General features: G+C 39.2%; 6 protein-coding genes, 3 long non-coding RNA genes and 2 pseudogenes across 12 annotated transcripts; 5 read left to right on the top strand and 6 right to left on the bottom strand.

Annotated features, from left to right (window-relative positions):
• Positions 1-113,959: 113,959 nt before the first annotated feature.
• Positions 113,960-120,669, bottom strand: LOC131981000 (ureidoglycolate dehydrogenase (NAD(+))-like; annotated as a pseudogene).
• A 2,287-nt stretch (positions 120,670-122,956) lies between these two features.
• LOC131980999 (amine sulfotransferase-like) lies at positions 122,957-124,759 on the top strand. The gene is made up of 6 exons (XM_059345295.1): positions 122,957-123,119; positions 123,281-123,489; positions 123,732-123,858; positions 123,943-124,037; positions 124,336-124,510; positions 124,647-124,759. The coding sequence occupies exons 1-6, from the start codon at positions 122,966-122,968 to the stop codon at positions 124,757-124,759; spliced, it is 873 nt and encodes a 290-aa protein (XP_059201278.1). The 5' UTR covers positions 122,957-122,965.
• Positions 124,760-148,162: 23,403 nt separating this feature from the next.
• LOC131979811 (partitioning defective 3 homolog) lies at positions 148,163-441,167 on the bottom strand. 3 transcript variants are annotated; one of them, XM_059343852.1, is made up of 26 exons: positions 440,828-441,167; positions 393,745-393,846; positions 327,079-327,262; positions 321,400-321,587; positions 320,571-320,714; positions 295,854-295,945; positions 293,347-293,430; positions 289,804-289,929; positions 287,321-287,730; positions 284,366-284,505; positions 283,002-283,130; positions 280,279-280,314; positions 275,088-275,135; positions 265,531-265,719; positions 264,182-264,352; positions 259,220-259,373; positions 247,688-247,874; positions 245,610-245,761; positions 244,415-244,459; positions 236,234-236,464; positions 234,714-234,966; positions 223,228-223,356; positions 213,486-213,767; positions 164,365-164,488; positions 157,311-157,453; positions 148,163-151,488 (listed from the first exon to the last, which is right to left on the bottom strand). In XM_059343852.1, the coding sequence occupies exons 1-26, from the start codon at positions 440,945-440,947 to the stop codon at positions 151,092-151,094; spliced, it is 4,260 nt and encodes a 1,419-aa protein (XP_059199835.1). In that variant the 5' UTR covers positions 440,948-441,167; the 3' UTR covers positions 148,163-151,091. The 3 variants fall into 3 exon arrangements, 2 of the variants coding, with proteins under 2 accessions (XP_059199835.1, XP_059199836.1); XM_059343853.1 differs by lacking the exon at positions 275,088-275,135; XR_009395141.1 differs by lacking the exons at positions 148,163-151,488; positions 157,311-157,453; positions 164,365-164,488 and adding an exon at positions 216,347-216,420 and having other exon boundaries at positions 213,689-213,767.
• Positions 441,168-449,377: 8,210 nt separating this feature from the next.
• crema (cAMP responsive element modulator a) lies at positions 449,378-466,938 on the top strand. 2 transcript variants are annotated; one of them, XM_059344989.1, is made up of 8 exons: positions 449,378-449,741; positions 451,442-451,559; positions 451,696-451,827; positions 454,061-454,143; positions 454,248-454,387; positions 456,036-456,224; positions 464,504-464,663; positions 465,252-466,938. In XM_059344989.1, exons 2-8 carry the CDS (start codon positions 451,452-451,454, stop codon positions 465,394-465,396), a joined length of 957 nt encoding a protein of 318 aa, XP_059200972.1. In that variant the 5' UTR covers positions 449,378-449,741; positions 451,442-451,451; the 3' UTR covers positions 465,397-466,938. The 2 variants fall into 2 exon arrangements, with proteins under 2 accessions (XP_059200972.1, XP_059200973.1); XM_059344990.1 differs by lacking the exons at positions 449,378-449,741; positions 451,442-451,559; positions 451,696-451,827; ... (1 more) ...; positions 454,248-454,387; positions 456,036-456,224 and adding an exon at positions 462,126-462,415.
• A 6,433-nt stretch (positions 466,939-473,371) lies between these two features.
• On the top strand, positions 473,372-506,267 carry LOC131980533 (cyclin-Y-like). The gene is made up of 11 exons (XM_059344787.1): positions 473,372-474,080; positions 493,547-493,621; positions 496,200-496,217; positions 496,510-496,544; positions 497,158-497,252; positions 497,346-497,381; positions 498,479-498,536; positions 498,746-498,865; positions 500,019-500,185; positions 501,652-501,814; positions 502,591-506,267. The coding sequence occupies exons 1-11, from the start codon at positions 473,927-473,929 to the stop codon at positions 502,705-502,707; spliced, it is 1,038 nt and encodes a 345-aa protein (XP_059200770.1). The 5' UTR covers positions 473,372-473,926; the 3' UTR covers positions 502,708-506,267.
• A 14,844-nt stretch (positions 506,268-521,111) lies between these two features.
• LOC131980935 (uncharacterized) lies at positions 521,112-522,202 on the bottom strand. The gene is made up of 4 exons (XR_009395262.1): positions 522,157-522,202; positions 521,989-522,050; positions 521,631-521,866; positions 521,112-521,420 (listed from the first exon to the last, which is right to left on the bottom strand). It is a non-coding gene; the product is annotated as an uncharacterized LOC131980935 (long non-coding RNA).
• Positions 522,203-522,468: 266 nt separating this feature from the next.
• On the bottom strand, positions 522,469-524,044 carry LOC131980789 (uncharacterized). The gene is made up of 4 exons (XR_009395250.1): positions 523,941-524,044; positions 523,770-523,856; positions 523,611-523,676; positions 522,469-522,527 (listed from the first exon to the last, which is right to left on the bottom strand). It is a non-coding gene; the product is annotated as an uncharacterized LOC131980789 (long non-coding RNA).
• A 1,092-nt stretch (positions 524,045-525,136) lies between these two features.
• On the bottom strand, positions 525,137-533,012 carry LOC131980998 (uncharacterized; annotated as a pseudogene).
• A 1,737-nt stretch (positions 533,013-534,749) lies between these two features.
• On the top strand, positions 534,750-536,902 carry LOC131979837 (uncharacterized). The gene is made up of 4 exons (XR_009395153.1): positions 534,750-534,778; positions 535,499-535,582; positions 535,923-536,489; positions 536,641-536,902. It is a non-coding gene; the product is annotated as an uncharacterized LOC131979837 (long non-coding RNA).
• Positions 536,903-537,091: 189 nt separating this feature from the next.
• Positions 537,092-540,641, top strand: LOC131979834 (gap junction delta-4 protein-like). The gene is made up of 2 exons (XM_059343885.1): positions 537,092-537,977; positions 538,610-540,641. The coding sequence occupies exons 1-2, from the start codon at positions 537,920-537,922 to the stop codon at positions 539,737-539,739; spliced, it is 1,188 nt and encodes a 395-aa protein (XP_059199868.1). The 5' UTR covers positions 537,092-537,919; the 3' UTR covers positions 539,740-540,641.
• An 11,661-nt stretch (positions 540,642-552,302) lies between these two features.
• On the bottom strand, positions 552,303-555,063 carry LOC131979832 (frizzled-8-like). Its single transcript, XM_059343883.1, has one exon. It carries the CDS (start codon positions 554,850-554,852, stop codon positions 553,107-553,109), a length of 1,746 nt encoding a protein of 581 aa, XP_059199866.1. The 5' UTR covers positions 554,853-555,063; the 3' UTR covers positions 552,303-553,106.
• Between the last annotated feature and the right edge of the window lie 11,239 nt (positions 555,064-566,302).

The raw sequence follows: 566,302 nt of genomic DNA, 5'->3' as shown, positions 1-566,302 counted from the left end.
TTTTTTAACAGTATTATTCATTTGCATATGTTAAATCACAGTAAATTATCCGTAAAAAAAAAAGCCAAAACAAATAATACACATCATATTGTTTAATGTAGAATTAAGCCAACTTTCTGTTGTTAAACTTTAAATTTAGTGTAAAAAAAAAAAAAAAAGGTAAAACAATTTGGTAAAAAAACCCCATAAAAAACCTACTGTCAAATTACAGTAGTAACAGAAGTAATTTTACAGATGCTTGCTTTAAAAATACAGATAACAATCTTATGTATTTAAAAATAAAATATGTATATGAAGAATAACTAAAAAAATGTACTTAAATATGAAGGCAAGTGTTTGGCAACTTTTACTGCCAGGCCTTTGATAATCAAAAATAAACATTAAATTTAAAATTTTACTGTAAAAAAACAAAACAGAAAGTTGCTTTAATTTTACATTCAGCAATATGATGTGTGTTCTTAAAATGTTTTATAGTGTACACACTGATTGTACAAAGTCTAAATGAACCAAGAAGTCTAGTTTCCATGACATTTATACCCAAGAAATTAATGGCAAAAACAAGCTAAAGTATTCTAATTATAATGACCATCAGTGTGAAGTCATTTGGGTGTTTGTGGGGGAAGTGTGTGTGTGTGTGTGTGTGTGTGTGTGTGTGTGTGTGTGTGTGTGTGTGTGTGTCCGGGTGCAGTTGGAGCAGTGAGTTTGAGCTCCACAGTGACAAGTCTTTCCAGCGCTCTCTCTGTCAGTCCAAAAACACGCTGGAAAGTGTGTTTGTGTTACTATGACAACCAGTAATTAAGAGCTGTCATGTCGCCCATCTCGGCTCCGGTATAACCACATATTTACCACCACTCTAATGTGATTATTCCAATGTTTATCCCTGCTTGAACATGCAATATAAAAATGTAGTAAGCAAGTGTTGCCTCACATTTATGTGCACTGCATGTGCACAAGTCCAAAAATATGGCATTTTGGAAATTGTTGTACCCTTGGACCATCCTTAAGGGACCCCAGGGTGCCATGGCAAACAAGCTGGAAAAAGTGGTATAAAAAAGGAAAGAAAATAACTTCTATTGGAATATAAACCAGCTTAAAGGGAGAGTTTGTATTTTTTTAAAGTGCGGTGTATGAGGTATTATATGATGATATATGATGGTCGACTGAGAGGTTATTTTACTTATGTGAAGTATTTTACATATGTGTTTATTATCTCTGCACTTGAATGACTTGAATTATACGCAACACATTGGGTTTAACCAATGGAAGAACCCATGGTGACACCCGTGTAACAAACACTTCTGTAATCTCCCATATTCAGCTTTATGCTACATACTCAACACCCTGCTGTTGTGGTCATGTGACTTTGACAAGAAGTGACTTCTCCAAAATGTGGCTGTGACTGGAAACAAAAATGTGAAAATGTAGCTAATTTAAAAAAGCTTATTTTTTTGTTACAGGGCTAAGTTTAAACCCATTTAACAATTCTAACTCATTAATAGGGTGTCCTTTATTGTATTTTACTTGTTCTGACCATATTTCCTGAACAAATTTAAGTCACAATTTTGATATTATGGAGATGCAAACAAAAAGACAAATGCTTATTTGTTTTTATTAATGATCTTATTCTTATTTTGTTACTTAAAAACAAATCTGAAAAATAATTTATTGTTAAACACCACTATTAATGTCAGAATTTTGATATATGTAGTGGAGATGCAAAGAAAAAGGCAAATTTGTGTTTCTGTAAGCAGAAAATGTATCTAGTTTTTTTTATTTTAAAATAAGAAATATCATAAACATAAATACTATAAACGCCCAATGTATCGTAGCCTATATGTGACGTCACAGGTCTTTGACATTTAGAGGTAGTATTTAAAATTAAAAAAAACATCATAAATGTGTTCTATGTGGTTCACTTGGTCTGTGGTATATCCCCCATAAGTTTCCTTCAAGGATAAATAGGTCTGGGTTCTTATGGGTTAAATATGTTATACAAATGCCTTGACTTGACTTTCTTTCATCTAAAAAAGGCCAACCTAAAATATAAACTCAACATCACTTAAAGTTTATATCTAGAATATTTTCACAGCTTTACCTTGCTGTCTGACAGTTCTTTCCAGCACTTATATCCAGCCATGCTCTCTTGTGTGACTTTGCTCAATCCAAACTAACAATAACAATAATGCACAAAAATGTTGGACAGCATTTTCCGAAAGGCAATTGATGCCTTTATGCGCTCTTCAAATCTACCAGACTCCTTTGATAAAAACAGTAATTTTACCTTGGAGAACATGACATTTCATGAGATTCATCAATCTGTTAGTTTGTGTGTGTTATTTTGTGACTTTGGTGAATCAGAACTAACCCTTTAACCCTGTTTGATTCAAAATGTGATGATGCTTGTGGGATTGTTTGCTAATTTTTCAGCACCGTCAGTCAAAACACACCCACACAGTGCTGATGAAGCACATTGACTGAGTTTTTGACAGTTAAACTCTAATGACTTATATATCAAATAATGTGTCGTTCTTTTTACTTTGATGGTTGAACATTACAGAGAAATACCTTTCAAAAATCTATGCTCTCTTCAAAACCATCAGACTCCTTTGACAAAAGCAGTAATTTTACCTTGCAGAACATGGGAGTTGTTGGTCTCCTGCTGCCTCGATCTGTTCAGTCATTCAGAACCAAGGTTATAATAGTTTGTTTTTTTTTAATTAGTTTTAGTTTTAGTTTCATTGTGATATTTTGTTTTCATATTCAGTTAGTTTTAATTCGTTTTTAGAGTGACTTTGTTAGTTTTTGTTTTTTTGTATTGTAATTTGTTGGGTGCCAGATTAAAAAAAGTCATAATAAATGTTCTTTCATTTCCTTTGTCTTATCCATCTCAGCCCCAATAAGTTTATTAAGTTATAAAACCAGATAGATGAGATAGATTTCATATCAACCAAAAGGTTAACGTATGAAAAAAGTTGACAAAGACGAAAACGAAGGACATTTTCACTATAATTTTAGTTAGTTTTGTAACCACAACATACAGTTTGAGTTAGTTATCTTTTTTTTTTAAGAAACTCTCGTTTTTGTTTCTTATTTCAGTTAACAAATATGTTTTTTCAATTCCAGTTTTCGTTATTTCGTTAGCTTTCGTTAACAATAATAACCTTGTTCAGAACTAACTCTTAAAAACACCAAAGTCACAAAATAACACAAACAAACAAATTAACCAGTTGGTGGCAAGGCAGTCGTAGAACAGCAACTTTCATGTTCTGCAAGGTAAAATTACAGGATTTGTCAATGGAATCTGGTGCCTTTAAAGAGTTCAGTTCTCTGTTGGAAAAGGCAGTGAAAAATATTCTAAATATAGTGTATGGTATATGCTTCTGTCTCAGTGCTCCTGTCTGTTACTCCAAACTGAGGGCATGATGACATCATCTAGATAAAACACTGATTATGGATAAGTTCCTCATATGACTCCATTTAAAAAAATCCCAACTATCGGTTTACAGGAAGTCTTAGCAATAGAAAAGTCCAGGGAACAGTTGTGAAACCTAAATCAATGACACATCTTTCCTTTTCAGGAATACTGTTGCAAGAAAAATGACAACTAGCTGGCAAAATCTTTGCAAAAGGCATTATGAATCATAAAGAAATGCAAAACGAAAGAAGAATGAATGAAAACAGCAGCAACAGGAGCAGTTGCTAACTGACAGCTGGTCCATAAAAGTTAATACCGCTGGAATTTCACACAAAACCTACTGAGACTGCAACAATACGCAGTCCCTAATCCGTTGTAAGATTTTCCAGCACCTACTGCTTATGGCTTTGCTAAATCATAGGCTGAAAATGGCGGTAACTGTGGGGCTTTGCAACATATTGGAAATATTGTTCACTACATTCATCTGCTTGAACATGATCACCAGAAGAAAAGGGCTTTAAAAAGCCTGTGGTGGCTGAGAGAAAGGCAAATAGGATGTGTGTGAGAGTATGAATATAAACAGAGAGGCTGATGGAGTGAGTGAGTGAGAGTGAGAGTGAGTCGAGGGCGTGATTGAGTGACATAAAAACAGAGTAAGAGATCAGCAAATGAGCAAGTGAGTGGGTCTGGCAGAGAGTGAGGACACACACAGACACACACACACAGACACACACACACACACACACATACACACACGGGGCTCACTTCTCCGAAACAGTTTGTGATACAATCCAAAGATCACAACAGACTTTAATGTTTCCAGTCAGTGTTCAAACATGCTTCTCATTGAGATTCCAGATTTGGTCTTACTGTGCTCGTATATGTGTCGGAGCGGAGACAATAAAAGATCTTTGCACAACACACTCATAACACTGCCAAGCCTGACTGAAATAGCATCGGTGGCAAAGTACATGTTAGTGACGCAAACTCTGAAGCGAGAACAGAACTTGTTTGTGTTGTGGAGCTTTTTTAGAAGACTGATGACAACACTTTGTTGTAGTATTGATGCTGCTGATTGCTGTTATTTTGGTCAAATATTCAACTTGACTTTTTTCCCATTTTCATGCAAAGTGCTTCCAAGTATTCGGGGGCCATTAATCAGGATTTAATAAAAGGCCAATAACAGCCCAATAAATCACTTTAATGCTTGTTCATGTTCATTAATTACAGGGAGTGTGTTTGTGTTGAGGCGAATTTAAGCGTGTGAGTGAGTGAGTGTGAGAGGACGGGGAGTGAGATATGGAGAGTGTGGTATGTGTTGAGTGGGCTTTTATAACCGCAGCCATATGCTTGTGTGGCAGCAGGAATGTATGTTTTTGTCAAAGGATATTTTTAAATATCAGGATTTTCTTTTTCTTTTTTTTTTTTTACTGTATCTGTTTTTCTTTATTCCTTTATTGTTTTTCTGTTAATCTTTTTCATCTGTTAGGCATGTCAGAGGTTCCACAAGTAAAAGTCCTGTTCATTTTCTTAAAGACATCATTGGGTGACAGGGAGCTGGAGTTCTTCCAAAGCTTGGACGGATATAAAGCTCCCCTGGCTGAATCATCAGTGCTAAAGGTGAGAAACTGTGTTAGAAAATATCCTGTTCTTTGAAAAACACTCCAAAGCAAAAAGCCTGTGAGTACACAAATGCAAGAAGAGAAGCCAACTATGATGCCAAATGAGCATTTCAATAGCTTAAAATCCTCAAATCTTATTAGCGTTTGCTGTTAATGTTAAATAAAATATAAATTCTAGTTTAGATTGCACCTGTGACAAGGTTTCTCTGCTGACTGAGGGTCATGGTATCACAGTATAAGGAACACTGAGGACTTCATTAAACTATAATTGGAATTGGAGTGTTTTTAATCAGCCGAAATTGTATATAGAAAGGTTTGAAGTGTTCTGTGCTTATTGTACTAGCATCAACTAAGAATCTAAGCCCGAGAGTGTGCTAGCATTATTGAACAACTGGTTCCTTCATCTCAAAGTCAATAGGTTTTTTGAATGTTTTTTTGCTAAATGCCTGAATTAAGGTGAGATTGGACATAAGAACTCAGTAAACTTTTACTAGTCTTAGTTGCAAACAAGTGAGTAGAAAAGAATACAGAGGTTGTTAAGGACAGTAAAAGTCTTCATCAGATTAGTTGCGGTGACGTTCACAAGTCATGCAACCAGTTTGTTAACAGCCTGATGTTTACTTTTTATTTCTGTCGAGTCCATTTATGCCTCAAAACTCCCTAAAAAAATTAGTATATTCCTGAACATTTCTTGCAGAACAAAACGTTAAAGTATTCCAAAGTTAAAAAAAAAAATCCCATTGACTTTTTGCCGAGAGAACCAGGGAGATGCTAAATATTTCCTCCCTGCAATGTTGTACTGGCACGCTGTCAAAGCATCGTGGAAAATAGTTCTGGAATGAAATAATAATAGTTCCTTCTTTTAACAAAATGAAGAGGTGTTCAGGGCACGCAGTCCAGTTTACAGTGTTGAAGAGTAGAGTTTGCATTCACTACATTCTCCTATAACTCTCGGGTATCAGAGCAATTTTCAGAATCATGCAATAATCACAGTCATTTGCAAATTTTAAGATCAGGTAATGTAGTAGTGCGACCAAATGCTCCACTGCGACATGTCATTTTCTCCTGAATTAAAAAAAACATTATTGCATCCTACAAACTGTAGCTTCTCTGTATTTATCTACTTTTTTCTGACTATTTTGTAGTATAGCTTAAGTTCTCCCAATGAAAAAAAAAGAGAGTTGGTTTTACGGTAAAAAAAACCAGCAGCTGTTGCCAGAACTTTACCGTAATAAATACGGTGCAACTTTTTCTAATATTACGGTAAAAGGATATTAGCACTGTTGATTTCACGTTTAAGATTGTCATTTGATTCCATATTTTACCATAAAAAAAAGTTTTTCCATCAAAGGAAACGCTGTTCTACCATATAACTGACAGGAAAATACTTTATAAATGCTGCATATATTAGATATTTTAACCATTAAATATTACAGTATATTTTTGTTAGATATGGTGTTTAGTACATTTCACAATGACAAAAAGTATTTTTACAAAAAATAAATGCAAAAAATACAGTGATGGCTTTTTACAGTATTTACACTATATTGCCAGTGTATTTTACAGTGGAGTATTGTATTTTTTTTTAACTGTAAAAAAAATACTGTTTTGGCTGATATATACATTTACCATGTTTCATTTTTACTGAAACTGAATTAACCCATTTATCATTTTACGGTCTTTTACTGTCATGGTTTAGCAGTTTTTCACTGTAAAATCTACAGACATTTTTTACAGTGTAGCTTGTAGATCTACAGTTTCAACAACAAGTTAAACAACCAAACCTGTTGAGTTACAGAAGCAAGTGGATCAGATGCTACAATGGGTAGGCACTATAGCTCCCTATACAAACCCAACATATATGCATGGCATTGTGTGCAGCTCCATAAAGGTTGAATGCATTAACAATAATAACTGCCTTTGCATTGTACCGCCTTGGACAAACCATGCAGTTACACATTTACACTTTAACGTATATATATGCAGACGCTCGAGCAGGAGCACCCGAACACGTGCACACACATGCATGTAATGGCTGTGGAATGATGGAGGAGGGGCGGTATTTCTATAATGACACAGTCATATCTCAGTAATTACAGGAGGCAGTGACAGTGATCCATTAGCCTGCTGTGGTGGGCTGAGAGCAGTAGCAGCTACATGCTGCCATGCTGCGCCTCAAAGCTACAGTCCTGTTTTTACATGGATCCTGTTATTATGCACTTAGACATGCACATACTGAAACATATATTCTTTACATGTATTCACAAATGTTTGCACATGTTTAAGGGTAAACATACATAAAACAGTACATCAAACTGAATCTACTGCTGTAATTTTAGTTTTTATCATATCTGCTTCTGGCCATGTGATGCAGCCGTTAATGTAGTTCATTCATTTTTACCTATTCATACTCCATCTTTGTCATCTTCAGCATGCAAAATAGTGCTGCTAATGCACCTCTTTACAGTTATAGAACTTCTCCTGCATAGGGTCATGTATGAATGGGAGCAGTGATTGATATTCAGCAAAATCTATACCACTATTTTCTCACCTTGAGACACTGTTTGATTTTGAGAAAATGCTGGTATAACTGTGTTGTGAATTAAAGCTATAACATTGTGGAGACAAGCATGTAAAGGGTTACGTCTGTTGGATGCAAAGAGCAAACCAATCACAAGACTCTGTTGATGCTGTATTTGAATCCGCAACTTTGCATTTGCGGGTTCTTTTGTTTGCAAGCAAGTTTTCAAGAATGGCTGAAATCTGAAATCTGAAAAGGGGAGGGGCCTCTGCTCAGTTTGCACTGAGGGTGAATTGATTGGCAGCTGTCTGGATCAGTTAGAGGTGATTGTTTCGTAATAAACAGTAAATTAACAGGTATTACTGAGGTAGAAGGTGTTAATCTTAAGCTGAAAAGTTTCTGTGTTTTCTGCCTTTACCATGGCATGTGTGAAAAGATGCAAAACGGAAATGTTTTGAATCTAGTGCATGTGTGAACGTGAAAATCACTTAAGGTGCTTCAAAGGTGCTTATTCCACTACTTTTCTTGAAACAATGTGTGAAAGAGGCTTTAAATACATATAAGTACATACATATTATGTGACATAATGATATTTTCTTGTGTTTAAAGGGGCAGTACACAATCTGTTGTCTGTGTTTGACGACCTGGGATTGAGAATTACATACTGCACCTTAAAGAGTTGCTTTTGATTGATCATACCCGTTAGGCAAGTTCATTGTAATTTCTACCTCTTTTTCTTCTATATGCATACTTTTGGTAACACTTTACAATATCCATCATTTATAAACGGTAAACAGAATAGTTTATTAATGTTTAATCATCATTTATAAACTGTTTATAGACCATTTAGAATGGTAAATACATAATTTATTAATGTTTAACTAACTTAATCATGTATAAATGGCAAATAGATGTATATTAATTTTTAAACATGTCTATTAATGTAAGTTTATATTTACTTTACCATTAACAAACAATTAAATTGTAATTAATTGTTTATAAATGGTTTAAGTTGCACCCATTTTAATATTTTTAACTCCATATTAAGTATGTTAATGATTTCGAAATGATTCATATACCTTTAAGAAATTGGTTGAAAACATTTAACGATTAAATACGTAAAGCACTTTGTAAATGGTTAATAATTGGTTTATAAACCATCTATAAACATTATTTAGTTGGTTATTGTAAAGTGTTACCATACTTTTAAAACATTACTATGATATTAGACATATACAATGTATATATTTATTTTACTTTGTATACTGAGTACAACATTTCTTTCCAGATGAATGCATTCCTTTCTTTTTCTATATCTTAAAAGTGCTGTACAAGAAATTCAGAATATGTATATGTAATAAGAAAACATGTAAAGATACAGTGGAGTAATGGCCCCCTGATCTGATTAATAAATCACTCACGCTCCCTCTTTGTGTTTTAATTCAAGCTTCTCTGTTCTTTGTTGTTGCAGATGGTCCGGCTGGGCGTGCATGTTGCTGCATGCTCGTACCCAGAGCGTTAAAACGTGACACTAAGGGTCGTCCGTATGAGACGAGTTGGGAATGAAAATGAGAGCTGTGTGGAGGAATTCCCTGCTCAGACTCTTAGCCTTAGATTTGCTCTGAAAGCTGTTCACAGCACATTTATATATCTCCAACACACTTGCAATGACACATGAAGGTGTCTACATGCATGTGTGAATGCAAACAAGATCACATGAAATACATAAAAGGTATAAGTACATAAATCACAGTCACACACATCCACCTTTTTCCCCTTTAAAAAAAATAATCCACCCAAAGTGAAACAAGCTCACAGCTCTAAAACACATTCATCAACACCCCGTTATTCCACATACACACACACACACACACACACACACACACACAAATACACACATTGTGAAAAGATATTTCAACACAACATGAGGTCATGGCACCGCCGATAAGATCTCACCGCCTGGCGTTGTTCCAGACTGCCTTCTCTGGTTCACACTCTGGAGCCTTGACCAAGCTTTTGTGCTCTCCCTCTTACACACTCGACACACACACACTCTTAGTGCCTGGCTCTGCAGTGGCCTTGCCAGTTACACCTCCCCGAGGACCTAATGATGAGGCTCTGGATTGAGGAGTGAAATGGACGACGCCGGCCAAGAACGCCTTGTTTGAGGACTCGGATTATGATAATTATCGTCATTACCAAGGAGGCAATTTGAAAAAAGGACAACATAACCATCGTCCAGCTGTAGTGCTAAATAAAAGAGCTAGTAAACCGTAGCTCATACTGCATCATGGGCTTGGCCAATAGTTTTTTTTTATTCCTGGACATAACAGTGAGCTAGATCACAGTATTCTTGTAAAAACACACGTTGCCCAACACACAGGAAGCTGTTCCTCTACAAATATATACTGGACAGATTGTTGCTTCATGAAGATCATCGATCACTCATCCATTGGCACACATACAGTGGTTAAAACATGTTTTTGAAGTTGTACATGAAGAACTATGAGAACTTTCTGTTTTTGTCTTTTCTGGGACTGGGGATCAAACCCTGTGGATTTCCACAGAAAAGCATTTCACTGACAGAGGAAACATTTCATACTGCTCACTGTTTACTTTACTTAACCCTCTGAACCCCAACAAGCTCTTTCATTTTACTCACTGTGGCCTTGGATTTCACCACATTATATAAGTACTGCATATCTGTGGAATCAGCACTCATCATAGTGTAAACAGCTAAAATGTCTTCTCTGTGTAGTATATATATATATATATATATATATATATATATATATAAACATAAAATAGAAAATTCAAGTTGAATTTCTCTGATATATTATTTTTTTAAAAACTGGAATAAAATGGAATTTATATTTAGAACACTCTTGCAAGTGCCCACAAGTGTCAAATATTTGCAAAGACTTGGGTCCCCATATGCTATACATATTGAACTATTTGAATTTATCAGCCTTTCCTGTCCTCTCCTCTCTGCTCTGTGTAAGCAGATTTTCAGTGAATGTGTGTCACTTGACCGTTCATCTCAGCAGAATCAATCATAGCTTCACAGTGTCGCTGAGGAACAGAAATTAATGTTTTTAATGGGATCTAGTTATTCCAAACTGTTTAAATAAAACATGTAGAAACAAGTGATTCTGTCAGAAATATCATAATTTTAAGTTTTGTTTTGGTTACTTTTTCTCACATAAACTTTAGTAAGCTATGATCTGTTCAAGCACTGTCTGAAAGGTAAAACTTTTATCATATTGCCTGTTTTTACAGATCATTTCTACGATAAACGGTGTATTTTAAATTCAAATTTTAGTTGTGATGTCACAACTATACCATATACAGGTAGAAAGTAGGGTTGTCAAAAGTATCGATACTCAAAAAAGTATCGATACTAAAACGTTGTATCCGGATACGATACTCATTTTCAAAAGTATCGAGCCAACAACTTATTAAGCGGCTAAACCATACAACCTCAAAATATTGTTATAATTGTTATTGTTTATTGTATTTATTTATTTTTTGCACTACCTCAGACCTGAAGCTTGTTATCATAGTTGCAGTTTCTTTTTGCACAACTGTTATTATACTGTTTATTATAAATATTTAACCTGTGGTTCTGTTAATTTTTACATGTTGCATTTTTCTTGTTAATAAAAATATTTCTGTTAAATTTTGGGGTCTTTGTTTTTATCCTGGTGGTATCGAAAATGATATCGAGTATCGAACATTTTCCTGAGTATCGGTATCGAGTTGAAAATTTTAATATCGTGACAACCCTAGTAGAAAGTGCTGCGACAGTTACAGCCATTCAGCGCACACATAATAGAACAGATGATAGAAATAAGACAAGAGAGAATAAAGAACACTATAAGCTAGTTTACATGGTAGCACAGCACAACACACTACAGTAATTATGAGCATGATTTATACACATCTTTGACCTCTTAACTTGGCACAAACCTCAACTCTCCTCAGCGTTACAAAACTCAGACAAGTTCAGGATGAGTTCAAGACTTCATCATCAACATTTCCCATCGCAGAACAAATCAGAAATTTTCAAGGCTGGCGCAAAAAACCTGATTTCCATCAACTTGTCCCTTATCTAAAGAGGCGTGACATTAGATGCTGAGTCATATCTGATTCACAGACAGCTGAAAGTCATACCTTCTCTGCCTGTCAGTAGGATTCAGGCTGCATTACTCAGTAGGCCCACTGTGCCACATGTAAAAGGTTTCCATCCAACAACAGCAGTAATACAGTGAGTCAGTATTTATCAGCTCATATCAGGCCAAAAATGGAGCAACAGTTTCAGTAAACCAGGTGCACTGCAAAGTTCTCTACCACAAAACCAAAGGAAATGTCTATATTTATCAAAAATAATCGAAAACATCTGATTTGACCCATTTTAATAGCCTACACATCTAATTTGATCTTACACCCGAAATAAATTTATATTTTTGAAGAATTTGTCCCACCTGACATTTGTAAAAACAGGCATTATCTTTGAAATTTGGACTTTCCGACAGTCCATGAATGGATCATAGGTTAGGAAAGTTGCTGTTAGAAAAAGTAACAGAAACAAAGCTTAAAATTGGGATCTTTCTGTCAAAATCACTTGATTCTACATGTCTTATTTAAAATGTTGACAAACATAAACCGTTTTAAATAACCAGATCCTGTTAAAAACATTAAATTCTGCTCCTCAGCGACACTGTGAAGCAATGATTGACTCTGCTGAGACGAACGGTCATGTGACAAATATTCACTGAAAATCTGCTTACACAGAGCAGAGAGGAGAGGACAGGAGAGGACAGGAGAGGCAGGAAAATAGTTCAATTCATAGCATGTAGAGAAAGCATTTCCATTATCATTATTATTCATGGCACTTGTGGGCACTTAGAAAATTGTTATATATATATATTAATTCCATTTTATTCCAACTAATTTATCAGAGAAATTCAACTTGTGTTTTTTCTTTTTTGGGGATTTATGTCGTATGTATATATTGCCACATTGAGTAAAATGTAAAAAAAAAAAAAAAAGAGCAAAAAACACTCTTGTTGGGTTTTAGAGGTTTAACATGTTTGGTTAATATCAAGATATACCTTCCAGAAGTTTTAATTTTGAGATTTGTTTTAAATTTGAAATTGTTTTTGTAAGTGATATTTTGGGAGAGGAATCAAAAATATATCAGGATTTTCTTTATGGGATGTTAAATCGTCCCTTAAATACTTGGCTGAGATTTTGATCCTCTTACAGTATCCACATCAGGTTTTTAGAGGGAAAATAACTCGACTTTCCTCACACATTTCTCCACAGAAAGATGTTTGCCTCTCTCTTTTTTTTCAGGGCAGCTGTTTGAAATTACCCTCCTCATTCTGTCTGTTGGCACGGTCATCATCGATTTAGCCTGAGCCTCTGCTTGGCACTGAGCGGCTACGAGGGAAGGCTTAAGTGCAAGTCCCAAAATCTGACACTTCTAGAAACCCTGATACTTTGTCAAGTGATACGAAGAGCTGCTTGTCAAGACAGAAACACTGCCCCACATCTCATTCAGTGAGTGTGTGAAAAGATAAAGAGAGAGAGTCAGTTTGTGGTGTTGACACTTTACAACACATATTACAGTATATTCTTTAACTTTTCTGGCAGATTCTGTCAGTGAAAACATAGAAATTAAACACTTTTCCACACTGTGATTCAGCAGTGAAGCTACAAAAAACAGCACAAATAAAAAGCAAACCGATAAAAAAGGACATCAAGTCTAATATTACAACTGTTCTACTGTGTGAACTATCTCCAGGAGTTTCTCTTACACTGGAAGAACAACCGCTCTTGGCAATGCTTTTTTTAAACTTCTCTTTTCTAATTAGTTCTTCTCAGAATTCTCTGAACTTCTTCACAGAGTTTAGCTTTTAGTTTACTTTTATTTGAAGACCCTGGAATCCAACATGGACATGATTTTCTGCCAAACAGTTTGGGTTACTAATACAAGATTTCTTTGTATTTCTGTTTTTATTGGTTTGCAGTATTCAGGGGTGAGCTGTGAGGATGATGCACTGCTGTCCACTGATCACAGTTTGGCAATGTTTGACTCAAAATGTGATGACGCTTGTGGGATTGTTTGCAAAGTTTTCAGCACTGTTAGTCAAAACACACCCACACAGTGATGATGAAGCACATTTTTTGAGAGTTAAACTCTAATGACTTATATATAAAATGATGTTTTCGTTCTTTTTATTTTGATGGTAGAACATTACAGAGAAATACCACCCAAGAAAACACGAGATCAATATCGGTTAGGGTTAAACAGGGTCCAACTGAAGCCTTTATCCATGCTGTCTTCAAAGCCACCAGACTCCATTGACAAAAACAATAATTTTACCTCACAGAATACGGAAGTTGCTGATCTATAGCTCATTGATAAGTTAGTTAGTTAGTGATATTTTGTGACTTTGGTAAATCAGAACTACCCCTTCAAAAATCACACAATCACTGACCAGTGTTTAATCAGAGGGGCACATTAGCACATAAAAAATGGCAAAGATGATATTTAAGCATTCAAAACCTTTATTTTAGCTTATTTAAACATCTCATTTAAGTATATTTGGAAGATACAAATACACTGATTTAAACAATGAGACTCCCCAACAATAACAGTTTTTTTAGACAATGACATTTCTCATTGTTGTGCATGATCACTTTATTTTTTTTTCAGGTTTCAAAAATACTTTAAAAGTTATATTAATTGACTATTTTGGCCCTAATTTCACACCAATAACTGTAAATAAAAATAAACACTCAGACTACATTTTAGCACTTATATTTAGTTTTTTAAAATACACTACCGCTCAAAAGTTTGGGGTCACTTAGAAATGTAATTTTTGAAAGAAAAGCACAATTTTTTTAAATTAAAATAACATTAAATTGATCAGTCTAGACATTGTAAAGCTGGAAACGGCCGTTTTTCTTATGAAATATCTTTGTCTATATTGTCAGCAACCATCACTCCTGTGTTCCAGTGGCACATTGTGTTAATCCACGTTTATAGAGTTGAAAGGCTCATTGATCATTAAAACCCCTGAGCATTATGTTAGTACAGCTTAAAACTGTTTTGTGCTGATTTGAGAAGCAATATATTGATCCTTTCTCAGGATGGTCTAGTATTTAGAGGTAAAGTTGGAGGTTTGTACAGGATACAGTTATTATTTCTACCCTTGTCAATGTCTTCACTATATTTTTTATTCGTTTTGTAACTCATTTCATGAAGAAAAACGATTTTTTCATGGAAAACAACATAGATATTTTCTGTGTGACCCCAAACTTTTGAGCGCTAGAAACTTTTTAAAGTCACTAAACAGGATTAAAAAACAGAGGAAATGGGAATTAAAAGGACAATTAAATGGATCAAAATTGATCTAATGCAGCAAATGAATAGAAAGAGCAAGGGAAAGTATCATGGCTTTAAGGTCAGTGAGAGTGTGATCAGTGACCTGGAGCGGCAGTCAGGAGGCCTTTACTTATCTGGGGAGGGGAGGGGAGGGTGTATGTGTGTGTGTGTGTGTGTGTGTGTGTGAGAGAGAGAGAGAGAGAGATAGAGGGAGTGTCTGTGAGTGTTTGTGGCATTACATTGTAACTATTTAACTGTGTGTGTGTGTGTGTGTGTGTGTGTGTGTTTTGTGTAAAGCAAAAGTGTGAGAGAAAAGTCTGTTTGTGTGTTTGTTAGAATGATAAGACATTATCACAGTCCTTTTCAAACGTGCTTCAACCAGCCTGACAATTACAGCATAGCAGCTATCAGGGGTCAAAGGTCAGCCAGAGCAGTGAGGTTTCCTGGGTTCACTTCTAACGGCCTGAACAGATAATTAGTGAGGGGGAGTGACACCGGCTGTTGTTTCACGAAACATTCCTGCAGAACGTTTACTCCTGGGATGCAAAGTTATTTACTTTCCTTTAATGTTTGACTTTTAAGTGTGAGGAAACTCCTACAAAATACACATTATGATGCAGTTTTCTGTCCTATCAGAGTTAAATTAGTTAGAAGTTTTCTGTACTTGAGATCGCCACACGCTGCAGAAAATTACATCAACAGCAAGGATATATATATATTTTTTTATATATATTTTTAATTAGTTTAATCAGTAGTTTTTTGTACTGTATGTTAATTATCCAGCCTCATAAATTATTTTATTACAATTTTTTATTCAATACTTTTGTAATTTTCTTTCGTTGGTTGCACTTTCGTGGAGTGACCGAATGAGATCAATAGCAACATTTAATTGAATTAAACCAGCCAACAAATACCTGTATTAAAGTCCAATTTTTCTATTTAAACTTGTGCAAAACATTGAATTAAACCAAACCAGATAAACAATATTTACTTAAGACAGTGAGATCATTTGACAAAAATATAATTATATTAAAAAAAAAATGTTTTTCCAGTTGCAGCACACTCAGTCACTTATTATTAATTAATTGATAAGATATCTTTATTAAAGAGTGGGGGAGATTTAGACCAGTGAGGTCTGTGCTTTGGGGATTTATGAATTAGGTTTGCAGTATAAGGTCAAGAGGGTTAAATGAGAAAACAGACTGGAAAACAGGATAACATTTGTTTCCGGAAAACAGGATTTTTACAGGAACAATAAGAATCTTAATTAAAGGTGAGACCTGTTGTATTAAAGCAAACATCAGGAGAGATTTGAGCGTATTTACATCTGTACAGAACACACAGGCTGGATGTGAATATGCAGCCTTTTTGTTTGTGATTTCTTGTATCTGGGAACAGGCCATTTGTTTTCTCCTGTTAAACCAAGACGACAACACAAAACAGAGATAAAAGATAAGCCGCTCGCATTCCAGCCATCGCATTAAGATAATCTTCAGATATTTGTTTTCATTTGGCGGAAAAAAACAACACTACAGATGAAAAGGATGATATTTCTATTGCATTTGCAGCCCCTGGACTTTTTTTTTGTAAAGCCTGTGGCAATCAAGAATAATTTGGCTTGATTAAGGTGCAAACCAATACATTAAACTATATATCTGCCTTGAACATTTCAGAGGTAACAGCTATGATTGCTTGTGTAATTTACTTTACAGCTTAGCTGTGCAGGGCACCAACACGGCTGGCGTTACAGGTTTAATTCCCACTCCACACCATCTATGACAGAAATGTATGCACCACCGCACAAGTTGGCTGAAGTCATAAAGCAAATGTGGCAGACGTGAACTGCTTTTCCTGCTTGTATATGGTTATATTTCAAAATGCTACCCTGTAATAATCCTGCCAGTCTATATACGGAAAACCCATTGACCACCGTTTTAAAAAAATACCACACTGTAACACTCCCATTACCAATAACCTCTGCAAACATTCCCCTTCTTCACATGACCAACCCCACTATCACCGTATTTACATTACCCAGTATGAATGACCCTAATCGAGTTCGGCCCGCAGTTCCTAAATCACCAAAAACAGCGAGTGCGGCCTGACAACATGTTCAATTTTCCAGCCGCCTCACCTCATTTTTATTCTACGTGTGATGCCCCTGTGTCATGGAGCAGCGGCTTCAAGCCCGAGCACGAGGAATGGAGAGGAAAGAGGGGAGCGACGGAGAGCAGAGGCTTGCAATGGTTTAAAGCACCATGCATCTTTTCTATCTGAAGGACTCTGCTGGTTACCGAGTCGATGGTTCACTGGGCCATGAAGGAGCCGATTTGTTCTCCTCCCTGAGACAGGCTTTGGATTCAGCTAGCCACCACACTGCAGGGAAAAAAAATCCATCTTAACAAGTCGTTTAGTCTGCTCTCATTTATATGTTTGTCTTTTTAAAAGAAATCTCCCAATGTGTGGAAATGCAGATATCTCCAGTCGATTTACTTTAAACACAACAGATTGCTCCACAAGATTCCACATTTGAATCTTTTCCACTTGATTAAAGCAAATTTTGCAAACACACTGATATGAAATAGAAACAAATAAACTGAGACAACGAGGATCACTCTGACAGTACAGCTTGTTTCAAGTGTTTTCAATAAGTATTGGCCTCTGGACAGGAATGACATTGAAATCTTGCACAATTTCCCCATTTTTTATTCCCTAATTAAAACAGGATTGGAGTACTCAAACGGCCTGTTGACATGTTTCACAGAGCAGAGAGGTGCCATCTATGAGAAACTGAGGTGAGGGTGACTGGGGGTGGACACACAACTATATATCACTGGACACCTAGGTCTGAAAAGAATTTGAGAGCAGCGGGGGGTTTCCTAGAAAGCACAAACAACTCTAAGAAACCATCACCAACATTAAATCCAGACACCCTTGGAAAAGATTTCAACTTTAGCCAGAAAATAAATCAAAATGACATAAAGTACTGCTGCATCACTCTATTGGCAGCATGCAAAAAGTGAGGTGATGTTATTTATTAAAATTGTTAAACCATTACTACACCAGAATAATTTCCATAAGGTTTTAGTCTTAATTTTGTTCAAATGAATGAAAACAAATCGTGAGGCTGTATTTGGGCACAACCGTACTTTGAGCCCAATGCTATCATGCTAACAGGCTAATATTTAGCATGTAACAGGTTTTCCATGTTCACCATCATTAGTGTGTCAGCATAAAAACAATGTTCAGCTGAGGATGATGGGAAAACTATGTACGCCTGGTTTTCAAAGCTTGAGAGACCATAGAGAAACGACAGCTTTGGCCAGTTTTCATATTTTTCTCTTAAGAGCTAGATGATTCAGTCAGAGTACACACTTAATGTTGATATAAATTATCTTCAGAGCAGAAATTCCAGGGACTTCACAGTTTGAAAGAAACTCATGTAATCAAATGTGACTACAGACATAACTAAACATGGCGGCAGTCTGTCATAGTTGTGCACGGTTTTGCAAAGAAAAACAAAAAAAAAGCAGAAGAAAACAGTTTCGTCATGGTTGACAAAACAGAATCAGCCTGGCTTATGTAATTTACAGCGTGAACTAGACATAAATGTAGTCTCAAACAGGGCGACTGCAAGCTAATGCTGCAAGCTAATGCTAGTGACGTTTCCATGTCAGCTTGCTCTCAGGATGAAACATCAAACTTGCATTATTTTAAATTGGAAAGGCTTCAATCCAGTCCGTAACACTAACATTATGTCTGTAAACCTCTCAAATAACAGGATAATAATCCTGTTATTTGAGGATATAAATAATCAACCCAAAGACCAATCCCATCTTTAAGAGGGGCTAATTGGTCCCAAAATCAGCCCAATAATTGTGTATATGGGGCCAGCATTTCTTCTTTAGGTATTGGGTGTGAAAGCAAAATATTGGACACATTTACATTTTTATGCTGCTGCTAGGTAAAGAATTATTGGAAATTCCTTCAATTGAGATTGAGGGGGACATGAATGTCACAAAATTTAAGAGATTTAAGATTTAAAAGATATTTCAGTAAAAAACAAAATAAATCAGTCTCAAAGTGGCACTAGAAGAAAGGTCAGCTGATCACCAAAGTTATTATGATCCATCCTCTGGGCACCATGAATATCTGCACCACATTTAAAGGCAATCAATCCAATTACAGTTGAGATATTTTACTCTGAATCAAAGTTGTACCATCCCTAAAACCACGCAGATATTGAGCTGAAAAAGGAAAGTAGAAAAAAAAGTATGTTTGATCAACGTGCACCTCTTCCAAGAATTGATTAGAAGCCGTACAAACAGGAAATAACTCATTAACACAGATCACTCCTCCTGAATTAGGACATTACCTACTTTGCAGCCTAGCTTTAGAATTTAACGTCTTTAACACAACCTATACTGACCTCAACAGTCCAGACTTGTCCCTCCACCTGGATAAAGCAGCCGCACCACAGTGTTGTCATTGGATGCTGAGGCGGAGAAAGACTCATTGAGAAAGTAGCTGGTCTGTCAACAGAGACACTGTCACTCCATCACATTGATTATTTGGTCAGACCAGACGATTGTTTACAGGCCAATCAATAGTCGGGGCAAATTATAATCACGGCTAACACACACACATGAAGGAAAGCGGCCATTCATTCTGCTCAGTCGGGGAGTTTAGGAAGTGTGGTCGCTTGCAAACACATATAAATCTATACATCAATGCATCATACATCCTAAACAGGTCAGCTTGTGTGTGGGCGTTAAAAATAAGCAAAAGCACATGCACACATTACCCCCGGCGTGTTAATATTAACAGCCCAAGCATGTGTTACTTTGTCAGCTTATATGATGATAAATCTGCAGTTCACAATTTATGCCAATTTTCAATACCAGTGCTGGAAGTAATCAGCCTTTTACTGTATGTGGTTGGCACTGTGGATGGACATGTTACACGTCCAACTTCAGTGATTAAAGTTGGCTTGTTAACCATGAAAACAGTTTCCCTAAACTTATGAAGAGATCTAATTTATCCGTCAGTGTTTTGAGGGATTTTTACCCCGAAATCCTCATGTATCCATGATAATCTCACGATATTTATCTTGTGCCAAAGTTTACAAACTACCTCTCTCTTATTTAAATCTTGCAATTATGGCACGATCCAGTAATTACTGAACCACGACTCCTTATTTATGTACTAATCTTGGCAGGACTGCATTAATGCATCTTTTAAATGGAGAGAACTGCAAACTGCTCTCCAGCCAGATTCTATTACTCCCTTTGGAGTTATTAAAATTTTATTATCTGATATCTTTTATGACTATTGCAGTAGTTGTTATTAATTCTTCTGGCTGCTTAAATGTTGGTTGTGTGTTTAACGGCTGTCCTTGTTCATTGCTGGCTTGTTGCTTGGCAGTATTGATTAAATAGAGACTCTTTTGTAGGTGAGGTGCGTGTGTGTGTGTTTTCTGCTGCATGCAGTGGTATGAAAAACAATGTCTTCAAGCAAAGTATGTAAGCTTTAACACACTCACAAGAGCAGAATATTGATAGTGGATATTTCTGCAAGATACTTGAATTAAAATGAAACATTTATGAACATTTTATTAAAATCTCATGTTGCATCTCCATCATGGTTAAAGTACAGTTATGTTTAGGCAACTTAAATTACTTGGTTGACAATTCAAACAATGCCAGCATGACTTATTTCAAGACACTGTGGTAGATTTTCCAACTGAAATCTGCAGTATGTTTTTTGAAACAAGGCTTTTCATTTCGAGCTAACAGCTTTTGATGTTGTTGGAAGGATGACTGTAGCTAGCAGATTTTAATCAGCCATGAAAACCAGGCTAAGGCTAATAATAAAGGTATTTAAGTTGGTTTAAAACAGCTGATGATGCATAAAGGACATGTATATAAAAAGAAGCATTGTCTGTGTATTGCAGGGTGGAAAGTCAGCTCTGGTTTCATAGTATAGTATTTAAAATAGACTGTATGTTAATTGTTGTTCTAGTAGCACTTTCTATGACACAGATTTCTATAATGCAATTAAAACAATCATAACACATTACAAAGCATCTATCATAATACTTCATAATCGCTGGTGACTTACTGATACTTTTATTTCAAGGATCATAATATAATTGTTGTAATATATTATAATCCTTTTTATGCATTACACTTAATTGATAATTGTACACATTTTTAAAAGATGTATTAAATATTTTTATATTATCTTCAAACTGATAACATAAAACATACCAGCATCAAAGCTATTGTACTAACCTGTATTTATTTATTTTTTGCTCTCCAATTTATGTTTATTTTTGATGCAGGTAGATGTATACATAATGTCAAATGTACTGATTCATATGTAGTTGATAAGAAATATAAATATTACAGGTGAATCTATGTTGATAGGTTCTAAATAAGCATAATGTACGAAGCAAATATGACATGAGATGTACAAATATGTAGCAGGTAGGAGTCAATAAAATAATTTGTTCTACTCATTTTCAGACATTTTATTTCAATGTTTTTTTTTTATTCTAAAAGATGTTTTTGAAATTTCAGTATGTCATGTTTGATATAAAATAATATAACATGAAAATAAATTAAAACATTTAAAAAGTTTAAAAACCACCCCACAGACAGACAGACCTGCCGAAAGTTGAGTATGCTCAACTATGATTGAATAATAACTTATTCATAATTTCTATGAATTCCCTTAATGCCGTGCAACAGATGATGGTTTTGTAGAGAAAAGTTTCTCTGCCAACACCAAACTGCAGATATAACACAGGAGTGGTGAGTTTGGATACAAAATAAATTACATTGAAAGAACCTTAATGAGGACAAACACACACACACACACACACACACACACACACGCACACATATTTTCTGTAAAACATTTTTTATTGCTGCAGACCGTCACCCTCGGCCACTGTCTCTCTTTGAAGAACATTTGTAAGTGAATTTCATAAGTGTGGCTGAATTGGAAACAGAAGCCTGCGGATCAATATTTGAATACAAGTGCTTTGGTTTACTCCCATGTGAGAGTGTACACATGCATGTGTGTGTGTGTGTGTGTGTGTGTGTGTGTCAGGCTGCCTTGGGCGGTGCTAGTGGGACCGATGCCAGACAGTTTACTGTCTGGAATTTGATGGGGTCTGGTAATGCTTTATATGCACTCTCCTCCATGATACATTATGAATGAAGTACACCTTCCATCAAAGAGACAAAATACCAGACCGAGACATTAGATGGACGGACACAGAGCCACGTGTGCATGCATGCTTGTATGAAAGTATCGTTTTTATTTAATAAAACCATTTTTATTTTTTCTCTCGCTGTCAAACACACACACACACACACACACATGTTTACTTAGGTTACTTTTGGGGACACTAACCCGAACCTTAAAGGCCGAAATACACTGAAAGCATCAATTGACGTGCCTCATTTGATGCACATCAATTGATGCTCCCATGGTGCTCTGCAGGCATCAGATTTTAAATGCCAGCATCACAAAACCAGCAGTATTTTAGGAAAAGGTTACCATTTATATTTCTTTACAGACACAAGCCATTCATTTTCAATACATTTTTTTTTGAGGAGCCTTTAATTCTACACAAGGCAGAAGGACGGTTTGGGTGGAGCTGTTTTTTTATCAGTTGATTGGCAGCAGACCTAGAATACCAGTTATAATCACTGAGACAGCCATCTCATTTTATTTTCATTTTTCTTACAGTGTGAAAGTCAAGTTAAGCCCAGCTAATCATTGCTTATAATTTAATGTTACTTTGTTAACTAATTGCTGAACTACAAACATGTAAATAAGTTTTATGAATATGTCAGTAAACTCAGCCCATAGGGGTGGATCTCTCATGCTAAGGTTATTACCATGAGTCTAAGCCTTTATTTGTCTAATTTTTAGTGTGTCATACGTAACAACACAGCGGTTAAGATGTATAGCCGTGTAGCTGTGGGCAGTGGTAGTTGTTATCTTTTAGCACTGCAGCATTTTCAACTGCGGACCCTCGCTGTTTTAACAAGTGTTTTTGGAGTAATAACTCCACGAGGTAAGCTGCCCATTCACAAAATGCTACAAAGATTAAAATGGGTTTATAATGTATGAGATTAGAACACTGACATAAATCACACACTGGCAATGAGAACCGCACGCACGTAAAGCAAACATTTCTCCAAAATTGAAACAAGATCAGACTATGAGTAAAAATACTTTAATGCACTTCATAACTCTTAAAAAACAAAAGCTGGACTTCAAAATGCATGTCTGAGGGGTGTTCCATCAATGCGGATTAAGGAAAAGCCTGGCTAATTTTGATAAATCTCGCTAATTTAAGTGAGAGATGCGTTCCATCAAAGTGGTTTGTGTGACTCCCCGCTCAGTAACCATGGTAACTTACACCACTGAACTAACCTGCTCAGGAATGGACTGGGCAGCTTACTGTCGAACTTACTTTAGCTGGACGGACCAAAACAGAATCCCAAAATACAGTTCCGTCACATTTCTTTTCGTGCGTGTGTCACTTTTTTGCGGAAAGTTTAGACTTTTTTATGTTAAGTTTTATGTTTTTTTCTCACGATGTGACGAGGCATGAATTTACACACCTACTTCAGTTAATCCGTTTTTTTATTCATGCAACTTTTGTTTTGGAGTGAACCCTTTATTTGAAAGCTAAACATATAATTTTTAAGAAAAGTGTGCAAAAGTTTTGTAGTAGTCCCTTATTCATTAATTTTGTTCTAGTTGTTAAAACAAAACAAAAAAACACATTAAATACAGTCTAAAACATGACCCTCTGCTGCTGCTATGCTAAAATGTATACTTACATCATTCTCTAGGTTCTTTATCTCCAATTTAAAGCTTTTTGTCTCTATATCGAGTTTTTGGTTTTCAGTAAGCATATGACACTTGTATATCGAGCCGACATCCTGTAAAAGAAAATGTGACGAGTGAAGAGTAGCTGATTATTAGTTGCCAATTATTATTTAATTTCTCAGTTTCATCATTGCTTGCTGCTGTAGTTGTTCAAGCTGTGTCCTGCAGCAAGGTGCATGGTTTTACACAATCTGTAGAATGAAGATACAGCCCAAACATTATTACGTTTTCTTGACAGAGGCAGGCTTACTTCGCCAAATTAGGCCAATTAACAGTAAATTCATTGTGGTTGTGAGTTTTCCCAAGTTAGTCTACAGATTAACTGTGAACATACACTGTAAAAATAAAAATAAAAACTGTTGTTTCTACGCTAAAACATCGGCAGCTGTGGTTGCCAGAACTTTACCATAATAAATACGGGAGAACTTTTTTTTAATATTACGGTAAAAAGCACTGTTGATTTCATGTTTAAGATTGTCATTTTATTCAATTTTTTACCGTATAAATAAAAGGTTTTCCCATCAAAAGAAACACTGTTTTACCATATAATTGACAAGAAAATACTTTATGAATGCCGCATAAATTAAAGATTTTAACATTAAATGTGACTGTATATTTTTGTTAGAGATAGGGTGTTTAGTACATTTAACGGTGAGAAAAAGTTTTTTTTTTTTACAAAAGATAAATGCAAAAATGACAGTGGTGGCTTGTATATATATTACATTAATTACATATTACAGTGGAGTAAAGTATTTTTCAAAAAACGAAACTGTAAAAAATATTGTTTTGGCTGATATATACTTTTAAAGTGTTTCATTGTTACTAAAACTGAATCAACCATTTAATCATTTTACGGTCTTTTACTGTCATGGTTTAGCAGTTTTTCACCATAAAATATACAGACATTTTTTTACAGTGTACAGTTTACTGTTATTATCCAGCCAACTGAAAATATAACCACTCTTATTGTATCTAGTGATCTAATTGTTAATTTATTAACAACTACAAATAACAAAATAAGTAGGATTGAATTACTCATGCATTTTATCAGTCTGCAAGTTTTTTTTGCCATGCCATCTCCCTGGCTCTGTTAATGGGAGCAGTATTGTCTGTTTTTGTGACCGTCACTTGATATTCTTCATAAAGCTCCCTCAGCGACGTTTTTCATCACTGTTTGCAACATCTTATTGGCTGTTCCCAGCTGTTCCACGATCGATTAATACGGTCTGCTTATATATTCCGCGCTGCACTGCATAAAAGCCAACTTGTATTTTTTGGCCTAAAACAGTGATTTAAATTGGTAAAACTTGGAAATATAAATTATTGATATTTAGAGCAATAATGTAAGTTAGCACAACATAGCAAGCTCAAAAACAAGTTGGGGAGTTGTTGTTACTTATATCTTTAAGTTGGGGTTCAAAATAAGGAGCAATAGTTCTGCTAACTCTTATTTCATTGTTGTGAAATGCGGGAAAGCCAACTTTCCGAGTTGCCACTGCACTTGAAGTCTCATTGTAGCTGTGATGTGCTGCCTCGAGCTGGAGTCCACACATGTAAACAACCCTTACCATGTTTCAACTTACTGTTGAGTTGACAAAAATCTGAATTCAGAGTTTAGCAAACTCAAAAGCAAAACTTAAAATATTTAGTTTAATTGTCTAACTTAAAAAATGTTTACCTTGAAATTTTGAGTTCACCCAACTTTTCTTTTTTTGCAGTGTGGTGCACATTGAGCGAGCACAGTACTTACTTGTACTTGTATAGTCTGGGTTGAGTTAGCGTTGACTAGACACGCTGAGCTGCGTTAGTGGAACGGCTTTAGCCTCAAGTGAAAATTTGTGTTAATTCTAATCAGGCTTTTTCAATGAAGCCACGGTTTGTTTAGCCACATTGATGGAACACCCCCCAGGTTCTGTTTGGGCCATAACCCTAACCCTAAACACTGACCGAAAAATCCACTTATTCCAAATGAGGACACGGCTTTTGTCTCCAATTAGACAAGCCGTCCCCAATTAACTGGTATTTAGTCGGACAAGTGTCCCCAAAGGTAACCTAAGTTGGACAGACTGACAGACACACCCAAACACACACACAGTGTAGTGAAATTTTTAAGTCATATCTCAGTTTGACAGTTTTGGCTCACATCATAACACAGTCACACACACAGTGACAAACACACACACAGCAGTAAAATTTTTATCTCATGTCTTATTGAGACAGTTTATGGCTCAGCATCACACACACACACACACACACACTCTGTAACCTAGTGGGAGTAGGACAGAGGAACAGACTTCATTTGATGATCCAACAGCCAGGCCTCTCTACCCTCACGACCCTGAGGTCTCACATTTCCTCACTTTCCCACAGATGTCTCCTTCAATGATACACTATTGATTTATTGTCCACCACATGACAGAGAGAGGTCGAGAGAAAGATGCTCAAAGAGGGACAGAAAGATATTGAGCCAGTGAGAAGGAGGGGAAAAGAGAGAGACAGAAAGTGAAAGATATTATTAATGTTGCTGAACAGTTTGTTTTTGTTGTTGTCACACTGTCATCAGCAGACTTGGCTCTGTGTTGATTGACTACAGATAGATATATATAGACGGAGAGAGAGTCTACCAGCAAAATTCGATACAATAGTTTCCGTATGTGCTGAAAGTAAACCAGTTCAACATTTTGGAAAGTTGAATAATGAGCTATTTCCACCACACAGAGTTTCCAAGGTCGTGTGTTAATGAGTATAAAGCAAATGAATTATTGAGTGTGGGAGACGAGACACTGGCCCTGCGTTACTGTCTCTGAGGCAACATATTGACTTTATTAAAATTAAATTAGGTTGGTATCTTTAACTTAGTCTTATTTACTTGTTTGGACAAAAATGCGATGAAGGTTATTTTGTTTTGTTTTTTAAACAGGATAATCTAAAACGGGTTTGAGTCACTCAGTAGATTTTCACATCAATGCAAACGATTTTTATAATGCTTGCAATGCAGTGGTGGTGTGTTGTTCGTGACTTCCCGTGATTGGGAGTAATGAGTCTTTATTTGCGTGTCATTTTCACACAGTACGTTCCCTCGTCACATGGCAGCTGCAACAGCTCAGTCAGGACAGGAAACAGAAATTATTTTTAATAATCTGTAATAATCTGTTTTTAATAATCTATTCATAACCAATGATCATCTTCACAATTATACTAAAAGAAAAGCTTTACAACTTCGGCCTCCCATATCACTAACCACCTCATCACAGTTTAGCATTACATATAGAGGATCCAGGATATGGAACTCACTTATTCCTTACTTAGTCAACCTTTCTTGTTTATCATTTAAAAATCTTTTTAAAAACTATTACTATTTCAATACCCTATAACTCTTGTTTCATTGCTATGTTGTGCCTTTTTTTTTGTTTTTCTAGTTCATTGCTCTGTATAATTATATGTTCCTTGTTCTTTTTTATTTTATGTTATATTAGGGGAATCCCACTATTCAAGCCCCATGAGGGTTTTTTAGGTTTTCCTGGCATGTCTTTATTTTATTTCAATATGTATATGGAATATATAAATTGTATTATTGCTGTAGTTATTATTTTATTTTCTTTCTTTTAAAACTGTGCCAAATAAATAAATAAAATTAGTTAGCGACTCAACTGTGCGTCCTCAAGTTTGAGTCTCTTGTTCTTTTGTCACGTGACAGCTGTCTCGTCACTGTAGAGGAGCTTAATGATTCGTTCATGGTGCATAACAATGCTGCACAAAACAATATCCCAGTTGTCCCAGTACTGTGGTGTGTCTTTGCATGGTTTGAATTGGTTGTGACATTTGTGTATTATGCTTTATCAACTGAAGCAAACCATGTTGCCTTCAGTGTTTGAGAACCACACTTTTTTTATTTTACATTGCACTAATTAAAATAAACGAAATTACTTTTAAAAAAGTTTTGTTCAATTTACCATCCGGTAGTCAGTGATCAGAGTTAGTAAAAAGACTCCCAACACTAAGATGCAGTGGTGGAATGTAACTAACTACATTTACTCAAGTACTTTACTGTAAAATTTTAAGGCTGCCCGTACAATATAGATAGCAAGGATCGCAGAAGAGGAGGGGAAACATGGTCTGAAATAAGCACACAATAGGCAGCCTTTTACCAGCAGTCTACATCCTGCAAGTCGGACTGGGATGCACCTGTGCATGTGGCAGAGTTTACATGGCTCAGTGTTGGCTTCTCCTGCTAGAATATTGTTGTGATTTTGTTGTGCATGTAAACATTAATTCAATTCTAAACCCTGTTTAGCTCATTAATAAGACAAATTAATCAAATTTCAGAGACAAATGTTAGCTGTTGGATCTTTTAACAGCTAAACGGAGGTGACGTGTCAGATGCATGGAAACACCTGTGCATGTTGTTTTCTATGTAAAACCACATTTTGGCTGCATGTTGGCTTACAGTATGACATTGTGGGTTGACAGCTGCAAGCTCCAGAAAATAAGTAATTTCATCACATTTGCTCCAAATTTGGAACCGCCCAGCTGCCATACCTTGCCTCTCTCTGTCTGGCATGTGACATGATGCTCTGTGACATGGCAAGTGTGTTGAACCACTCTTGGCATTTAGCTGATACCAGGAGTTTAAGTGCCTTGCTCGAAAAAAAGCTTTGCTTGGACACAAGAATCCAGAATACATTTATCAAGAAGATATCACTTTGTATACAACTGTCCACTCCTTCTAAATTTGCATTACTGCAGTTTTATGAATTTGTACACTGGGGAATTGGGGTTAATTAATTTCTAATTCATTCAAATGTAAACAGGATTTTGTTCTAAATCCCAAAGCATTTGTTATCAAAGCTACAGATGATTCAAACTGAAAATGAAGCTTCAGTCAATAAGAAAGCAGCAGCAGCAGCAGCTTGCAGGGAGCTGAGACTATCTGGCAAACTTCCATCCTGCTGGAGCCAGCCTACTGACCTCTGACCTCCTCGTGGAAGATTGCACACAAAAAGAGAGTTACTTTTTCGCTATAATAACATGCAAATTTCATAAATGCATATGCATATAGCAGCAGTGTGAGATATTCCCACCACAGACTCTCTACCTCTCACTCTGTCTCTCCTTTTCCTAATACAAACATACATGAACAGCCCTTCTCAGCACACTGAACAGCTCATCTGTCTCAGGGAGTCCAACACAAAATTAGGGCCACTCTCTGCTCCTAGTTGCCTAGGCAACCACTCAGAAATATAGAGGCTTCTCTGCACAGGGACGAGCAGCATGGCCGCATTATTTACCACTGGCTGAGGCTGTAATCCCTGTCACCTACCCGCTGTGTCGCCAACTATACCTCTGCAAAAGAACATCCAACCCCCACGAGCAACCGCACCCCCCACCCCTTGTCTCTCTCTCTCACACACACACACACACACACACACACATATTCTCTGCATTGTGGGTCGCCGGGAACAGCAGGGCGACAGTTACCATGGCAATATCGATAGTTATCTCCCCCCCTGCACGTCAACAGGTGAGCTCTGTAATGTAAATTTGTCACGCCGTCACACACAGATGAAGAAGTCCACAGGGGAGTGCACATCTGTACACACATACACACACAAAGTCCTCTCATGCACATTTTTGTTTTGAACAGTGGTGCAAGGTTCTATTTCAATAATAATATAATATTTACAAAAGTGTTGAATGTTAAGTGAGAATTCGGCTATGGGATTTTTTCATTTGATTTTGGATCATTGCAGAAAATAAACCCTGTGGCAAACACACGTTTCTGATGCTTGTGCGTTTTGTTCAGCAGGATAATCTTCACAAATGAACACCACTTTAATGATGTTTCAAGCGCTAATGCAGCTGACAGAAGTAAAAAGCAAACGTTATAGCGACTACTAGTGGTGTCAACAATAATCGATTCGGCGATGCATCGCCGAATCGATGCATCGCATCGCATGCACGATTCAGCATCGATGCGGCAAAGTGCCATAATCGATTATGTTTATTTCCTGTCCTCCAGTGGAAAGGGGGGGGACAGGGTGGGAATTTCACACTCTGGCCTTGATGCCCTGTGAAAAAATTTTCAATTTACGGCCAAGGTGGCCTTTGCGCCCCTTTCAAAGTTCCAGTAAACACAACGCTAACCCGACCCACTCCCCGTCCTTCCAGAGGTGTGCGCATCAACACATGGCTCATTTGAATATTCAAATGAGCCATGTGTTGATGCGCAGCACAGGTAAGCTAGGGACAAGCTGTTTTGATATGTTGTGACTGAAGTATGTGGTAGTATTTGACAGAACCTAACATTTACCTTTTTATAGAAAGTACTATTGATAGGTAATTACCATTGTATTTGCCTATTTAAAGTCGACTCCTTAATGTTACATTTTTGCGTCATGAAAACTAGCGATAGCTAGCTAGGTGGGATAGCGCTAATGTCTTCCCTACCTCAGGAACAAGGGCTCTACATTTAGCTAATGTAAATTTCACCTCAGCAGGTTCCTTTTTTATGGCAGGAGGAGGCATTTCTCTTTCCTTACTTTTAGATGAAGGCAGGAGATTCATTTTGCCATCTTTTCAAAATATAGCCAATAAAATCTATTGTTATTAGGCCTATCTGACTGCTTGTATTGCCTCATGACTGACGAAAAATGTCCCTTGTTGTGTGCAGTATAATTGTGATGCATCACAATGCATCTTAGAATCGAATTGAATCAATTCGTTACCTGGTGAATCGTAATTGAATCGAATCGTGAGGGCAGTGCCAATGCACACCCCTAGCGGTTTCATGACTTCAACATCACTACCGTTGGTCTGTGACAAGCTAACCGGTGGTTTGACACGCAAGTGAAACCGTAGCCGAATAAGTTATTTATTTACCGAATCTACAATCTATAAGTGTTTGCAAGAGCACTGAAAAACATGACTTGTTAGCAACCGCCCTTTTAAGGACACGTAAAAAGTGGGGGTATTTACTAACCAATTTTATGTCGTACAAAAAAACGCGAACATCTCTTCAGCTTGTGTTAACCACGGAACTTCATTTCTGCCTTGCATGCTCGTTTTCGTTTAGAACTGCAAGGCAGCATGGTGTCCATGGCCGATTCTTAGCCCTGCTTTTGGTATCCAATCACAGAACGGGGAGGGACAGCAAGACGATGACGCGTAGCTGTAGACAGTGTTCTAGATAGTTTTGAGTGAAAGTTTATTTTAAAGGAAGAACAACATTTTGCTTTACACTCCTTTATCACCACCAGAAAGGATGTTTTAGCCTTTGCTTTCAACAGGATTTAGCAAAAGCCTAATCTACCAACTAGCCCTGTTAGTGGCTAAGCTAATGGGGTCTAGCGAGACCCTGGTCGTTGTCGTCTCTACATACGTCATCTGGTATAATTGATACGATTGGCTAAGAGCTATGTACAGATGCTTGTGATAGACATTCGTGGACGATCTTAAACCACGCCTCCTCTATGGAAATATGAATAGGTGGTCTCCAGACTATATCTCATTTGTGAGGCAACTAACCACGAACCCATTCAAAACCCTCATTGAGTTTGAGAGGACAGACCCCGTTCCTGTGGCGCCCTATAAGGGAAGGGAAGTATTCCTCCAAGGTTTTTCCAACCAAACTCGTCTGAGGGAGACAGCTGATGAATACTCCACACAGTTTACACATGTGAGTGGGTATAACGAAATGTATGCATTAATGTAAATACCAAGTGTGCACCCTTGCTACTGAGTGCTACTGAAACGAGGAAGGAAAAAGGACAATGGCAAGTTTTATCAATAATGAGTTGGTGAAAAAGTAAGGGAGCTTTGAATGGATGGTGTGTGCATCTTTGTGAGTATCTGTGTCAGTCAGTGATGGAGCCGCTTCATCACAAACAGAATGTGTATGAAGATGCTTTATCTACATATGCATGTGCCTTTGCATGGACACAAACATGCATGACTGAGGGCAGCATAAATACACACAAATTAAACCTTCAACGCCCAAAAAAATGCAGCAAGAATACATACATGAATATAAATGTGACATGCAAAATGCAAAATGAAGACACAAACACATACTATGTCTACACACAAAGCAGTGCAGTAACATGAGCACACACAGACACACATCTACAAACACAACACACAAGTATTACACACAGTTTGTTGTTTTTATATAAAAAAGCAGGCACACACATCTTCCACAAATGCCCCACACTCCCCATCAGTCAAAATCATAATTGGCCGTCCATTATGCCAGAGTTCATTTGCATGGTTCCAGCTGAAGTGTTTACCAGATGTCTGTGGGTATCGCTAACATGATTAGGCTGCCGTTCCGCTAATTTATTGGGTTGATCCTCTGGGTACTCGTCCATCATGGGTTGGATAATGTAAAACTGGTGATTTTCACTGGAAACCTGATGTTTGTGTTTTAAAGCCTGTGCTGTATGTAAACTGTGTGCCTGTTGATGTCCTTGCCGAATATGAAACTCCTCCTGCAACTACATGACTTTGACAAATTCCCGGATATTTATCATGGTTAGAGATCCAAGCAAGACGGATCACAATTCTGCAGCCGGTCTGATTCACTGTGACACTTTAGACAGAACAGGAATGTGAAGGTTGAGAGGAGAGAAGGTGACTTGAACACAGTCTTAAATGTCCAGAGCTCACCCATCTCTTGTGTTAACACTGAGGATTACCACTTCTAAGAGCAGCTCTGACATCCCTTTGAGACAAAACTGGGTGCAGCTACCAAGGTTGCTATAGAGACCAAGTTGGTGAAGTGTAGAGTATCGCTTCAACATTTAAACTTTTCTTTTGGCTATTTAAACCCTGCGTCCTAAAAATTACATTGATTTTCCACAAATTTGCAAACACAAATTATTTTTGTAAGCCATGATTAAATGTTTATCACTGTCATGAGGAAACCCTGTTAATGCATCTGCCAAGTTGCAAACTATTGATACTGATATGAACTACTGGGTTTATATGGAAAAAAACATGAGATTTCCATGTCTGTTTAGCAGTGAAAGTATGAAAAAGCTTAATGCATGAAGAAATGCACACATCCCATAAAAATAAACTTTAACCAGCTGTCAGGACTTCCATAAGGGTGTGATGTCACAGCTATAACATATGTAGGTACAAAGTGTGTTTACGGTCATTACCCGGCTGTTATATCTGTGCAGAGAAGACTGGGCTTTTGCAGAGAGAGGAGGAATTCAATCAGACAGCATTAGAAAAAATATGTTTTTTGAACATTAAAGCATGCAAACATGTTCTACTAGAAACCCAAACTAAAAGTAATGAACTGAACTGAAGCTGTTCTGTAGACCCCTTATCAGAACACATCACTCTAGCATCACACAGGAAGAGTTGTAGTTGTTCTGTTTTTTTTTTACATTTTTATACATATAGATTACAATATTATTTCATGCACTTACATATACATTTTTATACGTGCCTATCCCTGGGTGAGAAGTTGTTATAATATAGAGACAGCATTTCAACATTAAAAGAGCCAGTTACACTACAACCCTGATTCCAAAAACCTTTGGACGCTGAGTAAAGTTTAAAAAAAGCGTAGACTAAAGCTGAAATTTTTTTTTTCTTTTAGTGGGCATTGCCTTAGTTGGCTAAAGGATGCTCTGCTGCTGCCCAGTACTGTGCCTATCTGGGGTATGTCTTAATACACAGTCTATTGATAAGTTCTTCGTACCATCCATTCAAAACCAATCCACACTGTCCTTTTAATTTGCTTACCACAACATCCTCTATATGCAGCAAGGCATAAACATATTTATTACACTTATTTTTGGGCACTCAAAGCAAGGTTAGTTACAGCCGGAGGTCTGGGATAGTATAGAAAAAATCATCAGCGACCTTAACTTAAAACAGGGTATGTTTTTTTAAAAACATTTAACCAAAACCATGATTTCTTACCTTGAACAAAGGGCTTTTGTTGCCCAAACCTAACCACAGACTCAGGATGCTTTGTTGCTTTGTGTGTCCACCACATTGGCAAAAAAGACTAATATAAACATACAGTAACATCTCTGCGACAGGCCATTCCAGTAATAAATGACTGACTGTGCACAATTACCATTTAGTAAACAAGAAAGGCGGTTTGCTTTCTGTCATTCACAGAAGAGACGCTTCCATTTGTGCGACAGTGATGGAAGTGTGAACACAGAATAAGCTCAAACATGTTTCCAATGATTTGTTATGACACATACATAAAAACACCGATAAAGACATGTAAGAACACAAAACACGTGCACACATGCACACACACACTAACAGTGATCTAATCTTAATCACACAAAAAGAACACACACACACACACACACACATACACAAGTCAGTCCCACACATGTGGGCTCTCATTTGCAACCGACTCCCCACTGTCACAACATTAATGTAATGGACGCGTCAGTCTGCCAGGCAGCTTCACTTCACTGAGGCTCACATTTTCTCCACTCCATCAAGAAAAAGGCGATGGGGGAAATTTCAATAGTAATCTTTGTGGAAGTTGAAACGCCATCCGCTATCCGAATGACATCTAAATAACATGCGAGGTGTCACACCTATCTGAAATAGCAATCACAGGACGTAAATGTCAACGGGAATTCAACTCGAGGGTGTTTTAAGAGGGAAATTCTGATCCTGAGATTTAAATCCAATATAAATGGCTAATCTGATTCCTGTACGTCCTGCATGACAACGACGTGGAGGTGGATTCAAATGCCAAGCAAATGTCACAGGTATTACAAAAATACACACATTTCTTATGAGAAATGACTGTTAGGTATAATATGCTGAGGTATTTTTGCTCCATACTGTGAGCAGCTTAGAAAAATATATGTACATACAAACACATAGGAGGATTCTGCACTGAAAGCATCCAACACAGTGATGAATTTCTTCAGAAAACATGCTTTGACAAAGTATATGCTGCAATTTTGTATGGGAGAAGCGGAAGGCTTTTACTTTATGCTTAAATATAGATTATATTCTGCGCAAGCATGCTTCATAAATGCATGCATAGTATGCTGGAAACTTAAACCTTAAATGCTGTTTCACACTGGTGGGATGTGGAAATATGCAAATCATATCTGATTACAAGCTTTTCATGTGGCAAAAAATTGTTTCCACATTTTTGTGTTTCACCTCTTTGTTTAGAGAGTGGAGTGCTGCAGGTGTCCGTTCACATGTAATATTTTAATTATCAGAAGACTGTATGACAGTTTAGTCGGACAAAATAATTTAGACCTACTTTCTGTCTATTTATAGAGCATTTTATCACTACTGACAAAGCACTCTGCAGTAAAAACAATGGTGTCTGACAGCAGAGTGACAGCTGAGCCATGATGAGGTATGAGATAAGAGAGACAGCTGAAGATGGACCTGACAATAACTTTCAGCAGTCATATTGTTGTTTTTTGTTAGCTTAGATGATTATCTAGAGGTAACAAATTACTTACTCAAATACTTAGTGAGGCATTTCTGCGTTACATGAGTATTTTTCATCTTCTACTCTTCTATATTTGAGATGGAACAATGGGCCTTTTTATTCACCACATTTATCTGGCATTTATATGAGCAATACTTTAGTTAAAATTTGGCTAATAAAATGTGACGCACAGGTGGTTAAACTGCTACACAGTAATAATAATAATTTCCAGGATTGTGCATGAGGATTTTTACTTGTGATGTAATATTTTTACCATGTGGTTAACTATGTTTAAGTAAGGAATCATTTTACAACAGTATGTGAAGATGCTCAAACACTCTGCTCTGTACCGCGAGCCGATTTTGACAAACGCTCATATGAGTCTATGGGAGGTGCTGACAAGCGGTCTATTCTGTTGTTTAGGTTGGAGATCTTGTTGGAAAATAATGGTTTTTAACTTTCAAAACCAAATCATGCTCAATGAAGAATTTTAATGCTAACAAATATAACATGAGGAGAACATCTAGTTCTATATTTTTATACAAAATATATTTGACCTTATCTCTGGTTTTACTTGGCCTATCATCATAAGACAAAAACTGGCAGGTTGATGGCAGGGCTTGATGAAGCTTCAATTTTACACCGTGATGTCTTTAACCCATAAGAACCCACAGTGACACGGGTGTAACAAACACTTTAAATCTTCTATAATCTCCGAAATTCAGCTTTATGCCTGACATTAACTCATTAAATCCCTAAGCGACGTATACTCAACACCCTGGTGTGGTGGTCATGTGACTTTGACAAGAAGTGACTTCTCCATAATGTCACAATTTTAATAAATGTTGAGGACATGCAGAGAAAAAGGCAAATTTGTGTTTATGTAAGCAGAAAAGGTGTCAAGTTTATTTAAAATAAGAAATATCATAAACATAAATACCGTAAATCCCCAATGTAACATATATGTCACATCACAGATCTTTGACATTTAGGGGTAGTATATAAAAACATCATAAATGTGTTCTATGTGGTCCAATGTAAATAACTCAAACATTGACACACAGGACACTATCAGTGGTCTCCTGGATGAAAGTCATGTTTGTTTGACCGAACCAACCACCCAGTCATCCTCCCTACACAGACTCTCCCGCTCATTATACTACATCCCCTATGTATATTCTGTAGCACTTACTGTGAGTGCCAGATGGTAAGAGCGTTCGTCCAGTAACCGGAAGGTTGGTGGTTCGATCCCCAACCATGGCAGCTACATGTCCTTGTCCTTGAGCAGGATACTGAACCCAAATTGCTCCCGATGCTGTGAATGAATTCCCAATGGTGGCAGGTGGTAGCCTCGGCCACCAGCATGAATGTGTGTGTGAATGGGTGAATGAGCGTAGTGTAAAGCGATTCGGATAAAAGCGCTATATAAGTGCACCCCATTTACCATTTTACCTTATGGTTTTACATGCCTGGTGTGTCTTATGAAGATGCTAAAAGGATATGATCTGATGCTGATGGCCAACATAGGAATCGAACAGTCTGAAGTCTCAGTATGTGTCATTAATCCGAATGAATATTCCTGGCGAGACTGAAAAACGTTCAGAATCCACAGTGTACAGTACATGCTGAACATTTGAATGGATGAACTATGTAGTTCCACAAGTAGCAGTAATAGAAGCAGTAGGAGAAGTTGCAGCAGTGAGACTTACACACACACAAAGGCTAGTTGTCATTATTATTCTCAGGGAGTACACTCGGAGACTTTGCAACCTCAAGGTCGGAACCTCTGAGTCTGGTTTCAGACTTTGGCCTTGATCCTGGTCTTATTCAGTGCTCAGGGTAGCAGGCAGGGATGTCCACGCTCTCCATCCTGCACTCCGAGTGGTTTATTAGTAAGCTGGTCAACACTACGGTCAGATTAGAATTCTCTTCCACCTGCAACCGGTGAGGGGAGTCCATTCAACATTTCATTCAGCCTGCCCCAATCATTGGCAATGACCCGCATCGAGTCTCAGAATTAATATACCGTGACTTGGCTACACTGACCCATAAATTACACTTTCTGTTGGAGATCATCGGCCGCTTTGAAATACACTCCTTTGAAGGTTGATTTTTGTGGTTAGAGGGCAACCCTGTGAACTGAAAGTTCAAACTCTGCATCCATAAACAAGTCCGTCAAGATCCGAATCTACCTCCTCACATATTCACAGCAAGTTTCTCTGTTTATGAGCTTGAACTAGAGCCCTGAAATGAAAACGACGGTGCAAATGGTATGTGTTGACAAGCTGGATAGTGGTATTTGATAAGAAATCCCTGATGTATAAACAGACACACATGCTCCAAATTAAGCCGGCTAATGTATTAAAATGCCTCGCATCAGTGCTATTGATATGCTGATCTATGACTGAAATCTGAATGGAAGTTTTCATTAGTTTTCATTTGCCAGTGGAATTAAAATTCCATCTCATAAATTAAACAAAAAGCCTTTGAGATTTAATTGATTTCCCTGGTGGGGTGAAGATCCATTCAACACATAATTATAGGTTTCATGAGGATTATCAACATAATAATAAAAAAGCGTGAATGTCAAAACGAGGAAAAGAAAAGCTTCCTCACGAGCGATAACAATGACATAACATTTAGTTTTTACATCTTGGCTATTATCTGGAGACTTTTGTTCTAGACTGAAATGATTCATAACGCAGGAGATTGTGCGCTATATAAATGCAAATGTGGCTTTGAGTTTATATCTCACAGTCGTTTTTAGAATAAACCATTTATGTAGAGAATATTCCAGCTGTCACATGTTTTTTTTTTTTTTTTTTTTTTACATTTCACAGAAGTTAAACGTGCATTTCCGTTTCCCCAAAGAAGATCTACACAAAAAAAGACACAAGAACAATTTCTTCCCCGATTCTTTTGGGATGGCTTCAAATATTCTTTTGTCATTTTGTCTCACACATGTTTGCAGCATCTACACTTCCTCCCCAGTGAAAACAACAGCTATTACCTCTGCTAAGTGACATGCTAATCTTTTCAGAGGTTGGGTCACTCTCCATTAATTTCCCCTTTGAGAGACAGAAAGTAGAAGCCATTGAAGAGTGCGACTAATTTTCTCTCAACAAAAATCTTTTGTTTGCGTACCAAATTACACACAAGTGTTAAAATGTTTTTCTCAAACCCAGAAGCATAAAAATCCCACTAAAAAGGTTCATAATGACACATCATTCTGTTGATGTTGTTCTCAAATTGATTAAAAATCCAAATGACTCAACTATAATTTTACAATTTAAAAAGGTTCTAAATTGGATAAACACATTATGTTTTCTCTTTTGTTTTTAATCAAATTACTATAGTGCCACTTTACTTTGGAGAGATGGTGGTGAAATAATGGAGAGGAAGGAAAGTAATCACTGTTCCACATGCATTAACGTGATCAAAGTCAATACCAACATTATGGTGCAGCTTCACCACAGAATTCACTTGTTGTTGTGATTTCAACAAGTTTAAATATTGAGTTTGGGAGCTGGATTGACAGTATATCTCCTCAGGATGGACAGTGATGTTGTGTTTTAACCTGTACACATACTGACCAGTGGTGGAGGAAGGATTCAGGTCTCATATTTAATCCTTCTGCGATGTTCATTTCTCAGGAACAGCAATATTGTTCCTGGGTCAGAAACCAAAAGATTCCAATAAACATTGTTCATATTTCATTATTTCCTCCATTACTACAATTTCAATCAATATTTAGTGCAATGGTGTTCTTTACCTCTCATAGCTCATGATTCAATAAGGATAATTCACTAATTTTTCATTAAAAATGCATATTAAAACTTTTTTACATACATTGGAAATGTTTCATGGAGTTATGTTGATACATTAAGTAAAAATACTAATACACACTAAGTTCTAATTACTCCACTGCAAGTAAAAGCAACTTGCTTCAGTGAAAGTACAAAAGAATCAGCGTCAAAATGTACTTTAAGTATCAAAAGTAAAAGTACTCGTTATGCAAAATGTACCCACTCAGATTGTTTTATATTGTTTTCAAATATATTATTAGATTATTATGATCATTAATGCATTTATATAAGCAGCATTTTACTGTTATTTTTGACTACTTAATGTAATGTTGGGGTTTAATTAAAAAAACGTCTAACCACTTAAAATTGATCATGTTATGTTTATGTTAAATATGTTAAAGCTGTCAGCTGAATGTAGTGGAGTAAAAAAATGTAGTTTAATAGAAGTTATATAAGTTATATAAAATGGAAATACTCAAGTAAAGTACCTCAAAATTGTACTTAAGTACATTACTTGAGTAAAAATACTTGCTACTGACACCACATTTGTAATTTCCTCTAATTTTCCAGGTATTTTCAAGTTCCAGCACAACCAACGAGCCAGAACTGTTTTTAGATCAGCACAATTATGAGAATGCTGATGGATTTACATTAAAGGGGAGACACTAGGTGAACAAAATTTGAACTAATTAATCTCTTAATCAAACTTCCCCAGTTGATTACTTACCTTAAGACAATATTTTTTGGGGAAAATATATGTTTAAACATGCAAATGACATATTATGGTAAATCTGTCCTAATTTGCATATATTTCCAAAACATAAATCTGAGCATTGGATAAATCCAGGTTCAGCAAGGTTTTTACTGAGGGGATTTTAGAAAGCTCTTTTTATGACTCCATAAATCAGAAAACACTGCCAACAGCCATAAACAAATCCATTTTCGACTTGTTTTTAAGAAACAGCCTTTGAATGATAAATTAACTAACCCCTCTGTGAAACCTTCAGAATATAGATGAAGCCATGACACTGAAAGTTTCTTTCACTACTGAAATCTAAGCACTACTGAAATGGAGATTTCTGGCTCAGAGTATGAGAAAAAGACATATATTGCAGAATTTCAAACATTTTGTATGACTCTATAAGTGAACTTAAGTGAAGAAAAGTTCAAGATCTCATGAAACTTTCCTATTGTTGACATCTAAGGTTTTTGTTTTTTTTAGGTTTTATGATTAAATGGAAAAAATGAGTTGTAGGGGTATCTGGTTGCAGATACAAATTGCCTCCAGCAGGGGTACCAAAATATTTAGAGGTAAAGCTAATTTAGGTCAATTTTGCTATCAGAAATTGACTAAATTAATATTTAACACTTTAAATGAATTAAAGTTATTTTCGGGGCACCACCTCTTTACTTAGAAAGAGGAAAGATAGCAAATCATAGTAAATCAGTCTCATAAAGTTAACAAATTATCAATTTGGAACATTGATTATTAATTATGAATATTTAATGCTGATTTATTGGGAATTTGAGAGAAATCTACAGATGTAATATGCAGTAGCTTTCACCAGTCTGTAAGAAGATGTGTTAAGTTATGGAAGTAAAATAGCACAAAATCTCAACATTGACCCATGCAAAAAGCATGTTTTCGCCTGTATTTTCTTGCCCTAACTGCTATATTTATATTTTTCTCTTGGCATGTTACTACGAAAATAGTTCTTAAGCAACTTGAACAGTGATAATATTAAACTTAATTTAAGTAAGAATATTGATGTTCTCTGCACTGATGTAGGCACAGACATATTTAACTTTGCAAGTTTGTAAAAATGTATGTTTAAATATTCAAATAACATATTCTCATAAAAGTTCTTGTTAAATTTTGTTTTGTTGCCTGTTAGACTCAAAGGTTTTTTCTCAGGGGATGTTGGTAAGCTCTTTTTATCGCTCCATAAATCAGAAAACACTGAAAACAGCCATAAACAAATCCATTTTCGCCTTGTTTTTAAGAAACAGCTTCTGAATGATAAATGAACTAACCCCTCTGTAAAAACCTTCAGAATACGGATGAAGGAATGCAACTGGAAAGTGTGTTTACTGAAGTAGAGATTTCTGTCTGAAACTCATTTTGAAAAAACACTTTTAACATTTTCTTAAAGTTTTATGAAGTTTTATGTTCGAACAGGCAACTAAGGCATTATCTTATCCTAACTTTTGGTGACTTAAGGAGGAATCTACACACGTAAATAGGCAAAGTATAGTAAATCAAACTAAATGTGTTTCCTGGATTCTTTCTTTCCATCAGTCTGAAAGAAGATAGTCCAAATTCCTCATATTGACAAGTACTCTAGAGGAAAACTGGAAAAATGTGGAATAATAAGGTTCAAATACTTTTTGAGGTAGAAACAGACGTTTAAAACGCTGCATGTTTCTGCTTGAGTGATAATTCTAATATTAAATTTTTAGGTTCAGACATTCTTGTATGAGGGAGAAAATCTATCCCAACTGTACGGTTTGTGATTCCCTTTAAAATACATTTAGCTGAATGGTCATTCCTGAAAGGCTGTCAGAGTAGATTTGACTTTACAGCAGCGACATGCTCCCCACACTGCCGGTAATCCGAGTAGGCTACTGTGTTTTGCACACCAACGGCTGCACACAACAGCTAGCATTTCACTTGTAATCCTGTTACACGCTGCATAATCCCACCCACCCTCACCGCGATGGCATGTCACTCAACGACTCTGACTTGGACATCTGTTAGTTATCTGCACAGAAAGACAGAGAGCGATAGTGACAGACACTTGATAGAGGAGTCCTTGAGTTGACAGGAGGGGAGTTTGAGACAGACAGCCTAGTGTGCAGGGTGAAGAGCGAAGGGCCTGCCAGAAAACCTGCCCTCCCACCCACAACCCTCCAACCCCCCGGAGGGCACGAGCTGGTGTGTGCTCATGCCAGCAGATGATAGCAGCCGGTGAGCAGACGGTGTGTGTGTGTGTGTGAGAGAGAGAGAGAGACAGAGAGAGAGTGTATTTGTGTGTTCTTGTGTAGGAGTGTGTGGTTAAGATTAGGCAGACTACATACAGGCCGGAGCTAGATGTAGCCAAGACAGGAGTGGGAACAAGAACAATGAGCACAAACACCCGCCTGGTTTATTATAGACCACCTTCACTGACTGAAATAATTTTATCACACAGGTAGGCTGTCTTTAGTATGGAGGTAGAGAGACACTTCCAGTAACTTTATAGAGCCATGATGAACAACTTTTCCAACTAAACTTAACCAACATTAACCTAACGTCAAACGAGCATATGTTAGTTTCAGGTTGCTAGCCAGCTAACTTTTCCAGGCTTAAAAAAAGTAAAAGTATTTTAAGGGAAGTAACAAGTTGGAGCCGAATCCCCAAAAGTTTGCAGCTTCCTCCTTCCAAATATTTTTGCCATATGCCAAATGTAGGCTACAGTAAATTTGGCGAAAGAAAGTCGCCAAGTTGGCAACGCAGAATGGCAGGCTTATCCCAACAGTCTGAATCCTGTGACTCAACAAGCGGCAACCTTCGGGGCAGAAAATTAAAGCCAATGTGGAAGTGCCAGTAACTGCAGTTCCTCTCCTAAATGAACCTTTAGTTAGACTGGCTCCAAAATGTTAAAATGCCCAACTTTATAGCAGAAACAAACATGGTACAAAAAACAGTTTTGGTCTCTATAGCTAATTTCCATCTTCATGACAGCTGCACAGGGTTGAATCTTTATATAATTTATCCATTTTAAGCATGATTAAGGGTGTGGCAGCTTTAAGTGACAGGCTGCTGCTTTTTCCTGCCTCAGATCAAACTTGCTGCACCTCTTTGCCCCTTTTTTGGATTAACCACTAGTTAGAAGTCAGGCTGAAGCTACTGGAGCCACTCACTTTGTGTGTCACAGAGATTTTTTCCAAATGTTATACAGGCTATAAGTAAGACTAGCCACATTAGTTCAGCTCATAAGTATAGGTGAGTAAGGCCCAGGGACGCATGCAGATTTTTGAACTGTGGGGAACAAAGCTTTTTTTTCCACTCCATGCCTGAACCAAAATATGTTTTATTTAAGCATTTGAATGAACTGTAGTGAAAACAACAACTAACAAATTTACATAAATCAAAAGAAATTTGGACATGAAATTCCCAGTGCTGCCAAACAAATTTACTGACTTGAAGCTGACTCAATGAAGGACCCAGAAACATCTCTCCTCCTTTCATCACCCTGAACATACTGCTGGGCAATTTCTTGTCTGTCCAGTCTGTTAAGCCTTTAGAACCAGTGTTTCCCACAGGATTTTCTGAGACCACGATGTGGGGACCCAAACAAAGTTGGGGGGTCAGGGAGCATAATCCCCCATAGAACATTTTTGCCCTAAAAGCCTGTATTTGGTGGCCTCTCGCACATTCTAATGCCACTATTCAATCTTAATCATTGCATATTTTTTATGAATTATTTTGAAGGAGAATAAGTGTTCTGCTAACACATCCATGTCCTTATTTTGAAAGCCAAGTGTGTTTTCTTTTATTTTGAAAGCAGGTCTATCACGTTCTTACCTAACGCCTTAAGATGTGTTCAATTTACACAAGTCGGAACTTGAAAGTCGAAACTTGGAGCTCGGAACAACGTCGGAAATTCTGACATTTGTGTAGACTTCGAACGCACCATTACCAGTACCACACAAATGCCAGACTCTCTATGTGCACTGCAATGTAAATTAGTCTAACTATCGGAACATTAATCCTCTGTTTTTACCGGCGATGTTTGTCGCCTTTTGTAGGGAAAGTAGGGGGGGATCACTATGAATCTGGGGGGGACATATTTCCACCCTCGTCCGAAGTGCCATCTGTGTGCATGTAGGGACCTGATCCGCCTGCTGGCAGGTTGAGAAGGTCGTTAGCCCATTGAATAGGCAGCTATATTAACGTGTTGTTTAGTGGCCGTAATGGATGAGGCCAGGGCAGAAGTGACGTTATGGTGAAAGTGAAGAAAAAAAGAAAAAGAGTATAAAGCAGTTAAGCAAAAGTGAAAACGTAAGTATGTAACTTCTGGTGCTCACACCCTCATGACAACTTTATGTCTGGCATTTTTGTGCATTTATCTTACTTTTTAGGCTATTTTTTATAAGGCCTAACTAGGAAATTTTTTTGCCCTAACCTCATAGTAGTTTTGTAGAGTAATCATAAGGAAGCTGTAGCATTTTAACTTAATGTAACCGCTTTGATTTAAGCCATTGGATGCTCTCATAACGACTTTTTCAACCTGCCAGCAGACGGAGCCGAATTCTACTCGCCCACTTATGGACCGAAAACTGCTGATAATGGTCATTAAAACGTGTGACAACGTTCAAAACAGGTGCACTCAATATACAATACAGCTTGACTGAGAATAATATTTTTATCTTGTTCTGTCTACATTACATGTGTCCTTATCTCTCACTAAAACCTCAGCATAGATTTAACATTAATTTCATCCTCAAGTTCTAATCCTCTCCCAGTACTCACTCACTCACTTCCTAAATCAGCGAGGGTAAACACGTTCTCAGCACATATGCACACCCTCAGGTGTGTTGATAATGTGTAAGAACGCACACACCCACACATAAATCACACACTCAAGGGAAAAAAAATCAAAGATTGACAGGCACTACAGAGGCTGGAGGAGAAAACAAGATGAAGGAAATATCAAGTATCATAATTGCATGTGGGTGAAGCATTTGATATCATCACGAACCGCTGATTACAGCTGACAAGTGGAAATGTTCTCTCTTTTGTGGGTGTTTTTCCTGAGTGATATTTTAAGCATTTGTACTTGATGCCATATGATTTTTTTTCAAACAGTTTTTAATTATTCTGAAGTACCTTATATTGTGTGAAATGTGCTCAGCAGATAATATATTTTATTGATTAATATTCTTGTAGAATGGTCAAAGAGTAAAGTTTTCAACCTTTATATAAATTCAGTTTATTGAAATGAGTTTATGGGTCAAAGCTTTACATATGTATTTCTATTTAGAATGGATATTCAAACCAAATTAATTAAATATTTGTTTTTAAAAAACCTATAATATGCTGAGTTTAGGTGAATATTTGATCCATTGAGAGCATATTTAACATAAGTGTGAACCCAGCTTGCTATTTTCATCCACTGAGCTACATGGAAATATGAGCAGGAGGCATGTAAGGGCATGCACTGTACTTCTGAGATACCCTGTGCTGTGTTATTATCCATCAAACAGCTTTCAACTGATTTAATGGAATACTATATTTGGATCATTACATATTCTGTTGATCTGAGAACAAATGGCAGACTTTTACCCAGGAGAACAGGGTTCCACGTGAAAACAAAAGTAAACTACTTTTTACGGCTATTTATTTACTGTTTAAACTTTTATAACGCCTAACCAGGAAGTTTTTTGCCCTAAACCAGATCAGTGGTTTTATAGCATAAATTCACAGAAACTGCATCCTTTTTTACAACAGTGAACTGTTCAAACTGTACTATGTGCTATTCTATATTAACCCTCTGAAATCTTGGGCTATTATGTCCTTTAAAAAATCTGCTAAAAAATCTTCACCATGCCATGTTGGTATCAGTTTTTTCAGTGTTACCTCACCTATATGTCCTGATAATTAATGTTTAACTTTGACTTACTTGATGAAAATGTTTAACCCAAAAGAAACAAAGGAAAACATAACATCTGATCTTGAAAATTATATTTCAATACACAGAATTTGAAAGGTTGCAATATGAACATATGTTGCAAATAATACACATAAGAGGTAAAATTAGGGTAATCTCTAGTTCTATATTTTTATACTAAATATATTTGACATTATCTCTGGTTTTATTTGGCCGAATATAATCCCAAAAAAATCTGGTATGGAGTTTCAGGCCAGAACTTTAGAGGGAAGCTGATGGCAAGACTCAATGTTGCTTCATTTTTATGTCTTCACGTCATGAAAAAGTAATGTGCCGGTGATTTCATGGACTCCAGAGAGTTAAGAAAGCTCTGCTGTACAGTGAGCCATGAAACGCTCATATGGGTCATTTGATTAACGATCATATGTGTCGTTTATTGGCGTTAATGACAAACGTCTATTCAGTCGTTTAGGTCGGAGTTCTTGTTGGTTGATTGTGTTCTTTCACATCAGTCGGTCAATTCAAAGTAGAGTAAGTGTAAAATTCTCTGAGAAACAAGTATAAATAGCAAAAATGTGAAAAACAAGCGCTTCTTGTGTTATTGACCTCCTCAGGGAGAGAGGTCCATCATGTTAACCCACTATGCAGATCCATTTTGTACTATTCATAAAGGGCAAGAAATGCTTTAAATTTACACAAATGGGCAGCAAATTTAAATTTTATATCACTTAAATAGCTTACAGCTAGAAAATTCTTCTTCCTTCACCCTGTGAATGTCCACACTCTGACCACTTGACCCTAAACAGAGCGACATCTATGTTGTTTACATTTTCATGCGTTTATTGCCTTTAATGAGTGTGAAAATATGAACGCAAACACACTTGCAACTGAGCCAAAATGACTTGGGCGACTGACAGGAGAGGGTAGTTATCATTTATCATAAGGTTAGGCTATTTATTTTTTCATTTCTAAAGAAAAACATTGAACATAAAGGAGGATTCCATTCCCTGCATGTTTAGCAGATGGATTTATATGATCATGCAGCTCTTCTGCACATTCTGATGCATCCTGTCTGTCACGATTCATAAAAAAAATACAGGTTAGCTAAATTATCTCCTTCCCACATCGACCTTTCTTTCTTTAAAAAAAGGTACAAATATGCAGCTGCTTTTAGCACTTTTTTTTTCATAAGATTGACAACCACATCATCAGTAAACCCAACATTTTCATATCTCCTCTCATAATTTGCTTTGCCTTAAATGAATATGCATGCAGGAGAGAGGAGCACTTCACTGATTAGAGGCTAGGTGTGCTTCAGACGACAACTGTGCCTCCAGTCTGCTGTACCTGTTTGATGAATAGTGTGCGTGTCTGTAGCCGCAGAATGTACTAGAATAAAGGCACCAACAGCTTGGGGGTTGATACGTGGGAGTGTACACATGTCCTCTAGGTGAAGGACGTTCTCTCAAATCATACTCAAATTATACATTGGTGATAACAAAAACTTCAGTATACAACCGTTGTATATTGTAATTTCATTACTCGTGGTTTGGACATAAAAGCTACGAATAAATATTCTAAAATAAGTGAACTGAATAGTGAAAGAATAGTCAATAAACTGTCATCTTCTGTATGTCATTTTTTCTTGCACAAATGGGGAAAATGAAACATGCAAATTGTGCAGGTGTGCTTAAAACCCTCTATAGAAGACATGGGGTTAAATTCTAGGTGAGAGAGAAATGAAGCAGGGGAATCCATTTATTCCCAGAGACACATTTTTCAAGGTAGAAAAGCAAAGTGGCAGAGAACATCACAGTATGGAGGCTTTCTTCCTCTCATTTCTCCGGGCTATATATAGCTGGACTGTAGGTTTCCCCGTATCGCTGGTTGATGCCAAATGTCCCCGCTCTGCAGGTGTCCTTATCTGTGGCTAATATTAGAGCAGCACAGTGCTGGATCCACCAATAGCCTCTTTGGGGGAGAGGAGGGAGGCCGGTGGTGATGCCTCGCCGGTCCCCCAGGACCATCTGTCTTAGCTCGGCACGCAGCATGGGATAATGGCATCATGTACTGCTGCTCCTCACATCAGGGGGATCCTTAGATGCAGCCACAGATTTCATCTATCAGCTCCGGTGACCTGGCCGGGGAAATGTCTTTGTATTTAATAGCTGCTTTTGTGTAGCTTGCATACAGATGAGGAGAAGCGTTGACCCTCATTTAAATGAGAGGGGTATTAGTGCGAACAGGATGTCAGTAATTAGTGTCTTTTCTTCTCTTGGCTGGCACTTGTTGAATGGAAGGTGAAACCGGTCAGCTACAGTCATCGCACTGTCAAGAGGAACAAAACTGTGACCTTTACAAATCCCAAAAGACCTTTCACTGATTCCTATTCATCCAAACACCAACCGCACAAAACCACACCGCCATTATAGCAGCCTGGTAGCCAATGAGAGCCAGCAAACTCAACTAACTCTCCCCCCCCCACCTTTGTCGTCATTCACAGTCATGCTAATCCAGAGAGCAAATCTCCATATGCCTGGACAAACCTAATTAACACCCATCACTTATTAACGCACCCAGCACCGAGCTTTTCTTCTCTAATTAGATGGCTTTTATACGAGCGACGGCTCGACAATGTTCCGTGGCCTTGAACGCGTCACAGAACATTGCGGGGTCTTTGTTGTCGACCCGCTCCCCCTTTCTCATCTTTTCGATCAGCCACATTTATGCGAGTCGGGTGCCAGGCTATTAATCACCGAGTCATTAGCTATGCATCAATTACTCAAGATGCCCACCACGCTTTTTGATTAGAGGCTGGGCAAACTCTGGAAGACTGATTTGGTGAATATTTACCAATTATCTGTTAAACACTTGCCGGTCCTGTTCCTCTGACAACCCCCACCCCAGCACATCAAAAACCAAGAACGCATCTGGCGATATCAAAAGCTCCAAAAGCAAATGACTGTTAATCAAAATTTCTCAGTGATAACCTTCAATCAGTCTCAGACGTGTAGCTGCACCGCAAAGACAGATTTTCTTAGAACGGTTTGCTGCTAAAACACAGTCGCCAGAATAAATGCTGGCATTGTACATTCCTGCAAACCACAGATACGGAAAAAAAATGTTTTTGAAACACAAATACATTTAATCTTATTGTACCAACGCATTGGAATGCAGTTTTAAACACACAATTACACTTCAAATTCAGACAAAAACATGGTTCTGTTTAGGCATCAAAACGACTTGTTAAGATTAGGAAAAAAATCTGGGTTGGAGCCACCACAAAAAATATATATATATTGCAACTGCATTCGGTAAATATATTTACTAATATATTTTTTTATTTTGAAACATTTACTTACTGAAACACTTACCGTAAGTGTTTGGTTTGTTATTTTCCCTCCCTAAAATTACATTATGATGTATGTTTCTATGTACTGAAGTCAACTTACAGGTTAACTTAAAATCTAACAAAATTGACTGAAACCGGATTACCTTTTAATATGAATTATCTTCAAACTGAAAGTTAACACGGTGTTTGTTTGACCACTCCATCATTTCAAGGAAAGAGGTAAAAAATATTTTATTCCAACTTGTGCAACATCACCAGCCCGATGCTAAAGCTAAAGGGTGTAGAAAATGTTTCAAATCAATCTGTAGTTTGCAGAAAAGTGCAAACCCAACTATTTTTCTTGGCACTTGGGCTGGGTTACAAGTTCAGAAGGGATTTATCAACAGTTGCATTTATACAGCTTTTAACCAAAGCATGACAAAATTGACCTTTAACTCACCCCCTGCTGAGCCATATCCAACTGGTACATGTTATATGTCTGATCATTATAACATCTGAATGAATAGTGACAAAGGGCATTTTCAGTGTAGCTAAGAGGAATATGGTTGCAAAAATGACAATAAATTATTACAAGCTTCCTATTAACTGGATCCTTAAAAAGCCAGTGCCAGATATTATACATCTTCACCACAGCACGGTATTTAGTATGTCTTTTTTCTTTAAATATTTTGTCTGTGCAGCTTATAAACACTATGGCTTTAGTGAGTGAAGTGTTAATAGCCTTTAGGTAACAAAAAAGGATTTGCAGCCACAGTGCTGCAGGTACCTGGCAACAGAAATCTGGGCTGGAAAAGCGAAGCAGCAACACTCTGTCGTTAATTGACAGGTGCCTTCGAGCTGCTTTTGAGCACAACCTTAATTAACACTTTCACCTCTAATTGCTCAGAACTGAATGGTGACCAGCAGTGTAGTTATCCTGGGTAATGTCCCTGAAGTAAGTGGATGTAACACTGCAGAGCTGAGTGAAAAAACACAAAATAGATTCCAATAAAAGGTCCAAATCAGGTCCAGAGACTGTAAAGACTGACATCAAAAGGAAAGAGAATTTTTGATGAACTTTTCTTATAAATAAAACCTTGAAACTCCACCAGCATGTCATTTAGCACAATCTGCTGCCACGCTGTGTTTCCAGCACCTCGCTTCCCTCTGGAGACACTGAATTAGAGAGCTGTACGCTGCAGTGCTCATGGGGGCGAGGAGACATCATTTCTTGCTCCCCTGGGTATTGTGGGAATAATTGTTTAGCCAGATGCTTTGATGTCAGTGTTCATCACCGGAAACATAAATAAAAACAGACACAATACAAAGACTTGACAGCAAGTTTGCAGACATGAAATGTCTCGACTGAAGCTTCACTACAGCTGATGTTATTCTGAGGTTAATGAGTGGACCTGTCTGTATGCTGTGTCTTATTTCTTTCTTTATCCTCAACCAAACTTCACAGGTAACAGGATCTCATTCATAGTCTACATAGAAGAATTGGACACAGCCAACATGACGTCATCCATTGTTTTGTAGATGACGATTTTAAAGATTAGAGATTAGCATTTTTAATTGTCGCTATTTTGGCTTTTTGGAACCAGAAGTGACCATATTTGGATGAATGGGTGGAGCTAGGGAGGAAGACGGTAATGCCAAACCCTGAACAAGACATTTTAAAACATTTAAAATGCTACCCTTTAACAGCCATGAACTGAAAACAGACTGGAAAAGGATAAAAAAAATCTCAGATGAAAACATGCTGTGGTGACTTGTCAATCACAAGGTCACCATGGCCAAAAGCGTACCCTGCTTTATCATCTATTTCAAGTCTAAAAGGGACTGTCATTTCTAAACTGAACATCATCTATCTATAAAAGCAAGAAGCATCTGTGTGTGTGTGTGTGTGTGTGTGTGTCTAGGGCAGATCTTGCTGACCGTTAGTCAGACTGACCTAAGAATTCTTATGTGGCTTGCGCATGGCACAAAAGATTGTTGAATTCATTTTTCAAAATATCATTACGTGTTGCAGCATTGCACTGTTTCCGATCGGACACCTTTTAGGAGAGCTCCGCCCCATTGTGTGGTAGGCCTACACCTGGTCAGTAACACAATTCACTCTGGATTTCCACCCTGACTCATCTCATCTGTAAGTCTATTCAGCCTACCTATCTTTCAGAGTTTTAAAGTGCGCTACAAGGTTGGATTTTCCAATAATATTCAAATAGTTTCCATATTGATATCAATGTTCAGTGTGTATGTGCTGGATGGTGTGCATACCTTATGAAAAGTAAGTGTTTAATGCAGGGGTGGTCAACCTGTGGCTCCAGAGCCTCATGTGGCTCTTTAGGCCGCCTGCAGGGGCTCCCCATGGCTGAGACAAAAAAATTATATATATATTTTTACATTAAAATTTTCATTTGTCAGTGTTGTAGACCAAAAACCATTTGTATTCTTCAATTGTAAAATTGTATAGCCTTTTTACAGCATATAAAAAAAGTTTTGAAATTTAAGTCAACTAAAATGTGCTTCATAGCTTATGAAAGTCTCCGGCCCGGCGCCTCAACCTTTAAATTTTGCCAACTTTGAGTTTAGTTTTGAGTTCCCTAGATAGACTAGTTTTCAAAATCATATTAATAAATGCTCAATATGACTATTAATAATGTTAGTGGTAATTTAGACTTATTAGGCTGTTTAATTTTCATTTTAGGCTCAATATAAGGTTTGCGGCTCCATTTCGCAATTTTCTCTTTTTTTTGGCCAACAGTGGCTCTTTAGTTAGTAAAGGTTGCCCACCCCTGGTTTAATGGAATTGCACACGTTGTAGTGGTCTGCATGTAATGTGCAAATTCTGTTATTCACATCCATCTGTTTGTGCTGCATGTAAACTTATTCCCTCCTATATCTGTGTCTGTATATCTAACCATATTGAATGATTAAGTTTCTTCTTCTTAAAATAACTATTTCTGTGTCTCTTTATATCTCAATGTACATCCATGTATTATCCAATATACACTTTGTATATTAACACTACACAAGAGTATTACACCTCATTGTACATCCCACTTTAACACACAAATCATTTGGCCATAATTGAAAAATCTACTTAATCTCCCACTATACGAATACATACTTCCTACGGGCACTGCACTAGTGCTCTACTGAAGAAGACTATTGAAGACCATAAACTCGTTTGGAAAATGTTTATTGAGGTAGTAAATTAAGCAAGTAGCAAGACTTTCCAGACGCAGAGGTTGCCACTTGGTCTCAATACAAGACTGTCCAGAAAAACAACAACATTGGCTGTTTTGCCCAACAGATTACAATGCCCAAAGTTAACACGCAGTACCTAAGCAGGAAGTCAGGGGCATTCTTGTAGCCCAGCAAAAAGTAACAGGCAGGAAATTGAGGTGACTGAATGGGTGAAGAAAGCGATGTGACTTCCCTTTCCTTGCCAACAGTAAACACTGACTTCCTCTAAAGTAGTGACAAGAACTGGTTTTGTTGTGTGAAAAACTTAAATCAAAATGTCCGTGAAGCAGCCATTTACGAGCTTTCAACTGCATGTCATCAGAAATAAGTAACGTTAATAAGACATTTGAGATCCTAACATACCGTTAACAAAGGTCATGAATAAACTTTCATTAAAAAATCCCAAAACCTACCTTATTGTTTAGGTAAGAGGTTGTGTGAGGCTCTGGCTCAGTTAGTAGAGTGGTCAATGCTGTGTTCATCGGTGTATGAATGAATTCCCAATGGTGGCAGGAGGCACAGTTTAAGATAGCCTCGGCCACCAGTATGAATGTGTGTGTGAACTGGTGAATGAGCGCAGTCTGTAGTGTGAAGCAAATTGGATAAAAGCGCTAAATAAGTGCAGTCCATTTACCATTTACCAAATTTCCAGTATTTCAACTTAATTCTAAGATGTAATTACTTTACTTTTAAACTTACACATCTGGAATGCCCTGCTTGTCCTGCTGCCTCCGCGACCCGGCCCCAGATAAGCGGAGGAAAATGGATGGATGGATGGATGGATGGATGGATGGATGGATCGAAATATACAATGAATAGTGGTATTAGAATGTGCGAGAGGCCACCAAATTTAGGCTTTTAGGGCAAACATTTTCTCCAGGGTAGCATGCAACCGGACCTCCTTACTTTGTTCAGGTCCCACCCTCAAAGTCTCCGAAAATCCTGCGGGAAACACTGGTTCGAATGCTGGTTTTGCAGTTGAGTGTCATTTTTTATACTTTCTAAATTGCTAATTGATATTTACACGCAGGATATTACATCCAGGCGACAAATAACTTTTTACCCTTTCTATATTGTTTTTGTGTTTTGAATGTATGTTGTGTTTAAAATAAATGGAAAAATTAGGAGTTGTTACTATTTTTTACGATATTCTTAACAGTAGCAACCAAAAAACAGATAAATGAGTGCATTTTATCAAGAGATGAAATTTTTATTGAGCAGAATTAACTTCAGACTATTGGTCCGGCCCTTCGCAACCTTTACAGTATCTCATGTGGCCCCTTGGAAAAATGGCTGCACAACTCAGGTCAAAGAGAGATAGGAAAATAGCAGGCCTAGGCTTTTTGGTTGCTAAAAAAATGATTTTGATGAATTGAAAGACACATATGTAACATGTAACACAATTTTTTGATCTCCTTGGAATGGAGCGAATGACCGATTTGATGAATGATGATAATTTTGGAATAAATTGGGAACAAGCTATGGGAATTATCGCAGAGTTCCAAATATGAGATGAGGAAGGACCCTTGCTCTGCAGCCCTGTAAGAGCCCACTGTCACATTGTCACCTTGTTTCCATGTAAATTAACTTGAAAAAGATTATGAAATGAACATGATTTTGAAAAGAACATTTGTGTTTGTAATTTGCTTTTGTATATGCGTGTGTGTATGTATGCGTGTCTTGTGGTGTTTGTTGTGGTTTGTTATGTCTGATCTATTTTACTGTGGTTGTTTGTGGTTGTATTGTGTCTATCTTATGTTGTATAATAATAAAAATGTTAATAAAAATAAATAAATAAATTTAATTTTTTTTTAAAAGAATAGATGCTGAATTTAGGATATGTACACAGGACACAAGTAGGATCCTTTTTCATAGTTAAAGTATTTTACCACTATTCATCACCACTTTGAACAGCATGAGTGCATTCAACACAGTTGCGGAGGACTTTTTGGTTCACGGTCAGCGTCTTTACCATGGAGCCAAATCTATTACCTCTAAAAGCATCTAGTTTGACAAAAAAGTGCTTACAGCGAAATGATAGAGATCAAAATAAACTCTAATTGTGCAAACTTATCTGACAGATGGAGTATAAAGTCAGATGTCAATGTTAAAGTATGATGTTTCTAAAACACTTAGAACCACTTTAGCACTTAAAGATGTTTTGGGAAAAAAGTTTTTCTTCACCTTCATCTTTTGTTCAAGGCCAGAATATCAGAGGTGGTCAAACTTATTAGAAGTATACGACTTTTTCTCATCCACTAAATCCTGGCCTGAAGCAATGGATTCAAACCAGAGGCAGAGTTGGGTCTAAAGTCACAGTGCTGGAGGTCTAGCACCCTCAGGCTAATCACAACAGGACATGGCTCATTGTAATAAACCTTAGAAAGCTGTTCATTTCAAAAAGCAGAGGCTCGGGATAAGTGCTTTTTAATAAAACCTGGGCTAGTGGACATGAAAAGAAAGCGCAATGAAAAGCTTCTCTACATTAATTGACACTCGTGGGTCCATTAAATACTCGCAATAGCCTGGTGTAATTTCTCTCGATCAGAGCACTCAATGCGGTGAGGTTCAAAAGCGATCATGGGAGTTAATTACGTTCAAAAGAGTGCCGCAATTTCATCACACGAGACTGTGGTGAGGATTAATGGCAGGCGTCACAGAAAAATCCAATAGAAGAGTGATTAGCATTCCTTGGAGATAGTCGAAGATTCGGCGCATTGCTTGATAATCAGAGCGTATTACTCTGCCACAGCTTGACACACAACATGTAATTTCATCCCAAAGGGGGAGTAGATTCATCAAACTACAAGGGGGTGAATCATTTTTAGGAGCATTATTATGAAAAAGGTCCTGTTGTCCTTGAACCACATGTGTCAGTGCTGCGGAACAATGAGGTGCTGATGTATCTCCGTACCAAATGTCAGACTAGACTTGTGAATTTATTGTGCTTGTTTTACGTGACCTTAAACACAGTGAGCTGACAATCAAGGCCAGATAATGATGTTAATATCTTCACCCACGATGTGGCTGCCTTGTTAAAATGATTGATAGCACGCAGCAGCCTGAGGTCAGTGACACTCGGGGCAGGAGGGAGTTTTTCTGATGTGGAGCAGAACCCGACAAAGTTTTTCTTTTATCATATAGATGTCGTTGCCAGGTAACTTAAATGCATTATTCGTGTATTTCTTTTTGTTTGGAGTGATTTTATAATATTATCTCAAATCTGTATATTTTGTCAGTCTAGTTAGTTGACAGCAGTACCAATTATAGTTATGAATATATGCAGTTTATTTATTAGGAATGAGATTATGCTTTAATTTAAAGCAGCATTAATAGATTTTTTTCTTTTCAGCAATTTAGCAGCATTGGACACTTATTTATTTTCAAATCCAGATACAGTTTAAATTTATAATTTGTTTTTTTCTCGCCACATAATGCAGGGAGGTTCAGCATCCTCCTTTTCGTAAAATTTTAATCTCCAACCTTCTGAGAAAAACTCTTTAAGGTTTCCTGTGGAGTTTATAAACTCTTGTAGGGATATAGATCGTTTTTTAATTATCTTTTTCAAAGGCGCAAATGCATGTCTGCACATATTGGTGATACCTTCGACATTTCTGCCAGTGTAGCCAGATAATTGTTGTCTTTGTCTGATTATTTAACTCTCTGTACAATATACAATCAATGCAAAAAAGTGACACAATGTACGATAATTTGAACTCATGTTACATCTGGCACACCAGTGGAGATCTGCAGACACAGACAGCGACATGGAGGTGGAGCTTGTTCCTCTACTAATCTAACTTATTATTCTTTATTATTATTATTAGCTTATGCCTTAACTGGATTTATGCAGAACACATACCGGGATCCAGTCGCGCTGTCTTATAATGTAGTTCTGTATTATTAGGCATTTGGAAAAATTGTAGGACTGATTTCATCCTTCGAAGCATCATAGCTACGTCAGCCTGCTTTAAAAAAACAAACAAACACATTGCAGATAGATTTGTAGGCATGTCAATAAGCTGTTTAAAAACCTGTTTTGTAGAATTTCTTAGATAGTTGTATTTGTTCTTGGTTTGTTGTTCTTTATCTGGACCCTGAGTCTGAATAAAGCTGATTTGAACACCTATTTTGTTCTTGTGGTTATGACTTGCGTACAATCATTTAACGCTAGATCTGATCATTTTAAGTCTCATATATGATAGTTTAACATTGACCATCTGGTAACACTGCCAATGGTTGCACACTATTCCCCTGATCTACAGGTTGTGTGAACATGCAAAGATATGCAGCAAAGCACCGGCAAAGACAGAGAAGAAGAGCCAGTACCCATAGATTTACACAATGTATCTATGTATATATATATATCTATGTGTGTGTGTGTGTGTCTAGGGCATATCTCGCTGACCGTTAGTCACACTGACCTCAGATTTTGTATGTGGCTTGGGCATGGCACGAAGGTGTGCATCCTCGATTTTGAAGATTTTTTAATTCATTTTTCAAAATATTATTTACATAGGAGGCATTGTACTGTTTCCCATTGGACGCCTTTTAGGGGAGCTCCGCCCCATTGTGTGATAGGCCTACACGTGGTCAAATCTCATAATTCACTCTGGATTTCCATGCCTGACTCATCTCATCTGTAAGTCTATTTAGCCTACCTATCTTTCAGAGTTTAAAGTGCGCTACAAGGTTCAATTTTCCAATAATATTCGAATAGTTTCCAGCGAATATCAATGTTCAATGTGTATGTGCTGGATGGTGTGGTACCTTATGAAAAGTAAGTGTTTTATTGAGTTGCAGACGTTGTAGTGGTCTGCATGTAATGTGCAAATTCTGTTATTTGCGATTAGCATGCTAAGCGGAGATTTAGCTTAGTTGCAGACGTTGTAGTGTGGCATGTAATGTACGAATACATACTTCCTATGGGCACTGCACTAGTTAGTTAAAATACTTCTAAACTATTTCTTGAAATGCATTCAGTATAATTGTTAGACTTCACAATGAATTTTGGTGAGCAACACTGAATGTAAACATAATGAGAAAGAGCAACATTAAGCAGCTAAATGCTCCACTTTGTTCACCTGTTCGTCTGTAAATGTGTCTGTGTGCTGTGCAGGGAGCCTTGCAGCTGAAACACCTGGCTGCTGTGTGTGGCATGGAGGCTGACTTACACTGCTGGGCTCACACAGCTACTGTATGCTGCTGTTATCACTGATGAGGAGTTTATGTTGTTTTTCTAACTCCTTACTTCATAAGCCAACCAGTATCAGACTGTGTTTGCCTTGAGTGCAATTCTAGACTTAAAATTCTTTGCATTAGCGCATCTGCATACAAAGTAGAAATTTATCAGCTGCTTTGCTGATATGAGGATGAGGCAACAACAACACTTGAGGACGAAGTTGCATGTCTGTTTCAGCAGACCTTTGGCTTGGAGCAAAGTCATGACATCTAACGTGTCTTGTCGTCTCCTCCGAGCATCATCTCAACACACACATACTTTGCATAACATGTCGTGACAGCAGATTGTACAGGCAGTAAGATACTGATGCTATACATCCAATCCTCCATGTTTATGTCAAGATAATATCAGTGAAATTATCTTGCTGCACTGGTGGACAATTGTTCCCAAGATGAAACTGAAGGGAAGGATTATGGATCAGCCTCAGTCTATCTGTTTATCAGCTGAACGCTGCTGACTGGATTTTAATGACAATTTGTGGAATGATGCATAAATGCTCAGCTTGTAAATTATGGTGATTACATTGGCCCAAGGGGGCAACAGTTTGTTTAGCTCTCTGTATGTCACATATAATATCTCAGATGCCACTTTTTCCATTGCGAATATTCATTAGAATTAGCTAAATATTCAGCTGGAAGATAAAATGAGTAAAAATTCTAAACGAGTGAGGATACAAGTCATCACTCCCACCATGGAAACAGCTCCACACACAAACAAACACACACTATCACACGCAAGTACAGAAATGAGCACACACATACACGCATACACATACACAGTGATATATTGAGCTAATACATTTCTGTGATCCCTCCATTGTATTGTGGTAGAGGCAGAAATTGCAGACACACCTCTCCTGACTTGTTTGCATCTAACATCGTACAGCAAACACAAGTTTACCAGCAGTAGCTGTCAATCATCCTTGTTGCACCCCAACAGTTTAAAAGTATAGTTAAGCCATTGAAAAGACTAAAACATGATTGTTAAGAACTAAAATTATAATGTTTCAGATCAAGTTAAAATTATTTAAATTCAACACTGAAACCATTTAGGTGTATTTTTTGGTAAACTGGCAAAAAAGCAAAGAACTAAAAGAAAAACTTGCTATCTTGTTTGTTGATGTCCAATCATTGATAGTAAATGTAGCCAACTGAAGCAATACATTCCTCAGTGCATGGTGTATTGACTGAGAATGCTGCAGTTTGCAGCTGCAAAATCTGTTATTGTTACTGCAGCCAGTGGAACCATTTGATGGCACAGTTACCCAATACAATTCCTTGTTGTCTTTACTTGTATTGTGAACTGATTATAACAGCAAAAATTGCCTCCCAAAGAAAAAGAGCAGAAGAGGTTATGGGCAAAGATCATTTTTAAAGTGTTTTAATTCAGTTTTTAATTCACTTCAGTGTCTAATTTTGATATTCAGCCATGTTTATTCAAAGCAGAGCATACAGCCCAAGAAATGCAGAAAAAAGAGAGGGGAGGTGGGGAGGATATGGCAGGCAAGGGCCCTCCAGAATCAGAACTGCTGAGAGCAAATACCAATGGGTGGTGTCTAGGCTTAAATTATTCTCAGACGCCAAGAGAACAGGAATCATTCTGCTGCAATAAATGTTCAGAGTAGGCAGTTTTAGTTGGATGTTGAAGCTAGCCCGGTGCATGAAAGTTTTACTCCTCACTCTGACAGAAGTGTGCTGGAGACCTTCTTCAAGATCCTGAAGATAAATTGCAAAAGACAACTAAGATCAGCAGGACCAAAGAGGGCAGTTAATGTGTGAGTATTTTCCAACAAGATCTCCAGCCCAAACAACAGAATAGACCGTTTGTCAGCACCACCGGTAATGACTCATTTGAGCGTTTTGCGGGTCATGGTACAGAGCAGAACTTCTTAAAATAGCAAACACGTCATTGTACATATGGTTGTAAAAAAAGCTGCATTTTCTGTGAATTTAGGCTACAAAACCACTGAGATAGGTTTAGGGCAAAATATCTCATGGATAGGTGTTATAAAAGACATTTTAAACAGTAAATAAATGTTTGTAAATGCCGGCAATGAAGTAGTTACGAGGGTGACGTGAGACACGGAAGTTACGTAAAAAACATAAGTTATCTAAAAAGTTTACTTTTGTTTTCACATGGGACAAACCTAGTTCTCCTGGGTGAAAGTCTGTCATTTAAATCCTTCAATCATTACTGCTACATCAGCAAGATTGTGGCAGAGGACAGTCTAAAACATAACATGAGTTGTGTTTCGCTCCTTGTACAAACACCCTATATTGTCGGGTTTTTAAAAAAACTTTACTGCAGGAGTTCATAGAAATTTGCATTTGTTTACATATCATGTTGTATCATCATACTTGTAGCATTCCTGCAAGTTTATATTTTTTATAGTGAGTATCTTACAATTGTAAAGTTAAACCCTTTGGAGTTTTGGTCTATTTTATCCCTGTCTGACTCCTTTTTATTTTGCCTGTATAAACCACTAAAGAAAGGTTTAGCATGCTATGCTGGTATATTTTTTTTTCAGCATAACTTCACCTACAGTATATGACCTGATCATTATTGGTTCACTTTGACTTACTGGATCAACATTATGAACCCAAAGAAACACACACAAAAAAAAAATATTGTAAAATTGTGAATATCAAGTTTTTGTTACTTTCAGAACACAACCATGAAGAATGAACAAATGAGTATGAAGACTAAAATGTTGGTTCCAAATCTTACATCTAAGTGGTAAAATGAGGAGAACATCTAGTTCTATATTTTTATAATAAATATATGTGACCTTATCTCCGGTTTTACTTGTTCTATCATCATTAAACACAAACTGGCCTCATGGAGTTTGAAGCAGAACTTTAGAGGGAGGCTGATGAACGCTGCTGAAAGTTTTTACAGCAGGACGTCATGAAGAAGCAATGTGCCGGTCATTCTGTTGACTTCAGAGGGTTAAATAAACAATAAGGTACACAAGTAGTAAATAAATAAGTAAATAAAGAAAGAAAAAAATAGTAAGGTTGAAAAAATTTTATATATATTTTGTTGTATTGTATAATAATGTATTTTCTGAGGGGAGACCAGTCTCATATTTTTGTCATCTGATGTTAGCTATGTGGAGTTGCCAATGACAAAGTGATGAGCAAATGAGCAAAGTTGGGCTTTTATTGTGAAAGGTAAAAACAATAGGGGCGAAGCTATACTGCACGGCCGTTGACAATATGAAAAATAATAAGGAGTTGTTGTTTTAGCCCATATACTTTGTGGTACACAATAGAACAAACAAACATCCTCAACACAGCAACACATCCCACACACTCCATCCAGCACTTCTCTCAGGTCTCAGGAGTGATGGTGTTTTTGGATGCACCGGGCGTCGCTGACAGCACTCGAGCATCCAGCCTGCCCCTCCCATTGGGTGTTGAAGCATTCCATTGCTCCACCCCATCTTAAGCTCCAGGCTCATTTTATTTCAATTAATTAGCATAAATGTATGCGTGTGAGTCCTCAGCACCCTGCCACCCCTCCTCTCAGGCACCCCCCGATGATATAGTATGCAAATGTTAATTAGAAATTGATGTATTGCAGGAGGGTTTAAAGTAATGACATCCCAGGGGGGAACCTTCATCACAGAGTGTGGTGATCCTCACTGACAGTGCAGCTTCTGTGGCACAATGTGCCGACAATTCACCTCCGAGCCAAAACTGTCTGCCACAAAACACGCACAACAACTGTTGAGATAAACAGAAGAGGATATTATGAATGAATCAAAGTAAAATTTTAGAGGAACATAATTAGTGATTTATTTTCTCAGATTTTAAAAGAGCTGTTCAAAGGAGCCACTGAGGCAAGAGAATTAATGTTTTCTTTATGGACTTTATTGAGGATGTGTGAATGTTAATATTGTTTCCCCACTGACAAGTTTGACCTTTCTGGAACGGGTGGTGGACAAGATTTGAGTTTTACTGTACCCACAGGTTGCACACTGGATTACTTGATATCGTCATGTGAGAATACTTAATGTACTACACTTATACTGCGTTTATCATTTTGGCCCACAGGTTGCATGGTGGATTACTTGATAGCATCATGTGAGACTAAACCCAGAGTTTGCAGACAAATAAGTGAAGGAAATGAAAGTTAACTTCCAGCATGTTTAGCCCTTAAAGCCAAAAGGACAACATTTGACTGAAAAGGCTGCACAAAAGCTTTATGTGATGTTGTAGAACAGATCATATAATGAATGAAATAAAATCTACAACCATGATTCCAAAAGCATGTCATAAAAAATGAAATTAAAACAGAATGCAATGATTTATAAATCCTTTGAAACTTATGTTCAGTTGAAAACAATACAAAGACAACATATCTAATGCTCCAGTTGGGAAACTTTTGTTTTAAAAAAAAAAAAATATATATATATATATATATATAATTCTGAATTTGATACATTCTGTTTTAATTACAGACACCTCATTTGAATCTGATTTGTAGATCTTCAGCCCACTTTAATAAAATATAAAGTAATTGCCTGGCAAAATTGTGGCTGCTAAAAATGCTGAGTGGCTACTAACTTTGGAAAACAACTAACCACAACGACTGCTGAGCAAAACGTTATCACCACTCTTGGTGGGTGGGAAGCCAGTTAGGGGTCATTCATTCATACACTTCTAACTTCAAATATTTGAGGGAAAGGGTCTAACGGAAACAGTGAGAACTTTAGTGTGGTTTAAGTTTCAAATATGTTTGTGAAGATGTAGAGAAACTGTCAGAGAAGAATCAACATGGATGCCCCCAAAATCTTTTTTATCTAATGAAATACTGACTGGTTGAGCAGGAAACTAATTCATTCTTTCATTCATTCGTAACCGCTTATCCGAAATTGGGTCATGAGGCGGTGGAGCCGATCCAAGTGGACATTTTACATTTTACATCCTGGACAGGTTGTCAGACTAGCGCAGAGGAAAGTTGATGCTTTTATAATTTTTAATGATTTTATTCACCGTTGTTATATTAGCCAATAACCTAGTTTGAATAGATACGTCCAAGAGGACCCACATGTTATTGTCTGTTATCAATTCAGAGTAAAAAAAATGAGTCAAAATGAGTCAAAAAAGTAAAATTTTTCCTGCTTTGTATAAAATACAGTGCTTAACACATTTTTTAGACCACCAGTTTATACCACAGCTGTCCTAAATTAACAGTAATTAGTAATCATATTTTATTTTTTTGTAATGCTTATTACAGCAGTATGTAGAAGCTCTTTAACCGAAGTGATATTTTTCATGCTAAAATATAATTATTATTGATATCCATGAACTGACAAAAAAACCTGTAAAAATAGTAAAACATGAGTTTTAATGGTTGAATGTTCTGCTTGATTCATTTCAGACTTCTCAGAGAAGCCCAGTGTGCCGGCTACAATCTGGATATAAAAAGGGGAATTCAGTTTGTTATTTGCCAAATAAATAACAATAACATTTTTAGTTTTAAACAAGCTATATAGACCATTTCATATAAATAGGGTCTTATTTTCTGACGCAAATAAGGATCAAACAGGATATAGTGAATAACAACATCATCATCATGTGACTGAGCAGCACATGATAGTGACGGAGGAAGAGGCTCCATGGACAGAGAGAAATGTTATGACTTATAATGTAAGAAAAGAGCTCATTTGTGTAAAGTTTATCATGTGGCGCTGTGAAATTACACTAAAATGTATGGTTCAAAGAGAAAACACATAATAATGCACTGATGGTTTATTGTTTTCACTGTTAATGTCAAAGAAAAAAACAACCTCTGGCACGGGAAAGACCCGAGTCTAATGAGGAACAATATGATATAGAACTGGGTCAGAGAATGACATGACAAAGACATTTCCATGAAATATCAACATGAAAACATCACGATGATGATGAATACTAAACTTATGTATGGTGTAAACTAATAACTCTGTTCTTTATCTCTCATCTATGAAGCCACTCTTTTCTGGCTGCCCTCCTCAGATCGAGTCTCGCTGTTTTTATGATCCCTAACACAAAAAAATTTATATTTCATGGCACGGAATGCATTATGTGCACAAAATGCACCTTGGGGCACCAAGAATCACTTCCTGGGCCATGTAATGAATTTCTTGCTACAAAATGAAGAAAATGAACTGGTTACGATTATAATATAATTACCATATAATTATCATATTAATTTGCAACACGATGCACTTTGATGATCGTTTTTGGGGCACAAAATTTAATTTACAAAAACTTACTTTATTGAGGCCACAGTGATATTTCCTTGCTTACCTGGACTGTGATGTTAGAAAATCTGGTGAAAACTGTTAGGAAAAATGTCAGTATGAAATAAGAAATGTCATACTGAAGAAGCTTGATAATCACACTGAACAGCCATTTTGTTCACTTCATTCATTCAGTCTGACACTGTGTTCATTGAAAAATGTCATTGAGTCTCTCGTCAGAATAAAAAGTTTGCAGTGTACATTTGTGCAAACTGCAGATACGTTGAATTTTGACGTTTCTGAACTGATACAACCTGTTCCTTGTCACAAATGGACACTTTTTCAGGATCCCTTGGCAACACTTTATGACACACTGGGTCACAGCTTAAAACATGCGATTAATGTTGTGATTTCAAACAAAAACTTGGTTGTAGGTAACAAAAGTAAGTCATTACTTATGGCAGGGATGGGCAACTTAAATGCTGGGGGCCACAATTTTTCATCGACACTACCACAGGGCCACATATAGGACCGTGCACTTAATCAGATATGATGAAACTGCAATTTTAAATATGTTTACAGTGCAGTAACTTAACATATTTCACGCTCAAATGCATGTTTAACAGTATAAATAGGAATACAAAAGGTTTGAAGAAAATAAAAAATAACCACTTACTGCAATTTATTTATTTGTTTAGTGCAAGAACAGCAGACCAACATTAATTGCAAGAAGTAATTTTTTGCATTTTTACGCTGCACTTTTAAGATTTCATGTTCAAATGCATGTAGTTGTACTGAGGGCCACTTCAAGTCAGGGTGCAGGCCGTATGTGGCCCCCGGGCCTCCAGTTTAGAACCATTTAGAAAATGCTCTTCTCTCATATATATATATATATATATATTTATATATATATTATATTTTTATATATATATATATATATATATATATATATATATATATATATATATAATATTTATATATATATATATATTATATTTATTTTTTTACAATAATCTCAATTTCTATTTCGAGAGAAAATGCTATTTTTTAAACACTGTAATGGCATGATACAGATATTACTGCAGATATCTGCTGTTAACTCAGCGTTAGCCTTTTGCTCTTTCTTATAATTATTATAACTATGCTAATATCTGAATCATGTGAGCACAATGATGGATTGTCAGCCTTAATTACTTCATAAACCACAAACCATGCTGTGCAGTTCTATCAGTATCCATGTCTGTGTCTCTGCTTCTATCTGTAAGTCAACAGCTCACATGTCCATGTGTACAGTAAATACACTTATCTAACTGTGTGTGCACACATGAATGCATGTGTTTGTGACTGTATGCCTTTGTCTTTTGGTCTGCAGTGAATAAGATTGACTTTTCTCGATCTCGGTGCATCTCACATGACAGCTACTGGTGTTATAAGAGCACAGGACCTTGAAATGGTTTTACTGTCAACAGAGAGCTAAAGAAGAAGGACGGCGAGTCAGGGGCAGTGAAAGAAAGACAGACACAGACAAAGGGTGCAGGAGGGTGAACAAAGAGACAGAAGTGAGAGAAAAAATTGCATCAAATAACAAGACAGAGAGAGGTGAAGTGGAAGAGTGTAGTGTGTCCATGACAGCAGTTTGAACACGTGGGTAGGTTTACATGTCAGCTTTCATGTTTGCACGTGTCAGGCGGTGACAGGTAGACAGGCATATCGATCCATGGAGGAAAGAAAGTATACTGAAGGTCTTTATATAGATAGATCAAAGCCCTAACTATTTATTAATGTTGTTAAAAGCTGGCACAAATAAAGCAGAGCTCACAGCGGCAAGAATGACAAGAGTCCTTCAAGAAATTGATGACTTATGAGACATTAAGATGAAGAGATGCTGCAAACGGCAGCATGTGTCTCATCCATCAAAACAGTACAGGCAGACATAAAGCATTAGGTGTCATCGTTCAAGTAAATGTCATGTTGTCAGTTGTCGTGAAATATTCACGCTGCACAAACTGTGGCATCTTTAAATGTGGAATATATTATGTTAAAATCCACCTGTTTCCTCCGACTGAATAACAAAGAGGAGCTGCAACAGAGGAAAGCCTCCTTTTACCTCTAAATGAGACCCCGTACATGCACCTAACTGGAAGTACACACACACACACACACACACACACACTTTGTCCAGAGTAACCAAAGCGTGACATTTAAAATATTTTGCCTTACTATCGTCGTCCTAACGGTTAGGGAAACATAAAATGTTATTAAAATCCTGTTACACTGAGCTGCTTTATCTATGTTTGTGGACCAGATAGCTATTAGATATCAAAAACATATAAATGCAGAGATGGATTTAAATGTGATTGCTCAAACAATAATTGCTCACAGAGGACTCATTGAACAATTCAAGCCAGATGTTGAGAAAATGCTAAAACATCCATTTCCATTTCTTACTGGTTCTTCAGGGCAGCTAATGTATTCTCATGAATGGGTTTGTGTGTTTCTTCTGAAAACTTGCAGAAAGATTCAATGATATACGAAACATGGGAAATCATGCCTTTTTCAGATGACTGCAACCACAGACTGTGAAACCCATAGAGTAGACATTTTTTCTATCTTGTAGAAGTGCAAGCCATCAATGTGTTTATGCATCGTATGGATAGTTGGCAAGCTAAACTATTATTGTTCTAAACTCTACCAATACTTCTTCTGGGGTTGGCAGTTACCAAACAGTTTCAGATGCATTAACCCGACCCTCTGGACTGGATAAGGGTCTTTGCTGATGTGCACATAGCTCAGGAGATCCAAGTAGGACAAAGTCAGATTTGTTACCTGACAACAGGGCAGTATACACGTTTAAACATAAATGTATTTCAAGTGTTTGTTAATGTGCAGTATTTGTCAGTTACAAAAACTTTTCCTATGAAGACAAATTTAATGTCAGTGCAACTACCATATTGTGATTCATAATCTGTTTATAAACCATGCAGCCTCCACTTATGGGTGTCCAACAAGAGTTAAAGCTGTTAACAAACACGTACATCTGCTCACTACTGCACTGTAAAAAATACAAATTAAAAAAAAGGTAAATAGTCTGTCCATCAATTAACAGTAAACAATTGTAAGTTCTTTTTCTGGCAAATACAAAGTAAACGTCTGTATATATAGCTGTAGAAAAACAACTTTCATTTAACTTTTTTATTTTCATCATGATGGTATGTGTTTGGTAACCTTTGCTGTTTGTTTTTTTTTACAATTTCTTTATATATATATATATATATATATGTGTGTGTGTGTGTGTGTGTGTGTATACATACATGTGTGTGTGTGTGTATGTGTTTAGGTTTTTACATCAAATTAAAAGTTCTACTGTAAGAAACAGAAAGTTTTACATTTAGCAATATGAGTATTTTTAGTTGTTGTTGTTTTTTTTTTACATAGAATTCACTGTAATTTAACATTCAAGACCATTTAACAATTGAATAACTTTTTTTTTAAATGTCCCATTATATTAATTCACAGATTTCAACTTTTATTTTATGGTTTATATTTGTAATGAAAGTACCTTTTTCATGTGAAATACTACAGTACATTTCTGGATTATAGTGTGTTATAAACCATTTATTAAATGTTTATATTAAGTTCTACTTATAAGTTCTAACTCGAGGGACTTGCAGTGCAGTGCAACAGACATTTAATGTAGTTTTCATGAATTTCAGAAGCCTGCCACACCACTGCAATTTCAATCGTTCTCCACAAGATAAATATAACACTCCACATCATAAGAAATTCTGCTTTTACCAGGCAATCCTCATGCTCTTGGCTGGCACTCCCGATCATCCAACGAAAGCAAATAAAGAATTAACAAAACATCTGTCGCATATCCTGCTCAGGCCAGTGTCATTACATGCTTATTAGTTCATTTATCACCAAAGAAAATACACGGCTCATCCACTGGCAGGGACATCAAAGATTCAAACCTCGCCATCCCCGTTCTCTGGAGATGGATCACAGTCTCAAAAAGCTGTCCTGATTAAGTCCCCCATGTGGCAGGGAAATGTTCCCTTCCTTGATCCGTGTCTCTCAAATGACCTGATTCCCTTCCCCGTGGACACGTCCTCTGTGAGAAAATGGCCCTGTGCTCCTCTGCGAAGATTTCATGGAATTTAGTCACATTTGATGATGAGGAAAGTGTCATGCCAGATCAGAAATGTCGGAATTTTAAAGCCTCTGTTTCCTAAAGTTTTTTACAGTATGTGTGCACTTGGTTTGACCTTATAAGTTGGTTATTACTTTAAAAAACAGTTAGATTACCACGAATTTATTCAGTTTTGATGTAGAAGAAATGTCAAACTTCTGACAGGAAACTTCAGGATAAAGGTTTCAGAGTAAAGGACGCTCACAAGGGAGCATTGAAAGTGTATGACCTTTATGTGTGAAAGGTGCAGTTGTATGTGTGTTTCAATAGCCTTCACTTAGAAGGTCATAGTTACAGTCTATATTGAAAAAGTGTAAGATTCTGTAGTAACCTCTGCACGTATAAATATACACATGAATATATGTACACTACAACATATGAATATCCCATTAAAATACAATACGATTTCAAGAATATAAAAAGTTAATCAGCGCATTTTCCAACTATTCTACTCGATGGGACTAGATCACATTTGGGTTTTCCGCTGTACTGCTTTCATTGAGAGGCAGCATGACATTAATGTTTTGTCCACAGAAGAAGAAGGTGGAACAGTGGAACACACGAGGTTAGGCGCTTAAGAAAATATGCGATACCTTTGGATGCCCACAAATAGAGCAAAGCATTATCTTCTGCTTGCATTAGCTGATTAGCAGATTAGCATCAGCTGTTTCATTCATCTTCATATTCATGTGAGTGTACAATGCAGCAGAATATAAAAGCCAAGACGCACCAAACCAAACTGACATCAGCAGTGACGAAGTGTTGCATCGCCTCACTTCGCTTGAGTCTGAGCCACAAAGTCGTAGTTGAAAACACAGCAAAGACGACAGCAAACAGCCAGCTAGCATATATTTCAACAGAGGTCTGTATTCCTGATTCTGAAAAAGAAAGCCAGAAGATCTAGTTCTGCAAAATAACAAGCTGTAGTTATGATACATACAAGAAGCAAAGCAGCTTTTGCTCATCATTTTTACACCAGTTTCGCTCACAGCTACTTACAATGGAGAATTTGTCTGATAAAAAGGTGCAAATAGCACTAGCGTTGTTGACCCAGAATGGCCTTTTTGTGTGTGCCCTCTTGACTTGAATTGTTTGCTTTCCTCACTTCCATTTCTCTTCTAATACACCAATTCGCTTGAGCTAGACGACAATATCTGACTCATGTAAATGATGCAGGACCAGGACACTGCAAAAAATAGGTCCACACCCAACTGCCAACCTTATGTCCAAGGGTCTTACAGCAACACTTCTTACTGTTACTGTCCTCAGCTCCAACTTCCTCTTTATGTGATAAACTTCTGGTATTGCTGACTTTACTATTTAATGATCATATGTTCATTTTAAGGTATTCGTTCACTCAGCAGAATCCCATTACTGCTTGGATTACTTGAAAGCTCGCTCAAAAAGCAGAGCCTTTTCCACCAAATATAACCATACAATGTAGAGATCAAACAAAGCCAAACCTGTCCAGATGACATTGTTGGTCTAATCACTTTACCTGGAAGATCATGTGTTGCAATTCTTTAGGTGAGGAGCATGATAACCATTCAGTGCTTGAAATCTGTCTAAAACAAAGAAATATATAAATAAAAGTCCAAATTCTATTCCATATTGATGTAGTTCCTTTAAGATTAAATGGACAATCATTTGAGCCTTGCAGCCTTGAGAAAATAACTATGTACTCATTGGTGATGTGTTGATACTGTGCAATAAATGGTGTTTTTTTTCTTAAATTCAATGTATGAGATTTTAAAAAGAATCTTGAACAGCAAACATAAAAAACGTGCTCCATCTGTGCAACACGACCCAGCCAAATGATTCTACCTACACCTGGAGACAGAGTGACAGCTCTGCCAGCGAGCCTGAGTCATGTTGAAATCAGCTCCACGTCCACTTCGTCCTGTGCTGCTCCTATATAATATACAGAGGCCCTTTTCTCAAAGACTGTCTTTGGGGCTTCTTCTCTGTAAATGTCATCCCACTTCAGACGTCACTCTGAAAATGTCACCTCGCTACCCTTTTCATTAGCTCGCCAGCTCTCTTCTCGATTATACACCATTTTCCATTAGAGGGATCACACATACCCAGGGAGAGGCTCTTTTCGGGCTGCACGTACTGAAGTGTGATTGTGAGACTGAAGGGACGGCTGTTCTGGATGTTCTGGCGCTCGGGTGTTATGGTTTGATGTTGTTTGCTCAGCCGTGATCACCTGTTATTGAAGATTCTCCGCCGTTTCCAACACTGCACCGCTGCAGAGGAGTGGAGGGCCGTGCAGAGCAGTCAATCACGTCTGGAGAGGAAGAAGAAAGGTGCAATTTTGGTGTTTTTGCTTCTTTTAAGTGAAACTTTTGAAGGTTACTGTTTGTGTGTGTTGACATCAATGGCCCCTTGATATTTGAAATGGGTTTAAAGCATTAAGAAAATTGGTATTTTTATTTCTCTTCCTTCCTGGAAAATGTTTTAGGGGCACAGACAGTGTAAGGCTGCTGTCAATCTTTGCCAGCACACAAAACACAAAGATACAATGCAGATTTCACACAATCATAACAGGTATTCTTTACCCTGGAATAAATTGTACAACCACAATTCCCCAAAATATAAATAAATATGAAAACGATTATTTGCTAATCGTTTTGACATATATTAAATGAAAAACTGTTCAAATATATATTTAATGTCCAAACTTTTTCTAAATATACACTTTAAATTTGATGCATTGTATTTTTATTGACATTTTGCACAGCGTCCCAACTGTTTTGGAATCAGGGTTGTATTACAAGTCCAATGCAATTCATTGTGCGGACAAAAAAAAATGATATGTATATATATATATCCAATCTGTTTACCTGCTGGTTAGTAAAACAAGATTTAAAAGCAAATTTTGTATTTTAATGCCTGCTACATCTTATGCCACTGAGCTATGTGAAACAATCTGAAAATTTTTACTACTTTTATTTTTATGCCATTCAATTCTATCTTTCACTCTTTGCATATTCCATTAATGTTAATATTGATTTATTTATGTTTTTATTTATCTTATAATGAATTAATGGATTTTTGTTATTATTTATTTTATTATATATTATACTTTATTTTATTTTGTGTTTTTTTAATGCCTGAAAAGTGCTATACAAATAAAGTTATTATTTTTATTATTGTTATTATTATTGTTACTATTATTATGTAATTTCATGCAGCAACCGGCCATGTGTTTGCAGATAAGACAACAGGTGGGGTTTGAACTTCTCTCTAATTTGACTGCACATCCTACAAACTATAGTCTGTTTTAAACAACTTCAGCCTAGTTTGTTTGGGACATTTCATGGGACTTGTTGACAATAAGAAAAATGTAGAGTGTCAGCATTATCCTTTAAATTGTTTGCTAAAGAAATAAAACAGACAAAAGACTTCCAGTTTCAAGGCATCTTCCCCCCACGGTGAATATCTGGGTATATTATAAATTCTCACATGACAGCTAGTAGCACACGAAGTCTTATAAATGTAAAGTGGATGGAGCTCAACAAGCAGCATCTTCCTAAATAAATTCAGATCACTTCATATGCATACATCCCATGCCGTCTCCCCATTCCTGCAGTTTTTCATATGTCGGTGCCCCCTCCTCACCCTGTCAACCTATTATTTGATGTCTGCTGTCCGTCCAAGTCAGTGCCCTGCTTTCTCTTGACGGGCCGAGGGTAATATTTGCTAATGAGCATGCTTCGCTGCTGCCATGGCAACAGGCCCATCGCCACGGCGTGTGAAGCAGGAGTGGCACCCCTGACACCAACCCATAAAACAAGCCGCCCGGGCTGATGATCTTCGATGCATAATGCAGTGCCATAACCCTCATCTGCCCCCCTCATCCAGCCGTCTCTCTCTCTTCCTGTCTGTCTGTTTATCCCTTCTTCCACCTCTCATTCTCTTCAGGCCCCCCGCCCCATCCTTCCCAGTCATCCATTCCATCTGGTTTAATCAAATCTACTGGGGGGCCCCTCGGTGCCCTCCTTAACCCTCCCTATCAGAACTGAGACAAAGAGACAGGAGGAGGGCAGAGGTAGAAGAGAGGATGAAACGATTTCAAAAGCTTATGTAAAAGCAAAAGTTCATGTTTGGTCACAGTGTAATTGAAGATGAAAAATGTAGGTTGTCAAGTCTGAAATTAAAATGGATACAATCCAGAGTCCAAAATGAAACCCAGCCAAGCAACAACTACTGATAGAATTTGTTCCTGGTGGATAATCCCACTCTTCAGAGAGGTATGTAAATCTTTACAGCAATAGTGTTAGAAAACCTTGGTTATTCACTGTATCCAGAGAGATAACTTGGTTGAATATTATTGGAATTTTATATTTTTTTTTAAAATGAATAGACCGCAACATATCCGACTCTCCTGAAAAACAGTAATCATAAGCGGTGGAATAATATATTCCCCCAAAATGTAGAAAAGGACTTTAACTCTCCGGTGTCTTACAGCACTCAGCAGCAGCTGCAGTCAATTAAAGTCAAAGATACAATCAGCACTTAATCTTCCTGCATCTCACCAGTGTTTGCAGCACAGGTAGACATGTGATTGGTTAAACTAGCAGCATATTAACAAAGTAAATCCCATTAAAACACAAATGTGATGTCAGTACGAGTAGCTCAAATATACCAGTGTGCAGAAAACAAGATGCATATACAATTATAGTAAATGGACTGCATTTATATTGTGCTTTCTCGTCTTTCAACAACTCAAATTGCTTAGCAACATGCCAGTATTCATCCATTCATGCATACATACATACACTGATGGCAGCGGCTGAATGCAAGGTGCAATCAAGTGGTTAGTTTTCAGTGTCTTGCTCACTTGGAGACTCCCAGGGACAGCCTACTGTCCTGAGCCATGGCACCCCTTTATATAATAATAATAATAATAATAATAATAATAATAATAAATCCATTCTCGTCCGCTTATCCGGAGCCGGTTCACAGGGGCAGCAGGTTAAGCAGGGCATTCCAGGCGTCCCTCTCCCCAGCCACAACGTCCAGCTCCTCCTGGGGGACCCCGAGGTGTTCCCAGGCCAGGAGAGAGATATAATCCCTCCACCATGTTCTGGGTCTTCCCCGGGGCCTCCTACCAGTTGGACGTGCCCGGAACACCTCTAACAGGAGGCGCCTGGGAGGATACTTACCAGATGCCCAAACCACCTCACCTGGCTCCTTTCGACGCAAAGGAGCAGCAGCTCTACTCCGAGCTCCCTCCGGATGTCTGAGCTCCTCACCCTATCTCTAAGGCTGAGCCCAGCCACCCTACGGAGGAAACTCATTTCAGCCGCTTGTATCCGCGACCTCGTTCTTACGGTCACTACCCAAAGCTCATGGCCATAGGTGAGGGCTGGAACATAGATGGACCGGTAAATCGAGAGCTTTGCCTTCCGGCTCAGCTCCTTCTTCACCACAACGGTCCACCCTGACGCTGCACTAAACCACCTTTCCATCTCACGCTCCATACTACCCTCAGTCGTGAAGACCCCGAGATACTTGAACTCCTTCGCTTGAGGCAGTACCTCTCTCCCCACCCAGGGGGGGCATTCCACCGTTTTCCGGCAGAGAACCATGATAATAATAATAATAATAATAACAATAATAATAATGGGAGCAGTTCATCACAAGGAGAATGATGCCTGTGACAGTTTCCCCTGCTCTGGTGACACACCACACCAGCTCCCCACACCACCATCCATTTCACATGCCACATGTTAGCCAGGTAGCACGCTACTGCTAGTTTGGTGGGTGCACACACTAGACTACATTTAACATCTTAGCAGGTTTCCTGTGCTATTTCCTTCCATGAGGTTACAGAAACACGGACAAACACATGTTCTGAGTAACACACAAACACAGTTTTGGGTTACCTTTTTATTGTTTAAATATTGAAGATCATTGTCTGTTTCTTTTCTCACCACAGCACTTCCTGGTTCTGGTCAGTGGCAAAGGACCTGAGCATGGTGTTTGGCTGGCTTTTGTAGTGCCTGAGTGGAGCGGGAGCCTGCTTGGTCCCTCCCACTGCACCAAACCAACTGATGGGGGTGTTCAAATGTAGTTATAGATTTATTCCTTGTTCTGGATATTATGTGAAAAGTAAACGTACGATGACTTTGTATGGGTTCCTGATGAGGAAACAGCCCGTGGGGTTGAATTGAGCATTTTATTGAATCCATTAAAGATGGTGGTCCAGTGGGAGGGGCCTAGTCTTAAAATGGTGGGAGAGCTGCACTGCCGGGGCAGTTAGAGAAGGGCTGTGGTGTTGTGCAGACCTAACAAAGTTTCTGATCAGATAATTATAAATATCTTTTTCCTGCTGCATTTCTGCTTATTTTGATTTGTCTCAAAAAGACAATAAAACTATTTCATTTTTGCACAAGACATTCTAAGATAACAAGGAAAAGTATACATAGTGTTAAGCTTTCATGCACACTTCTTGTGACATTTTCGAGGTTTAAATGTTTGGCTATGACTTCAGTTTTTTAAGATATTTTAGGGCTTGGTTGACATTAAACAGGGGAGTTTAAGTTCATATTTGGCTGTAGAGCTAGTAGGGTGACCAGATCCCATCAAACTAAACATATTCTGTGATTCACCTCCCAGGCTTCACTCAGCTGTAAACAGTTCTCCCTGTCTTTGTTATTGCTGCACTTAATTTTCTTTGTGGTAGTTTCCATCATATTGCTTATAAATCTTTAAGGCTTGTGACATTTTGGTGACTCACTGTTCCCCCCGATGGCCTTCCTGTAGCAAAGACGGGGACAGATTAACCTGCACAGCTTGTCCACAGCCCTGTGATGACAGCATTCCCTGCTCCTTTCACAAGTATCAGATAAAAGCTATTTCACCAAAAAACATCTATCCTGCAGTGGTTTGACTTTGGTAAACTAGAGCCAATTAAAATGCAGGACACTGTCTGCCAATATGTGGGATGTGGAACAAGAAAATATGCTGTGAAGTGCCTCATAAAGTGGGACACCTGGTCACCCCTAAGTGCAAGTGATGAAACCAGCCAAGCAACAGCTATTAAATCTTTGAGACAAAAACATTTATCATATAATCAAAACACCTTTTAGCTCAGCAGAAATACATTGAATAGATTATCTGGGTCTACATGACTGATTTCTGTAAAAAATATATATATATATTGATAAAACCACCAAGAATCAATAATGTTGAGTGTTTTGCATTAAAACTGACACACAAATGTATCTAGTAGAAGCAGTTGTGTGTATATGTACAGGTGCATCTCAATACATTAGAATATGATGGAAAAGTCAATTTCCAGTAATTCAAGTCAAATATCCCCAACCAAGTATTGAGTGCATATAGATGGACATACTTTTCAGAGGCTTACATTTCCATATCAAACTTACTTTTTAAAAGTAAAAGTAAAAACTTTTTTTTTTTGAGACTCTGAATTTTAGGTCTTGATAAAATGTAAGCCATACTCATTATAATTAGAAGAAATTAAATAAATTAAGAGATGAAATGTTTCATTCTGTGTGTAATGGATCTATATAATGTGGTATTTCCACTTTTTGAATTGAAATACTGGCATAAATAAATGTTTCTATGATATTCTAATTTATTTAGATGCACCTGTAGGTATTAGTTCATGGAGCATGTTAAAGATTAGGATAACACACCAACTCTCTGTCTGTTGCTTTAATGCAGAGCTCAGCTCTGACCCACAGCTACAGGTTTCAGTGTCGGCTCACTAGCTCAACCCGCAGAGACCATCTATCCAATTACACAAAGGTTGCCCTGACGCCCTTCCCGCCACGGCGTGACCAGATGACACCACTCTCCCTCCCATCTGTCCAGCCCTGCCGACGCCTTGCCGAGCAGAAGCAGCACAGATTGTGACTCTTATGTGACTTCACAGTCACAGCGGGTCGTGATGCTCTCGAGCCTCGGCGGCCCTACGTCCCATATGACCCGTCCTGGATGTGAGAACGCGGTGATTGCGCGAATGCTCAGTTGGGTATCTCACAATCTGTGATAAATGTGTCACCATTTTACCCACTTTGCTGTCAGGACATGACTTCACACTTTGATGTGAAGTTGTAACATGCCTTGTGCAAAGCGTGGCCAACAAATCTTTACATTACTTTTATGTACACATGAACCTGAAAGAGCCAAGACTACACAGAATGCTTACTCGTGTTAGTATCAAGTGATAATTATTTGTGCAACCCTCGCATGTTTTACGTGACACCTCTAATGCTAAGGGCTCACTGCTTCTGTGGAGTTGCTGCACTACACTTCCCAGACGTAGCCTATCAATTAGATAGTGTTATTAATTTTTACTAACAGCCAATAGAAACAGAGGAACTCTTAAACAAGACAATATTACTTTCAGTAGTATAACATTAGCTGATTTTTGTCCATCTGATGAATGTCAGTTTAATATTTAAATTCCTTTTTTGCTCTGGTTTGGTCTCCGACAGATGTTGTCTTTTATTGCTGTGCAGGTTGCTGAGAGGGATGAGCTAGAACCGAAAAGTACATTTGCTGAAAAACAACAACAACAACCATAACAACAACAACAAATCCCAAAGAGCTACAAGAGGTAGTAGTACCTACAGTTGCAGGGTTAAGCGATTTTGGAATCCATCAGCTAAATGAATGATCAGTATTTCTAGTGTTCTGGTGTAGCCAGCAGATATATGGATAACAGGTATCTGGGACAAAACTCTCTTTTCTGTGTTCAGGTCATTGTTTACCTATGTAACCCCATCTATATCTTTTTAGAGGTATTTTAGTTCCACACAATATTTCTGCTGTTGTCTACAAGCAGATATCTGAATTAAGAAAGCAAATTATGAGCTTAATCAATGTCAAATAATAGCCGATGCAACCCAGATTGCATTATTCCCATGCAGTTCCAAATATTTTCGTTCCACATGGACTGTTTACCTACATGCAACCTAAGCCAGCTCAAACGAGATTGGTCCATACCTTTCAGACTACAAACGGAAAACTAGAATACTTCCAGGACCAGAATCTTGTTCTGTTCCAACAAATTCTACATCCATCCACAGAATTTTCCTTATTTTTGAGACACTGACTGACACATTTTCACATTATGCATACTAGTGCATACTAGGAAGTATGTTTTTGTACAATACATGCCACACTACAACGTCTGCAACTCCATAAAACACTTACTTTTCATAAGGTACCACACCATCCAGCACATACACATTAAACATTGATATTCGCTGGAAACTATTTGAATATTATTGGAAAATCGAACCTTGTAGCGCACTTTAAAACTGAAAGATAGGTAGGCTGAATAGACTTACAGATGAGATGAGTCAGGGTGGAAATCCAGAGTGAATTGTGTTACTGACCAGGTGTAGGCCTATCACACAATGGGGCGGAGCTCCTCTAAAAGGCGTCCGATCAGAAACAGTGCAATGATGCAACACGTCCTATGTAAATAATGATATTTTGAAAAATGAATTCAAAAATCTTCAAAATCGAGGATGCACACCTTCGTGCCATGCGCAAGCCACATACGGAATCTTAAGTCAGCCTGGTCGACAGTCAGAGAGATATGCCCTAGACACACATCCACACACGCTTCTTGCTTTATAGATAGATTTGCATTAGATTCAATGTCAATATAAACAATGTGGTTTTGTTTCTAGGTGTCATGTCTTTGCTAATGCTACATGCTAGTTTGTGATGTATCCCAAAAAAAAGGTGTGGAACAACAAATGTTAACCTTCATTTCAGGGTGTACTGTAAGTAGCTTTAATCTCTACTGTGCTATAGTAACCAGCAACAGGGGCATTTATATGTATGGTATTTGTGGTCCTGATTATTATTTTAAAAGCACTGGGGAAATAACTGCATTGATTTTAAATTATATTGTGCTTTGTGTGGCAAAAAAACGCGACCCAGTTTGCCATTTTGTTTTCATGAGCATCATTTTTCATTATAGGACATAGTAATTACACTTCATGTTGTGCTCTGTGGAGCCCTTTACATTAGATTCTGTTCATTAAGGGCCTTTGGTAACATTGTAATGTGCAGTCATTATTGCAGGCATCATAAAACACAAGCGGGTAATGAATTAGTGAGTATTTTTCCATTAGCATGGCATATTGTTTTAGTAATTGAGTTTAAAGATGTGGAAGACCTCTCATATTTGTAAAGCAAGTGATGAAGTTAATCTATTCATGAATACAAAAAAAATGCCAAAAAAGCGAATATCATACTACATTTATAAGATGGATTGCATAAAATTAAAGTAAATTGCAAGACTTGTAAAGATTTGTAGCCAGAAAGGAAACACTGGTTCATTATACATGGTGATGGATGATTTCAATTTTAAAGTGATGAAGTTCAGGTATGCTATGCTGCAAAAATCTGCATTTTATTCCAACCCTATTTTATACAGTCTATGATTCCAACCCATATGCAGTTTATATTTGGTTACTTTTTTATGCTTCCTCAAAACCTTGCAAAAAACTTTGCAATTATGTCCAATTATGTCATAGGCAATACATCTCAAACCTCAACATTTAACCTTGACTCCATCGTATAAACCATGTTGCTATGGAACTGATTGAAATGACTGTGTTTTGTGTCAAACTTGTTGCACATGCAGGCAGTTTTTAAAGGTTATAGCATGTTGTTGTTGAGGCCACTGTTTCTGTCATTAAAAAAATGTTTAGTTGCTCACAGAGGCTTTTGGTTTAGTATAGAATGTCCTTCAGTCAGACACCTGCCTTCCACAAACTAAAGCCAGATAACTTCAATAGCATGCAGCAACCTCTCTGAATATTCAAGTTTAGTTTTGCAAATTCAGATTCAAAATATCAAAAAAGTTGGCCAGATATTTTGCACAGATGAACTGACATTTCAGTTTCCTGCAGTACCACTGAGGCCTAAACCTGCTAAAAACAAAAGCAGCTACGTGGTAAATGCAGGATGTCAGGATGAAAATGTAAAATCGGGTGCAGAGCTGGACGAAGGGGGTTCAATTAAAGTGTGAAAGCACTGCTAAAATACATATAAAAATGACTATATCTTTCCATTAATGGCCCACATTTTTTTTAGATTTCGTAAAAATGTAGTTAATTACACATAAAGTAATTTAGATACATAAATCACGACACAAAAATGAACGTCGCTGAGGTCCCAGCAAGATACTGCAAACTATTACTTTAATTACATGTAGTTCACTACTCCCCAGCACTCTATATTTACATGGTAACTCAACCTGCCGGTAAACAACATATTGCCTCCATCAATCACAAATGTGCAGCTCTTGACTCCAAGACTGCTTCACTTTACTCTGCTATCTCTCAACTTACATAACCCCCGTGGTCCCGGGGATGCTGCCGAGGCTGGCTGAGATTGTATCAATGCACAGGTCAAGGCAAGGTGATGACTAATTCATGAGGCTGTTTGCAAGGAGCTCCAGTCGAGAGTCATTAGTCGCCTGTCAGCCTCGGCTCACGCAGCCAGGGGAGTTGGACAGCGTTGTGTGTGTCATGACGGGGCCTTCACAAACAAGACCTCTCTTTACTCTTTAGACATTTGAGTCACAAGGAAGGCAGAGCAGTGGCTGACTTGTGGCTGGTAAGGCTTTTTTCAATGCACCCCAGTGTACTAAAATGCTTTGATTGTAATCTAAGATTTAAAATGGTTTATGTACAAACGTAAGTCCTCACATTCTCAATTTGTGTGGTTACTTTAATGCTCAGGAAACAAATCAAGATTCACAGAGAAATGGTTGGTTTGAACACAACTCTGCATTTCATCTTTCATTACTTAACTACACATTTGTGGGAATTTACTTGAGCCTTTTCTTTTCATGCCACTTTATACTTTATACTCCTCCTCTACATTTCAGACAAAAATATTGTACTTTTTAGTACTCCACTACATATGTCTGACAGCTTTAGTTACTAGTTACTTTTCAAAACTAAGATTTCTGCACGAAAATCACAACTTTTGACACAAGTTGAATGAAATTGAAAATAATTGGGGACTATTTTAATTGGGTAAGTCATTTTTCATGCAAAAAAGAATGCTTCTAGCATCAGAAATATTAAGATTTACGTTAAAAATGTTGATATAATTGTAATGTATAAGTTATAATATTGAGGCTTGGACAAAAAAAAAACATTCATTCCAATGTGCATAATTTTCTCACAATTTTTCTTTTTACAGTTTTTCCAAACCAAACATCCATGTTTGGAGAAAATCCCTGTGTAAATTAATCCATAATACAAATAATCATTAGTTAGTTAATAGTTCAAAATAAGCTCCACCTCAACCAACTACAAAAGTAAAACCCTGCTTTTACATTAAGTCACAGGAGAAATACGCATGATTTTTCAATCTTTTTGGTGATAACATGCTCAGATTAGTGGATAAATACATTCTAGTAGATCTTGGATTCAGCATTTTTATTCATTTTGATTTAAAACATAAAAAAATGAATTATTCATTGCACCAGGCTATAAAAGGAGAAACGAGGAATCTACTGTTTTTGCAGTATAAAAATAGGCACTTCAGATAATAAAGCATCTTCGGTGAGTACTCTCACTGTCAATTTGAATTCAGAACCAATGACAAGAGGGAAACAGATGTTAAATCAATATACTGTACACTTTACATACAGCAGATGTGCTTCCAGATTACACAGTGACATCAGTTGAGCTGTTAATGAGCAGGTATGGAGCGACAGATGTTAGAATACTTCTTTTATTAAACAGGGATTTAAAACTTCCTGAAGTATTCAAAGCTGATTAAATCATACGGTATAATAATAATAATAATAATAATCATCATCATCATCATTAAGGCTCACTGTCACCTTCTGCAGGGGGAGAGGTTGCCTGGGAAAGATGGTAGAATATTCCATAACAGAAAACTATATAAACTATTTACATTATTTTGGAGTGGTTTGATTTAGTACATTTGCAGTTTTAGATTAATTTCATTGGCCCCATCAACCAATAAAATTGTGTTCCAACTAGCCACAAGTCAATCCACATTGCATGAGTATTTAAGACATTTACACCACACAGATTAGCAATTTATTATAATTTTCAGCCAGATTTATGTCTATCAGATCAGCTTTCCTGTAGAGAACTGCTTCCTCAAGTGGCAAAATATGTCATTTGCACAGTTCAAGATTAACTTTATTGGTACTATCAACCTATAAATCACAAGTCAGATTTCTCTACAGCGGAGTGTTTAACGTTTAAGACATTTACACCATACAGATGCGTGTATATCAGCAATTTATTATAGTTTTCTTTTTTTTTCTCTAAATCAAGCCAGATTTAATGTCATTCAGATTAGTTCTTTAGAGAACTCATCACAGGTGCTTGTTAAATGTTACATTTGATTAATTATTTTGTTGTTTCTGCATTTTTGATTGGGCTACACGGTTTTGTAGTACTTAGCACTCTTGCCTCACAGTGGATGAGCTGTTAAGGATAATGAATGAATGAATGCATCTTAGATTTCAGCAAAAATATTTACATGCATGTTTCCTTTTTGTAAATCTGCAAGTTTCCCATGGGCCTTTTAGGAGCTGCTGTCACTAAGCACTGATTTACTCTGCCCTTATTGTTACCGCAGTGTAAAAGCCCCAAATCCAACGCTTCCTGTGTTTTCCTTCTTGGGACAGGAAACAGTCTGGACTTGGAGATCAAAGACCTGCAGTCATCCCTTATCAAGGCCTGTGCAGAGGCAGGGCTGCTGGACCAGCTACTTAGCTTTTCATGGTGAGGGGAAATTGTTTATTTAAACGCATAGCTAAAAAAGAAAGGCAGAGAATTTATGCGTGGCTCCGACAGTTGTAGTCGGAGCTGTGGTGTCTGGGGACATCAGATGGAGAAGTGTTTCCTGAATTAAGTTAAGTCTGTCTGACTGCAGATACAGAAGTGAGGTTTACTTGTTGATAGGAAGGAAAACTAAACCAGACGAGGTTTGTTGGGACTAGTTTGACAGTTCAAACTAACAGTTTGACAGTTTCCTCAAATTAATGGGAGTATAATGTCATAATTCCTGTTGAAGTGGCACTGAGTAAGATTTCTGGGGCAAAAGTCCACCTGTCAGCCTTATCAGCCCCACAGAGAAGAGCAAACAACTATCCTTAATTGAAGTGCAGAATGTGCTGGAAGTGAAGTAAAAATCTAATGTATCTCATTGGTCAGAACTAAATGCAAAGTAAGACTAAAATCATTAATGCACTGTGGTATCTTTTTCTGTTCCTCATCTGTTTCTTTTTAATTTTTTCTGTATTCAAATCCGAACCAGAACTAAAGACATTTGACTTAACCCCCTATACATTCGTTGCAGAAGCACATCTTGGTTGGTCCTTCATTTTCATCTAAGTGTTGTGCCATGTCTGTGATGTTTGGTAATTTTCTTCATAAGTGATGAAGGAATTTTTTGATTTTCAAAATTTTTGCTAATTCATTTTCTGCCAACACAGTAGAGCTTCCCCATCTTGGATAATTAGTCAACTTATCTGTCATTTTGATCCAAATCGACTAAGATTTCTTGAGCCACACTTTTTTCAAGCAAAATTACTTATTTCCAAGAAACGGCTTGCTACGTCAGCTAAACATTTTGTAAGTAGAGGAAAGCCTGACACAAATAGTGTCAATATTTAGGGTTGGGGTTATTGGTAGCAGTGCTTAAGGAATATCAGCCAGGATTGTCAACTTATCTCTCTCCGTTTCCATCTTGAGTCTGACATTTCCTCAACTCAGTTTCCATGAGGGAGGGAGATTTGATTGTCGCTAACCACTCAAAAGAGACCAACATATCTGCCTGAATCTTACATCATTTTAATAACTCACTAATTTGTTGTCATGCCAAGCTTTTAAGAGTGGAGGGGAGCAAAGTTAAAACAAACAATGAGGTCAAGCGACATTGAGAAGACATGCTTAAAGACATGCTAGCCTCAATAGCAGCCTCGATCTTGATTATAGTGGTCAACATTGTTATTATTCAACTGGAAACAGCGCTGGTCCTGCCTGTGGATATTGATCGGCTAATTGTTAGCTCCCTGTAGAGCTCAGTGGATTACTTATGGCTGTTTTAATGTCATGATGCCAAAGAAAACAGTCAACTCAATGGAATGGGCAGGTTGAAAGGTCTGGACATAGGGTTATGATTATTAATTATGTTTGGGAGTGGTACTTTTAAGCTATATTAAATCAATAGTTGACATTAGGTTGTTTTTTTTTCCAACTTATGCATAATAAAAAATATGTCTTCCTCGACGATAAACCTGCTTCTGTTGACCTGGCCGCCCTGGTGTGAAAGAGCTCCGGAAGCCTCTTTTCGGAGTCTTGAGGTAGTAATTAAAGTTGTCAGTAGGTGGTTCAGCACAACCGAAGGATTAGGATTCCCGGTGCTGGATCTCAAACCGAGCTGACAATATGGCCCAACCACAAAGCCAGGGGCTTCTGGGACCTCAGCCAGTGGCTGATAGATCCATCACTATGACGGCTTTAGTCAGCTCTGATTGCTCTCCAGAGCCGCTCCTGTTGGTTTGTCGGGGCAGCGATGCGTGGAGTTTCCCTCAATCTGAAACAGGTTCGGCTTTATTTACATGCAGAAACATGATTAGTCGATGAGGACCAAGTGCTGGCTAAGGAGGTCTTCACTGACTTTGCTGAAAGCCGTTAACTGAAGTTCAATAAACACATTACTGTATGGCTTCTGGCTGCTTTATTAAGATGTATATTCTAGGAAAAGAGACTTTTTTACATTTTTACATGACAGTACATAACATTGGGTAATCTCTATAAGACTTTAAATGATGCATTGTGTTATTTATGAAACTGTTGGACTGATTCAGTTAAGACACACTTGTTTTAGTCCGATAAAATAGCAGATGGTTGAATTTGGTATGATACACTACAATGAGCAACAGATTACAACTGACCCCAAGGGTCAGAATAAGAGAAAAAATCGAACTGTAGTCATAATTTTATGAGAAGTTGCAGTATTTCTAAAGATAAATACACACATGTGATCTAGTCTATCATATTTAACAACAATAAAAACATTTTATTCTTGAAATGTAACCTTATTTCCTGCTATGATATCACTTTGTCACAAAAATACTTTTTCTTGTAAAATTGCAGCTTTATTCTCAGATTACAACTTTAATAGAACCTTATCCTCGATATTTCAATACAGTGACCACAATAAAGCATCATACCAGAGATTTCAGGCAGTCTTGTTTTTCTTTCCAGGTTTAAAAAAAAGGTATGACCTGAATATCTGTGGCGAACCACCCCCATGTGGCACCTCTCCTGATTAAAGCAAACTCTGAGATTTATCTTCAACAAATACATGAACAAAGTCTGGCGTAGACGTGGTGGTATGGGAACAGAGAGATAGCACAGTCGCAGAACTGTTTACTGCCCGAACTGGAGGGTGACATTTCCTGGATTGCCATGTGATAACATTGTCACCGAGCACCATGAACGCTTCCTCCTCCTTAGTCTGCCTTGAAGCTCTGAGGTAATTTTAGTAAAGAAAACACGCAGAGATGCATGTTGGGTGTATAGCTTTTCAAGGCTGAGTGTCAAACCACGTCAGACACAATAGTCTATATAAAAATGAAGGTAAAAGCACAGAAAACAAGCACAAAGTCCCATCGGGCCGATGAATACTACACTTCCTTCCTTCAAGTGCTTTCAGAGGAGACATGTGAGTCACTGAAATCACACAGACAGGAAGCAGAAGGGAACTCAGCTGGCATGCACACTGGACTGCAGGTGATACGACACATTTTATACTGTTGACTCACTAAAAACTAATTCCTACAGTGGAGGAGTCTTTGAATCCTTTACGTTAAAGTAGTAATATCCAGTCCAATCTCTTCAAACTGGGTACAAATAACGAAAGTTTAGACATTAAAATTGTGTCCAATGCATTTGCCAAAATCTAATTTTATATGCATATGATACGTGTATCCTTCCCCCACGTTTATGTTTGAAGTTAGTGGAGCCCTCTAACCACCATAGGAATTATGAATGACACAGAGACAGAAAAGTTGCAGTCAGGGTGGGCAGGTCAAACAAACTCTGGACTTTCACTCAGGAGAATGGAGAATGTATGATTCAAACATCACCTAACTTCCTGCATCATGTTTTTACATAATTATGTCACTTCCAGTAGTCACATCGTCTTCGTAACTTCCAGCATTTACATCATTTATTTACTGTTTAAACTGTCTTTTAGACCACTTAACCAGGAACCAGGGTTTTGCCCTAACCTTGTGCTTTTGTAGCCTAAATACAGTGAATCATGTGTTTATTTATAATGACATGTCAATCTCCTGCAACTGGTAGGAGATTGGAAATACACTTGTGCAAAATTTTTATTTTGGCATATTGCATTACATGTAATTTGAAAGTCATGCTATTTTTACACAGATTGAAAATACCAGGTTGTAACACCACAATCAAAATAAATAACTAAAAAGGAAGCAACCTGCGTTCAAAATATAACTTTGTAGAACTAAAGACAAATTAGCAGATCAAAAGTGCTAAAAGTTTTATTTTGTTAATCTCTGCCTGGTAGCTGTGAATCCATCAACTGAAATATTTAAAAGGGAAGATGCATTTTTCACCAAACAAAAAAACATACATTTTCTACAGTTTTGTACATTTTCAGATCAGCTGAAGGACAAAAAATGTTTACAATGAGAAAAGTCAATACTGCTCGGACTATGAACGAAAATACTATGCTTACAATACAAAAATCTTCTCGTCTCGTTGCGTACAGATTGCATTGTATTCATATGCAGAATCTGTATATAGTTTACAAAGTATGGGCTGGCTGTCATATTACACACTTAATATGCCTCAAAACAACAATTAATTTAGCAAATGTAGATATAGAATCCCCAAGAATAAAAAGTAAAATACTTAGAAATAAGTAAAGTAAGAATAAATCATAGGAAAAAAAAATGTTTGCCTTGCATTATTGATGTTAATTTTACCCCTGGACTGTTCAGTTTGGGTTTATTTGTCCTGTAAAAGTGCACGCCAACCATGCTTTCCAGTTCTGATTTTTCACAGTCATTCTCATTTAACCTTAGCCGTGTTTCCTTTAGGGGGAGGAGTAGCCACTGTGAAAGTCTCAGGCCACGCCCTCTCAAATGACCGCTCACTCTGAGTGTCTCCATTACAAAAAGGCCCCCAGAGGGATTTACAAGACTCCGGAGGTGACGTATGGTTTTCGATCGTCGCAATGGATTAAACATGGAGACGCAACTGTGGCCGCCGTCACTAACAACGTCAGCAGCTGATCATAAACAAAGCAGCATGGCTTATTATGCACAGCATCTCCGCTGATCATAAACATAGTGATTGTGATTTAAACAGCATCGCTAACTGTGAACCGGTTCTTGTTGTAAACAATCGCTAAGTGAACACCTCCTGCAGCAGCAGCACATACACACTGTACTGCTACAGAGCTAACTGTTAGCCTATTAGCAATTTGCAGACTGAAAGCTAAGGGTTTAACATCCCCTCCGGCTCCAGCTGAGGCTGGGAGAGACTGCTGCAGGAGGACTGTGCCACTTCTACTCGTTCTTATGAGTCTCCAAAAGTCTCCAATAACACCAGAAAAAGTTGCTGGATTTGTCGAGAGTCTCTTTTTTGAAAAATAAGGGGTCTAAGGGGGTCTGAAAAGTCGCTAAATATAGCAACAAAGTTGCTAAGTTGGCAACACTGCTTCGGCGGCTTTTACAAATGGCGCGTGTTGTTGTCGTGTAGAGTACTACGTCACATCCTGCTTAGCGATCTATCCAATCAGTAACAAGGCTTTTTTCAGGGGAGAAAAACGGCTCGTATTCAAATTAGGGGCATTTTGCCGAGCGAGACCTGCCTCATTCCGGGTATTGGACTGTAGCGGAAACACCCTTCTTCTCTCTTTGTACATTGTATGGTACAAATTGTTCAAAATGTAAACATTTTAAATTCATGCCACTGTGTCTTTGCCTCAGTTTGTGTCACCCTGGACAAATTTTGGTACATTCATGCTCCCCTGGCATCTTGTCAGTTACTTCACCAGCAGACAGTATAATGGTCAGCTTGGTGAGCATTAAATGAAGCTGTTACCTCCTATCTCTTCATTCACACCTCGCATACACATGAAGGAGGTAAAGATTTTTAAGTCACGTAACAAAGACCATCATTATAACAACACATATCCAGAATAATTACTACAGCTCTAACTGTAATTATACTGCAGCTTTTAACTGACACACAGATCAAGTCATACCGGCCTCACTCCTTCTCTTTCATCTTTCCCTCTTTGTCCTTCTATCTCTGTCTCTCACCACGGAGGGAAAAAAAACAAAAAAAACAGCCAATATATTTTCACCAGTGAGGCGCCGCTCCATCTGCAGAGCCACAGCAGCCTCATTTTGCCGGGTACATCACACAGCCGGCTGATTGTGAAAGATGATGCACTCGCACCCCGCTAACAGGTTCACACAAGCCCACATGCTTAAGCCACCCTGGGCTAATTCAATTCCACCGCCATTCCAGAGGTAATAGTGTGTGTGCCTGTACCCACTCCCAGTTAGTGTATGGAAAAAGGGGGTCGACAGGGTGGGGCGGCTGCTCCTGGCCGGTCCACCAAAGGTCAAAATCAGGATGTTTTGTTATTTTCTGCTTTCATTTATTAAAGGCAATCATGCATCTTCAACTATAAATCTACTGAAGAAGAAAATATCTGTTTTAAAAGTCTTATAGCATCTTCTGGTCTTGATTTTGTCCCTTACACTTCCAATTGGATAGAGATGCATCATCTATATGACCTACATAAGCAAATGAGACCATCAGCAAGAAATTTTGGCTATTTCTCGGCCACCGGCAGCGACCAGCCCACCGTGGACAGACCCAGATTGGTTTGCTGCCACCTTCCACCTGCAGTCACCACGGCTGGCAGAAGCGATATCTACCCCAGGTCAGCAGCAAAGCTTCAACACCGACACCCTGCTGCTGGAGTTCCACACTGTGCTGCTGGGAAGGGAGGCACAAAAGAACCTGAACCAGGACTGGCTGTGAGAGACTGTTGATGCCTGCTGCAGTAAAATTCTTTTTTTTTTTAACAGCAGTTTGGTGAACTTGGAAACTCTCACTTATGTTTAATTGTTGTTTAATTCAACACTAAAACTTCCTTGTAACTGCTTAAAATGTCCGAAGGGTCAGTTCACCCACATCACAAACAAATAAATAAGGCATTTTCTCCCTTTCCTCTAGTAGTATCTTGCCAGGAAACAGTTGCTTATTTAATATTATTATTTATATTGTTTTATATTGTGCTGTTCACAACATTACAAAATTTATACCAAAAAAAATATTCTAAGAATTCTAATTTAATAATAATGTTGGAATCATTTCGTTTTCAGGCACAATCCTGGTAATTGTGGTTTCATTTTCATTGTGATATGTTTGGAAAAGATTGATTAATACAATTTTAAGAACACATACTCTTAATAAATCACATTTCATGGAAAGAGGTAAAAAATATTTTATTCCAACTTTATGGACGACTGTGAATTTTCCTGCTACTCCAGATAATCCACTTGACTGTTACTATAAACTACTACTGAAGAAGGTTCATACAAAACATTTGTATATGCTTGATTGTGTTTAAGTAATCAACCTCAATAAAATAAAGTTGAATTCATTTTTAATGGATGCACCTGTTTCATTCGTCTTTATACACTTGCAAAAACGCCCCCATAATTCCGCCTGGCATCACTGTAAGAATTTCAGTTAAAGAATTAAATAAAATATAATAAAGAATTGGACAGTGTGTAAACCTCGTGGCAGATATTTCAGAGTTCAAGTTGCATGTATGCCTCAATTCATGCGTTATCTTTTTTTAATATGTTTATCATCATGCCACTGCTAACATTCACCTCACATTTAATCAGAGTCTAATTCAAAGGTGTCTGTTCTAACCTGACATGTCAGTTTTGCTCTCAATATTTGGAAACATTATAAATACTTTCCCTCCAAGCTGCAGGGTGATGTAACATTCACAATGTAATACACAAGACAGACAACAACAAGTCCCCGAGCAAATCTGCTCACTCACCGTACAGTAAGTCAGTCATCATGAGAGGATGAACACGGATTCACAAAACCTAAATGCAATGTTCCTTTTGCAGCCTTATGCATGTGTCAGAGCCCAAACCAAAGAAAAGCATTTTGTGTACAGTCTGATCAGAATCTAATCCCTAAATTTAAATGTTGCCTTCATATTCAAAACTCCCCCTTAGAAAAACATTTTGTATGAAATTCTGCTATTTTCCCCCAAAAGATGAGCAGTTTGTTGTTGCACGCCACTTCAGTGGAGAGGAACAAGCTGAAATTGCAGAAATGCAATCTACTGAGAAGGACTGAAATGGGCCATGAGTGGACGTGGAGCCTCTACAGCGCTAATCGTCCCTGTTCCTCTCATATACTCAGGCCGAGCGGCGGTGCATTTCTACCGGGAGCATCTGCCTGATCGCCAAAGCCACGTACAAACACAACATTCATCTCCGGACACAATGGAGCCTCACCAACCTGCCATGAAATTGCTTTTCGCTATAAAACCAGCAGCAAATGAAAGAAAGTACACAATTGGAAGCCATATGAATGTGATCTAAAATAGATCTGAAATATACTGTGATGACATGAGATACATTCAGAAGATGCTGTTATTACAATATGATGCAGCACTTTCCCTGTTGGATTTGGTGGCATTTTCAACACAGCAAAACTATTTTTTTTGTCTTTCATAGAATAATACAAAAAGGTTTAGATGGTGGATGATGACAGATGAAAGTCCATTTTTCCAACCAGCAATAAACAGGAGTTTTCAGCGATAAACACTGCAAAATCCCTCCCTTTCCGTAGTAAGATGAGGAGTTTTTTTATTTGTCTGATATCAAAGCTTGACTGAGGAGCTGATAACTGGCTGTGAAAGCCCCCATAATGAGACCATGAGACCAGAGCAAGCTTATGGCATTTAGCGCGTCACATAAACCTTCATTAACATGGGGTTTCCAGGGGTTTGAGCCAGCAGTTGGCCAGGGAGGGGGGCCAGCTTATTAAATTCATTACTCTATTGAATCAGCTTTGGGGAAAAAAACATCTGTCATAAAGAATAAAAAAGCTCCAGAGGCTGTGAGCTGGTGGATTTCAGTGAGAGTAGAATGCTTTAGTGAGCTTGATGATCTTTGGTTATTAGAATTCAGCAGAGAGCTGCCATTTGATCACCATAAAACAACTCTCCTAAATGTTATGGTCATATATGTGGCCAAAGCACAAACAGGAAGACTCCAGGATCTTACTGGTTCTATTGTCCAGCCAAGAAATAGTCCTTTACCCTTCTTAGCTTCTTAAACCTACATTCACTCTAATGGTAAATCCACTGGTTGCAAAAAGAAGGCAGATTGTAAAAAAATCTATGAGAAAATGACCCCACTTCTCATTTGATTTATTACCGCTGTAAGCCTATTACCAATGAGTTTATGATCGTAATCAGCAGGATGTTCATATAGTAAATTATGGTCCCATTTCAAGTAAAACAGACGATAAAGCAGGGTATGATTTAGAGCAGACCTGAGCATTAAGTGGCCCGCAGGCCACATCCAGCCTGTTGGCTGTCCCTGACCGACCCGCTTGAGGTTATCTGTTAATTAGAAATCAGTACAATTATAGTGCTTTTATTTTGAAGGCGATTTGGGTATATGCATGTGTGAGGTAAACACAAAAAATAAATGGGGGAGTGAGATGATGATTGGAGTTTTTACTATTATTTTATCACTATATTTGACTCCATAATAACAGTCTTATCATAACATTTATTGTTACCAGTAGCAGCTCAAAACCATATCATTTACTGCATTTGTCCATGGTGTCTGTAGTTTTTGTAAGCCTTGACCATGTCACTGTGTGTTTTACCTTAATTTTTTTATTTCTACGCCTTACCAAGCAGACTAGCTAGTTCTAGCTGATCTAAGCTCCAGCCTCCATTCATGGTTGTGTCAATGTTTTTTGTAAATCCAATCAAACTGGTAAACTGCTTTTTCAAAAACATGTAAATTCATTCTGAACCTCATTTCTTTTAATCCATACAAAAATCAAAATAGACTACCATTTAGAAGCCATAAAATTTGACATCTTGTCCGTTGACCTTTTGTTTTTTTGGAGTCCGAGGTGCCCAACATTTGGATGGAGGCTGGAGCTAAGATCAGCTAGAACTAGCTAGTCTGCTTGGTAAGGATAGAAATAAAAAAAATTAAGGTAAAACACAAAGTTACATGGTCAAAGCTTACAAAAATACAGACACCATGGACGAATGCAATAAATTACATGGTTTTGAGCTGCTACTGGTAACAATAAATGTTATGATGAGACTGTTAATATGGAGTCAAATATAGCGATAAAATAATAGTAAAAACTCCAATCATTATCTCACTTCCCCATTTATTTTTAGTGTTCACCTCAGTGGTTTTATGTGGAACGCATTTCTGTGCATATGCAAGTATGCATGCATGCATATACCTGAATGCCTTCAAAATAAAAGCACTATAATTTTACTGTTTTTCCTACAGCGTCCCAACTCTTTTACAATCCGGGTTTTATGATGGCTCCATTAGTGAGGGTCGGCTCTTTTAAGTGAACGATGGGAGCCGGCTCACGTCCATCAGCGTTTGGTTTTTTTACTTTTCTCGTTAGAAAAAGTACCTGCGTTGCGGATGCTGACTACAGGTGTCACGTGCATGCTGTGTGAACCAATCATGTGAGGATTGACAAAGATCATACCACCAAGCAGGGAGGGGCGGGGTGGCAGTGCTGAGACACCTAAAACTCTTGGATGCTCCTGTTTTGCACCTATTTTTTCAGTACTTTACTTTTTTTGTTAGGTGTGTGTGTTTGAATAAAACAATTTAAATGTCAATATCTGTCCGTTTTTAATTTCTATGCTTAGGTTTTTATGGGCATTTTTCATCTGCTTTGTGCAGCAGAGTGGTTCTTCAAGGAAGGTAGAGAATTAACAAGGGATTTTACAACTGGAAATGCAATTGGCTACAGCGATTTATTGAAATGTAAGTGAAATATATGTTCAAATACAAATCACAAGTCAAAACAGTGCTACATTTGGCTGAATTATAAAAGGTATAAGTGTTAAAATGAAGAGCCATTTGGGAGCCGAAAGAGCCGGCTCTTCTTGGTGAGCTGAGCAAAATGATCCAGCTCACTAATAAGAGACCAAATTCCCATCACTATTAATGAGGTGTGTAACAGAGCCAGGCTAGATGTTTCCCTGTTCCCAGTCTTTATGCTAAGCTAACTGGCTGCTGGTTGTAGCTGTATCTTTACTGGACAGACATGAGGATGGTATAGATTTCCTTGTGGCAAAAAAGATAGCTAGTGCATTTCCTAAAAAGTTGAATGCCTGCACATATCAACATGTGGGATGGAGGATGTCACAACCTGGCATCATTGGTGTCAAAGCCGTGTGCTAAGTATGCCTAATCATCTACTCCATCCTCCTCCACATGACATCTGTGTGGTATCAAGATGTCACACTTCCTGGATTGGAACAAAATGGCCTTTGAAGAAAATCCAAGAGCTGTTATGATTCCTTCAAAATGGATCCGGCAAATCAAAGTACCGTGGTAGTCAATTGAAGTAAATAGAACTTTGAACTTGAACATAAACATTGAATAAAGTGAATACATTATTTGCATTATGTCAACCAAACAACCTCACTGCAACCAGCAGGATATAAATAACTCTTTTAGCGAGGTGTGTAGCAATATGTAGCAACTTGTTTCTATTCTAAACAGCTAAAAAATAAACTCTGGTATCTCTTCCAAGCAGCCATGTGAATGTTACTGTACAGAAATAGGCCGTGTGAGACATATTGTAAAGAAAAGAGTGACGGGTCTATCGTTTACAACCGGATTAGTCATTAGGATTAGTCACGATGAGGAAGAGGCTCCACACAGCCTGAAGCCATCCATTAACTCCATGTCACCCAGTTGGGTTCATCTCATTGGTGGTTTGAAGGAAAAAAGATTTATGTCAAATAGTTACAGAGGACCGCGCTTTATGTTCAGGAATATCTCTAATAAAAACAAACATTTCCAGCCTCAGACTACATCTGAAGCTTGTGTTTAGCTGTCAGACGACGCCGGTTCCTTTATATCAGACAATGAAATTCACATAACAAATCATTACATCATGTAAGCAGAGGCAGACGTACTCCCACTGCAGACTGTGCTTGTTAAAAAAATGGGATTTTCTATTGCTGTGTAAATTAAGCCTCGGCGCTCTCTGACCTTGAAACAACAGCTGCTCATTGTGCTCACTGCTTTTAAGTTATAACGCATTTGCATAAACTGCCGAGCCGTGCAGAGCTGCTGCATGGTAAACGTCTACTCCAAATATGAAGCAACCCATTTAAAAGAATAATGGAACAGCGCTGATCCAGACTGTAGTGGCACATACACACACTAAAAACATCAAATGTCATGTGTCTGTGGTCTTATTGATCGCACAGCAGGGCATCATGGGAAAGAACTCTGAAACAGCTCACAGAGGTTAATGTACACGCAATCCAACCTGCTGGATATGAATCAATAAATCACAATATATTGACTGCACCACAGTGTGTCAAAGGATGTGTCAAGTGCAGACCTGGAGCATGAGGTGTGTGTGGTTTAATACATGTTGTTAGCCTGTGGACGCTTTTATCAAGAAGTTTAAATTAGCACAACTACATTCACTTTAAACATCAACTGTTAATTGTCTGTAGTCAATGTAAGAGGTGCTACATGGTGGTCAGACACCATGTAGCACTACATTCCTCGTTAACTACCCCCCCAATCATGTCCACATGTCAGTATGCATGTTCAGCAAATAAAGGAACTCTTTTATCAACTACAGGCTCAACTGGATCAGTTTTAATATAATAATAACTTTATTTATATAGCACCTTTAAAAACAGTGTTCACAAAGTGCTTTGACAGAACAAGCATGCAACTCCTGCAAGAAACCAACGATGAAGAAGAAATAAAATTATATATATATATATATATACATACCACACAGATTAGAAAGACCAACATCACATGAATGCAAGTCTGTAAAAATGTGTTTTGAGAAGTGACTTGATTCAACGGTTTTATTCCGTTTAACGGACAGCTTCATACCAAACTGGTGGGTGCTCTGGTGGAGTTTTACACATTTAGAGTAGCAACGATCAGTTCCTGCAGCCGTGTTTGACTTTGAACGAGGCACAGCATAGCCCGCTGGAATTAAAGTGTTTGCCCCATACAGAGGTAGCAGCAGAATTACAACACAGAGCAGCAGGAATCCCATCATCAGGATCCCATCACATGCTGGGTTCAGACAGATGCAGCCCGACTGTTAATCATACAAAAAGTGCAATATTCAAGTTCAACAGTTCCAACGTTCATCCACTTTGTGAAGGGAAATAATCAATACTCGACTGCAGATAAAGAGTGGCAATTACATTATACTCAGTTAAATTAAGCTAAACAGCCTTGCAAAGTTTCAGTCCAGTCTAAAAAACAGAATTAGATACAGAATTAATTTACAAATCTATTATTTGGCAGTGTGTCTGTCAACCAGCAGCAGGACACAAACAGTGGTCTCTCATGGTAAAATCAGATGTTCTGTTGATCCATCTGTGCACACAGACCTCCTCCCTACATGGACATTGCTGCTCCATAACAATATTACTTAAAATCCCCCTTTGCTCCGGACATAAGCATTGAGGCCGCTTTGAAGACCAAATTAGCAGTCTTGCATAGCCATAACTTATCTCCACAGCATTGTGTCTGCACTGGAGAAATGTCTAATATGATTCTGGGTTATGGGGGAAAATGCTCAGGTTTGTTGTATTTCTTTAAACCACTTACAATCCTCTTGGGCGGTGCTAAACCCAGGAAGCAATGATAGTGCCACTGAAAAATAGAAAGTGGAGACAGCGGAAGAGGAGGAGGAGAATGCTGTCTGAAAGGTTTATCCCAACAGTCTACATCCAGTTAGTCAGACTACTTCAAGGCTTAAACAGCTGCATGATGTCAGCTTCATTTGTAAATGAAAAAAAGGACCCTTAAAAAAGTACAACTTTAGAAACTGATTCTTTCTTAATATTACACTTCCTGTCAGCTGTCCAGTTTTGTATAATACTTAAAGTTACCGCAGTCTCAGGTTATGCAATGTGTGTGAACAGATCACCATGGAGACGATCTCTCTGACCAAATGCTCACTTGGCCCAACTGAAAAGCACCACTACGGCCCACTGACCACAGACACCAATCACCACTTGGTTACTGTCTGTTATTCTCCCCAGGTGTCCTTTTATTGGTGGAAATCGGCTCAGGAAGCTGTCACGCAGCTCCACACAGCCAGCCCTCACGGAGGAGGTTCAGGAGGGAATTGTATTTGTCACTGTGCTAATGTTTTGGCTTGCCGTCTCGCCATAAGGAATCTAGTGAGAAAAGTCATTGGTTTTGTGTGGGGAGTTAAAAAACAACAACAAAAGCAAACAGCTTGTCTTTCTGAGTCAGCGTTGCTCTGCGACTTTGGATAGCAGCACCTTTCTCGCTAAACAATAGCAAAGCCTGTTTATACAAGCAGAGGAGGCCTCGCTCCGATCCCATGTGTTCTGTCAGAGGATTCAGCCACGCCGCAGAGAGATCAAAGATGCAGGAACTTCAAATGTTTCTGATCAAGAAAAAAAAAAATAACAGAAGCAGAAATCACACAGAAGACTGAACTCTATAGAAAGACTAAGACTCCCTGTTGTGCTGCCTGGTAAACATCTTCCACTCCTGCACACACACACACACACACACACACACACACACACACACACACACTTGTTGCCTAAAATGCACACACATGCTTTGATTCAGCAGTACCTTTCCCGTGCTGAACGATCAGATACCTCATTTAAACACCAGAAGGAGTGTCCCTGTCTTCTGTCGGCTTTATCCCTGGCGCCGCTTCCGTCTTTTATGCTAATGCATGAACACACATCGCTTTAGTCGCGAATTTACCTCGGCTCTCTTTGGGAACAAACACCAGGCAGAACAAAGCAAGACACACTTGTCCTAGATGAGATAGCTTGATGATATCTGGCGTGTGTGAGAGTGTTTGTGTGTAGATGTCGTGCACACACATGCAAGTGTACGTGTGCAGGAACAAAGGAGGATCTTACAAGTGTGTATGCGGGCACATTCATGTGTTTGTGTTCTATTTAAGAGAGTCTCTCTTGATCTGTCTCTGGAGACTTTCCTCTCTGTAATCTATCATTGGACATGTTCATTAGCTTGCCTGTGTGTGTGTGTGTGTGTGTGTGTGTGTGTGTGTGTGTGTGATTCACCAGGCATCTCTCGCCTGGGAATCAACATTAAGCAGTGCATCAGCACTCCATATGCTGAGATCAGGAAGAAGAGCGTCAATTAACAGACTTTTGATCCTGAACTCCTCTCATCTCATACAGCAGAAACACATTGTACAGTTAGAGGCTGATAGCAGCAGCACCCAGGCTGGGATCCAATGATCCCCAGAAGTCTTCACAGCCGGGATCAAACGATATGAGCTTGAAAATGGCCTGATCCGACAGAAATGAGTTTGTCATTTTATCCTGCACAGTGTGTAATAGTGGAAGACTACAGATTCTGTGTCCAACAGAAAAAATATTTTACTTTTTTTAATTTTATTTTCTCCTATGTGCTCCCTAGGAAACATAGTTGTAGAAATTCCTGATCCCAGAGGTTGGTCTCTGGAGTCTCCTGCTTGATTATCATAAGCAACATAGACCGCAACCATCACTGAATATTGGCCACGATTTAATGTTAAGTCAGTTGTGTCTCTCAGCAATGTCAGACAGGACCCCAATCATCTACTGTTTAGGTCAGCTTCCCCCTTAAGTCATTGATCTGATCCGACATACAAAAGTGGCCATTCTGAAAGCCTTTTGTGGTTTGACTTTTGTGTCACAGAAGTGCTCATAGTGCTCTCAAGTTAAATGTCAACAAGTCAAGTTATTTTTACAATTAGAAACAGGAAACAGGAGACAAAAATTGAAGGCTGAACCAAGATGCTTTGCAAAAAAAACAGGTGCAAGTATCTTGAATGATGCACACAGCACACGTCCTTAAAACTCAACACAGGTGCACAGGGTCAACATCAATTCATCAATAATCTCCAGCAGTTATGGGGCAAAAAAAAAAAAAAACATTACAGGCCAGATGGTTTGTTGCACAGAACCATTTGAGAAGCTGTCATTGGAAACAGTTTGGAAATGGAAAACAAAAAATCTAGGCAGGAGATTGGATGAACCATCTGTCTATCACCGTGTATCAGATCATTGTCTACCTCTACATGATCAGTGGAGTCAGGTAGTAAATCAGTCTTGCTGAAGCCAGTTGGAAGAAGAGCAAACACAGCCAGTATTCATGTCTTGTGAGATCGTCAGAATCCAGCTGCAAGGCGAGGTAAGGAGAAGAATTAAACCACGCTCAGTTTACTTTCCTTCTTCACTTAAAGATCAAAATATTAGAATAAACCCCATTGTGCCATGTACATGACTTTGAGTTATGAGCTTGATGGCAAATTACTTAGTTATTGTTTGCAACAATTTAATATATAACTAGTGCAGTGCCCGTATGAAGTATGTATACGTATAGTGGGAGATTAAGTGGATTTTTCAGTTATGGCCAAATGAGGTGTCAGTTAATAAAGTTTTGTTTTTACTGTTTTCAATGGATCAAACTCATGCGGAAGGGCTTAAATCTCTGCTGCACTTAAAGTACATTAACATGAACCCAATTAGCTGATATACTGTATTGCATGTCAGTATCTCATATCAAATGATTATGGGGATTACACTAAGCAACATGAATGTCTTAAGTTTAATTGGTGACTCTAAATTGCCCGTAGGAGTGAATGAGAGCGTGATTGTCTGTATCTATATGTCGGCCCTGCAATAATCTGGTGACCTGTCCAGGGTGTACCCCGCCTCTCGCCCAATGTCAGCTGGGATCAGCTCCAGCCCCCCGCAACCCGAGTGCGGATAATCAATTAAGGATAATGAATGAACATGAATGTCATCCCTGAATTACATAGTAATGCAACATAAGAAACAACATTAGTAAGCTCTCCGCTTAGCATGCTAATCACGAATAACAGAATTTGCACATTACATGCAGACCACTACATACAAACTGAACACTGATATTCGCTGGAAACTATTTGAATATTATTGGAAAATCGAACCTTGTAGCGCACTTTGAAACTCTGAAAGATAGGTAGGCTAAATAGACTTACAGATGAGATGAGTCAGGCGTGGGAACCAGAGTGAATTGTGTTACTGACCAGGTGTAGGCCTATCATACAATGGGGCGGAGCTCCCCTTAAAGGCGTCCGATCGGAAACAGTGCAATGCCGCAACACGTCTTACGTAAATAATGCTGATATTTTGAAACATGTCTGTATATCTCTCTGACCGTGAGTCAGAGAGATATGCCCTAGTAACACACACACACAAATGCACACACACACACACAAACACACACACACAGACGCTTCTTGCTTTTAAAGCTGGATAGTAACTCTCTAGAATAGCAAAAATGCATCATATTGTAGCATTCAAAGTGGATCCTATTCATTCATTCATTCAAGTGTTGATGTAGATGAATACCCATCAAGGAAGCATTATGTGCATTATGTTCTTATCTAAGGCTCTATTTGTCCTTGATACCTCAACCTCAGTAGAGATAAATGCCATGACAAGTCCTGACCTCTCTATAAACCTGTATAATAGAGAAACAATTATCAAATGGAAGTGTCTTTATATCCATGTATCTGAAATAAACAAAGCTCTCCATAATATAGTAGAAATTCTCACAGGAACCCTAGAATACTGTAGATAATGTGCCTTTAACACATGCCAGCCTCTCTATGCGAATAATAAGGGGTTGAAGTGTGATCAACAGTTGCCAAGGTAACACACGTTTGCTCGCAATATGTGATCTGCAACTAAATTTAATCAAGGTGCATGAAATCACCAGGCTTTTATATTATGGAGCACAGTCTGCCACGCTGGAGATGGAGCTACTTTAGAGCGTTTCAGCGACGTCCTTTTTTATTAGTGAGTCTTTTACTGAGCACACACACACTGGGGAAAAAATGTGAAAAAACATGTTTTCATCTAAATCAAGGCATTGGTACCTCTGTTAATGTGAAAATGCAAAAAATAAACCTTTTTAAACACCTAGATTTTAGAAAAAACATTTTTTTAAGGATTAGTCAATATACAAATTCATTTTTAAATATTTGACAATGGACTGTAATACATCAACGTTTCTAAAATGTTTATTTGCAAGGTTTAAGGGCTTTTCAAATGGATTAATTTATCTAATACATATGAAAGCCATCCCTTAATATATCAGACAATATATTACTTATAATATGTTAAGATAAGAGGGCCTTAAAGGTAGTTTAAAATGAAAATTAAGGATTGGTTTCAATAATAATCAGTTTTAAGGCTGGAATTTGTCAGTATGAATCGAGAGGTTCAGCTTTATAATGAGCACAAACTGAAGAAAAAATTAACAGAAATACACACGCAGTGAATTAGATTCTAGACCGTTTCTGCAGTAAAAGGCATAAATGAGAGAAGTAACATTCCATGATGTTCTCATGTCACTGGGGGAGTCAGCGTCTCATCAAACAGCCTTGAGAGTCTGAGGGTGAAACCAAATGGCTTCTTGTAAATAGTTATTTTCAACAGTCGGCATGTTCTGCGCTGCAGGTGAAAGAATATTCATCCAGCTCTTACACGGTGCTTTTTCTGCTCTCATTTTGTTTAATATGGATGAAAAAGAGGAAGGGAAGAGCTGCCTGCTGGTTTTCACTTTACTCAACATCAGTCTGCACCCGTCTTCTGTTCACAGCCAAAAATGCCTTCTTTGTAATTCAATGAGCATGTTTGAGAAGTAAGGGAGATGACAGGTTTCAAGACCCTCAATATCTCTCGCTCTATTCCATCTGGAGGGGAAAAAATGATGATTTTCTACTGAGGAGACAACCTGGACTGAGCTTCACAGAGGTATCTTGGCTCTGCTATCGTCAGAAGAATCTCAGCAGCACGACTTCCAACATCCTCGCTGTTATTTGCAAATGGATTTTTTGCACTACCAGCAGAGAAGTCTGATCCAGATTACTATCAAATTAATCTTAGTACTGACTGGCTGTGTATGGCCCGCGTGATACGCTGCATGTGAGGACAAGATGTGCAAATCAAAGGAATAATGGAGCAAAACAAAGATAGAGGAGGACACTTACAGTGAGCCGTGAAAGTAAAACAAAGCCTATGAAACAAGTGATCTCGACAGATATTTGTTGTGTTTCCATCAACAAATTTCTCTGCACATTTTGAAGATTTGCATGAGGAAAGCTTGATGGAAACACCAAAATTCAATGAAACTTTCAAAAATGTGCATGAATAAATGCGTTTTTGTCTTTTATAGAATACTAGTTAATGCACTAAACTGGAGATGGAAACGCTTTTTCCAAATAAATTCTGACATAGTGAACATTTAACTCACATGACTGATCAGCTGTTTCCTCTGAAATGAAAGAATAATTAGAAGTTGCCCAGTTGTATTCAATTTAAAAAAATCTAATTCCATGATGTAGGTACTAGTGATGGGAATTTGGGCTCTTTTCAGTGAGCCGGATCATTTTGCTCAGCTCACGAGAGAAGAGACGGCTCTTTTGGCTCCCAAATGGCTTTTCATTTTACCACTCATGCCTTTTATAATTCAGCCAAATTTAGAGCTGTTTTGACTTGTGATTTGTATTTGAACACATATATCACTTAAATTTCAATAAATCGCTGTAGCCAATTGCATTTACAGTTGTAAAATCCCTTGTAACTCTCTAGCTTGCTTGAAGAACCACTCTGCTGCACAAAGCAGATAGAAAATGCCTATTAAAAACATAAGCATAGAAATTAAAAAAGGACTGCTATTGACATTTTTTTTATTATTATTAAAACACACACACCGAACAAAACAAGTAAAGTACTGAAAAAATAGAAATTAAATGCAGCAATCAAGTAATTGTGCTTTGTTAATGCCAACTACTGACATCTGGACAATATATGTATATTTGGTATAGAGTAAAAATAATAATAAATAAACAACATAAGAAAAAGAAATATAATACAAGGTGCAAAACAGCAGCATCCAACAGTTTTAGGTGTCTCAGCGCTGCCACCCCACCCCTCCCTGCTTGGTGGTATGATCCTTGTCAATCCTCACATGATTGGTTCACACAGCATGCACATGACACCTGTTGTCAGCGTCTGCAGCGCAGGTACTTTTTCTAACAAGAAAGGTTAAAAAAAAAAAAAAAGGCTCGCTGACAGACGTGAGCCGGCTTCCATTGTTCACTTAAAAGAGCCGGCTCTTTGAACCAGCTCGTTCACGACCGATACATCACTAGTAGGTACGCAGGTGAGGTAGAATAACATAACACTTGACATAGATTTAAATAACAACACTGACTTTTGGTTTCAGACGGGACATGAAAACCGGTCTCCTGGGTCAAAGTCCAGGGTTTGTATGATTATTCCATCTCATCTCTCAACCAGCCTTCACGGACCTTTGTGCTCTACGTAGTATATAAATGGACTGCACTTGTGTAGTGCTTTTCTAGCCATAGCCACTCAAAGCCTATGGCTTAACACTACAGATCATCTTCACCCATTCATTTCTTGGCCCAGCCAAGAAAAAGTCCATCACATAACCCTCCGTTATACCACACATTGATATTTTAAAATTCAGTTAATTAATCAGTGAGTGGTGTCCGGTCTTCATGCAAAGCTAATCTCACCAGCTGCTGGTTGTATAACTGACAGATATGAGAGTGGTGTCAATCCTTTCATTTAATTCTTTAATAGAAAGTTTGTTTACAAGTGTTGGACTATTATTTTAATTATAATACATTAGGTAGCAAGTTAGAAAATTAAAAGATGAAGGGAGTTGCTATGGAAACAAGAATAAACGTTAAAAAAATCATGAAGCTTTTCTTGTTAATTTTTTACACTAGTGAACTCAGTTTTTATGAATGCTGAAGAGGTTCAAACCTCATTAGTGAATCCTGAATTTCCTGGATGCACCGCTCGCTGCTTTCCCCCCAAACTTTGGGATTTGGCCTGATAAGACGGCTGTGTTTTTACATAAAAATCACAGAGCCATGATTAAATAAAATCTATTAAATTTGAATGAACCTCACAGAAGCTCATGTAGCCTCCTGTAAAATGAATTTGGTTGAGGCCTTGGAACAAAACAAAGCCAGTCCAAGCAAATTAAATGTAGATGGAGGAATGGAATAAAAATTAACTAGACGCCAGCGGAGGGAAAAGGAGCTTGTTGGCACTTCAGAGTTCAAATTCTTAAGTTCCCTTTCAGCTCACAACCAATGGCCCTCAGTCACTCTATCACTGCAGTGAAGAATATGAAAAAAAAGAAAAAGATATTTTCTTCTACCTCTTACCCCTTCCATCCATATCATGTTACATGTAGAATTGTTGCAGTTCTGGGGCTCCTGCAGTGCAGTCCACTGCATTCAGAGCCCTCATCTTTGCTATTGTGGTTATTTGCTCCATGGAGTGCCTTACAAAGTAATGCCATTAATCATAAAAGTGCAGCTCAGCCTGATGCAGTCTTCCAATTTACTGTTTGGAGAAAAAGTTTGCTGAAAAGTATTCATCTCGTGCAAACATCCGTCTCCTCAGCTTGGAAATATCTGAGTGTGAACATGGCATTCGTGGTGGATATGTGCTGTGTATGGACACACTGGCAGAGTACAATAAAGTGTATGAAAAGGGACAGAAGCTGTACAGTGAAGTCTGTAAACAACATGAAACATTTTTCTGTTGGATAAATGCAAAACTTGAATATGATTGATATAAAAGGACACTTTTTGATAAGTTTAAGCACCAAAACTAGTTATAACGTAACTGAGAATATGCAGTATCTATGTCAATTCACAGGTTATCTTATAATAACAACATAGACTTTGTTAGACATAGGTTTTTTTCATGAACACCTAGTCTCCTGGGTCACAGTCCTGTGTTTATCCGACCCATCCACCACCCCTCCTACCCTCTTCAAAAAGTTGGGATGCTGTGTAAAATATAACTGAAAACATTAATTCATTATCCTTAACCGCTTATCCAAACTGGAGCTGATCCCAGCTGACATTGGCCTTTGAAGATCCACCGTAACATCTACACCACAATCTCATTTTAAGATGTACCATGATCTTTTTCTACATCTAATTAAGTAGTTCCATTAGACAATATTTAAAACTGTGTCCATATAACCATTTCACAATGTTAATCAGAACAGTCATACAACATATACATGTTGTTATTGGAGACATTAACAAACAACCTATTCAGGAACGGGTATATGGTTAGCTGAATTGAAAATACAGCGAGAGACAGAGATACTGGATATTTATATGCAAATTGGGAAATCAGAGCGCTTGCTTAACACAGCCTCCTCTTATAAACACTCAAAGTTCACCGCATGAACTTTGGCATGCTATGAGTCAAAGTTTGGCGGGATGATGGTCCCTTTTCACCATTTTGTTCTTGTCAAGTTGACAAAAGCTTGCCAGGAATGACACTGAATCCCAGAGCAATGATATCATGAAGGGACAGACAGCCAAAAAGCCGACACAGCACTGAAACACGCAAGTGACTCAAAAGGAACTGTGAGCAAAGGGCATTCAGACTCTCCCCTGGGTCCAGTTCTTGTTTTGAAGACAGAGCAGTATGCATTACATCCATCAGGGAATATAAACAAAAAGAGTTTTATTGTTGCAGTTTGCCCTAAAGCTAAAGCAGACAAGCAGGTTTAACATTTATAATGTGCCACAAGAAAGCCCCCTTATCTCTAACTGTCATCTTGATGTGTTTGTTTTGAAAGTTTTAGAACTGTTGGTACTTTTGTCTCACTCGCATGCCTTTATTTGCTTTCCTTTTGCTTTCCATGTTCCATCACCTTATTGTTCTGAAGTGAAACATTTTATATTATGAGGTGGCACTTTATCACTTTATTATTTTATCATGGTGGTAAAAAAAAACCACAAACCCCAAACAATACAAATTCCTTATAGACTGACAGTAAATGAGCTCAGCCACCGCTTCTGAAATGCTGATATCCATTCCTACTAAAGTGCTCATTTTTCTTAAACCTCTTTACTTCAAGCTAAAGAATGGCTGCCAATGATGAAGGCAATTAATGGCGTCTAAAAGGAGCCGTAAGCAATGATGCAGTGACTTAATCTGCTTTCTATTGCGGGGTCTATATTGAATCTGTCAGTCTGCCTGTGTGCCACAATAGGCTATTGTTTAGGAGGGGGACATGAGAGATGACTTCTGCTGGGGCAACTGTCTCTTATACTCACATACACCTGAGCACACACACATACACAGCTTGAACGGGGGAACGCAGACACACAAACTCACTTATGTACACATGTATGCACACATGATGCAACATGGAGCCATATTTTCACAATGAAATACACATGCAGTCATTTACACGCAAACAAATGGTGATGTCAAACTGCCGAAAGGCAAACAGAAAGATCTTTTTATGATTTATGGGTGAAATTAACATGTTCTGCTGCTCACTTACACATATGTTTTATACTTTTCTTTTAATGTGGGTGTTTCATATCCTTCTTGCATATGATAATTTAAAATATACCTCATATATACATTACTGTGCAAAAGTCGTGCAAAAGGTAGTTGTGAAAAAATGTCTCAACGAATTGATGCTGGTTTGAAGGTAAAGGGTGGTCACACCAAATTTTGATTTGATTTAGATTTTTTTTTTCTGTTGACTCACTACACATTTTGTGTACTTTTGAAAACATTCTTATTTTACAGCATTTTATCACACCTGCCTAAAACTTTTGCACAGTACTATATATATATATATATATATACATATGCACAGTCACAGGACGAATACAGACATGGACTCACACACATAAAGAAACTCTAAAAGATTAGATAAGCGCTCAAAGACAGCTGGTACAAAAGCATATGCACACATACTCCCCGACATTTATGTGTTTACCTGACACACCTGCTCACAGCATGAATGCAAAAAGCTGCACGCTGAAACAATAACAACCCTTTCCTCTAAAAATTAATTTGAAGCAAAACTAATTGGCATGAGCAGATATTTTTTTTAGGAAACATTAAACTGAATTAAACTCATACCGACATGAACTGTCACTGTATTTTTATGACAATTTCTACTCCTGGCAGCTACAGCTTGAATCTTATTTTTCATGGTTACATTTGTGCAAAGCACTTGCCATTACAGGTTAGCATTCCAACAAGTCATTCAACAAATAGGACCACATAGGACCACATTTTTGTCAAATGGTTGCAGTTTAGTTAGATTGGGTAAAAAACAACATGGTTAGGCTTTAAAAACGTCAGTTCGGTGTAAAAATACTAGCACCAGATATACCTACACTGTGAGCCTAGTGTGAGCCTGCATAAGTTAAATAATAGCCTACATGTGATCTAATGTTCTGAAGCTACACGAGAAGTTATAGTCAGGCGGCTTAGGACCAGATTTGAGAAGAATAGGGACATGCCAGACAAAAGCACCACATTTTTTCCACATGCTCTCTATCACCATAAGTTTCGACTTTTGATAGGGGCCACTTCATCAAGATTCTGGATCGGAGATGAAAGTCTATGAGAACCAATATATCTTCCAAGCCATTTAGAAGGTCAATCCTGGTGTCAAAATCTACAATTTCTGGGTCAAGGAATCATTTAACGCTATTGAGAATATCACTAGATGATTATTTGATCAAATAGATATGTTAACTTCAAAGTTCCTAAGCAGTTGGACGTATATTGATATAGGTCATATACAACATACAAAGTGATTATGTACATTAACTGAGTGAATATTTAGAAAATAAAACATATATTTCTCGCTAGAAATGTAATCAAAATCCATTTTTATGCAGAAACTAAGTCAAAATATTGATTTTTTTCACTAAAAATGAGAAAACTGTCCGCCATGTTTTTTTGTTCTGACCGCTGGAACCTTGAAAGTCACGTGACTTGGAACAAACCAATAGGAAAAAATATCCATGGAATAGCCAAGGGATATGACTGTCATTAACTTGCATTGTAGCGAAATCCGTGTCAGTTTCACAGAAATTTGAGTGATTCCGTGGCTATTACACGGATTTTGAGTTAAGCGAATCCATGGCTATTTCACGGATTCCTGTGAGACCAGGTTCTCATATACAGTGCGTATTCTGAAAAATGAATAACATGCATACATTTAATTGAACTTTATTAGCTTTACTAGTATTATTTGTTACATTTACAACTAAAAAGATCTCTGCAATTCCATTGTGCCTTCTTGTATGAGCACCTTGCACCACAACTGCTTGCACCTTTACAACCACACTTGACCAGTTCACTGCAGGCTTAGAACAAATCTATTTGATCAAATAATCATCTAGTGATATTCTCAATAGCTTTAAATTATTCCTTGACCCAGAAAATGTAGATTTTGACACCAAGATTGATCTTCTAAGTGGCTTGGAAGATTGGTTCTCATAGATTTTATATGGCTGCCATCTCCGATCCGGAATCTTGATGAAGTGGCTCCTACCAAAAATTGAAACCTATGGTGATAGAAAGCATGTGGAAAAAATGTGGTGCTTTTGTCCAGCGTGTCCCCTTTATTTAGCTAAGCTGCTGGACTATTAAATAACATACCTGGCATAGAATAACAACACAGACTTTTGGTTTCACTGGGGACACGAATGCTGGTCTCCTGGGTGAAAGCAGCTTCACCCACCTTAAGTGGACCGTGTCATTCTTTATACTTTGTAACTTTATTTATGCCTTGGCTACCGTTTGAACACTTAACAATAAATGTGAATATGAGTCGTAATAAGCTGCTGTACAGACGACATATCAGAGACAGATAGAATCTAAACCAAATCCATTATAGTTCCTTCACCTTTAATGGTTTAGCCGCATAAAGATCTCTGTACGCTTCAAACTACTTGTAAAGAAAGTCTTGTTGGAAATGGCTCCAGAAGGGAAGATGCAAGGAATTTTACTAATGGTGAAAACGGTGCACGCTCCTCAAAGACATTTAGAGTGACAGTTGGGCAAAAAAGGGGAAAAAAAGAAAGGCTTTTGGGAGAATCTCAAGCCCTGCCTCACCTCATATACTTCTGCAAATCTTGACACAAGTATAAGATGGTCTGTTTTCAAAAATGTCCCAACACTGTGGAATACAGTCCCCCTCCCCTCTGCAGTTAGAGAGAGTTTCATATTGAAATTAAACTTCTATTAGCACTATGGATAATTGCACAGCCACGTAGACACTCATGTGCATGCGCAGCAGGTGTCAACATGGTCTCACAGAAATCTGTGAAATAGCCACGGATTTCGCTTAACTCAAAATCCGTGGAATAGCCACGGAATCGCTCAAATTTTCGTGAAACTGACACGGATTTCGCTACAATGCAAGTTAATGACAGTCATATCCCGTGGCTATTCCAACATACAAAGTTATTATGTACATTCACTGAGTGAAGATTTAGAAAATAAAACATATATTTCTCGCTAGAAATGTGATCAAAATCCATTTTTATGCAGAAACTAAGTCAAAATATAGATTTTTCACTAAAAATTAGAGAACTGTCCGCCATGTTTTTTGTTCTGACCGCTGGGACCTTGAAAGTCACATGACTTGGAACAAACCAATAGCCACGGGATATGACTGTCATTAACTTGCATTGTAACGAAATCGGTGTCAGTTTCACAGAAATTTGAGCGATTCCGTGGCTATTCCACGGATTTCTGTGAGACCAGGTTGGTTGCAATATATTCCTGCATACATTACTGTGCTGATCAACAGGTGGCATACTGACAAGATATGCTGCAAAACGTTTGAAAAATGAAAAATGTCTTTGCCAAGGATAAACTCAATATAAACATAATTTTCATTAATTAACAAGTCTCCACAGGGGACAACACCAGTCACTGTTATCAACTTGAATTCAGTTTCCATTTATATTCCCTCTAAAAATGTATTCGGTAGAAAAACAACACCGCAAAAAAGGGTTGTCTAAAAACAAGATAAAAACACTATATCTGAGGGAAATGATCTTGCTGCATGGACAGATAATTTCACTTGAGAAGATTTCTTAAATTAAGATTGATAAATCTAGAAATAAGCATGTTGAACGCTTAAAATAAGAAATTAACTCTTAAAACAAGAGATCAATATATATATCTGTGTTGTAATCATTATCAAACACTTCTGAATCTTAAGTTGTTTTTTTTATCTTGGTAAGAAATAAATATTTTGCAGTGCACTCTGCTCAGGCCAGTTCTTTACTGCTTTAAATTATCTTGTTTTAAGAGTTAATTTCTTATTTTAAGCGTACAACATGCTTATTTCTAGATTTAATAATCTTAATTTAAGGAATCTTGTCAAGTGAAATTATCTGTCCATGCAGCAAGATAATTTCCCTCCGATTTAGTGTTTTTAGACACGCTTTTTTGCAGTGAACATACTGTATTTTGCAAGAGATTGTTTTACATGCACAGCTTGTTCTTTCAAAATTCCTGACAAAGGCACAAATAATTTCTCTCCCGCTCTCTCTGGTCAGTGGCGTTCAGGAACCCAGAGGGGCTGTGGGTTAATGACTTCCCCGGCCGCCGCTGGACAGAGAGATAGATGCGTGGAACAAACACTGTTGTGGTTGATGAAGTCGAGGGGGAGTTGCCATGTGTCCCGGCCACTGTCAAGCCCTCCGCCCTCCATTCATCAGCCTCTCTATAAGAAGACCAGACCAGACCAGATGGATCACACACTCACATGCAGCCGAGAGCAATGTGTGCGTGTGTGCCTGTGCGTGTGTGTGTGTGTGTGTGTGTGTGTGTGAGTAAATGTAATATACTGTACACACACAGGCAGATGCAAGACACATGGAGGATGCACAACACTTGAACTTTGTCTCGGTTTCGCAAAGGATATGAGGAATGTGTGACAGAGGTTTGTTTATACACACCAAGCATTTCAAGGAATTTCACACACACATTTGGACACAAAATGTGTGCAGAGGCAAATATTCTGCATGCACACTCCCACCCACGTACTTATACACCATTTCTGTCTTTAATCAGTCAAATAAACACACACCAGCTCTCATACTGCCATTTATTTAAATCAACCACATTTCACAACAGTGTACTGAGAGGGACAACAAACTCAATAAGATCATCCATAACTCTCTCCATCCAATATAAACACATTGTGTCATATAGAGGAAATGAGGAGAGTTTGTACACTAAGTGTCAGTGTTGTAGCTGTTAAAGAGAAGATAGCCATACTGTCCTCAGTAAACAAAGGCTGGTAAACAAATAGGCGAGAGCAGGTTATTATTACCCAACAGCACACATTCATACTTCACACACACACACACATACACACACACAAATATAAAGGCAGGAGCAGTATTCATTACCGTGCCACATTAAAAGACAGCACAAAGGAACATAAATGACTCCTCGCTCCAATAGCTTAATTGCTAATCTCTTCTTTTAGGACAGTGTTTATTTCATTAGCCTCGTTTTGCGCCGATGCTATCTCCCCGCTAATTAACTTGTTTGGATTAAATGTCTACCCCTTCATGCCAGGCAAGAAACAAACAAATGCATGGGCCGTCATGAATACTGCTGCAGAAAAGGCTAAGTAAAGTGTGAGATTATTGGTTTGCACGGATGGTATTTTAAAGGGGACAGATTGTGCTCATTTTCTTGTTCATACTTGTATTTTTTGTTGCTACTAGAACATGTTTACATGCTTTAATGTTCAAAAAACAATTTTCTTTCTCATGCTGTCTCTCTGAATAGACCTGTATTCACCCTCTGTCAGACATGTTCTAGTTTAGCACCATCTCTTAAAGCCCCTGCCCAAAAAAGCTCAGTCTGCTTCAATTGACTTACAAGAAAAATATGGTGCATCTTGCAAAGATATTTCCAACAAGATCTCCAACCTTAATGAAAGAATAGACCTTGTGTCAATACCATCCATAACGACACAAATGAGTGTTTGTCAGAATGACACATATGAGCGTTTTGTGCATACATACACGTACAGTTTGCAGTTGTAAAAAAGGCTGCAGTTTCTGGGAATTTAGGCTACAAAACCACTGACCTGGGTTTAGGGCAAAACACTTCATGGTAAGGCGTTAAAAAAGACAGTAAATAAATACAGGTAAATGCCAGAAGTGAACTACTTATGTGAGCCATGGGAATTAAGTCAAAAACATAAGTTACGTAAAAAAGTTGTTTACATTTGTTTTCAGGTGGAATGCAACTCCACTTCATCATCAATCATTTCTACTGTTAAAAAATATGTTTTGGGTTATTTGAATTATTTAAATTACTATTATATACAATAATTAATTCATTATTATTTATGGCACTTTCACTATAATTTATGTATTCATTTTCATGTGTTATATTTAAGTTGACATTACTTGTCCCCTTACCCAAAGCTTTTTAGTTCCTACTTGCCTTTGTTTTAAGGGACAATTGTATGTGAGGGGTAGTCAAGTGGATGCAGTAGTTTTGCGGGGTTTCTCTTGTGTTGTGACCCGTTAAGTGGAATGCTATATGTTGTCATGACGATGTTGGTTATTAAAGGAGATTCATAAATAAGTGTCAAGTTATCTTGTATCCCGCTCATCACCCATCAGCCCGACAGACTGGAGAACGCTACCCCGACAAGAAATAAGCGTTACACTACTACTACTTCAGCAAGATGGCGGCGGAGGACAGATATCCCGTGAACAGGCACTGAATAGGTGAGTTGTTTTTTTTGTCCCCTTTAACTGAAATAATGTTAATCAAGTGATATCAAATGATAATATCGCAAGTTTTCTATGCTGGCGAGTTAAAATCTGTGTTTATTTTTGACTCCTGCAAGATTAAAGAGCAAAGCTGTTGCTACACTTAAAATGCCAGTTCTGCCATCAAGGTAACACAAAGTTACACTAGCCTGCATGATGCTGGCCTTGAAAAATGTGCAGTGGAAATGTGGAATTGCCCTTTCTGAGCACATTTCATATTCCGAGCATCTGGTTCCCCGGCTGGCCTGATACATCAGATGAGATCTGAGATGTGTGGAAGCCTTCACTGGTCCCCATTTGTTTTAACCTGGAGTTTGGTTGTAATCTATCACTCTGCTGCTCTGCGGAGAAGGAGTTCTCTCAGATTTTGTTAGGTGAAACCTGAAGGTCTGGTCTGGTTGATCTCCACAGTTTCAGTTGGTGCCACAATGAGAAGCAAAGAAAATAAGTGGTTGCGGTAACGTCCACAGGCATGTGTGTGTCTGAGGAAGAAGAACAAACAAAAGACTGAGGGTGACGGACAAGGAAAATGGTGGATACAGGCAGAGTTCGAGGTGCATGCTTGCTAGTTTGTGCCATTGCACCTACCACGAAAAGTGATTTCTTTATCTCATTTCTCAGAGTGTGGAGACTTGGGAAGGGAGGAGGGGAGGAAAAGAGAGGCCGTGTTAGAGAGACACAAAGAGAGAAGCGTGTTTGCTGGTTTGTGTAATTGTGCTGACCTGATTGGCGGTGAAAGAAAAACGATTTCTTTATCTCATTCCTCAGTACTCGGAAATAGGAAGGGGGGAGAGAAAAAAGAGGGGGATGTTAGATGGTGAAAGAGAGGCAATGCTGGAAGAGGGTGAGAGAGACAGCGAGAGAATGAAAAAGAGTAAAACAGTGTGTGCTTCTGGATGTGTGTTTAAGAGTGCACAAGGTGCGTAAAGAAGCAGAGTGATAAAGAGGCTGCAAAAGACAGCAATGAGAAAAAGAGAGGGTGTGATTAGAGAGAGAAAAGAGCGGGTTCTGAACTATTGAACGCTGTATCTGGCTGTGTACGCAGCCATCTGTACGCTGGGCCCTGAACCCATTTAAATTCAGGACGATTGCACTGTTTCTCAAATCCTTCAGAGCTGAATGCTTTTTGCACCCCGCCGACAGCCTCGGAAGAGTAACACTGGGGCTGAAAAACGAACAACAGCTGCACACCAAGGGCAGATCTCTTTGTCTGCTTAGAAAGGCAACATTATCTACCTGGCAAGACTCTTTTACACTGGTAATCCTCGCAGTTTCTTTGTTTGTGCTTCTTATTTTCATGACATTTTCAGTGATAAGCACTTCAGTTGGTGGTGTTTTTGCACACAGTGCCACATTTCAGTCCAACACTGTGACCAGTACTGTAACATCAGCCATTAATAAAAATGGATGTGGACAATATACCACCACCACCACCACTGCAAAGGGCTTCAGAAATGACCTTATAGTTAAAAAAGTCACCTATCTGACAAAAACTGACATGATAGCTTTACAAAGAATTTGTTGCATCAGGTTGACGGCTCTATTAAACTTTCCTAATAAAAGAAAACATCACAAAAATGTGATTATGGCTTTATTAAGGCACATAGCAGTGGTATTCATTTATGGTCTAAAAAGGTTCACTACAAAAAAGGGTGTGTCTAAAAACGAGATAAAAACACTAAATCTGAGGGAAAGTATCTTGCTGTATGGACAGATGATTTCACTTGAGAAGATTTCTTAAATTAAGATCATTGAATCTAGAAATAAGCATGTTGAACGCTTAGAATAATAAATGAACTCTTAAAACAAGATAAATTATCTAACACTTCTAAATCAAAAGGGTTTTTTCATCTTGGTAAGAAACAAATAATTGTCAGGTCACTCTGCTCGGGCCAGTTCATTGCTGCTTGCACCTTTAATTTATCTTGTTTTAAGAGTTCATTTCTTATTTTAAGCATACAACATGCTTATTTCTAGATGTAACAATCTTAATTTAAGAAATCTTGTCAAGTGAAATTATCTGTCCATGCAGCAAGATAATTTCCCTCAGATTTAGTGTTTTTATCTGGTTTTTAGACACATCTTTTTGCAGTGTTCCCATGGCATGCTTCTCAATATTAAAAATATACATTTTTTGTGCATGATAAGGTAGCTAGATTACTATACAGTCATAAAATTTCACTGCATTATAACTAGAACAAAGGAAAACAGCTCACCAACAGGGAATGACCCAACTGTTAAGTCTTTGGCTCATCTTTCAGCAGCATCAACTCTGTTAACTCATTCACATCCAATCATCATCATAAGTGAAGACTTACAACAGCTTCAGACAAACAATGTCGTATTTCAGTATCAGAGACACAGCATCTTGAAGATATTTTTTTTATATTTGGTGGCAGTATCTCGAGACACAAAAAAACAAGCAGTCCCTTTGAAGGAAAGAAAAATATATCTTCCTAGTCACAAATTTCATAGTTATTATGAATGTTTTTACTAAAACATAAGTTTGAAAATATTAAAATACCTGAAGAAAGAAGATACAATGAATAAAATGTGATTGTCAACATGTGTGTGAAAAAAAAAAAGTTGCATTCTCCAGTCATGCTCAATGTGAACTTTCAAGATGAACAGAAGATTTTCATAGATGACAATCTTGACTTGATCAACTAATTGGAGACCAGATTGTCACATGGCAGTAGGGGGATGGCTCCGACTCTCTTTGCACATTGTTCATGTAGTTGAAAACGTTGATATTGTAGGGGATGCTGCATCTCCTCACACCTCTTCATGTTCATCCTCCCCGGATCTCCAGCAGTCAAAACAGGAGCACTAGGGTCAGCAGGCCTCTCTGGATGGACAGCAGGTCTCAGGGATGGGGTCTCCACATCGCTCATGCAGCTCCCCCTTTCCAAGAGCAATGGCTGATGTGAGCGTAACCACAACAAAGCTGTCTCCGTCTTTAGCAGGAGCTGCCACGCTGATGGGGTTGGTACCCAAAGTGCACTCTTTACCACGTGTGGGAACCACGAATGGGACATGTTGGTGAATGACAATGCCAATCATGTTTTCCTTCAGAGCTTTCATGGCGTAGTATCCAGCAATACCATAATGGTTGGTACTGTGTGCCTCCACCCAGCCAACACCAGCCTCTTATTGCTTTCTTCATGGCCCGTTTCATGCTGAAGTTTCCCATCACAGGACCCAGCAGGTTCCTTCTCCACCACTGCCGTCCCTGGCACAGATTCCTGTCTAGATGTCGTTTACATTCTGTTGAGTCCATGTCTCTAGTGACCCCTGTGATCTCCCTCCACCAGCACCTCGGCCAGGCTGTGGGCATAGTAAATGGTAAATCTTGCGACCTATAAAGCACTTGTGTCCTAATGGACTCGAACTTAACCCACGGCACTAACTCTTGCTATGTTTGTTGACTTCATCCTTGCTTGTGTTGTATTACTCTCATTTGTACGTCGCTTTGGATAAAAGTGTCTGCTAAATGACATTGTAGAATTGTAAATGGTAAATGGACTTGTACTTATGTACACTTTTCTAGTCACTTTGTGACCACTCAAATCGCTTTACACTACAGACTGCACTCTTTCCCCCATTCACACATACACTCCTGCCACCATTGGGAATTCATTCAATCACTGATGTATGCAGCATCGGAAGCCATTTGGGGTTCAGTATCTTGCTCAAGGATACTTCGACATGTAGGCTCCCATGGTCAGGGATCCAACCACCGACCTTCTGATCAGTAGGCCACTCTACCAACTGAGCCACAGCCTGCATGATGCGGCTGTGTGCCCATGGTAAATGGTAAATGGAGTGCACTTATATATCGCTTTTATCCAAAGCGCTATATAAGCAAACTGGTGACCGAGGCTACCAGGGCACACTGGTGCCCCCTGCCACCATAGGGAATCCATTCACACACCGATGAACACAGCATCTGGAGCCATTTGGGGTTCAATATCTTGCCCAAGGATACGTCGACATGTAGGCTGCCATTCTGATCAATGGGCGAACGCTCTACCAACTGAGCCACCGGCTGTCATACACCTCTTGATGAAGCCTTGCACCTCCGACTTGCTAATCAAACATCTGCATGTTGGCTGTCCTGCTCTGTGCTCCTTCAGGTCGGTGCTTGGCCGCTTTCTGGAGCTGGTGATCTGTTGGTGTCGATGGTCCACTCAGGGAGACTAGGCCCCAGTTCCCTTTCAGTTTAAAAAATAGTCAGTGTTGTTTCATTTGGATAACTTACTTGGGTAAAGCGCAATTGAATACAGCAAAGACAGAGACAGCATTTAAGCCCCGCCCTCAACGGAGGAGAAACTGTCCATTGACTTTGTATTGACAGAAGGAGCCACCTTGTTAATTCTGCTTGTTAGCAAATAACCAACAGAAAATGTCTAAAAGCTGCTTGCTGTGTGGTGAAATGCACTACAAATAGGGTAAAGAACCCATAACTTAGTTAAACTGAAATTTTAAGTAGGAGTCAAGGCCGTTTCAACTATCCCATTAAAAATATATATAGAATTCTACCCAGACTGCTATATTTGTTTCTGTCCCTCCCTATTTGGATTTCAGCAACAAAATTTAAAAAGTTACAAAAAATGATTTCTTCTTTTATTTGGCAAAAAAAGAAACCCAGAATTAATTTTACACACTTGACTAGTAGTAAAACACGCGGTGGCCTAAATGTACCAAATTTAAAACTATATTACTGGGCTGCACAATTACACGGGGCAGTAGAATGGTTAAAACAAAATGAGGAAACAACATGGCTATCCTTAGAGCAAAACTCATGTCCTGGAGTTTCACTACAAGTACTACCGTTTTGCTCAAATGAGATATGGACAAAAAATAAGATTACAAATATCTGGATGAAGTGTACACGCAAGGTTTTAAATTCTGTAAGAAAAAAAATGAATGCACCACAGTCTATATCTAGGGCAATGAAAATCTCAGAGATAATAGATTTTAAACCTAGATATTTTGACTCAAGATTTAAAGAATGGGAAAATATGGGCCTTATTCTAATTGATGATTTATTTGATGGTGAAACCCTTAAGTCATTTAATCATTTACAGGAAAAATTTGGTTTGGTGTCCACAGATTTCTATAGGTTTTTGCAGTTGAGAAGCTATTTGACTTCACATAAAGAATGGCAATCTCTTATATTACAACCTTCCGACTTAGAACATTTCTTCATTGAGATTATAAAGAAAAAGGACGGTAAAAAAATTGTTTCGCGTTTATATAAATTACTACAGATGTTTGTAATGGGGGGCTCTCTTGGAGTAAAGGAAAAGTGGGAACTAGAAATGAATGTTGTGACTGAAGACCAAACCTGGGAACAAGTGTGTGAGAATGGACACAAATTGACTAACAGCCCCACATGGAAAGAATTCATATGGAAAGTGAATCTTCGTTTTTTCAAAACTCCATTTATCATTTCCAAATTTGACAAAACAAAGACAAATCGTTGCTGGAGACAATGTGGACAAGTTGGAGATCACACACATATTTTCTGGGATTGTCCTAAACTGAAAATGTTCTGGGAGGGGATACGAGTGGAACTTTCCAACATTTTAAAAATTAATATAAAGAGTGACCCGCTGATCTTTGTTCTTGGAGTGCTTCCCTTCGATTTTTTATGTAAAGAAAGAATGTATTTACTTAGAATTCTCATAATGGTGGCGAAAAAGATGATAACTATGTCTTGTTGTAAACCATCACCCCCGACTGTTGATCAATGGAAAGAACGACTTATCAAGGTGTACACAATGGAAAAAAATAACGGCAATGCTCAACCTAGACATGGTCTTATTTAAAAAGAGATGGAACCCACTAATCACTTACTTTGGACCAACATTACAGGGCACCTAGGCGATTAAGTGCTATAGAGGCTCCTACAGGCCCAGATCCTCTAAAGAAAAAGGGTGTGTTTTTGTTCTTGTTATGACCTCATTTCATCTCATTTCATCATCTATGTAACTGTCACCACGATATCTCTACTTAATTTTGCTTATGAATAAGTATCCATATGTTGACTGTGTATCTAACCATCTACTCAATTTTTAGATTTTTGACACTGTCATACGAATATGTAATCACCTTTGCCGATAGGTTCTCTGTTCTTGTTATTTATTATTTATTTTTTGTCTTTATTTTTTTCTCTGTTTTTCATCTCTTTTACCTGGATATGGATCCAAAGAACTTAAAGGCTTTATTTTATTTTTTGTATGAGGAAAATTCTATGAATGTGTTTGAATATGTAAAGCCTGGAACATTAATAAACATGTTGTTCAAAAAAAAAAAAAATATATATATATATATATATAGAATTGATTTCTTGTTAATATCAGAATTCCAATAAAAGGCTGAGCTCAGCTACCCTATAAACCAACAGCACCTGTGAGCTTAAAAGTCATCACCACACTAAAGGTGAAGGTTGGAACAAACATTGATTGATATATTAAGAGCTTTGCCTCTCATTCTAGTTGCATCACTGTTGACGCTGGACCAATCCATCTAACGCCTGCCCCTAGTGTTTCATTTGTCCACTCACAGGCGGTCATGATGCGCTGCACCACATCAGGTTCCCCACAGCTCCAGAAAAGCAGCTCAACTTGTTTTTAGTGTGCTGCACATCCGGAGCATGTGAGGAAACGCCGCATGATGTATCCAGTGTGTTTCACCCTTCTCTCTCCCAGTGTGACACATTTTGTCAAAGTGTCTGAGGGACAGCTATGACAAAGAGCATCAGCTAAACCAGGGGTGTCAAACTGATGCATGATAGGGTCCATGTGGCTGCAGGAGCACACCTGACTCAACTCATTCAATCAACTGGACTGTCACACGGTTGATTTTTTTGTTTCAGGTGTTGATCCTGCGTGGTAGAAACAAATATCTGCAGCCGCATCGGCCCTTTCATGCACCAGTTTGACACCCCTGGTTTAGCCGAGGCTCACTTCAAATCTAAATTGTGTGCATCTGTGTGCTTTCTTAGGATACCACGCAGCACTCAAATCAGTGCATCTCATCAGCACCTATTCCATCAACACTTGGTCACTGACAGTCAAGGGCAGCTTCCAATTTCAGCCAGTGATGGATGGGCTGGTAGGAAAGGGGGAGGGATGATGAACTCCAATCAGGGGGCTCCTCTGGGACTGTTATCAATGGGCTACTTCCTGAAACAGCTGCCACCCGGTTATCCATCATCGGACGGCCAGCGAAGTCATCGGATGGAATGATGGTCTCAGCCGTGAGGTCTCTGGCAGGAGGCGGACACGCGACAACACCTTTTGAGGTTTTCATCAGTGTTTTTTGTCATTACATGATCAAATTGATAGCAGGATGGGTTAGTGCGCTTTGACAAGGACAGTATTCTCCGCCTGTAATAAATCAATGATCTCCTCTGAAGATAAGAGAATACGTTGATGGATTTCTGTGCAAGTGCCTCGGGTATACTGTACAACCAGGTTTATCTGATCTGTGTGGAGAATGGAGGTTGTTCCCGGGAAGCAAACGGCTTCAATAAAAGCGGAAATGTATCGAATTTGCTCCGGACACAAATCTTATTTAAAATATGAAAAAAGAATTTGGAGAAATGCTGTGTTGTCATCTTGCAGAAGTGCTTTTAGTTGCATGCATCAGCAAGGAAATCCCATTCAACCTTTTTATGAGTGAAATAAAAAAAAATATATAGAGATGGTACTGTATTTTGTTGCTCCATTTGATTCTTACTCCTGAGGACAGCGAGACTAGGAGAGTTCACACATGAGAAAGGGATTTTAAACTTTTATTAAAATTTCTCTTTCTTCATGAACTTAAAGACCTTTTTTGGAGGGGTTTTCTATCCGTTTATAAAGCACATTATCCCTAAATGTTACGCCCTTTTAGCATGTTGCTTTCGTGTGCAGAGTTCAGAGTGATATAGTCCATGGTGTTGGGTGTGATTACTCCAGATGCTGCCTGGCATGTAACTAATGAGTCGTGCTTCACCCCGGGTCAAGTCTGAGGCTTCTGCTGGGGCTTTGAAGCTTGTTTACCCTCCTGCCTGATGCCCATGAGGCCTCCTGCTCTCCCTCCTGCTCCGCTCCTCTCCCTGCATACCTGACAGACAAATTAAATATCTGCCAAGAAAAAAAAATCACAACAGCTTCAAGTTGAAAGAGTTGGCTTTTGAAATGTCACAGGCTTGCTCTTCATCAACAGCTATGCATGTTTGTTTGTTTTTTAATCTTCTTTGCGCAAAATTAAACTCTATCTGCTCACTCGCAGAAACTGTTTCTGGATGATTAAAGAATAAAATGGTTTGAGTTTATTTTGTGTACATGCAAAGTAGCCAATGCTACAAGCTCTCGCCCATCTGGAATAGATTTTACTTGCATTTTCTGGTTCACTTTCGGGTGCGACATCAAAAGATAGCAGGTGCCATTTTGCAGCAACATCAAAGTTGACATTAGAAACCAAGACTGATTGTTAAGAGATCAAAATTTGGTTGGCTACAATTTTTCAGAACTACTTTGGAAGCACAGGCAGTGAAACTTTTCCTATGTATTGTGAGCTAGGGGCTGCTTTGCTAAGTTCAGTGGATGAGGAAAGGAACAGACTGTTGCTTCTCTGAAAGACTTTTACCTTGAAGGGTACTGAGACCAGGGATGTTCATGATTCAGCAAAACGCCATGTGGGGGGGAGTTAACATCTGCTGCCAATAGCTTCTTCTGCACATTTGTTAATCGAGAAGCAACAAGATGCATTTAACGTTTAAAGCATGTTACAGCTTATTTACACAAAATGACAGAAAAAAGAGTGAAATATAAAAACCATGAGTGAGACAAAACTGCAGGATAAGTACAACTAATTAATACAACATGTAACAATTAAAAAAAAAAGGCCCAAAATACATGATTCCTGAAGAATTCTCTTCATTTTCTTGGGTGGCTACAGTTGTCCTCTTAGCATCCTCTTTTTTGTTGTTATTTTTTCTCTACTTCATCTCCTGTTTACTGACAGATTAGCCTACAGCAATACATTAAACTGCCATCTTCTGACCAAAGTACGTTTATGCAGCTTTGTTTATTCACTCTAAAACAGTTGATGCAAATTTACCTAATTTGCATTTTCTTTAATGCAACATTTAAAAAATGTAGCTTTAAAATTCGCTTAGACTTGAAAGGAAACTCGGCTAATGACCTCCATGAACTATCTTTTTTGCATCTTAGCGTTTTGCAAACAAATCTATCAAAGCATGACACCACTCAAGGTCAGCACTGTAAACCCTCCACACCTCCACAAGGTGACACCAAGATGGTGTCCTGGCACATTACCCCCCACCCCCCAGCTTTATTACAAGTGGCTGGAGAAACTCAATGTCTGAGACGGATAGAGGCAGGGCAAAGAGTCAGCAGGCTCTGAATCAGATGAAAATAAAAAGTCAAGGAGGATTTCAGGGGATTTGCTGCATCTAGCTCAAGGTTCGCTGCCAGAGTTGTGTGTGTGTGAAAGAGATGTGAGGCATTCAGTCTTGACCTTGCCATGCCGAATCCTATTTCCTTTTGGCTGTTGCCCGGCAACATCACCTTGACAGCGAGGAATGGTCGGAGAGAGGAGGAAAGAGAGGGATGAAAACAGAAACAGGTCTCATGCTGGCTTGATACTTTCATATCACCCTTTGCTTCAAAGCCATGCAGCTGCTCGTCCCTCCACAGCTATGGTTAACAGGGGTTTTCTTTTTTTTCAGTCCTCATGGGACAGGTCAAAGGTCAAAGGGCAGCCAATAGCATCTCTGGCCCCTTGTGAAGGGGGTTTAGCAGCTTTAATCTAGAAGAAGTTATGGCCTTCACTTGTATCTGACCCTGGGGAAGCAGCAGGGCAGTAGGTAGTCAAGATCAAAGCTGTCCTGCAGGACACTGGCACATATGGCCCAGGAATGAGCCTGTACCGCCTCCTAGATAAACATGATGTAATATCTGTGTGAGCTAGCAGCTGACCCCCAAGGGCCCAGCCTCTTCACCCCAGAGTCCTAGCACAATAAGAGATATTTTTTTCCTCCTACCGCCTTCGATCAAAGGGGAAGGAAATGATTGAGTGGCTTGTAACTCCCATCGAAGCATTTAATAGAAATAAGAGAAGGCTCGACACAGGGGCAGGAAGACGGAGGACACGGAGGTGATGGATCCACAGAGGCCATGTCTAATCTCAAGGGGCTAGTGCTGTGATAATGGTATTTAGTGACTGTTTGTAGACTATACAATTGTGATGATTAATAAGTACAATGTAAAGGCCTAAAAGAGTTATTAAATCATGAGAAAAAGAGAAGAGACCAATGCACTGCTCGAAATGTCTTTTTGTTTTTCATGGCCTGATGTTTCCCTTTGATATCTTAAGTGATCACATTCACATATTTTTAATCAGATACTGACAGCATCAAAGGCCAGGGTTAGCCTTCCCAGAGAGTTCTTGTTTGTAACATTGTGTGTGTGTGTGTTTATATATATATATATATATATATATATATATATATATATATATATCTTAATAAACTTATTAGACCACCTGCCATAAAAATGAGAAAACAAATATTTTGGAAATCTTGTTTTAAACTAAAAATGCTATTATTTATTTGACAGATGACAAACTGAATTCACCTTTTATTATCCAGATTTTAGCCGGCTCACTGGGCTTCTCTGAGAAGTCAGAAATGAATCAAGCAGAACATTCAACCACTAAAACTCATGTTTCTGTTCAGGAATGCAAATAAATAACTATAATTTCATCTTAATCAAAAATAATAATGTGCTTTACTATTTCTATGGGGGTTTTTTAAACAGTAAATTTGAAAAGTCATGGATAACAATAATAATTATATTTTAGCATTAAAAAAGGTTAAAGAGCTTCTACATACTGCTATATTAACCATTACAGAAACAAAAAAAAATATGATTTTGGTCATTTAAAATGCTGTTCATTTAGGACAGCTGTGGCATAAACCAGTGGTCTAATAAATTTGTGAAGCACTGGATATCGTACTAATACACATGTAGGAAACCATCTTCCGTCTTACACCACCAGATCTATCAATATAAATGTTGTGGCAAGAAACTGTAGTAAACTTTTTCGAAAAAGAAAAGAAAAAACACTTTTGTATGCTGCAAGCTTTTGGCACAACAGGATCAGAAAATTGCTTCAATTCATAGCAACTGGGGCAGACAGATCTATCTATATTATATCCATAACAGCAGCATTTGTGGATAGATGGGCCCGAGCTTTTATTTTGATAGAGTGTAAATGGTCAGCACCATCTAATGCATGTCAAACAGCCTCGCTTCAAAAAGTGATAACAAAAGTGGAATGAAAAGGATGTGAGCAGAAGTGAACACGAGTTTCTACAGAAGATGTGGTGTTGCACAATAAAGACAACACTTCTGCACACAGAAACGCACATTTCATTTATTTGCCTTCAGTCTGAGTTTATCCAGGTTCATCGGGGCATACATTTGTAGAAATGCATCATTCCCAACATCATTGCTCAAAAGAAATGAAGTGCTCAAACTGTAACATACTTCAAATAAAGATTACCATAAATAAACTAAAGGAATGTATGTAGTGTTTCTGACTCACTCCCTATCTATATATACATAGCACACACTATTGGGTCCATTTGTCAAATATTTGACAACAAATGACTTCAGGCTATACAGCAAACAGTTTTACATGATGACCAGTGTAGGTTCTCTAACGGGACTGACTACATAAACCCTCCTCTGGTTACATCCATACTCACATCTTTTTTCGAAGGATCAGTACGTCATCTCTCCCTCAGAGCTAACCGTGATGGATTCTCTGGACTTACTTAACCCTTACCTGTTTAGACACAACGGGAAGTTCTTTTTCATAAAGGAGGGGTTAAATCCCAAAGACCTTGATGATCTCCTAGATTTGGATGTCCGACCAACTGATATCTATCTGGCTTCATACCCAAAATCAGGTCAGTAACAGTTAATCAAGATAATATTTTCATGTTTATGTGTTTCTAATCATTTCCTTAATAATTAATGGGAAACATTATTTAATGCTGTTGACTGTTTAGAGGAAAGCAAACAATTCCACATCTTGTAGCATTAATCGTCTATTCTGTTCCTTGTGAAGGCACCACATGGATGCAGCAGATTCTTCTGAAGATCGTGGATGCTGCACATCCTGACCAGGTGGAAGATGGCACCAATAGGGAGCGTTGCCCCATGCTGGAGGGAGACACCAGCTCCAGCTGTCGTCGAGAAAGGCCAGATCCCCGGCTTTGCCGCACACACCTCCCCCCTTACATGTTGCCCCATGGAGTGCAGACAAAGGGAGCCAAGGTAACTCAAACATCCAAACATCTTGAGGGAAAAAATTAATTGGGTCTGTAAGTACGTCTGAGTTGTCTCAGTTTAGTTGCAGCCAGTATGTAGACGCCTCATCATTGACTGTTTGCGAAGCCTCTACAGTTACTGATTCACGCTGCTTTAACAGTAATCCAAACTTGACAGGCCTGTTTTCCCATAAACAGATACTAAACTTCCAAACGGAGAAGTAACCTCTTTTATTTGCTTCTTCTCAGGTTGTGTATGTGATGAGGAACCCAAAAGACGTCCTGGTGTCCTACTATCACTTTTCCCAAGGTTTATCCTTGATGGAACCACCAAAGAGCTTTGACCATTTCTTTCAGGACTTCGTTGAAGGCAAAGGTAGGTTCATGTGTTATATTAATAGTATAGAAAATGCCATTTTAACTGCAATAGTGTAACTGAATTTTTCCTGTTTGTCAACAGTTCCCTGGGGCTCGTGGTTTGAACATGTGAGAGAATTTTACAGTGAAAAAGACCAGATGAATATCCATTTCGTCATGTACGAGGACATGTTGAAGGTTGGAAATCATAAATAAATATATATATATATTAGTGTACTGTTTCCTTGAACTATAACAAACTTCCTAATGAATAATAAATATTAAAAGGTTATTGCCTGATATGAATTTTCAAAAACTGTGCAGGGTATCACTTTTTTTTTTCAACCTCCCAAATTAGCATTTATAAGTAAGGGATAACAGCCAGAGGGAATAGAACTGCCTCTGTTGGGGCTTTATGCACAATAATAACCCTCTACATTATAATAATGTACCTGTAAGAATATATCACATGTTTTTCTACATTTGTTCTTGACAGGACCTCAGAGCAGAAGTTGTGAAGCTTTGTGCTTTTCTAGAAAAAGATTTGACGGATGAAGCCATCAGTGATGTTGTGGAGAGTTCTATCTTTAAAAACATGAAGAAGAACCCCAAGGCAAACTACAAGGACTTAGTTGCAAATGAACGCTACACAAAGATTACCATGCGCAAAGGTTTGTTTCCAGACAACATCTTGTTGACAGGAAGATATAGCACAAAGCTTTAATGGTTGATCTAACTGTTTCTCTCTCTCTCTCTCTCTCTCTCTCTCTCTGTGTGTGTGTGTGTGTGTGTGTGTGTTCCTTATAGGTGTGGCAGGTGACTGGAAGAACCACTTCACAGTGGCCCAGAATGAGTATTTCGACAGAGTTTTCACAGAGAGGATGAGTGACTTCCCTGTCAGCTTCACCTGGGACATGTAGTGTACAGTTTACAGCCAAAACATTTTCAATAAAATGCTACACAAATTTAAAGTGCTGCCTTTGCATGTTTCTTTGAGAAGAAACTCAACTAATTAGTTGGCAAAGTTGTATGAGTCTCTGTCAAAAAAGGATTTCTTTAGTCGATGATAGCCCTGAGTATTTGATGTATATGTCTCCTTCACTTGAGGTAGATCTGCCTGATAAGAAACTCTCCTGTTTTGTGATTGGTGTGAATAATAAATACATTTAGACTCAAATGAATGATGATAGAAGAGGATTGGGGCCAGGTAGGAGAAAAAACTGTGGTTATTGTAGTTATTGCTAATTTTATAACATTGTGGGGAAAACAGTCTTTAAAGTTCTTTCAGTTGCACTGATGATCTTTTGTGACGGAAAAAACAAATAAAGCAAACTTTTATAAACAATTCACAATATAGTATGCCATAAAAAATGTCATAAAATAGTGTTGTAAAATTTTAAGTTTGTCACTTAACATGTAGTATAGTTTGGAATAAAACATTTATAAAAACAATTAACTAAAAATACAATAATGCCAACTTATATTATGACATAGAAATGGGATCATGGTTAAAAAAAAAAAACAACAACATGCATTTCTGTGACTGAAAGAATTTTTTTCAAAATGTTAAAAAAAATGTAATTGTACCAAAACAATAAAAAAAATGCTTTACAATGAAAATCAAGCGCATATCTTATAAAACAAATACTTTGACCTACTAGGATTTAATATCTTCACAAAGTCATCATGAAGTTCTCGTGTCTAATAAAGGGAAATAAATATTAAACCTCTTCAGAAGTGCTGCCTAGATATTTTTATATCTTTATGTTTGCACCTATATCTGCAGATGCTGAGGTCATGTCCGGATGCCACAATACAAAATCTACAGTACAAAAGCTATTTAAAAAAAAAAAAAAAAAGTTATACAAAAGTGTGACTGGATCTAATTTATGCATCTTTAAGAGACTTTTTTGTCATCCATCTATAAACAGCAGCGCAGCAGTCGTAGTAGATAGAGGAAGGACATTAGCCTCCTGGCTCCGGATGCGAAACAAAAGAGTGTAAACACCTGTTCCTGTAAAGACACAAAGTCTAAGTGTAGTGTAAATATAAATACAGTCAGGGTAAATTTTAACAACCTGCTGTACCTGACACCATCTTTTACAAGGTGACTCTTTATTTACTGAAGAAACAGAAACAGAGGATGGTTCTTTTCCTTTTTTTGTAACATAAAATTAGGTACATATTTGACATCCTGGGCCCTATAGTGCATGTGGAGCAGGGCTCAAGTGCATTAAGGGTGTTTTCCCCCTCCCCATATAGTGTTGGAATGTAATGTAACTGAGTACATTTACTCAAGAACAATTTTGAGGTACATGTACATTAATGAGTATTTCCATTTTATGTAACTTCATACTTCTAGTCCACTACATTTTAAGGGCAAATTTTGTAATTTTGTACTCCACTACATTAGTTACTTTTCAGGTCAAGATGTAAAATGAAAATCATGATCAATCTAAAGTGAGGAGGCCTCATGACACTAAATTAAGTAATTAAGGTCTTTACAAATTAATACACTGCTTACATAAATGCATCAATACAAAACATTGAATAAGTAGTTCAAGTCAAATAGCCCAAACCAAGTTTTACTTCTCAGAGGCCAACATTTCCATATTAAACATACTTTTTAAAAAAAAATTTTGAGACACTGAATTTTAGGTCTTCAAAAATGTAAGCCAATATCGTTATAATTAGAAGAAACTAAATAAATTAAGACATGAAATGTTTCATTCTGTGTGTATTGGGTCTACATAATTTGTTATTTCCACCTTTTGAATTGACGGTTGAGTCGAAGGAGGGAGGAGGAACGTTTTTAAGATCACTGATGGCCCCACTGGGAAGAGATACAGCACATGTTGGCTCTATAATGAGACTTTAAGAAATTATACATTGTGTTGCATTTTAGCCTCGTAAGCAAGCAACTAAACCAACAGCCTCCTGGTGCAAAATGCACCTTATCACACTGACCTGTCCACACAGGCTTTGACCAGTGGTGGAATATAACTAAGTACATTCATGCAAGTACTGTAGCTACATAAGTACAGATTTGAGGTAAATGTACTTTACTTTAGTATTTCCATTTTATGTAACTTTATACTTTCACTCCACCACATTTAACTGCCAGCTTTAGTTACTCTTCATGTCAAGATTTAACATAAAAACATGATGTATTTGGTTACATTAGACTTTTTTTTAAATGAATTGAATCTCTGCTGCATTGATAAATGCATCAATAATAACAATATAATATATTTAGAATATTTAAAACAACCTGAGTTGGTTGCATAAGGAGTACTTTTACTTTTGATACTTTTAGTATATTCTGATGCTGAAACTTTTTTTGTTTTTACTGAAGTAAGTTTTGAATGCAGGACTTTATCGAGTATTAGTGCTTTTATTTAGGTAAAGGATCTCAGTGCTTTTTCCACCACATGAGCATTTCTATCTGACACCTTTTTCTTCTTTTCATAAAATAAGTAAAAATCCATATGATAGAAGGATTTTTGGCTGCAACAAAAAGGAACTTTTGTGATTTCAGTTAGACTGAAAATGGACATTTTTTCACTGCTTCAGAGCTGCCAAAAAAAAAGTCTACACTATGTGAATAAAAATGTAATGAAAAACTTTTATTTACGAGTCATAATAAGGCAAAAAATGTCACATACAAACATACCTTATAAAACTGCATAGAAGGATTCAGATATTTTGTATTTCTGCCTACTGTATAATAAAGAGGAATGCAGTGAATTATGGCATTCTGAGCTCACCAAGTTTGTTTTGAGCAGCTTGCTATCTCAGCTGACACAGCAAGCACAACTGCATCCTCTTCACTTTACCTTTAGAGATAATCATACCAGCACAGTCAGCAAACTTTGAGCAGAGCAGAAAAGAACAGAAAGGCACAAAGTTCAGGAGCCACTTTACATGTCAAGGGAAAGTGCTCATTGAGATCTTTTGAGAGGGACGTCTAAGTGACCAAAAGTGAATATACTGAGCTTTGGGAGTGACACAAAAATCAATGATATCAGCAGATTTGGCAGCCGGTACACCAGAGCAGATGTAAGCAAAGGTTAAATGTCAAAGCACCGCAAAACATTCCCAGGTTGAGGGAGATCCGTACGTGGCAGGATAGGAGCTTCACGTCATTAAAGAACTTCCAGAAAGGTCAGAGGAAAACATGGAGTCAGTCCGGACTCGAGCTGAAACAGCTCGTAAGATTGAATTGCTGTCCAACTAAAAACTAAAAACCCTTAATATCAGTCAATGCAATACATTTAGTAGACGCCTTGATCTAGAAAGACAAAGACTGTGACCTCGGAATTCCCATTAACTCTTAATAGGGCGCTCATTGAAATACTTGCAAATTCCAAATTTCAACCCTAGAGAATATTGGAGGATATTACATACTGCCAGAATGTGTAAAAAAAAAAAAAAAAAAACATAGGGACCCGGGGGATGGGGATAATATTTTGAGAAATAAATTTACGAGATTAAAGTGGCAAATCTACAAGAAAAAATGCGCAGATTTATGAGATTCAAAGTGGTGAATCTGCAAGAAAAAAAGCTTTTTTTCTCATAAATCTGTGACTTTTTTCCACACAGATTTGCCACTTTAAATCTCTTAAATCTGCAACTTTTTTTCTTGTAGATTTGCCACTTTAATCAAGTAAATGTGCAACTTTTTTCTCGAAATATTTTTATTTTTTATTTTGGATATCCGCTGAAGATACGAAATACGGTTCTTCGCCCGATAAAGGGTTAAGGAAGTGAATTGGTGATTTTCAGATTAAAACTGAACAGAACTGGTTAAAAATGTTAAGTTTATGTAGAAGTATAGCCATGATAAAATAATCACAACAAATTTCCAAGTAAACCTGAGGCCTGTAGTTAAATATTTTAATCCCAATAAAACCCTCTGAAGAATAATGAATCCCTTTTTGGAAGTAAAACCAGAAATTAGTGCATTCAAAATGTCAGTAATAATAAAATATTATTATCAACATTCATTAATATGCCTTTTTTATTATTTTTTTATTCTCTTATTATTGAAACTATCTTGTTTTTTTTATTGTTGTTTTTGTTGACATGTAATGTCTTATATGTCATTATACTTTGTGTTAAATAAAATTAAAATTAAAATAAGATCATAGGTTAAAGCAGAAAACTTTTTTTCCAAGTAAATGTTGCTCATCACTACTGCCAAATTAGAGTTTTCAGCAGTTCATGTGGTTGTTTGGTATTAACTGGTAGGAATGGGAAAGGGATTATTCTTTAGAAATAATGTTTTCTTATGTATTTTCAGTCCTACAATATGTCTAATCTAAAACAATTTAAACCCCTTCCCATTAAACTTTGCCCTGATTTAGGCCCCATTTACACGAAGGGAAAACGCAGATATTTCCATGTGGTTTTGCCTCTCATTTACACGAAAACCCAGTTTTTAATCACAGAAAACGATTATTTCTAAAAACTCCGGGCAAAGTGGAGAATTTGGAAAACTCTGGTTATGTGTTGTCATGTCAAGGGAGAAACGGGGTTTTAGGTTCTCACGCTCATTCTATCTAGTTGTTTTGAAAGGAACAGGAAGTCGCTCGTGTTATTCGTTGTTGTTGATTCTGAGAATTCTGATTAGCTTGCATGGCTTTATCCTACTTTTTTTAAAACAGAGGGGGGGAAATATTAGTTTCTCTAAATACCCTTCTATGTATAAACGTGGCCTTAATCTGCACTTTTCTAGACTTCGACTTGTGGTTTGACCTGCAAATCAATGCTTTTACTGCATTTCTTAAACAAGCAAAGAATAGAACCTGTGACTGCACTGTGAATGCAATTAAAACAACGATCACATTCAACAATTTGTTTTGTCTCAATATTTCCTCAACAAAGTCCATGGTTATTTGTACAACTTGTTCTGGTTGACTCAGATCTGGAGTTTGAGTAAAAAAAAAATCATATCCAAAGTATGTTAGTTGTATTAAAGAGAAAAACACGAGAAGCTGTGGGATGCCGGGTTGCTTGGCAGCTTTGTTTATTAGGCGAGACAGGAGAGAAGAAAAAGTTTGAAGAGAGAACCACAGCACAGTCTGTATTTAAAACACATCTGAAGTCTGTTTCCCACAATCTACTGTGTGGAATTCCCTTCTTGGCAATTGTAAGTATCTCATAAATTCAGCATGGGAGAAAGACTGAGGATGGAATTTAAAGAAACTATATTTACATTAAAAAGCTTTCATATATCCAACATGAAGCTTTACAGCGGACTTGTGGCCCCAACACACATATAATTATTTCCCCAAGACAGCTTTGGTGAACTGGATGGCTAATTTTGTTGTCCAACAATTGGCGGAGCTGAATGCTGGCATAAGAAGAAGACAATGTAATTAGGCCTTTTACTATCATGTCTGACCACAGGAAGCCTAATTGTTTGTGCTGACGGCACAGACAGCAGGTCGAGGGGAGAAACTGAACACCCATTTGTTACAGTCCTGCGTTAACATGGGGTTAAAAAATCTATTACCTCCTCCTTCAAACAAAATCCATACCATTTACATACATGCAAATGAGGGCAGCATGTCCGCAATTTAACCTTAAATGGTAATTACAGTCTTTATGAGATGAGTGTGATAAGAGGTTTGTATTACATGTGAAAGAGTCTCATCCAAAGCAATTACACAAAATGTAATGCACATTACGTGTCTCCTCCCTAAAATATGTTAAACACAGATTGGTTGGAGGCCAGAACAGCACACAATGCACAGCTAACTCATGCAGATTTGCTTCATACGTTTAATCTCTACACATAAACAGCCCACACACACAAACATCATTAAAATCCACAGCAGGGACGCTTCGTCTGATCTGCATCGGCTCTTTGTTCCCACCTTCGTCTGACAGCTGGCTGGAGCAGCTACCACAGGCCGTAACAATACATATAATAACATAATATATAACACAACATAATCCAAAGGTAAGTGCATTTCATTACTTAATATTAAACAAATGTATTCATTGATGAATTAGAATAAAAAATTTCAGAGGAGAAAGTAAACATTTCAATTATGTCTTTTTGTCAAAATATTCTGTTTTTATTCATTTTCTTTTTTTTGTAACATAAAATGTGGTACATATTGGACATCCTGGGCCCTATAGTGCATGGGGAGAAGGGCTCAAGTGCATTAAGGGTGTTTTTCCCCCTCCCTATATAGTGTTGGAATGTCCACTACATTTTAAGGGCAAATTTTGTAATTTTGTACTCCACTACATTAGTCACTTCTCAGGTCAAGATATAAAATGAAAAACATGATCAATCTAAAGAGATTAGGCCTCATAACACTATATTAAGTAATTAAGATCTTTACAAATGAAAACACCTTCAATTCAAGTCAAATCCCCAACCAAGAATTGAGTGCAGATGGATTGACCCAACTTTCAGAGGCCAACATTTCCATATTAAACATACTTTTTAAAAATTGGTCTTTTTTTTTTCATGTTTCATTTTGTGTGTAAAGGATCTATATAATGTGTTATTTCCACTTATTTAATTGAATTACTTACATAAATAAACTTTTCTATGATATTCTAATTTATTGGGATGCACCTGTATACTTATAATTTCTAAAACATTCTGAGTGGGTCCATTCTGCATTAAGAGTACTTTTACTTTTGAGACTTTAAGTACATTTTTATGCTGATACTTTTGTACTTTTACTTCAGTAAGTTTTGAATGCAGGACTTTTACTTGTAGTGGAGTTATTAATACAGTTATAATACATTAATACAGTGTGCTATTAGTACTTTTAGTCAAGTAAGGGATCTGAATACTTTTTCCACCACTGTGTGAGTGTGTGTGTGTGTGTGTGTGTGTAGATATATGTAGGTATGTATTTATAGGATAGCCGGAATAGTGTATATGTACGTTCATCATTACACTAATTTACTCTTTTTCTTCCTTTCACTTTTCTCTCTTTTTTTAAACCATATTATTATTTATTCACCTTATTATTTATTCTAAGTTTAGAATGATTAATTATGCATTATAAAACATATACATTAGCAAGAATGCTGCAAGAATGGAGAACATGATATGTAAAACGAATACAAATGTCTATTAAGTCCTGCAATAAAGTATAAAAGAAAGAAGAAAAAAGGGTTTGCTCAACTCCATTTTTGCTATTTAAACAGTTCATAAGATGGACATAAACGGGTTGTATTGAGACTCTTAATCAGTCATATATTTATGTTTAATTCATGTCCTTTAAAAGTCAGGTGGTTTTCTGCCTCTGCTGTCTCCCTATCTTCCAAAAAAAGAAAGTTTTTAAATAGTGAGCAATTTCCCCCCCACTTTTTCTAAGTAAATAGCCATATTTTTTCCAAACAATTTAAATTTTCATCCTCCCCTGGGAAGCTTACAGCTGACAGTTTTGCTTGAAGCTACTGTACAAACTGGACTGTCCTGTTTGGGATAATTTCCATCCGTGGAGCCAAATAAGGACAACTCTGCTGTGCTGCTAAGAAATACAACTACACGTGATTGAAAATGCGGAAAAGCGTGTATGCTAGTGGGGGAATCGTTAGCCGCGGTATTGCTAGCGCCAAATCCCTTATTCAGCCTTTTGTTTCATTCCGTCCCTGCAGTCGGAGATAAGCTGGATGTGTGGGCTAAGCACAGGCTAACCCTCTCAGCCATTACATGCTGCGACCGCTGGCCAAATCTGGACAATGACGGTGTGGTGGGCGAGTTAGCCAGGTTCGGAGGGCAGTGTGCTAAAATGCTGGAAGCTGGGTGGACAAAGATGTTAAGGAGGATAGCGGAGATTATGAAGAAACTGTGACTATAATCCAATCAGGTCAAGATTTCTGCACATAAAGCTGCTTTAATCAGAGGAATCTTATCAGAAAACATGTAGTGGTGAGCTGCAGCCGAGACTGCAAATAAGACCGACTTTTGCAAATTACTTTTAAAACATAGCTTAAAGTCAGGGTTTCAACTCTTTCATTCAGCTTGAGATAAGTTTGCAGATTTGCTGTGGATACTTGGAATCGATCATGCTGTCAACTCCACAGCACAACATTTTTATAACTGTGAGCACTTTTATTGATTGAAATCTCAGTGGCTCCATGGTAATTTTATTCAGCTCCTATCTTTGAACAGTGGCAAAAACTTTGGGTAAACTGATAAAAGCTACTTTTCCAAGAGATAACATGACAAGAGCCAATCCCAACGGAGAGCTGAAGAGCTACGGAGGCAAGACGGAAAGTTGCTGTCAGATATTGAAGCAGGGTTTGCATTTAGAATAAAGAACAAAGAAATCCTACAGCCTGAGAAACCCTCCAAACCCTCTCCCCAACATCTTTTTTAACATCTATATTCTAACCCATGTGGCAGCATCGATGGCAGCAGAGCAGAGGAGACGGGCTGATTCAGGCTTTGGGGCCTAGATGGACAGGGTTTGGCCTCAGGTCACTGACTCCATGTTTTTCATTCAGAGCCCCTATCTTGGCCACTCTCCAGTCTTTATTTTCCATTAGGAAGAGAAATGTCTGTGCAAGAAAAGTGGAAGCCAATAGAGAAAGAGGGCAATACACACACACACACACACACACACACACTCAGCGAGAGGGAAAGGAAGAGAGCAGACACACTGAAGACAAAATGGCTTTCATTCGCACAGCAGCAGAAGGCCAGAGGTCCCTTATTTTTCCCTCATTCGGTTCCTTCTCTTCATTTCTAGCCTCCTTTCATCTCGACTGCGAGGCATATGGTTGTGCACCGCGCTTTCAAATCACATAAAAGATGTTTACACATGCTCCACAAGTCCCTGTGATAAGCTTGTTTTGTGGAATTGTATGCAAATCGACATAAACCCAGATCACTGCAATGAGAAGAAATACTTTCTTGAGCACACACAGTTGGGGACTTTACATGAACACACACACACCCACAATATAGGGCATCTACAGGCAGAACAATACAACTCATGTTTACGTTTTGGACTGTCCTTCGCCACCATCTTGCTGACTTAGTCGTAATAATTAACAGTGATGCGGAGTTTAAATGGTGGATGTCACACAAACAAATGTTATGTAACTTCCGTGGCTCACGTTGCCCGCAAACTACTTCACTTCCGCCATTTACGTACATTTATTTACTGTTTAATTTGTGTTTTATAACGCCTAACCAGGTTTTTGCTCAAAACCTAGTTCAGTGATTTTGTAGCCTGGATACACAGAAACTACAGCCCTTTTTTACAACCACGAACCATACGTGTATGTATCATGAGGTATGCGTTATTTTTAGAATGCTCCGTTCTGTAGGCTACCGCAAGTGATGCAGAGTTTAAATGGCGGACTCTCACCAGGAGAACGGGGTTCATGTCCCATGTGAAAACAAAAGTAAAAGACTTTTAACGTAGCTTATGCTTTATACTTATGTCAACCTCGTAACTACTTCCACTTCCGGCAATTACGTACATTTACTGTTTAAACTGTCTTTTATAACGCCAAACCAGGAAGGTTTTTGTCCTAAACTTCGGCCCAATGGTTTTGTAGCCTAAATTTACAGAAACTGCAGCTTTTTTTTTAGATTTCAGATGAGTCATTATGGGTGGTGCTGACAAACGGTCTATTCTGTCGTTTAGGTTGGAGATCTTGTTGCACACACACACGCACACACACTTGCATGAACTGTAGGTGGCAAATATGAAGTGGGAAAAATAATCTCTCATTCTGGTTATGGAGAGTGTGTGTGTGTGTGTGTGTGTGTGTGTGTTTTCTCATTTTTGTGTACGTGTTTGCTGCGTGCAGCGCCGACGGCGTGAAGCGACAGTGATGAATAAGCATTATTAAACAGGAGACACAGGCCTGGCGGTGTCATTAATCTTCATCCCTACTGGCACCAACACAGAACTCACTCCCTGTCCGCCCTCTGCTACATCTACACATCTCATTGTCAATAAGACAAAGGAAGCAGAACCGGTTGCTCGGGTTCTGATTGGGTTTCACTGTGGCTCCTAGACCCCAAAATGGACCATCTGCTGGGTCAAAGGGAGACGCAAGAAGTGATTAACATCCAGGAGGATCAGATGACTGATGGGACAAAGAGAGAGGATGACACCCTGTCCGGTGGCTCGGAATTAATCACACTCTGCTTGGGGTTGATCCACAAGTCTATTGTGGTGAATGAACTGGCTCTAAATAGGAATGGAACCTGTGAGAGGAAGCTCTCTGACAGTGAGTGTCGCACTGCGGCTTCTGACATTACACTTAAAAAAGGGATAAAGACGTTCCCTGTCTGGTTACCCCTCAACTGGAAATAAAGATGTGGATGAACAGAAGCAGGTTGGAGCAAAAAGAGATGAATCATCAAGCAGGGCTTTTTTATCAGCACCTCAAATCACCAGGTGGGAGGAAGAGAGGAAGTAATGGGATCAGAGGTACTTTAGTGGTCGCGGACTATTGTGCAGTACATGCAGAAAGAAATGTCTGAATATATTCAGTCATTTCCCTTAAACACATTTGCACTCTCTCTCTGATCAAAGATGTACTCCCACACACTGTCAACATATACGGTGCATTTGCTGAAAGTTAGGCCTGTTTATCAACAATATTCTGAATATTCAGTTGATAAAACCAATTTGCATGGTTTGCATTGTGTATTTATTCCACCTTATTCTACTGAAACACAATAAATAATAAAGAGATTGAATAAACAGCAGTGAATGATTCATTTATCTTTACATTTGACATGATAAAAATGAAAGTACGTTTATGGCCCATGTTTAGACATAATTGTCCTCTGGCAATACATAATTAATATGCACTAATTACAGATAATAAGCCAGAAAGAACATTTTGAAATTCAATTCCACAGCATAACTAATTCATAAATATGCCCTTAACAATACAATATGAGAATAAAAAAATAAAATATTCTAAAAAATATTCTACATTTTTCTTATTGTCAGCAAACCACAAGACCAAATCCAACAACAAATAGTTACTAAAAATTATGATAAATATGATGTTGAAAGCCGTCGTTCCACCGCTGGGTGTTCAGGAGGGGAGGTGGATTGTGGGACCAACCAAACCAGAACATAGAATTGGGAGACCAGAGTTAGTGTGTCTTATTGTTGGAAGTTATGTAGAAATGTAATGTTATCTGTGGTTTGCAAAAAGGTACAATGCCAACGTTTATTCTGGCCAATCGGTTTAAATGGCTGTTCCTGGAATTCAGAACTTATTGATTGCTCACAGCTCTCAGCGGTGCCGATGCTAATGGCGCTAATGGGGGGGCGAAGCTGTCAGCAAATTATTTTAACTCAATGAGTTATTTTTCCACTCCATGCCTTAACCCAAATGTTTTATTTAAAGATTTTAAAATAAACTGTAGTGTAAACAACAACCAACATATTAACAAAGTTTGTACATGAAATTCCCAGTGCAAACCAACCAATTTACTGACTTGAAGCTGACTCAATGAAGGACCCAAAAACATCTCTCTCCTTCCATTACCATTACATGTCAACCCTTTAGGACCAGTGTTTCCCACAAGATTTTCTGAGACTATGATGGGGGGACCCAAACAAAGTAGGGGGATCCGGGGGCATACTCCCCCGGAGAACATTTTCACCCTCAATCCCATCCCTAGTGCCATCTGCGCGTGTGCAAAATCTTAATAAAGTAAATAGTTACTGCAATATTATAGTTCTGAATCTGTATTGCACCTTTAAGTCAATTTCACACCTAAAGGCGCAAATGTCCACTGATACAAACAGTCCCAAAGAAAAAAAAATGCATGGACTTCCCATTCTGCACAAGTATTTGAGGTTATTACCCAGCCTTTTAACCTTTTGAAGTCATGACCTCTCCATGAGGTCACAACTTAAAAACAAAGCAGAGTCCATAAATAGCAACTCCATGACAGTTTTTGTTTGATGATGATAGGCCAAGTAAAACCAGAGATAAGGTCAAACATATTTAGTATAAAACTATAGAGCTAGATGTTCTCCTTATTTCACCTCTTATAGGTTACATTTGCAACCTGTGTTCACATGTGTAATATTTAAAATTAAAATGTTTTTCTGTTAAAAATGTTGATCCAGGAAGTCAAAGTGAAAAATGATTATCAGGTCATATAGGTGAGGTTGTGTGTGACCTGTTTGTGAGCAGAGGTGAATGACTTTTGGTCTGAGGACACAGTTAAGAAAAGTATTTTTCAAGTTTTGAAGAGATACATTTATGGTGTTTATATGTGATGGGAAATTGTTTTCAATAAGAAAAAACAGAATAACAGCATTAACTGGTGGAAGCTCTTTTAATGTAATCTGTAAAGCTGAAAAATCAATGAATCTCTCCTCTCTCTCTCCAGCACACACACAGGTTACATGCATATGATCATTACTTTTAGCACCTCCACCAGATGGTCACCCGCAGCCGCACCTCCCTCCACAGGTGGTGGTACTTTCCCCTCTCGTTCACGTCGCTGCTCTGCCCTATGATCACACAACATCTGGTTCCACCATACACCATATACTTGTCTCTGTCTAGTAAAACTGCGCCCTGGAACCCGAGGTCATTTTCTTTTATTTGCCATATTTTTCTGCCCATTTACTGGATGGTGAAAATTAGGGACAGGAAACAGCAGGATATGTGAAAGCAGCAGAGCAGCTCAAGGTCAGACTGAGAATAACCTCCAGGAGCTACAGCAGCAGTGGACCAAGAGGTCATGTGGGCAGAGTGAGGCGGAGCTGTCAGTCAACCAGAATCACGACCGAAAAACAAGCAAGCAACTGAGCTTTTTACCATCAGAGAGTGAAATAGCATCAGTTAGAAGCAAAAGTCAATGACAACAGATCATTGAAATAAACAAATCCTGCAAAGTGATTTACATTTTCCACTTTAAACATCATGCACTCATGCAACAAAAACAAACATGCAAAAAGACAAATTTCCCACAAAAGGCCAAATAACTGAAGCAAATACAACCTAAATTTACATTTCAACAGTGTGATGTACTGTGCAGTCTTCTGCCACAAGGTACTGAGAACATTTTCTCTGCACTGCTGCCTCCAACACACATAACTATTCATTTGTTGTTCTGGCGATTAAAGTGATTGAGTCAAATTTAGGCGATCATCATTCAGGTGGTGTAATTGCAAAGTTGCAATATCATCCATTCCACTAAGCCTGAACCAACAACATCATTATCTACAAAATGTAATGCATTTAAAAATCATTAAGCGTTAAGTCTTTAGCTAGTGCAGCACATGTTACACATGAGCTACACTTAAAGGAAGAGTTTATTTTACCCTAGAATCAAAAACACATACTGTTCTCTAACCTGTAATTATATTTATCAATTAAGATGGAACAATGAAACACCGTAAATGTATATATCAGCCAAAACAGTATTTTTTATAGTTTTGTTTTTGGAAAAATACTTTACTGTAAAATACACTGTAATATGTATTTAATGTAATATATATGCAAGCCATCACTGTATTTTTTGCATTTATCTTTTGTAAAAAATACTTTTTCTCACTGTTAAATGTACTAAACATATTTCTAACAGAGATGTACTGTAATATTTAATGGTAAAATCATTCATTTATGCAGCATTTATAAAGTATTTTCTTGTCAATTATATGGCAGAACAGCATTTCTTTTTTATCTTTTCTTTTTTTACCGTAAAAAAAAGCAACATTTTTTGTTGTTGTTTAAAGTGTAGCACTTTGTGCTCAAAGCAGCAAAAACTACAAAAATGTCTCTTTCCAGAAATCTTGACCCTGTAATGCTGCGTTCGATTGCACTCGGAACTCGGAAAGATCCGAGTTGGAAATCCCGACTTCCGAAGTAAATGCGTTTCATTTCTCAACCTAGGAAAACATGGCCGGCCACAGCAAATTGATGTTTGTTTGGATGTCCTTAGAGCATTTAAAAATTATTCTAGGGAAGTACATCAGCTACCTGGTACAACATAAAGTTAAATGGTTGTGTCCCCTGGTTGTGTCTGCAAATACTTAAGAGACAAAAATATAATTAAATTTTATCATTTTCTTGGATATAATAAAAACAAGTGCAGTATTACACCTTATAGACTAATGTAGTTTGAATATGGGAAAAACTATAATATTTTTTACACTTTTAATGTGCTTTTTGTCCCTACTACACAAACTCTTTAATTAACAGAGTGGGAGTGCAAATACCACTACAAAGTAATTCAACACTTTTAGTAACACAAATGCTAAATTAAACGACACATAACAGACTAAATGTTGAAGATAAAGTGACTGTTTACCTCTCAAGGCGTGTGGCGCCATTTTGCTTCGACGTTTTCCACGTGTTTCCGACCTACTCGGGGTGCTTGGGCCATACCCGAATTCCCGAGTTCAAGGGCCGTTCTATTGCACTTTTCCGACTCGGAGGTCGGATCTTTTCGATTTCCGAGTGCAATCGAACGCAGCATTACTCAAGAGAATCCACAGACCTTGTTCTGAGCAGTTTCATGGAGGAACTATTATCTTTCTAGTATCATTTAGAAACATTAAGTAAAGTTCAGTTTTTACTGAAAAAAGCATTGTCACTGAACCAAAAATCTGAATTTTAAATATGAAACATTCACCTCCTGTGGGCTTGAAAAATGAAAAATGTTCTCATTTGCAGAGAACAGCAGCTGTGGTGAGTTTGACTGATTAGAGAGGGTTCTATACAAAGAGCAGACTCTAGACACTGGCATATAAAGAACAAGCAGCAAAGTTTCAGTTATAATGTATTTTTAAGGGTTTAAACAATCAGCTGTAGCTCTCCATCCTCGTTTAAACCAGCAGGAAGGACGCTGGTCATGACATCACAGGGGGTGTGCCTTAACATGTGACTCCCCCTCAAACACACAAGCTTGAAACGTAAAAGAAACCAATTATCATCAGAATCTGAATCAGGTTCATTGCAGAGTCACACATAAAGAATTTGCCTCAGGATTTGGTGCATAACAATAAACAAAACAGAGAAAAACAAGAAGCTGCACAAGCAGTCAGGAAGCATAAATAAAACAGAGTATTTGACAATAAACATATGGAAATAATATTATAAAGGTATGTTGTGTTGTTCGTGTTTTTGCCACACTTGATAGGTGTTTCCAGTGTTTGCGTGACAACAAAGAGCAAACATTGTTCTGACTTGTTGCTCTGACATGAGGGGGATGTTCATGTTCATTTTCTCAGTCGGGAACTCATTATTCCATCACCACATGAATGCATGAATAAATATCTCAAAAACAATAAATAATTATTTGCTTGTCCACTGTGATTTAAATCTGCTCCAAACTTTAAACAGACCTTTTCCCCCTTACATGCAGTTCTACTTTTTAATCTAGATGGATTATCTTGAGTAGCTGGGTCATGACTTCTGAAAAGGAACATTGCTGCTTGAGTTTGAGTTTTTTTTGTAGTTTTTTGGCATTTTCAGCACCACATGTTCCATTACATTCTAGAAAAGGCAAACATTTCTGCAGCAGACATTTCTAACATTCTAAAACTCACAACAAAACATCTAGATTCTTAAATAGAACAACAGGTAAGAGAGAAAATATGTATTTCAGATTTTAGGGTCCATGCTAAATCCTTCCACCAAGTTCCATGAAAACCGGACCAGTAGGTTTTCTGTAAACCTTCTGTTGGGAATTAAGGATGCCTCTTTTATGAATAAATGATACCTTGCACAGGGCGTCAAATATGTAAATAAAAGGGCGTTATCATAAATGCTATCCTCCCATAAGGATATAAAATATGTTAGGATGAACCTGAGTGTGGATCTCACAGTTCAAAAGTGTGGTAAGATAGCTATAAGAATTATTACTAATGATCATAAATAATTGTTTATTATAATAAATTACATGACTTGATCTGCTCTAAGTCATAGCTTGTTGGGGCACCATCTGTAAAACAGAAAAATAAAGCCAATTCACCTAAATCAGTCTCATAAAGTTACTAAAATATCAATTTGGAACACTGATTAATAATTACGAATATAATTATCATCAAATTACCTTATTAATATTTAGTAATGGTTGAAGGAATTGTGAATTCTTGTCACAGAAGAGACCAGCATGTGGGTCACAGTGTACAACATTACATTTGTACATAGACAGCATTTGTAATCAAAAGGTATTTATTCTAAATAACAAGTAAAGCAAATAAAAGCACACATCTATGGAGTATTGAGTTCTGCCAATGTTATCTAACGTAGGCTTACAAATGAGAGGGAAGTGTATGTGTGTGTGTGTGTGTGTGTGTGTGTGTGTGTGTGTGTAAATGTAAATGTAAAAGTCCACAAATGAACCCAAGATTCACCTGTGGTTCGATCACAACACTGCTAAGCTAAAAAGATCTTCCTTTGCAGAAGTAATAACTACAACAATAGATGTGTAGAAATAAGATGAATTTGAACACTCAGCCTTTGGCTTGTGTTCAGCACACTTTCCACATGAGCTGTGTTTTTTTTAAGTAATGATCTGCAGCAGTATTCACGGCTTCTTTGTAACTCTCCATTAATAATTGACAAAATAATATTGATACGACCTATCTTCAGTTCATGAAACACTTCACTGTGCATTTGCCATTAAAAACACCCAGTTATATTCCCTGCTATAGCTTTGGGCAAAAAACACAAAGATCTGCTCACACCAGGAGTGGAGAAAAAAATCCAATGAAGGACTGCTGGATAACAAGCTCAGTGTCCTGCTATAGGAAGTAATGCAGAGATCTGACCTCATGTGAGCTCAGTGTGCAGTCCTTTCAATAACTGGTTGAAGCATTTCTACAACTAGAAGCAGAACATTTATCTGACTCATATATATAGTATATATTTGTCATTCCTTTCAGGAGGTCCTCCAGGATAACACAGACATGAGCCACTCATCCTCTTGGAGGCCATCTTGGGAACCTGCCAGCATCAGACAGCTCAGTGTCCAGCTACAGGAGCCATGAAATCCAGGAAGGGGTTTCATGGCTAAGTGGGGCTAAGCAGAGTGGAGCAGGATGTGTTAGAGTCATTTCATGGAGCATTTGACAGAGGGAAGTCGGATAGAATCCTGCTGGAGTCAATGCTTGTAGGATTTGAGGCTTCTTGAAGTTGTTTTTGCCTTTCTGTACTCGATGGAGTTTTCCTGATTCAGGGGATTTATTTGTACAATATTAATAAATACAGCGATGTTTCTTTTTCTGTATTCAGGTGGGATTTATATATATCTTTTTTTAAACCTTAACTTTTCTGTGTTTTATTGAGGCTATACTTGTTTCGGTTCTCTTCAGAATTATTCCTCTCCATTATTTCCTCTCCCCTTATCTTTATGCTACTATTACCCCAGATCCCTTTCAAGTTTAAGTCTGTGTCCAAGAAAATAAAAGTTATACCTCCTCCAGTGAAGTGCACTTAAACACACCTTTTAAATCAGGAAATAACAACTGCTTAGCTCCCCTTTATCTGCAGATATTCATCTTTGTTGCACAATGTTAACCAGGACAAGCAAGGCCGGTAAAAGAATATAGCTACATGTTGTGAAACAGTTAAACTAAAAACAAATAACTGCTAGACTAAGTGTATTTTAGTATTTAACAGTGCTGAGAAACTAAGGAGAGTAATTCTAGGAAACGAGTACAAAAATAAGAACTAGGACAAGCACTCGAGCTGATAAATGTTTATCTTAGAGAGATACTGATACAGAGTGCAATGACAGAAAGATCTCATCTCACTACAACAACACGTTCCTCACATTCTACAGTATATGATAATACTGTTTTAGAAAAATGGTTGCTTTTGCAGAGGTCTTAAAGCTGCAGAAAAGACTCACGGACTGCTCCACGTCAACAACGTGCTTTCATGACAGTGTCGAGTCTGTGTAGTTTTTAGAAGGTCAAAACTTTCATGATAGTACAACAGTAAAAAACTCTTTCCAGATGTCCGACAAGGTTAAATCTGCAGAACTTCCTCAGTTTTGTCTCCCATCTTGATTTATGTTCCCATGTCTTCCCCCGCTTTTGCAACTTCTCCAGCCTTCTCGACAAATTCCAGAAGCATGGTGTCATCCATGAGTGCTCCATCCTCAACATGAAGAATAAAGGAAGAAAAAAACCCACTTAGTGAGCAGAAACAGGTGTCACCTCTGAACAGGCGCTTATCCGACCTCCCAGCGAGCTCAACGGCTAAACCGCCCCCCCTGTGAGAGGTGAGCGTGACATTAAACAAAATAATAGGCTTCGTTAATGGCGACACGGTGTACGGATGGGAGCGGCGGCTGTAAAATAAAAGGTTTAGCAGCCTCTTGTTGTGGCTCGCTGTTGACAGAAAGGGCTGTGGTTGAAATGATCCGTGACATTGCTCCGGGGGTGATGTGGAGCACATTAAAATGTTGCAGCGCGGCAAAAGGAGAATGAGAAATAATGCAGAAGGTAAAGTTTACTGGCCTCCAGAGCAGCATGTTGCTGATCCTGTTGTATGTGTGTCACTGTGTTGTTAGCAAGTTGTTAAGATGCTTCTGTGAGGTCAGCAGTGGTGGAAAAGTGTTTAGGTCCCTTACTTCAGTAAAAGTACCAATACTACAATGTGAAATTACTCCACTACAAGTAAAAGTCCTGCGTTAAAAACTTACTGAAGTAATTGTACAAATGTATCTGCAACAAAATGTACTTAAAGTATCAAAAGTAAAAGGGTGCAGAATGGACCCACTCAGATTGTTTTATATATTCTAAATATATTATGGTATCATAATTATTGAGGTACGGAGCCCCCGAAGTGACATGAGAAAAAAAAAAAAAAAAAAAAATCAACATCTTGACTTTAAAACTCAAGATCTCTCTACGTAGGAGATAAACTTTGGGGCTTCATTAGGCTGTTCTAAGGGGAAGTGCCTGACACATGATACAAAAGGAATGAAAGTTCAGCAAAATGCAACATAAATTAAAGTTAGTTTTACCTTATTAGTTAACTACAAATGTCTGTAAAATATAATTGGACTGTGCAGAGGTGCCAACATTGGTTAAACAGTGTAGATATAAGGTCTGATGGAATCATATTGTGAAGAGATTGCCACATGGTTAATTAATTAATATTCATGATTCCTGATCATGGTGTCATGGTAGGCAGCGTTAACCGACCTAATGTGTACCACTTTGACTGGTAGGCCACTGTATGTCTGTTCACATAATGTATAATATTACGCATGGAGCTGGGAACTGGTTGTAAAAGGCAGAGTTTCAAATTTTTTTTTTTCTCATGTCACTTTGGGGGCTCCGTATTAATGCATTTATGTAAGTAGCGTTTTAATTTTCTCAAGGTAGGGCTCATTTTAACTACTTAATACTGTTAATACTGTTAAGTGGTTTAAAATTGATCATGTTTTTCATGTTAAATCTCGACCTGAAAAGTAACTAAAGCTGTCAGCTAAATGTAGTGGAGTAAAAAGTACAATTTTTGCATCGAAATGTAGTGGAGTAGAAGTATGAAAGTTAAATAAAATGGAAATGCTCAAGTAAAGTACACCTACCTCAAAATTGTACATAAGTACAGTACTTGAGTAAATGTACTTAGTTACATTCCACCAGTGGAGGCCAGGTCCTGGGTGTTTACTGATCTCTGCAGAAGATTATAGAAAGGTTAATTTAATTGAACTGCAACACAACAAATACATCAAGTGCAAATAAAATACCTCGCTGATAAATTTAAAAAGCAATTGTGATTTGTTGAATCATATTTGCATTTAGATTATGCATTAAACAATCAAACCACAGATAAATAATCATTACATTCTGATTGGCTCCTGCGACAGAACAGCTGGCCAATCAGAGCTCCTGCTGCTGCTCTGTGTTGGAATCTAATTTAACATTCAGGTATTTAAATTAAAATGGAAACTATAAAAGCAGAAAACAAATTAACTGTGAGATGAAATATGATAGGCAAACGTATGAGTGAATAATATAAAAAGTAAAATCAGGAGCATTTAAAATTAGTTTTGCAATAACATATTGTAATTCAATTATTACTTTATAATTTAAAGGCAGAATAAGAGATTAAGCAGCAACGTTTTACTTCAAATTATGAATGCATCATTTAAATGCAAATTTAGTTTTTCAATTTAAATGAGCTTCTGTTAATGTCTGTGTTTATTAATTGGTTATAATTTGATGTCAGTACTCTGGACTCGTACCTGCAGGCTTCTTAATAAAGCTTATATTTAGTTGTGTTCAAGATTGCAGAGCGGCTCAGACACTCATACAGACTATTTATAATTTTTCACAGGCATTATAAAAACCTGGCCAAGTGTATGATGCTGTGATGAAAGCTTTTATGCCGAAACACATTAGCCTGATGTTTACCGTTAATAAAGACATGATTTAATTGAGGGTAATTCTTGCGCTGGAGAGCTGCCATCCCCATCTTCACGGATGTTTCTGGATCTTAATGTGCTGCTTTTGGCAGAGAGATGAACCAGATGACGGCTACGCGAGGAGGATCACCTGTTAGAGGGATTTTATTGGTGAGAGATCAGAGTTTACACAGCAAGGTAATGGAAAGATTGTGTCTGCCAAGAGAAACAGCTCCTTAGTTAAAGGGACTTCCAAACACATGGTGCACACTGATTATTTCATGGATCATTCAAGTGAAAAAGAAAACAGAATCTGGTCATTGATAACAACAAGAAGAATGTAATAAATCTTTTATTGCATTGAGGACTAACAGTCGGCCTGTTGCTCTGTAAGGCTGCACGTCTGCACAGAGGAGCTTTGAGCTAAAATGTCAGCATTTTAAATGCTCACAGTTAGGGTGTTTCCACTACAGCCCAATTCCTGGAATGAGGCGGGTCTCACTTGCCGAAACGCCCCTAATTTGAATATGAGCTGTCCGGAGCGGTCTGTTGACGGGATTTTTTTTCCCCTTTCGAAGAGCAGGACCGTTTTTCTCCACTGAAAAAAGCCTGGTTACTGATTGGATAGAACGCTAAGCAGGATGTGATGTAGTACTCGACGCCACAACAACATACGCCATTTGTAAAAGCTGGCGAAGCAATGTTGCCAACTTAGCTACTTTGTTGCTATATTAAGCAACTTTTCAGACCCCTTTAGCGACTATTTTTCAAAAAAGCAACTGGTGACAAATCCAGCAAATTTTTCATGTGTTATTGGAGACTTTTGGAGAGTTGTTCTTACTCCTCTTAAGGAGCCGCGGGGCCGGCGGCTCCTTAACAAGAGAAAGAACAAGTCAAAGTGGCACAGTCCTCCTGCAGCAGTCTCTCCCGGCTGCAGAGCCGGAGGGAATGTTAACCCCTTAGTGTCCAGTCTGCAAATTGTTAATAGGCTAACAGTTAGCTCTGTAGCAGTAAAGTGCGTATGTGCTCTGTGCACAGATAGCGATGTCGATTAATTCACAATCACTATGTTTATGATCAGCGGAGAAGCTGTGCATAATTAGCCATGCTGCTTTCTTTATAATCAGCTGCTGACGTTGTGCACAGTTAGCGACGGCGGCCATAGTTGCGTCTCCCATGTTTAATCCGTTGCAACAATCTAAAACCAAGCGTCACCTCCTGAGTCTCTAAATCTCTCTGGGGGTCTTTTTGTAATGGAGACACGCAGAGTGAGCGGACTTCTGAGAGGGCGTGGCCTGAGACTTTCCTGGTGGCCACTCTTCCCCCTAAAGGAAACACGGCTAATGGCAATTTTTTTTACCATGGTTATCATCTTACTTCAGTTGGTGGCATGCTAATATAATATAATACATATAATATAAAATACACACAAAGCTTGGGCTGATGTCATTAGTATCGCAGGTATTTGGTCAAAAACCAATATATTGGACAAATTAGACACGTTTTGACCTAATACTGGCTGTAAATGAAAAGGCGGGATTTCCAAAATTAGGATACCTTCTCTGGGAACCTATTCTGTGTCTGTGTTAGAATTGTCACATAGGCACTATCTCCACAGCACTGTATCAGCACTTGAGAAACGTCTGCTGTCTTGTTTGCATTTCTTTAAAGCAATCACAATCATCTTTTCCAGTGCTTAGCTCAGGATGTAGCAATGGTTCCCCTGCAAAATAGATAGCAGAGACAGAAAAAAGGGTGCAAGATGCAGGCTTATCCCAACAGTCTATGGTGAGACACACTAGCCTGTTGGCCCATATGTCCTAAAAGAAAAGAAGCCCCTGTCAAACTTAATTTAACCTACCATGTAATAGGTATTTAGGCATTTAGGCAAATGCAGCTGCAGTCTGTATGCTACATAAACTGACAATTTTAAGACAAAGCTGTGTAATTCAGTGCATTCATTTCAGAGGAATAACGACAAATGGTTCATGGGAACAGCCTGAACATGTGATAAAATAAGATCATAAAGATTGGTGCTAACAGACCTGAGACGTGAAGCCCAGCTCCACCTGTTTGCTGCACACATTCACACAAATTAACTGTCTCACATGAAGTGCAGTAAACTCAACAGCCACCATGCATGTTCCATCTTTCAGAAGTATTTAAACACCAAATGTAAAGCGGGCTGAAACGACATCCTGTGTTCTGGTAAATCCATGCTTGAGAGTGCCAACAATCCTGACTAATGCAAACCCCGGTGTGTGTGTGTGTGTTTCCTCAGTGCACCTTAAAGGAAATGCTCTGAAGGTTGAATCTAGCCAAGGCATAGTGACACAATTTTCTGCATGTGCGACTCCCTCTCTCCCTCACACACACACACACACGAAGTCAATAAAAAGAACAGACTGCCGTGAAGGATAAAAGCGCAGGATGAGGCGAAGGGATTTCTCTTGCTTCCACCTCTTTTTCCTCTGTTCTCATATCTGAGTTTCTTCAAACACATACAGCCGGTTGGCTTATGTAGCATTAATGGTATTTGGTTAGGACGTCACCTTTGACCTTCAGAACAAAAACAGTAGCAGGGAGCTGCTGAGCAGATCCCCTGTGAGGGACAATGGGAATGAGGTTGGACTTAATAACAGGAAACACAATGGTGTTTAGGGAGATTAGCTCAGTGTGTTCAACAGATTGGTTACACAGAGAGACACAGTTGTTGCAGAGAAGCCAAATGTTGGTTTTTACTCGCACGTCAGCTGCTGCACGATTCTCCCACAGGAATTAATCATGTTCCACATCTTACATTATCTCTTTGGTACTCCTCTGTAGATCTAAAAAGAAGACATCAGCAGCCTGATCTGACAGATCTGACATTTGACAGCAGAATGAGTCTCTAATGCTGAATGGAAGACTGGTTTGATCCCGGTTCAGAGCCGGGGGCCGAGGAAAGAAAAGGCAGAAGAGGCGGGAGTTGTAAACAGGATGGAACAGCCTTCCGTTTTATTCTGAATTTGATATGTACAGGAAAAGTGGCTGTTTACATTTCTTAATATATCATGTAAAAGTTTTCTGGAAAAAAAACAATTGCACATCAGCTTCCATTTCTTTTTATACTTTAAAACACATCATGGTACAGCATGGTTGAAGGCAATGTCAAACGGGATACAAATACACTGATAACCGCTCGTAAAGTGTTGGCTCTTGTAAATAATAAAAAAAAAAAAGGTTCAAGAAGGAGTACCCCAAAATGACACATTAAAAACGTTTAAAAACACACTGTAGTGTGTGTGCTGTAGTGTCATTGACAAACGTATCGTGTCCCTCTTTGTGTAAAGTATTATGATATAATATCAGGCACTTATCGATATCAGACCCCGTGTCAGTACATATAGAGCACAGGTCCAATACATCCTTCTAGTGTTCACAGCAGGAAGTGATTGATGCTTCACTTTTTACTAAAAACCATTCAGAGTTTAGATATTTTTGCCCCCTTCTTGCACAGTTTGTATATTATTTGGTAACATCTTCCCCATTGTAGCCTGGAATAAAAACACACTGGCATGGGGCCATAGTGCATTTGTGTAATTACACCCAAGAAGGGAAACATTATTTAGCTTAAAACAGAGTCATACTGTGAACTTTTGTCAGGTTAAAATACAGGTGTATACACTGCAGTAATGCCATTAAAAAGTCCTTTCTTCATCTTCTTTTTCATCCATCATTTATTACCCCTACTAAGCTTGTAACTTTCCCAGCAAGGGTCTTCATTAACCAACAGGAGATAATGTATGTCACGCAGCTTCACTCTGCATATGGAGTGTGTAGGAGTGAAGGGCAATTACGCACCGCCTGTTTGTTTTCTGCAGCTCGATGATGGCCATCTTATATTTTTTTGTATTTCCCTTTTTGTTTAAAGTTCGACCTACGCTCGATCTCATTTGTTCGCTTGCAGGCAGAGACAATCATGTCACAGAAACATTAGTGATGTCAAAGAGGGGGTAGGTTCAGACGCAGAGAATCGGTTGCCACCTACTGCAACAATTATAGTGGTGGGCTGTGGCAGTGATTTTTCAGCATGTGTCATCAGTGCCCGAGGTCTTCTTTATGACCTGCAACTACATCAAACCCCTGAGCTGGCATGAGTCAGAATTAAAACACCACTTGTTTAAAGGGTTGGTTTGCCACAAATCACAAGAACGCACAGAGTTTGGGTTTAATTTGTCAAGAGATTTTTGTCTCGACCCTCTCTGACCAAAAACAAAGACCCAGTCACACCAGCAACTTCATTTATTTCAGTGGAAACACCACAATTAGTAGATTTGTTTGCAGGAATAACTAAATTTTGCATCGACTTTTGCCTCATAAATTCTCCAAACTGGAAGAAAACTATTTGAGTTGCACCATGTGAATTTACATAAATCTCCGCTGCTGGTGTGACCAGGCCTCTACTCTGGATTAATCACAGACCACACTGTGAAATGTATTCACACATTTACACATTCATCTGTAATTTTTGGAGAAGAGTGTCAGCTAAATGCTTAAAAAGGTAAAAAAAAAAAAAATACAGAAAGCAATTACAGCAATTGAAAGCCATTAACTCCTGAGGACAATTTAGCCTTTTGTTAAAAACAGGAGAAAAGCTCCAGCTAATCTCACACAGGCAGGCTTATTGTCTCTCTACCCATCTTTATTCTGGCTCTTTTTTTTTTTTTTTTTGCTTTTATTCCTCTCTTTATGTCAGAAGCCAGGCCCTCTGTTGGTTCCTCTGGTGGCAGCGTTCTTTGGCTCTGGCAGGCAGCAGGTGGCTTGTGATGAAAAATTCAGTGCAGAGTCTGACTCGGGAGACGAGGAGGAGGAGGAGGAGGGTGGTGGGTAGCAGGAGGAAGAGTAAGGGGAAGGGGAGGGTGAGATGAGAGGAAGGTGGGAGATGAGTGAGGAGGGGAGAGGAGAGGAGGATGAAGGTGGGGGTGTTGAGGTAGAAGAAAGAAAGGTAATGAACAGAGAGGCGACGAGAGCGAGGGGAGGATGGGAAGCAGAGCTCCAGACAGACAGACAGGCAGGCAGGCCAGTGAGTTAAGCCCAGAGCGGTTCAGGGGGGCCAGGCAGAGGATCAGAGCTGTCTCCCCTCTCTGCCTGGGTCTCCTCCATGGAGATAACACACAATATGAATCATTTATGAGGGGGGCTTTTTTATTAATAACACACACACTTTGCCCTGCTTCTTTCATACACTTTGCCTTGTTTTCTCTTCTCCCCGGGGAGTGCTCAAGCGAGAGAGCTCGATCGCTGAGGAGAGGTGGAGAAAACAGAATGCAGAGAAACGCCGGCAGCGTCAGCAGGGGTTGAATGTTAACTTAAGCGAAGTGAGGAAAGCGTGATTTGTGACCGACGAGACGAGTCATCGGCGGGACACCTTGCGAAGCCACGACACATATACTTGATTGTGAAACAACGTGTACCTTGTCACATGCCCACACAGAAGCCCACACAGAAACTTAACGCCTCCCCATGGGCTCAAAAGAACGCCCACTCGCTTGCCTGTCTGCCCATTTGATTGTCAGTACATTACGGTGCCAGATCTCGATGAATCAGAGTCCTGGACGCCTGTGAACAAGCATCGTGTCCGTGAATGCAGAGAAGGCACTGAGCGTCTCGTGTCTGTAGGAGGGTGACTGACTACTGGTATAGGTCATCGGCACAGCGAGGATTTGACACAAACACCCACATACTGAGTACACTTCACATCTGTTTACCTCTAAGATCATGGCTAAGCTATAAGACCTCTAGGTTGTCCCTTTGTCAAGATTCGTAGCGTCCACTTTTGCTGTTTCTTCAAGGTAATCCCCGTAGCTCCTGAAGTTCTCTGTTCAGCTCTTCTTCAATCAGTCCAACGTTACTCCTCAAGAATAAAAAAGTCTTCCTTTCTCTGAGCCAATTCTATTAAGCCTCGCTAACTGTGAGGGCGAAGGCGGCACATCATGGCGGTACGGGCCCTTGGGGGAGGCCGGGTCCTTCAGGTGTGCTGTGGGGTACCCGTCATAGCTGCTGTTACCAATGCTCTCCTGCATTAACTTCCCTTTGGCTTCCTGCTCCCGGCGCCTCTGCTCCTGCCTCAGGAGCTCCTGGGCCTCCAGGAGGACTCTGGCGTTGACTCCGCCCCCGCCCGGGTACCCGTTCCTGGAGCCCTGGTAGCTCGAGTACCTGGGGTTGTCCTTTGCTGTCTGGAAGCCTTCGCCAGGTGGGTACGCTTTATCCCACGAGTCCTGGGAGATGGTGCTGGGGTTCTTCCTGGGTTGCCTGGTGTGGAGAGAGGAAACAGGAAAGGAAGGCATGACTTTTGGTTTCATAATATTCCTTGAACATAAACATACGATAAAGCTTTATAATTTAGAGTTTTCTATAGGTCCCTCCTTCCCGCAGGAGTCAGACTGTACAACCAGCCACACAAAAACTGACTATAACTGAACTATAATGTATGTAAACTATGCAATATCAATACCTTCAAATCTTTAATCAGCTATATTACTCACTGTGCAATAGAAATATTTTCCTTTGTACAATTTTCAGGCCAATCAGCTGCTAATTTTATAATTTTTATTGTTTTAAGTTGTATATTTCTTGTTAATATTGCATGTTTCTATTTATTGAAGTTTTTGTTGCTGTACACTTTTTGCTGCTGAAACACTAAAAATGTCCCTGTTGAGGGACTTTTAAAGCAATATCTTAGGAGTGATTTGTGGTACTGCACCCAATTTAAAAGTATAATCTGGGAAAAAAGTACAACATTACAAAGAGAAGTCATTGGGTTTGAGCATATAGACCAAAAATAAATTAGTCTGAAATGTTGGGTCCAAGCTGGAACCAAGGCGCTATTTCATCTTTGTTGGCTTTGACCTAGAAAATACTGTAAATCAAACTAAGTGTGAACTAAACGTTGCCTGGACAATGGATCTTTGATTGCATGATTACAACCAAAGAGAACTGCTGCATCAGTGGCCTTTTGTTGTAAGTTCTTTTTGTTTGAAGAAAAACATTTTTTGAAAAACAACCACAACACACAAAAAAACAAGTTTTCCTTCATCTGAAGTGCAAACTGTGTCGACACAAGGTGGCTTGTCATTTTCTACAGGTGGGACAGAGAAGATGGAGTCTTGTACATAAAAGCCTTCTACGTCTTCTTATTGACATTATCAAGACAACAAATGCTCACTGGTAATCTGTGCGGTCCTCCAACCTCTTACTATAGTTTGATTAAAAAACTGTACCTATTTAACCAACATTAAGCCTACTGTGGGACCCTGCCCAGAATTACCAAATGTATGAAAAATAAGAATATGCAGTAATTGATGTAAGGGTTGTGATATCTCTCTGCATGATGCTCAAATTATGGAAAAGTATATGCTCTCTACAAATTGAAAAACAGATTGAATATATGTTAAAAATAGTGTTGTTACTATGATTATGTTAGCTTGAATCACTGGTGAATGTGAGAAATTTAAGAGCTCAAGGGAGCACTTTATAGCATTGCTGGGAAACTGTGATTTATGTTGAACTGCTATCACTGCTACATTTTTATTTTGTTTGCTCTACGAATGTGCATTTATCATCTTATAACTAAATGTTATAATAGTAGTAAAAGGAGTAGTATAGTAGTTTTCATCAAACACAAACATTGTATTTCTCCATGACACACAACTTGAACTCCCTCAGCCACATGTAACCTGGTCTGGTGCGGAACGAGAAAAACTCCAGCAGCAAAAAGGTTTGTTCAGCACCCATTACCCATACCTCTTGGTAGCAGGACTGGGGTTTGTATGTTTTCTCAAAAATGATTATGCTGTCAGTTGCATGGTGGCCAAGACATCACATTCAATGAGAATGAGGCACCATTATAGCCTCGCAAACTGCCTCTGGGCAAGTGCCAGCCCACAGTTAAAACATACAGGGATACCTAACCGTGTCAAAGTCCCCTTCCAGCCCATTAGGCCCATTTGGAGACAGACAGGAACAACCATTGGATCTGACAGACAGTAACAGCGGACCTTCCGCAGGTGGAAAAATGAGGTGACCATCTTGTGGATTTAATACTGGATGGGATATTTGACGCCTGACACATGTGTCTTAAAGGCATGGTGGGTTGTCATGCATCTGAGAGGCTGCCCTGCCCTTTACCAGAAAAAATCCAGATGTGTGACATCACCTCTCATTTCTGCTTGGCTAGTCTCTTTGTGGCAGCGCTGCCTTTGTGTGTGTGTGTGTGTGTGTGTGAGTCCATACGATATGCATGAGTGTCCCAAACCCTACAGCTCCACCCATCTATCTCGAGGGCACGGCAAAACGAGAGCAGCAAGAGAAGAAGAAGACACAAAAACATCAATGGGCTTTTGACTTGGAGCCATGCATAATTAGCAGGTTTATCAGCCAGCTGTGAAGAAATCGTATTATTCCTGTGTTTGGATTTGAGTAGGAAGGAGAGAAAAAAATCCTTAATGAGAATAGAAAAGACCTTTGTTTTTATTCAACAGAGACTGAATGCAATTGGGAATGGATACGCTTCTCGATGGGTGAGATAGGAGAATATAGCCCAGGTTTATTCTTGCTCACGGATGACTGATTCCAATTTTCAGAGACAGGCGTCCCCAGCATCTGATTTCATTTCATATGTTGACAAAGAGGCCAAAGCTGGTCTGCCTCCCTGCTGAGAAATGCAAACCAGATCACTCCCTCTGTCTGATGCCGTGCCAAGGGGGAGCATGTACACGCGTGGTAAATGCAGAAAGATGTTTACGGCTCTGTATTCTGGGCATGCACACGGTGAAGCATGACAGATGATAAAAGTGAAAAGGGGGAAAGGTGACAGAGTGAGATTGATAGGAAAAAGGGAGACTTTGAGAGGTTGTAGTGCAGAACATACAGACATGTGGTCGTGACACTCACGCATGCATGTGAGACCAAACGCCTCTGCAGCTGTTGTAAGCAGCCTTTGGTCGCCTGTAACGGCATTACTTTGGCTCTGAGATCAATGCACTCGGCGGTGATGAATATGAGGGCCCTTCATCTGCCATCATTGTTTCAAATGGCAGCAGTTTATTTTCACTCACAGTTCCTTGTTTAGGAATGAGTCTTGCCCAGAAGGGAACTGACCTTTATGTAATATGAAAGCTGCTTTTTAAGGAATTCGGCAGCCATTAATCACAAGAATCTCCCCCTCCATGAACAGCACAGGCCCACATGAATCCCATCAAGGCTGTGATCTCCTAAATGCCATATTTACTCCGTCTCAGCCTCTGATTTCACACAATGGTATGCTCTAAGTCAAACAATAGTTAGTGTTCTCAAGATACTACAGCGGGGTTTATCCAAACAGAGCAGTTTCTTAATGGAATTAGTGGAAAAGTAAGGGGACGTGGCCACAGGATGTTGCCTCTGACCGCTGGAGCGAGACGGTAGTTCATTAATCTTTCAGCGGAGCTGCTTGCAATATTTATCAAGGAAGGGATTTATGTCGATAACAGTGGATTAGAGTACGATGGCGAAGTAATAGAAGATAATGTATTTAATGTTGTATATGTAAGGTAAGTGCAGGCTGATGATGTGCAGCAGGCGGGGCTGCTGGCTTTGACCTTGCAGGGTGTTTGAGAGTTTGGGAGAGTAATTACAGACGGCTTAGGGAAACATAATAACTTTGATTAACATTTCCTCCTGGAAAGATCCCGCCTGAACTGACTCAAGAATAAAAAACAGTCTTCCTGCTGACCCCCAGGAAGTTTTTAATTTCTTTTGAGGGGAATCTGAATCCTTTCTTAGAAAAAATATTTTTTATCTAGCTGTAGTTCAGGAGCCTGCTTTGTGTTTTATTGGTGTCAAATCCAAGTAACACCTTGTGGTTTATTGTTAATATCAACTTTTAGCCTCACATACAAGAGATTCTGAACTTTATATAACTTTATAAGACCTCAGGATACTGGCTGTTGTATAGTGTGGAGGCTGTAAAGCTCTGTATATAAATAAACCTGACCTGGCATTAGTGCTTCCACAATATGATACATAAATAACTTAATAAAAATACAAAAAAATGCCTTAAAATGACAACTATGTTTAATGAAACCATGTCACACATAAGCAAAAAGCCAACATAGAACAGGTTCAATCTCTAATTTTGACTCATATGGGGAATTTCAACCAAAAAAAAAAAAAAAAGGTTTTCGGAACCCAAAATAGCAGGTTTTAGCAGCAAAGTCAGTGGACGTATAATTGTCTACAGGTTGGAAAAAGAGAATAGAGTCTTGCATGCAATAGTCTTCTACGTCTTCTAATTATTATTAGTTGGCAAATGTCTGTTTTTTGCATAAAAACAAATCTCTGTAATAAAATAAAAGCTCATCTGCCGTCTTCTTACTAACGTTTACTTCCATTGTCCATAAATGACACATCACTTATTACAATGTTTCACTCTAAACTGGATCCAAGAATCCTTAACAGAATCAGTTCAATTATAATTTAATGATATCTACATCTCTATATCTATGATATATTTACTTATATCAAAGTAAAGTAAGTGCCAAAGTATGTTTATGACATATTTTGATGTTCTTTAGAAGAGAAAATAAAGCAAGATCTGAGGAGTCAAATCTGTTTTTGTTGGTCAGTGATGTCAGAGTTTCTCCCTTTATCTAAGCCTTTCTCAGCCTCATGTGTGCATAAACTATAGGTTATGAACTTATTTTTTTAAATAAAAAAAATGTGAGAAGCAGTATTTATCAGTACTAGTGCAGTACCCGTAGGAAGTATGTATTTGTATAACATAAAAAGTGAATAAAGCTAAATCTCCGCTTAGTATGCTAATCGCGAATAACAGAATTTGCACATTACATGCAGACCACTACAACGTCTGCAACTCCATAAAACACTTACTTTTCATAAGGTACGCACACCATCCAGCACATACACACTGAACATTGATATTCGCTGGAAACTATTATAATATTATTGGAAAATCGAAACTTGTAGCGCACTTTAAAACGGCGAAAGGTAGGTAGGCTAAATAGACTTACAGATGAGATGAGTCAGACGTGGAAATCTGTGCAATGCTGCAACACCTCCTACTGAAGTAATGATAATTTGAAAAATAATCTTCAAAATTGAGGATGCACACCTTCGTGCCATGTGCAAGCCACATACGAAATCTTAGGTCAGTCTGACTAACGGGCGCGTGCACACACACACACACACACACACACACACACACACACACACACACACACACACACACACACACACACACACACACACACACACACACACACACACACACACACACACACACACACACACACACACACACACACACACACACACACACACACACACACGCTTCTTGCTTTTATAGATAGAGAGATGGGCTAAAAAAATCAATATGGTGCATCCATAATAAAATGTTTATTCTGAAGGTCAAAAGTTAACTGACAATATTAAGTAAGTAATACCATTGAATGTTTTAAAAAAGGTCCCAACATCTTTAAGAAGTCCCTTCTTACACACACACACACACACACACACACACACAGACAGAGACACACACACACACACTTCCTGGAACAACAGGCAGTCATATCATGCAGATCAAAGGGAATTACATTAAGAGAGAGGAAAGCAATCATGTCAGATCTGTGTGAGAGGGTAACATGATCTGTCCATTCTGACTGTGTGTTTGTGTGTGTGTGTGTGTGTGTGTTTGATGTGTGTTACTGTGTGTGTTTGTAGTGTGAAACTGACCAGCTGTGACCCCTCTTCTTACTCAGATGTTATATATATGTAATCTGCTATCATTACTGTAACAAGGCTATTACAGTGAATATGACATAATCAGAGAGGTGTGCACGAGCCTGCATTCACACACTCACACACACATCACTTCTTCAGATACATTATGGTACATTATATTAAATTACTGATCTAAAATAGATACAAACACAGTGACAGCCTCCTGGACACGAGAAGATTCAACATGGACGTACATACACACACACACACACATCATCTCTGAGCACATATTGATTGTTGGACAGACAGAAACAAACATCATATCAAAGCTGTCACACACACAAACACGCTCTTACCGTGGCAGGGAGCTGTACTGTCGCTGTGCCTGGGCGAACGAGTCCCTCTCCTCCTGTCTCTGTCTTTGCATCTGGACCTCGACGGACACGGAGTGGCGACCCGGCTGGCTGTACCCGCTCTGACCGTTACTGCTGGTGTTTGACTGAAAACAGCAACATGGCAGCTCGGTTAACTCATCATTGTTGCACTGATCTGATATTATTCCATAATGGAATTGAAATGCTGTCCAGTACAATCAATGGTAATGTGAACTGGCAGGACAAATATAATGTTGAGTGTTTGCAGGATTCAATATGGCTTCATTGATCTCAGCGCAGGGAAATATTTTACTGCAATCGTGTCACAGGTAACAAGGAAATGTAATGAACTTTGGTCAATTTAGAGATAGAATACATATAGTTTTTTGTTTGTGCTTACTTTCCCACTGATCTGGACTGCCTTTATTATACTGATACTGGTGTCAATGCACAAATAACAACAGCAATAAAAAAATAAAAAATAAAATAATAAAAACTCTGCTAAATCCAATTTGCAAGGGTGGGAATTTTCATTAAAAAGAATTAATAAAAAAAAAATATATTTTTATAATGATAATAATAATAATAATAATAATAATAATAATAATAAAATAATAAATAAAAATAACAATAATCTCTGAGCTAGGATTATTCCCAATTTTGGAACAACTTTCCATTTAAGAAATAATCTCTATGACTGTTTTAACCTTATTCTGAAAAGATGTGTTAATACTGAATACTTTAATGTAATTTTTCAATGCTGTGAGGCCCATAAACAAAATTCCAATAATCTGTATTTTACTGTTGAAATTTCAGAGCCATATATATCTGAACTGAGCCGAATTATACCAAAAGTATGAGCATGGAGAAGTTCCAAAGGAGTTTTTTTTGGGTGAACCAAACTTTTAAAACTGCAACACTATGTTATTGTAGCTCTAAGAGGAACAAAACAGTGTGAAGCTCCTCTGCAGGCAGCTTCTTCTCTGCTAGAGCTGATAAAGCTGATATGGCTCTGGGACTGCTGGAAGTTTTACACTCCCAGAGTTAAAGAAAAACTGATGGCTTTTCTGCGTTAAGTTAAACATTCATGATGTTGAACTGCCTGCAGTGCCGATGCAAGATGTATGAATGGGAGATGTCAGAGGAGCTGACACTCAGTGGTTTCATGTAAATTCAGCAGGTCTGTCCATTTTGTGTAATTGGTGCTTCACACTGCGAACATTCACTTTATACTATATATATGCTGCACTTTATATTAATGATATCTTATTACAATCGAACCATAAAAACTTCCATTCGGAGAAACATAACATGAGACATGTTCCAACAAACGTACTTGTATAAGTGATAAAACACATTAATTAAAACTATTTTCTCATATTACTTTTATCTTCTCCTGTGATGGTGATTTTCATACTCCATTTGTGCTTAATTTGAAAGATATTGAGGATATCTGACGGTAGAAAAATCCACAAATATGTACATTTGATTCTCACAAATCAAATATTTAACACAAAAGCATTAAAACATGTAAATATATCAAGCTTACACTTTAGAATTAGGTGGAATTTGTTCTGCAAAATTGAAAAATTACATACTGAATGGAAAAAAGTCTTATCTTTGACCAAATAAATGAAAAATATAAATGACCATTCTGTTTATGAGGACTGGACCCTAGCACAGACGTTTATAGATAACATGATCCCTTAATTTCAAAGCATGAAAATCACTATAACTGGAGTCAGAGTTTCCACACAGCAGCCCAATAAAACTAGCAGCAGCCTCTGACACAGGATACCTCACAAAATCTCCCTCCACCCCTCCAAAGTCCAAACCACAGACACTTACCAGCAGCCAGTGGGGCAGACACACCCTGAGCTCGTCTCTTCTCAGGTCAAAATGAAGGTGAGACACAGACACACAGAGGGAGGGGCAGTGAGGGAGGGGCCATGCTGGAGACTCATAGCAGACGTAGTGATGAGACGAGGTGGATGTTAGTGGGTGTTAATGACGGAGACACTCGGCTCTGTTGACACTGTGACATTTCCCCCCACACAGCTACAGATAAACACTTCTTGTAAAGGTTGTTAGTCACAGCAGGTATGTGCACATGTCCATATAGGCACAGTCCTGATGTGTGACCTGTACATTAAATATCTGCACTGATTTTATGGTAGCAAATATACCTTGCAGTTAGACAGTTTTATAGATCTAGGCTCTCATCAAACCTGCCAGACTCCTTTGACAAAAACAGTAATTTTACCTCGCTGAATCCTGGAGTTGCTAGTCTCACAATGCCTCTATAGGTCAGTTTAGTTAAGTAGTTATTGTTGCCTTTGGTGTTTATAGAGTTATTTGGATTCACCAAAGATACACAATAGCACAAACAAACTAAACGACTGAGGGAGCATGTTACATGCTCTGCATAGTTTAATTACTGTATTTGTCAATGAAGTCTGGCGGATTTGAATAAAGCACAGAAAATGGCCTCAGTTAACCCGTGTAAACAGGGCTGTTCACTGCCAAGGTAAGGAATTACTATTAGAAGTATTGAAAATTGACTTATGTATCTCTTATTACACATACTAGCTGGTTTGTATTTCCATATTGATTAATATAACCCTGATTGATTTAATGTGTTTCATAGCCCCAAAGGGGTTCAGTTTCTAGTTTGTGCCCAAATAGGTATAAAAGAAAAAGTATCTACACTTGTCTCCAACAAACACACTTGAAGGCAGGTTGAAGCTATGTAAATGTGGCCAACTGCTGAGAAAGGTGGCCATATTGTCAGTTTCGATTAAGAAGGTGTGGAACAAGAGGCTTTTGAGGCACTTCATCAACCTGAGAGTCCCATTATAAGTACTGGATAACCCAAGCTGACCCTGAACATAGCCCAAAGCCTAGCCCAATGCTAACTGTAACCCAAACAGTCCTTTAAAAAAAGAGAGAACAAGACAAAATGTCTTTACTGTGACATTCTAAAATTGGTCCTCACAAAGATAGATGAACAAGAGTACACATGTGCACACATACAGCATACACTCATATCCCTCTCAGTAGCAGAGCACCACCTCAAGGTCCAGCCCACACTTGTACCACAACTCCTTCCGCTCCTCCGATGTTCATTAGCGGTGTAGGGTGCAATAATTGTGTGCGGATCAGTTGTAACACAGAGCCAATCTAATTACTTTTATGACTGTGCAACGTATTGAGATCCTGGCGGGAGCGCTGTGGACATCCGTTTGTGGGAAGGCCATAAAACGATTAAGAGTGCTAAAGAGACACTCCCCTTTAAACCAAATGAAGCCGGGGCAATCATCTCTGGGTTTGATTGGCACTGCCTTGTTGCTCTGCTGACAACTGAGAGGGAGGGGTGAGCTCCCACACATCCCTTACTCCATGTCTGAGATGAAAATTGCCCACGGGTAAATTACAGTCCCAATATTTTTCACATGAGAAAGAAAAAAAACCCTTTAGCAGTTGTTGAATATTCCCAGGAATGTTGGCTCATTTGCCTGAACATGGTGACTGTAGATGGGAGGGGAGAAATACCCTAAAGGAACTTAGATAATGGCAGCATTAAAATGTTACAGTAAAATACAAGAGGCAATATTATGCCCTTTCTAAACCCCCAACATCAAGTGAATGAACTCCTCTATTCCCATAGTGGTATAAATGAGTGCAATAAAGCTGGTGCGGTGCTGCCGGGAGAGCGGGCATCAGTCATCCTGATGGAATTAGACCGTGCTACCCACAATCCTTCTCTGCTCCTAAAACTATGGTTGAGAGGGCTCCAGACGCCAAAAAAACAAAAAAAAAAAAAGGGATATCATACTGTGGCCAAATGGGGATGGCTAAGAAAACAGTTTGTGTTGAAAAGGGATGATTGGGCCAATCAAGCAAAGAGAGAAAATTGTGGGACGGATTCAACTATAACTTCACTGGAGGTGTGATATGAAGAGGTGAGCCTGAGGTTGAGTGTCACAGCCTGGCTGGAAGGTGCACAACAACATCATTACTGCTTCCATATGGCTGTTCAGAGATATCCGTCGAATCGGTATGACATGACACTAACAGGGTCCTGTATGCAATTCCCACTGTATAAGTGAATTTTCACTGTATGAGGGCTGTAACTCATGATTTAAAAAAAAAAAATCTACTTAAAAATGCCCCGGAGCCCAAACTGATGTCTCCACTTTGGCTTTTCGACGGTTGGCAGGACATAAGAAGTAAATATATTAAATTCACAATGATAAATAAAATGAAAAAGCAGAAATTCTGGAACCAGAATATATTTTACAGGCTTGCTTGACTTTACTCATTATTTCATTATGGAACAAACTTGTATTTGATTCATTGCTTCAGCACTAAAATTGATATTACTTAGGATCTTTTTGCCTGTATTATACAGCCAATTTACCTTCTGATAAAAAGCAGCGTATGAAAATAAGCAGTACTTCATAAGCGGAGCGGCCCTGGCATCGACTGTAAGTGGGGCAGGTGGAGGTGAATTAAGAAAAAGGACATTGGCTCCTTGAGGTTTGCAGCACATCACTGAGATGAAGCAACAAAATGTAATATATGCATGGGGGAGGTAATTGAATTTCAAAGACACATTCTCCTGTTTTCCATATGGCCCACCAGTATGGCCAGGGCATGAGTCTAATAGCATGCAATTACCATAGCAAGCAAGAGTGTGAGCTGCACTCTGAGAATGAAAGGGCTTTAAAAAGACCATAAGAGGGTTCCTCAGACTGAAACCATTGTGCAACCACAGAGGGTTCCTGGTAGATCCTCTCCTTAAAGCAGCAGAAAACATGGTTTAACGTATAATGTATTAATCTAAAATATTTAATAATTTGGAGTAAATACATTAGCATACATGGAAAGTCATATGTTTGGTAACGACCATCATAGCATCAAAAACAGTCAAGTACCCAATGTTAGAATTGAGATTCAGATTTGAAGACTTGTGAACCTATTCTTTGCTCATACAGCTTTTGATTTTAATTATAATTTTAAACCATTTCAGGGTGCTTTTCATTTAGGCAAAGTTGTTCTATGGCTGTTTGTACTAAGACAGCATTGAACATTTAAAAATATGTATTTTTCTGTATTTGCATCTGAATCAAACTTTAGGTATCGAATAGCACTAGGATAAACTACTTAAAAACAAAACCTGCTTCAGGACTGCTTTGACAATAAACTGAGAAAAGCGCAGCCAAATAGAAATCGAATATGTAGAAATCTCTGTAATAAAAAACCTAGCTTGATTCCAACTTTGGCAGGAACCTATTATATGCCATAAGAAACAGTTTTTAAGGATTTCCACACATTTACGTGAACATATCAATTCAGTAAAGAACCCAAAATGTTCAGAACCCTTTTTGGAAGCCATCTGAACCATTAACTTTAAGAGTGTGGATTACCCAATAGAGTTTTCATGGGAAAATGAGACTTGCCACAATAGCGAATGTGCTGCAGCTGATGTAAACAAACATAATGCTGCAGTATTGTCGAGCTCTTTAATTGAGAGCACGCTCGGTTGTTTAGAGACAAAGGGAGAGGTGACCTGCGCTCTTCTTTCCCACACTGTCCTGCTTTTACTCTACAATGCCAGCTGGAATGCGCGCCAGTCTGTCCAGCCCTTTTAAAACGCACCACTCTGGTCAGTCCTGCCAAATGCAAAACAAAACCGAACATTTTCATGAGATATATCAGCTAGAAAGAAAGGCCAGAGCAGAGATAATTTGATTCGTGAGCTCTCACTTTATCATTTCATTTATAAATCATAGGACCAAAAATTCTCCCATTGCACAGCAAAGCTACAGTGGGAAATTGTAGTGTAGACACCAGCAGTAAAAAGAGTTCATACAGAAATATACAAAAACACAAATGTGTGCAAAATGACCTTGTATCGAGAAACAACCGACAAGGACGATTCATATTATTCATGGTAAAAGACTCAGAAAACACCTACTGTCTATTTCGGGAAAACACACATTTGTGCCACTTAACACCATAATATATATTAATTATAACAACCTGTGTTGTGTTTTTATTAAGATATGTTGTGATAGAATGTGTGTGAAATCAACAAAAAGGTGTGTAATCCCAAACTAGATAAAGGAATGTGGTGAAAATGACTCATTTAGTGTGTAAAACAATAATATACACATAACACAGAGGTGCTACTAATTAAAAAAATGTTGTAAAATCTGATCTTCAAGATTTAAAATCTGCTGCAGCCGACGGTTCGTTATAATCATCACTTGTTACTCAAAACAATGTAAAACCAAGTACACTTGAGTTTGGGTGCAAGGAAGCAGGGAGGACTAAAATAAATACTAAAAAATATGACAAGCGATTTCATCACCCCAAAAAACTTTGAAGGCATTCAGGTTTTGTTCGCTTATTATTACCTCTTGTTGCTTCAGAATGCACTAATTATCCCTGTTAGCCAGTGAAGCTTTGCATTAAATAAAAATGCACACAACCCCTACCTTAAAACTGTAAAAAGGCACAGTTAAAACAAAGGGTTTAACAGATGAGACCCCCTGTATACAGAAACAACATGAAGACAAACCCGAGTCCATGTGGTGGTGGGCGGAGGTCGGGCGGTGTGGATGACGAACAGACAGAAACAGGGACGATGGATGAGTAGAGCAGGTTGTAACAGGCAGGTGGGGTTAGTGATGGTTGCGTCAGGAGGTGTGCAAACTCCTGCATGCAGGTGGTTGAACATGTGAGGGTGAGGGGTGTTAGCATTAGCACAGTTAGCCAGGAAGGCTAATGGAGGTTAATGGTAATCCTAGTGGGGACAGGATGACATCATCAGTCTTGTTCATGTCCGGTGGGGTTAGTGACGGTTAGCACCATTCTCCATTTAGCTACAGGTACTGTCGGGTGCTAACACTGTTAGCATTCTCTTCAGGCTAGCATTGGAAGGGACATGTGCAGAGTCTTGGTCTGGTGGTTTCTTGACATTAACAGTCTTACATTAGCCATCTTCTCCGGCCGGATTTCAGACACTCACCCAGGCCTGCTCGAAGCTGTAGGTCCTCCTGCGGTCGTCGGGGTCGTCCGGGACGGTCTGGGCCTGCTGGAACTCCTGCCTCAGCCTCTGTATCCGGTCATGGTTGCTAGGGGCTAGCCGGTTACTGTGGAGAGAGAAAAGAGGGGGAGGGAAGATTGATGAGTGTGAGAGGTCCATTGTGAACAAGTGACCTGGTTCCATCAGCGCAGGCGGAAACAGCCCGCGGGATGAAGTTCTTTAAAGTACAACGTGCTTTGTTTATGAATTGATCAAATGCACTGTTGACACTGCAAAAGCAACCCAGATACGTTGAAGCCAGATAAAACGTGATAAGTAAGGGCAGAGCCAAGAGCGGGCTTCCAGCAGAGCCAACAGCAATATGAATCAAACTAATGCCTATGATGTATTATTCATCACAATGAACAAAGACTAGTAGTGAACGGTGAGCAGTACCATGACACGAACCTTGTACCCGCCCAGCCCCCCCGGTCTCATATCATTCTACTACTGCACTGCTATTGTCTGTTGCAGCCCTGCGGTGCTTACATCAAACAATGCTGCCTTCACTGTAACTCTCTCATGGTACACTGAACACACCCAGTGTAGCTGGTCACTCACAACCAGTTGCTGACACAACTACCTAACCTTGTTATGTAGTCTCAAATATTCAATGATTGAATAACATAACACAACAAAACTAACCCTGACATAAAGGAAAGTAAAATGTACATTTATTGATAGTTTGGTTTGTTTTCTGTATCTTAAAACAATTCTTAAAATTTGAAAAGTTTAAAGTTTGTAAATCTGAGCTCCTGCAGATGAATAGAAATCTGTTACTGTCATCACAGTAACTATTGTATTTGCAACTGTAAAGACAGGAAAATGATTTGTTTTCTCTTCTGGTAGCCTTATTGTCTCACTTTTGAGAATGCTGAGCCCTTTTAGACTGAGTCTTCACAAAAACTAAACTTGGCATGAAACTGACTCTTGATTCTTGACACACTTCATATCAAATTTTTATTTTAAGGGACCATCAACAGAGATTTTCCTCTAACAGAGGGAGGTTCCGGCTGGTCCCTGAGCTCATAAATTGAGAACAGATTTAGAACATACATATAGAGGAGAAGACAGGTTAGTGTTAAATATATATGGCCTCCTACAGAGGGAAGTAATTAACACATTTTCCCTCCAAAAGAAAGTGTGTGAATAGAAGTGTCAGGGTCACTGAATGAAGGACCAGCGGGGGAACATGGACTCCAAGCTCAATTTTCTTTCTTTTTCTTTACTTTTTTTTTTCTTTTTACTTTTTAAACTCTGCAAGAAAAATTCCTGGATACTTTCTTATCAGTAAAACTCAAAAGTTCAAACCTGCAACTCTCTCCAGTCTCAAAGCTCCCCTTAGTTTTCAAACCTTGCTATGCTCACATAGAAAAGCCTATGGGTCAACATAAAAATCCTGTATTTGAATTTGTTGAGGTTAACAGATGAAATGCAGATATGATAATACAATTGTGAAAAGACAAAACAGGATGTGCACATGTGAAAGATTATATCTGAAAAAGCATCCATAAAACCCCCACCATATTAGCTACATTATGGCAGTAGCTGCACAGTTTCAACAAGACTACATCAATTTATCTTCATGAGATCACAATATGACTCCAAATGGGAATAACATTACTGCAAAAAATGCACTAAATTAATTTCATTCATCACAAAGCAATCAGATAATTGGGTTTGTAATGCTATAACCAAAAACACAGCAGCACCATCGACTTAACTCCAGACACACACAATGGAAAAGCCAGAGCCAGTCAGCCTTGTAACAGACCAGAAAGCTGTCACATGTGATCCTGTTAATCTCCATGATATGTAACACAGCCGGCTGGGATCTTTAGACCACAGCTGACCTGATGGGAGGTATATGTGTGACCCTCGGGCTACGGGTCAAGGTCTCACTGCCCACTGCTACATAAAGGCTCATATCTGATAGTTGGGAACCTGAAAACAGATGTGTACCATGAGAGGACAAATGAGAGTTTGTCATATGAAACATGTTGCTTCTCCTGAGATGGACGCTCAAGAGTACATCATCATTAAGGCAATCTATAGACCCATCCTATAGACTCGAGTTCTGCCCGTGAGACTGAAGAGAGGAGGAACTCAAATAAAGGGATCAAAGATCTCCAATCTTCTAGTCCGACAAAACACAGTGAATCAATCAAAGAAAGAGCAACACTGTATTACAACTGTTCTGCCAAAAACCCCAGAGATGGGGAAAAACAGCAGGCTGAGATTTAGTCCGAGATGAGCTTCATCCTCTGGACAGACTCACTCAATATCTGGCACTGCTGTATGGGGCTGAAAGGTCACTGTGTGGCTTTGTTGAGTGGAGTGTCTCTGGGACTCAATAACGGGACTGTGGCTTGCTGACTGGGCTGCCAGCAAAGCTGTTTACGCTGAGATGCACCCTGCCTTTCATGGTCGGGCGTGCCCCCTCAAAAGTTGTCTGTCTCAGCCTTAAGCCCGGGAAGGAGGGAGCTCTGGGAAGATGTAATGTCTGCATTGTGGGCAGACTTCAGTACCAAACTGCTACACCATTCTCTAATAAAGTCAATTGAAACAGAGGGGTTGCAAAGAAGAAAAGCTTTGAGATAAAGATTGAAGCATCCAAGGGAAAATTCAAGATTAACACAATTTGAGTCTTTATTTTGTTTTCTCTTCCAAATAAATTTGGCTAAAGGAAGAGTTGATCAAAATGTGTGCTCATCTAGACACTTCTACTTCTCTTAAATGATGTTGCCATGATCCTACATCTCAGCAATTAACTCAGTGAAAACAATATTACTATTTCTGACAGATGGCAAGAAGTAGACATTCAAGACCCAGGGCTGTGATCAGGGATTACCCTTTAAACTTGGAAAGGAGGGTACTTTTGGAGGAAGTCTGTGTTGTGGCCAAACTTTGATCTCAGAACCGGAATGCTAAAATATAGCATACACTGATAAGATGCATGGTAAAACTGACAGATTTAAAAGAAACAAAGCTTTGAGAGCAAGATTGAAGCAATTAAAGACAGACAGGAAATTCTTGCTTCATTTGGCATATACGAGGAAGTGGTCCAAATTGGACCCAACCCCAAACTAATAGGATTTATCAGATCTGTGCTGTCACTTTCGAAATCCTGTGTGACATTGGCGCTGCTTCCACGGATCCCAATCAAAGCATGCCAACAGACAGAGGGGAGGCCTCTATAGTGTTATGTACAGTAAGTGACAGAGGCAGCTGATGGACAGAGTCCTAATCCTGTGGATTATAAATGAATGGCCGCATTCACACAGGCTGCTCTTCCCATGCTTATATGAGCATCCTTCAGACCTACCACCAACTCTACACGGACATAAATTTAACAACCATCCGCTCATTTAGAGGATTTGGTGACTTTTAGTGGATCAGCGTGCCCTTGAATCGAATGCAAAGCCGAAAGTGTCTGCACGGTTTTGGGCAGTAAAAAAGAAACAGCTGGATTCGACTCCACGAGCCACCAGCTGGCCCATCTGAGCATGTATGGCACGGCCAAGTGCTGAGGCCTACACAGTGGAGAGATTCAAGTGGATCTTGTGTCTGTTCTGTGACGAGGGCCCTCGTGGCAAGTAGTTCCAAGTGGGGTGACCTTGAAGACAGGAGCAGCATTGTTGGTTCACACTTGCAGCACTATGTGAAGGACTGTGAACAAAGTCAGCCAAGACATTCCAGTCGGTCTTAAATCTTATCAAAGACTTTTCCAACATTAAACCGAAGGACATCTTTCCCCCTAATGCAAAATGAACAGTTGCTGATATAATAAAAACAGAAAATCACACCTCGCTCGTTATAAAACACGGATTGTATTCTGAGATATCCTATCTATTTCATTTGGCAATAATCCTTATTTCATAATAATCAACTTTTTAATTAAAAGCCACCGTCTTAATTAAACATTTAATTAAGCATGGGTAGTCATGGGATTCCCATCTCGAATGTGACTGTTGTACTGACTAGCTTGCCGGCCTGTTAAATAAACATTTGCTGATGTACCGATACGCACAGTAAGAAAACAGCGCATATGTGTTCCTCTCTGAACGCAGCAGCTGTGGCGGTTAGTTTCTGTAATCTTATCAGATGAGGGAACTAGGCCCTACATCCTCTGACAAAGAGAGAGCAGCTGGTGGAGCCTTTCTCTGCTGTGAAAAATGAACTGAGATGCCGAAGATGATAATCCAGGTCTATTGATCGAAGGCTCACAGACAGCGAGGAGGGAGACTGATGCCCTTGCTAACTGGTGCTAGCGGCTAACACTCCATCTGTGAGCTGCTGTATGGCACAGTCCCTGATATCTACCACGGCAGAGCTGCAAACATCGGTCTGCTTTCTCAGACAATCACAAACTAATCTAGGATAGATGTTGTTGCTTCGCCTTAGTAACAGATAAATATGAGAAAGATCTGCACTTGGATCATTTTGCATGGACATCTTTGGCCTAGGAAGCCAGACTACAGTGTAACTTTTTTGTTGCATCACCCACAATTGTTCTGCATGAATAAAGGGATATGGTTAATGTTTAGTGCAAACCGAAAGTACAAAAAACCATTAGCAATACAAACAGGTTGGTTTATTTCTACCTTATTGCCCCCAAGAGGAAAGGTGTAGTTTCATTGATTAGATTTGTGTTTCCATGCTTTATATGATGATTTGACAGCTATATTTGTAATAAAATGCCCGGCATTATTCCTTATTTCTTCATCTGGTTGGTAATCATAAAATACTGGAGTTGTGTTTATGCAACGGAGCCTTTTTGTGGCAAATTTTATGTGCAAAGCTCCAGAGAGGAGACACATTTTATTGTTAAAAATGTAATGTCTTGTATTATAAATAATGCTTCGTTTCAGACAAGTGTTGTTTCACTGCTGCAACTGTATAATTGGTGTCGAATACGCTAAGGCACTTCTATGTTCATGACTCAAAATAAAAATAATAACCAGACAAAACAAAAAAATACAAGCTTCTAGCAGCTTGTTTACACTGAAAGAGCAAGTGTTTGTCACTTTGATGATGCTTCAGCATTTCCATGACGTTAATACAACCATGTTGGGATGATCTTCCTCTGACACACAGAGGTTAAAAAAGGATTAAATCAGATGCTTGACTACTCACAGCCTCATCGGTGTGTGGTGATGCAGTGGAGAGATTAGAGGGGCCAAGAGGCCACTGTGTCTGTTGTGTCTGAGGCCATTTAGGCTCTTATTAACCCGATCTTGCTTTTACTCTGGATTACAGGCTTAACCCTGAAACACGGATAGAGCCAAATTGATCTGTAGAAACATAGCAATTAGAAGCCAATCGATACAATATCTCCACACTTAGCAACTCATTATCAAATCCCTGGCATTTGCCTCATCGTGTCAATTGACTAAGTAAGAATAAAGTGGGACTGGATGTTGATAAACTGCACACACAAATCAGTTAGTATGCACAGGGAGATAAACAGCCCGGGCAGAAATTTCCAATTCTATGTAAGAGCTTGTGTTGACAGGGAAGTTAAGAGGCTAATGAATCTAGCTAACACGTTCTGCAACCCAGGCTGAATCAGACACCATCTGCACGTTCACGGCCCGGCTCGGGTTAAACCGCTCTCTTCTCGGAGGGCACAGCACTGGCGTGGCGCCGGCATGCAGCGCCAAGCTTAGTGGCCATGTGTGTGTGTGTGTTCATCAGGGGAGAATTATGGCACTTTTTGTTGAGATGATGCCGTAGGTGGAGCACTCACTGGGCAGCATTAACAACAAGTTCTGCAGAGAAATGGAGGTGGACTTAAATTATAAATTGACTGATTAGTCATGATCCACTGTAATAGGTGATGAGTCACTGGAAATTAGTTTCTGCAGATATAAAAGTTGACATACTGCCTTCTTTCATGACTGCGGAGGTAGGTTTACTGAAAATAATACAGTAATATTTTGGCTTCCTCCGTCATCACTCAGAGTTAAAAATCATTAGCATTTCTTGAAACAGCCTAATGAACTTCATGCATTTCATCACATTAAGGATATGTTTTGTTTTGGGAAAAAACTTTATTTTCCCCAATCTCACACGAAGCTACTTTTCTAAAAAAAAAAAGAAAAAGAAAAAAAAGAAAAAAAAAAAAGACCAATACCATGCAGCACATGAACCTTTACACAGATCCCGTCCTGCAACTTACAGTAGCATTCGTTCTGAGCCGGAGCAATCCCACAGGGTGTCAACACTTGTGCAAAACAGACAGTAAACACTGGAATCCATCGACGGAACGGATTGAATTTAATTGGTTTTCAGTTTTATAGGGCATCTCTATTTTTCCAGGGGCACTGCTGGTCAGAAATGTCTAAGATGGTAATATAATATTAGACTGATATAAATGCATGCACACATAAACACACACGTTTAAAGCAAGATGAGTTGCTGGTCTTCGATTTCAAGCTATGGCGCCACTGGAGGCAATAATGGCGTGGCACGGAGCAGTGTGCCTCCTTTTAATTCATGGGACAATTTCATGCTTGCACACATCAGCATATCGATGTTGGCCAGCTCGATTACAAGCAAATAAATTGCACTGCGTCCCTTATATCTGTAATCCTGCCCTACTTTTAGCGAAAGGTGGGGAGCATTCTGTCCTATGTGGGCCATTTAAGTTTCATTACTCAAATCCCCATCGAATTGTGTGCCGGAGCCACATTTGAATATGTCCCCGTAATATCTGCAGAGGCATTTCACATGTGGTTTAGCAGGAGCTCCGATCCCATTTCCTCACAGATGCTTCCAATACGTTCGTTCTAATGTATTCTGAGATTGAACTGCACATCGAGATTAAAACGAGGACTGATTGTGTTGGATCTGTCCTCACTCCTTCTGCATAAAAATACTATGTGATCAATGTAATGTAAAACAGTGTGTTATAGAGACCATTTTAAAATCAGTTATTGTCAAAGCTGACAACATCAGTGGTATTTCTTTCACTGTACTGATGCATGACCTGTTGGCTGATATGGTAACATAGTTAGTCATGGCAGCAACATTTAGTTTAAGAGACTCTCTGCACCAGAGAAAAGACTGCAGTGGTTCTTTGTTCAAACATTTAAAATATACTCTGTGGTGCTTTTCTGATAAATGACCTCATGCAGTCGTGAGAGTAATGACTCTGTTCTCTAAGTTACAAAGAAGTAAGTAGTGGGACTTTCTTAAAGCATTAGAAACATCATTGGGAAGAGTTGTCAGGGAAATAAGATTCTGACTTTGACAATTGAGACAGGTTTGCAACAGACAAAATTGCTTTCTATGAACCATAAAAACATCTTCTCCTATGGGTCATATACCTATATTGGATGGTGCTGCCATCTGGGCAAATGTCTTTATGTCAATTTTTCTAGAAGGCAGTTTGAAAGGGGGACTTCTATTTTTATATGATAAATAATTGATCACAAACACAATCAAAAAAGCCTGTTTACACTTTCTCTTTCTATGGAAACTAAAAAGGTCATGATGAGAGGGCTCAAAGTTGAAATATTGTTTCATATTTCAGCAAAATTCCTTGAAGAAACGGTTTCTTAACTTCTTAAGTTAACTTTTAATTACCATCATTAAAATATATCTAGATGTGATACTTTTTTTGGTTAAATGTTAAAATGAATTTGGATCCAGGAAGGAACCAAGGGGATCCAAAGTTTAAAACATTTAATAAACATATTTATATTTTGTCATTTTGGGCATTTTATAGCTGCACTGTATTATCTTGCACTGTTTTGCTTTTGTCCAAAGCAGACGCTTTGGACAAAATCGTCTGCTAAATGACATGTAATGTAATCTGGATTATAAAATTCCACAACTTAAATCATAAGAAATTGTGTTATATCTCGATCAACTTTAGTGTACATTTCTAGTCAAAAAGTCTAGTCAAGTGGTCTCTTACTTGTGTATGGAGAACCAGGTAGAATTGGGTGAGAATATGTAATATGTATTTGATTAAAAACATGTTGCTGAACACTAATTAATAAATTAAATGTATATTTCATGGGACTTTCCACTTGTTTTGCACAAACCATCTTAACATATACATATATACATTACATATTTAATATTTCTATTATTTAAGCATTTTTTGAGGTAATAAAAACACATTAAAACATTTTTATCATGTTTAATAATTCATGCAGTGGAGTGATATGGGCCAGTTAGAAAGCACATTAAGGGAAGAGAAGTTTTAATGCTCTTATTTTTCTATTTTCACCCCAGAGTCAAATTTGTCCTGCAGTACAGACACAGCAGGCCTCCTACCTCCTGCCAGCTGCCTCCCAGCTATTTGTCGGAGTTTTCTTTACTATCTCGATCTATCTTTTTCTTTGTAAACCTTTTCTTTGTCTCACCCAATAAGCTGCAGTTCCTTGCCGCTTCCTTACATTGAAATGCTAAATAAAGTCAATGGATATCTGATTGTATCCGCGTTAACACTGGCGCCCAATCTGAGATGCCATCACAGCTGTAGTGCTTTGATGTAGCAGTGACAAAACATTGTCTAATCTCATCCATCACTGACAGATGATGATCTGCTGTCGGGAAGCATAATAAAAGCCGGCAGCGAAAGCAGGACGCCGATGTGACGGAGGGCGAGCGTGTCGAAAAACTGTTCATACACAATCAGCAGACTCATCCTGACGCTTTCAGCTTTCAATCCACGTCCGTCTCCGTCCCTCTCTCTATTCATCTCACACACAGATATAAATACACACTTGCACCGTCTCTATCGCACCTTGCTTCATCGCTCTCTCACCCTCGCGCTGACACTGACTTGAGGGTTAACAGCAGACAGCATCCATCACACCGCACCATCCAATCAGTCAATGAACAGATCTGTGCTGTCAGATAAGCCACTTATTGTAATATATCTGAGCTTCAAAATGCCGTTATTATCCCACCAATCATAACTAATGCTTACAGGCCACTAGTTTTTGTGATTCACAGCCTATCGCCATGATTCAGCACATTCAGTCACCTGGGGAAGCTGTAACCAGGCAACACGGTTTGGTTATAGGGTCTTCTGAGTTAATGGCTTCACCACAGCCAGCAGCGCACCCTACTAATTATCCCTTTCTGTGTCAACATGGCCGTAAAGTAGGCTCTCGTAGCCCATTAACTTGTAGTGGTGCTTTAACAACTCTGCGGAGAAGCGAAAACTAGTTTCAACCTGCCGGCGCTCACGAGAGCTGTGTTTTCCTACAGGTTGTGCAAATTCGAGGACGCAAAGTGTGAGATGAAAGTGCGAGGGGAAGAGGAGAGGATTTTAAAAACCAGCAGGGTGAGTGCGCCGTCTTATCAGCAGTGGATTAGGGAGGCATTAAAGAGTCCAACTTTCTTTTTTACATTTTTATGAGGTCTCAGCTAAACTAAACATTGATAACAAGGCCTGACTTTTTCATACTCATGAATAAAGTTCAGAGTGAATCAGAAACGACATTCGCACAAGTTCTTCTTGTCTTTTCATGCTGGCAGAGCATCACAGAGTTTCTTGGGTATCTCTTTGTTTTACCAGTTGAGGAAAGAGTCTAATATATTTCAGGTTTTTGTCAGGTTGTAATGTCTTTCGAAACCTTCCACATCATAAGGTAAAAGGACAGAATTTGGCCAGATGTTTTTGGAAGTTTGACCACCTGACCAGATATTTTGCATTAAGTTTAGTAGAAACATACATTACAATTAGTAGGGGAAGCTGTAAAAAGATAATCGGTATTACTGTATTATTTTACAGGGTCTTCTTGTTTGGTTTCTACATTAAATGCAAATGCTATATATAAAAAATAAAAACTTTTCTTAAATATATTAACCATAAAGTAAATATAATGGGACATTATTCAATTGCTTAATGGTTTTGAATGTAAAATAACAGTGAATTCTATGTAAAAAAAATACAAGAAATAAACATCATATTGCTGAATCAACAGCAAAACTTTCTGTTTTCTTACAGTAAAATTTCAAATTTAATGTAAAAAAAAAGTTTTAAAAAATGGTTGCAAATGTTTCCACACACCAACTGTCAAATTAAAGTTAAAAAATAAACCTTTACTTATTCTACAGATATATATTTGTAAAAATACAGCTATTTTCTGTATATTATCCATATTTAAAAAGAAATATCTGAAAAATAATAAATGGTTGTTTACTGTCATTTGGCAGTAACTGTCAGGCAGCTTTTGCAGTTTTCTTTTTTTGTGTATCGTTCACCCTCGTTAGCCAAATTATTATAATTTCTTGAAGTTGATTAGATGTCAGGGAAGAAAATAAAAGCTCCAATTAAATATGCACCTAAAACTGTGTCTGAAATGTCACAGTAAAGTACCTAACAACTACCAAAGGTGGAATGTGATGGTATAATGTTTGATTATTATGCTTTCAGGGGAATCTAAGAACTGGCAATGCCAACATTAATTTTCAAAAAGATGACAGTAGATATTAAAGGTACCTCAGGATGGTTAGATCTGGTCAGACCAAAGAAAAAATACATACAAACAGATCCACATAGCAACAGTAAAGGGCCATAGCTGGACCCAGAGACAAAGTGAAGACCTATACACCAGGGGCTGGATTCACAAGTGTTCTTAAGATAAAACTTAAGAAAATTCTTAAGACAAAAAAATAAGATGTTCCTAAGAATGTTCTTAAATGCTATTCACCATATTTTCTTAAGAATTGTTGTATGCCTTAGGAACTTCTTAGTTTTCTCACTGGAAGTTCTTAGATTTTTAACTTAAGATCACTCGATCATTAATTATTATCAAATACAACAACTGCCTCCGTGATTTACTAAGAGTACATTGTAGTGTAATCTAGGAATAGGCCTACATGTCACACAGACTAAAGGGCCATTTCAATTATATGTCAACAGCCAGAATAACATTTGTGTGATATATTCACACACAAAAAAACTACTCTGATCAACTTCAGTTCAATTTGTTACCACATTGTCTAGGGCTAAACTAAATATTAAAGAAATCAAATAAATCTCATACAAATGTGTTTAAGTAAATTCAAGTCAAGGCTTTTCTTTTCATTGTAGCTGTTTTAAGACTGCTAAGGGCTTCTCTTAAAGTTGTCAAGAAATATGAGAAGAAATCTAAGAACTTTGTTTTCAAGAATCTCATTTGTTCTCAAGTTCTATCTTAAAAAAAAACTTAAGAAGAAAGTTAAGGAAAAAAAAATAAAGAAAAGATAAGAATTTCTTCATGAATACCAAATCTTCTTAAATTTTGTCTTAAGAGCAAAGTTAAGAAAAAAGTGGCACTTCAGAAGTATTTTTTTCTTAAAAATGTTTTGTGAATCTGGCCCCTGGACACCAGGACAAGAGCAGACTCAGCAGTGAAAAGGGCTTCAGTGCAGAGGCGATTGAGAGAATAAAGGGAAATAACTGTAAAGACTTATAATGACTTTGAAGATATTGGATGCATAAAAATCCTCAAAGTCAGAGAGATAAAAAACAACCTGATTTATCTCGGTATGTATCAAAGAGTGAATGACACAATGCAGCCTGCATTAGCTGGCTGCCACAATGATCTGTACATTAGGGAGCGGACAGTCTGAGTGCCACATTATTCACAGCGACCAGAGAAAGGATTCATCTCTTCTATGACAGAAGAATGGATCACCCTTTAAAGGCAGAGAAAGGAAATGAGGGACGAGACAGAGAAAGGAAGAGTGAGATAGCAGTCATTTGGGCTGCGGCGGAGGCGACTGTAGCTGGAGGAAATAAGTAGAGCGAGGCTAAATTAGAATTCCGATGCCAGTTTTGGTGAGAAAGGTAAAGGGTTTGACTGATGCATATCTCTAGCGCCGGCTGATCATTGTGGTCTGGGGAGGGAAGAAATGAAGGGGAGGGGAGGGAGAATGACATTGAGAGAGAGAAAGGAAATCAAATTGGAGCAGTCTAATTTCTGGGGAAGGCATCATGGTCCAGCTCTCTCTTTCTCTCTGTCATGGCGACTGGGGGGTGACGGATGGACGTCTCACTTGTAATGATTCTGGTTTTCGGAGAGCTGTATAATACTGGCCGACGGAAGCATCAGCAGCATCTGATAAATCATAATCTAAGTCAAATTAGGATCCATTATCATCAGGAGGCAGGGGGCCCTTTCCCCTCTGTTTCGGGGCTGCGGCAGAGGAAAATGAGACTAGAGGCATCTTGTGACAGCAGGCAATTTTGTGAGAGAAAGCGTGAGTATCTGATGTATGATTGCCATGGTAATGCGTGTCCTAGATGCCAGGGAGACTGCTCAGACAGAGGCTGGCATTTGGAAAACCCATGATCATAACATGAACCTGTTCTCATGTGCACTTACACCAAATATATCACTACTTTCTACCAATATGAGCTCCAGATGTATGATATTATTTTAAGGATTTAAGGAGGAGATATTTACACAAGCTCCAAAATACTATGTATGTGTACTTGTTACATGTTTGTTTTAGTTCTGACAAACACATGTCAAATGACTTCACTGTGATTTTTCTCTTTAAACATTTCAGTTACCAAATCATTCAACAGCTGAAAACAGCTAAAAAAAAATGTTTTTCCAAACACTTCCTCTTGGGAATGGAGCTAAAGTGCAGCACTGGTTCAGCAAGCATTCATTAAAAACTGGGACTCTACACAGGCTTCATGAAATATTCAATATACAGTAGCTTTCGGAGGCAAGGACATTTTTTCCAGACCGCCAAAAACATAATGCGATTTTGTGCAAAAATGCAAAAAAAGAAGGCCAAATGACAATTTCTGTTTTTTAAGAACCTGAAGCTCTGCAGTTAAAATATGATGGATGAAACGTTGGATCATTTCTTTTGTTATTTCATTTCTACAGGCTAAGCAGAGCCTTCTGATGGCTGAGACCTTGAGCTTTTAAAACGCTGCAATAAATGTTAGAGCTGCAATGGCATTCAGACCAAAACACCCAGTGTTAAAAGGTTCCCGCTGAGACATAAAATACAATCCAGTCAGTCTGTTTTTGTGAAACAGATAGATGCATCTGAAGGCTTATCAGTGCACTGCTTTATCAAACCATCAGACAGGAATTTACACCTGAAAAAAGTGTCAATCAAACCTTTTTGTTTGACCATGCTGCATTTTTTCCCTTCTCTTTCACACAATGTCATTGCCCGTCTGATTGCAGCATCAGTATACATTCATGTCAGTCTACTGAGCTTTGTTACACTGTGAAAAACTGTAAAATGTCAAACTTTCTGTCCAACAACAGTCAACAACTTAGTTATTTTACAGATAATTTATTTAAAAATATGGATAATAACAGTAAATATCTATTTTGGGATATATCTGTAAAATACCTAAAGGTTTCTTTTTTTAAAACTTTAATATGACAGTGGCAAGTGTTTGGGAATTTACACCAGGCTTTTTACCATTTTTTTTATGTTTTTTATTTATTTATTACATTTTTACATATTTACATTAAATGTTTTTTTTTTTTTTACATATAATTCACTGTAATTTAACATTCAAGGCAATTAAGCAAGTGAATGATGCTGTAAATAAAAATCTATAATGTCCCATTATATTAATTTACAGATTTCAACGTCCACTTTATGATTGATATTTGCAATAAAAGTAATTTACCTTTTTTTATGGGATTTGCATGTAGTTTAGAAAACAAGAAAAACCCTCTAAAACCATACAGTAAATTTCTGAAAAAAACTTTTTTTTTTAATAGTGTTTTTTTCACGTTTTCATGGAATTTTGTTACAAAACAAAGCACAATTTTTCACGATGAGATAGACAATAACAGTTGACATGAGTGGTACTGAATGGTCTTCTAACATCATCCCCGCCCCTCACACATGCAGATATGTGGTGAACACATTCTTCTAAGGGGACGGAGACATTTTCACTAAGTCAAAGGTCACAGCACAGGGCCCAACAGGAGCTGCAGGATATGTAGTGCGGCCATTTGGAAACTGAAGGTAAAGTCGGACCTGAGCTCCAGATATTTCATCTCTCTTTCATTCTGTGATTACCTTTGATATTTGAGCCTGAAAGTCAACAGAGCAGTTAATCATCTCATAGAAACCACGACCACCTACAAGCTGCTTTTTCATCCCGTGGCAGTAACAGTGCTGATCTCCAGAAATCCCTGTGCTTCTTATGATTTAGCATTTTATTTGGATATTTCCACTGAACTAGAAAAATTGTCATTATTGGACTGTACATATTGTGGCTTGGCGGAGCCACAGAGATTATTAATGCGCTCTCAGCAGCTCAGCTCCTCAGAATTATTTGTACAACTAATAGCACTCCCTCACATCCAAAACCTCTCCTGCTAGAACAGATGTTGGAGTTGTTTAGCGTCACATCTGTGAGCTGAAATCTCCAGAGTCCCACAGTCATCTTAAAGGAAATCCTGGGTACCCTCCTCCCTGTCCTTCAGCTACAGATCCCAGAGAACCAGCTGCAGCTGAGAACACCAGCAGGCTCTGCAGACACGCATAAAGACTTTCCTGCTTCTCCTCCAGACAAACGTTTCAAAGGAGGCCAACCATGAAACACCCATAGCATCAGCAGGGTACAGACGCTTCCTCTTTCTCGCTCCCCCCATCGGCTCAATCCCCCCTCCACCTCTTCCTGGCTTTCAACTCGATGCAGCCTGAACTCCCAATTGTGCTGACCAGTGGGACTGCTCACAGGTGGAAACACTGTGGGAGTTGGTGAGTCAGGGGGAAATTAGTTCTGGAAGTAAACTGAAGAAGGGATGGCAAAGTGGAATAGCTTACAATTTGTCACCATTTGTCTTCTGCGAGTGTGTATGGGCCAGGTTATTGGGTTGCTTAGGTAGACTGCAGTGCAGGTAGACTTTCTGCTAAATGCCAGCAAAAACGTTGCTTCTGTGGGTGTCGTGTGTTTTTGTTGCAGTGCTCAAGAACTTTTTAATCTAATTCAGCCAAGAAAAGCTATTATGTTGCGTTCGATTGCACTCGGAAATCGGAAAGATCCGAGTTGGAAATTCTGACTTCCGAGGTAAATGCGTTTCATTGCTCAACCTCGGAAAACATGGCCGGCCACAGCAAATTGATGTTTGTTTGGATGGATTTCGAGCATTTAGAAATTATTATGGGGAAGTACATCAGCTAACAAAGAGAGAGAGAGAAAGAGAAAAACTATAATATTTTTTACACTTTTATTGAGCTTTTTCGTCCCTACTACACTCACACAAACTAAGTTACGATATGATTACGGCTAAACAAAGAATTACTTGGACCCAGGAAAGATTGTCAGATCAAGTCCAGGTACAAGTACACTCCTTCTCAAACTTGACACAATCGCCTTGAGGATTGTTAGTATAGCTGCAATACCATCAATCAACTGGTCGAAAGAAAATTAATTGGAAACTATTTTAGAAAACAACTTATTGTTTCAGCCATTTTCCGAGCAAAAATGCCAAAAATTCCGTTGTTCATTTCAGCTGTTGTTGCCATATATGATAGTAAACAGGATATCGTTGGGTTTTGGATTGTTGGTCAAATAAAAAAATAGAAAAAGTAAGTAAAAAAAAGTACAACACTTATTAGTTGCAGCCCTGAATGAATGAGTTTTCACTTTTGTCCACTATTTCCTGGGTCAGACCCACTTCAGGCCTGTTCACCTTTTCAGCATCAGATCATTTGAAATACAACAACACAGTCACCATTTCACTCCCCAGCATATGAGAGTCAAACCGCCTGGTAAATCCCGGCCATATGATAGAACAATAAAAGGCCGCAGTGCATTCTGTAGTGAACAGGTGATACAGTGAATCCCCTGGAGCGGCTGACTGGAGGACCCCCCTCCCTCCCCTCCCTCCCAGGCTACTGTCGGCTTCCTGGCAGACAAAGCTCCCAGACTCCTGTCAAAACATCTCCTAACTAGGTAGTGGTGGCTGCAGCCTTCCTCTGACGGAGGGCTGACTGCACCCCGGCTGTGTGGAGGTCTACATGTGAGTGTGTGTGTGTGTGTGTGTGTGTGTGTGTGGACACTACAGACAGTCTGTATGAAGAGTTGACAGTATGACTACACTGAGGCTGTGTGTATATATATTTTTGCATAATGTGATGCTCTTTATTTCTTCCCTGCATACCTATGCATATCATTGTTAATACATTTTTTTTAAATTCTATTAAGACTGAATGGTTTGTTATATTTATTATGTTTTTGTTTTTAAATAATTTATAAAATAACATAAAATAAGAGTCAAGCAGATTATAATACAAAAAGAATACTAAAATAAAAAAGAGAAAATAAAAATAAACAGTATAAAACTAAAGTAAAACACTGTAAAATCTCCATCATTATGATTTTTGAGGTTTTTGACTTATTAAAATATGAATTAGAGACCTTTTTTTTTTAATAAAAATGACAAGCTGACAGTTCAAATTGAGCAGCGAATAACAATTTTGGAAATGCAACAGAAAACAAACTTTATGTAAAAATGTAGCTCTAATTAGCTTTTTAAAAGAGGATGAACTAAAAATGACATTTTTCCTATTATCCAGAACTTGTGTATTATTCTGAAACGAGGCCCATATTTGTGGATGTGGTGGAATGGGATGGTGCAAAAACATAAAAAAATAAACTGATATATTTAAATTTTAACCAATTGTTGGAAAAAATTCTTTGAAGACCGACACAGATTCCCTGTTCTACCTGACGCAACACCGAGACACACATGCACCCACATGAAAGGCACACAAGTGCAGCCCATCAAAGAGCCCCCGTGGAAAACTCAAAGGGTGTCACACAGTTTTTGGCAGATAACCGTCACGCGGTTCTCCACGGTTGAAATCCCTTTGGGGGGCTGGTTGCTGTCTAGAGAACGCTGTCAAGATCCCTAGATGGAAAGTCCTTTTGAACGGATGGAAGGGAAGAGATGGGGTTGAGGGTGACAGATGAGAGAGAAGAAAAAAAAAAGACAGTAGAGGAAGGAGAGTTGAGGGGGTGGGGGCACAGGCCAAGTGTGAAGGAAGGATGATGGTGGAGGGAAGAGGGAACAAAGAGGGTGAGCTTGTGGGGGAAGTCAAAGGAAGAAGTGAGAAGACAATATGTGACATCCATGTTGATTTCTTTTGATACGATATTGTAAATATATTTTATAGTATGCATTTCTGACTTTCTAGACAACCTTATGCTGAGATAAGGCAGAAAATACTAGAGATAAGGAGATAAAGACAGGATGACATGTAAAGGTCTGGGTTTGATATTTTTTTAGGATGTTGTAGTGTTATGAATATTGTATTATGCAATACAACAAAACTGTTTTTTGTCTGTAAACATAGCCTGCTTTTGTGTTTGCCTGGTGCATGCCTTGCAGGTGCACCACCACCTGTGGTTGCTCTTCTGCACTCAACATAGCAAACAAAGGGAACAAATCAAGGAAAAGCTGAATGAGAGCCGAGGAGCAGGTAGTTACTGTATATGCATGGTATAATCTTGAGGTGCTTCATCCAGATGGGGAACGAATTAAAGAAGCCTCAAGACCAAATGCAATGCTGCTTGGAATAAATTCTCCACATCTTTGGAAATTCACCCGAGGCATGAACACCATTCACTTAAAAAGGTACAGTTCACCCCCAAACCAAAAATACAATTTTTTTTCCCTCTTACCTGTAGTTCTATTTATGAATCTAGATTGTTTTGGTGTGAGTGTTGGCGATGTCTGCCTTATCTCAAATATAATGGTACTTTGCTTGTGGTGCTCAAAGCTCAGAAATGTATATATTTGAAAAACTCAACAGTAATATCTCTTTCCAGCAATCATGATCTGCTAACTCAAAATAATCCATAGACCTTAAGAATAGGAACTATTTCTAGTATAGCTCCTCCATGCAACTCACATTCAAACAATCTACATTTATAAGTGGAATTACAGGTAAGAGAAAAAATATGGAGTTTTTATTTAGGGGTGAACTGTCCCCTTAAATGATGCCTTATTAAAGGAAGCAGGTGCATTTAAAAAAAATATTTTTTCATTCATTCTCTTTGGCATTTCATTTAATTCTGGTTTAAATTGGATCAGAATGTGTTTTTAATGGTGATTCAAGTGATTTTCCACCTATTTGTGACCGGATCATCAGAGATGCACTTCCTTTGAAAAGTTTGAACAGCGCCTAAAAGTAAGTGTTGAATAATTCAGATGGTGGACATCTCCTTTCTGAAATGAAAAGTGCTGGAGAGATAGGGTTTCTTTCTGATTCTGAATATATAATTCTGATCATTTTTCATTTAAAGTAGGAGCTGCAGAGAGGTTATGGGAGATAGTGGCAAGTCAAGGGATGGATGAAAGGAGGACTGAAGGATAGGAGGGAAATATTTATAGATTAGGGCAGACAGTGAGTAGGAGAGAAGAGATAAGGCTGAATGAAGGCACAAAAGGCAGAGGAAGGGTCGGGTGAGGGCCCTCAGAAACACTTCAAAGAGATCAGAGTGGATTGTGGGTGTAAAGGGATGATGTATGGGGGAGGTGAGAGGCAAAAAAGACGACGTCCACGTGTGGATGTGGCCATAGTCTTTCCATGGTGCTGTGGAGAGGACCTAGCCCTGGGCATTGAGGAATTGAATGAGGGAGAAGGCAGGCAAAGGGTGCAGGCTACGTTCTGGCATGAAGTGAATTAATCCCTGGAGGTCCCGCAGCCAGCTGCTGACACAGGCTGGTTTTATAGCGAGCCAGGGGGCCATAAATAAGGCATTATGGGTATGGGGGGGATGTGCTGGGCTTAAGTGTGCCACTTTAAAAGGCCCTTTCGCCATTAGTTGTGTGTCCAAGCTGTTTGAAGTGATAGACCGATGTGTGTGTGCGTCTGTGTGCGGCGCGGCACGGCGACCTCACCGTGGCAGCGCTGTATTTCAAGTGGCCGGGCGAGACACGAGTCAGGGGCCCTGAAGGATCTGCCTGTCTCCAGATCATGATTCCCCCTTTCCCCTGTCTGCTGTACTGTTAATCATGCTGTAAGAGCTGGTGGCGCATAATGGCAGCAATCTCATCATGGAACAAAGCTCTTCAATCACTCGTAATATATTTTACATCTTATTGTGGAGGCTTGGGATGTTAGACACTTTATCCTTCATTTGTTAGTCTCCTACATTTTCATATGTGCTTGAGTTCCACGAATTAGTCTTGAAATGTAATGTATTCTCCGGTCCCCTGTCTCCCATCAGCTCCTCTTATGTCTTCGACTGTCTCCTTTCATTTGCATCTCGGGGACATTTGTACTGCGAGTGCACATGACAGGGCAGAATCTGTCTGCTGTAAGCCATTCAGCAGCTTTACCATCAATACACAAAACATGTGTGCATATGTATATTTACATTTTGTGATTTTAAGTGGTAGGTTTTGCATATGTGGTCCATTTCTTTTTAATTTATTGCATATAACAGCTCAGAAACCAGTTGAATATCCAGAGATGGCTAATTTGCTCTGGCAAATATGTCAGTCTCCCATTCAAGTTTCAAGGATGTCCATCCAATATGGCCCTCACCAAGCCAATCACAACCACTTATCCCATAAAAGGCGGGTTTGATGGGATGACTGACATCCAACCTGTTTAGGAGACTCAAGTTAACTGTCAAACTGGGCAGCGCTGATCAAATATAAACCAAATTGTGTTACAATGTTCCGTATTACTCGCCTCGAAACACATTTTAGTGACCAATTAGCTGTAATTTGAGAAAATGTATGACCATGCCACTATGTATTTCCTGCTTCAAAAACAGACCAAGCACCGCCCAAACTGCATGTGTTACTCAGTGCTGCGTCACATGTTTTGTTGCTCTGATTGACTGGGGGTTACATTTCATTGCTCTGATTGGCTGTAGGTCTATTCCGAAGTCTCTGCTGACTGATAATACCCTTGGGGATCAAAAATGAACCGAACAGACGAACACCTATTTGCTCACTAGTAGAAGTATGAATGTAGTATGAATGTAATTACATTTCATATATTTACCTTGTATGTGTGATTGTATGTGGTAATAAGCCACAATGCACATGGTATAAAACATTATTTGGTAAACATATTAAATTGTGTCAGCTAGAATCGGCTCCAGCCTCCATGACCTGAGTTTGGATAATCAGTTAAGGATAATGAATTAATACTTAATTCATTCTGTTATTTTGCAAATATTTTATGACATTATATGACAGTGTCTAAATTCTAATTGTTACCTGTCAAGTAGTTTAACCTCAGGTTGTTTTTTTTCCGTCCGTATACCTATGCACAAATGTTTTTATTTGTCTTTCCGGGGATCCAGGTTCTTGGTGCCAGGGTGGTGGGAGGCACAGTGTGGGGCAGTGTATTTTCAAGCTCTGTATGTTTGTACATGTGTATGTTGGTTGGTTTATTTGTGTGTATGTGTTTATATAAATGCAAAAAAAAAAGAAAAGAAAGGATAATAAATGAATGATATTATATTGTGTCAGCGTGGGTTCTTTCTTCCTCCCACAGTCCAAAGACTTGCAGCTTCAGATTACCTGGTGACTCTAAATTGCCAGTAGGAGTGAATGAGAGCGTAAATGGTTGTCTGTCTCTATGCGCCAGCCCCAAGTTTGTATAATGAATGGATATTTTGCACATTGCATTTGTGTATTTGTGTTTCAATATTTTTGAATCTTTCTATTTGTATGTGTGAGAATGTCCCTGTAGGAACAATTAACCTGAAGTTTGTGCGGCACACATTAAATACAGATGAAAGTAAAAGAGTTTCTAATAAAGTTTACTAAAGGAGAAAAGAACTAAACTGTTTAAAAGTTACTTTTTTTCTGTAAAATATTGTATTAAATAGCACTTCATTGACTTTCATAGGAAAATCCAATCAAATACGGGTCAGTATTTGTCATTTCCATGAAGCAAATTATAGTCCATGAATGCTGAGCTGATACTGGATCAAAGTATTTGCAAATACAGGGTTTGCTTTCAGGGTCAGGTGGTGGCAGTCTGCCACACAGGACTAGTATCATGAATATACAGGTCAGTTTATCTGGCACACTCCACCCTTCTCCCAAGACAAAACCAAACACTTGGAATTATTTGCAAATTATACTGTATGATCCAGATCTGGTTTGCAGGAAAAGAAATGTTTAATAATACACTAAAGAATAAACTACCTATTAAGACATAAATACCGTTTGCCATACCTTCTTCTGTGAGTGTGCGATCGCTGCGTTTTCAAGGTCCATGGAGCGTGAAAATCCACAAAATTTGACAGGATACAAGGGTTAGTTAATTCCAACATGTGTTCTTTAAAAGCCAGACTGACACATACGCCCGCCTTAAAATGTCTCTGGGAACATGACAGGGATAATAGTGTATGTATGTCTCTGGATTAGTGTTAGTGATGGGAACATTCACAGCCAAATCTACTGTTTTTGGAGGGATTAGCACACAAAATCTGGACGCATTACATACGGCATTAATGTTAATATACGGAAATACCTGCTAAAAATGCATAAGCTTCCTTTTGTGGAGGATTAGTTGTCTTTTAATGACACAATGTGAACTGTAAGTGAGTGACCTATAATTGGACATGTAAGTGAGCAACAGGGAAAATGTGTGTGAGGAGTTAGAAATGCCAGAAACACATTCTGGTTCAAATATGGAAATCACAGCAAGAGCTCATTTGTCACTTTCATTTTTAGCATTTCAGTCTTTTACTCATTCTGGAGATGCTTTCATTGGGGGAAATCTGAATAATTACACAAGTGAGTAACAAGTGAGTTCTTCCACAAAACAAATTTAAAAATAAGACTTTTTAAAACAATGAAATGTTTCCTTTTAGGTTCAAAAGCAAGAGACCAGAATGACTGAAGGTACGAGCGTAAGACCAGTATAAACCTCAATTTCCAGACAAGCAACATTACAGGAAACCTTCAATCTACACCGTAAAAATCATCCCCATATTTCCCTGACAATGACAAACTACTCCTGTGGCTGAAGACTGATTATAGAGGACAGAATGTAACCCTGGAAACTCTTGATTTCCTCAAACGGCACAACTGTCGAGTCAAACGACGATGAAAAAGGCAATTGAGGGAGAGAGATGGTTTCTGTGCGTGTGGCTGTCATCGCTGCTTCCTGAATACGGCTGCGGAAATACGATCCGCAGGGAGGGGAAGGTCAGGGCAGCCCTCCCCGACCTCGCTGCACTGAGAGTGGGCTTCACTGCCACAGAGCGCCCCTCATGGGACAGACCGTTTACCCCACATTCTCTCTTATCCACACATGCATATGTGTATATGGAGAGAAACATGTAGACGCTCACCCTAGTCTCTTTTTGTCAAATGCATTTATAAAGATGAATGTGCAATATTTCAATGTGTGATACTGTTGTTACATATACATATTTGTACATATATATATATATATATATTTGTCCATATTTCTGTTTTATTCTATTGTACATATCATTTTCATTGTACTCCAAATTATTCTACATTCTATATTTCTATTTGTACTTCTTTATCCTCATTTACTTAAGACTGGCATTTGTATTTATATTTTTGTAAATTTAGTGTAGAGTGCTTTTTACTATTTACCTCTATTTATAGAAGTACTTCTTTCTATTCTTATACAGCAGCAACTTCCCCTGCGGTGAAATAAAATATTTCTGATTTCTGAATTGATAAAGTGAAACAGTTTTCAAAGAATTGAATTTAAGGTAAATTATTAAGTTATTTATACGAAAAAATCACCAGTTCAAGCTACCAATTGTAAGGACTTGCTGCTTTATTGTTTCTAATTATTATAAATGTAAAACTATTAGTATTAAAGAATATTTATTGGACAAAACATTGAATTTGAAGATACTCCTGGACTCGTTGTGATGGATGTTTTTCACAATCTTTAGAGATCTTCTACGCTAAACAATTAACCAATTTGTCAAAAAAATAATCAAGACGGATAAATTGTTAATTATGATTTTCATCAGTGAAACCTTCTTTGTGTCCTGCTGACATGTCCTTGTGAGACACTGGACCTCCCCTCTCATTAACTGTCTTCAGGACAAAGAGCACAGAAGGATAAAAACTTAAACATGATCGACTTGATCGTCAGACTTGACAAAGCAGAGAAAAATCCGTTCCTGACGCAGTGATCTGCTGTCATTAGGACACGTCCACAGACAGCTGCACGCCGACAGTGAGCGATGAACAGCGGAAAGCAAAATTGTCAATCAATAAAAATCTACATATCACACTCCAAACACGCCGCCAATACAGCCTCAGACATGTGACCACACCCCTCAGCTGTATTATCATATTAACCAATCACAACAAGCCGCTGAGGTCATGCAGATCTACACTGTATAATAAAAATCATAAAGACTTCTTCATCTGCAGATGAGAGGGTCCTCACTGTGGTTCAATTGATTGGCTGGTAAACGGAGTGAGTAAGAGTGAGTGCGCGGCCGTGTTGCAGTGACATAAATCAAGTGTTAAAAGGACATTCACGGGGACTCCAGCGCATATTGATTAGTCATTATTTGTACTAACCGGCCTAAGGGAAGAGGGGGAGGGGCGGCTGTGGATGTGCTGGCAATCTATTATCTGAAAGGGGGGGTTAAGAGATGGTGGTGAGGATCGATAGGTCTGGCTGGGCCACTACACCCCTACTCCTTCATATTCCACTAAGGTACTAGGAAAAAAATGACCTAGTATGATTAGTGTTTCTCAACCTTTGACCCCTTAAAATGAAGCAATAATCCCTCATCACAGGTTGCATATGACTACAGGTTATAAGCAGTGATAAAGGTTGCAAAATTCCAGGAATTGGAAGTTGAAAACTATCCATGGGGATTAACAGGAATAAAAAGGGAATTTACAAAATTAGGTTGGCCCTTAACAGGACACTTACATATAGATGGCGAAAATATATTTTAGCATAATCTTGACTAAAACAGCCAGATTACAAAGTACACCTTAATATCTCGACTAATCCTGCACATACAGTCATGGAAAACGTTATTACAGCCACCCCTTTTCTTCAATTTCTTGTTAAATTTAATGCCTGGTACAACTAGAGGTACATTTGTTTGGATAATGATAACAAAATTAGCTAATAAGAGTTTAATTTAAGATCTGATATCTAGCCATTTTCCACGGTTTTCTTGATAAGGATTTTGTTTATATAGAAAACCATGGAAAATGGCTGGATATCAGCTCTTAAAATAAACTCTTATTCGCTAATTTTGTTGTTATCATTATATTTGTCCAAACAAATGTACCTTTAGTTGTACCAGGCATTAAAATGAACAAGAAAGTGAAGAAAACACACTGCTTACTGCAGGGCTACTGAGGCCACGCCCCCTTCTGAGGCCAATCGGTTTAAATGTCAGGTTTTTTAAAATTTTGAATATTTCCAAAATTCTCCAACTTAACTTCCCATAGAAAGCTTCTGGAAATTTACCGGAAATGTTTCCACCCCTTTGCAACCCTAGCAGTGATTCATTCTTCTTATATTGTTTGTGTGAATCTTTTTCAAGGTGAAGAGGGGAAAATATGCTGCAATTCACAAGGGAAAAGTTTTAAAAACTTTACTTTCCCATCTTGTTAATTATCCAGCAAAGTTAAGGGGAGGGATTTAATGAAAAAAATGGAAAAGCCAATGTAGAAATATACACAGAAAAGGAAAATATGTTCAGAAGAAAAAATGCCATGGCTCATCCGCAGAGACTGGAAAAGTTTCCCTCCTTCACCGACAAGCTAGAAAGCTGTCAACACTTCATCGCTGCTTCCTTCTCCTCCGTTAAACTATCACTCGCTCTTCCTCCCTTAATGTCTCTGGAGGCTGTTTGGAATAAAAAAAACAAAGACACAAGCTTTCTTCCAGCTCCTCCGCCCTCCTACTCCTCCTCCCCCCTCCGCCCAGCGACAACTACGAGCTGGCAGTTTTGACACTGGTGGTAGGTCGGGGCCGAGGGCCGCCGCTCGCACATGTCTGCTTCTTGTCAAAACTCCTGAAGTGGACAGGATATGGAATAGGATATGCAGGGGGAAGAGGGGAGGCGGTGGCCTGACGTCTTGAAAATGTCAGGTAATGAGGTCTAATTGAGATCCCTTTAATCTAGAATGTTTCCTCTGTGTGTGTGATTTAAGAGCCCAATTACCCATCAAAGACACGGCATGAGCGTTCCTTGTCATCAAGTCATTAAAAGTAGACAGGAGAACCATGGAACTAGATTCTTGTTTATAGGAGAACAAAGGGGAAATGAATGAGGACTACATGAACTGGAAAGGCATTTTAGTCTTTTCTGGTTTTCACATAAATAAATAATAAACCCAGAATACCAGCCTGCCTTAAAGGGATCTAACAGCAGGTTCTGTTTGGGTTCCAGGCTCATAAAATACGCTCAACTGTTCAGCTCTAAGGGCGCTTTCACACCTATCTCGTTTGGTCCGGACTTTAGGATTTTTCAGTTTGATCTGAACCTAAATTCCAGGTGTGAAAGGTGCCGCGGACCACGGTCAGCACCAAAGGACCAAATTTTGGTCCGACCAAAAGAGGTGGTCTCGGTCCGGACCAAACGAACCAAGGTCCGAACCTTTTGCAGTGTGAAAACAACTTTTTTTATAGTTCGGACCTTCGTATCAATGACAGGAAGTTTCTTTATTCTTCTGCTCTCGAATTACGGTACAGGAAAATACTTTGCCATAACTGGCAGGATTGCGAGCCGTTTTCTCCTCCTCTCCGGTCGACGGTGATACAGTTTTCCCATGATGAGGAGGCTCATCTTGCGAATACCAAGCACTCTCACGTATTGCTCATTAAGCTGGTGCTGCTGGTAGAAAAAGACCAGCAAAAGTATTAGCACAGGTAAAAGGTGGCTCACTGGATTCATTTTGTGTAAACACATTAAGGAAGTAACACTGAGGTCAGATGCCGGCCGGCCTAACAACGCAGCGTAACCAAAACAAAATGAGCCGTGGAAGTACACAGGGAGATGACGTGTCCAGTAGAATTGTCTTGTAAAGTCCGTTATTCCTTTTGCAGTGTGAAACCAAAACCAACAGGACCAAATGTATACAATGTAACAGAACACGGACCTTGGTTTGGACTTTCAGGTGTAAAAACGTGCAGAGTCCTCTTATATGCAACACCTTTTATGATCGTCTCATGCACATTTTAATCCAACTCTCCCATTTAAATGTTTTCAGGTATGATATCAATATCTAACACTCATCAACTTCATGTTTTCAAATCAAAGGTTGCAGTATTTAAGTAAATTAGCTGCTTAGGAAATATTAGGTATTCAGCATTAAGTATGAGGGAATACATCAGCTACTGGCTGAGTACATCGCTGGTATTTCTTTGAGCTGATTTTTGTCCTTTTATCTTGCTAATTAATGGTGTGCCTGTGATGAACGACCATGAGAAGTTATGCAGCTGAGTTGCATCTGAATGCAGCGCACGGTGGATCCACAGTGAGCTGCAGCTCAGCCGGAGGTGCACACACCAGCAGGAAAATATCTGCAATCACTGGTTGCTTGGCTGATGGTGACGGATTGGAATATTTTTTAATATAACGCTCAACGCTATTAAGTACAACTGTGACTTAAATGCGTTCGATACTTATTTAATCATCATCATTTCACATATTATGCTGCTCATCTCAGGTGAAGCTACAGGTTGGAAAAATTAACAAGGATATAACGGAAAACTGTAGTGTTTGTCATAGCAGACAATTATGCTCCTGAATTCATTCAGAACATTTTTTAAACTTCAAATACTCCCAATTGTTGAAAGTTGAACCTAAATTGATTAAATAGGGGATGCAAACGAATGTGGATTGGTTAAAAAGAATCAATGGGATTCAGATTTGATAAAAGACAATCACAGCCCAATCATGGACCCTAATGAAGAGAAATAGTTGAATATATTTGGGAAATTAATCATGGTTAACTGGAAAATTGTTATGGATTCATCTAAGTACAACTGAAGTGTCTTTGACAGAGTAATTACCCTGCTTTCTATGGCCCCTTTCATAGTGCGGTCCCGTAAATGTCCCGCTATATTGCCGGAAAGATCTGTGCCGGCTTTTCGCCTTAGGGCGTTCATAGTGACCCCGCAAAGGCAAAGTGATATTCTGCCATTTTATATTGCAGTCTGGCGTTGCGGAACAAGGTGGAGGACACGATAGTGACGTGCAAAAGAGCAGCAGCAGTGCTGCACATTAGCGCAGTGCTAATAGGCTGCACAGTTAGCTCTTTAGCAGTACAGTGTGTGCTGCAGCAGTATGTGTTCACTTAGCGACCCCTGTTTTTTTACAACAAGGACACTCTGTGCACAGGAAGCGATGCTGGTTTGTTTACAATAAGGACGCTGTGCACAGTTAGCAACGGCGGCCGCAGTTGTTGTGCTAGTGGGAGGTGTGTATTAGACGTCACATATCGTCAAATATTCCTCCTTGCCGGGATAGCCTGTTCATAGTGGTCCCGCTTCCAACTGTCCCTCCAATTTTTCACCTCTGTGACTACCTCTGGAAGTGGAAAATTGGTGGGATAACTTGATCCCGGCATCCCGCAATCTGAGCTTTTTAATAGTGCAGGCAAGACGTTACAGAGCCGTAAATGTCCCGGCATGAAACGGCACTATGAAAGGGGCTTATGTAACATGAGTCAGCTTTGTAGAATGCAAACTGAGATGCCGCAAATTTAAACTTAATTTTCTTTTGGAACTTTGTCTTTACTTGAAAGTCCATGAAAGAGAAAGAGCTGAGAGATAATGTGAGCAGCATAACATGCAACAAATCTGTGATCACAGTCAGTATTCCAAGACCAAACAAAGCCTCGCATTGAGGCCATGAGTTCACAGCTCACACACTTTCTCCTTGCCTCGCCTCAAAGCCGCGACACCGACACCACGACGAAAACATGCCTCTCTTGTGCCGAACTATTAATACACTTCCCCACAATGGCAGATTTGCATAAGCAAATGAGGGCCAAAAGGAGTGATTAGGTTTTGTTCCGACAGTTATTGCTGCGGCAAATCTCCGCCCAGCAGCTGTTGGCCTCATTCACAGTGCTGCTAAGTCATTTCAGCGCTGCCACAAAAGGGCGATAGATCGCAGATATCGCCATTGAAATGCAGAGCGGTGAAATAAAAGATCCAAACACGCAGATACACACTTTGGTACAATCCTCAGAACACAGTCTAAAAAGAGCTTGGAGAGTCTTCTGTGGCAATCCTAATTAGTTTAATGAGTTTTTTTCTTCCACTACCACAGTTAAATCATTGCATTTAATTAAATAAAGAAAACAACTTTTGGAGCTGTGTGTGTGTGTGTGTGTGTGTGTGTGTGTGTGTGTGTGTTTGTGAGTGAGTGTGTGGAAGGGGGCGGGGGGATAATTATACTGAAGTCGTTGGAACAGGGGGTCTCTTAATCCTAAATGCAGGAACACTTATCAAAGCAGAGAGGGAGGGGGGCTGCAAACAGCAGGGGCTCACTTCAATGCAAAGCAGAGGAGAAAAAAAACTTGCGATTTATCTCATTGGCAACCTGTTGTCTTATTCTGCACGCCATCCCGCCAAAAAACAAACAAACAGCCTTTGTGTTGTGGTATCCACTGCAGATACACTAATGCTGAGAATTCAGAGTATAGCTTGTTGCTATAAGAACAAATATACATAAATCTCTGTACATTAAACCTCATGTGGTGACAATCAAGAGATTTGAAACTTGAAAAGGTTTGCAAACTTCAAGTCATTTTGCAGGACAATGGTTCAAATGTAAAGAAAATGTTCAGCTCAGTTCTTTAGATTGAGCATTTAAATCTTTGGTCATTTTTGACATGTTTCATACAAGAACTATCATTATTTTAAGCCTTGTTTTGGTTATTTTTTTCGAACAGAAACATTCGTAACCTATGATGCGTTCAAGGACTGCCAGAAAGTTAAAACTCCGATGATGATTTTTTTCCATGATAAATGGTGTACTTTTTGTGATTTAAAAAAACAAAACATACTACACGATACATGTATTGTTTAGGGATGCTAACCGTTTTGTACACTAAAAGTAGTAAGTGACAACCCTGCTCTTCTAAAATGTGTAACAAAGGCCATCTCCCCCCCCTGCATCATCCTTCCAGCTCCCCCTCCCTTCCTCCCCTGACCACCCCGGACCTCCCTTTTCCCTGCCTCCCTGTCGGCATCTCTGCCTCCCTGCACTAAATAAAAACCAGTCGTTGTGATGCGGGCTGCAGCGCCTGCTTGCTGAGCTCTGCTGACAGCTTTAGAGGGACTCCCCGTATTCTCTGCCCTCCATGTGGGAAACCTGAGGCCTCGGCGCAGCGGGAAGCGTGCTGGGATGGAGACCAGCCTGGGAGGCCTGATCTCCATTTCCTGGAACCACACACTTGTGCAGAACCACACACAGTAACGTCTTACATGCAGCTTCAGCTATCACATCAGCAAATACTCGGTTCTGCAGCTACAGGAGAAAACACACAATATCGTATCTAGTGGCAGATATACATGACATATCTGTGTGTGTCTGCTTATGTTTGAGTGGTAGAGTACATCTTGATGATGCAATGCCACTTAGTAATGCCACTGAAAAGATACACAGTTTAACATAGAATAAACTGTAAAAACAGGCATTATCGTTCAAATTTGAATTTTCCGACAGTCCTTGAACGGATCACGGGTTACAAAAGATTCTGTTAGAAAAAGTAGCAAAAATGAAGTTAAATATTGTGATATTTCTGTCAAAATCACTTTATTCTACACGTCTCTTTAAACGTCACCAAAAGTGAACTGTTTGCACTGACCAGATCCTGTTAAAAATGTTAAATTCTGCTGCTCAGCAACACTGTGAAGCCATGATTGATTCTGCTGAGATGTACAGCCACGTGACAAATCTGTTTACACAGAGCAGAGAGGAGAGGACAGGAGGGGCTGGAAAAATGCACATTTTAAATTCAATATGTTTAAGTAGAGACCCAGTTTTTCCCATACTCATGACACTTGTGGGCACCTTGTTGTAGGTATACATTCCATTTTCAGAATTATTATCATTATTGTTATTTTTAATCAGAACTGTGTTATGTGTCACTGTGTTATTCTGCACAAAATACATTTTAGCATTGCTCCCACTTCTAGCCATGATTGTGCTGATTCCATAGAGCTGCAAGACCTATGGATTTATAGGACTTATGGAGGATATAATCTATATATTACAGTGAAATACAAGGCCACAGTGAGTAAAATGTAAAAAGAGCTAAAAACTGCCTGAAACGGCTTGTTGAGTGTCAGAGGATTTGTTTTTGAGCAAAGTTCATTCTTTCCACTCAGTGCAACCCTCTGTCATTATTGTCTGTTTGTGGCTAATAAATGGCCAAAAACTGTAAAACAAAAAAAACTCCAAAACAACTCTGATGAAGACGTCCTGCTCATTTTATTTGGCGGCTGTGGCTCAGTTGGTAGAGTGATCGCTCATTGATCGAAAGGTAGATGGCTCCCGATGCCGCGTTCATCAGTGAATGAATGAATTCCCAATGGTGGCAGGTGGCACTGTTTAGGGCAGCCTCTGCCACCAGTCTGTAGTGTAAAGCACTTTGGATAAAAGCGCTATATTACTGCAGTCCATTTACCATTTGTAACATTGTCGAAAAAGTTGATATTATTGTTAGAAGCAGCAGGAATAAAATCTTGAATGGTTGACATAATTGTTTCCCAGTACATGAAGTCCAACCCAGAATGAACTATCATAATTTAATAGTTGATTGAATGATTGTGATGTGATGAAAACCATATAAAAAAACCCAGTCTTTTATGTGCAGACCACATGTGTTTTGCTCAATTTGGCAGATGCTAAAATCATAAGCATCTTATACTGACAGAAGAAGATTTGATCCCTTTATCATGAAGCCACAGCATCCTGACAGTATAGGCCATCCATCAAAGGCCAGTTCATCCAGTCTGATGTTATGTGTACACGCACGCAACAACACATCCATGCAGTCACGGTATGCTATTTGATGAAAATGATGTGTTGGAGAAATGACAACTGGAGCTGCACGATGCACAGTTTTAAATTGTTCTGGCCAGGCAATCATCAAAGCATAAAAGCTCACATCCCCCCGGGGCTAACCACAACAATCCAGCAGTTCACATGGCGGGTGATTCCCACTAAAGGACAGAGCTCCGTTGCTCGGCGGTTCTGCTGGGTAGCTGTTGCTGCGCATCACATGAGAGGAAAAGCCTCGAGGCAAACGTCATACCCAAGCGTCGGAAAATGAACACGGGCCGAAAAGCCTTTGTAGAAGCTCACATCCAGAGTAACATTATGAGAGGGGGCAACGCGACATGGAGCGCTAATGGCTGCAAACCCACATAACACAAAAGAGGATTCCTAATCACCAGAACTATATTTAAGACCCCAGGGGAGTTAAGGGCACACACAACACACAAATAACACACAGTTGGCCTGCTGCATCAGAAACTCACTCTATTTCTCACACACCAGAGGTGATTTTATCTATTAGCTGCAAACAGACGCCCCATGCTGCGCCTGCTGCTGCTGCCGTAACAGCTTCTCATACGGAGCGCTTTGCTATCGCTAATGATTAACCAGAGATTGGACAGCACCGCGATTCTCACAACACTTCAAAGACAAAAAAATCTGAGGATTCAATTGCTTTAATGGGCCCCGGGCCGAGAACGCACATTTCAACCCATCAATACATGTCATAGGCTATTTAAAGATGAGGGCCCTGATGTAATTTTTATGTGGTTTAAGAACATGTCTTGTTGCAAAGGGGGGAGATGCAAGAGTTGCGGACGTGCTGGGAGAAATATAGAGTATCGAAGACGCGAGTGTGTTTTTTCTGGTAATGAGCTGCAGCAGAAGAGGCAGACAGAGGCAGAGCACAATCACAGCTAATCAAAACCCAGCCAGGCTCGCTTTTTCCAAAGGGAAGACAATCGTAAATATCTTTATTTCAAAGCGGACGCCGTGCTCCCGACGGTGTGATGAAAAAGTTTCCTCCACTGCCCTGTGGTGTGTCGTGTGCGTGCGTGTGTGTTTTCTCATTTCCCCCTGTCTTTCCTGCAGACTCTGATCTAATAATCGTGAAGTTGAGAAGTGATGCGGCTCGTGCGGCGCTGCGGCGGTAAGTCAAGGAACTCTGGAGCCTTCTGTGTGTGTGTGTGTGTGTACGTCTACGGCTTAAATAATTGCGCTTCAGAGTGCCAAGACTGGGTTCGTTTGAGCATCTTCACTTTCTCTTCACCTTTTCACCCCCCTGCTGCTCCAGGTATTTTGTAAGAAAACGAGACAAACAAGAAAGACAATGTTTGACGGTGGGGAGCAGGAACACGAATGCATAAATACATTAATACTGAATGTCATAGGCTTTAAGCGGCAGAATGCGGGATGAGGAGGGCAGCGGTGGGGAGGAACAGGAGCGTGAAAATTTCAAAAGATGTTGCAACACGCTGTAACTCCCGGCAAACTCTTCCACAGCATCCCTAATGACTCCACTTTTTCATATGCATCGCCAAACAACTCTTTTTGTTGCCTCCCCTCGATTACAACCAAACACCTCACCTACACTCTACTGGAACATTGTTGAACATCTCCCACTGTGTTTGATATTAGTAATAAGGTCATAAAAAAGAGGCCATTTCACTGTCAGGGGCCATTCAGCGTTAGGGCTTATGAAAAGGAAAATGTGAAATCTATCCCTGTGCTACCTGAAAGTGGACCCCAGCTATATATCTGCCACAATGGAGCCCGCAGCAGGTTCTGTGCGATTTAAGATTTCATCGACAGTCTGACTGACAAGAGCCATTCATGGGTTGAGAGGCAGGGGAAGGAGGTTTAACCGGGACCAGGCTGGGCTAATAAAAACCAGCAGGCTCTCTGGGTCTGTGGGTCATCGTGCTGCGATTTGAAGCTGAAGAAAATTGGGGCATTCCAGGTAGAGCCACGCTCCGTCTGTACACACACCGTAACACACACTTTAGGGGACAAGAACACACATCTTTAAAGTCTTTTTAGCTGGAGAATACACACATTTATAGAGTGAAGTGACCTACTCTCCAGTCTGACCTACCTGTCATCATCAAACACACTCTATCTGTCCAAGCCATCTTCTTTTATCAGGACCAGACCTCTCCACTCAGGCTGGACACACATGTGTTTATGTGTGTGATGTCATTATTTAGAGCTGGGGTCCTACAGTCTTAAATCAAAAACTTTATTAGATTATATATAATCCCCCTTTTCCTCTGTCCAATAGGGAATGTGTCTCAAGGGGGGATTTAATAGTGGACATTAGATTAATTACAGAGGACAGACATTGAGGTCACATATGCTTTAAGACTGCAGCTAACAATGATATATTTATTTTCTGTTTATTGTTTAAAATGTTAGAAAAGTAGCATATAACCATAAAACCACAACTTCCCCTGTTCATTTCCATCTGGAAACTTTCATTCCCTCATCTCTGCCAATGTTTCCTTTCAGTCTTTAATGTCCGATATCAAATAAGGGAAAACCACAACAAGGAGTTTCAGAAAAGAGTAAAAATGGCCTTCACAATTTCCTGGAGCCCAAAGGCAACATCCTCAGATAGTTTGTTTTGTCTGAAAAAACACAAAGATATTCTATTTATAAGGATGTAATAAAGAGAAAAGCAACAAAGCCTCACACTGAATCCTGGAATGAGACAATATTTGCCATTTTCCGCTAGAAAAACCACTCAAATGGTTTACAGATGATCAAAATTGTTAATTTTTTAAGTTGTTGACTGTTGTTTTCATGTTTATCAATTAATAGGCAAAGTAAAACTAGAGATAAGGTCAAACATATTTAGTATAAAATATAGAACTACTGTAGATGTTATCCTCATTTTTATTACTTTCCTATAGGTTATATTTGCAACCTTTGTTCAGACTTGGAATGTTTTAAATTCTTAATTTATCATGTTTGTGATTTTAAAAGTAAAAAAAACCACAATTTTCAAAATCAGATCTTTTGGGTTTCTTGGGTTCAAAATGTTGATCCAGTGAGTCAAAGTGAAAAACTAATTATCAGGTCATAAAGGTACGGGTAAAGGTTGTGTTGAAAATAATGATATCAACATGGCAATGGTAAACAATATATGAAGTGGTATTTACAGGCAGAACGAAAAGTATGCAAGAACAGACAAAAAAAAGCAGTCCAAAGGGTTAAACTGAACACTGCAGCATACACATCAAAAGTACGATAAAACTAAAAGTCAAAATGTGTTGCACTTAGTCAGGACAGACACGACTGCACAATACATTACATGCATAATAGATGGAAGTCAAACACATATATACTCAGGGGGTTCCAGTCGGACAGCTGAGTGATGTAAAGTGCCATCCATGACACCAAATGTGGGTCAACAGCCTTTTTAGGGTCACACAGAGCTCTTAGCCCCCTGTGCTTAAACCCAAATGGCCAAGAGTCCCCCACTTACACCCCCCACTCCCCCGTCTCCCCCCTCCCACTGTGACAGACTGAATCTCGTTCCCAGCGGGAGAGAAAGCAGAATACGTCACGCCAGCCCCGCGCCATTACCGCCACGCTAATGTGCAACATGCTGTCAGAGTTAGTCCAGCCGCAGTTAAGCTCTTTGAGAGTGCTATTAGGAATGTTGGCAAATTCTTTGATCTGATGAATATTAAATACCTTAAGTGGATTCCACAGAGACATTTGTGACATTAATGGCTGCGCTGCTTCCAGCTCTTGTGACTGAGGAGTTTTTAAAGTAGGCTAAGAAGGCTGACTGTTTGAGTATTTAGTCTGGCTTCAAGAATCCGGGTGGAGAAAGTAAATGAGAAACATTGTTTTTTTTTGTTTTCTTTGGTGTCAAACCTCAGTGCTTCTTGATTACAAGGTAAAACCTCAACACAAAGAATCTGGTCAAAAACAGAGTGGTGCAAAAAGTTGCCTTTGTTTTCTTGAGCAGCCATTTATTCAGTTAAAATGTTATTTAAATACATATTAGACTGAGATAGGGCTGGGTGATGTATTTTTAAATGTTTTATGTTTGATATGGAATTAAACTATATTGCATATATCAATATAGTTTAAAAAAATGTCTCTTTATATATAAATGCTGCCCTTACTAGGTTTTGTCATATTTAGTTCTTTTGTAATGTTCATTATTCTTTTCTCATATAAATATATTTATTTCAGAAAAAGATTGGCCTATTTTAATTCATAGGCTATTTTTATTTAAGATATTTTTTATTTATTTAAATGTGCACTTTATGGAGCTTTGATTAAAAAAAAAAGGCAAAAAAAAAAAAGGTTCTCCTTTTGTTATACATTATTTATGTTCATATTTGACTTTGACTGAACATTTGCTCTCACATTGAGATAAAAATATCAGGATATATCGGATATCGATATTCAGCGTAAATATATCGGGATATGACTGTTGGTCCATATTGCCCAGCCCTATACTGAGAATAATGTGTGTGACAGTAAAAAAGTTGGAGACATGGACAAAATTTGCAATATGTAACAAAATGATGACATTTCTTCTAATAATAATGAACAATGATCCAGCTCTTATAAAAGTCTCAATCTGAAAATATTTGCCTGATTTTTTAAAATTGGTGACGAAAATGAAATATCGTTAAACCACTTCAACAAGGCTGACCCAGCAGAGCAGCTGTGGTTCTGCACAGTGTCAATGTTTTTATGTGAGCACAACTCCTACTTGTAATTGCATCCCTGAGGTGCTGTTAGCTTGCTCAGTTAAAGAAGTCCTAAATTACTTTCATAAAGCCCATTTATTGTATAATACCAATACATTACTACACTGTGTACTTACTGTATAACCTTTAATATTAGACTGAAATAAAGTCTAATAAACTGTTTTTTACCCAGATTAAAGACAAGATATGATGAATACTGATACAGTTTATGTATTTATGATTTTTTTTTTGCTTCGATTAATAGAGTCTGTAGTTGTGTACTTCATATTGCTTTAAAGTTTAACTTCTGTGTGTGACATTTGTAGAAAAGTCCACGCTGCGAGTCTTCAGACGGACAGTCAGTCTGGCTCCAAATAGGAGAGGATGACATCATCACACTATCAGACATGGTCAATACTGGGTGGAGATGGCCCTCAGACGGTCCCAGACCACACACACACACACACACACACACACACACACACACACGCATGCACGCACACATGCAGACATGCACGCACACACACACACACAGAAACATGAGACGAGAAAATTGTACTCAAACATACTAACAATACATTGCTGTTTACATCATTTTGGGGATATTGACTTGTTCTTGAATCCTAAACTCGCACTGTGTGTGTGTGTGTGTGTGTGTGTGTGTGTGTGTGCTTTTCCACACTAATCACTCCTTGCATTCTGTTGTTCAGTCTAATACCTCCCAGTGTCCCCGGGGACCTCCCTGTGTCTGCGGCCTTGTGAGCCACATTACTCACAATAGGAAAGGATTCAGATAAAGTTACAGTCCCCCCAAAAAATGAGGAAAAACAATCTCCACAACAGTTTCAGTAAATCAGATATTCTGGTTTTGGTGGGCGTTAAGCAAAGTGCTTTTGTTTACTGTAACTTCCATTATAATCATTTTTCTGAGGACGTTGCTGCCAAATTCTTAATAGAAATACAGTGGAAGCAATTTCTCGGAAATAAAAGGGAAGTTTTGTGAACTTAAGGCAACTGTTGATGTTGAGCATAAATCAGAGCTATCTATATTGGAATATTAGGGTTGTAGATGTGTGAAAATGCAGACTTTGAACATTTATTTGCATTGAACTTTTACTTTTTAGTCATAAAATACATTTTCACAGATTTAATGGATTGTGGGTGGCCCTATGTGAACTTTTCATCCATTGCACTCAATAAATTGACATTTCAATTAAAAAAATACGTACAGTATGCAGAGCTTAATGTCAAACCTCTTCAAAACAAAAGGAGCAATTAAAAGTGTTATGAGTTAAGTTTTTAAAGAGGAAGGCAAAAAAGTTGAAAGGTAGCACATAAAAGATGAACTTATGAATTTATGATTGGGCAAAAAAAAAAAAACAGAAAACCCTGGTTAAACTGATGATATTTTCCCTTGACTGTGGCATCATGAATGCTGAACATCGCTGCAGTAATAACAGTGTAATCTTGGATTACCGTACATGTTTATTTAGCCCAAATCAAACACTTAATTCAGCTTCTGATTAGGACTCGGAGGGAGGCATTATTTAGTGTGATCACAGCAGGTTGTCTGCTATTAAAATGTTTGGAGTATCCAGCTTGAATACATAAATACGAGACATAATCCTCATCATTAATGTCGAGACATCAATAATACACTTAAAGGGGAATTCCATTCATTCATTATCCAGCTGTTTGTATTTAGAAATATCCCAATGTTTGCCTCTATATTTGGGTCTGGCTTTAATTTGGCTCACATGACATCACTCAGAAAACATCAAGGTTTAATATAATTATTTGGCCAAACGCAGTGACCCAGTTCAATGACAAGACTCCGTTGTAGTGGAGTTCCCCTCTGAACTGCTGCAGGGCTGCAGGATTCTTTACGGTTTGTTGTATTAATAGGAAAACGTATTCCTATCAACAAAGTAGAGCTACCAATAACAAGCCTCAGCGACTCACAGCCTCAAAAAAGACGGAAGAATGAAAAAAATAAAGAACAAATTCATTTTGCAGGCTGTTTGTAAAGTATTTGTTAAATTTTGAAAATCTTGACTGACTTACTATGAAATGTTTACACTTGAGAATTGATTAGAATTAATCTTATAACAGTGTTTCTTTTGGGTTTGTTTCTCTTTTTCCTTTTTCAAAAGTATACTTTTCTCTTTGTAATGGTGCATTTTCAGCTTTTGAGTCTGTCTATAGTGTAAATATTGTTCCTAATTTTAAATCTTATTATGGTTCAAAGTGTTGTTTTTTTATTTCTTATTGCTTAAATCATTAATGCTTTTACTTTTCTTGGTAATATTTCTTGTTTGTATTTATTGCTATTTTATTGATGCTTCTTTCTATTTTTGCTGTACACTTTTTGCTGCTGTAACACTGGAAATTTCCCGGTTTTGGGACTAATAAAGAAATATCTTATTTGATCTTATCTCAAAAGGAGAACTAGAATTTCTTAAGAATGATTAAATACTTTTTTTACTGTCATACTTTTCTAGTCTTAGACTTACTTTATTGTCATTGCAAAAACACAGCGAATCTGGCAACCGCAGTACACAGAACACAGAACTGGTGAGCAGTACCTGTTAATAAATGAATACTGTGAACTGTAACAATAAATAAATAAATAAATAAATAAATAAACAAACTTGTATAAAAATAAAAGTGTCCATTTTCTGTACACTTTTAAAGATCTAAAAATATTCTAAAAAAATAATAATAAAAAAATAATAACAAAAAATGTATTTTACAGTTTTCTGCCCAATAAAATGGTCAAACTAATATTTCTGACCACCAACATCAGTAAAGTGCTGAATATTTGATTTATTTTGTGTGATTTATGTGCCCTCTGTGTATTCTAGGGTTGAGCCCACTTGCTATCAAAGCTATTAAAAAGAAATCCTTCTTCACGATGTGAATTAACAAGCCCTGGCAGATTTGAGAAAGTCGAGTTTGGTTTTGTGCCCGGCTGCTCTATTTTCACTCAACTTACACTTAGTTTACTTGTTTTTTTCTATTTTTTATCCCTCTCTAAAAGCTACGGTTACCTAAATCCTTGGCTGCAAACTACAATAACAACATTAATAACTGACGGAGTTTTAAAAAAAAAACACGGAACGATGATCCTGTTTTTTCCAAACGGATACAGAGCTCTGTGGAAATAAAGTCTTCATCCGCCTGCTCTCCTTCCAACCCGAGAACACCCAAATGACCCTTAAAAACCCACTGAGCCGTCCTCTTCCACATCCATAAAGGATTCCCCAGGGCAGAACATATCTCTACTGTAGCTCTTGGCCTAGATCCAGGGATTAGGGCTAGAACCTGGCCTGTCTCTGCTCATATACAGAAGAAGTGATTCTACCTTATAGGAGCAGATGGCTGCTGACAGACCCTAACTTCAATATAACCTATCTCACGCTCCACACTCATATATAATCATTTGTATACGACATGTTGATTAAATGATGGTGTCAGCCATTTTAAATTATTCTTAATGGATCTCTGGCTGGCAAAACAGCAGGCGTGAGCAGCGCTGATAGAATCCACCTTGCTCATTTGAAGCTCTTTGTATTCTGCCGATCAGCGAACTGTCAAACCACAGGATAGAGAAGAGCTCCTGTGGAAGATCAAGCTCTTCTTACTGACGGCTGATGAAAACTTTTTGCCATGTTGGATGTTTAATGCAGGAACAGAGTGGATACTTGCAGAGAAATGGAAATTAAGACTATAAAAATTAGAGCCTAGATAGAGATATAGTATATATAATGATGTACAGATGAAGACAGAGGTTTTACTGTATAAAAAGACATATATCCTTTTTTTCTCACTGTCTGACCTTTAATCAGACTAAACTTCTTCCTGTTTTAGGTCAGTTAGGATTACCAAAATTATTTCTATTTGCTAAATTCCAATATAATGACAAAGAAAATATTCTAGATAATATTACTTTCTTCAAAGTTTACATAAATCAGTCTGATTAAAGGTCAGACACTGAGAAAAAAAGGTTATGTGTCTATTCATAGTGTTTTGTTTAATATACTGATAAGATTTTCTACAACAGAATGTAAACTTCAAGCTTCAATTATATGTTTGACTGGGTTTTAGAAGAGGGTCCAACTAAAAATTGAAATGGGAATCGAGAACTGGTTCCAGTTGAGAACCGTTTATCTATCCTATGCCTATCTATCTAAATAATTTGCCTCAGAGCTGATCAACTCCTCTCACTGATGCCTGCATGTTTTTCTGACATCTGCACATTGCAAAACAATGACATCAGACTCATGTATGAAGGAGTCACAGAGATGAAGAAATAGGCCAAAGTGGGGCTTCATTTCACAAAGAAAGATGACAACAGTGCCGCTTGTAAGGTCTACATAATGATAATTTCAAGTAAGGCCAGATAAACCAGCAATATGAGGACATATCTTTCTATGCATCATAGGTGTTAACTGCAGGAATTTCATGTAATTAAGAATCTACGCACACTGCTTCCCCACCAAGCAGTCTGTTACCTACACTAAATATGCTGTAATAATAACATGCAGGTAGGTTTAGCTTAAACTACATGAACACAAATGCTGTACCAATATTCTCTCACTTCGTCTACACCTGTGTTCAGCCTCAGAGTTAATAAAATAGACATTAAATCTGTATAGACCTACAGAAAATTGATCAGGAATCACATAGGGAATCGATAAAGAATCGGCACGATAAGCAGAATTGATAATGACGTCGGTTTGAATAAAATCTTCCATTCTTCAATTCCCATCCCTACGACCCTGAACTTTTAAGTCCGGCCATGCACACAGAAGTTTAAACCACTATCTTGTACATGGATTTTTGTTCCAACTTCTTGTTTTATTTATTCTTTCCTTCTCTAATGGGATTCAAACCTGAAGGCAGTTATCTGTGCTGCAGATTTGCTGGTGAATCTCCTGAGCTACCTTCTGCTGATGAAATGAGTTTTCTCAGGTGCGAAAGTTGAAGTACGTCTGTGTTATGTAGATGTCTTTAACTGGAGGCCAATCACGGTGGCAGCTGATCAAAATTCTGTCCCTGTTCTCGTCACCAGGCTTCGGATCGGCATTCAGACAATTTCAGGCAGTCGTGATGACCCTCAAGCAGAGACGTTCCCCAAGCTGCAGTAAGACATCCTGTTCTGCTCAGTGAGTGGTGAGAACACATATCCATGTTCCGCATAGCAGTGAAAGCCAACATCTTGTCTTTCGGTCTATTCGCACATTACGAGCCAGATAACAGAGCAGCTGAGGCGCAGAAAGATGTGACCGAGCTTGATTTTTCTCAGGTCTTTAACGGTTTTGAAGAGAGGAAAAGTCACAGCTGTGGGTTCCTTCAACTCCAGGTTAGTCTGGCAGAAAATAGCAGACAGCCGAGAACAAGCAAACCACTTTTCCACACAGTTTTCCAGCTGAATAGTTCACTTTATGTGCTTGGCTTTAAAATGGAATTTGTCAGACCTCGGGTCGCACAAAAAAGGAAAATAAAGTTTCAACTCTGTTTTACTGCGCAATGTTTTGAAAGTGATAAAAATTTTGATTCTGCAGATTCTGCAAGATTTTGCAGGACAACATCTTAAACCCAGTGCGTCCGGTTCTACAGGAAATGAATCATTGTCGAGGAATAAACGTAGGGTAATAATATGAAAACAGAAGAGAGAAACAGATTAACTTTCAGGTCAGATGTGTGGGATTACAGAGAGTGAAATAAACAACACAGAGGATGTCTGTTGGTGGATTATAGGGGAATATGGAGTGAGATAGACTTATTTTCTATTGATCCCATCATACCATGTAACACAGTGGAGCACCTTCTGTTTCTTAATCCAACAAAATTATATTTAAGCTTGTTAAGCTTTTAAATCTTTGTACTTGGAAAGTCTCTGTGTGTTTGTGAGTTTTGGGGACTCCTGTGTTTGTGTCTCTGGTTTGGTGTTTGTATGTGTTTGGTCTCCAGCTGGGGCTGCTTGTCTCAGAGGCCCCCTGAAAAGGCAGGAATGTTGGATTAGCTGCCTGTTTACTCAACACTGAATGAAAGAAGAGTGTGTTTGAATTAATGTCTCAGTAAAGAGCAATGCAGCAAGTACAAGCTGTGTGGGACTGTGTTCAAATTAAGTCTTACTATTCATGTGCTGGACCGAGCACTGTTATGTATGCATTATCTTTAGGTGACATACAGGTGGTGGAATGTAACCAAGTAAATTTACTCATGCACTGTACTGAAGTACAATTTTGAGGCACTTGTACTTTACTTTAGTATTTCCACATATGTAACTTTATACTTTTACTTCTCTACATTTTACAGTTAAGTACTTTTTACTCCACTACATTCAGCTGATAGATTTACTTACCTTTCAGGTCAAGATTTCACATGAAAAAATATGATCAATTTAATATGATTACACGTTTATAAATAAAAGTAGTTAAAATGAGCCCTACCTGGAAAACAGTAAAATGCTGCTTCCATAAATGCATCAAAAATAATAATAATAATAATAATAATAATAATAATAATAATAATAATAATAATAATAATAATAATAATAATAATAATAAATAATAATATATTTTTTGGGGGGAGAGGGCCGTCTGGAATGCCCCGCTTAGCCTACTGCCCCCACGACCCGGCCCCGGATAAGCGGAGGAAAGTGGATGGATGGATGAATATTGTTTTTGGCCACTTATGAATGCAAGTCAAATATTCACTTTGCTTTTAGTTCTGTTTTGGTCTCCACTACGTCCTGGGGCAAAGATTTGTCTCTTTACCGCTTAATTTCTACTGTCATCAGCTGATTGGTAACTTGGTTTGTAGTTTGGTGTAGGCAGGGGATAATGTCAGTTTATCAGACATTGTTGCTTAAAACCATATTTGCTGAAAACAAGTTGGGTAAGAATGAAGATTGAAAGGCAAAAAAATAAAGGATTTGGATAAAAGAGACTAACAGGATGCATAGAATGGAGTTATGGACTTACTAGTGCAGCTTTAAGATGTTTTCCTACAAAAAGGCTTGTGTTATTAAAAGCATCACACACTGACACACAGCAGGTAGCCTTGTAGTCCAGGTAGCATTTCAGAGTACAAGACTCAGTTTCTGGGTGGGTGGGCAGATTACAATAAAGCTGCAATGTGTACTCAGGCAAAAAGATGCATACACAATGCATAAAGAACGGCAGGAATGGGGTTCAACAGGAGGCTTTCGGCTCATTTTAGCCCTGCGGCCACTTTGATGGTTAATCCAGCCCCTATTTCAACCGCCATAAACAGAAATCTTTACAGAATCTTACACCTGCAGCTGCAAACCTGCCACCGTACTCTATCTGTGACTCACACACATGCACCTCTGACTTGTCACTCCCACTCCTCCACATTTCCAGCAAAAACACATGTGCAACCCGAACAAAAAGCCAACAAACAGAGAGAACTGCCTGTAATGAAATACAGCACAGATGCACGCTACTAAACAACGTGCACACATAGCATACATGAAGTCAAGTGAAAATGCATGCACATGATCCTACACACACACACACACACACACACACCACCTTATCAGCCTGTGAAAGGCTGCAAGGCGACTGCTGTCTGTTTGTTTGTCTGCGTCGCTGTTTCTGGTGTGTTTGTGATACAACACGACCGCGCTCGCTCCCTCTGAGGCCCCTTATTCCCCCGGTGGAGATGAAATGTAATGGAGCCGATTCAATAAGAGCGCTGCCTCCTCGGGAAAGGCGGGGAATCAAATCACACCAAATCCCTCAGAGCCTTCCCAGCATTCACTGCTGCCTTATAGTTGGGAGGGAAATAAAACAATGGTGGCTAATTCACTTGGCTCTCTGCACACTTACACTCACACAACAAGGATGGAGTGTGATACAGCAAATGTTGAGGGCTAATAAAGCTATTCAATAACACGCCGACTGCCTCTACAATATGTTTTTTAGTAAATTCAGCCTATCAGTTTGCAATGAACGCACATGGTTACTGCTGTGGTAAGATATCATCTCGTGTCTATAATTTACAGTGATTAGGATATTTAGAAAGAAATAACATGGCGACAAATGCTACCAGATGCCACTCAGAGACAGCAGTGAGAAATATTTTTTTAGCTGTAATGGTGGGAAAACATTGGGGGGAGATAAAAAACACTAAGCTTTGGACAATATTTTGCTTGGCAGGTTGAGAAGGGAGAAAGAAAGACCACCAGTGTCCCAGCAGCAAGGTTATGCAATTTGGTTGCGAGCCAAAACAGAAACACTTAAAAAAAGAATGTTCCCAACCTGATACTACACCGTACCACCTACGCAAAAAAACCACTGAGTAACACAACTAAAACATCAAGCGCTGCTGTGGAAACATGCACAACTTCCAATTTATCGTCTTGTTAACATATGTCGCTTCAAACTTAAATAAAAATCATCTAAGGGACGAATGATACAGAGCCGGTTTGAAACCAAAGAGCCAAATGTTGTTTCAGGCTTGATGCAGCAGACTGGTGGAGTCTGAAGTCTATGTGGTCATGCTCCTTAAAGCAAAGGAAGCTGCACACTGTTCCCAGAGGCTTCTGAAGCTCCTTCTGGCCTCTTTACTTGTTTTTGTTTTTAAACCTCTCTTGTTAAATTGAAATTTCTGACAGCGTCGTGTTTGAAGGAAAGAGAGGCAATTAAAAATGAATTCCAATGGATATTTATGCAGCTGCATGTTGTCTTCTTTTCCCCCTCGTTTCCTCTCGGACTGCCAGGCATCGCGGTGCTAAGAAAGGCAATTGTGCGTTTTACAGCCCCAGGAGGACCTGACACAGGGCCGGTGTGATTCTGCTATTCTCATTTGGACACTGCAGAATGTTTTGATCGTGTTGTTAAGTGGGTTATGTAAGGAGGTGACAGCGCCAGGGTTAAGGGATGCATTTCCTCTTGGCCAGCGCAACTTTGGATGACATGCTTCAGGAAGATCATAATGACAATGTTGATGATTATTATCATGAGCAGCAGCAGGAGGAGGAGTGGTAACAGTTAAGAGCCGTGGCAGCAGCAACAAAGGCAGAATTTTTCCTCGCTGTGCCATATTTCAGTCTGGATTACTTTCCTGTATCATTCCCACTCTGATGACTTTCCTTATCAGTCACTGTGTCATTCTCTGAGAAGCAAAAGTCAAGTCAAATTGCCAAATGCAGATTAGTTGTAATCAAGGGACTTCTTAAAAAGATCGCCAAAAATAAACTGTTTATTATTGAAAGAAATTGAAGAAAAAAAGGCATCATTGTCCGAATTTGAACTTTATGACAGTCCTCGAACAGATCATAGTTTACAAAAGTTTCCATGAGAAAAAGTAACCAAAATGTAGCTTAAATTTGTGATAACTCTGTAAAAATCATGTTATTCGACATGTCTCCTTTAAAATATTGACAAAAATAAACCATTTGGAATAACTAGATCCTGTTAAAAACATGAAATTCTGCTTCTCAGCAACAATGTGAAGCCATGATTGACAACTGAAAAATATTCAGTGAAAATCCGTTTACACAGATTAAAGAGGAGGGGACAGGAGAGGCTGTGACTCTAGGTTGTAAAAATGTAAATAGTTCAATATGTAAAAATGTGGAGACCCATTTTTCCCCCTTAATATTCTTTTTTTAAAGATTATTTTTTTGGCATTTTTATTGCTTTATTAGATAGAGACAGATAGAAAGGGGGAGACAGAGGAAAAGACATGCAGCAAAGGGACCTCAGGCCGGATTCGAACCCGGGTCCGCTGCAGCAAGCACATGGCCATGTGGTAAGCGCTCTACCAGTGTGAGCCACCGGGACGCCCCGCCCCTTAATATTCTTGACAGTTGTGGGCACTTGAAAAAGTGTTATATATAAATTCCACTTTATTCCAATTAAAACAAAAACATTTATTAGAGAAAATCAACTTGGGTTTTTTCTTTTGTTATGCTGTATGTCGTTATAACTTTGTTATTCTGAACAAAAGACATTTTCCAATTGTTCCCACTTCTAGCCATGGTTGTGCTGATTCCATAGAGCTGCAGGACTTATGTTTTATATATATTTTATATATTGCAGTGAAATACAAGGACACAGTGATTAAAATGTGAAAAGAAAAATAAACACCTTGGGGTTCAGAAGGTTAACAAACTATGTGAATAAAGATTATTGTTATTACTATTATAAGGTTTTATATTGAAGCTTGGAAAAAAAATCTCTGGCATAACTTCCAACCGTTCCGTTTGATTCTGAGTCATGATCTTGTGATAATCACAACACGGCAGCATCAACAAAAGGGCTTTACAAACACTTTGATAAAACTGTGACGTTTTGAAAGCCATATCATCTGTGATTTGGAGCATAAAACCATCTGAAAAAGGCAGAATTTAAAAAATCAAAAGATCATTCTGCTTCTCTCCAACAAACAAATATTTCCCAATTTGAACAGTGAGAAAGACAAATTCTGCACACAGCAACCTCTTCCATATGAAGCTGACTCAAAGGAAATCTAAAACTGTTTTAACTTATCATGGCACGCCTGTCATTTCAAAAGAAAGTGTTTGTGTAGGAACGAAATAACATTTTCCTTCACTCTCAGTTTCTATGGACATGTTATTGCTTTGATGAAATCTCAATGCTTAAGCTCTGATATCAGCCCGTGCTGCCATTCGAATCCCATAATAACAAACACCCCCGCCGTCGGCTGAGACTCCCCTCCCTCCTGAGCTTGGCATGGCAGGGTCTTATTCACTTCCTGTTCAGTAGGGGGCAGACAGGAAACAGGAAACACGCTTCCTGGTTCTCTCAGGAGGTATATTTTTCTTACGATTGGGGATCTGGGAACGCAACATAATAGGAGTATGTGTCGCTGGCACCTACACTGCTGTAATCAAAGCCTCCTGAAAAAAAAAAAAAAGCTTAAAGTCTGGGGCAGCGTGGTCTACAGGGACGAGACATACAGTATGAAAAGTAAGCGCAAGCAGAAAAGGATCTGTACACATTTGGTGCTCTAAAAGCCCACCAAAGTCTGACAAAAGTGAGACCTGTTGCTGATATTAATTGAAAAGACCAATATTACCTCAGCTTAATCCCTCTGTGGTGTAACAAAATGAAATGCAATAAAGATTGAGGTCTCTGAAGCTCTGTGGAACAGTTAGCCTGCAGTGCAATGAAGTGCAATGAAGCTGTGCAGTCATGGTTATCCCTTTTAGGGCTACAACTACTGACTACTGGACTAATGTATTTTTTATTATCAGGTTGATTCATTACTTTGTAAATCGTAAAGAGACCGTTCACAGTTTCCCACAGCCAAAGATGAGGCCTTCTAGTTGCTTGTTTTGACCAAACCAACTGTCCAAAAGCTAATTCAAATTAAGTGATAAAAACACAAGAAAAATTAAGCATCTCCTCCCACATGAGAAGCTAGAATGACTTAGTACATACATTTTTGCTTGTTAAATGACTGAGAAAATCCATTAAAATAATTTCAGCACTAGCTTGCTGTTGTTGCAAAACACATTCACCCCAAAGAGGTATATAAAAAAAAATCTCACAGCAGACTACTAAGTCAAAAAATTGCTTATGTGCTGAATGAGTGAGCTATTAACTTTAATATAACGATGATTAGAGTGTAAATCACGAGTGAATTCCCTCACCTAATTAAAAAGACTCCATATCTGTGATGCTGGTGTATTATCTCGTGTTGTGCATCTGCATAGCTCCACACAGGACCACATCAGGGATTTAATGAAAAAACACACTGTGACAACAGCAGCACAATGAATTATGAATCAATACGAGCTAGAGCACTCTTGAAGTACACACAGGCTGCTGGGGCCATCTGGGGATGCGTGAAAACCACAACTAAGACAAACCCGTTCATTCAGCTGTGGATGTACTCGCCTGCACTGCCTGTGTCTGTGCGGCGCTGCAGGCTTTCCTCGATTGGCTTCAAGTTTCCCAAATCCATCTCAGGGCCTCGAATCTCTCCGTTCATTGATCGGAGGAGGATTAGAAAGCAACTCAGCACAGAGCTGCAGTGCTGGGAACGGCTGCTGCTGACAAGTTGCAGGCGTTTAGAACATTCTGGCTTTTATTCGGCCTGCTGTCGCTGCAGTGGACTCCGCTTTGGGTTATAGGTTTTGTGAGGCCGCTCGGCTGCTGTTTATGAATACAAAGTAGATGCACATAGAGAAAAAAGGAGTCTCCATTCCAGGCCAGGGTGATCATTTTAAAAATGAGCTGTTAATCATGAACATTGAGGGCCTGAAATGTTGGCAGCTCAGGCAGGAAATGAGGGGGAAGCGAAAAGGTGGAAATAAGGTGAAATCAACAAGAGAAGGAAAGACAGACAGAACGAGAGGTAGAAAGGTCAGGGGAGACAGAAAGAGAGACGGATATTCAAAGGTTCCCATTCACTCACTGCCTCCCCTGAGTAATCCCACATCCCCCCCTCGAGAACGGGGCATTGTGTCTAGCAGTCGGCGAGCTGACATTTACCGCCTGCCTTCTGTTGCTGTGATTATTTACTCCTCCAGGTGTGATAGTCAGCCTGCCGGCTCTGCGCAATAATGCTGCCTCAGAGTTACGAGAATTGGGCGGCAGAATCGAGCCTGGACAGACCTTTAACTGACACGCCTGGCACGACCCTGACTGGGTCCTGCTTTACAATTGAAGGTAAAAAGGTTGCTGAACCATGAATGGAAGCCCGTTACCTGGCTTGAGCAGAAATGGCTTTTTAAGGGGATTGTGAGGAAGTAATTAATCCATTTTGTAAGTGGAAAATTGAAAAACAAACAATAATAATAATAATTTACAACAATTTTTGGTTCCATATTCCTCAACATATCAATTACGACACTCATCTCAGTACTTATTTTTCATTACTACAGTGAATAAAACAATTGGTAAAAAAGCATTTATGTTAAAAGCGCCATCGGACTGGAATAATCATTGACATCTTTTCATAGTTTTAAATATGCCCTGTTTTCTTATTTTGAGTTAAACTGCACGTGTTTCAGATAATGTTATGTCATTTTTTTTTTTTGTAACACTGCAATTTCAATTTACAATAATATTATGTTACTTCTTTCAGTTTTACTAGGCTAATGTTATGGCCAACTTGTGGCCATTGAGAGGTTGTGTTCATTCTTGTACTCATTTTTTCTGTTTGTGTTGATGCCTGTTGTCTTTGTTGTTGTATGTCCGTAAATTGTTGAGTGTTTTGTTTTGTAATGTACTTATGGACCCCCTCGAAAACGAGAGGATTCCTCTCAAGGGGTTCATCCTGCTCAATAAAATTTCTGAATGAATGAAAAAATAACTACGACCCAGTCTGCAAAGTAGATTGGATGACTTCGGCCCTACCTGTCTGCAGACGGAGGCCTCTCGTTGCGGGCCTTGCTGACTTGGGTGTAGAGGGAATCGGAGTGCTGGTGCTGGTGGTGCGGATGCATGTGGGGGTAGTCGTCCCGGGGGCTGTGGGGCCGGCTGTGCCCGCTGTCCACAGAGCTGTTGAGGGGGTTGATGCCGGCGTACGGGTGCTCCTCCTCAGACACCCTCTCCGGTGTTCGGCTTATGTCCAGGATTTCGGCGTAGTCCCGCTCCCTGGCCTGGCGTTCCCTCAGCTCTCTGGTCTTGGCTTGGATCCTGATGGTGAACATTGTAATAGACATGTTGATACAAGGTTTTCTGTGTAGCTTGGGGCTGCTTCTGGGGGAAAAAAAACTAACGTCTATGCTGTTTTGATGCTGTACTGTGTTCTGTGTGTTGCTGATAAGTATTATTTTACTGGAACCTGCCATGTGAATAGATCCATTAATCATTCTTGCATTCATATATCAATTACCAGAATAGAAATATGGTTTTCAATTGTTAAATAACCTAGGTGAATTGGGAGCACATTTAATTTACCTTTAGCTAACTCTTCTATTCATATTGACTAGGCAAAGACTGGGTGAGGAATAAACCTCAAGTTCATTCATTCTAAATATTGTAGCACTTGTATTTGAACCTTTCAGAATACCTTTTGAGCAGAAAAAGTTTCATTCAGACTGAAGCCCAGTGGAAAGTCAGTATTTTCTGTAGCTGATGTTGGGAATATAGCTAAGCTCTTGCTATGAATTGGATTCAGAGTCAATTTACAGGAAGTTTAACTGACCATTCAAGCCCAACTGTCAGATATTTAATTCACTTGACAACCACAGACAAACATCTTAATATAGAAGGGAATATATCATATTCATTCTGCTCAAGATACATTAATATCAATATATTTTATTAAAACATGCAGGTGCTCAAGATGGACTACCTGCAAATTTGACTTACCAAAGTCTCTACTTCATGACTCCTTGATTTGGAGTTGTATCCTTTCTTTAAACATTTAACCCCATGTTAGGATGTTTTTTTATGATCCTGCACAGCATGCAATTGTGGACTCAGCACAAAACGGTACACTTATGAATTTGTGTATTTTAGGAACAACTTAACTTCTGCACAGTCAGAATTGGTTTAAGATGTTGCTTCTGTGTTGACAGACTGACCATGAAAAGACACATTCTTGTTATAACTTTCGGGAACCTTCAGTGCACCAAAACAGTTGGCACTGACCCAAACTAGATAAGTCCTATTTTCTCTCATCACATCACCCCAGAACTGTTCTGCTTTCTGGATCCTTTTCCAGGTTTATGGCAGCAGCCAGTGTGTGATATATCATAGATAATTATCTTGCATTGCATTGAGTAGAATGGCTGCATCGTGACTCCGCTGTTATTATGGACAATGCATCATGATAGCATCATATAATAAGGTACTCTGTGACACCCGCCCTTAATTATGAGAAAACACTGTTAACTACATATTTCACTAATTATCAAACTTGCAAAGTCGCAGCACGTAAGTGTCACAACAGTGATATTAAAGCACAGTGTTATAGGACACAGGCAGAAGAAAACTACATCTTTAATTGAGCGCTGTATAAGAAAATGTACGAGCGGCAGTGAAACTTTTTATGAATCACGGTTAAAACTCCTCCGTGGGAAATTGAGCCCGCCACTCTGTCAGGTAAAGCCTTGTAGTGTGTACACAGCGGAGCCGAGAGACGCTGTAAATCTCAGGTGTCACATTAACAAAACACCAGACAAGCCACTGAAACATCTGCAAGTGATTGTTTATTGTGCCTTTTTAACTTTCCATTACAGAAAAGAGAGAGAAGATGTGGAGCCTATTATTTATGCTCCCCCCCCTCTGAATAATACCATAAACAATGCATAATAGTCTCTCGCCCCCACAGCACCTCATACAAGGGAAGCACTTTGTATTCAGAGAGTGCTGCTAATGTATAGCTACCATGCTTTTCCCCTGCTGTCACACACACACACACACACACACACACACAAACACACACACACACACACACACAGGCACACACACCTCTGACATCTCTCTGTCTCGCATACAGAACAACTCAAACACACAGAAATCACACGTACACTCTCTTTAGGCCATTATCTTGTGAATAACTGGCAACACCATTTTCTACAGCAGGGGGACTACCTATCGCGCAGCCCCATAATTACAGCCTTGCCAATTATCAGAGCTTTACAACTACCAATTATCATACTGCTCTCTTTTCTCCAGGCCCCTTTTTAATGGCAGTGGGAAAGAGAATGGGACAGGCGCGGTGACGAGGTAGGGGGTGCAACTTCACTGAACACTCAGCGGGCAAAAATCTGAAGCGCTTCCTCCAGAAAATTTGCATGCTGTGCATAATGAAACAATAAGTCTAATAAGAAGGACTCCCCATTGGAGGGTAGGTACAAAATGTGGATTTAAAACAAAATAACAGGGAAAATGGCTGAAAATACTTTACAACTAAAAACAAGGATTCTAATGAGCTTGATGGCTTTAACAGCTCCCTACTGAATCTGGACAGGGGTAACAATTCTTTTTAGCAAAATGTGCACAAATTCCAACAGTTTAACCCATGTCACATGAAAGCTTGTGGTCTTGCAAGCTGCGTCTGTACTAGTTGTGGAATCAGCAATTATCTAATAGCGCAGAAGGAAGCGGAGGCCCTTGAGGGATCTATCTTTAAACCCAGAGGAAAAACAGTGTTTTCCATCAGAGAGAGCAGCAGCACCAGAAGCAGCAGCGGCAGCAGCAGAAGTGGGAGCAGCTACTGATTGTATACACAAGCGCAGTGGCTGATAAGATAAGGCCAGACATACCAATCCAGCGCCTGGCCTTCTCCGTGCAGCCCCTTCCCATAACGAGGCACTGGACGGGTCAATGGGGCCAGTTTCTGAGTGAGGAAGGATACAGCTTTGAAACAGTTGTGCTGTGTGTTGTGCTCTCAGTTCTTAAGAGCTGAGCTGTTGGATTCAGACAGCAGCCTACATCTGTGGGGTCAAAACAGGTCTGAAATACACAGTGTGTGTAAATGCATCAGGACAGAGATGCAACTCTGAACTATTTCCATTATCCATTAAATCTGTTGATTATGTTTTGTATAAATTGCATTATCCAGTCTAAAGAAATGTATATATGTATAGCTCAAATATAGCTGGTTTCCTATGGTTCCTTGAATTCACCCTCCGTGGATCAATACGGCATCTTATCTTGGGGAAAATAAGCAAATCTTCAGGTTTTTGATAATTAAGTACGACAAAAATTACTTTGAAATTAATTATCACTGTAAAAACCAAGAAAAATTTTTTTTAAAGGAATACTCAACCAAATTTCATGTTTTAGGTATCAAACACATCGTGTAGGCTTAAATTATTGTCATCCATTCTCAAAATACTTCTGCAGTGCACTCCACTTCTCCGCTGTAATAAACTATCCGTTTTGATCACAAAATATCAATATTAATATCACCTTCCTGTGATCATTAGCTGCAACATTTCTCATTCCCTGCTAAAAAAGGAACCTGTTAACTGCAATAACCATAAATGGAGGCTGTATAATTAGTCAACTCAGAGGGAAGAAATGTGTTTTTAGACCGTACAGAGTTTGTTTATGGACGGTGGGGAAGTAGATTTGAGTTTGATGCTGCTTGAGTAGTTTCTGTAGATGTTTTTCATCATTTTTCAACCACTGGGATCTATTGTAGCTGGTGTAAATAAAGGGTTACCACAACTGCCGTCTTCCACAAAAAAGCAAACCTATCAAAAAGCGTTCAGTGTGCTGTTCCTTTAAGACAATATTTAGCCTCTTTGTCTATGTCAACATGACAAGCACTTAAAAACCATCGCTGCTAAAAATGTACAATTGTACAAATACAATTACGCTGATTGAACTGGGTCAGGAAGGAAAACCACACTTGACCTAATCATTGCCCTTTCAGTCCCAAAATATTTACATAGGGAAAACCCTGCTTTCTTTCTGAAGGCAAACCTTGATGAGAGATGAAAATACTCTCGGCGTCAAGGGTAGATGATGAAAAAAAAGAAATGAGAGAGGTAGGGAGAGAGTCAGAGGTTGAACAAAGAGTGTAGAGCAGAGAGAGAGAAGGAGAGACAGCAGATAAAAGGGTATAGAAATGGCAGGATGGGACATTATGGTGGAAGAAATGTGTTTGACGAGTGACCTTTCTACCACATCAAGCCAGAACAATGGTCCATTATGTGCTATTGTACCCACTGTGTAATAAACCTTCCTCTTAGCGGTAGTGCTGACACAACTGATAGACCACGGTGAAAGGCAGGAAGTACATGAAAGGAAGAGGTCCGGCGGGATAAGATGGCTGCTCAGAGTCCTTTTGGATTGATAACATTGAATATCTGGAAATGTTTTATGATTTTAGCACTGAAGCACTTGAGAATACAGCGAGGATTTTGGAGGACTCAGAAGATGATAAACGTAGATCTGGACATTTTTAGAAATCTCCTAGTTTTAAGAGTACATTTGTGTTGTAGTGCTGAACAAGTGTCTGGGTCATGGGAAGTTCAATGGGACAAATTATGTGATTTACAGCACACTGCAGCTGCACACAGCTTTACTTTTTACCATTTGGTCATATGACTGAAGTCTATGGGCTGAAATATGTGCCACCAGAAACTGAATTTGAATTATTTATATTTGAATTTGAATGGCTTGAATAATTACATTAAAACACTGAATCTGAATTGTAATTTTAAATTGAATTTATTAGTTTGGAACTGAACATTCAGTTCTCACAATTCAAATTCAGTTCCCAAAATTCAATTTCAATTCTCTGGGACGAACATCCGGGTATTTGAGGTAGAGCAATCGAGCGCAGAAAACGGATGTGCTGATTGGCTGAAGAGGCGTTATGGCAACCGGGTGGCAACAAATGTTCCAAAAGAAAACGGAGGTGCTGATTGGCTGAAGAGGCGTTATGGCAACCGGGTGGCAACAAATGTTACAAAAAAAAAAAAAACGGAGGTGCTGATTGGCCGAAGAGGTGCTATGTGTATCTGCGCTCGATTGCTCTGATTGTCGCAGAAAATTGAAATCGAATTTTGCGAACTGAATTTGAATTGTGAGAACTGAATGTTCAGTTCCAAACTAATAAATTAAATTCAAATTCAAATATAAATAATTTATTTGTTTTCAAAGCAATGTTTCAAATTGAACAATACAGATTCAAACTATGTGATTCAAATTCAGTTTTTTAATGCAAATATTCAAGTTAAGCAATTCAAATTCAAATATAAGTATTTCAAATTCAGTTTCTGGTGGCACATATTTCAGCCCATAGAAGTCACACACCCACTGATAGAGTCACAAGCAGTGCTAAGACTAAAGGATGTTCACAGGCTATAGATAGTTGCTGTGTTGGCAAATCAAATAGATGCAATTACACATGTCAGGTAGAATATCTTGCAGTGCCTGTTATCGTGCACTGTACAAAGCAAAGGAAAGTGTTTTAGATCATCAATGGTCATGACTGGGTGTCAGTAACTGAATGGTCTAAATCTATATTTTCAGGGATCCATCAATCTGAAAAGCATCAGTCAGTATTGGTAAATGCCCGAGTTTAAGTAAGGAAAATCAAAAAAAAATAGCACTGGTGCATCCCAGTGTACTTTAAACTCAATGTTACTTATTCAAATCACTGTGGATCTATTCAATGTCAGGCCGAATGCATTATAAAATACATTCATGTCCACAGTAAGCAATTACTTCCATATGTATCTGTTTATCTGCTCTTCAAATGGCCGTACATTTCCCCTCCACAAACATCACTGTGCTGTCTGAGCTGTCCATCTAGATTTGTTTGTCTGGCTCGGGGTTGGAGTCCACTGGGACCTGAGACTTAAACCTGCAAGGAAATCCATCCATTTAGTCAATCACAGCTGGATTAACCACAGCCTCTGGCGGTGGCCAATCAATATGCGCTCTGCAGCAAGGTGCCGAGGCTGCCGGCTGAACCTTGAGAGAGCAGCCTGGTGAAACACAGCTAACTGGATCATTGTTTAACACCGAAGCAGCCACGGTCTCCCACATCCTCAGTGGGATCCCCCCGTCAATATCAGTGTATCTCAGCTCGTGGTTAAATACAAACGAGGTGTGCGCTTGTGCTTTTCAGGTGCGTGGGGAGGGGGGTAGGCTTTGTTGGAGTGAGTCAAACACCCTCAACGCTGAACAAAATAATGAATTCACTGAACTACTGTCAGAAACTCCCAAGATAGTTCCTGCTTTGTGGATGCACAAACCTTAATTTGGCTGATATTTGTTCCTCGTATAGCATTTGATTGATTGACTGATTCCCCATGGTGGCTTCTTGCCTGGGGCACTCTACATGGCAAAACCATGAGACAATAAGAGACGAAAGAACAAATACATGCATGAAAAGAGTGACACACCCATTTCTTTGCTCTTGCAGGAGCTCTGTCTCCAAGATAAATCTGAAGGAAAGGTGGAAATACTGTTTTTGCTTCCACTTCTGCTTGTAGAGAGAGGGAGCCCTATCGGTTACAAATATTATCGGATCACATATTGTGCAGTGGCTCCAAAAAGCATCGATTTTTTTTACATTCTGTGGTGCTGAAGGCTTCAATAAATCTGGATTAGCTGAGTTTTATGTCAATAATAGACCCTGGATTCACCAGGGTGAAGAAAGCACGAAACTTCTGCAATATTTCAAGATTGAAAAGCTTCAAATATTCAAATAAAAGAAAGAGAATTCAGAACACAAGCATGAAATATAGAGCTAGATTCAAAGGGGTTATGTACTGTGTTGTGAAGTCACTGTAAATGTTGAATGGAGGGTGCAGCCGTGTCACACATGTATCTGTGTTTTTAAAATATAACAATGTAGACTTGAAAGGTTTCGATGTTTGAAACTCCATCACCATAATAAAAGCTTCGACATTTGAGAACGAGGAATAATATAGAAGCCACAGATTGGTTTAACATACAAAAGGACCAATCTGAACTTTTAACGATATGCAGCGTAACAAGCAAATCATCTGACGTGGCATTTGCGTTAACCTTATGCCAATTAAAAATAAAGACCCGACTATTATCATATTATTGGACTATCTGCTCTGCAGGCGCTAAGAAAAAATTACAAACCAAATTTTCATAACGAGCAACTGGGGGGAGTAATGACTCCTGCCCCTACACCAAGAGCATGGGAATTAATTAGCTGGCAGGGCTGTAATGGCCTTGGCATTTATAAACCGCCGCCCCGAAAAAATACTGGCACAGTGCCCGCCTGACATTTAGTTTGGTGAGGAGAGGGAGAGAGTGATGCAGCGAGAAAGAGCGAGAATGGCTGTCTTTGGGCTGTTTGGTTTTGGGCTCCCACCCGATAACTAAAAAAACTCTCTAACCATCTACTCATTTCTTTAATTACAAAAATTCTTCATTTATTAAACCATTAACATACTGCTATAGTAACAAGTGGAACCTTTCCATTTCGTTCAGTATATATAATGTCAAAGAAGGAACGCCCACTGTATGATGGTCGATTGAAAACCCTTCTTGAGCTCTAGTCAGGACCTCAAAGACCACTTGTTTGTTTCTGATCTTCCACTGGGTTCATCACGCATCAGATTTTACCCACGATTCCCAGTTGGGCAAAGTCTGCACTCGTTGGGGACAGTCCGCTAGTTGGCAGAAAGATCTGTTGGTGTGTGATGAGAACAGACCGGACTGACCCCAGTCACAGTCAGTCAAATATGTTTGAATTCTTTGAGCCGAATTTTGGACGTAATTGGGCAGTGTGAACTGATACCAACAGGTAATGAAAAAGAGAGGGTGGGACACAGGAAAACAGTGCAGAAGACGACACGGGAAAGTAACGGGGATGAAATTACCCAAACCAGTGTTTTCTTCTTGATGTTTTTTCTGAGCAAATAGCTGCACAGACAACAGCAGTGAACCAATTGTCGTCCATATTTGTTAACTTCTTCCTCCTCTTCTTCTTCAAGTTTTATTGGCATCATATATATAGGTGGCAAACAACAAATTGGTGCATTACCGCCACCAACCGGTCTGTTTGTTTACCCTTTAAACTTTCGCCCTTACCAGAGTTTGATGTGTTCAGTTGATTTAGTCGGTTTGACAGATCATGTAATCTGTGATCTTTCAGTCATCATATAAAAATCTGCTGAAAACCAGTCAAGACTGGAAGTTGTGTAGTGTGTCCCCAGCTTTAGTAGCAGTTATATATGAACACCTCTTTCTTTTACGAATTGAGATATTAGAAGCCACAGATTGGTTTAACATACAAAAGGACCAATCTGAATTTTTAACGATATGCAGCGTAACAAGCAAATCATCTGACGTGGCACTTGCGTTAACCTTATGCCAATTAAAAATAAAGACCCGACAGTTATCATATTATTGGACTATCTGCTCTGCAGGCGCTAAGAAAAAAACGGTTGAAGAAATCGTTCACTGTGGAAGTTGTGTAGTGTGTCCCCAGCTTTAGTAGCAGTTATACAGTACAGGCCAAAAGTTTGGACACACCTTCTCATTCAATGTTTTTCCTTTATTTTCATGACTATTGACATTGTAAATTCATCAAAACTATTAATGAACACATGTGGAATTATGTACTTAACAAAAAAGTGTGAAATAATTGAAAACATGTCTTATATTATAGTAAGCAAAGGGTGGCTACTTTGAGGAATCTAAAATACAAGACATGTTTTCAGTTATTTCACACTTTTTTTGTTAAGTACATAATTCCATATGTGTTTATTCATAGTTTTGATGCCTTCAGTGAGAATCTACAATGTAAATAGTCATGAAAATAAAGAAAAACGCATTGAATGAGATGGGTGTGTCCAAACTTTTGGCCTGTACTGTATATGAACACCTCTTTCTTTTACGAATTGAGATATTTTAGACATTTTCTGCCTTAAACTTGTGACAGTTTGGGGAAAGCCGTTTTTTTTTTTTAAACCAGGAAACTATGCCCCAGAGCACATCAGAAGGCCGAATAAATGTGTTGTTTGAGTTGGGTGTGGAAGAGCTGGACTCATCTGCAAATAGCTGTGACCTCAACCCCACCCAACACCTTTGGGATAACGCCGACTACAGACTGCAAGCCAGGAAGTATCTGTAACATCTCTGTTGGACCTGCAGCTGAGTAGGAACAAATACCCGCAAATCAGGATCTTGTGGAAAACTTTCCCAGAAGAGTGGGAGCTGTCGTAGCAGATTAACAACTGTGGTTCTGATCATGTATTAACTGATAATGTGGAAAAAATGAGACACACTAGATGTGTTTATCAAAGCAGGGAGCAGTAGAGGATCCTCTGCCAAAGTTCATTGATAGTGCGCCAACACTTTGACTTCAGTGAGCAGATAGAAGAACGCTGAGAGGAGACGACCTCCAAGCTTTCATTTGGGTTTGCACTTTGTAACTGTGATCAAGGCTATGCAAAACATGCAGGTTTTTTAAGCTTAAAATCATTGTTAGTGTTCCCCAAGAGAAAATATAATATTTCATTTATTTGGTTCACTTTGATTCATAAAGCTCAGCAGAGCTGCAAAGTTATGACAATTTTCCCCTCTTTGATCCCAAAGCAGCAAAGCCCATGAGAGTAGAGAGACAAAAGGACCGTTAATGCTGCGGCACTGAGCAGGAAAACAACATTTACCAGGTGCTTCATCATGAAGACCTTACCTCTCCTGCTCCATCCTCATCTTCAGCGTCTCCTCGTCTGAAACCTGCGTCTCCTCCGCCCTCCACTTGCTGGAGCCTTTACGGTCCATCTTTTCCCCCGGCCGCTCGTCCTTACGGTACTTCCCAAACCTGCAATACAAAACAGGTACTATTACAATAATAATGAACTAAAAAAGAATGGTTATTCTGTGTTATTTCTTTGTTTTAGCTGTCAGTCATTCTTTCAATGTCCCTGGTGTGGCTGCATGAGCGAATCAATTCCCTCCCAGGCTGAAGAAATGGATTATAAATAGATTAAAAATCGGAGGTCACAGAATATTTTCAAGGAAATCTTTTAAATAATTTAAAATTTAGACATTCATCCACTGTGACTTACAATAAACCAAGAAGTGTAATCGTAAAATATGTGACATTTCTCTCCAGAGGCTTCACAGTAACTCAAAATCAACTGATCTGACTGAAATTGTTATTATGTTTGTGATCACAAAAACAGGGACGACTTAACGGCCGATCGAGCTCTCAAATGAACCGTTTGTAAAGTACTCCTCACAAGTTCAAACCCAATTCAGCTGGTTTAGAGTTGGGGAGTGCTAAACGAAGAAGGCGTCGGCGCGGCCCCTCGCAGTAATGAGATTCATAGGGAGGGAGTGACGCTTAGCAAAATAGGAGCCATTGCAGAGATATTTCAGCTTGATTGACTCAGTATAAAGCTGCAGCCTGTTGAAGAAATGACTTTGGCACTGCGCTCGTTCCACAATGAACCTCCGTGATTATTCACAGGGAAATTGGTCCGCTGAGAATATCTACCACTTCTAAAGAGAGAGAGAAACAGAGGTGTGTGTGTGTGTGTGTGTGTGAGTGTTAATGAAAGAGACAGAAGAGAAAAAAATGAACACGCGCAAAGAGAAACTCAATGAATGAAACATTAAGAGCAGAAAACTAAACTACAGCGAAGAATACAAAGACATCCTCAAGAGGTGTGTGTGTGTGTGAAAAAAATGAGATAAAGTGGGGAAAAAAGAGGAAGATGAATTAAAAAGTGAAGGAAAGAGAAAGTCACAGGATCAAACGCAAACCAAAGAAGTGAAAATCCCAACAGTGAAGTGCGAGTATGTTTAAGAATTTAAGAGAAAGAGCGTAAATTGACGAAAAATGAGCAAAAAAGACAGACAGAGATGTGAGGTGAGTGAATGTGTGCATGTAAAGCAACGCAGAAGAAAGAGAATTGAAAACAAGAGACATAAAGTAAAATCAATGAGAGAAGCATAAAGAAAGAACAAAACAAGCGAGTGAATCTGCAGAGAAAAGCTGTTGGTGTGAGTGTGTAGGTGTGTGAGAAACAAAACACAACGCTGAATGGGAATAAAGGTGAGAGGAGAAAATGAATGGGAGAGTGAGACAAACACATGAAGAAAACAAAATTAAATCGAAATGAATCGTGCAATATTGACGGTGAAGAAGAAAAACAAAGAAATGGGAAAATGAAGAAGAGGATAATCAAGATAAAGTAAATAAAGAAATGATGTCTGAGATGAAAACCAGAGAAAATAAGAAAATGCAATGTATTTGTTGCATGAAATCGTACAAGGTATAACTCCAGTGAAATGAAATCCCAGCAGCTGCTTCAATTTGTGCATTATTCACCATAAAGGAGCCGCCTCCTCCTTTTCCTGCCTGTTCTGTCACTTGGTTGAATGATGCTGATATTCCTGTTTTTTTTCAAGTTTCGTTCAAACAAAAGACATCACAATAGGAGTGTGCCATATCGTATCGTTCACAATAATATCGGTATATTTTTTTTATGGTTAAAAAAAATGCATATCATGATATTGGCAACGTTCCTACTTCTTGATGTAGTGGTTAAAGTTGTTTTAATCACAAAAAGCTACTTACTCCCTGTTGCTAAACACATGCAGCTTTCAAAATAAGAGCACAGTGTGTTAAGAGAATCCACCACAGACTTTACAAGAAGACTGTCAAAATAAGATGCCTTAAATAAAACATACAATAACCTTTATTCTCCTTTACAAAATGTCATTAAAATATGCCCCCGGAACCCCTAAATGGTTATTTTTATTATTTGCTCATACTCAAGAGTAATTTTTTTTGTATTTGGAAACTGTTGAGATTTGCACTTCAAACTACATTTTAGATTTTTAATTATTCATACAGACTACAAAAAAAATAATATTTTTTCATCTTTTAAGTATTGTACTGTACTGCAATATCATGATATTCTTTTAGGGCCATATCGCCCACCCCTACATCATAATTCCTGAGATCTGTTGGAAACTGATGTGGGCATGTTTGTCGTTCACCCCATCATCCTGCAGCCCAAATCTTGCAGAAGAGCCGCTGTACAACTCCTCTACCATTCCAATTTCTCTGTGTTGACTCTGAAGTTTACATTTAGAAATCTCGACCAACCAGGAAGCTGTGGTCAGCTGATTTCACTATCCTGATGAGGTCACCATGACTAATCTTTTGTTACAGACCCCTCACTGAACAGTTACTCATCTCTAGAATGTCATAAAATCTGACCTCTGACGTTGCAGAATACGTAAAGAAACTGTTTTATCTTCTGTGACTTTACGTCTTTACAAACAGTTTGGTGTTTATCTCTGTCCTTGGATAAAACGTACGGACAAGATGAGATGCAGCTTTTACCATCTGAGTTAATGTGAAACCATGACTTTATTGTCAAAAATGTAGCTCATTCTCCCTCAGCTCATTCATCTGAATCAACAAGTCATAGCTATGCTTTGCACAGGTGTTTATTTATTGTTGCTATTATGTATTTACTATTTATATATATACAGTTTAAACTTTATCTATGTTTTTACAACCTAAACAAGTTTTATTTTACCGTTTTTATTTTAATTTATTTTATTTATTTTTTGTTGCTATTCTTACTTTAGTTCACATCAATATCTAAGTATAGTCTGGACCTGTAAGAACTTTTAAATGTAATTTTTAATTTTATTTATTTTTTATTTAATTTGCCATTTCTTAACTCCCACTGTCTTAAATTGAATGATGTGTGATATGTGCCTCTTTTGTGTGTGTGTGTATGAGGACTCTATACTGCAAACTAAATCTACCTCTGGGTACAAATAAAGTAACTTGAACCTGAACTTGTGCTGTGAGTCCATCTACAGATGCTGAATAAACCAAATAGAAAGACAACTCCTTGATTTGCCTCGATTTGCTTTGTTGTACAGAAATGATCACCACACTGTTCCATGTCAATCACAAGAGTACAACTAACAACCAACTTTTTCTGTATCATCTTGGAACATTTTATTTGGAGGCAAAATAACCCTGACTTACAAAGGAATGGACTGAATTCTCTGGCTTGCAGCACCCTGGTGGCCCAGTGGACTAAAGCCCAAAAAACAACAGAAAGTTAGCACTGGCAGACCACGTCCTGCATTGTTTTGGCATCCATGTGAACCAATAGGAGTGAACACACATCCAGTGCACGCGCCGCACAGATGCTACCCAGTGGTTCAGCAGCTGTTCCATGAAAATATGCAAGTCGGACATAAGACGGCTACTGATGAATCTGGCTTTCCATCATCACATGTGCTGGTGATTTGTCAAACTGGGTAGATAGATGTGCAAAGTTTATTTAAAGACTAACTTTAGATTTTTTTAAAGAAAGATGAAGGCAGGAAGACTGGTCTGACTGGGGAAACTGGGGAATTTTGTTGTATTTATGCATTTTATGCAACTTCAGTGGTGGAATGTAACTAAGTACATACACTTGTACTTAAACCTTTGAAGTCCAGGAGATTTTGGCTCAAATTTGTCAACTTCCTATGCATTAATTTCTGTCTCTGTTTAGCATCTTTCAGTCTGTCCTTACATCACATGCATGGCTTCTTTTTCTCCACACGAACTTGGCCAGCAGTCAGATTTTTCATTTTATTTGAATTAAAGTATAAAGCTCTAAGGAATCGAAAATACAAACAAAAGACACAGGTGTCTATGGAAATGTACCATTTAATAGTAATAGTTTCCATTGTAAAAGAAAATTAAAAATGGTCTAGAAACATAAATGGCACACTGTGAAAGCTCCTATGATTGCACTTTCAACTGGCTTTCTCAGCTTGTCTACATATCATATATAAATAAAGTTATTACTGTAAATAAAACATGTGTATTTTCAATAAATAGATGGACTTAGAGGGTTAAGTGCAATTGTGAAAAACTTATACATTACTTGAGTATTTCAATGTTATGTAACTTTAAAGATCTACTTTTGAAGCAAATATTGTTCTTTTTACTCCACTACATTTAGCTGACAGCTTTAGTTATTTTTAGGTTTAACATGAAAGACATGATCAATTTGAAAGGATTCCGCATTTTTATAAATTAAATCTCATGATAGTATATTAAGCCATTAAAATATGAGCCCTATCTTTACAAAATTAGAACGCTGCTTACATAAATGAATCACGAAAAAAGAATCTAATATTATATTTAGGATATATATATATATATATATATCTGAGTGGGACCATTCTGCATATAAAATTCTTTCACTTTTGATACTTTAAGTATATTTTGATGCTGATACTTTTGTGCTTTTCCTTAAGTAAGTTTTGAATGCAGGACTTTTACTTGCAGTGGAGTAATTCTGCAGTGTGGTATCAGTGGATCTGAATACTTTTTCCATCACTAGTCACCTTACATAAATAATCCAATACAACCTTTAGACGAACACACACCAAGACTAAACTGCTCTGATAATTTGTTGATGCATTTCATACAAAATGTGTAGATGCCAAATGCATCTGTGGTGACCCAAAGCTGTCTGTGGTTTTTCTTGGCAATGAGGAAATAAACAGCTCCCAAGTTTCCAGAAGACAAACTGAGGAAAACCAAGAGATGGGAATGAGGAGGGGAAAGCGCAGTGAAGATGGAGGGGGCTCGGAGACTAAGGTCCATTACCTGATTAATTTAACTGCGGCCGCCTGAAATGCTCGGAGTGACGGCTCGCCGTTAATGCTAAGAGCAGGAGTGATCTATCACAGCGAGAGGACGGTTGACACTTTCTTTCTCCACACCACTAAGTTTCATTAACAGCCCCTTTAAAAGACAGCCTCACACTCCTTGCCACATGCACACACACAAACAGACACACTAAGATTTATGACTAACTGGGAAAACTTTGAAGAGGAGACAGAGTATTAACCGTGACACCGGGGCATTCAATAATCTTATATTCCAGGCACAGTTAGGCCCGCCTCGTCTTGTAAGCCTGACGCCATCGATAAAGAGGCTTTGACGGGTTTTTGTGGTTTGAAAAGACAACTTCAAAATGTCAGGGATTCAGCTAATTCTATTCAGCAGACCACCCATGTGTCACTGCTAATCCTTTCAACCGCACACAAAGTGAAAACAAGTCTGCTGGTGTTGCAGGCAGTTTTGGGTGACATATTGGATATGCAGCACAACAGAAATGTCAAGGAGAGGTCGGTAATCAGGAAGTGGTGAATTTAGGATGTCACTAAAATATGATCGCAGCATGATGACATCTATGGAAATGTCAAACATGTCAGTGATGAATACTGATCAATCTATCACTGGACACATGTATGACAAAATCATTGCTGGAAGAAAAGTATTTCCTTTATCCTGTCTTGTCATGTTATTGGATAAGTGTGTTGTGGTCTGTACTCTCGCCTCACAGTTAGTGGCTCGCGGGTTTCAAATCCTGCTTTTTCTTGCAATTTGATTCAATTCTCTCCAGGTCCTCTGGCTTCCTCCCACAGTCCAGAAACATGCATCTTAGGTTTAATTTGTGACTCTAAATTGCCCGTAGGAGTGAATGAGAGCGTGGACATTTGTCTGTCTCTATGTGTCAGCCCTGTGATAGTCTGGGGACCTGTCCAGGGTGTACCCCGCTGCTGCGATCGGCTCCAGAGTTTGGATAAGCAACAAAGGAAAAGGAATGAATGAATTCATGTTATTGGATGAAACTATAGTGTTTCTTAATCTCAGACAAAAACACTTAAAATGTTCCCTTACAACTTTCCTTATAAATCATGCTATGATACTGCTAAAATGAAAAGCCATGTACTGTACTTTAATATAAAATGCTAACATGTTAGCATGCTAATATGCTATTACTTGTGAGTTGGCGTGCTCAGAAGACAACCTCCTTAAACTAGAGGTCGACCGATTTATCGGGCCGATATTTGCGTTTTTTACTTGTATCGGCATCGGCCAATACGTGCATGCGTTCGCCGATCAATGAGCCCATTTCACTGAGCCAACACCAGGCAAGGCTCGGTGCAACCATTCTCTGGTGAGCTGCTGCTGATACCAGAAAAAAGAAAAACACATCAAAGATGTGGATCATCTGAGGCGCCACCACCTCGAGGCCTCGAACAACATACACATTGTTCGCTATCCAACTGTTAATATTGTTTGTTTTGTTAATAAATGTTTCTTTTTTTGGTTTGAATTGAGACTTGTTTAACATTTGTTATCATTGTGTCATTTTTATCATGTAAATGGAGGGAGAAAAGGCAATATCAGCTTCAAGAATTGGCCCAAAAAAAATCGGCAGCACATATAGGGGATCGATTAAGACTGATGTCAAAATAATCGGTATCGGCATCGACCTTAAAAAACCTGTATCGGTCGACCACTACCTTAAACTATACCTACATTTGCATCTTGACAAGCTAATTGCATGTTATGTAAACACACCACTATTTGCATACAAATATGCTATTACTAAGCTATCATTAGCATTGAGCCAAAGGTACAACTCAGCCAAAGTAAACCCTGGGATGGTTAAGTTAAGTCCAAGGCCAAGCTTTAGGGTTTTGCCCCATGAGTGAGATTTAAGAATAACAAAGCTATGACTCATTTTTTTCAAACATCCAACATTTTTCTCTTGTTCTGATCATTACAGCCTCATAGAGCCGCCGCTCAAGACTTAATTTAAAGGTACAGCTAAAACTACAAGCACTATCTTATGATTAATGCAACATTATCCGCAGTTTGTTAGCTGTGCTATTAGCATCTTCTCTCATCATGTATGAAGCGTCCATGACAAACAAACAAAAAAACCCAAGTGTGAGTTTCAGAGAAAACCCACAGGCAGACGGAAAATATGGTCAAAACCAGGCCTCACAGTGCTTTCCTCTGCGACACATCATGAAGCCTGTCACAGCGTGAGCCTTTTCTATGTTCAGGCTTGTTCACTTGTTCATGACCAGAACACACTTGCACAACCACACACACACACACACACACACACACACACACACACACACCAAACACACACACTCAAACCACTGCAAAATTAGCGCAGCCCTCAAATTTCTGGGCAACGACAATCTTTGCTAGTGCCAAGCTAACAGACTGGGTGTTGCTTCTGAGTCCAAGTGATGAACAGAGAGAGACAGAGAGAGCGAGAGAGAGAGAGAGCGAGAGAGAGAGAGAGAGAGAGAGAGAGAGAGAGAGAGAGAGAGAGAGAGAGAGAGCGAGAGAGAGAGAGGGAGAGGGAGAGATGGATACAGAGTTGGCAGACTGCTCTGTTGGCAATGGTTGATGGTAATGAGGCTTTGATTGGGACTGAGTGTGAGGCCTTCGAGACATGAGAGGGTCAGGCAGTGGCAGCTCTGTTGAACTCACACACACATGCATGCATGCACACACACACTCCTGACTTCCACAGGCCTCCCACTCCTGATCCACCCCTCCTACATGCAAACACACATCAAAGTACAAGCTCCCTGACACTCCTGCGCCACTCACTCGCACACACTCGCTCACTCAAACTCACGCCACTCGTCGGGAGCTCTTGACGCTCTGTAAAGCCACTCGGGGGAACTAACTTGCTCACATCGCAGTTGGTAGTGTGATAGGGCCGCACTTTTATACCGCTTTTAAAAAACAGTAGCGCTGCTCTCTCGACACATCCACCCTCTGTGGTTCGGGCTAACGTGCACATTTGCATTCTGTTTCATCATGACATGTTGACACCAACACAAGTGAAACATGCAAATTCTGACAACTTTTTTTTCCCTTTTAGTAACATATTTGCTGCTAAGTGCTCGCTAATGTGGTGTTTGCTAAACTGTAGCTCCCACATATCACCTGTCAATCAAACAATGTGGGTGTTACAAAGACCTGCTTGTCTTTGGATGTTCTCTTGAATGTGGTGCTTTTCTATTTTTTTCCCTCTATCTGCAGTGAGCACAGACAAGCAACAGAAAAGCTTAAATTCCTATGAGGTCATTCAAATCTGCCTTTCAGAGGAGTTTACCTGCTTCAAATCTACTTTACAGCACATGTTCAGATTCTGTCAACGCTGAATTAACACTTTACGTGGATGATTCCTTTAATTTGAGTTATGTGATCCACGCTAGACATACAGATGGGTTGAACACATCTCACATCATTATTTTGGAGCACACAGCTGTCTCTGCCAGTAAACACTGGGCGCCGATCAAACAGGCAGTGAGACAGAGTTTTAATGGAGCAGATCTGATGTGGCCAATATTGAGCCAATCAGAAATCTGTAAAGCTGATGTTCCGACAGTACACACCAATGGTTATCATCTGGGAGGAGAAGCAATTTTTAGTGCATGTGAGAGGATTACAGCCGTGTTTCTTTGTTGGTGTGGATTTGTGTGTGTTTCAAACTTTTTCTGCATGTGTGTGCAGATCACAGCACCATCCCCTGTCTGTGTGAGCACTATATATATCTCTATGTATGTGTGTGTTCCCTCCTAATTACTCCAGTGTGTGTTTAAGTATGAACTATGCCTGATGTAGGAGTTTGAACTATTTGTCCATCCTACTGATTACTCCATTGTGTATGTGTGTGTGTGTGTGTGGCCCTGACTTCCTTCCATGAGTCTCTCTGCTCCACTAAATGTGAGCTGGTGTCATCTGAAGCGATCCCACCTGTTTGGCCCTCAGGAGCTGTGTAAGGGCCGGAGCCAGCAGAGCTCTGTGTCTAACAGCTCAGTCTGAGCTCCGACAGCCCACTGGCTCCCACTCACAAACAATGTCTCTCTCATTGTCCTGTCTTCCCTCATCTGCTGCTCGCCCTTTTTCCAACTTGGCATACTACACTTACATCTTGAAAGATTCAAAACCTAACAAAGTATTTTTAGAATATGTATTTGAGGGTTTGAGTATGCCATAAAATGCTTTAAATACACATTTCAGAGGATGAGTATTGCTAGTTATTAGGGTTGTGAACGATAAACCGATGCGATCGGATATTCGGTTTAACAAGTGAGAGATATGGCTGCGTCAGTAGCAGCCTCCTCAATCGATACAAATCAGCCATGAATTCCTAGATTAATCGGTTGTAGAGTCATGGATCGGGTGTCACTTTAACAGCTGTAGACATGCACTACTAATTAGTGTTTTCTCTGTTTAACAAACATCTGCACATGAATAACAACCTGCATTCTGTATTTATATGTGAACTTTGTCCTGCTCAGTGGCACGGGAATGCCTATATATTATATTATTTATTTATTAGCCTATTTTATTATTATTATGGTGATATATTCATTATTTAATATCCCAGAACATGATTGTGTTGTTTTATTAGGTTATATGATTAAAGGAAAATGTAAATGATGTCACTCAGATCAAACCTGAACTCAGGTGAAAATTACAAACGGTGTAAAAGTGTTTCTTGCTGACAAACAGACTCTGTAATGTTTTTTATTTATTTATTACTTTAATAGTATCCATAATAACTCTGAATCGGGGAAATAACAGATCATGAAAGGAAAAAAAAGCTTCTAGAATAATTTTTTCTTTACATTATTATAAATGTAGAAAGATGTTTGTGTTTTTTTGTTGTTTAGACCCACAATAAAACAGACTCTTTAACTCTATGGCGAATCAGAAAATAAATAAAATATAAAACTTGTGAGTGACACACTACAAAATATCTACAACAAATATTAACCGTAGAATCAAATAAAATCTAATCGTTCTTACACTATATCGATTCGAAGTGTAATAAAAGTATATCGTTTTTGAATCAAATCGTAACCTGTGTATCTAAATGGGAATCAAATCGTTTATCACAGAGAGATGTGCAACCCTACTACATACGTATACTGAAAGTTAGATAAAGTTAGATAAAGCTAGTAAGTAGACCATGTGTTGAGATTATTTTATGAATTTTCTGTTCACAGGGTCAAGAATAAACCTTAAAACAGGTTGAATTCACATGCATCTTACTGGTGAAATCCTCCTCCAGCTCACTTAATCTCTATTTCCCTTACAAGATATTATTTATTATCAGCCTCTGTCATTTGTTTGTCTCCAACAATATTTTTCTTCCACCCATTGCACCAACTGTATCTCCCTTTCCTCCATCTTTTCTCTCTCTCTCGCTCTCTCTCTCCATCTCTGTGGACCTCATTACCTTCCCCTCTCAGACAAAAGTCACTGTTTTCCCTTCCCTGTCACCGCCACTTTGGCTAATATGATATACGGATATATTACTGGCCCGGCCCCAGAGACCCCTCAGCCAATCACATGGAAGGAGGACAGACCAAATGGCCCAGACACCAATGGTTACAGGGATAGAGAAAGGGAAAGACATTTATAGACTGTACGCTAATCGGACGTGTGTGTACTGCATGGAGATAATTTCTGTCAGTTAAGCTAGAAGGGGTGTTTGACAGGTAAAATGTTGGAGGCTGCAGAGACAGAATTAATAACGGGTAAATAAAGCACAAAGGTCAAGTCGTCTGGAGTCTAATTAGAGTTTCCTCACACTGTTTAGTGCTTTAGGTCCACAGCTCAGACCTGTCTCACTCACAGGAGTGTGGGCCAGGGTTTTATCTGTTTAAAGAATATTACAGGTTGTCCATGGTGGTAAGAAGTGTACCAAACAAGTCATTTAAGGGGTTGTTTCTCCACACACGAGGACAGCACACAAGCCAGACTCAATAAGGCTGTATCAGCTGTTTGCAGGAGATATTGATCCGTGTGTCTTGGACAGAACACGCTGATATTGAACACATCTCAGTCCTCGCCTGATCTCTGATTCAGGGAAAGTGTTGTGCTAACATTGTGCAACGAGCAGATAATAATAAAGTAAAAGTGGAAAAACTCTCTGCTACACAATGTACTGACAACAACACAAACGAAGCTATGAGCACACTGTGTTCTTACACAGTGGCAAGTCCCAAAACTATGAGAAAAAGTCTTGGTACATGAAGCAAAATACACAACCAAAACGACTGCTGATTGTTAAAAGGTCTGCTGCACAACATTGTCATAACTGGTTACAAGATTTCAAATGCCCAAATAAAATCTTGACATAAAACAAAGAAATAAACTGATTTGCGTACACTTTTGTTATGGCTTGGCTCTCTTGCGACTCTGTAAAATCACTTAGTGACAGGCTGTTTGTTAAAAAAAATAGCTAAATTATAGCTAAATTGACTTATTTTACCTAGACATGTTGACAGTCTTACCTGAACATGTCCCCGAGTCCTTTCAGCATGCCCTTCTTGGGTTTTCCCTTTTCCTTTTCCTTCTCCTTCCCGCCCTCCTGCTTCTTCTTCTCCTTCCCTCCTTTGTCTTTGTCTTTGTCCTTCTTCTTCTCCTCTTTGGTGCGATTAGTGCCGTTGACCAGGGGTTTTTCGTTGCCGGACAGCGGCGTCTGGTCGGCCACCGTGGACACAGAGTCTCTCCCCGATCGTGAACTCTCCTCCGTGTCCTCCTCCACTGGACATAGGGAAAGACGCACAAGAAGAAGAGGGACACAGAAGAACAACGGGGAGAAAAGAAAAGAGATTCTTTTTAACCAACGAAGAGGTAATTTTGAAAAGATCGGTCACATGTATAAAAATCCATAAGGCTAATAAATGAAAATCTATAAGCCTCATGAATGTGCAATTATGTCTCCTGAGCGCAAAAAGGGCCTTAATATAATTGAATCACATATTCCAGATAGTATCTTTAGAGACCATTAGACAGTAACTCATATAAAATGAAGAAAAGCAATACAGGGATTACCATCTAGTATTATTGAATGTTCCTCACACAACATATGAAATCCATGTCAGATAGAAAATAATTAGACTTTTAAAATAGTCTCTTTTGGGGAGTAACAGACTGAAAATACCAGCTCTTGCTGCTTCCTTACTCCAAATTAGTTTTTCATTTTATGGGGATAAAACAGAGAAATAGAGGAGGAAGATGACCTGGACACCGTCTGTGTTTGAAACACTGAAGAAGAATCAGGGACGAGATGATTCTGTGAAGGTATTCTGTCATTGCACTGCTCCATAATTTGGGAACAATTCACAAGTACAGGTAGTGCCAATGGAAATAAATACTTTCTAAATAGTATCATTCACATTTCTAAGAAGAATTCAAATAATCACAATAAATGAAGTCTTAGAAAGATAAAAACAGATGCAGCGACTTTGTTGTTTGGTGTTCTAATGCAATGACTCTGGAAGAAGGCAGCTTAATGTTCGCGATGAGACGCTAGTTGCTGGCAGAAGTTTACAGTTTTTCCTAACTTGTCCTCTATAAGATGCCTCATATTGAGTGTGCTTTTGACATTATATGCAATAGACCATTACCTCTTGAGTCAGCGGTATGCCATTGCCACAAGCAGTGATACAGTCAGCTTCCAGACACTGAGCATTAGTCACTCACATGCATGGATACAGTACAGAAGCCACATCCAAGTTTTAGTGGCTGACATGTTATCAGCATATCAATCATTGTTATTGGATACCATTGTTGTGTTAGTATCATCTCAATAACCCATAATGCACAAAAGTACAATTGTTCAGTTTGACAGTTCATGTTCCAGAAGTTACAGGCTGACTGAGGTTGAAGTTCTCTGCTGAAGGACACTGACAGGACTCCCAACCGCTGATGGATAGGTACCAATTGTGGGAACAAAACCTGTGATTTTTCAGAAAAAGAGACGTATACGAATAATTGTTGGCCGATACGCAAATGGTGGATATCTTACATGTCTCCATGCCCTCGTCGTCGTCTTCAGTTGCAGCCGGGCGGTCGTAGGATTTGTCGATGGCTGCTCTGAAGCTCTCGTTGCAGCCCCGCCCCCTGATGATGCGAGGGCGCGGCCTGTGGAAGGGGAGGTCCCCGTTGAGGGTTACCTCGGCAACAGCCGTCTGGAGGCTCTCCAGAGAGCTGGACTTCTTTAAGCCTAGTGAGGGTCCCACATCCTTAGTGGAAGAACCTGATGGGACGATACAGAGGTGTGTACTGAAGGAGAAGAAACAAAAAAAAGACCAAACCTACAGAGTCTGCTGGCCATTTTAAAGACCCCATCAATACCTTATGTTAACTCTACATACTATAGTATCTAGTGAAAAACTTTAGTCCATTTCTATAGCTTAATAACTTCAAACAGCTGAGAATGGAGGCAAATCCAATTTTATTTTTAGAATTTTTTTTCATTAGTTCAGCAACAATGCTGTAAAAATAGCTAACTTTTTAAGTAATTAATCTGCTTTTAATTATAGTGAAAGGTTGTCCTAATCTCCTAATCAACTGTAACTGTAACTATATATATATATATATATATATATATATATATATATATATATATATATATATATATTAGCAGTTTTCCAAAATCCTACAAACTCGATTCACTTTTGCTCTTTCCACCATGACTTTATTCTATTTTTACACAACCTTCAACACTTCTTAATGACATCTGTTAGTGTAATAATAAAAACAATCTTTGGCCACAATCAATATGTACATTGACCTTGGCTGTGTTCTAATATTCTGAAGGATAGAGGATGATGTAGTGCAGGAGAAGCAACATTATCATAAGAGTTATGTTACAGTATGATGATGTAAGTGGATGGATTGAGAGGATGAGAAAGACTGACTAAGCAATATGACACATATTTCACAACAAGCCACTTCCTGCCAGTCCTAAATGACCAGCGACTACAGCTGTCCAAGTATGACCTCAGAGTCTTCACTGCTGAGTAGTTTTTAGTGCTTTTTTATTTTTGTGGTGGATTCTGGGATTTGCTCCAGCCAACCTCACAATGACCCTCAAGGTGAACGTCCACTGAAACTGCCTTCAGCATGCACAGTAAGTGTGATGGAAACAACACAGGAGTGGGAAATAAACCACATCGTTCTCCAGCTGCTTTCTCTAGCTTTCTTTTTGAAACCCAATTTTAGTTTTAAATTGCGTAACAGATTTATAGCAAACTACAACAGAATTGAAACACTGGCACCATTCTGCAGACATGTGACATAACCCTCTGAACCCCACCACAGGGACTGAAACCTTTGTTTTCTTTAAGGAATTGCTAAAAATGCAGTTTATTGTAGACAGAAACTGAAAACAACGATGATTAATTTTCCACAAAGTAACCGAAACGAAGCTTAAAACTCTCAAAAATCAGTGCCAATTAAAGCGTCACAAACAAAAACCTGTTTGCACTAACCAGATACTGTTAAAAACGTGAAATTCTCCTCCTCAGCGACACTGTGAAGCCATGATTGACAACTGACAAATATTCAGTAAAGATTTGTTTACTCAGAGCAGAGAGGAGAGGACAGAAGAGGCTGTGAGTCGAGGTTGTAAAAATGCAAATATTTCAATGTATATAAATATATATATTTAAAATTCACAATATTCATAACAAGTGTGGGCACTTGGAAAAGTGTTGTATATATAAATTAGATTTTATACCAATAAAAATATATACCAATTTTTTTTATAGTGTATCAGAGAAATTCAACTTGCAATTTTTTTTTTTAATGATGTTCCAACTTCCATCCTCTGATTCCACAGAGGTGCAGGACTTGCATTGCAGTAAAATGCAAGGCCATAGTGAGTAAAATGTAAAAAGAGCAACCTGAAACAGCTTGTTGTTGTTCAGAGGGTTAAGTTACTGTTTCTACATGCAGTATAATGCAGAGGAAGTAGATGCCCCATTGCTATTATACAAAGGAATCTGGCAAAAGTAGACTGGATGCTTAGAATAATAATGACAAAAATGTGGCAGAACCAATGTCAGCCTCACATTAAACCTAAACAACCATATAAACCAGCTCTGTATCAGTACTGACACCCTGATCCTTGTGTTCCTGCTTTTTCAGCGGTGGATCGTCTCTGTTCAGTGAGCAAAGAAGAAACACCTGGTGTACCTCAACACGCCGAGCCTCAGAGGACCAATAAGCGACCTCGATACTGTTTGTTTCACCAAGATGCAAGCTGATCGATTGTGTGTATTTGTGTGTGTTTATGTGTGCAACATTCCTCCCGACTGACGACAAATTTCATTACAAGACGTGGCTCCGACTGAAAATAACCATCAGCAAAATAGGAGAAACATGACAGTTTAATTAAACTAAGACTATTTGTACAGTGGTGCGGGCATAATTTTTATTCCCATATGGCACCTCTCACAGGCAGAGAGTGTGTACGGTGGCAAATAAATGGAGGGAGATAAGGTGAGGAGGTATGAAGGTAAATGGAAGAGTCCTAATCTCCTGGGTGGTGTCACTTCAGAGCTTCTGTTGCAGAAGGCTGCAAAATACACAAGGCCTGACAGATTAACATGTGGTGCTGTGAGGGAGGAGAGTGGATGAAAGAAGAAAGGAAAGAGGAAAATAAATGTTAAAACAGAGAGATTTACTCTTGTTTCAGTAACTGAGAAAATTAAACTATACATTTGTGATCCAATTTTATAGATTTGCATCTTCAGTAGGGACAAAGGGACATATTTTAGTCATATTATGTTTAGTTTATCGGCTGTTTTCTTGAGAATTCGATTATTATTCTAAGCATAATGTTCTTCTTGAAACAAAGTCAAATGTCCATACAATCAATTACGGTAAAATATATTTAAATTTATTCAAATGACCTGCCAGTGTTGTAGGATAATCTCAAATAGAAAGTCTGGAAAACAAGCAAAAAAATTGCCAATCGTCTTGTTTACAGTGAGACTGACCAAAAAAAGAATAAAGAGAGAGAGAGAGAGAGAATAAGAAACAGTGAATAAATGCAGAGTGAACAAGCGAGTGGGTTGGAGTCCTCCCATTCATTCTCATCAGCCTGTCCTGTTCCCTTAACGTCTCACTGAGAGCCGGCTGATAGGCTTTTCACGCTGCACACCCACTTTATTTAAAGGCTTTGCCCGGCGCCATTCACTACAGTCACACTTCAGTGGCAGTCTCAAAAAAAAAGGATCATTTACACTGTGTTGGAGATCTGGCAAATGGCATTTAGTCACAAACATGAAAAACTTGTTTTCCTTTTGAAAGAAATAATCTGGTGGTAAGGTTTTGGTGAGACATAGGATTTAGGACCTTCAGAATAAAATACTTTAAAGAAGGAAAGTCTGCTCATCTTTTTCTGACGTAAATAATCAGCTCTGTGAACGCAGCTCACACACAGTGTCTGACAGGAATTTAAAAAGACAGCGAAATGGATTATTTCAAATCTGGCAACCAGTCAGTCAGTTTGGAGTAATCTGTGTCAGCGTGTTTGGACAGAGTGGCACTCCTACTCGTATGCAGATAAACATGATCCTACCAAGTTAAGCACTGACAGGCTTACAATCACAAATACAGAGCAGCCGTGTTGCAGCTGAAACACAGAGAGGTCAGATCAGTGTTGACAACAGCAGACGCAGCTGGAACTGGCAACGGGCGGGTTATTGATTCAGTCTGCATAAAGAAAATCACCTATTGTTTGATTTCACTGCTTCTGTCATCTCTGTAAAGTTCACTGACTGATGAGAATGGATGCTACAGAAGCCTTTTTATTATGGTCATTTTAATTTGTTAGAACTTAAATGTTTGGCAAATATTAGTTAAATTGAATTCATGTAATCAGAAAATTATAATGTATATATTGTATGAATTCAAAGAACAAACAAGTCCTTAAATTTGTATTTATTACTTTTTTAATGATCCCTGATTGAAGGTTAATGTCATGTGTCACTACAACTTTGAAATGTTGCATTAAAGAAAATGTGAACGTTTCTATTAACTGGTTTAGATCGAATAAACAAAGCTGCAGAAACGTACTTTGGTCAGAAGATGACAGTGCAATGTATTGCTGTAGTCAGTTAACAGTAGAAGAAGAAGAAATTGCGCAAAATAGAAAAAAAAATAAAAATTGTTTGCTAATTGGACAACTTTGACCACACACGAGAAAAAATGAGGAGAAGTCTTCAGGAATTTGATGTAATTAGGTAATTTTTCCTTCATGTCAGCTCGCCTTGATGTGTGTTCACTAGGCCAGAACTTATTCAGAAAAAGCATTTCCATCTACCTTTTAGCACATAAACTATTTTTCTGAAAAACAAAAAACACCTCAAGCGAGCTTAAAAACTTTTATGCGCATTTTCAAAAGTTTTATAAAACTTTGGTGTTTTCATCGAGCTTTTCTCATGCAAATCATCAAAATGCCGAAGGATTAAGTTATAGTGACAGTTTCAGGGCCACTCCCCACTGATGGAGCTACACTAATCCACAACAAGATAAGACTGTATCTGGTTTCAGGAGTAGCAAATATTGAACTGCTGTTAACTGTGGACCTAATTTCACAGAATTATTTTAAATGGAGTGTAACGTGAACTTTAGGAAGGATCACTAGCAGGACACTTTCTCACAGGGATTTATGATGAATTATTTTTTTACAAAGTCTTCATGCTGCCAACAGTCCTGCATTGTCCTCCGTCACTGAAGTGTCCTCGTCCAACATGTGGTGGGGGCCTGTGTCAATAAATCTCTCAGCCAATCACAGCGCAGAAGACGAGGGTTGCTATATCCTATCTCTCAGAGCTGTCACAGTCTTTGGTTTCAGCGGGACGGTTGTGTTTTGGCTTTAGGAAATGGACCATGGATCATTTATACTTACTGGGGAGGAGGGCTTTTTTAAAATGTTGGTAAAGTGACACCAGGGGCCCACAAAGTGAAAATAAACCGCCTGACACTTAAAAAAACAAGCAGAAATCTATTAGCCCACAGCATTAGGGGACTGAGTGGGTATTCAATTCTAAACTGGAAAAATTACTTATCTTCCTATAATGTCCACTAAATCTGTCAGTGTAATGAGATAATTTCAATATAAAAGCAGATCACTTGGAGCCAGACTAAACAATGGTGTTTAATTAAAGAACATCCTATGATTTGCAGAAACAAGAGCTCACATCACACTTTCTGATTGGACAGCAGTAAAAAACACCAAAGTGATAATAAAAATAGTTTCTGCTCAACTGTCACATGGAAGGGAAGTTTTATAAATGGGATATTAAGTGTCACTACCGGTCAGTATAACTGTTCAGTCAGTCAGTTTGCACCTCTTAACAGCCTGTCAACTCAACAGATTATTACAAATTATGCAAAAATGCTCATATGAATAATTTCTGGAACTAAGATAAATTTAATTCTGGATTATGCTCACAAACTTCCTTTTTTTCTTCAGGATGAATTTTAGGATTCAATACATACTGCTTACTTTTCCTAGTTATTGTCAGTGTTAGAATGTAACTTAGTACGTTTACTCAAGTGCTGCACTTAAATACAATTTCGAGGTACTCATACTTTAACTAGTAGTAGTAGTAGTCGTAGTATTTCCTTTTTTATGTAACTTTATACTTCTTTTATTTTTCATTTTAGGAGCAAATATTGTACTTTTTACTCCACTACATTTAGCTGACAGCTTAAGTTACTTTTCATTCAACATTTAACATGAAAAAATGCAAAATGATTACACATGTTTATGACTTAAACCACATGTCAGTATAATAAGTAGTAAAAATGATCCCTACCTTGACAACAGCAAAATGTTTTTTATAAAAACGCATCAATAATAATAAAAAACAACTATATTTAGAATATATAAAACAATCTGAGTGGGTCCATTCTGCATAATGAGTTCTTTTACTTTTGATGCTTTAAGTATTTTTGATACTTTTGTTACTTCAGTAAGTTTTGAATGCAGGACTTTAACTTTTCTACAGTGTGGTATTAGTAGTTTTACTTAAGTAAGGGATCTGAATATTACTTCCACCACTGGTTATTGTCACATCATGCGATCATACATCTGACTCTTCTGTTGCCACTATTTGAAAGATAAACCTTATAAAAGATGCAACACACAAGCTCATCCTTTCCAACTCATGATATCAGAACATAGTAGTCGGAAGCAACCTCCTCTGCTCTCATGGCTACCCACATACTGTTACAGGATTTCAACTACTAATCAAAATATTCAGCTGTGCTTTTATATAAGACCTCCTCCTCTCGCCCCACTGGGTCCCTGTTTCTTTCCTCACACTTTATTATTGAGTGAGAGTCCACAGCCGTACCTACGAGTCACCAGGACGGCTTCCACCTTACACTCTCAACCTCTCATCTCTGCCTCTCTCCTTTTTTTACACGTCTTCCTTCAGCGCGATCCGTCCTTTTGTCCGAGCCGCTGATATCAGAGGCAGGCCTTCTATTCAGTCGAGGCGACAGTGAAAATACACAAGACTTGACAATGACAGATGACTCGCTGTCAGCTCACTGCCTTAACCAAGGACAGAGTGCTTTTTCTGCCGTCCCTCTCCACGCACACAGACACACACATGTACTCTCCTTACACACACACACACGCAAAACAATTAGTGCTAGAGCCGCATCTGAGGCAAAAGGGAGAAAATCAAATCTGTAGTCACCCGACTGCTTTCACAGCCATGTTCAGCAGCGACCTCAAACTGTGGCGAGGACTGTGAGTCTTCACTCTGCAGTCTGACAAATTTGTCTTGTCAAGAGTGAGCGAAACACCAAACACAGAACACTACACAACTGCAGGAAGAGTCACGCAGTGTGGATAAACCCTCTGGAACATAATCGGCAAGTTAGCCACTGAATTTGTGTTTGTAGATCAATATGTGCAATTTAATGTCTGTCATTGTTGTTCCTGTTCAATTTGTGTCAAGTCCTGCACCAGTTATTAATCGATCGGTTCTGCAAAGCCACAGAGACACGTTGCAGTTCATTTTTAGAAAACCTTCATCTTACCCTGGCTCACCTCAGCAGCTACAAGTGTTCCCCAAAAGTTTTATAATGTGTCATGAAATAAATACACAACAAACCTGTTTATATCCTATAATTCAAAGAGTATATGAAGAAAAGAATGACTGCAAAGGTGGATCTGAGATGATATAAAGGAGATGGGACTGAGGGGTTTAAGTTGGTTTTGACCAAGTGAACACAAAAACTGAACTTAAGTATAAAAGTTTAAAAGGATAGCTTTTCTAAATCTCTATATAAAAGTTGGATTTCATGAAACTGTGTGCATGTTTGATTAGTTAGAATACAGCTGAAGGCAAAGTAATCAAAATTGAAAAAAGGAGGAATTTTTTGCAGACTTTCTCAATCTTTGTCAGAGCTGCATCTGCACATTATCAGATAGTCTGCATATAGGTCTGTATTGAAGACACAGTTTTATAGTTTCTCCTGTTTTCATTTGTTCGTTGAAGCTATTCGCCGTTATACTTTCTCTACACTTACCTGTTGTCTTGGTAAAACCAGCATCAATTTAATTTTAACAACATATTTGTTCCTTACTCTACTCTGCAGCAGAGATTCTGTTTAAAACATTAACTACTGTTCTCTTGCACTCATTAATTCCAATTGGTGCTAATTTGGTAGTAAATCAACACTGAGTTACTACCAATGAAACTCAACACTTCCTGCAAAGGTTTTTCAAATTAGAAAGCCTTTCAGCACCTCAGAAACCTGCATAATCTTGTTCTTTTCCTAGTATGCTTTTAATTTGAAACATCTGCAGGCTGCAAGTGCTTCACATCACATAGAAGGAAAGAAAAGCAGAAACAATTGAAAAAAGTGGTTCAAGTGGATCAAAGTGGTGAGTTTGGCTTTGTTGCTGCACTGATTTTACATTATACAGAATTTGCATTGAGAGCCATGATAGTACAGGTCATTTAATTCATTTGCTTGATGAATTGCATTGTATAAGTTAAAAAAAAAAGTACTTTATGGATGAATCAGATCTCCTGGGCGGCTTTTAATTCAACATTTAAGTCAAAACAACTTATCCCCTCAGTCCCAGGCCTTAGATATGCACCTTGAGAAGAAGTGATGGTGGCGGAGGTGAGTATCCCGCTCTACCTTACAGTGCAACAGTCCTTACCTGTGTTGGTCTCAGGACGAGGGGTGAGGTTAATCTCGTCGGCTACTGTTAAAGGAACGGGAAGGAAAGAGGGGAGGGGTACAAACATTTGGGGTTTCAGTTAGTGCAAATGACATTCCACATGCAACATCCAGGTAGCGCTGCAAACATCACAAACTGCCTCATCTCAATTAGGATCGGACGCCATGCGAGACAAGGAGGTGGAGGTGGGGGGGAGGCGGGTGGGAAATGAAAAGAGGGTTTGAGGATAGCAATCAGACTTGTTGTGATATCAACACGGCACAGAGCGGCAATCTGGTCGGGAAGATTAGATATGATTATAGAGAGTGCGAGCGGAGAGACTGTTGCAGCCAAAGCAATCAGCGACTGTTCGAAGCCATTTCAAGGTGAATCAACACAGTGAAGTTCTTGACTTTGCCGAGAGATGCAGAGTCTGTTTCCATACAGAGGCAAGAGGGTGGAATTCATTTAAATATAAGGAAAGTGTTTGAGACATCGGGGCGTGCAGAGATATGTGCTCAATGTTACATGTCATCAGATCTTATAAAGAGTTTGAAGTAGCAGAGGTGCTCTGAGATTACCAAACCACTCTATAGAAACTCATATTCTAAGTTTATTGGAGGAAATAAAAGGGAATGTTACCGCTCAATTTGGAAGTTTTGTGATACTGGGATTAATACTTGTAAATCCCCCAGAAAATACTTTAATCCATATCATATTCTAAGCCCCAACAATATGTGGTTGAGGAGAAATTATATCTTAAAAATTAGAGAATTGGGATGTGAAAGAAATATGACACCGAGGGCTAACTTACAGTCTAAGGATGGGCAGAATCACCTTAAGGATATAATATCTGAACCTCCTAGATCTAATGTTGATATGCCATGTTCAAATTATGTGACTGAAAGCAGGAAGTTTTCACATTCTACCTTTTAACCAATATCCTAAATTATGGAAGGCATGTGCACTGTAAAACCCAATGTTGCTTGTTTGTTATCATAACTCATTTTCCCTTTTCAATACAGCAAAGATTTGTGCAAAAAGTAATTTTAACTTAAGTCAAATAGCAAGATTCATTTGCGTAAACTCCATTGTCTTTGTTGTCTTGACAAAGAATTCTTTTGCAGCAAGGTCACTCAAATATTTAAGTTGAAACAACAAGTTGGATTTACAGTGTGGATTTTCAAAGTCGTACCTAGATCCATGCTCTTGGACTTGCGTGTCTTGATGATCTCGAGTTGAGATGCGTCTCCAAACTGCTTGGTGCGTTTCTCTGACATGCTCTGGCGCCCGAAGCCTTCCCTTTGGAAAGAGACGTCTGGATTCTTTTCATCTGGGTTCAGCGAGCTGGATGGAGGGTGTGAAAGCAGAGATAAGATAAGATTGACTTTATTGATCCCATACAGTGAAAAGTGTCTAATAGCACCAAAGGGAAGACAAGAACATTTCTAGCATTTTCTATATAAAATATGGAGACTTAGAAAAAAAGCTACAGGATGAAGAGAAAGAACAAAAAGAAAAGGCAGACGTGACAGGAGGGTTATAAGTGAAAAGGTTCATAAAAGTTCAAAGACCCTCTCTTCTTTGAACTCACACGGTTCAAAGAAGGACAAAAGGGGGTGAACAAGACATGGAGGGAAATCTAGGAAAGAGTTAGGAGAGAAAATGTGTAAAAACAAGAAAAGGAAGGGTTGAGGCAATAAGAGATGGAGGCGAGGAAGAACAAGTTGAAGGAGGAAAGAAAAGGAAGAGCTGAGTGCTCAGAGGATGGAAAGAGAAAGAGAACCTCAGACATAAGGAAGTAAATGGGTGGCAGAGAAATAATGAGAGGAAGTGGAAGAAAAAGATGAAAGTGAGAACAACAAAGAGAAGCATGAAAAAGCAAAAACAAAAAAAATGTATTAGAGAGAAAGACAAGGCAGTGTGGGACAGATGAGAACAAGAGATAACACAGGAAGAGAGTTTAAAACAGAAGTGGAACACAATAAGATATGGCAGAGAAAGAGAGGGGAAGAAAAGAATGATGAAATTAAAATGAGATTGTGGAAACAGAAAGGGCCCAAACATAAAGACTTCAGCTTTCACTGTTTTGTGATCGATTTTCGACTAAAAGGTAAATTTACACTCCTGGCCACAAGTTTGGAAGCAACTTAAATTTTCTGTTCACAATGGCTTTCTTAAAAACCAGTCTGGATTCTTTGGATTTTTGGATGTGTTTACTGCATGATCAGACTTTACCTTTATTGAATAGAACCATTTTCCTCAATTGACCTTTAGGTATACATTGATGTTACCAGACCATTGCTGAATAAATGTTACCAAAAGAAAAGAAGGGCTTAGTTTAAGGGTTGAGACGATTTGGAAGAGTCACAACTTCAGTGTAAAAGTAAAAAACAAATCACAGTTTGCATTTCTCACTTTAGCTCTTTGGCTTTTGAGAGTTTGGATACAAAAATCCCAATAATTCTCAACTGTGTTCATATCTCTGACAAAAGAAACAAGAGTACAGATTTATACATTAAGGAAAGAAGGATACACAAAGTCTAAGCAATAAAACCACGAACATGTGATAATAATACTAAACATGTGTTCTAATAAGCGACTATGTAATAATTATGATTATTTTGTTGCAAAGTATAGCAATGATGATCTTTTTTGTACAAATTTGATCTTGCTTCCAAACTTTTGGCCTGCAGTGTCTGTAAAAGCATAAAACATATTTATCGCATTAAATGACAAATGTTTAGTTACAGCTCTATACTGTGCATTTATTTGTTGAATCTCCGGACATTGACATGTAAACACACAGTGAAAAACACAAGAGGCTCCCAGCAGCAGCGTGTCAGAGGGTCCTTCACATCAGACTGAGGGGCCGGAGCAGAGGAGGGCTGCGCGCGCGCACACACACACACACACACACACACACACACACACACACACACACACACACACACACACACACACACACACACACACACACACACACACACACACACACACACACACACACACACACACACACACACACACACACACACGCCGACAGCACAGGAGACACAGTGACCTTGTTGAAATAGAAGCAAATCTATTTGCTATGCAGGAAATTCTAGACTTTTCTTCAGTTTAACTGGAGGTGAAAGCAAGGTGAGCGCTAAGGAACAAGTCAAATGAGCTGCAGTTCAAACAGCAATGTCACACTGACCTTATAACACTAACAACTCTTAAATTCAAAGTGTTAAGACTCAGAGTAGAAGAAATGAAAGTGTGGCCCACCTGTCAGGCTGAGCGGGCAGCTCTTTGGCCCACGGCGGCGTCATGTCGGCAGTGAAGCCCACGTCGTCGTGGGAGCTGGAGGATGACTGGTCGGAGAGGTGGGGTGGGAGGAGGGGCGGCCGGTCGTCCTCGATGATCACAGTGTCGTCCTGCGGCATGTTGACGGTCGGAGAGAGTTGATAGTTTCCTGGAAAAGATGGTCATTGTTGTTATTCCTCTAATCGTCTCATCTATTCATAGACGGTCAAATGTGTTTTCTTGGTCTTCTACTACTCTGAAAGGTGTCATGTACACTCTGAAATGGGTGACAAGTTTTCTTGTTCATCCATCAAAATCAAAGAGCAATGGGTGTGTTTGTTTCTGCTGTCATACTCGTGACAAAAACAACAATACAGTATAGATTCAACTGACCAGAACAGACTCAGGGTGTTATCTTCTAAATAAGAGATGAAGCTTCACTTTCTCTCTATTGATAAAACTCCCTCTCTTGCTCTTCCTACAACACTGGCATTACTGTGTCCACATACACTGAAAACCAATATTATAACAGACATGAACAGCATGTATGGGCTGAAATATGTGCCACCAGATACTGAATTTATTTATATTTGAATTTGAATAGCTTAACTTGAATAATTGCATTAAAAAACTGAATTTGAATCGCATAATTTGAATTTGTATATTTCAGTTTGAATCATTGCATTGAAAAACTGAATCTGAATTGTAATTTGAAATTGAATTTATTAGTTTGGAACTGAACATTCAATTCTCAAAAATTCAAATTCAGTCCGCAAAATTCAATTTCAATTTTCTGTGACGAACATCCGGGTAGTTGAGGCAGAGCGACTGAGAGCAGAAAACGGAGGTGCTGATTGGCCGAAGAGGTGTTCTGTGTATCTGTGCTCGATTGCTCTGCCTCAACTAATACAAATTCAAATTATGTCATTCAAATTCAGTTTTTTAATGCAATTATTCAAATTAAGCAATTCAAATTCAAATATAAATATTAAAATTCAGTTTATGGTGGCACATATTTCAGCCCATAAGCATGTTTCTGTTTGTATACAGTCTTCGTTTAAGTGCTTGCAAATGAAAAAAAATGTAAGTAGGCTTCATCTTCACTGGCAATGAACCTAATAGAAAAATAAACTTCCCTGTCAAACATCTGTGCATCTTATGCTTAAAGTAATAGTATGACATTTTGGAAGAAGACAGATATAGTCGTGTCTGTAAAGTCACCAGAAAGCATGGTAGCACTGGGGCACAGCTGGCCTTGTTCTTCCCATTGTTCAATTTGTGATTTTTTTAGAGAGAGTTACATTGTAGTGCAACAAAAAACTGTTTATCCACCTGCCCAGCACTTCTGTGTTCTGGTTGCCAGGCAACTTGCTGGTGACTGTCTCCAAGGACAGCATTGGTTCTGGCTGCTGTTTTGCTCAGAAATAGTTAAAGCACAGACCACCTTATAAAAGCATAAACTATTGTTTTATTTCTGTTTGTGGACAATTTAAACAAGCAAGATACAACATGGTCATCTGTAAGTTGTATGCAACATGAAACGTGCAGATGGAAGTGTTATATTTTATACTGGTAGATGTATTTTTATGTAGACAATGATTATCTGCCTCCAATCTTAATGCTAAACTAAGCTAATCACGCCCCAGCACCAGCGTTGTATTTAATGCACAGGTGTGAGAGTGGTATCAAACATTTCACTGTACTCTCGGCAGGAAAACAGTCCATTTCCCACTTAACCATGCACCACTGTGCATATAACAATGTTACCGAGTGATTATTTCCAACATTCAACAGTATCTATGAGGCACTTTCTCATCCCTTCAGCATTCAGTGTTGACGTATACAATAAATATGGATGAATAAAAAATAAATGATGAATCACTCCACAGCTGCTGATTACTCTGCACAAAGACCACAATCACGGTCAAATGACGCAAGCTGTGCATCTGCATATGCATTAATTATGAGTTGCAGCACAAGTCACAGTGACACACCAACCAACCGTCTGTGCTGCTGATTCACAACTAAAGAAATGTGCTTAGAAATACTTATTTTTATTTGGAGGAAGCGAGACATCTACCTCACCTGTAAATGCAAGAGTGAATGATTAGCAGTTTGATTTGATTAAAAGGATCGTTGTAATAGGGAAAAAACAAAGTAATATTTATTTATTTTAGCTCCTGGAAGGATAGTAGAAAAGTAGTTTCATCGACATTAAAAAAAAAAGTAATCCAAAAGTTGGTCAGTTCCCCCGCTCTTTGCACAACACCCCTAGAAATGAATTTATTAGTGACAAGAGGCGACTGCTGCATCAAGCGTGAGACAGCAGGAATCGTTTAACGGGCCAACTACAGGAAAACAAGTTTATTAAAGTAGAAGGGGCAACTTTTTCAACCACAAAACATATTTTGAAGTTTAAAAAGCAGAGTGAAACTGCTCCTGGCTAATCAGCTTATACCAAGTGGAGTTTGGCAGCAGGCACAATGGTGTTCCTATGTCAAAACACTATGATTAATTCAAGCTGTGCCCTCACAAATAAAGATAAAAAACTTCCCTGTGCTGAGGCGAAAAATAAAATAGTCCCCTTTCTCTGCCTCTGAAAAGCGAGGCTTAAAAAGTCCCATTGATATGCAGCGCATGACTTTGTCTTTAATCTGTATTTTGAAATTGGGAGCGGGGGGGGGGGGCTTCGCTGCATCAAAAGAAGGGCAGCTTCAATGCGTCATAAAAGCCTTGTGTACCAAGCTCAGGGAGACATTTGTTTGTCTTTAGAAAGCGTTTGGGCTCTAAAGACGGAGACCTGGAGGTCTGAGCCAGGCCTGCTGTTTGTTTCTCATAACCGAGCACCGAGGGGATCAATGTGCCACTGGGTGCTGCAGCTTCCAGCCGCCGTGGGTGAATGACCTGATGTAAATGGAGCTGAATGGAGAAAGAAAGGGGGACTGGGTGATGTGAGAGTGTGTGTGTGTGTGTGTGTAAAGGCAGTTTAAAAAGTCATCTGTCACTGTTCTTTGTTATTTTCTTTGAATAAGAAGAAGTTACAAAGTGACCTTTTATTCAAATTAACCCGTTAATCCACTGTGTACTTCCTTAACCCTGTTTTGGAGAAATACTACAATAAAGGTGGCTTGTGCTACACGGCTCGCCTCACAGCAAGAGGGTCGCAGGTTCGAATCCGGTTTATGCTCTACTGTGTGGAGTTTGCACATTCTCCCCGTGTCAGCGTGGGTTCTCTCCAGGTACTCCGGCTTTCTCCCACAGCCCAAAAACATGCAGCTGAGGTTGAACTGGTGACTCAAAATGGTCCGTAGGTGTGTATGAGAGCCTGAATGGTTGTCTGTCTGCCCTGTGATAATCTGGTGATCTGTCCAGGGTGTACCCGCCTCTCGCCCAATGTCAGCTGGGATCGGCTCCAGCCCCCCCCAAGTGCGGATAAGAGGTTACGGATAATGAATGAATGAATGTGCCTTGTGCCGCCAAGTGGGTTTTTTTCCCTGTGTGTTTCTGAATGCAACACCAAACTCCTATTATGTTATTAAAATGATAAAATAATCTAATTGATATCTAGTTTGCTAGAAATTAACTTTTAAATTAGAAAGTGTTCTTGTTTGCACTCCTATTGTTTTAACAAAATTAAAATGAATGAAAAAATAATGAAATGCTAGTTTTTTCTTGGTTTCTCAGTTTGTTTTTGTTTTTCACAGTTTGCATAATTAATTAAACACATTAATGATATTTTAAGATATAAGCCTTGAGTTGCAGCTGAAAGTTTTTTCAAGATTAATACACTGTTGGAGAGACAAGCTGCTTTAAAAAGTCGGGAGATATCAGTTTTTAGGCTTATGGCAATGGAAGGTGCCTATATTATAATTACTGAGAGTACTTCGTCTTGAAGGCAACAACAAAGGCTTGAAAATAGAAAGTCTCAGCAGTCTGTTAAAGTTCTACATAGTGGTACTGTCCACCAGTGTTGGTGCTTCTTAACTCAATACATTGCTGATAATAAAAAAAAAAAAAGTAATGAAATTATATTCATAAAAAAGTGTACGTGAGTCAGAAACAAACATCTAAAAATGCATCTGCATGTTTGTAAATTTGCAGTTATCCACTCACTCATACAATAAATACACACAAGTGTACTGGATGCATCTGCAGACTGTGAATGCATGCCCTTAACACAGCCAGACGCTCACTGCACAACTGAACTGTTACATTGGTTCAGTGTGTGTGTGTGTGTGTGTGTGTGTGTGTGTGTGCTCCTTCAGCCCTCCTCCTGCTGCGAGTGTTTGTTATTCTCTGAGAATTTGGGAGTCCGAGTGAGTCCTCTAACACAGCATGGCCACTTCTCCCTCTCAGACCACACACACCTTTTTACACACACAAAAAAAACATCCGCACACACACGTGCATTCACAGAACCACTTAATCCCATTTCCCTAAGCAGTCCAATGCGCGACACTGAGAATCCCATCAATGTCACAGTTTGAATCACTGCAGTACAATCAACTGGCAGCTACTGAGTTGAAAGCCAATGAATCTGTCAACTCACTAGCCTAGTGAAAGGAGTAAAAAAGCCTCTTTGTTTTAGTGCCAGCACCCAAGGGCAGCCATCCGCCAGCAACAATAGCACTGCCATGTGGACGGAGCGCACACCCATCACCTGAGAATCAAACCAAAAAACACACATTATCTTTTTCCAGTGGCTGTAGTCATTTCTGACTGAGCTGCTGTGGAACAATGGGTGGCATTTAATTTGAGATTCTCCGGGAGAGGCTATTATCAGATGCTTTTTGTGCAGAACTACTGAATACTTGAGGGCAAAGGGGGAACACGAAAAGGCTCGGAGGCAAGGAGGAGGATGAAAAGATGTTCTCGATGAAAATGGAGATAGCGAGAGGTGAGAATAACACAGGGTGAAAGACATGCAGGAGTTTTTTTTTTCCTCTCCTCTTTTCATTTTGTCTTGTCTTTGCCTATTTGCATAATTAGTAAGGAGGTTATTGCCAGGGGTGTTGGGCCTTGAAAGCTATTGGCCTAAAGGAATAATTAAGTCGCTCTCTTATCCCTGGCATCTTCAGAGTGCAAAAAGCCAGCGAGTGATCTAAGAACGTGCACAGGCCAAAACACAAGATGATACCTTCTGAATGGGAATGATGTTGTCTTCTAAGAAAGCCTAATGCATGATTTATGTTTTGTGGCACCCTTTAGGAAGACAGACAAGACTTATTCCAAGCAACTGTGAAAGACCCCCCAGGACTCACACACAATTTTATTTATTCAAGAGAGGTTTGCTGAGCATGCAAAGCTCTGCTTCGTTTTCACACACGTTCACATCTGGGAGCTGCCAAGTGCATCTACAGACTTCTGCTGTTGGCTCCTGAGCAGCAGTACTGCAGCAGCTGAGACGTCTCTGCAGTACTTAAACCCGTCATGACTTCACTGTTTCTGTTTGTGAATCACCACATTTGTAGATGCACAGAAAAGTGCTACATGTGGCATCAATAAAGCATTTTATCTGCAAGCATTTCAACTTGAGACCACACAAGTTAAAAATCTTTACAGACACTGCCACAAACACTGGTCAAACTATACTTTAAATATAGCTTCCTTCACCCAAATTACACCGAAAATAATCATTTTCCCCCTATGTCTTGTGGTATCTACATTAGTCATGCAGACAGTTTGGTTTTTAACTTGTCTGTGTTTTGAAATATCGGTCTCTACAATTTCTGCCTCCAATGACAGTGAATTGTATTTTGTTTGAGTTTCTCACTGCATTGAAAAAAATGTTTTAAGAAGAAAATATTAGGAAAATCCACAGGAACAGATTCTTTTTATTTACCTATTGAAGAACATTTTTATATTTTTTGGGGTCAAACAAACAGTGAAACAACCCTTTCAATTGAAGAGAAAATTAAATGTTCTTACAATTACAATTCAGGGTGGGAAATTCAACTAAATCGTGCAAAAAAAGAAAAAAAAGAAAATAATTAAATACAGTAGCAGGCAGATGGAATGTGTGCATGGAAATATGCTTGTTTTTTAACTCTGAAATTCCTTGGATAAATTAACAGACAGCTTGGGAACCCAAGCGTGTAAACTTAATATACTTTATTATACTAATTCTGTTTCATATGAAAAATCTGGCAAACACCTTACTAATCCACAGGAGAGTGCTGCCTTCATATGAGCAAAACTCTTGTAATTTGTGTGTAGGGGGCCTCAATCTTCAACAGGGGGAATTTTTTTCAGAATGAATCTCAGATTAATAATATAAAAACACCTATAAAAGCTTTCCGAAGAGGGATGCCCAGTTTAAACCTTGAGCCTGCTGGCTGTTATCCTCCATGCTTAGCCCACAGTGGCAAATTAAACAACAGTTCAAATAAAGCTGTAATCCTTCCCCAACCTCCCCAATCTCACTTTGACGCAAAACCCCCGAGTGATCTTCTGAAAAAATATTCTGCTTTGATAACTCAAGGTCAAGCCAAGCGATGGAAACACGGACCAACATTTCTACATTTTATTACCGACTTGATCTGAATTGATTCAGAAACCACATGGAGAAGGAAGATCCAAAATATTTTACATGACAAATTGGGGTTAAAACTTTCCCTTAGGTGGTCAGGGAAAAAACACTGTGCTGTGCTGATTAAGTGTTTAATAAGCAGGGAAATGTCTCGTGTGTCTGTGATAGTTAGTAATTATATAGTGCACATCCCTCCACAGGCCAACCTCGGAGGTTTCTTGCATCTGGTGTCCCGTCTTGTTGAGGTTAGGTGAAATATTAGAAGAAACAGGCCACCCGAGCCACCCTGACATCTTAATTTCCCTGCTTAGCCCTGCCAGCCTCTAATGACGTCAAAAACACATGTGACAGAGGATCAGAAAGCAGCAGGTGATGGTATTTGATGGGTCAGGGAACACACACACACTATATTTTTAATCCTTAGAGGATGAGGGCGTGACGTCACTAAACACCATGACAGCAGAGGTGAGGTCATTCAGGGTAAGCATTGCTGTGTTTCATTGGATTCAATCATGAAAAAATCTGTGGCAACTCCAAGGCCACTGATATCCTGGAAAAAAATCCCATCGTCCTAGCCAAGCATGGCTGTCAGAGCTCTGACATACTGCTAGTAACTTCAGTAATATCACTGGCTCCATGACGGTCCACAGTCAGCGCCTCTGCTGATTCCTAAAACTGTTGGCCCTCCATCTTTGATCAAGTTTTCAGCTATAAAAGCACATTATTTCCTTCACCAAGTCATCTCTCTGGTTTATATGTATACTTCAAGGCATCAGCAGGAGAGGCAATACAAATAGTCCAGACTCATGTTCCATCTACAACTTCAGATTTACTACAATAATGCCTTGAAGCTGCTCAGTCATCATGCTATTCGAAACTAATAAGTGACGCCTCTACTGACCCCAAATCCCGATTCTCCACAATCAAATAACGAGATTACAGACATTAATTGCAGCATGAGCTCTGCTTCGGTCTCTGCTCCAATTGATTTTCCCAATTTCCATCCTCCCTCCAGTGGCCGATCCAGTTTAAATACAATCACTGTTAAATGCAACTGCCCATCTAAACTCACCTCTACAATGAGGGCCACCACCTGTTTCCTTGATCCTGCTCCCTCTTCATTACTTCAAAATGATCCTAGCTTCAGTTAACCAACACATTACCGCCACCATCATCAACAACTCCTTGTGGTAATGTCCCTTCCCAACTAGAAACTGCTGTTATTACTACCATACAGAAGGAAAAGAAAAAAAAACTGGCTGTGATTTTGGCAACCATCTGCAGACCTACCTCCAATCTGCACTTCCTGGCCAAAATCTTAGAACACACAACTTCAGAGCAGCTGAATAACTAACTATATATCTCCACTCACCACTTGTTAGGGCCTCTTCAGTCAGGCTTTAGAACTGAAAGAGCAGAAGGCAGGCTAACCAACAACCTCCTGACTTCAGTTGTCTCTGCAGGCATCAGTATTCTGATCCTCCTGGACTGAAGTGTGTGTTTGTATCAACCGAGCCTGATTTGACCGAATGACACCTCTCTGCCTGTTTGAATGCTATCAGAACTGGGGTGCAGCCAAACTTCCTAAAAATCAACTAATAAAAATAGGGATTACACTATTTCAACTGTAAATAAAGAAAGCAACTTCAGTGTTTCCCCTAGAATTTTTTTCAGCAGCGGTGCTGCTGTGTCCGTGGCCCTGAGCAGTGTTGCCAACTCCTCAGTAAGGAAAGTAGCTATTGGCTGTCCAAAAAGTCGCTAGAAGTCACTAAATGATGTCATCGCCTAATTTGCATAATTTATCATGTGCATGTACTTGTAATGGACACTGTAGGAGAGAGGAATAACGTTGTGGGGAAGACAAAATGTGAGTAAAAAACGCCCTAAATATGTTTAGAACTGTCTCCTGTCACAATTTCAACCCTCCTCCTTAATTCGGCCTCAGGACTGGCTAAAGTGACTCAAAAGAGACATGGACTGTAAACCAGCCAGTGGCGACTTCGCGCATTCGCGATTTGCAGACTGGACGCTAAGGGGTTAACATCCCCTCCGGCTCTGTGACTGCAGCTGGGAGAGACTGCTGCAGGAGGACTGGAGCAATTCGACTCGTTCTTACTCCTCTTAATGAGTCGCTGGGGATGGCGACTCTTTAAGAGGAGTAAGAACGAATCTCTGAAAGTCTCCAGTAACGCCAGAAAAAGCTGCTAGATTTGTCACTAGTTTTGAAAAATAGTCGCAAGTGGGGTCTGAAAAGTCGATAAATCTAGCAACAAAGTTGCTAAGTTGGCAACATTGCCGCTCACTGCCCAAAGGAGCTACGCTGTTACGTTGACGTTACGTTTCCTGTGCTACTCGCTGTATAGACTGTGTATAAGCTTGAAAGTTACCTTTTACGTTGATGTCCTAAGAGGGTCCGACAGGATTTGATGCACTAGTTGATGACTCAAAACAAGTCAAAACTAACGTCATCATTAGTCAGCAGCAGCGCACGTAATTCAGCAGCAGCGATTGAATGAAGGGGAAAGACTGAACTTCAATCTAACCATTGTCAGTAGTCCAGTATCCCAGTCCTATCTCATTTGAAACTTTTGTGTCATGTTCTACAGCCAGCCCTTTTTTGTATCACATATAAATAAAATTAACAAAACCTCATTCGCAATCTTGGCAATATCGCAAAAATAAGTCCTTTCTTGTCACAACCTGATGCCGAAAAACTGCTTTCATTACCTCCATATTAGATCACTGCAATTCTTCTGTCTCCCTTCATATATCACTGCATTACAATAAACTTCAGGATGTTCCAAAATGTGCTGTCCGTATTTTTACACATCCTTCCAATATAACTCCAATCTTACTGAACCTACACTGGCTTCCTGCTCCCTCCTGCATCGAGTCCAAAATCCTCACAGTGACACACAAAGCTGCTTGATCATTATCTCTGTGACCTTATTCATCCTTATACATTCTTCTGTCCACTTGGCTCAGGGAGCCTCTCGAATCCCAGCAACACTGCATTCTGTCTGGCCTTTAGGGCTAGAAAAAACTAAAAATGTATTGCTATTATGTTTTGTTTAATCCTTTATATTCTTTAAGTTCCATTCTGAAAAATATTTAATTCTATTTAAGGGAAGATTGAGAGCAGAGTGACAAACCACTAGCAACTTTGCTTTTAACCCATTTATGCCTAAATGGCTGGAAACAATGCCTGCAAAACCTATGGACGATTTTAAAACAACCCCCTAAAAACCCAACGTTTTTCTGGAAATTCAACAGAAGTGTCAGCGTTTCCTACTAAATAATAGATTTTTCAGCCTCTGTAGCAGAAACGAAATTCAAAAAGTATTTGAGAGCTTATAGCTGTTATATCTGAGCTCCCTCCGCTATAGTCGTCTTCAGCCATGATTTCAAAGTTCTGGAACAGTCCCATGTTGCATTGCGACATTCCCACATGTAGTCTGATGCATTTCATTGGCCAAGAGACCGAAAACAGGTGGAAAAAACTACAAATACTACAAAACGACGTAATCGATTTCCCGGCTTTAATGGTAGAGTAACGCAAGAGCGTCCTCGGTTTTAATGGTAGAAATGCGGCTTAAATGGGTTAATCTGTTATAACTTTCTTTGCTTTCTTTCACTTTTTCTCTCCAGCTTCCAGGTACTATTGCTGCTGTATGTCTGAATGTGTGCAGCTGCAGCACCATGTTGATTTTCAACTGTATATATAGTCATTTTATGTTATTCCTGACTGTATCAGCACTTCAGCTGTTCTAAAAGCCTTCAGATGTGTAGATACAGACATCAGCCCGTCTGGTCGGCTTAGTGACAATGATCTTGTTTGCCACTGTTGAGCAGTCACCTGCTGAATCTCCTGCATATCAGCCTTGTGCTTTCCCTCCCGACCCTGTACGCTCATTATGAGTCCTTGTTGTTTGTTAAGCTTGAACGAACGCAGCCACTGAGGAAGCGTGCTGGAACTTCACCTATTAGCACTTCCTCTGTCAGTCACAACTCACACTTTTTTGTCTGAACTAACAACAGAGTGTCAGTGTCAACCAATTTGCATGAAAGAAAAAAACAGAGTTCACACTTTCACATTATGTTGCATTGATTAATGAGGCAGAGATGTTAGGAGCTAATTTAAAAAGAAAGAAAAACTGATTAAAAGTTTGTGAAGCAACTTATCCAAGTCTTCCTCTGCTTAATTAATTAGCCTTTAAGGTATTTTTGTGTGTTCTTCTTAATAATAGAACATAATTCAGCAGAAGAAGTGGTCAAAGTATCCCTAATAACAAATTAATTTTGCTCTTAAGCAAAATAAAGCAAAGAAAAGGTATGGGGATAATTGGTCATTATCTACTTTCTTGCAGTTATACCATCTGGTGTACAGAAGCCTTTCTTCACATTAGACAACTTCACCACCCATCCATCAATCATTCAAGTGCTACACACATGCAATCCTTTACAGATGTGTGGAATGCTCTCACACACGGACACAAATATGCTTACTCATCTCTTCACCTCCACACACATAGTCAGAGTGTGTTTGAGCAATGACGGATTAAATCACCTACAACAAAATCTGCAAAAAAGAATCAATCACTAGCGGGGTATCTGCAACAACAAACTGTCCAGGGGCCATTTTTCCATCTCTGTCTCTCTCTCTGACATTTTCCGAGACACTAAAAGCCACTGAGTCATGATGGCAACTGAGACCAGATGACAGCCCATATTCTCTGTTGACAAACCCTGACAGCTAAGAGTAAAGAATCTACCAGGAAAACACGCACCAACAGAAAAGAGATGTAAATGCTGCATTAAAATCTGCTATAGTAGCATTGATATGAACCTATACTGATATTCAACTTATAATAATAAGCAGCAGTTTTAGCACAGGAATATAGCATGGCATTAGTCTGAAATCGATCAACAATGTAAATAAACAGTGAAACAAGATAAAGCTATGACAAATGATATGTCAATCCTACCTATTGTACGTGGCATCATGCCTTGTCGTGGCATCAAGTTGTCATCAAGGCCCTCGAGTCCTCCATACAAGGAGTGGGAGATCCGGCGCTCGTGGTCATCCAGGGAGGTGTTCATGATCTGCTGACTGCCCCCCAGCGGGCTCCCTGGTGTCTCCTGAATGAGGAAGGAGGTGATATTAGAAGAGTTATTAGTAACTGAATCTTTGTGCTTCCATAGTCAGGTAAATTCAATGATTAATTCCTCTTTTTTTATGTACTGTATGATATTATTTACTGTTCTGGCCTCTGTGCAGAGGATTGTCGATGCAGCAATAGTTAGAAAACTTGTGTCATATTCGTTTTGAACAGTTGATAAATATGTGAAGCCCTTTGAGAAGGTATAGAGTGTTATTCTGTGTTTCCTTTGTCCGTGCTCAACCAACATGTTAGCTTAATTATGGTTAGGTATACTAACATATAGGGCTGGACGATATATGGATATATAAATAAATCCATATATTTCTTAACGTGAAATGGAATTAGACCATATCGCATGTATTGATATAGTAGAATTTTTGTTTCTTTCTTTATATATAAATACTGCCCTTACTAGGGTTTGTCATATTTAGTTCTTTTGTAATGTGAGTTATTCTTTTCTCATATAAATATATTTATTTCAGAAAAAGATTGGCCTACTTTATTTCATAGGCTATTTTCATTTAATATATTTTGTTATTTAAATATGCACTTTATGGAGCTTTTAATGTTTAAAAAAGGTGCTCCTGTTGTTATATAGTATTTATGTTCACTTCAATAAATGGTTTCAAGAAAACTACTTGTGACATGTCATATTTATCATCTTCGACTTTGACTGAACATTTGCTCTCACTTTGCGATAAAAATATCGGCATATATATCGTATATCAATATTCAGCCTAAATATATCGGGATATGACTTTTGGTCCATATCGCCCAGCCATACTAACATATCAGGAATAGAACTGTGTTATAGCTAATCACTGGTTGGGGATTTCAGCTATCATTGTTGACCATATAAGCTGATAACGCGGACCAGCATAACTACACCCGACACATACACAATCTATATGACATGTTTACCATCTATGGACAATGTTTTGACTGTTGTCATGTTCCAAGAATAACTGGCACTGTGCCAACACGAGTATATAAGATGACTGGTCTCTGTAACATTAATTCAAAGAGTTTACAAAGAATAAATAGAGTAGAAAGTTAATCAATGTGCTACACCTGTGGCAATAAATCTAAGTCCAAACTGGAAAAATGTCCATGATCTATACACAAACGTGTTAGCCACTGGCTAACCAGTACTGGAAGGACACAAGGGCAGTCCACGCTAATGCTAGCAGTGTGATAACCATGATAAATGAGCATGGATTTCCAATAGGCTCTTAAGCCACAGGCTGTTAGCGAGTTGGCGCTGCCCCTCAGGGGATGGTAAGCTTGCTAGCATCTTGACATTTCCCTCTGGGCCCATGATGACACTCCCTTGTTTGCTGGACAAATGGACCATTTGCTGGCCTTGTCACACATTAACACACACCCACCGCCTGGGAAGGTGTGTGTGTCTTCCGCCTCATTGTTTGTCCATTGGATAGTTGACTGTATTGATTTGTTATGGTCTCTGCATTCATTACTGAAGGTGATGACAGCTCTTGCCATAAAGATAACCATCATCGCCGGCCTTGCATAACGAGCGATAACACTGGAGTCGATGCTGGAGCCAAATGACTCCGATCAATGACCATAACTAGGCTAGGCTGGGATTCGATTTTGGCAGAAGGTCTTTGCCCAATGATCCTTTCAGCTCACTAAATTGTTGAGGTGCTGTAATAGCCACCGCCGAACAGATTCTGATGAAAACAAACAAGTCCAGTTTACAGAAGAATACTTATGTGGGCGCATTAGGAGGCTGGCAGAAGCCTGGGGTGCAATGAAGTGGATTTCAGACTAGAAAGCTGCTTGTTTAGAATCGCCGGAGTAGGAATAATTTAACTTACTGAACAACCACAAATTAGCTTCCCCTGACAGGTAGAATATCCAGAACTTTGGTGTTTTATAGGGTAAGTTCAGATTCACCGAAGTCAAACAATCACAGAAAGTAAACTAGAAGGCTGCGGTAGACCTGCAACCCAAGTGTTCTGTAAGGTAGAATTAGGGGTTTTGTGGAAGGAGTCTGTTAGAGAGAATAGCTTAGCATCCATAACGGTTCTCCCGTCTTCTTCTCTAATTGGGATGTGCTGACCGTCATGTACTGGGCATAGTACAATGACTACGGATAAGTACCTCATACAATCACACTTACAAAATCTGAACTATCCATTTTAGTAAAAAAATGGTTTCTTTAGTAAGTAACTAACTGTTCCAGTAGAAAATAGTACAGCAGGGGCAGTAGTGGTGGGTATAGTAGTCAAAGATTAAAGACTAAATTCTGATCAGACCAACATCCTTTAATTGGTCTAGTATTCGATTAAGTATTTCATATTCTATTAGGATTTCATCATTAACTATAGGTGAAAATGAATCAGGTCATTTACTGGACAAGTGAACTGGCATGAATCACAGCTCACAGAATATATCGAACCTATGCAACAAATCTTTCATGGAAATCAACTCATTTCTAAGATCGCCATATGGTGCTGCGACTGTTGGCATTCAGCTGCTCTTGACTTTCAATGAGATAGTTAATGAATTGGCCGACTGAGGGGCCGAGGTGAAACGCCTCAGTAATAGCCGAGGGGGATTTGCCATAGTGAGGCTGCATTGACAAATCACGCTGCAGCTCATTGCATATTCAGGCTGATAATTGAGCTTCGGGAAGGTCTCGATCCCATCGGGTGCCAACGGTGATGAGGAAGTCAGCTGCTCTGGGTTCACTGTTTCTATGGGGATGGAGGAAGGAATGGGAGCAGTAGGGCTTGTGATTTATGCAACTGCAAACATTTGAGATTGATTTGAGATCGGCTGTCAGGGGACGAAGACACGGAGAGGAAAGTAAATACAGGATTATTTGATGCCATATGTCAGCGGGTGTGACAATATGTCAAAATAAGCCACAGCTCTCTTCCCATAGTAATTAGGTGTTATTTAATTTTAATAAATATTTGATGGGCAGCTGGTTGAGGTTTAAAGAATCTATAGTGACACTAAAGGGACTTTGTAACTCAGCTCTGAGCAGTCTCTTTGAGTACGAGTGTATTAAATTGTTGTTTTCCTCCTCTCTGAGTGTCTTGGACAGTATTTCTTATAAATAGCCAGACACTTGGACAGCCTCAGGCCATGCCTCCGGCTCTGCATGTGAAGCAGAGATTGACGAGACTCCCAGCGCTCGAGTTTTATTCATCCACCATGCTGTCTGCCGAGTCTCACTGCCTTGACATGGCCGCATTACGCACATACACACGGGGTGTCTGTTTGTGAACGAACACACAGACAGATCCTTGAAAATAAATGCATACATGCATAAGCAGGATGTACAAAAAGCCCCAACTACACACACAGACACAAAGATGTGTGCGTGTACACACACAAACACAAAACACACCTCCAGGCTTAGCCTCTGCTTTCAATTACCAGACGGGCCGAGGGGAAATCAAAACTTTGACACACCAGGTTGGAAAAGGAGAGCGAGGAAGCCAGGCAGTGCCAGAGGCATACACGTGCACACGGACGTGCACGCCCCGCACACACACACACGGCAGCGGTGCTCACAGACTCAGCCTCGGCTTTCAAGCAGGCGACAGGCCAAGGTGTACCGAGAATGTAAAAACATGACATTGAGGGGAGGAAAAAAAGTTGTGTAGCTCCGTTCGCAGCCATGTTTTTTTTCCTGCAGCTGCCTCGAGGGAGCTGAGCGTGTGTGGGAGGGGTGGGTGAACTACTATGACCTGACTACTTACTTTTATTTCAAGAAACCATTCATTGCTGTTCATGAGGGTATTTCCCAGTGGTTTGCTTAAGGTTGTATTACACATTTATCACAGAAAGGCTCTTATTGAAGTGCTGCCCAATGACTCCACAAAAAGTGTCTTTATTTAGGACAAAATTGTCAGGCGAGTTCTGATTTAAAAAAAATACAGTAATTACAACCAGTATGATTTTAACGAGGACCTCAAACAATCCAACTTGTTTCATTTGATTAAAGTTAATAAATTAAATGTATGGCTTATGTAATGGCTATATTAAAACCACCTCCATATCATCTCAGACTCAAATCTGGAACTCTGGTTAAAATCCCAGATCAACTGGTAAAGAAAAACCTGAGCAGTAACTGTGTAACTTTACTCAGTAACAAATGTTAACACGTTCTTGTGCAGGGTGTTTACCCCTGCAGTTTTTCCACTGGAACTGCTCAGGGGTCAACAGTCAACACCACAGTTCTGCAGCTCGGAGGTGTGAACGTGTGAAACTCGAGCGAAAAGCAGGCTGGTGCTGCAAAAGGTCATATGTGCTCAGACAGGGTAAACAAAGGGATGAATCATTAAGTTTACATGTGCTACATTACAATATGTCCGTAATAGCCTTATTTAAAATAGGACTTTTTGTGGTTAGTGGTTTAAACCTTTACAATGATTTCGAAGGGGGAGTATTTTAATAGTGCTGTTGATGTTTTGATTAATTAACATGTGACATAATGGTCACACTGTAAAGTAACCTTTGTGACCACTTGTATAAAATGTATCTAGTGATGTATATAGTATAATATATGCTGTGACTAAAATGCTATAGTAAATCAACTACAAAAAATATTACTCTAGTTATAAAACAGCATAATCTTGTTAGTGATAGGCATATTTTTATTACTGTTTTGAGTATTGCATTAATCTGACTAATGTATTGATTTCATATGAATAAAATATTCCCCGTCTACAGTAAGCACTTGGGAAAAACAGTTGGTATGGCCAAAAAAATGCGGTCCAGTCTGTCTCTCATTGTGCTCCTTACCTCAGATCTTTTAGCCACTCGTCTGGCCACGATGAGCTGGATCATCCCACGCTTGTTGCCTTCTGTTGACATGGACTTGCGCAGCGTCTCCATGGCGTCCTGGTTGGTTTTGCCCAGTAGCGACTCTCCATTGACGGCAATCAGCTGGTCATTCACTCGAAGCCGCCCGTCCTGTTGATGGACAAGAAATCACACCCAAAAAAGTTAATGATAATAGTAATAATAATAGCACAAAGAGTGGAGGCTGTTTTATTCTAATAGCACAAGTGTGGTAAATAAAAAGCAACCATATCTCCAATTTAACAAAAACCTTTATCTAATCAGACTAACAGGCTCTCTCACAGAGTGTATCCTGTTTCTGGTCCTGATCTAATCTCTTACAGAGAAGTGTGCTTTTAAGTCCATTATTAGGTTCTGTCAACACAAGCTTGTTTGTATGAGAAACAATCAAGCTGAAAGACTATTGGAATTGAGTACAACACAGCAACAGAAAATAGGGCACTCAGTGTTAATAGATTTTATCACAGATGAAGCTTTTCTTCATATTTGCAAAGGAACGGAAAAGTCATTTTACTTTCCCTGCCAAGGGCGAACTGAATGGAGGGGTTTTAAACATCAACTCTGCTCCATGTTCCCAGTTTCTTACATCACATCTCATTTTTATTCTGTCACTTTCTAACAGGCTGTCTGGAGATATCAGAAAGTTATATTTAATGCCTTCTATGACCTTTCAATGTGTGTGTGCATGACAGTATAACCTGCACACAGAGACACAGTGTTGAGTTTATCTCGAACAGGTATGAGCAGCTGCTCACTTTAAAGGGAAGTGCATCAGGTCAAACTGAAATAAGCATTATGTCTTCAAATACAGAAAATCGTCAATAATCAGACCTAATATTTAACTAAGTCTGTGTTCTATAAAGCCTGTTGCCTGTGCCTGACTAAACTCTGAAAACATCTGCATCTTCTAAACCACTCTGTAAGAGCAAGATCCCTAAAATAAAAACTATTCATTCATTTATAGAAAAATGGATTCCTGGACTGATATATTTTTAAAAAACTTTCTGAGAACAATAGATGCTTTGAAACACTTTCTGGCGGCTTTTGTTTTGTTTTTCAAATTGCCAAAATTACGCCGTTTATCATAGTGAGAAACTGTAAAAACAGACATTGTCACCAGATTTACGACGACCCTTGAATGAATCATGCATGATAAACATATCCGTCAGAAAAAAATAAGCAAATCTAAGTCTAAAGTGCTATTTCATCAAAATCACTTTATTCTGCATTGTCATATTTAAAATCTTGCAAAAAAACAACAAAGACTTTATACTGCAGACAGTTCATACCTTGCAGGCTGCTCCTCCATTAATGATTGATTTGACGAAGATGCCCAGGTCAGCATGGTTCTCCTTGGAGCGGTTGCCTTTGACGCTGACACCCAACCCAGCTGAACCCGAATCACTGAGGGGGATCTCAAAAGTCAGGAACTCCCTGGTCCCATCCGGAGTCAGGACCAACTCATCCTCCTCTGTCTTCTGTGAGAGGGGGGACAAAGAAAGAGAAAGTGATCAGATTCTTGACTTTTACAACAAAACAAACCTCCTGGATCTAGAAAAACACAACATATGATAATAAATAACCCAGTCAGAAACAACAGCAAAAAATGAGTAGTCCACAGAGACACAAATCACATGGAAAACCAGTTAAAGCTCATAAACATACTGAATTATAAAACACAAAACAAGCATGTATTTATTCCAGCCTGAAGCAATAACAGAGAAGCCCCTTCAGCCTTGCAATGTTTTCACCATGCTCGTGTGGGTTAGGAAGAGGGCCAAAGATATAAAGACATTCATTTGGCCACTTGAGGTTAATGAAAAGCACTTGCATATAAATTGCAACCGAGCAGATAGCAGGGAGGTAAATCAGAGTGCAAGCTCATTAGCTACATCAGATATATTAGTGTTAAACAGAGCAGCGTTCCTAGGTGTTAAATCAGGTACTTAGTACAAGCAGGCATGGATTTATCTTCTATAATCAAGGCTCAATGATCTGGTCCATCAATACCAAACCATGTGTAAAACTTTTAGGAAAGTATCGAACTGAAAGGGATTTTTAGCAGAATGATTCAGGGTATGATGTGTTGGCTTCAGATTTCAGGGCCAGTAAATCAGAGGTTTTCGGAAGAGAAAAAGTCAAAGTGAGGCAAGATGACGAAAATTGAGATTGTAACGATCAAAAGTAATGCATTAATATGTGGAGCTCCTAATCTACATATGGAACAGATACAGACTGTGTTGTTTGTGTCTGATGCGTAGCCTGAAGCTACTTTTCATCAAATATTATCGCAGCTACTGGCTGCAGCCCTTCACATAGGAACCATTTCAAGTACACTGGAGACTGTAACTTGCTCCACCAATCAGAAATAACAGTGTTTCAGGTCCACCAATCAGAATAAATGCAAGTACCGGAGTAATTTATTCAAGATTGCAATATGAATTTCTACAATATGTAAAATCACAAATACGCAGGAGCATAAATATAGCATAATATTAAATGCACTTCACTATTTTGCCTCTCATTCACCGATACACACAAACATACACACTCACACACTGATTGCAGCAAGCTACCGTGCAACATGCTGCAGATATTCATGATGTTTTTCATCAGGAGGAGCCGGGGATCAAACCGACAGCTAGAGATGCAACGATCGGACTTTGTCAGTCTTAATGCTGATATGAAACCAACTAAATAGTACTGATGCAATAGCCTACCAGTGTTTCAATAATAAGCTGTATATCTCACTGTATGGAAGTGAGAAGGATTTTTCTCCTATATGTACAGCTACATCAGGCTTAATTTAGACATTGCTTTCCTAACTTTACATCGTCATTGACACCTGAGCCACCTGAGCCCCCCGAACCCTGCAATCAGTAGACAACAGGCTGTAGTTACTGAGCCACAGCCATTACCTGAAGACTTTTATGTCTTGGTGCAGATAAAGCAAGGCATGGAGCAGATTGAAGGCTATTACTGAGAAACTGCTACAGGCAGAAGATCCTGTACATGAAAGTGTTTCATTTAGCCAAGAATAGAAACTTGTTGCTTCATTAAATCATATATTTGTATCTCATACTTTCACATTTATGAAAATAGTTTGAAAAATAATATATTAATCTATTTATTCAATAAAACAAACTATATGATCAAGGATTATAGTTGGATTACAATTTCCACAAAGGTGGTTAACGGATTAAAACGCTCTCATTACATTAGATTTACTATAGTTTTTATCCAAGTCCCTGACTATAACATGGCTAACTTAACCCTGGCAGTCTTAGTTTTATTGTTAAACCCGTCACAAATCTAATTATTTCAGCCCTAGTAAAGCCAAATTCTATTCTTATTCTTTAAAACTCAATAGTTTTTTTTCCAAAAGGATTCAGACAGAAGCACGCACACTACCCACAGAATAAATCCGACACGCCATGCACCTGGATCGTGATACCAAGTGCGTCACACAGGCAGTAAACTTCCCAGTAACCCCGCATGAACACAGCAGCCTAATTGACATGCTGAGTGCTCTTTCTCTCTCTTCCCCTCCACAACAGGTGCTTCTCTCACTCTTTCTCTATATTCATTTTCCCTCTCTCTTCCAGCTCAACAATAAAAAGCTATTCTCTCTAGCTTGTTATTTGACAGCTGTCCTCTGAATAGATGGGTGCGTGCACGCTCACGCCTGGCAATTATTGTGCACGCCTAATGAATTCAATCATCGGGCTCGGTGTCAGCATGTCATTAGCTCCCTTTGTTTGCTGGGAGAGAGATGGAATTGCTCTGGGTTGAACGGAGGAGGGAGAAAGAGGGATGGAGGAAGAGGCGAAGTGGGGAAGGAGGTGGGGGCGATAGAAGAGGAGGAGAAGGGCAGAGCGAGGATGTATGGAGTAAGAAGGAAAAGGAGGGAACAGAGGGAAGGAAGGAGGAAGATAAAAAAAACAGCAGGCATGAAGAGCACTGTCAGGATGACAGCATGTTTCAGAGAGACAAATGAATGCTACCTGGAATAAATTATAGATAAAATTAAATAACAAAGCACAAAAAAATAGCCAATTTGATATCAGACACAACTTATGGGAAGTGCAGAGGAATAGTAGGCTAACACGTGAGACAACAAGAATTTAATTATCTTGGACCCTCAAATCCAATTCATTCTGCCTGGAATTGAATTTAAGGCTAATTAATTAAAAGCGACTAACAACGACATAATCCTCTTAAATAGCAAACGGTCAGAATAAGAAAATAGAAAACAGGAAATTAATTATTACCAGTGGAAAATATAACAGTAAAGCAGATATGTTATTTCAGGGTTAATATAAGACATCTATTAACTGATAAGAGGGATTGCAACATGAATAATTCCATTAAAAAGAGATTAAAGATTGATCTCTTTGCATTTCAATCAGGATTTGAACTTTCAAATCTCATGTGCTGCAAATCACATCAAGACTCAACAAGTTTTTACATAAAGTAGAGATGGTAATTTTACTTTAACCCTAACCCCTTGAACTACAAAACAAAACTGTTAATGCTCAGCTGATAAAAAGTCTCCAAGTAAAGTTGTAAAAAATGGTCTTTTGCCGTTAAAACCAACCAACAGAGCGGCACTTATAAATTTGCTGTTAGCTCGGCAGCATGACAGATAGTTAGCGGATATCGAGCAGGAGGTAAAAACTTCATGTTTTTTAAGCTTTCCACAAGAAGGAAATATCTTTTTTTGATGTTTGAAAAGCTAGAAATTGTTCTGCCTTTCAAACAGACAAGAGAGTGGTGAGTGTAGCTAGTCACATCGGGAAGCTAATGCTAGACAGTTAGCATGGGGGTCATCCCTATGTTCCCCGGGTCCTATGGTCCCCGTTTCTCCCAAAAAGGGTCCTATGTTCTCCTGTAGCAATCTATCAATCAAGGCCAGCAGGCCTACCGTCGCATGGCCCATCTTAGCTCAAGCAGCCCAAAACTTAAATTTGCACAGCAGCTACTTTCTGGTTAATTTTGCAGTTAATTTTTGGCTTTTTAAATAGGGTTAGGGTTAGGCCTATTTGCCATGGAATTTGGCAGTAATGGTGGAAAAAGTAACAGACCGGGGAACATAGGACCCTTTTTGGTAAAAGCAGGGAGCATAGGACCCTTTTTGGGAAAAGCAGGGAAAAAGGGTCCTATGTTCCCCGCTTTGTATGAGACTGGGGAACATAGGACCCTTTTCCCCCGCTTTTCCCAAAAAAGGTCCTATGTTTCCCAGTCTCATACAAAGCGGGGAACATAGGACCCTTTTCCCCCGCTTTTCCCAAAAAAGGTCCTATGTTTCCCAGTCTCATACAGACAGGGGGACATAGGACACGGGGAATATAGGACCCGGGGAACATAGACAGGCTCCCGTTAGCATGTTAGCTTGCTTGTTTAAGAGCATGGCGGTTGATGGAAAGTGGTTGTTATCTTCCAGTTAAACTTCTTAACACATCATATCACTGTTGTAGGCCTGCAACATTATACATTCTGAAAAAGGTAGAGTAGGCTACTTTATAGCTGTGCAAGTAGCTTGGGCTGTCAGTCTGTGAAGCTAACGGCACTTTAGCTCATGTAGCTAACATACAGAGCTGAAATTACTGATATCAAAATCGTCAGATATGACCTTTATTGTGAGAATTTTCACCGACTTTTGGTAAAGTTAAGTAGTTGTAATGCTTACACAAAAAAGTAAATTTTTCAATGTATAACTAAATACCTCTACTTGTATCTTGGCCTTTCTCAAACTGAATTGTTAAAAAAACAACAACAAGCAATGTGATTTTTTTTCCACAGAGAAATAAGTTTCTGGTTTTGCTTGTTAAAAAATGCACCTTGTTTAACACCATGTTCACAACAAAAAATAGGCCTTGAGATCAATTTACATAGAGGAAACACAATCTAAATATTGTTCTGATGAAAACAAATTAGATTTTCCTCTAATTATACAGCCCCAACTTTAAATATCACTGATTGAAAAAAAAAACTTTCAGAGAGGAAACGGATTGATACTGCAGACAGAAGAGAGAAAATCTGGCAAGAAGAGTGAGTAAAAATACATAAAACACGACGGGGAGGAAGGAAACAAAGCTCAAAGTAAGAGGAGTTGAACGAGGGGAGGAAGAGGAGTGACGGGCTCTCGAGGAGGACGGAGACGAATAGAGCACGGGTGAAAAGGCGAGGAGCCGAAAAGAAAAGGGTGAAAAGAAAGAGAGAGTGCGAGCATGACAATGACAGAGTGAGCGAGCGAGGGAGTGTGAATGAAAGGCCGACAGAAAGGGATGAATCCATGTGGAACACAAAAGGAGACAGACACAGCCACCTCTCTCACTGTACGTCTGTATCTCTCTCTCTCTTTCTCTACCCCCCCACCTTTTTTCACCTGTCTCTTTATACTGCTCTCTACTTTCTTTTACTTTTTTAAAACCATCTCCCACTGCTTTTTTTTATCTTCACAATTCTGTCTCCCATCTCTAACCCCCAATTTTTTCCCTCGCTTCCATGTCTCTCCACCTCCTTTCCTTATTTTATATGCCGAACTGAACCAGCAGAATTTCAGGAGCCATCATTTTCTCTTTGGTTTATGCTGCCCGAAAACTGAGCTTTTTCAAAAAGTTCTGAAAACACAGAGTTTCAACAAAGCTTTTGAAAAACCTAAGCATACGTTAAGAAAGTACCTTGGCAGTTGGACCGAAATATCTTCGGTCTGGGTAACAGTTGGCATCTAGAAGCCAAGGTCAAATTAGCATTTTTTTGCTTTTTCTATTTAGACTGCTCTACCTTTAAAAACGACCACATGGGTCCTATGTACAGGCAGCAAAAAACAACCCATATTTACATTTGAGACTTTCCTCCCCTGCCCTCTATTGTCTGTTGTAATTATGAATGACGGCAAGACACAGTACAAAACACGGTTGAAGTAGGAGTGGACAGATATCAGACTTTCACCTAGGAGAACTGATTTAAACGTCACGTAAATTCCGTGCCTCACGTTTTTATGTAACTATGTCACTTCCTTCACAACGGCCTCATAACTATCTCACTTCTGGCAATTATGTAGATTTATTATAATGTTGAAATTGTCTGTTATAACCTAACCAGGAACTTTTTTGCCCTTAACCTATGTCAGTGGTTTTAGAGCCCAAATTCAGCAAAACTGCAGCCTTTTTCTTACAACCGCACACTGTACATGTATGTGGAGATCTTGCTGCTTCTGTTACCTGATAACAGAAATGGTAGATAAAAATAACTAAATCATTCATTTGGCCGTATTAAGAAACAGTATAGGTGATGGCAGTGAGCAGGAGGGAGCTGATCAGAAGTTTAACAAGCTCTAAGTCGACTTTCCTGGCACAGTTTTGTTAACTGAAAGAGGACAAAGAAGGGGTTTTGCGCTTTCCTGCTTTCTGTCGCTTCCCCTCTCACTGCCTTCTCCATAGTTTTTTTTACTACCCTCTACCTCTGAAGCCTTCCCACTTTGCTCATCCAATCCACTCTTAGAGCCTCCACTCTCCTTTTTCACCATCTTTAGCATTAAGTAAAATGAAAATCGCTCCTCATTTACACTTTCTCCCTCTCCTCCTCCACACTCACACACACGCCTGAAACGATACCCGGGGTTTGGCGGAGAGAGCTCAACTTTGGCCAAACAAACCTGTCGATTTGATGGCATCTGAAAGAGCCGCTTGAGGGGAATTTAAAAAAGGGGGAGGAGGGAGCGGAGGGGGAGAGGGAGGGAAGGAGGTGAGAAGAAGGCAGTGAAGGGTGTAATTGGTGGAGGGAAGTCGGGCGTGGAGAGCATTGTTGGCTGCCTACTGTAGCACAATCTATCTCATTTTATTCATACTCTGACTCTCTCTCCCTATTCCTCCATTACTCTCTATCACTACCTTTACCACTCCCATTCTCCCACTCTATCCTCCTCCTCATCCCTCTTTCCCCTTCCCGTCTACAGTATATGACCAAAAGTATGTGGACATACAGAAAATCCTAATACTCTCTCTCCTCTTCATTTTCCCACCACTCTCTTGCTCGCTCCTTTTCTCCGCTCTCCATCTTCTCTTTTCCCATTTTTCCTCTATTCACAACTCCGATTTTTCACTCTTACCCTTACTTGTCCTCCCCTCCCCTCCCCTTCTCTTTTTTCTCCTTCTCTTTCTGACACGTCTCGCTGTAGCTCCATGCTGATAGACCATGAATATCAAATACCTGTAGCACAGCATGGAGGAACTGAGGAAGGCAGGTGTGTGTGTGTGTGTGAGTAAGTGATGGAGAGAGAAAAAGAGAGAGAGAAGGGAGGTCTGTAGTCACCTATAGGTGTATATGTGTCCATACAACCACACAAACAGCATGTACACTCAATCAAATGTCCTTATATACTGTTTATGTGCCTGCACAACACTGACACTTGACGACTATAGCATGAAGAGAATCGATGAGAATCCACACACACACACACACACACACACACACACACACACACACACACACACACACACAAACACACACACAAACTAATCAGCTGCACTCTTTCTAGCTCTCTCTCTCTCTCTCTCTCTGGACGGTCAAACTCTATGTGGCTCGCTCTTAACAGCGCTGAAACCCCACTAGAAAGCATTTATAACCTCATCCAACCTCGAGCAATTACACCAGCAGCTGCTCCATGTTGCACCACGTATGTGTGCGCTTGAGTGTGTGAGTGTACTTATGTGTGAATGTGGAGTCTGAGGTATGTTTGTGTGAAGTGCACCATATGGCTGGTGTGCTTTCTGAGTTTGTACCGTGTAGAAGGCCTCAGTATAGTCTATGTAACTCTATACTGTGTGTGCGCGCAGGGGTGGCTCTAATGTGTGTGTGTGCGTGTGTGTGTGTGTGTGTGTGTGTGTGTGTACACGGGCCAGGTGGCAGCTTGAAACATCACTTTAATTAAGCCGGGGAGCCTGTTCTGTGGTAGAACGGCCCTCTCTGATTGACTCGTATGTGTCACCAACAGGCCGCTACACCACACAGAAAAAGTATCGAGCCCGCTGCCACGGGGCTGCAGCCATTAATCACTGCGGCTATCCTATTGTGCTAATAATGATACAAAGTTATGTAACTCCTGTAATGATTCTGTTATGTGAAAAACTCTGTGATAATATGCAGCCAAAGCAGCAGTATTCAAACCCTGTAGTTATAAAGTAGGAGTATAAAGTAGTAAAAGCATCAATACCAAAAAGTAAAAGCACTCTATCATAAGTAAACATCAGCAGTATGCACATAAATACAAAAGGAGTTCTCATTATGCTAAATTATCTATTTCGGAATATAAAATTATACTCATGTTTTATTATTCACATTAGCAAATATGCAGGTTTTCAATATTTTAGCTGGTCGAGATGATTATTGTAACTACTGTATATGCAGTTTAGACATATATATATGTATATATATATATATACACACATATGTACATGATGTTAGTTATGCAAAAACATTCAACAACTGGACTTGAAAGTATATTTCTATCTGTAATTATTGAAGCAGAATAAAGGAGCATACACTGGAAAAACAACGTCTTTATCATATTGACATGAATGACAACACCTTTACGCTGATTTGATATATTCATTTGTTCACAAATCAGTTAGGGTCATATATATTTAAGCAAAAGCAGCAATACAAAAAAAAGGAATCATTTATAAGTAAAAGTCAAATTTATCAAACCTTAAATTTGCAAATTAAACTTAAGCATATACATTTAAATGAAAGATGGCAACAAAAAACAACAACCTCATTACCCATTGGTGAATTATTTGCTTTTTATGTGATAATTACACAAAATGATGCTTATTAGTGTCCTCAGATGTACAGAACCTTCAGGTGCAGTTTGCTCTTTCATTAGTTATGGCATGTTATGCAATGTCAATAGTAGTATTTTGCTAAATTTAGTAACTAATAACCATACCCTGACAGTGTTACTGACTAAAATATAAATAAGCTGTGTTAATGATGTTTCTTAAATTGTTGCCTAAATGTCGTATCGACCGCATCATATAACACAATAACACCACACTTACAGACCTGTTATAGACATTCTGAATAGTAATAATAATAATAATAAAAATAACTATATATGATTATATGCTGCATCACGAACAGCCAGCACGTGTTCTGCTTTGCTGAATGCTATATCATGTCATCAAGAGAACCTTCATCATTACACTACAGCGTGCTAACAGATTGCCGTTTCATAACAGCTTTATGTGCAGAGAGGAGAGGAAACATGCACGTGTGATAGATAGCATCTTGGCACGGTGTTGCTGCAGCATTACTGCTGCCACTGCTGATGGCTTTTCAATATAGCATCGCAGTAATTTTCCATAAGCCTGTGTGACTAATGGCGTAAACAATGGAGCCGAATGTTCACGTTATGGGCCCATTATGGAACTATCAGGGCAGGCATGTAAAGACGGATGCCTTTGATCAGTGCTCTATTGTAGAAGCCAGGAGCAGGGGAGAGGATTTGCCTCTTTAAGTGTGTCTTAAGTGTGTGTCTTTGAGAAAGAGAGGGGAAGAGAGGAATAATGGGTGTAAAAAAATAGATATGAAGGGAAGAAACAAAGACGGAAAGAAGAGAGATACAATGAAAATTAAAGAGAAGAGAGGGTGAGAGCATCTAAGGGAGAGACAGAGAAAACCCAACAAAGTGTTTTGTTTCTACAGACCATTGGCAAAGCAATGAATTGGTTAAATGACTCCCAGTCAATTTGTGAAGCCACCCAAAGCAGCTCATTTGCTTTTAATGCTTTTTCCCTATGCAGCATAATGACCCAAGCTGGTGATGTCATGCAGCAGTTACCTCAATCAGCCAATGGGGCTTCACGGCTGTCACGGGCTGCCTTGGGTGCTAAAGGGAGCAGTCAAAGTCAACAGGTTAGACACAAGGGCCCCTTAGATAGGGAACACTTAATAAGTCAGTGCAGGAATGTGGTGAGGCAACAAAATATAGCTCGAGGTGGCCAAATGTTTCACATGGATGGTTAAGGACGTGATGTATTGAGGGGGTTGGAGGGCAAACACACACACCAAAGCATCGATAATGAATAATGTTGCTGTACAAAAACTATAATGTTTAATGAGGAAAAGTTTATATTATTTCAAAGCAGAATAACTTAAACCAGAGAGTCACAGAAGTAATGACAGCCTCTAGTGGACTGCTGTGAAAATGTGGGTGATTTTTGGGTCATTGGACCGATTTCAAGAAGTGAGTGCTTTTTCCACTTCAGTTGTTGCATTTTGTCTGCCGTGTAGCCCTCAACAGAGCTCTCTCTCACAGGATGAGTCATGCCATGCCAACCTCAAAACCCCCGGCTGAAGTGCCCACAAACCTGCAGGTCTAAAAGCTGTCTGCATAATATATTCTGTTAGCTTTTTTTTTATGTAATTAATTGCACTTTCTTAACTGTACAAAGGGATGAAAAATAGAAGGCATGAAGCCATTATGGTAACACAATCAGCAGATATACTTAAGCTCCATTAAGGCACACTAAGCCCAGCATGTAATCTTGACTGAAACCTCTTTTCTTCTTCAACATCAGCTCTCTTTATGCAAGCTGTCTGAATGGACGCATGTTTTATGTATGCACAAAGATAATACAGTCTGCAGCATGATGAAGCATGAGTGTACCAGTAATTCTGTTTACTGTATGCATTACAAACTATGTGGGGTCTTATTTTCACCCATATATCTTCACATACTGTTACTGCGTGGGTTCTCATGATTCAGTATTTAGTCTCTGCCATGTACTGTAGAAGAGAAGTTGATGTATAGTAGCTACAATGTTGTCACAAGATGTAACCCACTGGTTTGTGGACGATCATTTTGAAGTATGGGAATTTGGCCATAGCCATTTTGGTTTGTGGCCATCGCCATCTTGTTATTTTTGGAATCAGAAGTCCCCATATTTGGACAAGAGAATGCAGCTGAGTTATCAGCTAGTACTGGCTTGCTCATTTTTGGTGTGTCTTTTAGCGAAACTGAACACAGAACAATACTTTTTTAAGAGACCATAATGCTACTAACTTGCGTAAACAGCAAGCATACCCTGCTTTAAGACTTGAAATTAGCAATTGAGACCATACATTCATAAGGAAAATGTTTACTGAGGTAACAAATCAAGTGACATGTAGAGTCATTTTCTTTTAGACGTCTTCTTTTTGCTGATAATGGAGTCTCCCCCCCATTGGCCATTAGAAAGAATGCAGGTTTAAGGCACTGCCCCATTGGCTTCACTTTCCTGACATGAAGTTTGCCACTTGGTCTCTTGACAAAAGCTGTGCCTGGTACTATTATACTTCATCAAACTTAAATGGTTCTCACTCAAACTTTTAACTTTCTATCTCTCCTCAAAGGACTGAAACTACTATTGTAGCATTATGAACATAACACTTCCAAATGTTGCACTCTTAAATTACCAAAAGATCTAGGAACATCATGTTTAGCATTTTCACCATTTTCAGAAATTCTTAACATAAACCTATTACTCAAAAAAAAAAATATCGGGAGATTAATAATGAAAATATTCGTTAGCTGCCACCCTACCACTCAACATCCAATTATCTGTTCATCTACAGGAAAGGTATCCATTACTTGAAAACAGATGCTTGTCCATTAAAAGCTGCCCTGCTCTGTTAGGTGCACGCGCTGCATCTAAAGCTCAGCACCATCACGGTGCCTCTGCTGTTGTTGTTGTTGTTGGCGGCGAGATGTTTAAAATGAGGCGCCTGACAACAGATAACATCTGAAAAAGCACTGAATCCATTATGGCGGTTGGCGTTCCGGGAAAGGGTGAGGAGGAGGAGAGAGGCTCATCTGGAGGTTTGGAGTTAGAAAGGGAGGAAGAGAGGGAGCTGAGAAGAGACAAAATGGAGGGGAGAGGAGACAGCATGGTGTGTTTCCTCAACCTATCTGGCTCTGCTGCTGCATTGATTTTTAGGGATGTCAACATCATCTCATCCAGAGAAAATGAAACAATTGCTTATACTTCCCTTTATCCTTAAACATTGCATTGGGCAGGGTTTTGTTTGCATACATTTATATGTGTTATGGTGTAGATCAGGGATGGGCAGCTTAAATGCTGGAGGGGGCCCCAATTTTTCATGGACACTACCACAGGGCCACATATAGGACCGTGCACTTAAACAGATATAATGAAACTGCATTTTTAAATATGTTTACAGTGCAGTAACTTATTCTAATAATATTTTACCTTGACAAGATTTCTTAAATTAAGATTGTTAAATCTAGAAATAAGCATGTTGAACTCTTAAAACAAGATAAATAATCACTTATAACTTATTAATACTTCTAAATCTAAAGTTGTTGTTTTTTGTATCTTGGTAAGAACCAAATCATTTGCAGTGTATAACAGTTAAAGTGTATAACAAATCAAAAATAACCACTTACTGTGATTTATTTTGTTTTTAGTGCAAGAACAGCAGACCAACATTAATTGCAAGAAGTAATTTTGTGCAATTTTACACTGCACTTTTAAGATTTCATGCTCAAATGCATGTAGTTGTACTGAGGGCCACTTCAAGTGAGGGTGCGGGCCGTATGCGGCCCCCGGACGTCCAGTTGTCCATCCCTGGTGTAGATCTACTTTAACTGTGAGACTGAAGATTTCTCTGTATCTGTTCCAGGAAAGATTGTTAGAAACACTTAACCCAAACAGGGTAAAATAGTTAGATGATCCAACCAGGAATCTTGTCAGGATGCATTCTTTGCAATTCTGCCCAGCATGTAAGCTCAGCATAAACTTATACTTAGATATTTGTGTATTAAAGGAACAAGGCTTGTGTTGCCTCTGACCACTTGACTAAGATGTCAGATGTTAACAGGCTGACCATATAAGATGACCACCCTGAAGATATATTACATCTGTGTTGACACCTTGACCGTATAAGCTAGAGATGCAACAATTATTCAATTAATCGAACGATAATCAGTTATTAAATTAATCGTCAACTATTTCGATAATCGAATAATTGGTTTGAGCTGACGTTTTTTTAAACACAATAAGTACAGATTCTCTGATTTCAGCTTCTTCAATGTGAATATTTCTGGTTTCTTTGTTCCTTTATGACAATAAACTGAATATCTCTTTGGTTTGTGGACAAAACAAGAGATTTGAGGACGTCATCTTGTGGTGTGGGAAACACTGATTGATATTTTTCAACATTTTATTGACCAAAAAACAAATCGACTAATCATTTAAATAATAGACGGATTAATCGATTATGAAAATAATCGTTATTTGCAGCCCAAGTATAAACACAATGTTGAGCAACCTTCAATGTACCAGAATAACAGGCACCGTGCCACGACGAGTATATATGAAGTTTCAGTCTCTAATCTTTTCATTCATTCTGATGCACATGGCAGAACTGAATCCAGACTCGTGTGGATTAAATGTGCATTGAACGACCACCTCTCTGCTCGTGCTCCTCATTCATCAAACCACAACAAAAATGCATACTATCAAATCTGAGCTCTCTGTCTTCCATTTCCATTACATTACTGAGAAAAACTAAGTGAGAAAGTAAGAGAAAACTATAATTTCTGGGCAAGTTCTTTAAAACATTCAAGACTCAAGTCATCTCTCACAGCTCGTGCAGCTTGAGATGCCAAAGCACAATGCAGCCAAGGTGGCAAGCCAACTAATAATGTGACATTAAGCCCAGTGTTGCCAGCTCTGACTAACAAAGCAGCAGTGGTAGAAGACCTACTCTCAGGTGTCGTCCTCTACTTATTTTAAGTCTGATGGAATGATACACGTCGTCACGTCTGAATGTGTGAGCACATGCGAGACGTGCCAGCTGCAGTCACAATAATCGACAGTGTCTTGCCATAACATTCCTTGATGATGAGGATCATCCACGCAGCTGTCAGGTACGACCGCCAATCAAATTAACCGGCCAATTACACTTCTAGCGTGCCGCGGAAAATGCAACCAATTACCTGCACTTGGCCAGATGTAAGCTGAAGGTAAGGCCAGATGTGAAGACGAGGAGTCTGCGGTTGGCAAATTACAACTCAAGTTCACTGTGTAAATGGAGAGTTATGGAAATCTGAATAGCCTTTTAATATCAGCAGTAAAGACGGATGAGCTTTTAACAGCTGCTGTGGTGCAGAACCTTTCAAGGTGCTATGTGCAGAGTAACATTCAGGCCATAGAGACTGTACTGGAACAGTCGGAGACACCATACATCCTGCTGAGAGACCGTTCTTCACACAAGGTAGATTGTCACACTCAAACCACATCTGCTGCCACTGCAGGGTAAAATCCATAGATTAGGAATGTTTATTTGCATTCACTGCCTGGGTATTTATGGATATGATATATTCGGCAATATATGTCAAGTGCCTCTATTACAGATGGCGTCATTTGTCAGAGTTGTCAAAGTTTCTGTGCACATTTGGCACAGAGAGAGCAACAGGCAGCTCCGACTGCATTATTTTCCCCAATAAAGTAAAAAACAAACTAAACAGACTGTTTGTTATTCACCTCACATATCAGAGTGAGTCTGGTGCAAGACGGCCAGACTGACAACCTTATCCACAGCCGACAAGTAAAGCAAACTCCCATGTGTTTCCACCTTCACTGACAAATACAGCTCTGAGGGGAGTAATGGAGCGAATTATTCTGCAGCGCAGCCTCAACAGTTCACAGTGATGAACCATGAAATTGTGATCTGTTAGAGCAACTCTGGATGGAGAAAATTAGTGTTGCTGACTAACATTCATACGCACTGCTAGTGACTTGCACTTTGATTAACCAGCTAGATTTCTAGTGCATGCTGGATGTATGCATAAGTTATTGTTTTCATCCCAGCTGGGTGATCGCATTCCGTGTTTCTCCTAGCAGAGATTAATAACAGCCATACAAAGGGGAGTTCAGGCTAAATAAAGGAGTAGGAGCTGTTAAGGAGGAGGAGGCATTTTAGGGAAGAAGGTTTAATTGCAGGCTAGTGTTGAGGTGGAGTCTTACCAAGTCCCTGGGGCTTTGCATCTGGGGCTCTGCGTTCTAGAGGATGGCAGAAAAACAAAAGTGATCAAGTAAAAATGTTTATTGAGAAGAACAGTGGAAATATGAGCACACAAAAAGAACTTTAGGATAAATGGAAGCCGGGTGAGGAGTCAATGGAAATGCAGGATATGAAAATTATAAATCTCAGCAGACAGATAGTAGTGTGCACTCAGACTTATAAACTGTGGGTCGAAAACATCTGTGGAGTTTGCAAGGACAAAATGTCACAATGTGACCAAGGACGGGGGGATAAATCTTTTTTTTTGCAGCCCGGCACACTTTTAAAGTTTCAGTTTGATTTACTCTCTAGAGTGTCTCTAACCAGTGTCCTCTTACTGTCATAACTTCAGACAGGAGAAACTCTCAGTTCATTCCGGATCACTTTCACAGCATAAAAGTGACCTTGGTGAGGTGAGTTTGGAAAAAAAAAAGTGTTTTCACACTCTGATCTGTGCAATAGTCATTGAGAAATACATTGCTTGAGATATCATTAAGTGAGCAGCGGTCTTTTGGAATAAGTTTGGTCTCTAAATACACTGGTTGCCATACTGAAAAAACTGCAAAATGTTCTGCATTTTTTTTGTGGAAAAATAATTAAACCTCTACTTGGATTTAAAGCTGACAGTGCATAAGTATAATCTTCTAACAATCTGCTAGAAAAGAACATAAAAGGAAAAAATGAGTCAGTAAAGGGCCGTGCTCTTTCTTAATCAATGAAACTAAATGTGATTTTGCGTCACTGTGCAGTGCATTAATAACAGCATATTAGCATAGTAATAGCAATTCTCTCAGTAATTCTTTTGTTAGACTGCCATTAATGCGGAAAGCCCAATAACAAGTTTTGCAATTATGTTATGTTGTAAGATTTATATAGGTTCAGAAGTAAAGTGAACATAAACAAAGTGAGTTTCAGCTCTCCTGTTTTATACCTGCTGCATGGAGCTGTACAAATGATACAACAGCTGTTGACTTTATTTTCTCATTATGATACATTAGGTTCAATACATAAAGCTTAGTAGCTGCCATTTTCAATTCACACTTATATGCCAAGAATATGTGTTGTTTATTCTTGACTCTCCTGTTTTGATTAAGCTCAATTTTATGTTTTTTATTGAAATATAATGCATGTTTTAGTAATATTTAAAAACCCATGAGGAAATGCTCAGTCTGGCTCACAGCTTTGGATCAAGACAAACTGCTCATTTTGTGCACTGGACCTCATCTCCCTCGAGTCCCATCTCAACCCTTTCACATCACCCTCTCCGCCCTCTCCGGCTGATAACCACAGATAAAATAAATCCTACCATCTAACTACCAACTACGCAGAGTCAGCTGGACTCGACGCTCCACTCTAATCTTAAGACGAGTATCGACCAGCGTGGCAGTTCCTCTCATCTAACTTGGCCCGTGGCGACAGCCAGCCAATAGCCTCCTCTGCATCCCTTGCTGTGATAATTGTCACCAATCAGCCGTTTGATTGACACTACTTGCAAGCGAATGGCTGCTTGTGCCTCTAATGGCCCCAGTGACTGCTGAGGGTGCTGGGAGAGACCATTCCTATGACAACAGAGGGGGGATTTAAGGCTGTTTGATGCTATAACTCATGTAACAACTCGATAAGGTGTGTGTTAAAGCCGGCTAGTGGGGCTAGAGAGATGGCAGAGAATCATCAACTACCGCCGTGGAGTAAACACCAATGTGATTTAAAGCTACACTGAAAAAAATAAAAACTACACTTAAGCTTCAGTGTCGTCTCGGCCATTAAGAGCTCACTTCTTTATCAAACAACTTTAAGGTAGGACCAGATGTGCGACAGATCAACAGGATTTTCTGCTAAGATAATGAAGTATAACATCTGGCATCATGTAGAAACACAATCTTTAGAAAAAAACAAACATACCAAGTAAATTGGCAAAGGTTTGCATGAATTACTGAAGTTTCGAGCTGTGAGTGGCATCTGTCCAGAGTGAGTGACAGCAGCAGCTTCCAAAAACAGCACACAAAGATTTGTATTGCCGTTTGTAAAAACGTAATGTGTGAGGATTTTTGCCTGATTGATATTCAAGCCAAGTGTGTTTTTCACTCTCTGCCTTCTACCTGCCCTGCGTCTGTCTGTTCATCCCCACATCCATCAATCTACCGAGTCAGCTCGGAGGCAAAACACAGCCAGAGAGATGGAAATGCTGAGATGGAGAAGGTAACCAAACAGAGCGAGAGGAAGAAAGGGAGAACTGGTGAATGAGAATGAAAAGAGTGGGAGGGGAGGGTGACGGATAAAGGAAGACAGAGACGGAGTGAAGCGAGAGGAAAGGAGAGAGTGAGGGAGATAAAGAGAAGAGATTGAGCTCTACAGGTCTCTTCTGAGGCTAGTCGCAGCTCGGTAATAGAGAGGAGTGCAGCGGCGGAGCGGGACAATCAATCTGCATGCTCGGCTAGCGTGTTGTGTTAGCTGGGAAATGAGAAGACAACATGGCACTCGCTGTGGGGATTAACAGCACTCATGACAGCACAAGAGCACACACAGACACACACTCACATATATGCGTGAGCACACACTCATAATCTATACTTATCCATGCATGGGGGACTGTTCATATGTCATGATGTGAAGTGTGTTGTGCTGACAGGATGGAAGAGTTGAAGGAATGTTTTTAAAGGAGGTGGAGAGAGAGAGAGAGACCTACCACGTCTCTGGGGAGGAACGTGTCCTCCTGTCGTAGAACCAGCAGCCCTACGGCCCCGCCCATGGGCGTGGCCCTGAGCAGAGACACCACCTCCTCCTGGGTCCGCCCGTTCAGGTCCACTCCATTCACCTGAACAGGACACAATGCAGGTTCAGTTCTCAATAACCTGCATGGATTCACCTCGAGGTGAAATAATCAACAGGGTTTGTACAGCTTTTTAAGAAAATTCAAAAGCACTTTTCAAGGTGCCTAAATTAAGTTTACAGAATTCCTTGATACCCACAGCAATAATGATAATAATAATTAAAATAAAAATAATAACACATTTTATTTGTAAAGCATTTTTCATGTTAATAGCAATCCCAAGGCGCTAGGAGTAAAACAAGATTCAAAACAGGTTTAACCCTCTTATATCGACCAAATTTGTTATTTTTCACTTTTGTTTTGGCAATAATTTTGCCTGCGATACTGCTGATGATTTTTTTTTCTTGATATATTTTTAGAGTTCAAATTTCAATTTTTCTAATGGGTTCAGAATAAACAGTGCACAAAAAATTAATCTATAAAGCTTTTATAGCATTTTTTTGGAAGTGGACATTTTTTTTACCTTAATGGCCTTAAAGGGTAGTAAATTTTAAATTTACAGCCCCAGTCAAAAAGGGTTAAAATGCCAAAAATGTTTAAACATTTGGTAATTTTGAGGTTTGTGTAGAAAAAAGTAAAAAAAAAATAGACATTTTTGTCCTCAATGGCCTTAAAGGGTAGTAAATTCAATGTTTAAGCAAAAATGTATATTGTTTTTTTAACCAGCTGTTATTACAAACACCAGGAGACAACAAACACTTATGAAGATGGGATCTCTTGATTTTTATATATCAAAATATTTGTGGTTTAAATGAGTGATTGCCTTAACCAAAAACCAGATTATGTTGAAAATCTATCATGTTTTGAGGAGTATATTAAAATTCGAGCATATTTTCAAGGTTAGGACCTTGAAACCATAACAGTTAAAATGGAACATTTTCTTCAAACCTTTAAGATTTTATAAGAACCTTGATTCAAAGTGATTATATTTGCATATTGCAATGTTTAAAACAGAGATATCCACACATTTTCTATACTAAAAAAAAAAGTTTCGATACAGTGATCAACTTGTAATTTCATCAAAAGCTCAAAAAAGTGAGAAAAATAAACCTGTGGATCAAAGGGTTCACAGTGTAATCCTTTATGCAAATCATTTGCAAATTTAAATAGCGCAACTTCAAAAGCTGCTCTGTCTTGCTACACGGTACAAAAACATGTTCTTTGATTTCTTTCCAGGATGTTCCATTTGAAAAAAGTTCCTTGCACTTCTACTTTCTCACCTCCAGCAGCCTGTCTCCTGCCTTCAGGCGGCCATCTTGGATCGCGGCTCCCCGAGGCAGAATGTTCTTCACGTAGATGGGTGCTGAGCCACCGATGGGAACGTCCCGAGATGTGATACTGAAGCCGAGACCCTCGGGACCTGCGGGATGAGAAGTGAGGAGAGGAGGTCTGATGATGGAATCTGGGTTTATCTCGAGGCACAAACTAAAGCTGCTCTGTTCCCTCTGCAGCCCTGAAACTCAAGCTACTGTGAAAAAGTTCATACTCAGCTGATATTGATTTATTACATCATAGGTTCACTTTGCAGGAATGAATCAGCTGCATGTCAATATAGGGGGGAAAAGGCAAACAGCCCAATGCAATGTTAGCTGTGTTGTGCAAACTTTTGTTAACATCTAATCCTTCTCCTCTGAATGGGAAGCAATGCTATTAGCTTTCCTTTCTGTATCCATTTAATGACAAACTTGTGTACAAACACTAAAACCAACAGCACAGACCAACTTCACTGTCTAGTACCACCCAGCTGTAGCAGCAATGTGAATATTCTCGCTCTACCTTCTACTGTGACCTGCCACTTACAGAACACAATACCTTTATCTGATCTTATGAATCTATGTTTACGTGGGCGGATGTGCTTTTGTTTTGCAAGTTTCGCCTGCAGCCGCTTAAGAGTGTATCATTACGAACCATTAGGAACACAGGCCTGTATCTCATAGCATCAATAATGCTAACAGACAAACAAACAAACAATTTCCGATTGTTGAGCATGTTAAATACAGGAAATGAAGAGAAACCGTGCATCCTGTCAACAAAGAGCTCAAGTGGATTCTAGTGAATTATGAAAGTAGGATATGAGGGGAGGCCATTTAAATGTTTTTAAATGCTAGTCAGATTAGTCTGAAGACTTTTAATATGTTTGCCTGATATTTAATTGAAGCCAGAATGAAAAGGTCACAGAAGGGTAACTGGTGTCCATCACTTCCTGCACTCTGAGAGCTCTGATCAAGCTTCTTCATGTTGTTGCTTAGAGGGTTCAGAAGGACTTTGTGTGTGTCTGTGTGTGTGTGAGACTGTGAAGTAAAGTTAATATAAGAACAATAATAAGCGTCCTCGCTGTATCAGAGTACTGGCCCTAATCCTCGCTGCCTGTCTGACTGAGCTGATGCGAAGAACAGCAGAACACTTAGCTATTCTGTTTCACATCCTCTACCTAATCCGCTACATTGATGAGCCAATCAACTTCCCGCAGGCAGACGAGGTGCGGTGTTATAGTCTCCGGTAAATGCCTGTGGTGTTCCTGGCTTTAAACAGGGAGGAGGATCTTTAAAACTCCCATTAGCTTGATTAAGACATACCTAAGCAATTTCCTGTGCAGAATGGGATTCTTTGATTGATTCTGATATTCCCCGGGATTTGCGACGAGACCGGTGTCTGATTCGAGCACATAAACAATGTGGGAGTTTAATCTGCGCTCAAAGCTGTGGGCTTAAGTCGGTACTCAAAACAACACAGATGAGCCAAACAGCCTCTTGGGAGTCACTGTTAATCCCCGCAAATGTCTGCTCCGACAACGGCAAACAAAAGGTGGAATGAGCAAAGATAACATCTTTGACTGAGAACATAACAGATCTCCTGGCATATCATGCACAGAATGCAGCGTTTTTCTGGGTATTATGACCAAGCAGAGATGTGAGAGTGAGGAGGAAAAAAAAACAAAAAACGATGATAGAGGAACAAGTGGAAATAGCTATCAGCCGGGATGGAATATTCATCGACCAGCTGGGTGTTTTTATGTTTTATGTTCTGGCTTGATTGTAGCCCCAAGAGAGGGAGCAGATTTGGGTGAAAACTTTAACGGGCATATGGTACAGCCCTGTCAGACTCTTTGCTGTGGCATTTGACAGCACACTGGGACCAGCGGCTGCTTAGCAACAAGCTCCCTGGCCCTGAGACCTGGCACCAACACCTGGTATCCTGTTGGCAGAGGTTGGTACCACCTGTGCCAGCTGTCAGTCAAAGCCTACACCGAGGAGATGTCACCAAAGTTTTATTCCCAACATCCCCTCTCCTTCTGTATCGCCACCTTTAGTTTACCGGACTGCTGTTTGCTCTCTGCATGTCATTAAGCCTGTTACATCATTCCTCATATTCTGCATGCTTCTGTGTCATTTCTCAGTCCCTACACTTTGTGTTTGATGATCCAGGAATGGGGAAAATGCTTGTTTATTAAGCCAGAATCTAAACGAGGGGAGATACAAGGCGTCGCTCTTGTTTCTGGAAGCCTGAGGAATGCAAAGCATGAGGGGAGATTTCAACAGAGCCTCTGGAAAGAAAAGCGTGATCCTCAAAAAACAAATGATGTAATGCATAATGTAGGGACTGCCATGTTTTCTCACAATAACAATGAAGAACTTTTCTGATAATGAAAGTTGTAAGCGTGTTTCTAGGTTTACTGACCATTCGGTCTCCACTAGGGTTGTCAAAAGTATCGATACTCAAAAAAGTATTCATATTAAAATGTTGTATCCGGATACGATACTCATTTTCAAAAGTATCGAGTATCTGAAGCTTGTTATCATAGTTGCAGTTTCTTTTTGCACAACTGTTGCATTTTTCTTGTTAATAAAGATATTTCTGTTTTTCCTGGTGGTATCGAAAATGGTATCGAATATTTTCCTGAGTATCGGTATAGAGTTGAAGATTTTAGTATCGTGACAACCCTAGTCTCCAGTCAGAAATTGAAATTCAAGACCTGAGAGAGACCCCCCATGCTAAAAAGAACAAAATGAGGACTCATAGATCCCTGTGTTGCCCGTATTCCTTGTCAGGTATTGGCTGCCTGTTGCAGGAGATTCCTCGACCACCCCTTAAAGCTTCTTGTGCCTCACAAAAAATCATTTTTCTAACTGAGTATTGCAGAAAATAAGTTCCTGTCCCACCTTTCTCCACCTCACCTTTCTTTAGCTGGATGTTGAGCCTCCTGCCGACTTTTTTAGTAAAAGCTCCTGTTGAATTAGCCCCCCTCTGTGGCGAGGGGGTGTGTCCTGTTGGCGGCTTGGCTGCAGAGACGGCCGGGTGAGTCAGAGGAGGGTAGCCGTCAGTCTGTTCTGGGTGAGGATGGGAATGAGGATGCAGATGGGAGTGCGGGTGAGTTTGGGAACCGTGGCGGGACATCCTCTGGGGGTTGTGGTCTATGCCGGAGACGGTGCTGCCGCTCAGCGAGTCGGGGCTGAATCGGCCTGAGGCGTACGCCGGGTTTCTCTCGGCGTGGGACAGCTGCTCGTAGTGGGCCTTCATGGATGACGGCACCACGTGGAACATGATGACAGGAGAGCGCATGGCCTGGCGGAACATGTTCTGAGCTCTGGGAGAAGAAGAGGAGGAAGAGATTTGTGAAGAGGATGGAGAGATTTTTTGAGCTCGTCTGCACAAAATTGCCTAGTAAAGCTTCACATCCACCCGATATTTCTCTCTCACACTCCCCTGGTCTATATATAAAACCCATCTTCGCCCACCTGAACATTCTGACAAGTTAATTAATACTTATTGCCAGCGTGAGCGGCTCTAAAAAGAGACTGAACCCTCCCCGACAGCTCCATCACATAATCCCCTCATTTGGCTCCAGATGAAGGAGACCTCTATCCGACGGATAGTTTGCAGAAAATCCTCTTTTAAACCCCCCTTTCGGTGTGAGCTGATGTACAGTAGGTGTGAATGGAAACTTATGTTGGCTGTCAGCACTCTGTAATAGCGGAGGCTTGTTAGCACCACCTGTTTCAATAAAGCAGACTGTGGTATGGCTCGCCCCTCGCCACGACAGCTGCACGGACGTTCTGGAAAAAGCCGGGGCCCCAGAATCTCTATTGCTCCCCCTGCCCCCCCAAAGAAAACTTGGCCCCCATGAGAATTTTGTAGTGAAATTCCAGGCCTATTTTCCCAGCCACTAATAACCTTCCCTGTGCGTCCTGTCTGGGCATCTTTACGATTCCAGGCTGAATTAAGTAGCAGGCAAGATGTTATCTGCTGCCTTGTAAAAATACTGTAAAAAAACAACTGTCCATTCTCTTGTAACAACACTATCTATAGAAGCCTTATTCCCATTTATTACTTGGCACAAAGCAGGGCTGACTGGGAGGCCATAACCTGAGCGAGATATAAAGGTTTGTTCACCCAAATTATAACATTTCTCTCATGTACTTATGATGAAAGTTTTGGTGTCATTTCCTACTGGTGTCTTTGATTCCTGCCTCTACTCCAATACACCAGAGGTGAATATTGAGACTATTTCTACCAAGGAAATTGCTCTTATTCTTCTTGGTTTCTTTAAAGTTGTTAGTTCTTTATCTGCACATTTCAAATAAGAGCTGAAGAAAAAGTAAGATAAAGAATCAGATGCATGTGCAGATGAGGTAGAAACCAACTACGTGCTTATCTAAAAAAATCTAAATCTAAAAATCTCACCTAAAAGAAAAAAAAACTGAAAAAAATGCATGCATGCATTTTGTTGGAACTGTTGACAGCAGGTCCTTCGCATTTTCCAAAATACACGATCAGTGTTTGTGAAAAAGATATTGCTATTAAAGCAACACTCAATTGTACTGGAGTGGACATTAAACTGGCGATGATAATCTCAGATATAGACATTTCAAAGCCTTAAAGAAAATCAAACTATCTGCAAGATAGATTCCAGCTAGATCATGTTTTTATGTATGCATTTAATAATTTGGGTGAACAGGACCTTTAGATTACTGCAGGAGAAATCCCATGAGACAGAAATGCATCGTGTGTGTTTGTGTATTTGGTTCTTTGTTGCCTTATGTGTGTATCAACATTTTATTGAATAAGATTAAGGTTGAAAACATGCACACATTAAGTATACATTCATGCTGACAGGTGAGAATCAAATGAAACACGTATATGCATCATTGGTTTTCAGTATATAACATTATATATGCAGTAGGAAGGTAGGCAGCATATAGAAGAGTGGGAGGGGAGTTAGCAGGTGGTTTGGTTAGGCTGGTAATGAAAGCATGGGAGCAGAGCTGAAAAGCAGAGGCTGTGAATGTTAGGAGCCTTATTCCCATTCCTTGCAATGGAAGGAGTGAGAGAGGTGTTACAATAGGAGTCCAGCGGAGCTATTACTGAAACACAGGGGAATAAAGGCTGAGACGCTTGCAGGGAGCCGCTTCAGCGATTGAGGGTGCGACCTACAGGAGTTAAATAGGGAAAGGTTAGCTTAGCACAGTGACAGGCGGCGGGGGAGCCTGTGCACTGGCAGGAGTGCAGAGAGGAGGGTCACAAAAGGCATGAGGAGAGAGGATAACAGCAAAAAGAAGGGTTTAGGACTGTGAGTATAAGGCGAGGGAAGAAGCGAATCACACAGGGAGTCCAGGGAGCACCAGAGCTCAGCAGTGGGTCCTGTGAGCTGCTGTCTTACTGTTCAAAGCGGATGTTTCGCAGGTCTCCGTTATTGATACGGACGATACAGTCGTTCTCCAGGAAGAGGCCCTGTTGCTCGGCCTTGCCCCCCTTCTCCAGACGCTTGACCAACAAGCCAAGAGTCCTGAAAGGTTTAAAAGTTCATGTCAACAAGATGCAAGATGATATCTGAGCTTTGAATATGGCTGCTTTGCTTTAGGTGGAGAGTGCACTGCAGTGTGATGTACAGGACTGGAATTATAATCACTTTCACTTTCTTTGAAGGCAGTTACACTTCCAAAACCCTGCCAGAAAGGCACTCAGACTGTGTACAGAGCAAAAAGAGAAATCTTCTTATGTACCTGTCTGTGTTTCGTGGCTCACCTGTCAAATCCCTCCAGGATTCTAAAGTTCACCTTAAGGCCTGTAAAATCTCTCTATTTCTAACTCTGTGCTTTTTTTGTGTGTGTGGCTTCTGTGTTAAGATGCATTCTTGAATACAAACATTCCCGTTCCCATCGTCAGCTGAAGAATCAGTGTGTCTCGTGTTAATGAAAAGCTTTCTGGGTCAAAAAATAGAGCTATGGCTAATTGCTGCCTTTGCTTTATAACTCGCTACTTGAAAAGAGCGTACAGTGCGGTCCTGTCATTTGCATCATCAGTGTACCAATGAAGCTTATGAGAGAAAGCAGCCACATCACATCAGGGCGCGTTAGAGGCTGTGTGGGGGAGGCATCTATTCAAAGGCAATCAACACATTGAAAAACTCCACTGTAGTTCTGCCGGGGGTTGATGCATTGCAGGTGTTAATTTTCTAACCCCGAGGACCTAAGCAAAAAATAAACAAAGTGCTCTGAGAGAGTGACAGAAAACAGCGCCATTAAACAGTGATAGCAGGCGAATTGGAGCGAGGCCGGTCTATCGCTGTGGCACTTCAACCGTGCTGAGCTGCAGCCGTTGTCGCCCTGTAATCCGGTGTGGAAAACTGGCTTATGCCTCCCCGCATATCCGCAGCGAGAGGCTAACTTCACCTGAAAGGGCGCTTTGCGGATTATAGATCCAAGTCTGAGGAAGAAAATCAAGCGCGGGTAGGAAAGACGGCACAAACCTAATCGAGTCCTCTTCGGTATATAGTCTGTGTCCGTGTGTATCGAGGCTTTCCAGAGGTAGTGTGAGCGAGTGTCGCCTAGGTAAATTGGGTTGATTTTAGGGTTTAATACTTGCCCTCGCCTCAGGCTTATAATTCAATATGAATGGAAATGTGATTACAGAGAGGGCAGAAAAGTTCAGGAGTTGAAAAAGTTCAGAGACAATTCCACTGATTGAATTTGAGTGAGAACACAATGCGATTTGCTGTGGAGGGGCTATTTCTCTGATGAAAGCCCGGCATCTTAATCTCGGGATAACGCCGACCCTGACGTTTCCCCAATAAAAGAAAAGTGCATTATAAATGTGCTTTTAGGTTGATTAAGTTGGGCAGAGAGAAAAGTGATATGATCTTGATTTTCAATAAAGCGCGACAGTGAGTTTGTAGTCGCTGACTGTGTTTGTGAGTCTCGGGGCAGAGTCATACATAAAGAAAGTTGAGACATTTGTGCAGCTTGTGGCACTAAACAGCTTGGCACTAGAAAACATATCAAGCATTAGACCCATATATAACTAGGCTACACTGCTTTTATACACTTTTAGGACCTGAATGTAAATGTCAGCTTTGAACAATGTTACACACTCCACTACACTGAGCTTTTTAACTGGATTCTTGTAACTTAAAGGCTGAATGACTTGAATCACAACCTCAGAAAAACTGCCTCTCTGGGTATATTTAAACCAGATGTGAAATTCCTCTAATTCCTTTACAGCTTTGTTCCAGCTGTGTGTGTGTGCCTCTGATTGTGATGCATGAATGCGTGTGTGTTATGCACGCTGCTCAGCGTATCCTTTGTATCACGTAAAGCTGATGTGACAGCGGCAGCAGAGAAATATAACGGTCACCTGCAAACCCTAAACAAGCATGATTGATCACTGTAAACTGGCAAATGGCTTCATGATGCCGACCATGCAAACCTGTGTATGTGTGTTTGTGTGTATGCGTGTGTTTGTGTGTATGCGTGTGTGTATGAGATTGTGTTTGTTTAAGTGATGAAGTGATTACACCGGGGCATCAGAGAGGAATGTGTGCTATGCATGTGTGATAGAGAACACTTCTCTCGAGAGTTTCTTGCAGATTTCAAAAAGCCAAAATGAACACATTTAATGAGGTTTTTTTTTTTTCTTACCAGAAACCAAATTTAACAAAAGCCAAGTCCTCTATACAACACACTACAATAAGGCCGATCAATCATGAGCTGAGGGGGTCAGTGGGCAATTTTCTTTCTTCTTTTTTTCCATCTAAAAGCTGTCAGGTGTCCAGTACAAGCAAAACTAATAAAACACAGCTAAGTTAAAGTCAAACTGTGACTGTCCAGTCTCTTATAATATTAACAGAGACTGTTTTTAATTCATTCAATTCAGAACAAAAACATTTTTTTTTAAAATAGCGTTTTGTGTTGTGCACTACTAAGTGATTGAATGTAACTAAGTACATTTACTCTAGTACTGTACTTAAGTACAATTTTAAGGTATTTTTTTACTTTACTTGAGTATTTCCAATTTATGTAACTTTATTCTTCTACTTCACTACATTTTAGAGGCAAATATTGTATTTCAGCTGCCAGCTTTAGTTTCTTTTCAGGTCGAGATTTAACATGAAAAACGTTATCACTTCAAAGTGATAACTCTTTGAAAAAAAAAAAAAAATCAAGCACTTAACAGTATATTAAGTAGTTAAAACGAGCCCAATAATAATACAATAATATACAGGTGCATCTCAATAAATTAGAATATGATGGAAAAGTCCATCTCCAGTAATTTAAGTCAAATAGCCCCAACGAAGTATTGAGTCATATAGATGGATATACTTTCAGAACATTTCCACATTTCCATATCAAACACTGAATTTTAGGTTTTCATTAAATGTAAGCCATTATCATTATAATTTGAAGAAATTAAATCAATTAGGGCATGAAATGTTTCATTCTGTGTGTAATGGGTCTATATAATGTGTTATTTCCACTTTTCGAATTGAATTATTGACATAAACAAACTTTTCTATGATATTCTAATTTATTGAGATGCATCTGTATACTTGGAATCAATCTGAGTGGGTCAATTCTGCATAACCAGTACTTTTACTTTTGATACTTCAAGTACATTTTGATGCTGACACTTTTGTACTTATACTTCAGTAAGTTTTAAATGCAGGACTTTTACTTGTAGTGGAGTAATTTCACAGTGTGCTAGTAGTACTTTTACCTAAATAAGGGATCTCTGTGTTCTACAAGTCTAACGATAAACACTAGCGGATTCTAAGATTCTTAAAATATTGTTTCAGTCCTTTATTGACATATGTTTTAACCACTATGACCTTTTTGGGCATGTTTAAGCCCCTGTGGACACTATGTCTGTCTTCACTCTCCTCTGTTCTGTCTGAACAGCACCAGGGCTCTGCTCCGGATATTTTTACCTTCGGTCCCTGCCACTGAAAGGCACCACGTGGATTCCCAGGGGCCCACCGTCGTTTGACACCTCCACCAGTTTGACTATGTCTCTGGGAGACGGTGACGGATGGAGACCAGGGTGGAGGCGGATGGGTGTGGAGGGAGGAAGGGAGAGGAGAGGAGAGGAGAGGAGAGGAGAGACACCATGTGGGGTAAAACAAAAACAGGGAATGAGATGATGATGAAAGAAACAGAACGGTGTCAATAAATTAAAACAGAAAGTAAGAAGGTGCTGAGGAGACTGACAAAAAGAAGACAATAAAACAGAGCAATCCAAATAAATCAACACATGTAAGGGAGAAGAAGGAACACTAAAATCATCACACACACAATTTAAAGTCCCAGTGAAATAAAAAAAAAATAGATTTTACGAGTTTAATGGCTGATCCTTGTGTTTATTGTTAATTTATCTGTTGATATGTGCCAAATATATGTCAAAAACATCAGTACTAAACATCAGTATTTTTACATCAAAATCCCTGTTTTCCCTTTCTGAACATCCAGATAAAATGGTTTTATGTGCGTTTGGTTATCAGTGGGTGAGAAACACCTTTATCCATAGAATTTGGTGACAGTAACCACCTCATTTCAGTGTGGCTGAAGCGTATTTAAGGGAGGCTTTCTGACAACTCTGTCGCTGCAGACTTTTTCCTCTATATCTTTGTGCTAAACTTTAATGCCGTCCAATGAAATGTAAAGGTTTTGATTTAAATCCCTCTTTCAACTGCACACTGCTCGAATATTCTGTTTTTACAGGCAAATGTCACAGTTCAGAAGCTAAAGATGCTCCAGTTCAAAGGGACTCATGAGAGAGTAAGAGCTGTGATTATTTTATGGAATCACCTGAATTGAACTGCAAAATGCTGCATAGTTACATTTGGGCAGAAAAAAACTACAATCCTACAATGTGGCTAAAGTCTGACATAAGACTCAAGATGAAACTCTATAAATTGTAAAACGGTCTAAGTGTCACATTTTAGATCATGTCTGATGTCACTGTTTCATTGTGCAGATGTTTGCAACTATAATGTGCTACGGACCACAACTCAAAGTATTAAAAACACATGCAAAGCTCACTCTGACGATGTTGCTTGGAGCTGCAGAACAGAACAAAACCACGTCCTGTTTTCTTTTGTGTGTCACATTGCAGTGAATCAGAAAGCCAATCACAGCCCACATCAGAAATGAAATAACATCATGATGTGTTTGAAATTCAATTTAAATTCAGCGACAGTTGAACACTTTGACGTGCAGCGTTTCAGGTGTAAATGTTTCAGGGTTTGGTCCTGGAAACTTGAAACTGATTATGTCTAACTGCTGTGCACTAGTTGAAACAAAACAGACTGAATAATGATTGTGAGGGGAAATTAATTCAAACTCTAAGACAGATGCATTCCTGATGAAGCTGTATATCATTTTACTGCATTTAGACGTTTAGGAATTTAGTTGACTTCCTTAAAAGCACAAAAGTTACAGCTATTTGCGTTTCCGAGGCAGCATTCTTTACCTGTTAGTGTGTTTGGCTGTAAAACATCCACACACAGGCACATTTTACAAGATGCCAAATCTAATCTGCCCACAGCTTTGATACAATGACTATGATTAGCTCGGGGAAAATGGGCCCCTTGTTGACAACTAAGAGGCGGGAGAAGCCGGAGTCTCTGGGAAATCATAGGAATAATAACAATACCATACCTGCATATTAAACTGGAAGCATGCAACAGAGCAAAATAACAAAACAAAACACAGTTGTTAATAACAGGAGCTGAATGGGTTAGTGCGTGGGAGAGCTCTGATGGCGAGACGAGGATCATTTTGCTCTCACAAAAGAGAATTATGCAAATGAGGAGGCAGGGTTGAAATGAGATTTTCTACAAACAAACCTGGATTACAATATTAGAACTTTCTGGTCTACCTTTAAAGTACTTATTATGTAGAAAAGAGGAGAGAGCTGATTTACCCAGGTCAACTCAGGTAAAATCAAGGTATTTTTCATAGTTTTGGCCATCACTCCTACTGGTTATAATTGTGCTCAACTGCAGATCTGGGAGCACAGAAACATCTCTCTCTGAGCGAGATTCATCTGTTGGGTCCAATTATGATGCCTGAAATGATGGCCAAAACTACAAAAGGGGACCGGAGTTGTAATAACAGACATTTCTTTTTGGTTATGCAGGTGTGGTGACAAAAAAATGGGTTTCATTCCAAATCTCTATGCATTTGGAAAAAGCTGTCATCCACATTTGTGCAAATGTTTTGTTCCATCTTCAATACTGCAACTGTGAATGTTCAGATTAAAGTCATATTCAGAGAACAGGTGCTACTTTTCCCCCAAATGGTGGATGCCACATTTGGTGGTAAAGCTGCTTAAATATTCATTAATGTGATCATCAGGTGATCAGGTTTCAGTGAGGAATGTGAGGATACAGAGAAGAGGAGAATGAGGAAGCTGATCCATGACTGAAGGACTTACTCTAGTGACCTCACGGGGGTGTGGTCCATGCAGGAGTCGGCTCGACCAACCGGCTCGATCCTGCCGTTTTCTTCTTCTCTGGCCTCGTCGTCCTGTAGCAAACAAGAAAAAGAAGAGTTAGACGGCTTCAGAGAGCATGTTTATTCAAAACAAGTGGGTCTGAACTTGAATCATGACCTCTGCTGCATGCTGTATTCTCTTCGTCATTTAAAGAGATTACTGAAAACCTAGAAAACTAAAAGTATGCCTCAGCAGCTATAGAGCAGGCGCAGCTGCTAACCTGATGAGGCAGAGACGAGCAGACCGGAGGAGGTCTTCCACAGGTGTAAAAATACATGCCCTTAAAAAATTCTGATGCATTCAAAAATGCATTTCCTTTGTTCTCCTCTTGTGTCAAGTGTGGATGATTACTCTGTGTGAATACTGGAGCTGAGACTCGTGACGTGAACGCACAAACACACGCTCACATGCAGACGGGCACTCAGAGCCACGAGGAGAAAAATGAGAAGCAAAGAAAAGAAGGTCATTAAAATTTCAGGGCGACACCGGAGAGGAGAGAGGAGCGAGCAGCAGCGCGGGCCTCCCCGGCAGCCGGCCGCCTCATCAGTATGAAAATGAGCTTGCCGTTACCGTGGCTGCCGTACGGTTGCCATGACACTTTCGGTGCCTGGAGGACGTACAGCTACAGGGCAGCAGATGAGTGTGTGCATGTGTGAGAAACAGTGTGACTGCTGTCTTTCAGTTTAGAAGTCGTCTCCTGCAGCTAAAAGTGCAGAATGTCACAATGAAAACAGAAAGAATGAGTCTCACTCGCAGCTTTCACAGGCAGACGGATGCAAATAAGACAAGGAGGCAGCTCTGCGTGTCTACATTCATCTGTAGGGATTTACAATTTAAACTGGTTCCTTTATGGGTTATCAGCAAAGGCTCACAAAAAATATTAGGTCATGATTTATCCGTGGTAAGAGGTGAGTTTACTAGAATCATCAACAAGAAAGGTTTGTATTTTTTAAAGTTTTTGTCTTTCATGTTTTTTTTTTCCTTCTTTTATCTCAGGACCATGTAAAAAACAAGTGTTAATCTAATCGACATCCCTTGATCCAATGTATCTTGCATATTCATAAACAAATCAGATCACAAAGCATTCATAAACATAAATGTATTATAATAAAAGGGATAAGCAACTAACATGGTCATCTGTGCAGCCCAGCCAGTGTCCATATATTCTTTTTTATTCACCAGCCAACGTGACTGGTAGATGAAAAAAATCTAATGGCAAAAAATAAAAAACTGCATTTTTTGTCACAAATATATTTATTTCGGTAACTTTCATTGAGATAATAAAACATAATGTTGAATACAAAGAAGCCATAGGAAGAATATATAGATATATTCGCATATATTTATCAACAGTTAATCATCATTTTAAGCATCCTGTATACAACTCAAGAAGTATTGTTTCTTTTCTTAATGTTGCACCATTTACCTTTACGTTACTCCTAGAAACATTGTCAATGTCGTCACGTAACGGTTTATTAGCCTTATGATAGCTGGGAGCAGACCAGCAGGAACAGAAGCAGCGTCCCCCTTAAATGGGACCAAAACACAATATAGACTCTTAGCATAGACTTTTTTTATGACATGACTATTTTGGGACAGACAGTTACCCGCCAGTGTTGCAAATAGCTCCATGATTTACCCACCAAATGGAAAAATCTAACCCCTTGGTGGGTGTTAATTCTGGACCCTGAGACCCAAAGAATACAACCATTTATAACATAAATGTTTTAAAACGAAGACATGCTGCCACTCAAATGCTACTCTGCTCCCTCTCTACCTGTTGGTATTCAGCACATGGAAAAAATTATAAATTCCTGCATGACCGGAGGACTATAGTCCACAGACGCCCCGATGAGGAAGAGCATTAAATTGTTTTGCAGTGATGTCCTGACAACAGGCTGGAAGATAAAAAGCATGTGGAGGACTATAAAGACGACAGTGTGGTTCTTAAAAGACATTTCTCAGATCAGTGGACAGCAGAACTGCATTCCAGGATTTTTACAGCACCATAAAAGAGACGTGTAAAAAACCACGAGCATTTATAGCATTTATAAAAGGAACATTGCCAAAAATGTGTTCTACCATATTGTGCAAGCCTCTGATTTATTCACCCGTACTACATGGAGTCACAGCCTTTATTTAAATGCATGGAGGAGCCATGCACCCTCATGATCATACGAAGGAGAAACGATCTAAAGCACACAGAGGCCGGATTAGAAGAAAGCACAGCAGACAGAGACAATAACAACTCAAAGAGCCTCAGAAACACATCTAACACTATTCAATATTTATCAGAAGACGAGGAAGTGAGGCCGGGGGACATCAGAGAGGGAGAGGAGTCGCTATCTGAGGAAGAGCAAATGAGATCGGCATTCATCACAGCACACGCACGCATCTCACAGAGCCTTTATTTCAATACGCAGCATCTCTGAGGAATCTGCCGGCACGCTGACAATTCTATCCTACAGTCAGGCTGAGACTCTGTGTGTGTGTGTGTGTGTGTGTGTGTGTGTGTGTGTGTGTGTGTAGAAGATAATAAAAGGTAAAGGTTGTGATGGAGATGGAAGTAAAATTAGAGAAATGTAGAGAGATGTGCGCGGTAAAGAATGCATTTATAGCATTATGTATTGATTTATAGAGGCTGCCAGGGGTCGATATATCCAATCAGATCTGGAACAATATAATTACAATAAGCAAATGAAAAATAATGGCCTCCATCTAATGCAACGGTTCTCAATCACCCACACAGCCTGCTGCTTCTTGCCCAACGACAGATCAACATAATGGGTCAAACACTGCACCCCACTACTCATGTAGACGCTGTAGTGGAGCTTTCCATCATACGTGATCTTAATCAGCAGACGGAGTTTCCTTGTTGTAGAGAAACTTTCACCCTGTATCCCTTCCACTATCAAATAAAGACAAAAATGCTGATGATATACCTGGGACTCTCACTGAAAGCTTCAGAACAACTACCAAATGGGCTTTTGTGTGAGATAATGCAGTTCAAAGGGAATAAACTCAACTGATGGAAGTGATTTGTTTTAACTGGCCTTTCATTCTTTCCACTATCTGTTTTAAAGGTCCATCTGCTCTGAAGGAAGAACAAGAGGCGGGGTTCTCCCTGGACAGGACGCCAGTCTATCACAGGGCTGATACATAGAGACAGACAACCATTCACACTCTCATTCACTCCTACGGGCAATTTAGAGTCAACAATTAAACTAAACTGCATGTCTTTGGACTGTGGGAGGAAGCCGGAGAGAACATTCAACTCCACACTAGTAGAGCCATAAGCTGGATTCGGACCTGCGACCCTCTTACTGAGTGTGAAAGTGCTACCCACTAGCCCAATAATGTAACTTGCCCTTAAAAAAACTGCCCTATAAAAGATGGAGGGAGTTTGGGTGGAAGAATTTGATTCGCTTCTTCATTACACCACACATCAAAAGTATACAGTTAGGTGAACAACAGCATTACTGAAGACAATGTGGACAGATTAGTGCCAATCACACTCATGTTTTTGGACATGTGTCTCCACATGAGTGGTTCAAATTCTGGAAGAGATTTTTTCTTACAGGATACCCAAGGACCCCCGGATCATGTACCTGGGCATGACTCTAGACAGTACTATTCAACAGAAGGACTTGTACCTCTTCAAAATACTGATCCTGGCATGTAAAAAGGCCATGACAAGAAACTGGCTAAAAATTGACCCTCCATGCTCAACACAATGGCTGGGTATTGTTGAGGAGATCTACTCGATGGAAAGGCTGACGCATTATCTCAGAAAGAAAGCAGGGACCCTGGACCAACGGTGGCGTAAATGGACTGTGTACACGAAAAAAGTTGGGTCAATTACTCAGTGGACCGAATGGACAATGATAAAAGCTCCAACTAGAGTGGTGTGCCCCACCCCTATCCTTTTTATTTTTATTTTCTTTTAACTTAAGTTTACTTCATTTTACTCTTGTTTTTGTCTATAAGTAAAATGCAAATTAAATAAAAAGATTTTTTTTTAAAAACTGCCAAAAAGATATCAAATGAAGCATGATTTTGCAATTGCTAGCTTTTTTTTGTGGTTGTTTAAAATTTAAAAAATGCCATAAAGCAATCTGTTATGAGTGAAAGAATCTGTCAGACAGCATCCTGTGTGATGGCCCCGTTTGTTTAAAGTAACCTGTACCTATACATTAAATGGAGCACAGTGTGATTTATTCATGCTATAATGTAGCATGGTCTGTTGTTTACATGGTTGGTTATGTCTACATGACCAAAGCTAGTTTTTCTTCATGTCTTTGCTGCATCCTTTTGATATCTGTAGCTTCCAAAATCTAGTTTTCCCCACAGAAGAAAGAAAAAAAGAAGAGAAGAAGCAAGAACATAATAAAAGACTACATATTATCAGCTGTGAAGATAAGAATACTGTCTTCTTGCAGCATTAGCAACAACTAGTCTGATTGACAGATGGACCAATCAGCTTTTACTTCAACTTCCCTCTCCTCAGTCCAGAAGGAGACACTCAGAAAGGCTCGGCCACACTTTCCCAACCACAACATCAAGACGTCGCCCATTCCCGTTCCTGGGAGTGGGCGGAGAGATAGATAGCGGCATTAATAATTCAGGGCTGAGTTGGGGGGTTAATGGCTCGCAGGCAGACAGGCAGGCAGGCAGGTAGGAGGACGAGAGGCCGATGTGTTTTCCAGCCGAGTCATTGTTTGTTTCCTGGACGTGGAAGGAGAGGCTGGCGGGCAGTTTTCAGGCCCGAGGGCTCATTAAAGATTAATAGGAGAATCCATTGGGGCCTGTCCTTTCTATCTCTCAGACTAAATGAAGTGGTCTGCGCCAGGCGTGTATGTGTGTGTATGTATGGGAGGAGAGTGAGTGGAGTAATGCTGCACTTTAATGAAGTGCTGCCCGCTCCCCTTTCCTGCCACTTTGACCACACTGTCACATGCAAATTGATGTGGATGTGTGAACATAGACACACAGTCTTTGTTTGTAGGAATGGTTCGGCTCTCTGAAGATGCTGCCAGAATTTGTTTTAAGAGAAATTGCAAACACAGTGATGTTGAATACGTTTTTAAGGTCCACTAAAGATTCAAATCTATAAAAATAACGATAACATTTCATCATTTGTGGCATCGTACCAGGATCATATCATTTCTTTGACACAGAATTCAAATTTTAAATATTAATAATTACTTTCCCAAAAGGTTTTACAACAAAAGTCATCATTAGGTTTTATGTTGAAGTTGCACATCTACAGGTTGTCAAACTCAGTAAAAAAAACTTTGCAGGAAGTCATTTAAACTGATGCAATAGTGAGAAACATTGACACATACCGTCACGCTGACAGCTCACAGTGCTAATTACAGGAAAGTTAAAAAAAAAAAAAAAAAAGCTTCATCACATAAAGTGAGAAGTCTTTCACATGTAGAATTTTACAAAAACAAATCAACACCATGAGTTAAGGAGTATCAACCTTTTTTCACATTTAGCAAATGTTTCCTGAAATAAACAGCTGGTGCAAGTGTGACCTTCACTGAGGTGAACCTGAGGAGCTTGGAAGTCTTTGGGCTCAGCGGTAGAGTGCATACCATTAAGGCTTAGTTCATGCAACACAGGAGGGCCCAGTTTTAGATCTGGCTTGGAGCCTTTTCCTACACATCTTCTCCTCTCTTTCCCCCTTTCACTCTGTATCTCTATCATTACCTAAAAAGCAGAAAAGTGGCCAAAAAGAAAAAAAAAACGGACATCAGCCCAGGCAGCCTGATCACAGATATCTTATGCAGCTCGCTGTTTAAGTAGATCTGTGCATTAATTCTCAATACTTTTGGGTGACAACTATGTTAACAATGGCCAGTTGTAAAACTCTGTAATATACCACCCAACACTCATACCAATAGGAATGTATCCATACAGTAAAATACAAGAAAAGTCATACAGATGTTTGAAGTTTTTTGGTCGGATTCATAGACTTCTTTATTGATTCTTTGATGCCGATTTAAACCAAACTTTTCCCAGTTTTAAACTTGTTTAGGCTGCTTTTCTTCAGCCAAAACTGAGTGCTCCGACTCAAAAAGTCTAAATGCAATCTACCAAACAAGTAGGGCTGGGCAATATATCAATATATAAAAAATATATCAATATATTTTTAAATGTGATATGGAATTAGACCATATCGATATAGTTCAATTTTTTTTCTTTTATATGTAAATGCTGCCCTTACTAGGGTTTCAGAAAAAGATTGGCCTATTTAATTTCATAGGCAATTTTTATTTAAGATATTTTTTTATTTAAATGTGCACTTTATGGAGCTTTGATTTTTATTTAAAAGGTACTCCTGTAGTTATACAGTATTTATGTTCACTTAAATAAATGGTATCAATAAAACTACTTGTGACATGTCATATTTGGCTTTGACTTTGACTGAACATTTGCTCTCACTTTGTGATAAAAATATCAGGATATATATCGTATATCGATTTTCAGCCTAAATATATCGGGATATGACTTTTGGTCCGTATCGCCCAGCCATACTAACAACTCCATCATCTTTGTTTTAGTATGACCATAATTAAAACGTCCTTTGAAATATGATAACAACGAGCATAAATGTTTTCATTTTAGCTCTAAAGATAAAAAGAGTAATTGTGGATTTCTGTTTATTGGTGCTTGCACACGTAACGAAAACAAATGTTCACCAACTGGAAGCAAATACTGATGCATATTCCTTCCTTACTGACAAACACACAAGCCATGAAGACAAAACATGACATGTTGGACATGCTGAACTGGAATAAAATCCTCAGAGAGAAAGACAGACACACAATCCATCACTGTTAACTGGTGTCTGTGTCCTCTCCAGCAGAGCTCCATATGTCCACGACCGGATGAAAACACTGAACCAGAGACTATAAATTAGCCTTAACCTCTGACCTTTAACCTGAAGATCACTACACACCATCTGGGAGCAGATAGATAGAAGATGAAGTTCGAATAATATTCAACATTATTATCATACAGAGAACTTGGTGAGGATCCCTGCTTCTGAAGTTCACCACAGGTGTTCTAAGGTATTTTCAGGTCACTGTGCATCATGTTGATGATTGACGGCAGCAAATTTAAACAAAACGGAAAAAATCTTCAATTTACTTCAAAGAAAAAATGAGCAGCACACAGATGGAAAAGAGAAACGAGTCAGGGAAAAGAAAAAAAAAAAACACAAATAGCTTCTGGGTCAGTGGGTGTGTGACCCCTCTCAGGATGAGGCAACAAAGAAAATCTGATCACACACACACTCACACACTGACACACTCACACACACTCCAGGTGGGCTGGTCTCACAGACGACCTATCTTCAGACTTCCACCACTCGCTGGAGGCACTCAGAAGTTTCATTGCAGCCCGCCTGAGAGGACACGGACACATTTCATCGTGTCAGGGGATATCATGATCAAACTTCACTGCACATGACCTTCCATGTCTTATTTACTGGGTCAGTCACTGAGGTCAGAGATTATAGCAAACCAATGCTGGTGTACCATGTCAGGATGATACCTGTTTACATTTCATTAGCTAAACTATTGCAGAATTCAGTTTTTTTGCTGAGTGATTAAACATAAAAATTGAAAATGTCAGAGGGAATTTTGGTCTACTGGTTTTAAAATTTTAGTTGAGGCAGTTTCTTCGGATCAAACAAACCCGATGCCCTTGATAATGTTGATGCTGCAGAGCACAACACAATCCCATCTGTCATGACAGGGAGACGTTTGATGAATGTCGACGCCCGGCTCCGTGCGAGACCACAATGCATCATTAAAAGCAAGCTTTCAATTACAGATCCCTGCGCTAATTCAATTAGTCTCCTTTGAAGACACTTTGATAATGGGATCCAGGCGGGCCGACGGCGTCGTCAATAACTCCAAGATTCACTGAGCAGAAAGGACGTTATCTGAGTTTATATCATCCCAGCTGCCGGTCGGACTGATGCACAGGACGTGGAGGACGGTGCGTGTGTGTTTGTGTGTGTTTGGTTTGTGGTGAAACGGTGTGTAGAAAATGGAGGAAAAGAGGAAGAAAGTGCTTGTTTCTGCATGGATGTTACTTTACATTTACATTTAGTCATTTAGCAGATGCTTTTATCCAAAGCGACTTACAGGAAAAAAGATGAACAATCAAGGTATAGTGCAATAAGAGCCATTAGTGCAGTAATAAGTGCTAGTGAGGATTCTTTAAGGAGTAGAGTTCTCGTGTGGTGCTAGGAGAGAAGATGCTCTCTGAAGAGCTGGGTCTTCAGGAGTTTTTTTTAAAGGCAGAGAGGGACGCCTCTGCTCTGGTAGGAACTGGTAGTGGTTCCACCAATGGGGAACAACATAGTAGCCGGGGCTTCTATTAATAAAAAATCAGTTTGGGACCCGGCTAATAATAGGGGCAGGCTATTATTTGAAGGAGGCTTTTATTAAAAAAGAAAATCAGAGCAGCTCTGACCGGCACTTTTTAGAGTGTTTTACACAGCGCATTGTAGCCAGTTACCTGGATGTCAGCCGTATTGGAAGTACTTGGATGTAAACAAACAATGAACAGCACGCTGAATGTTCATTTTAAGCAGCATTTAAAATGTCTAAACTACTAAAAAGCCCAGAAGAATGTGCGTAAATGGCTCGACTTTACAGAGAATGACTAGGACAGCAGGAGAAACAACGATATTTACCTACAGTACTAACTCGTGTGGCCAAACTTCAAAATACAGGTGTTGTGTCGAAATCTGTTACCGTCAAATGATGTTTCCTGAATGGTGTTCTCCGTAGCATCACCTCCACGGTTGGAGTTAGGATTTAAGTTTAAGGTTTGGCCTTATAGAGAGAACTGTTTGGGGTTAAGGTAAACTTGGGCTCATGTTAACAACTTAAAGGACGACTGGTTGGGGTCAGGGGTCAGGTTGGTGCAGGTTAAGGTAAGGGAGACACATATGGACGGGGGAACAGACTTTGACATAACGCATAAAAAATGCTCTTCTTTTTTTCTTCTTTAACGTAAAGCACTCCTGTATTACAGTTGGCTCTTTAAGAGTCAGCGTCAGCTAATAAACATGTTATTACATGTTTATAGCAATGTAGCAATGTAATAAATGTCATCAGTTTCACACACACACACACACACACACACACACACACACACACACACACACACACACACACACACACACACACACACACACACACACACACACACACACACACACACACACACACACACACACACACACACACACACACACACACACACACACACACACACACCCACACCGAGGCCCAAGCAGTAAGGAAAATAACAAGCATATCTATTACATCCTATATACAATATCGGGCCTTCAACTTTAAGGTCAATAGTCATACGCTTCAACATGACGACGCCTCAGTGTGCAAAGCAGCTCCATAAAGGAATGTTTGTTTTGTTTCCAGTTTGGTGTGAAGGAACTTGACGAGGCTGCACAGAGTCCTGACTTTCACCCCATCTAACACCTTTGGGATGAACTGGAATGCAGACTGCGAGCCACGCCTTATGAGCCAACATCAGAGTTGTGTGTCTGAAGCTCTGATGAGAGATGAGAGAAAATCCTTTCAGCCAAAATCTGGAGGAAAACTTTCCAAGAAGAGAGGAGGATGTTATTTAAAGCTGCAGATTGTGTTCATCTGGGTGTAATGTTCACATACTTCTGCCCTTTGTCATGCTCGGCCAAATAAAGTTTAGGAGCTATAATCCGGTGTGCAAGAACTCTCGTCTCTGCACATAGTGCATGCCCAGCGCTGAGTCTGTGTACATCTCACAACGACCAGAGGCAGTAGCAATAACAGCGTGAACAAAATGAGACTTCCAGCACTTCCTAAATTACCACGGTGCTGCTGTAGCGATCCACTTAATTCAACAGCAATTTCTGCAATCCAATTCAATCAAAGCGGATAGGGCTGGTGGAGGGGTATCACCACGGCAAGATATGCAACGCAATTTTCTCTGAAATAATAGACAATGGAGGCTCATCAGGAATCGAAGCAATTTCAAAACTCACGTTTTGACTGCCGACGTCCCCTGAGAGCTCAGTCAGCGTCACTCCAAATGGAATTGCAGAAGGTGTGAATGCCACTTGGTTGTTTTTTTTTTGTCAGGAGGTGCGTTTCATTCAGCACACAGAGAAGAGCAGAGCAGGATGATTCCTTTCGATATTTAATATACTGTAGATATCTTCGACTTTAAAACTCTGATTAGTGAGAAGTGTTCCTCGGTCTCCTGAGAGCACGGGGGCAACGAAGTGAGTGATGGGATGGAGGAATGGAAGACTAGAAAAGAAAAAAGGAAAAGGTAGAGAGACAAAGAGAGTGACTCAAAGAGAATGACAGAGAGGCAGATAGCGAGACAGACAAAGACACATTACACAGAGGAACAGAAAGCCGTGACAAAGCCCACTCAAAGGATGACAAATGACACTTTGAAAACTCTCAACTCGGAACCTGAGGGGATTCAGGGAAGTTCTGACTAGTTTTTGGTTGTCAGAGCAAAAAAAGAAGCAAAAAAGTTTGAGTTTGTCCCTCATTTGCCATCACTTCACTTACGCAACTCTTAGAATATATACTACATCTCATTTATTCATATTATTTGGATCGATATGTGTGATTTGAAGCTTCCTTGCATGCTAACGCTTCACCTAAAATATCCTCTGTTACCCGGCGGAGGTCCCGGCCCACTGAGGCTGTCTGGCATTCCAGCGGTGTGGATGGATTATTTAGACAGTAATCAGCCGGAGTTGGGCTGAACGTTGATGTAGGCCTGAATCCAACACACAGACAGAACCAGCTTGACTTGGCTCTCCTGACAATGTCAAACATGACACAGGTGGCGGGAGAGTGAGTGTGTGTGTGTGTGTGTGTGTGTGTGTGTGCGTGTGTGTGTGCGGGAGGGGATGGATACAGTAAAGGAGTACAGTATAAGGAGTGTAAGTGAGATGGGGAAAAGAAGTGAGAGCAAAGTTTGCAAAAATGTGTGTGTTCAAACCATATGTAGGCCATATGGGTGATGGAATTATGTGTCAACTGGAATGGATCAAGCACACACGCTATGATGTTGACTTCATTTATGCATAGAAAGCACAGACAGTGAGTGGGACCTGATATGTGGGGTGACAAATGAAAGGAAATGCCAACATAAAGTGTGATAATAGGGTGTTGGGCCACAATGAGCCTCCAGAACAGCTAAAGTGCTCTTTGTCGCAGATTCCCATAGGCTGTGCAACTCTTACAGAGGTGTAAGCAACATTTTACAAGCTTTACCTCATACGCACTTAAATAAAAAAAAAATAAAAAAGAAGTATATATTTATATATATTTTCCAATATTATTATACTGGGGTATTTCCAGGGTTTTTTCTACATGCAAGTGCATTTGCCAAAAGAACTGAAATTTTCCCCCAAAATATTAACCGTAAAATAGAAGATGAAATCTGGAAATTAATATCATAGGACATTATAGATTTTTTGAAAGATTTTTTTACAGTATTATTCACTGTATCAATTCAGTGAATTCTATGTAAAAAAGAGAAAAATAGACATCATATTTCTAAATGTAAAATGAAAATTGAAGGCAATTTTTTTTTTTTTTTTACAATAAATCTTAAAATTTTATTTATTTTTCTTTAAAAAAGAAATCTGTAAAAAGTCCAACACTTCACACACATATATTAAAAATATATTAAAGGAAAAACATTTAGTTATTGTACAGATTTGTTTTAATGATCTGTAAAATAACTCCTGACAACTTGAAAAACTGATTGTCTGAAAATTAATTGGCAATAATTATGATGATAAATCCATCACTTTAACTGAATATATAAGCAAAATGCAGGAAATGTACTGGTTCAGCTTCTCAAAACACCTCAAAAAATCTTCTGGCTCAACTTATGTTTCCAAGGGTAAGACCATAAGATTGACACACAAATGTGCAGTATATACAGTCAACTGTACAAAGTAAAACATAAAAGGTAAATTATTAGGAGATAGGAGCAACACTGAGCATTGTGAGCAAAGCACACAGTCTACACACACACACGAGAAAATGTTCAAATGTCTGCGAGTGAGTTAGTTTTCAGACAGATATCTTGAAAAGGGAGCGAGGGAGGAGGATGTGGAGGTTTTTGTAGCACTGTTAGAATCATAAAACATTTACTATGTTGATACATCTCTGGAGAGGTAGGCAGAAATATTTCACCACAACCAACATCAGACAGCAGAGACGGGCTGCTGAGGGCACGTTGGATGTTTCTGTGTTTCAACACCAACCAAACAAAGATCACAAATCAACAGTGAAAATCCTACAGTTTTCTTTAGTAAAAGATGCTGTGATTCCATTAAAGTCCAAGCAATTTTTTAAACGAAATTCTTAAAATGTTGCATGAAAGACAATGCGAATTAGGTACGTTCTCATCAACTGGTTTAGAGCAAATAAACAAAGCTGCAGTAACGTACTTTGGTCAACAGATAGCAGTGTAATGTGTTGCTGTAGGCTAATCAGTCAGTAAACAGGAGGAGAAGAAGCAAGAAGAAAAAACAGCAATAAAACGAGGTTGCTGATCAGACAACTTTGGCAACCAATGACATAAAATATGTCTTTAAGAATTAGATTTTACTGATCAAATTCTAATTGTTCTTTCATGTCAGAGGAAACAGCTCATCAGTCATGTGAGCTAAATGTTCACTAATAGAGGTCGACCGATATATCGGGGCTGATCAATTAGCCCATTTCACTGAGCCAACACCAGGCAAGGCTCGGTGCAACATCTGCCATTCTCTGGTGAGCTGCTGCTGATACCAGAAAAAAGAAAAACACATTAAATAAAAAAAAATACCACCTCAAAGCCAGTAACAACATACACATTGTTTGCTGTCCAACTGTTTATATGTTTTGTTTGTTTTGGTAATAAATCATTATTTTTTGTTTAAATTGAGACTTGTGTAACATTAGTTATCATTGTGTCACTTTTATCATGTAAATGGAGGGAGAAAAGGCAATATCGGCTTCAAGAATAGGACCAAAAAAATCGGCAGCACATATCGAGGATCGGTTAAGACTGATGTTAAAATATCGGTATCGGCCTTAAAAAAACCTGTATCGGTCGACCACTATTCGCCAAGTCAGAACATATTCGGAAAAATTGTTTCCATTTCACATTTAGCGCATTAACTATTTAAGAATAAGACAAAACCACCTAAAGCGAGTGTAAATACTTTTTCACATATTCAAATGTTTTATTGAATTTGGTGTTTCCATCAAGTTTGCTTTCTCATGCAAATCTTTAAAATGTGCAGAGAAATGGTTTGACAGCCCTGGGCTAAGACAAAGACACAAACAGTATCTTCTCGACCATGAGACACAAACATTCTGGGAAGCAGAAAAGAAAGAAAAAAAAGTAAACTCTGCAGACTTTTCTCTGTTTGTGTGGTTTCATGAGATAAATGGGAAGTACTGCAGTGTGGGTCCAACCCTCACGGTGCACTCAGTGTATGGCATTAATACGGAGGTGACCACAGTATAGTGGGCTCCGGCCGGTCACACAGCTTGTTACATGATGCAACGTTTACCAAGATGACACTCGAGATGGAGCCGCTGCTATGGAGCAAAATAACAGGCGACGCCGACCAAACTACCTCTGAGAGGAAGGGAGCTGGGGATAATGGTGACCGCACATACACACAGGCACACACACGCAGACACGCACACACATGCAGTTGTCAGATTGAAGGCCATTATTCTGGCTGACTCAAAGTATAATAGCTGCTGCTGAGAAGAAGAGTGTGTCTACATAAACTAGTGAGGGAGGAACCACAAAAAACTCACTCTCTCTCTCTCTGTACCCTCTCACTTCCTGCTGCAGAACACCTCCACAGCTGCACATCTCACAGCACAGCCAATGAGTCAGGAGCTTCAGATGAACTAAGACTCAACATATCAACTGTATCATAACTTAGTCATTTCTTTCTCATTATAACTTGGTTTTAAAACACGATTTCCATCTGACTTTGCAGCTAAGCAGCTTCTTTCCCATTCAAACCTGTAACTTAAACAGCTTGGGCCACTAAAACCCAGACTAAATAAACTTTTTCAATTCATTTCCAGGTGAAATTCCACCTAAATCTGCTATTAGAATCCATGCAAAGCCATGGCTTGATGATAATTATGATCCAAAAACACGGAAAATTGAATCATCACACAAAATGAGTCATTTCTTTTATGTCAGAGTAACAGATGTTTCAACAATATCCCATCTGCAAACTGATACATAATTCCCGGTGCTTTGGGTAAATGTTGGGGGTTCAGGTGTTGTGAAAATCAAAGCTCTGATCCTCCAGATACAGGGATATATCTGACTGTTCTCCATTTGCAGGATTTCATTGTCAGAGCACACCAGGCCTCAATAATCAGCTCTATCCCTCTCCTGCCAGATCCTCAGATTCTCCTCTGATAACAGCTGACACCTGCTGTTGTCATCCTTCTTGTCTGTCTTTGATCATTTTATGGACCTCTGATAAACTCCTCCGCAAAACACTCTCGTCTTCGCTCTCATCTCCTTTCACCAGCCAGTGTCTCTATCTCTGAGTTAATGATAAACCCATAAAGCGCAGCAGGTTTCCAAAACCTGAGATTCTAATCTTTGATTTCTGTGCTGTTTGTGATTCTAACCTTTCCTGTACTTCAAGAGGTGGATTAAGTTGAAGAAGGAGCTACCATCTGTTCAACCTGATCAGGTCTATTTTAGGTGTAATTAGATCTTGGTAGCAGGTGACGAACAGCAAATGATGTGCTTGTGTGTGCAAAGTCCTGCCAGCAGGTTGCACCCCAAGGTGGATATCCCCTCAGGGGGAAACTGCAAAGCCTCGAGAGGGGGAGAGCTGTCTTTCATCTTGCTTCCATCTCTGTATTCCTGCTCTCTCGGCCTGTCCCTCCCAGCTGGAAGGGATCTGGGCTCCCACAGCTCTCTGTCATATTAAAACCGAAAGATCAAAGGCGACTAGGAGTGCAGAACAGGAGGGAGAGAAAAATGAGAGGAATAAAAATAAAGGATATGATGTGAAGAGCAAAGACAAAAAGGGGGATCGATAGAGAGACGAGAGTACCATGGAGAGGAAAGGACAGACAGCGAGCTGGATGGAAAACATTTTATATGACTTATGATGTGTGGATCTGGAAAGGCTGAATGCATGTGTTTGGAAAAAAGTTTCTAAGTAAAGAATTTGCTCAATTGCCAGTGACGGTATGTCAAAAACGGCTGCTGAACCCTGGTGTTACTGAGGTCATGGCTTGGTGCACGCAGACTACATGTTATGTAGATCGATGCATGTACTGCAGAAACAAAACTCGCATGGAAACTTTTAGCAACCCATCATCAGCAACAGGTGCTGGGGTTAGAACGGCAAGCGGATTGGCATGCAAATGTCCTGCCATATTGCCGGAGAGATCTGTGCGGGCTTTTCCTCCTATGGCTTTCATAGTCATCCCGGGAAGGCATGATATTCTGCCCTTTCATAGTGCAGTCCAGTGTCCCAGTACGAGGTTATGTGACAATATTGACGTGCAACAGAGCATCAGCAGTGCTGCACAGTAGCACAGTGCTAACAGGCTACACGGTTAGCTCTGTAGCAGTACAGTATGTATGTGCTGCATGTATGTGATGTAGCACTTAGCGACCGCCGTTTGTTTACAACAAGCACCGGACACTCTGTGCACAGTAAGCGATGCTGGTTTGTTTACAATCAGCAGCGCACACCACATGTACAGTTAGCATGCTGGTTGTTTACAATAAGCAGCAGACGCCGTGCACAGTTAGCGATGTGTGCAGTGAACAGTGATTCAATGACTGTTGAGTGATTCAAAGACATCACATATTGTCAAATATTCCTCCTTGCCGGGATGGCGCATTCATAGTGGTCCAACAGTCCCACCAATTTTCCGCCTCTGTAACTCCCTCTGGAGGTGGAAAATTGGTGGGATCAGTTGATCCTGGCATCCCGCTTCAGATGCGTTCATAGTGGAGGCAAGACGTTACAGAGACGTACATGTCCTGGCATGAAACAGCACTATGAAAGGGGCTTAAGATAGATGTGCAGAAGACACAGACAGTGCATCAGTGTTACTCCACCATTGTAGAGTATGTGAATGCAAAGTGGTGCTTTTAATGTTTAAAAAAAGCTATGGTGGAACTATAGGGTGAATCACTAATGCACAAGTTCGAATTGTTATTATTCCATTTCTTGGTATTCTCGATTTAATAGCAAAATAGATGCTTTTCAGCTTGGTAGGCTGTTGTGACTGGTTGCCTTTTGGGAAAGTGTTTTTTAATGTAGTATAGAAATGTTTGAAATGTTACATTATGTTGATAATGAAAATAGTTTACCACAGGTTCCAGTGAGCAAAATGTTGCCTTAATCCCCAGCAGGAACTGTCTGTTCAAAATAAATAAAAATAAATGGATCCTTGTGCATTGTTTATTTTTTCTTGCTGTACAAAACTAGCATCAAACCGTCATTTCTCAGCACAGTTGTGTGCTCTTATGTTAACTAAATTATGATGGATATGTAAGATTAGATTGAAAAGTCTTATTCAGACAAAGGGAACTTGATCACTAACATGCTGTTTAAAGATTTTCATTAAGTTCTTGTTTCTTGCCATGTATGAAACGTCTTAATAATAATATGAGCCCTCATCAAGATACTCAGACTCATATTACAGAAAGGTGACAAAAGGGGCCAAAGGTGAGCGATGAAACAGAAGAAAGAGAAGGTTAAACACAGAGATAAGAGTCAGAGTGATCATTAACTGAATGAGGAGGAGAGCGGTGACTAATGGAGAGACGGACAAAAGGGCAACAAAGCGAGGGATGGAATAATAAGATTCACCAAAATATATTACAGATGAGAAAAGTAGGAATAAAAAGAGAGAAGGAGGCCCTGAGGCAAAATGAGTGATTTGTGATATTGGGCTATATAAATAAATTGACTAGAAGGAGCCGGACTCGAGGCTCATCACAGCGAGGTGGCTGCAGATTAACACTGAACTGCTCCCACATCTGCAAACACTAACACACACCTACAGTATTTATCTGGACACCCATTCACACTATACTCACATAGAATACAGAAACAGAAGGACAAAACACATGTGCACACACACACACACGCATACACACAAACCTGTGCTAGTCTCTCCGATCTAAGCTCCACAGCAGCACCTACTGGCCATCTGTTCAGAATCCACAGTACACTGATGCTGCTGCTTTAAAAAGAGGTGGACTGTTCGCTTTCATGTGTCTTATTAACACACACACACACACACAGCGTACACACCAACAGATTTCTTGAACCCTTGCATAGAAAACTCCATGTTTGTGTACACACCTGCATATAGAGAAAAAAAAACACACTCATTTATTCACATTTACACAGCAAAAGTTGAAAATGCAGGTTTGGGTGCACATTATGCATGCACATACGAAGCCATGCTGCACGCAGAGTCTGAGGTGATTTATGAGTGTACGGCTCAGGTTTGCATGATTTATCCTGCTAAAGCTGCACTGTACACCTGAGGGACTCCACTACACACACTGCATGGAGGCTTGTTAGTTAGGAAGCACTGGAGGAAGGGGTGTGTGTGTGTGTGTGTGTGTGTGTGCAGGGCAATGAAGATTTGTTTTGGTGCATATGCTTACTGTGTAATCGTGTTATTATTTTAAGTATATGTGTGCACACACGCTTTTGGTTTAAGTGCGCTTCAAAATGCAGTGTATGCATAATAAATGTGTGTTTGTGGCTCTCTCTATATGTGTTGACCAAATCCTGCGGTGTGTTTATGAGTGTGTGTGTGTAAAAAGTTTGTATGTTTGTCTCTGTGTGACATATATATGTTTTATCAAACTAGCTGTTGTGTGTGTGAGAGGTTGTGTGCGAATACGCTCACAGTGCACACATGCATATGTCAGCATTAACATTCTCACACAGGTATGGAGGTCTGTGTGTGTGTGTGTGTGTGTGCGTGTGTGTGTGTGTGTGTGTGTGTGTGTGTGCTGACCAGCCTTCAGTAAGTCTGTGTAACAACATCCCCAGTGAGTTGAGCGAAGCCTCCATCCCACCATGAGAGATAACTCAACACTCCCTCAGCAATCTAATGGCCGAGGACACACAGCAGCAAGACACACACTGTTCATACACTGTTCATACACTGCCACATACATACACATACTGAATGTTGATGAAGAAATTACAGTCTAACCTCCAGTGACTTATCATCATTAACTGCACAAAGTCAGTTCTGCACTTGAAAGGTGCTAATTGGGAAAAAAAGGTCAGTTATGATACATTCAAATCTACAGTTTTGAAAGGTTACACTGCTTAAATCCTAAAATAATCCCTCAAAAACCCTGTAATTTCTACTGGCACAAGCATGGAGAGAATCTGATCTTTGGAAGACATTTTTGTTGCCAGTCTGGCCACAAACAAGGTTTTTGCAGAATCTCGCTTGTCAATCAATCAGCAGTGTTCCCTGCTGTGACATTTGTTTCTTTCGGATTTTCAGTTGACACAGAATTGACTTTCTGTTTATGGCGTCCTTTTGTCTCCTCAGCTATGGTGCAGCAGCAGCAGCAGCAGCAGCTATGGCTTTTCATTCCACACACCCAGTTCTTGTATTTTTTTCTTTCCAACAACCCACTGCTGCTGCTAAAAACCCAACATGCATCACTTTCTGTTGAGCATTAAAAACTGAGCAGATATAGTGTGTTTACCCCTTCTCCATCTACCGTCACTGTTAAATACCGCCAGCTCTTTACAACTGCATGAGTCCCTTTAGTTATTAATACAACTATAAAAATGTCTGTTAGAGTAACTTACCTATTTACTTTTGTCTCTATAAAGCACTTTTGTATTTTAAAACTGCTCCATAAACAAACTGACTCGACTACAACACCAAATGAATCACATTTGGCCAAAACAGCGATACAAGGAATCCAACCTGAGGTATACAAAGGCAGTAATTAAACATTTATAGACTTACATAGAAAAAAGACTGCATATTAATATTTAGAGTAGCTATTGGGCTTACATACAAATGGGGAAAATGTGTTTGTGCTTGTGCTTTTGGTTTTGTTCCCATTTCCATTTCACATGTTTGATATAAAGACAGCTAATCTATCCACTATCTTTGCTTGAACACATACTGTACATTGTTATGTGCAATGTGTTTGACAGTTAGTGTGAGTATAATTAATGGTGTAAAAGAAGAGTCCAGGTTCTGTGTGTTAAGTCAGTCTGGCTCCAGCTCCATGTATCAGCAATGCATACAATGCAGAGCTCAGGGGGAAGACATCCAGACGTAATGTGAACATACAGAAACAAGACAATTGAGTCCCTATGAAAACCATGTATTTTTTCTGAACTTTCCCATTTTCATGAACCACAACAGCTTTAAGCATTGTTTTTTTTTATGGATTTCGGGTTTGGGAAGGGTTTTGTAGCCCAAACACCAGAAAAATAAAGTAATATTCACCAATAAAGGTACTTAATCTGGTAGTGGATCAATCATTTCTGTGTTGTTTTTTTTATTAGACAGCAACAACAAAGACACACACACACTTTTTTATCTATATATTTATAGATAGCCTGAAGGTATTAACATCAGAGGAACCACACACACACACACACAATATTGACTAGAAACTGATTCAATACAACAAATAAACACACAGACACTTCTCTCCATGACATGCAAGTCCTCAGAGACAGTTTTCTCCCCTCAGAGGTGAAGACTGACCCAGACAGGGTGCAGGGTGCAAGGTCCGTGTGTGTGTGTGTGTGTGTGTGTGTGTGTGTGTGTGTGTGTGTGTCTCACACTGCTCAGTGGCTTTTCTTCTTAATTGGTTGATTTGCAACCAAGTCTTTTGCTGCCTGGATTTCTGACACATGTTCACAGCTGACACACCAAACAAACACACACAGTCAAAGTCATAAATGCAGTAAACACACAAACACACACACACACACACACACACACACACACACACGTTGCAGTGCAGACCTCTGTTTTCTCCGCAGCCTCTGCACCTCCAGCCGCCTCTCATTAATACACAGTCGACTGACAGTGCGTTGTTGCCATGGCGACCCCCTACCTGTTGCCAAAGGGGGGGCTGGGAGTTTAGGGGCTTGTGAACGCAGCTCAAAACTATCGCAGTTCAATTTTCGCTGCGTGTCAGGGAGCCGCCGGTGCTGCTGCAGGCACGCACAATTACCCACTTGGGAGACGGAGAATAGCTTCATTCATTTCAATGCGATCCAATCTGGCTCACTTCAGTGCAAAGCAATGGCCTGTTCTGTAGGTTTTGTTATGAGAGAAGCCGAATTCTCCGCAGGAGTAAAATAGGCCTACTTCATTATATGATGCTCTATTCTAATTCTGCTCTTCATTTCATACTCCTCTGTTCCATGTTATTCATTCGAGGAAGATAAGATGAAACTAACTTGAGGAAATTGTTAATTCATCATTCCAAGCTGCTCTATTCTAATTAAATCACTGCATATTCTATTCTGGCTGTGCTATTTTTCATTCCCATAGCATTCTATTTTACACTCGTAACAAAGGTTTAATATACTTCTGGAAAAAGGCTCTCAGGGCTAATTGTGTCATAGCAGATTTCTCTCTGGTTCTGTAATGAACTGTGGAGGCGGTTTGATCGCATACAGAGTCTGTGTGGCCATTAAAGATGCATGAAATGCCCCAAAACAGCTCCTTTAACAGAACTTACTGTACTTCACACTTACTGTTTTGGGTTTTTTTTGCCCCTTATTTAACTTTCAAAGTGCAGTATTTGTTTCCAGGATGTGTTTGCAGGTTCTGGCTCCAGAACCTGAACAATTTCACAGCTTTTAATGTGATATGATAATGCCAAACCACATGTTTTTCATAGTGCCAAGATTCATTAAGTAGTTAATCAACAGAAAATCAGCAAGCAGCTATTCTGACATTGATAAACGGAAGTATTAAGAAAAAACAAAAAAAGCACTGGTCCGACTCTCTTAAATAAAAATATTTTTGCTTTCTTAGTTTCTATAATAGTACACTAAATATGCTATATTTGTTGGACAAAACATGACAATTAACACCTTGAGTTGGCTCTGGGAAATTGTAATTCTGACCAAACATAGACCAAGCAATTAATGTAGAAAACGATGGGTTGATGGCTCGAGGAAAAAAAAAAAAAACTACATTTCAGCAGTAATGTCTTTCTCACTACTATGGGTCAGTGCTAGTGTTTCAAAACATAAAACTACTTCCTATTAAATTACTTGTGTTATATTGCTAAAGTTTTGCATTTCAAACAGGATCTTGTAACAGTGAGCATGCATTAGTGTAAAAGGTCATGGTCATGTTACTCTGCAGCATTAGATTTTGTCTCTGGACATGTTTTAGCATCACAAAGTCACAAATTACATCTGGTTTGAAGATTTAAGTGTTCAGAGTGTGATAAGTATTATTGTGTTTTGCAAAACAAAAGGATCTCCTTCTGACTGGTTTTTCCAACAAAATTAAATATAGTGCCGAGTCGGGTTATTTGACAATCAACAGAATAAGAAAAAGGAGAGTAATCACATGCATTCAAAACTAAGTAAACCAACAATACGAGTCTACACTCTACGGAGGAGATAACAGACTTTTGCTTTCCAACAAAGTGATTTTTTTTTTTAGATTATCATGTTTGGAACAAAAGCAAGGTTTTTCTCATCACAGCAGAGTTGCAACATCCTACCGTGGAAAAAAAAGGAAAAGCTAAGTGGATTTTAAATCAACGTGACATAAAACAGTGACAGCGAGCAGAGAGACAGCCAACAACAGCAGCTCAGGAGAACTCAGACTGCACTACGACTGTTTCATTGATAAGAAGAAATACAATGATGTCATTTGGATTCAGACCATCTGACTTCGCCATCTCTGTGCAGCCACACATACACACGCCTGTACACTTACGGAGCAAGAATACACAACATAACACTGTCCTTTACCATCCCACAGAGAGAAGCAGCATTAAACAAGCACACACACACACACACACACACACACACACACACACACACACTCTCTCTCTCTCACACACAGACTGATGTAGCTGTTACTGTCACAGTGAGGGCTGTCCACAGACGGAGCGGGTGGTGGGGGACATGTGTGGTCTGTATGTGTGTGAGCTGAAGTGAGCAGATGGACTTCAGCAGGTCATTAATACCAACTACACCATCCTGCAGTGACCTCTACCACTTAACCCCCTTCATACTAAAACCTGCTGTAAGACAGATGAGGAGAACGGTGCAACTTCACACTCTGATGGACGGTGGGAACTCTAAGCTGGAAGCCTAACCCTTTAGAGGAACAAACTGTTTACAGAAAACCTTATAGAAGAACAAAACCAGAAACAAATGTGAATTAGATGGCACTTAGTCGAGTCACTAAGTGGCTGTGATGATAAATCAAAATCTATGTATACTCTATATTTGCCTCAGAGGCAACTTCAAATAATTAGCACAATGAAAACCAACTCATATGTGGCTCACTTCCAGCATAAAAAATTGCACTTTAACACACCCCAAAGACTTCAAGCTGAAGCCAGCTGGACACCAACATTTACTAAACATCCTGCACCCGCATGAGATAAAATATCTATTAACCCTTTATCGGGCGAAGAACTATATTTGGTAACTTCAGTGGATATCCAAAATGGGGTCCCCATGTCTCTGTGTTTGGTCGTAGAACCACGTGGATTTCTTCCAGCTAATCAACAAATATCAGGCTATGTCACAGACAGTGACACCATGACATCTGACCAATCAGTATGATAATAATATAATAATATTTCGAGAAAAAAATTGCAAATTTACTAGATTAAAGTGGAAAATCTACAAGAAAAAAGTCGCAGATTTACAAGAAAAAAGTGGAAATAACTTTTTTTATCGCAGACTCACCACTTTAAATCTCATAAATCTGTGCATTTTTTTTAATCATAGATTTGTCACTTTAATCTCGTAAACTTTTTTATCAAAATGTTACCCCCCTCCCCTGGGTCCGTATGTTTTTTTTTTTTACACATTTCACAGTTCACTTTCTGGCAGTATGTAATATCCTCCAATATTCTCTAGGGTTGAAATTTGGAATTTGCTAGTATTTCAATGAGTGCCCTATTAAGGGTTAAGTAATCTGTATTTGTACTCCAAAAGCATAAAGACAAACAAAACAAATGTGCTAACCACTGCAAGTCAAATAAAACAGTTGAGTCATATGTTTGAATACAAACAAAAAAAATGTACAACAACCAAACTGCAACTGGCACTGTAGAGTCGTGATTTGCACTAGCAAGTCTAATGCATTTTCCTTTAGAAAGAAGAGGAATAAGGGAGATGGCAGGAAATAAATGAAATCAGTTAGTGTAGACTGACTGCTGCCAACATTGATCAACATGCTGAATCAGCCAACTCCTTCATTGATAAGGGCCGACTGGTGCTAATGGTGCTGGACACACTGCAGAAACTAATGGTGCATAACAACTAACTGTTGTCTCAGGGTGTCAGGAAACATACTTATATCAGTTTGCATGTGTTCGACTTCAGAATAATACGCAATAGTACATGATAATGATTCTAGTAAGTAATGCAGATGTCTTCCAACAGCGCAGATGTTAGACAACATCCATAAAAAGATAAAATAGTGGCTGGTCTTAGTGTGAATGGACACCTTTTATACCACATGGTACTTTATGTTTGTGGAAGTTAAAAAAAAGATGTTGGAATACAACATTTGCAAATGATGCAATTGAGTCATGATTAGTTATCATATAAGATATCATATTATATGATTCTATCCTCACAAAACTTTGGCGTGAACGACCCGAGTGGGAACTGAACATCCAGACCTGGCAACCTCCCACACACAGTATCAAGTTAAAGAGAACCATATGTCCTGTATGTGGCTTATGTTATTTACTGTATCAACATTATGTTATTTCTCCTTCCATGACTTATGTGTCATTGTGGATTTATGGTAAGAATTCCTCACTTTTTAACCTCGGCGAGAGGGCCAGGGGAGTGATAGAACTGGGTCAGGCTCTGGTCTGGATAACGGCCACTCAGACTGGCTTTCACAGGGCTTAGGGCTGACGGAGTGTGAAGGGTGAGACTGGCTGTAAATCTCTCAATGTATCAGGTGTTCACTTCATGTCCAGACACATTTCACAGAGATGCAGTGTGTGTGAGGTTCTGTAGTGATATCATCATTACATGCTTTCTGTTCTGTCTCTAATCAGAGGTGTTTTATTGTTTGTTGCACCCATCCTAGACTTGTCTCAACCTCTTCCACTCCAGTTTTCACACAAACTTTGGACAAACCTCTGGGTCTAAAGTCGGCGTGTAATTACCAGCTGCTGAGCCAGTTTTGGAACAATGGTACTTTGGTATGTTTGTGGTGGAAAAACAAACTTGTGTTACTGTAAAGCACCACATTTAAGCATCCTCCGCACAGTAAGAAGTATGTCCAATTTGACTACCCTGTAGTGTTCTCTACACACAGGTTCTGAACATGGCCCTACCTGTTCCTGTCTCTCCAGCCAGCGGTCCACCATGGGGTGATTGGCGCTGAGTGACGAGCGGGCCGTCTCTCTCTGAAACTCTCTCTGATTGCCCCAGGCTCCTGCATCCCGTGGCAAACTGCGGTACGTGTCCATATTTTTACCCTGCAAAGACACGGAAAAACAAAAGTGTTTGGGGGTATTAGAAGTTAGTGAAGACAGGTTAAAGTGAAATGTGAAACATTGGCTAAAACATTGAGGAATGATTTTTTTCCAAAATAGAGATTTAAAAGCCCTCTGTGCCTTCGTGCCGCAGTGGCTTAATGTGTAACATTGACTAGGGTTGTCACGATACTAAGATTTTCAACTCGACACCGATACTCAATACCATTTTCGATACCACAAGGATAAAAACAAAGACCCCAAAATTTAAAAATGCAACATGTAAAAATTAACAGAACCACAGGTTAAATATTTATAATAAAAAACAGTTGTGCAAAAAGAAACTGCAACTATGATAACAAGCTTCAGGTCTGAGGTAGTGCAAAAAATAAATAAATACAATAAACAATAACAATTAGAACAATATTTTGTATGCTGTGCACAATATTAGGCAAGCTTGATAAGTCGACTTTTCTCTGCTTCATTCTGGGACTTCAAGAGAGAAAATAACACTTTTCATCGATACTTTTGAAAATGAGTATCCGGATACAACGTTTTAGTATCGATACTTTTTTGAATATCGATACTTTTGACAACCCTACCATTGACTTAATCAAAATCTAATAATTCTCAATGAGCACTTTGTTTGCAAACAGCTATCTCTGTTTTTGATACCAGGCCGCCTTACCTTCCTCTCGAGGCTGTTGGTGCCGGAGGAGTGGCGAGCTTTCAGGAAGCCAGCGGTGGTGGACCAGCGCGTTGGGTTCTTCCTTGATGGCGGCTCTTCCGTTTGGACACGTGGCTCGCCACCAGGGAAGGGTCCATTGATGGTCAGCAGGGCGGGGTCGCTGCTGCGCCGGACATGGAGAGGCATATCTGAAAGATAGAAAACGCAGCAAAGAGTTTTTGGTTACCACTAGATAAAAAAGAAGATGTGTTTTTCTTTATCTCAGGCTGTACTCTTGGAGGAAATATCACTGCTGATTGTTTTACTTGTTTGTTATTAAGTGCCTTATTGTCAATGTATGTGTAGAGAACCACGTCTCTTGCTGTAGTTGATGAGACTTGAGACTAAGGTTTAATATGTTTAGAGATGATTGATGTAAATAGGCTGGAACAAATTCTGTTCCTGGAACATTATGGGCTAATAAAGGCAATTAATCATTGAGATACCATTATCACCCCATTGTGGAATAATCTGATTTGTCACTAAAAGTCTAATCAGGCAGCTCTAGTTTCTGCTTTACTGCCAGTGAATCAGAGCGCAGCAGACACTGTGTGGGAACAACAATATGAGGAAGAGCCTATTGAGAAACACCAGTGTAAGTGGATGCCTTCCATTAAAACTCTTCACTCTGTTTAAAAGTTGCAGTGTGTGGGAAGTGGGCCAAGGTCCAAATAACAACTCCAGCAAGGGCAGCGCACACAAAACACCACAGCCAGCGCTTGTACACAAGACTTGATGTTATGACATTAAAAATCTCCCACTTTCAGACCTCTCCAAATCCCACGAGTTAATGTGATTGGTTGAAACGCGCCCAGCGGACCACACGAGAGAGATGGAGTGTAAACGAAAAAGTGAAATTGTTTAAAAAGCTGGAGCGTCTTCTTCAGATGACAATGCCAAGTGTCACATTCCCATGTGCTCTTCCAGGATGTACTGCTGCTGTGGATGGTTGTGTGTGTTCATACAGGAAATACTTTAATCTGTCCAAAGAGAGGAGTGTGTGTGTGTGTGTGTGAGTCAGTTATTTGACTTGATGTGTATTGTGAGACTAGATTAACTATGTCCCTGTTTATGTGTCTGTACTCTGGTGAACTAATGAGGTTGAAGGTCAGTTTGTGTGTCTGTTTGTTTAGAGATATGTCCATTTATGCAAACTGTAGTGGGTCTGTGTGCGTGTGTGTGTGTGTTAGTGATGAGCCTGTGTTTTTGGTGCATGCAAGCAGTGTTGTTACATGTCTTTATGTCTGGAAATATATGAGCCAACAGCTATAGTATTTGTTGAGAAATTCAAAGTGTGCATGTGTGTGTGTGCGTGCTTGTACTTCCAACATAGTGAGGACCAGAACACATTTAACCCGCACAGTGAGGACATATTTGCAAAGTGATGACATTTCACCAGTCCTCACTTCTTTTAAGGCTTTTTTGAGAGTTCAGGCTTTATTTTTAGGGTTCAGGTTATATTAGGTTTATGTTAAGGTAAAAAATGAGAGTTAAAAAAAAAAGATAAGTAACTGAAACTTATTGTGTGGTTAAAAAACTAACTAAAACTAACTAAAATGACAGTGAAAATGTCCTTCGTTTTCGTCTTTGTCAACTTTTTTCATACAAAATAAAGATGGATAAGGTAAAGGAAATAAAGGCAAAATTTACTGTGACCACTTTTAATCTCCCACCCAACAAATACCCCATTACAAAAAACTAAAACTAATAAAAATTAAACTAAACCTAAAGCATTTCAAAAAATAAATACTAAACTAAAACTAGGAAACTCACTCTAAGAACTCATTAAAACTAATTGGATTTGAAAACAAAAATTGACAACAAAATTGAAACTAAAACTAAAGAAAAATCCAAAACTAGTATAACCTTGATAGGGAATTCACTGTTCCAATGAGGGTCCTCACAAAGATAGAAGTACAAGAATGTGTGTGTGTGTGTGTGTGTTTGGCTGACTTGTGATGCTGGGTCACCCGGAGCGTGGGACCTAAACAGCTCTGAGCTGTGAGAGGCAGGGGCACTCTGGGAGATGGAGTTCAAGAGGGGACAGGCTGTCCTGACAAGAGCTCTCAACACCACGCAGCCTACAACTCCCAGGAGGCACCAGGGCAGGACAACCGTTCTTGAGAACTACAGTGACGAGTGCTGAGTACCAATCCAACAACACCGGCCAACTGCATCATTATTTAAGGCTGTGGCTACAGAAAATGGCTCGCATGTGTCTTCTTGTTTTCTCTTTCCTTCCTTTGGTAGGTGGCCCTGGCCCTATGTATAAAATTACCGCCTCAATGCCTCTGTCTGTCTGTTATTTCTGTATATACGAACATCCCACTATCTGCCTGCATTATGATTATTGAACTGCTATGCTCTATCAAATTTTGAAAGTTGAAAAACCACAATTAAATAACATTTTTAAATTAGTTTCATTGCTTTTCCTGCAGTTTCTTCCACAATTTGTTATGATTTTTCCTTTATAGTCTATTTCAGTTGTGTGTTGCATTGTGGGAAACTGTTTATTAAAAGCAAAGTTAAAAAATAAGCAAACTTAGTGTGCATACTGACATTTATGAGCTCTGCAATCTATAGAAATATTTTCCAAACTTGAACACTACATACTCAAAACAGAATCAGAATTACTCTGTTACTGTTTTACTCTGCATCTATTGTTAGTCCTGCAGATTGTCATGCTCTCCATGAAGCAAAATGTGATGATTTATCTTGAGCTGGCTGAAGGAATGAACATGTAATAAATGACTCAGAAGATGGTTGTAGCAGTGAAGTTCATTTAAAACTTCCTTCCAAATGACAAAGAGTTTTAGCCTACAAATATGAATTATGAAAAGCAACAACATTAACGGGACACCATTTGAAGAAACTGCAGCTTTTCAAAGGAGTATCAGGAACTGCATTAATATATTCTAGAGATAAAGAATTAAATTATGAACATCAAGTATGACTTTTATTAATAATTTCTTGAATTTTGGAAATTAACTTTTCAAATTGGCATCAGAAAGCCTCACATGTTCACAACAGTGGCGTCGTCTTTTCATCATGTCTGCAGAGGTTTTGAGTTTAACAAAGCCAAGAAACTAACATGAATCCATTTGTGAGTTTCAATAGAGCTCTCTGTCTAATAAGCTTAATCACTTCTCTTTTGAGTTTGTGGGCAGAACAAGAAAACTGGCAGAGACCCACAGAGTCCACCGCCTCTAATCGCATCCAACATTAATCAGTGATTGAAAGCTATTCTCATTAGGCGCTCACAAAAAAAAAAAATTAATCAAATTCCTTCTCTTCCATGACAGACATTTCTCTTAAAACCCAATAAAATCCAGCTGATGAGATTCAGTGTTGTCAATTAAACGAGGTTAGAATTTATTATGGAGACGGTTAAATTGGACATAACTGGCAGGTGTGATTACGCCCAAGATTTCCATTTCATACTGCATATTCACATTCAGCATCTCACCCAGAAATCCAATTAGGAGTGGAGTGACCTCCCTCACATGGTGTGTGTGTGTGTGTGTGTGTGTGTGTGTGTGTGTGTGAGTGTGACAGAACAGGAGATTTTGGTGGCTGTTGTGTCAATCAATGCCAGTTCACAGGTTATTAGTGGATAAGGCATACTCTAACTGGGCTATTTTTAGTGCAAATAGAATATGCTAATTAAAAAACAGTTCGTTTATAACTTTAATTATTTTGTTGGAGTGTGTGTGAGTGGGATTGTGTGTTAATAGTGAAGAGAAACAAATAAAAAGTCTCAAAGTTCTGAGAATTACACTGAAGCACGCTCCAAAAAAGCACATAGTGAAAGCTTCATTTGCTAAAATTAAAACACAAGACATAGTTTGCTGATAGAAACTTGCTTAAAGTTTGAGCTGTATGTGAGGCAGCAGGTATGACAGAGAATCTATCAGCTGCTAATCAGACAGCAGCAGGTCGTGGTTAACCTTAATTTCATATTTTGACAGTTTGCAGAGACAGTACTGTACCTCAGCCACCTACACATCATGTAAAATATGTGCTAATTAGCCTGTATTGTGTAAATGACGTCGGTATTGTGACATTTTGCTGACTGGCTGGAAAAATCGTCAAGTCGACATATGCAGCATGAACTGAAATGGAGAGGAGGCCACGCCCACGCCGCTCTGACTGGCACCGAGCCAGATGGATTCTCAAGTGCTCCCTCTAAGAGCAGCTCTCCACTGATCAAGTGATGTATCACAGAAGAATAGTCAGTCAGATGCAGGAATTTTACCGCTGTCTGAAGCTCCATTGTTCCGTCTTTAAAAAAAGAAACTAAAATCCTGAATAAGCCATTTTGAAAAAGCATATTTTCGTGTTAAATCTTGAATATCTCCAGTAGCAATCAACATGTAAAATTCACATAAAACTTCCTCCAACTATTAGAAAAACAAAGAAATTAGAAAAGTAATTTGAAAATAAAGAAAAATAAACTAAACTTAAACTGAAATTATAGAGAATATTTAGTACAGACAAAAGACGCGTGGAAAGATACTGCTGCACTAAAATGTTGCAAATTTAACCTTTTTTTTTAAATTCCGTTGTTTTTTTCTTGAAAAACATTTAAAAAATGTAATACTTTATTTCACAAAAGCATATTTTCTATTTAAATTTTCCTTAATTTCACTTCACACACATCCTCCAACCCATGAGAAAAAAGAACAAAATTTTAAATTAATTTGAAAACATTGCCAAGATATAAACAAAAACAAACTCAAACTAAACCTAAACTATATATAATATAAGTCTCAAAAAAAACTTTTTATTCCCCACGTCTTTAACCCAACAGGCTACTCTTAACAATGTTAACAACTTAAAACACCTCCTGAGTTATCTTATGCAGGAGTATTGTTAGGAAGAAAAAAGAAATGTCTTTTGTTTTGTTTTTTTCAGTTTGTGGGTTGAGTAAAGGTTAAGTGTATTTACTTTAAATCAAACTTTTACTTTAAGCCGTTTGGAAAATACAGATCCAGAGGGGCACAGAAAAAGAGAATAAATGAGAAGGAAGAGAGACAGAGAGAATGTGTTTGTCTCTCTGTATTATGTGAGTGTGTGTTTGTTTGCTTCTGCTTGTGTAGAAAAGCCTTTTTTTTCTTGATCCGAATTGACAAATCACCTACAAGAGTCAGTTTCCCGTCCAAACTCAGTAATTACAGTAGGAGAAGCGACTTGGCCGGCAAAACTGCAGAGGTGGACGAGCTCAGCGTCACATTTGATTTAGGAGGCAGCGAATAGAACCAATTAGCCATTTTGGCCGGAGATCAAACGGCTATCTGTGCTTGGAAAAAAAAAGGCCCTCCTGTCCAATTAACAGAATTTATGGACGGGGCTAAGGTACCGCTGGGCTGTGATAAGGTAATTTGTTGGGTTTGCTGTATACTGCAACAGTTGCTGATCTCTAACGCTAATGAGGATGACAGATTTGTAATTTAAGGGGAATATAAGAGGTACTGACTCCATTATTAATCATGTATTAAGTAAATGTTCTAGTGCCTGATTATATCTTTACATTATGGGCCCTCTGATGTATTAATTCATACATCTACAATGAACACATGGTCTTTAATCCAGCCACATGTATCCCTGGTTACTTTACTCTTCTGCAGTGTTGGGACTTACTGGTGCGCAGGGCGGAGGGCGTGACCTCGATCTCACTGGCAGCCTGGTAGGGCTGGAAGGCCGAGGCTCCGCTGCCAGCGCTGAGGTCTGCAGCGAACAGGTCGGGGCTCTGGGTCCCTGTGGAGCTGGCACTGGTACCGTCTCCTCCATGGTGGGGCTCCTGCTCGTCATACACCGCTATCAACTGGAGGAGGGAGGCAGAGCAGAGGAGAGCTCATGAGATGTTAAGAAACGTGCTGCTTTATGTTGCGTGAAATGTATGAAAAATCAACTCTGCTGTAGGTTCTCAGAAAGAGAGGGAGTGGTGGAAGAAGTGTGTCCAAAAATAAAGAAAAATGGTTCAATTATGACTGGGATAATCAATAAAAAATACATTTAGCAAGACATGACAGGGACATATAAAAAGAAGAAAGAACACTTAAGTTCTGTAGGTATACATGTGAATAAAAATGACATAAAGCATAAATACCCCCAAAGTAATAGGGAGATTTACAAAAGAAGGGTGGAAGAGGTCATTAATGCTGGATTGGAGAAAAATGCTGCTTTCATTGTTTCCCATTAATTACCTCACTCTGGCGGCCCAACAGAGTAATCTGTCCCGCTAGAGTCTCATGTGCTGCGCTAACGTCACATATCAAGCTCCTGAAAGTATTTTTACACGGTTCATGATATAAAGTTATTTAGCGTTGCCGTTGCTCAGCAGAGTGTCAGTGAACTGTCAGTCAATCAAACCCCAACACCCACCTCTCCATCCACACTTACACGCGCACTGGATTTAAGCCTCCCCACTACTCCGCTTCAAAACATGATGAAGAAACGTGCCTACCTGTCTGTATCAGTCCTGTCCACACGTGGACGCTGCGTATGCGTGTGTGCGCGCGGCAAACTAAATACTATCAACCCTTATGGGCTGGTCAGAGGTCAAACACACTGCTGCATTATGCCTTTCGTTAGCCGCGAGCTAACATTAGCTAACACTTAAAGTTGTTTTAATCATAGACATATATACATGCATATATGTCTATATATGTATGGGCTGGTCAGAGGAGCGAGCTAACATTAGCTAACACTTAAAGTTGTTTCAATCAGACATATATACATGTACATATGTCTGTGGTTCACACCACACTAAACGGCGACTTACTGTTTTGAATAACTTCCTGTCGCGAAACACATGCAGCTTTCAAAATAAGAGCACGGTGTGTTAACAGAATCGACCACAGAATTTAGAAGAAGACTGTCAAAATAAGATGCCTTAAATAAAAAGAGATACAAGAACCCTTATTCTCCTTTAAAATAATTCTTAAAATATGCAATCATTAAGATTAGTGTACATGATGGAATAGTGGCATTAGAGTCTCATACAATCCCGTGTGAAACACTGGCTTTATATTACATAAAACCCATGAAAAATCCACACTGATGTAGATTCTCAGAAAGAGAGGGAATGGTGGAAGAAATGCATAAAAGATGAAGAAAAGCAGATTACATTTAGGGAAAAGGTTTTGCGAATGCTTGCAATCTTAACAATGATGACATACACGGGGATAATCTGGAATTATGAGAAAAAAATACATTTAGAAAGAGAAAGAGAAAGAGGGACAAAGACAAGGACATATGAATGGAAGGAAGGAGACTGAAGTGCTGTAGGTAAGATTTGAGTAAAAATCCTGCAACAAATGATATAACAGAGCATAAATACCCCTAAAAGAATGGGGAGATATACAAAAGAAGGGTGAAGAAAGAGAAAGGAGTGAGGAAGGAAAAATTCCATTTGTGGAGAAATGTAACGCATTTCCCTCTGAAACTGTTCCATAAAACCTAAAAGGTTACACACCTTTTTGGAAATGATAACTGTGTTATGTTAAATATAGGCCTATGTTAGATATTATGACATACAACAATTTTTTTAACATGTAAATTTGTTGGGTTTATTTCTGTATCTGTGGCTGTGGGAGGGGATTTCATTCTACACAGTAATAATAACAGCTCCGTCAGAATCTAATTAAATTCGGAGAACAACACGATGGACAGAAGATAACCCCTGAAATCTTGCTGGAGCATGAAATCTCACATGATACACCACAACATAACTGGACATTCATTAAAAATGGTTTAGTTTTCTAACTTTTATCACTGGAATCGGAGTAGAAGTTGAGGGCCAGATGGTGAATAGATAGAAATGGGGAATTGGGTTTTTTTCCGGGTGCTTCAGGTCAGAACGAGACACATGGTGGTCCCTTTTTCACTAAAATACACAAGGACCGCACATACAGTCCAAACGGATATGGGGCTGATTTAGAGTCTATTCTACGTTACACTGAGGTGCTCATTACGTCCAATCATATCCTCTCTTCACTCAAAATGCCTCCACATTCTCCCTCCACGGCTTTACCTTCAAAGCTCTTCTCACTCACAGATATGATTAATTCCAGCCTCTACCGAGTCCCTTTATTGGATTAAAAAATGAGATTCATGCTGTCCCTTTGTGACTCCCACCAGGCCCACGGGTGTGTTCAGCTGGTTTCACTTAGCTGAGGAGAAAATGAAAAAAATCCACCCAACATTTTGCCAATTCAAAGGATGTGATCTAAATGTCCCTGTTGGTGGGTTCTGATGTAGAGGCATGATTGTGATAATGTCCCCCCACTCGTAGAACTGCCCCCCTGACCCACACCGAGAGATGAAAATAAACATGTTGAAAAGCTCAGACATCTTCAAGATATCAGCTCATCTGGATTTATTTGCATGGTTTGGACCAAAGAAAAACCTTGAACTTTAAAGAAAACTTGACCGAACAGCCTGCAGCAAAAAATAGCTGATCACAAACAGACTCAGAAATACTATTTTACTGAAGAAAAATACAAGAAAAGTACATTTGCTACCACATGAGAAAAACTTGTTTATCAGTTTGATTTTGCTTCAGGGACAGTATGAGTATGAGCGTTGAGAACTGGAAACAGGTTCTGAATTGGAAACAGTTCCAGAAATATAAGAAGGACTTAAATATGTGTATTTTGCTTCAATCCATCTACTCCTGACCGCAGAGTTTAGACCTTCAGCACTTCAGTCAAAATGTTTTCTTATATTGTGGTTTCTATAGGGATGGCTGCAGCTAATACTAACAAGCTGAATCAAATCATTCATTCATTATCCTCAGTCGCTTATCTGAACTCAGCTCACATGGGGGCTGGAGCCAATCCTAGGTGACATCAGATGAGAAGCAGGGTTCACCCTGGTCAGGTCTCCAGACTATCACAGGGCTGATGTGACAGATTCATGCTCTCATTCACTCATACAGGCAATTTAGAGTCACCAGTTCGACCTCAGCTGCATGTTTTTGGACTGTGGGAGGAAGCAGGAGGACCAGGAGAGAACCCACGCTGACACAAGGAGAACATGCAACTCCATACAGCCGGATATGAACCTGCGACCCTCAAATCAGTTCAAGAAAATGAATTAATTATGGGATGAAGTCATTAAACAAATCGTTCAAAGCAACATTTTGCAGCTATTTTACATTAAAATAACAATTTTATGCAAGAAGTTTCTTTATGGGACTAACACACTACCAGTTGCTGGGGGAGGGGGTTCTGATGTTCTGGCTGATCTGCCTGAACTCTCAGTGATTAACCCATTTAAGTCGGGAAAGCATTACCGCATTTCTACCATTAAAACCAGGGGCGCTGTTGCGTTACTCTACCATTAAAGCCGGGAAAGCGGATACATCGTTTTGTAGTATTTGAAGTTTTTTCCACCTATTTTCGGTCTCTTGGCCAATGAAATGCATCAGAATACATGTGGGAGTGTCGCAATGCAACATGGGACTTTTCCAGAACTTTGAAATCATGGTGGAAGACGACTATAGTGGAGGGAGCTCAGATATAACAGCTCAAATACTTTTTGAATTTCATTTCTATCTGCTACAGAGGCTGAAAAATCTATTATTTAGTAGGAAGCGTTGACACTTCTGTTGAATTTCCAGAAAAACTTCAGGTTTTAGGGGGTTATTTTAAAATTGGCCAGAGGTTTTACAGGCATTTTTTACAGGCGTTTTAGGCCTAAATGGGTTAACAGGGTTTTGTAATAGACACTTCTTAACTCATTCAGTTTCAGTTAGGCTTGCTGCCAGGACTGGGAGCTTGGAGCACTGAAACCATGGACCAAACTTGTTCTTTAAAACACACTAGCAATACAATATAAACATCTTCTTTGTGGCGTCCATGTTGTTTCCACATTATTTAAAGCTCATGAACACACAAAAGTCAGAAAACAACTTCCCTACTCCAGAAATCTGAGGAGCATGGGGATGCACCACTGGCCTTGGCTGAGGTCTACGCTCTCTGAGTGCCTCTCCAGTTTTACATATAAAAGAGAGGGAACCACTGCACAGAAGTGTTCTTTTACAAACCCCCTGCTGCATGTTCCTGAGTAACACACTGAGGCCATTCAGGCAACACTGTCACACTCTCACTTCATGAAAAAGTCAACTCTTAAAGCAACAATCTCATTACAACACACTGCTCAAACATTTACACAGTAAAAGACACACTCACATTTGTATTTATATAAATACGGCCATGTTGAAAGAGAAGCATTAGCACACACAATTACATTTAGACACACAGAGACGCCCACACAATCCATTAAAACACACACACTTGCACAATTCAAATCCAACTAGCAGTTTTCCAGCACATTAAACCTTCATTTCAGCCACATTTAGCCCGAGAGCTGTGGAGTTTTATAGCATGCTGGACATGCTCCCTGGTGAGAGGAACAGGCTCTCGAGGGGAGCACACACACGCACACACACCCAAACACACACAAACACTTAGACACATTTACAGACCTCAAGACTCATTTTTCCCATTAGGCCTTTTACATAAATGTGCAGACATTTACTTCAAATTAGAGCTCGCGTCAGCCCGAGGCTAATGAGTATACACAGCAATGGGGGTAATAAAGGTCAGAGGACAGGGTGTGTGTGTGTGTGTGTGTGTGTGTGAAAAGATATGGGGAGAATGTGTTAATGTAAGAACAGAGAGAGAGGAGAAGAGGAGGGGGTTAAGAGTAAGAACAAGTAGAACAGATGAAAGTGTGTGTGTGTGTGTGTGTGTGTGTGTGTCCTAAAGTGAGACTCATGGGAGAAGCCAGTCAGTGGTTGTGTGTTTCATGCGTGCACGTCTATATAAAACTTCCTGTGTGCAACTGTCATCCACTCTTCCCTCATTAAGGCTCAGTTCAGCCAGAACAGCTGAGTCAGCAAATCCCCTTCCCTGCTCCCCGAGGACACCACAGAAGAAGAACCAACTGGGCCCCAATCCCATGTGATTTTACAGCACATGTGGTTGTTATTACATGGTAATCAGCTCGGCTGCAGAGCACACTGTGTGTATGAATGTGGTAGGGCCTCGAAATCTTCAGCCAATCTGATATCATTGAAAGGTAGAAAACAATCAGTGAAAATCATCAGTGTCATAATAAAAGCCGTATGGTGGTTTGATGAGGTGGTCTGTGTATGCACAAATCAAAAGTACACTCATTTTTCATTGTATTTGTGCATTTTGATTCAGTTTTTTCTCCTCAAAATGTCAAAATGAGAGTTACAATTATCAGAATAGTATGTTTCTACAAGACTAGACTGTCATTTTCTGACTAATGGAGAAGGCAAATTTGCCTACAGGGATTCAAAAAGGTTTATATTATCAATTTGGGGTTTTTGCTTCCATTTTAAGGCTTAGATCCAGCACCCAAGCTGTTTCGAGACCACCAAACTAACTAAATTCCCTTTACCAGATCTAATGGATGTAGTTGGTCCCCAGTGGACTTCTTCAGCAGGTTTGGTTTAAGCTTTTTAGGTGTTTATTATGTGGTCTGCAGTAGCTATTCCAATATTATAAAACTGATCCAAAATGTGATATTGCATATTTTTCTATTGAAAAATGCTAAACTTTTCCAATCCCTTGTCAAATACCTGCACCCAAGTCTTTCTAAAACCTCAGGAAAACACTTTAAACCAAAACGCATTTGCTGAAATCATTTGCATAACATTATTTTCTACATGGTGTACAAATTATGTCTGGATTAGATCAGTCTGTGTACAATACTGTACAAATATCCATATGCAGATGAGCACATGGCAATAATAACAATGATAATAAAATAATAATAACAAATGCTCCCTGGAAGAGGACGATAGAGACAATCTGAGAATACAAATGACAGGTAAACAAACTAAATATCCGTTTTAGTTTGTGTCTCCGTCTCGTATACGGAGCTGAATATGTTGAGAGTAAACATCAGAGGACACAGCTGTGACTGACGGCGGCTCCCTCAGGACCGCACCTACGTTCTGTTGTCTGTGTGCTATGAAACAGCCCCGAGTCAAATAAGTCAAAGCTAATTGCAGAGGTTTGCTGACAAGCACGGCCCTGACCTGACCCCAGCAGAGCTGCTGCCATCACACACACACACCAGCACAAGTGGTCCACACCGGCGAAAAATGAGAATGTGTTCACTGAGAAAAGGGTGTTGATTGGCTTATGAAACTGTGTCAATGAGGTCAGAAGATGAATACAATTTAAAATTATGAATATCTTCTTTATGTGGAGCATTTTGCTGTTGGATCAGGCCTGAAATAATTCATCCATTCATTACCCTTAAACGCTTATCCGCACTCGGGTACTTTTTGAATAAATTATTATCGGGCATTATATGCAAAACAGGACATGTGCTGAGAAGCTGTCAGTATTTTATTCTTTCTGTCTAACAACCCAAAAAACCTCAAATATGAATAAAAAAAAGCTGCTCTTTGAGTCTGAAAAGCTGTTAGAGTGCTTAAAATTGTTAATGATTATTAAATCATTATCATTCAATTAATTGAATAGTTGCTTAACGATCTGCTGGAATGCAATAAACAAAAAACATGTAATCCTCAAGCAAATATAAAAGAACATGCATGTATGTGTGTGTGCAAAACTCTTATCAAGTCACACACACACACACACACACACACACACACACACACACAAAGCCAAAAAACAGTAACAATAATTGAAAAGTAAATTACAATGGAAAGTGTGAGTCAGTCCACTTTTCAGCAGTCACTTGCAGCTCATAAATCATCATCATAACTCTGGCTAGAACAATGCGCTGGCAGCCAGGCCGGAGAGAGGGAACTGGAGGTCTCTCAGAGGGGAATTAATCCTTACGGGTGTGTGTTCAGGGGGTTGACTTTAGCAAGACACAGTCGCTGCTTGCACCACATCAGTGATCGGCCAGTCTTATTTCATCAGAAATCCCAGAGCTTATGCAGCACGGCCGTCCAAAAATTACAGTTGCCTTCGTTCTGGCTACAAACTCCAAAACATAAATCCTTCCAAGCTGCTACATCCATCTATCGAGCGTTTGATTTATCCCCTCGTCACATCACAGAACGTCACGTCATTGCAGTTCCTCGCAGAATTCTATTACATCGACAGGCTGCATGTTACCTAGTGTTTGTGTTCTGTCATATGATTCATGTTATCTGAACCATATTATATCAATAAGAGTAGACACATAAAGGGAAATATAAGAGGATTTATTATTTGAGCAGAGGGGAAATCTGCTCGTCAAACAAAGTGGAACTGACAAGACAAGACAAGCCACAAAGTGTATGAAATGAGCTGACTCATGAGTAATGTTTGGTTTATACATACACAAACATGATGATTTAAAGTATGGGTGCAACTGAGACATATTTTTTTATTCATCACACAATTGTTTTCTCAATTCATCTATTAATATTGAAAAACTTAAACTTAAGTGATTTATTCTAATTCAAAACATAAAAAATAGCTAACACTTTATTTGAAGGGATATGCAGTAGACTGACATGACACTGTCATTAAGATGATGGAGGCTCTATGCATGCTTATGAATGTTGTCATTAAGTGTCATTCGGTCAGTTATGTCACCTTTAATGCAAAGGTGTTTGAGATGGTTGAAAATATCACAGCAAAGAAAAAAATGGAAAACTCCTCCCAATAATGTATAAGTACACTTAAGTTCTTGACTAAGGTATTTATAATTCAGTATCATAATCTGTTTAACTACTTTCTAACTTCGTGTTTGAACATACATGACCACACAAACTTTTTTTTAAGTAGTAATCATGTAAGGATATACAAAAATATATCGATATATTTTTAAATGTGATATGGAATTAGACCACATCGCATATATCGATATAGTTAAAATTTTCTTTTATATATGAATGTAGCCCTTACTGGGGTTTTTCATATTTAGTTCTTTTGTAATGTTTGTTATCCTTTTTTCATATAAATACATTTATTTCAGAAAAAGATTGGACTATTTTATTTCATAGACTTTTTTTATTTAAGATATTTTTTATTTAAACATGCACTTTATGGAGCTTTGATCTTTTTTTTTTTTAAAGGTACTCCTGTTGTAATACAGTATGTTCACTTAAATAAACGGTTTCAATAAAACTACTTGTATCATATTTGGCTTTGACTTTGACGGAACATTTGCTCTCACTTTGCGATAAAAATATCAGGATATATATCGTATATCGATATTCAGCCTAAATATATCGGGATGTGACTTTTGGTCCATATAGCCCAGCCCTAATGACAACATTCATAAGCATGCATAAAGCCTCCATCTTAATGACAGTTTCATGTCAGTTTTATGCATACTGAACTGAACTGATCACTGAACTTACACCCATCAAATGTACCCAGAAGAAGTTTGCTGGAATGTAAAGGAAAAAGTTATTTTTTTATTTAAAGTTGATTTAAGACCTGAAACTTGGTGTCCATGTCTAACCGATGTTAATGCACTGTGAAGAAGAAAACCACAACTGAGTGACTTGAACAAGTGATGGACTTTAAAATAGTTGCCAGTTAATCATTTCTGCTTTAAATGAAAAAGGTCAGACATTTAGTGACGGTTACTTGGTATCAGCCAACAGTTTGTGTGCATGGATGAGGAAATAGAACTGATTTGGAGAACACCATAATCAGGAAGGACATATTTTAATCGATTTATGGGCCAACATGACTAAAATTAAAAGTGTCCAATTAGCCTGTTCACTGGACCCACTTCTGGATATATTTGGAATGTCCCATTTTGTATTTAGCTCACTGGCCCTGGACATAGTGAAACCCTAGTGCTGAATTACTGCTTTTGGTATTTCATTTAATATTACACATTTATATTAATCTTTGTAATTGCCTTTTCCAAGTCATGACTCCAATTATAATATGAAGAATTTGAATTTGCTTATGAAAAAAAAGCCTGTGGAGTATTAAGAACTGTTGGGCTATACAAATAAAATTGGTTGACGATCTACAAACAATAACAGGTTTTTTGTTATTTGGTGTGCTGCAGGTGGATATGTTTAGATAAGGGATCTTTGCAGCCACAACAAAAGATTGAAGGTTATCACAGACACACAAAGAATCTTGGAAACACTGCTAACTTGTCTATGAAGCAGTAGCACCAAAGGACATTTCTATGCATATTTTATACTCTGCAAACAAAGGTGAGTCTGATTCTGGAAACCCAAATCCCCCGGACCTGGCATGCACTCGACCAGCTCCGTGCCAGGGAATGAGAGGGCAAAAAACGAAGCCGTCAGCAAAAGGAGGGAAGTAACCACTTCACTTTCGCCTACACAGCTGTGTAATCCAAAACATGTTATCCCGACTCTCCTCTTAGATCAAAAAAAAAAAAAACTGCAGCCTCGGACATTTTCCTCGGTTACATGCTTCAGGAGCTGTGAAGAAAGTGTGAGGTTGCAGTCGGCGTTTCCCAAATGCGACAGCCATCAAAAACCTTCAAAATCACTCCGGCACGGCCAAAAGCCACAAAGTGCAGACAGGCAGTGACCAATGTTACCCTCGGGTCAGCATACCTCACTGACTTGAGTTTCAGAATGAGATGTCTCGTATCGGAGGCAAAAACTAAACCCACCATTAAAAATAATCATGATTTCACAGGGTGGCTGGTAACTTGAAACTTCAGATGACAACATGATAATACTTTTGCAGACAGGATTCCCTGCATCTGATGGTTGTGAAAAATGAGCTTCAGGTCACAGTGTTTTTATGTGAAAATGGATACCTAGTTAACTATTTAAAAAGTGAGCGATAGTTTGGTTCTTTCTTGACATTTATTTCTGGAGATTTTCACCTCCAGTTGAGCCGTGGACTCTTGATGGGTTCATTAAGTCCAGAAGGGAATTAACTGTATATAAAGTCTTTGTTTGAATGTCAAAAGAGAAGTTTGAGAGCTGTGACGAGAGTAATAGTTACATGGTTTCCGTCCGCCGAGTGAAAAATACACGAGGGCGGCGAGAGCTATTCATCGAGGCCACAGAGGGAGGGCAGGAGGCGTTTCTCCTCTTCCAGACGTCCACTTTGATTTGTTACCTGAGAGCTTACATGAAAGTTTTCAGCATAATTTTTCCACAAATAGCAGTTGGCGGACAGCTGTACGGGCAACAACACGCTGGAAAAATAACAGGCACTCCATCTCACCTACTTCATCAACTAGATTTATCTTAATTGATATAGTATATATGTAATAATTAGAGTCACAGGAGAGGCAGCTTGACATTATGATGTATCTCAGATTTCCACACAAACATGCTTCAGTGTTCTATAACAGAGCAGGCCACAAGGCTTCAAATTAAAGGCAGCCACTGGTAAAAATAAATCACTGATCCTACTTTGATTTCAATTGTCAAAATTGAAAGCTCATTTCAATTTAGAGTGAAATGTCACCTCTATGGATGGAAGTATTCAGCTGCATATAATGCTGCCACCAGAGCATGTAGGAAACCCAAACTTTCAAATGTTTTGGTGGCATCTCATTACACTGTGCTCAACTTCACAACACTAATCACACGTCACATTAAATCAAAGATCACTACTATTTGCCTGAAACCATACCAAACCATTGGCGCATCCACACACAAACAAATTGTATTTTTTTCTAATTCTGGGTACAAACATAATCAAAAGCAGGTATTGTTTGACTGGAAAAGGTTGAGGCTGATCTCCCCTCAATAATAATAATAACAATAATAAGGAAATTATATTGTTGTTCTATTGTTGGCATCGATTGAATCATTTATAAGATACCAAATTACAACTTGGTTTGGTAACCTGCCTGTAAAACAAAAAGCACAACTGCAGAATCTGACTGGACGGGCGGGAAAAATAATGGGTATGCCCCCCATCCTCCCTCCAGGAAACCTTTGAGGAGACGGTGAGGAGGCAAGGCCGCAAAATCGCTGGTGATCCAAACATGTTCTCTCCAGCGAATTTGAGTTGTTGCCTTCAGGAAAAAAGGTATAGGGTACCAAACTGCAAGTTAAATAGATAAAAACTGTCCTTTATCCCTATTTCGATTAAATTATTAAATAGTGCAAGATAGTGTGTGTGAGTGCGTGTATGTGAATGAAAGATTCATAAAGGGATTGTGCAATAAAAACGATGGTATAGGGAAGTGCAATACAATAATCAGTGTAATAGAATTAATGATGTTGTATGTGTAAATGTGCAATAGGAAGAGTGTGTGCAATAGTGCAAATGAAGAGTGTGTGTGTTCTGTGCTGATATGAATTTATGCGATATGTAAACAGACTGTGACAGTCTCTTTTGTTCAAAACAAATTTCTCCTCATGGATACAATAAAGCAACTAACTAACTAACTAACGACAATATAGGGAGTTTGTACAGGCAGCCAAATACGACTCATATTCAAGTTTCAGACTGTCCTCTGCTGTCATCTTGCTGATGGAGTTTAGAGTTTAAATGGCAGACTCCAACCCAGGATCAGGGTTTATGTCCTACACCTAACCAGGAAGATTTTGCCCAAAACCTACAGTAGGTCAGTGGTCTTCTAGCATAAATTCAAAGAAACTGCAGCCTTTGTTCAACGGTAAGCTGCACATGTTTGTATAATGCTGTGTGTGCTATTTTTAAGAACACTCTGCTCTGAACCGTCAGTTGCCAAATGTTCATATGAGTCGTTATGGGTGGTGCTGACATATGGTCTATTCTGTCGTTACGGTTGGAGATCTTGTTGAAAGCTACTTGGTACTGTTCTATTGGTCAGTGCCTTAAGACCTTGTCACGTACCGGTTAGGGCTGGGCGATATGGGCCAAAAGTCATATCCCGATATATTTAGGCTGAATATCGATATACATCCCGATATTTTTATTGCAAAGTGAGAGCAAATGTCCAGTCAAAGTCAAAGCCAAATATGACATGTCACAAGTAGTTATATTGAAACCGTTTATTTAAGAGAACATTAATAGTGTATAACAACAGGACTACAATTTCTAAAAAAATCAAAGCTCCATAAAGTGCACATTAAATATATATATATATATATCTTAATTAAAAATAGCCTATGAAATAAAATAGGCCAATCTTATGCTGAGATAAATATATTTTGTTCATGAGAAAAGAATAACGAACATTACAAAAGAACTAAATATGACAAACCCCAGTAAGGGCAGCATTTATATATAAAGAAATATGTTTTTTTAACTATATCGATATGTACGATATGGTCTAATTCCATATCACATTTAAAAATATATCAATATATTTTCACATGGATATATCGCCCAGCCCTAGTACCGGTGATGACAGAATTAACTTTTATTGTTCTGGGGCTGTTTTAGCAAACTGTACTTTAAGCCCATCAGACAACAGTATGCTCCCAACTTTGTCCACAGAGCCATTAACGTCCAAACTGGATAGGGTCTTACCCAAACTGTTGCAACAAAGTCAGCTCTGTGAACAACTGATTCACCCACTTTAGTATGACAGACGTTAAGTGTCCTGCACAGAGCTCTGACCTCAGGATGAACTGAAATGTCTATTTCATTTCACAATGTTTAGGAGTAATAAATGCAGGAAGACTGTCTGGGAGCTCCAGTAGTGCTTCTCTTACAAAACCATTACTACAAAAACATGACATCTGAATGGAATCAGAAGTGACATCCCAGTCAACTTTTCCTCCAAAGCTTCACTCTCCATCTATCACATTTAGGTCCATCCCATCCCATTTCTACATTCAGATAAAATTTACAGCGTGTGCAGTGAGTTCTCGCTATAGCACTCTGAAGTTATTTTGTCACTTTGTTCCCTCACAGTCACCACATATAAATCCAATCCACTCACACAGTCCTATCTGCAAGTTTCAGAAAGACAAATTTAGGACTTCTTGGTCCTTTTCATGTTCCTGAGAATTTCATTTAAGACCATTTAGACAACTAAAATAAAAAACAGAGCTTGCTAAAGCAGATTATTTTTGGAAAATACATTATAAAAAAAAAAGATTTTAAACATTTGGCATTTTTCCTGCATTTATTTGCCATAAACTTTTTTCAAAATGATTTGCATAGTATATTAACCTTTAAGAGCTGACAAGCATGTGGGTCTAACAGCACAATTAACTGCACTTCATTACCAGCTTTTAATGCCAGTAAATGTAAAACACTTTTACCAGTGTTGAATTCTTAAGAAGCCTGAAAAGAAGTAGTGGAAAGTTCAAGACGCCAGATTGTTCCAAACTTTCTCAACCTTCGAATTGGATTTGACTCATTTCTGTAATCAAATGGGTGTTTTGCAAAAAAGCCTCTATGGAAAAGTGTTCATCTGAGCGGCAGAAGCCAAAGGGGCGGTGGTTTGGATGTGTGACAGATGTGGCTAAGATTAGCTGAGGCTGGTAGACGAGCAGCGCAACCCCAAACTCCCACAGAGACTGTTACAGAGTGAGCAAAGGCAGAACACACAGTGACCTTGGCCTCGCTGAGCTTAGACAAAGACACACACTCGCAGAAGAAAAAGAAGAAGGAGACGTATCATATATAGGAGAAGGAGATTTGACATTGCCCAGGTGTGTGCTCACCTTCACACACAGACATCCAGACACTCAACCTTAAAAACACCTTCATCCATTCACCCAGTTTGTCCCCCAAAAACACACAACAATTACATCGAAGCAAACACAGATTTAGGATTACATTGTAATCGAGCTGAGGACAATCCGGAGCGGCTATCCATTTCACTTTAATCCAGACAATAGAAAACATGTGGGGGGGGGAAGCACGGGGCCCTCTGAGCTAAGGCCAAACTGACAAAATGAAAACGGCAATCAGACAGAGCGGGGGAGTGAGGGGGTTAGGGAGTGAGGCACTGAAGGTGATTCATTCTCCAAAATGAGAAGAGTGCTGAGTTGTGACTCTTATTCCCTGAAAGATGTTGCTCTTGTTTCACCACTTTGTGCTGAACTTTTACTGGTGGATTTCCTCTGAACTTTGGCTCCGTGCCCGAGAGGAGCAGCTTGGTAGAAAGTTTGAAAGAAGAAGTGTTTTCATACATATTTTCTTTCTTTTAGTGCTCATGCATTTTTTAGGGGGATTTATATTTACCTCCGACAAAGAGGTCATGTTTTCAGCTCAGTTTTTCTCGTCTGTTTGTCAGCAGGATATCGAAAAAAACCTACTGGCCCGCTTTTCATGAAACTTGGTAGATGGGTGCACAGATCTGAGTCACAGGGTGGATACATGACCTTATATTCAATTTTGTTAACATTGCGAGATATGCAGCATTCATGTGGTGTCAGAAAAATAAGTTCCATACTGGGAAAATTCAGATGAACAGCACCTCAAGTGTGAACTGCGGCTGGGCAACATATCCGTATTACGAGTTATACAAAGTATTTTAGAAAGAGATATATAGTTAAGACAATACTGCAATACACATATATAATCTCTTGTGATGTGGCTTGAATTTATGACCGCTATTTGTTACTAGGGTTGTCACGATACTAAAATTTTCAACTCGATACCATTTTCGATACCACAAGGATAAAAACAATGACCCAAAAAATATTAACAAGAAAAATGCAACATGTAAAAATTAACAGAACCACTGGTTAAATATTTATAATAAAAAATAGTTGTGCAAAAAGAAACTGCAACTATGATAACAAGCTTCAGGTCTGAGGTAGTGCAATAAATAAATAAATACAGTAAACAATAAACAATAACAATTAGAACAATATTTTGAGGTTGTATGCTGTGCACAATATTAGGAAAGCTTGATAAGTCGACTTTTCTCTGCTTCATTCTGGGACTTCAAGAGAGAAAATAACACTTTTCAGTCACCAACATTTATGTAAACTTATTAACTCTATGCTTATGTATACTGACACTGTGTCAATAAACGTAATATGGGCATACTAAGTGCCTGATTTATTTATTTACGTTGTTTATAATCATTAACGTGAAGTCAGCTGTTAATTGCTAGCTGCAGCTAATGGCTAATAATAACACCAACATTAATGCGAGTGACCGGCCACGATAACATCAGTAATAGGTGAGTTTGAAACGAAAGGTCGGGGGGGTATCGATACTTTTTTGAGTATCAATACTTTTGGCAACCCTATTTGTTAGTGCCGTTTGCTCCTATCTGCACCCGACTGGCACAGAGCATTCTCTGCTGCTCATCCTCTTTGACTCAACCACGTCCCTTTCACGTGTGCGTAGGCTTCTCCCACGTACGATGACGCAACACAACAAACTTTTCAAAAACATGGCGGACAGGGTGCCATTTGATAAAGAGTCAGAGCTAGTTCCTAGGAAAAAAAACACAATGGTTCTGTAATGTGGAGGTATTTCAGATCGCAGATGAAGAGCAAAAGGACGTTGATTGCAAAACATGCCACAAGCAAATTGCTTCAAAAGGTGAAAATCTTGAATTTGATTGATGGTTGGTTGATGATGATAACTTGAGACATTGAGTTAAAGCACTTTGCACATTTTGTTTAAAATACCAATACATATATTGTTTATCGATAATCAGCCTATTTTTATCGCAAAGTGAGAGCAAATGTTCAGTCAAAGTCAAATATGAAATGTCACAAGTAGTTTTATTGAAACTGTTAATTTAAGTGAACATGAATACTGTATAACAGGAGTCCTTTTTTAAATCAAAGCTCCATAAAGAGCATATTTAAATAAAAAAAATATTTTAAATAAAAATAGCCTATGAAATAAAATAGGCCAATCTTTTTCTGAAATAAATTTATTCCTATGAGAAAAGAATAACGAGCAATACAAAAGAACTAAATATGACAAACCCTAGAAAGGGCAGCATTTATATATAAAGCAGCTTCCCTGGAGAAAGGATCACAGTGCAAATTTAAACTATATCGCCCAGCCCTAGTGTGAAGAACAACATTTCATGGCTCACCTGATCCATTTCCTAATTTCTTCATTGTTACACAGACTGGCAACTCTGAGTAATAAAATCAAACACATCTGCATTGTAGCGTGTATGTTGTTTCCACATTCTGACTCAAAGCTCATAAAGACACCAAAGTCTGAAGATCATCGACTTTACCAACTCCCAGGTGAGACCATCTGAGGAGCAGGTGAAAAAAAGCAACAATTTCCTTTCGTGGCTTCCGTTGAGGATTTTGTTTCAGGCTCAGGTTGAAATTAAAACTATAATTCATACTTTTCTGTTTTCTCCTCACCCTTCATTGTCAAATCTGAAAAGCCTTGTTCTCGAGTTAGCACCATCTGCTCGTTTACTTAGCCGCGACAGCTAAACTGACGATTCTGGATATTGGAGCTTTAAAAAAACACGGTTGAGGAGTGCCGACAGTCTCTCAGCACGGTGAGAAGTGTGTTTAATTCAAGCTGCTGAAAGTTGATAGATGTGGGTACAGCACAGAAAAGACTGTGCAACAAATCCACCAGAGAGCCACACACACCCACACACCCACACACATGCTGAGAAAAACTATTTCCTATGGCCAAACACCTGATATTGCACTGTGAACCCATTTCAGAAACCTCTGTATGAGCAGATTGTCCTCTGGCATGATAGGCAGAGCGAGGTAGCACCGCTGCCATGGGTACAGGTTCATTTCCCACTGAGGTTGCCAACACTAAAAATAAATGCACTCATGTTACTGTGAGTATTCTGAACAAATCAATCCCATCTAATCAGCTTGAACCAAACCAAAAGACAACGTATGCCTTGCAAACTTTGGCAAAGCCAACGTACGCTTTTGGTCCTTAAACTCTTTGTATTTCAACACTGTTATTGATTTATTTATGCACTTAGCATCACTGCAATGCTGTATGTAATCAACTTCTATATAAAGTTCTGTATAAAAAAAGACTGGGATCACCTTCTCGTAAACAAACTTTTAAGCAAGGTCTGTTTTAAGTTTATGAAACTGCTTGTAATCAACCAAATACAATGTACTAAAAAGGTGCAAACACAACCCCTGTTGTGTTATTGGGAGCGAACTCACAAGCTACTGGAGCTGCTGTGCCATGGTTAGCATCTATGCTAATAGCACTTGTGGCATTTAATGTTACCATGTGCAGTCAAATCTAATTTATATTTCCTTCTCTGTAGACATGAAATAATCAAACTGAATTCTATTAATCGAAATCTGACCATAGTGATTTGCTAAAGACAACCTGAACATCCTTCTCTTTACAAAGGACTTGAGGGTTTTACATCATGACATCTATGTGTTGTTGTTGTTTGTTGCAAAACCACCACTGTGTTCTCCTTGGTCGGCTACTTTACCAGCAGAATAAACCACATGAGCAAACAGCTCTGTTTAGTTGAGCAGCTTGCAGGGCTTCCTGCAGATCAGTCTCTATCACTCAAGCTATCAGCACCAACAACTGAGCAGCCAGTTCAACTGGAGCTCCCAGTAAACTGAAACAATGCAATGAAACAGCAGCAAATAAATGGGAATAGAGCAGTTTACTCAGTAACTCTTTTTGTTATGGTGCATGCTATAAGCTATTTGGTGAATGGCATCCATGCACTGTAAAAAATGTCTGTAGACTTTACAATGAAAAACTGCTCAACCATGACAGTAAAAGACCGTAAAATGATAAATGGGTCAATTCAGTTTCAGTAACAATGAAACAGCGTAAATGTTTATATCAACCAAAACAGATTTTTTGTTTTTTAATACATTACTTCACTGTTTAATACACTGGCACCATGTTTGTAAAAATATATACTGTAATATGTATACAAGCAATCACTGTAAGTTTTGCATTTCTATTTTGTAAAAAATACATTTTCTCACTGTTCAATGTATTAAACACCAGATCTCTAACAAATATACTGTGATATTTAATGTTAAAATCTTTAATTTATGCAGCATTTATAAAGTATTTTCTTGTCAATTTTATGGCAGACCAGCGTTTCTTTTGATGGAAAAACCTTTTATTTCTATGCTTTAATATGGAATAAATGGCTATCTTAAACATGAAATCAACAGTGCTAATATCCTTTTACCGTAATATTAGAAAAAGTTGCATCGTATTTATTACGGTAAAGTTCTGACAACCACAGCTGCCGTTTTTTTTACCGTGAAAACAACAGGGTTGTTTTTACAGTGTGATTATGTCAAAATGAGTCATTTAACAAAGGCAGCCACAGGTCTAACAAGTAAAGGTAGACATTTAAAGTGAACAAATAAGGGTAAATTATTTTGAAACTAAAAACACAAAGCTGCTACACGCTGCTCCCTTGTAAAGAAAACTCGTGTCTCTTGGAAGATTTTGCAGAGTTACAGAGACATTCTAAATAAAAATAAATCATGTATACATTCCCATTATCTACTGAAAAACACTGTTAGTGAGCCATATTTTCCCTTTTTTTAACAGTCAGTGGGTGTCAATGATTGGCCATGGTCAACAGGTATTCAGCTCTTACCTTTCAGTCAGCCTGGGGAAAGAGTGACTACGTTTCCAAGTCTTTATTTTTGTAACCCACATTGGACTAATTAAACTACATGCAAAACTAGAACTGGCCGAGCATTCAACCAGTCTACCAAAGGTTCCCCGATGGACAAAATGCTGTCAGACTCTTCATCTTGTATTGATCATCTCTCCTCCCATTAGAAACACGAAAATAAGGCTTAAAACAGAGGAGTATTCCTTTAAATGCATGGCTACCAAAATACATCCGTGTGTGTGTGGGAGTGAGGGGGTTGGTTAGCTAGCACCACTAATGAGCACCATACATCACATGCTATCAGGGCTAATCACACAGAGGGCTATATTTAGCCGTTTAGCTTCAATTACCTGTTTTCTATGGGACTAATCAACACTTAGCAGGCGACACTGCCACTGCAAATGTGATTCTGTGTGTGTGTGTGTGTGTGTGCATGTTTTATTAAGTAGGACAACCTAAGAATGAACATAAGGGCTTTAAAGCTTTATGAGAGGAAACTGTAGTTCTCGCCCTGAACTCATGCTCAGCTGAGAAGAATCAGATTAGTTCAAACTTGGTTAAACTGGCTAAAAATAACCATAACTGCAGTTTTTTTGTTGTATAAGTGATCAATTTTAATCTGTTGCTACTCAAGAAGCCGAAATTCTATTCAGTATTTTCAAAATTGGGAACAAATAAGCTCTTTAATCATTGCAATGTGCACTAGACTGCAACATTACATGCATCATGTTTTGTTTCATTGCCTCCTTTTTCATAAAAAACAACCAGATATTACTTTATATCAACCAATATCTTACAGTAATCTTTTCCCCCGTCCATACCAATGTTGCTTTTTGAAATTTGTGTTAAATTTGTCTATTTTTAGCAACAAAATTAGATATTATGCAACTTTGATTCCTAAAAGCATCATTCCCTTACTGTCACACTCATAACCCTTTCACAGAGCACACGCTGTACTAATGTTAACCAAACATGACACAACACAACACTGTATCCTCTGCATGACCCTGCACTGTACTGATCCAAAGGCCATGGCTGTTGTTTTTCTGCTGCGTCTGTTTCAGGACAACAAACAAGTTATTCATCTAACCTTCGTGACATAACATCGGAAACAGACAGCACATTAAATGGATGTATGACTGTGCTAAAAAGAGCTTGAAATGTCAAGCCAATAGGGAGTGAAAGAAAGGGAGGAAAGAGAGAGAGAGAGAAGGAGAAGAAGAATGCAGGAGGAGTGGGATGATGGACAGGAAGGTGGCGGGGAGAAGGAAAGGAGAGAAGGTAAGGAATGTGAGGATGGAAAAAAGGATAAGAAAGGACAAGGAGAAAGGAGAAGACGGGGTTAGCCAGGGAAGTGGGTGAAAGAAGAAGAGTAATGGTCCGTGAGAAACTTGGCGGAGGAGAGCGGCTCACAGGACGGTGCTTTAGACGGAGTTGTTTCTTCACAGAGTCTGGCTGAGAAGCTCAGAACAGGCTGAGCTGGACAGAATCCCCCTCTCATTGCCGGGAATTATTCTGTCATCCCCTCTGGCCTGGACAAGTGGTGCTAGTCGGACGGGTTAGCGTAGCATGAGTTCAAATGTGTGCGTGTGTGTGTTTCAACACAGCTGGCAAGGCTCAGGCTGGCCCGAGCACCGTTTCTGTTGCACAATGAAAGTGCCTTCAGTCCAGAGGAAACGGCTCCTTTTTTAGCAATAAATCAGCTGAATTAAAGAAGTTGGGAAGTGAGGGGGAGACAGAGAGAAAGGGGTGATGGGAAATGGGGTGGGCAGGAAGGAGGCTGCTGCTCCGTGAGAGCGACGGAGCGAGGAAAAGACTGAGTAAGATCGACGGTTATTATATATAGTACAAACTGTCTGCATTTATCATTATAGCTATTAAAAAGCCAGGCTTCTACTCCAAAAATGCAGGTCCATAAGTCTTCTGTGACTTCTTGTGATGAATTCGGAGTGCTTCCAACAACTGAATATGCTACAGTATTTCACTGCAATTCAAGTTTCAGGCTCAGAAACACACTGCAGAGAGACACTCTTACATAAAACCATATAGTTATTTATTAAGTCATATCAAGTGCACTATCTTATTACAGTTACTGCTACTGTTTTCTCTAATACTAATATAACGCTGTTGCGTTATTCTACCATTAAAGCCGGGAAAGCTGATACGTCGCTTTGTAGTATTTGTAGTTTTTTTCCACCTATTTTCGGTCTCTTGGCCAATGAAATGCATCAGAATACATGTGGGAGAGTCCCAATGCAACATGGGACTTTTCCAGAACTTTGAAATCATGGTGGAAGACGACTATAGCGGAGGGAGCTCAGCAGTAAGTGACGGAAGCGATCCTGATGAAAACAGTACCGGCGATTTTATTGCTGATCCGGACTTTGAACCCACAGAACCAATTGACCGGGATTTATGGATGAGGAATATGTTTTAGACGACATATTTTCACCGAAGAACAGACAGATTTGTGGCCATCTGGAGATAATAATAATAATAATACTAATTGATTGTGATGATGATATAAGAAATCATGACTGTTGGGTACCCTGAAAAGTGCAATATAGATAATATGTATTACTATTTATCATTATTATTATTATTATTTATTACAGTAGGCTAATGAGAACTATGTCTATTTCTTCAAATAGTCATATCATGTTTGCATCTTCCTAATGGGCATGTATTAGTATTTTGCATAGGATTTTTATTCAGTCAAATTTGCTGAGTTTGTTGTTTTTTTAAAAAACTTAATTGAAGGTTTGGCAAATAAACTCAACTTCTCATGAAAGCCACAGGTATAAGCTCTCAAATACTTTTTGAATTTCATTTCTATCTGCTACAGAGGCTGAAAAATCTTCTGTTGAATTTCCAGAAAAACTTCAGGTTTTAGGGGTTTTTTTCAAAATCACCCACAGGCATTTTTTCCAGACGTTTTAGGCCTTAATGGGTTAAGGAAGCTCAGATCTGCAGTAAGATGCTGCAGATGTTTTATCAGTCTGTGGTGGTAGTGTGTTGTTTTATGCTGCAGTCTGCTGGGGAGGCAGCATCAGACACAGAGATGAAGGCGGTTGGACAGACTGGTCTAAAGAGCTGGTTCTGTGGTTGGAGCCAGGTTGGACACACTGGAGGAGGTGGTGGAGAGATGACCTGTCAACATGTTCCAGGCCATCCTGAAATACCCGGATCATCTGCTACACAAAACCTTTATGGACCAAAAAAACAGCAGTGGACGGCTCCTCCCTCTCTGTTGCAGGACGGAGAGATACAAAAGATCCTTCTCTCCTACAGCCATCAGGCTGTCTCATTCTAACAGAGATTCTACCAGACTAACTGAATTTACCCTCGGGGATAAATAAAGTAATTTTTATATTAATTTGTACCTCAATACATGTCTTTTTGTGACTCTTTTATGGCCAAATTCGGAGATTACTGCACAAAAAATGTTTGACAAAACATAGCTCTGTCTTGGTCTATTTATTGTCTTGTTTTCATTTGCAAAGGGGTGGGAAACTTCCATTCAATTTCCAGAAACTTTCCATGGGAAGTTAAGCTGGGGAATTATGGAAATATCCAAAATAAAAAATAAAAACATTTCATACGGATTTATATGTAAGTAGAGCTTTATCAAGTCTTAGTTATTATATTGAATAACCAAAACATTAACGGAGAGTTAAATTCACGTTAATACCCATGGAAAGTTTCCAACTTTGAAAATTGAGAATTTTGCAACCCTAATCCCCATAGAGACTGACCAACATTATTATAACCAAAATACTATGGAGGATAATCTGGGGACCAACTCCAGTTCTAAAGCCGGTGAATGACAATGGAATATTTCTATCACTAAAGTTCAGAATAAATAAATTCTTGCTATGAGACAACTCCCTCCAAAATATACAAACAAATACTTAACCAGGATGAGGCTGGTGTTCTGCTGAGATGTACTTCACCTGTACATTCTCTCAATCTGCCTCATCTCCTGCTCCTTTACACCATGACAGTCCCCGAGGAGAAGCTGTGAGTCAGCTGCAGTCAGCTATGAGTTTTACACATTAGTGGAGTGAAAGAGCAAAGCCATCTTGGCATCACGTCCTCTACGTCGGTCCAATTTTCCATAATAATTATAATAATAATAATACACCACAAAAGTTAACATATGCTGCCATTAGAGCCTTTAAGTACGATAGGGTACTTTTTTTTTCAAACCACACCAACGTGATTGTTCCTCCAAAGACTTCATTAAGGAATATTTGCAGAATAACTATAATCAGTGAGCTGTACGTGCACTATACATTAGGTCCATATTTGTGTAAGAGCAGCCCCAGAGGGGACGTAACCACTAATGCTCGCTGTATTAGCGCCTCGCTTCGCCCTGTAAAAATCTGCAGGAACACTTTGTGCACTGGAGGACTCTGGGACACTTTCATACAGCGTGTCCGTGTCATTAGGAGGCATCTGTGAGTTTATGTGAGCACGTCTGGCTGAGGATTTGAAACCTTGAGATGTGAGACTGACCCACATACGGAGCCGTTTCTCCAGCCAGGCGGAGGTCTCATAAGCCTCGCTGTAATTGAGGGCCAAGGGAGCACCTCAGGAGTGACGGCCGCTTAATGAGAAATTATAGTTCTGCTGATGCTTTCAGAAAACCTGACTCCATTTGATAGTAATTACATCTCATATGGTTTCATTATGCCGGCTCCTTATTTGGATTAGGCGATATTACGGCTGAAATAGGAGAGGATAAACTCTGCCGGGATTAACACCAGTTTGAGACCCCCCACACACTAACACACACACACAAACACACATTTTCATACACTCAAACTGTGATAAATGAATGAGGTTTGGGTCCAGCAAAAGCGCTCGTACTGAGCAGTTAAAACTATTCTGCAGATTTATCTAAATTATCCTCAAATTCTTTATTGTGTCAAGTAGCTTTGTGTCTCACTAAAACAATACAGATGATTCAGTCTGTTTAAGTTCTTTCAGGTAAACAAAAGGACTGTTCAAGTGTCTCTAAGGTGGCAATCACACCGGGTCGGATTAAGCAGCACAGGGTGCATTATTCTAATTGGTTCCAATGGGTCTGAAGGATTTTGTGTGCTGCTTATACAGCTTTGGTGCTTTCTGTTTCCTCCACTCTGAAAGATTTAAACTTTTTAAGGAGTTGAAAAAAAGGAAAGAAGTCTGAGTAGGTAAATACTTTATTTTACTGTAGCTTTCTATAAGACATCTGAATGAGTTAGTAGGTACGTTTTAAACGTGTTTGTCTGTAATTACTGGGCCTTGATGGACTGACTGTCACGTCAGCTGCTTATCTGGATCCATATCACGGACCTGCTGATTATTTTTTAATTAAGTCATTAATAACCAATCATTATAAGTATTTTTCATCTATAAAATAGCGGCCATCAGATGTTTCCAAAGACCACAGTCCAAATCCTGAAGATATTAAGTTTACACAGGTATAAGACTAGAAAAGTAGCAAATCGTCTCAATTGATAGGCTGGAACCACAGAATATTTAGCATTTTCTTGAACAATGTTCTAGTTCAAAAAGGAATGAAAAGTCCTGTACAAGACATTCATACATATCTAAAAGTCATTAATTTATAGAACTATTTATTTCTTCCATTGCATTACTTGTAAATATGTCTTCACCATCCTGATCGAGTGCATATTTTTCTAATGTCTTTTTTCCCCCTATTTTTTAATATTTATATATTTGTATTTCTGTATTTTTTGTACAAGAGAGAGAGTAAAACCAGAGTGAAATTCCTAGTATGTGCACACATAACTGGCCAATAAAGCTGATTCTGATGTATGGTTCAGTGGAGTCTGAGCCAGTGTTGCCTTCATACGACTCTCTCTACTCATCACATATGGATCCACTGGCATCACTTCTTAACGTACTGGCTACTTACATGCATTAACATGCACACACAGCTGGACCGGCTACCACAACTAAGGACAGGACACGGTTACACCATTATATCACCATTATGTCTCGACATCATGTAAAGCACTTTAAACAATACATCACTTATCAGTATCTGACAGTCATTTTTCTCTCGATCAACTGATGCCATTTTTAGCTCCTTTTCTCTCAATGCTGACAACAAACAGCCTTAACATCTTTATCAGATCATCATATTTCAAGAAGCATAGGAATGATTCTACAATTCTACAATGTCATTTAGCAGACGCTTTTATCCAAAGCGACGTACAAATGAGAGTTAATACAACACAAGCAAGGATGAAGTCAAGAAACATAGCAAGAGTTAGTGCTGTGGGTAAAGTTCCAGTCCATTAGGACAGTAGTTCTCAACCTTTTAGAGTCGCGACCCCCAATTTAACATGCATGTTGTCCGCGACCCCCGCTCACTGAACAGAATCTCACACGCACAGTTCAGATCACCCAAAAAATAAACAAAATGACCAAAAAAGACGCAAAATGATCAAAAAAAGACACAAAATGACCAAAAAAGAAAAAAAATTACCAGAAAAGACACAAAATGACTAAAAAAAAAGACACAAAATGACCAAAAAAAGGAAACAAATTGACCAAAAAAGACACAAATTGACCACAAAATGATCAAAAAAAGACACAAAATGACCAAAAAAGACACAAAATGACTAAAAAAAAGACACAAAATGACTAAAAAAAAACACAAAATGACCAAAAAAAAGACATTAAGTGACCAAAAAGACTAAAACACATTAACACATGAACACTTTAACACAGTGGAGACAGAGATGACTTCCAAAATGATTTGGCGACCCCCAGAAATCATCTTGTGACCCCAACTGGGGTCCCGACCCCAAGGTTGAGAACAGCTGCATTAGGACACAAGTGATTTTAGGCGCTGATTGGTCAGTGCGATACTTGTCGTAGTCATCAGTTTAGATCAAGAGTGAAGGTGTGACATGACAACCAAGTTTCGTACAGAGCTTGTGGGTACAAGTTGCATGGATCCAAGCTGAAGATTGATAGGCTGATATATGGTGAGATGGGGTGGGGTGATGATCTGTCATCCATGTTGAGTGGTGAGGAATGATTTGCAACTATTACTATAACAGTACTGCTGTAATCAAACCTCAGATATCAGATAACACTGTTGTCTGATGTTGGATCCTGTTTTTAAAGATCTGTAGATCAACTGGAGACTGATAACAGGTTTCAATTCTGCATTTTGAATTTCATCATTCTCTTTTTAAAAATACATTAAAATGGTACACAGATATCTTTCCACTCCAACTACTTCCTCACTTTCTATGTCATTCTATTAAAATGCCCCTCGAACACTTTCCGTGCTGTTCTGGCTGGTTTTAAGACCACTGTTGATAATTGGAGACCTGGAGTTTGCATAGATAATAACCCGGGCTGCAGCGACTTCAGAGAGAGACTTTCTCATTACCACAGATATTGCACTTGCGATTAAAAGTAGTTCTGCTAAGTCAGTGGTAAAAGCCAGTGGATTTGAGATGCGGCGGTATTAGAGCTGCAAGTTAAGGCTTTAATCCAGGCCGAGGTGGAGCAGGCGTCAAGGTTTTCCCTGTCTGAGTCTATCTCTAACACCCACACCATGCAAACACACACACTCACTTGTATATGAGTCCTAACCTACTCTTACCTTAAAGTACCCAGAGTTCCTACTCTCTCTCTCTCTCTCTCTCTCTCACACACACACAGCTCCCCAAACCCATCATGAAATCTCTTTCCCTTTCACCACCTCCGTCCCCAGGAGAGGAGCCCCGCTACTGAAATCTAATTAAAGGCGCCATAAGCAGAGCTCAAATGAAACTGTCACATCAAAGTCGCCGCTGGGACAGAATGACACAAATCAATAAGACAGAGAGCTTCGGCAGATCCCCGTGCACCCCGGAGACTCGTGAGCCGACCTGGGCTGGGATTAGGCCAGTCAGACACCACTCTGACTGCAGGTGGAGCCCTGGCGGCTCCAGTCTGACTGATGGAGCCGACTCGTCTATGCATCAATTTCTCTGTCTGTCTGACAAAAATCTGATAAAAAAAAAAAATGTTGAGTGTGAAGTTGGGAACATGAAAGCAAAACCGCAGAGATGCAAAGTTTGTTTGTCACGCTGTAGCTGGAAGACAATTGCATTCTTCGCCTCTGCAAAGCAGCTGTGATGTTTTGCAGTGTCAGCAGTGTTAGAAAACAGCTGCTAACAGTTGACAATAATTAACAGAAAGAAAGCAGATGCATGAGACACATTCATCCAAAGTCACATCTATAATGCAACTACATGGATCTATTTGAACAGGTTGTTTAACCCTCTGAAATCTTGGGCCAATTTGTCCATTAAAAAATCTGTTAAAAAATCTTCACCATGTCATGTTGGTATCAGTTTTTTCAGCGGAACCTCATTATGTCCTGATCATTGATTTTTAACTTTGACTTACTTGATCAAAATTTTTAACCCAAAAGAAACAAAGGAAAACATAAAATCTGACCTTGAATAATATGTTTCACACACAGAAATGTACATGTTACAAATATGAACAAAGGTTGCAAATACAACAGGTAAAATGAGAATAATATCTAGGTCTATATTTTTATATTAAATATATTTGACAATATCTCCGGTTTTACTTGGCCGAATATCATAAAAAAAAATCTGATATGGAGTTTCAAGCCAGAACTTTAGAGCGAAGCTGATGGCAAGTCTCAATGTTGCTTCATTTTTACGTATTCACGTCATGAAGAAGTTAATGTGCAGGTGGTTTCATGGACTCCAGAGGGTTAAGTAATAAAGTTGAACTTGAACCCTTTATCGGGTGAAGAACCGGATTTGGTAACTTCAGTGGGTACCAAAATGGGGTCCCCATTTCTCTCTGTTTGGTTGTAGAACCACATGGATTTCTTCCAGCTAATCAGCAATAATAATAGTAATATTTTGAGAAAAAAGTTCAAAATTTACTAGATTAAAGTGGGATATCTACAGGAGAAAAGTTGCAAATTCAAGAGATTTAAAGTGGCAAATCTGCGCAAAAAAAGTTGCAGATTTACGAGAAAAAAGTGGGGGGAAAAGCAACTTTTTTTCTTGCAGATTCACCACTTTAAATCTCACAAATCTGCACATTTTTTTCTTGTAGATTTGCCACTTAAATCTTGTAAACTTATTTCTCAAAATATTGCCCTATTAAGGGTTAAAAAGCTAACTTAATTGCAAGTGAAAACTCTTGACGGTGCTTTCAGACGGCGAGCGGTTAGCACCACGGCTGCCGCCTGGCAAAATCAATGTTCTGTCCCGGCTATCTAGCAGCCAGTACACCACAGTCTGCTGCTACCCACCTAGTCTAATCTCATCAGGCAATATGAGATTATTAATATTGCAAGTATTGCTAACTATGCATTTTATTGTCCCTTGTGGGACAATCAGACTTTTGTTTTAATGTGTTTTGTTGCTCTAATAGCGCTGCCTTCATTTGTCTGTTTGTTCTCCGCTAGAGAAGAAAATATCATCTACTAATAATTTTCTCCTTTATTGCGTTACTGCAGTGTTTTCTCTAATTGACATGTTTACACGATGAGCAGTGTCGGCAAGTTGAAAAAGTTGAACCATCATAAAGTTCAGTGGCAGCTCTAAACTATCTTTACACTCACAAAGGTCACATTCATTAGCGCTACGTGCAGTGGAGTCATTCATTATTTCTTCTCCATTTTTTATAATTTATTCTTTCCTCCAACTTATGCCTGTGTTTCATATAAATGCAAGTATGAATCGCATAATTGCATCTCTCTTTAAAGCGCTTTGGTTAACATTTGTTTTTAAACTGTGTGCTCTTTAAATTGACTTGACTGGTCAAACTGCAGAATATTGAAGTCAGAGTCAGACTGTCTGTCCGCTTTCTGAATCGATCTGTTTACCAATCCTTCCACTTTTCTGCTTACTGAAAGTTGAATGTGGTGGATGAAGGTGTGACAGGCCAAAAGGAAACTTTTACTCTTGTAACTCTTGTAAAGTAGACTGTTCTACATGTTCTCTTTGTTTTATTACCATGCTACATAAAGGTTTAATACAGTGTGCATCTTGGCTGTCACGTTACGTGCTGTTCAATAATTGGAAACATATCACTGGGGTCAATCATCTACTTCTGTATAAGTAACCTGAAGCAGCATGAATATCAGACAACAGAGTGAGGCAACACTTCTAATAAAATTCTAATTCTAAAAGAAGTTTTAACAGGCTGAATCCCTGAGGGGCTGGTTTAAAAGTGAAAAATCTGGTCTATATAAAGTGGGGTTTATTGGGCTCTTGAGGAAAGTTCCAGAAGATTGACAGGTGAGTTAAAACATTAGTCTGAGGAATGGAGAATGACTTACCTGCAAGGATCAGAGTAGAGACCAGGTTCAAGAAGAGACGGGAACAGCGAAAACATGACAAGAAAAGAGAAAGAGAAAAGAAAAATGCAAGTTCAGTTATCATAAATACAACAATTGGTTTGAAAGACATTGAGTCAATAGTAGAACATCAACTAAAAAACTAATAACTAGCTGAAGCTATATCTCTATATGCAGCACATCAGATGCATGCCCTGTATCTATGTTATGTTAGCATTGTCCCTATCAAATAAAATAAAAAATAAATAGATAAACTTGGATATTAGAGCCGTCTTTCACATAGAACCTATTAGATCTTTAAGATATTTGATAGTCAGAAAATAACTAAGTTGTTTCTTGCACCGTTCAACCAGCAGCAGGTAGGTTTAGCTTAGCAAAAAGACTGAAATCAGGCAAATGTACAGAAACTAACTCGAGAAAGTTACCGCTCCTGTCCAAGAAAAAGGTTTCTGATTAAACAAACGAGACATGAGGTGTTAATTAGTGAGCTTTAAAAGTGCTGAAAGGCAGATTTTGTAACTTTGGACAGAGCCAGATGTTGTCGTTTCATTTTTACTGCAGAGACATAAGAATGGCATCAGTTCTGCTCTGTAAATCATCCTTTTGAGTTCAAAGTGTTTTTAAGGTGTTTAAACGCAACCAGAATGTGACAGAGCTTTCACCACAGTCTGCTCAGGGTTCACTTCTCTACAACCACCTGAAACTTTCAGCACTGCACTGAGTGAGAGCCGCAGGGTAGTGTGGGACTACTCTGGCTCGTATTGGCCAATATTTCACTCAGTGCTGTGTGAGCTAATCTTCCTCTAGGGCTTCAAACCCAATTATGCATTACACAATGTTAAATCGCCAAACAACACATGCATTGTTATGCCAGTTTCCTAAGAACAACCAGTGCAGGACAAATTATCTTCTCTTTTGTCATATGAATCTCCAAAACCTTATTTTCTTTCGCAAGAAAAAGCATAAAACACTCAGTTACACTTGGAACACAATCAATTTAATACTTTGCACTATGATTTTTGGATTCAATTGGATTGATAATATACCTTACAGTATATTAGATAAGGTAAATTCAATTTAAGCAAAAATTTGAAATAAGAAAAGCTTTGATATCATTTGATATGACTAGAAGCACAGGCCTCCATTTGAGTTTTTTCAGGATGAAAAAGTTTCAAAGTGCCTAAGTGTCTATGCAAGCAGCCCACTTGAAATGCATAATTTAAGTGCACCCAAACAACAGATGGTCCATTTAATTCATCATCTTCCTCTTCGGAGATCCTATACATTCCCTATCATTTAGGGAAAATAAGCACATTATCCAACCCTGTGCAAAGCAATGCTTATCCAAAGAGACATCAATACTTTGCAGAGTGCCGGGGAATAGGAGAGTGGGGCAGGCTAAGCCAGCCTTGTTGTTGAAATAAGCACTTTTACTCTCGCACAGACAGCAGAAATCTGACAACGATACCTTACACAATGGCCATTGTCGGAGGCGAAGCCGTGAGGGAAGAGCAAGCAAACGGGCTAATTTGCTGTGTGAACAAAAGGATGTCTCTGACAGCTCTGCAGTGACACGTTTCTGTTGCATTAGGGATGGAGAAGGGATTAGAGTCGAAGCATGTGATCCCGTCTTGTCTGACTGTGATCTTTTTTGAAAAGACGTTGCATGGTTGACAGAAAAATGTCTGCAGAAAACAAAATAATGGGAGCCACAACAGAAGTCTCCAAGATTTATCCTTCAGCTGTCCTGAAGAAATGCTGGAAACAAAGGCAGCCATTGTCAAAGTTACCTTTATGAATTCTCTGTTGGCTACAGAGGCGTCCGCTGAAATGCTGCATTTATTATCAGTGTCAGTATTAGAGTGGATACCTCTGCAGACTCTTGTCTCCCGTACTGAATTTAAGACTGAGAAAGGATAAAATGCCCTGGCACAGTGTAAGTGACTTGAACTGGTTTTATCTCATAATGATGATGCAGTCAGTAAACCATCATAAGGATAGATGCCAACATGATAAAAGTCTTCTCCCCAAAATGCATTGAGAATAGAACTGAGTCAAAGTTATGATGGTTTCTGATTGCCCCTCAGTTTATGCCATGATATTAGGGCTGCACAATTAATCTAATTTTAATCGTGATCACGATTTTGGCCGCCACGATTAAATTAACCTGATCGTTAGTGATATTTCCATTTTAAAATGCCGCTCTCCTGCATATCTAATCAAGCACTTTGTACACCAGTAGTCCACCAACCACCAGGGGGCGGGCGAAAGCACAGTAAAGCTGCCTAAATAAATAACGAGCAAGCGCTAAGCAGGATGTGATGTAGTACTCGACGCCACAACAATACGCAGCATTTGTAAAAGCCGGCAAGGCAATGTTGCCAGTTTAGCAACTTTGTTGCTATATTTAGCTACTTTTCAGACCCCCTTTTTCAGAAAAAGCGACTGGCGACAAATCCAGCAACTTTTTCTGGTGTTATTGGAGACTCCTTCTCACTCTTCTTAACGAGTCGCGGGGGCTAACGACTAGTTAAGAGCAAGTTGAAGCGGCATAGTCCTCCTGCAGCAGTCTCTCCAAGCTGCAGAGCCGGAGGGGATGCTAACCCCTTAGCGTCTTAATCTTAAATCTTAACCTTAATCTATCTTAATCTTAAACACCGGACACTCTGTGCACACACTAAAAACTGTTCCTATTGTTTGTTTAAAAGTAGTGCAATAAAAACACAGATGTTTTGCCTAACATGTTGAATAATCGTGATTGATAATCGTGATTAATAATTGTGATTACAATATTGATCAAAATAATCGTGATTATCGTTTTGGCCACAATCGTGCAGCCCTACATGATATCCATAGTATACTTGGTTGGTTCGAACACTGCAGTGTGTCTTTTATGACAATATTGGAGTTTTGCATTAATCCATTGATATAAATTAATTTGTGAGTTACTACTGGTGGATTAGCCAATGTTTGCCCCCATGGGAAACCAACCAAGTCATTTCAGATGCAGTATTTATTCTATATTTGTGAAATCTGAATGAGTAGGGAGTTTATCTCTTTCCCCTAAATGTTGTAATATATTACACAAGCATCATAGAAAACTTGCTCTGGATCTCTGCAGAGCCAGATGACCTGAGCAGGCAGACACAGTTTGATAAATGGTCTACACTGCAAGTGTAAAACAGACTACATGGTTTGGGAAGCACTCATACTGAACAATGGTGCATTGTGAGAAAAAATACCCCAAGATTTTATTCCAGCTGTTTTCTCAGACCTTTGAGTATGGAAAATGTGTATGCATTATGTATTTAACGTACTGCAGATAGTTCTTGATAGTTGTGCAAAAGACTAAATTACTCAAATATAAACTATGTTGTAGCCAACAGAATCTTTTGATGGACAATTCATTGAGAATGAAGCGCCACAACACTATCTCAGAGGAGGAAAAGACTTGCCTCTACAATAGTTGTTTACAGGTTGTTCTGAATGAACTCGACACAACAGGTTTGTGATAAGAAATAGTCCATGTATAAAGTTGCAAACTTTAGTTGTTTCTTCTCAGCGCCTGGGTATCCTGGGAATGTGTTTGTTGATCTGCTTGGTATTCTAGCAGGCTCAGTGCACAAGTCAAGCATGGCACATATGCATGTGCAAGTCATCACAAAGCCCAGAGCAGAAGCTACACCCTGTCTGGCCACAGAAACAGAAACTCTCAGTCTGACTTGAAACACATGGTCCTCACGGAGTCAGTGTTAGTGTGTGAATGTGTGCAAGAAGGAGCATGTGTGTAGAAGTAGACTGTGTGGTATATCCATATCAGGGTTGTCAAAAGTATCGATACTCAAAAAAGTATCGATACTAAAACGTTGTATCCGGATACGTTACTCCTTTCAAGTATCGATACCCCGATAATAATATAATTAATGATTTAAACAACTTGAATAAATAAATAAATCAGGCACGTAGTATGCCCATATTACGTTAATTGACACAGTGTCAGTATACATAAGCATAGAGTTAATAAGTTTACATTAATGTTGGTGACTGAAAAGTGTTTTCTCTCTTGAAGTCCCAGAATGAAGCAGAGAAAAGTCGACCTGCAACCAAACAGCAACACACACAGCAACACACACACAGCCAAAAATATTGTTCTAATTGTTGCTGTTTATTGTATTTATTTATTTATTGCACTACTTTAGACCTGAAGCTTGTTATCATAGTTGTAGTTTCTATTTGCACAACTGTTTTTTATTATAAATATTTAACCTGTGGTTCTGTTAATTTTTACACGTTGCATTTTTCTTGTTAATAAAAACATTTGTTAAATTTTTGTTTTTATCCTGGTGGTATCGAAAATGGTATCGAGTATCGAATATTTTCCTGAGTATCGGCATCGAGTTGAAAATTTTAGTATCGTGACAACCCTAATCCATATTGATTTGTACATGTATTTATTTGTAAACAAGCCCAGTCACGTCCCTACAATCTGAGCTGAGCTGCTGCTCCACATCTGAGTGTTATCTCAACTCTGTGAAAAAGCTCCAAAACTAAGTTCCCATGACCGAGTTAAAACCCCTTCCATTACAACAATTATGAAATAATTGCATCATTTTCATTGCCCCATAAAGAGCTTTCTCTTTGGTTGAACCCAGACAGATTTAGTCTTGATTGGTCTTGATCAGCCCAAAGTTCACCATATTCCCAGATGTACCGCGTCAAAGGGAGAAAGTCCAATTATGGACAAAGGCGTGGGAGGTAGTGATGGGTATAAGATAGACAGACAGAAGGAAAGCAAGGGGGAAAGATGGACAGAGAGAGAAAGAGAAGTAGACTCTCCGTGGCCCCGGTTCAAAGACAGCTGCATGCCCAGGCTGTTTTAATGTAAATTCAACCAAACGGACAACAAGTGCCGCTCCGCTTCTCTAGGCAATTAATCTTGCGTGAGCCAAGCAAAGAGAGATTTCAGAGAGGGCTAAATAAGTCTGCATAATTTTTCTGAGCCAATTACCGTGACAAGAAGAGAAGGGGGGTAGGAGAGGAAGAAGAGGGGGGCGAAGAGAGACGAGGATAGTCGGACGGAAGGAGAACAAGGGAGGAGGTTGTGGGGAAGAAAGACGTACGAGAGGAAAAACACAAATGAGCATATGTAACAGGAATGGGAAGGGGGGCAGAGGAGGACACCAAGACGTAGTTTTTGGGTCAACTGAAGAAAAGAAGAGCGGTTTAAGATGTCATCAGGGGCCACAGTTGTCATCAGTGGCATGTAGAACCTGAAAATGTAATAAATTCCCGATAATGTAATAAAAATCTGCACTTGAATCCATTGAAAATGTAATAAAACCTGATAATGTAATAACTTTTCCGATAATGTAATAAAGTGCATTTCCCAATAATGTAATACACTTTTTTTTTTACCAATTATGTAATAAAGTATAACATTAATGGAATATTTTTGATCAAATCAAAGATGGCAAAAATCCAATATGGCCCATTGAGGATGCATTGAGCTCAGATTGGCCCAAGGGTTCCAGTGATACATCCTTTGTGAAAAACGGATGAACGGGTCAAAAGTTAATAAACATTCAACTTTGACCTGTTGGTGGCGCTAGAGCTCTTGAGCTAGAGTTGCCTACACAGTATCACCACTTGAACCCAAGTAATGGGTGGTCTGCTGTTAAATTATTACAATATTGGGGAATTATTACATTATCAGGACTTGCGAAATGAAGGCTAACCTGATAATGTAATAACCGCCCATTAATGTTATACTTTATTACATTATTGGTAAAAAAAGAAAAAGAAAAGTGTATTACATTATTGGGAAATGCACTGTATTACATTATTGGGAAGTTATTACATTATCAGGTTTTATTACATTTTCAATGGACTCAAGTGCAGATTTTTATTACATTATCGGGGTTATTACATTATCGGGAATTTATTACATTATCAGGTTCTACGTGGCATGTTCATCACAGTCGTCAACAAGAAAAAAGAAATCAATCAGTGTCATAACACAAATCAGCAGTGCTTGATGTCTAAGGGAACAGGATGTGGAGCCTGATGCTTTGAGAGGACAGCGCAGACAGAGAGCTTTTTTGGCGGCAACACTGAGCTTAGCTGTCAGTAATGCACTTACACTGACAGATAACCATTATTATGGATGCTGTTAAAGTTGAATGATGTCGCTGACGAAGATATAAACGCATTTAAGGAGGCTTGTACAACGAGATGATTTCGCCTCTTCGGAAAAGTAGTTAAACCCAGAACAATTTTAAACTGCTGTGTGACAGTGCAGGGACATTTCAGACTGTGGGAGATTGTGTTTCGCTCCCCCCAGGAATGCTCTAATATCCACAGAGGTGTGTGAAAGTATTTGACCCTGGACATTCCCGATTCATGAAAACGTATCCGTAGAAAATAACACGGGGCCTCTGGCTACATTCGATGCTTTCTCTGGAGACCGCAATTACCAACAGGTTGGTTTTTAGAAAACCAACTGAGGAAATATGGGGTGTTTTATAAGTTTCCACACTCTAACTGCTTCTGACAGCAAGTGCAGAAACAACATCTGAGGATTGGCAATTTCAAGAGACAAGTTCCCCAAACTCTGTCTGTCAGGTGTTTCAAAGTGTCCCCGGTTTGTGTGTCTGGTCCAAAATGGGCACTTTGGGGTTGACTTTCCTTTCAAAAATAACACAAATACACAAAGAGATCTTTGATATGACAAGGTGTTGGTTTTATATTTAGGGACTGTTAGTATAGATCAGCACAATCTCTTCAATCTGCGCACAAATAACACAACGTTTGTTACATTTAGTCAAATTACGCGCAGTGCATACGCCAAAATCCAATTTTGCGAGCATATGATCCATCCCCATGTTCGTATGTGGAGTGATTGGCGCCTTTTACTGGCTGTAGTTATTATGCATGACACAGAACCTTAGTATAAAGACCTAAGTTGTACTTAGGGCGGGCACGAGCGTGTCCCATGTAAAAAAAAAAAGACGGTATTACCTTTGGATTTAATTTAGTTTTAATGTCGTTGTGAATTTTAATTTTCAAATTCAGTTAATTTTATTAGTTAGTTGGTGAGCGTATTTCGCTCATTTTTATGAAGTGTCAAGACACTGAGCTCCCTTCCTGCTCAGTCACTATTCCCTTCATCCCCAGGTTTGTTTGTTTTTTAAATGCTCAGTCATAGTTATGTTTTTATTAGTTTTAGTGTTAGTTTTTTTTAATCGGGGTATTTGTTGGGTGCGCGTTTCAAAAAGCTTCTCCTCCGGGGGAGGGGGCATAGATGCTACCTTGTCCAGGTACTCTCTTCTTGTGCAAGCTTATCAAATAAACTTTCAGGTATGTGGGGTATTCCATACAAGTGTTTATTACCTGCTTCCACTATAAGGCACTTGCTTCTATCTTTGACACAGTCCTATTCAAAGAGGTCGCCATTATGCCAGACGGCGTGGGTAGATTGTCAACAGGGGACATTAGGGACCGCGAGGTGCTGGAATGTGTCGGCAGCTGGCGAAAAACCGGCAGAGCTAAATTAATTGAGCAAAAACGGCTTATGTAGGAAAAAAGTTGACAAAGACGAAAACAAAGGACATTTTCACTATAATTGTAGTTAGTTATACAGTTTCAGTTAGTTATGGTTTTTTGAAAAACTCGTTTTTATTTTTGTTTCAGTTAACGAAAATGCTTTTTCAATTCTAGTTTACAGTTTTTCGTTAACTATAATAACCTTGGTTCAAACATCACTTAACGTCCATGCATTAGGTTTTAACGTCACTTCCAGTAGTCACAATGTCCTCAGAAATACTTCACTTCCCACATTTACATACATTTGTTCTACTTCTTAAACTTTTTTTTATAACATGGTTTGGTAGCATATATTCAATGAAACTGCAGTCTTTTTTTCAACCTTATGTTTATGTATATTGACGTGTCAATCTCTTTTAGAAATGCTCAAAAATTGTTCCAAAATTGGATTTTGGACTTTCCATTGCACGTAATGTGAAAGTGTAATGTTATGTTATGTTATCAGTAAGCAGATCGATGAGACCAGGTTGTATAGATTCACGGTCTCTTATAATTAAAGGTAAGTAGTTGGTTTTTGAAAGTGGTCATGTTTTTAAAGCATTGACAAATAAAAATAACAGATCTAGTATACAAAACCAAAAATACTGATGATTTTAGGTGAGGGTTGAACCTGAACATGTTTAGCATTTCTGCTGAAATAACCTGAACTGTGAGTCATAATTTGTTATTTTCAGTTGATTGGCTGACTCATCCAATTACTGTTTCAGCACTGATACAAAAAGTCTGCATTATTGCAGCGAGCGAGGAGCTGACAAAACAAATGTGCACAGATCTGTGTACTTGGAGTGTTTTTTTCTTTTTCTTTAGTAAAACCGAGGTCTTTGATTCCTTTAGTATTCGCAGTTCTGCTTCTTAATCTCCTTTGGGAGTAAACTTGTCAGCAGAAAAACAAGTAAAGAACCCTGAACAACAGGGGGGGAAACCTAATGGACTAATGTCTTATTATCTGGGGATTCAGCCATGACAAGCAAAGAGAAGCTGCTCTCTGAATCAGTCTTCTGCTTTTGTTGTTCGCTTGAGTCAAGTTAAAGCACTGTGTGTGTGTGTGTGTGTGTGTGTGTGTGTGTGTGTGTGTGTGTGTGTGTGTGTGTGTGTGTGTGTGTGTGTGTATGGATACAAGTGTATGCAAGCATGTCTCATCCAACTTGCCAAATATAGTCGGGTCTACTTTCTGTCACTGTGCAGCCACACACCTTTTTTTTTAAGCATCAGTGTGCTTCGGTATATGTGAGAGTGTGCTGTCTGCTCTCTCCCCTGCTGTTCTGTCAGAGATTGCAGAGGTTATTTCATAAAGGGCCATCTCCAGGCCTGCCTCAGACCCAATCATCCCCCCAGCAAATCTCATTTACACCAAACCCCGGGGACACTGCGGCCATTTCTGCTGCTAACTCTATACTGCAGCAGCCTGCAGCGAGGCTGAGTTAAGCAGCAAAAACATGTTAGTGGGGGGACGGTGCCTTTCCCATTACACAGATTCTCATCAAAATGTAGGTTTTCCCTGCAGAGCCCAATCTAAATATGTTACCACAAACTCCTCCCTCCTTTTTTCTTATCAATGTGACTTTGACTAAAAACATGCATATCTGCCTTTTTTTTTTTTTTTGCATGATCAAGGAAGTCAAAGTTGTTCTCCTACAAGAGAAAATGACATGTTAATATGTCAGTTTTTGTGGCATTACCCTCCTTTAGCTGGCTGAGCTGTAAACGGTTTCAAAATTAAAGGTGTGTGCTCTGTTAACAGGTATAAGGAGACACAATATACACTACAGGCCAAAAGTTTAGAAGAAAGATCAGATTTAGATCAGATGGGCTTTTATTGCTTAGACTCTGTGTATCCTTCTTTCCTTAATGTATAAATCTGAACTCTTATTTCTTTACTCAGCTGCTTCAATTTGAGCCATTTCTGTGGTAGTTTTTCAGAGATATGAACACAGTTGAGATTTATTGGGATTTTTGTATCCAAACTCTCAAAAGCCAAAGAGCTAAAGTGAATAATGCAAACTGTGATTTGTATTTTACCTTTGCACTGAAGTTGTGAGTCTTTCAAATCGTCTCAACCCTTAAACTAAGCCCTTCTTTTCTTTTGTTAACATTTATTCAGCAACGGTCTGGTAACATCAATGTATACCTAAAGGTCAATTGAGGAAATGGTTCAATTCAATAAAAGTAAAGTCTGATCATGCAGTAAACACATCCAGAAATCCAATGAATCCATACTAGTTTTTAAGAAAGCCATTGTGAACAGAAAATTTAAGTTGCTTCCAAACGTTTGGCCTGCAGTGTAGTCTTATAGGAATTCAACAGCTCCTAAAAAGACATTTAGGTTGCCAGTCCTCCCGTTCATTTGAAAGTTTGGAGTGAATAAACTGTTGGCTGGAGGGAGTCCTGATAAAACACAGTCCTGCAGCAAGAAGTTGAAACAGATTCAACTTTCGTAGAACCACAGCCCTGTATCACGCTGCAGTGGCCAATTATGTAATCAGCGATCATGCCGGAAGACACACACACGGAAGAGAGGCTGATGGCAGCCGTGATTACCTTTCCAGAGCTGTATAACCCTGCCATGATGGACAGAAAGATGTGCGCTCTTCAAGTTGGAATTTCTGGTTAGTGTTTCTGCTTGTGCTACCATCAGAAGCTCAGGTCAGCTCAAGTTCACAGCATGTCGTCTCACTAACGGGCCATTTAGGTGACACTCTGCAACATCTGACCTGGAGTAAGGCTGCATTAAATGATTATTTTCATAACTTCAGCAATTTAACAATTTCTTTAAAATGGAGCATTTAGTGTGTGAAATAGAGAAAATAGCAAAACAGTGCCTGTGAGTTAGAGATGATGTCTTCAAATTGCTTTTTGCGTATGAGCTACAGTTCAAAACAGCAACATTTTCCTTTTGAATTGCCATAAAGAAAAAGAAAAAAACAATTCTTTACATTTATACCATAGCTCAGGGATGGGCAACTGGAGGCCCGGACCGCATGGCCCGCACCCTCACTTGAAGTGGCCCTCAGTACAACTACATGCATTTGAGCATGAAATCTTAAAAGTGCAGTGTAAAATGCACAAAATTACTTCTTGCAATTAATGTTGGTCTGCTGTTCTTGCACTGGAAAAAAAGAAATCACAGTAAGTGTTGTTTTTTTTTTTGCTTCAAAACTTTTGTATTCCTATTGATACTGTTCTACATGCATTTGAGCGTGAAATATGTTAAGTTACTGAACTGTAAACATATTTAAAATTGCAGTTTCATCATATCTGGTTAAGTACACGGTCCTATATGTGGCCCTGTGGTAATGTCAATGAGAAATTGTGGCCCCCTCCAGCATTTAAGTTGCCCATCCCTGGCATAGCTGTATAATAAATATATAAATCTGTTGCAAATTAGATAAAATTGTTTGGAGTCGTCTAATCAGATTTATTCTATTTTTCTAAGTGGGTATGAGTCAAATTATCCTGATGCTATAAATCTTATAAGTCTTTTCCTCCCAGCAGGTTAAATCAGACACCATGCACTGAATGCTAATACTGCATGACTCAAGTTATGTTACCAATATATATGAGCACTACTGCAAAATCTTCCACGAATTTACCTCCTTGATATGTTTTATGCAAATACAGTGCAGGCAGTGATTAAAGACACACATTACAGTCCTTAGTTGCTGAAATTACCATATGTTTCTGAGCTGTGAGGAGCGAGGCGGGTCACGACTGCGTGTCTGTAATGAGTCTGGCTTCTCCCCGCTGATGTGGAGCACTCAGCGGACGAGTCGTCTGTGGGCGCGAGCTGCGTGTCTGCTTGCATCATACCCAGAGTCAGACTTATCGCTGTCTCTGTTATGACAACGGAGCTTGTTAGAGTGTGCTTCTGTATCTCTGTTTGCATCATCTTCATCAGCGTCTCTGTTATGGCAACCAGGCTGACTTAAACCCATGTTTGAGTATTTGTGTTTGTGTGTGTGTGTTTGGGGGATGAAGTGAACAGTGAGTGAGCAGGAAGGGAGCTCAGAGTCTTGACACATGAGTCCACACTGGGATTGAGCTTTGGCCTTTCAGTTACAGGACAATCAAACCTCTGGCTTTGTGATTGCAGATATTACAAAAGATACATGACATGATTTAGTAGCCTGAGATTCGGAGGAAAGGCAGACTATCTCTTTGGGGAGACATCTGGAAATCTTTTGCCTCAAATAAAAACCGCAGCCTCTTGTGATTTTGGAAATAGTAAACAATTTCTTCATTTAATTACACAAGTGCCTTTCATCCACTACTGTAGCCTGAAGGCTCGCCAAGTTCTGCAGCTCTGCAGACGGGCCCGTGTTTAGGTCCTTGGCTTCCAACGGTGCAGACTTTACATTTCTGCTGATCATTTTAAATGCATGCTGGATCGTTTTACAAATCTTTGTTTCTACCGTTTCCAACAGTTGCTACTTTCCATTCACTTTTGTACGTAATAAAAATTACTTTGCAGCCTCATTACACTTAAAACCCTCTGGAGTTACGGATCACGTCAGCATGACCAAATCACATGACTTCTTCATGATGTCACAACCAAAAAAAGAAGGAACTTCGAGCCCTTCGAGCCAGCTTCCCTCTAAAGTACTGGCTAGAAACTCAATGCCAGTTTTTGTTTGATGATGATCGGCCAAGTAAAACCGGAGATAAGGTCAAATATAGTTAGTATAAAAATACAGATGTTCTCCCCATATTACCTTTTATAACCAGCGTTTAAAATTGTTAATCGAGCATGCTTTTATTTGTGAAAGAAAAAAAACTGTATAATACCATAATTATCAGTTCATTTTCATTGTGCTGAAAAAATGATACCAACATGGCATAGTAAACATTGTTTAAGTGGTTTATACAGGCAGAAAGAAAAGGATTCAAGAAAGGACAAAATAGCCCACTGGAGTTGTCCTTCAAAGACCAGAATTAACACAACACACATCCAGGGTTCGTACACTTTAGCAGTGGTCAAATTCAAGCATTTTTCAAGGACTTTCCAGGTAAATTTTCAAGCTTTTCCAGTATCTTACACCTGTTGTAAATTGCATGTTTTAGATGAGTACTTGCATACTAAAAGGAGGAGATTTCACTTAACCATACCAACAGCGGTGGTATTACACTTTTAGGTGGAATGGTCTTCATTTCAGATAGGCTACTCATTATTTTTACATTGAACATGTGATTATCTATAGTCTATAGATGGATATAGTCAGATTGTAAGAGAAATACACTTTATCCAAAAACCAAGCACTTTTCAAACCTTGAAAATACAACATTTAAATTCAAACATTTTCAAGGATTTCAAGCACCCATATGAGCCCTGCACATCAGTAGTTACTGTAAACTCCTCCTAGTCTTCCATACACTCGCAGACACACACTTTACATCCTCTCCCCGTTCAGCTCCTTCATATATCAGACGATAACAGGATGTCTTGCCACTTGGGTCAACTGCTGCTCGGAGGATTCAGAGGTTGTGTTTAGATCTGATAAAACAGGCAGAAAGAAAAGCGCTTGGCTGCGAGTCAACAATCTGCTTATTCAACACTCATGTGGAGTTCCTGAGAGCTGAAGAAGAGGAGGAAGACACACATACACACACATACACACACACTGGCCAGCGCCACCTTGGCACAAGTTGATTAGCAGCAATGGATTCAACATGTGCTGAGGGCAGAGAGGTGTTTATCCCCACAGTCTCAATGAAAGGATGAATGAATGAATGGCAGGATATCAGGGCACTCCATCACATCCGGCGGCCCCGCAACCTGCGCCACATAGATTTGCTATCTGTTTACTCTGCCTATCACACAGAGAGCTGTTCTCCCTGGTGTGTGAGAAGTCCATTGTGACTGTATCGACTGCGCTAAACATGAGAAAAGACAACAGGAGATCCACTCCAGTGCACTGAACATGCAACAGCTTGGTCTGAATTGTGGAGTGAGATAGCTGCTGATATATAACTCTAAAGGAGAAAATATTTCATCATGTTTCATCACAAACTGACAATCTACTTTTTTAGTTTGTGGTGTTAACCAAACACTGAAATCACCTCCAAAGTCTTCAAGTATTCAACCTCATTAAGGCTTTGGGTATCAGTATTGCATGGCTGCAACTCACTAGGATGGTTTGTGTCAATTCTGCATCAATTCTTAATCACATTTAGTTTATGAGATGTCAAATAATGGTTAAAGAAATGTCAATCTCAGTTTCCCCAATGGTCATCTTCAAGTGTTGTGTTTTTACAGTGATATAAAACAAGAGCAAGCAGCAAATACTCATATTTGAGAAGACAAAAGTGGCATTCCTTATATTTTTTTGCTCACTTTTTTCGCTTATCCAAACAGGGCTGACACATAGACACAACCATTCACACTCATATTCACTCATACAGGCAATTTAGGGTGACCAATTAAACCGAAGCTGCACAGAGAACATGCAAACTCCACACATAAGTCGGATTCAAACCTGCGACCCTCTTGCTGTGAGGCGAGTGTACACCACATCACATTTTCCACAAAGGTGTCACCTTCAGTAGTCATGTTTTTACAATGATATTTTTTTTAAAAACAGAAAAGCTGCAAATCCTCACATTTGAGGAGACAGAAGTAGGAATTCTCATACTTTTTTGCTTGATAAATGACTTCCTACATTCATTCATTAATTCATTATCCTTAACCGCTTACCCAAACTCGGGTCACTAGACTTCCACAGGGCAGACGCATAGAAACAGACAACCAATCACTGTCACTCAATCATTCACTCCTATGGGCAATTTAGAGTCACCGATTAAACCTAAGCTGCATGTTTTTGGACTGTGGCAGGAAGCTGGAGAACCCGGAGAGAACCCACGCTGATGCGGCGAGAGCATGCAAACTCCATACAGAAGAGCCACTTTTAGTTTATGAAATGCCAAAAAATGCCAATCACACTTTCTCCAAAGGTCATCTTCAGGTGTTGTGTTTTTACAGTGATATAAAACACGGAAAAGCAGCAGTTCTTACTACTTAATACTTGTTTGCTTGATAATAAGACTGTCACAATAACACATATTTTAGGACGACATATTTTCCCAAAAACTATCACGATAAATGATAGTATCATTGTATCTATGTTGTTTTAGTTTTATAACGACATTAGAGCATAAGTTCGTCCTTTTCTACAGCAATGAATTTCCGGGAATATTAAAGATTGGAATTGAAATGTGGAAAAGAAATATTAAAATATCCTAGATAAATAAAACTTAAATAAACTACAACCAAAACTAATAAAATAGACTTTCAGGCTCTGTTTACAAAGCATTGCAATGAGATAATCATCATGTATTATATTATTTTATTATTAAAATAACATATTAACAGCTGGAATGTCTGATGGGAAATATTGGTTTTTTTTTCCAGCAATTCGTATTGCCTGTTAAACATTTGCAGCATTACTTTAAACACAAAAATAGCACAAAAAGTCACGCATGTAAATGACACTATTGAGTCCAGAAAAAAACTATAATGTCCATCTTTATAGATCGAACGATAAGTCTGTATAGTAATTATCGTGACAGGCCTACTTGATAAATGACATTTGTTGTTTAATCAGAGCATCAAACATAACGCTGCAGCATTACTGCTCCTATAGGCATGTAGCATACATGCAAACCATGACATACATCCTCTGGAATAACGGCTCACTTGTCAGTGTTTGGGTTCCCCTCGCTGTAACAATAGGAGGATGGGGTCCCGACGTGTGAGACGACACATGGTGGACTGAAGCTGATTAGAATGGATCCTGAATCTCGGGGGTCAATGGGTTTGTTGTGAGCGCAGGTCCTTCCCTGTTTCATGCTGCTCTCCAGAGGAAGTGTGTGTACGTACTCTATATGTGTACTGTTTAATCACCTTCATATATGTGTGTGTGTGTGTGTGTGTGTGTGTGTGTGTGTGTGTAGGTTTTGAAACTAGGACACCTTGTAAAGACTTTCTTTGCTCCCACATGCTGCTGTCACAGAGTCCATCTAACTTTTTCTGTACAGCTCTCAGTGTTTCTGGATCATTACTTTCATCTTTTTTTTTGGAGGAATGGAATGATTTTGCTGCATTGAGGCCCCTCCCTTTCTCTGACTGCAAGTATGGATGGCAATATGGCAAAATATACCCTGAGATGATGTACATTTATCAAACATCACAGATTTCCCTTCAACCATAATGATGGATATAGCTCTCCCCTTAATATCTATCTCATAAAATTGTCTGTAATGTCATAAATCAGTGAGAAGGATTGCTTTATGGAAGTATCATTTACAAGGTGGTTTTTTTTCTATTCAAGTACAATCTGTGACTGCACATGAGAGATAACTGTTTATTTTCTGACTATGAATTATTTGTGACGACTTCACGTCTTCAAAGCAGAGACGGTGGAAGGAAGTGACTACACAAACAGCGCAGATCACATCACAACATCCTGTTTATATCCCGTTAACACTCACTTCCTGCCTGCATCCCTGCCACTTCCCGCTGTTGGGATTAATATTCATCAGTTACTCATGTAGCGAAAGAACGACAGAAACAAAGGAATGAGGTGGGCAAAGGTGGAGAAGTCAAAATCAATGAGATACGGTGTTATTATGAGTTAGTTCTATCCCTAAACTCTTAAAACTAAAGAAATAAAAATATATCTGCAGTATAATGACTTGATTTGTGAGATTGCATGTGTAGTTTTATGTTTCCTGTATGTTTCCTACTGACCTCTGTCTCTCTCACACCCACACACACACACACAGTAATTAAGCTTTTCATGTACATATAGATGCACGCGTTCCCAAAGGAAGAGACACACACATGTAATCTCCTGCTTCCTGCCCTCCTAACAAACACTCTAAAAACCTTCTACATGCAGCGTAACAGTAACTACAGTCCCAGTGGGTGCACACAGCACCCATGGGAGCGTGATGTAAGGCCTCAGAGCTTCAGGGACAAACTTCCTCCTCTGCAACCAGCAGAGTGATGGGAAAGACTTCAGCCTGGTTTAAACCTAAAGCCACACTGCCCCCTGGTGGCAGGAGGAGGTAGTGGCTGAGGTAGATTCCCTGCTGCAGCAGAGAAAATCAATGCTGCTCACTAACACTTTGTGCCCAATAAGCATTACATAGACTCTCTCGAAGTAATGGCTGCTTTACAAAACTTTCCTACATTTTCACCATTTGGGTGAAAACTTGCTGTACAGAAGTCCCATGTGGAAATTGACAATTTTTCATTTATTCGTGTCCCACAAAAACCAAAGGAGAAAGTCAGTGGGATTTGTTTGCATACACTATACACTGGAAAACTTTTCAGTGTAAATTTACAGTATTTAGGTGAGGTTACCTGTGTATACTGCAGGAGGGATGTTACACATGTCCTTATTCTGGCGATATAGCCTTTATTTTTAAACTTTTCTACAGTGATTTTTCTATTTAAATAAATTAATAAACGTTTAATGTAGTCCTTATTTAGTTGTTTTTGTCCCACTAATGAATTAAATGCTGACTCATCTACATTTAACACATTAGATTTATTACATCCCTTAAAATCAAGAGGGGCTTCGTGGGACCCCGTGGATCTTTGGCGCCCCCCTGGGGGTGTCGGGCCCCCCCTGTTGGGAATCACTGGTCTAGGGCATATCTTGCTGACCGTTAGTCAGACTGACATCAGATTTCGTATGTGGCTTGCGCATGGCACGAAGGTGTGCATCCTCGATTTTGAAGATTTTTAATTTGATTTTTCAAAATATCATTATTTATTTAGGACGTGTTGCGGCATTGCACTTTTCCATCGGACGCCTTTTAAGGGGGCTCCACCCATTGTGTGATAGGCCTACACCTGGTCAGTAACACAGTTCACTCTGGACTTCCACCCTGACTCATCTCATCTGTAAGTCTCTTTAGCCTACCTATCTTTGAGAGTTTTTGCCTCGCAAACAATGCAGCGCTAAAGACAAGGATCAGAGCAGCTGAAACATCCCACTTTCACACACGCCATAATTGAAAAATCCAAATACGAATACATACTTCCTAAGGGCACTGCACTAGTTCTTGTAAATTTACACAATACTTTTCAGTTTTGTCAGTAAATTCCAAAATATTTACAGACTATTAAACTTTCCAGTGTACATTTACAGTAATTAACAGCTTCACCTGCAAATACTGTATTTAAAAAAAAAATGTTTTTACTGTATTTTTACAGTGTATTACTAGATACATTTGCAGTATATTAAATATTTCAATAAACAGACATGTTTATCTTATTAAACATTCTATACAACAGTGTGAGCTTACTGGTTGTAAAAATGTCTTCTTAGCTGTAATTAATTCTTGTAGCTGTTCTCTGTTAAATGTAAAGGGACTCTGACAGTTTATTGACGTTAATAGGAGTAATTTAGGTCAGGAAGAGATCCATAATGTCAGTAATTCAATAACTTTGCTTTACCGCCCCACCCAGCTCCAAATTCAGACTGTTATGATGGCAGTTCCGGCCCGATTGAGATCTGTGTCAGCGTCTTGTACACTGTATGTCAATTTTTAGAGACAATGCAGACAGAACACCCACTTTGGCAGAACGAGAGTGGGTGTGTGAACCCGCCACAACAGACAGGCTGATGTGTGCCACACACACAAACACGCAGAAATAGACACACACCACTTCCTGCCTGTGCAGGCTGTTCCCACAGACCACAGCTGGGCTGGCTGAGTCACTGTGGTGAGAACCCCTCTGGCAGAGTGTGTGTGTCAGTGTGAGTGAGAGTAATGTATAGTGGAGGAGTCAGAGAATGGGAGAGTAGAGAGAAAGAAGATGGAGTACTTCACTGACACCGTGTTGGAGTCAGTTTTAGTTTAGGAATTTGTCTTTTCTGTTATTAATAATGGGGGAAGTTACTCTGATGAGCTCTGTGTATTTTGCTTAATGTAAACGGTCCTCGGTTAAAGAAAATATTAGTCGACTAACATTCGTATGATTTTGTCAACTAATAGATTAGTTTTTGATTTCATTAAAAGATTTTTAAAACTGCATTTCTCCAGATTAAATCATGGCAAAGCACCACTTAAAATCTGGTGTTAACAAGGGCTGCTTATAAATTCATTTAACACGAAGAATGGATAAATAGACTGAAAACCGACTAAAGAAATTGCAGTAATTGAGATCAAAATATCCTCTTAGTCAACTAATCGACTTTGCTGACAAGTAAATCTTCCTGTAGAGGGAAACACAACAACTCTTTGATAATTGGAGACAATATAATTCAGATTTAAATCAGTAAAGGTGAGTTTTAACTAGGAGTTGTCACAAAACTAAAATTTTCAACTCGATACCGATACTCAGTAAAAATTAACAAGTTAAAAACAAGTAAAATTAAAAACAAGTAAAAATGAACAGAACCACAGGTTAAATATTTATAATAAAAAACAAACCGTTGTGCAAAAAGAAACTGCAATTATGATAACAAGCTTCAGGTCTGAGGTAGTGCAAAAAATAAATACAATAAACAATAACAATTAGAACAATTATTTTTGAGGTTGTATGCTGTGTACAATATTAGGCAAGCTTGATTAAAAAAAATAACAATAACTCAACTTAAGTGTTTATTCCTTGGCTAGGTATCGATACTTTTGAAAATGAGTATTGTATCCGGATACAACGTTTTAGTATCGATACTTTTGACAACCCTAGTTTTAACCACTCTAGTTTAGCTCACAAATTTCCAGAGGCGAGACTTTTGAAAGGGCTGTGAGAGTTTATGTCCATGTCAGCTCCCAGAGATTAAAGTTTAGATGTGAAGCGGGGACATGGTGAAGTGCTGAGCTCAGCCTGGAAGTGTTTTTGCTTACACAAGAAGCGGTTTGAGCCCAAACCAACGTTTCAACAACTTTAAACGGGCGTGGACAAACACAGGCAGAAAATCATGAATCTCTAGAATCTCAAGGCATCTGATGCTGGGATTTCATCTCCAAAGACAAAAAAAAAATGCAGTGCATGACAAACTTAAATTAAAAGTACTTTGATCGTCCTTTATATGCATTTATATGCACTGAATGATTGAACATTCTTACAGCCTAAATCTTTCAAGAAAAGTAAAGCAGCAGCAGATAAGGAGCCAGGTTCCTGGCAGCGCTCGTGAATAAATCATGCAACAGGTACAAAAGTAAGTACTCATGAAGCATGCAGGGTAGAAACTGACAAAAAGCAATACTGCAGAGGAAACAAGGTAACATATCCTGTAGCCCGAACTGACCACTAACGGACTGATAAAGTCCCACATTTCCTCTGTAATGCCTTTGGCAAACAGTTTGAAAAGTAACCGTTTCCTTCTTTGATGTTTGTTTTCTTTGGAAGTGGGTTGCGGTGCAGGTTCAGCAGTGCTGCAGCCACGGTGAGTTTACAGAAATCACAGCTCATCTGTGCACTCTGCATGCAGTCATCACCCCAGCCCTCAGCACCAGACCCTGACCAACAAAATAAACTAACCGACGGCTCCCGCTGGGTCAGACACAGCAGCTGAGAGTGCGGTATCACTGTCTGTGTTGGTCCGTGTGGCCTCAGCCTGTTGTCTCTGTGGTTCAGAGGCTGTAGTTAGCAGCTACTTCGCCAAAGAGGCGGGTTTCAAAACAAAAGATCTGCTCTTATTCCAAGCTTGAGGGACTCTTGGCTGTTAGCACCCTCCTCTGGCCAAAACAAAAACCGAAAATCTTTCTCTCTGATGAAGCCTTAAAAGTGGGAAATAACTCAAGGTTGATCCGTCTGTTTCACCTTAGGTAATTAACTTTAAGACTGCATCAGGCTGTCTAAGTTCAGCTCTTTGATTAACGCTAATACAGCACCCAAAGTGGGCAGCAGGAAGGAGTCAGCAGGTTTCTGCAGGCTGCTGATAATTAGTTCAAACACACTGAAACAGATAATGGGAAAGCTCTTTTGTTGCTCCAGTTAATATTAATGGGAAGTGATTTCAGGGGACGGTTGCCCTGCAGAGACACTGGCATCAAAGTGCTGAGAGCACAATGCACTGACACAACGCTGCCACAAGAGGGCAGAAGAGGTCCTTTGTATGAATTCTTCCTCTGCAGCATGATGGTTAAGGCATTTATATGATCAGTAATTCAGAGCCAAAAGCATAAAAGTCCACTTCAGCCTCAAAACCTGGCAGATTGATTAATTACAGATGGAATGAAGTGAGTCGGAAAATCAAAGTTTAAATCATTATTCTGCTTGGGCCCAAAATCAAGAACAGAATGGATCAGCCAGTTGCTTCATGTCAGGACTAAAACTTCTGGGGAAACAAAAGAAAAATATGTAGTGAGAGCTGAAGAAAATCCCAGATGCAACTAGGAAGGAGAGATGAATGGGGAGAAGAGAATAGATAGATGAGGAGGGGGGACGGGGGGGGGGGGGGGGGGGGGGGGGGGCGGGGGTAATCTCATTAACACACACACACACACACACTACATCTGTTGTGAGCTGCTGTAATCCTCAAACTCCTGTTGACTCCTCAAACATTGTCTTTGTCTCCTCCTGACACTTTTCCCACCACAATTAAGATAAAAGGCCTAAAGCCAATGCAAATCCAGTGACCCGCCGCTTCAGCTGCATCTGTGACTGTTCCCCTCACAACAATAGATTTCAGGAGAAATCTCCTGCTTTCTTGCAGGATCTTATTTTAAGGATCTACATTTTATTGAATCACAAGGTATAATTATCCATGCCAAAATGGCACTAAAGTGTTAAATATTTCTGGCATGTTTTTTTCACTCGTCATGTCTTCAAAAATAAACTGTTTAGAATAACTAGATCCTGTTAAAAACAAATTCTGCACTCCTCTGCACAACGAGGAAGCTATAACGCAACAAATATTCACTGAAAACCTGTTTACACAGAGCAGAGAGGAGAGGACAGGAGAGGTTGTAAAAATGCAAACAGTTAATAACAATAATATAAATAGTATGGGGGGGGGTCCATTTTCCCCCCCAATATTCAAGAAACTTGTGGGCACAAAGTGTTTTTAATGTCTTTATTTAAATATTTTTTAAATTATTTATCAGACAAGTTCAACCTGCATTTTGATTTATGACGAATTAGGATTCATGTCATAATCACTGTATTATTTACTGTTAAAAACACTCATTTGTTGTTGTTGTTCCCACTTCTAGCCATGATTGTTCTGATTCCATAGAGGTGCGGCACTTATATAGTTTATATACATTTTATCTACTGCAGTACAATACAAGGCCATAGTGAGTCAAATGTAAAAAGAGGGGTTCAGAGGGATATACTTTTTTTCAAAACATTGTGTTAGGGAGATGCAAACACAACCACATGCTGGTAAAAAGTCTGCAGGCTGCACCAGCATCTGCTATGTATTTAAGTGTAAAGATAGAGCTTTAATTCCATTGTGAAACTTGTCAATGATCCCTGATGAAAAGGGAAGAGTTGACAGGTGAATTATGGGTTGTCTGTCCACACCCGTGGCCCTGTTGGTGCCGTGCTCAACCATTCCAGCTTAACACCCCGAGTACAAACGTTCCCCGTTATAACGGCCGCGTCCATATTTAGTCGTCGTGCTGAAAGCTTGTGGAGCCCATGGTAAATGAGCTCACATTGCTGGTAGGTAGCACTGCACTAATATTGGTACAGGATACCAGAACGAATCCGAGCTAAAATGAGATGTTGCTATCTTGTGAATGTCCCAGGTATTTTTGCTGGATAACAACTGACACTAATAATATATATGTAGGCTGAGTGTATGTTCTCCATATGGCAATTACATTTGTTAAGAAATTCACATCATCTCACAGTATGTAAATTGTTATAGGTCCAAGTGTGTGTGTGTGTGTGTGTGTGTGTGTGTGTGTGTGTGTGTGTGTGTGTCTCGCTGACCGTTAGTCAAACTGACCTCAGATTTTGTATGTGGCTTGTGCATGGCACGAAGGTGTGCATCTTGATTTTGAAGATTCTTTAATTATTTTTCAAAATATCATTATTTAAGTAGGACTTGTTGCGGCATTGCACTGTTTCTGATCAGACCCCTTTTAGGGGAGCTCCGCCCCATTGTGTGATAGACCTACACCTGGTCAGTAACACAGTTCACTCTGGATTTCCACCCTGACTCATCTCATCTGTAAGTCTATTTAGCCTACCTATCTTTAGGAGTTTTTAAGTGCACTATGAGGTTCGATTTTCCAATAATATTCAAATAGTTTCCAGCAAATATCAATGTTCAGTGTGTATGTGCTGGATGGTGTGCGAATACATACTTCCTACGGCAGCTGTACTAGTAGATAAGATATAAACTCAATGCCCAAACATTTCTCTCACACGACAGACAATTAAGAACGTAATTTAACCCTGTGAACCCCAAAAGGGTTTTTAGGGCGTTTGCTCTTTTTACATTTTACTCACTGTGATCTTGTATTTCACTGCAATATAATATATAAAATACATATAAAACACATTAAGTCCTGCAGCTCTATGGAATCAGCATAATCATTGCTAGAAGTGGAAATAACTCAAAAATGCAATAAATCATTAAAAAAAAGAAGAAAAATCTCTAGAATTTCTCTGATTGAAAACTATTAAAAAATGAAATGGAATTTATATATACACACACAACACTTTTCCAAATGCCAACAAGTGTCATGAATATTGGGGCGAAAAATGGGTCTCTACATTTTGAAAAGTTTTCAGTGAATATTTGTCACGTGACCGTTGGTCTCAGCAGAATCAATCATGGCTTTACAGTGTCTCTGAGGAGCAGAATTTAATGTTTTTAACAGGGTCTGGTTATTCCAAATTGACTGTTTATTTTTGTCAATTTTTTAAATGAGATGTATAAATAATTTTTCTAAGGGAAACTATTGTAACCTATGATGCATTCAAGGACTGTGGGTAAGTTTAAATTTTGACAATAATTCCTGTTTTTACAGTTTTACAGGTTCTTTTTTTACTTGCTCCAATAAACCCGATCACAATTACTACATGTGAGTTTATAGCTTAAGAGACTTGTTAAGCTCATAAGGCAATGTATATCAGGATATTTATCTTGATATTCAATATATCAACTGATATGAAACTACTTGAATCACCCGGCTCTAATGAAGTGCATTCAGTGCATTCTTACAAACTTGAAGTTTATCTGATAATAAGAAATGTCACATGGCTTCTTTCTGCTTGTCCATGTAAGGCCCTGTGGAGCTCAGAGGTGTTGTGGGTTCTCTGGTCCCTGAGCCCTGACTGATGCAGAAACCAGGGGGAGTCAGGGAGGGAAGTGAAGACACTTTGTTACCACAGAAGGAGATGACAGCCTGGGACAGCTACCTCACTGCTAACCTGTGTGTTTATGGCCACTGTGGGGTTAATGTGGGCCGGACAGAGGAGCTGCACTTGTGCAAGAGGACCACAAAAACAAACGCACAAAATATGCAATGCACTGAGAAGATGTGCTTTACATGCAATAAGTGCATGCATGTATATGCGTATGCACACAATTGAGTAATTATGACTCAGGGTTTGTGTGGGTGACAATTACTCAAGGTGAAATGCTGAGACGGCTTTAGTGTGTATGAGTAATCATCCACAAAGCACATTGAATAACATTTAGGGTAAGACTTTATTTACAGGTTCCATAATGTATATAAATGTGATTGTAATTCTTAGAAAGGTTACTGGAAGGGACATTTTGTGCTAATTATAGTGAAAATGGAGACAGTGTTCAGTCAATACATTATTGATTAAGTCTAACTAATTGGTAGAATCACAATCTTTTAACAAAGTAACAATCTTTTAGTCGCAATGGGTCTATTTTCTGAGCAGATTGATGCCGTATGGTGTCTTGGAGCTGTACGAGCACACTGCACTGATTCAGGATCACTGCTCACTATAGAGACTTATCAGTAAAGTTCACATTGTTCGTTGGGTGCAGTCTGTTAGGAAATCACCAAACTCTCCAGATGATCTATGAGCAGTGTCTTACTAGACTGATCTCAGGCAGGTCCTGACTTGGATCCAGATCAGGTTCTACACTGTGACATCCAGTGAAAAACCGCTGACACAGGATAAAAAGCAAGCACACTGCAAAACAGCTAAAAACACTAAATCTGAGGGAAATTATCTTGCTGCATGGACAGATAATTTCACTTGACACGATTGCTTAAATTAAGATTGTTACATCTAGAAATAAGCATGTTGAACACTTAAAATAAGAAATTAACTCTTAAAACAAGATAAATTAAAGCTGCAAGCAGCGATGGACTGGCCTGAGCAGAGTGCACTGACAATTATTTGTTTCTTACCAAGATAAAAAAAAACTTTAGACTTAGAAGTGTTAGATAATTTATCTTATTTTAAGAGTTATTATTTTTATTTTAAGCATTCAATATGCTTATTTCTAGATTTAACAATCTTAATTTAAGAAATCTTATCAAGTGAAATTATTTGTCCATGCAGCAAGAGAAGAAAAGAACTTTGGAAACACTTCACAGCCAGTATGGAGAGATGGGAGGATTATAGCAAACAAAAAATGTTTAATGTGAGCATTTAATTAAGATGAAAATATTCTACAAAATTTTAACATGACAAAATGTAAGATTTTTGTTTGTAAATGTTACTTGTTCAGTTGTAAATTTAACTAAACATTTTATGCAAATATACTACAAGTAAAATCTAAATGTATATTAACATAGGGTTAAAACAAATAATTTTCCAGTTTTTCCAGTCTTTTTTTCTCCTTAAAATAAAGATTTTAGTATTTTCTAAAATAAAATAAAAAATCCTCTGGAAATATAGAACTGCTTATAATTTTCAGGGTTTAAAATAAAATTAAAAAAACTTAAATAAATGTGTACTACTATTGTCTCTGAATATTACAAAGTGTATTTTCCCTATATTTACATTTTAAGGACCTTCGACTGAAAATTATATCAAAATGTTGGGAGCCTGATCTCGCTATGCAGTTTATTGAAGAAAATGTATATTCATCAACTGTCTGCAGTTTATGTGGGTTTCAATCCCTCATGCAGCGGTGCAGTCGTCATAGCAACCAACACCAACCAGGGACACATTCACATGTTCTCTGTTTTACCCATGAGCCTCCAAGACGGCGATCCCATGAGGCCTTGCACTTGTCAGCAGGGCGAACAGTGCTGCTGTCTGCAGAGCATGAGAGGTGGGCTGTTCCAACACGACCAGCTGCAGCAGCGGACACACACCCCAACACTTCAAACTGCTTTTGAAACATTTTTGCAACATTTCTTTACCTGTTAAAACACATGCAGCAATTTATGAAATGTTTTCTTGCCCCAAAAAGATTTCCAAAGAACTAGAGAAGGAGAAGAAGGGCTTGTTTGGACAAAGTTATTAGATTCTATTTATCTTGTATATGATGGCAATTAAAATTAATTGTTTTGTTTCACTGACTTTAATGATTAATGGCGATAAAATCATTTGAAACTTGGTTTGGTAAGCCCTCCAGACAGGTACAAAGACACAACTTGTTGATAAATCTAAGAACACACACCCAAGGATCAATTAACAGTGCTTCACTGTGATGATGTCGAAACATTAATTAACAATTAATCATATTTTATCATAACCTTTACAGAAAACAATAACTGATTGACCAAAAAAAGTACCTGTCTTTAACTTTCCATACCTTATGTTGCAATAGTTTATACACCTGAGATGTTGTTGCATAAAATGCTGTATTGTATTATAAGCAAAAATGTCACAATTCTCTGTTTCTAGCCTCCCAGATGTGATGATTTGCTGTTTTTCTTGTTTTATATTATGTTTAAATGGTGTATATATATATGTGTGTGTATAGAGCAGAATATTTTAAGACATCAACTTGGGTAGATTTTTTTTTTTTTTGCCTTACTGACAGACTAGTAGATACTAAAAATATTCTTTAGTTGCAGCCCGAGTTGAGACACAGCACATATACAGTATATATATGCACGTCTGTTTATACAGCATATCTAGTGTCTGCCAGTCTCAGACGCTCCTCCGTCTGCCTCTCAGAGAGAAGTTTCTGTGTCACCCCGGCTGAGTCTGGTATAAAGTTGTCATCTTGTTCTCATTAGGAGGCTGGCGAGAGGGGAGAAGAAAGGGGGGAGGAGGAGGAGGAGGAGGAGGAGGAGGAGGGCAAGCCCGGAATAAATGAGGTCATCACCAACACTCGCTCAGGAAGATCTTTGGGCTGGAGGAGGGGTTAGCCGGGCGTGGTGATAGAAACACGTCCCTCCATGTGTGTCATGATGAAAGGTAAGAAAGGAAATCACTCCGGCAAGAGAAACATTAGATTAGATTCTGCAGCATTTACTGTTTGCTGTTTTTTTCCCCCTAAAAAACTGGATAAGAAGTGCACAGGAAGTGATGTGTTTTTCTGTTTACAGCAATATGTAGAGCGGGGTTAAAGCATCTGGCTGCTGGTGGCTCGTATGAAACCCAGAATTTTCAATTACTCACAGAGAGTATCAACACAAAGCTGCATTCTACGTGTCAATATGTGAGAAGCTGTTTTTATTTTTATTTTTTTAAAACCATCCACCGTGCTCTGGCTGACCTCTCATCCATCCCAACCATGTTGATACTGGAGGAGTTCCACACCGGCACTGATCCAAGCCAATATCCTACTCACAGCACCACTATCTATGGTATCTGTCTCCCTAGATGGCTACAGAAATAGGCCACAGCTGAGTTTCCTTCTAAAGTTTGCTTTGCTTTACCAGGTGACACCAAATAACAGTAAAAAAAAAACAACAAAAAACTCCTCTGTTCCAAGACAAACACAGTGCTATAAGGAGCATCAATTCTTTATGCGTTGGTATACCAAAATAAAGTAAGAGTCTTGTCTACACAAAATAATTAACTGATAAAAAACAAGTCCAACTCCAGCACAAAAATACTCCCCGCTCTTCCCGTAAGCACTTAGTTTCAAATCTGAGAAAAAAATCTCCATATTCAGCATCAGTCAGCATCTGCAGTAACGAGGCTCAGAGGGATTCAGTTTCACAGCATCTCCATGTGTCTGCGTGTGCACACGGTAAAATCAATATCAGCTACAGACACAACAAACGGGACATGAGATCAATACGTGTAAACACTTCAGTGTTGTTTGGGCTGTCAGCTAAGAAAGGCTCAGTGCTGTAAGTGAGGATGAGGAGGTGGCTTTTAAAGAGGGTGATGATGGTCTGCTGTGGCCGACTGGTACTGTGTCTGAGCATGCTGGGAGAAATTCCTTGCATGCAAAGGGTTATTTTACAGTAAAAGTCTGCCACTAAATGACATAATTTTCCTTAGTTGCTACTACTACTTAAATATGGATGTGTTCGCGGTTTATATGATGATGCACAAAATTTCAAAAAATTGCCTGAAATTGTTCCAGAATTTGAAACATGAAGAATGACAGAAGGGGCTAATATGCAACAAATGCAGCCTTCTCCCATAAACACTACCTTTAAAATCAACTGACAAATCAAATCATCTTGTACTATGCAAGAAGAGAGCCTTTAATAAAGTAGTTTCTGCTCTGCTCTGCTATTCAGTAGCAAGGCCTGACTTTAAGTGACAGGTGAGACACACTTACAGGGATCAGATCACTCTGTTCCACAGGGGAACACACAGACTTAAATATGTGGCTGGTAGCCTGTCTGTCTCTTGATATTCTGCAACACGACAGACAGTCGTTTTAAGAAACTCCTCTGGGTTTATTTAACCTCACGGCCCCTCCTGTCTGTCTGTCTCCTCGTCTCCCACGCTGTGAGACGCGTCTATATTCAGCTCAGACGAGGATATCGCCTGGATCAAGAGCAAACGCACACGCAAACAAGAAAACTTGGTCGAGAGATGCTTAGTTTGGAATAAGACTTTTCTGCCCAGCGAGAATGCAGATACAAGGAATTTGACATTTGTTCAGCTAGATCAGAAACAGAACAAATTTTGGAAAAAGAGCAGCTGAAACTTTAAAAGAAACAGTTGGGAAAACAATGGTGACGTGAAAACTAGTTATTCACACTTTAAAAAATAGCATGCATGTGTTAAAAGTGTTTAAAACATAACTGCAAACCAATGATCCCAGATATGACCAGCTGCAGCAACGTTGCACACAAACACAAATAAGTACAAATTCAGTACATTTGTCACACACCCAGGCGGCACGCTGACAGGGGTCAGACTGTCAGTGATGGAGTAGTGGCGGGTGCAGCTGTGCGGCACACCCTGACACACACACACACACACACACACACACACAGGAATGTGGGGCGAAGGCAGAGCCCAGGTGCCATCAGTGAGGGTCGTGACATCGCTGCTAGAGGGTGTGTAGGGACGAGCCTGTCACTGGACACCTGGGGTATGTCAGGGTACGTGTGTGTGTGTGTGTGTGTGTGTGTGTGTGTGTGTGTGTGTGTGTGTGTGTGTGTGTGTGTGTGTGTGTGTGTGTGTGTATGACTGAAGATGGCAAAAATGTGTTCCTGTGGTTATGTGTGCATGAATGTGTCTATTTGTGTAGTGAATATCTATGTTGTGAGTACTCTTGCAAATGCAGTGAGCGTGCATGCATGCGTGTGTGCGTGTGTGTGTGTGTGTGTATAATTGAGCTGGAAAGTGTGTGCATATCTGCAAGGGAGTAGCTTGTACTAACCGCCCCACTACCCTTGGACTTTACACAGTGCACACATTAGTCTTTGAATAGATAATAAATATATTTTTTACTACAACCCCTTGAGATAAACATACAGTGTATCAGCAGGTATTCATTAATTAATGTACAGAGGGAGAGGAAGAACTCAGGTATTTTATTTCAACTATGGGAATGCATGCGTAAAAGCATGCAATAAACCTGTTAAAACATAAAGATCCAATGAAATGGGCACTAAAACCTCCTCAAGCTGTTTACAATTAAAGATACCAGCCAATAAAATAGTGACAAATCTTTCAATTAGATATTTCTGCACGTTGAATCAAACGTCCTCCCATCGTGACTAATAGCTCATTGTTTTGTACTTAATAAAGACTGTTTATGTTTATGCCCTTTTCCAACATCCGAATGCATCAAATTATTGAAATAATGATGCTATTTATAATGGGACCATAAAATGTACTGAAAATAGGTATTATACATGCTGCCTTTTGTGTAACATAGCATTAAGCAGAGTAAAGTTTTGGTTGTCTGCAGGATAAATATACCCCACATACTGATTTATCAGTGTGGTTAAAGCGGCAGAGAGAACTGTGTTTAAGGTGTCCATTAACACAATTTTAGTGGACACCAGCCAGCCAATCAGAAACCAGTATTTTCCATGACCTCAGCATGATGACCAACAACTAAAGTGGTAGAGATCCAGCTGCCAGAAAGTGGCCGAGGTTAATAAAGGTCACTGTGCTCGATCTTTCGCTGCTCATTTAGTGCGAGACGTGGAGAAAAAGGAAGAAGGGGAAGGAAGGATGATGAACGGATGGAAAGATGGCATCTGGAAAAACATTTGGTAAGTCCGAGGGCAAGCCGCCACTTTCCTGGCATGGATGATACAGACTGTATCTGCACAAAAACAGACACACACTTTTACACTTAGCTTTAACAGATGCAGAGGCAGCCAAACACACACACACACACAGACTGAGAGGAGGCCAAAAAATGTAAAGTGTATACTCGTACTCCCCAGATGAAAGCTGCATGCAGCCTATGTGTTTCATTCCAGTGTTAGCCAATAAAAGTGTCCTTGTGTGATGGGCCAGCCATTCCTTCCAGTCTTTAAAAAGCTCCTGTGGAATGGCAGAGATGAGTCACAGCTGCCAGGAGACCACCGGTCATGTTTAGTGGGACACAGAGTCAGTGACTCCCTCATATACTTAACTCCTCCATCTTTCCCTCTTTTCTCAGGCCAAGTCTTCACTAGTGTGGATTAATGAGAAAACACATCTTATTCTGTCTGATTTAGACCTCCATCTACATAAATGCATGTGGTCCACAACTAACAACAATAAAGAAAGCAGATCTTGTCAGGAAAAACGCTTCTGATGTAGAATCATCAACTTCAGCGACATGCTCGGGTGCATGTGTGTGGTTAGAATGTTCAGTAGTCACTTCTGGTGCTGTTTAAAAGCTTTAGTTTTGGGACAGCATATGGGGTCACTTGATGAAATTAAAGGGCAGCAGGAGACTTATGATGACATTTATTGAGACATAATTCAATTCAGGCCACTTCTGCCAAAGACACATTTCAATTGTAGCAATTGTGTCAATATGTAGGAAAGAAGGAAAAAAGAAGAGGTTAAAAATGAAAATATATATATATTTTAATGGAAGCATTTTTTAACCCTCCTGTTATGTTCGTTTTTTTCAGGAACAGGAACATAACCTGGGCATGTTTAATTAACCAAAAGTGTCAAAACTAAATTTAAAAAAATCACAGGAAACATTGTTTATATTTCATTAATAACTCACAGTTCATGGTTCAATAAGGATAATTCACTCTTTTTTCATAAAAAATGCATGTTAAAACTTTTTTTATGTACATTGCAAAGACCTACATATAAAATATAATGGTTTTAGATGACATTGATTTTTTTTTTTTTTATTTCACATTTAAATTTTTTTTGGTTTGATGAAAAAATGCTATTTTAAACTATTATTGGAATGGATCAATTTGACCCGCAACATTAAAGGAGGGTTAAATCTTAAAACTGAATAAAATATTTTATAACAGTGTAGATAAGAATACGTCTGATGTATGATGACAATAATTTTATTTACCGCAATAGTGGAATATCTCTGCAACCCAAGACCAAGTTATATGATATAGTTTGTATGGTCTATTCAAAAGAAGAACACACTGGACTGAGATGTTTAGTATGTAACAAATCAACATATGGCACACACACACACACGCACACACACGCACACACACACACAACAGAGAGAGATCAACAAGACAGAGGTCAAACAGCTGTCACGTACAGCAGTTGTGTTAGTTTGTTTATCTTATCTCCTCTTTGTTTGCACATTTTACTTCCTTCTGCTTCCCAACACACAAACACACACACACACACAAGCCAGCAAATGTTGCTTTGAGATCATCACATTCTCACAATTAAGATTGCTTGACAGAATAAAAGGAAAGCTTGATTTAATTTCCCTACAACAGCTGCTGTGCTTAACATCAGAAGGCTTCTCCCTGAGGTCAAAGGTCAGGGATCACACACACGTTTGGACATTTATCCCTGACGTACACACCGCCGCACAGAAGCTGGATTCTTTTCTTCACACACTGACAGAAAGCCACACAGCTGGAGCTCTCAGCGGATACAAACAGTGAACTCACACTGGGGTTATCTGTTACACACACACACACACACACACACACAGACACACACACCGAGCAGGGAGGTGGGCCAGCCGAGGCTATGAACTGTGGCTCAGAGCCCCACTTTCCACTGTGTGCTCTTCTGGCTCTACCAGTCTGTAAACACTTAGCCCTGAGCTCCACAGTGGGATTTAAAAAGAAGTCAGTTTGCACAAAGAGTCCTGAGATACAGAGCTCACTGCAGCTCATCAGGCCTGCTGGGCTGTCACCTTCTGCAGTGTGGAGCTCATCAGAGGTCCGTCAAATGTGCAACTTCAGTCTTGCAGTCAAAGAGAAACTGTGATTTTTACAGTGCTGACTGCATTTTTTACGGTTTTAAAGAAGGTGATAGAGAGTGGACAAAGTCTGCTTTTGACAGCACTCATTGGCCAGCATAAGCTTTGTGTGTTTGGGCTCCAACTGCAATGATCCAACTTTTATTTACTAAAAACCAATAGAGGACCAGAGAAACCACACAACAACTCTGTCACATTCCTTTCCACCTGTGTTTGGCAGAGAGGCTGTATACCTGGATAGCTGCTGACTACACAGCAGATAACATAACCCACTGTGATCCAACTCTTCACCACAGATTCTGCCTCAGAGTACAGTTCAATGCCACAATATCTTCACATTGTGCCAAGATAATAAGATGATGAGATTTGAATCACTTAAAGAACAAAGCAAAACTTTATTGACAGGAGGCCAAAAATCACGCTGCTTCAAACCGCTCTGTGTTTAATAAAAAGTCCTGTGTAGCTGGAGTGGGCAGAGGATAGCACTCTGACAGCCATGTATCAAACGTTGGCACTGAATGCTTGCTTTTTTGTTCTTTTAAGCGCAACTACAATCAAAGTGATGAACGCCCGCCTTTTTTTTTTTTTTAAACAAAAGTGGCATTATTGGTCTAATAATTCTTATTTCCTTAAGTAGTTTCATTCACAAATTGACCCTGTTCTGTGGTCCTGTGATTGGAGAAGGATGGTCAATGAGACCAGAACACCTTATTAAGTTACTATAGAATTTGATGAGACAGTGTGTAGGACATGTTCACTGATCTGACTCATGACTGGTTCATCAAAAAGTCCCTGAAGTGCTTTGACTGGATCTTTGAGACTCTTACAAGCTGAATTTTGTGATGTTTTTATGACAGGGAATGTACTGAAGTGTGATGTGGGAATGTGAAACCACAGAAAAAGAGGTGGTAGCATCTCGTTTCAGATAGGTTAACATTTAAAATAAAAAATATTTGCATAATAAGTGAGACGATGAGATTTTGAGAATTTTTTTTATAGGGGGTAATTAAACTTTCTGTGAGCAAAGTTATGTATTTCAGACACATAAAAACAGTATATGTAAAGTGTGTCTGGAGGACATAGTTTAGAAAAAAATGCTACAAACTCTTCAACAGTTCTTGAACTTTGGCAGGCAAAATTGAAAGGTATGTGATGGGAAATGCTCACTTTTTTTTTTAACAAAATAACTGACTAACCAAAATATGTCAATCATAGAGCTCTGCTTCTGACAGCACATGGGAATTTTCTTTCCCTTTCACCCAGCCCATCATACGTTTTTTACAAGTTTTAATTTCTGTATTTGTTTTAATATATAAATTCAAACTGTGGAGAGAACCTAAACACACACACACACACTGATCCCCAGAGGGTTTGCTAGTGCAGATGTGTGTGAGCGAGGCTGAGGGCCTGTCATGGATGAAGTGCACACATTCTCTGCAGTGGAAAACGCCTGTAGGGACGAGGGAGTGAGGGGGACGGAAAGAGAGAGGGACGTGGAGAGATAGATAGAGAGATAGAGAGATAGATAGATAGAAAGAAAGATAAGAGGGCGTGATGAAAGCTCATTGAGGAGGCACACATCTACATATGTGATACAAAGTATCGATACTCAAAAAAGTATCAATACTAAAAGGTTGTATCCGGATACAATACTTATTTTCAAAAGTATCGATATCCCCCCCAGCCCAGAGTTCAAACAAATTATTAAGCAGTTAAGTTAGTTATTTTTTTATCAAGCTTGCCTAACATTGTGCACAGCATACAAGCTCAAAATATTGTTCTAATTGTTATTGTTATTGTATTTATTTATTTTTTGCACTACCTCAGACCTGAAGCTTGTTATCATAGTTGCAGTTTCTTTTTGCACAACTGTTTATTATAAATGTTTAACCTGTGGTTCTGTTAATTTTTACATGTTGCATTTTTCTTGTTGATAAAAATATTTCTGTTAGATTTTGGGGTCTTTGTTTTTATCCTTGTGGTATCGAAAATGGTATCGAGTATCGAATATTTTCCTGAGTATCGGTATCAAGTTGAAAATTTTAGTATCGTGACAACCCTAATCTACACACGCTCATTTACACACCTGCAGGCCTATTTACACGAATCAGGAAATCACTAAAGAGAGTGGTGGCCACCTACAGCTTTAAATCCCTTCAGGCTCGACACTGAACCACAGAGGGCAAAGGTCAAATATTTATTACGCACTTGAACTAGCAATTCTTACTTAAATTTAAGCTTTGCTTAAGGGCCTTGAAAGTCTTTCCAAAACTTGACTATCATTACTGTAGCCCTGGAAGAAAACAATTATATTCCTCACTTCTGAAAACATGGTAGCAGATTTGTGCAGAGCTGCAGATCTGTCAAAGTCAACTCACAGAGAATTATCGTCTCATTATATTTCCCATCATCGGGTAAACACTGTCAAATTAACCGTGGAGTACTGGTGCTGTGTAATTACTGGAAAGTGTGGTTGCAATGGCATTCCAACACTACTGTTTCAGACAGAAGCAGTCCCAAGAGGACTCGTCTCCTTCATAATAGTTGTTTTCTCTTTTGAGTTACAGAAGAATAGAAGCACAATGAAAGTTATTGGCAGTCTTTTACGACTAACATACATGCTAAGGATGGTTTTCATTGTTGGCCAATTTGACAATAATCTGTTTGAATAATAAACGATCATAAAAGGCTGAGAAAAACAGAAGTTATTTACATTTAAGAAGATAGAACCACAATTTTTAAGCTGCATTTGCACCAAAGATCAGCATCCACTTCCTGTTCTGTGACAGAAAACAACCAAGAAAATGTCCTAAAGTTGTAAATGCGTTTTCAGCCAATCTTCCTTTCAAGATTACAAATAGAGCATGAAGCCCCTCATGCATGTCTCTTGGTCTAATTTTACAAAGCCTAGTTTTCAAAACTCTACAGTCTTAGTTATTTGATAGGACAACACGAGAGAAATATATTATGCATGCAACAAAAATACTTGCACCATCACAATACTGAATATGACTGAAAATGGCACCTATTAAAGTGCATTTCCAAAAATACACAAAGAAAAGTGTTAAAGTGTTAAAGTGTTTCAGTCTTAGTGCATACATAGGCTGAATAAAGAATTAATTCTGTTTGGGCTTTTTGCCTGGTTAGAATGTGATAGATTAAGAAAATTTGAATGTTAATTGTTCAGATATTAAGTTAAAAAAGTCATAATTCCAATAAATAAATCTGTAAAAAATGTCATGGACCCTCTGGCAGAGTGCCATGGACCCCTTTGGGAATCAGTCAGTACGTTTACATGACACTTGAAAAAAACAAATTATTGCCTTAATCTGACTATAACTGGATGACTGAAGTGCATGTAAATGTGTAAACTGTTCGAAACAATCATCTTGAATTTGTTTGACTTAGATTTTTTCCTGCAGGACGACATGCTTAAAAGCATCTCAGTGCTCAGAGAGAGTTAACTGACTGAAATGCTTGACCGCAGTAAAGAATGTAACCATGTGATCAGCTGGCTGTCAGTCAGCAGCAGCAGCAGCTTCTCTCTCTCTCTGCACCACAGGCAATGGATGAACCAGGCCGTGTCAGCCGTTTGACTCTGACAAGTTCAAGATCTGGAGTCAAACCGATGTTAGTAACTTCTGACTAGTTTGACAAATCCTTTACTTTAAGGCCCCGGGAGAGTTGAAGTCAGTCTCCAGCACAGCACACTGACCTATTTCTGTTCAGATTAACAGAGAAGATAATGTAAACATATAGAGGCATCCACAGATGAAAGAGATGGTAAACAGTGGTATTAATGAAAGCTCAGATTCTGATAAGCGCTGTGCTGGAACACAACAAATGCTTATCTGACTGGTTAGGAAGTACTTCCTCTGCCTTGGATAGCTAAAGAAAACAGTTTCAATGCAACTTTACTGTTTTTATGCCACAGAAATCTGAACTGATTTTCCAAAACATGCAAATGATCAATGAGGAAGAATGCGCCGAGAGGAGCAGGAAACACAAAATTTTGCAAAAGTAGTAAACTTTGAGCACATGTTAGTGTAGTCTGTCACGGTAATTACAGTATGGACTTATTGTATGATGTATGTACATGACCACAATTATTGTGGCTGACTTTGATATCTCCCGTTGTGTTTCCTGCTGGTTTGTTTACTTCATAATGTCAGCAACACTTTAGCAAACATGATGTTTGACAAACAGAAGGTTTTACTGACTATTATAAGACCTGGGTGCAGCGAACAGAAATAAAACATAATTTCTGCTCTGTTGTTTTATTAAAAAAAAACAACTAAAAACTATTTTAATATCTTTTACACACTTCTTAAGAATGAAGTTCACTTCTGTGTGAAAGGGTGCACTTGCATTAATCCTATGATATTATTATCACTGTGTAAAAAAGGGTCATACAAATACCATAATATCTGCACAAATTCCCGGGACAATATACACTGTAAAAAATGTCTGTAGATTTTACGGTGAAAAACTGCTAAACCATGACAGTAAAAGACCGTAAAATGATAAATGGGTTAATTCAGTTTGAGTAACAATGAAACACCGTACATGTGTATGTGTATGTATATATATATGTGTGTGTGTGTGTGTGTGTGTGTTTGTGTATATATATATATATATATATATCTCAGCCAATACAGTATTTTTTACAGGGTTTTTTTTAGAAGAAAAATACACTACTCCACTGTAAAATACACTGGCACCATGGTTGTAACAAAAATATACTGTAATATATATACAAGCCATCAGTGTAATTTTTGCATTTATCTTTTGTAAAAAAAAACTTTTTCTAATTGTTAAATGTACACAACACCATACCTCTAACAAAAATATACTGTAATATTTAATGGTAAAATCTTTAATTTATGCAGCATTTATTAGGTATTTTTGTTGTCAATTATATGGCAGAACAGCGTTTCTTTTGATGGAAAAACTTTTTCTTTATATGGTCAAAAATTTAATAAAATGGCAATCTAAAACATGAAATCAACAGTGCAAATATCTTTTTACCGTAATATAAAAAAGTTTTTTTTTTTTTTTTTACAGTGTATCGTCTAACAAAAAAAAGTTATCATGACAGGCCTAATGCCATCAACAAGGAGACATGGTGAAGCTCTGAAGCAACAGAGGATGGTAGGGAATAACTGCCAAAGCTTGTATTTTGCTTCATCTGTGTTTTTATGGATTTATCCAAGCATCACTCACCCTGTCTTTGTCGTCGGCCACGTCACAGAGTACATCATCGAGGTCGAGGATGCCGCCGTCTCCGTGCTCCAACCGGTGGACCTGCAGCCAGTAGCTGGCATCCTGGAAAACAAGAGGAAATAAAAACATTACAAAACAAAGCCAGAAGTAAAATGAAACATGTGCATTACAATAGAATGATAACAAGGATGAACAATGATTAATCCTTATATTTAAGCCAGAGTATGTGACAAAACTAAGAGGAGAAAAACAGTCGGTAAGAGAGTTGATTAGAGGGTTGTTTAACGCTTTGACAGCACCACTGACAAGATAAAAACGAGGTATGAATAAAAGCCTAAATCCGCCTGTTCAAACTTCAAAGAGGCACTTAAGTATGACATTCATTTTGTCATTGTTGGCTCTTCAAGAAGGACATTCACAATCACCGGAGCCAGAGGGGAATCCCACTTACAGCTACTGTATAATTGTGTCCAATTTCTTGTCAAATGTTTTGACATGAAAAACACACGCAAAGGTCACAGTGCATTAGCAGGAGAGAGGGGATAAAGGAGAAGTAAAGAGGGGGATAGGGGCAAGAATCAAAGGAGAACACAGCAAGAAAAAAGTGAAGGAGTGGAAGAAAAAGTTGGATACTGAACTATTTATTAATATTCATTAGGGTTGTCAAAAGTATTGAAACTCAAAAAAGTATTGATACTGAAACGTTGTATCTGGATACAATACTCATTTTCAAAAGTATCGATACCTAGCCAAGGAATGAACACTTAAGTTAAGTTATTGTTATTTTTTTTTATCAATCTTTCCTAATATTTTGCACGGCATACAACCTCAAAATATTGTTCTAATTGTTATTGTTTATTGTATTTATTTTTTGCACTACCTCAGAACTGGACGCTTGTAATCATAGTTGCAGTTTCTTTTTTGCACAACTGTTTTTGATTATAAATATTTAACCTGTGGTTCTGTTAATTTTTACATGTTGCATTTTTCTTGTTAATGAAAATATCTCTGTTAAATTTAATAATCAATAATGTTTTCATCCTGGTGGTATCGAAAATGGTATCGAGTATCGAATATTTTCCTGAGTATCGGTATCGAGTTGAAAATTTTAGTATCATGACAACCCTAATATTCATACAAAAATGCAGCTCGGCGTGCTTTGAACACAGCATTATGGGAGATATTATAGAACGAGATGGGCAATTAAACGTACAGTATTCCTTTCATCGCAGTAAACAGAGTCGTAAAAGGAATTAGAGATGCCAGATTATTGTGAAAACTCACGTCAGCGTCTTGACATGCAAAACCACATGCACAGAAATATAAAATGACACAATGTGTACAGTGCACATTAATGCAAGTGCACATCTGTAAGTGTATGAGCGTGTGGGCATCTTTGACGTAGTCAGCGTCGAGGCGTGACTGCTCGGGTTGAACCCGCACACTGCAGCCCTGAGGGTTACAGCCTCATTACCCACTTGTACAGTTTCCACTCCAATGCAACACATGGCGCTCGCTGCAAAGGGCACCAGACACATTATAGAGGGATAATAACACTTCTGCTGTGTTTAACTCACAAAATAACACTAGATTAAAGGCTGCGCTGGGAGAAAGATATGCAGAAAGAGGAGGAGAGAAAAAAAAAAGAGTGAGAGAGGTGGAGAGTCAGAAATGTAGCGACTACACAAAAAAGTTATTAAAGAGGAGTTGGCAACAGTGAATAATAAATCTTGTTTTTCCTCATAAATATGCATATCTTAATATTTTCTGGCTTGTATTGCTTATTAATGAAAGCATTTATATTTTATTTGAGTTTCATACTGAAACCAGGACAAATCGTTCTCTTTTTTTTTTTTTTCAATGATGCAAAACGGCTTTTTATAAAACAAAAAAAAGGTGTAAATGTGTCACATTTGTATTTAAGTTAGAAAACTGTACAGAAAGATTTAAACTAAAATTGTAAGTGAAGCAACAAAGTCACAGAGATCAAAGGATGCAACAGAAAAAGAGGGGAAAAAAGGTTGCATTAGTATTTTCTATATGTTGTTTCCTGTCAGCGACACACACACACACTGTCAGACCGCCGTGACAGATGTCAGCATTTGTGACAGCCTGTGTCACTTTGTGTAACCCCTCTGACACACACACACCCTGTGGACTCCAGCTGATGGAGCTCAGAAACACACCCTGTCCCACTGTAAATGTCCTGTCTTTGAACAGACCAGAGGTTTGTAATTTCTCTCTCCTGGCATACACAGAGCAGAGAGTCTGGAAATCAAAGTTCTTATCGGACACAGAAATGCAGGAAGTAGCCAACGTTCACTAGATTCACATCAGTCAACAAAGCAACGCAAACAAAAAGCTGTGGGTCTGTGTAACAGCTTGTTTTGGTCTTTTAAAAAGCTATGTCGGAAACAAGAAAATAACAAAGACCTGCATGTCCAACTGTTCTTTTCATGCTCCAAATTGTGTCTGTTGTGGGAAAGTAAGCCACAAATTACTGCCTTTAATGTGATTCAGCTAAAACACATTACAGCTTCTTGTTTTGAATGAGCTGAGACAGCTCCTGGAAACCTTTAAAACTAAATTAGTTGATTTGTGGCACAAGATCACTGGCAAATTCGATGATAGGTCACGTAAAACATGGAATACAGTTCGTCTTGTGCACTCTTTCAATGTAAGATGTGCCTGAACACGGATAGAATGAAATTAAACTATTTTCACTATGTGTCACATGTTCCCTGACATATCTGAACGGAGCCTCACACATCATGCACACAAACAACAACACGACATGAGGATTCCAGACTGGAGCCCTCAGGCTGAGCCAAGTTTAGAGCAGAAGAAGTGTTGTTATGATGGCGTTGATATACGAGTCTGTGTGGGCTTATTATGTGTTGACTGGTGGCCTATATCTGGATCATATAGTGTGTATTCTGTTGGGACTGGGCAGGGCGGTGCCACATCAAACACTGTGTAAAATGTTGTGTGTTAGTGTGTCAATCTGTGGAGCCGAGTTCTTCTGGTAAAAATAGCTCACGGCAAAATGTCACGGTGCCAAACTGCTGACAGCAGACCGAGTCGCGTAGTAAACAGAGTATGAGACACGGACACACAAAGAGCTGTGATTTAAGTTTATACACTCTAAATCAGACCTGGGCATTAGGCGGCCCGCGGGCCACATCCGCCCCGTTGGCTGTTCTTGTACGGCCCTTGAGGTTACCCAGAAATTAGAAATCAATACAACCGCAGTGCTTTTATTTTGAAGGTGATTTACGTATATCTGAGTTGTACTTCAACAAACAAGCACTTTTACTATAGTTAAGACAACAAATATAGCCACCAATATATATGACAGAGGAAAATAAACTTTAACAAACCTTGTGTCCTGTCAGCCGCCACTATAGAAGCCTTTTAGATACTTTATATAAACTTTATATGAATTACGAAGCACTCGTTATTTACCGTTCTTTTTTTCATTTAACCGTTCCACCTGTTATTTCCTGTCTCTACCTTTCAAAATTAAACCACCCGTTTCACACTGGACGGCACCTTTTCAAAATAAAAGCATCAAAACATTGTAAAACACCATAGACTGTATAAAACACCTTGAAAATTTAGAAAAATGGGGGGAAAAAAGCTATATAATACAAAAACACTAATAGGAACCTTGCTAAAGGTCATTTACAGTTGTGTTTAAAATAAATAGAAAAGTTCAGTAGCAGCTCCAAACCAGATAATTTACTGTATTTTATAAAGTGATTAAATTAATATTTAGCAGAATTTAGTTCAGAGTTTTGGTCCGGCCCCCGCAACCTTCGTGGTATTGGTCATGTGGCCCCTAGGGAAAATTAATTGCCCACCCGTGCTCTAAATGGATTCCTGCCATCCTTACTGTCTTGAATATGTCGTGAGATTAGAAAATATCATCTGACAAATAGATAATATACACTTTTTAACTCGGACTCTCGCCTGTTCCCTCAGGGACTAATAAAGATTCCCATGACGCTAATCTGACAGGCCCCTTATCTAAAGAACTGCATAAAACCTGAGGAGGGATCTGAAGTGAGATCAAAGACCTCATCGCCTGCTGTGGTCCTCATCAGCCCAACAGACCTGGAGGCAGGCCAAGGCCGGGACGGAGGAGACGGGGAAAGCCCAGCGAAGGACAGCCAGACCGTCCAGGAGCTCACTGCTCTCACAGCACCATAAAAAGGAAGGGCCAGGAAGAGGTCCAGGTCTAGGGTGCACAGGATTATGTTCAAATCATGGAATAGGAAAGCAGAATCAGATACCCATCACATAAAGGTTGAACATAATATGAAATATTTGTATCGTATATGATATATAACTCATGAATTTCTATTTATGGTGAAGATAACTATACCAGTAATGATATTATATTTTCATATGATATAGATGTAAGATAATAACTTTTATATTCAAACAAAAGTTAGGATAAGTAATGAGTGTATAAGTTCACATGAATAAGGAAGCTGGTTAACTAATAACTCATGGAGAATTAATAACATCTCAGTCCTTTTCCAACATGTAAACCAAGGTCATTTTTTCTTTTGCTTTATAATTTCATTTTCTGTCAATATTGGTTGTTTGTATGATCATTTCTCTCTTTTATATGCATGTTCAAAAAAAATCCCTAACCTAAAGAAAAAGTCCAAATGGATAATTTAAGGTCTGACAGTGATATTTGATGGTTATAACTTTTCCATTGACAAAAAAAAAGGGGTTTAAAAGTTTGTTATTCACATTTAGTTTTCTGAAACAGTATGTTTAGATATGCAAGTAAGGTGTGAACTCATTACAAGTGCATATATATATATAACATTAATAATAATAATTTAATTAAATTATTTTTCCTCCTTTTTGTTCATTTTCGTTTGTGTATGTGTATATGTGACTGTTAACATGTACATATATGTATAAAAAATAAGAAAAGGATAATTGTATTCCTGTAATTGGAAATTTCTCATTGTTTTTTTTTAATAAAAACACTTTGAATAAAAAAAAAATAAAAAAAAACTTCAGCTCAGATGATCCCACACACACCAACACTGCAGAACACAAGAAGAATCCAGAACTCAACAAGTCTTCTTTTCAAATCAAAGCATCAAATGGTTGCCCAGCACAATAAACAGAGTTTATCATGGCAACAATGACTCTGATCAACTCCATACAGCTGAGAGCTGTACGCAAGCCTACCAGCAAAATGTCTGTGGAAGACTCAGACTCACAGTCAGAGGAAAGCGACTATGAGGCTAAGTTAAGTGATGGTGAAGTTGATGACGACGATGAGTTGAATTACCAAGAGCTCGTCAACCTGCACAGCAACCTCATGCGCTTTGAAGGCATCTACCACAACAATGCAATAATAGACAATGAGGTAGGGCGGATCATTTCATTTCAATTGATTAAACTATTAAATACTCTTGTAATTAATCAATTTTTAATGAGTGTGTAGTCACAAGAGGCTATATGATGGTTTAAAATTGATTCCCTACCACTGAACAATGTTATATATTACACATTTTGTTGATGACTGCAAGAAAAAGTATTCCTATAAATTGGATGAAGAATGACCCCCCCCATGATCACTCAGTGGTTACAGAAAGTGTGTCCAAGTGACTGCCCAATTACAGCTAAAAGTACCTGTTTTTATGAGAAGGTGGACCCCAGTTACAGACTATGTCGCTTAAGACTCTTATACACTATTAATATCTAAAATATCCCTTTTATTTTTTGGAATACAGAACCAGATAAAATATGTGTAATACCCTTTACAGTGCCATTTGTGTGACAGATGAGACCCAAGCTCAAGATGTTTTGATTTGTTTTCCTTTGTGATGTAAATTGTCTGTAAATGTGCATAAAGGCAATAAAGTTTAAAAAAATAAAAAAATTGATTCCTAGCAGTTGCAGCACGATGCTTGGCCACGCTTTGACTCTGACAGTGCAGACTCAGACAGTGGAGACTGGGGTGTCTTCCAGGACCTGATCCACGGTGTGTGGGAAAACACTTTCTCCATAAGTTCCTCCACATCATCTGGCGCCATGACGCACGAGGACGGGCCGGGCTCTGACACGGAGAATTCGCCTCCGAGCAGCATACAGGACGACATCCAGCTGTATGAAGAAGTGGTCACCACGTCCTCCTCCTCCTCCTCTCTAGATGATGTGGACTGACGGAGGTGAATGTAGAGGATACACAGTATTTACAGGACGGAGTGGAAGAGGGCCGGCTGGGAAGCTGTGAGCAACTGTCTAATAAACAACTACATTGATCTCTTAACGCAAAGTGAATTCATTTGAGGAACCAGGATCGTTAACGGTGCAGGATATGAGGCTCTGCGCCCCTGTGACGCCTCATAGTCATTATGACTTTAGATGAGCTGAACTTCCACTCAGGTGGTTTTGTTAGTTTTTTACGTGGCAAGGATTGTAGAACCTGATAATGTAATAAATTTCTGATAATGTAATAGACCCGATAATGTAATAAAAATCTGCACTAGAGTCCATACGAAAATGTAATAACACCTGATAATGTAATAACTTCCCGATAATGTGATAAAGTGCATTTCCCAATAATGTAATACACTTTTTACCAATAATGTAATAAAGTATAACACCAAGCACCTTTAGATTTCAAGAAGCTGTTGAATGCATTCGTGTGTCATGGATACCTCGTTTGTGAAAAACGGATGAACGGGTCAAAAGTTAATAAACATTCAACTTTGACCTGTTGGTGGCGCTAGAGCTCTTGAGCTAGAGTTGCCTACACAGTATCATCACTTGAACCCAAGTAATGGGTGGTCTGCTGTTAAATTATTACAATATTGGGGAATTATTACATTATCAGGACTTGCAAAATGAAGGCTAACCTGATAATGTAATAACCTCCCATTCATGTAATACTTTATTACATTATTGGTAAAAAGTGTATTACATTATTGGGAAACGCACTTTATTACATTATTGGGAAGTTATTACATTATCAGGTTTTATTACATTTTCAATGGACTCAAGTGCAGATTTTTATTTGTTTATCAATTATTGTCCATTTGAATGAGATTTATGTTTTTTCTGAGTCATTTTAACAGCCAACATGGACTCCTCACTTCAAAATCCAAGTAGATTTAATGTATGAAATATTCATATTGACAGCAAACCTGAACCTGAAGTGTATACATTGATTCTAAGGGGAAAAGGGAGATTTCTCAAATGAGCTTTATGACAGAAAAGAAATTCAGACCCAATCCAAAATGTGGTTGATCTGAAAAGTTCCAAATAGAGAACCATTACATTAAATATGAGTATATATCATTTTTGAATTTCTGTTTTTGGGAAGGATAGGTTTGATTGATATCATTGCTTAAATTATATTTTTATGACATAGATAAAAGATAATAACTTATATTGATACATGGTTAAGTAAGTATTGAGTGTATAGGTTCAAATAAATAAGGAAAATGGTTAAAAATCAACTAATAACTTATTGAGAAAATTAATAACTTATTCTCAGTCCTTTTCAAACATGTAAACCAAGGGCGACGATTGTTTTTTTGTGTTTTATACTTTTTCATTTTCTGTAATTTTAGTTGTCTGTGTGATCATTTCTCTTTTTTTACATGTTCAAATACAAGTTCCTAACCAATCCACAGAAAAAGTCCAAGTGGATCATTTGGGTCGGACAAAAATGTGCTGCAGCATGATGCTCCGTGGATTAAAATGCAGGTTAAAACGTGGAACAAGACATTTTGCAATACCTTTTCTCATTCACCAAATCATTCTTATCTCTTTCTTTTACACTCTTATTCTCTAGCATTACCACCTCACACTCCTCCCTTTCCTTGCCCTCATAAAACTTTAACAGAATGCTGTCCGGCACAGTCCTGACACACATTAAGACTCATTTCATATTCAAAAGTGCTGCAGTGAGTCCTCAGTGGGAATCCTCCACCTTCTATCTAGCTCCATATAAGCCTGCGGTGCTGCATTGACTCTGGTCTACAGCAGATCAAAACGCATCTCTCGTGTAACTTCATTTGCAAGTTTAGTGTGACACCGTTTTGTGCTCTCTAGAGTGTTCCTTCCCCATCACTAAAAAATGCATTTCTGCAGCCTCGTCCCCACCTCCATCTCTGTTAAGTCATAATGACTGGTGCGGAATAACACATGGAAGATCAGAAGGAATAATTAAGTGATTGTGGATTCAGGATTTAGAGCAGGAAGGGGTTTAATTTTACACCAAGGCCAGATGGAGACCAAGGGGAGGAAGTCAATTAAAGGAATGAGATGGTAGAAGCTGCTAAAAGTAAGACAATGTGACACTTATCTTGTGGTGATTTAAAAAAAAAAAAAAAAACAAGCACACGCAAGCAAATACAATCTAAGCCAACACATGCTTTATCCTCACAGCAGGTAACACTAGAGAACAGTGGATTAACAACATACAGCAGGCTTATTGTCACTTAATGTAAGAGTGTTTGCAACTTCTTCTTCTCAGACATCCAATTAAACAGTTTTCACCATTTCCTATGTTCACTAGAGCAGGAGTTCTCAACCTTTTTGAGTCGCGACCCCCAATTTAACATGCATGTTGTCTGCGACCCCGGCTCACTGAACACAATCTCACGCGCGCAGTTCAGATCGTACAAACTCAAGACGAATTTTGGACAAATAATGAAGCAGAGAACAACTAAAACATCTCTCGGTCTTTGCATTTATATATTTTTTTATATTTTATTGTTACTTTTAATCTAAGTCCTTTGCTATCAGTTTAAAGGTCCATTCTGACCTCCTGAGTGTGTAACAGTCAGCTTCAAGCCAGAGACTCCTTGTAAAGTAAAGTAAGACCTTGCTACTTTTGGATTTGTCAGAATAGACACAAAATTACCCAAAAAAGAAACAAATTACTAAACTAAAGTAAACGAAATTAAAACTTTCTTTGCATTCATGTCAACAGCAGTTTTGATGAGGTAATCTTGTAAAAAAAAAAAAAAAAGAAAAAAAGGGAAACACCCGGCTGCTCTCTAAGTGCTCAGTGGAGGACTAACAGCAGCTCAGGTTTGACTGTAAAAATATGAAGCTGCTGAAAAAAAAGCTTGTTTTGGAAGCGACCCCTCCCTGGATAAATAAAGGTTAACTACTACTTGTTTCCACATGGCCTCAGAGAATGTCTTAGAAAGAGCTGATAACTTCAAACCTTTAGGAAAATGAGCTGACGTCCATGTGAGCTGCCAACTTTTCAAACAACTTCTTAAAATATTAGGAGCTATCTTTATCTAGCAGAAAACAAACATGTCTCTGGTCCGCTTATCAAGCCTGACAAATCCCCTTTTAGTCTCTGATGTCGTGATGTTTGCACGGCCACGGCTGCACGTGACCTCCACTGCAGGGTCACAGCAAGGTCGACGTAAGGAACAAAAGAGCCTTTCATTGAAGTAGAAATGACACCGGTGAGACGAGGGGCGGAAATTGGAAAATGCCATTCAAGTGCTAGGTGATGCGTGTACGACCACAGGCAGATTTTTCTACAAAGACACATGTGTCAGTGTTGCGGGGGGACGGGGAACTGCCAGTCATGTCCAGTCACAACTACGACTTCAGAAAAATGAGAACTTTTATACTCTTGAAAAGTTCAAGACTGCCATTTGTGCTGTTCAAGATGGGGATCAAACCAGTTTTACCTTAGCAAACTGTCTCTTTTGACAAGTATAAATATTTTAAGACTGCAATTTTCAGCTAATATCAAATAATTAAAAATGTTAACCCTCTGAAGCCTGTAAACGTATATTTTTTTTGAAAGAAAAAGCTACACCCTTTAAGAAACTGCAAAAACAGGGGTGGGAATCCGGCCTGAGCTCCCTTTGCCGCATGTCCTCCCCTCTGTCACCCCCTTTCTATCTGTCTCACTATCAATAAAGCCTTGAAAAATGAGAAAAAAAAAAAAAAAAAAAGAAACTGCAAAAACAGGCATTATCGTCAGAATATGAACTTTCCAACAGTCCTTGAACGTAGCATAGGATATTAAAGTTTTAGTTAGAAAAAGCAACCAAATCAAAGCTTAAAATTGTGATAAAATCTGTCAAAATCACTATATTCTAAATGGTAAATGGACCTGCGCTTATATAGCCCTTTTCTAGTTGCTTTGCGACCACTCAAAGACACACATTCAAACTGGTGGCAGAGGCTACCCTAAACCGTGCCACCTGCCACCATTGGGAATTCATTCACATACCAATGAACGCAGCATCAGGAGCAATTTTGGGTTTCAGTATCTTGCTCAAGGATACTTCGACATGTAGGCTGCCATGGTCAGGGATCAAACTACCAACCCTCCGATCGGGGAGCAACCCGCTCTACCAACTGAGCCACAGCCACCCCTACATGTGTCATTTAAAAGTGTTGCCAAAATAAACCAGCTGGAATAACCAAATCCTGTTAGAAAACATTCATTTCTGCTCCTCAGAGACACTGTGAAGCCATGATTGATTCTGCGGAGACGAAGGGTCACGAGGCAAATATTCACTGAAAATCTTCTTACACAGAGCAGAGAGGAGAGGACAGTAGAGGCTGGAAGTAGTGGTGTAGGTGTTCAAAATTTGTGACAATTGCAAAAAAAGTTGTATATATATATATATATATATATATATATATATATATATATATATATATATATATATATGTGTGTGTGTGTGTGTGTGTGTGTGTGTGTAAATTAAATTGTATTCCAATTTTTTTTAAAAATGTATGATTTATGTCATTATAACTGTTATTCTGCACAAAGACATTTTTGAGTTGTTCACACTTCTAGCCATGATCGTGCAGATTCCATACAGCTGCAGTTATAGACTTTACATTTAAAAAGAGCAAAAAAACACCCTGAAACAGCTTATTGGGGTTCAGAGGGTTAAGGCCAGAAAAATGCAAATATGAATATGTGTCTGTATGTTTTCCATCTATGTCAGCGTTTACATCACTGTGACCGACCGTGTAGCACCGACAGTCCTGCCCAATTCAAGTGCCAAACATTCCTCCCCATGTAAGTGCCAAGTGGAATTCAAGGGTCTGGAATGCTGCCAGTCTCAATGCTCGCCATTTACTCTGTAGAATTAACAACTGGCCCGTCCCGCTGTGCCGGGCAGCGAATGTGTGTGTGTGTGTGTATATGTGTAGGGCAGAGGCTGTGGTCCTCCCTTATAAATATTCATCCTGAGAGAGTGTGAGGGAGGGGTGACAGGCTTCAATGAAGGTGACTGGCCTTAAAAACACAGCAACAAGAGGAGAGAGGAGGCTGCCAGAGGTCTGAGAGTGCATCCAACAGCCCCAGCACCTCCTCCATACATGTTTCTTCGTCTCTCCCTGATACATATATGCTTATAGAAAAAGCATAAGTATTAACATTAAGATTAAGATGTTATGAAGGCTAAGTGTTTCAGGGTTTTAATGGTTTGTTTTACTAAAAAGAGTTCACGTTTTAATCAGACTTAATAGGCCTGCATAACTCAGAGTTATGCTGTAATAATACCACCATAAGCCGTGTTTCCACTAGGGGTAAGAGTGGCCACCGGGAAAGTCTCAGGCCACACCCTCTCAAAAGTCCACTCACTCTGCGCGTCTCCATTACAAGTTAGCCCCCAGAGGGATTTATGAGACTCTGGAGGTGACGTATGGTTTTCACACACATGGTGATCACATATACGATGGATTAGCCACGGGAGACGCAACTGTGGCCGGCATCGCTAACTGTGCACAACGTCAGCAGCTGATCAGAAAGCAGCATGGCTAATTATTCACAGCGTCTCTGCTGATCATATACATCTTGATCATGAATTAACCGGCATCGCTAACTGTGTACCAAGTGTCCGGTGCTTGTTGTAAACAAACAGAGATCACTTTGTGAACACCTCCTGCAGCAGCAGCACATACACACTGTACTGCTACAGAGCTAACTGTTAGCCTATAAGAAATTTGCAGACTGGACGCAAAGGGGTTAACATTCCCTCCAGCTCTGCAGCTGGGAGAGACTGCTGCAGGAGGACTGTGCCGCTTCGTAATCAGTAACCAGGCTTTTTTCAGGGGAGAAAGAAGGCCCTGCTCTTCAACAGGGACGAAAAAAGTCTCGACAAAAGTCAGCTCCAGACGGCTCGTATTCAAATTAGGGGCGTTTTCGGCGAGTGAGACCCGCCTCATTCCGGGTATTGGGCAGTAGTGGAAACAACCCTATATATCACCACAGTTTGCAGGATAAATGGAAAGAAAGCAAGGACAAGGTGCTCATAATGCACCAGATTTTGTGCTGAAATATATTTACAAATACCAAACACATAGTATCTGTAGATAAGACAAATCTGGGGACTTTATAGATCCAGAATCACATCGTTCTTTCTTCCGTCTGTCCGTGCAAACTGCAGTACAACCATTAAAACCATTACATCAGTCAATGCTCAAGGCCCTGCTTCTCTATCATTCAATCTATCCATGTCTCACCCTCATGTCCTTCCATTCAACCGTTTCAACTCCAATAATGTTGCTGCCGTTGTCTCAGAAAAACAGAAACTGAGGGGGAGAGGAAAACCGAGACAGAAACCAGAGAGAAACGCTGGCAAAAGCGAGCACCTCAATGGCACGGAGCCGCACGCAGAACAATGTCGCCATTCAGAGAAAGACGTGTATCTGATCAAAACAGGCAACCGCTTGACAGTTTAACATACTGCTCTCTAAAAATAGTCAAAATTACACCGCCTACGAATGGACATTAAACCCAGAGTAGGTACGATTAATCAGCAGCTTCAAATGGAGCAAACAAGAAGGTCTTGAGTTCAGCTTCAGCATGAGAGGACCACAGTTCGGACTGGGAGCAGAGAGTTATATAAATTACTCATCTGCTAAACAGCATCAAAGCGGAATGATCCAAACAAAAAAAAAAGGCAACCTGTGAAAAATGCACGAGAACAAAAGGATGGCACATGTGCTGCACAGGAACACAGGCAGGAGATTTCAGCCTGTAGCCTGATTAACATAATGAATAATGGACTCGCAGCAGCAGCGTGTCTCTAACTTCCACCTCCTGTGCAGTGAAACCCAAGGCGGCCTGGGAGGAAGAGAGGATGGAGGGATGGAAAGGATGGATGGAGGCAGTCCGCAGGGCTGGGAAGAAGGGAGGACAACATGGTTCACAGGAGAGAGAGAGACTTTTATGAGCCTGCAGTTTTGCCTCCAAACAAACTGAGTCATACTAATGGATATTTCATTAAGCACACACTATCTCTCCTCCCCTGTTGTCCCACACAGAAACTGGATTCCAGCTCAGTATTATGGGGTTTTTAGAGGCTCACATTGGCTATTGGTGGACCTTTTATTGTACATAATGTAAATGTACACAATATAAACAGATAGAAACCAACGGCTGTGTGCCAAGGTGCATTTAAATGTCACACAGCAGCTGGGTTGGCAAAATTATTTGCTGTGATGTAAAGCATGTTATTTTCAGGAAATTGGCCAAAAATGTATAGAAAAAAACACCACCAGGCCATGTTGCACACCTGTGTCATACAACACACACCTTTATCAATTAATTTGCATTCAGCCCCTGCTACAGGAATAAGCAGCTTAGCAGGAAAAGCTGAGTAGAAGCCTTCAGGATCAACAGTTGAACACATTGTTTTGCAGCATGTATCTGCAGTGACCTTCACACAGGTTGTATGTTAACTTGCTGATGCTGAAAATCGATGGAATTAGAGGGGAGGCTGCTGTTTTCTCACCAAACAAAGTAAGAAGGAAGAGATAAGAGCTGAGAGGGAAGAGAGAGTCCGACCTCATTGCTTTATCTTTAACTTGTTTCAAATAATTATTATAAATTTGTTAGTGCATTAAGTAGGGCTGCATAATTGATTGAATTTTTTTGGCCGCCACGATTAAATTACCCTGATCATTTGCGCTATTTCCATTTTATAATGCGAGCACTCCTGCATATCTAATCAAGCACTTTCTACACTAGTAGTCCACCAACCACCAGGGGGCAGGGCTGTTTTTCTCCCCTGAAAAAAGCCTGGTTGCTGATTGGATAGAACGCTAAGCAGGATGTGACGTAGTACTCGAAGCAACAACAACACGCACCATTTGTAAAAGCTATATTTAGCGACTTTTCAGACCCCCTTAGCGACTATTTTTCAAAAAATTGACTGCCGACAAATCCAGCGACTTTTTCTGGTGTTATTGCAGACTCCTTCTTAACAAGCAGCGGGGGCCGGCGGCTTGTTAAGAAGAGTAAGAACGAGTTGAAGCGGCACAGTCCTCCTGCAGCAGTCTTTCCCAGCTGCAGAGCCGGAGGGGATGTTAACCCCTTAGCGTCCAGTCTGCAAATTACTAATAGGCTCACAGCTCTGTAGCAGTACAGTGTGTATGTGCTGCTGCTGCAGAAGGTGTTCACTTAGCGATCTCTGTTTGTTTGCAACAAGCACCGGAGACTGTGTGCACACACTCAAAATTGTTCCTATTTTTTGTTTAAAAGTAGTGCAATAAAAATACAGATGTTTTCCCTAACATGATGAATAATTGTGATTAATAATTGTGATTACAATATTGATCAAAATAATCGTGATTATCATTTTGGCTCTAATCGTGCAGCCCTAGCATTTAGTGCACATATTCATTATTTACCTTAATCTGTCTATGTAGACTATTTGGCAGTATATATGTAAAGCATAAACACATAAAACACATCTAAACACATTTTGAAAAACTCAAAGATTATGACCAATAATTTTATTATTTTCAGTTTGTGCTATTAAAATATGGAGTCACTTCCTGCTGTGATGCATTATGATTCCTTTTATGCTGTTTGTATATTAAAACAATTACAGTTCAGGACTACCAAGAGCTGGAAGTATATTTCTGAACTACAATGACAAATGATATCCAACAGTCTTCCAGTCAAACCACCTTTGAGTCATGGTGCATCTGTACTGCCACACTGACTTACTGAATTAAGTCTTCAGTCTTTTTTACGTTATTGATTGGACTTTATTGGTCCAGTCTACTGAAATGTGCCCTGCATGTCAATTAGCGTCAAAGAAGCTACTCGGGAAACAAAGCTGCTCACAGAGCGATGTGTGGCTGCCGAAAAACTTTTCACAAGCTTTTCTGACACTGCTGACTCTGTGCAGCTGAGAGTGTTGCCTTTAAGTTGCATCATCGCGACCGGATACCTGAATGTCTTTCTTCATTTATCAGCATTAGCATGGAAATTCAGATTGGATTTATACAACTTATTTCAGAAGGAATTCTAAAATAAGACGTCTGCGGTTGTCATTCATAGTGTGGCACGGAGCCCATGGTTCAGTGCTGAGAAAGGTTCCCATGCTGAAATATTTGGGCTATATTTGGCACTTCCCAAAGAGCAAAACAACTACTGAATAAAGGATTGTTAACAAATGAAGGTCTTTTTTATCTTCTTCATTCTGTTTGGCCTGCAGAGAGAGGCCCAAATACTTAACTACAAACAACCTCGGATTATTTTCGTGTTTTTTGCCATAACAGGATCAATGTTACTGTAGCTGCCAAAGTCCCACGGTGCTGGTTTCAGTCTTATGGAGCACCAGGTGAGAGGTTGACTGCTTCAGGACAATTCAGACAGACAGACAGACAGAGAAAACTGTATTAATGGTTTTAAGTATCTGTTTTGTCAAATTGCGTACATGTAGTGGTCAGTACAATGCCATATATAATAACCCTGCCTGAGTGGCAGCATTTATGAATAGTATTGGGCAAATTCTGCGTAGAAAATAGGCAAACTATAAGAAAAAGTAGCAGAGTGACATGAAACTGAGCATGAGAGAGACTGAATGAGATTCTTTAGAATTCAGACAAGAATTGAATCAACGTTTTGCTTTTGAACATAACTTTTATAGACATAATTTATTCCTTTGGGTAAAGGAATTCCTTTTGCCCTGTCAGAACAGGAAATCACAGCAAATGCTGTAAATGCAACTGAAAGCCGTCCTGTTTAACAATGCAAAACAAGTCCAGCCTTTACAAAACAAGATGACCAAAACTTGTTTGAACTCAGAGTCTGAGTTTGCTGGTCGACAGAGAAAATTACAACGTAGGAAATGACTGTTGAGTTTGGTTTCTTTTGAAGGGTCAGTCTCAGAGAATGAGGAGGTAAATTGAAGACACACGTCGGGTGGCATCTACAGTTACAGCAGCTGTCAGCTTGCCAACGCTCGCCCCTGGCCCGACTGAAGGATACAAATCAAGTCCAAGTGGAAAAAAATTGATCCAGCAGCTCTTAAGACGGCTTTTCAAAAAAGGCAAAGCTGAGAACTAAACCTGGCAACAGGCCACATGTGCCAGAGTCGATAAATACCCTAAAGGAGGCCACAAATTAATACAGTGGAACAAAACCTTCAATTGAAAGTGCTTCAACAAAAGATTAGCAAGGAAGGCTTGAATGCCTCCAACTCTAAACAGCAATATGATTGTCAGACGTTTAAATTCAATTTGGATCGTGTGTTTTCAGGATTAACTGTTCTTGCATGACAAGGGACTTTGAAAGGAGGGCGGGGAAGAAAGAAAATCAAAAGTATCTCTCTCCTCACAAGATTACCGACAGAACAAGATGGACAGATTTGAGAAAGGAAAGCACTTGTGACAAGATTAAACTTTATTCCTTCCTGATATCTTTGACAGTGTAGAGGGAAAACCACAAGACGCGGGACGAACACACACAGATAAAGAGACAAAGAGAAGTGCAGCAACAAAAGAGACAGGAAGACAGATAAAATCAGAGGCAACGGGTTAAGGTGAATCGCAAAACTAGTGATCCGGACAGCGGAGACACAGGATCCTATGAGTGGTATCATCAGAGCGAACAAGACAAAACTTCAATAGTATTAATTAGTTATGACTGTGATACTCCACTGATCCCCTGATTGAGATATGAGTCGCCTTCATGATCCAACTGCAAAAGGACATCAGATTACAGGAGGAGGGGGACACTGTGATGGAGAATCAGTGTCAGTCTGGACACAGTTTTCTATAAACCACCTCAGAGACAAGATATAGGGCTGGGCGATATATCCATATAAAAGATATAATCGATATATTTTTAAATGTGATTTTGACCATTTCGGATATATCAATATAGTTTAAAAAAATGTCTCTCTTTATATATAAATGTTGCCATTACTAGGGTTTGTCATATTTAGTTCTTTTGTAATGTTCTTTTATTCTTTTCACATATAAATATATTTATTTCAGAAAAAGACTGGCCTATTTTATTTCATAGGCTATTTTTATTTAAGATATTTTTTTATTTAAATGTGCACTTTATGGAGCTTTGATTTGAAAAAAAAAGTACTCCTGTTATACAGTATTTATGTTCACTTAAACGGTTGCAATAAAACTACTTGTGACATGTCATATTTGGCTTTGACTTTGACTGAACATTTGCTCTCACTTTATGATGAAAATATCGGGATATATATCGAATATCGATATTCAGCCTAAATATATCGGGATATGACTTGTGGTCCATATCGCCCAGCCCTTACGTGACATACCTGCAAAATGTCACTATAATAGGTTTATTTGTTTTGACCTAAAGCAGCTCTGCCCGCCATCATAGTTCCAAACTGCTGTTTATTTATTTTGGGCACTCCGCAGTTCATTCACAAGTCACTCATTCATTCTGTGTTGTAACAGTGCAATTGGGCACTTTGACAGCTGGCATACTCCAAGCAAACAAGGATCAGAAACAGATCAGGCTTTATGGTGGCGAAAAAGCCTGGATCTGACCTGATCGCGGTCTTATAACCCTGCCTGGGACATTCCTAGTAAGCATAAGTGTGTATATGAAAACAAAACAGCAGACAGAGCTTAATACATAACAGGAACTATTGTAAGATACAGCTGTGACCTTTTGTTAGCCAGTCTGACGCACCACAAACACACACAAAACAAAACACAATGCTAAGCTAAATGTGTCTGCACAGCATCAAAGGTAATGTTCAAACATACCTGGACCTGGCTGACTTCACAAGACTCCACTTTGAGTCTCCTCTTGAGAGCATAGTGGTGTTTCCACATCTCATCCGTACCCTAAACTACACACACCGATCCTCCTGTCCTGCAGCAGGCAGCTAACCCAGACTGCTACCCTGCAAACCACCTGTGTGCACAGTGTTGGTGCATGTACATTTTTATGCGGAACATGTCTGTGTGTGTTCTTCTGCGTACATGTGTGTAACTGCAGTCTGCAGCTCGTGAAAGAGACCTGAAAGAGGACACACGCTGCAACACAATAACCTGCTCTTACATCAGAGACTGTGTGTATCAGATGGCCACAGTGTTACTAACAGCAACAAGAAACTGAACTGCATAGTGAACTGCATGACAAATGGAGCTGATACTTGAGCTGTAGCAGCAGCAGCACTCCATTTGCATTTATATGCCGTGTTATGACAGCTATATCAGGTAGTGAATTATATTTCCATGCAGCAGAAATTCCACTATAATCGGTGATGTAATCTTGGCTTGGTGTAGTGGTCCTCTAGAATAGTATTTTGATCATACTTGGACACCAACTAAATGATTTTCCTTCAAGCAGAGCAGTTTGTCATGGTGAAAGGGGCCCAACATACCAATTCAGAAGACAAGGAAACTCTGAAGAGGGTCAGATTTTATATTCCTCTGCAGGTTTCACTGTCACTTAGGCAATAAAACATGTTGACATTCTTGAATACTCGGGAAGATCTACATCTAAGTACATCTAAACAATCCTGTATTTATCAGATCCAAAACAATTAGAAAAAAAAGGCTAACCCATATTCCCCCAAAAACACATGGTTCAAGTATGTGGAAGTGTTAGAAAGACAATGTCAGATGTTGAGGGTAAGGTAGAGCAGAAATGAGTGTCTGACAGGTGCAGGAGGCCCTACAGACAGCTGGATCAGATCAGATGAACAATATATTGAGTCTGAACAAAGCCAAGACATCAGACTCACCGGGTCGGCAGCTGAAAAACCTTCACAGTCTTTACATTAGAGTATTCCCAGCCACAAGCTTTAGGCCTTCTTTAGTTTCATACAAGGTTGTTCCACCCTTTTGTGGCTTTGTTATTAAAAATCTGTTCGGTAATGTAACATGCGAGTAATTCATTTAGTACTAGGGTTGTCACGATACTAAAATTTCAACTCAGGAAAATATTCGATACACGATACCATTTTCGATACCACAAGGATAAAAAAAGACCCCAAAATTTACCAAAAATATTTTTATCAACAAGAAAAATGCAACATGTTAAAATGAACAGAACCACAGGTTGAATATTTATAATAAAAAACAGTTGTGCAAAAAGAAACTGCAACTATGGTAACAAGCTTCAGGTCTGAGGTAGTGCAAAAAATAAATAAATACAACAAACAATAATAATTAGAACAATATTCTGAAGTTGTATGCTAGACAAGCTTGATAAGTCAACTTTTCTCTGCTTCATTCTGGGACTTCGAGAGAAAATAACACTTCAGTCACCAACATTTATATAAACGTATTAACTCTATGCTTATGTATACTGACACTGTGTCAATTAACGTAATATGGGCATACTACGTGCCTGATTTATTTATTTACGTTGTTTATAATCATTAATGTGACGTCAGCCTTTAATTGCTAACTAACACGATACTTTTGAACATGAGTATCGTATCCAGATAGAAGGTTTTAGTATCAATTTTTTACAACCTTATTTAGTACATACTAGCTGGATGGAGTTTGAAATATAGGAGGAGTAATTCTGGCTAAAGAGTTGCATGTCAATTGGAACTGGAATGTCCTGTGTCTCAGCCTGAGCTTTTATCAATGCAATCAATGCCATCAATCTACAAATTCAACCATGCAGGACCAAATAAGCACCAGGATTTGTAGATTCTATTTGACTGCGGTCAGAAATCAGTTAGTCAGCGCCATATTTCGAAACACTCACTTGAGGCACTCCTTCTGGCAAGTGATCGACCGATATCACAGAAAATCTTGTGGTTACACTCGTCTGGTTTCTTGAAGAATGTGACAGGAGGAAATCCTGCCTGTCAGAGATGGAAGTCTCACAGACAAAACATCAATCAGCTTTAAAGAGCCGGTTCAACCAAAGCAAGTTCCTTCTACTTTCAAGAGCGACCTGTTTTGTGCACCAATTTGTGATTTTTATTGTCCAAAACAATCAATACAGCTAGAGGCTTAAAAGCTTCCTGGCCTATGGATGTTACAGAAGAAATATCTGATTATAAAGTTAGACCAGCAAAGAGTTAGTATAAAACTATGATAACCAATAACTCTGCTTTTCACTGTAACTGTTTTTAATGTTATTGCATTTGTTTTGTCAGTGCTGTTTTGTGTTTTCTCTGTAAATGAGGGGTTGCCCTCAATGATTCCTCGAGAAATAAATAAAGGATAAATGAAAGAACCATTTTCCATGAGTGCAGTTTGAAAAGCTTTCGTGAATCTGGTAAAATATTCTAATAATTTTCTGGATGCTCAATTTCTTTTGGCTAGTTCAAACTAAAAAAAACAAAAACAAAATAATGCTTTAATTGAGACAAAAAAGACTAGTTGATTGGAGGCACAAAAGTCTTTTTTGCATGAAAAAAATAAAGTTACTCTTAGTAAATTAGAGTTATGCAGTAAATCACTAGAATCAAATCAAGTGGCACTAAAATAATAAAAATCACATTAATAAAAATGCTTATTTCTAAACCCAATGACAGAAAGGCTGCAATTCAACTAATTGTGCTGAAATGAATTGCCTAATTGATCAACCGATCAATGACAATTATGGTAATCAATCACCATGTTGTCACTGTAAATGACAGCAGTGTTTCTGTCTGAAAATTATAAAAAGATGAATCACTAATGAAAATAAAAATTGGTTGCAGCCATAAGGAAACATTTTCGGACCCATACTGATTTGCATGTCATCTATGCTTTCTTGGACGTGAGCCACAAAGCGTGCAGCAGATAGTAACCACACAGCTGTGTCCATGTGTTGAGAAACTCCCTGCAGATGAGACAACACTCAAACCTCTTAATCTCTGTTCACGCAGCCTCAAACTTGGCTTTGTTCTCACCAGCACTGATACAAGCTGGGCCAAGAAGAGATTTGGTCCTCTCAAACAGTGACACATCCCAGGCGGTCCCCTCGGACGACAAACACGAACCACTGCCATGGAGACAGACTGACATCATTCCCCGGGGGTCACTGGGAGTTCTTGCCTTAACCAATCAGAGGATGGAATGGGGGAGTGTGGGGAGGAAACGGCCGCCCGCTCCTGAGGGGAGAGGGTGTGGAGGTGTTGGGGTAGACGAACAGAGGAGACGAGGTCTAAACCTGAAGAACAGCTAATGTGTCATTTAGAGGGAGCAAAAGTAAAGCAAGATATGCAACAGGAAAGAGAAGACAAAGGAAGATGGGATTAAGTACTTGAGGGACATGTAAAGAATGAGTGCTACGGCAGAAAATTAAATGCAAGATAGAGATAAAAAGGGAAAAAAGGGAACATTAAATTAGAATAAATTTTCTCTCAGGGCCAATGTAGTGCAATATTGCTATTGGTCGTAAAAATGTCATTGTTGACATAAGGCTGCACGATTATGGCCAAATGATCACGATTGTTTTGATCAATATTGTAATCACGATTATTAATCATGTTAGGGAAAACATCTGTATTTTTATTGCACTACTTTCAAACAAACAATAGGAACAGTTTTGAGTGTCCGGTGCTTGTTGTGAACAGAGATCACCAAGTGAACACCTCCTGCAGCAGCAGCACATACACACTGTACTGCTACAGAGCTAACTGTTAGCCTGTTATCCATTTGCAGACTGGACGCGAAGGGGTTAACATCCCCTCCGGCTCTGCAGCTGGGAAAGACTGCTGCAGGAGGACTGTGCCGCTTCGACTCGTTCTTACTCTTCTTAACGAGCCGTCAGAAAAAGTCGCTGGATTTGTCGCCAGTCGCTTTTTTGAAAAATAGTCGCTAATGGGGTCTGAAAAGTCGCTTAATATAGCAACAAAGTTGCTAAGTTGGCAACACTGCTTCGCCGGCTTTTACAAATGGCGTGTGTTGTTGTGGCATCAAGTACTAAGTCACATCCTGCTTAGTGATCTATCCAATCAGTAACCAGGCTTTTTTCAGGAGAGAAAAACGGCCCTGCCCCCTGGTGGTTGGTGGACTACTGGTGTAGAGAGTGCTTGATTAGATATGCAGGAGAGCCGCATTTTAAAATGGAAATATCGCAAATGATCAGGTTAATTTCATCATGGCGGCCAATATCGTGATCACAATTGAAATTCGATTAATTGTGCAGCCCCAATGAGATTATGTGCACCATGAATTAAGTGGGAACACATGTTAATTAAGAGTATATCTTCCTTCTTAAAGCGGCAACAATTAGAGTGACACAAAAAAAAAAACCCGTTCTTCAATCACAACCAGCCTAAGGAGAAAAAAATACTAATTCACATGTCAACAGATATGATAGTTGGCCTTGCATAATTAGGTTAAAGGTGTTTACAGAAACTATGAAAGCGACACCAGAGAAAAACTGATGAAATGTAGAACAGAAAATGTTCCCATTATGTTCACGTTGTTCGTATTAGTGTCGCTGCAATAACCGTTTCATCATTAATATGACTGCTGAACCCACTAGCAATATAACACCCTATGAGGTAACTCTTGTTGGGTTATGTAATAATGTGAGGTTGCCAGATTTCATAAAGTGCAATTTCTGAATTTGACAGGTTTATTAGTTTTCCAATGCATCTGATTATTTTTTAACAATATCAGTTACTATCCATTGTGTGTTATGAAGACTGCTATGACTCATTCGACAGACTTGATTTGTAGATCAGCCAGAAGTCTTGCACAAAAACTGCTGACAAACACTATTTGCACCATAACAATAGATGCCTCTTCCATTATTTTACCATTTCTGTGTGGTATACTGTGTGCAAACTGCTCGTCTTTCAGCAGTTTTGAGTAAATTTGCAAACTTAGCCCCAACAGCCACCCCAAACCCAAACAACAATCCAACTTTCCAAGTGCAAGCATTGAAATTTCATCTTGTCTCAGTCCAACAGCCTCTCAGTAGTTGGTTCTGATTTCAATCTGAAGTGGAGTAAATTCTAGTTGCCCAGACTGGGTTTCAGGTTCAGCTTTAAACAAACACCACTCTCACTTCTGCACTCAACATGCACCTACCTCTCATAGAGGTTTACAGTGCTCTGACACAGACAGGGCCTTTTATCAGTGAATTACAGACGTGAAACTTGTGTCTTTTAAAAGGCCATTGGAACTGCTGTCATTTTGCATTTCATCAGATCCAAACATGTTGCGACCAGAGCCACACACACCTTGGCTGTTCTTCCTCCCAACCCAGACAAAAAGAAGGATTTCAGGAGGTGAGTCACTGCAAAATCAATGGCTTCTCATCTGAAAGCATCTGGTGACACCTTAACCCCAAATGTCGTCAGTCTGAATACGCACATACCACTTCTGATCCAGTTATGAAGCTGAATGTTATCCGAGGGATTGGGAGATGTTGTACAAGAGGATTTGCGGGGGCAGAAGTAGTAGGAACAGTTGGTCAATGGGCAGACAGCGGTGCATGGGATTATTCTGTAAAACATGGACTCACAAAGACCGAGTCTGCCAGCATCATGTGACAGCTCGACAGCGCGGAGGAATAACTGCCAGCGGCCTCAGCTGTATCAGATTACAGCTCGGCAAATGGAAAAGGCAAAAATAAGGAGGCTTATTTGTTGTGGGCTGAGATATGTCCTATTACACATAACTGCAATAGCAGAGCGGGACAGAGGAGGTCTGCCAAAACAAAGGCGCACAACTCCACTGGGACAAAGGGAGGCCAGGCGAATTTCACAGCAGAGGGCCCGGAGTAAGACCTTTTACACTAGAACAGACTACAATACTTGACTTTTTGGCACAAAATATTAATAATTCTCTGTACACCTTAGCAGCAGTTAAAGACAAATGTAATGGAAAAAGAAGAGACTAAGAGGTAAGGAATAAAAATCCAGTTTAAGGTGACACTGATTCAATGGGTTGACATTACTACTATATCTGTATTATGTATTGTATGTCCAATAAACAATAAATGTTGCCAAAGTAACAATTACTGTGGACTCAAATAAACAATAAACAATCCCTGTTTGCCTTCCACTGGTGTCTTGAGTACGAGTTTTTGAGCAGAGCTGCAGCTTTGAGAGTGAGGTTTAAATTCAATGGCAAAAAGGCACAAAACAAGACTCAAAAACATCCTGTTAACATCATGTTAATGTTACAGTTTTCTTTCATAGACTGGCTGCATTTGCCATCTGCTTCTTTAAACAGCTGTCGGCTGTAGTGTGTGGTTGCAGATTTCTCGGCCCGAGGGGAGACGCTGCTTTAAGGTACAGAGCTCATCAATATGAGACGTCAACAGACCACATGAACAAAAGTGCAACAAAAATTAAACACTGAAATAAATTTGAAGATGATCTCAGTTAGAGCACTCTAATCATTAAAGTATAACTATAAGAGTACGTCAACATTTTGACTATTAAAAACAGATGCAGCTTACTTAAATGATCGGCCATAAGCACGTCTCAAAGTAAGCACATTAGAGATGTCCTGAGCTGACAGTCTATGCTAAAGACTGCTTGAAGAAAGAGTATCCACTCTGTAACACAGCTGTATGGGTGAATCTGTAGTTGAAACGAATACAACAGATTTCTTTCTCCAAATGGTCTCGTTCTCTCAATTAAACTTTGATTTAGATCATAATCTGATATTAACATTAATACTCAATAATCTAAGATGATTCATTTAATGGTTTTTAATTAGGCCCTCCAGTGTTTGGATGAAGTAGATAGCAGAGATATAAAAAAGGTGTGTCAGATTTTGTAGTGAAATATGTATCTGACACATTGAAATACAATTTTGGTTATATAAGCACAGGATTAGACTTGGTATGGGCTTCACGAGTCAAGTCTCAACCTGGTCTAACTAATGAAGGTCGTACCTGGATTGGACACAACCACAATCCTGCAAATCAGCTCACCCATTACTTCATGCATGATCACACAAACATGTACAGAAATGTGATTGTTAAATTGCAGTGGTCTGAGCAGAAGTGCAATGTCAAGGTGTGGTGTGTGGACCCATCAGTTAACATCTATGGGGACGGCAGAGGCCTGTACAGACACAGGATGGGACATGCAGGCCTGGACAGGCAGGAAACACAGTACAGTGCAGCCACTGATGTCTTACAGACATTGTTGCGTAATGTTTATGGATGCACTTCAAACGCAGAGAACTCTGACAGCGAGAAAGGAACTACTCCCTTTCAAAGTTTATTGAAATGGAGATGGAGAGAGTTAAAAGGGGTGCATGTCCATGTGTGAGCCAGCAGTGCAGGACAAGGGTTGTCCTGCAAGCAACATGTCATAATCCTCACAACAGCTGCTGCATGTCCTTTAGCAGCCACACGTCTATGAGCAAACACTACATGCTTAGTCATTTCAGTGTTAATGCTGTCATGATAAAAAAAATATTTTTTATTGAATTAAAATCTTAAAATTTTCGTTTGCATTCTTCACACAGGTGTGTGAAATGAATGTAGGTGGTTATTGTTGACATTTTATTTTTAAATGTATTATTACTATTTTTCTTTTTTGTGTGTTGTTGTTTGTTTGTTTGTTTGTTCATTGTTGTCTCATTATGACTACATGGGTGTATTTGTACTTGTGTTTGCAAGTTAATAAGTTATGTATGCTAATAATGGTAATAACAAATTTATAAATTACATTACTATGTGTTATACATACATATATAAAAATATTATTGCTGTTATATAACTGAATATAGTAAATTAACATAGGGAGAAGGGCTGGGATTTAATAAGCTTTGGCTTCTTCCCACTCCTTTTGAACACAAATAAGTGTAGAGTCTTGTTGTTGTCGTTTCATTTTGTGTTGTTGTCTTGTATTTATTGTTGTTCGATTATTTTTAAATGTTCATCTTTTATTTTGTGTTCAAATAAATTTTCAGTCAATCACATGTGATAACACTTCAGCACGAAAGACAAAAACTGGCCTGGAGCGCCAGAAACCAGAACATTTTTGGAAAGAGTTTCAGCTGTTTCCAGAAAAAGGAGAAAATAAATCTGGCTGAAAGAGACTTTATCAACAATTCAATTGCTTCTTCCACACGCACAGCTTCATTAGAGCTGAATTATGTGCATTTCTGTATGCATTTAAATGAAGAAAAGGAGGAGGAACTGTTCCCTTCAAAGCTGAAGCACGGGTCCATGTGGATCATCTGCTCACAGAGAAAGAGAGAAGAGGGGAAGAGAGGCACATTTAAAGAAGTGGGTTGTGAAGATGGTGGGGGAGGTAACACGGCTTGGATGTAGAGATGGATGTGGGCAGAAGGGAGGCTGGAGCGCTGGGAGATGGAGATGCAGATTGCAGTTGTCTCCTCCTCTGGAGCCTGAAGAGAAACTAGGGGGGTGTTAGTTACAGCAGGAGAGGAGATGAGATAGTTTCCTTTGGCTCTCTGAAAGATATGATGAAATCATCAGAGTCATAACCTTAAAAGAATGTAAGATCCATCTGGCATTTGGGTCCAAAGTGAGTCATGGTTGTAATGCATCTCTGTAGACAGAGCTTTACTAAATTAATCAGGGATTCCCACTGATGGAGGTGGCCAAAAACAGGTTTTGGAGCCACAACAGCCTTACATTTCTCTTAGAAATACCTCCAACTCTATCAAAACTTAAATAGCGTAGCATGTTGCATGTATGTGCAACAAAGGATGATTAGAAATGTTTCTTTTTTAGCTGCACAGGATCACGTGAAAGCTTAAAGGCTAAGCGTTTCTGATCCCCTCTTGAAATTTAAATTCCACTTTAGATTTTTGTGCATTAAAAGCAAAGTGGTATACATGCATAGACATGTACGCAAACAGTATGTGGACTCATTTACCCTCTGCCAGCCCTAACACTGGTGATGTAAGAGGATAAACCGCGGGGTCAGGACACTGTCTGGTCCAATGGGATGACAGACATGGATATACATGATAGCAGAAAACGTCTTGCATATAAAGCAGCTGACGGAACTGAAACGTCACAAGTCTCTTAAAAAATTGTAACAAAAGACAAGTTCTTCTGCATTACTGTTGTAGTTAAAAGCATGGAATATGCTTTTAAAGCAACTTTATGTACGTTTATCTCAAATATTAATGCAGTTATTCTATGATTGTTCTGTCTGCAAAATAACTCCCCTGCATGACATGTTAATTGTCATGTCATAATCAGTCCGAGTCCATCTTTTCCTGTCTCTAACGGTTAAATAATCCTCTCCAAAAATAAGAAGTAGGAGTGAATCAAAACAAAAAGTGAACAGAGAAACAGACAATAACTCATGTTGCTGTTTATAGAGAACCAGCTGGACTCAGGCACAAGCCGTCACAATCTTTGGCAGGAGCGAGGCTTTTTCCATCCATCCAGTCTGGATGGTGAAGATAGAGGTATTTGCAGTATCTCTGTCTCTGTGCCAAGCTTTCACAAAGCCTCGCTGGACACTGGGTTTGACTCAGCTTCATTCTGAGGAAACGGCATCTTGGCAAAAGAAGTTCACCAAACCAATTTTTCAAAAATCAAACTTCACTGATTACCATTAGATTAAAAACAAGAACAGGTGGAGAAGAGAATTGGCTAAAGACCCATAACCAACCCTTTGGTTTTCTCTACATAGTCATGAGCTTCAAGCACCACATAGGGCTTTTCCACTGCCACTTGAAATACACTTTTATGCTTTTGAATAGCAACATAACATGGGACTTTTACTGTGAACAATTTATAGGATATTTAATGTGCTTATCATCGTATTCACTGACTAAACAGATCGTAACGAGGTGACAAACTGAGCTTTCTTAGCAGCTATTCTTCAATAAAAACAAGTGTGCTATTACTGCAGGGAGGAAGATGAAAATCAGAAAACAGCCACAGAGAGATGTTAATTGAAGAGCTGGAGAAAAAAAGGGTATTATTGCAGCTTTGCAATCACCTCCAACAGCAAAACAATTAAATTTTACCTGCTGTGCTGTGGTGGACCAGAAAAAAAACTCCCCCCAACCCAAGCTCATCATCATTTAAAGACACACCTTCAAATGGGTAGCAAAACCGGCACAAGTGTAAGAAAAAGGAGGTTCTAGGTTCATTAGCTGTTAAACAAACCTACTTGCTGTAGTTTCACAAGTGGCTGTTTCTATGATGAGACGTATCGAGCAGTCATCTGTGTGCCTGATGACTTTGTCAGTGAGGAATCTGGACGTTTGTTTGAGGTCCAGCATCAAACTATGAGAATGCCTCAAAGGCTTTCCTGTTGTGACCCAGCAGGCCAGGCTCGTGCAGCGGCCATGTAATTGGGGAATAAGTAGGGCATGTGACTTTGAAGCTGCAGTCACTTTAAATGTAAATCAAGAGTTACAAGCTTGTAGCATTTGTGCTTACAATCACTTTGGACTGCACGGATAAATGCAGTGAGAATACTCGTATCCAAAGGGTAACCAAATCCAGTTCATTCCTGAGGGTGAAATGTAGATGAAGTGAAGGAGATGATGGATGATGTGTGAGGAAACTGCAACCATATACTGGAGTTTCACCCTAAAACTTTTAGCCATATGCAGTTAATGTGCTATGTTTTACTCAATAAGCTGATCTCAGGGTTCGTACACTTTAGCAGTGTATGAGCTTGTGTATGAGCCGAACTTCTGTGTGCAGTTACACCCCTACCTTTCCAATAAAAAAAAAAACTCAGTCGGTGCTTTTAAAAACAACCCATGAGACTGTTCCAGAAAAGATTTGTCTAAGTCAACGTTCATCATTTGATGATTTGGAAGATTCAATTAATTCTCATTTATCTTTCACCCTGTTTTTCCCATTACCCTGCCAATTTCATTCAACTAAGAAACCACTGTTTTGCGATTTTATGAAGAGCAATCTCATCTTTCATTCACAGAGAAATCTCAAGATTTGACACAGGAAGACCCCTGGCGTTTTGGCTTACAGGTACCGGATGCTTATGCATTTCCTTTATGTGACATGAGTGCAAAAGAACAAGTTGAGGCTGCGGAGAGATGGCTAGAGATTCTGGGCACAGTTTAATACGTGGATCAAGATAGTCTAAATGGGGCGCTTGTTTCCAACAAATGGCCTCCTCTTTGAAATGCCAGGCGTGTTGGGTTCGGTGTCCTAATTCATGTGTGCGAGAGGGCAAACTAAAGGAATTGAACGCGCACACACACACACACACACACACACACACAGACACACATAATCTTGTCTGATCATGTCAAAAGAGGCAGTAGTCCCAGGCCAAACCTGACACAGTTCATTCACACACAGTAAGCTTTTTATCCAGCCAATGCCTTTTTCGGCCTCAACTGTCACCACTGTGATAGGCTGCATTCAAGTTGCATCAAGAATGCATCACTGTTTATTACAAAAGGCGATTTCTTCATGTTTAACTCATTCACACTGAACAAGACTGGAGGGGATTAAATATATAGTACTTATTCTTTTTTCCATGCTACTTAATATCTGCAAGTGCACACTTTGTTTCTGCAAAAATGCTCAATATGTTTGGAGTATTATCAAACATGCATGGGATCTCTACTGTTATTTCAAGAGCAAATATTAAACTTTGTATTTGTAAACAAGGTCTTATTGTTCTTTTATCATGTCCTTCAAGTCTAATGTGACATTCTGTGAAGCAAGTGATAAAGAATCCTTTGCAGAAGAACTCTTCAGCAGATTATTGCAGATAAAAAACCATACAGCTGCCAAAAAATACCCAAAATATCATAAACTCTGTGTTGGCACTTGCTGAACTTGTTTAAGTCTTGCCACAATTGATATTAGTCTACAATATCATGCCTTTACTTGTGTTTCTGTTTATTGCTTTTCTCACATTTCCTGGTTTACAGCTCTTTTATTTCTTTGTGTTTTCCCCTGGACCAAGTTCTAATTAAATGGCTGCCAGCCCTTCATAGAGTATTTCCTTTAGATGTTCTTTCACCACGGCTGTTCTTCCCCTTGTTTCGGTTGACACTATTTCTGGTTTCACGAAGTTATGGCTGCCTCTTTTATCTTCATACTCCCCCGCTGGTGCCGGGTGTCTGAACAAACCGGAGCTAGATGAGTACACAGACAGCAAGTACACAGATTTCCACGCGTCTTTGCTCTACTGTCTCCAAAACAATTCCTCAACATTAATTAGATATTTCCTGAGATAAAAAAATTAACCACAGTGTATCCCCTAGGTTTACAGCTTTATTAAGTAAAATGCATCAACCTTGTGCACTTTGAGAGCTAAATGAGGTCAAACACCTCACATTACATTTTCAGTCACGAGATACTGTGACATACAATCTTTGTTATCCTACTACAACACATAAAAAGCCCAAATTTAGCGGCCTCTTGCAGATTCTAATGCCACTATTCCATTACATACACTGATCTTAATGACTGCATATTTCAATTAATTAATGTAAAGGAGAATAAAGGTTCTTGAATGTTTTATTTAAGGCATCTTATTTTGACAGTCTTGTAAACTCTGTGGTGGATTCTGTTAATACGCTGTGCTCTTATTTTGAAAGCAGCATGTGTTTAGCGACAGGAAGTAATTCAGACCGTTAGGCACATTTTACCCTTCTGTGATTAAAACAACTTTAATTGTCAGCTAATGCTGACTGAATGGCGTATGCAGCAGTGTGTTTGGATCGGTTTGGATCACCGGGACATGATGGTATTTAGTTCGGCACACACACATGCACACGGAGAGATGATGTGGGGGCGGGACTGATAGACAGGTAGGCACGTTTCTCTATCATGCTGGAATTATTTTGCAGCCGATAAGTTGGGCGGGCAGCTCAGTAAATTCAGTGTGTGTGTGTGTGTGTGTGTGTGTGTGTGTGTGTGTGTGTGTGTGTGTGTGTGAATGCACACACATGTGTTTGTGTGCACGCATCGGGGAGGAACTTCCCCGCGCGCACTACAGAGAGCAGAAGAGAATTGTAAAACGTGTAGAGGTTAGGGTTAGAGACCCTAACCATGTAGACAGAAATGACATGCCGTCGTGTAAATAGGATAAATAACATAAGGCTATTAAGTTTGTTAAATAAAAGGACAATGTATATGTGTATATATATATATATATATATATATATATATATATATATATATATACATATATATATATGAAAGGTAACCTTAAATGGCGCAATATAGAAAATAAAATTAACTTGATCGTTAAGGGGGACGGGGGTGCCGTTGGGGGGGCATGCTGCCCCCCTGATATAATGGTAGGGGAAACACTGAACTACACTCTCAGTGCACAACATCAGTGATCATTAACCACAGTTCCCTGTATCTGTATTGTTCTCACTTCCGTTTGCTGGCAATAAAGCTCTTCTGCTGTGCAGCTAAATCAGGCAGTCACATATTTTTACCTGCAGACAAATTGGATGTTTAAAGTTCACTTTATTTGCCAGGCAACTGTAAAATACTGCAGTCCCGCTGACAGCCCAGCTGGTCCAGTTGATGCACTTCCTCACCACTGACTCCCAGCATACTAATGCTGAGGGACAGGAAAAGGAAATGCTCTCTTCCTCTGCAAGCCACTATTGAATCCATCCCGTCTGGGCTGAGGTGTCCTCCTTCAGCCACAACCGACTTCACTTAAACTCAGCACCAAAAAAAATATTTTAACACTAAATTTAATAGCCCAACTTCAAATCAAAGTGGAGTGTTTGACATACACTTACACAGCTCTACTTTGTCTTGCACTCTCTTGCTAAATATGATTTATTATTACAAAACGTATTTAGAGGCGTTTAATGTTTAAACAATTGTAATGTTGAATTTTATCTTTTGAGTCAGCAACACACTTGCAGTTTTTGAAAAAAAAAATGCAAATTGCTCATGCAATTTTGCAATAACACCAATAGCATGTGTAGAAATACACAAAAACTAATTGTTATTAATCTAACTGTGATTGTAATTGTATTATGCATGTATAAAACAACATAATTTAATGTTCAAGAATTTGCTTTCCAGTGTCTAGCAGGGAAAACAAACTGCACAGAATACAGACAAAACATGAAGTCCATGTAAATAAAGTCAATATTTGTTGTTTTTGTGTGACATAGTTCCTCTTACACACAATAACAGTATTGTTGCAGAACCAGCTGCACTGATGCTGCAAGCTGTAGACTTGTTGAAAGCCTAAACTGCATCCACGCTGTAAGGCGGTTCTTGCATCATCCACTGGATCTGTCACTCAACATGATGTCTGTGTGGTGGCACATAGGAAGTTTACAGATGTAGAAACAAAAGGTAAACACCAACATAGTCCTCAAATGTGACTGGCGCTGACAGGGAAAGAGCAAACATGTTGCTCAAGTTCAGACATGGAGACTGAGAGTGTTGCATCATCAGCTGGTCAGTCGGAGCAGATTTTCCTGTTGAGCAGTGTGTGTGTGTGTGTGTGTGTGTGTGTGTGTGTGTGTGTGTGTGTGTGTGTCTCGCATACAGTCACATTCAGCTGACAGAAAAATGGGAGAAACTGCTTTTGGGATTTAATTGCAGGAACATTTGTTATTGTGCTTCAATCTACTTCAAGAAGCTCTGTGATAAGGAATTTGTTCTTTAAAATTACCGTGAAAAACAATGCTTCAAAATGACAGCTCAGTCAGATTCGAGGAACACACAGGGTAATGTATATTCCTGATTTTCTGATTATTTCACCGCCTCTGTGTGTGAACGGTGAATATTAAATCAGTGTGCAGGCTGCAGTCTGACAAGTGCAGACCAGCCATGTCAAAAACACACCCAGGAGAGAAAGAGGGCTTGGAATAGCGGAGGCGGCAGCGATGAATCAAAGCCTTTTATTTCATCTATCATAAACTATGAGAAATCAACCTGCCACTCAAACCCAATGGGCAGATATCAACATGTTAAACGGGCTACACCATTACAGTATTAACTAGAGCAATCATCAAAATAAAGAATACAGAAAATGGTAAAGTAGCACTTGCAACACCTTCTTCTACTTTTATCTTCTCACATCACAGTTCTTTAGCCTTCAATTTCCTGACTATTTAGTCAAAAGGGGTTCAAAGTGAGCCAGTTCCTGTGCTGATCAGGTGAGCTATATTAACTATTTCACCGGTCGGCCTCTGTTTGGTAACATTTGCCCTCTGCGGTCACATCTGCAAAGTTGAATGTGATCGCCATCACCAGTGTAGGTAGAATTGATTTATACGGATTTAACAATCTACGTGTGAAATTTCATTCACGTACATGGAGATTAACATGTCTTATTACTAGAGGTGGAAATCACCAGAGGTCCGATGATATGATTTTCTCCCGATACTTGAGTCATGATATGATTTCATTGTGATTTTAAGCATTTTGCGATATGGTGAGTATTGCAATACAATATATTGCAATTTAACCATTTAACAATATCAATATCATTACACAAAATTAAATTTGATCAAGAATTTTTTTTTGTCAAAAAGAAAAATAATTTTCTACTTATCTCACTTCAGTCTTTTTATTTCTCCACAATGACAGTCAAACCCACAGACTGACCAACAACATATTTGAACGGAGTCACATACCTGGTTCCAGTCTCTTGTGGCTGAAACCATTGTAACTTTGCAGCGTTATTTCGACAACTTCCCGACACGATATCCTGATGCGCATGGTGCCTATTTTCTCACACCTCTACTAATTATAATACAAAAGTAACTCTGACGAGAGAAAGCAGTAAGAACACTTGGGCGACACTTCGGATCATAAAAAGTGTGTCTGTATTTTCACTATGCTGTGTTGATAACTGGTTGATAACGGTGATGTTTATTCATACCCAGAAACATCCAATTTCCCCCAAAAGAATCAGCAGCCCCCATTGTTTTACAGCGAGGAGATGAAGGAAGTGACCGACTTGTGACAAAGATAGCACAAGGCTAATTTACCGTTGTTAGTGTCCTTTTGCTGACTCAGGTAAACCCAAGGTACACAGTTAAAACAATATATGGTTTAATAGATGAGAGGTTAGACTCTAGTTTGACACCACTTAATTAATTGGAAACATCACATGATCATTTATATTAGTAGTTAATGTGAAATTTTGATAGAATGTTCGCCCAAAGCCGACCGATTCCAGATACAGTTCCATGCCAACCCTCCAAATAAGCCATTTACCTCCTGAACGACACCAGGAGCAACTAGAAGACGAGATATCACACAAATGAAGAGTGAAGTTCAAGGCCCACATGCCTCTGCTCTGCCCAAAGGCCAATAATCATCTATCTGTCAAAGGCACAGCTCTCGCTTGGCCTGTCCTATATTTAGCAGACAAAGCCTCATCAGCCTAAGTACTGAATTCAATTTCAAGGGACATCATTAATCTACACTCATAAATCATTTGGGTTATGCTAATGTAGGCTCTTCATCCTCTGAGCAGCATGTGGTTTTTCCCGTGTCCAAGCTAAACCTCACGCTTGTTTCGCCACATTTAAAAAATCTGGACCATGCTAATGCAGGACCTTCCTCCCTTTGAAATGCATTTGGGTTTCTATGGAAAACAAGCCCATTGGCCTGAGCTTTGCACTTTGTTTTTTTGCACCACTCTAACACCAGGTTTCTCATTTAGCTGCTGGCAATTAACAGCTGGGTGAGAACAACAGGGTCTGTTATGAGGGGAGACAATAAAATGAAAGTTTAAGACTCTAGCAACAAGAATCTCGCAGGAATTTCAGCGGCAGGAGGAAGAAAACAATAAACCAGCATCTAAACAATGAGGCCTCTAAACAGGAGCAGAAATAAAAAGATCTAGGCCACAATTACAGAAAAAGGGAAGAGTTTGGTAATGAAGTGCTCAGACTCAATCACATCTCCAGGCTGTATCAGGCTGCACTGAGGGATACAGTATATCCGAGCTATGCTGCTGTTTGTTCAGTGTCCTGACATTCCTCAGAGACAATCCTCTCCCTGTGCTCGGCACTCCGCACACAGCGAGTCCTTGACATTTCAGTCAGTGTCTGTCCGCTGGGTGGACAAGGGACACTCAGGGCTGTGAACAAGGCCAGTCTGCCTGTTGGAAACAAGTGCACATTCATTTTACATCTCGCTGAGACACTAAAGTAACTCACACTGAATAAGCAGACAGGGGGAGGGCTGACTGGAGAGTCAGGGATTGGAGGCTCATTGATGGATAATATAGAATACAAAACCTGTGACCTTCTCCAACGAAGAACCAAATTACTATGTAACAAAATTCAAGTGTGGTCTTATTTTATTATTTTTTCCTCATAGTTTCTATCAGTAATAATTAGGGCCGGGACTCGATTAAAAAAAATAATCTAATTAAATAGAGGTTTTGTAATTAATTAATCGAAATTAATCGCATTTTAATCGCATATAAATATTTGACCTGAGAACAGTGAGAAGTATTTTTTTTCACATGGATTTTTAGTAGACCATTGAATAATGACTGAATTCATACGCTTAAGCAATAAGAACATCGTTTATTTTTGTTCAAGTCCAACAGACCAGTGCAATTTTTGCCATTAAGTGTAGCAATAGCAAGTCAGGCTAACGTCCACGCTAGCTGCTATATGTTTTGCGTTGAGGTGATACTTGAGTACTTTCGACTATTATAGTATCTACTTTTAAAACATTCATTTTTGTGTAATTAATTAATCTTAATAAACGTGTTAAAGTCCCGGCCCTAGTAATAATAATCATAATCATCATAATCATAATAATCATAATAACTAAAAATCATTTTACTTTCCGCCCTAATTTTCTAACTTCCAAATAAGATTGGCCAACCAAGAGGTTTGATTACAGTTCTTGTTACTGCTCAGGATTCTTTACAATCATACTTCTTATTTTTACATTACTGCCAATCGCCATGACACAAAATTTCAAACAGATACTAACATTAACTGCAAACTGTACAAAAACAAAGTTATGAGTACAAGTCTGACATGTTTGTATTTATAACTATTTCCAGTTTAGGCTTCTCATTTTACTGCACGATATTGCAAAGGGAAATATTGCCCTTCAATAAATGGAGAATATATCATTATGGTAATGCTATTTTTTTTAACCAACAAGCTGAAATGACAACTAAATTAATAGATTGGTGAATTACATCAATTATTTTCATCATTCAATTCATTTCACAAGGGAAAAAAATGCTGGTTTTAGCTTCTTGTGTGTGAAAACTAGGATAATAATTTAATATGTTTGGGTTTTGGACATTTCAGACCAAAAGATTACCATTTATTGAGTAATTACATGATAATAAATTATTCTTTTAGGCTGCAGCTGTGTAATTAAGTAAAGAGTTGAGTATTCCCAGATTGGTAGGCCAGCCTTGCCTATCATGCACTCAGGTTTTTACACTAGAAAATGAGACTTAAAGCTAAAAGCTTTTCCATACTTGTGCTGCTGACAGAAACTTACCAGAAGGGAGAGGATTGTTCCTTTGAGCAACCCCTTGCAGACAATGTCTAGGCTTTGTAACCTCCATATTTATTATGGGAGAAAGTTGATGACTACCCAGTTGTGCTTGGCCAGCTTAGTCTAACTATCAGTTGAGACTATTTAAATGTTGCTGTGGCTCAAACCACAAAACTCCTGAGTAAATTCAATCTGAGCTGACTTGAACACACACAACGCAGTGTTCTCAACACAAGTAATGACACTGTTCTGTAGGCAATCACTCAAATTGCTAATAACTTCAATAACACGGTCGTGCCAGATGTTTTAAGGAGTCACATTTTTCAAACACAGTATAGCTTTATTTTGAGAATAGTGCTTCAACAAAAGTTACATTTAACATCCAAGTCATTAACTCCCTCGTGGTAGGCTTCTAAAATGACTTTACTCTCCTGAAACATACAAGCTTTCTCAGCATCCCACCCTGGTTTTCTACAAACACCCTTCTGAGAAGACACGCTAAGAATCTCCTTCATAAATAAACTATGGCTTCCAGCTGAAAGGCCTGGACGACAAAGGTGGACGAGAAAACCTCAGAGCAGAGCAGAGCAGTGCCGGTATCATAAAACTTTTTATAAGCTTCCTGATCCTTTTTCCCTGCACTAGTTTACATTCAGGAGCTTCCTCTGTTTATGGAAGAAAGTCTACAGCTGAACCATGGGGGGGCTGGGGTGACTTGACCTCAAAAACACCACCCTGTGATGCAAGCACTCATCAAAAGAACTTCAAGTGCTGGTGATAATTTTTAAAGCATCCATCACCCAAAATAGGCTGCTGTCAGTCAGTCGGTTGGTATCTGGCCTACTTTGTTTGTCTGTGGGGCCTGCAGGGGGATGCAGCGCCATATGTAGCCGGCTTTGGTGCACATGGTTGGGGTGCCAATGCTCAGCTGACTGGATGCATGCCAGGGTTCAAGTAATCTGTTTTCATAGCACTGTGTAAACCACTTAAGCTCTGTGTGTCATTAAGTCTTATGATCTGGACTCTCATTAACGATGGTTTTGTTGGGTGTCCCCCCTTCCCCCATCACGGTCAATAGTTCAGTCGGCAACATGTCGCATTAAAGACGACCTTTGTGTTTTTATCTCTTGTGCTCTTTATTCAATGGAGGGATCGTTTACAAAAAAGCATATGTGTGGACAGTTTGGGATTAGCCTGGTTTTTCACACAACAGATGTGTCATTAGTGTCATTATATCAATGATCTTTTTGGGAAAGTCCAAACAAGTTCAAGTCAGTGAAGGCGAGTCGAAGTCAAGCAACTGGTCTTTTTCATTTTTTTAATTGTTCCAGGAGTTTACCAAGTGCAAACTTCATCCTTTGGAATTGATTACGTAACACAGACACAACAGACACACAAGTGTGTCAAAGCAGGTTGACGCGAGGCTCGGAGCTAAGCTAAGTAGCTAAGCTAAATAGCACTATCATGTTGGCGGTGTGTAATATATTTCACTGGAATCTCCCACCAGCATGCGCGCAGATGGCACCAGATTCATAGTGATCCCGATTAAATAAAACAAAGAAAAACCCTTACTCTCCTTTACAATAATTCTCATAAATATGCAATGATTAAGATGGAATAGTGGCATTAGAATGTGCAAGAGGCATCAAATTTAGGCTTTTAGGGCCAGAATTTATTTATTTAAGTTGCGCTACGGTTTTGTATAGTGTTTTATTGAAAAATAAATGTAAAAACAAATGGCTTGAATCTGCTCTGTTTATTCATGTTTTACAAAGGGTTTAACCTGAGCCAGGCCTTACCACAATGATAATCATATCATAGTCATGCAGGTGTAGTATAATATTTTTTATAACATACTGATATCGGATCGGTACTCTGTATCGGAATCGGTATCGGAGGGGAAAAATGGTATCGGAACATCTCTACTTTGTACCTAAATAGAATTGCTGATAACAATCAACTGCACCTACTAGCAGGTGGAGCAGGCCCATACTTAGTCATACTAGGGAATAATAACTGCTGATAATGCTCATTTAATCGTGTGATAGCATTCCAATTTGTGTTGTCTCAAACCTGTTCTACCTGCAGCTACAGAAAACCACATGAAACACCTTGTAAATTAAACATTATAAAAAGGTTTCCTGCAAAGTTTAAAAGAGCATTCCAAGTTTGCAAATAAATTCTTTAATGTTCTACATGTTGCTGACGCTGTGCACTTTTTGCACTTCTCACACAGGTTTCTTACATTACAGAGAATTTAAGGGAAGTTATTATTTCTCTTACTGTAAACAGTTCTGACTAACAGCATGAGTTCATCTACTGAAATGTAAATGAACTTCAAAAGGCAGGAGCAGGTTTTCCCACCATCTGAGAACTCTGCAGTCAGCACTTTACAGCCTCCTACTTCACTTCTCTCTCTCTCTCTGCATTAACAGGCCCAAACAGCCGCTCTGCGCTGCTAATGACTCCATACCATGTTCACGCTCCTCCTGGGAAAACCTGCAGGCAAAAGTGGCGTATTTCTACTATCACATCCACATCTTGATGTCAAACACAAGTAAGGATGACAGCTCACTCGGAAATTCCTCAACGTCAAGCAGCATTATTGAGCTGTAACAGGAAAAACACTCAAAAATGCAAAGCACAGCAAAGAAGCACTGTGGGAAACATGATAATGCCAACATCATCAAATGGCACAAAGAAAAAATAAGCATGTCTCATGTCCTAAGGAAAAATATCATAAACTTTGCAGTTGCTGACTGGATTCATCTTTCCTGGTGTTCAAAGCCCTTTATGTAATGTAATGATTTTATGTAACTTCTTTGGTTCTGAAAATGTTATTTATAAAAGGTTTTGTCTATCTGTTATGAAGTCATTGTGCCCTGATATTTCTCTACAGTTTCACACAGGAAGCCTCACATGGCTAATTTTCCTCGGTTCATTCCAGTGCCTCTTTAACAGACTCCTTTAGGAAATTAAATGCTGTGCCAGGTCATGTTTTAGGACATTTTTCACAGTAGTTTGGTCAAGGGCAAAGTCAGCGGCCCGGGGATCATCAGTGGAGCTTTTAATCCTGCACTGTGCCCGTTTTGGAAGCAGGAACCCCTGGCTGGTTCAGCCTGGTGACATGAGGATCAAACAGATGAACTGTAAAATTATTTGAGCTTACGACCTGAGATGAGGTAGATCTGCTGCACCTACAATAACAATGCAATCACATTTAAGGTTTCTTTAGCTCCAATCACAATCAGTGCAGAGCTAACCTCTGATCTTGGTTCATTTTACGAAGATTATTTGGCCGCAGGTAAACTTGGGCAACTTCTGGGATGAACACACCCCATGCATGGAATAACAGAATTACTGTTGGATGATGCAATAGAACAACCAGGTTAATGCTTTGGAAAGGTCACGATAACGTCATTGGTGCCACTTTGTTAGCAAGAAATCAGGAGAGATTAAAAAAAAAAAAAGCTCAACCTAAAAGCAGAGTGAAGTGTAAATTTGAGGGGCAGTGGTTTTCTCATTTCTTTGCAGCTCGTAAAAATTGTTGCACTGAAGTACATGGTCCTCTGTTTACCATGCATCTGTCAAAATGCCCTTGGTAAAGAGATGCAACAACTATAGATTGGAACAACGACAAAAACTTTTTAGAAAAAAAGACCAACTAGGGTTACAAAATTCTGGGAATTTTCTAAGTTGGAAATTTTCGTGGGAATTACTGGAATTTATGGGAATAAACAGGAATAAAAATGGAATTTACAGAATTGATGGTTGGCCCTTTACAGTGAACTTAAACATCATTGGGGGACATATATTTTAGCATAATCTTGACTAAAACAGCCAGATTTCATGCAAGTTCACTTGACTATATGCACTGTGCATTCCTCCATCACATGTTCTATTCTACATTTACATGTTGAATGGGACTTTTTTGGGGGAAAGGGTCAGAGCTGATGAGTAATATTTAATTCAACACTCATGTTTCTGTTGCTCAATGAAAGAATTGATTGTTCAACAAGATAATTAAAACTTAATATTTTTTTACAAATAAATCTGTTGAAATGTATTGAATATTTCCAAAATTTCCTAGCTTAACTTCCCATGGAAAGTGTCTGGAAATTTACCGGAAAATTTTCACCACTTTGCAGCCCTAATGAGGACCACATTGCTTAGCACAACATGCTCTACAGCCTTTAGCCCGACACTGATCTTTCCTCAATACCACATTGGCTTTAACGTCCCTTTTATCGCATGCAATTATGTCATTCTTTTGATTAAAAGGGGGCCAACTTAAAGAGTTGGAGCTTTTCCTTTTGAAGATGTGACACATATCTGGTGGCAAACATGTTAGTATGACTATAATAACAGCAGTAACTCTTGCAGTATATAGGACTGCTTATCTCCAGGCCACGTCCACCATCAAAGGCTCCTGCACACTAATTAATAACAGTCATTTGGGCAATGAATTGAAGAATATCTTGAGCACGCTGCAGCACACAGAAATGACATCAGGACAAGATTAAAAACTGGCTGACAGACTGGAGTCAGTCAGCGACAGAACTGCTTGATTATTTTCTGAACTCAATCCACAAGAGGTTTGGTTATTTTTGGGTTATTGGTTATTTTTCATCCAAGCTGAAATAATTTCAAGTTTGACATATGATGAACACATTTTCTCTCTTCACATCCGTCAGTGAATGTAACCACATGTCATTAACGAGCAAGTTAAAGGATTTTTGTTAAATATTTTGGATGTGGTATTAAACACAAACATGCAATCATTTTTTCACTGGTTTGCAATGTAGAAACACCCATTAACCAGAGGATTTTTGTCTAAGAGAGCAACTCATCCTCTTACAACTTTTAATTTCAATATTAAGGGACACCAAAAGTTAGCACTGATGCCTGGCATGATTAGAAAAATAATCCTTCTATAACTTAAATGTAATTTATACTCCAAAAATGCCTTGATTGTTGGTTTAAGCTTCTCAAATATAAGAATTAAAGGCTTTCCTTCCATTTATGTAATAGGAAATGGAATATTTTAGGATTTTGGAATGTTTGTCCAAAAAAAATCAGCAATTTGAAGGCACCATCTATGCTTTCTCTGGCCTTACGATTGGCATTTTCCAATTTTTTTTGACATTTTCTTAAATTAACAACCAGTTGGTACTCAAAATAAACATGAGTTGGAGCCTTAATGGGTAAATCAGAATGTATATGTAAGTATAAGCACAACATCGCCCTTTTTTCCACCCAAATACGTGTTTCTGAGAAAAACCACAGACCAACAGCAAACACCTGCTTCTATTATATGCGACAGGTCAAAGTCATGTCAAATCTGTCTGCCTCACCAGTCAAATATGTACACAATAGCCCAGACTCCTCCGGAGGAAACTCCAACAGTGTGAAGCTGTGAATGGAAATGTGCTGTATGCTGGTGTGGACACAACAAGCCAGACACCAGATATCCCCCTGGAGGCTTCGGAGCGTCAGAAACAGTCAGAAAAAGAACTAATCTCATGGTTCTTGTGACGTGCCAATGCTTATGTCACTTGTGGGTTTGGAGCATTAAAACCACCAGACGGTTTTCCACTCAAAGGGTGTCATTTTAAACGCCTGCCACACTTAATCAAACGGGTGAGAATCCATCCTATGATCTGTGGAAAGAAAAAGAGCAGCGACGGATACTCAGACTCCGTTTAGAGACTTCAGGCTGGCAGAACTGTCCCTTCTCTCAAGTCCAGTAAGATGTTGTACAAACAGTGTCTGAACACTCATCCTTGTGTACTCATCTTTCTAATTCCACAGTTATGAGATGGCTTACGGCCCTCAGAAGTGGACCGCTTTTTCTTTTCTGCAGGAAGCATTCCTTTCTAATGACAGGGGAAGTTACAAGACGCTTCATACAAACACTAAAGCAGAAAAACAAACCTAAATTTGGGCCTCTTATTAAGGCGGGCGGACTGAAAAAAAGCTGTGATCTTCATGACAACATCTGTGAGTTAAAGACTTTTTCTCTGTGACACACGAAAATGCCCGGCCTCGGTCAGATGAAATACAGACAGGGTGGGAATGGAGCAATAAACGCAGATCTGAGGTGATTAAATGACATGGGTGTTGCATTTTGAGGCTGTGCGTTTTGTTGTGGGTGAGAAGTTCATGGGGAGCTCAGGGTTTGTTTCATTTGTGTGTTTAGTATTTTAGATCAAAGCTTGAAGAAGACAGAATGAGAACTGATTGTGTGGCCTCATTTCCAGCACAGAAACAATCCACCCTCTGCATTAAACAGCAGCACAGGCGCCTTTTACACACAATTGCCCTTTCATAAAATTGTCATAATAATCTCAAAAACAGATCCTACAGTGAGTGTAGCTTGTAGCCAGATGCATACTGACTTCAATTTGTTACTTCAATTAGTTAACTTACAAATCCCCATGTAGAATTGGCAATAAATAAATAAAATATTGTGATACAATATTGTCAGCCACAACCCACAGCTTTAACCCCTTACCATTTTAGCAAATTAACCTTAAAATGCCTAACTGAAACATATCAAAGACATACCCAACGTAAATTGAAAGCTGTTCTTGAATAGTTTGGAGTAAATCTGTGGTTTTGGTTCCATTTGAAAGGTAACTCTCTGAAGTGTAGAATAACAGAATAACTGTAAGTCCTACTGTTATTGAGTGATGGAAGTTGAATATTTTTGGTAAATACAGGCTTGCAGATTCATTATAGCTGGGACTTATGTGCGTGAAAACACAATAGGTGTGTTTCCACTGTAATCGAATACCCTAAATGAGGCGGGTCCCCCTCGCCGAAATGCCCCTAATTTGAATGTGAGCCTTCCCTAGCGGCCGTTTGACCAGACTTTTTTTGGCCCCGTCGAAGAGCAGGGCCATTTTTCTCCCCTGAAAAAAGCCTGGTTGCTGATTGGATAGAACGCAAAGCGTTGTGACGTAGTACTTGACGGCACAACAACATAAAAGTTGTTAAGGTAGCGAGTAGTCAGAACAATAATCATCGCTGCCATGTGCATGAACACAGCGACAAGAAACACAGCAAGCTCTGCTACTTCCATCTCGGCGTCTCCTTCCTTATAGTTTACATTTGGCGCGTCTCCCGCGTTAAATACGTCGCGTATGTGACGTCGCGGTTGAAACTGTCGCTAAGGGATTACATGACGATCAAAAAACCATACGTCACCTCCGGAGTCTCGTAAATGCCTCTGGGGACTTTTTTTGTAATGGACACATGTCGAGGGAGAGGGGCCATTTGAGAGGGCGTAGCCTGAAACTTTCCCAGCGGCCACTTTTTACCTTAATGGAAACACGACTAATGGGATCAAAGTATAAAATATTACCTACTCCCAGTTCAAATTTGATGAAGATATCTCAAAAGACGACTGACGTTTACACGATGGCGCCAAACGATTATTGCCGTTTGTGCAAGATATAAATGAAGGAAGAAGCACACTCTTCAGACATATATATATATATTTTTTAAAAACGAGCATATCAGAGAGGTTAGCATTATTAGGAGTGATAGCCAGGCCTCGGGACTGCCGAACAGAACCTGCTATCAGCAACTCTTGATTGCATTCTCCTCCTCTGGACCCAGCTGTGCCACAGAGGTACCGAGTTGGACTGAGTCCTTTATCTGGTCCTCCATCAAGGCGATCAATGACGAGACGACCACAACGACCGGGGTCTCGCTAAACCCCATTAGCTTAGCCACTAACAGGGCTAGTTGGCTTTCGCCAAATCCTGTTGGAAGCAAGGCTAAAACATCCTTTTTGGTGGTGATAAAGGAGTGTAAAGACAAACGTTCTTCTTTTAAAATAAACTTTGGCTCTTAACTATCTAGAACACTGTCGACAGTTAGATCCAAAGAGAGCTTGGCGTCTGCTGCAGCCATGTTGGATCCATAAGAAAACTACAAGCTTCCATCTGTCCAATAGTACGCGTCATCGTCTTGCCGTCCCTCCCCGTTCTGTGATTGGATACCAAAAGCAGGGCAAAGGATCAGCCATGGACACCATGCCGCCTTGAAGTTCGAAACTAAATTGTTTGTGCAAGGCAGCACGGGTATACCCAGACTCATTTTACACAGCTTTTTGTAATTATTATAATAACAGGTTAAAGAGAAACTTTTGCCAGAAAACTACACCCCCCTCTTGCAGTATTAAGACTAATAGAACCCAAAATTGCATGAAGTCAAACCAGAGTTGGTATCTTCTCTGTACACATATGGTGGACTATCACTTCACTATGAGCAGCTCTTCACCTGCCTCTCAACTACACAGAGATATTCTCCTGCACGACTCTGTCTGCTCACACTGAATTATTCAGAGCAGAGGAGGATACAGTATGACTTCTAGGTCACTTTCATTACAACAAAAAGAGACAGCCTTAAAGTTAGCACATGAACAGGAAAAGTGTTATTTATTCATGGAGCATGACTTGCTGTCTTGACATATTTGTGCCTTAAACGAAGGTCGGACAATAAACCAAATCTGACCCGACGTAATTTACTGTAATCACACTTTCTAATGAAATATTATCTGAATCCCAAATGTGGAGATTAATTATGGAAACTTAGATTACAGCAGAGTGACTGAGGGCCAAAGCATTACAGACACAGAAGAATTGATTGAATTCTAGCTAAAATTAGAGTCACTCCAATATGGGATTTAAGACGGATACCAATATGGATTTTAGTGAGGAAACATTACTGACATGGTGGCAGATATATAAAAATATAAAATATACCTTTTCTGCACTGATATGACTCTACAAAAAGGTACTCAGTAGGCTGCTTTTCAAAAACAAAATGCTTTTTAACAACTATTTAACATTATTATACATTTTATCAACCAAAACTGGTAAAATAAAGCTAAGAAGCTAAATAAGCATCAGTACTATATTGTATGTTCAGTGTTTGTAAATAAAGAATAAACAAATCTTGAATATATAACACCTTTTTTTTAATCATTCCAAGCATAATTTTCTGCATTATATGTTCTGTAAAAATGGAAAAATATCAATACCAATAGATATTGATATGTCTGTGAGATCAATAAAAATAATTCAAAATAAATTAAATTATGGTGGCATAAACATCAGGGTTCCTACACCTGTTCCGGTGGAAAATTAAAGCACTTTTCAAGCACTTTCAAGGTGTATTTTTAAGACTTTCCAGCACCTTACAGCTGAGATAAATATATAAATTACAGCACATACTTATTATTTCAGTCTGTCTATAACTTTTAAATGTTAAAGACGTTTGTAAATTGACTTTGTATCCACTACGAGCTAAATTTCAAACACTTTTATGCCCTTTTCAAACATTGCAAACACCACATTATAATCCAAGTGTTTAAGGATTTCCAGCCCCTCCAGGAAGCCTGTAAGATGTGGAAAAGATATAATAATGCTCCTGTACCCCGAGTCTCATCTTATCTGATCGAGCCAGAGAACCCCGCCTGAAAGTACCGAGCTAGTTCAGAGGTTATCTGCTGCTACCCCAACACCATGCTACAAGTTTTCTTATTTTGACTTTTATCTCTAAGATTTATGTGTCAGGTCCATGCCTCCACCAGTCCAGTCAGCTGGAGCTTGGCACTGCTGTTTCCCTCCCAGCCCTGCAGGGCCTGGTGCCTGCTCACACAGCCATGCAGCTGCAGACAGCTTCTTCTCTGGAAATCCTGCATATAATCTAAAAGTATTGTGCAACAGAACTTTTCAAAATCAACACTTTTTTTATTTTTCCTCCTTTTGCATTTGAGGAATCATTTAAAAAAACGTGTGATTTAACTTGCACCTTCCAGCTAACCCTTCCTTCCATCATGAGATCATTGCCAGTCGAACAAAGAGGAACTTTTTGAGTTTTTCTCTTTAAAAGGAGAGTATAGAGTAAGCATTAATGACTTTCCTGTTGCTAATTACATTGCTCTGAACCGAACCCTCAACGCCTCAGTCTGCAGTCCTACTTTTGCAGCCTGCTGGCTAACTTGCTAGTAGGCTAATCTCTGCTGGCAACTTTCAGAGGCATGAACTGAGCTCTTATAACCGGGTTACTGTGTGTGTGTGTTTGTGCATTTGTGTTACAAAGTTTTTTTTATGCTCCTACGATGCAACAAACAGCGGACTACTTTGTTTGATGCCACAGTTAGAATCCCAGAGGAAGTTTTGTGGGTTTACAAACAAGAACCACAATGGCGGTGCGCCTTTCTTTGAAAGCAGCAACACACGGCGGATAACACGCACATGCAGAAACTGTGTGTCCGTGAAGTGAAGTAACTGAGCGACAGGAGCACAGGGCAACACCAACAGGCAGCCCGGTTCATCTCCTTTGCGTTTATTTCAAGTTAGCGCCATATTGAGTGCGCCTGCAGAGCCCCAGGACGTCGCAACATTGTTTCCAGGAAAACAAAAGCCGCAAGAAAACAAAGTAGCCAGCACTTACCTTGGCGATAGCCTTCTTGTATCTCATGACAGCCTGCTGGATGAGTGTGTGGACTTTAATATTTCCATCCCCGCACGGCACCACCACCCGGGTCCTGCCAAAACACACCGTCACTTTCATGGTTTTAGTATCCCGAGATCTTGCCCAGATTCGGAGTAAAACCGAGAAGAAGAGGAGGAGGAGAAACCCGTGTGGAAATAAAAAAGGAGCATGGGTTTTCTGTTGGTTCGGCTCCGCGGCTGGCCCGGTATTCCTTCAGGAAAGCGAGGACTAAAGGTCTTTCCGCTTCTCCCCGCCGGACGACATTGTTTTCTGTGTGTTTTCAGACCACCTGTTTAGCTTCTCTCTCTCCCTCCTTCCCTCTCTCGGTCCCAATCCGTCTCTCTCCCTCTGCGCTCAGATAATGCTCGGTCACATGTGGCGTTCAGGAACCTACGGGAAAGTTGGGATCCAGAGCCTGCCGTCCAACATGAATGACAAAAGAGTAGTGGTCGACCGATACGGGTTTTTTTAAAGGCCGATGCCGATAGCGATTATTTTGACATCAGTCTTAATCGATCCCCGATATGTGCTGCTGATTTTTTTTGGGCCGATTCTTGAAGCTGATATTGCCTTTTCTCCCTCCATTTACACGATAAAAATGACACAATGATAACAAATGTTATACAAGTCTCAATTTAAACCAAAATTAAACATTTATTAACAAAACAAACAATACATTAACAGTTTGATAGCAAACAATGTGTATGTTGGTCTAGGCCTCTAGGAAAGGAAACAGTGAAGCCCAGATACATTTTTTTCAATAATATATTTATTGAGTTTTGTTTTACAAAATTGACGCATAGGTCACAAGAAAAATACAAAACAAGCAAACATACAAGAACATGGCAGCCAAAGGCAGCATAATTTAAGAACAAGAGTCCTTAAGGATCCATTCAAAAAGAGTACGTAGAGGAAATTAACATAAGTATAAAATATGCAGAGGGTAAAATTATTCTGCTCCAGGTTCATTTATTAAATAAGCCAGATTATTGTTTTTAATTTAATGTATAAAACGTCCCCATACTCTTTGAAATACCTCTTGTTATTCTAAAGCATGTATGTAATTCTTTCCAGGGGCAAACATAAAGCTAATTCCTTATACCACTGTGGTATGCTTAGGTTACCAATGTTTTTGGCCCGGATTCATTTACTTAGGCCTAAAGATATAGGCCTATTAATTAATAAATTAAGGCACATATTACATGGTAGATGTGCAGTATATCTTGTCCTCTATAGTAATTGCAGCATCAGTAGTCCAGCTCTGCAGTCAGTTCTGTATTATGCCTCTGCTTTTCACATGTGAATATGTTTCTATAAATACTTAACAAAAATGAGTAAAACTGCATTTCCTTCTCTCTGTGTGATAAGGTAGCCCATATAATCAAATATTCTGCTTATTGAAGAAGCCAACAACATATCCCTATGTCTTTGCAAGTGAGACATCAAAAGAAGGCATTATACATGTGTTAAATACCTTCTATAAATAGTGGGAGAAATAACGCATTCCAAACTTCTAACTTTTGAGGTGGGAGTTTACGAGCGGTCCATGAAGGCATCTCAGGAGCAGGGATAGCCACAGTTGCAGTGTGGCCCCCCGCTGTGGTCAGCGTGGGTAATGTTTGGCGCGCGGGGAAGCAACGTTGCACGCACACAGAGGAGAGCAGTGATTATTATATTGGAATCAACGAAAACTTCCTAGAAGCTAAAGCCTTTCCAGCCTTTCCATGATTGAGTTAATAAAATGACACTTAAATTATCAAAATGTTAGCCTACTGTTCAAATAGCTTCTCTAAAAATGTGTGAGATTGATATAATGGATAAAGAATGCACAAACAAGCATATCAGAAAAAAAATACAGAGACAAAATAAGTTTTCCCGCAGAGGAAAGTTCTTTTGGGATTCACAATTGAAGGGAATAAACTGGCGTAGAGCATGGTTGTGTCCCTTCACATTCTGTCTTTCAAATAAGATCAGAGAAGTTCATTTTGAAATTTTGCATAATATTTACCCATGTAATAAATTCATTTCCAGGTTTGATAGGCGAAATGTGCACTTTTTGTGGAGATAAGCCAGAGACAACTTTACATTTATTTTATGTTTGCCCATTGTCATCTATATTGGAGGGGTATGGAGGGATATGGAAAAATTCATACTTGATATGACTGGACAGCCCATCATTTTGATCTCAAAATTTCAGAAACCCCAGAATAGTATAAAAGTAAGCACCTTATACCCTATGTGGCTTATTATTTTATTATATATATATATATATATATATATATATATATATATATATATATATATATATATAAACCTACAGTTACTGTAACTGACATTTCTCTTTGTATGTCTTGCTATATCCTGAATGTCTGTATTTCTCTATTTGTTAATAAAGGGACAAAAATATTAGAATCAATACACTGATTGAAAACAATCAGTGCAGATTTTAGCTACTAAAGCCTCTAGCTGTGTCCTTATGAGAATACAAAGTTGATTAAAACCAACTAAAGTGAAGACATTTCTCTCAGTCTCATATTCTTTTAGAGGCTGAGCTTAGATTTAAGTTCAATATAGTCGAGAAGATAATTGGAAATGGGACTAAAAGTCTCACTATATTGTGCATGTTCAATTTGTGAGCCTGTTTTTTTTTTTTTTTTGCTAAGCAGCGATAGGCTATATATATTTTTACTGCACTTGATGATACATCATCACTTGGTATAAACCACAGGCCTCCTTGTGCACCTGCTCCCTTCCTATTTCAGTCCATCGTTCCACCCAGGTCTGAAACTGAACCAAGCCCCCAAATGAAAAGCAGTCAAGATCCATCTGGGGAGCTTTTAGGAGCAGCTGCGCCACATGGATGGAGATGTACGTCTGAACATGTCTACACCACAGGGACCAGGCTTCTGCAGGAAACATCCACCTGAGCCAGGAGATTATTAACGTCTATGCCTGCTTTCATATCTGGTGCCATCCTGTTATATCTTTAAGAAAAAACAAAAAGGCAGACACATTCTCAGTGAGATGTCCCTGATTGAAGAGTAGGTTATAGTGTCCATAGGGCCAAGAAAAGCTGCAAGACAAGGTTTAATGAGAACATGAGAAGAGAGGAGAGGCACTGAATTTAAAGTATGTGGAAAGTGTGTGTGTGGTTTGAATGGGCACTGGTTAAATGAGACCGCTCCACCAGTCGGTGCCAGCATGCAGCTGTGAGACTATTTTAACTCTTAACACAGCTGGAGCGCTCACAGGCCACCAACCACAGCCTCAGCAGCTGTCACAATGCATTAAACAGACTCTGCTTTGGAGAATATGAGCACTTGTTCGTGGTGGTTTTCACAAAAGGTAACACGGATGAAATGTGCAATCACGCCGGTGGGATGAAAAACAATAAACCGGCTACTTTTAGTGAAGGGGACTGTACATTGTAAACAATCACTGTGTTTGATTTTTACAATATAGTGCTGTATAATTTACAATAAAAATCGGTCCTTGTGACAAAATTACAGTAGTCAAAGCATTACTGTGGAAAATCACAGTAGTTTAAACATTACTGCAGAAAAAATACAGTAGACAGTATGAAAAGTAAAGTAGATTACTGTATTTTTCCATTGTTTTAAAATAAAGTTTTTCATACAAAACAGTGTTTTGTATGAAAAACTTTATTTTGAAAACACAGTATGGAAATCAATTGTAAAAGAGTAAATGTATTAATATTATTTTCTTTAGTGTATAGAGTAATTACTTGCAATTACTAGTTAATGATGAAATTATTATCAAATTATAAAAATCAGTGTTTAACAGTTTTTTTTTATTTGACAGTAAAGAAACCAGTACTGTAAATAAAACTGAAATCACAGTGTTGTTGTTTTTTTACAGTAGTTCTACTGTAAATAATTGCTGCCAATAAGTTACTGTAAAAATCACAGTAAATTATTTACAGTGCAGGTTTTATAACAGCTTTGACGTATAGCCGGTTGTCTGGCACAGAGCTGCTTACAATAGAGTGTGCTTCAAGTTTGTTTTTTTTACATGATAAGCAACAGTAGTGAAGGAGCAAGGTCAAAGGTCAATACCTTGGCCAGTGATTGTTTCACTCGAGTGGTAGTCAAAGAGTGATCAGAGAAGAAACAAGAGTCAGACTTTAGTATAAGTTGAGGTCCTTTGAAAAGCAATTTATCAAATGTTTTACTCAAAGATGAGAAATACGCCTCTTAAAGTGACACCAAATACACAAATGTCCATTCAGATATTCAGATATGACGTTTGTGTCTGACATATTTGAATCAGTGGGGACCTCTTGTGGTCCAAATTGGAAAGTTACTCCTCCCATTATGATCGGAAACTGTATTTTTAAAGCCATCTCTGAAAAAGTATAGTTAATTCATGACAGAATGTTTGGATCAGTTTCATCATAAACAGTTTAATTATGTAGGTAAACAAGAAAGACAAGAAATCAACTTTAAAAAAACCTGATTATCTGCACTGTATCAGACACAGCATGTTTCAGATGCAGTTAGGATGAGAGTCCATCATTTAGACAGTGTAACAGCTTGTGCAGAGCAAATCAAATTGAACACAGCTCGGCAGGGACATTTAAAATCACAGGGAGCTTCAGTTCAGATGTGTTGTGGTTGCGTGGGTGGCTTTGAGACGAGGACTCTGCACCCCTGACACAACAAACACATGAACCCTGAGGGACACCAGGCCACAACCCCTCATTATGTCCTTACACACACATCATCTGCAGCCTCCTACGTGGTCTGAAACACCAACATTTATACTGCAGACATTTTGAGGCTGATCTTTGATCTTATTTTGGCAATAAGTGTAGAAAATAATATGTAATAACATGACTTTTAAGCCTCAAAGTGCCTGCAAAAGGACTGTGAAATTTACCAAATTAGGCCAGTTAAGCTGCAAAGGGCACAACGGACGCCCAAATACCTCTTTGATGGTATTAACAGCATGTAATTGTGTTACGCGTTCATCCCGGGCTAATTTTGTGCTAAAGAGCTGTCTGGCCCGGGTCATGTGGCTCCCTGCTGTCAGGCCTTTGTGCCCCCTGACGGTCCCCCTTCTGCTGCTGGTGTTGGACCATCTGGAGGCTCCATCCTCTGAGCACAGGACAGGCCGAGGAGGTGAAGGAGGAGGAGGGAGGACTAGAGTGTAAGCAGTGGGATGAAGGGGACACAGGCCAGGATATCCAATATGATTAAATCTCATTACTAAAATGATGGATAGCAAAAATGTTCTGATGGAAAATTGAAAGCCAAATAAAATAAGAATGCAATATGTCCAGAATGAAAAGTTATTTCAACAAATGATACATGTTATTATAGGAACAATGACAGAAAATGAAAATATAATGGGAAACAGTTTGTAACACATTACTAGCTTTACTGTATTTTTTTATACTCTAATATTATACTTTGTAATATTAATATCGTAACAGTATCATACTTCTGTTATCATACTTATCATCATACTCAATCGCACACTTTATACTTTTATATATTTTATTTTATATATTTTGAACTGTCTCCTCTCTCTTTTAACACCTGGACTTTTTTTATTTTTATTTTTATTATTATTATTTTTTAAACTGTTATTTATTGCTCCTCCACTATGGAGGTATTAGTTACTTATTCATTTCACTAGGCTCAGCAAAGATTTTATTATCTGCCATATGTCTAGTGTGGGCTGATGGTGTGTGTGTGTGTCTGTGCGTGTGTGTGGGTGTGTGTGTGTGTGTGTGTGTGTGTGTGTGTGTGTGTGTGCGCGTGTGTGTGTGTGTGTGCGCGCGTGTGTATGTGTGTTTGTTTATTGTATGTATTGTTGTATTGTTGCTGCTCCTCCACATGTGAAGTTCCTAACGGAAAAATAAAGTTCTTTGAATTGAATTGAATTGAATTTGCTGTACAGCATACTTTACATATAAATATCTTCTGTATATTTTCTATATTATATATCTGTTTTATACCCCTTATACTAAACTGTGTATATCCTCTGCATATATATATATATACACAGTATATATATATATATATATATATATATATATATGTATTTTTCAATTTATCGCTATAATGCTAAAATCTATTTAATTCTTTTAAAAAAAACCAATGTGCAATATTAATATCAGCCAAATGCCAACCATGTAAGCATTTTATGTATTCAATGTATGTATATTATGTATGTACTGTATATGTCTTATTTTATTCTTCTTTAATGGAAGACAGTTTGCAATTCCTGTTTTATGAATTTGCAATGTACGACATTTGTAATACAATCTATGCATATTAAACTTCTGCACTATAAATAAACAGCATTCTGAAACACCTCATTCAGTTCTGCTGAATTAGGCGCATTTTATGGTCCCACTGGCACAGATTAAGGGAGGGGCTTGGCCATGCAGAGCAGTGCTCTTTGATAACAGCAGGGGCAATGTGTGAACAGTACGACCTCTTCTGGCATGCACGGGGACAGATGGTGGTTCTGGGGTCAGCCAGAGTCAGATCTAAATAAAGGAATTCAGCGAGAACAGGACAGATTCTACAGTAGAGCCACAGTACTGTACGCACCTTTACATCAGAATGAAATCATGCATAGGGATATGGCATTAGGATAGCATTTCATATATTTAAAAAAAAAACTTTAAAAAAAGTTTTGATAAACATAGTCCATATATTATGTTTCTTATGTATGCTTTTGGAAGCTTTAAACATACTAAGTGTTTATTCGGTCATGCTGATGAAGATCAAAAGCTCTACTTTTGCAAGGTCCTTTAATAACAAATCTTTGTATTATTATTACTGTTATTATTTTATGCATGTTCTTGTAGAGTGTATAATCAAAGAGTTTAGTATAAACTAAGTCAGTTATCAACACTTTGAAACACTGCAGTTTATTGTTGAGGCATATCAAGTCTCCAGAGGTAACAACCCAGTATTCTGATTGTATATCGCACATTAATATGCTTGTGAAAATGGAAGATACTTAATTTTCCTATAGGTGTCTGGTGTTAGTTAATATTTTTTCACTATTTAAATGCTTACTGTTAATAATTTAATTGAGACACATATAGTGTTAGACTTATTATACACTGTTGTTTCTGTCCAATTCAATTGAATTTGCTAAATTGCAGACTCCAAATCTCTGTTGATAAATCTTTTGTTTTTGGCTAAAAAATGTATCTTGCTGAGGTGGATATCACAGATGTCTGCTCTTATTCCTCTGGAGAAGTTAACTCATGACCTTAATCACAAATCGGACAAGTTCTGGAGGATCTGGGAACCATTGCATTCCTTTTTACAGAAGCTATAACTCTTCATCTGTCCCTGGAAGATGAGGGCTGTCTGCCCTTTCATTTATTTTATGCATGTGCTCTTCGTTTACCTGTCTCCTGTGGTCTTTTTATTTGCTTACTTATTTTATGTATAAATAGAAATATATAGCGCAGCGCTCACTGTTAGTTTGGGGTGGGACTTCTTTTGTTTTGTTTTGTGCTTTGTTGTCTGGTTTGTTTTTGTTTTTTCTAATGTTTGTGTTTATAAAAATGAAAAACCAATAAAAAGAGTATTTAAAAAAAAAAGAAATTGCAAAATTGAGTTAAAAGTGTTTATTTTGTCCAGCCAGTAGATGGCAACATTACTCTGGTTTATAAACAAGACACTCAGTCTTCATAGTAAAACACTGAAAAATATCCAAAATGTATATAAGATTAGACAGTGTATCAGCTTGTCTATATTACTGCAAACTTGAATCGTGTTTCTTTGTTTAAACGGACTTCACTGGCTGTGCAGCCTATTAGTGATAAAAAAAATCCTACCTTTTACGTTTTATAGACACGTTATAAGACATATATTTAACATACTATAATGTAATACACATCTCTTTATTTTATATTCCTGAAATATCTAACTTTTAATTGTGGGGACACATTTTGCAGTTGAATTTAACTTTATTTAGGCCTATTACTCAGCTATGTAAACAATTTGGTTTGGTCCAAAACAAAGAAAACAGAGAATTAATTGTATTTAAAGCAATACATTTCGATACAATTTAAATATATGGAGATATATTTGGCCTATGCAACAGTTAAATTCTTACTTATGCCCGTTTAACCCTCCCTGGAGTCCATCTATTTATTGAAAATACACATGTTTTATTTACAGAAATAACTTTATTTATATATGATATGTAGACAAGCTGAGAAAGCCAGTGGAAAGTGCAATCATAGGAACTTTCACAGTGTGCCATTTATGTTTCTAGACCATTTTTAAAATGTGAATTCTCTTTCTACAATGAAAACTATTATATTTTTAATTTATATGCAAATAGTCTGTTTTGCAGTTTTATTATTTATTATTTTTTCTGCTGTTTTTGTGTGTATAAATGTTAAAAAATAAATAAATTAAAAAACAGAAAGAAAAAAAAGGTACATTTCCATAGAAACCTATGTCTTTTGTTTGTATTTTCGGTTCCTGGCAGCTTTATACTTTGTTAATTAAAATAAAATGAAAAATCTGACTGATAGCCAAGTTTGTGTGGAGAAAAAGGAGCCATGCATGTGATGTAAGGACAGACTGAAAGATGCTAAACAGAGACAGAAATTAATGCATAGAAAGTTGACAAATTTGAACCAAAATCTCTAGAAGCAGATTTTTGCCGCTGCCGTGCAAAGCGAAACCGGAAGTAAGTGGCCGTGAATCATCTCGCTCCACCTCGACACTCTTCGACGTTAAACTGACTCGTCGGTCGACATTTTCGGCACAGCATCATCAGCGCTGACGTGAAACTACGTGAGCGAAGGCACAGGCCGTCCACCCCATGGTGTAATTAGTGACGAGTCAGACTACGTAAAACTTCGGTAAGTCCCTGCAAAGCTGTCAATTTTTTCTGCTCAGCGCCAGTCGGGCAGAGCCGAAGGGCAAGGTGCAAGCACGTCTCCGGTGCCAAACTTTTCATTGAAAACTTTGCTTTGCTGGTAGAATTAGCCGAACACCCGAGACTTAAAAAAGTGTTCTCGGTAGGCTCCGCTGGCACCAGTTTCCTTTCTGCTCAAGTTCACAGAGCTGCGTCAAGTCAGACAGAGTGACATGAACGTCGGATGTTAAGCGAAATGTGTCTCTTCAAAATAAAACATTCCATAAAAGAAAATATCAACGCTTCAGTTTTTGTTCGAAATTCCTCTTGAATATATATGTCATTTATTTCTAAATTACGCTAATGAATCAATACACCGTTAAAAAATAAAAGTGCTGCCAGTAAACATATAAGTGAAGTTGTAATGCAATTGTATTTTCATGTATTGCTAAAAAACGGAAGTAACATTTGCCATCAAGATTCTGCTTGTGTATTGAGTTTGTTGAACTTGGTAATTCAAAGTTTAGTTTACTTAATTTGAAAGACACCTATAAAAAGTGGAAACTGTCTTTACAACCTTTATATTTTGAGAAATGGAAAAGGAGTCTTTATAGTCCTGTCCTTTGATACTTTTGCAGCAAATATTTTAAAACTTAGGGATATTCAGGGCCTACAGTTCTTAAATGATCCCATGCTTTAATTACATTTTAATGACATTTTATTTCATATTTGCATTAGGAAAACAATGTCTAATCTGATGTTTCAAAGTTGAGAACATTGACTTAAGATAGTGCTTGGAGCAAATAACAGAGACCCTGATAAATGTATGTATTTATTTATTTCAACATTTGAACTACTTTTTGTTGTGACACTGGTTGATGACATCAGTCGGGGCTTTGGAATCATTAGCCTTACAGATCTACTGATATGTAATGTTCCTCATGTCTGCTACAAACCACTTATAAGATGTTAATGTAAAAAATACTCTTCTCCTTTGTTATTCTGCCCCTTTTCTGAGATAGAAAGCATCTTAAAATGTATGAAATAGTATTTGAGTTCGTGCCAGTTTTCTGTCATGGGGTGTGAAAGTGTGCCGGCCCACAGGGTGGCTGCTGCACACAATGAGCATGAGAAATGGGTGTTATATTGATACAAATTTGTAACCAGCTGGTTAAACAATCACTGCCAATTTTGACCTGCAAGCAACAGCAGCAAACTATGAATCTGTACTGAATTCAAAGGGTTTATTGTGTTTGGCTGGTCTAAAAACATAATATTTCAGATTCAGACTTCAAAAGTTTTTTGTTTTTTTGGCACATTAGAGAAACAATTTAAACCTTGAATGTGACAATTTCATTTATCCTTTATTTATTTTCTTGAGGAATCATTGAGGGCAACCCCTTATTTACAATGATGTCAAGAGTACAGAGAAAACACAAAACAACACAGACAAAAAACAGTTACAGTGAAAGAGTTATAATTGTGTTGAGTTTGAGTAAATGTTCTAAGATGTTCCAGGTAGATGCAGCAGAAATACTGAAAGCAGTTTTTCCAAATTCAGTATTTGACTATGGAATTCTTCATTAAAGAGATATCATTGATACGAAGAAAAGTCTAGCTTGTTGCAGGCATTGAATTGGAGAAGAAAACATAACAAAGGTCTTTGTCAGCCTCAGCAGAAAGATTAATAATCTGCTTGTGCAGGTGAACGACTATGGACGCCTCAGTCTCGCCTCAGCTGGACAGCAGTCTAAACAACTCAGTGACAGATGGAGAGGAGAACCACAGTGAAGACAGTTCGTCTCCTGCAGAACCTCCTCAGGTACAAACACTCACATGCACACCTTGTTATAAACAGCAGGGCATCAGTGTTTTCAGCAAATTTCTTTCCATCTCACATCTAAAGCCAGTCTTCCATCTGAGTAATTTGGTGTGATTGTCTGGATTTGTGCCTGCAGGTGTCGGGGGCAGAAGAGTCTCCTGATGTGACTGTTGTCCAGCTGTTTGACGGTCAGACGGTGCAGGTCCAAGGGGTCATCCAGGCCCCTCAGACCTCTGTCATACAGTCTCCACAAGTCCAGTCTGGACAGGTGAGAACATGCAATGTCCTCTGTGATCATTTGTACTTAATTAAGCTTCAGCTTTTTCTTTAAACAGGTTAAGATACAGAATATTTGCACCACATATTGACTACAGTCTGTATGCATAAAGATATCAGCATCAGCAAGATCTCTTTTTAAGTCTTTTGGTGTTCGAAATAATAATTTAGGATAAGTCCAAGTCACGTTTCTAATAGGTCACAGACAGTTTTTAGTAATTTTTTACGACAATTCCAGGTATTTCCAAAGACGATTCAAGTCAGATCTGTCAGAGTAAGTTTCAAGTCATTGAAGACAAGTCCCGGTCATTTCTGACATAGAGTCTCGAGTCTGTCAGGGCAATTCTCAAGTCATGCCTGAAGTCATTCAAAACATGTACAAGTCAACATTGTCAGAGAAAGTGTGAATTCAATCCAAGTCAAATACATTTCCAGTAAATTTCCATTCAAGTCTCAAGTAATTTAAATAATTAGGTAAAAAAGGAAAATAAATAAATATGCCTATAAATACAACCTGAAATAAACAAATCTGCCTATAAATAAAGCCTTAAATAAAAAAGTATTATTATGAAAAATGTCCTTGAAAATAAAAAAAATACTTACTTATTGATTGATTGATTGAATGAACTATACTGACTTATTCATATCTTTATATTTATATATATTTATTGCCTCAATTATTTCAGGATTTATTTCACAACGCAATTTTTTCTTATTTATTAATTCATTTATTATAGACTGAAATGGGATTCCATATTATTCAGCCAGAGCAAGTCTCAAGTCATTCAAGACTGAGCCAGATCAAGTCTTAAGCAAAAGAACAAGTGAAATGTCAAGTCCTTATTTAGGTGACTTAAGTCCAATAAAAAAAAACCCAGTTGTAAACAGAAATGGGGTTGTGATGTCAGAGCTAGTGTGTAGGTGAATGAGGATTTAGGTGCCATGTGTAGGCGGTCCTCTGCTTGTGGTCTAATGCAGTGCATGTGTTAATAGGATTGATGTGAGCAGTTAGAGCTGAGGTTTAAGCTCATCAGACTAACCTTCACTTGCAGGAGATGTTGTTGCGTCTGGGCAGGAGGACAGATCCACAAACTGTAGACACAACAGACGACACTGACCTGTGTGTGACGCCGGCCAAAAGTCACAATGGGATTGTTTCACTGAATAACAAGTTGTAGACACACAGCTTTTTCAGCATTTTCTGCACTAGAAAAAAAACATTTTGCAGATGGGAAATGAAACAACAGATCAGATAACACGCTGCAACACATTTGCACACATGTGCAGCTCAATTTGCAAAGCTTTGTAACATGAAAAGCACCTTTACAAGGAAATTGGTCAGGAAGGAGGTCAAACGCGCACAACAGCGGGAAACAGCGCATGTCAACCACAAAGTGGTTTTGCGAACTGATTTCAAAGTAATCTGCACTTCTTATCAGCGAGTTTCATCAATAACAAGTTCTGCCTAATCATGATAGTCGCTGAAATTACAACATGTCATAGAAATGAATATCCTGTGCCACTCTTTCTTACACAGTTCTGATCAAGCAAGTTTATTAAAAGTTTGATATTTGCTTCTCTGAACATCCGGAGAAATGCAAGTTATGACAAATTAACTCTTACTTTTATGATCTTGCTTTGAGAGCATAGTCCTCTCTTTCACTTGCATAATTATAAATGAGTAGACATGGACACACCTCTGTTTAATCTAGTATGAATCAGACTAGTCCTTTGTCTGGCGCAGACATCGTCCTCAATCAGGGCCAAAGCGGCCTTTGTGTTGGTGAAATACGCACCTAAAACTAACTGATTTATGTAACATTATCAGCTCATGTTCCTGTTTGTCATACCATTTGGATATGTAAAGAATGTAAACCTGTTTATTCACGCTTCAGTGAGGTCATACTTGGAGAAAGGAGGGCGTTACCTCACACATTCACATATAATTACATGGTATATAGAATGTGTGATGTGTTGAGACATGTGATGTTTTGAAAAAATGAAGGCTCAAAATAAAATGCCAGCAAATTCCTCCCCTGACGTCATCCCAATCTTCCACGATTTGTTGTTCTGAACACATCCCGTCCCAGTTTACTCACAGATATCTGTGTACGGAAAGCAGCTCCCCCTCAGCGATAACATTTAACACCAGTGATGATGCCAAAATTAAAAATACATATATCGTGGATTACTCACCACTTTTAACTACTGCTTGTTTTCTGCAGATTGCCACTGTAGCAGAGCTGGAGGATGATGAGTCAGACACCCAGAAGAGACGGGTGCTTCTCTCCAGGCGTCCGTCTTATCGGTAGAAAGATGTCAACATTAAACAGGAGCATGATAAAGTGTGTAAAGTGTGATCATGATGAACTGTCAGTGTGGAATCACTTTATGGAAATCTATCTCCCACAGAAAAATTCTCAATGAGCTTTCATCGGATGCACCAGCAGTTCCTAAAATCGATGAAGAGAAGACGGAGGAGGAGGTGCAGGTCTCCAGTTCCTCAGCATCGGTGCCGACCTCCATCTACCAGACCAGCTCAGGACAATATAGTCAGTACACACACATAAACAGGAATATTAGCTGAACTTAAACAGCCTCAACAAATGGAGTTTGACATCTATTTTACAGTCCGGTGCTCTAAAACGTACAGTATTGTATGTTTTAACATCAATCCATTGTGTTTGTGCAAATATAAGTCTGTGTAGAGCAGCAAAGGGTGCAGAACGAGTGCTTAATCACATGTTTTCTATCAGTTAAGTGTGGTAAATGGCTTAAAATACAACAGTATCCAGCTGCCTCTGTGCTGTTGCCATGGAGAAGATGGAGGACAACCAGAAGCACACATCCAAGCTGTAGCAAATTCAAAAACCTTTGTTGTGCCAATCAGGACCCAAAAAATGCATCACGGTTGCTGCATTTGTTGTAAATTAGCTGTGGAGGATTATACACTCACCGGACACTTAATCAGTTAGCACTGTGTACCTAATAAAGTGGCGGTGAGGTTTTTTGCTACTTTATTTGAGTTCCTGTTCAACCAGTCTGGCTATTGTCTTCTGTCCTCTGGCATCAACAAGGCAATGCAAATTTATTTGTATTACACCACTCGTACACAAAGTCATTTAAATTGCTTTACAGAGGCATAAAATAATATTAGAAATACAACAGACATTCAAAGCATTAGAAGTAGGAAGCAGAATTTAAACATAATATTTAGACAGTAGAAGTGTATTTAGAAGATGATAAAAACAACTGAAACAAGCAATTAAAAGGATTATAAAATATATATTTTGTAACTGTGAGAAAACTGAAGTAGGCAATAATGTTTTCAGCCCTGTTTTAAATTTAAATAGACAGTTTGAGCAGACCTCAGGTATTCAGGGAGCTGGTTTCACAGGTGAAACTAAATGCAGCTTTACCTTGCTTGGTTTTGATTCTGGGAACACTTAAAAAAACCTGTCCCAGGTGACCTGAGGCATCTGGATGCTTCATAATGAATAAGTAACTCTGAGATATATCTGGGCCTGAAACCTTTAAGTGCTTTGTAAACAAGCAACAGGGTTTCAAAATCTATTCTTTGACACACAGGAAGATATTCTGGCCCAGAGAACTGCCGCTCTCTGGTTATTTTCTCTATTTTGGACCATTTTTGTAAACCCTAGAGATGGCTGATAGATCAGCAGCTTGTGAAATACTCAGATCAACAACCATGCCATGTTTAAAGTCACTTAAGTCACCTTTCTTCCCCGTTCTGATGCTCCCTTTGAACTCCAGCAGCTTGTCTTCACCATGTCTACATACCTAAATGCATTTAGATGCCATTGCCAATCAGATACTTGCATTAACGAGCAGTTGAACAGGTGTACCTAATAAAGTGGCCAGTGAATGTCATTTTCCTATCACTAGATATGTCCTGCTAGAGTGCTCCATGGGAGTTGTGGTTTACTTCTCCCATAAAGTTTTTACATCTACAGTTATTTACTCTTGACTTAAAATTTTCAACCATATTGGTGGTTTATAGAAAAATGGATTGAAGTTAAAGTTTTTACATCTACAGTTATTTACTCCTGACTTAAAATATTCAACCATGTTGGTGGTTTATAGTTTTGCTTTCTAAACTTCAGACATAACAAAAATCCAACTTTGCTCCGTTCCATTGAGATAACAGACTAGTTATCACTGAACTTTGACCCCACACAGTTGCAATCAGTCAGGGGAGAGCCATCCAGTTGACCAGCCCTGGAGCTGAAGCCCTTCAGGGGGCCCAGACCCTGACGGTGGCCAGTTCCCCCAACCCGCAGCCTGGAGCCACAATCCTGCAGTGTGCAGCTCAGCCCGGAGACTCACCACAGCAGTTCTATATCCAGGGGGGGCAGGTGCTCGTCCAAGGTAAGGTTCAACTGATTTTGAAATGTCATGTTTAAATAGAAATGTGATCATTTCCAGGTTGTTTTAGCGTGAAGAATAATCTCTACAGTGATGAAGCATAAATGGAGGCTAAATTGACATGTGTGAATCAAATTAAATCTGATAATCCTCACTTGAAATTCTGGGATTAAGACAGAGAAAAAAATGTACAGGGCACGCCTACAACCTTGGGTGTTAGTAACCATAGTGACCAGTTTGTCCTGGGGCCAGTACATTACCAGCAGGGCTGAAAAAGCTTTGCAGTTCAATCTAAGCTATAAATAAGTGTTAATATGACAAAGTATGCTTTTGTATTTGGGCCAATTATTGTTCTCAATGTCTGTTGTCTTTGTTTGACAGAAAACTCTTGAATGAAACTATGTTGATGCCTTAAACCTTTATTATTACAATATGAATCAGAGAGATAATTGACGCTGTTTGAATCATACCACAGAGAAAAAAATGACAGAGCTTAAAAACTAACGATTCATACATGTGCTCATGTGTCACCGTCAGAGTGCAGGCGAGACTATAGATTATAGAGAAGGTGAAGCAGTTATGGATTATTGGGGGGCCACAGAGGTTGACCCATTGATTGTGTGCTTACAGCTCAAGGACAATATGGACATTATGGAGACCAAAAAGAAAAAAAATCACTTCAAAAGCCAGTTTACATTATTGCCACAGACTGTGTTGTGAAAATAATAGGGTTACAATCTGTGCCCTTTTTTGGGATAGTTTATCTAACAATGAACCCTTCTTGTTGAGACTTTCTTGGTTTAGGAGTGACACTTTGCCTCTATCCTTGAAAATGTGTCTGGATAAGTGTCGTCTTCATCCTTACAAGGAAAAAAGCCCAATATATAAACACAAAGTCCTTGTTGGAGCGGTTATAATTTGGGCTTCCTTAATACTGAATAGCAGAGTCAAGGGAATTAAATACTGGATTAAATGACTGGAATATAAAAAAAAACAATTTACATAACATACATAAAATGTGAGCAAATAAATATATATTATTAACAACGTAAATCCAGAAGTAAACTTTGAATAGCTGACAGTTTGACTTGTCTCATTCAGCATTGCCTTTTTCCCTTGCACTTTTTTTGTCTTATAAAAATAAAAAGAACAAATGCTTTTGAAAGAAAAAAAGGACGGCATTTCACAAGAATAATAATAATAATAATAATACATTTTATTTGTAAAGCACTTTTCATAAAGAAATCGCAAAGTGCTACAGAAACCACAAACAAAATAAACAAAAGACTTAGAGAAAAATCAGACACGTTAAAATCAGCAGTAGATAAAAAAGACACAGGTAATAAAGTGCATTAAAGAAAACAGCTAAAGGAGGAGATTAAGGTGCAGAGAAAATAATAAAAACATTTAGGGACAACCTAAAAATGTCTGCCTGAACAAAAAAGCTTTAAGCCCTTTTTTAAAAGTGTCCACAGACTGGGGTTGTCGTAAATGTTCAGGGAGGGAGTTCCAGATGTGGGGGTGATGAAGGTGATCTTGTATTGAATTCTTGAGGTTATGGGAAGCCAGTGTAGGTTCTGAAGAACGGGGGTGATGTGGTTTTATTTGCAGGTTTTCATCAGAGTTCGGGCAGCACAGTTCTGAATGAATTGAAGTTTCTGGAGGTGTTTGTTGGGTATACCGATGAGCAGGCTGTTACAGTAATCAAGCTTAGAGGAGATTAGAGTTCATACACTAAGGTTACAGCCTATTAAAACAAATTTTAACAAAACAAAAAATAATAAATGCATAAATAAAAAATAAAAAAAATAAAAATCTTTCTGCCCAATCTGCCAGTTTTTGCACAAAAGGGTATCAAAAGTTTTGAAGGTTTCTTCGATAACCTCTATCTAATTGAGCACAACTCAACCGTGTCTCCTTTAGTATTTGGAAGCCAGAAACCGACATAGAGAGGCTGAGTGAATGTGGTCTGGACTCTGTGGAGCAGAGTCATGGTTTTAGAGACGCTGTAGAAGGACAAAACACCTGCTCTGTGATCCAGATACACTCCTATTCTGGAGGACAGAGGACCTGAGACTGGAGTTCTGATGTTGCTGTGCTTGAAATGATAACCACTTTTATAAGAAGCCAATCCCCAGGACTTGCAGTTGTTCCCAAATGCACATGCATCAAAAGTCCCCGTTCTGCTGATATCCTTATACGTGACCGCTATGAAAGCTTCCACTCCGATTCTCTTCACCTCCCAGTAACAGCGTCCGCTCAGACCCTCGCTGCTCAGGACCTGCCACCTTTCTAGAAATCTGTCCGGGTGCCTGTGATAATCTTGAGGTGTTTTCGCCAGAGTTGCCTTTCTGTTCCCGTCAGAAAGCAACACGTGTGGGTTCACTGTGTTTGGATCCAGTGTGATTTCACATGAATACTGTAAGAATTCAGCTCTGGTCTTGGGCTGTGGAGATATCAATAAAACATCCACTTCAGTCACTGTCTGTGAAACTTTTGGCCATTCCTCATTCAGAATCCCATGAAGTTTACCACTTACTTCGGACACAGTTGCTGTCACATCTTCAAAGTATTTCAGAGGATGTGTATTGGAGCTTGGCGATTGTGTGGATTTTTCGAGACAGGTGAGTGAAGGCTTCCTCTGTAGAAAAGAGATGTCATCTGCTATGTATGAGATCTTCTCCAGCTCTGCGTGTTTCCTTCTCAGATTGGCGATCTCCTCCTCCAACTTGTCCTGAAGCTCCGTTGCCCGACTCACTTCAGTTTTCTGCTGAGATCTGATCTGCTGTCTCACTTCATAAATCTGTTTCTTCAATATACTAATTAGTCCAGTAAAGATCCTATTACTGTGATCTACTGCTGTATCAGCAGAGCGCTTGATAGCCTCCACCTCCTGTTGGAGCAGCTCCACATCTTTCTCTCTCTCCTGGATTCTCTTCTGGATGTTTTGTCGAGTCACCTCGAGCTCTCTCTGCCTCTCGGCCCTTTCTGCTCTAGCTGAGACAGTGTTGTGGCCTTTATGTTCATCCATGGAACAGAGACAGCAGACACATTCCTGATGAGTTCGACAGAAAACGCTCTTCAGCCTGTTATGTCGAGAGCAAACGTTCTCATGAAGCTCCTCTGTGAGGCTGAGGATCTCGTGGTTTTGAAAGCCAGGTGGTTCATAGAAGTGATCAGCTTGGAGTCCAGTCTCCTTCACCTCCTCCACTAAATCAGCCAGTATGGTGTTTTTCACCAGGACAGGCCTCAGCTCGCACTGAGGGCACCTGACGAAGCTTTTCTGAGCCTGTTCAACCCAAAGACTGTTAATACAGCTCATGCAGTAGTTGTGTCCACAGGGAATAGCCACCGGATCCTTCAGTAGATCCAGACACATCAAACAACAAACCATTTCTGGTTCCAAACGAATTCCTTGCTCTGCCATTTGTATGTGAAAATGAATGGCAGACTGCTTCGCTCAACAAAAAAAGGAGCCTTCTGTTTCTAGTATGTATTAGGTGATCAGCTGTGAATGAGCTTGTCTGCTCTTGCACTTTACACTGTTTTGTTGTATACACCCATCCTTTTACTGGCAGATCTCAGAGTGGGTGGTAACAATGAAATGTCAGAGCACAGTTCGTTTACCTGAGAAACCAGGGGGACAAGGCAACAAAGTGTTCGTCTAGTACGAGTAGTCTGACTCATACTAGGCAGAGCAACGCCCAAGACAATTGTGGCAGAAGACACAGTATGTGCTCAGCATCTGCTTTCATTTGGATTACAGTACTATGCCAACACCAACTAAATACCTCCACCAAGAAGGTCATGTTCTGGGTTTTTTCTATGTCTGTTGGTCTGTTAGACAGCAGGATTATGTGTCAACTACTGGCTCGATTATTATGAACCTTGGGCCATGGAAGATCCCATTACATTTTGGAGCAGATCAGAATCAGTAGGCGGATGCACAAATCATTTTCCTCTTGAATTGAAGTGCTGCAACTTGAGAAAACACATACAAATACACAAAAAAAAAGCAAATTGAGAAAACATCTTCATTAATTTGACAACACAAGCGCAGCATTTAGAAAACGTGCTGCAAAGACCACAACACAACAGAAGTGTTTCCAGAGGACACTTAAAAGTGATGCACATGTCTGGACCCGCATGTGATATTATCACGTTATTTCAAGATATTGATAATTTCACGTTATAACATTATAACGTGAAATTAACTAATGCTAGCACGATGTCGATTGCCGGCTAACGTTAGCACGCTATCGATCGCCGGCTAACGTTAGCTATGATATGTAGCTATGATGTATATGATATGTATGAGATGTATATGTCGATATGATCATTGAAACGTTGTAATGATCGTTTCCTCTGGAAACACTTCTGTTGTGTTGGGGTCTATTTGCAGCGCTTTTTCTTATTGTGTTGTGTTGTGGTCTTTGCAGTGCGTTTTCTAAATGATGCGCTTGTGTTGTCAAATTGATGAAGATGTTTTCTCAATGTGCTTGTGTTTTGTGTATTTTCATGTGTTTTCTTAAGTTGCAGCGCTGTGAGCTCTCACAGTGGAAGAAAATATTGGTACGCATTTAATGGCTCAACTGATCCGTTTCCTTTTTCATTGCCACATACAGTCATGGAAAAAATTATTATACCATTGTTTTCTTCAATTTCTTGTTAATTTTAATGCCTGGTACAACTCAAGGTACATTTGTTTGGACAAATATAATGATAACAACACAAATAGCCCATAAGAGTTTAATTTAAGAGCTGATATCCAGACATTTTCCATGGTTTTCTTGATAAAAACCAAAATCATTATCAAGTTGTATCCTTTAGTTGTACCAGGTATTAAAATGAACAATTATTTTTTTTCCATGACTGTATACTCAAAACAGCTATGAACCTGCTGTTTAACACTCTGAACGTATGATACCACACATCTTTGTAGTGACCATGTTGTTTCAGCATTATAACTTAAAGCTCATGAACACACCAAAGTCAGAAGAACTTTTCCTGACTCAGATAGCGTAGAGGTCCAATTTCAAAAACTCCACTCTAGTTAGAAACATAAAACTGCCAATTGCTTTTACTTTCTAAAAGCAGCCAAATCTAGATCGTCTTCTGTTTTTGTAATAAGTTTTATCATTTCTCTTAAAATGCCAAATCACAATTAAGCATGGACAATATGATTACATCTCACACACAAGTTGCAATGTACTATGAAAAAAAATGTTTTTCTCTTTTCATTCATTTAGTTACAATAACTAAAAGAGTACTGGCTTAAACTTAAAGAATTAACTGAAATAATTTTTTTGTAATCCATTGTATTCAAATGCTTTTTTATTAGCTCTTATGTTTGAGTTTCTGTTGGTAGTATTGATATTTCCCAGCTGTGGCAGCTCACACCAATCCCATTAACTAACCACCCAGTTATTAGCCTGCTTATTCAAAAAAGAAAACAAAAAAAAAAAACTGCCATTTGTGTTACCGGAAAAGTCAAAAGCATCTCTTTCTGTGTAGCAGAAGATTAAAGAGCAAATCTAATCTTTTCACAGCTTTGTTAAATAACTGTTATGCTGTACAATTCAGCAATTTGAGTTGTGGACATGTTGTGATCACTTTAAACAAATAATTTGAAACCTCAATTATCTTTATTCCCTCTGTCGTCCCTCCTGCCGTCATTAAAGACACAAACACACACAAAATAACTCCAATCAGGGTGCTCAACAGTTTGCACGGCAGCCACTTGGGACACAATATCCTCTTGTTTGTTGAGCGTCTCTCTAGTTGCGTCACTAGAGCTAAAAATACAACCCCTCCACTACCGCCCCCCCCCCCTCCCTGCCTGCCTGCCTGCCCATGCAGCTCACATTGTGTTTCTCTGCTTCAGCGTCTGATCCGCGGGGGGGTGGGGGTGGGAGGAACTCTAATCCAGGGTGTTTTACTGACTTCAGCGGGCAGGAGTGATGTCATTGTGATGTCAATGCCTGTAATTGTAATCGGGCTGCAAAGTTGACGAGTGACCACTCTGATGCAGAGAGAGCTGAGAGGGAAAAGGCAGAAGGAGAGAGAGAGGTTGTAGTAAAGCAATAAGGAAAAAGGCTAGAAGAGTGTTTCTGTGCTCAAGTGTCGTGTTGCTGCCGTGGTGCTGGATTATTGGAAACAAGAGATGGCTGTCACTGGGGATGAGACTGAATCAGGTAGAGTTTCTCTCATAAGTCTTTGTTTATGTGTTAGGTGCAAAAGTCACTTTTATTTTACTCTTGAGATATTTCTGCATGTATTGCATATGTTGTCAGCATGTTTTCCAATAAGGATTATTTAGTTATTTCTACGGTTACACCTGCAAATAGGCACAGTGAAAATATTTTTTGGTAGAGAAAATGTAAAACTTTTTTACAGAGAAATATTGACAAGGTTTGAATCACTTTTAAATCACTTTTACTTGATACTTGAAACTGAGGATACATGCCACAGATTGGACAGCTGTCCTTCCTATGTGACCACAGGAAGAGCACCATGACAGTTCAGGGTGGTGGTGTAATAAAGGCTTTTGGTTAGTTTGCTCAACTATGTTCCTGTTAGTCTATATCCCGCTGCTACACACACACACACACACACACATACACACTCACGCTCACTCACACGTACACACGGTCTGTTCTCTGAACCGCTCGAGTGGCTGTCAGGCAGAAGGGCAGGCAGGGAGGGGGGGGTAAGAAGTAAAAGGGCGGGTGGCAGTGGGGGGAGGGAGGGTAAGATAGTTGTCGGTTTGACGTCACTCCAGTTTCCTGGAACAGAGGCCAGGCAGGGAAGAGAGAATGCAAAACGGGCGAGTGAGACGCACACACTGACGTCAGCACAGAGCGAGTCACTCTGTTATTACAATGACAGAGAGAGATAGAGAGGCTCTGTGTGTGTTCGTGCGTTTGTGTGTGTGTGTTTACACCTGCTGTGTGTTTTTTTTTTTTGATTGAGTGTGTGTGTGCTTGTGTGTGCTTGTTTGTAGAGAGAAAGGGGGAGAAGATAGAAACTTCTCAGGAACAAAGTGAAGAAGAGAAACTGAAATAGCGAGAGACAGCAGGCAGATCAGTTAACAGTTGAGTCATCTCAACTGATGACTCAAACAGCCGATAAACCACATCCACAAAGCTGCTTTTTCCAGAAGCAGCGTCACTTTTTTATGACAAATACAAAACTGCTGGTTATCAGCAGCACACAGTGGCTCACATTGTGGTTAACACAACATCACCTCACAAACACACAAGAAAAATTACCTTTTAAAAAAAAGTCTCAGGAGGAAATAAGTTAAAAGAAAACATGTATTTGTCTTGTTGAACAAATAATATATGATATAATATTTAATGAGTGGCTGGTCTAGTTTGGGTGCATGTGTAACTGCTTAGCCTGAACAAAGTACTACCACTATTAAAGGATTTGATAACCTAATAATACACATGTGAGGGAATACATTTATTATTTGAGACACTTCAGTAGCTGCTTGTGTGTTGCTAAGACTCGTGAGCTTCCCCCTAAGCAAGCAAAGCAGCCACAAAAAGCATAAAATTTAAATTCTACTGTTTTAGCCATTTGACATTAATGCCAGATAATAAATAACTAATTTGTGTGCACAAATGAAGTAATTCAAGAGCAGAAATTATACATTATTTATGTTTTATTTTGTGTTTGAGCAAGCACCTTGTGGCCATTAGAGGAACTGCAGTATGAAGCATGTCCTATTATGATTCAAGCAAGGGCTTCTTGCTTGTAGATGCATTAAATAAAAAGAAAAAAACATACAAATTATTCACTGATTAGTTTTCATGTCACATTTCTGCTAAGCTCCTAATTGCTGCCCTAAAACAAGCTGTATAATATACAAAATAATCAATAATTTTGTCAGCTCACTCTCCCTCTTATTTTGTGCACCTACATGATAATACCCGCCGACAGGGACTTCGTTTTCCATCAAATCAGGTCATTTAGGAACAAAGTCGTGGTGACAGGAAATTCATCTTTTAAGGCAGGAAGGAGAGCAGATAAGTGCTCAGGGCTGAAGTTGCATCCTCTGGCGAAATATATTCATGTTTACCGCACTTTTAGGTGAAAACATGAAAAAATACACTGAGAGATTGAATAGATATTGAATAAATTGGAAAAATTCTAAATATATATTATTGTTTCCTTTCATGGATCAAATGTTTGTTATAAAACAGGACTAAGGGCAACAAAATGTTAAAGTGACAGAACTTGGAGTCCTAATATTTTAATCTGTCTTCCCCCTACAGCTGCCACAGGAGACATACCCGCCTACCAGCTGCGTTCACCTAACTCAGGCCTTGCTCACAGCATCGTGATGGCTGCGTCCCCGGGCTCCATGCAGAACCCCCAACCACAGCATGCTGAAGAGATCACCCGCAAGAGGGAGGTCCGACTGATGAAAAACAGGTAGGAGCTGTTGCCAAGAGATGGTAATGGAGAAACAAGCTCAGGTTCAGTGCACAGTCATTTAAAGAATGCACTCACTGAGATGTCTTTACAAGCAAAACCTAATAGCCTTGAATTCTGAGTCTTATTTTCTATCCTGCATTCACTCTGTAAGAGCATAATTCTCCAAATCTCATTTTGGGGGGAAAATGTGTTACTCTACTGCAAAATATGATTAAAAGAGAGCAAATTCATGCAGTGAAATTAAAAGACTCAACCAGGGCTCCATGCAACAGAACAGTCTGGACAGACAGGCCCGAGGGTGATGTTCACACTTTTTTAGTTGCCAAAGCGACAAGTCAGCAGCAGTGCTAAGGCCAAAGCTGCAGCATACTGCTTTTATGCATGTCCAAATGTTTCTCTGCCCTTTGATTACAAATTGAAAAATATGCACATAAATGTGTGAGCAGTTTAACTATAAAACCTGAACTTGACAGCCTTGAAAACATGTGCTGCCTCGGATTGTGCTTTGCTTGCATTTTGTCTGGAAACTCAACTACATCTCTCATCAAGCGACTCAAACATATTCTCCTCCTCTTTCCTCTCCAGGGAGGCAGCTCGCGAGTGCCGCAGGAAAAAGAAGGAGTACGTCAAATGTCTGGAAAACCGCGTGGCTGTCCTGGAAAACCAAAACAAGACCCTGATTGAAGAGCTAAAAGCACTGAAGGACATTTACTGCCACAAAGCCGAGTAGCGGCGGCTGTTTGTGGTCACGAGCTGAAGACAGTGCCGTTTACAAACTGCTACAGCAAAACACACACACACAAAAAAAGACTCTGGAACAAAAACTGCTTTGACCGTCTTTGTGTCTCTGCTCACTCAGGCCTGGTTTATGCTGAATTCAGAAGTGTCCCGGGGAATTTGAACAGCTTGAGCTTGCCAGTTCTGCTCTTGTTCTTATCTTGTGCTTTTTGCATGTTAAGACTCAAGTGTCGTTCACACTATGCTTGCTGTTGCTTTTGTGCACGGGGTGAAGCCAGCCAATGAGAGCCAGCTGAAGAAGGACAGGAAGAGGAAATACAGGTGCTTCCTGAGGATGCACCGCTCAATTGCAGAGATTACCACAAGTCTTTGGCGGGTCAGCCGGGTCTCGGTACCAGCGAGTTTCTCTGAGGTCAGACAAGGTGCACACAAAGCTCCGCAGATCCATCACCAGCTGCAATGAGGCAACTCAACCGCGTTTACCTGATAATGTCATCCGTGTTATTTATGCTTCTGTTTTTTTTGCCGTTTCATGCATTCCTCAATGAGAAAAATATCTTCAAGCGTTTTTGTCATTGAAGTGATTTCCTAGATTTTATGTTTTCAGTTTGTATAGAAGTCCTTGATTCGGTCAGAAATATCTCAATCAGAACTTGGTTTGAAAGTTAATTTTCATTAAAGTATTTGAATTGAGTCAAAGCACAGAAAGTACCAAAGTGTCCATGTGGATATCAGCAGAATTTATATTCTAATATGTTTTATTTGAAGAATTTCACTCCACATGTTTATAGTATCCTCTACAAAGCAAATGTCACCTATTAACAAGTTGTTAAACATGTTACAAAGTCAACTGTACTTTATTCTATACTGAAAACCAAACTTTTGTAAAGCAACATCTTAAGCTGACTCGAATAACTGTCGTGCTTTACTGTCAGTCTTGTTTTTTCAAATGGTGGATATCCATTGTGATATGAATTGTAATTGATTGTGGCTAGATATTAAAATGCTCTGTTTAAAGGGTGATGCCAATTTATTTTCTCTTTTTTTGATGTAAAGATATTTTATTTTAATGATAATATATCATCTTGTGTTAATGTTTCTGGTAATTTGCTTGCTTTTTCTCTTTCTGTAGTTGTCAAGTTTGTTCCCCTGAATAAATTTTACTCAAAGGATAAAAAGAGCCCCTCTTAATGTAACAGACCATCGTGTATGGCTGTTGGGTATTTAACTGCTGTTTAACTCAGTGACAACATTATGATTCATCCAGTAGCTGTCAGCCAACACGATAACCTGTCATGCTTTTGTATTCACAGAGGAATGGCCATTATTTTGTATTCTATAAAAAAGGCAGATGATATTGAATCCAGGTGTTCTTTGATATCAACTGAGTCAAAACTTCTCTGCATGTTTTTTTCTTTTTGCCGTATCAAATGGCACTTATCTTTTACCAGGTGTTCTTCTCAGTGTACTTCCTTGTTTGAATTGTAAAACCAAAACTATTTTTGTTTATCTAATAAAATATTCAGATGTGAAATGTGATTTATTGCTCAGCCAACACTCAACTTAATCCCCCTTAGGATTGTTTGTATACAGTCTATGGATTCAAGACAACTTTTCATGTAGGTGCAGATAAAAGTGCTGCTTCCATCTGGTTGTCAGAGGTACTTCAACTTTTTTTTGTCAAAGGGAAATGAAAATGGCAAAACAGGAAAAAGTTTAATGTCGAAAGTTCCAGTTTTTCTTTCTTTCTTTTGAAATTTAGGATACAATGTTTAATATATTGAAGCTTCCCTTTGAAGTGGGAATTAGTTTTTGACTACACCTCCAAGGAACTTAAAGACATACAAGAGAGATTGAATAAATCAGTCAAGACAAAGCATGACACTGTTGCAACACACTGTACGGGAACATCCTATGTAGACATTTGACCTGATTTCAATTTGCCGTCAAGTTCCGGACATTTAGCAATCACAGCTGAGTCTTTTGAAAGCATGTTGAAGAGTATTTTATCACTCCTTTCTCATATTCCCCACATTAAAGCTCACTGTAATATGATTGCACAGATTACATCTACATCGCACCCATAGGCTATAGATAAGAAGTGAATGTAGTCACAGTGATGTCACTCATTGGTTGGTGGAGTATCGTTTTGAAAGGTTTTGAGAGTTTGGCATTTTTGGCAGTTACTTGACTTTTTTTGAGCCAGAAGTGACCATTGAGCTCAGGTGGTTATACAGCAACTCACAAAGTTACAAAGCTAAGTTACCAGTTAACACTAGTGATACATCCTGAATTCACGTTAACTTTGAATGCTACTTTTGGCTGGCTAAAAATAGGCTTAAAACTAAATGTACTTTCTGGGAGGGGAAATAACAGCCAACTCCTGAAAGTGTTTTTTAGTACATCCAAATGCTGTATGAGGCATTTAAAGCAACCAAAAATCTTTTATGAATGTTAAAGGATAAAAGTTCCAAGACAAAAACACACAACACCTAAAAACGAATTCACAGCTATTTAAAGTAATACAATACCATGCAGTGTATATACATTGCTATAACGCTTCTACACTGTTATCCAAAGTTTCTTTGGTTACAAATTATCAACCAAAACGTCACGCAATATATCAAACCCTGCTTCATCATCTATTTTACTCTAAATGGAAACATAATTGACAAAATGAACATCATGCTGAAGGCCATTGAAGCTTGAAACTAGGGATTGAGACCATAAACTCATTAGAATTTACTGAGGTAATAAATCAAGTCAGAAGCGAAATAACTTCCCCATAGACTTCTGTACACTGCACAATTTTTGGTTCTTACCAAGATAAAAAAAAACCAACAACTTAGATTTAGAAGTGTTAGATAATGTATCTTGTTTTAAGAGTTAATTTCTTATTTTAAGTGTTCAACATGGTTATTTCAAGAATATTAGATTTTTAGATTCAAGAATCTTAATTTTAAGAAATCTTGTCAAGTGAAATTATCTGTCCATGCAGCAAGATAATTTCCCTCAGATTTAATGTTTTTATCTTGTTTTAGACACCCCATTTTTTGCAGTGTACTATCAAACTAGCAACTAGTGGAGTCTCCCCCTACTGGCCATTAGAGAGAATGCAGGTTTAAGGCACTTCTCATTGACTTGACTTGACTTTTCTGCCATTTGATTTCCCTGTATTCTCTGTTATTGCCTAAATATGGTTTAAATGTGAGGAGGGATGTAATAAAAGATGAATAATGCATGACTTTAAGTGCTAGTTTCTATTCAGCTTATTAGAATTAAGGAAGACTAAATTCAGACTCCCCCAACTTGTGGTGATTTTACGGGGCGATAATTGATAGAAAAATATTTCAAGGTGATCTCTGACAGCTTCAGGAATAAATTGGGGCAGCACAATGAGCAGGAGATTGCTGATAGTTGAGTGTTTAAGCCATTGTAGCTCAAGGTGATGGGCGAGATGGCTTGTCCATAACTTGTTTATCAGCCGTGTTTTTCCTCTAGTCCCTAAAGGTCACAGATGACGTAATGTCCACATAAAAATAGACACAAACTTTGGATTGCATATTGGTTCCTTGCCAACAAACGTTAGCTCCCCTTTGTTGAATAGTAAATGTCTTTATTGGCTTCATATGAATCTCACTGAATGGGATTTTTAATGCAGGAGCCAGTAAAATTAAATAACTATTTAGAGGGAACACACATAAAAATGAATAGTTTCCATAGCAACCCATGGCAATATAGCATTGACCCTTGAAGGGGCTGATGGTAATAAAAGCGGAAATAATTCCTTCTGTTTGGTAGGATTGGTATTTTACCACATAATCATGTGTTTCACTGTCTCATTTGTGCAAATAAACACACATAAAACTCACACACACACACACACACACACACACACACACACACACACACACACACACAGTGGTGAATAGGTTGTTGAAAGGGAGAATGCCTGAGAGGGAAACCTTGAAACTGTGAAGAGAATGAACGAAAGGTTTTCTCTTCTGAAGCTTCAGTTTAATCTCTTCAACATTCTGTCTCTGTTGCTTGAAATGTTACATGAATTTATAATTGTAACTGACTTTTGAAAATTAAACTTTAATTATTATATATTGTGGACTGTTTCACTTGAATAAATCAAGTATCAGCCATCTGGAATTATACACTTCACATTTATTTCATTTGAGCAAATATGAAAATCCCAAACACATAAAATTTCACTCTATTTTATGGATTAGTCAGTATCAGGTCAATTGCTGTTAAAAAAAACCCAATTCATTTTTTCCAACCTCTAAATCCCCTGCATTTATTATCTTTCCCCTTCAGAGCTGTAAAGTTCCCGCGTGGGAAGGTATTTAATATTTAATTTTGCTGCCTTTAAAACATCTTCATGGCCTTTGGTCCAGAGTGGCTGGAGTGGAAATTTCCACCTTACCAAACCGCCTACAAGCTGTGAGATGAAGCCTACCTTGACAACACTAACGGTGCAGCACTGTGGCAGACAAGGAGGACCTCTGCTGTTCAACACAAACTACTACAGCAGCAAGCTCAAACTCTGCAAAGAAATGAAATAACTAACACATTTACATATTTAACTTAAAATAAAGTAATATAACTTTGGATAGAAATATGCTAATTTTACGACATTGTTATAAATCAACTGTTTTGCTCATATTGACACAAAAATCATCAGAACTACTTTATAATTTAATTTGTTGTTTTAATAGCAGCTGTTTCTCTTGTGTTTCATGCACAATATAACCATTCCACCAGCACCTCAAGCAGACTTCTTATTAAAAGATGTTAAAACTTTTCTCTTACTAGCCGTGTTTCCTTTAGGGGGAAGAGTGGCCACCGGGAAAGTCTCAGGCCACGCCCTCTCAAATGTCCTCTCACTCTGCGTGTCTCCATCACAAAAAGGCCCCCAGAGGGATTTACGAGTTTACGATTTCGATCGTTGCGATGGATTGAACATGGGAGACGCAACTGTGGCCACCGTCGCTAACTGCGCACAAAGTCAGCAGCTGATCATAAAGAAAGCAGCATGGCTAATTATGCACAGCTTTTCCGCTGATTATAAACATAGTGATTGTGAATTAACCGGCATCGCTAACTGTGCACAGAGTGTCCGGTGCTTGTTGTAAACAAACAGAGATCAGTAAGTGAACACCTCCTGCAGCAGCAGCACATACACACTGTACTGCTACAGAGCTAACTGTTAGCTGGCTCTGTGACTGCAGCTGGGAGAGACTGCTGCAGGAGGACTGTGCCGCTTCGACTCGTTCTTACCCTTCTTAAGGAGCCCCCGGCCCCCGGAGCTCCTTAAGAAGAGCCGAAAAGTTGCCAATTATAGCAACAAAGTGGCTAAGTTGGCAACACTCGCTGGCTTTTACAAATGGCGCGTGTTGTTGTGGCATCGAGTACTATGTCACATCCTGCTTAGCGATCTATCCAATCAGTAACTAGGCTTTTTTCAAAGAGAAGGAGAAAAAAGAGAAAAAAGGCCCTGCTCTGCAACAGGGAAAGTCCAGACAAAAGTCCCGAAAAAAGTCCGCTCTGGCCGGCTCGTATTCAAATTAGGGGCGTTGTGGCGAGTGAGACCTGCTTCATTCTGGGTATTGAGTGTAGTGGAAACAGCCTTACTGTCTTGTTGTCATTCCTTGTACAGCTATGCCACCTGGCAGTCCTGAGGTGTGTGTCATGATCTCTATTTGCATGATACACTGTGTCATGCAAATTATGCAGAGGAAGTCCCAGAATTTAGGAGGGCAGAGAGAGCTTCTTAGTGCTGGTGCATCTACAGAAATGAACACGATAGATACACAAGCTGCAGCTTTGCACTGCATGTTGGAGGCATGATTTAATGAGGAGAGGTCAGGTTAGCTGCAGAATCAACCATGGAGGAAACCTTTAAACAGGAACTCGTAAAGTTTACAGCAGCTGCTGATTTTCTGCTGTAATCTTTAGATATATTAACATTATAGTTACTCGGGTGTCACCGTGTTTTGTAAAATTGAAAGCTCTCAAACAAGATACTTAGAAGAAAATAGGATTACTTGGCCTGGATCGGCCCGCTGGTGGATACGTGTTGCAGATTCAGGTCTACCTGTGAGTGTCGTTGAAACACACAACTTTACGAAGAGGCCTACATCATATATGTATTGGAGAGATTTCAATCTGGTTTAGAATATGAGTCATGCTTTTTGAAATGCAACAATATCTTAGTGTAGAGCCACATAATAAATTTTCAATATATACGTTTCTAAAAAGACAGGTTTGGGATTTATATTTTCTCTGTTCCATCACATTGCCATTTAATTAATTTATACAACTGCATTACCACGGACTGGCCAACAGATGTCACTATTTCAATAGTATCAAACATTTCAAAACAGTTTTGAGCAATGTTTTGTCTCGTCACAGATCATTAAGCAGGGCCAGTGAATCAGAAAACTGTTCCATGCACAATTAAGCCTATGCAAACCAGGAGAATAATACATAGACATATTATGCGCATTTCCATGTTTATACATACATACATTTATTTATTTTTTATTCCTACTTCACCATGTTCACATCCTTTAATTAAAAAAAAAACTCATGATTTTTTTCTAAATACAGCATTTCTCTGTAGTTTGAACACTTTGATACTTTCACAGTATTTATAGGCTTAAAGCACCCAGACCTGTTTTTTAACAGTAATAAAAAGGACATGGAAATCTTACTATTTACAATATGGGACAGATTATACAGCTCATATTGGGAATCTATCGATTGGCATTTCTTTCTTACGTTTGACCCAAAAGTCTGCCCTCTTTCTGTTTTTTTCTAACATGTTTTTATGTTACAAAGCTATGTTGCACTATGTGAGCCAGTTGGCAAACCAAATAATCATAACAATTACTGCTATTTAATGGTATTTAGAGTTAGAGTCCTTTGTTAAATTGATGTATTTTTTGAGTCCGACCACTGAAAGTTGACCAGTGACATTTATTTCACTACTATAGCATATCCTGAGGCCCAAACATGAGCCAATGTTGAATCTACTATATAGGCTAAATAAATAGAAGCACCCTTTAATATCCCTATGTTAAAATGTTTTATTATTTTCTGAAACTGTACCGCACTTTCTTTGTTTTGTTTTATTTCTTGTGTCTTGTTTTCATTACCTGTTTGTCTTGTTTAAACTATTGTACAGTGTCCTTGAGTGTTAAAAAGGCGCTTATAAACACCCTTGAAAACTATCAGTATAACTGTTTTCAGTATTTGACTTTATAATTAATGTCCAAGGCCTAAGGGCATACAGTATACCATATTCAGGTTCTTATTGTTATATATACTATTTTATGATTGATTTACTTGTTTATTTTATATATTTTTTTATTAATTTTTTTATTGGTGGGGGGATGGGAGGGGGAACAGGGAGAAAAAGTTTGCTCTGTTCCATGTAGCGACAGAGAGGTGGGCTTAATTAAGAGATTGTTTTAAAATTTGAAATAAACTATACAATTATAAAATATTTATTTCACTGATATGGCAACAAAAAATGCCGTCTAAAAATCCATTTATTTATTATTTTTCAGATCTTTATTAACAATGAAGAAAATACAGGCATTCAGTATATAAACAAGACATACAAAGAAAAATGTCAGTTACAGTATCTGTAGAATTAAATATATATATAAAAATAAAATAATAACATAATAAGGCACATAAGGTATAAGGTGCTTCCCTTTATATTATTCTGGGGTTTCTGAAAATAAGTTTTTAAAGTGTATGAGAGTGCGTTCACATTTCTTATTTGACATCAACTCTAAAGTTTCGATATAAAATTAAATTCTATTGTGAAAACACTAAAGTTCATTTTGTGGATGTAAAACTTGGGCTACCCATCAGAAGCATACGATTTGTTATAAAGCATACTGTTTTGTTATTAGATTTAAATTCTGAGATAATATCTTTAGGTTAAAATGATGGGCTGTCCAGTCTTATCGAGTATGAAATGTTCCATATCCCTCCAAAATATAGATGACAATGGGCAAATATACGTCTAAAAATCCATCAAATGACAGAAAATATAAACTTGGACGAATGAATTGTAAATGATTGCCAGTGCTCCAGCCCTGTCACCCCTCCTCTTATCTCCCCTGCTGTCATTTGTAACCACCCACTTGAACCGGAACCTTTTGTGGGGATTTGCAGCCCTCCCTGTCGGTCTCTCGCTCTGACAGCCAGCCACAACACCGACCCACACACCACCGTGCCTGGACCGGGATGCGTCCCGGTTTACGATGCCCGGGATAGCGGCGGCAGGTCGGCTCGTTACATAGCCCACTACCGGTGGAAGTGACACGTCCAGCCTCCCTGATCACACCGACCACTGACAGGATCCCCACGCGCTGCGATACGGATGCACCCCGCGCGCTCCGGTGATCTATGGTGACCCATCGTGTAAAGTTCCAGTTTCAGCGGAGAGGATTATTAACGCAGCCCTTTACCTCTGGGGGTCGATACCGGGGACGATGGGGAGCACGACCTCTTGCTGCGTGTCTGCCAGCCCCAAGCTCCGCAGGAATGCCCACTCCCGGCTGGAGTCGTACCACCAGGAGTCGGAGCTGAGCAGGGAGGAGACGGGATGCAACCTGCAGCACATCAGCGACAGGGAGAACGTCGACGGTAAAACATCAGTGTTTTAAGCTGTCACCGGGATGTGTGACCATAATAAGGAAGCAAACACATTCATAAAGTTATATGGTGATTGGTTTTGGGGGGCTCTGCAGTTCTTATATGAGTACTATAGGAACATTAAACGGTCTATCATACTTTTAGTCCGAAAAATCCAACAAAATGATATAAAACTAGGGCTGGGCGATATGGACCAAAAGTCATATCCCGATATATTTTGGCTGAATATCGATATACGATATATATCCCATATCCCAATATTTTTATTGCAAAGTGAGAGCAAATTTTCAGTCAGTCAAATATGACATGTCACAAGTAGTTTTATTGAAACTGTTTATTAAAGTGAACATAAATACCGTATAACAGGAGTACCTTTTTGAAAAATCAAGGCTCCATAAAGCGCATATCTAAATGAAAAAAATATCTTAAATAAAAATAGCCTATGAAATAAAATAAGCCAATATTTTTCTGAAATAAATATATTTATATGAGATAGTAATAACAAACATTACAAAATAACTAAATATGACAGACCCTAGTAAGGGCAGCATTAATATATAAAGAAAGAAAAAAAATTGAACTATATCGATATATTCAATTTGGTCTGATATATTTTTTTATATCGATATATCGCCCGACCCTATATAAAACAGTCACATTGAGAGGCTGCTGCAAGTTATATTATAACAACACCACTGAAATGTAACAGGGGATTGCTAGGGATGCTGTAGAGTTTCTGAATACCATTTAATAATATTTAAAATAATAATATCTTTATTTTGTATTTTATTTTGTATTTTGTTGCACCTTACATACATAAGGTCAACATATTAGAAATAAAAACACAAGACAATATATTCATAAAATATACAAAGAGTAAAGGATACAGTTGAACAGCATAAAAATAAAAGCAGTAGGGAATAATAATAAAATAATAAATAACTTATATTAGATTTAAAATGCAACACAACTGTGGAAATAGTCTTTAAATCAGAAAAAACATGAAAAAAGTACTGAAGCTTAAAAAAAATGATTGGGACACCATAAATTATGAAAACAGAAAAAATCAACTTAAACTCAACACTGAATAATTGACACAATGTTAAACTCTATGATGATATTAAACTAAATATAATCTGCATATTATAGCCTGCTAGCAATGGAGTGTAATTCCTATAGGGCCATTATAGCCTTCAAAAAAAGATATCACAGTCACTTTTAAATCTTGGATGATCACTTTTGACCTCTTCTGTGACCTCTATTAAATCTGCACCTTTCTCATATCCTGTAGAAATAGCTGCTGTTCACACTCATCTTCCTGTAATATTGAGTGAGTGAAATATATCAGAGGCATCAGTAGAGCCAGACACATGGAAGAGTCATGTGTGCGTTTTCACTCCCATGTGTCTTTGCAGAGCGACACGGAGCTGCAGACAACATCCTGTTCATGAGGGCAGACTCCTTTGTGCTGTTCTTTGTTTTCAGCCTGTGCATGAAAGAAACTGCAACTACGGAGCACAGCCCCCTCCATTGACACATGCTAATATGCATTACAATTGACCCATTCACACTGGAAAGTGTCTACTAAATGGATTGCTTATTTTCAGCCAACGGCCAACCATTACATATAAATGGATTTTCTCATAAACTGTATAAGACCCATTTTCCCCCAGAAATTGGATTCTTTCACTGGCATGATTTGAAATTTTGTTTTGTAGCACACTATCAGAAAGTCTGCCTATATATCAGGCCAATATTGTGGGAGACATACTGTATTTTGTAGCCATATCAACATTTATTTTGAATTAGATCTAATGTCTTGAAGGTGCAGGCTGCGGCAGCTTATAACACTAACAGTAAATTAAGTAAGGTTGTTTCTGGCTCCAAGGAGTTTGATGTTAACGTACCAGGGATGCAGTGTAAGAATCCACTTTTTAAAGACACACGTTGCAGAAATTTTGCTTAATGTTTAATAACACAACATTCATATAGAAAGTGAAAGCAAACCCCAGATTAATTTGTTTTTGAACAAGCTTTGTCTGCATGCATTTCTCCCCGCTACATATTTACATTTCTATGCACTGTAAATGGTATTTTAGTAGCTTTGTGCCCAAATGATAATGCCCAGAAATATCCTGAAAATAGAAAAAAAAGTGTTCAGGGATACTGCAAATTGAGGCAACACCACACTCTTCTAATGGGTTTTAATTTATGAATTACAGGGATTATTTTTGTATAATTCTTTAATTTTAAGGAAAATCCTGCATAGTATATATTGAATTGTGCTAATGAGTAGATTGCCACTTCTGTTGATAAGTCAGTCTTAGAAAATGTAAATGTAAAACAAGTAATCAGTACCTGTCTTATGTGACAGCATGATGGAACAGATTGGAAAACAAATCTCAGTAGTAGCCTGTAGTTGGTTGATCAACTAGTTTACTGTTCTGCAACAAGAGATCAGTAAGCTTGAAACTAACCAGACCATGTAACATGTTGTCGTTCCACATCTAAAGGCAAAAGTCTGTGTACCTGCTCCAAATGTCAACAACTGAAGGCAGTGTGAGAGGCCTGATGTCCTCCTGGCTGCATCCCACTGTCTCCCTGATTAATTTCAAGCTCTTTGCACAAATGGGAATGAAGAGAACTCTTTTAAACAGTCTTCCCTTGAAGGCATTCATGGAGTTGCTCTTGAACAAAGTGACTGAAGTAGATGTTTCAAAAACGAAAGCTTGAGAGAGAAATTCAAACCCAGTCTACTTTTGGACCTAAAACAGCTGTAAGATGTTTGCAAAAAAAGTGGGTGTGACTGTCAGATTGTCCTGTACACTGTAAAAAATGTTTGTAGAAATTACAGTAAAACACGGCCAAATTACATCAGAAATAGGGTGTAAAATTAAAAATATTATATCACCGTAGTAGATACTTTTAATAACCGTAAATCAAAGAATAGCACAAATCTTTAACTTTTACTGTCGTAAACTGTAGAAAACACACAGTTTTGCTGTAAAAAATATAACATTTTCATGTAAAGTTAATGGAGAAATACCATGATGTCACAATGACACAATTACCCTTTCACAGGAAATGAATGACATGAACAGAAAGTTGAATGGATCTGAATGCCATTTTGGCACAAAACTCTACAGATGGAAGTAGAGAAAGAAGAAGAAGTTAGCATTGGACAGTAGGGGTGTGCCATATCGCATCGTTCACAATTATACCGGTATAATGTTTTTATGGGTAAAAAAAATGCATATCATGATATTGACAACATTCCTACTTGTTGCCGTAGTGGCGTAAGAGTTCCCATTAATGACCTAGACTGTGGCGGCTCCAGAGTCTCATGTGCTGCATTAACGTCACATTTCAACCTACTGAAAGTATATACACTGTAAAAAAATGTTTGTAGGAATTACCATAAAACACTGTCTAATTACATCAGAAATAAGGTGTAAAATTAAAATTTGTATATCAGCGTAGTAGACACTTTTAATTACCGTAAATCAAAGAATAGCACAAAACTTTAAGTTTTACTGTCATAAACTGTAGGAAACACACAGTTTTGCTGTAAAAAAATATAACATTTTCAAGGAAAGTTAATGGAGAAATACCATGATGTGTGAATGAATGACACAATTACCCTAAAAATAATGGGAATATTCAGTCTAAATTACAGTTTTTGCTAATACTCAAGAGACAAGAGTTTTTTTTTTTTGTATATGGCAACTGTTGAGATTTGCACTTTACACTACATTTTAGATTTATGATTGATTTTTATTTTGTTCGACTTTTTTTATTTATTTATACAGACTTAAAAAATCATATTTGATTTATATTTTTCAGTATTTTTTAATATTGTCAAGAATATCGTTATCGCAAAAAATGCCCTGAAATATCGTGATAATCTTATAGGGCCATATCGTCCACCCCTATTGGACAGTGTCTTGCTGTCCTTTAGTGCATATTACACATAACTAAAGACTATCATGGCTCATGGTAGTTGATGCACTCTGCTGTAGGAAGTCTTTACTACTGAGTAGATGCCTTTAATTGCACTGTCAGCATGGTGGAAGACCTGCTTGTTATTGATCACTGATGTCATTTCCTCTTGTAAACTTGATGAGTGTATGCAACTTACATGCTTTATGCCATTTGTGATTGCTATAAACTGGAGTGCTGTGCATTATGGCGAGTGTTTATGTTGTCATTACGGCTATGTATCCCTGCCAAAGCTGCTGTCATATCATTGGCAACATAGTGGAAAAGCAAAGTGGAATTAGTTTTTTCTTGTATTAAATGTTTTGGATCATTACTTTGGGGCCAGATGCTCTGGTACCAGAGCAGAAAAAGTAACAAGAAGAAGATTCAAAGGCAGATGATTGGCAGCGGACCAACGCTTCTTGATGGGGATAAAGACGACCCGCGCTGAGCGGCCGTCTGTCTCGGTGGTGTGGTGATTGAAACGGGAGCGTGTCTAATGTGTTGGCTCTATTATGAGTTCACAGACAGTATGATGGAGATTAGTGGGCTTCATTATGATCTGCATCATCAGAAAAAAAGTCTTCAACCCCCACCTCCCCTCAAAGAAAAGCCCAGAGAGGCAGCTGTGAGTCTGTGTCGGAGCAGATAGGAGAAGCCACCAGGGACACACGAGTGCCAAGAACTAACGCCTTAATTTAGAGTGCGACGTGCTGTTTTCAAAGACATCATCTGCTCATAATTGAATGGGCAGGCGATTGTGTATTAAAAAGTTGGTAACACTTGATTTGAAGTGCACTATGATGTACTATTAGATTTTGAGCCTTTTAGACTTTTGTTTTGCCAACTATGTTAATGCTCAAGGGGTATTTTTCAATTAACTTATTAGTCATTAAGTCCATAAAACATCATTAAATATTGAATTATGCAATCCTATTAAAAGTACCAACAAACATGGCCTTAAAATGACCACAGAGCTCAGGGAAAACATCTGTATTTTTATTGCACTACTTTTAAACAAACATTAAGAACAGTTTTTAGCGTGTGCACAGAGTGTCCGGTGCTTGTTGTAAACAAACAGAGATCGCACCTCCTGCAGCAGCACATACACACTGTACTGCTAACTGTTAGCCTATTAGTAATTTGCAGACTGGACGCTAAGGGGTTAACATCCCCTCCGGCTCTGCAGCTGGGAAAGACGGCTGCAGGAGGACTGTGCCGATTCGACTCGTTCTTACTCGCGGGGGCTGGCGCCTCGTTAAGAAGAGTAACGAGTTTCCAAAAGTCTCCAATAACACCAGAAAAAGTAGCTGGATTTGTCGCCAGTCGCTTTTAAAAAAAATAGTCACTAAGGGGGTCTGAAAAGTGGCTAAATATAGCAACAAAGTTGCTAAGTTGGCAACACTGCTTTGCCGGCTTTTACAAATGGCGAGTGCAATCAGCGACCAGGCTTTTTTCAGGGAAGAAAACGGCCCTGCCCCCTGGTGGTTGGTGGACTACTGGTGTAGAAAGTGCATGATTAGATATGCAGGAGAGCCGGAAATATTTAAATATGGAAATATCGCCGACAATCAGGTTAATTTAATCGTGGCGGCCAAAATCCGATTAAAATTCGATTAATTGTGCAGCCCTATATTGAAGCTAGCTAGCAGGGAGCAGTTTACATTATTCTTCTCATGTCATTTGAAGAAGTTTGCCTTTTAAAGAACTGTTATTTTATGAGTATAAATTGACAAACAACTTGCACAAGTCAGTTCAGGCCTCATCCAAAAGTGTCCTGGCAGGACGATGATGTCCCTATTCTTAAAGTTTGATTGGCTCACTGTCTGTAGCCTTACAATTTTCCCAGCTAATTGGTTCAGCTAGTGTCATACTTATCTGCTTATCATACTGATAATTTAAACATATTACAGTTTGCCTACAGGGATGTAAAAAAACAAAACAAGAAAAATTACAGGAAAATCTTGTAATGTAAAAAGATTGTGTTAGGATGTGTTGTCTCGGGTTTGATCAGGGTCTTAAAAGCTGCTTTGGAGGGAATTATTATTTCTTGTTTGGACAAACTGACAAACATAAAAGGATTAGAGGAATGATGGTGAACTTGGAAAGATTGTAGAATTTAAAAAGTTTCCTGCTCGAAAAATGTCACCAGAAAGGTGCATTCCAAAAGTTTTGGTAGTTGATAGTCAAATAATATTTTAGATACATTTTAATGACCTCAGTGAGTAACTCATGTTGGTATTGAAATATGTTAGGTGTTAGGTTTGGAAGGAAAACTATAACTGCAATATAGCCCTCAAACGCAAAGTCAGTTTGAGTAAAACGTCACTGTACTGTACCTTGGAAGATGTTTTCCCATCATGCCTTGACAGCAGACAGTTCTGGTCTCTCACTGTGGACTATTACATCACTGTTGGAGCTACTGGAATGACCTCCCAGCACCCCCTGTTTTTAAGAACAGATAATCACTTCCCTACATAACACCATCATTTCACTGGCCGGGGGCCTTGAAGCATATCCAGAGCTAAACCGCTGGATAGAGTTTCAGAAAAGAGCTTAGTTTGGGAGAATTAAGGTTTTGCTGTTTTGCATGGGTTTCATATTTTCATTGAGAGGTGCAGTTATTGTGGAGAGAGATGTTGTCAGCATGTGCAATCATCATTTGGAGCTAGGAGCATAATGAAAACCTCTGACACTCTGTCACATCTTCAGTCACAAGATCCCTTACTACACATTAGACTAATGAAGTTGCAACAATGATTGAGGCTGTGCTTTAATGAGTATTGGATATAGATGAAGTGCTTTTTAACACAACTGACTTCCCACCCTGGAGGTGGAAGATGGATGGAGAGAGAGCGAGAGAAAGAGAGACAAAGCAGTCATATGATCTGCCTTTCTTTCACAAAGCCCACTGTGTTTCTTTCTTAAGATGACTGAGGTCTCTGTGAGGCATCATGCATCAGCTGATGCTCTTATATTTAGGTACAGTAAGGAGCCGTGGAAGGAGACTGGACTCCTCGGTGATTCAGAGCAAAATGTGGTTGGTTTGGTAAGCAGTCGTTATTTATGGTTTGTTATGAAAAACAAAATGTGGTAGTGCACATATTGTAACATCCAATTAACTGATATCTTACTTTGAGCTTAGTCCCATGTTTATTCCCCTCTTCACTAGGTTGAGTGCACTTGTGAAGCATGATATCTACAATCACAGGGCTTATCTTTTATCTTTGCATAATACATCACAAGTAGGGCTGTGCAGCAAACAGTGCAAACAGAAAACTGATAACTTGTAGTTCTTCACTTCTGTGTTCTCACTTTCTTTTTTTCACAAGCTTTTTAAAAAATGCAGAATTTCTTAAATACCTTCAAGAAAATAGAGACTCTTGAGTTTTTAGCCACAGACAATTGCACTGTATTTCTCCACTAGCTTTTTACCAAAATGCTGGTAAAAGCCTTTAATTTGCTGTAGTCCATCCTGTGGATTCAGACTCAGAAAACAGGCCTCACAAGCAGACTTGCCAGACAAGGCAATAAAGGATATAACTATCTTGACTACATCTGTTTCAGACCAAAAATTAACAACAGGCTTTTATGTAGATTCTGTGAACAAATTTGCAGATTTTGGGCTAATGCAGGCGGTCAGTGGTCAAAAACAGGCAGTTGTTTAATAAAAGACATGGCAAAATATTGAAAAGCTGCAGAAACAATTTGGAAAAAGCTTGCATGTTGGTTGGGGGAGAATACTGTATATACCTGAACTGATGTCTAATAGAGGGCAGGTGTGTCAACAGGTGGCTGATTAGTCGATACATTAGAAAAAATAGATGACTGGTGTTTGAGTGAAAATAAGCATGGTTTGAAATGACAGGAGAGGTTAGCTCTGCATTGTAATTAGTCATGTTATGAATAGGATGAGAAAGACAGACTTCCACAAGACATTTTCATTCAGTGTCTAATTTATACTGCACAATACCCCACCCGTTACACTGCAAAGAAAGGTGTGTCTAAAAACAAGATAAAAACACTAAATCTGAGGGAAATTACCTTGCTGCATGGACAGATAATTTCACTTGACAAGATTTCTTAAATTAAGGTTATTAAATCTAGAAATAAGCATGCTGACTGCTTAAAATAAGAAATTAACTGTTAAAATAAGATAAATTAAAGCTGCAAGCAGCGATGAACTGGCCCGAGCAGAGTGCACTGCAAATTATTTGTTTCTTATAAAGATAAAAAAAATTTTTAGATTTAGAAGTGTTCGATAATTTATCTTGTTTTAAGAGTTAATTTCTTATTTTAAGCATACAACATGCTTATTTCTAGATTTATTAATCTTAATTTAAGAAATCTTGTTGAGTGAAATTATCTGTCCATGCAGCAAGATAATTTCCTTCGGATTTAGTGATTTTATCTTGTTTTTCTGACACCCTTTTTTGCAGTGTACCTCAGTTTTTAAAAATCATCTGCTCCGAGCCGGCACAACAAACTCCTTGGTCCTGTGCGGTTATCCTTTTCATCAAGATCACAGCAAGAGGAATAAGACTACACAACTACACAACTGTTTGTCACATGCACACATGCAAATTAGTTAGAAATTGTATTTAAACATGCCAGGTAGGACATAAAACACATTCCAGTGCATACAGAGATGAAACCTAATGAATGATTGTAAGATTATTTCCCGGTTTGGCTTCTTAGTTTCATCTTGTGATGAACAAACATATTTTCCCTCAAATAATTGGCCTCAAGAACACAAAATTAATTGCATTGCTTTCTCCAACAGTGTGGTCTGTTGGCCATGATAGCAGTTTGAACGTTTGGTCCAGGGGGAGTGAAGTAATAAAAACACAGTTTTGCTGAAAGAGCACAATACACTTAATTATTTCCACTGTGAAAGCCACGTCAAGCCCCATTACTGTTGTTGGAGCAGCAGCCATGTGTTTCACCATGCAGGGCTCACCATGCTGGTGAAGAGGAAACAGCTCTATTAAAAGGTTACAGCTGAAAACAAACACACCCCAAATTAAACCTCTGAAGTCCAGGAGATTTTGGTTCAAATTTGTCAACTTCCAATGCATTAATTTCTGTCTCTGTTTAGCATCTTTCAGTCTGTCCTTACATCACATGCATGGCTCCTTTTTCTCCACACAAACTTGGCTATCAGTCAGATTTTCATTTTATTTTAATTAAAGTATAAAGCTGCCAGGAACCCAAAATACAAACAAAAGACACAGGTGTCTATGGAAATATACCATTTTTAAAAAAAAAAACATTTATACACACAAAACAGCAGAAAAAAAATAAAATAAATAAAACTACAAAACAGTCTATTTGCATGTAAATTAAAAATAGTAGTAGTTTTTAATTGTAGAAAGAAAATTCACATTTTAAAAATGGTCTAGAAACATAAATGGCACACTGTGAAAGCTCCTATGATTTCACTTTCAACTGGCTTTCTCAGGTTGTCTACATATCATATATAAATAAAGTTATTACTGTAAATTAAACATTTGTATTTTCAATAAATAGATGGACTCAGGATGGTTAATGGCCAGAAACCAGAAAATGCACTTGTTTCTTTTTCTCCCTTTGTTGGCAATTGATTATTCCTTTCAGGGTCAGGATATATTCACAGGACAAGGTCCTTGTTTGATGTATTGACTATAAATGAGAGAGTTATTTACTCCCCAGTCCACACCAAGACCACCTCATTTCACTAATTATCACATCAGAGAGGCATGTTGGCTTTGAGCTGTGGAGGCAGAAAACACTTAAAAGACAATCTCATTTACATTAATGAGGACTAGATCTTACAGGAGGGTGTCAGTTCTGATTACAAAACCCATCAAAACCACTTTCAAACTGACACAGCTAAATATGAGTCATCTGGCCCGGCCTTCTGACCCTCCTCCATCCCCATGTAGAACCCACATCTTCCTGTATGACTGATGTTTTATCTGTCTCTCTCATACATCTACTCAACACTGACAGACAGCCGTATGGGTCTGTGCAAGCAGTTCATAAAAAACAATATATATATTTGTTGACCTTACCATAAATGTGCCAAACAAACACAGGACTTTACCTCAGGAGATCACTGCTCATGTCTTGTATGAAACCTAAATTCAACATTGAGCTATTTTAGGTAACAGACCTGTGTACTTATGTAGCATACTTACTTAACCCTTTAACACCTTTAAAGCCTCAAAATTAGGGCTGCACAATTAATGAATTTTAATTGTGATCTTCATGATTTTGGCCGCCATGATTAAATTAACCTGATTGTCGGCGATATTTCCATTTTAAAATGCTGCTCTCCTGCATATCTAATCAGGCACTTCTTACACCAGTAGTCCACCAACCACCAGGGGGCAGGGCCTTTTTTTTTTCTCCCCTGAAAAAAGCCTGGTTGATAATTGGATAAAACGCTAAGCAGGCTGTGACGTATTACTCGATGCCACAACTACACGCGCCATTTGTAAAAGCTGGCGAAGCAGTGTAGGCCAACTTAGCAACTTTGTTGCTATATTTAGCGACTTTTCAGACCCCCTATTTTTCAAAAAAGCGACTGGTGACAAATTGAGACCTTTGGAGACTCGTTCTTACTCTTCTTAATGAGCTGGGGGCCGGCGGCTCGTTCCAAAAGTCTTTCCCAGCTGCAGAGTCGGAGGGAATGTTAACCCCTAAGCGTCCAGTCTGCAAATTACTAATAGGCTAACAGTTAGCTCTGTAGCAGTACAGTGTTGAGTGTTGCTGCTGCAGGAGGTGTTCACTTAGCGATCTCTGTTTGTTTACAACAAGCACCAGACACTCTTTGCACACACTAACCCTAACCCTAACCCTAACCCTAACTGTTCCTATTGTTTGTTTAAAAGTAGTACAATAAAAATACAGATGTTTTACCTAACATAATGAATAATCGTGATTACAACATTGATCAAAATAATTGTGATTATAATTTTGGCCATAATCATGCAGCCCTATTCAAAATGTCCACCTGGACTTTTTCTTTTCTTATTTTGAGTATAAAAGGGTCTGAAATGTCCTGTGAGTAAGCACTTTTCCACCATGTGGAAGTTTAAATATCGGGCAGTTATTTAGAATTTACTCCATGTTTTAAGAGTGAAGTAACAGTCTAAAATGAATAAAAACGGGATTTGATTTGAGAGTTTTAGTGGTGGGAAAACAAAGCAATTGAGCAACAATAACAGTTTTTTATGTAAAACTTGATATTGGAAATGTATTTTACTATAAAATAACAAAAAAATAGCAAGAGTGAAACCGTAATGACACCACATTGACCAACTTCTCAGCTTTCTGAAACCATTTGAATTTTTCCCATAGTGTAAACGGTTTAGTAATTATGGTAATCCAAAAACACTCGGTGTTAAAGGGTTAACAAACTTGAAATTAAATGTACTTTTTTCCACCCGAACTATGTATTTTTCTTTCTAAACCTAGCTTAGTATAATAAGTATATAAGCTAGTATATAAGCTATATTACACTAATTATTCCTGCTCATTACTGTCATTGGTAAAAGTTCTCGTAAATGTAATGTAATAGCTGAATTGGTCATGGAAGAAGAAGTGCTTTCCCAGGGAACTCTCCCTCGCTCTCCCAGGAATATGGGGCCATGTGCATGTGTTTGCAGGTCAGTTCTGTTTGTTTAAGCTGGGTCCGTTACAACACAAGGCCTATTATCAGTGTATGCGTGTCTGTGTGTGTTGAAACAGTATAAGGGGGGCTAGGATGACAGCCTGCTGTTGTTTGACAGGTGACATGATAATGAAGATGGTCAAATGTGCAACACTAGCAGGGGGGCTAACAATCAGGTGCTATCTACCTAGACTTATGTAATTTTCAACTGGTCCTTCTGTAATTAATCAGGAAACCATATCAGAAGTTAACCTCCATTCCCCTCAGCAGACATTTACCTTTACGGACATTTATGTCCGTAAAGCACATTAGCACATAAGCACATTCCAAAGAAATCCAAACGTCTCTGTAAAATGAAACCAGCAAAGATTAATAAGCATGACTGAACAGTGAACGTGTTCAGTGGGAGTGAATCAGAGTTCACGCTGCCACAGACTCCAACAATAACACTGGGATCACGTTCATATCGGGGCACACTGCAGACGTAACTCTGACTGTGTTCAGAGGCAGAGCTGGAATAATCCCAGTAGGTGAAGCCTGATAATTACAATAGGAGAATCAGAATCAGAATGTGTAATTAAAAAATACATTACGGCAACAAGTGTTTGATAAATTTATGATTAATTGGTATTTTAGAGATTAGATAAGTAGAATGAAGATAACCTTTAACTGAGATTGTATCTATAGCTCCACGTTCCTTAGTTCAAGATTCTGGTAACACACATTTACATCCCTGGGTCAAATTTGACTCACCCCAACCCTAACAAAACAGTCGCATGACTTCTACATCGCTACCGTTATGCTTCAGATGGTCTCCGACAAGCTAACCAGCGGTTTTGACAAGCTAATGAATCTGTACATTTCCATTTCCATTTAGTCATTTAGCAGACGCTTTTATCCAAAGCGACTTAAAGGAAGAGTAAAAACAAACAATCAATGTATAGTGCAATAATAATCAGTGCATCAATAAGTGCTAGTGACAATTCTTTGAGGAGTAGAATTATCGTGTGGTGCTAGGAAGAAGATGCTCTCTGAAGAGCCTTCAGGTCTTCAGGAGTTTTTTTTAAAGGTAGAGAGGGACGCCCCTGCTCTGGTTGGAACTGGTAGTGTGTTCCACCAACGGGGAACAAGAAATGCAAAGAGTTTGGATTGTCTTGGACCAATGGGGGGCAGAGGCTGGCGCCGTTCATTGGAAGAGTGCAACGGTCGTGAGGTAGTATATGTCTGAATCAGGGCGTTCAGGTAGGTAGGAGCAGTACCGGAGACAACTTTGTAGGCCAGCATTAGAGATTTGAATTTGATGTGGGCTGCAACAGGTAGCCAGTGGAGCTCAATGAGCAGCGGTGTGACATGTGACCTTTTTGGCTGGTTGTAGACCAGGCGCGCCGCCGCGTTCTGTATCATCTGAATCGGTTTTATTGTGCAGGCTGGCAGGCCTGTCAGGAGGGCAGTAACCTAATACACTGTTTATTAACAAAATTTACAATGGACAAGAGTTTGCAAGAGCTCTGAAAAACACGAGTAGAGGCTGTGAAGTGGTCTAGTGAGAGAGATGCTGACGTGATGACGTTTAATGTCCCCGACAACCGCTGTAGTCTCATTTCGCCACTTGTTATCAACCGCCTTTTTTCAGGACATTCTTAAAACTCCAAAATTAACAAATGGGGGTATTTAAACATATTTTATGACCTTCAACAAGACTCGAACATCTCTTCAGCTTGTGTTGACCACAGACCTTACTTCAGGCATCCAACCACAAACCCATTCAAAACCTAAAATAGATACATTAAGCACTGGGGTTGTATTTTAGTCTTCCTAACAGGGCGGCTGTGGCTCAGTTGGTAGAGCGGTCGCTCACTGATCAGAGGGTCAGTGGTTCGATCCCTGACCTACAAAATAAAATAAAATAAATAAATTGCTGCCGACTCTGCGTTTATCGGTGTGTAAATTAATTCCCAATGGTGTGACGTCACCCATCGGTTTGTGGCCCGTTGGAAGCATCAAGTTTAGAGTTACACTCATCGCCATCTTGTTTCCGATACGGGGAGCAGACCATATTTGGACTGTGAAGGAGCGAGAGGGATCTAACGACACTGACTACACGCCTCTCTACACCTCAACTTGACTGAGAGAAGTCGCTGCTAATTCATGTTAGCATTATCTGGGATGTTAATTTTGGCTAGCAAAAAACAAAAACAAAATGTATGGTACTTTCCTCAAAAAACTGAACAGCAACTCCTTGGAGTGTCTGTTATTCCAACCAAACTCTGAACAAGACATTTTTACTGAACAAAATGTTCAAATAAACGTCCTTTTTTAGATCTATGTAATGTTATATATAACTTTATTGACAGGTTGTCGTGGATATGCATTGTTCTGCTTCTCTCCTGATGACGGCTCGCCTTGTTAGTGACCTGTCAATCAAAGCTAGCCACGCCCCAAATCATACAATTCTTCTATTTTCTTCTAAATGGGGCCCTTATTAGAACTATTAAAATCAAATTGTCTTAAAGAAGATTTTTTACCAGCGATTGAGAAGGTAGTGTTGTCCTAAAAAGATTTCTGAGGTAATAAATCAAGTGAGAAGTATTCTCATTTTGCACTGAAATGAATGGACAGATTCTTGCAGCCAAACTTAGCGCCCCCTGCTGGAATTTTTGGTAGAATGCAGTTTAAGGCACTTCCTGGTTTGCCTCTCTCCTCAGACACGGAGATTGCCGCCTGGTATGAATGTGTGTGTGAATGGGTGAATGAGTGCAGTCTGAAGTGTAAAGCACTTTGAGTGGTCGCAAAGCGATTAGAAAAGTGATATATAAGTGCAGGTCCATTTACCAATTACCATTTAATGACTGTTGAGTCCAATTGTCGCTCTCCGTTTAGCCCAGTTTTGCTTTTGAAGATCCATTTTCTTCACCAACTAGCTGTTCATGCTACTCAGCCACTGTTTCATTTTGGTGTTGTGGGTAGCCACTGCTTGTCTGAGCCACTTTGCAGAAAACAGCTTTTATATTGGAAAGAGCTATTTTATACAGTTTTAGGACCAAAAAAATGAGATCAAAGATGCAGATTCAGTAGAAAACAATGTTAAACATGTTTAACGTTTTTTAATTCCATATTTGTACACATTGTTTCTACTGTTTATATTTTTATATATTTTCAAATAATTTGAGCATTTTGACTTTTCTACTATAGAAAACTATCTATATTTTCAATTTAAGCTGCTGAAGTACCTGGATTCATCTTAATTACATTTTATGCAGCAACACACCACAGCAAATTCGTTGTATGCGAAAACCTACTTGGCAATAAAAAACGATTCTTTGATTCCCTTTGAGCCATCGAACAAAAATATGGACCTGTAATATTTATTTAGAGTGCAAGATTCAACTTCATAATCTCAAAATCTATCAAAATCATTTTGATGGTCAAAACTAAACTAGAGAATTGGGGAAAAGGATAGGATTGATGTATCCTCAAAACAAAACAGATTGTGGTAAGTGATAGCAGCACAGTGTTGCTGAGACCGCCACATTTAAGGATGGAGACACTGACGCAGCAAGATGCTCGACAGAATCCAAACCAGCAAAATCTAACACTTGTCCAACAGAAGCCCTGTGCTGCCTCATTAAAAAGGGTTCAAGGACATTTACAGCCGCGCTTTAAAAAAAATGAAATAAAAAAACCAACAACATACAATATCAGACACAGTGTTGTGCAGTTATGGATTGAGCCGGTGCGAGCAGGGTGCGCCTGTTGTTAATTCATTATGAAAGAGCAGTAAGGCAGACAGCCGATAGGTTAGCTGAGCTTCTCCTGTTTCACTGTGCAGATGCCGACCGCGAGTCTTCGTTAAAGTTTACTTGAGTTGCTGAATATCACGTTTCAACACTCGACACCAGCTGCTGTGCACCCTGGGGATTCCACTTGGTTGACCTAGATTTGCATATTGACAAGATATTGACACATTTGCTGAGTGAATTCAGCATTATACTGGGTTGTTTAATAGGTAAAACATTTTTTATTTTTGTGTTGGGGTAAAAATGATTCAGGTAACTTCCTCTGGTTGCTGCTGTTAAATAAGTTAAACATTTAAAAGCCTAACTACAGGCATATTGAATACAACTAGCTTGTTTTCTTTTCCCTCCTCCTAACACAGACTCCAGAGATGTTTTCTTTGTAGACTGAAGTAAAAACCTGAGTCAGCTCTGTGTGACTGGCAGCCTTGACTCTCGTTTGACATGTGTCATATATTTGACACATCAGTGGCACCCGTCAGAAATGATCCCACAGTGACAAGAAGTGTGTTAAATCTGAAATATTAGACCAGTGAATTTGAAATCCTTAGTGTATTTTCTGAACCCTGCAGGGTCAGTGATCTCACACACACTGAACACCAGCTCAGCCTCTGTTTAAGCTCTAATATGTGAAGGTGTTGAAATTGGCCGGATGCAGTGATACTCCTGATTACTGTTGCATAAGGTGCTAAACTGTCACAAGTCTAATCCCAGCTCAGTCCATTCAGCTTGGTCGTGTTAACACAGTTGACAGTGTTCAGGTCCTGGCCAGCAGTCCAGCAGAGGGTTAGCTGCTGAGAGGACTGGGGTCAAATGAGTTTAGCAGGTACACAAGGAGTCTGTCAGAATGCTCTTTTATTTCTGTTTTCAGTGGATGGAAATGTACAGATGATTGCTTCACTGTTCAGCTTGAGGGTTGAGTTTTTGTAACTCTTCACCCACAATGAGCTTCAATCTGTTCATCACCAGCAGACTTGTCAAGTGGCTACCTTGTAAAAAAGATGGTCTCATAGGGGCTCCTAATAAACAAGCACTTCATACAGGATGTGTGTACTACTATACAAAAAAATATACATACAAACATGCACATAAGTCTTGTTTCCTTTAGGGGGAAGAGTGGCCACCGGGAAAGTCTCAGGCCACACCCTCTCAAATGTCCGCTCACATTACAAAAAGGCCCCCAGAGGTATTTATGAGATTCGGGAGGTGACTGCGACGATTCGATTCGTTCGTAATCTTTTTAACAAGCCGCTGGCCATGGCTCGTTAAGAAGAGTAAGAACGAATCGAAGCCGCCGCCGCCGCCGCAGCCGCAGCCGCCGCAGCCGCAGCCGCAGCCGAGTCTTCAAAAGTCTCCAATAACACCAGTAAAAGTAGCTGGATTTGTTGCCAGTCACTTTTTTGAAAAATAGTCGCTTAGGCGGTCTGAAAAGTCGCTAAATATAGCAACAAAGTCGCTAAGTTGGCAACATTGCTTCGCCAGCTTTTACAAATGGCGCGTGTTGTTGTGGCGTCGAGTACTACATCACATCCTGCTTAGGGTTCTATCCAATAAGCAATCAGGCTTTTTCCAGGATCAGCTTTGGCTCAGTTGGTAGAGCGGCAGCGGCAGCCTACATGTCCAAGTATCCTTGGGCAAGATACTGAACCCCAAATTGCTCCCGATGCTGTGTTCATCAGTGTGTGAATGAATTCCCAATGGTGGCAGGTGGCACCGTTTAGGGTAGCCTCTGCCACCAGTATGAATGTGTGTGTGAATGGGTAAATGAGCGCACTATAGAAAAGCGTTATATAAGTGCAGGACCATTTACCATTTACCCTGCTCTTCAAAAGTCCGTTCCAGACGGCTCATATTCAAATTAGGGGCGAGTGAGACCCGCCTCATTCTGGGTATTGGCCAGTAGTGGAAACAGCCCTATATACAATATATTTATTAGAGCTACTATTGCAGTTATCCCTAACAAATGATGAAAATTTAAATCAGATTATTACCATTACCTGATTACTCCCAGTTATCGAATTATTGTGTGCGTGTAAACTTCGTCAATTAGTTTGAAAATAATGATACATGTGTTCAATTACTTAACATTTTTATCAGTTTAACAGTTTTATCACAAAAATGGATAGCACTTTTATTCATGAATATGAGGTTAATAGAAAATATTAACCATATTTGCTGTCTTAATTGCTTGTAATTTGGATCCAGTAAACATCTGGTAAGTATTTTAACATAATTTGTAAGGGCTGCATTGATTTAAAACCCAATAATGCAGTGGATCAATCAGACACAAACATTTGCTGATTAACAAAAACATGACCACCACACAAGGGTCAAACAAAAATTAATCAAATTATAAGTATTTATTAATCACTGCCAAGTCATCAGATAATTCTATTCATAAAATATGCTTCTGCTGTTAGACAAGTGTTTATGTTTTGGAAGACCAAGCAGTTTAGGAACAATTATCATGACTAAACTGAGCCCTAGAGATCATGAATCATGTTATGTGCAGAGTCATGGGCCGATAGAGCTGAACACAGCCTGCAGGGTGGTCTGGTGGTCAGAAAGAGAAGCCTGTTTGTTACAGCAAACTTCTGTCAGCTAACAGCAGTGATATTATTTAATTCCCACAGTCAGTTGTCCCACAGCAGCTGCTGTCACGGAGACAAATGATCGGCTGCTCCGCTCTCCCAGCGTCTGCATTGTAATCAAATAGCCTGGATCTTAATCTGGGTCTGTTACAGTCATATCGTAGGAGTCAGAACATTTGGCAGTGCAGATTGCATGCCGGGCATTTTTTAATGATGATTTCAACAAAAGGAAACCACTTTGAAAGTGTCTCACGTGATGGACAGCAGTGCTGGATTTTCATTCCCAAAGGCTACAAGTGCAAAATACCTTTAGAAAACTTGTCTTTGCAGAAAGTTCATTCATTTCATAAATAGTGTAGCATGTTTTTCAGGAGAACTTACTGTGATAAAAAAAGCCTTTTCAGGTCACACCAATCACCATCTTATCAAAGTAGCAACTGTTATCTGCAAGGAAACGAGTCAACCAAGCATTTTTGCATGCATGGTGAGGGCTCATTTTTTGTGTGCTCCACTCGTGCACAGACAGACGTGTCCGTGGCTCGTGCCCTCAGGCCGTGATGCAGTGCAGATTAGCTGTGGTGGGGGACATGAATCATGCCTAGATGTGTTGGTGAGGGCAGTGGAACAAAAAATCAGCACGTAGCCGCACAAAGGGGAATTTTGTGATGGCAAAAATGTTTTAAGAGCTATTTAAATTAGCTTTCTTATTTTATTTTGTGTCACGAGTAAGAGAAGACAGAGTCTGCAACCATGCTGGCAGCTCTGTGAGGTTGAATTTAGGCACAACCTTGCTTTTAGCTAAAAGTTAGCATGCTAACATGCCCACAATAATGAAGCTAACACCCTGATTTCCATTTGGTATTGCATCTTAATTTAGCATTTAAGCATTCTAACATTTGCTCACTAGCACAAAACAGCACTGAGGCTGATGGTTTTTATTATATTTTCAGAGGCCTATTTGGTCATACATCTATTTAAGTTATTCACGTTATTGGGATCTTAGTTGTTTGTAGGCAAACATATTTTATGGCAGTTCACCTAATATTGAAATCCCAGGCCGACCAACAGCCATCCCCAGAGCCCTGCAGCTAATATGGTAAATTATCATCATTTAATCATACTTTAAAGCTATTATTGAGCAATCAACATCAGTATATGTTATGTATATGTATATTTTATTATCTGATGAAGAGCCAGAAAGTATCTTTGTAAAACCCGAAAGTGAGAAAATTGGTCATTGGTATTGATCAATCCCATCAGCCCTCTACAGACTCAATATGGTAATTTGGTGCAATAATTAGGCAGTAAAAAACGTACATTACTGCCCTCTAATACAGAAAACGATTAATGTTTCTCCACTTGCATTAAAGGAACATAAAGATGTATGTAGTAGTGTGATTCTGATCGTTGTGGCACTTGTGCTTTGTGTTTCCACAGAGTTGAATATGGAGTACAATCCATCGGACCACCCGCGGGCCAGCACCATATTCCTCAGCAAATCCCAGAATGATGGTGAGTAGCACTGCTTGATAGGATCTGACTTATTAATCTAACAAATAACACACTTATCATATAATACAATCAAGTGAAGAGGCTCGGTAGAAAAATAAATAAATTCTCCCATGGAGAAATACTGTATCTGTAGGAGCTGTGGTCCCAGAGCTGTTTCTTTGTGGCGAGCTGATGTCGGCTAATTTATGCTGATGCCCAGAGGCGTCTGACTGAGAGCCTCAGCATCCTGTGGGGGTTCGGTCATACTGTGACAGAGGAAATAATAACATGTTTTTTAGAGCCTTAAACAGCACAGTATGAGGTCATCAGTTTCTTTAAAGGCCTGGGGAATGAACAGCAAGACAATGCAGGCTTTATGATGTTTAGGCAGAAAAAAACGGCATCATACAGACATTAGATGCAGTATTGCATCATAACTAATTCAATTAAATCTTTTTTGCACGGGCTTATGCTTAGGGACTTCTTCATTCACAGTATTTGTACCAGGGTTCCTATGCGTCCTGGAAAACCTGGAAAATGATTGACCAATTTTCCAGTCATGGAAAACATATGGAAAATTAGAAAAAAGGCCAAATGTCAAATTATTAAGTTATCCTGGAAAATGATTTATCCTCCCCCTGCCTTAAATGATTGTGATTTAACATGGCTAAATTGGCATTACAGCTATCAATCAGTCAATTTGACTTTATTCAAGAGTCAAGAGAAGCTTTATTGTCATTATGCTGGATAATGAAATATACATGTACATGTTAATAAATAAAAAGTATTGCATATTAAGGCACACATTAAATAAATAAATAAAAAATAGTACAAAATTATGGCTGGGGCTAGGATGTGGCTGGGGATGAGAAAATAAAGTGCAGTGTGTGTGTGTGTATGTGTGTGTGTGTGTGTGTGTGTGTGTGTGTGTGTGTGTGTGTGTGTGTGATTTTGTAACTTTTAAACAAATCAAATGCAATTCAAAGGGCTTGACAGGTTGGTTAACCCTTAGATGCACAACATGGGTCTAAAGTGACCCGATATGTATGAGTTTTTGTGTTCTATATCTTTGCAATAAATTATTTTTTGTATTATTAGTTTGTTTTTGATCATCATACATCCTAATTGTATGTTTTCCTTTATTAATTTTTTTAATAAAATCTCTTTTTGTGTCACTACTTTTCTAATGCACAACATGGGTGAAAAATGACCCATATGCATTTTTTTAGCTAAGTAGCTTGTTAAGCTAACTACTTAGCTAACTTCTTGGCTAATTAGTTAGCTTAGCAAGCTACTTAGCCAAATAGTTAGCTTTGTAATAATACAAAAACTTTTTTTCTTCATCAAGTATGAGAGGCAAAATGGAAATAATGATCTGTTGTTATCAAAACAAGATATTTAAAGAATATTTGGAGAATTGAATCATAAATAAGTTGATATCAAAAGATAGAGCACAGAAACACACAGCAAGCATTAATAACATGGGAAATGAATGTGGGTAATTTTTGACCAATGTTGTGCATCAAAGGGTTAAACAACAAAAAATGGGCAGTAATAGACAGTTTCTTGTCCTCTTATTATAGGAGTGACAATGTCAGGAAGTCAGACTAGAAACAATCTAGGTAAATGCTAGTTACAACTGTACAAAATAACACTTATAAAGAATGAGCAGTACAGGGGAATGTATTAGTGTATGACATGATAACTTGTCTCTGTAGCGGCTGAAAATGTCCTGGAAAAGTCCTGGAAAATAATTTCAGATTAGGAGTTGGAACCCTGTGTACGTGAGATGAATATTAGACCAGCTGCAAAAAGAATGAATATCTGTCTTGTAAGGGAAACATGGATGAGCATGACATTTCCATGAGATGATAGAAAAGTAATGATTATTGCTTGTCATTTGCAATATTTTGTCTCTGGAAAAAGTCACATGTTGGTGGTCAACCCTCCCTCTTCCTCGTGCTTTTAAAGGATAAAGCTGATGTTATTCAAGCCTTTTTTTAAATCAACAAATCCCCTCAGGAGACCGAACCAGCAGAAAATTAATCCGACTAGCAAATATTGTCTGTGCAGTCAAAGCCTTTGTGCCATTATGGTAAATAACATTTAGGTTGTTTTAGTTAGGTTTGTTTTTGTCTTTTTGTATTTTTAGTTGATAAAAAATGTAAATATCAGAAAACATCAGCCCTATCCTCTAATTCACTGGGTTTCCAGCTTTTTTATAGCCAAGTGACCTCTTGTGACCCCTCATCAAAGGTTGCGTATCCCCATCAGCTGAGAACTAAAGTGTCCTTCTCATATCTTATTATGGGTCCCAAAGAGGCAAAGCTCCCCGATACATGACAAGGGGAAAAGAAATGTGAGAAAAGCCTAAAAAAAATTAACAGGATTTTGTGAAGCAGAGATGGTAATGTCTTCTCTATCCTCTCTCGACCCCTCATATGTATCATGTGATCCTTTGAGGGGCCCTGACCTCCAAGAAACACTGCTTTACGGCAAATAAAGGAGCAGACACAGAAGTGTGCAACCATATTTGTAACAATTATGAAAGTGGTAGTGACATTGCATAGAAATAAGGTTTCTGGTTCCTCTTTTTCAGAGGTGCCTTGCAGGAATGGTGAGTAGTCCTGAGTGTGACTCTGTCTCCCTCTAGTGGTGAAAACAGAACTTTCTCTTCTGTCTGTTGAAGCTCCAATCTGTCTGCTTACTAATTTATTTCACTTTAGCTTCTAAAGACTTTTTTCTGTGTGACAAATTAACATTGTAAATGGTGTTAACTCTTTGTTGTTTTGCTTCTTCTGCTAACACTGTGTGATGCGGTTGATGGCTGCTGGGTTTACTATTTGTCTTTTTGCTGCTGTCAGAAGAAATGAATGTATTGATAAACCTCTCTTTCCTTCTTTCTGTAGTGCGAGACAAACGAAAGAGCCTTTTCATCAATAATGTGAGTGCACAACTTTTTGTATTTCCCTCATGAATCTAAACCTAAGAATGTAATTTCTTAATTCAAAAATCAGCTGGCCTTTGTGTTATTTTGAAAGGACTAAATTAGAGCTGCAACAATTATTCGATTAATCGAACAATAATCAATTATTCAATTAATCGTCAACTATTTTGATAATAGAATAATTGGTTTGAGCAGTTTTTTAAAGACAATAAGTCCAAATTATCTGATTTCAGCTTCTTCAATGTGAATATTTCTGGTTTCTTTGTTCCTTTATGACAATAAACTGAATATCTCTTTGGTTTCTGGACATACCAAGAGATTTGAGGAGTCATCTTGTGGTGTGGGAAACACTGATTGACATTTTTCAACATTTTATTGACCAAACAACTAATGGATTAATCGTTTAAATAATCCACAGATTAATCGATAATAAAAATAATCATTAGGTGCAGCCTTAGACTAAATATGACTAAACTGTCACATTCTGAGGTCTCATGTTGTTGCTTCTTATTCTCCTGATGCATGCTTTATGTGGGTCAGACTAAAACATGTACACTCTAATAACAGTCACTATGTGTGTGTGTGTGTGTGTGTGTGTGTGTGTGTGTAGCATGGAACAGCGAGGCGGAAATACAGTTCCTGCTCCACCATCTTCCTAGATGACAACACAGTCAGCCAGCCCAACCTCAAATACACCATCAAATGGTAAAAACACGATGGACAATCTCTTAGAAAGATATATATATATCTGTTTTGTTCAAACATAATAAAACATGTAATATTTGTTTCTCTTCACAGTGTAGCACTGGCAATTTATTACCATATAAAAAACAGGTGGGAATCATTTCAGTCATTTTCAAAGCTTTTTTGTCAATCTCAGTGTCTGCATTAATGTTTTCATATTCTTCATAGACTTGTTAGTGTTAAAATGTGGAATTTGGATTGTTAGCACAGAAACATAGTTAAGTAGCAGTACTTGTTTTGAAAAATAAAAATGTGTCTTTTATGGCATAACGTGATATGTAGTCTTGGTTGGACTGTTTTATAAGTAATAATATATATATTTTTTAACTCTCTTCTTTATTTCACATGAGATGACAAACACATACACACGAGACATACATTAAGAACACACATAAGGAGATGCTATTACAGTTTCAGCTCTAACATATAATCATGCCCTCACATCCTATCTTCAAATATTTCTTCCTCCTTCTTAAAAGGAGGTAATATGGGCAAGATGTATCCACAACTACATACATTTACTGAATAACTAAAGTGGTAAAAAAACAAAGAAAAAGAAGAGGTGACTTATGTTCTGACATTGTCTGTATTACTGGTTGCCATCTTTGTTCAAACCTGTCTGATTTAAGCTGTAACCTTGCTGTGATTTTCTCCATGATAAATACATTTTTTACTCTTTCTCTCCATTCTGTTATACTGAGGGGTTGTGGCTTTAACCAAGAGGCTGTACTTGTTTTCTTCACTATTAAAAGCAGAATTCTCAGTAACAAAGTCAAGTTCTCATCTGTAACATTATCTGGGACTATACCCAATATGTACACTGCTAGATCTAGAGTAAAGTCAATGTCCAAAACATGTTTTATTTCCTTTTGAATATTTTTCCAAAAATCTAAAATCTTTGGGCAATCCCAAAATATATGAGTAAAATCCCCTACCAGCCCACAACCCCTCCAACATATCTCAGAAGTATTATTGTACCTTGAGGAGATAGATGGAGTAATAAAGTACCTCATTTTGATCTTCCAATCAAACTCAAGTAATAATATTAAAATTGGGTTTACTTTTAAATCAATAAATTACAGGATTTGTCACATCCTGTCAATTAATAACTGTACACATTTGCTACTACAGTGACTAAAGTTTTATGAATGAAATCCACCATGTAAGGTTTTTTTTTCTCATGTCAGGGACACAGAAGGAGGAATGCTGCTCGATATATTCGATGAGAAGCTCCATCCTCTTTCAGTAAGACGTCCTCAGTTATCATATTACACATTTTGCACAAATATTTCTACTATTTTGCACATCTGTTCAATTTGCCTCCAATTAACTTGTTAGTATTGGGTCCAATTTTCTGTAATGTACTTTTAATCAATTTTTTAACCCTTCCTTCTGCCTTTAAACCTACATCTTCCTCTCCTCTCTTCACCTCTTTCTTCCATCTTTTCTTGCAGAAATCAGAGGTGCCGCTGGACTATGACCAGAACAACCCAGAGCAGAAGCAGATCTACCGGTTTGTCAGGACGCTGTTCAGTGCCGCTCAGCTCACTGCAGAGTGTGCCATTGTCACACTGGTAAGATTCTTGAGCCTCCCCCGTCCTCCTAATCATTTAATGGATCATAACATACAACACTCAGACCCAAACACACATCCTGGGCAGCTCTTCTTGTGAAAACAAAACAAACATACAAAAGCATTCCCACGTTTCTTCAGATGCTAAGGTACAACCTGCCTTAATCGGTGCCCTCACACACCCCTGATCACACACAGTTTGTGTTTGGCCCCGGGGGAAAGTGCAGCCTGATGTATTGAGACAAGCCAGGGATGTGTGTAAATTGGTGCATCCAAAATACCATGTCGCCTGTGTGTGTCGTGCATCTCAAGAACCAGTGATGAATGCAGGATGTCACACAGGACAGAGTGGATGTATACCCCCTGACACCACTGAGCAGAGGATTAACATAAATAAATGAGACAGATCAGATTAGGGCTGCACGATTATGGCCAAAATGAATACTTTTCACGATTATTTTGATCAATATTGTAAGCACGATTATTAATCACGATTATTCATCATGTTAGGGAAAACATCTGTATTTTTATTGCACTACTTTTAAAGAAACAATAGCAACAGTTTGTGGTCAACATCCCCTCCGGCTCTGCAGCTGGGAAAGACTGCTGCAGGAGGACTGTGCCGCTTCGACTTGTTTTTACTCTGCCCGCGGCTCATTAAGAAGAGTAAGAAGGTGGTCTCAAATAACCCCAGAAAAAGTCACTGGATTTGTCGCAAGTTGCTTTTTTTAAAAAAAAAGTCGCTACGGGGGTCTGAATAGTCGCTAAATATAGCAACAAAGTTGCTAAGTTGGCTTTTGTCAGGGGAGTAAAAAAATGACCCTGCCCCCTGGTGGTTGGTGGACTACTGGTGTAGAAAGCGCTTGCTTAGATATGCAGGAGAGCCGCATTTTAAAATGGAAATATCGCCGAAGATCAGGTTAATTTAATTGTGGCAGCCAAAATCGTAATCACGTTTAAAATAAATTGTGCAGCCCTAGATCAGATCATCCAGCATTCTGAGAATTTGTGAGGTCATGATGACTAAAAGCTTCCAGACTTGTATTGTGTTTTCCGTAGCTTTTGATAACGTTTTTGGTATTTTTATGTCTTTTTAAGTCACTACCGACTGCCTTATGCCCAGTTTTCAGTGATATCTCCATGCTGCTGTGCAGGTCTACCTGGAGAGGCTCCTGACCTATGCAGAGATCGACATCTGTCCGGGGAACTGGAAGAGGATCGTTCTGGGTGCGATCCTGCTGGCCTCCAAGGTCTGGGACGACCAGGCCGTCTGGAACGTTGACTACTGCCAGATCCTCAAGGATATCACTGTGGAGGACATGTGAGTTTGTTTTAGAAAAAGGAATGATGGGTATGCAGAATTAAGATCCATATTAGGATTAGGTTTGGGTTGAGCTCAGAACTGGAAGATGAATCCCTGAAAATTGGTTTCTGGTAAATGAGTGTGAAATGTCATCACTGCAGGGACATAAAGCTAAAAAAACAGTGGATTTAGAGCAGAAAGTGATGGGTTTTAATCCCTGGATGTGTTAGAGCAATGTGTGAAGGAAATGAAAAACACTCTCCCTGGAGTGTTCAACAGTAGACTGCTGCAGCTGCATGAATGTGGTTCGAGAGGTCAGATCTCTTTCTTCAGGAAGAAGAATCAATGTCTGTTTACTTAGTTCTCTAAGAACAGATAGTTCAGAGATGTGAACATGGATATAGTGAGTCATCTTTCCTTCATTGTTCATTATTTTTGAAGGGTAGTAATTTAACTGCTTTGACTTCACATTAAAACCTTCCAGTAATCAGGACTGCTCATGAATGCTCGTTGCCAAATGAAAGAAAAATGAAAGAACACTGGATAAAAGACGTAAACTTGTGTTGATATTCTTTTTTAAAAATCATATATATCTTTATTGGGTTGTCAAGCCATAATAACATATTTCAGTAAGGATACATTTCACCCATTTTTCCCCTTTTAGAACCCCCACCCTGAACGAGAGAGTCACATTCACATAAAATAAGCAAAATACAATAAATAGTACTGATAATGAGCAAACACAACTCTCTCCCCCTCAAAGAAAAACAGGAGGAACAAACAAAACAAAAAATAAATAAAAAGGGACATTTAGAGGAGGGATCCAAAATGCTTGGGAAAATAAATAAATAAAAATTAGCTATAACAATTACATGTATATGTTGTGCCTAGAGTTCGACCACCAAATCAACAAACCAAAAACAATTATTTAAAAGTTATATCAACTTATCTTAATTATAACCATCTATCTTAATCATCTAAGGATGGAATGGACTCGATTAAGGAAGGAATGGGATTCCAAGTTTTATAAAATTTGTCGGACCACCCCCTAATATTGTACTTGATTTTTTCTAAGTGTAGAAATGACATTAGATCCTTTAGCCAAGAGTTAGGGGAGGGAGGATTCTTCTCCTTCCAATGAAGTAAGATACGTCTGCGGGCTACCGGAGATGCAAAAGCAATGGAGTTGTTTTCCCTGTTGTTGAAATGTGTGAATTCTTCAGGCACACGAAAGATCGAGGTTAAAGGGCTCAAAGGCACCAGTTTGTTTAAAGCTTATGAAAAGTTTTGTAGAAAGACGACCAGAATGAGCTTAGTCTCGGACAGGAAAAAAACGTGTGTATGACTGGCTGGTGACAGAGAGCATTGTGTTGATATTCTGTATGTATTTAACATATTCTGTGTGTGACATGTTTATTACAGAAAGTCACGTGTTGTAAAAAATCTTACATTTCATGAACCTCCTGCTCAATACTCTCTAACAGGAACGAATTGGAGCGCCAGTTTCTGGAGCTGCTGCAGTTCAACATCAACGTGCCGTCCAGTGTCTACGCCAAATATTACTTCGACCTGCGATCGCTCTCAGAGTCCAACAACCTCAGCTTCCCCCTGGAGCCACTCAGCAGAGACAAGGCCCAGAAACTAGAGGTGAGATGCCTGCAGTCAGCTGTACATTAACTCAGTATTTCTCTCTACATGTTGCTTTTTTTTCCTTTCCAAAAAGGGCAACTGAGTTCATTCATTCACATCAAACTTGTCTTATTTTTTCCACAGACAGAAACATGTATTCAGCATGATTTTATATTTACATTCAAATTCTACAGATAGTATCTAGAGATAATCATGATTTATCGCAAGCATGCTTCATACATTTAGTCTTGAAGGAAAAAACATTTCTCCACACTGCAAAAAAAGTGTGTCTAAAAACCAGATAAAAACACTAAATCTGAGGGAAATGATCTTGCTGCATGGACAGATAATTTCACTTGACAAGATTTCTTAAATTAAGAAATTAAGAAATAAGCATGTTGAACGCTTAAAATAAGAAATTAACTCTTAAAACAAGACAAATGATCTAACATTTCTAAATCTAAAGTTTTTTTAATCTTGGTAAGAAACAAATAATGTGCAGTGCACTCTGCTTGGGCCAGTTCATCGCTGCTTGCAACTTTAATTTATCTTGTTTTAAGAGTTCATTTCTTATTTTAAACGTTCAACATGCTTATTTCTAGATTTAATAATCTTAATTTAAGTAATCTTGTCAAGTGAAATTATCTGTCCATGCAGCAAGATAATTTCCCTCAGATTTGGTGTTTTTTATCTTGTTTTTAGACACACCTTTTTTGCAGTGTAAAAAGTGTGAATTCTTTTAATGATGAGAAATTGTATGGATACTGAAGGTAGACTTTGGTTCCTCTCTTCAGGCGATTTCCAGACTATGTGATGACAAGTATAAGGACGCACGGAGATCTGCGAGGAAGCGCTCAGCCAGCACAGACAATCTATGTGGGATCAGATGGGTTCCTGCAATCCTGTCCTAACCACCATCACTCTGCCACAGACTGAACACTGGCATTAGGCTACAGACTCTGGCTGGATGAGAAAACTCCTGTTCGGTTTGGATATCCAGACAATACCAAGACATGGACCTTGGTGACTGAAACCTGAAATCAGCCTCTGGATCAACTCTTCTCATCCTGACACAGACCAAGGACTTCTTGACTGTTTTACCATCTGCGGGGAAAAATCTAGCTTCTGACCAATCAATAAAGGCCTGGACAAGAGAGGATCTCCATGCCGCTTCCTCAGAAGCTTTTGAGGCTGTCTTAATGGACCGGCACTCTGTTCAGCTTCCGTCTGGCCTCATGTGAAAGATTCGACATACCCTGCCTTTGAGATGGCCCTGCAACTTCACACTGAAGCATATTATTTATTTCACTTTGATCATGTGAACTTATGTGCACAGTTGCAGCTGCAGACTTTCAGTAGTGTAGCAGTGAAATTTCTACCGGTTATTTATTTCATTCTTAGGATAATAAAAGTGTTAGAAAGTTTTCTCCTTTGGAAATATGTATATTTAAGGTTTACAGTATTTCAAACGTACCTCTTGATACTCAGGTAGTCTGTTTAATCTTTGGATTTATTGTGATGCTCCTCTTTATATTACAGAAACCCTGAGAGATGATCCATTTTCTAAGTCTGATCTAATGTTTCTGTCTTGTGTTCATGACTTCAGAGGTGAAAAGACAGCTTTTGCAAGGATAATCTTATCGTAACGTTCCTTAAATTTTATGTCACTCATGATATACTTCAAAACTAAATTTTGCCAGGATCTTCAGGATTTTTAGGTTGCTTTTGTTTTGGGAACACATTTGGGGAAAGAAAGTCTTCTAAAGTTTTTCTTTTGTGTTTGTTGATGTAATTCTCATTTCAGCCACAAGAGGCACTACAGTGCACCACAATCTCCTTTTCTAACTAAGATGAAAGCATTCAAATTTTCTTCAAATTCTCAAGTTCTCCATGCACTCTAAAAAAAGGCACATACAGTCATGGAAAAAATTATTAGACCAACCTTGTTTTCTTCATTTTCTTGTTCATATTGGTTTTCTTGATAATGATTTTGGTTATTATCAAGAAAACCATGGAAAATGTCAAGATATCAGCTCTTAAAATAAACTCTTATGAGCTATTTTTGTTGTTATCATTATATTTGTCCAAACAAATGTACCTTTAGTTGTACCAGGTATCAAATGAACAAGAAATTGAAGCAAAGGGTGGTCTAATAATTTTTTCCATCACTGTATATTGTGTGTCTGCAACATTGTAACATTACTTTCATTTGCTTATTTTGGCTAGAATTTTTTTAACCAGCATGTAAATGGCAGAAAACACGACTGCTTTATGATCATTGTTAGTATGAAACAACAACAATACACACAAAGGAAACTAAATCTGATAAAACTTTTTTTTGCACCGAACAAAAGTTTTTACCCCTATCTGTTTCACAGGTTACCTAAAAAGGAGCATTGAAAACTATTATCCTGACGAAACTTTTTTTCAATCTGTTCTTAAATCATAAACACCGGACAGAAATCTATCCTGATCACCTGCCTCTCTGGGCTTCTGTAATACATTTTTTGGGTCAAAACAAAAATTATGACACATGACAAACAAATTGCAGATGAAAGGAGCCAGAACGAAGACATTGTGACAACAGATACATTCCTACTTTTGGGCCACAAATAATCAATTATTACCACCTTTTTTCAGACTGAATAACATAAAATATAAACCAGAACATGTTTTCCAGAGGTTCTGAAATTTGAGACTTTGGTTATAACTTAACATAACTTTGTCAAGGTGATGAAGCAATAAACAAACATGATTTTTTCACAAGGCCATTCAAACTTTAAAAGCCCCATAAAAGCTTTGAATGAAGGAAGCACGCCTCACTGCTGACATCTAGTGGATATTTTGAGCATTGTAAATGATGTGATGGTGATTTAAATGGTCAGCTTGCTCTAATTGCAAATTTGTAGTGATTTCTATTGGAATTGAGAGTTACTCTGATGCACCTATTTACTTATAACCAGAAATATACTATTAATGCAAAACTGGAATTTCAACCTCCAACAATAAGCACAGATAACAGCAAGATATACTGCTTTGTTTTTTTATTTATTCAGTATTATAGCACTAAATAACAGTACATTAAATCTACAGCAACTAACTCTCATAACTCTCATGCTCAATGGCTGCTACCTCAGTGTCTTTTTTCCCTATCGGACCCAAAAACAGTCAATCAGTTCCATGTTATGTTCATCATTTGTGTTCAGATTGAAGGACTTCAGTACCACCATGCATCCGGGTTAGAAAGTGTTTTATTTAATTTTAACAGAAGTGTGTATTTAGTTCCTGGTGAAGTTCTGGTGGAGTCATCATGTTTTCACAGGATGCTCACACCATTGGAAAAGAAAAGGGAACAGAAAGTTAACTTCTCAGTAGTCTGGAGCAAATAAAACTAATGTGGGTTTGATAAAAGTCCTCAAAAGATCACAAATCCTACAAGAGTTTCTCTCTTGTTTCCAGCTGGTGGTTTGTTGTTGCAAACACAGTCTTTAAATAACAGCCTTGAGCTTCACTGCAAAAAAAGGTGCGTCTTAAACAAGATAAAAACACTAAATCTGAGGGAAATGATCTTGCTGCATGGACAGATAATTTCCCTTGACAAGATTTCTTCAATTAAGATTGTTAAATCTAGAAATAAGCATGTTGAACGCTTAAAATAAGAAATTAACTCTTAAAACAAGATAAATTATCAAACACTTGTAATCTAAAGTTTTTTTTATCTTGGTAAATAACAAATAATTTGCAGTGCACTCTGCTCGGGCCAGTTCTTTGCTGCTTGCAGCTTTAATTTATCTTGTTTTGAGACTTAATTTCTTATTTTAAGTGTACAACATACTTATTTCTAGATTTAATAATCATATTTCAAGAAATCTTGTTAAGTGAAATTATCTGTCCATGCAGCAAGATAATTTCCCTCAGATTTAGTGTTTTTATCTTGTTTTAGACACACCTTTTTTGCAGTGTTCAGAAGTGTGATCTTCCAGTGATCCTATCTCTAGTGTTTGACACAGATGAGTGTTATTGATATGTCCTAAAAAAGTGCTCATAGCAAAAAGCACCAGACATGGTGTATGCCCCAAAATTCACAATGTTCCAGATTACTTCTAGAACAGAAATAAACCACTGAGGTTGTGTTTATCTGCCACAAAATCTGCCTTTAAAAACTTCAATCATGATGCTAAACACACCAAAATTGGACAGAAATCTGAAAACATTTGTACCCTTTTGAATATGACGGTAGTTGTATTATATAAGCCCTGACTGCTGATCCCAGAGTTTAAAGATGTTGAAACTGCTGACAAACTGATCATTTTATATTCCCATTGTACATTTAATTTCAGATCAGATTTCCATATTTTTTCTTTCTCTCATTTATCTGAAACTTAAAGCACTAACATATAATTATTTTGCAAATTAACTTTGTATAATGTATAAAGAGTTAAACAAACTGAGACAAGTCAACTGTGAATTATTTATGGATGTCGATTTGATAACAGAAAATGTTTTCATCTAATAGTTTTGTGATTTTGCTGATTTTATACATTTATGACAAGATGAGACTTTGTTTCACAGCACCGGCATCACAATTAGGCTTCAAATGACTTTAAATTTTAAAATAATAACTAGAGAATTTCTAGAGAAATTTTGATTGTGTACTTGCCTCTGGACCGTCATTGTCGTGGCTTAAATCAGCAGTTAAACAGGGACTCTGTCCTGAGTTCACAGACACCTCAAACAAGTATCTAGGACAAACGGTTCATTAGTTAATAAAGGGGGCGTGGCTAATCAAAAGGGGCGGGACTTTATGAAATATTGTTATGTAGAACTGGTCAGTGATGAACCATCATCATGCATGACAAGTTTGAGGCAGATTGGACAATCTATGGTCAAGTTATAAGTTCTCATGTTTTATGAAAAAAAGCCATGTCTGTTGAGTTAGAGGTTTTCACTCGTCTTTTCACCCCACTGACACCGCTCACTCCGGTGCTTGTTGTAAACAAACAGAGATCGCTAAGTGAACACCTCCTGCAGCAGCAGCACATACACACTGTACTGCTACAGAGCTAACTGTAGCTAACTGCGGCTAACTAGGTTGGCCGGCTTGTTATCAAGAGGCTCTTGTTAACAAGCCGGCCGACCTGTTTAGTTGTAAAAAATTGTGTGACATCCATTGATTAATGTCTTTGATACACTGAGTGAGGGATGTTATGGGTGATAGGTCATCGGGGTGTAGTGAAATGTAAAGTTGTGAATCATCTGCATAATTATGATAACTTATTTTATGTTTGCGTATGACATGTGAGAGTGGAAGCATGTAGAGATTAAACAGTAGTGGTCCTAGAATTGACCCTTGTGGTACCCCGCATGTAATGTTCATTTTGTTTGAATGAAATTCACCGATGGAAACGTAAAACTGTCTGTCCTGAAGGTAGGTTCTGAACCAGTTTAGAACTGGGCCTGATAAACCAACCCACCTTTCAAGTCTTTCCAGTAAGATATTGTGGTCAATGGTGTCGAATGCAGAGCTAAGGTCAAGTAGAACAAGAATGGACATTTTTTTGGAGTCTGTGTTTATATGTAGATCATTTAGGATTTTAATAAGTGCTGTTTCTGTGCTATGGTGGGGACGGAATCCAGACTGATACGTATCTAAGAGGCTATTTGATGCTAGATAATTCTTGAGCTGAATGTAAACTGTTTTTTCAAGTATTTTACTGAGGAATGGTAGGTTGGAGATGGGCCTGTAATTTGCAATGACACTTTGATCCAGATTGTTTTTCTTCAGAAGTGGTTTGATGACAGCTGTTTTTAGTGATGTGGGAAATATACCTGACTGAAGAGACGTGTTAATGATATGTAAAACCTCTGGTGCTAAGCAGTTAAAAACATTTTTGAAAAATGCAGTTGGGAGGGGATCCAGGCAGCAGGTGGAGGACCTGAGCTGACCAACAATATCACCAAGTTCCTTCAGATTTAAACAGTTAAAATGAGGCATGACACAATAGGAGTTTCTGGAGAAAGGGAGGGCAAGTTCAGTTGTAGGTTTTAGGGCAGTAATGTTTTGTCTAATAGTAATGATTTTGTTATTAAAGAAAGAAGCAAATTGATCACATTTTACTGAGGACAATATTTCTGAAGGAATGATGGAAGGTGGGTTAACAAGTCTGTCAACAGTGGAGAAAAGCACTTTACTATTATTAATATTTTCATTGATGATTTTAGAAAAGAATGATTGTCTGGCTTGTTTAATTGCTTTGTTGTATTCATTCAGTTTATCCTTATAGATGTCATTGTGAACGTGAAGTCTTGTTTTTCTCCACTGTCGCTCTGCCTGACGACACTTTCTCTTTAACTGTCTAATGTCCACTCCATTTCTCCAGGGAGCTTTTTGTTTTTTTACATATTTAGATTTAAGCGGTGCAATTTTGTTGAATACATTCTGTATTTTTGAGTTGAAGTTGTCCACAAGATCCCCAGTTGAAGATGTCATGGACAACGACAACCCATTTATAGTTTTGTGAAAGCTTTCAATTGTATTGTCATTAATTATGCGTCTTTTGAGTAATTGAGAATTTTGACGTTGTACAGGGCAAGCAGAAACATCAAAGTAAATGCAACAGTGATCGGAAAAAGCTATATCTACAACAAGAGGTGTTGTAATGTTGAGTCCTTTTGAGATGACAAGATCCAGAGTATGTCCTTTATTGTGGGTAGGTCCACGGACATGTTGGGAGAGGTCGAATGCCTCCAGCAGACTAACAAAGTTTATGGCATCTGGGTCAGTTTCATTGTCAATGTGAATATTAAAGTCAACAGTTATAATAAGACAGTCATAATCAATTGAAACCTTAGATAGTAGCTGGGAGAATTCTTCCAGAAATCCACATTTGGATTTTGGTGGACGGTAAACAGTTATTATTAAGATTGTAGTTTTGCAATGCACTGACAAGGCAAGGTATTCAAATGATATGTAATCACCAAGGTGGACTTCCTTACAGACATAAATGTCTGAGAAGACAGCAGCAATTCCACCACCTCTCCTATCAGTTCTAGTGGTATGGAGGAAATTGAAGTTCGGAGGTGCAGTCTCAATGAGTGTAGTGGCTCCGTTTTTATCCAACCAGGTTTCAGTTAGTAGAGTGAAATCTAGACTGTGGGTACTAATGAGTTCATTTATTAAAAATGATTTATTTGTAAGTGACCTGACATTTAAAAGAGCCATTTTTATTATTTGAGGTGCGTTGCTGTGTGAGGGGCTGACAACTGGAGGGATATGGATTAGATTACTGTGATTCGCTGAGCTGGTGTGATCAGAAGTGCATTTCTTAGGCCTAAGGTTTATAATAACAGGGATAGATGAGACTGTCACTGGACCGCTATAGTGTTTTGAGTGTGGAATCACTGACCGTCAACCAGAGTAAGCCATGCAGGAGCGCAGGGTGAGATCAATGTTCAAGGATAGGAGGCGAGATCCGATGAGATTTGGGTGCAGACGGTCATTTTTGAAGAGGTCAGTTCTGTTGAGAAAGGAGGTGAAGTTGTCCACATATGGGATGTCTCGGCTGCGACAGTATCCTTTAAGCCAGATGTGGAGTTGTCTGAGTCGGCTAAATTTTACATCACCAAAACAGGGGGGAGCAAAGGGGCCAGAAACTACACACTGTTTGTTGGAGTCTAGGATGGTGCTTATGAGGGAGATGTAGTCATCCTTAAGCTTCTCTGATTGCTGTATTTTGAGGTCGCACGTACCAACGTGAGCAACCACAGTGGAGAATGACGGACGTTGAGAGAGTAGCTGCGGGATGACGTCATTGATGTCCTGGACGAGCGCACCTGGGTGGCAGGAAGTGCTGCATCTGCTAATCTCCACATGTCGGACCATGGAAGTTCCAACAACAAGAACAGAGGAGCGGTCGTCGGGAATATCCTCAGCAGCCTGTTGCTTCCCAGACCCACGGGAAAAAGAAGCGGCGGTCTGGAGTGGCGCGCACACGCTGACTGAGGCCCCCTCTCGGAGCGGGAGCCGAGCGATTTCCTCAAGCTGGAGCGGGCGTTTGTGGAAGTGGAGGCGCTGTGTTCCACGGGGTGCCGAGCTACCCGCGCCGGACCAGAGAGGGACGAGCCCAGACGTCGCGTGGCAGAGGGCTGCTGAAACTCCACCTGGGACACGGGTCTCGTTGCCTCAGGTTTTCGAGACATACGCTGCGGCGCGGGTGTAAACACCGGCATGGAGCTGCGTAACAGGTGTGGAGCCGGAGGAGAGAGTCGGGGCTCCTCTGCAGGGGGAGTAGAGTCATCTTGAAGAGGGGAAAATCTGTTTTCCAAGTGGATGTAATGTTTATGTGCGGGAGAGGAGCGGCGCCCTCGCCTGTGATGACTGGTGATAAGCGACCAGGATTCAGGTGCAGATGGGGTGGAGAAGCCCCGAGCTTTGGGCTTGGCACCTTGGCACATCCAGCGATCGTGGAGGTTGATGCCCGGAGGAGAAGTGGCAGCTGCAGGGGCAGTGGCTTCAGGTCCCGGTGGATCGAAGGTGACCGTGTCCATTAACAGCTCAGCCTCGCGGATCTGATACAGGTTGGAAATGCGTCCTTCAAGCTCGGTGACTTTCTCAGCGAGGTGGGTGCAGCTGTCACAGGATGGTGAGGTGAGTGGAGCCATGATAGCACCCTGTTTGTACCCAGCTTGTCCCAGAGAGCTTCCTCCTCCTGTATTGTGAATTTCGCCGACACAACAAATACATTTTCGGTGCAACACAATTTGATTATATCACGTGGAGTGTCCATGTAAAGTTAACACTTCATCTACTCTCTGCAGGTAAGAGTTTTATACTGCAAAGTGAAAAAAATGACAGTAAAGTGTTTATCCTTCATGTCAGCTCGCTCTGGACTGGCTCAATTAATTTACCATAAATATCACAATACGGGCGCACTACATGGGCGACTGGTTTTACTATGGAGAAGTGAATGACGGCAGGAACCAATCAGGAGGAGGATCAGTGTCCAATATGTACCTACCCTTTCCGGTTTGATGAATTGCTGGCGCGTTTTGGTGAAATGCTGGCGTGTTGTGTGAATTGCTGGCGTGTTGTGGCGAATTGCTGGCGTGTTTTGCACTTCAGGGCCACCGTACTTTAGTGAAATCTAGTAAAATATGGGTCATTGTTTATTTTGATAAATGTTAAAACTTTATCTATCCTAATTTATAATGCTATTATGATGTGTCATTTGTAACATTTTACTTGTACTAGAAAAATTCTGTCAGACACACTGACAAGGTGAATGTGCTTTGTACATAAGGTTATACCACTTACGTAAGAGATCAAAGACTGAGGTGACTTTAACATCATCTTTATTGAACTGAACACAATTAAAAATGACAAAGATAACATATTTAAAAAATAACATAAATAACTGAATTAAAAATCACAGCAAAAAAAACCTCTATTAAACAACATATCACACCAATAAATTCAATAATCAAAGCAAAAAAAACCCCTCTATTAAACAACATAACATACCAATAAATTCAAAAATCAAAGCAAAAAAAACCTCTATTAAACAATATAACACACCAATAAATTCAAAAATCAAAGCAAAAAAAACCTCTATTAAACAACATAACACACCAATAAATTCAAAAATCAAAGCAAAAAAAAAAATCTTTACTACATAAAATAACATACCAATAAAAAAAATCACAGCTCAAGCAAAAAGGCTTCACTGCTGCTCCTCAAAAGAGGCAAAGACCTTGAGGTTTCTTTTGTCAATTGCCTCCATACAGAAAGCCTCATAGTCAGTCTTCAACTGAAATGAAAACAGGAAGGGTTCCACAATTTCGGTGGTCTCCCCTTCATCCTATCTGTCATCCAACCGCAGTTTTTTCAGGGCCCTTATGCGGTCTCCCCTGTCCATCCCAGTAACATCTGGGAGGGAAACTCTGCCTTTAAATATTTGGGTGTTACACCCAGACGCGGTTTTACAATAGAGACAAGGTAGGCAACTGCCTGGGGCCCCACCAACTTCCCCGAACTGCAGGGGCCCCCAGACCAGCTGCCCACTCTCCATTCAGCTGGGAATCGGGGCCCTCAGTGATCCCCAGCCATTGCGTTTTTAAATGTAAATGTAAATTTGTATGTTTAAATCGGAAACAAAGACAACAAACTAAAATACAAAGAAATAAAGTATCCGTCTACACCCCCTCCCATTTTGTGTTATAATGGACTATTCCATCCAGGCCATGATCGCGAGAGTTCCAAACTTATGTGACGGAAGTGGAGGGAAGTTTGGAAGACGTTACGTGAAATAGCGTTGAAATTTACAGTTGGAATGAAGCGTGTTAGAAAAATTGCATGAGTAAACCTTCAAAATTGAATTATCTGACACCAACTGGAAAATACCTCACCAATTATTTCTGCGCAGTCTTTGATGGGGAAATGATGAGCTGGAGTCGTCCGAGTTCTCAGTTTAACATAGTTTTATTACAATACGTCAAGAAATGTGAATTACAGAGCTCTGGGATTCACTTTAGGAATCAGTTTAACTGTCCCTGATACACACAGACAGGTTTCAGGTCATGAAGTCTGAAAACCTTGTCTCTCCTCCTGCAAAAAACCCCAGTTTTACACTAACATCGTTTAATTATATCAATGAAGGTAGATTTCTTCCAGGATGTCCAGCCTTCCCCCTCCGCTGATTCGCCAGTCTTCTTTCACACCGTCACACATCAGGCCACCTGGGCAAAACAATCACTGCTACCCAATACAGGACGAGGCCTTGTGGCCTGCTAACAAACTTGTTATGACGAACATACTGCCTTATTGTGTTCTACAGAAATATAACAACTATTCTTCAGAGTTCTACCTGTTCTTTTAAAGGTTAAAAAATATAAGATAGACAATACTATTTTTTGTGATTATAGAATCTTAATTAGTTTAAGCAAATGGAATATATGTAATTAAAGTAATCATAGTTTTCTACATCAATATTAACACACAAACACAATCAATGTATCAAAATCATATTACCTGATTAATATAAATGCATAGAGATAGACATTATCAAGGTTTCAGTGAATTACGCATGCATAATGACCTTGTAATGACTGTTGGGAGAAAAATGTCAAAGAGGAAAAGAGAGGAAGACAGTAACATTTCATTTTCAACAAGTATAATATTCAAATTATTCTAACAAGCGAAACTACCAAAGTGGTGCCACCAAAAGAAGGAAGCGGGAGGAGGCGAAATCCAAAAATGACGCACTCCCGAAGTTGACAGCATTTTTTAATGTTTTGACAACACCGCCGGTTGTCGAGGAGCAGCAGGAGGCAGCGGCTAATTCAGAAGGGGAGGAGGTTACCATAGTAACCGCGTCATGCTCGAGCTCTGACAGAAGAGATGTCAACAATGAGGAGGTGGTGAGTAGCAGTCCTGATTCTGTTGACCACCACGAAAGTGTTGTCATCATCGGAGATGATCCGGCGTTGTGGCCCAACGTTTTCAGTGACTGTCAACGTTGTGACTTAGTGAAGAGAGGACCCGTACAAATGGAATTGGAATTCCCCCAAAACGCAGAGGGTCGGCGTTTTACAAAGGCAAACTATTTTATAGTGATGAAAAATGGGGAAAAAATCAACAGGACGTGGCTAGTGTACAGCAAGGTGAAGGACGCTGTAATGTGTTTTTGTTGCCGACTTTTTGCCAAGGGAGATGAATCACAGTCACAGCTGAGCTCCACCAACGGACTTAGGAATTGGAAAAACCTACAGGCTAACCTTAAACAACATGAGAGGTCTGCACAACATATTAAACACATGGATGCCTGGCACACACTGAACGCTCGACTTCAAAGTGGCACAGCCATAGATGAGGTGAGACAAAATCTGATCAATGCTGAGGTCATCAGATGCAAAGAAGTCATGAAGAGATTGCTTGCTATTGTTTGCTATGTAGCTGAGCATAATTTGGCATTTAGAGGGCACAGGGAGAAGCTGTATGAGCATGGGAATGGCAATTTCCTGGGGCAAGTGCAGTTAATGGCCAAATTTGACCCAGTAATGAAGGAGCATCTCTGGAAAATTAAAGAGAAACAGATTGCTGATACCTACCTTAGCAAACACATTCAAAATGAATTAATATGCCTTGTCTGTTTAGCTTGTTTATCTTTACGGAGACATGGCTAACCCACCTTGTACCGGATGCTAATGTGGACCTGCTGGGATTTACTACTGTGCGAGCCGACAGAGACACTAAAGCGTGTGGGAAAAGCAAAGGTGGGGGACTCATCATGTATGTTAACAACCGCTGGTGTAACCCAGGACATATCTCCATAAACACGGTCTTGTGTTGCCGGGACCTCGAGCTATTAGCCGTTAGCCTGCGGCCGTATTATCTGCCGAGGGAGCTCAGTCACTTGATCATCATCTGTGTTTACATCCCTCCGAGAGCGGACGCAGCTACTGCATGTGAGAAGATTCACTCCGTCACAGCAAGGCTGCAGACACAGCACCCTGAGGCACTTATTATCATCTCTGGGGATTTTAATCATGCAACTTTGGACTCTACTTTGGCTGCTTTTCACCAGGTTGTGGACTGTCCAACAAGAGAAAACAGGACAATCGACTTACTGTATGTTAATGTGAGGGATGCATACAGAGCCACACCCCTCCCCCCTCTAGGGAAGTCCGACCACAACCTGGTCCACCTACAGCCACAGTACACCCCCCTGGTCCAAAGGCAGCCAGTAACCACTCGCTCCATCAGGAAGTGGTCCCCTGAAATGGAAGGTGCCCTGAGAGACTGCTACAACACCACAGTCTGGGATGAGCTGATCAACCCGCATGGTGAGGACATAGAAGGGATGACACACTGTCTGACGGACTACCTTAACTTCTGTGTAGATGTGGTCTTCCCTACCAAGACTGTCCACTGTTACCCTAACAGCAAACCATGGGTTACGCGGGAAGTTAAAGATGTCCTTAACAGGAAGAAGGCCGCCTTCAGGAGCAGAGACAAGGAGGCGATGAAGGCAGCACAGCAGGAGGTGAAGCACTGCGTGAGGGAAGCAAAGGACAGCTACAGGAGAAAGGTGGAGCAGAAGCTGAAAGAAAACAACATGAGGGAGATCTGGGATGGTGTGAAAACCATTACAGGCCATAACACAAAGACCAGAGTCGTAGAGGGGACAATGGAGAAGGCAAACGAACTTAACGACTTCTTCAACCGGTTCAACCAGACCGTGATCCCCCCACCCTCTCCCTCACTGCAGCCATCTCCCCTTCTTCCCTCAGCACACCTCCAACCAGACATCAACACAGCAGCAGCCCCCACTCCCCCCCCCCCCCCCAAACTCAGCGCACCTACCCCCAAACATCACAGCAGCACCCCCCACCTCAACACAACCTCCTCCATACATCACAGTGGACCAGGTCAGAGAACAGCTGAGGAAGCTTCACCCCAGGAAAGCAGCAGGCCCGGACAAGGTGTGTCCCCGACTACTGAAGACATGCGCTGCTGAACTGGGAGAACCGCTACAACGCATCTTCAATCTTAGCCTGCAGCTTGGGAGAGTGCCCACCCTCTGGAAGACATCCTGCATCGTTCCAGTTCCAAAGAAGAACCGGCCCAGCGAGCTGAATGACTTTCGACCAGTGGCACTCACCTCACACCTGATGAAGACGCTGGAGCGACTCTTCCTCAGCCTCCTCAGACCCCAGGTGCAACATGCCCAGGACAGTTTGCAGTTTGCATACCGGGCAGGTGTTGGTGTGGAGGATGCCATCCTCTACCTGCTACATCGAGCCCACTCGCACCTGGACAAGGGAAGCGGCACGGTGAGGATTCTTTTTCTGGATTTCTCGAGCGCCTTTAACACCATCCAGCCCCTTGTGCTTCAGGACAAACTGAACAGGATGCGAGTGGACCCCTGCCTGGTCACTTGGATCTCCAGCTACCTCACCGACAGGCCGCAGTACGTCAGGTTGAGGGACACCACGTCTGACACTGTGATCAGCAGCACCGGAGCACCCCAGGGCACGGTGCTGGCCCCTCTTCTCTACACCCTGTACACCTCGGACTTCTGCTACAACTCTGAGCTGTGTCACATCCAGAAGTTTGCTGATGACACAGCCATCGTTGGATGCATCAGGGACGACAGAGAGGAGGAGTACAGGAGCCTGGTGAGAAACTTTGCTGACTGGTGCCATGCAAACTATCTACATCTCAACACCTCGAAGACAAAGGAGCTGGTCATCAACTTTCAGAAGTCCAGACCAAGACCGCGACCAGTTCTGATCGAGGGAGCTGAGGTGGAGGCTGTGGACTCCTACAAATACCTCGGACTGTGGCTGGACAGCAAGCTGGACTGGTCAACCCACATCAACCATCAGTACAGGAAGGGACAGAGCAGGCTGTACTTCCTGAGGAGACTGCGGTCGTTTAACATCTGCAGGAAACTCCTGCAGATGTTTTATCAGTCCGTGGTGGCCAGCGTCCTCTTTTACACCGTGGTGTGCTGGGGGAGCAGCACATCTAAGGACATATCCAGGCTGGACAAACTAATAAGGCGGGCCAGCTCTGTGGTTGGCGTGAAGCTGGACTCTCTGGTGACGGTGGCAGAGAAGAGAACTCTGGACAAACTGCTGGGCATTATGGATGATGCCAGTCACCCTCTGCACACCGTCATCAGCAACCAGAGGAGCCTGTTCAGCCAAAGACTGCTCCTTCCCAAATGCAGGACCAATAGACTAAAAAACTCCTTTGTCCCTCAGGCCATCAGACTCTACAACTCCTCAAGTTGGGGGAGGAGGAGTAACAGGAAGACAGAGGACTGAGGACAGGAAGGAGCAGTAACAGTAACAATAACAATAACAATATTTATATCATATTTATTTATTTAGTGTATATAAATTGTTCTTTTTTCTCTTATGTGTGCTTTTTAACTCTCTTATGTTTGCTGCTGGAAACTCAATTTCCCTGAGGGAGCAATCCCAAGGGATCAATAAAGTTTTATCTTATCTTGTCGCCCAGTGCACCACTGATGCTATAGTAGAGCGTGTGAGGAGGGCCAAATACTATGCTGTCATCATGGACTGCACTCCAGATGTATCCCACAATGAGCAGCTATCAGTGCTGCTGCGAATTGTCAACTGTGAGCTCACAAAGGGTGTTTCCATCCATGAGCACTTCATGGGATTCCTTGTGGCAGATAACACCACTGGCCAAGGTCTTCTTCAGCTGTTTCTGGGACACCTGGAAAGACTGGGGTTGGACCTCTCCGACTGCCGTGGCCAATCTTATGATAACGGCAGCAACATGCAAGGCAAAACGCAGGGGGTCCAGGCAGTGGCGGTTCTAGACCAAAATTACCAGGGGGGCCGAGCAGGGGCCAGAGTTTTTTCAGGGGGGCACATATAAGGAGAAAACAGGGCAATATTTAAGCGTTCAAAATGTTTCGTTTATTTAAAATCCAAAACAAAATACATTGAGCATTAATACATTGAATGAAAGAATGAATGAATGATTAAACATAAAATAAAGTGTGCTCAATAAACCTTGAAACCATCATCTCTCTGAAACCAGAAAAAAATAAATTCACATACAGTGGTCACAGTATCAACACAGTAGGCTGAAACACTACAACAACAAGATTCTGCATTTGTGACTCCTTGAGAACCTATCTACAAATGCATCAAGGGGTGTGTTTCATACCAGTTGGCCCGGAAACTGTGCTTCCTGTCTCCCATCAATGTGTTAGGAAAGTTCTTTATATGTGGCTGCACTGGAGTGTCATCCATGCACTTGCTGATATCTGGAGAAAGATGAGTAAATATGAGAGTGCAACATTAATTTATCATTATTAATTTAACTAGTCTACACTGCTCTCTCTCTCTCTCACACACACACTCACACACACACTCACACACACACACACTCACACACACACACACACTCACTCACACACACACTCACTCACACACACACACACACACGCACACCTACCTGATGGTGCTGTACTTGACATGCATGGTGAATCTGGTTGTCCCTCATACTCTTCCTCCTGACTCTCAGACTGCCTTTCACTTTCCTCCTCTGTCTGTCTCTCCTCCTCTGTCTGTCTCTCCTCCTCTGGCTCTCTCTCCTCCTCTGGTTCTCTCTCCACCTGCTCCTGAGCTCTTTCACTTCTCCCTTCATCTCTATCTCCCTCACTCTCTTTATGGGGCTTTTTCCCTACTGGGGCAAAAAAGGACGTAATGTCCTTCCTGCTCCTTTTCATGATGATAGCCTACTAAAAAGAAAACGGAGAGGATTGTAGCCTTCTCGTTTCACAAGGCTATGCAAGTTTTTCATTTAACAAGTAGGCTAAATGCTGTCGGTTATTTCACCTATTTCCCCAATATAAGTTACTTATTGCTGTGCAACGGACTTTTAAGAAAGATAAAGCTACTTGGTGAACATGTCATCATGTTTAATGACTTCAATGGCTTTGCTTATTCACAAACATTGCAAGACCAAGACGTGATTAAGTGAAATAAAAAACAGATTGTATTATTGAAGTGAACAAAAACAGTAAAACACTGATATGTACAAACACACTGCCATTAAATTGGATAGTTTTCCTTACCTTCCACTATTTGCAGTTGTCCATTCAGGGCGGCTGCAGCTGTCGGCTCGCATCCAAAGTTTGCAATCCGCGCGCACTGCTCTTACAACTGCAGGTGGCAGTGTGCGTGTATCGCTTTAAGGAGTCCGTGGAGAACGCTCCGTCGATATGTCTTTAGTTCCTGTCTTCGAGCCAGCGCATGTCGCCGTAAGAAATTAATTAATTAATTATCTGTTCAGCACAGGGGCCACAACGGGGGCCAGGAGCAATTTTACAGGGGCACTGGCCCCTGTCGGCCCCTGTGTAAAACCGCCAATGGGTCCAGGCGAGGCTCCTGGAACTCAACCACAAAGCACTCTGTGTGCCATGTGGCAGCCACACCTTAAACCTGGTGGTGGGAGATGCCGCTAAGTCCTCAACCATTTCTCTGGGGTACTTCGGCACACTGCAAAGGCTGTATAATCTGTTTTGTGGCTCTGTTCAGCGTTGGACAATTTTTCAGGAGCACGTGAAGGATTTGTCAGTCAAGGCCTTGTCCACAACAAGATGGGAGTGCCGTGTGGATGCTGTCAAGGCTGTGCGCTACCAACTTCCTGAGATTGTCGATGCATTGACAGCTGTGCAGAAGCATGCGACATTGAAGAAGGATCCAGAATGTGCCTCCACCGCTGAAAGCCTCAGGGAGAACATTATGACGTGGTCATTCATGGTGAGTACCTTTGTTTGGTACGACGTGTTATATCACATAAACCGTGTCAGTAAAATCTTGCAGAGCCCCAGTGTGTCAATTGAGACACTAAGGAGAGACGTCATGGCAGTGTCAGGCTATCTAGAAGAATTTAGAGAGCATGGCTTTAAATCTGCACAAACAGATGCCAGGGAAATGGCAGAGAAGATGGAGGTGGAGATGAGCTGGCCTGTGGTGCGACAGAGAAAAAGAAAGAGGCAGTTTGATTATGAGGGGAGAGATGAAGATGTGTCTACTCCAGAGGAGCTCTTTAAAAGAGAGTTTTTTCTCCATCTTGTTGACACAGCCAGTGCAGCTTTAAGAGAGAGATTCTCTAACATGCAGGTCTTCTATGACCTTTATGGGTTTCTTTACTCATCTGAGCTATTGAGAAGCACCATTCAGAGAGGGAAGCTTGATGATTGCTGCAGAAAACTGGAGGAAGCAATAGCAGATGTGGATGCAGAGGACCTGAAGATGGAGCTCGAAGGAGCTGTCCGGTCCTTCCCTCCACACGTCACATCACCACTTCAAATGCTAGATTACATTTATAAGGAGAATGTCTTAGACATTTATCCGAATGTGAGCATAGCCCTAAGACACCTCCTTACTCTCCCTGTCACTGTTGCTTCAGGTGAGAGAAGCTTTTCTACCCTGAAACGACTGAAAACGTATATGCGATCTACAATGGCCCAGGACAGGCTCTCTGCCCTTGCAACCATTTCAGTCGAGCATGAGGTCCAACAAACACTCGATATGGACGCAGTCATAAGCAGGTTTGCTGAGGCCAAAGTACGAAAGCTCAAACTTGTATGAGTAGGATCTCAACTGTCACCTGTTCATAAGAAGATAATTAAGACAGCACTAAAACAGGAACAAAGCAGCAGGAAGACAGTGGCAGTAATGATAGAGACACATGGACATTCAGGGAGAGAGAAGCAGAAGAAGAAAACATCACTAAAACAGGAACAAAGCAGCAGGAGGACAGTGGCAGTAATGATAGAGACACATGGACATTCAGGGAGAGAGAAGCAGAAGAAGAGGTAGAGAAACAGAGGGACAGAAGGAGAGAGAGGACAGCACAAAGACAGGGGCAAGAAGTGAGGTAATGATTCTACAGTGCATTTTAATGATTCCTGTAACTACTTGAGTCCTGCTGGACAATCATTTAATCATTATATTCACAAACAAATGGATGTTGTGCATACTATGTATCATATTACAAAAAGCTTCAACTGTTAATATGTTTTGTATTTATTTTCTCTGTTCCAGATATCTACAGATGATACGACGCATGAAAACCGGTGCCAGAAACACACACTTCCTCTCTCTCACACACACTTTCCCCCACTCCTTCATTCACACTACCTTGTTTTGTCTCTTTCACTCCAACACATTTTCTCTCTCATACACATACATTCATTCACACTCTTTCTCTCACACACACACACACACACACACACACACACACACACACACACACACACACACACACTCTCTCTCTCTCTCTCTCTCCATCCCTTATTCAGACAGTTCCTCTCTCTTACACACATAATCATTCTCTCTCTTTCTCTCTCTCTCACACACACACACACACACACACACACACACACACACACACACTGACACAAACTCTGCTTCCTTTCTAGCAGACAGTAAGCCAGAGACACATGGACATTCAGGGAGAGACAAGCAGAAGAAGAAAACATCACTAAAACAGGAACAAAGCAGCAGGAAGACAGTGGCAGGCATGATAAAGACACATGGACATTCAGGGAGAGACAAGCAGAAGAAGAAAACAGGAACAAAGCAGCAAGAAGACAGTGACAGTAAGGATAGAGACACTTTCCCCCCACTCCTTCATTCACACACCCTTGTTTTCTCTCTTTCACTCCAACACATTTTCTCTCTCTCATACACATACATTCATTCACACACTCTCTCTCTCTGTCTCTCTCTCTCTCTCTCTCTCATTTACTCTACACATCACTGTGATCGATAATTATTCTTTATTGTTCAGTACAGTCACAGTTATAGACAAAATGGGACTTATTGACTCACTCACACAAATACTCTGTCGCGCTGCTTAACTATTTAAAAAATATATATATTTTGCATTTTGGCATACAACGGGGTGGAATCTGAGTCTTATTTCTCACATATTAAAAGGTCCTTGTTAAAAGTAAGGATTTGAAGGGCCCCCTAGCTAAATTCGCCTTGGGCCCCCAAATTGCTAAATCCGCCACTGGTTACACCATTTGGCTCCCTCAAGGGCGTCTCTCAGGAGAACATCTGCTTCCTTGAGGAAAAAGGAAAAATAAGACTAAGGGTAGTGGATCATTAGGTGATCAAGACAAATTAGATATGTGATAGATATACCTACTGAACAAGTCATCACAACTGTTATATATCTTGCTATACATCAAGCCTTCAGCATTACACACATTAGATTGCATACAGAGTCCTTAGTTCCCCCTGCCTTTCTTTTTAGTATAAGTATGACACCTACCTCCTGTTTCATTTCTTCACGTCGCCTCTTTCGAGCTTGCGATCTCTCTTCTTCAGATCTTGGTGAGGGAATGACATACATTCATTCATTACCATTAACCAATTTTCCGCATTCGGGTCGCGGGGGGCTTGAGCCGATCCCAGCTGTCATTGGGCGAGAGGCGGGGAGACACGGGGAGAACATGCAAACTCCACACAGAAGAGCCGCAGGCGAGAGGCGAACCTGCGACCCTCTAGCTGTGAGGCGAGAGTGCTATACTTTAAATATGACAATATAATCAGGCCTGACAACAGTGAAACAAGATGAGATGTGATCTCAAGAATGTAAATGAAAAGTATAATAAAATGAAGACACTCACGGCATGGGAAAGTTCTGCAGGAGAACTAGGCACCACCATCTTCGGATTTGCTGCATGTTTGCCTTTGAAAAAGAACGTCAAACAAAAATATGGTGAAATATGTATCCCAAAGAAACCTTGTACCCACTATGATGGTGATATTATTTTCTAACACTAATCTATACATACCTCTGTGAAATCACAGTGTGCTCCCATGACAATGTACAGAGCGTACTGTAGGTTAAGAAATGGTAGGTTGTCAATGATAGTTAAATAACAACTACAACCACCCCCCCCAAATATATTTTTGGATGTAGAAGATGTCAGCCCTTAAACTCATGTCTGTCACATCAGTACCCAACTCTGCAGCAGTCTGATATATGCATTGTGTATGTATTTTAAAAACTGTAGGTCCCCAAAAAAATCCAGAGGTACTCATTTCAATAAAGAGATGACAATCAAATGATACAGTTCAGAAGAATAATTTAAAGACATATCTTACCTTATCATCCACACCAAAAGTCCTCCAAGATCCAGGGGACAGGATCTGAGCAATGTTTCTGTGAACAGTGTTTGTGAAAGTAAAGATAAAGTCAAATTCAACAGCTTTGTATACTCTTGCATAAAGGCTTTCAACACAGTTAGAACCGAATTAGCCAACGGGCTCGAACTCCAAATAAAATGTTGTCACAGGGTCAAAGAGAACAGCCCCACTGAAAAATGTCATCTATGGTTCTGTTTCATGCATCAAATTGTACATTATGTATCCCATATTTTAGTTGATAAAACAGAGCCATAGATAAAAAAAAAAAAAAAGGATAAGTGGTCTAAAACAGAACTACCACTTTCCAGATGTGATGAAACTGGATGACCAAAAAACCAAAAGGTTTGGTGCGACTTTTGTCTCTCCAGCCAGTGCCACGGAGGGGATCTAGAGAGAAAATCTCCCTAGCTTGTGGCCTCAATATCTGTTAATGTCATGTGTTCAAATATGAACAGACACATCTGACATACAACATTCAAACCTATGACTTTAACGTTCTAGGATTCATACCGGAAAAACATCAGGCACTTGACAATGAAAGATAGCTATGATACATTTTAATTTTTGTGGAGAATGAAATCAACAATGACCAACCTCACTGTACAGTAACACAGGGGTTCCCAAACTTTTCCATGCCAAGGCCCCCCAAATAGCATTAGCTTCTGGCCGGGGACCCCCAAACCCACCGACAATGCTACAAAAAAACAAGTCCTCCACGGCAGGGCTGTTGGTCTTCTCCTTTGGTCTTTTTGTTATCAAAAACCTGTCCATTTTGCGCTAGCTAGCTACACGCTAGCTTGAGGAGCAGAGCAGCTTGATAACAACGGTCTACACAGATTATGATGTCGTCTTGAACTTGAACGTGAACTTGAGAATCCGACGATTACGGCAGTTTACGTATTGTACGGTTCAGGACAAATGGTTATTAAAAAAATAAAATAAAAAAATAAAAAATATTTTTTTTTTTTTTTTTTTTTTTTCCTCATCTTCCCTCCAATTTTCTGAGGCCCCCCTAGCGCCCCCTGGCGGCCCCCCAGGGGGCCGCGGCCCCCACTTTGAAAACCACTGCAGTAACAAATGCAAAACTTAATGTACTCACACAAAGTGTCCAATGTCCAGGTTCAAATACTGGAAGAATGATCCACTCCAGACTTGTTGCATTTTCCTGGCAAAGGAAAACAATAGTTGAATATAAAGGGTTTTAGTAAGGTAAGTAAGGTAACACAACAACAAAAGGACAAATCATTGTGTAAAATACCAGCAGGTGATTCATGGGGTTCAGTGAAAGTGGTGGAAACCAAGTAGCAGTGACATGGCTGTTTGCGGCAAACACACCACCTACTCTCTGTAACAGACAGTTTCATAATTATTGTAAAACTGTGGTACGTATGAACTCTATTTCTTTTTTATTTTAGAAGAGCTTAACTACCTCCTCAATAACTTTGAGACAGCTGTTCAGGATCTGACAGAAGACACACATATAATAAATACAGTTATTAAAACATGTAAATAATAAATTTGTCATGCCTCCTCCCCCTGCTCCCTAGTCTGTGTGTGTGCAAGCCTGATTGCTGATGGGAGACTGCTGTGCTGGAGCCGGGGCCTCTCAGCTGCAGCTCATCAGATCATCACCCACACTATTTAAGATCCTGGGCCACAATCAGTCAGCGCTGGATTATAGACTCTACACAGTTAGGCTGCGTTCAGACTGCAGGCGAATCTGATTCAAATCAGATTCTTAGGGCTGACTGTCCACAGTATTTTTACCAAGTGTCCAAATCGGATATGGCTCTGTTCAGACTGGGCCACATTATTGACTGATCTGACAGTTTGCCATAGTAACGGCGTCAGAGCGTCTGATGTCGTCACGGCGTCAGACATCATATAATTGCGACAGCGACAAGAACAACAACAGCGAACATGATGGAGGCAGGTCACCTCAGTATATTGGCCTTATCACTGTCCAGTAGAGGTGCAGAACATCTCAGACGCATCAGGGGAGAAACCGGGCGGATGGACGCCCCCGTCGGGCCTGCATGAGTCGGTCGCGGCTGTCGGTGGACACCTTGTCTCCGCGCTACGCGTAGAGTGACGTCACGGACCGTCAAAACCGATCTGAGTGATTGGAGCGGTTCAGACTGGACATCTGTCCAAATGCGATCTGAAACTACCTCCCGAAGGTGGTTTCGATCCGGTTGGCAAAAATCGGATTTCATGTGATTTGTGACTGTTCAGACTTCAAAAGAGCCATCCAGTTCCAATCTGGATAGGCTAAAAATCGGATTTTGGCTGGCAGTCTGAACGAGGCCTTAGTCTCTAGCTCTCTTAACATTACCTGACCTGTATTCCAGTTTTTTGTCCTGCCTTTTGAGACCTAACCCTTTTTCCTTTTTGCACCCCAGCAACATCCTCCGCCCGGACGCCTGCCTGCACCTCCAGCCTGATCCCATTCCCTGCCTAGCTTCCTACCCACCTGCATCTGCCGATGCCAATCTCCCCACTTTACCATTTACAATAACCACTCTTGTTACCTGACCACTGCCTCTGCCTGCTTCCCTGCTCCTGAGTCCACCAAACCCGGCCCTGACAAAATTAAACATACATAATCAATAAACATAATCAGTATCAATACAGGACCTCCTTTACTCTTACTATCCCATCCATTTCCTCAGCCAAACCCAGACTGCAAAAATCTGATCGAGTAAGGACTATGTTGTTCACATATGCTATGTGATCAGTTGGACTTAGCGTCTTATCCAGAACCTGCATTAGCTGGTGGGAAGAAAAAAAAATGATGACCTGCATATCAAATACTACAAAGCTCACTTCATAGATATGTGAAATTGCTCATAAGTGTATTTCACCTGTTGTTTCTGGTTGCTCTGAAGCTCCTGTCCCCAGCACGCTCTGCTTGCCATGACTTTATGCAGACTAGTGAAGTCTTTCTGCTCACTGTCATCATTCACTAGAGGAGAAAACACCAAGAAAGACTGTCATTAGGTATGACAATGTAGCATGGCACCATACAACCTAATGTCAATAAGAGCAGCTGACTCACACTCCTGTCGCTCCTCACTGTCTCTACTGTGGTCAGATGATGTAGTGGACATCACAGCTTGTGGGAGAGGAGCTTTTAAATAAAATGCTACATTATTTTCTCTGAACAACAGCAGAAAATAACATAGATAACAATACCATAAAATAGCATACCCAACCCTATCCTTCCATAGCAATCCAACTGCATTTTCTCATTTGTTGGAACAATCTTGCTGTATTCTTCCTTGGCTTTTCTGTTCCTTGCCACGTTGTAGTGGTGCAGTATATTTCTTTGCAGAAATATGTGATTTGAGGGTGTTGTCATGTTCAGAAAATAATTATTTTTCCTCATCCCAGAAAAAAGTTGTTCAACACACTGGCTGTTGATGCGACCAGCAAGTCCCGGCACAAGCTCAATCCTTCGGAGAACATCCGTTTCATCTTTGCTGTTTCCCTGGAACACATCACACAGAGCAAAATGCTCTGATGACCCAGTGAGTGGGTGGCCATTGTTGTCTGCTGGAAACTTTGGGTGCTTCAACCACGGCATATTTACACGAAGCTTGCCCTCTGAAGCCTGCTTGATGTTGTCCGGATTGGGATCTAATAACCTTCCTTGAAAAGGATGTAATGTGTCTGGCTGTCTCCGCTTGCCATGCAATGCCAGTCCCATTGCGTAATCATAAATTGTTATGTTGGGGAAGTGTTTCCATGTCAGCAGAAGATCCATGTAATCACGTGGACTCTCAGCTCTGAGATTAAATTTGACAGAACACACAACCCCACATGACAACTGATTACAGCCCAACCACCTATAAAACAACAGAACTAAGTATTAGTTAATAAATAATTAATTAATTAATATTGATTTTTGGGGGACTAATTTAATTTATGCCAAACATACATAGCTTCATAATGACACTGTAAACCATTTTTTAACACAGCATATTAAATTGAATTACAATGTTAACTTACCAGAGGCACCCCACACCTTCTGAAACACTTTGTTGTAGGTGACCCTATTGGACATCTTCTCACAAAGTCTTAGAACAAGGTCCATCTTGGAGCCTTTGCTGTCCAAGCCACACTGTTTGCACAGTGCCCTTACTTCCTCTACCTGTTGTGAAAATTAATTTGTAAACCAATGTTGATGATAAAGCATACTTTTTTGTCAGTTCTAAGAGGTGCACTTCACATGCAATTCCATCAATCAGAATCAAAATTCAATCAGATGTCTTGTCTTGGGCTTTTTGTCGTGTGAATTTCCGGTTTTATTTTGAAAAGTAACTTCCGGTTTTATTTTGAAAAGTAACTTCCCTCTCGTTTCAGGTCACTTGCCCTTCCTCCTGTGTCACGGTCTGGCGTCTTCCCTGATTCCTGGTTGTTTCCACCTGTGTTCCCCTCCCTGTGTATATAGTCTTTGTCTTCCCCTGTCCTCGTTGCCAGAGTATTTCGTCGTCCTGTCGAATGTGTCCAGCCTTGTTCACAGTCCTGTCTCGAACCAAGTTAACTGTGTCAAGTTTTGTTTTCTGAATTGCTTTTCCTCTGAAACAGAGTGATTTTTCATTCATAGTTTTCTGGTGAGCTTCTTTTATTTTCTAAATCAGAGTAATTTTTGTATCGTTGTTTTCCTCCTTTTGGAGCGTTTTCTGTTTGTACATTTTGTAACATAGATAAGTGTAGATAATTTCTTAGCCTGTGTGCTTTTCCTCTTCGGAGTGATTTTGTTTTGTTTCTAATTTTCATAGAGTATTTCCTGATAAGCTTTTGGTTTTGTGTTCTTGGTGTGTCTTCGGACCTTCTAGATTTTCATAGCTTGTTGATTTATCATTTCTGTCTAGGAGAAATCTATTCAGTAAAATAAAGCCTGTCATTACCGCTGCCTATCTGCATCTGAGTCCTCCTTTTTGCCCAAGCCTGACATCAGAATCACCTTTAAGTTGAGGAGTTCACCACCTAGCCGCTCTTCAGTTATCAGCTGGTCATCACTGTCATCAGAAATTTTGGGTGTTTGGATTTTCTCAAATTCTGTGTTCAGGACAACATTTGACTGCCTGGTTTGTGGGCCAATCCATGGTGACCAGTAGTGGTAGCTCGGTGGCACAACAAAAGGGTTCTTCTGACCAGCTTTAGAAACAATTTTGAAGTAGTGTTAGTCGACCACTTTTCACTAAATTTCACGCATTATATTTTACATTAGATTATTTTTCTGAAAAGGCAGCATGATTTACATGGAATCAAACCCCGACTGAGCATTTCTGTCGCAACAGAATCCCAAAATTGGATGTTGACATGACCATCATAGTCTTCAGGTGGGCTCTGGATTTCACTGACTGTTAAACAATATTTTGTAGTTACAAATCTACGCTATAAGAAAGTACATGGTGCTATAAAATACATTTTAATGTAAATAATTAACAAAATTTGATCAGGAATATTCCAGATCATGTTATACAAGGGCATAGTTCATACATATTTAGTATTATGTTGAGCTCACTGTAATTCAGAGAGATGAGCTACTATGCAAGCACGGAATGTATTCATTATGTAAAATAACAGCTTACAAAACTTACCAGGCATATTGAAGACACCTTTTTTGTGAAGGTCCATCACAACCACTGTTGGATGGTATCCACATGATACACATGCAAACATGTAATCATGATCAGTAAGGGCCTCAAAATGGAGATATGCCTGGAGAACCCTGTCCTTGTTTGGGAAGGACACTCTCTCTGTTTCCCCTATCATTTCAATGACAATGATTAAAAAACAGGTACAATCCAATGTTAGTATGATTCATAAGTTTTAACTATCACTTTGATATACTGACATTTGGAAAAAAGTTGCAATAAAATCTATTTGGGCTTGCCTTGGTAGGTTGCAACATGTGTTGAGTAAGCCATCAAATGCCTAAGCTGAGCAGATAAAACCATACTTAATCATAGAGAAAATACATCATCAAATTCTAATGTGTCTTATCTAGTGTTTGCTGGTTAACTCTATATTATCGTCTTATCTGCTAAGCATGCTATTCACAAGCTATCTGGGCCAATTTCTTCTTTAACCCAGTGCTGGGGTGTATTATCTGTGTTTTGTGTGCATGTGGATGTTTCTATGTGTGCTTAAATGTTTGCACTTGCTTGACCAAAGCATGTTGTGTGCACCTGGATCTCTGTTTTATGTATGTTCATATGTGTATGTCTAAATGAGCTTTACTGATGTGTATATTTGGCTGGAGAGGCTGAGTTGGGTGGAAACATTTTGACAGCTATACTTTTACTTTTTAACTTTTAGTAGCCTTCACATTTCAACAAACACAACATATTTCTGAATGGATATGTTCTCACCTGTAATCCATTTCTTATCATCAGACACAAGTGCAGAGAAAGCATTAAGTGGTCATCAAAATTGTGGATGCCATCTTCCCACTCCTGGTACCTGTACATCATGCTGCAGTTCAGGCATGCCTTCCCGTAAATTGATATTCCTAAAAAAATAACAGTAGAACAAGTTCTTATTATTATTCATTGTATGTGGGAATCATGTACTGTTGATCATAAAAAATCTTAGAAGCCAGAATCAAAACACCACTGTGATATTACTGACCTTCAACTACACCAGTGCTTGTAACAATCCTCCCTTTGGCCGTGATCAATACAGGGTCGCTTAGAATGCTGTCACAATCCTGGCATCTGGCCTCTTTTGGGATCAGGTGCTTTGGAAAGTTTTCCAGTGCATTTGCATCCCTTGACTGCTGTATGACAGGCTGAGGAATTTCAGCAGGTAGTTTTTTATGTTCAGTAAGGTATGTCAGCATCCGCTTTATACCTAGCTCACCTGGTGGATAATCCAACTCTTTTGTTACACTCGTGTCCTGCTCTGTGGTTTGCTGAGGTCTAAGGGTTCCCTCTAAATCTATAGATTTCACTCTCCTAAACAAGTCCCTTGTAGTGGTGAAGAGGTGCCATTTAGCAATTGCTTTATGGATGCATGATTGCCTTGCTTTTGAGCAAGGACAATGCCAGCTGTTTTGCTTGCTGTCATATGCCGTCACAACCCTTCCAAGCCTACTGTAGTAGGATACCTTGGGCTCGTACACAGAAATATGAAATTTGGTTGACGGCCTCCGACAGTCAGCTTGACAGACAGGGGTACACCGTCAGCATCTGCCTCGTGTTGTCGCTTTATGAGACTGGCCTTGCGCTCCTCACCAAACCATTTATTCTGGACCATTGTCAACAAGGCGTCCTCTGACAAACATACAGGTGCTTTGTGTGTGCGAGGGTAGTACAACAACGATTTTAAATGCTGACATTCAAAAGACAGCATCCCACACCTTACTGCAAAGTCAGCATTAAGTTGACATTGCTCAACCTCACACATGATTTTCAGTGTTGGTCCCCAAGTATTTTTTACAACGTGGACTGGTGTTGTTGGACCAGAAAATGTCTTTTCCACGGGGAATATACCATTTTTAAAATCAATACATTCAGATGCCAGGTACCTATCCTTGGAGACTACTTCAAAAAATGGGTGAATGCTTTCTGCGCAAGTGTGTTTAAAATTTTTCTTACTGAGCTGCAGCTTGCAGTGTGGGCAAGTTACGATTATTATTTTCTTCTTGTATTGTTGAGATGAAGCTGGTGCTGCTGGTTGGTCCTGAGGGGCTGGGGCTACTGTGTGCAGCTGACAGGGTGGTGCCAGGGTCGGGGCCACTGGGTGGGGTTGAGGGGCCAAGGCAACTGGATGGGGTTGAGGGGCTGGGGCCGAAGTCACTGGGTGTAGTTGAGAATCCTGGTCCAAGGTCACTGGGTTTGGTTGAGGGGCTGTGGCTGGGGCCGAGGCCACTGGGTGGGGTTGAGGGGCCGAGGTCACTGGGTGGGGCTGAGGGGCCGAGGTCACTGGGTGGGGTTGAGGGGCCGAGGTCACTGGGTGGGGCTGAGGGGCTGGGGCCGAGGTCACTGCGTGGGGTTGAGGGGCCGAGGCCACTAGATGGGGCCAAGGTCACTGAAGGTTTATATGATGATAGATGTTTAATGAACTGGGATCTATTAATGATGGTGATGGTGCAAAAACAACAGTGGAAGTGTGTTGCTGCCCTGCAGTTTAATCCACATTTTATGATAGTGAACTCTGAAAGAGTGGAATAACAGTAAAAACACAAGTTATACAATGAAGTTGTTAAGGCCCTCATTTATCAAAGCGAGCGTAGAAACCAGCGCAGATCTGAGTGTATATTTCTTCTTACGAAAGGGTCCGCGTGGGATTTATCAAACGATCGTATCTCTCCAATCACATCATAAGAATGATCGGCTGTTGATAAATGTGGCGGCTCGAGACGAGCGTCATTTAAATGTCATGCCCTAATATATACCTGATTCAGAAGACTCGCCTTCAGAGTTTACGACACCGAAGGAGCCCCCCCCCCGCACCGTTACAATTAACAATAGGGGCAATATAGACAATACATATTACAGAAATACGCAGCGACAGAGGTTTATGAAATAAAAGTACTTATAGTTATAAACCCAAACAAGTTCAGTGAATATTTTACATTTGGAGCATGAACTTAGAAGTTTTCACAGATTTTTGGTTGAAGGAGGTAAACAATGTTTTAAAGTAAGTTTTAATACAAAAAGAAGAGAAATTTCTCAGAGGCAGGAAGTGAAACGCTGACGTCCAACAGCTGCAACACAACAAACTAGTTTTTTTTGGCAGCATAAAAAGTGAAAAGGAAGGAAATCAGTGGTGCTGTCAGCAGAGTAGCGGACCATTAAACTCCTGGCGAGGTTTGAGTAATTACATCGGATATATAAAGCCTAATAATCTATATAATATCCGAATATTGCTATTATTATGATGGAGAGATATTATTAACCTCTTTACATTTACTAAGAATGATGTCCTAGTCAGAGGAGCGTGTGGCAGCGCTGATTGGAAATGTTTCTATTCGGGCAGCACCGCTGGTGAAGGAGACGCTGACGCTCTGGTGTCGGAGCTGGATAACAGTAAACAGCAGAAGACAACAACATTTTATAGCCTCGGCTGGTATTCTGTTTAAAGAATTTCATGATCGCAGGGTGTATTTATTTTTGGATTATGTTGCAATGATAAATTATGTAGTCTAAACATGTTTTGCTTTGTCACCATTAAAAATCAAAACACCACAGAGTTTTATCAGCTCTAGGCATTGATACAATAGTCTTAGATCAATTCTCAGACTCAGACGTGTGGACTTCACACTGACTCAAATTTGCGTACACGAGCTGAGAGCAGACGTGAGATCTGATCGTACCCTCCGCTCACATCCATATTGATAAATGCTTGCGTAGAAATTATCTTACACCCACTTTACGTTCACTTTCTGACGTACGCTCGTTTGATAAATGAGGGCCACTGTGTGCAAATTGTGGAAAAATAGGTCAAATGTATAATGTATACATATATATATATGCATTTATATAAATACACATGTATATATATATTGTGGCGTTTGCAGCCCGACACGGCGGGGGCTAGCTGGCAGAAGGATGAAGACACAGTGGCTGATGTTTAACCGGGTTTTATTACCTCTGTTAACAGACTAAGAACAGGGTTGGAAGAGTGCCCAAAATAAGAGACGCTGATAGCTGAACACTAACTGGTTTTCTAACTATGGCGTTTTGCAGCCTCTCTCCTCCGCTGTTTCTCCGAACTACTTCTCTTTTACTCCTGCTTCCCGCTTCCCGCCCCCTTATCCCAAACTGGCCTATCAGGCTGAACTAGGGCAACTCCTTCCCCCCACAAACTCCCCATCAGTCCCCCCCATAGTCCTGCAGGGTCGCTACAATATATATATATATATATATATATATATATATATATACAGTACACATGTGTGTACACACACACACACACACACACACACATATATATATACTATATATATACACACACACATATATATTTGTTGTTATATATATGTTGTTACACATATTTTATATATATATATATATATATATATATATATATATATATATAAGAAACAAACATCTTACCTCTGTGCCTCAGTGAAGAATGGCTTATTACATGGTTTTCCACCATGTGAAGCGCACCTTCATAAATGCAGTAAGGGCATCGATGAGGACCACTGCTAGCCTTTGCAATGTTAGGAGTCCCGCCCTCCAATAAAACACTGATGTGTCTCTGTCATGTCAAAGAAAATAAGCAGACATAAATGTCATGATACATAAAAATGGATACATAAGCATTTACCATCTAAGCTGACATTTGTATATAATAATGTTACTATGTGTAAGTAATTTTAAATCAATTTCTACCGTAATCACTGGTGTTTTGCTAACGATTGGTCACATGGGTGGTCCAGTAAGTTACCTAGTTTTTCATTTTAATTTAACGTTATACACTGTATAATGTCAATGTTACAAAGTCAATTATGCACAAAGACAGTCTTACTTACTTCCATGGTAGGTCAAAATGTGTGCCGAGAAAAAGATGACAGCACCGGAGCTAAACCACTGATGCACCCGATGTACCACTCAGAGCTTGGCGTGTGACGTGCGTGTCATGGTCATGGACGTCCGTTGAGCTCCGCCCCGAACTTGTGTGCCGCGGAACAGCGGTTGGGAATCACTGGATTGGAGAACAGTTATGGGGCGAATCTGATTGGCTCCTTGTGTTTTGGCTTGATGTAAATCCTGTCCGCTGGCGGGACTCGGCCTCTCTTGCTCTTTGTCTGAGGCAAGAAGACATGTTTTTATTTACTGTACAACTGTACAATTGTGCCTTATAATGTTAGCATTTTCATATTCGAACTTTTAAACTACTGTCGAAAATATGTCCTTTGTGAAATGTAGTTGCAAGTTATTTGAGTTTCATTTGGATGATGTTTGTCATTTTATTTTGCTAATTTATTCGCGGCTACTGGTCTGAGGTCTGAGCTAGCGCTCTCTAGTGAGCTAGCTTTAGCATCATGTTGAAGCAATTTATAAATGGTCCGTCGAGGCAGAATATCTTCACAGTTACTCCATGTTACAGTTATCATGATGCTAACAGTTGTTATAACAGTAGATGTGTCTGGTGTTAACAAACACTATTGATTCTAAGAGTGTATTGCATGGTTTGATTGATTTGATGCTACTGACAGACATGTCAGGTGTCATTATGCTAATGATAATATAATAATGCTAAAAAATTGCTAGCTTATGCTATTTTCCTTGATTAATGTTGTCTAAATGCCATTTTTAATGTAGGGTTTGTGTACAATGTTGGCCTGACTAATTTTTTTTGAAACTGTGATATGTAGCTAATTGTATGTGGATTTTGATGGTAGCTTCTTGATAATAGTCCTGTTTTTTGTGAGGATGTTTTGGTATTCTTATGTAATAAGGTGTAATAGTAATACCAATGTCATATTCATCAATGGCTAAATTTGAACATTCAGTGTATTTGGATAATATTAAACTGAAACTCATGTCACTTGGTAATGAGAGGTTAAAAAGAAAAGATAATCATGGGGATATACATTTAACCATGGAGTCAGGGCTGTACAAATGTATTGTAATGATGAACTGGTAGTTTACTTCACCATTTAAGATTTACATTGTGTCAATGTCAATGTTACTCATTACTGTTAGCAGACTATTACCCAAACTATTACCATTTCTTTTTTCCAATTTGTCATGTCAACTGGTACCTGAAGTATGTGCTCCTGTGACTAATATTATGTACTCTGTGTGTGTGTGTGTGTGTGTGTGTGTGAGAGAGATTTATTGGAAGTTGAAAATGTAGGCTTAAACAGCTTTGGATTAATTCATGTATTTATGTGTGTGTGTTTATGTGTGTGTGTGTGTGTGTGTGTGTGTGTGTGTGTCCTCAAGTGGTGCTGTGAAGCATTTTCGTTGTAGGCTTTAATCCTGTTTTCTTCTGATATTAATACTGCAGTACTATTTTGATAATAGAGGTTATTATGTAATAAGGTGTATTTGTAATACCAGAGTCATAGCCATTAATGGCTTAAATTTAGTATAGGGTGCATTTGGGTACTATTACCCTGAAAGCTTTTGAAAGTATTCGCGACTATTATCAGATTTCTACCTAACTATTACCATGGTGTTACCGAGCTGTGGTGTCAATAGAATTATCAACCTATCCATTCATATTCGTCTTCTTTGCAAGCTTTAATCCTGTTTTTTAACCTCACAGATTTACAGCTTGACCATTTATTTACTGGTGAGTGTTTGTCCAAGACTTTTATTAACATAAACTACTTTCATAAATGATGTATTATTATTATTTTTTTAACCCTTGTGTGGTCTTCCAGTCGACTATATACCCATGGTCCTCAGGGGTCAAAAAGGATCCCATGACGCAAGACTGTTTTTTTCTTTATTATTGGTCAATTTTAGTCAAATATTCAAAATTAGGCCTCATTTCAAGAGAAAAAAATAATTCTTGATGGGAATGCACAGAGTAGGTCATGTCAACTTTGAGTGAAACTTATGTTTTAATATTTGTATATTTGAATAAAATTGACCAATAATAATGAAAAAATTTAAAAATGAAATATAATTTTTTTTGGTCATGGGTTACCTTAAAAAGTGAAAAAAAAAAGATGGTAATATTTTTTTCTACATTTCCTAAAACCAGTCTAATGTCATGAGGCCCTTTTTGACCCCTGAGGACCATGGGTACTATAAAAATGTATAAAACACGTAAAAATGTAGGAAGAAAGTTAAAATTTATATTATCTGTAAAGGATGCAGAGGGGCATATATGCTGAAAATTTTGCTATGTTTCTAGAGGTGCTATGTGTGTATTTAATTCAAATGATTATATTCAGCTTCATACTGATTTTTATGAATAAGCGAGACATTAATTCAGTTATTTAAAACATTAATAACACAGTGTTGTTACAATGCTGCAATGCTCATGGTTGGCATCCTGTTCTAGATAAACACTACTTCACCCAAGAGACTTGAGTATCCAGTTCTTCGTTGACCTTCAGCATTCAGTTGTTTGTCTTCACCTTTTCAGGTAAGCAATTTTAAAAAATTGCTTTTGTAATGTTGAGAAACACTGAAATTATTCTTCATAAAGAACTTTCAACCACTGTTCTGTGATGTCATGTATAGTGATATACAAATATATCTGAAGGAAAGGTGTATTTGGAATAATCAATATTATTAGTATTATTCATGTATTTATTTATTTTTAAATCAGAGAATGGGGGAAAAAGATTATTAGTACAAAAACTAGTAACTAGTAAAAAAAAATTGGTAACAATAATGTTCATTCATTAATTGACGCTTGGTCAAACTCTCATCTAATTAAGTATTGCTGTCTCATTAACATGTTGTATTTATTTATTTTGTAGGCTAAGCCATCACCATGTTGTTGTTTCACATCAGAATAAGTATTTCACATGATGCAGATTTTTCAGCATGTGGTCCTCAATATATAGTATAGAAGTCACTGTATTTTCTGACTTTTCCAGGTTTCCTGTGTCCAGCATCTTCAAGACAGACTAAGCTAACTTTTCATATTTTTTGCACATTTATATTTAGGTTAGGTTAGGAGTAGGTTAGGTTTATACTAGAGTATTTAGTTTGTATAGTTTAGCTTTTTATGCTGGTCTAGGGACAGTTAAGTTAGCAAATTAATTTAGTTCAAATCACTTACAGTTGCATATTATTGTTACAATTGTGTTATTTTGTGAGTTATTGTTGTACAGGCTATTGTATATTGCAGGACCAAGTGAGACGAGGAAGACCACTGGTTCCAAGATGCCGCTCAGAAAGTGCGTTGGACAAGTCTCGACCTTGCAGATCCTGCCCCACTTAGCCCAACCACTTCCGACCATGGGGTACCTCAAAGACCTCCGTCAACCAGCCGGCTGTGGATGATGGATAACGCACCCACAACTCCTTCTCCAGTCTACAAGGTATGGGTTTCTTTTTCCCCATCACAGTGGACACAGACATGGCCTGATAATACAATCTGCTGTCTTAACTACTTCCTTTTAAATAATAAAATATTAATTCACAATTGAGTATTTATAATGTATGAATAAATTTGGTATTGTGTGTCAACAGGTTCTGAAAATACAGACACCCCCACAGTCCAAGAACAGCTGGATGACCTCTGGACCCACCTGCCCCCGTTCACCAGTTGAAAAGATAGGCTTTTTAAAAAAATCTTCAATTGTTAATTCTGCACAAAGTGATACACAAAACATTGTATGTATTCAATTTCAACAAACACAAACATGAAATGTATATGGTCTCAGTGGCAGTCGCAGGTTCGCATGGTCTCAGCGGCAGAGTTACTGGTTCACATGGTGTCAGCGGCAGAGTTACTGGTTCACATGGTCTCAGTGGCAGAGTCACCGGTTCACATGGTCTCAACGCAGAGTTACTGGTTCACATGGTCTCAGCGGCAGAGTTACTGGTTCACATGGTCTCAGCGGCAGAGTCACCGGTTCACATGGTCTCAGCGGCAGAGTTACTGGTTCACATGGTCTCAGTGGCAGTCACCGGTTCACATGGTCTCAGCGACAGAGTCACCGGTTCACATGGTCTCAGCAGCAGAGTTACTGGTTCACATGGTCTCAGCGACAAAGTTACTTGATGACATCACCACTCTAGACTCTCCATAGGGTTACATTGGGGGGATTTTTTGAAGTGTTTTTGCCCAATAATTTGAAAACCGTTTGTCGAAACCCTTAGAAAAGTCATAGCACACATGTCATCGGCGAGCCGGTCGATTTGATACCTTTTTTTTTGTGTATGCGCGGCCAAAATTCTGGGAGGAGTAATTGATCGAAAAATGACACGGAAGAAACATAAGTATAAGCCCACGGAATAACAATTAGTGTGCTTTTGCAAGCAAGCACACAAAATAAAAATAGACCCGGTGAATAGTAGTTAGTGTGCTTTTGCAAGCAAGCACACAAAATAAGCCCACGTTATAACAATTAGTGTGCTTTTGCAAGCAAGCACACAAAATAACTGTAAATTGATGATTACCTCAATGTGAGCTAGAGATCGACTTAATGGCACCGTGTCTCATTCAACTTTATGATCGTCTATTATGAGCTTTGCCTACGGATGATTGTCAGCTTCCAGTAAGGTGCCTCGACATGCCAACAATGCTTTGATGGCAGCCTGGTAAGAATAGCTCTCTCCACAGGTCCTGGCAGTAAGAAAACATTTGAGGTGACTGTATTTAGTGGCATGCTGTGAGGGTCAGCGCTGCAGTTGTGGAGTAGTGTTGAAGAGGAGAGCAGCTCTGCTCTGGATTCCACAGGAGCTTGTCTTTTCTGAGTTTTTGCTTGTTTTTTTATGGGATCAGAGTTTGTGCTGAGCAATCAGGATGATGGGAGCAAGAGATTTACTCTTTATCACTATCAGTCATAATGTGTCTTTTATGGGTAAGTTTTCATTAAGTAGGTCACAATATTTTCGCGTCACAATTTTTTAGAATGTCTTTTTCCCCTGCTTTGCTTTATAAATAAAGATTATTATTATTAGTTTTATTATAAGTAGTAGTTGTTTTAATGATAATAATAATAATAATATAATTTATTTTATGAATTTACAATTTAAAAAAAAGATTGTATTTATTAGTAAGTATTATATTAGTTATTCAGCTATGCTATATAAATAAAAGTAAATATTTTATATATAATATAAAATATATATTATTTATTTTTATTATTTATTTATTTTTTTAGCTTGGAAATGCTTTTCTTCTCTTAATAATGCAACAAAATTGTTCTACATTTTTCTCTGTAATTTTTTCATGATTTTAATAATCTTAATATTGTATTTGTAATAGATTTTATTTTCATGTATTTGTAATAATTACACTTTGAGTAGTCTTTTTCTGCTGAGTCCTCACCCTTCATCATTGTGCCAAGTTTGATCAACTTGATTATTTTATTCATATCCTATTTTTTTCCTTTGATGCAATTTAAAATTAGCTGCCGGGATTATCCAGCTGGGATCATTCAGTTTAATTTAATCTAGCACTCTAGACTCAATCATTTCTTTTCCATTACAGGCAAAACGTGGTGGATGTTAATGCTGGTTCTGCGTCTGCTCGTCCTCCTGCTGGCTGGCTTCACCCTCTTCAGCGACGAGCAGGAGAGATTTATCTGCAACACCATCCAGCCCGGCTGCTCTAATGTGTGTTTTGACGTATTTGCTCCCATATCTGTGTTCCGCCTATGGCTCTTCCACCTCATTCTCCTCTGTCTTCCCCATGTGATGTTTGCAACCTATGTCATGCATAAAGTTCTGTCGAAGCCCTACTTCGGGGGTTTTTACTACGACAGGAGTCGAGGAGGTTCACCTTTCCCCCTCGAGACCTCGAGCTCCTCAAGAGAAGTGTCGCTGCATAAAGCTCCACTGCACGACCTCCCGCGTGAATTAGGAGCACCACGCTTTTACTGTGCCTACTTCATGGTTGTGATTCTACGGATCTTTCTGGAAGTGGTTTTCGGTGCAGGTCAGTATTTTCTCTTTGGTTTGTCGATTCCTAAGAGCTTCCTCTGCTACGAGGCTCCCTGCACGTCCGGGGTGGAGTGCTACATCTCCAGACCCACTGAGAAGACCTTGATGCTCATCTTCATGCTGGGTGTCACCTCGCTGTCCATCCTGCTGAGTTTAATTGACCTGGTGAGCTCCATCAAGGCGATGGTGAGATGGAGGAGGAAAAGAGATATGTTGATGGAGGAGATGAGCAAAGGAGAGCAAAGCAGTATGTTTACAGCGACAACTATGACTGAAGACAGCGACGTTCTTCTAACCAGAAGAACCTTCCCGTGTGAAAGCTCAAAGATCGGTCTGAGCGGTGAAAAACATACTGCTGCTGTGCCAGATGTTGAGCCATTTCATGCAAAAGTGAATGATGGAAACACTAATGAGAAAAGGCCGGAGAGCAGAGACGCTAAAGCAGAGATGTCCCGGTCACCGACTCCTATGAACACTCCCGTTCCAACTCACTTTGTCCTCCACAGCCACCTGAGACCTCCCCTGTCCCCTCGCCCTGACAGAGGACCACCACCACCCAACCCCAGAGTGCCAGCACCTATAGGGGCCAAAAAGCTGGATCAGTACCCCCCAGCTGGAGCGAACTCAGGCCAACACTCTGATAGCAGTGACTCTCAAGACAAGAGAGCATGGGTGTAAATCAATGGCCATTTATTAGTGTTATTGGACAAAAACTGCTGTACATTTGCCTTTAAAAGGCCCAGTTTTATTTAACTTTTCTTTTAAGCATGAATTTATATAAAGAGTTGTTGTGCTTTAAGATAATATTTTATAGGAATTAAAAGCTGCATTAACTGCATTAATATTTGCATCACAATGACTCAAATGACTATGTATGATGTGAAGAGTGTCCCTAATAGTCACAACACACAGAGAAAAAGCCGTTAAGCAATTTTCCTCATTTTTTATTTTATTTTTTTTAAACAAAATTCTGCTCTCATTAACCCCACTGTTTTCTGAAAAGTAAGCTCTCATAAACCCAACTAGCTAGTAGCTCTGCACCAAATGGCATAAAAAGCAACATCTTATCAGAAAGCTAGCAAGCTAAATATCTGGCATTAGCAGGCTAAATATAGAGATATTTAGAGCTAAAATCAGAGTGAATATTGGTGGTTGGAATAGAAGTCTACAAGCTGAATGATAATTAAAAGTCAAATTTTGTCTTTCCAGCTTGTTCCTATCAAAGTCAATTTGTGCAGCTGAAGCAGTAGCAGAAAAAAAGGATAGTTTAATGTGGATTATCACGGAAACTCAAGGGTTAAAATGATTATTAAGTAACTTAACATGCAAGTGACAATGAAAAATGTTCTCTCTGTAGAAAAATAGTTGTTTACACATATCAAGCAAGAGTCAAAAAACAGCCACCTTGTTGCAGTCTCAGTATTTTTGGAGATGCTTTGTTTCATGTGAGAAAGCTTTTCTTGGTGCATGCTTACTGAATGTTACTTTTTTAAATGATGAAAAATAAAGTGAGTTTTTTGGTCACATAATGTCTTGTCAGTGAAATGCAACTGATTTGCATTAATAAACAGTGCAGAGTGTGTTTGTGAGGGCCCCATTTTCTCTATATGCAGATATAGTTCAGGGTGTTAAACAAACACACAGGCCGACCTTGAGGAAGCTGTGTCAGTGCTCAGCTGTTGTCTAGATGACAAGTGCCGGCAGCCACAACAGACACACTGAGCTGACCTCTGACCTCTCACATGACCACTTGACGACCCAACCGCGACCTGACGTAAGCCAGCTCTGCTCGGGTGACATAAGACCTTCAACCCTTTCACCATATTAGCTCAGCATGCAGGTAGAGTCTCTACCATTTTGACTTGTATGACACAGAAAGTGATTTATGATTACAGACACATTCGCAGTTAATAAGATGCCGTAGTCAGGATGTCCAAAGCGTGTCTGAGGTACAAGGGTTCAAAAACAGGAACAGGACAAGAAGGTAAAATGAAAGAGAAGAACTTAAAATTTGTATTATAAGAACATATTTCAGTCAAGAGAACATAACAGAATAAATGAGGACTACTAAAACATGGCTGGGGAGAGGGATGTCTTAGCCTGCTGCCCGAGCGACCCGGCCCCAGATAAGCAGATGAAAATGGATGGATACTAAAATGTTTTATGTCTGCATACTTTTCATCATCTTTCTGTCATTTTCCCCATGAAAGTTTCTGAAAGTGCTTTTTAATCACCTTAAACTATGTGGTTTCAGCGTCTTATTATTTAAAACCATTACATATATCATCCTGATTGAAAAACAACACTCTAACTAACATCTAAGATGCTAACAACTAACATCATAACTGACTCTCTTGTTCGGACAAAACGATGACGGTGAATGCAGCAACACAACCCCTCAGACACCTTACCCCCAGTGTAGCCATGACCCCAACACATGCCACATACCCCTCTCATTCTTCTTCTGCTCTGGTATTTGGGGCAGCTAAGACGTGCAGAAACACTAGCAGGGTGGCCAGTGGAGGGCTGGGTGCTCAGAGAAAGGACTCCACTGTCACTGGTGGAGGGCGAGAGGTCGCACAAGCAAACCTGGTGACCCTGCACACTCTGCCTCAACCCATATCCACACAAAGCAGTTTATGAAGTGATATTAGGTGTCTGTTGTTACTGACCTTTCCACAGCTTGTCAACTTAAAGCTCACAGAAACCTTTTTGTTAGCTATGTGTCCTTGGCAAATCCCAGCCACTGTGTCTGTTTTAACACAGTGTCGTCATGATATCGGCCATGTTAAAGGCACCGCTTTGTTGTGTGATCTATAAAAAGATCATACAAGACTTTTTATTGGCATGTTTCACTGGTCTGAAAGTGAAAGAAAATGACACTAAATGGCCAAATATATGTGGACACTTCAGCACTACACCCATAACCCTCTATGGTACGCATTATGATGCCAGTTAGGAAAAAAAAATGTTTTTTTTTGTCTTAAAATAGACTAAATAAACATAATCTGAAGAAATTATATATATATATATATATATATATATATATATATATATATATATATATATATATATAAATTTTACCATAACGATGCACAAGTGAAAAAGACAATTTTGAAAGTGTTTTTTTGTCTTAACAAAAAAAAGCAAACAAACAAACAAAAATAATTAACATAATTCATTTAATAAACATGTGTAAAATATTCAGTAGGTTAACAGGGTAAAATACACAACATTTTAAATTTAAAAACATTATAAAATGTGACAAATGAAAGCATTGCTAGTGGTTTCCTATGCTCTTCCCTCTTTTTTAAAGTATCACATCACTCAAAAACATGCATTGTAGAAATTTAAGAGGCCAAAAATTGATATGTTGCCTGAGGGCAACACTGTACCATAGAGGGATACTTTAATTCCAAAACTACAACTATTTATCCTCCTATAACATCCTCCAACTGGCTTCTTTTTTTCTTTTTTTTTTAACCAGATAAGTAACTTGGCTTCACTCCTTTGCTCCTATTCAGCCGACTGAAAGAACATCAGTGAGGTCAGACATGTGTTGAACAATAAGGCAGTTACAGTTTGTCATGTCATGTTGAAAATGGAATTCCTTTGTCCAGCCAAGGACCCCTTATAAAAAAAAGCATATGCCGAGGAAACCCACTTGGAACCATTAGGTGTAGCATAGTTTTTTTCCCACTTCTAATTTGAAGTGCATTTCAGAACATACCAAAAGAGAAACTATAAATGTTTAGATTGGGTCAATAAATTAAATATTGCATGTATTTTTGCATTCCTTATTTATTTATTTATCTTTTGTGGGGTTACAGTATTAAATGAAAATATACAAATTTATGAATTATTTTATGCAATTTAGTTGGGTTTATGTCTTTAAAGGAGTGCTTTTGAAACAGACTTGAAGAAATCTGTCAAATGTTGCATCCTAGTTCATCTGTGTCTGCACTTTATCATTTGACCTGAGGATAGTGTTGCTTGTACCGCCATCTGGTGGCCAGGGGCAACTTTTGCAGTTGATAAATAAAGTCACAGTAACCTTATCAATATGAGAATATAAACTGTTTTTTAAGCTCCCATACTACAATTATCCAGGTGGAATCCAGGTTGATTATTTAGCATTTTTTTATAAAAGTGAAAAAATAAAACCTTAACCCTTTATAGGGCGAAGAACCGTATTTGGTAACTTCAGCGGATATCCAAAATAAAAAATGAAAAAATTCACTAATTCACTAGATTAAAGTGGCAAATCTACAAGAAAAAAAGTCGCAAATTTAAGAGATTTAAAGTGGCAAATCTGCGTGAAAAAAGTCACAGATTTACCAGAAAAAAGTGAGAAAAAAGCAACTTTTTTCTTGCAGATTCACCACTTTAAATCTCATAAATCTGGACATTTTTTCTCGTAGATTTGCCACTTTAATCTTGTAAATGTATTTCTCAAAATAGTATCCCCCTCCCCCGGGTCCGTATGTATTAAAAAATGTTTTTTTACACATTCTGGCTGTATGTAATATCCTCCAATATTCTCTAGGGTGAAATTTGGAATTTGCAAGTATTTCAATGAGTGCCCTATTAAGAGTTAAATATTCAGCTTCAAAATAAAACATTTCTAGAGAATAAAGAGTCTTTCTTGAAAGATGGCAAATCATAAAAAAATCACTTTTCCAACCTAAAATAAGATTGTTTATATTTTACTGTACATATAAAATCTAAAAGGATCAAGCCTGTTAAATATATAAATATATATATATATATATCATGTGTCCTGAACTGATATCTCATTCAGAGACAAAAAGCCTTCTGTGTACACTCTGTGTTGTACAGTTGTGTTCAAACATCGATACAGAGCAGAATAGGAGTCGGTGCCTTCGCTTCCCATCGATCTCTTCCTCAAGTGAAGTTAACGCGCCAATACGTCCGCCTCAGGTGCAATAACACACTCCGATCTCATGGGTGACAGACGGAGGAGATTGAGAAGTAGGAGGGAAGTCTCAACATTGACCACAACAGCACATCAGAGAAGATGTCAGAGGCATCAGAAATATTGATTACCCAGCATCCTCTTCACCTCTGAAGCTGTAGTTTAGATGAATTGAGGGGGATGGGTGTGTGAGGTTTGTCCCTGATGGCTACGGCTCAGATAACAAAATCTATTCGGTCCCTCTTTGATGTTGGTGATGAGGGCTTGTAGGGCTGAAAAAAAGAGTGATTTAAGAGTGTAAAGAAAGGCTGAATGGCTTCAAGGTCTTGTCTTTGCTTTGACTTCTTGTCCAGGTTAGTTCATTAAGAAGGCCGACAGATATGTTGCCATTGTGTGCCATTTTGTGCCAATTGTGTACATTTTTTGATCTGCTAATCCTTCAAAGGGGTACTTTAGAGAAATGTTCATAAAGCTGGAGGATAAAGGAGAGACATTAAAATAAAACGGTCAAAAGGGAAGCAGGGAAGGTGGAAATATCCTCAATTTTAGTCCCTCGTATAAGTAAAACTCCCAAAACACTGGATCCTACACTGCAAAAAAGCCAACTTGTATTTTTTTTGGCCTAAAACAGTGATTTAAGTTGGTTAAACTTGGAAATGTTACTTATATCTTTAAGTCGGGGTTCAAAACAAGGGACAATAGTTCTGCTAACTCATATTTCTTTGTTGTGAAATTTGGTCATTAGCGAAAGGTAGCGGCTAACTGATGCTAGCGGCTAACTGATGTTAGCGGCTAACTGATGCCAGCGGCTAACTGATGCTAGCGCCACTGCTTGTTACAGCTACAAGAGTAGCCATTAGCGTATCAATGCTAACTCAAAATTGTGGTCACAACATTAGCTGACATTCATATCGGCGTTACAATTGTGCCAGAGAAATTCAGAGTTGAGCAAACTCAAAAACAAAACTTAAAATATTTAGTTTAATTGTCCAACTTAAAATTTTATTGAAGTTTGTTGCCTTGAAATTTTGAGTTCACCCAACTTTTCTTTTTTTGCAGTGTACACTGCAAAAAAGGGGTGTCTAAAAACAAGATAAAAACACTAAATCTGAAGGAAATTATCTTGCTGCATGGACAGATAATTTAACTTGACAAGATTTCTTTTGTTAAATCTAGAAATAAGCATGTTGAACGCTTAAAATAAGAAATTAACTCTTAAAACAAGATAAATGATCTAACACTTTTAAATCTAAAGTTTTTTTTTATTTATCCTTGTAAGAAACAAATAATTTGCAGTGCACTCTGCTCTGGCCAGTTCATCGCTGCTTGCAGCTTTAATTTATCTTGTTTTAAGTGTTAATTTCTTATTTTAAGTGTTCAACATGCTTATTTCTAGATTTAATAATCTTAATTTAAGAAATCTTGTCAAGTGAAATTGTCTGTCCATGCAGCAAGATAATTTACCTTTAAATGTTTATCTTGTTTTTAGACACCACTTTTTTGCAGTGTACACTTTCCATAATGCAGTATTTTTCCTCAAATATTACCTGCCAGGACAGGGTTTTTTAGACTCCATGCACCCAGCTAACAATACGAGATTTATGTTTGAACTTTAAAGCCCAATTTGATGCATTATGCTGACTATGGGTCATTGTCAGCCTATAGGAGGCTCCTTGAAGGAACACACAAGACATGAATAACTGAATAACAGTTTAGCACCCTGAGTAGTTCTCCTTTTGATCCAACATGTCAACCTTTGATCCAGTTCATTGCATTCATTCCAAAGCGACTTTCACTATATGCTGATCTACTTCAAGTGCAACATTTAGAAACAATAGGAGACAGAGAAAGAGATAACTAACAGTTTTACTTGAGCAAGATTTTTGTGAAGATATTTCTTGGGCTGCTTTTTTTTTGCCGCTGCAGAGAATAGCTGAAATGACAAACCTTTGACCTTTGACCTCTCACCCTAGGTGCCTTTTTACATAAGCATGTGAGATGAGAGTCAACGACATTTTGTCCACATGTCCAACAATTTAGTTCCTAAGAGCAACCCTAAAACCTTAAAGGCTTAAAGCGATCTGCCCCTCTTATGAATCTCTTATACAAATTACTTAATAATTATTTTTATGTCATATTAGGGAATCCCACTATTCAAGCCCCATGAGGGTTTTTTGGGGCTTTCCTGGTATGTCTTTATTTTATTGCAATATGTATATGGAATATATAAATTGTATTATTGTTGTTATTATGTTATTTTCTTTCTTTTAAAACTGTGCCAAATAAATCAAATCAAATCAAATTTATACATGTATATTTGTATATGTGCAATACACATCTGCTGCTACAGTTCTGTGCAATATACACTATTCTATTTTTACAGTTTTATTGTTTTTATTGTATATTTATCTATAGTTTGTTACATTTTACATTATCTACAATCACTGTGAGCCAATGCATCAGAATTTCATCAGTGCATCAGAATAAGTCTAAGTTAATAATCAATTGATTAAATCTTTTACAGTGTATAAGGGGCATAGGCTGTTTTTAGGTTTTAAATGCATAAAAGTACCACACAACTTTTGTTTATTGCATCAAGGATTTTTTACTTTATCAGGAACCTCTATTCAAACAAAATAAAACAAACAAACAGAAATGATAATAATAAAAAAAACAATTTTACTAAATATTAAAATGCCCTAGTGAAAATTATAACGTTTGTGTTGTTTGGGTCAGTTTCGACCCAGATATAATATAAGTTTATAAAACAATATTTAGTGCCAAAACTTAAATCAAGCTTTTTGTTGGTTGTGGGCATTGGATTTTTAGCAGGTCAACAATAAATGCCATATAGAAGTAGTTAACATCATCTGAAAGCTGTGAACCTGAAGAATAATTTGAGATGAAGCTCAGCACTGTGTGTCAAGTTGTTCTGGTAAAAAATATCTAATTAAAATGACATAATGAAGAAATTATTTATTTATTGAGTCCTATTATGGTGTATAAAGGGTCATAAGCAGTGGACGCTTTCTAAAGTCCAGTCCATGTTCAACTGTGTCCCAGAAGTTGTTGCAGCAATTTGTGGGTTGATACCATTTGCTACACACATTTGGTGCTCAATAATGCAATTTTATTCACATTGAGAATGGATAAAAATGGTCAGAAAAAACCTCCAGAATATTACACTAATATGCCAAGACCTTTGAAACAACATAGAAGAATCCATGCTGAGATTTTGGTTCAAAAACTTTGGTCATTTTGGAAATTTCTGTATTTTCAGCGATTGGATGACGAGCACTTCTGTTCTACAAGCTGCTTGGAAACCCCCTTATTGTCAATATACCTAGGAAAGCTGTACACCCTCTGAATGCTCTAGGTCTCTAGTTTATGGTTGTAAAGTTTCATGAGTTCCATGTTTCGCTGAAGTCGAGACTCAAGAAATGCCCTCACTGCAATGAACTGGCTACTACTGATGACTAACATCATCCCACATGAATAAAGCTGGGCCCATTGAATCCACAAGAGTCTCAGCTTTCCACTGATACCCAGTTCATGTCATTCAAAGCCTGTTTAAAGACCTCAGTATGCACAAATATTCAAATACAGTGGGTGGAAATGGCAAATTTGTGCAACATGAGAAAAACTATGTGGTTTTTGCCTTAAACTGCATGTTACCAGCATGAAGTAAAGAGTATGTATGTAAAGAGGAAACGTGTGAAACACAGAGAGCCTATTTTCATTCAGATAGCATGACGTCAGAGGTCCTATGACCGCTTTGAAAATCACCAAAATAGCCTAACTTTGCAGCGTTTTTTCAACTTCCCGACATGGTATCCTAACATGCTTGGACTCTGTAGATTCCTTAGATCTTCTAGTGCCATATGATATCATTATCTTTAGTTTAAAATTGAGCCCGCTACGCCCTCCAGTGGGACATCAAAACAGTAACTGGTTAAATCATAAAAACACTGTCAGCTCAATAAGACATTACATTACATTACATTACATGTCATTTAGCTGACGCTTTTGTCCAAGCGACTTACAATAAGTAAGACAACTGTCCACTGTCAGCCAGCTCCTCTCCCAACCCCCTGAGCTTCAGTTAAGGGCTGAACAAATCAAACAAAGACGCACATGTCTTCTAGGGTTGGTGAATTGCAGAGTACACATTTCCAGTTTTTTTTAAATTTACATAAAAACACTTTTGCAATAGGCTAAGTACTGGATCACATCTTTACTGAAAATGAGGCAGGGAACACAGAGCAGCATAGTGGATGAGCAGGTTTCTGGGGAGGACCATGTAGAGCAGGGATGGGCAACTGGAGGCCTAGGGGCCGCATATGGCCCTCACCCTCACTTCAAGTGGCCCTTAGTACAACTACATGCATTTGAGCATGAAATCTTAAGTGCAGTGTAAAAACGCACAAAATTACTTCTGGCAATTAATGTTGGTCTGCTGTTCTTGCACTAAAAAAAAAAAGAAATCACAGTAAGTGGTTATTCTTTATTTGCTTCAAACCTTTTGTATTCCTATTTATACTGTTAAACATGCATTTGAGCATGTTACTTAACTATGTTAAGTTACTGCACAGTAAACATATTTAAAATTGCAGTTTCATTATATCTGGTTAAGTGCACTGTCCTATATGTGGCCCTGTGGTAATGTCCATGAAAAATTGTGGCCTCCTCCGGCATTTAAGTTGCCCATCCCTGATGTAGAGTACAAACCAGAAGACACAGACACGTCTGATGCAATAGAGACAGAAAGAAAAAACGTATTATGTTTCTACAAAAAATATCATCAAACAAGCATCTAAAGACACACACATACACATGCATGTTCTTGCACGCAAAGACTGGAACTAGTACTTGATTTCTATTGGTTTGACTGGCTTTATTGGTTGTTGTTTGTTTGCAAATCTACATTTTGTATTATTACTTATTCTGCTTTTAATTTAATATTTGTATTTAAGTTATATTTTTGAAAGTAAATATATACAGGTCAAAATTGACCCTAACACCATCGATGTGACTATAGTTAATAATATTAAAATAAAAAAATATATGAAACAATTTATTAGAGATATCTTCTTAACCCCTCAGTAATAGTCAGGTACCATAACAACCTTTTATTTATTTATATAATTCTCTTGAGATTCATTTTTACCATTTTTAAAAATTGAAAACCAGCGGTATGTTGTCAAAAGAAAGGCCCAGGGGGCCACAACAAGAATATTAAAACTAATATTTTCATGGATAAGAAAGCCTAACAAGGTAACCAAGAGGTAAAAAACAAATTGGATGATAAAGAATTGTTTTGAGGGTATTTTATAGATCATTTAAGACACCCACTTCCTGAAAAGATATCAAGACACGGTTGTTACCAATGGAGTCTTTAGATCTTCTAGTTTCTAGCCTTAAAGCTTACCCATCAGCATATCAACTGTATGCATGGTAAGTTAGTGTTTAAAGCCATTATAACACAGATAACTGTCACCTGACTGCAGTTCACCTCAGCTCTCTGGAGTTTTATGGCATCTTCTGAGGACAACGAGTCTTTTAACTGTTTGTCAAACAATATTGACTTACAAGAAAGTCAATAATAAACCTCTATTCGCCAAGTGGCATATGTTTCCTGTGTTTGCTAGTTGTGCAATTAAACAACTGTTTGCAACAAGTTAGAGGATGTTTTAGTATTTCAGTGTTTTGGGTTTGCAGCTTATTCCCACTGCCCCCAAATGACCCCAAAAATTCATTATTTCAATCATTTTCACTTCCTTGAAAAAACAGCTCATCCCGAACTATTCTCTGACTGTAATGATGTCTTTTTTCTGCCTCTATTTAACGTCCTGTCGTGGTTGATCCCAGACAGGTCATCTGTCCATCACATGGCACGTCAGTCAGTCGAGAAGAGATGTTTGTTTTAGACTGCATTGTAAATCAGCCATGTCATGACAATAGCTGTTATTGAAAGCAAAATGCTCCCCACCCAGCTCTGTATACATTCTGAGATGACCCCAGTGTGACAGTATGTGACCTTTAGCAGCCCACTCAGACATCATAACATGATTTATTCCAAACCAATCAGAGTCAGACAGCTAATTAGATCATTAGACAAAGATGGCATTCATAAACAGCCCAACCGATGAAGAACAGTTTGGTTCTCTGTATGTCACCAATACGATCTCTCCGTGACGGGCGCTTCCTGAAGTCAGCGCCTTGTTTATGTTAAAAGGAGATGGATCAGGCATGACCTCTCAACCCACTTCCTCTGTTGATTCTTTTTTGTGCTTTTGGGCATGAGGGAACTTGCTTGACCCCCTGCAACAACACAAACAGGCCTACACACACACACACACACACACACACACAGAGAGGAAGCTAACTTGTCTCATGGTTAACAAGCAGTGGCAGAGCAATTAGTTCTCATTGGACAGAGCAAACAGGCCCCGCTGTCTCTTAATCTGTGTAATGTAATTATTGGGGAAGGCAAATTTAGACAATTAGACCTCTGTAGGAAGTAACTGAGTTGTTTACTTCAATATCATGTATTCAATTTCAATTGGTTGTTCGTCATTTTAAGAGGTCATTTAGTGTCAAACACTGAATTTTCCACTTGTTTCATTGTTTGAATGCTGAAGACAGAAGGAAAAAAGGTGGTTAACTTTACTGGCACAAAGTGTTTAACCTCTTAATGTCAGATTTACCCACCAGGTGAATTCATCTTTCCAAACTCAATGTTATATGACATTGTGTTTGGACGAAACGCTCAGTGGTTTAAAGTCTATTAAAACACATTTATCCACACACACACACACACACACATATATATACACACACACACACACACACACACATTCTGCTGTTTTTCTGCAATTAGATGCATCAGTGCAGCCTTAAAAACATGGAGCATTGGATTTGCATATTTTATATGAAGCTCCAAGTGTTGGAATAAGCAGATAGAGTGTTGAGAAAGATTTTTAAAGAGGTGTGGTTTCATTTAAAATGAAGAATTTGAGAGGTATGCATTTAAACTTGTCTTGAAATGTGACATTTTCTCATTGTGGTTAGTTAAAAACAAAATATATTTTAGATGCAATGTTACATTAAACAAACGTGTTTGCATATTCATATTGTATGCGCTTTACTAGTGGCTGCCTGTATTTCATCATGTGACCACACGGTGGCAGCATGATATTACTTTCTCCATCTCTCTTTAACTCATGGAGTGCAGACTCTTCTCCGCAGAGTTCTGAGCAAATTAAGTTTTGTTATCTGCAGCATGTATGTAATTTGAGTTTAAGAAACACTATTTTTAGTCTTTAAGCATTTGAAGACACAGAATTATCCACGTTAGAGACAAAAAAAGGTACGCGCCCTTGCAGCCATTACGCACAGCCTTTTTACATTTCCTGACAATTAAGTGATGACACTGACAGTCCCAAACTATCACATGATAAATGGACCACACACACACACGCACACACAATGCATGACGGTAATTACCTTTACGCGCGAGAGGGTGTTAACCTTCTCACTGACGCTTTAATTATGAGCCTGGGGCATCGCCACATTGTAAAGAATCCATATTAAGCGTAAACGGAACGGTCCACTTCACAAGAAGAAGAAGAAGCAGTTATTTGCTTAAAAGGTTAAAATTGTTGCCACTTGTTTCAATTATTTTCTTGAACAATATTTAGCTTCTGGTGGCCTTTGCTACTTTGTTTAACTGACAGACGGTTATCTTTTTTCCTAATTAGCTTGTTACATTTTTAATAAATTACCTCCATCCACTAGCACCTGTTCGAGAAAGAGGAAAATAAAAACTTGAACAGTAGGCGCAGTTAATAGACTTTTACAATTGTAGAATCGGATAACTGTGACACATTTAGCCTGGATCAGGGGTTTAACGCAGGACAGAAGTCAAGAATTAATAAAGACTGAAGCGCAGGGGGCATCACACTGAGCAGACCACCTGTAGTGCCCCTATTGCCATGCCGATGTTGTTCCCCAAGTCTCACAGCATGTGGATCTGCAGAACCGGGGAGGTTTAATCAAGCTTACATATCCATGTGACCCCACATGTTATGTGGTTTAGTCAAATATAAATAAATTAATAACTCAGCCATTACGCACAGGGATAGTGAGATTGTAACAGGTTGTGCGCTCTATCAAACTAGTCAGAACATCTTGACACACTTGTTAAAGCATCCATAACAACACATTCAAAAGAAAAATAACGTCCAAGCCTCACAACAAAGTTTTGGCGAGAATGACCAGGAAGCAGGAGGAAAAAATTCAATAAAAGTTGTTTTATTCTCAAAATAAAATTTTCTATCAAAGTGGAAATTATACATATTTACAATCTCGTAATTTTTCATATACAAATGTACAATATATGTACACCAATAATTATATAAATACACTTTACGCGCTAATGCAACCCGTATGAGACAGTATTAAGGCATTGATTAATGTACGTGTAGACAAAAAAAAAGCAGCCCAGCGTTGGCCTCATTTTAAGCAGAGCAGTCTCATTGTGAGTCTTGTGTTTAAGACACAGCGGTTCTTTACAGTAAGGAGAAGAAGAGCCTCAGCTATACCATGTAACCTATCGACAAGGGGGATCTTGTCAGCTGTGCGCATTCAATTAGGCCCAGATAAGACTCTGCATTCTTCGTGCCAGGTACATTGTTCTGCTGCTGACAGTCTCATTATTTAAAGAGAAGCCATTAGGCGCTCATTAATGTGCTAATTACAACACGCTGATGGACAATCCCAACACAATTAGTCACCCCCCTCCCTCCCCTGCCCAACACCCTCTATTCAAACACATGGACGTCATTTGGATAAGGCAAGGAAAGAGCACTTTCCATAAGTTTAACTCCAAACTGATCTTATAACTTTTATAAGCAGAATGGCGCTATAAAGGACCACAAATAAACAAAAAGTTCACATTAGGGGAGTTCTCGTGACCAAAGTTACATTTAAACTGGCAGTTTGGTGACACATTTTGAATAATTTAAGTCTTTACGCCACTTTGTCCCCAAAAGAGCTGTTATACGCTGGTTTAAGTCTTTAGTGCCAAATGACGGGTGACCCCCCCTGTTCAAACCCGGGACAGTGGCATCTGTTTGGGACAGGAGACAGAGCTGGCCGTCCCGGACCTCCAGGTCAGTCCCGTGCTCACGTCACTGTACATGGAGCCCGCGGAGGCTTTACTCCCCCAGCAGCACCGCGTGCAAAAAGTCCTCCAGGAGTCCAAGGTTTTCCCGGACCATATCCAGGCTCCAGAGGTGATGCCTACCAGGAGGCACATAAAGTATTTCAACATAAACACAGCATAGTCTGGCCTCTGCCTGTTCGGGTCCGTCATGCACGTACAGTTGTGCGTAATTTCCCAAGTCTGTCTGTTATGCTGTTCGTAAAAGTAACACGCCACTATGACAGTGGCTGGGACTGTGTATAAAACTGTGAAAACTCCTATCCGGATCATCAGCCTCTCCAGCTTGTCAGTCTTGGTGCCCCCTTGCTTGATTACACTCCTGATCCTGAACAGCGAGACGAACCCAGCCAGCAGAAACATGGTGCCGATGAACAGGTAGATAACCAGCGGTGCCAACACGAAACCTCGCAGGTTATCCAAATTCTGGTTGCCTACGTAGCAAATCCCAGCCACGGAGTCTCCGTCCACTGAGCTCAGAGCCAAAACTGCGATGGACTTCATGCTGGGGATGAGCCAGGCGGCTAAATGAAAGTACTGTGCGTAACTGGCGATGGCCTCGTTCCCCCACTTCATCCCGGCGGCGAGAAACCAAGTGAGTGACAGTATCACCCACCAGATCGAGCTGGCCATGCCGAAGAAGTAAATGAGCAGGAACACGATGGTGCAGAGCGCAGGACCTGTGGTTTCGTAGTGGATGTGTTCTGCGCCGTTTTCCCTGTTGCAGGCCACTTCCTCGTGTCCAGCGATCAGTCTGACAATGTATCCTATGGACACAAACATGTAGCAGGCAGAGAGGAATATGATGGGACGCTCTGGGTATTTGAACCTCTCCATGTCGATTAAAAAAGTCGCCACAGTTGCAAAAGTGGAGATGAAACAGAGGACGGACCACAGACCGATCCAGAAGGCAGTAAAAGTCCTCTCTTCCTGGGTGAAGTAGGGGTTGTGGCACGGCATGGCGCAGTTCAGGATCTGCCCCGTCTTTACGCGGTTGTGCAGAGGGTGGCTGTCACTGGTCACTGGCACCATGGGCGCACGGCAGAAGCATCCCGGCTCACACGGGGACGCTGCTGGTTTGTGTTTCCCGGGGATGCCACGACCGTAGCTGCCCTTCTTCCTGGGGTTGTACGGCTTCAGGGGTCGGTTGGTCGGCTTAGCCACCACTGGAGAAGCAGTCGTGGTCTGGCTGCGGTTGTAGTCCATGCACAGCGTGTCCTGATTGCCTTGCTCGGGCAGCAGGTCGCACCTCATCCGGTCTGGCCACGGGAATCCGTACTGCCTCATGAGCGGAGCGCAGCCAGCCTTGGCCCGCTCACACACGCTTCTGCACGGCGGTAGGGGCTTCTTGTAGTCTTCCAGGCAGATCGGTGTGTACATGCTGCAGAGGAAGAAGCGCATGTCCGGGGAGCACTTTATCTCAACCAGCGGCCAAAACTGGTGCACCTCCAGGCCGGCTTCGTCCTGCGTATCGTGGTTGAACTGGTTGGGCATGTAGGTGTAATTGTAGCCGATTCCTTTGCATAGAGGCACGGAGATCTCCTGACACTGGAGCTCCTTTGCTGCCATGCAGTCTCTTCCGTGCAGGACGAGGGCTAGCAGCACGCACCATCCCGGGATGCTCCTCTCCATCGTTGTTTTCTGTGCGCGAGTCGTCCGAGACAAAGTGCCAGCGAACTTGCGTTTTGCAAGTAAGCTGCAAATGCGATTAATCCAGAGATGCTGGTGAACTCATGCTAGAGCGCAGAGAGTTTGTGATGGTCTGTAATATCCAAAACAAGCGCGTTACTTTCACACAGTCTGGTACACTGCCAGTCTCCTCTCTCCCTTTGTGTCGGTGTTGCACCGTGTCTCTCTTTGCATGCTCCAGCGCTGGTGGGTGCGTTTGCTTTTATATGGGAGGAGCGAGGACACTCCCCCAGCATGGGCGGGGAGGGAGAATAAGTCAATCAAGGGTCCATTCTATAGGTGTTTGTTTAAAATGTTCACCCTGGAGGAAGGGTTATAATCACTTTGTCTCTGTTTACCCGCCTAACACACATTCACACACACACACACACACACACACACACACACACACACACACACTGCCCATTACACGTTGAGAGAGGGGGAGTTACAATACAATAGAGACATTAGGAAGAAATGTAATTAGGGATGCAGACAGCAAGGAATAAACTAACATAAAGTTACCTGACTGCTTTTTAGGCTGACAAGATACAGAATGTGCCTCAATCCATCCGAGCATCATGATGCAAACTATATGATTAAAGGGGAAAAAAAATAAATGCTCCAGTAAAGTGAGTGAATGATCCATCCATACTACTTATAAAATATCAAGGCATTGACAATTCTAATTTGCTTAAAAATGCAACAAGAACTCGACAGTGAAGGGAACATTTTTAAAGTAAGATGCATTGTATATGTTAACTATAACTAAAATACAATTTTCTACAACTCAGTGTTTTGCAATTTACAGGAATATCCATCAAAATCAAACAGGTTGCTGTTTGCTAAGATACCATTCTTTAACAAGCCAAATAGATCTGTAAGTGCTGTGATGTCACTGCTAACAATGCATGCTGTAGTGCATTATAAGGGTATTCATAATGAGTCATAGTATATTCATGTAAGTGTAAAAAACAACAACACTCTATGATAAAGCATGCATTATTATAGCTGCATCAATATGTACTTCACTCAACACATACAGTTACTCATAATACTGCATGGGTTGTTACTACATCTTCTAATGTTTTGTGTTTTATGACTGATATAGTGCATCAGAAAGCACTTTGTGTTCTTATAATTGCAGTCATGAAGCACTGTAAATGCATTATAATGCACTATAGATGTAATTTTCACAGAAAGTGTTGCCAAAATGGTGAATTCCAAAAATTGTCCTCTCACAAGTTTAAATAAAATATAATGCAATTGCAATAAAAAAAACTGTACAATCACTGCTGTCTGCATACAGACATTGATTAACTTTCTCATTTTTTAATACACATTTGCTTGAATTTCAAACTTTAACTATAAAATATACTTAATGTACTTAAAGATTTTTGTTTGAAAGCTCTTTTGTCCTTGGTCTCCTACTTCCAGTTGTTCTGATCATTTATTTTCTTAAAATGTTCTTCAAACAACAAGACAAGATTAAAGATCGTATTCAAAATTTCATGGCTAGAGTTTAAAGTCCATATTCTTATTCGGTTATTTTATCTCATCATTCTTTCCAAAGCCATTTCTATCTTTTTCACTAAGGGTAGTGAGGGAAAAATGGTTCAGTCACTCAGTCCGATTTGCTGCAAAGTTTATGAAAAGCCGACGTATCAATTATTCATCGGAAAATGGTTCTGAAAGCCACAAGGGAGCACTAGTCTGATACCGTCCGTCATTCACAGTCCAGTGCAGTGAATCACTCCCAGTCTGCCCTCTGAGTGAATGACAACTGTGGGAACAAGTCAAAAGAATGTAACTAAGTACATTTACTCAAGTACAAATTAAATGCTAATGCTAAACAGATTATATAATTGTAAAACACTGGCAGGAAACAATTTACTGGACAGCGAATTCTGTTACTTTAAATAATTTAAGTACATTTTGCTTTCATACGTTTACTCCAGTAATGTTTTGAATGCAAGACTTTTACATGTAGTGCAGTAATTTCACATATTGGTATTAATACTTTTACTGAAGTAAGGAGCTGAGTTCTTTTTCCAACACCGGAAAATGTGCACATGTTCTCAAAGCTATATGAATGTGTGAAAGAATGAGAGAAAATATCTAAATGGTTATGAGTGACAGTATGAAAATGTGACTGCGTGTCTGCCTGCATGCAGGAGTAAAGGAGGGAGGATGTGTGTGTGTGTGTGTGTGTGTGTGTGGCAAGGGAGGTTAATGTGGTCTTGTTAGCCCACAGCGGGGGGTCGTCTTGGTCCAAAGGGAGGAGGGGCTGTTTGTCTTAACGCTGGTGCCAATGTTTCACTCAGAGCATGCTGGGCTGGCGATTACTGCCACCACAACTGGGTCCAACAAACACTACAGTGTGTGTGTAAACACTTTCAGAGCCCAGCCTAAAAGAAAATAAGCTAACATGGGCAGATACAGCATTGTGATAACACTAATTAAAGTCATTCACACGTCTTATTGGATTCATCAGCTTCAAATGGAGCTGAGGCAGTTTTTAATGCACAGGTTTTATCAGAACTAATTAGCCCCAACTCCAATATTTGTTAAAGGATGCTTGTTTTCGCTCACTTTGGGGTCCCAGCTGGGTGGGGATCATTTTGAGCTTGCTGGACGAGCTGGTTGTCACAAAAAAGCTCCTAAATTGAGTGTTAGATACTTCTCTGTAACTTATTAACGCTCATTGTCTTTTCCTATTTGGAAACAGTGCTAATCTGTCTGAAAAGTCAGACGAAACAATTGGCTTCCATCAAGGTGTGATGTGAAGTCGTCCTATATCTGAGCAGCGGAGGGAAGTTTCAACTCATTTCAGGATATTTAGATACAGATAATACAGTTAGACCCATCTCTTGTTGAGAAATACATTGAGGAAACATTTAAAATGAAATCTGACTCCAACACTGAATCCTCACCTATTTCTCTGCGCCGATTGTTTGATGGGGAATGATGAGCAGGAGACGTCCAAGTTCTCAGTTTAACTTCACTTTATTATAATACGTCAAGAAATGTGCAGTTAGTCTCTGGGTTCAATCCACACATCCCTGACATGACATAAACTGGTCAGTTCATGAAGTTTGGACGCAGTCGAATTTCCCTAAACCCAGTTTTATAGCCTAACAGAGGTTTAATAAAATAATGTAAGTTGAACTCTCCACAAGTCGCCTCCTTTCAATCTGTTGATTTGTCAGTTTATTGCATACATGGACATGTCATGTCACCAAGCAGAGAAGTCAGATATCTCTCTGCCTAGCATATCATGTCCATGACATGACCCGCAACAAACTTTCAAATCACAAACTCCTGCCTTGATATGACTTGCAGAGATATTACTGGAGACACAGATTTTGCAACAAACAATAAAAAATAAAACATAAAATATATCTTCTTGTGATAATAGAATCTTACTCTAAGTAGGGCAGAGAACGTTTAAGCAGAAGGAGTAAATGTATTTAGAGTAAATGTATTTAGTTTAGTTCAAAAACAATATTAGCGCATGAGCATTATAGCAAAGCAGCCTGCATGATTAATCTCTAAATGCATAGAGAGGATACATACACAGATAGTGAATTACCATGCATGGATAGTGACCTGTGTCAATCAGATAGTTCGCAGAGACAGACAGCAGAGACAGAATAACAGATTATTCTAACACTCTTCACCAGAAGAATGTAGAAATATGAAGAAACTGCAAGAAAATACCACAAAACTGTGACATGTTATCACAGTAGTGATCAGCTGTAACATTATCTTGGCTCCAACACATAACTCTGTCAAGTTAAGTTACTTTCACCTATAAAGCCCCAAATCAAACATATCTCAGTGGCCTTTATGGGCTGTGCCACAGACAACTCAGTTCGGATAAAACAAAATCCACACAAAAATCCTTTAATGCACCACTCATTCCTCTGTTCTTGTTCGTGTACTTCACTCTTTTTGAGTGCTTTTTGTTAAGTCTTCAGTGCTGAGGCTGGACCAGCATCCTGTAAACCTCTGGACAGCTTCTAGTATCACCCCAAAAATTTGTAGTAGTCCACACAGTGAAGGTGTGAGGGCGCATGCTCATGCATGTCCAGCAGCCAAAGGTTTCTCTGTTTGTTTGTCCACATAGTAACCACCACACCAAATCACTAACCAAAACCTCAAGCTGAAGCTGGTGTGTATACTTCTCCATGGAGGGGTTCTGGCACTTCTCTCTGGCTCCAGTGTAGGACATGAATAGTTTAGCATAGGATTTAGCCTTTTCACTCGCAGCAGCAGTGTGGACTATAATTTCAGTTGAGACTGTCCTCTCCATATTACATTTGTAGTTACCGGCGTCCTCCAATTGCTGTAGTAATTATGATGGATGCCAAGACAGATGTGATGTGAGAGTAAACTTGAAGGCGGAATCGAGGATACAGGAACCACTTAGGTTGTGAGGGTCAAACAAACACAGGACTATGACCCAGGAGGCCAGAGTTTTTGTCCCTCGTGGAACAAAAACGTCAGTGCTGTTATTTGAAGTTACATAACATAAATTCCATGGGTAGCCTGTCCATAGCTACTTTTTAAATAACTTTTTCTAAGCTAAACCTTGTACTTTTCCCCCTAACCCTTAGCAAGAAGTTTTGTTGCCTAAACTAGGTCCATCATGATCATTTTGGTTAAAATGTTGCTGAAAATGGAGACTGGTTTCCCCTCGAAAACGACAATACAAGGTGTTTGTACAGGCAGCAAAAAACGACTCATATTTACGTTTTAGACTGTCCTCCGCTGCCGTCTTGCTGACATAGCAGTAATGATTGACGGTGATGCAGAGTTTAAATGGTGGATGTCACACTTGGTGGAGGGTGGATGGGTTGAAACAACAAGGGAACCTTCACCCAGGAGAACAGGGTTCGTGTCCAATGTGGAAACAGAAAAACAATCTTTATTTCTTTTTTTTTTAAAGATATTTTTTGGCCATTTTCGATAGAGACAGAGTTAAGGGGGAGACACCCTGGGCCGCCTGCTTACAAGGACGATGCCTCTATGGTACGCGCTCTACCAGGTGTGCCACCGGAAACGCCCCAGAAAAACAATTTTTTTACCTAACTTCCGTGGCTCATGGTTTATGAGACTTGTTTAAAGCGGCAAACTTTACTCTTTAGGTATTTGGACATGTTGATGTCCTTGTTGGGGCGTTATTTTAGAAAACGCTCCTGTGGGTCATATTTGATGGTATGATCAAACAGCCAATGTGCTCACCTGGTTTGGAGGACTTGTTTTTGCTCCATAATGTCAACATATATCAATGCAACACCCAAATGGAACAGATAGGAAGTTATAACTCAACATTTAGTACACCTGAGTACATGGACTGCTGCTTAATTGTTACCTGCATATAATTTGTCTTCACAGCACTTTCCCAGTGAAGTTGAGATACTCATTTGTGTTCAAAAAAACTCCCTTGTGTAGCTCAAAAAAACAAAATTTTCAGCCTTTAGTTTGACTTTCACAGCCAGCCATCATCTTGTCAGAACAGGTGGAAAACTTTCTCATGGTGGAAGAGACTCCTCTGACATTCCCATGCTCATGCAAGGACTTCTTGGGGCTGATCCAGCAGCCTCACGCTGGGCCAGCCATCTCCAGCCGAGCTGTGAACCGCAGGTGAAAGTGGAAGGAAACAGGTGCCTCCTCCTCCCACCAGGGTGGACAGAATAGCAGACCGAGCATCGGTTACACCAATCGCTGTCTGTCAGAGTGGAACCCGTATTGATTAACAAGGCTGATAGACTCGGCGGCCCCAGCCACCAACTGTCGACTACGCCTCCCGCCTTCTGTGTGCAACGGCGATAGCGGGTTTAGAGTTACGCGCTGGCCCCCTGCATACCAAATTTAAAGGGGTGGAAATGGAATTACTGCATCTGTTTAGAAGTCAATTTCTGCATTCTCCGGGCTGCCCACCCCACCACTCCTTTATCTAGCCTCCTTCTTGCCTCTCTCTCTTTCCCCCCCAGATTCTCCCAGGGCTCTCAAAGTTCATGATGGCAAAGAAAAAGGCGAGGGAGGAGGGGGGGTTCTCACAGAGTTACTGAGGCGTGCTGTGAAACTCTGAAATGTTTGTCTTTGTAACCTCCTCATGGGAAGTTTGGCCTTGCGGTACTCTCATCCTTCCTATGATATAATGTGCTTAATTTGAGTTGATTAACATTGATTTTGGGAAATATAACCAGCCAAGCAGTAAGCTAGAAAGTAATGGTTTATTAGGTGCACAGTAAATGCATGGTTGTTCCTTGTTTAAACCATTCACTGGGGACACTCCATAGAAACTGGTTAGCCAATGTCCAAACTGCTGCACTGATTTTCACTGTAAGTGGTGTTTGCAGTCCGACCAGCCAAAAACCAACATTTAAATTACTTCCTTTGACGTGCCTGGCTATGTGACTTGCATTTACCCTCTGAAATCTTCGGCTATTATGTCCATTAAAAATCTGTTAAAAAATCTTTACCATGCCATGTTAGTATCAGTTTTTTCAGTGTTACCTCAACTATATGTCCTGATAATTCATTTTTAACTTTGACTTACTTGATCAAAATTCTGAACCCAAAAGAAACAAAGGAAAGCATAAAATCTGATCTTGAAAATGATGTTTCACACACAGAAATGTACATGTTGTAAATATGAACACAGGTTGCAAATATAACATATAACAGATAAAATGAGGATAGTATCTAGTTCTACATTTTTATAAATAAATATATTTGACAATATCTCCGGTTTTACTTGGCCAAATATCATCAAAAATAATCCTTTTCAAGCCAGAACTTTAGAGGGAAGCTGATGGCAAGACTAGACGTTGCTTCATTTTTATGTGTTCACGTCATGAAGAAGTAATGTGCAGGTGGTTTCATGGACTCCAGAGGGTTAAAAGCTGTAGGTGTCACGGAGAAACCCCACCATACTCTCATCTTTTCGTAATAACTGTACACCTGCTGGATGGGAGGAAGAAGAGACTACTGGAGATCCTGCTTCCCTCAGCCCAATTTTGTCCCATTTAAAAAACAAAATCAAGCCTCAGAAAGAAAATTAAGCCCTCAAGAGATTTTCAGCTGCAATTTTTCAAACTTGCCCAAATATTTTCCAGTACAGATTACATAACAGAGCAAATGACATTGCTTTTGTACAATCACCTTCTCGTAACGCAACAAAACAAGTCTTGCATTTGCCTTGTTCTGTAGTCGCTAATAACCAACCTGACCTAGTTTCATTGAACCCCACAACTCCTCCTGAATATCTGTCTGAAGCTGGCAATTAAATACATATTTAAATAAAGTGTCGCTTCGGTCCCCAGGGTAATATACTTGATTTAAGACTTCATGTGTGTATCGAGAGAAGAGGCCTGAGTGTAATTAGATCTGATGTATGACTTCAAGATAAGACGTGGAGGCCCCCCTGACTTCTGAAGATGTTTACTTTCTTTAAGTTTGGACGCAGTCTTTCAGACGCCACCCTTGATCTCCGAGGGAACGCTGCTGTCACCGAGTTCTCACTGGCCGAATAAATAATCAGTGTATAAATAACTATACGAAGAGTTTCAGATGAATCTATGCATCCAATTTTGGGGAAAAATATGCAATGATGGATGATCCAGACTTTGGAAAATTGTCTGATGATAACTCACTTAACACAGCTTATAGTTATGTGTAACGCTTATTTATGTGTTTTTCTAGTAAAAAATCTGCCTGACATGTTTTTTTAAACTGCTGATATTTCCATTAAACTTCCGAAAAAGAAAATCAGATTTACTGTGTCAGCAGTTTGCTGAACGTGTTAAACTTTGAGTGTGTTATTGTGGAGTGGAAGTCTTTAATTTTCCAGGGGAAATTAAACTTCCCGGTCAAGTGTGTCCATGTTGTCTCCTGGTCAGTGATGGATGGAGGATTCCTCCCTTCCTTCCTTCCACAGGTTAGATTCCTCTGCAGTTAGCTGTGTGTTTACTTAAAGACTGACTACTAATCAGCCTGAGGTGGGATGTGAGGCTTAACGCACTCACCCCTGACAGCACACACACACACACACACACACACACACACACACACACACACACACACCCCTGACAGTGTCACTCTGTTGTGTGTGTATTGTATTGGCTCACCTTCCTTCTGCTCATTAACCAGAGCAAACAGTGACACAAAACCCTCCCCTGCAATCAGTCTACTGCTGGGCAGGATCATGACAGCCAGGTCAGTAAACCACCCTCCTCAAACCACACACACGCACACACACACACACACACACACACACACACACACACACACACGCGCACACACACACACACACACACACACACACACACACACACACACACACACACACACACACACACACACATTCTAAGCTATTAGATAAGAGCTCACAGGTCCAAAATATAAAATAGGCTTATATACCTTGAATATCCCCCAGAACTAACATCCAGTTAGTCAAATATTTGTTGAAGGAAGTGCTGATCTCTCTGGTTCATTTGAACATATGACCATGATCAGAAGAAGTGTGACACTCAATGAAAAATTTAACCTGGGAGTTTCACTTTAATTATTATTTCAGAAAATGTTATTCAAATCTGATGACAAATCTTCAGGCAATGAAAACTTAAAGATGTGTCTGGAAAATGAATGTTGATTTCTCTTTCTTTCTTTCCCTTGATGGTTTGAGCAGTGGAAAATAAATTACCTTCACCCATATTCTGTTTCAGCATTGGTAGAATCTCAGTGGTAAAGAACTTCAAAAAACAATCTTATTAAAACGATATAGCATGGCCAGATATTTCTGTGTTTCAAAAGAAATAAAATGAATGAAAGAGGGGATGATGAGCAATGCTTTAGGCAGAAGTGCATGGAAACAACTGTCAGGTGCTATTAACAAAAAGCAAAAAAGAAAGAAGCAACACAAACACATCCGACATTGAACAAAAATAACTTGAAGTGACCACAAAACTTCCCTACACACGCTCTGCTTCTGCAGGCCTGTGACTGGCATTTTATCATCGCAGCCTCACCTGTAACGTACCATCTGCCAGATGTGCATCAGGTGACTTATTCAGATGCAAACATTAAAAGAATATACAACAAACACAGCAGTTATTTAAAAGTACTTAGTGATTACTGAAGCCTGGATTTAGCTTTGGGCACACACAGGCACACATGCTCACCACATTTAATCAAATGCTGCAGAACAGTTTACCCTTCCTTCCACAACTTGACAGTGCCCAGTCACTCACTGCTTGGAGCTAATCATGCACACCTGTTTTCAATATCACTGAAGGAGCAGATGGTTTGCATCAAAATCTTAATCCTTTTAACGGATCAAAACCCTGTGGAACACAAATAAAACTACTCAACATAAAGGGAAATTACTCTTTCATACAACCTGGGTCATAAATGTGTAGTTTAGGACATAATTTCTATCACTTATAGTCAGATTGTACTCATCTGATTAATTATTGAGGTCTGGGAACAAATACATCAGAATGTTTGAAACATAAACAACATCTTCCAAATCTATTTGGAAGAAAGAATGAAGGTGATCAGTGAAATTATTACCCAAACTGCCTGTTCTACTCATGCATGACGGTTTACAGAAGACTTCCAGTTTTAACTTTGACCCATGGTGCTTGCTGTAGTTGTTCATCCACATGTGTGCTTTATTATTAACAACATTGTGAGCATTTTCACATTTTTCCCCCTGGTTTACACTATTGGATTGTGGAACTGTTTATTTGTATTGCCCTGTCTGACTTTGAACTGTAGAGGTATCACTGTGTTTCCACATCTTATGAATTAACTTGAACAAAAGAACAAAAAATAAAATATATACATTTTGAATAATGTTCTTTAAATGTGCACAAGTTATGGCCAGACTTTAAGTTTAAAGTGTTAAAAAATGACATCAAGATATCTTATCTATAAGATATCTATTAAGATGAACTCCTCCTGGCCCCTTCTGTCTTGAAATACCACTTGTCAAGAAGTGATAGTGAGTCACTATACCATCAAATCTGCTCTCAGTCAAGCATAAGAGGGTGAATAAGTATAGCAGCCGCACATTAACCTAGCAGTACAACAGTAAATATCTTTACATCTAAAACTAAAATTAGGACCTATATCCAAACTTAAGGTAATGCTAGCCCATGGAGCCTGCTAGCTCCACAGCTAGTGTGTGTTTTTGTGCAGCCATATCTCCGTTATCATCATAACACAACTATGTGTGAGCTGGTTTGTAATCCCTCAGTCTCATGTCATCCAGCTTGTAGATGATAAAGCGGGTTTTGGCATGAAAGACACTGGGTAGTGCAGGTTTATGTGGGGTCGCTCTAGCTTAGCCTAGCCTGGCTAGTTTGGTCCACTTCTGCTTCCTCTCACATTGCTGCATGTGTTTCCTCTCTGCTGGGCTGTTGGTCTTTATGCACTCCGCTGAGCAAATTAGCTATACTGCCATTGGAGCTAGACTCACCTGTGACATGTCCATTACATTCTCACAGAATCTCAGTTCAGGCGTACTGTAGGCCTTACTTTTGATTTGCAATGTTCGCTTTACATTTTTGAGGACATTGCAGGTTCACTGCGTGCCTAACTGTTGACAATCTTAAACAGTGTCATCTCTGCACTTAGTTAATCATGCAATTCTTGCACTAAGTGAAATGCTGCCCCCTAATAGATGCACCTTTAAACAACCATTCATATCGTTAAACTGATATATTGAGTAATTAACTTGTAAAATCCAGGGAGTTATTGATTTAACAAAAAGAAAATGCAGATGAAGCTTGCCAACAGGGCCTTGTGAAAAAGGAAAGTAATGGCAAGTGAATAACTTACAATATTTAAGTGTTTCTTTTCTTAGGGGGTAAAACCAGCTGCCAGAGTCCGACCATTTGTCTCCGTTTGTCTCCTACACCCTCCATAATCCCTCCATACTGTAGTTTAAATTAGGAGGGTGCCAGCCCTGCACAGAGGGTGTTACTGCGAGCCCTTCTAAATTGCCACTTGTTCTGTTGGCGTCATTAAGACCCTGGAGCGACAGGAGGCCTGCTCTTAAATTGCTGCCCCTGGAAACAGCAGTGGCATGTTTATAATTACGCTCTTTCTTCAGGGGCAATGACGTCTTCCCCGTGGTAAACACGCTCATTCGACCGGCTCTGGTCCTGCACAGACCTGAGGATTCATTAAGAGCAGTGACGACAGCTCAGAGCTCGGTTAACTCTGAGTAGTTGGCCATGTTTTATGATCGGCTCTCACCTCAGAGGGAACTTGTCATCGAAGCTGCTCCAAGGGTAGAAACAGTGACGAGGTGGGAAATGTAGCCATGTTGAAAGCCATTAGTGTTCCATTAGTGTTTGGCCTTCTGGAGTGAGCTGTGGCAAACAGAGGTGACACAC

The sequence above is a fragment of the Centropristis striata genome, chromosome 11, assembly GCF_030273125.1.
Source record: "Centropristis striata isolate RG_2023a ecotype Rhode Island chromosome 11, C.striata_1.0, whole genome shotgun sequence".
NCBI lineage: Eukaryota > Metazoa > Chordata > Actinopteri > Perciformes > Serranidae > Centropristis > Centropristis striata.
Note: the sequence above shows the minus strand (reverse complement) of the source record. Positions and strands in the feature narration are given on the sequence as shown.

What these genes read in the sequence shown, in the direction of transcription:
- LOC131979811 (XM_059343852.1), bottom strand. Translation starts at nt 440,947, where the DNA reads ATGAAAGTGACGGTGTGTTTTGGCAGGACCCGGGTGGTGGTGCCGTGC. An exon ending in CGTTCCTCCCCAGAGACGTG is followed by an intron (nt 280,315 to 283,001) that starts GTAGGTCTCTCT and finishes GCCATCCTCTAG; the next exon opens with AACGCAGAGCCCCAGATGCA. An exon ending in ATGAGGATGGAGCAGGAGAG is followed by an intron (nt 213,768 to 223,227) that starts GTAAGGTCTTCA and finishes GTTCACCATCAG; the next exon opens with GATCCAAGCCAAGACCAGAG.
- LOC131980999 (XM_059345295.1), top strand. Translation starts at nt 122,966, where the DNA reads ATGGATTCTCTGGACTTACTTAACCCTTACCTGTTTAGACACAACGGG. An exon ending in TGCAGACAAAGGGAGCCAAG is followed by an intron (nt 123,490 to 123,731) that starts GTAACTCAAACA and finishes GCTTCTTCTCAG; the next exon opens with GTTGTGTATGTGATGAGGAA. An exon ending in GGACTTCGTTGAAGGCAAAG is followed by an intron (nt 123,859 to 123,942) that starts GTAGGTTCATGT and finishes GTTTGTCAACAG; the next exon opens with TTCCCTGGGGCTCGTGGTTT.
- LOC131979834 (XM_059343885.1), top strand. Translation starts at nt 537,920, where the DNA reads ATGATGGGAGCAAGAGATTTACTCTTTATCACTATCAGTCATAATGTG. An exon ending in TCATAATGTGTCTTTTATGG is followed by an intron (nt 537,978 to 538,609) that starts GTAAGTTTTCAT and finishes TTTCCATTACAG; the next exon opens with GCAAAACGTGGTGGATGTTA.
- crema (XM_059344989.1), top strand. Translation starts at nt 451,452, where the DNA reads ATGGACGCCTCAGTCTCGCCTCAGCTGGACAGCAGTCTAAACAACTCA. An exon ending in GACCAGCTCAGGACAATATA is followed by an intron (nt 454,388 to 456,035) that starts GTCAGTACACAC and finishes GACCCCACACAG; the next exon opens with TTGCAATCAGTCAGGGGAGA. An exon ending in GGGGCAGGTGCTCGTCCAAG is followed by an intron (nt 456,225 to 464,503) that starts GTAAGGTTCAAC and finishes TTCCCCCTACAG; the next exon opens with CTGCCACAGGAGACATACCC.
- LOC131980533 (XM_059344787.1), top strand. Translation starts at nt 473,927, where the DNA reads ATGGGGAGCACGACCTCTTGCTGCGTGTCTGCCAGCCCCAAGCTCCGC. An exon ending in CGACAGGGAGAACGTCGACG is followed by an intron (nt 474,081 to 493,546) that starts GTAAAACATCAG and finishes GTGTTTCCACAG; the next exon opens with AGTTGAATATGGAGTACAAT. An exon ending in AGTGTGCCATTGTCACACTG is followed by an intron (nt 498,866 to 500,018) that starts GTAAGATTCTTG and finishes GCTGCTGTGCAG; the next exon opens with GTCTACCTGGAGAGGCTCCT.
- LOC131979832 (XM_059343883.1), bottom strand. Translation starts at nt 554,852, where the DNA reads ATGGAGAGGAGCATCCCGGGATGGTGCGTGCTGCTAGCCCTCGTCCTG.